This window comes from Trichosurus vulpecula, chromosome 8, assembly GCF_011100635.1.
Source record: "Trichosurus vulpecula isolate mTriVul1 chromosome 8, mTriVul1.pri, whole genome shotgun sequence".
In the NCBI taxonomy this organism is placed as follows: domain Eukaryota; kingdom Metazoa; phylum Chordata; class Mammalia; order Diprotodontia; family Phalangeridae; genus Trichosurus; species Trichosurus vulpecula.
Window position 1 is genome coordinate 231945387 of NC_050580.1, and position 502353 is coordinate 232447739.

At 38.9% G+C, this 502353-nt stretch overlaps 3 protein-coding genes and 1 pseudogene across 8 annotated transcripts; 1 reads left to right on the forward strand and 3 right to left on the reverse strand.

The window, feature by feature from the left end:
• Nucleotides 1–1486: 1486 nt before the first annotated feature.
• On the reverse strand, nucleotides 1487–23309 carry ERG28 (ergosterol biosynthesis 28 homolog). Of its 4 annotated transcripts, none has more exons than XM_036769589.1 (5): nucleotides 23209–23309; nucleotides 16898–17068; nucleotides 5077–5167; nucleotides 2242–2360; nucleotides 1487–2074 (listed from the first exon to the last, which is right to left on the reverse strand). In XM_036769589.1, exons 2-5 carry the CDS (start codon nucleotides 17028–17030, stop codon nucleotides 1995–1997), a joined length of 423 nt encoding a protein of 140 aa, XP_036625484.1. In that variant the 5' UTR covers nucleotides 17031–17068; nucleotides 23209–23309; the 3' UTR covers nucleotides 1487–1994. The 4 variants fall into 4 exon arrangements, with proteins under 4 accessions (XP_036625484.1, XP_036625483.1, XP_036625481.1 ...); XM_036769588.1 differs by having other exon boundaries at nucleotides 16898–17073; nucleotides 23209–23304; XM_036769586.1 differs by having other exon boundaries at nucleotides 16898–17073; nucleotides 23125–23211.
• A 345-nt stretch (nucleotides 23310–23654) lies between these two features.
• Nucleotides 23655–424622, forward strand: TTLL5 (tubulin tyrosine ligase like 5). 3 transcript variants are annotated; one of them, XM_036734448.1, is made up of 33 exons: nucleotides 23655–23810; nucleotides 26750–26918; nucleotides 37052–37158; nucleotides 54841–54923; nucleotides 55744–55850; nucleotides 62064–62194; nucleotides 66398–66480; nucleotides 78044–78113; nucleotides 78375–78459; nucleotides 98587–98688; nucleotides 100939–101030; nucleotides 102280–102387; nucleotides 127840–127921; nucleotides 128959–129020; nucleotides 130493–130587; nucleotides 132564–132605; nucleotides 141717–141830; nucleotides 149646–149737; nucleotides 155406–155468; nucleotides 158402–158440; nucleotides 163049–163206; nucleotides 164121–164427; nucleotides 176662–176782; nucleotides 201920–202066; nucleotides 209357–209460; nucleotides 212440–212567; nucleotides 214339–214422; nucleotides 217555–217950; nucleotides 219506–219693; nucleotides 272179–272333; nucleotides 342734–342929; nucleotides 361365–361579; nucleotides 422466–424622. In XM_036734448.1, exons 2-33 carry the CDS (start codon nucleotides 26845–26847, stop codon nucleotides 422494–422496), a joined length of 3861 nt encoding a protein of 1286 aa, XP_036590343.1. In that variant the 5' UTR covers nucleotides 23655–23810; nucleotides 26750–26844; the 3' UTR covers nucleotides 422497–424622. The 3 variants fall into 3 exon arrangements, with proteins under 3 accessions (XP_036590343.1, XP_036590344.1, XP_036590345.1); XM_036734450.1 differs by having other exon boundaries at nucleotides 23690–23810; nucleotides 217726–217950; XM_036734449.1 differs by lacking the exon at nucleotides 132564–132605 and having other exon boundaries at nucleotides 23676–23810.
• On the reverse strand, nucleotides 175048–176108 carry LOC118828384 (annotated as a pseudogene).
• On the reverse strand, nucleotides 424575–473191 carry TGFB3 (transforming growth factor beta 3). The gene is made up of 8 exons (XM_036734451.1): nucleotides 473146–473191; nucleotides 471767–473026; nucleotides 450944–451107; nucleotides 448520–448649; nucleotides 439668–439775; nucleotides 430699–430870; nucleotides 428935–429088; nucleotides 424575–427368 (listed from the first exon to the last, which is right to left on the reverse strand). The coding sequence occupies exons 2-8, from the start codon at nucleotides 472116–472118 to the stop codon at nucleotides 427210–427212; spliced, it is 1239 nt and encodes a 412-aa protein (XP_036590346.1). The 5' UTR covers nucleotides 472119–473026; nucleotides 473146–473191; the 3' UTR covers nucleotides 424575–427209.
• Between the last annotated feature and the right edge of the window lie 29162 nt (nucleotides 473192–502353).

Here is a 502353-nt window from a genome sequence, read left to right on the forward strand (position 1 = left end):
AGGAGACAAAGGGCCATATCCTGCCCCTGGCAACTTCCCTATTGTGTGATCATGGGCAACTTAAACTCTCCAAGTGTCGGTTTCTTAATTAGTAATACTGGGGACAACAGATATAATATCCTTACAAGGTTATCTGACACTCCAAACAGACAAGCTACATAAAACATGATATAAGTTATTTATACGTTTTGGTGCCTTTTATTTTTTCTATCTGGCATATTCTAATATATCCTCTCATAACAAAGAGAAACAAAACGGTCTGCACCCATAGTCCCCTCTCTCCCATTCTACTGAGAAAAGTTTTGCAATCTGGTCTAGGACCAAGATTAGTCACTGCATTATTGCGTTATAACTTGAATTCTGCTGCCTTTTGGCATCTGTTATTATATTGCAGCCATTGCAACGTGGTTGGTTATCAGATTCTTAATGTCTTCAAAAGAATCCTAAACATAGGAGGTTTTTACGTACGCCTTCCTCCATACCCCTCAGGTACAAGCAGTTGGGGTTTTAGAAATCCAGAATCGCATTTCAATCCCAGCTTACATCTTAACTCCACCACAAAAATTTGCCTGATTACTCTTTTCCTCATTAATTTATTTTCTGAATGCTCACAGTAATTTTCTGAAAGTTCACAGCAAAAAAGAGCACCTGAACGTAGGTGTCACGTCTTTATTTCTGTATGCCACCATAGGCCTAAATACATCCAGTACTGGTGAATGACTGAACACATACTAGGGAGAATAATTCATGACTTCCTTTTTTTTTTTCTTCCCTCCCTTTGCCCTTTTTTGGACACTCAGGCCTGATAGTCTCTCTTTTGTTGTCTTTCATCCCTACACGCTTACTCCCTTGGCTGGTGTCCTCTTTCTAGCAGCCTCTTCCCTGTGATCCTCCTTAATCTGTTTGATGGTCACCCTGGTCACATTCATTTTTACCAATCTTGGTTAGCCCTATGACAACAAACATAGTTCCACAGGTACAATTTGAACTTGGGTGTTCCAGATTTCAAATCTAGCTTTCTATTTATTAACCCATGCTATCTCATGTGTTTGCTGGTATGTGGCTTACAAGGCTTTACCCTGTAGCTTCTGATGACTCTTTACTTGTGTAGGGCCTACATACATCTTCCCCCTCTGCCTTCCCAACTATTCATCTCTTTTTGAGGTTATGAAGAGAGAAGAAAACCAGATAGGGTCCTGGTAATTGTGGGTATAACTGTGAACTCCATACTTGGGAATAATTTTCCTGAGTGCATGGGAAATGAATGGCAAACAGGGAATTAAAAGTTTATCCTATTAGAGATGAAGATTTGGATTCCTAGAATATTTGGACCTTGGGTTACTTTAAAATAAGAAGTGGTTATTTTAATGATGAGGAAGTGGAAATAAATGGCTATGTTTTCTTTTCTTGCCTTAGGTCACAGGTGAGGCAGGGGAACTCTTGCTCTTTTAGATGAAATTAGAGCAAAAAGACCCAAAGAAGCACATGTTTGTTTACCATTTATTACAAAACAACCTACATAGACATCAATTTTCATAAAGTCTACAATAAGACATAGATCTTTCTTCTCCAAATTCAGAAGTAACACATGGTTTTCTATGGGTTTGCTGGTTCACAGGGCCATTTTGTTATCTTAGTAATTCTGAAGAGTCTTGGTCCCAGTGGGAGAGGAGGCCCCATTCTAACCTGTCAAATCCCTGGTACCAAAGTTCTCTTAGAGATGCTCTGTGATAGGATGACAGCTTTAGGATTTCCAGCTCTCACCTTTCCCCAACACAAATAAAATCAATTGATGAAACCAAAAACAAAGGTAGGGGTCAGGAAGGGGAAACCTAGCTGTGGCAGCAATTCAAAACATTAAAAGAATGGGGGTGGAAAAAGGGGCTGATGGCTAAGGAAAGAAAAGACACCAGGAAAGGTGGGGAGAGAACCCAGTCGAGGAAGGCTCAGCAATAGGTAAGTGATGCTGGCAAACATGAGGTGTACACAGGGCTTCATTTTCTCTTCTTGTGCCGGGACACTTGCTCTACCTCCAGGTACTGCAGCCCAAGCAGCATCCCAAAGACAGAGAAACCTTAAATACACAAGAAAAGGTCACCAATCAATTAAGTATTTGGCATGAACATGGTAACTGTCATACCCTTTGTCATTTCATTCCTCCCCTCCCACATTTAGGCCCAGCTTAGAGGGATATGAACCATTCTTCAGTGAGGGGGAGTAAGGCAGCTGCTTTATACTCACTCGCCACCATCAATGGGGCCAGGACTCCAACCGTTGGAGCAGCTGTCTCGAATACAAACACCTCAGTGAGAAAGTGCCCCAAAGCAAGGAAGAAGGTCCAGAGTGTGATGTGGTAGAGACTGCAGAGGAGCAGACATTAAGAGTGTGAAGTTACTGTTTTGTGGGGTGCAGAATATATAACTCAGCAGCAAAGAATCCAATGGCCACAACATATAAAAATATTCAATGGGAAAGGATGATTCTGGCAAGAGAAAGCATGTGCTTCCCTAGTTCTTAGGGGAGTTCTAGAAACAAGGTGAATTCTGCCTTAGCTTTTTGGAGGCACCATCTCCTCCTCAGGCACAGCCCAAAGTCAGTACAACCTAAGAACCACAATGAAGGTTTCCCTTTGCTAGTAAGTGGGATGTTCAGGCAGGGGTGACTTTCCATGTATCAGCAAGTGGATACAAATCCAGTGAAACAGAAGGCTAAGCCACTGTGACTTGCAGAAGAGGTACAGACATGCTGTGAGGGTTCACTTTGGGGAAATCATGATGAAGAAGGTCATTTGTGAGATAAGCTTTGAAGGATAGCTAGAATCTTCCCTGGTGAAGATGGGGCCATAATATGGCATTTGTATGAAGCTTTAAGTTTGGCAAACCACCACTGCCCTAAGGGGTCCAGCCTTTACATTCAGTTTCTCATGTAATCCCCAAAACAAATCCTGTAAGGTAAATTAAGAAACTGGGTCCAGGAGCTAAGTGACTTTCTCAGCATCACTCAGCTAGTCAGTATTTCAGGTCACTTCAAGTCCAACATTCCAACCACGGGCAGACGGATAATAGTTTGGGGATTAAAGAGGGCTGAGAAAAGAAGGGACTTTGGAGTTGTCCTATGGAAAAGATCACTTGTGATGGCAAAGAAAATGCTGTGGTGGAGAAGGGTTAATAAAACAAAAGAAATGGTGAAAGATTCTGTGTGTTCACTCTAAGTGCCAAGAAAAATCTGCCCTTACATATAATAGGAATATTTCATCTTGTATAGCATTTTTAAGATTCTGTTTTATTTTCAAAAATAGTTCCAAGAGTTATGTTTAAGTATTACCTAATTTTATAAATGAGAGACTGAGGCAGGCATGGTCAATCACTAGCTTAACAACTTGCATCTAGTTAGTGGGAGAGCTAGGACCGGAACGAACTTTAATGGAGTCCCAGGCTCTAGCCCCTGATCCAAGATGCCTTCAAAGCCATACATCAGTTATCTTTTGCTGACCTCTTCAAGGGTTACCTCTGGCCACAGCATAACCAGCTAGCAGATGACACACACATTTAGGAAACAAGCCCTCTCTCATCTTGACAAAGGGGTTGATTCTTTGACAGGAGTCACACTTAAGGATACAGAAATAAAATGGCACCATTTCAGGTTCAAAATACTACAATGACCCTGTGGAATCCATAATGAGAACAGCTTCCTTCCAAATCCCTCAAAGCCAGTAGCCTCTCTCAGTTTAGTTCACTTTGGTGTCCTAGCTGCTAGTTCCAGGAAGCGGGAGTGAAATTCTTAAGTGAGTATGGAAAAGCTGGACTCTTAAGAATCCTGGCTTTTCAAGGCCTCTCATCCACAGATGTAGCTCTAGAAAAAATGCCTGGGTTTTTGTTTCCGGAGGGAGTGCTACAGAGAAGAAAGCTTTGGGCGCCCTCCAGTGGTTCCAAATAGGGTATGTTAAAGAGTGTTCATAATATTATTAGTGTTCAAAAATTAAATACTGTTTTTCAAATTAAAATTTGGCCATCAGGCACTTTGAGGTTTGAAATATATTGATGGAACCCATAAATGCTAGTCCAGTGGGTTAGGGTAAGTGAGAGTTAGGGAAGTTTCAGAGAAAAATAAGCCTCTTTTCATACTGAAAGAAATGCCACACAATATAAATATTGACCTCTATGCATAGATCTGAGGCAGCTAGGTGGTGCAGTGGATACAGCACTGGGCCTGGGCTCAGGAAGATCTGAATTCAAATCTGGCCTTAGACCAGCTGCCCTGGACAAGTCACTTAATCCCTATTTCCCTCAGTTCCTCACCTGTAAAATGGGGACACACTGGAGAAGTCAGTGGCACACCACTCCAGTATCTTTGCCAAGAAAACCCCATGGACAAGTCTACGGGGTGACACAGATTCAGACACACGTGAATGACTGAACAACAACATGCATAGATCTAAAACCATTAATACTTTAGATGCTAAAATACTGCTGTCACTGAAATTCTTTCAAAGACTTCTCCTTAGCTCCCTAGCCCCATTCATATTATGTGAAATACTGCTTTTAAAATGCCGGTGTAAAGATTAAATTACTCTGATTTTGAACCAGTTTGAAGCCATGAAATTTTCTTCTGTAAAAATGGAGTTTGTTATAGAATGCTCACATACTAAAAAATACAAATCTCCTAGTATACAAACAAGTGAGGCATTAGATAGAAAAGTCAGGACCCCGAGATTTACTCCTGCTGACTCGCTGAATAATTTGGAGTACCCTAGCTTCTCTGGATTTAACAAGAGGATTGTGATACCTAGCTTCTTCTGCTTCCTAAGGGTAGAGTTAAACTTACATAAGAGATCTCTTCTAGGTACCTTTGGAGACAATGTTTAAAAAAATGGGCACCACTAGGATAGCAGCACCAATGGACCTTAAAGACACTATAAAACCACTTGAGGGTCTCAGGCCCTAAGGGGGAAGATGTGATTAACACCATTATCAATATAAACTGAATATAATTATGATTAAGCAACTGGCTGAGAATGAGGCTGTATGTTTTCCTGGTGTCTGAACGCCAAAAGAAGCTCCCCCTTCCTTTACTTACGTCTTGTTGTGGATATCGATGGCACAGAAGCAACGAATTACTGATGAGAGCAGAGTCCAGATGCCAAAGGTTCGGGCTTGGAGGCCATTCACTGTGTGGTAGAGAAATGGCAGAAAGAACCTCAGGAGAAGAATGTCAACAGGGAGTATTTCTACCAAGCTCCAGAAATCTGAACTCATGGGATATAGGGAGCTGGACTTTAAATTACTCTGGTTGGGCAGAGGAAAAGTTGTGTTGTATGTAACATGGGGATGGCAAAGGACTTCTCCTTTTGGGAAAATGTAGAAAATTGGTCAGGTGTCTTGAAAGTGAGAGTTGCCCAGCTATAACATTTTCCATTGGTGGGCAAACAGGGCACCTGTCATAAAACTTCAACCACAACAATTATTTATTAAGTATCTGTTAGGAGCTAATCATGCTATGTACTAGATAGTGTGGGAAAGAAAAAAAAATTAAATTACCCAGCCCCTCACACTCACACACACAAATAACTAATACACAAAGATATGGATGTATAAGAAAGGTCCAAATAAGTGTTATATAAAGGTCATGGTAGTAGAGGGCAAGCAGGGAGGGAATAGAAAGATTGTTACTGTTTAGGGTGTAGTCGAGGAAAATCAAAGAACACTTCATGAAAGAAATAGCAGTTGGGCAAGGTAAGATTTCAACTGGTAAATATGGCTGGGTGGTGGTAGAAGAGACATTTGAGGAATATAAAACAGCAAGAGCAAAGATACACAGGCAGGTCAACAGGATATACACAAGGGATATCCATTTTGGTTAAAGGGAAGTAGTATAAGAAGGATGACAAGGTAGGGCTCGTTACAGATCACAAGATGCTAAGCAGAGAAATGGCACAACAAAGTTGACATAAGAAGAACTAATCTGACAGCACTATAAAGGATGAATTAGAGGAAAGACAGCGGAAGTAGGAAGACTGGTTAAGAGACTATTGAAATAGTCCACAAAGAAAAAAAATCTTTGTATCAAATAACTGATAAGGTTTTAGAATCCAAGATAGAAATTTAACAGAAGTATTTAGGACCAAAAGCCAATCCCTAAGAGAAGTGATTGGAGCATATTAACAGACAATTCTCAAAAGAACAATTTCAAACTATTAACAATCATATCCAAGAAATCTCCAAATCACTAACAATTAGAGAAATGGAAACAGAAACACCCAAGGTTGTGCCTCACTCCCAGCAAATTGTCAGAGATGACAGGATATCGGAATAGTCGATGCTGGAGAGAGTATTTACTATGCCTACAGTAAATGGATTCTTGATCAAGCTGTGAATTCTGGAAAGCAATTTGGAATTATGCAGATAAATGACTAAAATGTTCATAAATTCTGACTGAGAGATTCCATGTCTAGGTATATATCTCAAAAAAGTCATTTTTTGGAAAGGCTGCATCCACATGCACTAGACTTTTTTTGATAGCAAATAACTAGAAACAAATCGTGTTGCATGAATTTAATGAACTATTTGTATGCTGTAAGAACTGATGAGTAAGTTGAATATAAAGAAACTTGGGAAAACTTACAAGAACTGATGCAAAGTGAAGTAAGTAGCCAGAAAAACAATATACATAATGATTACATCAATGTAAATAGAAGAAAAACTATTCATGAGGATGAATGGTAGGAAATTATAAAGAATATGTTTGACCCCAAAGAAGAATCTCTCCCAAGCTCATGGTTATGGAACACTGCATAGAATGTCAGATTTTTTAAAAAAAATATTGATTTGTTTTGCTAATTTCCCCCTTATTTCCTTTTATAAAAAATTATTTGTTATAAGGGCTGAGTCTTTATGAGGAGGGTGAGACATAGAGGAAAATCTAGTTGATGTAAAAAAAAAAGACATTAATAGAATCCACTAACAAAATAAATGTTCAAGGAAAGTGGTAACAAAAGCCTATACTAGTGGGTTAGGGATACACAGTTTTCCATGTGGGGTATGAGGAAGGGAAAAGCAAACAAACTGACTAGTTCAAGGTTTTGAATAGTCGAGATGAATACAGAGACGTTTATCACCAGAAGGTTTGGCACTGACACCAAAACCCGAGGTAATCTTAACTCTAATTACCCAGTTCAACTTTATGCAGTCCTCTACTTTCACATCCCTTTCCTTTTTGTCTCATTTTCACTTGTGCTCTTCCAAACACTAATATGGGTATTTTACCCACCCTTTACCAACAGAAAAAGCTCTGGTCCTACTCACAGCTGCTGAAAGATGCTGTAGGAAATTGCACAACTGTGCTGATTAGTTCCACTACAAATTTGTCATCTAATCTTTACTAGTCTCTCACAATCCTTGGGCTCTTCCCTGATTGACTCCCTCTCACTCTTTGCAGCACATATTCCAAACCATCTCTCATCTCCTAAAGTCACCTGTGCCACACCAAGCTCTACGTCACCTTTTGTGGGAGGCTTTTCCCGCTCCCCTTCTCTCTCCTCCTTCCTTTTCCAGCTGCTAGAACTTTCTCTTCTAAGATTACTTTCCACCTACTCTAGCTGGATCCGGTATGTACCTATTTATTGACATACCATCTCCAACAGTAGAACTGAAACTCCTTGCAGAAAGGGTTTTTATCTTTCTTTGTATACTCAGTGCTTGTAGATATAGATAGACATAGCACTTATTAAGCACTTACCATGAGCCAGGCATTATGATAAGTGCTAGGGATACAAATACAAGAAAACAAGATGGTCCCTGTGTGGGAAAGATATCAACAAGAGGGAAAAGCTATTAGTAAGAAGTCCAGAGGGTGAGCTGAATGAAGTGAGCATGGCTGGGGTTCCTCATAAACTTCCCAATCAGAAGAGTTTGCCCAAATGCCTTACCCAGCATAGTACACCTAGGAAATAATAGGTGATTAATATATGCCCCTCGACAGACTGACCGTCCCAGTTTAGAGATAATTTAGTTTCATACTTTATTGATAAAATCAAAGCCATTCATTGTGTGATCCCTCTTTTCCCCAATTTTATACCCAACCCTCTTCAACATCATCTTCTCCTCCTTTGCTCCAGGCCTAGAGAAAAATGGTGGTTCTCCTTGGCAAAGCCAACCCTTCTACCTGAGTCCTTGATCCCATCCCCCAACTGGGATGTTTGCTCTTTTGTTTACTGTCTCTCCTAATCTCAATCTCTCTTTAGTAACCACTCCTTCTTTCTTGCGTTCTATGGGGGATTCTGGGATTATTCCCAGATTTCTGTCTTTAAAAAAAACCTTTACTTGATCCACCTAAAATCTAAGCTAACAGCCTGTAGCTTTCCTTCCTTTTTTGCTTAAAGACCAAAATGAAAACTATATGACCAGGGATTACTAATGCAGATATAATCAAGATAAAATAGAACTACTCTCAGGCCTTCTGCTTATAGACTCCCTCTATTAACCCGATGATGAAGAGGGTTCAGAAGGAATATGCAGTCAATTCTCAACTTTCTTGGAGGTAACCATCTTAGAAAATAAGGATGAGGGGGGTGGAGCCAAGATGGTTGCTGGAAAGCAGGGACTTGTGTGAGCTCCCCACCGAGTCCCTCCAAAAACCTATAAAAAATGGCTCTGAACCAACTCTAGAACTGCAGAACCCACAAATTAGCAGAGGGAAGCAGGGCTCTAGCCCAGGACAGCCTGGATGGTCTCTGGTAAGGTCTATCCCACACGGAGCTGGGAGTGAAGCAGAGCAGAGCCCAGCGTGGGCGGCGCAGACCAACCAGACCAGGAGCCGGGCGGAGCTGTGCCCTAGCGTTCTGCATCAGTGAGCTGCAGCAGTTACCAGACTTCTCAACCTACAAACACCAAAGACAACAGAGAAGGTTAGTGGGAAAAGCTGCAGGAGTGGTAGGAGTTCTTGGGTTCGGCCAAAACCCCGGGGGCAAAGGAGGTGGGGCAGCTACAGAACTAGAGCTGCAGTTGCTTCTGGCCCCAGGCCCACCTGGTGGGAGGAATTAAGTGGTGGATCAGAGCAGGAGTGAAGAGCCTGCTGAAGATCTAAATCCAGTCCGGGTTGGGGGTTCTTGGGGGAGGAGGAGTGCTGGTGTGGCAGAGCTGGCGCATCCCCCCAAGCTTGGAACATAGTTCTCTTAACTCTACTTTGGAATCTTTCTTTGGTGACAAAGAAGACCAAAACATACAGCCAGAAGAAGTCAACAAAGTCAAAAAGCCTACATCAAAAGCCTCCAAGAAAAACATGAACTGGTCTCAGGCCATGGAAGAGCTCAAAAAGGATTTAGAAAAGCAAGTTAGAGAAGTAGAGGAAAAATTGGGAAGAGAAATGAGAAGGATGCGAGAAAACCATGAAAAACAAGTCAATGACTTGCTAAAGGAGACCCAAAAAAATACTGAAAAATATACTGAAGAAAACAACACCTTAAAAAATAGACTAACTCAAATGGCAAAAGAGCTCCAAAAAGCCAATGAGAAGAAGAATGCCTTGAAAGGCAGAATTAGCCAAATAGAAAAGGAGGTCCAAAAGACCATGGAAGAAAATACTACCTTAAAAATGAGATTGGAGCAAGTGGAAGCTAATGACTTTGTGAGAAATCAAGATATTATAAAACAGATCCAAAGGAATGAAAGAATGGAAGACAATGTGAAATATCTCATTGGAAAAACCACTGACCTGGAAAATAGATCCGGGAGAGAGAATTTAAAAATTATTGGACTACTTGAAAGCCATGATAAAAAAAAGAGCCTAGATATCATCTTTCAAGAAATTATCAAGGAGAACTGCCCTGATATTCTAGAGCCACAGGGCAAAATAGAAATTGAAAGAATCCACCGATCACCTCCTCAAATAGATCCCAAAAAGAAATCTCCTAGGAATATTGTCGCCAAATTCCAGAGCTCCCAGATCAAGGAGAAAATACTGCAAGCAGCCAGAAAGAAACAATTTGAGTATTGTGGAAACCCAATCAGAATAACCCAAGATCTGGCAGCCTCTACATTAAGAGATCGAAGGGCTTGGAATACAATATTCTGGAGGTCAATGGAGCTAGGATTAAAACCAAGAATCACCTACCCAGCAAAACTGAGTATCATGCTCCAAGGCAAAATATGGATTTTCAATAAAATAGAGGACTTTCAAGCTTTCTCAGTGAAAAGACCAGAGCTGAATAGAAAATTTGACTTTCAAACAGAAGAATCAAGAGAAACATGAAAAGGTAATCAAGAAAAAGAACAAGAAACAGAAATTGCAAGGGACTTACTAAAGTTGAACTGTTTTGTTTACATTCCTCCATGGAAAGATTATGTGTATGATTCATGAGACTTCAGTATTAGGGTAGCTGAAGGGAATATGCATATATATATACACATATATATGTTTATGTATATATATGTATATGTGAGTGTGTATGTATGTATATACGTATGTGTGTATATATATACATAGAGAGCGAGAGCGGGCATAGGGTGAGTTGAAGATGAAGGGAAGATATCTAAAAGAAATAAAATCAAATTAAGGGTTGAGAGAGGAATATATTGAGAGAGGGAGATAGGGAGAGATAGAATGGGGTAAATTATCTCACATAAAAGTGGCAAGAAAAAACAGTTCTGTAGGAAGAGAAGTGAAGGCAGGTGAGGGGGAATGAGTGAACCTTGCTCTCATCAGATCTGACCTGAGGAGGGAATACCATATATACTCAATTGGGTATCTTACCCCACAGGAAAAAAGGAGGAAGAAGATTACATAAAAGGGGGGATGATAGAAGGGAGGGCAGATGGAGGTGGAGGTAATCAAAAACAAACACTTTCGAAAGGGGATAGGGTCAAGGGAGAAAATTCAATAAAGGGGGATAGGTTAGTGAGTCTTTCACAACATGAGTATTGTGGAAGGGTTATACATAATGATACACATGTGGCCTATGTTGAATTGCTTGACTTCTTAGGGAGGGTGGGTGGGAAGGGAAAAGGGAAGAGAATTTTTTAAAGTTTTAAAAACAGATGCTCAAAAACAACAACAACAAAAAAAGTTTTTGCATGCAACTAGAAAATAAGATACACAGGCAATGGGGCGTAGAAATTTATCTTGCCCTACAAGAAAGGAAGGGAAAAGGAGATGGGAGGGCAGTGGGGTGACAGAAGGGAGGGCTGACTGTGGAACAGGGCAACCAGAATATATGCCATCTTGGAGTGGGGGGAAGGGTAGAAATGGGGAGAGAATTTGTAATTCAAACACTTGGGAAAATCATTGCTGAAAACTAAAAATTTTAAATAAAAAAAAACTGATAAAAAAAGAAAATAAGGATGAAAGTAAAAAAACTCGAATGCTGATACACTGAACCTATGGGAAATAGGGGGTTAGGTTCCCATGAACACCTCAAACTGTAATCTTTGCTAGAGATTGCCTAAAAAAAACTTTTTTGCACAAAATTCTTTGTAACATTAATTCTAATAATATGTACTTTTACTAACATAGTAACCATGAAATAACCCATAAAACAAAATAAAATTGGTAACATATTGAGAAAACCAAGTATTGATTTTGTATTTTCTATTTGATTCCACTCTGTAGTTGATTCTATTTTGCAACTCTATTCTGTATTTTATATAACAACCCAAGGCCTTTTTTTCTGTCTCTAAGTAAAAAAGCTCATGAGTTCAAAAGTTCAGTCTTCTCTCAATTTAAATGTAAAAGTTTAGTTTTCACTATTGATCACTTTTAGTTAAAGAAAAACTGAGCTAAGTTTGGAGGTTCAATGTTCTAATAAAACTAATTCAAAGGGAATTATTATCTCAACACTGCCTGCAAATCACTTTATGCTAAGGAAACTTATTATTCTTCATAACTTCAGCTCCTGAAAGAATCCACATCTATTTGTACCCTTAAGGGCCTACAGGCCCATTTGGTTCCATCTTTGCCCATCCTTGCCCAATTAAAAAGGGGTCTTATCTCACTCCCAGGAGCCAGTGAGTCTGCTATCCCTGGTCCATTATCAATAGCCTCAGACTGCGGATGGGTCCCCTAAAATCAATCAGGTATTCCTCTAAAAAAGAGAGGAATGGTTACTGGCCCCATGTGAGGGTTAGCCCACTTTTCTTAAGGTAAACGATCATGTTGTCCTCACCCCCATGATGCTGCCAACCATATATCCAATTGTATTATTTCGTCACCTCCCCTGTTCTGATCTTTGTTCTATGTTTATACAGAGATGCTGTGCCTCCTCCTCGGGGTCTTTTGACCTAACTGAGGTAGCTTTTTGACACACTTTATTAACAAGTCCATGCCCTGTTATCTTGCTTGGAGAAAACATGTCTGTTTATTTTTGTTGAATTTTATTCATCACAATGCAAAAAAATTTCCCCCACCGGCAGTTCCCTATAATTCTGTGACCTTTTTTTTTTCTTTGCTAAGATCTTAATAATTAAAAAAGCCATTTCAGACAATATTTACTTTTCATAACACATGAAATCTACAATATCATAAATTTTGTGGTTGTTGTTGTTCACTCCTTTTTCAGTCATGCCCAACTCTTCGTGACCCCATTTGGAGTTTTCTTGGCAAAGATACTGGAGTGCTTTGTCTTCTCCAACTCATACTGTACAGCAAATAAAATTCTCAAAAATAAAACATCTTTTAACCTGAATTTTATTTTTCACTGTGTCAAATAACAGTGTGAGGATATTATACCGTCTTTCCACCTTGGCTGTCCTCTGAAAATCAAGGGAGAAGTTTTGGAGACTTTAGTTTCTGCTACTGGAGGACACCAAGACCCAAACTGGTGAGGTCTTGACATCACCTCCTTCATAGCTGGTGGATGGTACTGGAGATCACGAAAGATGCACCAGCTTGAGAGAACCCATAGCATCTGCTTTGTGTGCTGATTGAGTCTTAAGGGTCTCAGAGCATGGGGGCACAGCAGAAGTGAGTTGACATTTAACCTTAAGGTTGCTATTGATGTTATTGCTTTGTGTTTGTAGCCAGCTGGTCGGTTATGCCAACAGCTACACACCCAGGGCCTAGAGCCCAAAGAACTTGTGCTATGCTTTGGGGGCATAATTGCAACACAACACCCTGAGTTTTAAAGGCAAACAATGAGAACATGCAATGAATGTACAAAGAGCTCTTCACAAAGGTAGGATAAATAGGACCTGCGAAGCACCTAGTAGGATACCAGCTGCTTCACAAAGTTGCTCATGTCAAGTCCCTCATTTTTTCTCTACTGTGCATAGCTTGCCAATGCAATCCTGCGCCAAAGTTAAACATGAGAATGTTGAGGACTGACTGTATGTATCAAATCCCTGTATTACAGTTCATTCTTGTTTTAATTCCTTTTGATTATACATTCATGTTTACCTTTTTATGTTTCTCTCAACTCCTGTGTTGTTTTTTTTTTCAAAGTTTCTACTCAACTCTTTTCATCAGGAAGCTTAGAAATCCTCTTTCATTTAGAGTCCATTTTTCCCCCTGAGGGTTACATTCAGTTTTATTAGGTGAAGTTATTTCTGATTGTATCTTTTGTCTTCTGGAATATAGTATTCTAAGGCCTCTGCTCCTTTTTATGGTGGCTGCTAAGTCTTGTGCGATCCTGACTGTGTTTCTTTGATATATGAACTCTTTCTTTTTGGTTGCTTGTAGTATTTTTTTCTTTGAACAGGGAATTTTGAATTTTAGCTATGACATTCCTGGAAGTTTTCATTTTGGGTAATTGTTGGATTCTTTCTATTTCTACTTTATCATCTGGCTCTTTTATTTTTTACATTTGATTTTTATTTTATTTTTTTCTCAATTACATGTAAACAAAAAAATTTTAACATTTAAAAAAAATTGAGTTCCATATTCTCTCAATCCCTCCTTTCTTCCTCCCCTCCTTGAGAAGTCAAAGAATTTGATATACTTTACACATACATAGTCATGCAAAAAGTTTCCATTTTAGCCATGTTGCAAAAAAAAAAAAATGCAGATCAAACCACCGCTCCTGCCCCCCCACCAGAATAATTTTTAAAAAGTGTGCTTCATTCTGCACTCAGACTCCACCAGTTACTCTACTCTGGAAGCAGACAGCATTTTTTTCATCATAAATCCTTTGGAGTTGTCTTGGGTCATTGCATTGCTGAGAAAAGCTAAGTCATTCACAGTTGATCACTGTGCAATATTGCTGTTACTGGGTGCAATGTTTTCCTGGTTCTGCTCATTTTATTTTGCATTGGTTCATGTAAGCCTTTGCAGGTTTGTCAGAAAGCATCCTGGTCATCATTTGTTATAGCATAATAGCATTCCGCCACAATTATATGCCATAACTTGTTTAACCATTCCTTGACTGATGGCCATCCCCTCAATTTCCAATTCTTTGCTATCACAAAAAGAGCTGCTATAAATATTTTTGTACATATACACCCTTATCCTTTTCCTTGGGGAACAGACCCAGTACTGGTATTTTGCTAAGTCATAGAGTATATACAGTTTTATAGCCCTTTGGGCATGGTTTCAAATTACTCTCCAAAATGGTTGGTCAGTTCACAACTCCACCAACAATGCATTAGTGTCCCTATTTTTCCACATCCTTGCCAATGTTTGTCATTGTCAGAAAAAAGGTAATTTTTTTCTAGATAGCATAAATACTACTAGTATATGCCACTAATTCTAATCAGACTATGCATCAGCTGACACTTGTAGGGGATTGTCTAGAGTATTCCTAAGGATAGCAAATTAATGTAATCTAGTTGGGAGATGACAGATAATTTGTTTAGCAATCCCACAATGTCTATTTCAGTTGAATTCCCCTTCTTTCTCATTAATGTTAAGAGCTAACAGGGATCACCTTTCCATCTTTGGTCAGTCTGAGGCTTCTTGTGGTTTATTGCCTGTGGCAACAGCTAAGAGGGTCCTTTTTCTCTCTCAGACTTGTGGTCCAGTTAATTATTATTTCTAATAATAAGAGCTAGCATTTATTAAGCACTTTAAGGTTGGCAAAGCACTTTACAAATATTATTTCATTTGATGTTCACAATAACACTGTGACATAAATGCTCTGATGTTCCCTATTTTACACATGAGGAGACTGAGGTAGACAGTGGTCAGCTGACTTGCCCAGGGTCACGAAGCTAGCATGTGCCTGGACTCCAATTCCAGTGTCCCATCCACTTTGCCTCCTAATTATTTAATGTTAAGAGCTGATGGGGACAACTTATCCATCTGTGGGCGACCTATAGATGTTTATAGTTTTGTTGAAGATGTATTGTCCCTGGCAACTGTTAGAGGTTCATTCTCTTTTCTATTATAGATACCTAAGGCTAGGTCTCTTCTAGCTTCTCTGTATTGCTCTCAAATGGGATAAGAAAAACTGGTTTGGCCTAATATGGGAAAATGGGCAAATGATCTGTCCAGGAAATTATATGACTGGAGCAATGGTTAAGGTCTTCTAAAGCCTGAAAAACTTGGTGGAAATGACCTGGTAATTGAGGGATAGTAAATACACATTTGGGATTATAACCTCTTTTGGTAAAAAATTTTTTTCTAAAAGGCCAATCCCACTCATTCCTCCAGGTACTTTTCTCCTAGGTATTTTGTAGTGGTTTTGTTTAAAGTCAGGCATAGCCTATACCAGGTCATTCTCCTCCCAGATGTTGCAGACAATAGGATGGAATTTCTATCTAGGTTAGCCATAAATGTGACACAGAACTGTCAGCTGCTAGGAGATTTTTGCTGAAGCCAAAGCCATCTTAATACCCTATGCTGGCTCTATGTAGTACATATCACATCAGAGAAATAAGAAATCTTACAGCATTCATAGCAGAGAGGCTCTGGAAAAAGGAATGACTATCTCTAACTTCCCCCAGAGGAAACTGACTCTTCTACGGGATCCAGTCAAGGGAAGGGAGTTTGAATTTTTTTCCTCTGGGGGAAAAGCCCCTGACTTTGCTGTGACCATAGGTAAGTCATTCTCCATCTGCATAGTAAAGAAAACCCAATGAGTCACTGTTTTTTTATTTCATAAAAAGTTATGATTATAAGAAAGGCTACTAAAATGATATAAGAAATGAGAGCAACATTTCACTGGGATCTCACAGGGGAAAGAGGTGCATTTGTTGTTGTTGGTGAGTCATTTCAGTCGTATCTGACTTCTCATGACTCCATTTGGGATTTTCTTGGCAGAGATACTAGAATGTTTGCCATTTCCTTTTCCAGCTCATTTTACAGAAGAGGAAACTGAGGGAAATAGGATAAAGTGACTTACCCAGGGTGACACTGCTAGTAAGTGTCTGAACTGAAGATGATTAGTCTTCCTGACTTCAGGTCAGGCACTATAAGTACTGTGTCACCTAACTGCTTAAAGAGGCGGCAATCTGCTGCTATAGTCACATGTGGTGTTATTTTGCTTTCTATCCAGGGTTCTCTGTGGATAACGAGATCTCATTGCCACACATAGTCACAGCCAACGTGTAGATTTGTTTTGTTTGTCTATGTTTACTGATTACAAGGGAGGTTCTTTGTTTTTTAATCTTTTGGAAGGTGAATATTAGGTGAGGCTATAATGATAATGAAGTAGAAAAAAAAGAACAAAAGAATCACTAAAGCACTTAAAAAGCATACAGAAGAGACGGAAGTTCAGAGGGTAAGACAGACAAGCAGGAAACCTTAGGACACAATGTACTATATATTATATATTTAAAAAAACCCAAGTTTTACACCATGAAGGTTTCATGTATAATTTTCTTTTCTTTTTTTACCAGGTAAATGTTCATATTTACTGGTCAAGTTCAAAATGGCCAAAGAAATTTAAAACTATTTAAAAAACCCCAAACTTATTGAGCACTGGACCATCATCATCCCCCACTCTTGGATAGAATATGATCTCCATGACACTCACCAAGGTCTGGCTTGCCAGTGTACAGCTTTTCATAGAGGAAGGTGTGGTCTCGGAAGCTCTGCAGTGTGTTCCCCATGGCTATAATGGATACTATAACCAACCAGCTGCGTAGCACATTCAAGAAGCGGCTCATTTCTCACTTCAGCACTGGGGGGGCTTCTCTGTCAGGAGCTATACTAGGGAAAAAGATTAGGGTGTCAAGATAACGAGACAACACGGAATCTGTTATTGGGGAATGAATTCAGCTCTAGCCAGTTAGTCACTTTGTTGCTTCTTACCTGTAAGAGGGTTTCTCTTCAAATGTTTTGTATTTGGGAGTTTTAGTAGTCTACAAATGCTGTTGAGAACCTTTAGAAGTCTTTCATTTCCCACCTTTGGGTATCCAGCATCGAAAAAAAATCCACAGGGTGTTAAGTAGGGCTTGTACCTTGACTCCCGGTTATTCTATGGATGTCTACATAGGAGCTGCTAATTTTTCTACTTTCCCTTGAGAACCATACATGGAAGTGGCTAGACAGAACCTGTTAATACTTCTTAGCAACAATACAACAGATAACACCAAGAAATTTATCACAGAATGGAAGGCTTATGCCTGCCAATTGTAAAGTTGGGTTATCATGCTGCAGTTCAAGATATGGAGCCTAAACCAAGCCTGCTATAAATGAAAAAGAGGCAAGTTGGGAGTTCTATCACTCAGCTGCTTCTGTCTTTTGAGGATGACTACAGCCCTAAGCTGGTCCTGAAGGGATAGTTACCTTCAGCTTTCTCCACACTGAAGAGACCAGAGATTAGCTGGCCAGTGGAAATGGAAGAAGGGAAAGGCTTTTGTTCTCCCCTGGATCCTGATATGAATCCCGAGAGAATCATTGAGTCATAGATCCCTATAGTTCACTGACTCTAACCTCTCACTCCATGCAGATATCTCTGTAACAACCCTGAGAAGCAGATGGTGACATACCAGAGAAAAGGGCTTTGGGATCATCAATCTAGAGCTGAAAGGGATCTTAAAGGTCATCTTCTCTAACCTCTTCCTTTCACCCAATGAGCAGACAGGCAGAGCAGAGGTTCAGTGACTTGCCCAAAGTCATGCAAGTAGTGAGAGACAGAGCTGAGGCTAGAACTCATGTCCTCTGATGCTAAATCATTCTTTTCACTGCAAACCTCATGTCTCTGCTAAGCACTACCCAGCAGCTTCTGTGATCAGAGGTGTCTATGACAGAACTAATTTTAGGGCATGGAGGATGGATAGGTTCACTTAATAGTAGGGACAATCTTTTCATTTTTAGAGAAGTAAAGCTTTCGAACTGTATTCATACATTCCAGATTAATGCTGTCCTCCCCAGGATTCTCTTACATGTTTATCTGTGCTCACCCACAGAGGATCTTTTATCTTTATGGCTGTTCTCACAAAACCAGCAGTCTCCTTGGCGTTTATCCTAAAAACTAGGGCTCAGTTATTTCTTAAGTCCCTATTGACATGGACTAAGCAATGTCCAAAGGTACATACTACTGGTAGTTTTAAAACAAGGAAAAAGGGAGATGAGCAAAGGGTGCATAGCATATCTTGTGGAAACTGGCCTCACTGCAGTCATGCCAGCATGCCAATCATCAAGGATAATACTTTACTTTTAGACACACACACACACACACACACACATACCCCATATGCGTTAATTTTTTATTTTTCTAATTACTTTCACATTTATTACCTCATTTGGTCTTCATAATAATTGAGGTACACAAAACAGCTATTATCCCCATTTTACAGATGTGGAAATGGAGGATCAGAGAAATTAACTGACTTGCCTAAAGTCACCCAGCTTGTGAGTGGAATTCATTCTGTCTGGAACTCAAGACTCAAGTCTTCTGATCTTTAATCTGGTGCTTTCCCCACCGTATTCTGCAGCTTCTCTGTAGACAGGTAGACTACTACAGGTATTCGTGGGCCCAGGGCTTTCTTCTGTATGAAGCTGTTCTAACTCTATTTCCTTTTGGCTTCAACTGCCTTCCTATATTCTTATTCCGAGCTGATTTTTAATCCTTTGTGTTCTAAGTGGGTAAAAGTTCCCCATAACCTTAATCAGAGACTCTTGCTTTACTGGTTACAGAAGAGTCCTCTATCAAATTTTTTTGTTTTGTTGTTGATGATGCTTATACCTACCTAGTCTACTGCTTCTAGTGAAGTCTTTTAGTAAATACCCCCATTACTGTTGAATACTGTTAGGGGAAGTCACAAAACCAAGCCATGTTGAGTCCACTAAAAATTCATGTTATATAATCTCAATTGGGGCCTCGTTGCTGAATGGCAATCCTGTTAGCTTTTTGTGGATTGATTATTACACTCATTGCAGTTGACATTCCAAAACTTATCTTTTCTCCCTAAGCTTTCAACATTACCCCTACAATCCCTGCTGAGCAGATGAACTCACTTTGTTGAAAAAAAAAATTGAGTGAAGGCCCCCATGAAGTCCTTTTCCTTCCCTAGTCTATACTTCAAAAACCTTCTAAAACTTCACATATCTTTTGCTCCAGTCAGGATGAGGTGACTCTTCTACTTGTGCCCTTGATCCCATCCATCTGGGAAGATAACTTCAACTATTCCCCCATCAATCTCATATTTAATTTCTCCCCATTTATTACCTCTTTCCCTGTGGCCTACAAATATAGTCAGGTCTCCTTCATTCTTAAAAAAACTTGTACTTGATTCTCCTGTCACCTCAATAGTTTATATATTTATAAATTCCTAGTGAGAGAATACTGTTTCCACTTCTTCATTGTCCATTCAATTCTTAGTACCTTGAAATCTGACTCCCATACAAACCACTCTACTGAAACTACAGTGGATTTTTTTTTTTCCTACCAGACCTTCCTACCTTTCCTTCCTTGGCTTTCATGATGCTACTCTTCCCTAGCTCTCCTTCCATCTGTCTGACTGCTACTTCCCAGTCTCCTTTGCTGGATCACTATCCATTTCCTATCCCTTAGTGTGAGTATACCCCAAGGCTCCATCCTGAACATTCTTTTCCTCTATCTTAATGGCCTTTACCTACTACCAGAGTACCTATCTAGACAGGTGACTCATACATACATCTCCAGTCCTAATGTGTCTCCTAGACTATATTTTTATCTCCTAGATGCCCACTAATATCTCAAACTCAGCATGTCCCAAACAGAATTAATTTTTCCACATACCCTTCTCCCCTAACTCTCTACTCCTGTAAACTTGCCTATTTCTGTTGAGGATACCACCATCCTTCCAGTCATCAAAGTTTGTAATTCCGCAGTCATTTAATATATAGGTTTTTTTTATTATTTCCTTAAATATTTCCAAATTACATGTTAAAAATTAACATTAATTTATTAAAAATTTGAGTTCCTAATTCTCTCAGTCCTTCTTGCCCTCCCCCAGTCCTTGAAAAGGCAAGAAATGTGATATCAACTATACATGTTTCACAGTCATTTTTGACCCTGCCTTCTTACTCACCCCATCATATCTGACCAGTTGCCAAGACCTCAATTCAACCTGCACCACTTCCCCTTCTCTTTGCTGTCATAACATTTCAGAATTTCATCTCTTTCATAGTTTACTGCAAAGGCCTCTTAACTGACCTCCTCACCTCTAGTTTCTTCTTTCTCCAGCATGACTTTCATATAGTTGCCAAAATAATCTTACCAAGATAAAGATGTGACCATGATATTCCTATGCTCAAAAACCTTCCACAACTCTCTGCTGCCTTTAGGATAAAACAGATGCCTTAGGCTGGCATCGAAGGTCCTCTAAGATGTGGTTCAAATCTACTTTGTCATCTTTATTTTATATTTCTTCTATTTAATCAGTTTATGCTCCAGCCAACCAGACTAGTTGAATTTAGGAAGAGTTAGTCATTTCCCATCTCTATGCATGCACACAAATTATCTGCCATGCCTCAAAAGCATTCTCCTTTCATTTCCACTTTTCTAAATTTTTTTTTCTTCAAGATTCAGCAGTTACTACCAATTCTATGAAGTATTTCCTGATCCCAACTGCATCTATGACTACTCTCTCCCTCCTCCAATTTTTCAAGAGAACTGTCTGATGTTTCTTTTCCCCCTTCACTTCTTACCTTGCACTATACTCGTCTGTATACATGTTGTATTATTCCCCTAGTAGAATGTAAGCTCCTTGAGGGTAGGGACTATTTGTTATTTTCTTTGTATTCCCAGCATCTAGCACATTAAACAATGTAGACATTTGATAAATGCTTGCTGAATTGCATTAAGTTCTACAAGTCAGGAGAACATTCCAGAAGTCTTAAATATAGGGCATTATCTCAGGAGTTATAATAGTTTTTAGAATTGAAGGGACCTCAGAGATCAAGTAATCCAGTAGTTACTAAAAGGTATGCTATGAAATCCCTGCTCCCCATTCCTAGCTGCAGTTTTTGCTTCTTGCTTTTTCCAAGCATGGTATGGGGAAGATCACCATACCAGCTCTAATCCTGGGAGGTACAAAGCTGCCATCTCCACAGTGACTCCTGGGGAATTAAAGAGGAGGATGAAGGGGGAAGGGAAAAAGAGGCAGAAGAACCCAAAAGTCCATTGCTCTGGAGACACCGCTGTTCAGGAACTCTTCTTTTGTTGCAAATTTAAGATGTCCTGAGATTCCTTATGGCAAATAATAATACTGTGATATGATCAAAAAGAGTTTGAGAACCACTAATTTAATACTAAACACACATTTTATAGATGTGGGAGTTGAGACCAGGGAAGTTAGGGGCTGTCTCTAATGTCAGGCATTGGTTTGATAGCTAGAGAGGGAATCATAAGGCTGGAAGAGACCTTTCTCATCAATAATTTAAGATTCCTTTATTTCATGGGTGTGGGCACTCTCTCCAATGAATGAAAATGATATCCCTTCTTAAACCTAGGAGACAGTTCTTGAGAGATGCTGTGGCTGAAAAATCCATCATCCTGTGGTCAACTTGGTAGTTAGTGTCTTTAGCTAAGCTGGTCCTTAGATGAAAGATACATAATGTCTATCACCTATCACCTTGAAGCTTTTCTAGCTTGGTAGGACCTGTCAGAGGACGCAATCTGTTGGCATAGACTTCAAGAACACAAGATGTCCTTCACATCACAATGAGGCATCAGAAGAAAACTGAAGTGGAATGACCCTGTTTGGTAATATTTTAATGACGTTTCTCTACCTGTGAAATAGACATCGACACTCAAGTTGAAGAATCTAAGGTTAAATCTTATAAAACTATACTTTTAAAAAAACAGCCACCAAGATTCAATTGAGTGGGTCCTGGGTAACAATTTAAATCAAATCAACTTGATTTAACTAAAATGAACCCATGAAAAACTCTAATATGATACTTGGAGGTGGAGTTGGAGTCTCAGAATGGAAGCCTTTAGTTACCCTAGGTGATAATAGAATGTAAAATCTGCAAAAGCCCATGCAGTTACCCAAAATAACATGACGAAGGAAAAGGATAGAGGATATGGATCTCAAGTACTACTTTCTATCTGAAGGCTATCCTGTTCCCCTCCAATTGCTAGTACCTTTTTTCCTATGTATACATGTATATACATACATGCTGTCTCACTGAGAGCAGGGAGTACTTCCATTGTGTCTATATCCTCAGTGCCTAGCACAGAGTAGGTGCTTTGGGTAGAGCTAGGTGGCTTCTCAAGTCTTTTCCTGTTCTAAACCTATGATCCTATGATAGTCCTTCAGGGCATGTTTGGAGCACTCCACTCTATCAGAAGTTAGACTGCAAAGGAAGATCCTGCTAGCTGAAAAACAATTTAGAAAGCTGGGGGCGGGGGGCCGGGGAACGGAACCCAATAAAGCAAAGAGCCAGGTGAAGGAGGGGGGAAGGACGAGAGGAGTGAAGTGTGTGTGGGGGAGCGTGAGGAGCGAGGTGGGGAGCGAAAGGAACCAGGTGAAGGAGAGGAAAAAGACCCACGGGGGGGGGGGGCGGGAGGAGGTGAAGAAAAACCACAGGGTGGTGAGGGTGGGAGTAGAAAACCAGACATCTCTCTGTTCTGCTTTCCCACTGCCAACTCTTCTCCATCCTTAGACCAAAAAGCCTCCTGGAGGGCGCCACATCTTTTCCCAGACGCTGCTCTGACCCCTTCTTCAACTCCCCTCTTCCCACCCCCAATCTCCCTAATCCTTCCCTCCCTCATCTCTCATCCTCTCCTTGGCCCTTCCCCTTGACCTCTCGCAGCCTCATTCCTACCTCTTCTCCTTCATTAGCACCTCAGACAGATTTCTCCCCCACCTCCGGACGTCTCCTACCTCCCCGGCCCCGCGCGCCGCATACCTGGCAAACCGAGGCTGGAGCACCAGCGCAACCCTCAATTTCACTTCAATACCCGTGTGTACACCTGAGACCCTTTTGTGGACCCGCCCACCTCTCGAATCAGTTTTGGATTGGTTCACTTTGTATCAACCCTCAGTTTGATTGGTTAAAAATGACATTCCTCCGCGCAGGAGATGGGGAGTGAACGCCTGGAAGGCCAATCAACTGTGAGCTTTGTCTAAACCTCTCCCCTGACACGAGCTCATGTGATCACCCCTCCTCTGGGGAGTGGCGGAAGAATTGAGGGTTGGGACACTCCCCTTTAGACCGCGGCAGAGTCCCGAGCCACGCTCCGAGACAGACAAGGGCGGGCACGTATACGTAAGCTCGAAGGCGATGACGGAATTCTTTCGCGACGGTGGTGGAAGGTGCGCGATGCGTCGGAATTGGGCCTCCTGCGCTTGCGCAGTGGGTTGGGACGGGCGGTTGCTTGTTGGTTGTTGTAGTAACGGGGGAAGCAGCCGTCGGTGGCGGTGGTGAGCCCGGAAAGGGGGAAGGAGGAGGGAAGAAGCGCCCGGCGCAGTCCCTGCCTGCCTGACCCGAACTATGGGAAGATGAGACAGGTACTTGCCGCTGGTGGGCTACTTGGAGCCTTTGGGGAAGTGGGTCCCGGACACGCCGGCGGGGAGTTGTGCTTTCCCTCCGGGCTCGGTTGTGGGAAGCCCCTGGAAAGCCCTTGAGACAAGTGCCTGGTCTCCGGGCACGTCTGGGATAGAGGCGGTGACCGTCTTTTATTTTCCTTCTGTCAGATCAATTGTAGACCCTTCTTGGATCCCGGGGAGGTTGCGGTGGGGACGGAGGATTCCCAGAAAAGAAAGCTTCGCAGCCGGTCACTCCAGGACTTCAGTTCTGTGCCAAGGGTCGTCGTGAAACTCTCCTGGAGTTAGCGGGGGTGGGGGAGGCAGACCGGGAGAGAAAAGGAAGCTCCAAACCTCACGTTTGTCACAGCCTGTGCAAAAGGACTCCCAGTTTACAGACGAGCTGAGACTCGGAGAGGTTGACTAGCCGGTGGTCTCTCTACGACCTCCCCTCATCCCAGCTTTCCTCTTAATGTCCAGTGTAGCTTGTGCCCTCCTTGACCCCGCACTGTTTCCCCCGCCATGTGCAGTTTTAGTTGTCTAGTCCTCTCGTTTCTACCACGGCTGGTACTCAATACCCGCCCCCCGCTCTCCTTCTCTGATACTGCAGCCGCTCTCGGCGCAGGCTGTCATCACTTCACTCTTGGATCGTTGCATACTGGTTGGCTTCTCTGCCTCAATTCTGTCTCCCGATGCGGTCTATCTTTCGTTAAGCTGTCAGATTTACCTTCTAAAGCTCAAGTTTGACGGTGTCACTCCCTCCCCCACCCCCTTCCCCAAAGTCCAGTGGCTCCCTAGTACCTCCAGGATCAAATATAGAATCCTCAGTCTGGCTTTTAACGTCCTCATAACCTGACCCCTTTCTTTTCAGTCGGCTTATATTTTACTCCCCTTCTTATGCTAGGCTATCCAGTGACACTGCCCCCCCCCCCCCATTGCAGTTCTTCAGTTAATTTGGGCTTTTTCACTGACTCCCTCTCCTCTTCTCCTTGCCTCCTCCCCCCCCCCCCCCCGCCCCCAAGTGCCTGAAATTCTTTACCTTCTTATTTCTGCCTACAAGCGTCCCCGGATTCCTTCAAGGCTCAGCCAGAGTCCCATCTTTGGCAAGAAGCCCTTCCCAGCCTTCTTTAATCTTAATGCTTTCGCTCCGAAACAACTCCCAGTTTATCTACTATGTATCCTTCTTGTATGTAGTTCTTTGCATGTTAGACTGTGAACTCCTTGAGGGCAAGGACTGTCTTTTGCCTTTCTTTACATCCCCAGGATTTAGCACATGGCCTGACACATAATAGGCACTTAAATTGGAGTTGATTTTATTAGTAAATGTCAGAGCTCGAACTTACATTCTAGCTAGTTGGCACAGTGGATAGAGTCAAAAAGACTCGAGTCCAAATTCAGCCTCAGACTGAATTAGCTCTGACCTTGGGCAAGTCACTTACCTTCCCTTTGCCTCAGTTTCCTCATCAGTAAAATCGGGATAAAAGTAGCACCTGTCTCCCAGGGTGGCTGTGAGGACCAAATGAGATAGTAATTGTGCGTAGTGCAGTCCTGTGTAAATGTTAGGTATTATTATTAATCCATGTTGTCTCAGTCCTATTCCAACACTTTCTATTACATTTGGTTCAGCGTTCAGCAGAGTTCAGTTGGAAGAGCTGGGGACATGGGTTCTAGTCTCTGTTTTACCACAAACGTGCTGTATGACTTTGAGTAAATTACTTCACTTCCTTCATTTTCCACCTCTTTGAAATGAGAAGCTTGACCTAGATGATCTCCAAAGTCTCTTCCATCTCTAATATTCTTTGTTTCTATATATCCTTTTCTGGGAGATTCTACAAGGACCTAAAACCCTCTATCAGGAATTTCTTTATAGTTTGGGGAGAAAGATTGTTTAAAGAATGACAAAGGTTCATGTGGAACTTCCAGAATGAATTTTAGGTTTAGGAAATTATTCTTTGGGTCAAATTGCAATATTTGTGCTGTGTCACATAACTGTCTTGCAGGTCTCGTTAAAATCTTGTTGGAAAATTTGATTTTGAAATAAGTAGACTTATGGTAAAATTTCTTCGCAATCCAGATCAACATCTGTGGGTTCAACAGAGAAGGATGGTTTTAAAATACATTTGATATGACAGCGTGGGGAATAGAAAGAGCTGTACATTTGGAATCAGAGGAGTTGTATTTGAATTCTGACTTCTTCATTTACCTCCCATGTGAAACAATGGCAATTGGCTTCACTTTTCTGGGTCTCAGATCTCTCATCTGTAAAAATGGATGGATTGAATGATTTATTAAGGTACCTTCCTGGTTGAAATGGAATGTATGAAATGTAATGATTTTTCAGCCTTATGATTAAGCCTTAATCCTGGATTTTTTCCCCTAACATTATACCTGTTGGATTTATTTTACTGCCATAATGGGGTAATTTTGTTGTCTGAGTGCTTGCCATAGAAATATTCCAGAGGAATAATGCTGGAAATGTTAAGGAAATAGCTGTACCTGTGTATTTGAGTTCAGATTAGCTTTGCTTTGCAGGGAGGTTAAGTCCTACCTGCAGCAGTTCTATCAGATTTAGATGGTTAACACTACCCAAACTCTGTATGTCCATATCCTTTCTCTAGTACACGTTAACTCTATTTTAGAGCAAAAGAAAGAGAAGCTCAAGCTAAACAACTTTTTAAATATGTCTGTATAAATATATATATGAGGATACACTACTTTTGAGATCACTTTTCATTTTTGTAATATATGGGAAGCTTATTGCTCTATAATGTAAGCTTCTGGAGGTCTGGGTCCATGTTGCATACATATATGGCATAACACTTAAGATATTTTAAGTATTCAACAAGTAGATTACCATATCGTTTTTCAGAGGAATCAGCTTTCTTTTTGTTGTCTGAGAGTATTTTTCTTGTTAATTATTTCAGGAAACTGTGCCACCCAGATTGTTTGATCCAGTGAGCCTGCAAAGAAAGGTCTCTGAGGCCCCCGTCTGCTGACTGCATGAAAAACCCTAAAGGAAATGCCAGTCGTGATGGCCCGGGACCTGGAGGAAACAGCATCATCCTCAGAAGACGAGGAGGTGGCAAGCCAAGAGTAAGTAATAGCTTAACAGCCTGTGTGATTAAATACAGATTATGGAGTCTGCTAAGCTTATTGTTTTCATCTCTTTCATATTACCCAACTTCGATTTTAACTTCGGTGGTTGGTTTAGATAAAAGTCTTATTCTTAGATCCCTTTCAATTTCCAGAAGCAGAATAAAGACATGTCCTTTTTGAGAGCTCTGGACTTTTGTTGGTAAATTTTCTCTGTCATATAGTATATGTACTTTTGAGGTTTTGATCAGTTAGGATTCCATAAGACCAGTGGATCATTTTGAGAAATAGGTCTCTAAACAGTGTCATCATTTTATGCTTCATCTTTTCAAAGGTCTCTGTATTTATAAATTAAAACATGAAAGACCAAGTGATTTTTCCAAGGTCATAAAGTAAGGCAGAAAGACTGAGACTTAAACCCCAGTATTTCTGCTTTTTCCTAGTCAGTTGGGTCATATTAATTTGTAGAGTTCTTTTAGGGAGAGTTGGATTATTTAATTATTGGATCATTGGATTATTTGACCCATGTCATTACTACTACTAGTACTACTACTATTACTACTGATAACATTTATATAGTACCTACTATGTGCAGGCATTGTGCTAAGTAAGCGCTTTTAAAAATATTATTTTATGCTCAGAACAACCCTTGGGGGTAGGTGCTGTTATTATCCATATTTGACAGATGAGAAAACTGAGGCAAGCAGAGATTAAGTGACTTGCCCAGGGTCACACAGCTAATAAGTGTCTGAGACCTAGATTTCTACTTAGGTCATTGTTGTTCGATCTAGTTTGTTTGACCCAGAAAATGAAGGAGACTTTCTGAGAATAAGATCTGACATTTCAATGTCTGAGATTTCTCAGGTATATTCTTTTCTGAAGTTGGGACTCTGATATTTAAGTGAAGTAGATCTTAAAACTTGTAGCCTTTTGCAAGGAAATCACCCACTCCTGAAATGATTTTGAAAAATTTGTTTAGACCTCTAAGGTTCAGAATTCTAGGCTATTTAATATGAACAAAGATAACAGACTCCTGGTCACTTTCACTCCAGGATGTTTATGTCCTCATCTTACTTCTTCCTGTCACCTTTTTGTTCCTCAGTATTGTCCCCTTAACAATTTCATGAAGTCTTTTCTTCTGCTTTAAAAATTATTCCTTTGCTTCAGGACTATTCAATGTATCAGTGTACTCAGAAGTTAGGCCTTTCCAGGTATTTGCAAGAAGATATTTACAAAGCTATCTCAACTTATTTTCATGAGGATAAATTTACATTAGGTTTACAAATTTAATTTTGACTAAACTTAGCTGTTAGCTTATCTCACACCCTTTTGGATACCCTGTTGTGTTCACACTGTCTTTATTTACTCTTCTTCAGTTTGTATTATAAGACTAAGAGAGGAGGGGAAGTTGAATTGGTAGTTAACTCCAGATCACCTTAAAATTTCTTTTTGCCTGGGGACTTTTAGTCCGCTTCTGTGCTACTAACTACTAACCTTTTTTTTCCTGCAGTCAAGTCTGTGGGATTCATATAGTAGTTGGGCATCCACATGATGGGATCTGTAAAGTTTCCATCACACAACACCAACTTTCTCTTTAGATCAATGCAACTGATTTATTCAAAAGCTACCTAGTTGGTATTCCTTCTACCCCATGGCTAGTAAATCCCAAATTACTGTTCCTATTATCTCTGTCATTCAGAACTACTAAGAGGGCCTGTAGTTCATGCAGTGGATAAGAGTGCTGGACTTGCAGTAAGGAAGGTGTGAGTTCAAATGCTGCCTCAGACACTTAGTAGCTTTGTGACCCTGTGCAAGTCATTTAATCTCTCTGAGCATCTATCTCACAGGGTTGTGAGGTCTCAATGAGATATATTTTGTGCTCTGGAAATCTTAAAGCACTGTATAAATGTGAGCTTTTATTATTAAATATTAGCTACTTGCTTAGGCAGAAATTATTTTCTTCTCCTACATCTTCACATACTATCAGTCCTGTCCCTGGCCAAATTAGCCCCCCACCTCCATGTTCCTATTCTCCTCAGCTTACATCTTTTACTGTGCTCTCTGGAACCCTCATTTTTTTAGGGGGGAAACCAGACCTGTGATTTCACCAGTGTAGGTAACTATGAAGAAACTCCCTCTACACAAAATAGAGTGGCACCTACTCTGAAACTTTTAGTCTTTTAGAGTTACCTTGGGCAAGTGCCCAAGGTCACACAGCTAGCCTTCCTGACTCTGAAGCCAGCTATCTACCCACCACACCAGGTACCTTTCACCCATATTCAATTGTTAAGAAACTCCCGTCCATCTTCAGTCTTTTCCATCTTCTGTCACTAATTAAAACTTTGATTTCTTCTGAACACAACGCGTCCCTGGCTATCCTTCCCTATGCTGGCTAATCCTTTCCAATGCTCCCGTTAGTCAAAGGTCCAGAAGGAGACATTAACATATTATTTGTTTCTTATTATCACTTTCAGACCAAAACTACTCAATGATTCAACTTTAATTCCATATATTAAGTGTCTCTTTGTGCAAGGCACCATAGTATATTGGATGGAGAGCCAGCTTTGGAGTCAAGGACACTTGGCTTCCAGTCCTGTCTCTGACTCACACTAGTTGTGTGAATACAAGCAAGTCATTTAATCTCTCAGTGCCCTAGGCAGCTTTCTAAGACTTTAAGTTACGCATCAAGAGTTGTTACTTTCCATCTGTGGAAGAAGATTCCACATCCAAAGTTCCCTACAATGAAATCACAGTTCTGGGGTGGGGAGTGTATCATTGGAAGTGCGAGGCATTGTGCAAGGTAGCAGTGATACAGAGACAACAACAAAACCCTGCTGTCTGATTATGTTACCCTGTTGATGCCAGCACCTGGCTTGGAAGTTACTTGCTTGCCTTCCTCAGAGACTTAGTACTTGACTTTTAGTCTTCCTTTTTTCTCTAACTCCTGTTACCATTATCAGTGACTTTAGGATTCATGTTGGTGATCTTCCTCAACCCCCACTATCACTTTCAGCATTATTTGAAATTGTGCGGTTTCTAAGATCCCGAACAGTACAATTCCCTTCCCTACTCATAGTATCCTGCCTTTCTAATCTTACACTGAACCACTGAATCTCTTGAACCTGTTCCTCACCTTCGCCTTCACCTCTGGTCCCTCAAACCTTCTGTGCCCTCCAACTGACTTCATTGCTTCATCTTGTAGTTACCTCATTTTAACAAGGCAGTGACCTACACTCTTGAATTCCTTGCCATTTTGCCCTTTCATTTTTCCTGTCCTGCTAATCCCCTAATACTGGGTCACTCCCACCATCTGCCTTCCCTGCACTTGTGTTTCTGAACTGCTGATGGCTCCTAGAGCAAGCCAGGATTGAAATTGGTCCTAACTGTCCCTCTGTCCCCTTAGATTATAATTGCGGGTAGAGACTATTTGATTTTTCATTTTGGCATCACAGGCTTTTAATATGTGTCTGTTTAATTAAATCAACTTTAAAATCTTTGCTATTAAGTTGGACCATAAGTTCCTTCGTGTTTATATAGATTCATTCCAATTCAACAAGGATTTATTAAGCACCTATTGAGTTTAAGACACTGTGCACATAGATTAGTGGGGATACAAAACCCAAAGTCCTTTCTTTAGGGAGATAGATCTGACCTACAGTCTAGTTTCATGAATCTTGTGATAATCAGCTTCTTTGGAAAAGTTGACCTTCATTTTATAAACTATTGGAATTGTGGAGCTTTAATCCTGTTAAGACAGATAATTTGATCCGAATATTTCTGACTGGGGACATCTTTTTTTGTGTCAATGCATGCGCCTGGCCTTTATTAAAATAGTGCTAATTCCTTGTTAGCTCTGGAGTCCAGAGTTTGGATCATTAGCATAAAAAAGCTTAGGCAGCTTCTTCATTAAAGGGGATAGTCTTTGCTTCAGTTAACATAAGTAAGGAGTCATCTCTGTGTTTTGCTCGGGGTGTCAAGTTATATAAATTTATTGCTATTGCTATGGACACATTCATGCTAGGACTTGGTATGAAATCTTTTTGCTTTAGTCACAAAAAATTTTGATTTGGTTATATTTGCGTGACTTATATAAAGGTGATGGTGATTATTAAGAACCATTTGAGTGCTTAATGTTTTCAAGGGATTGTGCTAAACACTGTTAGAGAGAACAGTAGTTTATGTTTATATCATGTTTTAGGGTTACAGGACACTTTCACTTTCACATATCATCTTGTTTGATTTTTGTACCAGCTCTAAGGAGTACAGGTAGTACAGATTTTATGCCTATTTTACAGATGGGTGAACTGAGTCCCCAAGAACTTAAATCACATAGCTGTCCAGAGTCACATGGCTGGGAAGTAGTAGATCTGGGACTCAAACTCCGTGTTCTTTCCTCTCTAGTATTCTGTCTCTTTTGTACAAAAAGATAGACAAGCTGGCAGACTACTTGGGAAGATTGGACATATAAAGGCATGTCAAGTTATGGGTTCAAAGAAGGGAGAAATCACTATGGTCTGGTCTGATCAGGAAGACTTGTGGAGGAATTGTAACTTAATTAGAGAAAAGCAGGGAGGGCTTTTATGTCAAGGGGAATAAAGTGAGCAGTGAGACAGAGGCAGGTACATGAGTGATTCACATCTTCATCTTTTAGTCATATGATTCCTCCTGCTTAACAATGAAGTATTCTCAAATCTGTTTTTTGTTTATGAATATTTTTCCATCTTTGAATTTTATAGAATTACCCTGTTGTTTAGATAGCACAATAGTGCCAGTCTGTAACGAGTGATAGATTTGGCAATGCCTAGCTTGTCTCCAAAGCCTGTGCCCAAGCCTTTGTAGGAAAGTGCACCTGCCTCTCTTCTTTTCTTCACACTTTGGATTTAAAACATGGGCTAAAGTTAAAAACATAACAAACCCCAAATGTTCTTGTTTGCCAAAAAAAAAATCAACTTAAAATCCCACTTTGTCATAGATGGTCATTTTTACCCCAGTCAAAGAGCAAAAACAATAAGCATCCACATTCCATCTCTAGAAAGCTAACTAGGATTGGTGCCCACATTGCTTTCCTTACTAAGCAGCTTCTGGCACCTTGCCCTAAAAGCTGTTCTACTTCCAAGAATGGTAATCCTGGCAGCCAGAATTTAAGGTGTGGATCCTTCTGTACTTAGTTGGGGAGTGCAAATGTTGACATTGAGATTCAAGGGTATGGACTTTGCTAAGGAGGTGGAGGTGTGTGAGTTCTGCCATTAATGCCAAAGGTGTTGCAGACTTCTAAATTAAAAACAATATAAAGTTTGTTCTAATGCCCTCATCGTTGTATGAATAGGCTAGCTCACATTTCCCAAAGAGCCCAGTTTGCTTTTCAAATCCAGACATTGAAGGCATAGAACAAGATGAGAATTTAATTAGGCACATTGAATTTTACAATTATTGAGTTGAAAAGGACCTCAGAGGTCGCCTAGTCTAACTTACTCCCAGAAAAGAATCTCCTCTACAGCATCTCTGACAATAAGGCATCTAGTCTTCATTTAAAGACCTTTAGTAACTAGGAATTTCTCATCTCTCAAAGTTGTATATTTCCTTTTAGAGAAGCTCTAATTGTTAGGAAGTTTTTCCTTAATTTAAGAAATCTACCTCTGTAATTTCTACCCATTGATCATAGTCTTGCCTTCTGGAGCCAACCAGAACAAGTCTGATACCTTTTCCACATAATATATATCACCAGATGTTTGGAGAATTCTTTTCTGGTCCTTTCTCCCATATATGCTCAAAGCTTTTCTTCTTCAAGCTAAATAGCTCATCTCTTTTAAACTAAGGTCTTTTTTAAAAATGGATTTTTATTTGTACCTTTTGTTTTTACTTTGCCTAGAATTTCCCTGTAGGGGCAACTACATGGCGCAGTGGATAGAGCACCAGGCCTGGAGTCAGGAAGACCTGAGTTTAAATCTGTCCTCAGACACTTACTAGCTGTGTGACCCTGGGCAAGTCACTTAACCCTGTTTGTCTCAGTTTTCTCATCCGTAAAATGAGCTGGAGAAGGAAATGACAGACCACTCCAGTGTCTCTGCCAAGAAAACCCCAGATGGGGTCACAGAGTCAGACACAACTGAAATGACTGAACAACAATTACAAAATAATTTCTCCTTGTGTCCCTTCCTCTTCCCCCTTTTCAGAATGCTATCCCTTATAACAAAGAATTGGCTTTGGCTTGAATCTCCTCATTAGTCTGATTGTGTAATATGCGCTATGGCTATCCACAAAGCTGTTCATTTGTTGTTCCTTGTTTTTGACACATGACCTCCTCCTTTTTCTCTCATACTTGATGTTATCCCATCTACCTGCCTTTGGCACATACTGACTCTTAGACACTAGGCCAGTCTCTTTATTTCTAGTGTAGCTAACATTTCCAAGTCTATTAGATTGGTGTTGTTTTTTTTGTATTTTTAAAAATTTATTTTTGCAATTTTATTTTTATTTTCAGTTCCAAATTCTCTTTTCCCCTTCTCCCCTCCCTCACCCAATGAGAAGGCAATAAAAACATAATCCATTACTAATATATGTAGTCATGTAAAACAAATCCATAAATTAGCCATTTCCAAAAACATGCTTTGATCTGTACTCTGAGTTCATCGCTTCTCCATCTGGTGGTGGATAGCATGTTTCATCATGAGTCCTTGGAAATTGTGATTGGTTATTGTGTTGATTAGAGATAGTGAATCTTTCTGAGTTGGTTTTCCTCATGATGATGGTATTTTATAAATTGTTCTGGATTTGCTCACTTTACTCTGCATCAATTCGTACAAGTCTTCCTCAAACCATTCCCTTCATCATTTCTGGCAGAAGGTTTTGATGAAAACGAAGACAAACAGCTAAGACTCTATGCAGTCCAGTCTTATCTCAGCTTACTAGGAATAGAAAATGCATTTTATCCACAGAGATTTCTGCAGGTCTCAAGCTGGGTGAGCAAAGTACATTATAGAAGACTCTGATTAATCTTAAAATCTTATAGGATTGGTTGGTTTTATAGGATAGGATGGTAACTGTCATCAAAGGGGCCATCCCTTGACTCACTTCTTAAAGAGTGTATTCACTGAATGGGCATTACCTCACTCAAAGTGAGAACCTGAAAAGACCTATTTATATCCTTTGACTATCAATTAGGGAATGGTTTTTATTCTTGTAAATTTGACTCAGTTCTCCCTATATCTTAAAATGAGACTTTTATCAGAGAAACTTGCTGTAAAATATTTTATACCTCTCCCCCTCCTCCCATTCCTGCTTCTCTTCTAATTTTAGCAGCTTTGGTTTTGTTTGTGCAAAAACTTTTTAATTTTATGTAATTTAAATTGTCTATTTTAACTTCCTGTAAACCTATCTCTTGTTTGGTCATGAACTCTTTCTTTATCCATATGGGTCTAAGAGAATTCCCATATCAGAAGTTCCATATAGATCCATTCCTATCTCATCCCAGATACCGTGCTTGCTATTCATTTCTCTCTTGTCCTTTGGACCACTTGAAGTTTTGATTCTTTGATTCTACTTCTATTTTGGGCCAATCTCACTGTCCATCTATGAGCTAGTTCCAGATCATAGGGTCATAGATTTAGAGCTGGAGAGGACCTTAGAGGTCATCAAATCCAGCCTTCTCATTTTACAAATGGGGAACTGAGGCACAAAAAGGTTAAGATATATGTACTAACTCAAAGGATTGGCCACATAATTACATGTCATAGCTTGGACTGGAGTTCAAATGTACTTAACACAGTATTAGATTTAGACAGGTACAACTTCATAATTCATTTTCCATTTGTTCCATTTGTACATATTTTATGATGGCAAACAACTCAGTTGTTTTATACTTAGATTGACAGAGGTTGGTTGAACAATTACTTATTAATCCATAAGCATTCATTAAGCTCTTACTGTGTGCCAGGCACTGTCCTAAGCAGCTTGAAATGATAAAGGAATCTGGTATGACTGTAACCTATGAATGAGGTTTGGAGGAGAAATTTTAAGCTATCATTTTGTTTGCCATGTCAAACACTTTTTTCTCCCCAATCAACAAATAACTATGATGCAGGAGGATCTTGTATTTTATGCACTTTTCAGTCAATTGTGTGACTAAATATGTGGTCTACTATAGAGAATCATCTGCAAAGTGCCCCCTCCCGTATTCCCTTTTCATATTTTCATTAAGAAAAACAGCAGCATCTATATAGAGCTTCTAATAAAGATTAGAGAGTAGGCATAAGGGTTGTAGTTATTTGTGCCCTCTTGATCTTTTTTGAGTAATGATATTATTCATCTTTAAAATTTGTTGTCCTCTTGTCGGTTTTATCTATTAAACGGTATCATTGCGTCACTGTACTGTACTCAGAGCCTTTCAAGTATAGCAGAACCAGCCATGCCCTGCTGGCACAGCTATCAAGAACTCATGGTTCCCACCACACCATGATTGCAGCACTGAGGTAGACTGTGATAGAGGACAGGAACTCTATAAAGAAAAAACTATAATGTGTAACATAAGAACAATAACCTCAATGTATTTATTTAGCGTTGAAGGTTTACAAAACATTCATCTCACAAAATGCTCTGTGATGTAAGTAGTACAAGTATGGAGGAAATTAAAACCCAGAGAAGTCAAGTGACCAGTTCACTTGAACTGCTTTTTAACCATGTCTCCCCCAAATCTGCAGTTTACTTTCTTGAGTGAAAATACAGGACTTTACATTTATCTCTATTAAATTTCATTTTAGCTTCAGTGTACTGTTTCAACCCATTGAATAAAGTTTTGGCATTCATTGTTTCCCTCCCAGCTTTGGGTCATAGTTGTCATTTGTCATTTGGGCCAGGCATGTCATTTGTGTCTTCATACATGCTGTTGATAAAAGTCAACTAAACAGGGTTATGGATAGAGCCTTGCAGCACCCAACCAGAGTTAGAACCACCTCCAATCTGACAGAAATCTATTAGTCTGCACCCTTTAGATCCAGTTAGTCAACTCATTCAAAATCCTTCTAGTTGTCTATTCTCTCCTTTGCATCTCTTTTACCTTGTCCCCAAGGACAAGGAGGAACTTTGTCATATTGAGATGATATTTTGTTATTAAAATCCAGGCACACTATGCCCATGTTGTTAGTCTAGTAACTATCAAAAAAAAAAAGAAATAATTAGGTTTTGGGGAGGGGAGAGAGGACATGACATATAAACATTTTTGATATAGTATTATTTTTTTTCTGTTCTGCCTTATCAATATTGTAAGCGTACTTTGATTCTCATCCCTGTTCTGGAATGAGGAAAATCCTTTAAAATTCCATTTTCTTTGTGAGGAAAAATTCCAAACAATTCTGGACTTTTTAAGGAATAAGTTTTTCTAAAATGCTATCTACACCCAGAGAAAGAACTTTGGAGTCTGAATGAAGGTGGAAGCATACTCTTTGCTCTCTCTCTCTCTCTTTTTTTTTTTTGTTTCTTCTTTCTTGGCGTCCCTCTCATTGGTTCTAATTCTTTACAACATGACTAATGTGAAAATATGTTTAATATAAGTGTGTATGTAGAGCCTATATCAGATTGCATACCATCTTGGGGAGGGAGGAGGAGAGGGAGAAAATTTAAAACTCAAAATCTTATGGAAGTGAATGTTGAAAACTAAAAATAAATTAATTAAAACAAACAAAACAAAACAAAAACAAAAAAGAATACTTCCTTCTTCAGCATTCTTTGGAATGATGCCTAACATCATTAGGATTGATTATGCTGAGTATTTTCCCAAAGACAATTCAGATTGAGTCAAAGTCTTAATTCCATATTAGAAGAAAATAGAGGTTATTTCATTTGTTTCCTCTAAAAGAGGTACTGTCTAATGTAATGTTGAATTTAAATGGAGGTATTTGAAGTAAAACAAGGGTTGTGGGTTTGCAGATCTCTAGCTGGAAAGGGCTGTCATGAGGCTATCCAGTCCAATCTGCTGCTTTTTACAGTTGTCTGGCTTAGGATCTTAGGGTAACTCAATGTGTTGATTTATAAGGAAGAATGAATGTGAGAGCCAAAGAGTTGTACTAACTACGGTTTATATACTCAAAAGACCCAGGTTTTTTGGTGCGGTAACAAATGATTATTTTTATTGCTTCAAGGGATCATCCGTGCATTATGTGGACTGGAGGCTGCAGGAGAATTCCTGTGTTAGTGTTCCATGCAGAGGCCATTCTGACTAAGGACAATAACATTCGAGTAATTGGAGGTAGGTGTTGTTGCTGGCACCTTATTTATCTTGCTGTGACATTTCCTGAATATTCTTGTAATGCCTTGTCTTGCAGAAGCTGAAATTACAGAGGGAGGAAAGAAGACTTCCTGTGTGACAATTATTTTGATTTTCCATATTTGAAATGATTTTTCATCTCAGACTACTTTTCCCATTTCATCTTCCCTCGTCACTATCTGGTGCTGTAAGTGTTATCGTTAGCCTGTAGATATCTACAGACTAACCATATCACTAGTTGGTAGTATGAAATAGATTTTTCCCCCCTTAAATGGAATTTAAACTCTGTTCTTGAAGTGCTAGGAAGCTCTTTAAAGTCTCTAATCTCCTAACAGTAAGATGAGTTCAGGGGAGGGTCACTATCTACTTGTGGGATTTGAAACCTCTGGACTTATACTTCCTCCTAATCTTTCCAGCTCATTAATAGGATGTTGCTTAAAGGGACTTAGTTCAGTAGTATCAGCTGAAAATAGAAGAACTGAAATTTTGCTTCTGTTTCATGAGAAACTTTATCTTGATGTGACATTAAATATGCTGAAATTAAAAATTAAAAACATTTTGCTCATTGTACAACAACAATAAACATCTTCTAGAGAAAAAAAGAACCCATCACATTCCTAACCTGCTTTTGCTTAAATGTTCAAGTGATCACTTGTATTCCATAGCAATAGACAGACCTCTTAAGACTTGAATGCCTGCAGGAACCTCATCATCCTGCCATATCACATCAGACTTGGTACTCATACCTCTTCAGTGTGCTCTGCTCATGTTTAGAGTGAAGAACTCCTCTCAAAACTTCCATTGAAGAAGGATATCAGTCCAGCCATTTCTTCATTTCTCACTCAGCTGTATGGCTTTAGACTTCTTTATCATGCTCCCATGCTGGGTACCTCCTTCCCCTTTTCTTTTTCCTTTGATGTGTTGTCTTCTCTTATTAGATTGTAAACTGCTTGAGCTCGAGGACTGTCTTTCTTTTTTTACTTTTATCTCCAGAGCATAGCATAATTCCTGGCAATATGGTAGGCACATAATACATGTTTATTGACTGCCTGACTGACTAACATGCCCACTCTTCACTTGTGGACTGAGAAGATTGGACTTCTAGCTGATCCTATGATGGGGCTGATATTTCTAGATCGTAGTACTGTCTTGAGAAATCTAGGGGTATTAAGGAAATGAGTTACTACTGATATGGAAATCATGAAAGCCAATGCTTTCTGAGGTTGTAATAAGAGAGTCATAGGGTCTTGTATTAGGTGGGTAAATAGTCCTGCTAAACCCAATCCTGATCAGACCAAATCTGATTTGGTATATTCAGTACCATGTTTTGGGAACAATGTTGATTAGTGGTTGTCTGTGGGATCTTAGTTTCAGTATATGTTGTGCTATATGTTTGAGGTCACTTCCAATTCTGATATTTTTGTATTTCTCTGAAAAGTTGTACTTTATAGTTACAGGAAAAAAAATCTCGTTCAACAAATATGTTGTGACTATCCAGGGGATTCTCTTCTCATTTTACAGGTCCCTTTCTCTACACATTATTCCTTTGACTTAGAAAAGAATAAACTAAACTACTTTTCAAAATGTCTGTACTTGGGAGTCTTATGTTTCTGGCAGTCCTTTCATCATACTGACAAGTTCACGTAGCTTATTGTTTAATTATTTCCTTCCTTAACGAAAAGAACAATTTTGTTGATTTTTTACTCCAGTTGCTTCCCAGTTTTCTGAGTTCTTCTCTGTGTAACTTTGTGATTTCTGTAGTACTATGTTTGACTCAAATACAGTATCTGTGATTAAATCCCCTCAGAAACAGATCTAAATCTGCTTGTTCCTTTTCTTTTTACTTTTTTTGTCATGTGTCCCGAATTAAATACCAACATTGTTTTTTATCTTTCTGTTTTTGTGTCAGGGCCTTAAAAATTCAGTGTTGCATTAAGCTTCACTACTCTAGTAAATGTTTTTGTAGGGTATGATTTCTTTCCTATTCTTTAATTAATTTAAAGTGTCTCTTTAATACTTTAAATGTTTCTTGCTTTTTACAATAGTATGTTCTTGAAAACTTGCATACGTAGTGAATTTATATAAATTAGCTTGTGTTTTGGGCAACCAGTGCTTATTGACTTTATTGTGAAGTGCACTAGGAAAATCTTCTGTTTGAAACAGTAGTCAAGAAGTTTTTTTCTTAAGCAGAGATTCTTGTTATAATGTGGCAATCAACGAATACTTGTTTTGTATCTCTAGATTTTTTTATGAAACAGATCTCTTAAAGTAGGGCATATGGTTGTATGTGACTATGGTATGCTAGTAAGTAGTGTGTCACATTTCACAATTTTAGTCTTTTCATATCATTTTTTCATCCTTTTTTCCCATACGGTGTGTATGTGAAGACTTAAAACCCTTTAAAAGCCCACTGCTTCCTTCTCATATACTTGTTCATTTGCTTTTAGATGGACAGATTACTCATTCATTGTAATTGTTTTTACCACAGCAGTTTTAAGAGCTTTTGGTGAGGAGCTCTGACTGTGTGTACACTCATTTCTGGGTCTTGTTAGTTTGAGGGTGGAAAGGAGGTAAAAGTTTTGTGGCTTCAGGAAGACTGGCCTTGGAAGGATGTGAGCTAAGAAATCACATACTTAATAGTCTGGTAGTGGCAAGGTAGAGTAATAGCCTGCATCTTATATCTTAATAGATGAGAATGTAAGGCTGGGATTGTGGTTCTCGACCAGCAGTGTAAAGCACTTCTACACTTTTGAAAAGAGATGTTAATATTATTTTCTGAGTGGCATTTTCCATTGCCGTAAGATCCTAGGATTTTAAGATGTAAAGGGACCTTAGGGACTATCTAGTCTATCCCCTTCATTTTACAGTAGAGTAAATGGAGGCCTAAAGAAATTAATCAGTCTGCTCAAAGTAGAAAAAGGAATGGAATGTGGGCTCCTTTGAGGCAGGCTTTTTCTCTCTGTCCATGGCCCCTAGCATACACCCTTTCTCTGACATATTTGTCCTTAATAAATTATCTGTTGAGTTGAATGTGAACAAAGCAAGTAGCAACACTGGGTCCTCTCACTCCAAGTCTAGTGCTTTTTCTACCACCCTCACAAGCTTATGTGAAAGTTATTAACGAAGAATGTCCTGATCTGTTCTGCCACATCCATCTCACCTCCACCTTTAGAGTTATATCCCTTCTGGTTGGGCTAGGATTGTATCCAGGAGGAAGAAGAGCCTTTGTGCTCCTTGGAGGGGAGGCAGCTCCATCAGTCACTATCCTGAGGGAGACAGTTCCACCAAAGCTAAGGATGAATGCAGTCATCAATTCTATTGTGTCATAATTACTCAGATTACAGTGTACAAAGACTGACTGTTGCTACCCACTTTCTTGTAACTTTATTCCAAAGGTAGTGTGATGCTGAAAGTTATCTTTGGAGACACACAATCTCTTCAGGCTTTAAAGTTTTATTTCATGCATTTAGAGCAAAGCAACTGCTTCTCTTTTCATTCCATATTTCCTGTGTCCAACACTTGGCCAGCCCAACTTCTGGTTGGTTGAAGTGGTTGGTCAGCAGCCGCAGAAGGGATGTAAATCCACATACCTGTATTATAATTCCCTATTGGGTAACACAAATGAAACATTTTGTTAGCTGTCCCTGTGTCTTTCCATTTCCATATACCTGCTTATACCTGGTTGAGTTGCAGCGTGGAGATGATGGTTTGTTCCTTTTTAGTATTTTTTCTTGTGTCCTAAGCACTGGGTTTTCTTTCTTTCTTAAAAAAAAAATTCTGAGCTAACATATTGTAAAAACACCTGAATGTGAAGGTCTAGCACAAAGGGTATGACTATGAAATAATGAGACTTTTCTTTTGTACTTTATATGTGATCTCTCTCCTGAGCCACATCTTGTTTGTGTGTGTGTATCTGTATATACTATCAGTTCTTTAAGAGATCCATGATTTTTATCAATGTGGGTACTAATTCCACCAATGCAGATTACAACCTTTTGCCATGACAGATGAACTTCACGAATTTCTGTGGCCAAAAAATTGTCTCTGGCCATCCTTCTAGTGAAGATACTCTCTGAAGTTAGGCTGGCACACAGATGGCAGACACACAGTTTTAACCCGGGGTTAACAGACCATCTACAGCATGTGCTCTTCTTGCATAGTCTTACAGGATCCAGGGCCACCTTGATGTTTCATTGAGCCTCTTGAATAGGACTTTAAAGTTTTCTAAGTAAAAGTTACAGTAGCTGATTTACCATTCATTTAATGATATAAAGAAACATTATTGTGTTCCATCATTTAGCACAGTTAATAATCAATTTATATAAGTGGAATCAGTAATATTTTTACACAAGCCAATACCATGGTAAGTTTTTTCTTCTCATTTTGTTAATTTTCTGGTAACTATTTCTCATACAATTTTCTCTCATTCCTGATTCTCAAAACTCTCATCCTCCAGGGATGGGGTATGCTTCATTCTGCTTCATCCATCTGGCAGTCCATGTCCTACTACTCCCCATTCCTTGGTGCTTAGGGCTTTAGGAAGCAGAAACAATTGACCGTCAGGCTATTGGTTACTTCCCTGGTAGCAGTGGGTATTGTGGGTGGGCCAGCAGCACGATCTCTACATTCTAACAAAAAAGAAAAAGAAAAAAAATCAGTTGAGCGAAACTCAACAGCCCATCAACTGAGTCTGACATTTTATTATACAGTATTCTGTGCCCATTGTCCCCCACTTCTCTCAATGAAGGGAGGGAGATACATATTCTTTTTTCTCACGTAATACATTCTTAATAAATCTTTGTTGGTAGACTGATTCTTCAGGGACAAACTTGGTCATTATGTTTACACAATATTCACTTTGGAACTTTTTGTTTTTTCCATTTCCGTTGTTCTAGTCATTGTGTGTATTGTTTTCCTAATTCTGGTTATTTTACTCTGCATTAGTTCAGACAAATCCTATGCTTATTTAAATTCTTCATTAATTCTCAGTAATATTCCATTATGTCTATGTGCCATAATTTGTTTGGCTATTCAGTAGACCTATAGATGAATTTTAAATGTATATATCCAGCCTGAAAAGCTTTCTCTTGAACTCTAGTCCCACAGTATCAGCTGCCTACTAGACATCTTTTCTTGGATGTCCAGTGGACACCTTCAGTTCAGTACCCAAAATGGAATTCGTTATCTCTTACTCCTTAAACCTATTCTTTTTCTAAACTTCCCTGTTGAGGGCATTATCATTCCATGCTCCTAGGTTCATCACCTCCAAGTCATCCCAGACTTTTTTCTCTCCTTAATCCCTCCACATTCAATCAGTGCCCAGTGAATGTTATGCAACACAGATTTGTAGTGCACCTTGTAAGAATGATTGCATGATTTTTCCACCTGTTTAGCAGCAGGTGTGTGGAAGGTGATGGATGATCAGAGGCTGAAGTTTGTCAGGGCACAACTGGCAGTATGATAAGGGGACTAACGTCTCAAGAGAAGAGGGTGGTGTTGAGTTGAATTGGTTCACCAAGAGGTCAGGATGGGGAAGGGAGTAGAATACGGCTAGTACAAGGGTGATGGCCTCGGAGAGAACTGAGGAATCAAGATATTGGAAGTCTTGCTGTGGACAAAGAGCAGAGTTTGGTACTGGAAGGAAGAAGGGAGAGTTAGAAAGCCAGTAGATTGTGATCAGACAAGGGAATTTCAGAGTTCTTGAACACAGGGGGTTGTGCATTTATAGGTGATGATAAGATCATAAAATGTCTGAATATCTCTGAGTGTAGCTGAGGTGATTGTGAAGGTGAAAGTCATTAGAGATGAGCAGGCAGAGTAACTGGGAGGTAAAGTTATTTGACAGAGTATTAATATAGGTATTGATGTATGAGGCCAGGAATTTAGGAGGAGAGAGATTGTTAGCCAGGAACTGAACTCACTAAGGAAAGAAGGAAAGGGAGTGTTCTAGAGGTCTGCAGAGAGCAGCTACCAGAATTTTATTGGGTTTTAGATGTGGATTGTATAGACTTCAAAGGAGGTGAGATTATTGAGTAATGGTAGTAATAGGATAACTTGAAAGTGGTAATGGGGAGCAAGGAGTATTCTAACTTCCCCATCTTTATCAGTGAACTGAGGGGAGTGAGTTAAAGTACAGCCAGTGCTGAACAGAATGACCAAGGAACCAACTGAGCCTTGGTCTCAACAAAAGCCACAAAATAGAAAGAGTGAGAAAGGAAAAGATTTAAAATGAAAGCAGCTTTGTTGCCTATGGAGCAGGCATTCTAGAGGGCACAGTGGTTGCAACTTTGGGGTGAGTAGATTGAAGGGGATGGTAATATGGTATTGGATACTGGGGAATAGGATTTGAATGATGACCTATAAGGGCTCATAGTCACTGGCATGTGGAGAGCAAGACCATGTGGGAGTTTATTAATCATTACTTGAAAAATTTAAAGAGATTTTCAAAGTCAATTGTATTATTACCTAAGGGTGGAGTCTTTTCAAAATCTGAGGCAGTTTAGGCTAGCTGGCAAAACTTGGGGTGAGAGTGGTATTACTCTTCTTCCCCATAGTGGAAGACTAGGCTGGAAACGTGATGGAGTAGCACCCTCTCCCAATATCTCAGCAGTGAGAGACTGATAAGATGAAATGGCTCTTCTCCTCTTCCTGCAGGATATTGGAGACCAGGCAAGAAATGCACAGATATGATGTAAAGAATCCAGTTTAGAACCCCAGGGGAGGCTGGAGATCAGGCAAGAGAGGTATACAGCCAGATGGAAGGCCCCCTGCCTCTTGAGCTCTTCTGGTGATCATGGTGCTGCAAGATGGAAGGTATGCCTCCTGGCCTCTCTTTTCTATACTCCTGCCGGAGGCTAGCAATCAGGCAGGAAACGTGCACAGCAGGCACCAAGATGGAAAGAGTGCAGCCAGATGGAAGGCCCTTGGCCCCTCTTCTTTATGCTTAATCCAATTTTATAGCATCAGCTTTTATTTTTTCCTATCTACTTGTCCACCACTTTAGTTCAGGCCCTCATTATCTCTTGCCTCTCTTGTTTCCCTGCTTCCATTATCTCCTATCTTCAATACTTATTCCACACAGCTACCAAAAATAGCATTCATATGGCACAGATCTGACTGTCACTGTCACGTTCAGAAACCTTCAGTGGTTCCCATATGCCTTTAGGACAAAATTAAAACTCCACAGACTGCATTTAAGAACCTTCATAACCTGGTTTCTACTTATCTATGCACAGTTTTATTTCATATTCGTCTCCCCACAAATTCCATGTTGTAGTGACATGGTACAGTAGAGATGACCTTCCTGTTCCCCCAACCCTGTCCTCATGTCTGAAATATCCTCCTTTCTCCATCTTCTACTGAGAATTCTTGTCTTCTTCAAATCTTAGCTCAGGTGCCCCTTCTTCCAGAAGCCTTTCCTAATCCCCTACGCTGCTGTTCTTACCCTCTTCAAATTACCCTGTATTTTCTATTATATAGGGTATACCTCCAGTAGAATGTGAAGTCCTTGAGAGCCAGACAGCCCGTTTTTGTCTTGGCTTCTCTAATAATTAGCATAGTATCTTATGCATATTAAGCATAGATGCTCAATAAATATTTGTTGTTGGATTGAATTCTAGTTTGCCCTGCTTGTTTTGTTCATGAGGATTCTGGGTTCCAGAACAAAATAAAGGGCCTCACCTAAGATTACACAGCTAGACAGGAGCTGAGCCAAGACTTAAACTGAGGCCTTCTGATCCCTATATCAGTATTTTTTCAACTGTACAACTGTATTTCCTTTAAACAGACCCACTTTCTTCAATGGAATCATCCCCTCTATTATAGACTACTTAAAACCCCTTCATTAATTTAATAAAATCATAGAATCTTAGAATTAGAATGGATCTTAGGTTTCATGTAGTCCAACCCCAAAACAAAACCTAAATTTCTTCCATATATCCCCAACAGGTGATCAATCATCAGGTTTTTTGGGTTTTTTTTTTTGAAGACCTCAGTGCCTTTAAGAGGTAGCCCCATTCTCCTTTTAGATAGCTTTTGTTGCTCCCTAAGTTTCTATAGCTTCTACTCATTTGTCTTAGTTTTTCCCTATGACACAACTAGAAAAAATTTAGCCTTTTTTATGTGTGAAAACTCTGTGCTTGAAGATAGCTATCATGTCACCTAAGTAATTTCTTCTTCAGACTAACTGTCCCTAGGTCCTTCAGTGAAGCTTCTTTTGATATGATTTCTAGTTCCTTCACTATTCTAGTTAACCTCTTCTGGTTTACATCCAATTTGTTAATGTTATTCCTAAGATATGATACCCATAATTGGGTATAGTATTCCAGAAGTTATCTAAAAAAGCAGAATTTAGTAGGACTTTCACTTTTTTTGCCTTGGACACTAACTACACTTTTGTTCTGTATCACACTGTTGACTCTTAGGCATTCAGGCTATCAAAATTCATGGGTCTTTTTCACATGAACTGTTATCTAGCTCTACCCTCATTCATCCTATGCTTGTGCAGTTGATTTTTTGAACCCAGCTGTAGGACTTTATATTTATTTCTTTTAAGTTTCATTTTATTAAACTTATTCTGTTGTTTCAGGCTATCAGTAGTATCTTTCTGCATCCTGATTCTGTTTTTTGTTGTATTACTATCCCTACTTGCTTTGTGACCTTTGGGAATTTAATATAGATATCTTTATGTTTTTAAGGAATTAATAAAAATTTCATTAGAACAAGGCCAAAGCCAGTCTTGAAGGACTTCTTGAAATGTGTAACTGGCTGAGAAACAGTATCGAACGATTATTTGTTAAAAGATTGATGTTTACCTAGAGAGAAGTCTTTAGTAGTATCTCATAGTAACACTGTCATTAGCCTTCTCTTGTTCAGTGTTTTTATCGGAGACTTGGGTGAAGACTCACTGGGAAGGCATTGTGTCCCATGCTTGATTTTATCTATGATTCCATTCATTCAGGTGTTCCCTCCAACAATGTAGATCACAGCCTTATGAGTTCCAAATACAGTTCTAGTTGGTTACTGTCCCTGCCCATCCTATGGTATTCTTTACCAGCAAGTTTACCACAGAGTCTATCCAACATGCTTGAAGACCTTCCTCCCGACATTATAAGGTGGTACCAGGAGAACCCTCTAGCTATTCATCAGACCAGCCCATCTTTCTTTTTCTTTTCTGTTAAATAAGTCCTTGATGGCATCCTTTACTCCTATTCTTCTTTTTAGTTCTTCACTGGTTACATACTTAACAACCATCATGTGCTTTTCCGTTGCCCTCTGTGAATGCTTACATTTAGTGCATTCATGTTCTAGATATCATTATAATAAAAAAAACCTCGTGATATGTTTGTGTTGAAAATGTGAGTCTTTGCTGCTACAGGAAGCTTTGGAGTGGGTAGAAGTGCTTGGCAGTTTCCTGAAAGCAATCCAACCTGTTAGCCTCCTCCTTTTCAACTCTGGGCCAGCATTATGTTTCTGGAATATTATGATGGCACCTGTGTAGATGTTGGATTGGGCAGGGTAGGGTGGGGTGGTGAGGTTGGAATCAGACTAAATGAAGAGGCTCTCTGTATTGTCTGTCCCAGATATACCTGTTGGTCAAATTTTATAGGTGATTCAGATGCATCTGATATTGAAATCTGGGCAGTAGACATGCTTTACCTATTCGGTCTTTCCTTAGTGGATGGACAAGCCAAACTCTTTTGAGTGATTATAAAGCTCTTCCAAGGGACTCTTCAGTTTCTTGGAACTTGAAGCAATCAACATTGTGAGAATCACTGAAGATTTTTCGAATAGGGAATTGAAATGGTCAGCATTGTATTTTAAGAATATTCATTGGCACCTGCATAGATGATGGATTGGAAAGGTGATGCCAGAATCAGGAACATCAAATAAAGAAGCTATTGCAATTGAGAACTCTTTAAAAATTTGAAGGTTTGTCAGATGGAAAAAGGATTTAGAGTCACCAGGATAACTGGTAAAGGTCTTCTGTAGAAGGTAGTGTTTGAATTGAGTCTTAAGGGAAGCCAGAGATGCCAAGAGGTGGAGGCAGGGTGGAGATCATTCCACGTGGAGGGGCCAGGCCATGTAAAGGCATGAAGATGGGAGATTGATGGGGCAGGGGTCATGTTTAAAGAACAGCAAATAGGCTACTATGGCTGGGTCTTAGAATGCTTGGTGGGGAGGAAAGCATAAGAAGATTGGAAAGGTAGGAAGGAGCCACATTGTGAGAAACCTTAAGTTCCAAACAAAATACTTCCAGTTTGTTTCTGGAGGTCATAGGGAATAGCTGGAGTTTATTGAGCAGGAATGGGAAGGGTGGGGGAGCAACATGGTCAGATCTGTGCTTTAGAAAAATCACTTGGGCAGCAGTATGTAGGATAGACTGGAGTGGAGAGAGAACTGATGTAGGGAAATAAATTAGAAGGGTATTGTAGTATGATCTAGGTGCAAGGTGATGAAGGTCTGAGCTAGGGAGAAATATAAGTGGAAAGGAGATGGCAAAACCAAGAGATGTTGTGAAATTAGAAACAAAAATAAGATTTGGCAGTGGATTGATTGATCTTGGCAAACAGAAGGGCCACCTTATCCTCAGAGATAGGAGTGAAGGAGGAGATAGTGGTGGGTGGGGGCAGGTTATGTCAGAGAGATATGAGATGAGGAGAATGGGAAAAGAGGGAGCTTTGGGGAAATGGCTTCAATTTTTCAGTGAAATATGTTGCTAGCTCCTTAGCTGAGAGGATAGGCCTGAGGAGAGACAGGAAGGTTTAGAGTAGCTGATAGGGTAAGTGGGATAGGAATCAGAGTGAAGTAGAAGGATTTCCTTGCTGCCAGTGAGGGCCTGGTTGAGATAGGTAGCATATTTGTAGTGGACTTGATTAATGTGGTTTTATCTCTTCCTCTAGTTCTGTTCAGATCACATGAACAGGAGCAAAGGAGGTGGAAGTAGGGGATTGGAAATTGACAACGTACATTTGCAGACAGGAGAAGGCGGCAGGGATTTCAGAGTAGAAGATAGCACAGAGTTGAACTGGTTCACCCAGGGGTTGAGGTTGAGAAGGGAAGAGAATGTAGGCAGTGGAGGGCTTCAGGGGTGACTGATAAGAGATCTCTGTGAGAACAAAAGCAGGGATAGGGAGTCATAAGGCACAGGGAGAGTTGGAATGATAAATGATTATAATTAAAGGCATTTTGGAATTCATGAAAATGTAAGTAGAACATTTTTGAGTGGTATCAAGTTCAAGGTCCTTACCAGATGTGAGTGTAGCTGAGGTTATTGCAATTGAACAGATTAAGGAATTGAGAAGTTAGAGTATTTAAGCAAACATTAATATATATGTTGAAGTCTTCTTGTATGATGGCAGGAGTTGGGATTGAGAGAAAGACAGTGAGCTGTGCCCTGAATTCATTAAGAAAGGAGGGGGAATGACCTGGGGGTAGGTAGAGAACTAGGACCAATGGATAGAAATGGCATAGAGGCAGGATCCTGTAATAAGGATCATAGATAGAATTAGTAGGTATCACAGAGGTCCTCTAAACCAGCTTCTGCATGAGGTTTACATGAAGACTTCTTAGGGCCATTGCAAACATGGTAGAAGTATAATTTTAAAGATTCCTTTTAACTCTGGATAAATGATTAACAGTCTCTGGCTACAAACAAAGTCTTGGGATACCAGTTTGTCATATCAAGGAGTATAGTACTAAATGCAAAGAAAAGGGGTAGGGATTATTTTAGTATTCTGAACATTTTATGGTTTTATTTATTTTATCTTTCAATTTTTTTATGTCAATGCAATCAGCACATTGAGAGTTACTGAAGACTGTTTGCATAGGGGACTGAAATGTCAGCATTATGTTTTAGGAATATTAGGATGGCACCTGTGTAGATGATGGATTGGGCAGAGTGAGGTGGGACGGTGAGGCTGGAATCAGACTAAATGAAGAGGCTGTCGAAATTGAGAGCTCTCTTCTTCACTTTCCAGTCTGACTTCTGAATTCAGCGTTCAGATGAGACTGTTCTCTCCAAAGTTACTAACAGTCTCTTAATTGCCAAATCCAGTGGCCTTTTTTTCAATCCTCATACTTTTTGGCCTCTCTGCAGTCTTTGACATAGTCAATCATTCTCTTCTCCATGATACTTTATTCTCTCTAGGTTTTTGTGACACCACTCTTTCCTGGTTTTCCTCCTATTTTTCTGACTGCTCCATCTCTGTCTCCTTTGCTGGATTTTCCTCTAGGTCATAATGGCTAGCTTTGGATGTCCCATAGGGTCCTCTGTTCTCCCTCTGTACTAAATCACTTGGTGATTTCATCAGCTTCCATGAATTTCAGCTATTACCTCCATGCTGATGATTCTCTGAGCCCTATCTCTAATCTCTCAACCTTCAGACTAGCATCTCCGATTGCAAGTTTTGAACTGGATGCCTGGCAGACATCCTTAAACTCAGCACATAAAAATTTTAACTCATCTTTCCCCCCCAAAACCTTCCCATTTCCAAACTTCCTAATTATTGTTGAGGGTACTGCCATCTGAGTCACTCAGGCTTCCACCCTACTAGTCATCCTAGATTCTTCCCTTTGTCCCTTCACTCCCCTCAACATCCAATATGTTGCCATGTCCTGTCAATTTTACCTTAATAACATCTCTCCTAGCTGCTTCCTTCTTTTCTTTGGCACTGGTACCACCCTGGTACAGGCCCTTGTTACCCCATACCTGGCCTATTGCAATAGACTTTTAGTTGATTTCCCTGCCTCAAGCCTCACTTCCACTCTAGTCCATTTTCTACCCAACTGTCAAATAAATCTTCCTACAGCACAGTTCTGACCATGTCACTCTCTCCCCCACCCTGACATTAAACTGTCACCTCCAGTATCAAATATAAAATCCCCTGTTGGGCATTCAAAGCCTTCATAACCTGGCCTCTTTCAACCTTTCCACCTTTCCAGTCTTCTTAAACCTAGCTCTGGGTATTTTCACTGGCTGTCCACCATGCCTGGAATTCTTTCCTTCTTCATCTCCACCTCTTGGCTTCCTTCAAGTGAATGATAAAAGCATTTATTAATTATTTATTATGTGCAAAGCATTGTGCTAAATGCTGGGGATAGAATTAGAAAAGTAAGACAGTAATTTCTTTCAAGGAGTTCACATTCCATTGGTGGAGGCAATACATTTGGAAAGTTTCAGCTGCAAGTCATATGGAAAAGTCCCATGATCATTTGGGTTCATTGGCGATGTAGATGTTAATGTCTCTTCTTTAATGTCATATTCACTGGTAAAATCATATCAGTTTCTAATATTGAATTCTTTGACAGTGCCAAGGACTTTGGTGGTAAGAACTTGTTTTGTCTGGGTCTTCAGTAGATGTGGCTGTAGCTAGCACCTGTAGGAACGATTTTCAGACTGCATCTCCACAGCTGAAAGCTCTGGGCTGGAAGCATTCATATTTCCAAGACCCTTGGACTCAGGGTCCTGGGCTTTCTCCATTATGGTGTGAGGGGAGATGGTGGTCAAGATGGTAGTGGTAGTTTGATTAGCCTGGCAGTCATGTCTCAGAGTGCCCCTCTGTTTCAACTAATCTGATTTTACAGCTAAAATCCCACCTTCTACAAGAAGCCTTTCCTGATTTCCTCAATGTTAGTACCTTCCCTCAGCTTTGTATCTCCAGTTTATCTGGTACATACCTTATCTGTACAAAGTTGTTTTTATGTTGTCTCCTCTATTAGACAGGGATGGTCCTTTTCCTTTTTTTGTGTGTCTAGTGTGTAGCACAGTGCCTGGAACATAGTAGTTGCTTAGTAAATGCTTGTTCAGATCAGGAGTAATAAGAGCCTTAATGAGGATGGTGACTCTAAGAGTCGAGGATGGGATGTCTCTGAGAGATGTAGAGATAGAAATGACCAGTTTGGGGGACGGAGCCAAGATGGCGGCTGGAAAGCAGGGACAAGCGTGAGCTCCCTGCCGAGTCCCTCCAAAAACCTATAAAAAATGGCTCGGAACCAATTCTAGAACTGCAGAACCCACATAACAGCAGAGGGAAGCAGGGCTCCAGCCCAGGACAGACTGGATGGTCTCTGGGTGAGGTCTATCCCACATGGAGCTGGGAGCTGGGAGCTGGGAACGGAGTGGAGCAGAGCCCAGCCTGAGCAGCGTGGACCAAGCAGACCAGGAGCTGGGCAGAGGGAGCCCTAGCACCCTGAATCAGTGAGCTGCGGCAGTTACCAGACTTCTCAACCCACAAACACCAAAGATTGTGGAGAAGGTTAGTGGGAAAAGCTGTGGGAGTGGAAGGAGTTCGGGGTTAGGCTTCCAGCCCTGGGGGCAGTGGAGGAGGGGCAGCTACAGCTGTTGTTGCTTACTGCCCCAGGCCCACCTGGTGGGAGAAATTAAGTGGCGGATCAGAGCAGGAGTGTACAGCCTGCTGAAGATCTAAGCCCAGTCCAGGTTGGGGGTTCTTGGGGAAGGAGGAGTGCTGGTGTGACAGAGCTGGCACCTCCCCCCCAAATGTGGAACATAGAACTCTTTAGTCTACAAGCAGTCATACCCCACTGAAAAACTTAAGGATCAAGTTAGTTGGTTGGGAATATGGCCAGGCAGCGAAAACATGCCCAGATTCAGTCTCAGACTTTGGATTCTTTCTTTGGTGACAAAGAAGACCAAAACATACAGCCAGAAGAAGTCAACAAAGTCAAAGAGCCTACAACAGAAACCCCCAAGAAAAACATGAACTGGTCCCAGGCCATGGAAGAGCTCAAAAAGGATTTGGAAAAGCAAGTTAGAGAAGTTGAGGAAAAATTGGGAAGAGAAATGAGAAGGATGCGAGAAAACCATGAAAAACAAGTCAATGACTTGCTAAAGGAGACCCAAAAAAATACTGAAAAATACACTGAAGAAAACAACACCTTAAAAAATAGACTAATTCAAATGGCAAAAGAGCTCCAAAAAGCCAATGAGGAGAAGAATGCCTTGAAAGGCAGAATTAGCCAAATAGAAAAGGAGGTCTGAAAGACCACTGAAGAAAATACTACTTTAAAAATTAGATTGGAGCAAGTGGAAGCTAGTGACTTTATGAGAAATCAAGATATTATAAAACAGATCCAAAGGAATGAAAAAATGGAAGACAATGTGAAATATCTCATTGGAAAAACCACTGACCTGGAAAATAGATCAAGGAGAGATAATTTAAAAATTATTGGACTACCTGAAAGCCATGATCAAAAAAAGAGCCTAGATATCATCTTTCAAGAAATTATCAAGGAGAACTGCCCTGATATTCTAGAGCCACAGGGCAAAATAGAAATTGAAAGAATCCATCGATCACCTCCTCAAATAGATCCCAAAAAGAAATCTAGGAATATTGTCGCCAAATTCCAGAGCTCCCAGATCAAGGAGAAAATACTGCAAGCAGCCAGAAAGAAACAATTTGAGTATTGTGGAAACCCAATCAGAATAACCCAAGATCTGGCAGCCTCTACATTAAGAGATTAAAGGGCTTGGAATACGATATTCCGGAGGTCAATGGAGCTAGGATTAAAACCTAGAATCACCTACCCAGCAAAACTGAGTATCATGCTCCAAGGCAAAATATGGATTTTCAATAAAATAGAGGACTTTCAAGCTTTCTCAGTGAAAAGACCAGAGCTGAATAGAAAATTTGACTTTCAAACACAAGAATCAAGAGAAGCATGAAAAGGTAATCAAGAAACAGAAATTGCAAGGGACTTGCTAAAGTTGAACTGTTTTGTTTACATTCCTACATGGAAAGATGACATGTATGATTCATGAGACCTCAGTATTAGGGTAGCTGAAGGGAATATGCATATGTATGTATATGTTTATGTGTATATATAAGTGAATGTGTTTGTATGTATATATCTATGTGTGTGTATATGTATGTATATATGTACATATATATATATATATATATATATATGAGAGAGAGAGAGAGAGAGCAGACACAGGGTGAGTTGAAGATGAAAGGAAGATATCTAAAAGAAATAAAATCAAATTAAGGGATGAGAGAGAAACATACTGAGAGAGGGAGATAGGGAGAGATAGAATGGGGTGGATTATCTCACATAAAGCTGGCAAGAGGAAGCAGTTCTGTGGGAGGAGGGGAGAGGGCAGGTGAGGGGGGAAGGAGTGAACCTTGCTCTCATCAGATTTGGCCTGAGGAGGGAATACCATACATACCCAATTGGGTATCTTACCCCACAGGAAAGAAAAGGGATGAAGATTAAAAAAAAAGGGGGGGATGATGGAGGGGAGGGCAGATGGGGGTGGAGGTAATCCAAAAGAAACACTTTCGAAAGGGGACAAGGTCAAGGGAGAAAATTCGATAAAGGGGGATGGGTTGGGAAGGAGCAAAATATAGTCTTTCACAACATGAGTATTGTGGAAGGGTTATACATAATGATACGCATGTGGCCTATGTTGAATTGCTTGACTTCTTAGGGAGTGTGGGTGAGAAGGGAAGAGGGGAGAGAATTTGGAACTCAAAGTTTTAAAAACAGATGTTCAAAAACCAAAAAAAAAAAAAAAGTTTTTGTATGCAACTAGAAAATAAGATACACAGGCAAAGGGGCGTAGAAATTTATCTTGCCCTACAAGAAAGGAAGGGAAAAGGGGATGGGAGGGGAGTCGGATAATAGAGGGGAGGGCTGACTGGGGAACAGGGCAACCAGAATATATGCCATCTTGGAGTGGGGGGGAGGGTAGAAATGGGGAGAAAATTTGTAATTCAAACTCTTGTGAAAATCAGTGCTGAAAACTAAATATGTTAAATAAATAAATTAAAAAAAAAAAAGAAATGACCAGTTTGACAACTGATTGGATATGTCAGGTGAATGAGAGTGAAAAGCTGAAAATAACACTAAGGTTATGAAAACTGGGGTGAATTAGAAGGATAATGGTGTCCTTGACAGTAGCCAGGAAGTTTGGAAGAGGCATGGTTCTGGGGAGGTTTTTTTAGGGGGGGGATATGGTGAGCTTGAGATGCTTTTAAAATGCCCAACAGGTAGTTTTGTGTTGTGGGACTGGAGTTTAGGTCAGGGACTAAGGCTAGAGATCTGTATCTGGGGACGTCTGCATAGAAAATGACACATGAAAGGAAATTTAGTTTTAATTAAGATGAAAATGTACCTACATGGGGATTTCATATTATAATAGATTTTGTCATATGTTGTTGGCCCTCGGTAGCCAGTATTATCAGATATTTTCCTGAGTTAAATCCTTTTGAGGAGTAAAGAAACAGGTTTTTATTCAACACCTACTATGTGCCAGGCACTGTGCTAAGGACTTTGAACATATCTCATTTAATCTTCACCAGCAACCTTGGGAGGTAGGTACTATTATTATCTCTTTTTTATAGTTGAGAAAACTGAGGCAGACAGAAATTAAGTGCCTTGTTAAGGGTCACACAGTTGGCAAGTGTTTGAGGATGGATTTGAACTCTGGTTTTCCTGAATTCAGGCCTAGGCCTCTGTCCATTGTGCCACCTAGCTCTAGGTGAAACATGGGGATTTCTTATACAGTCCTCACCTAATTGTAACACTTCTTTGGCATAAAGGTGTCTAGTATAACTTTGTTGAGCTTTATCTAGGTTAAAGCTCTTACAGTTTGCGTTTATCTTTATTAACTTCTTGGTAACATACCTTTTTTATTTCTTTAAGAACGGTATCATTTGTCCTATAAGATTGTGCGGACGGATAGTCGTCTGGTGCGTAGCATTCTGACAGCGCATGGATTTCATGAAGTAAGTGCTCTAGTGATGTAAGGTAATTTTTGCTATCTCTGCCATGCCCCATTTGTAAGGCTGAACTCCTAGTCACGTCGCCACCTCTTCCTTTTAACAGAGCCAGAGTTACAAAGCAAATGGACCTACTACCCTGTAGTAGTGTTGCTATTTTTCCTTGTGCATGGAGAATTATGTGCGAGGAAGTATTATGTCTTTTATCTTGAAGACAGTACTTGGATTTTCTTGGCCTTTTTTAGAAGCTGGGAGTGACTTCGTGGCTCTAATTTTTCTACTTTTAGACTAACCTGGATTCTGAAATGGAAATATTGGTGGAGGCCCTGACCATGACTGATAATAGTTTATGTTATAATTTCATTTGCTTCTGAAGAATTCTGGGTCTGATAATGACTTGTACCTAATTGCTGATGGTTATAGGAACATGAAATTATTCTAAAAAGGAATTGGGGAGCGGTGGTGGTGGTAACTTTGCCTTCTTCATTCTTTTAGAGAAAGAATAAGAGACTAGTACCTTTATGATTTGTTATATGAGGACCAATTTATTTCTACTTGTTTCATTTTTGTGATTGGTTGATTCTCTCTTACCTGAACTCTCTCCTCAAAACTTATTCTTCATGACATTTCCACTCTAACATGTCTACTTTGTATGACCGGTTTTTAGCCTCATCTGAAACAAGCAGGACTCTCACTCCTGGCAGTACTGCTTCTTGTCCTTTCTGGGTGGATGACAAACTGATTTTTTTTTTAACATCAGTTAGCTATTGTTTTCCGTAGAAGCAGGCTGGGTTGTGTTCTTATCTTCTCTTTATATGTCCTTTAGGTTCATCCAAGCAGCACTGACTATAACCTCATGTGGACAGGATCCCATCTGAAGCCCTTCTTACTTCGTACCCTCTCTGAAATGCAAAAGGTCAATCACTTTCCCAGGTAATATGAGAGTGCTCACTTTTAGCTCCATTTAAAGCTGCCTCCTTTTAGGCATAGGGGGAAATAGAGAAAACAGTTAATCTGTCCTGATATAGGACATCTAGAGAAGACCAAGGCCTGCGCTCTTTCCACTACCTGCCCCGCGGAAAGAAACTCTATGGCACCAGGATTTACTTGAGAAGCCTTTGGGTTTAAGGAACTAGAGTAAAAAATTGAATTGTAATACGCATGAAATTAGTTTAGAGGTCTTCAACTAAGATTATCTAGGTGGTTTTTGTGTGGTGACTGTGCAGAAAACCATTGGATCTAAGGACTGAAATAGGTTTAGAGAGGATCATACCCAATTCCGTTGTTTTGGTTATGAACATGTCGAACTCCAAGGAGCTTAAGGCCTTTCACTAACGGAGGTGAAAACAAGCATTTAGAAATTTCAGATCTGAATTAGAAGAAGATGGCAGAGTACTTAAGATTGGTGTTTGCAAGTTGGACTTGTTCTAGCAAGATGCTGTTTGAGGCAAGTTATGCACACGCATGTATACATATGCATATATACATTATGTGCCACGTATGTGTATATATCTACTTATATGTGTAGATATACACGTATTTTGTTATTAGTGAGATCAGAAAGGTCTTCTGTTCCTTTCATTCATTTAGCTTAAGGCTTTGTTGTCTGCAGTAAAAATGTTCTGTGAGAAGAACATTACTAAATACACAGCTGTGATCAGTCATTTTATACCTTAGCATGAATGAGCTTCTGATCTTTTCTGAGTGTGGCTTTTGATAAGGAGGAGAGTGGAGAGAAGTCTGTGTAACTGAGGTACCTGAGGGGTGCTAAGTGTCACTAGGAGAGAAAAGGGGCTGTAGAGCAGCAAAGCTTGGCATATCAGAGGTGACTTTGTCCAGGGCTAACCCTGGCTGTGTTCTGTAACTACATGTTAAATACTAGAGTATTTTATGTAAGTACTAATTTAGGCTTATAATTTTCAAAACTTAGATTCTGGTTTTTAAAAATCTCCAGTGATTTTCATTCCATGTTGTCAAAGTGGATTATTGAACTTCCTATAGGGTACATATAACACCTCTCTTCCCTAGTACCTTAGAGCTTCTCTATGACAAAACTTATTATAGTCTAGATTTGGGTATAGGGTGGGTTCATTTTGTCTTGTTTAGGTTAAAAGTTCCTTATAATTTCTTGTTTATAGCTTGGTCTCATGCAGGGGTTTTATAGTTGGTGTTCTTATGAGGCTCCAATGATTTTCTACACACACATGCACACATACACGCACACACACGTGCGCACACACACACACCACGTTTATTATCACATCCCAGTTTAAAAACTTTAAACAGATCATTGCTGCTAGGCTCGGTGTTGCATGCTTCTAATCCCTGCTACTGAGAAGGCTGAGGCTAGTGGAGTGCTTGAGATCAGCCTGTAGTGGGGATAAAGTCAATAAGGTGTCTGTACTAAGTACAGTGCCAATATGGTCAAGCTTGTGGGAGAGGAGAGCCACCAAGTTGCCTAAGTGGGGGTGAACTAGCCCAGGCTGGAAACAGAGTAGATCAAAGCTTCTCCATTGATCAGTAATGGGATTAGGCCTCTGGGTAGCTGCTGAACTTCCAGTCTGGGCAAGACCTAGTTTTTAAATACTTATTTTTATTTTTTTTTTTTTTGCAGGGGGAAGGACGGGCAATTGGGGTTAATTGACTTGCCCAAAGTCACACAGTTAGTACATGTATCAAGTGTCTGAGACTGTATTTGAACTCCAGGGCTGGTGTTCTACTCACCTAGCTGCCCCAAGACCTAGTTTTTTTTTAAAAAAAATCATTCCTATCATTTTTTAGAGGTATATCATAATTTATGTTTCCCCAAGCCATGAAAACAGTATTCCCTGTTTTCAAAGAAAAAGAAAATGAAGTTTGTATCTCAGTATGGGAATAACATACTTTATAAAGCTAGATATCCAATTTTTTTTCCCAGAAACTACTCAGACACATGATACTTGAATTTAGACATAAATTCCATATAACTTATCCTTTAGAATTGTAGGAAAAGTTGCAATGACTGATACTCTGGCATTGGTTCCACAAATTCATGTATAATATTTAATGTGAGACAATAGTGCCTAATAGACAGAGAGCTAGATGGCCCCAGGTACGGGTCTTGCCTTTAACACACTTTGGTTTTGTGATCATTGGCAAGTCACCGAACCTCTCAAACCCCCAGGTGCCTGTCTAAGATTTTATGTTGTATGTGGATTGCTGATCTGCATCTGAGGGACTACCTTCTATACCAGGAATTAACCACACCAATGAAATCATAGCTCTAGATTAAAAAAAATCTAATAATAATAGCATCACATTTGTAAAATGCTCTTAGGGTTTATGAAATTTTTTCCTTTCCCTTTGAGACAATAATACAAGTGTTATCCCCATTTTATAGATAGAAAGCTGAGTCTCAGCACATGCATGAAGCCAGTGTCAGAACCAGGGCTTGTAATTCTAAGTCCATTTATTTGTTTGCATGTTGTCTCTCCCATTAGATTGTGAACTTCTTGAGAACAGGGACTGTCCTTTGCCTTTTTTTGTATCCCTAGGGCTTAGCACAGTGTTTGGCAAATAATTGGTACTTAATAAATACTAATTGATTAATTGACTTTGTAATATACCTTCTTACTAGTAGATTCAGACTTTCTATGGAAGCAGTCATAGATAAGACCAACTCACTGTGTGACTGTGGGCAAGTCATTTTATTTCTTTGCCTCACTTACCTCATTTATAAGATGAGGTAGTTAATTAGAAGATTTCTGAGTTCTCTGCTACCATTAAATCCTATGTCAATCAATCAATCAACAATAATTAAGCACCTGCTATGTGACGGGCACTGTGCTAAGTGTTAGGGATACAAAAAGAGGCAAAAAGACAATCCCAACCCTCAAGGAACTGACAGCCTAATGGGGAGGGGAGACACAACATGCAAACAAATATATCAAAGCATATATGGGATAAGTAGGAAATAATTAACAGTGGGAAGGTGCTAGAATTAAGAGGGGTTAGGAAAGGCTTCCAGTAAAAGATGAAATTTAGTTAGGACTTAAAGAAGCCAGTGTTGAACCATAGATGCTTGGGAGGATGGCAGTGTCATCAGCAGAAATAGAGACATTAGAAAGAAGGGCAGATTTTGTAGGGAAGATGATGAGGTCAATTTTGTATATGTTACATGAAGTGACAAGAACATTTAGGTGGAGATATCTAAGAAATGCCCAGGCGAGTGTGATACTGGCACTTGACTGAGAGATCAGAGTCATTGAATAAGATAATAATTATAAAGTCCTTAGCACAGTGCCTGGCACATAATAAGCTCTAGGTAAATGATAGCTATAGTTAGTATTACTATCTTCATAACAATGATAATAGAAATCATATAACTAGATAGGTGAAAGGATATGTAGAAAGAAAGAGATGTGGAGATTACAAAGGGGCTTTTTGTAGGTAGGAAAGAAGATGATTGGTTGAGGGGATATTAAAGTTAAAGAAAGACTTTTTTAAGAATGAGGAAGAACTGAGTATATTTATAAGAAAAAGAAAGAGCTAGAAAGATTGAAGATGAATAACAATAGGATTGTCATAGTGCTTTAAGGTTTTCAAAGTGCTTTACATATCTCTTTGGGACCTCACAGTGCTGTGAGCTAGGTGTTATTATTTATTTATTCCTCTTTTACAGATGAGGAAACTCGGATTTAGAGAGGTTAAGTAATTAGCCCCAGGTTACACAACTAGTAAAGATATGAAAGCAGGACTTGAACTCCAGTCTCTATGACTCCAGTCTAAAATTTTGAAGGGATAATTGAAGGAACAGAGAGCAAAGGGAATGAAAGGGTCTCCATGGAATGGTTAGCTTTGATAGCAGATTGACATGGTCAGTCTCTGAGATGGGCTAGAAGCAGAGATTCAGTGCTGATATCAACAGTTTTTAAGATATGAAAGGGAGTAATTGAGGGAGCTCATGTTGGATTATCTAGATCTTTTTAATACCTGGAAGGCAAAGTTTTTTGCTGAATGGGAGTAAGGAAAGGAGAGGGATTGGTAATTTGAAGAGAGGAGAAAAAGTTTGGAATTAGTTGTCCCCAATGTGAAAGGAAATTTAAGAGAAAAACATAAGTATTACCGTAGTAGTGGGGGACCAATTGAGATTAAAAAACATAAATTTGTATTGGACCTAGCTGACTTGCTCTTGAAGTGTTTGGGAGTAGGAGCAGAGAAGGCAGATGACAGGTATTACTTGGGATAGGGAGAGGAGCAGCAGAAGGACAAAGTAAAGAGGAATGCAAGTGTGGAATAGAAAGCAGTGTTAAAATTATTCATCATTTTACTGAAGGCTTTGATGGGAGGGAAGTGACAATAGAATAGGGCTGATATACTTGGAAAAAATTGAGGAAATCTAAAGACTAGCTGTTCCGTTAAGGCTGAAGATCAAGTTAGCAGAATGAGGAAAAGTAACAAGTTACAAGACTATATAGAGGGGAATTGCAGACCTTAGGGTTGGAACTGTGTCAGATTCGATGATGAAGTCTAAAATGAGGCCCAGATGTGTGGGCTCAGAAGAGTAGGTGAAGACAAAAGTTATGGGAGCTGAAGAAGATGAGGATCCATGAGGCCATTGGGTCAGAAGAGCTGTTCACATGAATGTTAGGGTCGCCAAGGATGACAGGCAAGGTGAGTGGGGAGCCAGGTCCAAATCCTTGAGGAAGCTAGAAGAGTTTCCTAAAGGTTAGTTATATGGTAGCAGCAAGGACCAGGAGATGGTGGAATAATTGGGCAACCTAAATTCTCCAGGAGAAGTTGTTGAACAAATTTAATTCAGTTCAATAATCTTTTATAAAGTATCTACCATGTGCTAGACTAGAGGCAGTTTGGCATTTGACAGACACAAAGCCAGCCTTGAAATCAGGAAGACCTGGGTTCAAGTTCCCCTTCTGACACATACTAGATTTTTGACCCTGCAAAAGTCACCTCACTTCTCAGTGCCTCAGACAACTGGTGCTGATCTGCATTGGTGGAAGGAATTTCCTCATTGGAAGTTCCCTGCTCTGATGAAATCACAAGTCTAATTCTCCCCCGTGGAACACCCCCCCCCCCCAAAAAAAAAACCTGCTCAGGGCCCTGCACTAGTTGCTGGAGATACAATAGGAAAGCTAGTTTCTGCCTTTAAGGAGTTTATATTCTACTTAAGGTACAACATACGTGCAGATAAATAAATATGCTGTAATTTGAAGGTAGCAGAACCAAGGGTCTGGAAAATGAGCATAGTGGTATACTGGAAAGAATGCTGCATTTGGAGTTAGAGAATTTGGTTCACATTTTATTTCTACTACTTACTACCAATATGTCTTGGGCAATTTAACTAACTTCACTGAGCCTCAGTTGCCTTATCTCTAAAATAAGGAGGTTGGACTAGGTGATCCTTATAGTTCCTTCCTGCTCTAAATGCTATGATCCCAAGTGGCAGTGGGGAAAAACACTATGCCCAAGGTCTCGTGGTGTGAGTTAGGAGACATGAGAGAAAGACTGGCTATTTTTGGAGAGGTGGCAAGGGTTGTAGTGTCCCCAGGAGAAAAGGTGGGTTTTAGATAATGTGCAGTGAAAAAGAAGGAATGAAGCGGCATTTATTCATGATAAGAAAGGGATTCAAAGAGATGATTGGCAGTGGACAATAGGGACCAGGGAAGGGGAGGGTCCAACTCTTCAGGGATGTAGGTTTATGGAAGAGGATGGTGGGAACCAGTTTTGCCTAGGGCATTAGTTATGGATGACAGGGATTAGGAAAATAGGAGCTTTGAAAAGTAAGTTGGAGGTACAAGCTAGTTAAAGCAGAATTAGTTAAGGGAGAAATGTGTAGAATTAGTTAATCTGAAGATTCTGATGAAAATGTTGGTGTGATAGTATTTCTTTAAATCCCAAATGACTCTATCTTAGTTTCATCACTTGTGTGAAGCAGCTAGGTTCCCATAAGGAACCTAGGTATAGATTTGGTGATGATCCTTAAAATATGGTAGAGAGTCAGTATTATTACTGTGCATATGAGCTCACATTCTCATCATACCTAAAGTCTACGGTCTATTTTTGTTAGTCCTTCAGAGTATAATTATACTGGCAAATCTCTAAAATACAATTGACTGAGAAAGAAAAAAAAAACTTGTATGATTTTAGGTCTTATGAACTAACCCGGAAGGACCGACTGTACAAAAACATTATTCGAATGCAGCATACACATGGATTCAAGGCATTCCACATCCTCCCTCAGACCTTCCTCCTGCCAGCTGAGTATGCAGAATTCTGTAGTAAGTGATTGACTGAGAGTGTTGTGGTCCCCAACTATTACATTTGGGCCAAATTCACCCCAGTGATCATCCCAAGCCTACAAGAAAAAGAAAAAAAAAATTCAAAGAATTGTAGTTCCCAGGCAGAGGAATTGCAAGATTAATGTTAAAAACTTAATTAACTTTATTTTAATTATGTACTATGATAGTTTGCTTTGTACATACAAAAAAAAGTATGTCTGAACATACTTTTTGGTTACCACATTCATACATGCCACTGTGCTTTGTTTGTCTGCAGTGTCCATGTAAGGACACTCAGATTTATCTGCCTAGCTGCTACATACATATATGCTTAAAATGTCATTTATCCTTGTTATGATGTGGAATATCTTTTCATGTCCTTCATTAATGTGCGTTGGTGTCCACATGTCTTTTATCGATCTCTTTCTTTTATGTCTGCTATGCTTTTATGTCAAACGTATCCCTATAAATATAAGGTGACTATATCATATGTGATCCAGTTATTTGTGTTCCATTTGCAGAGTTGATTACAAGACTAGGGAAGCTTCTGGTTCCCCCTTCCTTCCATGCCAGTTTAGTGTACAGTTCCAGACCTTTTCCTCTCAGGCCCACCAAAACTGAAGATTTAAAATTTTTTTGTTTTTTATTATTTTTTATTTATTTTTATTAATTATCAAGAAAACACATTCTAATATAAAGACCAAAAAGAGGGTTGTATGTGAAATTTTGTTATATGTAGTTTATTTTAAAATATACATTCACTTTGACATCAAAATAATAAAATTGCCCTGCTAAATTGACATTTGAAGGGCAAAAAAGAGATGAGATTTAATTCTGCCCAATCTCAGGCATGCTGTCAGAACTTTTCACATATTTTCCAGCAAATGAATATTTAGGGAAATTAAAATCATATAACTAATAGGCATAAATAACTTTCTCCGCACCATGAACATTTGAAAGTACTTTTAGAACTGGGAGAAAAATCCCACATACTGTATTGAAATTATACAGCACCTAGCAGAGTACCTTTGTATATGGTAGATATGCAACAATTATTTGTTAAATGAATGAGAAATTCTTCTAGCCCAGAAATTCTTTTTTTTAAATTTTATTTTATTTTATTTTTTTATTTTTATTTTTTTAGCCCAGAAATTCTTAACCTACTTTATGTCATGAACCCCCTTTGACATTTTGGTAAAGACTAAGGACCCCTTCTCAGAATAATATTTTTACATTTATGAGATAAAACATGTAGGGTTACAAAGGAAACAAATTATATTGAAATATGGTTATCTGAATATTTAAGAAGTCACAGTCTCTAGGTTAAGAATCCCTACAGATTACCATAGATTTTACTGACAGAATTTTGAATCTCTGGGAGGTTTTAGGGACCTTCCATTTGCAGGGAATGCAATATGTATGATCAAGTTGGGTCATATTAATAGGCCATCTGGTTATTTTATAAGGGTAGTATTGAAACTTGTTAAAAGTTTAGGTACTTATGCCTCCCAGTACAGATCTCTGCTTTATTTCCTCCTAACGGCCTGCCTGACCAACCATTAGACTTTTCACTCGATGATAAGAATATTTCACCAGCTTTGTCCATGACTAGTGAACAGTCATTTTTTCCACTAACAATAGCAATGTAAAATCCTAGTGTCATGCTTAGATCCAGCTCTAGACACTTGGTCCAGGGAACAGTTATTTTATTAGGGATGCAAAGGCTAGGATTAAAAATAGACCCTAATATTAACCCTTCCAAAATAATTTCTAGGAGTTTTATATCTCTGATGTTTTTTTTTTCAAAACTGTAAACAAGTCCTTTATAGTGGAACTTCCTAGACTTTTTCATTCTTGGCATACTCTGATATTTCTAAACTCCCTTTAACATATAGGGGAAGAGGGAAAAGGGGAGTGGGAAATGAGGTTGAATAGTAAAAATTCTTTGCCACTCCAAATGATGAAAATTGGCATATTGTGCTACTGGTGGAAAAGTCTAGACGCGTAAACCTTCGAAAACATGTTTAAGTCTGGAAGATCTAGAATGGCTTCTTGTTGGAGGAGGTAAAGAGAGCAAAAGAGAGAGCTCATATTACTCTGGTCAAAGGTAGATTGCCTAGCAGGATACTGACTGAAGGTGGAGTGAAGCTGGAGTTATTTTGGGTAGAGGAGAAAAAAGAGGAAATTTTAAGGTCATAGGCAGGTCATCTCTAACAGCCCATAAAGGAGACAAGTTGAAACTTAAACTGTATGAAAAGTTCATTGTGATATATTGATGTGCCAGGCACTTAAATGTTAATTGGTTGATCGATATTGATATAGCAGTAAAAAGACATTCATTTATTGCTCAGTAACTTTGTCTATTTATTGGAATGAAGGAAAATTTTCATGGGACTTAATAAAATGTTGACATTGCCTTAGGGTTAATGGCACTGAAATATAAGATTTACTTTTGTGTTTATTTATACACAGATGAACACCATGCAACATTGCCAATTGATTTTGTGAAAGCCTCAGGTGAAACAACATTGCAAAGGGCAGTTATTTCTTTAGGAACAGTGCTCTAAATGGCATGGCAAACAGTTGGATGCCTAGAGAAGCTTATATTGGGATTCAGATCCTAGTGTGGATTCACCTTACGATTTGAGTTTGGAACAATCGGCTAGTCCTTGGTTTCGTTACTTTATGTTGGAGTTTGGTTATAACATATTTATAATATTTTTAAGGCAATGTTATGTAGGGGCATGACAGTATTCCTTCTTCATTTCCCATTCATTTAGAGAAGAAAATCAAGAAAAATTTATTACTCACATAATGTCATATACCCATTTTTTTCTTGATTTGAAATAATAACCATTGCTGCTTTTAGGTACTTCTTTCTGCATGGTAGCAGGGGCAAACAAAGGCTTAAATTAAAGGAGCAGCTTCATAATACTCTTGGCTGTGATGGATTGGGAAGTTCTATCAATCTATTCTTATCCTTTTGCTTCCATCTCTTTTTATGGAGTGGAATGCAAAAGCATTTATTAAGTACTTACTGTATGTCAAGCACTAGGCTAAGCACTGAGGATTCAAACAGAAAATCGGGACAATCTTCAGTCTCAAGGATCTCACATTTTAATTGGGTAAGCCTGCATATAATGGAGGGTTCAGTTTCATGACAGGTAGAAAGGCCAACTGGTACTTAGGTTCTTCTAGAAAAACTACCAGGGCAGATGACAAGTTCCCTAGGGCCTTAGACAGCAATGGCGGGGCAGATCGACTGGTGGGAAGTTGGCAGTGGGGGAAATGGGAATGTATTAAGAGAGAGGATGATCAGTGACTCCTCTACTGTGACTTCTGGTGCTACTGGTCCATTCTTGGGCTGTTAGTAGGCTGGAGTGAGGAAGGTGGCCAATGGTAGTACTGGTCCCAGTCATTGATCCCCTTTTGTCTGTTTCCCTTGGACTTAGCCATAGGTTCCACTCCCCAAAGCACCTCTGAACTAATGGAAAACCACCTGGCATAGTATCTGGGGTTCTCAGATGCTCCCATGAAGGTATAGGGCAGACTTTGATCTTTCACAGATATTCACCTAGACTGTGAATTATCATATTATTATAGACTCTTATCTTCTATTTAACTAACCCCACATTGTAGAGCAAGTATCAAGTACAACTATAGTATGAAAAAATGTCTGAGGGCACCTGCAAAAGGGAAAATCCCTGGTTACTTACAAAGCTGCACCTTTTCCCGTTTTCCTAAAGCTTATTTTAGTTCACAAACACAGGTTACTTGTAGAGTTCTTTCACTTAAAGCAGGGAGAACTTATTCAGTGAAGGAGTGAAATATTCATTGATCTAAATTCTGATGAACTTTACCTATTTCTTAACTCTAATCAAGTTACTGTTCTTTAGTAAATGAAATAAGCATCTCAAACTGATGAGGACTACTGAGGATGGTGGCAGGTTAAGATGTAGTTGTTTGCATAATTCTTTCCCCATATTTTAGAATGAAAGTATCGAAGGATGAGATAAGAGGTTATGCTGGTAAAATGAATCATTTTTTAAGTTGGTTGAAAAATAAACATTCTCTTAGCTACTACTGATTTCCATTTAGAAATTTCCATTGAGAAATGTCCTTTACACCTGGATACCCTTTGCCGAACATCCACAAACCTATAAACTTATGATCTATCTTTTCCCCTTGTAATGTTTTGAACAGATTCCTATTCAAAGGACCGGGGACCTTGGATAGTAAAACCTGTGGCCTCTTCCAGGGGACGTGGTGTCTACTTGATAAACAGTGTAAGTGGAAAGCAGATGGCAAATCTTTCTTCTTGCTCTAGGTCTTCATCCTTCCTGACTGTCTTCGGGAAGAATATGTTTACTTTTTGGTAGGAGCAGTTCATAGTATATTTGGGAGGAAGAGGGTTTTACTTCTACTCCGCTTATTGCCAAAATTACCTGCCTCCATTTCAGCAGGTGCTTTGAAGCTAAGAGTCTTCGTATTCAGCTTATGTGGTAGTCTTATACCACTAGGAGGTCTGCTATTTTATTTTAGTCTCTCGACATAGGAAAAACTTCAGCAACAATTACTGTTCAGTAACATATATTTAGCTTCCATTATGTACAAAGTCCTGGATGCCTGCCTTCAAGGTTATCATGGAGATAAACTCTGCTTTTAAATATGGCAATTTGGTTTCATTTCTGCAAAAGACTTTGAAATATCTGGCCTTTGCAAGGTTTTCTGTTCATATTTCCAGGTTCTGCTCCAGAATTCATCTTTCATAGGGATGTAGAATATATATATGAGATGGTATTTGTAAAATACTTTGTAAAGCTTTAAGCACCATATAAACCCCAGCTGCTATCATTGTCATCATCATCATCCTTATTATGGAAGCCTAGTAGCCAGTGGTCTTTCAAATTGGAAAAAGTTCTAAATTCAAGCTCATTTCAAAAATTGAAAGCAAAATAAGTCATCCCATAATCTTTCTTGCCCAGGAGATGTTAATTTGATTCTATAATGATAATTGTGCAGAACTAGGGCAAGTCTATTTCACTTGAGAGGCCTTTTAATCTAGGTCTTTATATATGTCATAAGGCCAAACTCATATGCCCTGTGTCACTTTTTTCTCCTCTTTGGTTCATATCTGACCTGGCATAAAGACTGCCTCCTTGAGAACTTTTCCTCTGGCTAGATACCAATGGCTTTAGTGTTGTTTGAATCTCTTAGAAGGCTTTAGTTTGGATTTAGTTCTAAGATGCCATATTAAATTGCTTTTGAAAGTCAAGTATGATAAAAATTTGCTTTTCATTTTTTTAGGAGTCAAAAAGTATAGGAACTGTCCCAACTCATCTAGGACATTTTTATTTTCATGAGTTCTTTGCCATAGTGAAATATTTTTAAATTATCCTAATAAAGTATAGTAAAGTGAAACTTTCCTTGGTTGATCTAAGATGTGTAATGTATGCTCCCCACACCACCTCTCTTTCTCTCCCCGCCCTTCTTGTCCCCAGCGTCTCTCCATCTGTCTCCTTTTTCGCCGTCTTCCTCTCCTCCCCTTCCTTCCCCCTCAAAAAGGCCTCTTGTAAAGAGTGCTGCACTTTCTGGGAATATGGTTTACAAAACATTTAGGAGTCTCCTTCTTCCTCCCCCGCTATCGCCCCACTTTCCTCCCTCCTTGTTTTAGAGACCCCCTGCATAGATCAAAATGCTTGGTAAGAACGTTTATCTCCTTTCCTTCCCCCAAATCTTTGGAATGATTCTCATTCTCTTAGGTATTTGTTGTAGGTGCCAGACAAAAGCCTGAGAAGGTGCCAACAGGCATAGAGTCTATACGGCTTGAGGAAAAAAATGTTCCTATCCCATCAAAACTGGCATTTTATTGTTTCTTTTCCCTGTTACATAGATATTTAAATCTTTTAGTTAATACTTTTTTCTCTACCTATATACAGAATTCCTAATTTTCTGTTCTTTTCTTTACCTGGATTTTTTGCCATGGAATATGTGACCTATTACCCAGTTGCATGAAGTAACTCTTTCCAAGGTTGCTGCCTGGTTTCCTCTTAAATTTGAAGGAGGTGGGAGGGAGACGGAGGAGAATGAAAGCCTGGGTGGAGGGGTTGTAAGCAATGTGAATATGTGAGAACCTGTGGCAGGAATAGATGGATTCGTGGGCAGGGGGACAAATGAAGCATCTTGTTCTGCCACTCCATTGAAGCCTTGGTTTAGAATGCTGTAGTTGATAATGCGAATCATGAATTATTGGTCCTATAATTAGAAGGACTAAAATGAGGTAAGTGGGAGCCAGTGAAAAAAGTATAGATATGTCACCATCAAAAATATTATTAACCCATCTTCACTGTGCAAAACACCTTATGGTTCTTGTCTTCTAGGAACTTTGCAATATTATTCCTAATGTAAACAGACAGAAAAGAGATATATACAGACAACTGAATAGTAAAGAAATACATAAGTAAAATTGATATTATTTATATTATGTACATATAATGGGGTAAATGTACATCTAGGGTAATAAGTCAAGGGAAAGTCTTGGCAGTTGGGGTTTTTCTTGGAATAAAGACTTGAATAACTATGATCCTAGGTAGCAAAGACATCTGGGTGATTATATTCCTTTATTTCTTTTAATATTTCTCTCTCTAGCAAGAGAGAAAGAATTATTTAAAGTTTGTAACATATATTACTTTGTACTAGGAATTAATTCAATCAATATTAATTAGGTCAATGGGGGAATCTGACTTGTGAGAATCTGAACAAGAAAAGCCAAAGGGAATTAGGGACTAATATTGGTGATTTATTAGATGGTGGTATGAATGAATACTGGTTTCGGAGTCTCAGTGAGATCATAGGGTAATAGAGAAGATTTGTTGAGGGTGTTTTGTGTTGCTGACTTTATGAATACAAATAGAAAGTAAGAAAAGAATTCTAGATCCCTTCAGTGAATGAACTCTTAAGATCCAAATGAGGTACTTATTTTTTTTTAATTTTTACTTTTAGTTTGCAACACACGGTTCTACATAATTTTGAGTTCCAGATTTTCTTCCCTCCCTCCCCCCCTCCCTCCCCAAGACGGCATGGAATCCCATATAACTTCCATGTATAACTTGGCATTGAATTAATTTACACACTAGTCAAGTTGTGGAGAAGAATTATGACCAATGGAATGAATCATGAGAAAGAAGAAATAGAACCAAAAAAAAACCCACCAAAAACACAACCCAACAACAAATACAAAAGAGAGAAAAAAAAGGGGGGGGGGAGAAAAAGGCGAGCACGAAGTGTGCCTCGATCTGCATTCATACTTCATAGTTCTTTCTCTGGATGTAGATAGCACTCTCCATCGTGAGTCCTTTGGAGCTGTCTCTGCATATTGTGTTGCTGAGGAGAGCAAAGTCTGTCAGGGTTAGTCATCACAGAATCCATATATCTGTGGTTGTGTATAATGTTCTGGCTCTGCTCCGCTCACTCAGCATTATGTCATGTAGGTTCTTCCAGGTTGTTATGAAGTCTGTATCATCCCCATTTCTTATAGCACAATAGTATTCCATTACCTTCATATACCACAGCTTGTTCAGCCATTCCCCAGTTGATGGGCATCCCCTTGATTTCCAATTCTTAGCTACCACAAAAAGAGCCGCTATAAATATTTTTGTGCATATGGGTCCTTTTCCTACTTGTGCGATCTCTTTGGGATACAACCCTAGGAGTGTTATTGCTGGGTCAAATGAGGTACTTATTAATCTGAACTATTAATGTACCTTGTTATAGGTCATAAAAATCACTTTTATAAGCAATGAGAATGAATTCCAAAGACTAATTTTGTGGATTGACGGGAAACCAGATGGTCTCTCTTTTTGTTAAATATATTTTGATGGATATGCAGCTTCATTGATGTAGGTACCTCCTTTCATGACCTCTTATCTTGTGCATCTTCTGTCGCTGTCTTCTGTAAATCTTGCCTGGGAATCCACCTATTGTGCTGGAAAGCCTTTCTCTTTATTTTCAGGCATCAAATGTATACCAATGGAGCATATAGTTGCTCTATAGACTATAACTTATTCTTGAATAGCTGATTACTTTTTACAATTTTGTTTATACAACTCTCTGGTTGTACACATCCTATCCACTGGTTCTGTTATGTAATTGTGTATTGTTAATGTATTGCAGCCTACTTGTGCCTACTACATACCTCTCTTTTGCCATTTGAGGTCAGTTAGCCTCAACTCTTAATTCTTCAGAGACTGTTACTTCATGACTCAGACTCGTATGTCATCACTAGAAAAATATCTTTTAAAAAAGTTTACTGACATCTTCTGTTTTCATATCACCTTCATTTCTAGAGAGATCTTGTCATCTTTTGTAACATAGCATAAAAAAGAAAGAGCGAAAAAAGAAACACTTTGGCAAAATGAGCAAACATGTCAGCTAATTCTAATGATGCATGCAGTGTCCCACGTTCTTAAATCCTCCAAATCTGCAAAAAAAGGAGGGAGGTGAATTTTTTTCTCTCTTCTTCCATGCCAAGCTTGGTCATTATAATTACATAACACTCAGTTTTGCTTTTTTTGTTCTTTCCATCTAAATTGGCATAGCTATTCTGTATATTTATCTGGTTCTGCTTACTTTGCTTTGCATCAGTTCATTTAAGTCTTCCCTTCATTCTCTGGATCAGAAAAATATCTTTTTTTTTTTAAACAACAATAGCCTTCTTTCATTACAAGTCAACCTAATTTCCATTTTTATGCCTATTTACTTTTATTTTGTAGAGCTACTCTTGAAATTCAGATTGAAGATCTTGTTTTTCTTTAGTATAGGCCCTTTTTCTTTAATCCTGTAATAAAGTCTCAATGTGTAATTTGTGGAGCTTCAATTTTTCTTCCAAATTGGGTTTTAAAATTCCATCTTCTGGATTCTTGACTTCTTGAAGGATTTGTAGGTGAAGAAAGTGGATCTAGTGGGAAGAAGGTTTATTCAAACCATAGCATGATGGTCACACTCTGAATCAACCATTTACACTTTTGTGAACAGTTTATTGCTATAGTTCCAATTGAGGAAATAGACTTCTTTAGACTTTTTAAAGGTAAAGAATGTTGTATCCTCATCTTTTTGTGCCCACTTTCAGCTGTAATAATCTATCCTTCTACTTTGTCTTTACCCTTACCTCTTACCCATGTTGCTTATGTGTTCTTGTTTATTTTCTTAGTATTTAAATCTAGAGCTATTTGAGACCGCTTTATAATTTAGCCAAAAATGCATTCATTGCACCCAAGTTTTCTTCATATATTATTTTTCCAGTAGTTTTTACATGTGTGTCATATGTATTAAAGAAATCATATCCTTCTATTGGACAAATAATCTACATAAAGTCAGGGACATGATTCATTTACATTTTGTATTTCTATCAGTATCTTGCACAATGTTCTCTAATACGCCTTCAATAAAAATTTATTGAATTGGATTAATTTGAATTGAGTTCAGAGTTGCCTCCTTGTTCTTAAAATTGCTCTCTCTCTCAGATTCTCTCTTTCTCTCCCTCTTTCCCTCACATATATGTATATAAGACACATGCATATGGATAAACAGATAGATAAAGCATCTATTAAGCATTTACTATGAGCCAGGTAGGGCAGCTAAATGGCATAGCAGAGAGAGCGCCAAGCCTGGAGTCAGGAAGACCTGAGTTCAAATCCAGCCTCAGACACGTACTAGCTGTGTGACCCTGGGCAAGTCACTTAACCTGTTTGTCTCAATTTCCTCACTTATAAAACGAGCAGAAGGAAAATACTCTAGTATCTTTGCCAAGAAAACCTCAAATGGGGTCAGTAAGAGTCAGACATGACTGAAACGACTGAACAACAACATTAACCAGCCACTATGCTAAGCACTAGGAATGCAGATAAAAGCAAGACAGTCCCTGCCCTCAGGGAGCTTACTTTCTCATAGAGAAGACAACACACAAAGGGGTTCTGAAAAGTGTTAGGGAAGGAGTTCCTATACAGGAACGTGGGGAGGAGATGGCCAGGAAATGGCGTGGAGGCCTGGGCCCTGACAAGACAAGGCAAAAATCTCCTTTATCAAAGCCAAGGGATTTAGGAGTAGAGTCCAAGATTTGTTCTCTCTCCATCCCTTCTTTGGTTCCTTTCTGCAGCTCATCATGTTAATACCTTGGAAGCTGAAAGAGCTTGGATGTGGATAGAGCACTGGGCCCAAAGTCAGGAAGACCCAAGTTTAAATCCGGCCTCAGACACGACTCACTGTGTGATCCCAGACACGTCACTCTGTCTGCCTGTTTCCTCACCTGTAAAATGGGGATTAATAATAACATTCCCCAGTGCTGTCACGAAGATCGAATGAAGTGATAATCGTGAAGAACATAGTACAGTGCCTGGCGCATAGTAGGTACTTAATAAGTGCTTGTTGTATTCCCTTCCCCTCACCCCTTTTGCTTATTGAGTAGGGAGCTTTAATGAACTATATATGGAAGTTAATTTATTTACCATCTCACCACTGACTGACTTCTCGGATCAGTCACTTAAATTGTGTTTCAACCTTCCCATCTGTAAACTGTTTACAGTTATATTATCCCTTTTTCTTTGATTCCATGGCCACACATCTCCTATCTTCCACTTCAGTGGACTCATGCCTAGGCTGCCTATGTTAGTTTCTATTCTAATTAATGTTATACATAATTGTTAGAAAAATCTACTTCAGACAGTATTTTCATCATCATCACCATCACTTCCATCATCATTATCACAGCTCTTTAAAGGTTGCAAAGTGATTTTCATACAGAATCTTATTTCATCCTCACAACAGCTCTGTGAGGTAGGTGCTGTTATATCCAGCATATCTATACTTTACAGAAGAGGAAACTGATACTTAGATAGGGAAAGTTACTTGCTTTGGGTCATGCAGCTAATAAGTTTCAATGGTAGGATTTGAACTTTGGTTTTTCTGACTGGGCACTATATGCTCTATCCAGTATGCCACCCTGGTTTTCATAGCAGTTCACTGTTCTGCAGCCACTCATAGCCACTACAGCAGCTTGCTTCTACCCATCTTTTTTAATTCTTTGAATGGATGAGGCAAATTGCTCATCCCATGTAGGTCAATATATTTTGCAACTTTCTGTCTTAGAGAGTTTCCTGGGACACTCAAAGATTAAGTTACTTGGAGGCTGGGAACATACAAAGCCAGTATGTATTAGAGTTCTCTATCTCCTATGTTCTCTTCTCCATCAGTACTATTTCACTTGGTGACCTCTTCAGCTCCCATGAATTTATCATCTCTATGCAGCTGATTCTCAAATCTAGCTATCCTATCCCTAGTCTGGAACTGATTTTGAGTGTTATCAGTAGTCAGTCAGTCAATAAACATTTATTAAGCGCTTACTATGTACCAGGCATTGTACTGACCTCCAGTCTCACATCTCCAACTGCCTTTCAGATATCTCAGACTGGATGTCAAGCAAATGTCTAAAAATCAACATGTCTAAAACTTAACTCATTATTTTCCCCTCCCTCTAAACTTTCCTTTTATTGTTGAGAGCACCACGATCCTCCCAGGTTCATCACTTGGGTGTCATCCTAGACTCCTCCCTATTTCTCACCCTTCAAATCCAATCTGTGGCCAAAACCTATTGCTTTTACCTGTGCAACATCTGTCCTATAGGCTCCCCTTCCCTCCTCTGACACTTCCGCCACTCTGGTGTAGGCCTAAGCAGCTCTTGCCTGCATTATCCCAGCGGCCTGATGGGGGGTCTACCTGCCTCAGGTCTTTTCCCACTTCAAGCCATTCTCTATTCAGCCACCGAAGTGATTTTGCTAAAGTTCAGGTCTGCCCATGTCCTTGTACTACTCTCCAAGAGCAAATACAAAATCCTCTGTTTGGCATTCAAAGTCTTTCATAATAGCCCCACCCTACCTTTCCAGTCTCCTTTCATCTCACTCGCTGATCCTTTGATCCAGTGACACTGGCCTTGATAATTCCACAAATAAGACTCTTCATCTTTCAGGTCCAGATGCTTTCTCTGGCTGTCTCCTTTGCCTGGAATGCTCTCTCTTCTTAACTTTGCTTCTTGTCTTCCCTCACTTTCTTCAGGTCCCAACTGCAGTCACATTTTCTATAGGAAGTCTTTCCCAACCCATCTTAATTCTGGTGCCTGCCCTTTAAAAATTATTTCCTGTTGACCCCCCAAAATACTGAAAAACATACTGAAGAAAACAACACCTTAAAAAATAGACTTACTCAAATGGCAAAAGAGCTCCAAAAAGCCAATGAGGAGAAGAATGCCTTGAAAGGCAGAATTAGCCAAATGGAAAAGGAGGTACAAAAGACCACTGAAGAAAATACTACCTTAAAAATTAGATTGGAGCAAGTGGAAGCTAGTGACTTTATGAGAAATCAAGATATTATAAAACAGAACCAAAGGAATGAAAAAATGGAAGACAATGTGAAATATCTCATTGGAAAAACCACTGACCTGGAAAATAGATCCAGGAGAGAGAATTTAAAAATTATTGGACTATCTGAAAGCCGTGATCAAAAAAAGAGCCTAGATATCATCTTTCAAGAAATTATCAAGGAGAACTGCCCTGATATTCTAGAGCCACAGGGCAAAATAGAAATTGAAAGAATCCATCGATTGCCTCCTCAAATAGATCCCAAAAAGAAATCTCCTAGGAATATTGTCACCAAATTCCAGATCAAGGAGAAAATACTGCAAGCAGCCAGAAAGAAACAATTTGAGTATTGTGGAAACACAATCAGAATAATACAAGATCTAGCAGCTTCTACATTAAGGGATCAAAGGGCTTGGAATACGATATTCTGGAGGTCCATGGAGCTAGGATTAAAACCAAGAATCACCTACCCAGCAAAACTGAGTATCATGCTCCAAGGCAAAATATGGATTTTCAATAAAATAGAGGACTTTCAAGCTTTCTCAGTGAAAAGACCGGAGCTGAATAGAAAATTTAACTTTCAAACAGAAGAATCAAGAGAAGCATGAAAAGGTAATCAAGAAAAAGAACAAGAAAAAGAAATTGCAAGGGTCTTACTAAAGTTGAACTGTTTTGTTTACATTCCTACATGGAATGATGATGTGTGTGATTCATGAGACCTCAGTATTAGGGTAGCTGAAGAGAATATGCATATATATATATTTGTATATACATATATGTTTTTGTATATGTATGTATATGTGAGTGTGAGAGAGAGAGAGAGCGGGCACAGGGTGAGTTGAAGATGAAGATATCTAAAAGAAATGAAATCAAATTAAGGGATGAGAGAGGAATATATTAAGAGAGGGAGATAGGGAGACATAGAATGGGGTAAATTATCTCGCATAAAAGTGGCAAGAAAAAGCAGTTCTGTAGGAAGAGAAGGCAGGTGAGGGGGGAATGAGTGAATCTTGCTCTCATCAGATTTGACCTGAGGAGGGAATACCATATATACTCATTTGGGTATCTTACCCCACAGGAAAGAAGAAGGAAGAAGATAAAAAAAGGGGGGGATGATAGAAGGGAGGGCAGATGGGGGTGGAGGTAATCAAAAACAAACACTTTGGAAAGGGGACAGGGTCAAGGGAGAAAATTCAATAAAGGGGTATAGGTTAGGAAGGAGCAAAATATGGTTAGTCTTTCACAACATGAGTCTTGTGGAAGGGTTATACATAATGATACACATGTGGCCTATATTGAATTGCTTGACTTCTTAGGGAGGGTGGGTGGGAAGGGAAGAGGGGAGAGAATTTGGAACTCAAAGTTTTAAAAACAGATGTTCAAAAACAAAAAAAAAAGTTTTTGCATGCAACTAGAAAATAAGATACACAGGCAGTGGGGCGTAGAAATCTATCTTGCCCTACAAGAAAAGAAGGGAAAAGGGGATGGGAGGGGAGTGGGGTGACAGAAGGGAGGGCTGACTGGGGAACAGGGCAACCAGAATATACGCCATCTTGGAGTGGGGGAGAGGGTAGAAATGGGGAGAAAATTTGTAATTCAAACTCTTGTGAAAATCAATGCTGAAAACTAAATATATTAAATAAATAAAAAAAATTATTTCCTGTTTATCCTGTATATAGCTTTCTCTGTATGTATTTGTTTGCATGTTGCCTACTGCACTGGTTTGTGAGCTCCTCGAGGGCAGGGACTGTCTTTTGCCCCTTTTATATCCCTAGCACTTAGCACAGTACCTGGCACATAGTAGGCACTTAATAAGTGCTTATTGACTGACTGGCTATGCCTTTCTACCTTTTTTTAAACCATATTATTACATCTAAACTGGCCCATAGCATTCAGATCTCTCAATCATCTGGGCTTCCTATACTTCTCTAAATGTAGATCGCTCATGAATCCTCAGTTTGATCTCTGCACTCACCAAGCTATCCTGGTCTCTAGTTCCTTTAAATAACTCAATTTTCCCATCTGTTTACCTTTGCAAGTGCCTTTCTCCTGTGTTTGATATCCATGTTCTTCTCTTTACTAGGTACTTGATGCCTTCTTAAGTTTGATTCAGTTGTTTCTTACTCAGGAATCTTTCCCAGACTTACCCCATCACTTTGGTCACTCTTCCACTCAGTATCTCTTCTGTGTATTTGGACTCATTTTGTATTCTTGTTTTGTCCTTACGAATGTGCTGCCTTGTATTCTTCTTGCATCATTTCACCTGTGCATTTAACCCTTTAACTAGATTGTAAATTCCTCTAGGATAGGAATTGTGGTTGGTTTCTTTTTCCACTCTTTTGTATTCTCCCACGGCACCTAATACATGTGCTCAATAGATAATGTTCAGTAAATAAATAATGATATGATAACACATTTATATAGTGCCTTTAGGCTTACAAAGTGCTTTTTTCCCAACTACTCATTTTACAGATGAGGAAATTGAGGCTTAGCCAGTTAAATGATTGGCATCTGCTCACACCACTAATGTCAGAGTTAATATTTGACACCAGGTTGTCCCATGCTCTTTCTGTTCCAGAAAGAAAAGCTACCCCTTTTCAGAGGCATAAGTATTTACTATTTAAAGGACTATGAACAGTTCTTTAAAGTCTTTGGAGAAGCCAATCATTTAAAAAAGGTAACATTTTAAAATTTACTTCTCACCTAAAATTGGAAGAAAGCAAGTTTTTACTTACCAGCCATTTTTATTTTCTTTTTCATTCAGCTCTAATTTAATGCCGTATGTAAGTTTGTATAGTCATATAAATAGTGAATTTTTTGGTTAAAGCCATCTATTGAGCTGTAGAGGGAGGAGTCATGGTCTATGTTGGTTTTTGGCATTATTTGTACTGATGAAATCACAGATCTTTGAAATATTGAAATAAGTTTACAAAGCTCTTTGGAGAAGGGGGAAGCATCTAATATGTGCCAAGCACTGTGCTAAAAATTACTCTTTACTCATATTATCTCACTTGATCCACACAACAGCTCCTCGAGGTAGGTGCTGTTGTTATTCCTGTCTCACAGTTGGTGAAACTAAAGCAAACAGAGACTAAGTGACTTGCCCAGCCAGAATCAGATAGCTACTGAGTGTTGGAGGCTGTATGTGAACTCAAGTGTTCCTGACTCCAGGCCCAGTACTCCAGCCACTACACCATCTACCTGCCTCTTTGGGATATATAGGATGTGAAAGCTACTCTGTAGAGTAAATTTATGTGGTTTTGATTGTTATTGGGTAGTGACAGAGCTCATGGAAAAGACATGGGTGGGTTAAAAAAAAGACTGGAGCAGTATTTAAAATTTTTTAATTGTCTTTCTCGAAAGGTCAGAAGCATTGCTTCATATTATGTGTTAGGATGCTTCAGGACTTCTGTCCTCTCAATTCTTTCTGTCTACTCTATAGCCAAACCAAATTTCCCTGGAAGAGAACATCCTGGTCTCTCGTTATATCAACAATCCCCTGCTCATAGACGGTAAGTTGTGATTATGTCTGTCTCTATTGGGCTAGATATTACTATACTGTTCTTAAAGTCAGGTCTTGGTGATTTGAAAATTCTCATGGTCTTCTAAAGAAGAAATCCTCACTAATGTCATATTAGATTATAACCAAATCTAGTTTATTCACAAGGGATGGGGATGGAGTATTGTCTTTTCCATGCTCTACATGTTTCATTTAATATTTTACAGTATGTAATAGGAATTATTTTTCACTGAAAAGTCAATATTTCTTCTAGATTTCAAATTTGATGTACGTCTCTATGTGCTTGTGACGTCCTATGATCCTCTTGTCATTTATCTCTATGAAGAGGGATTGGCTAGGTAAGAAATTTCCTGAGTGATTCTCTATACTATTGTATTCTATGCAGTGGTTGGTTAGCTCTATGCTGTTCCTTTTTATTATGTTAGTCAGCTCATTAAGACTGATTGAACCCCAGTTGTTTCACATCATAGAAATCGGCTTCATTACACTTCATATACATATACACAAATGTGCAGACACATTTCTCAGCAGTGACCCAAGGTCATTCAGTAGTTTCAAATGTTGACTGTAATGAACGAACTAATGAATCAAGGCATGGTGTCTACGTAGAGTGGAATGTTCGACTACAAACTAGACCCTGACTGTTAAATGTGCTAATTAGCATTGTTTCTAATATTTCTTTCTCTTAATTTTGTTCCACTGATCTTTTTATTTTTAACCACTACCAGATCATTTTGATGTTTTCCGCTTTATAATATAGCTTGAGATTCCCCCTTCATCCCCAACTACTCTTTGTTTTCCTTGATATATGCTAGATATTTTTGCTTTAAAAATGAATTTTGTTATTATTTTATCAAATTCTGTAATGTATTTGTTTGGTAACTTGATTGGCATAGCATTAGCACTGTAGATTAACTTTGGTAATGTTGTCATTTTTATTGTATTGGCATGACCCAGCCCCGAGAACTGACTTTTCCTCCAGCTATTTAAGTTGTTCTTTATTTCTTTAAGAAGTACTTTTTAATTGAATCTATACAAGTCTTTTGTGTGCTTTTGTAGATTAATTCACAGATATTTTATACATTTTGTAGTTACTTGAAATGGAATTCCCCTTTTTGTTGCTTCTTAATTTTGTTGTTGTTATTATATAAAAATGCTGTTGATTTTTGAAGAATTGTTTTTATAGACTGTAACTTTGCTGAAGCTGTTAATTGTCTCAATCTTTGCTGATTCCCTGGGATTTTCTAAATATACCATTGTATAATTTGCAAATAGAGATAGTTTTATCTCTTCTTTAACTATCTTTATGCCCTTAATTTCTCCCTCTTGTGTTATTGCTGTTGCTAGCAATTTGAAAAATATATCAAATAATAGTAGGAAGAATGGGCATACTTGCTTTACTCCCATATTTATTGGAAAAGGTTCTAGTGAATATTGCATATGATGTTTGCTTTTGGTTTTAGAGAGATACTTTTTGAGACTAAAAAGTGTCCTTCTATGCCTGTACTTTGTAGGGTTTTTTTAAAAGCATAAATGAATGTTATACTTTATTAAAGTTTTTTCCTGCTTCTATTGATTGGTTTTATATGTTTTTGTTTTTTATGTTGATAATTTTCCTAATAATGAACCATCCTTGCATCCCTTCTAAAGATCCAACTTGGTCATAATGAATGATTTCTTGAATAAATCCATGTAGTCTGTTTGACAGAATTTTACTTAAAAATTTTGAATCAATATTCATTAATGATATTGGTCTATAGTTTTCCTTCTTTGTTATCCTTCTCTAGTTTTATGTATTAACATAGAAGGATTCTGGTAGGGTGCTTTCTTTTGCAATTTTACAGCTCCACCAGCTGTGTGTTGATAGGCTTATCTTTTCACACCCCCTCCAACACTGACTATTCCTGTGTTTTGTCTTATTTGTCTGTTTTCTCTGTGTGAGATAAAACCTCAGAATTATTTTAATTTGCATTTCTCTTATTTATTATTAGTGATTTGGAACAGTCTCTTTTATATGGTGGTTAATAGTTTTCACTTTATCTTTTGAAAGTGGCATTTGGAGTATACAGGGCCTCACAACATTGAGATAGGATCATACATTTAGAATTGAAAGGGGCCTTAGAGGTTTTTGACTCCACCCTCGTCATTTTATATATGATGAAACTGAGGCTGAAAGAGGTTAAATGATTTACCCAGGGCTACACAGAATCTTGAAGGAGGATTGAAATTTCAGTCTTTTCAACTCAAAGTTCATTTGCCATTTAATTGCTTGTTCATATCCTTTGACCTTTTATCCATTGGGAATAGTTCTTGGTCTTATATATTTGTACTAATTCCTTATATATCTTAGGTTGGAGATCCTTATCAAAGATATCTGATAACAGTTCTTTCTGAAATGTCAGTTTCCATTTTTATCATAGCTTCATTTTTTTTTAACATGAAAGTTTTTCAATTTTACATAATTGAAATTATGTTTCATATTTTGAGATCTCTTCCAACCTTTGGTTAAGAATTCTTTCTGTAGCAATGGTTGTAAACATACTCCCATACATTTTCTTCTAATTTTTTAGAAATAATGTGACACTTTGTATCATTGAATATCTAGGATAATATTTTTAAAAATTAAATTTCATTTTATTTTCAGACAAAGATGAGCCTTCTCTCCCTCCCACTTCCTGCTTTCCTACCCCCAAATGGGAAAACAAGAAAAAAACCTTGTTACAAACATGTACAGTCAAACAAAACAAAATTTTTCATTGGCATGTTTGATGGGCAATGTGTTTCAACATGAGTTCTCTGGAATCCTAATTAGCTATTATACTGATAAAGGTCCAGCACAATAGTATACCTTCATATTTATATATCATAACTTGTTTATTCATTCCCCAATTTATAGGCACCCCTTCAAATTCCCATTCTTTGCACTTAAAAAATAGCTATTGATATTTTTGTAAAGCCCTAGAATTTATTTTGTTTAGTACTAAATGGATACCCCGTCCCGTGTCGTCCTCTTTCCTTCCTATTTCACTATTGAGTGAAATGTATTTCTGAACTGCGTGTGTGTGCACACCCACATGTATTCTCCCTTCTTTTAACTAGTTCAGATGAGATGAGGCTCTAGTCTTAGCTGTACCTCCTCTTTGTTTATATAGATATTTATTTGTGCACTTTGATTATGTGAGATAATTTCCCCAATATTCCTTTCCCTCCACCCTTCTCCCCAGTACATTCCTCTTCCCCTCTCTTTCCATTGTTTTCTTCAGATCATCAAGACATAACAGAACCACTCCCAGACCTTGTTTCTTTGGACTCCCTTTATGAACCTCAATGATGGTAGGGATCAGAAGGGATACATGTATCATTTCCCCATATTTGAATGTAAGCAGTTTACTCTTGTTTAGTCCCTTATCATTGTTCATTCATGTTTACTTTTTTATGTTTCACTTCACTCCTGTGTTTGTACTTCAAAGTTTCTATGTAGCTCTGGTCCTTTCATCAGCAGTGCTTGGAAGTCCTTTATTTAATTAAAGATCCATTTTATCCCCTGTAGCATTACACTCAGTTTTGCTGGGTAAGTTATTGTTGGTTGTAAGTCCATATTCTTTGCCTTCTGGAATACAGTATTCCAAGTTTTTGCTCCCTTAAAGTGGTAGCTGCTAAATTGTGTGTGATTTTTGACTATGGCTCCTCACTATTTGAATTCTTTCTTTCTGGCTGGTTGTAGTATTTTTTTCTTGACCTGAAAGCTCTGGATTTTTGTAATGTTTTGTGGAAGTTCTCATTTTGGAGTTTCTTTCAGGAGGTGATTGGTGTATTCTCTCATTTTCCATTTTGCCCTCTGATTCTAAGAGATCTGTCAGTTTTCTTTTAAAATTTTTTGAAAATTGATGTGTGGCTACAATTCATTTTTTTCAGGCCTTTTTTCTTCTTTATGAGCTTCCTTTTCTTCTTCCAATTTTGAATCCTTTTCTTTTGTCTCTTTTTCTGGAGAACTTGATTCATTTGGCAAGACAGCTTTAACATCTTTTTCACCAGAAGCTTCCTCTTCATCAGAGAGTACCAAGAAAGCTTCTTTCGGCAAACTCTCACTACTCTCTTGTTTGGATGGATAATGTACAATCTAAACGTCGTCGATATTTGGGAGAAGAGTATGAAGTAGAACTCCAAGTAAACATTACAGCAAGAGGAGACGTTAACCAGAAGCTCCAAAAGGTTGTACAGCGGCTATTAGAAGAAAAATTGAATGCTCTGCAGTGTGCCGTGTTTGATAAGACCTTGGCAGACCCGAAAATGCGTGTGGAAAAGATTGAATATAATAAGAGGCGTAAAACTGTTCTTACTGAATTGCAGGCTAAAATAGCCAGGTTGACCAAACGCTTCGGAGCAGCCAAAGAGGACCTTAAGAAAAGACAAGAATTTACAACACACGGTTCTACATACTTTTGAGTTCCAGATTTCCTCCCCTCCCTCCCCCCTCCCTCCCCAAGACGGCATGGAATCTCATATAACTTCGCATTGGATTAATTTATACACTAGTCAAGTTGTGGAGAAGAATTATGACCAATGCAATGAATAATGAGAAAGAAGAAACAGAACCAAAAAAAAGAAAAACCCAAAAACGGAAACAAAAGAGAGGAAAAAAGGGCGAGCATGAGGTGTGCCTCAATCTGCATTTAAACTTCATGGTTCTTTCTCTGGATGTGGATAGTGTTCTCCATCGTGAGTCCTTTGGAGTTGTCTTTGTACCCTGTGTTGCTGAGAGGAGCGAAGTCTGTTGGGGTTGGTCCTCATGGAGTCCATGTATCTGTAGATGTGTATAGTGTTCTCCTGGCTGTGCTCCGCTCACTCAGCGTTATGTCGTGTGGGTTTTTCCAGGTTATTGTGGGGTCCGTGTCGTCCCCATTTCTTGTGGCACAGTGGTGTTCCATTGCCTTCGTGTACCACAGCTTGTTCAGCTGTTCCCCAGTTGATGGGCATCTCTTTGATTTCCGGTTCTTGGCTGCCACAAAGGGAGCCGCTATGGATATTTTTGTGCATGTGGGTCCTTTTCCCGCTTGTGTGGTTTCTTTGGGATACAACCCTAGAGGTGGTGTTGCTGGGTCGAAGGGTATGGGCATTTTTGTGGCCCTTTGGGCGTAGTTCCAAATTGCTCTCCAAAATGGCTGGATTGTCTCACAACTCCACCAGCAATGTAGCAATGTTCCAGTTTTCCCACATCCTCTCCAGCATTTATCGTTTTCCTGTTTTGTTGTTTTGGCCGGTCTGACAGGAGAGATGTGGTATCTAGGAGTTGTTTTGATTTGCATTTCTCTAATCAGTGGTGATTTAGAGCATTTTTTCACATGCCTATAGATAGCTTTAATTTCTTCCTCTGAGGACTGCCTGTTCATATCCTTTGACCATTTCTCAATTGGGGAATGGCTTGTATTCCTATATATTTGGCTCAGTTCCCTGTATATTTTGGAAATGAGGCCTTTATTGGAGATGCTGGTTGTGGAGATTTTCTCCCAATTTTCTGCTTCCCTCCTAATTTTTGTTGCATTGGCTTTTAAATCTGCCTCTCTGCAACTTATGGTTGCTGCCATTGCTCATAGTTATACCACTGGACCAAAGCGGATCAAGACTAATCTTCATTTTACATGATAGCCCTTCAAATACTTGAAGATAATTATCATTCTTTCTTAGGACTTGAAAATTGGTAAAGTCAAATTGATTCTATTTTGTTATTGATTTCATTCTGTATCACTGCCATTTTTGTAACTGCTTAAGTCATGTTTCATTTGTCTTGGAGTTAAGTTTGGAGATTCAGCTTTTCTGTAAGTCACTTATTGTTTCTGAGCGAAGTTTAAAAATTCAGTTCTCCTGGTAATCACTATTCTATTCTTGCCTCAAAGAAATCTCATCCTTAAAGATTGCAAGTAGATATCAGGGAGTCTGGTCTGTCATCCAGAGTAGTCTGGTCCACTATCACTAAACTGTCCTTGCAGGTAGATTCCAACAATGAACATTTCTTAGCTACAGGATCAAAGGTTCTCAGTTTCCAGCCAGTCATATTGTTCCTCATGCCTGTGATGCTGCACACTTTGTAACCAATAATACTGTTTTATCTATGATGCTGCCTTATATTCTGAATGCTCTTTTCTTTTGTGTATAAAAGAGCTGATCCTCTCACTTGGGGTCTTAACTTTTCTAAGACGGCTGCGACCCTGTTTATTAGCAAATTTGTACTTTGTCAATAAATTGAGCTGAACTGTGAAAAAAAAAAGAAAATTGATGTGTGGGCTCTTTTTAGACTATTGTTTCTATAAGTCTAATGATTCTTAAATTTTTTCTCCTTGATCAGTTTTCCAGGTGAGTTGCTTTTGCTGTGAGATACCTTATATTATCTTCTATTTTTATGTGGCTTTGTTTAATATTTCTTTTTGCCTCATGATATCCTTGGCATCTATTTGGTCCGTCCAAATTTTTGGGCGATGTGTTGCTTGGGCAAGTTTTTGTAACTCTTGTGCCAAGCTATTAGTTAATTCCCTTTCCAATTCTTTCTTCCATAGCTCTCATTTCTTTTCCAGTTTTATCCTCAAGCACTCTCATTTCATTTATTAAAAACATTTTTAAACTTAAAAAACAAAACAACTCTTGCTTCATATAGGAATGGAGTTTAATTTTAATTGAGTTTGTGACCCTTGTGTTTTTTTCTAAGACAGTGCTTGTAGATGTTTTGGAGCTATCCTGTTCTGTGTTGGTATCTTGAGCCTCTCTGCCACCATCATAGCTTTTTAATGGTGACCTTTTTTTCTTGGTTGCTCATTCTTCCAGCCTACTTCCTGACTTCAAACTTTGTTAGGGCTAGGCTCTGTGACATTTCTGGTGGGAATGTCTGAGCTTATCTTCTTATTTTTTTTAAGCTTTTATTTAGTATTTTATTTTTCCCCAATTACATGTAAAAACAATATTAACATTCGTTTTTAAAACTTTGAGTTCCAAATTCTCTCCTGTCCTCCCTCCCCATACCTTCCCACCCCCTTTGAGAAGGCCAGCAGTTCAATACAGGTTATACATGTATAGCCATGCAAAACATATCCCTAATAGTCGTGCTGTGAAAGAAAACATAAACAACAAAAAAGCTCAAAAAAATAAAGTAAAAAAAAGTCTGCTTCAATGTGCATTCAGACACCATCAGTTCTTTCTCTGGGGATGGATAGCATTTTTGATCATAAGTCCTTCAGAATTGTCTTCTTCAGAATTGTCTTGGATCGTTGTATTCCTGAGAATAGCTAAGTCATTCACAGCTGATCGTCTTAAAATATTGCTGTTACTGTGTACACAGTTCATTTTCATATTGCATCTTGGGCCGGTCTTCTTGCTGCTTTATTGGGGTAACGAGTGTTATGTTGTTCCACAATATTGGGGACAGGTTGGGGGCCTACAGGGTTTCAGTGCTCCCAAAACAATCAGATCCAAGACAAAAAAATGATTGCTGCCCTAGTCGTTTGAGCTCTGCCAGTTCCTGACCTGGGTTTGGGTCTGAGTAGACTTATTTGCCGGACTCTTTTGGAATCCGTCACCTGGGAAGCTGTGTTGGCTCAGAACAGCAGAATTGTAGGTTACCCTTTGGCCCAGGTTTTCTGCCCTGATCATTCTTTTGCTGTCTGGGCTAGACATTGGATGTGAGAATCCATTCCGCATTTGGAGTCTGAGTCACATTGCTACTGCTGCTGCTGCTGGTTTCTGAATTGTTTCCTTTCTTGGTGTTTATGGCCTCCTGGCCAGGGCACTCCATATTCAGGTCCCCTTCTCAGTCTGTCCCTGGATCTGCAACCTGGGGCTTTGTAGTGGGTGACAAAGCTGGCAGTTCAATGTCCTATTGCCCTGATGCACAGCCTCTCTTTGGGTGCTGGTATGCTCCTTGTGCTGTGTGCTCCTTGCCCAACCATGTCCTCACTGTTGACAGACCTCTCTGTCTGTCTCACTATGCCACTCTTGGATGGACTAAGGGCTCAATGTGCATTTCCCCACCAGGAGTCTGTCTGGTGCATCTTCTGAGTCTGTTAGAAGGAGTTTGTGGTGTGGAGGATCTCATTGCACTTCTTCCTGCCACTCTAACATCTTGGTTCTACCCTTCCTCTTGGCTCTGCTCTCATGAGAGTATTGTGATATATGGTGTGAGGTGTTAATCTAAACCTATTTTTTGCTAACGGTTTTTTTTGCCATTTTCTCTGCAATTCTTGTTAAGTAGAGAGTTATTCTCCAAGTAGTTTGTGTTGTTGGGCTTACTGAATGCTGGATTATTGAGTTTGTTTTTGATTGATAATTATCTAGTCTCTTTCACCGATCTGTTTTTCTGTTTTTTAACAGGTATTTAATGGTACTTTTGAGGCCTGGAAGGGCTGTCTGTCCTTCCTTCCTCCCTTTGCCCCTTCTTTCCTTCCTTCCTTCCTTCCTTCCTTGCTTCCTTCTCTCCCTCCCTCCCTCTTTTCTTCATTCCTGCCTTCCCTCCTCATTTACCTTGAGATTCTACCTTTTGTTTCTTCAAATGAATTTCATTATTTTGTCTAGCCTATAATCTAACATCTTTGTTAGTTTGAGTGGTATAGCACTAAATATGTAAATTAGTTTGTTTTCATTTTTGTTAATTTAGTGACCCACAGAATTCTATAGATAATACTCTTTTTGTGAAATTGTTTAAGGTATTTGAAATGAATATATGACTCCTTTTTGTTCTTTTCCCCTCCAACCTTAACCTTTTTTGTCAGCTGGCTTGCCTAATTTTCCTTTTTAACCATTAGTTTTTATGTCATGGGACAGGACTATATAGTGTAGTAGAAAAGAACTGAAACTTGGAGTTGGGAGATATCTGGGTTTGAATTAGGAGGTTGCGTGGTGTAGTGGGCCAAAAATACTGGGGTCCAGATGCTTACTGATTAGGTTATTCTTCAAATCCTGCTCCTTATACTATTGGCTCTGGGACCACTTTGATCCTAAGATTTCTCATGCTTGAAAATGGTGATAATAAGACTTATTGTATCCATCCCAGGTTTATTATGGTGAAGATCAAATGAGGTAATGTATATAAAATGTTAGCGAATCTTTAAGCCATATAGAAATGTCATTTGTTATAACAGCTGGTCTGTCATCCATGAGCAGCTGTGACTGGCAAAATCATTGCACATTTTTAAATTTTTGTATTTTAGAAAACAAATTAACTAGACTAAGCTTAGGAATTACCTGTTTAATTATAGCTACTTGTAAATATAGAACTATTTACTGGCAGCCCTGCATATGTATTATTAATACTTTTTATTAATTTGAAAAGTTTTAATTAATTCATCACTTAAGAAATAAATATGACCTTTGATAGATGTGATTAGAGACATAACCCCAAGTTCTGCTATTTATACCCAGGTGACTTTAATTTCTACAGTCCTCATTTTTCGCATCTGTAAAATGAGGGGATTAGTCCAAATGATCTCTAAGAGTCTTCTCAGTGTTACATATTATGGCCCTTTACCAAGACTCATTTTAAATCCCAGAAAGATACTAATCTTCCTCTAACCTCTAGGTGGCACTAGCAGTATTTATAATACTATACGTTTGTTGATAAATTTTGGGGATTTGAGCCGTGGGCACACTGGAGGTTGCTTGAGCTCTTTAGTTTTTGGCCTCTCATTACTTAAATACTAAGAGAAATGGAGAACAAAAACCATGACTGTTGAATAGAGAAGGCTTGGCTGGGCCTCTCAAGTGAAGACCAAGAGTCCTTAAGCATTTTTGTGTCATGGACACCTTTGGCAAGTGAGTGAAATTCTCAGAGAAATGTTTTTAAATGTAAACATACAGAGAATTACAAAGGAAACCAATTGTATTGGAATGAAGTTATAAATGTATTTTTATGTTTTGTTTATAAAATTCTTATTCTGAGTTTCTTCATCTGTTGGAATATAACCTCCACTGTATTTCTTTATTTCTTTACCATAGTAAGCCTTTCTTCTGCACAGATATTGTCAGCTACTGATAATTTGCAATTTTATAGTTTTAGAACCTCCAATATGTAATGCAAATTTGTTGTTCCATGTGTATCTATGATATCGCTGTCTGCTAACACCATTAGTTTCTGCCTGAGATTGGGCTTGGTTGGGGATTGTATAGTAAAGTTATATATTGTTTTTCAAAGAGACTGTAGAGATACTATACAACAAGAGTGTTTAACCCTTTTTGTGTGTGATGAACCCTTCCTCAGAATAATGTTTTTAAATTCTAAAATAAGGAGAAGGGAATGAGCATTTATTAAACACCTGTCATGTGCCAGGCAGTGGTCTAAGCACTTTACAAATATTATCTCATTTGATCTCCACAAGAACCCTGATTGTAGAAGTTATCATTATCCCCATCTTACAGTTGAGGAAATTGTAATAGAAGTTAAGTAACTTATCCTCAATTTTTACTCTACCCAGAGTCACATAGCTAGCAAGTGTCTGAGGCTGGATTTGAACTCAGGTCTTCCTTATTCCAGGCCCAGCACTCTCTCTGTTGTACCATGTACCTGAACATAGAATATCATAGAATTACAAAAGAAGCAAAAGGTTAGTGAAAATAAAGATGTAATTTTTTCCCCATCCAAGTTCTGTTGAAATCTATGTATAGATGCCAGGTTAAGAACTTCTCCGATAATAGGTACACGTAAGCTTTCTCTCCGCATCTCTTGTAATGTTTCTTAACCTATGCAGTTTCTTGTGATCCTTTACATTTACTTGTTGATTTTTTTTCTTTCATAATCTATGGGATGGCTTTCATTCCCAGTCTATAGCTCTTCTGGATCAAAAAATATTTTTTTTTCGCCGAGATGCTTTTTCTTGCTATCCAAATAAAACCTCAACTTCATTTTCTGGAAGGGTAAAGGGCAATCACAGAAAGACACCCCTCTCTCCTTTTCCCAAAGAGGCAAAAGTGGGAAGATGAGAGAAATAGCTAGAAGTATATTCCCTTCTTTAGAAGGAAAAATAGATATGCTGAAGCCTCTCTCCTTACATTGTTTCTGTCCTTTGACTACAAAAGAAAAGTAGGCAATGGAAGAAACCTATAGCCCACATACCTGTATTTTAATATTCTGGGAGAGGTCGTAGATTCAGTTCTGGTTTTTGGAATAAATGTCTTATTTTAAAGTTTGAATTTTTAACTTGATAACAGAACCTGAATAACTAGTTTTAAGTTCAGCATTTTAAATTTTCTTCATTTTGGGTTAAATGACCTTAGAGATTTGGAAAACTTTCTGTCTTACCATTTCTGTTTTTTTGTATTTAACTGGATCTGTGATCTCACCCATTTTGATACAGTTCATAACTCATTCACACCTGTCCATCTTATGTGACTCTTGTGTCTGCTCTCCTAGAAGTCTGTCATAAGGGTGTCCATCTAAATCTCCCTTCCTTTCTTTCAGCATCACAAGGATACCGGTAGAGCATCTGTACACCTATCGTCCCCTGCTCTTACTGGCCTGTCTCCTCTTCCTTTCATATACTTCCTTGATGTCTTTTACTCCTGGTCTTTGAAGTTCCTCCTTGGCTACATTTTGTGGCCTATTCACACATACCATGTGTCTGGTCATTGCCCTATGTGTGATACTCATTTTTGATTCTTCAGAGGCAATGATGTCCTGCCTTACAATACCATATGGCAATACTGGTAAAATATTAATATTAAAGAGATATATCCATGCTTTCATGGGAAGCTTAAGATCAACAAAAGAGCTTTGTAATTTCCCAGAAGCCGTCAACCCACCGTCTTCCTTCTTTTGAACTTGGGGCCCAGCTTTTTGTCCATCGATACTGTTGTTCCAGATCTATCTATCTATCTATCTGTCTGTCTATAGATGTTTATCTGTCTGTAGATACCTATCTAGTTATTCTGTTGGACAAGCTCTACATGATGTCTATCCAAATGCATATTGAAATCTGTCAGCCGGTGAACGTTTATTAAGTGCCTACTGTGTGCTAGGAACTGGGCTAAATGCTGAGAATAAAAAGAAAAGCAAAGGACAGTCTCTGCTCTCAAGGAGCTCATAATCAAATGGGGGAAACAACATGTAAGCAACTAGGTACAAATAATCTATGTAAAGAACGAATTGGAAACAATCCAGAAGGAAGACCCTAGAATTAAGGGAGATCAGGAAAGTCTTCCTATAGAAAGTGAGACCGGAAGGAAGCCAGGGAAGCCAGGAGGCAGAGTTGAGGAGGGAGAGCATTCTAGGCACTGGGGACAGCCAGAGAAAATGCCTGGAGATGATGCGTCTTCACGGAACAGACAGGAGCGCACTGTCACAGTCTAATACTGCGTGGTGGGAAATAAGATATAAGAAAATAGGAAAGGTGGAGAGGGGGCTAGGTTATGTAAGATTTCATATTTCATCCTTGAGGTGATAGGGAACCACTGGAATTTATGGAATAGAGGGGTAGGAGGTGACATGGTCACACCTGCACTTCAGGAAAATCACATTGGTGGCAGAATGGAGGATGGTTTGGAGTAGAGAGAAACCTGAGGCAGGCAGACCCACCAGCAGGCTACTGTAATAGTACGGGTGTGAGGTGATGAGGGCCTGCCCCAGGGTGGTGGCAGTGTCAGAGTAGAGAAGGGGGCACATGCAAGAGATGCTATGAAAGTAAAATTGCCAGGCTTTGGCAACAGATTCTGAAAAGGGAGGGTGTGAGCTCAAGAGTGAGTTGTGAGCCTGTGTGACTGTGAGGATAGTGGTCCTCTCAACAGTACTAGGTAAGTTAGGAAGAGGGGAGGTATTAGGGTGAAAATAATGAGCTCAGTTTTGGAAATGTTGAGTTTAGGGCGTTTGTACAACATCCAGTTCAAGAAATCTACTGGGCAGTTGGAGATGTGAAACTGCAGCTCAGCAAAGAGGTTAGGGCTGGATAAATTTGAGAATCATTAGCACAGAGATGATAATTAAATCCACAGGAACTGACGAGATCACCAAGTGAAACAGTATAGAGGAAGAGAAGAGGACTCAGGACAAAACCCTGTGGGACACCCATAGTTAGAGAGTGAGGTCTGGATGAAGAGGACAAAGAAGGAGTAGTAGGATAGGTAGGAAGTGAACTAGGAAGAATGATGTCCCAAAAGCCTAGAGAGAAGAGAGTGTCAGGGAGAAGATCACCGTGGTCAAAAGTAGCAAAGAGGTCAAGGAGGATGAGGACTGAGAAAAGGTCATTGGATTCTATATTTAAGAGATCATTAGTAATTTTGGAGAGAGCAGTTTGGGTTGAATGATAAGGTCAGAAACCAGACTGTAGAGAGTTAAGAAGAGAGAGGAAGTGGAGACTCCTATTGCAGGTGGCCTTCTCAAGGAGTTTAGCATCAATAGACAGAAGAGATATGGGACAATAGAAGATGGGGATGGGAAGGATCTAGGAGGACATTTTTTTGAGGGCAGGAAGACCTGTTTGTAGGTAATACAGGAGTAGCCTATAGATAGGGATAGATTAAAGATAAGTGAACAAGGATAAAAGAAAGGGCTGTCTCCTGGAGGAGACAGGATGGATTGGGATCTGTTGTGCAGGGTACTTAGCAAGGAGAAAGGCAACAGAAGTTCATTATCCATTTGATCTGCTATAGATTGACCAGCCACACTCTATGAAATGATTAAAGATCTCATCTATTCTGTTGTTTACACTACAAAGGGCTGTACCTGGCTCAATGCAATCAGCAAAATGTGTCCACAAACTACTATGCCTGAGTCAGCTATCTTGCAAAGTCAGAATTAGATTTAAAAAAAAAGAATAATAAGAAAAATGTATGCCACATAATCAAAACAATTTAACCCTGAATTATTTAAGCAGCAATTGAACATCAAAAATGCTAAATGTACAACGCAAACGACATGAATACTGCTGTAATAACTTCACCGTGAAGCGTAACAGCTATGAATTAATTGCTAAAACAAAGAGCCCAGAAAGCCTTAGTGAACAAATATCTGACTTCCTTGCCAAATAGGAAGAGATGGCTGCCAATCATTTGTAAAATCTTATGAAAACAAATGATGGATGATTACGTGGGCAGCATCATCTCATAAAAGAGAAGCAGTGGAAGATGAAACTAGTTTAAAGAAAGCTTGGCAAAGTTCTCTTTTTCATATGTATGTAAAATATTGAGGAAATAAAATAAAATTCATTTTCTTATGTTGTTATTTTTTTGGCCCTCAAATTCCTGCTCAGTTAGAGGGGCCATATGTTGTATTGCGTTTTGACCCCGAGGAGGTAGGTTCAAATTTTAGTGACTTCTTATCTGTGTGACCTTGGGCAAGTCACTTCTCTTCCTGAGTCTTAGGTTCTACCCTTATACAATCGGTGTGTTGGACTAAGTGATGAGTGAGAGAACCTTCTAGCTGCAAATCCTGCAATCTTTAAATACAGAGGCTGAACTATAAGACCTCTAAAAGCACATTTTGGCTTCAAGAATCTGTGCATGATTGCCTAGTTGTGTGCCAGTGGTCCCTTCACTCTCTTTTTAGATTCGTATGTCATGTTGTCAGCAGGGGGCACTGATGGTCTGTGACATTGGAGGGAGGGGGAAGTGCAGAGAGGCTTCTCTGCTAAGATGGTGCGGGATTCTTTTTCTTCTCAGACAGAGAGGTGGAATCCAAAAAGACTTTGTACTAGATTTTATAGCTTTAGGTGGGTCTAGTATTAGGTCTAAATGATTTGACAAGGTCCTTTCAGAAGATGAAGCTAACACCCATATTTTCAGTGAAGCAGGAAAAATAAATTAAAATTAAGCAGAATTGAACTGAAATCCACATGTGCCATCAGAGACCCAAGGATCTGCTGCACTAACAGTTCCAGGGACCCATAAGTGTTCCAGTAATGCTGGGGGTTTCATGGTGGGCACTGAGTGATGTCTCAACATGGGGACTACTTTCTTCCTGTCTTTGCAATATTATTCATTCAAAAAGGACCTGAAAGTAACTGTGGTCCCTCCCTGCAATAAGCCCTTCTTCAGTAGCCCTCCTTGCTAATTAGCACTGGCTCCGCAAGGATATTTACCTTTTCTCTGTTGGATTCCTGTGGTTTTAAAAGAATTCAGGTGCTTGATAGTTGCCAAAGAATTCAGATTACCTCACAGGCTGCATGCTGTCCAGAGTCTAATACCCCAGCCGGAGAAAGGGAAGAGACAATAACAACAAGGGGGGAAGTTCCCCAATGCTTGTTGTCCCCCCTCACTGGCAGGGCCTTGGTGTTTGTGGACCTTGAACCATTCCTGGCTCTGGAGGCAGGGGATCAGCCTGGTAATCCCTTCCCCAGACGGCTCTGTAGGGCGCTCCCTACTCACTGTAGCACTTTGGCAGGCTCCCTGCTGCAGCTGGTTAACAGAAGATCAGAGAGTCCTTGGGCCTCTTGTTCCCTTCCAATAGGGTTTGTCTGGGTCAGGCCAAGAAGAAACCCAGTGGCTCCTGGCAAGGCAGTTTGATTCGCTGTCTCCTCACCTCCCAAGGCCTTGGCTTGGAATCACTACAGCCGCTGATGCCATGTGTTGTCATGGTCACCCCATTGATCCTCTTCCTCTGTGTCATTCGTAGAAGATTGTCTTTTAGATTGTGAACTCCTTGAAGGGAAGAAGGCAGAGACTGTTGTTTTCATCTCTGTGTCTGCAGTATAGTATCCAGTCTCATATAGGGATTTAATGAATGTATGTTTGTTGAATGCTTTCCAGATCATCAAAAGTATGGTCTATGTCTATCCTCGCCATTTCGCCCATGCCTTCAGAGTAGTACTGGAGCCCTTACATAGTGCTTTAAAGTTTGCAAAGTGCTTTACAAATATTCCCCTCCTTTTTCTTCTCACAACAACCCTGGCAGATAGGTGCTATTATTATACCTATTTTACAGATAAGGAAACTGAGGGCAGACTAAAGTTAAGCGATTTGTCCAGGGTCACACAGCTAGTGTCTAAGGTGAGATTTGAATTCAGGTCTTCCTGACTCCACATAAAATGCTGCATTGCTTAGCTACCTTGTAGTGACTGAATTGGGTCTTAATGATCCAATTACCTTCCTTCTCTTTAGTTCCATATTTATAAAGGGATAAAGACATGAAGTAAACAATCTAGCATTACTTAAAGGCAGTACTGAATGTTCACTGATTCTATTGTTTATGTCATAATCCTTGTTTTAGACCATTTCCACATCTTTATAATGAGCTAAGTACACACTTTCTCTGTCTTGCTCTCACTCTCAAAATATTAATGTAATAAATTAACAACCCTAGCATGATTCTCAAAGTGAATTTGGAAACAAAGGTCTTTGATACGTAACTAAAATGGAGGCAGAACCCTTTGGCATAAGAAGTTTTTGTCAGAGAATAAATATATTCCACAGAATTTTTCAATGTGTAAAATATAGTACTAAGATTCCCTTTAAGGCAAATTGCAAGCCCTCTCCTGTTTTTTATTTTTTTTTTGTCCTTGATCACCTTATGATATAGCTTGAGGATTCAATTTATCATCTAAATTTCAATTTACTTTTCAACAAGTAATTGTAAACTTAAGTCTTGAGGTGCTTAGTAGAATTGTAGTGTTTTTGGGTGTGCTAATAAAGAACTTGTTTTGAAGTATTTAGTTTGTTATTGTTGTCTTGTCCTTTCGGTCATGTCCTGCTCTTTGTGATCCCATTTAGAGTTTTCTTGGCAAAGATAGGGAAGTTTGCCGTTTCCTTCTCCAGTTCATTTTACGGATGAAGAACTGAGGCACACAGATTTAAGTGACTTGCCCAGGGTCAAACAGCTAGTAAGTGGCTGAGGCCAGATTTGAACTCAGAAAGATGAATCTTCCTGACTCTAGGCCTGGCATTCTTTCCACTGCACCATTTAGCTGTCCTGAAGTATTTAGACTTAACTATAATAGATCCATCAAAGTATCAAATAAAAATCTTGAAGTATTTAGACTTAAGTACTATGGAATCTGATGTGATGTGAATGCTTAGTTTAAAGGAAAGGGACAAAAATGAGAGGCAAGTGAACTGAAAAGAACCTGCTGAATTTAATTTGATCATAAAGTCATTTGGTTCTATTGGTGACGTGAAAGTTGTAATATACTCTTCCCTTCGACCACACAAAAGCTTTTCACTAATTCTTGTCTTCTTATCTCTCAGATGAGAGACTATTTTTTAAGAGTGCTTAGCACAGTGCCTGGCACATAGTAGGTGCTATATAAATGCTTATTCTTTTTCCTTGACTTCCATGTAGCCTCTCCTGTGTTCTTCTTTGCCATTCAGCTAAATTTAGATTTCGTTATTTTTCTTCCTTGACTCATTCTTCTTATCTTCTTCCTACTTTGCATCCCCAGCAAAGAGCTTTTTGTGCCTTGAATGATGTTTTATTTTGAAATGCATCAGGAGTATACATTTTCAGTCAACGGATGAGTTATAAAGACGAGGGAATCTATTTCTTTGTAGATGTCGGACTTTGTACAAAGAGGAATATTGGAGCTCTGGAGAGATGCATTGGATACCAGAGCTTCAGTGGGGCCTGGACCTCAGTTATCATCTAGCCCAACCCAAATCCTGTCTACAAAGCCCCTGAAAAGAGGCCATCTATCTTTTGTCAAAAGGCTTCCATTAAGTGGGACACTGATTCCAGAATTAGACCATTCCACTTTGGAGTAACTCTCCTTGTTAGGAGGGTCTTCTTTCCATCAAAACTAAATTTGCCTCAGTGTCCCTTCTACCCATGACTCATTATCTTGCTTCCAGGGGCTAAGCTGAACAAGTCTAATTCCTCTTATGTGTCATATAGCCCTTTAAATATGATCCCAATACCTGGGCAGCTATGTGGAGCGTTGGATATGGTATTGGGCATGGAGTCAGGAAGACTCATCATCCAGAGTTCAAATCCCACCTCAGATACTTATTTACTATGTGACCCTGGGCAAGTCACTTAACCCTATTTGCTTCAGTTTCCTCATCTGTAAAATGAGCTAGAGAAGGAAATAGCAAAGCACTCCGGTTTCTTTGCCAAGCAGCACAAAGAGTCCGATGTGACTGAAACAACTCAACAACAATCACAGTGTTTCCCTTAAGTCTTATTGAGGTCATTACATGGCATGAATTTGAGGCCTTTCCTGTCCTGGTTGCTATGCCCTGGATGTTCCCTAGCTTCCTATTTCCCATTTTAAGATATGGTACCCAGAACTGAACATTGTACTCAAGATGTGCTTTCCCTGGGGCAGAGTACTGTGGAACTGTCCCTTCCTTATTCCCGGTCTCCATGCCTCTTAGTTTAGTCCGAGATGTCTTTAGCTTTGTTGAGTATCGCATCACACTGCTGACCCCAGTTGAGCTTACAATTCACCAATCTAGATTTGTTGACCAAGGCAGATATACTGGTACAGTTCACTTGAGTTGAGGGGCTTAATTTTCTAAAATGTTTTATCTTTTTTTAACCCATTATTGTTCTGGGGGAGAGGGTGGCATCTGGTGTGTTATTGTGAGGTAACGTCTCTGCAGCCTTTGTGTGGCCAAGGTGGGCCTCCTTGCATTTAACAAGAACTTTATTCAGTGACTACCCTAGAATGGGAAAGTGTCTGTTGAAGGAATCTTTTTTTTTTCCAATTTGTTTATTTATTTTTAGTTTACCACACACGGTTCTACATAGTTTTGAGTTCCAGATTTTCTCCCCTCCCTCCCCAAGATGGCATGGAATCTCATATAACTGTCATGTATAACTTCGCATTGAATTAATTTATGCACTAGTCAAGTTGTGGAGAAGAATTTTGACCAATGGACTGAATCATGAGAAAGAAGAAACAGAACCAAAAAAAACCAACCCAAAAACAAAAACAAAAGAGAAGCAAAAAAGGCAAGCATGTAGTGCACCTCGATCTGTATTCAAACTTCACATTTCTTTCTCTGGGTGAAGATAGCATTCTCCATCGTGAGTCCCCTGGAGTTGTCCTTGCCCCTTAGGTTGCTGAGAAGAGCGCAGTATGTCACGGTTGGTCCTCACGGAATCCATATATCTGTGGCTGTGCACAACGTTCTCCTGGCTCTGCTCCGCTCACTCAGCATTATGTCGTGTAGGTTTTTCCAGGTTGTTACGAAGTCTGCATCCTCCCCATGTTGAAGGAATCTTAAGATGTATAGACAAAGTTTACTTAGTACAAAGTAAAATGACTGGAAGTAATAATATAACTAGAAGTTTCTGAATGTCTGTGGTCCTTTTGGAATACAGAGTATTCTTTGAATATAGGTTGTTTATTAACAAGATAATAAAGTTCTTAAACTCTGGGCCCCTAACCTTTCCTGCTTGATATCAGTTTCTTTCCTTGTTCTCTCTGCTCTATACATTTCTGGTATTGCTTTTGTGAAGGTAGTGAGTGGTTGAGAAGAAAAAGAGAAGAAAATTTAAAATGACATCCTTAGGTACAGTAGTATGAAAGTTAATTTGTAAATTTCCTGACCCTCCCATCTATTTTCACAGAATTGGATACAGTGTTTCAGAAAAGCACTATAGTGAAGGGTGATGATATAGTTCCAAAGGTGTGTGAGCAGAAATTTGTAATTAAGTAATCCAGCTAAGTGATATTTTGTTCATATTGAATCTCATTGGAAATCTTGACCTATATACTGTCTTACCTCATTCCGAATAACTCCATAGGTACACCTCCTTTGTGCTCCTCCATTCTTTTGATTTTAGTCCAGTCTATCATTTCCAACACATAGGTATAAATATATGCCTACATATTGCTGTCAGTCTTCCTACATAAATAGTGTAATTCTCCTTGCTTTGTGCTTACTTGCTCCATTATTTCTATAAGCACATATCTATACATATATGTATATATAAGAGTACATATAAAATACATTTGTATATATGTGTATACATATATGTAAACTTTATATATAAAAGTATGTTTGTATATATACATGTGTTTATATATAAAAGTGTGTGTGTGTGTGTATACATGTATATATATTTATATATATATATGTAGTTATACACACACACACACACACACACACAAACACACACATATGCATGTCTATATATTTTGTGAATGGATTCTGTGTTTTGGTCCTCACTCACTATCTTCCTTTCAGGTCCTGAGATTACCATGCCATCCATCTCCTTCATTGTTGCCGTCACTCTCCCCTTCCTATATAAACAGTGTGATTCCCCTTGCTTGTGCTCACCCCATTATTTCTATGAGCCTCCATTCCAAGACTCATATCTCAGCCTCGGCTCTTCATTGTTCACTTTATAAAGTGCTAATAACAGGGCATTCGATACTAGCACCCACGGTCCATTAATGGGCCCTGTTCTCCCACCTTGCTCTTTTTCTGAGCCCAGACACCAATTTGATACTGCCTTTTTGCCACTTTGTGTTATTTGGTTCCTTAATTCTCACCTATATATTCCCTCTAATCCGAGGGGGCAAAGTTTTCTGGCATTTCACTTTGGATCCTGCTTTTAGGTTTGCAACTGTGAGATATGATCAAGGAGCTAAGAACATACGGAACCAGTTCATGCACCTGACCAACTACAGCGTGAACAAGAAGAGTGGCGACTATGTCAGGTAGAATTGGCGACTGGGTCACAGAACCCTCGAGGGGTGGGGGAGGGGAGGAGGCAGAGGCAAGCTCTGCACTGTCCTAGTCAGCTGCTGGCAAATGAATCCTGATGAAGGTTTTTGTATTTCTAGGTGGGGAGTGAACTTCACATTCATATTTAGTGGGTGTGACTGAAATTGACTATTGCTGGCAGGTGGTGGAGGATAGGTTTGGGGCTGTTTTTTTCATTTCTGGCACAGCTACAATATATCCTTTCTTGTTGAATACCTTTCTTCACCTTTCTGTACTACCTCATTTTCTAAGGTAAGGGTGATAGTTGCAATTAAAGATCATTGGGGGATGTCGCCTTTTGGAAAGCAAGAAATGAGGCCATCTTGGAAGAGGACTCAGTGAAATGGAGGACTGGCCCTTTTCTTGGAAACATTTTCTCTGTTCTGTTTTTCTTTCATACTCAACAATTTAGCCAGAAAATGGAAAAATAAAAAAGAAACCCAAATAGTTACTTTTTGCTTAGACTAAAAATAGATTCATAACAGGTCCAAGAAAAGAAAGAAACCAGGAATCTGAAGGCATTGGAATAGGAGCTAGGATTTTACAGGTTTAATTGAACTTCCCTTCATCAGGGTTTGGGATGGTTAAATCAAATCCTTCATTTTGAAAGGTTACCAGTGTGAATGGAGGTGTGGTGGGTGATAGGGAATAGCTTGATGTGATACAAAACATCTATTTTCCCTCCAAACTACAAATTGTGAGACTTTCAACATTCTTGGGACCTCCAGCCCATAGGACAGAGCCGTATACACAATAGTCACTTATAAATGCTTATAAATGTTGGGATTCTGTCCCAGTCACGGCATATCTTTGCTTACAGTGGGTGATAAGGATGGGACCCATGATTTCATTGGTATTGGACAGAGGTGCTACCTATGCAACCCACAGTGCTCCTGAGTGTGGCCCAAACCAGATTAAAGTGCATTTAACAGAGAAATAAATAAAATACAGTAAAACACAGCAATGTTAAAATGTGGTTTTCTAAGTTAATCTGCATCCCTCAGGTATCCTTACATATGGTGTTGTGGCCCCTGTCTCTGTTTGAGTTTGATACTACTGGTGTAGGGAACTCCCTGATGAGGAAACTGCCTCTACTAATGCAGGTCAGCATGTTCTCAGGCTTCAGGGCCTGGAGAGGTGAAGGTACTTGCCCAGGCTCACAGAGCCAGTATGGTGCTGGAAGAAGGACTGGAATTCAGGTTTTCCTTGCTCCAAGGTTGGCTCTCTATCCATGATGCCTTGCTCCCTCTTTTCTTTATAATAGTAGTATAGTTTGTGAAGCTTACTGATACCCTGGTGTAAACCTGTTTAGCTAACACCTAAGACTGAGAAAGAGGCAAGGGAAAAGAAGGAGCTTATTTCAGGTATGAAAGCACGAACATACCTGGTTACAACTTTGACACATCCAACCTGTTTTCCTCTGACAGGAGCACTAAGGGATGTTTTGTGGGAAAGCATGAAATTTTCTTCAAAGATTACAAGCAGATCCCCCAATTTTCCTATCTATGTACTATCCATAAATTTCTTTGAAGCTTTCTTAGGTCATTTTAGATTTTTGACTTACCATTTTCCCTCTAGTGACTAAACACTATTATTTGGATAAGACAAAATTAACCTTTCTTCTTGCCACTAGGAAAATATGGAAAGTATATAACTTTTTTTAGATTAATTTATTTTTAGTTTTCAATATTCATTTCCACAAGATTTTGAGTTACAAATTTTCTCCCCATCTCTCCCCCCCCCCCCCCGCCAAGATGGCATGTATTCTGATTGCCCCTTTCCCCAGTCTGCCCTCCCTTCTGTCACCCTACTCCCCCATACCCTTTCCCCTTTTTTTGTAGGGCAAGATAGATTTCTGTACCCCATTGCCTGTATATCTTATTTCCAAGTTGCATGTAAAAACAGTTGACATTTGTTTTTAGAACTTTGAGTTCCAAATTCTCTCCCTTCTTCCCTCCCCGCCTTGAGAAGGCAAGCAATTTAATATAGGTTATACATGTATCGGAAAATGTATAACTTTTGACTTCCATTTATATTAATATGATGAAGGAAACAGGACTATAGAGTGGATAGCAGAAGAGAGAGAAGGAAGATGTGTTTTCTAAGGAATTGTGAACAAGAAAACCATTCAAAAAGAATCTTACTCTTTAAGATAAAAAAGCCTAAAGCCACATGTGACCCCTGATTCCTTGATTTGTTTTTAGTTGTGATGATCCTGAAGTGGAAGATTATGGGAACAAATGGAGCATGAGCGCGATGCTTAGATACCTGAAACAAGAAGGGAAAGACACAACTGGTGAGTAGCCAAGCCTAAGCTAAGCGCAGTGGAATGATGGAATATAGTAGCCTTTGTCTACTGCTAGGTGTCACTATCATTGGCTTAGTGATACTAAGGCAGAGAGAGCTGTCAGATAAGATTATGGGTGTTGGTGTTAGGTACTTGTTCCTGCTACTTCAGAAAGGAAAGAAAACTTATTTCTGTGACCCTTGGGATAATCTCTTTAATTTGCTTCCTGGACTAAAGCATAAAACTCTATTAGCCCTTGAATTTTTGGAGGAAACAATTTCATTTCATTTGACAAACTGTATCTGTATTTTTCCCTAATGAAGCCCTGAGTTCAGGTTCTTTTAAGCAGATCTCCTTGTTTCATATTGTCATCTGATCAATTTGGCATTAAGCATAGATAGTGAGTATATCGTTAAGGACATTGAAATGTTTAAGGTTGCTGATCTCCAAGCAACATGAAAACATAGGTTTGCTAAAGGAGTATTCTTAGTCTACTAGGAAAAAGACTTATGGTAAAGAAATACACATTTTCAAATATTTGAAAGACCGTCATGTGAAAGAGGGTTATATTTGCTTTGCTTGGCTGTAAAGGAAATGAGGTAGAAGTTACATAGGCATATTTAACTCTGATCTAAGGAAAAAACTGCTGCTTTGTGTGGTAGTGGGTTCCTCCTCATTGAAGACTTCAAGGAAAGAGAAAGAGAGCACTTCTCAAGTATGCTGTAGAGGGAATTCTTACTCAGGTTTGAGTTGGACTGGATAGATCCTTAGGTCCTTTCCAACTCTTGAGATTCTGTATTTCTGTGTGAATTTAAGGGAGAAATAGGTATCATTTCTAGAATAGAAATGCTTTTCTCCTTAAGTAGACACCTCTGTGCATTTGCACACACGTGTAAGTACTGATATCCTGGACTATATTGTTATTTGTCCTTTGCTCTTAAAGAGGTCCATGACATCAGGAAGGTGATGCCATGGCTTTCAAGTGAATTGGATTTAAGTGAGGGAGGGCTGTGCAAAGTCACCAGCCTTACTTTCTCCTCCAGAGCCATTTGCATCTAGTGGCCAGATATAGATCAGGATGGCTAGAAATGACCTTCCCCTCCCTCCTGGGCTATATATACTTCCTTTAACTACCCATCCAAAGGGAGGACATCTGGACATTTTTGGACTTGGGCACATATGCTTTTATGAATATAATCTAGGGCGCAGTAATGCAATTTCTTATTTCATTCTTCATGGTTTTTTGTTTGTTTTGCAGCACTGATGGCCCATGTAGAGGATCTGATCATTAAGACTATTATCTCTGCTGAACTAGCTATTGCTACTGCTTGTAAAACCTTTGTTCCTCACCGCAGCAGTTGTTTTGGTAAGGAGACTCAAAAAGTCTAGTGGCAAACTGTGATAAGATCCTGGAGCAGGATGGGCATGGTAGGTATGGGATATAAAGATCCTACTAAGAGGGCAATGAAGAGCTGAGTTGGGACCACATTTAGAGATAACTAGATATCTGTGTGGGATAAGAGTGGTTAGAACTACATAGTGGGGTCTCATTAAACTGTGACCAAAAAATGCCTTTTATGGTCTCTGCAGAAATATTGGTCTAAGCAAATGTATTCCAGAACTCACTGGCAGAGATACATTTGGGAATTCTTCCAAGGAGCTTTGGCTGGTACTAGTATGTGCTTTCTTCTGTTTTCCTGTGACTCCTCCTTTTTTGTTTTACTCTTCTTTCTGGTAAACTTCCCTTCTTTCTCTCCATCCCTGATTGCACAGAGGAGGAGTTCTAAAGTAGTCTATTCAAGAAACTAGTCTCTCACCAACCAATCTTAGCCACAAGCAAGGTCAGAGAGCTACACATTCAGATGTGGGCCTACCTGTCACTGGAGCCCTGAGGCTGAAGTTATTGATAAGAAAAAGGTCACTGTGTCCTGAATATTGAACTCAAGGATGAAAACAGTTAAGAAATACAAGATCTGTGACTTGGTTTGAGTGCATGAAATTCATAGCTATCCATTTTTTACTGAAGGAGCTCAGCATGAGGAATTGTTGAGATTATGAATAGAGGTTGCAACAGGCAGAGGAGGACCTTAAATTCTATAGTAATGATGGTGTAGCTATGGACTGATTCATTATGAACTGGACCTTAATTATCTGATGCGTTTTAAATGACCTATTTACAGGCCTCACAAAATTATGCAGACAGAAGCAGGGAAATGGAAGCATGCATCCCAAACACTGACTCTTTTTTTCCTAGATTGAAGGGGAAAAAAAAAGAAAGATGTGTGGTCCTTGTTCTAATGAGTGGTTATTGCATATCTAGAAGTAATGCTGTAAAATTATGTTCTAAAGTTACATAGAAGAGCTTTCTGTACTTTTCCATTTTATATTTGAGATCCTTTGGCCTTTTGGAAGCTTAAAAATTTATTGCAATTAATGAAAACAGAATGTTAGATATGAAATAAGCATCAGATTTCATTGATTCAGTGAAGAGCTGTCCATCTGTTTTGGGTCCTTTTTCTTCTTTCTCTATTTGTCTTTAGTTTTAATAAACCCAGTGCATCTGGACTTTTCTAAAGTTGCTGACTGCATCCTTGGCTTTGTGGTTCTAATTCCATTTCCTGTCAGACCTGGGATTTCATCTGGTTCATTAACCTTCTCCCCTCACACAAGATTCTGTGTAAAAGAGTGTATATTCTCTCTCATCCTATCTCCCTTGGGGCTTTGATTACAAGGAATAAACTGTTTTGTTTCAGTTGTTTAACAGTAAAACAGGAATTGAAAACTTCCAAGAAGACATGATTAAAGTAAGCGTCATGGTGCTTCTGGAGGAAGCCAAATAGCCATGTGATGGGACACTGCATGCTCACTCTGCTCTTCTAACTGCTTCTTCTGCCCTTGGATATCCGCCAGAGGCAATCCATTGCTATCTGAGTCTGAGTTTGTTATGTCACTTCTTCTCCACCCTACCACCTGTCGGGCCCAACTGTGACCTAGATTGTTGGAATGCTTCTCTTTTTATGGCTTTCTACCTCATCAGTCTCTCTAGTACCAATCATTTGTTTGCTTCAAGTGTCCCAAGCTATTTTTTTGGTAGGGCAATATACACATATTTGGTTAAGCTTTGTATTTAAATATAAAAACAGGAGTTTTTCCTAAGCTAACTGATTCACAATAATTTTTTACCTTTTCATAGTATTTTAGAGCAGAATGGGAGCACCTAGGAGCATCCAGTCTAAAACCTGATTTTGAGGATCAAATTTTGTGACTGAGGAAAGCTTAGCCAAAGCAACAGACTGTTACTTTTCCTACAGAGAACACTTTCTATGGTGGTACTAACTGTACTGTGAGTGTGACTGACCTAGCCCATGCTCATAACTAACATTTATAGTTCACAAAGCTCTGTCTCTGTCCCTCTCTCTCTCTCTGTCTCTTTCCTCCTCTCTCTGACTCTGTCGCTTTTTCTTTTTATATATATATGTGTGTGTGTGTGTGTGTGTGTGTGTGTGTGTGTGTGTGTGTGTGTGTGCATGTGTGTGTGTGTGCGTGTGTGTGTGCGCGCAGTGCGTGTACGTGCATGTGTGTATGTGTATCTCATTTTTTCCTTACAACACCCCTGTGAGGAGGATACTGTTATTATCCCTATTTTACAGATGAGAGAAAAAGGCAGAGATTAAGTGACTTGGCCAGGGTCACATAACTTCCTAGTGTCTGTGGCAAGATTCAAACTTAAATCTCCTTGATTCCAAGTCTAGTGTTCTATCCGTGATGACACCGAGCTGCTTCAAGCAGTTCCACTGTTTATATGGAGATTCAGCTTATAGATCCTATTAGTGTGTACTAGCAGAGTCTCCGCATTGTGGGCTCTATGGAGCCTGAGGACATGAGGAATTACTCTTGTTCTACCTATGGTTTTCGCATAACATTTTGCCTTGTCTACCCTGCTAATTCTTTATACTTCCACAGTTTTGACACAGGAGGTAAAACTCTTCTTACATATATCACCAGATATTCCATTCAACAATTGGACCAGGAAATTGGTGAAAGTAATTAAAAAGAAACATAGGTCATATAGGTTTGGGAGAGAGCCCATCCCAAAATACATGGTCCTTTCCTCATGCCATTCCTTTTTTTAAAAAGATTATTATTATTATCATTATTATTATATAATTGATAGACATTAATGGACATAATCATTTTCATGTACAAAGAACAAGATAAAGAGCCATGAAGCTGTATCTATTATGTAAAGCTTGTTACAGTTACCATAATAAATTCAACATGGTAGAGCCCAGATTGTCCTTTCGTATTGCTGTCTGAACTTCCTTCTTTAATTTTAATTTAATTTAATTTTAAAAATTGTTTCATCGATACTTCCTTCTCTCTTTGTATCACTATCACTACTCCATTTTCCTCCAACAAAATAAAAGCCTTTCCTTATAACAAATAAACATAGTTAGGCAAAACAAATCCCCACATTGATCGTGTCAGAAAATGTATGTCTCATTCTGCATCTCTGTCAGAAGGTGAGAAATGCAGTCATTATTGTTCTGTTGTGGCTGGTCATTGCACTGATCAGAGTTAAAGTCTTTCAGCATTTTTTTCCTTTACAGTGTTTTAGTTGTATAAATTATTCTGAGTTTGCTCACTTTGTATCAGTTCATAAAGAAATGTCTTCCCAGGTTTCTCTAAATCCCTCTCTTTTGTCACAGTAATATTCATCTACCAGGATTCATTTGTATGATTGATGAGTATCTCCTTAGTTACCTGTTCTTTGCTACAACAAAAAAAGTTTTTGTAGGGATATTTTTTTACCTAAGGAATTTTTTCCTTCTTTTGGGGCTATAAACATAGTAATGATGTCATGATTAAAGGATATGCACAATTTAGTGACTTTTTGGATTCCAAATTGTTTTCTAGAAAGGCTAGAACAATACACAGTTCTACCAACAGTACACTGCTATCTACTTTCATCCCCTCCAAAAAATTGTCATTTTCTATTTTTATACCAATACTAATCTGCTTTGGAATTTCTTTTTTTTTTTTCTCTTTGTGCTGTGCTTTCTTGGCATTATCATATACAGAAAAGGCTGATGATGAAGGGAGCATAATGCAGGGTCTCCATTGATTATAGTTTTGCTGTTTGTTTCTACCTAGAATTCATTGAATTTTCCCTTTAAGTACTTTGATGTGCTACCATTTGGTACATATATATCAGGTATTGATTCTGTTTTGTTATCAATGGTGCCTTTAAGCACAATCTGCTTATCTTTTTTAACCGTGTCAATATTTCCTGCTGCTATGCTTGAGATTGATTGCTATCCTTGCTTTTTTGCCTTTAATAGGTCTGCTCCAGTTCTTCATTTTAACTGTATGGTTTTTTATATTTCAAAGATGTTTCTTTTAAACAGTATATTGTTGTATTTTGCTTTCTGATCCATTCTGCTACCTTCTTCTGTTTTATGGGTTCATTCACCTTTGTGGTTATAATTGTTAATTATGTTATTTTCTCCATTTTATCTTTTTATCCTTTTCTTCCCTTTGCCATCCACTTCATTCCTCCTTACAAAAAAGAAGGTTGTGAAAGAGAAAGAAAATTGTCAGTACTAGTGATCTATAATTGAACTGGTCTGTTCCAACCCCTGTTGTGGAGGTTTTCAGGCAGATGTTAGGTATGTCACAATAATGTTTCTTTTCATCTGTTGATTACATTAAATAGCTATTGAGATCTTTTCTAACTCTCAAATTCTAGAATTCTTCTTAACTCTTTCTCTCTTGACTTTGCCCAGACCCCAGTTACCTGTTCTTAGACTTATTTCTTCTCTCTTTTATATACCAGCTTTGAACATAAAGTTTGTTTTGCTTATATCTATTTCTTTTCCCCTTCTGTTTGTCTTCTTAGATCTCCTTCTTCTTTGCCTCTTATGAGGCAACTAGGTGGTACAGTGTATAAAGCACTGAGCCTTGGGGTTACCAGGAAGACCTGAGTTTGAATCCAGCTTCAAACAGTTAATAGCTGTGTAACCTTGGGCAAGTCACTTTAGTTCTTTTTGCCTCAGCTACTTCACAGTTGTGAGGATCAAAGGAGATAATATTTGAAAAGTGCTTAGCACAGTGCCTGTGAATTATATAAGTGCATATTCCTTTCCCTCTGTTCCTTTCCCCTTCCTCCTTTTCCCTCTTATTTGTTCCTTCCTGATTCTCTGTTGAGTTTATTTATTTCCACACTAAGTTTTTTTCTTTCTCTGTGTGTGTTCAGCCCTTTTTTTTGTCTAATTCAGGTAACAGGATTAGTGCCATTCCTTCTCTCTCATTCCACCATTCATTTTTGTATATTCTTCATTTAATGGACCCTAATTATGAGATATAAGTTCTTCTTTCTTCTTCATTTCTTCTTCAGTTTTTTTTCTTCTTTTTCTTTCCTATCTAAAAGCAGGCCATAACCATTCCCAACTCCTTAGTTTGTCTTTCTTAACTTTCTCTGTGATTCTTTAAGGCAGTAGGGTTCCATGCAAAACTATAATTGTCTCTTATTCCTCTCCTAAAAAGTAAGCAGCTTACCATCATTTATTCCCTTCTAGCTACTTAAATGTATTTACCTTTTTACGTTTCTTTTGATTCCTAAGTTTAAATTTCAAAATTTCTGTTTAGTTTTGGTCGTTTCATTGGGAATGCTTGAAATTCCTCTTTTAAAAGACTTTTTCCTCCTGTAGGTCTAGATTCAGTTTTGCAAGTTAAGTTATTCTTGGCCTTTTGCCTTTTGGAATGTCATATTTCTAAATTTTCTTTCTTTTATAGAAGTTGCAGCATAGTCTTGTGTGAACCCAACTTATTTCTTAGTACCTGAACTCTTTCTTTCTGCTACATGCAGTATTTTTTGTTCATCTTGGAAACTGTGGAAAACACTATTCCTTGATGTTTTTATTTCTGTTTTTTTTCAGAAAGTTGTCTGTGGATTCTCTTCAGTTTCATTTTCTCTTCAGGTTCTGATAGATACATGCAGTTTTCTTTTGTGATTTCTTGAAACATAATATCCAGGTTTTTGTTTTGTTATGATTTTCACGAAGTCTGATGATTCTTAAATTATTTCTCCTCAGTCTATTTTCTGTGTCAGTTGTTTATGAGATTAAATATACACTGAAATATTGATTTCTCTTAATTGCATTCTTTTTCTCGGGGAGTTGTCTACTACTTGGGCAAGGTTCTCCTTCTTGTTCTTTTTGTTCTTATTCTTCTTTCCTCTATTATCTTATTTAATTTTTTCATCTCAGTGTTTTATTTCTTTCAAGTACTTCTGTTGTGGCCAGGACATTTTTTCCCCTCTGAACCTCTAAGCATCTGTTGCCCTTACTGTGTTGTTTTTTCTTCAGCCTCTTTTCTCCTTTACAGTTTTTATACTGGGCCTCCTATATTCTTGATGGGGTGGTCAGACTCTCTTTTATCCTGTCCTTCTGCTCACTTTCATATCTCTTGGTATGTCTTCACTGAGTGTACCAGCAGGGTCCCCTCTCCACACTCTACCGACAAATCACTTCCTAGTTGTAGTATTGGCAAATTTCTGGCCTTTTTTCTTAAGCTCTTGTTAATTTCCTTGGTGAGACCTCTTTCCCAGGGCTTTTAGGTTGTCTTTTTTGTGCAGCACTGGGCTGGGTAGAGGATCTTACTATTGTTTCTCTTCCCCAGGGTCACACAGCTAGTAAGTCTCAAGTGTCTGAAGCTGAATCTGAACTCAGGTCTTCCTAATTCCAGGGTCAGTGCTCTATCCACTCCACCACCTAACTGCCCCATTTCTCTTTGTATTTAATTTTTTCTTTTTAGTTTTAAAATAACCCACATCCTGGACTTCTCTTTGTTATTTGTTAACCAGTTCACAGGATAAAACTATGTAATTATGTCTAGCATGTCTAAAGAGGAAGGAACCTTAATCTCTATAGCTTTGTTTGACAAGGAAGAAATTGCTGATTTTTTTCCTTAAAAATACATCTTACTTTATGGTACAAAGAGACAATATTGGTTTTAATCGACCATTTAATAGATTAGCTCTTGGACTGTTGCATTCTCTTAGTTTTCTTTTTAATATGATACTTCTCTGTTGCTTTCTAAATTCCCTGGATCCCAGGGAAAGACCTTCCTTAGTTTTACAACTCAAATTTAAAGTGAAAAGTTTATTTTTCTACTGTAACTTTTGATAGATATAGTAATGCCAACTTCAGACTACCATTTTATGGCAACATAAAGTCCTGAGGAATTGCCATGAGTAATAGTAAGGGCCAGACTTTGGCTGAAGTAACAGGACTGTACTCTGATAGTCAAGGAGGAGTTAGTGGTTTGATGCTAAGACAAAGTCTGAAGTGCTTGCTAATCCCTGAAGACCTTGAGTGGATCCTCATTTCATTACATTACACATCTACCCCATTTCCTCCCTTCTTGAACTATTTTTCATTAGGCTTACTCCTTCTAGGAACTTCCCTCACATTCTTAGTGTTTATTGTTAGCAGTTTCATGGTTTTTTTCACCCTTTCACGAACCTCAGTTTTCTAGGCTTGCTGAAAATTATTTTTTGGCCTCATCTTGGTGTTTCCTAGCCCTTTTCCTTTTTCTTTAACACACTTGTATATTTTTAACTTTGTTACCCTTGAGGCTAAGAGAAGTACTTTTTTTCCCCAGAGGAAATTTTACTTAGGGGAAATGCCATTATACAAATTAGAAAGGATAGGTCTTTTTTTTTTTAACAACAACAACAAAAAAAAAACTTTCATTCAGAGATCTGACAGGTGGGGTTTTTTCAAAATTCCCTTCATTGGCTTATGATACGACCCTTTAGGCCTAAATCATGTACCCCTTTTGGACATTATCTTTTTTTTTCCTATTTTGTTATTTTTTAAAATATTTTTAGTTTTCAGCATTGATTTCCACAAGATTTTTAATTACGAATTTTCTCCCTATTTCTATCCTTCCCCCACTCCTAGAGGGCATATATTCTGATTGCCCCTTTCCCCAGTCTGCCCTCCCTTCTGTCACCCCACTTCCCCCTATCCACTTTTCCTTTACTTTCTTGTAGGGCAAGATAGATTTCTATGTCCCATTGCCTGTATATCTTATTTCCCAGTTGCATGCAAAACAACTTTTTTTTTTGAACATCTCCTTTTAAAACTTTGAGTTCCAAATTCTCTCCCCTCTTCCCTCCCCACCCACCCTCCCTAAGAAGGCAAGCAATTCAACGTCGGTCATGCATGTATCACTATGCAAAACCCTTCCACAATACTCATGTTATGAAAGACTAAATGTATCTTACTTCCTTCTATCCTGTCCTCCTTTATTCAGTTTTCTCCCTTGACCCAGTCCCTTTTCAAAAGTGTTTGATTTTGATTACCTCTTCCCCCTATCTGCCCTCCCTTCTATATCCCCCTTTTTTATCCCCTTCCTCCTTCTTTCCTGTGGGGTAAGATACCCAATTGAGTGTGTATGTTATTCCCTCCTCAAGTCAAATCTGATGAGAGCACGATTCACTCATTCCCCCTCACCTGCCCTATCTTCCCTTCCTACAGAACTGCCTTTTCTTGCCACTTTTATGTGCGATAATTTAGCCCATTCTGTCTCTCCCTTTCTCCCTCTCTCAATATATTCCTCTCTCATCCCTTAATTTGGTTTTACTTTTTTAGATATCATCCCTTCATATTCAACTCACCCTGTGCCTTCTGTCTATATATATATGTATATGTATATATATGTATATATATATATATGTATATGTATGTATCTATGTCTGTATGTATATTCCCTTCTGCTACCCTAATACTGAAGTGTCATGAATTATCTTTCCATGTAGGAATGTAAACAAAACAGTTCAACTTTAGTAAGTCCCTTATGATTTCTCTTTCTCATTTACCTTTTCATGCTTCTCTTGATTCTTGTGTTTGAAAGTCAAATTTTCTATTCAGCTCTGGTCTTTTCACTGAGAAAGCTTGAACCTCCTCTGTTTTATCAAAAGTCCATATTTTGCCTTGTAGTATGGTACTCAGTTTTGCTGGGTAGGTGATTCTTGGTTTTAATCCTAGCTCCATTGACCTCTGGAATATCATATTCCAAGCCCTTTGATCCCTTAATGTAGAAGCTGCTAGATCTTGTGTTATTCTGATTGTGTTTCCACAATACTCAAATTGTTTCTTTCTGACTGCTTGCAGTATTTTCTCCTTGATCTGGGAGCTTTGGAATTTGGCAACAATATTCCTAGGAGATTTCTTTTTGGGATATATTTGAGGAGGTGATTGGTGGATTCTTTCAATTTCTGTTTTACTCTGTGGCTCTCGAATATCAGGGCAATTTTACTTGATAATTTTTGAAAGATGGTATCTAGTCTCTTTTTTTTTTTGATCATGGCTTTCAGGTAGTCCAATAATTTTTAAATTCTCTCTCCTGGATCTATTTTCCAGGTCAGTGGTTTTTCCAATGAGATATTTCACACTGTCTTCCATTTTTTCATTCCTTTCATTCTGCTTTATAATATCTTGATTTCTCATAAAGTCACTAGCTTCTACTTGCTCCAATCTAATTTTTAAGGTAGTATTTTCTTCAGTGGTCTTTTGGACCTCCTTTCCATTTGGTTAATTCTGCCTTTCAAGGCATTCTTCTCCTCATTGGCTTTTTGGAGCTCTTTTGCCATTTGAGTTAGTCTATTTTTTAAGGTGTTATTTTCTTCAGTATTTTTTTGGGTCTCCTTTAGCAAGTCATTGACTTGCTTTTCATGGTTTTCTCGCATCCTTCTCATTTCTCTTCCCAATTTTTCCTCTACTTCTCTTACTTGCTTTTCCAAATCGTTTTTAAGCTCTTCCATGGCCTGAGACCAACTCATATTTTTCTTGGAGCGTTTTGATGTAGGCTCTTTGACTTTGTTGACTTCTTCTGTCTGTATGTTTTGGTCTTCTTTGTCACCAAAAAAAGATTCCAAAGTCTGAGTCTGAATCTGAGACCATTTTGGCTGCCTGGCCATGTTCCCAGCCAAACTTGACCCTTGAGCTTTCTGTTGGGGTAGGACTGCTTATAGAATAGAGAGTATTTTGTCCCAAGCTTGAGGGGCTGTGCTGCTGTTTTCAGAGCTACTTCTACACAGCAAGCTCTGCCACAGCAGCGCTCCTTCTCCCCCAAGAACCACCAACCAGGATTGTGGCCCAGATCCAGGCAGGGCAAAGCAGGTTTTGCACTCCTGCTCTAATCCACTGCTTGATTCCTCCCACCAGGTGGACCTGGGGCCAGAAGTAGCTGCAGCTGTAGCTCTATAAGCAGCCGCAGAGCTGCACCACCTTTGCTGCCCCGCAGGGTGGTGGCCGAACTGCGACCTCCTTTCCCTCTGTCCCAGCAGGTTTTCCCACTAACCTTCTCTGTTGTCTTTGGTGTTTGTGGGTTGAGAAGTCTGGTAACTGCCACAGCTCACTGATTCAGGGCATTAGGGCCTGTTCCACCCAGCTTCCAGTCTGATTGGTCCTGGCACAGACCACAGTGGGCTGTGCTCTGCTCTGCTCCCAGCTCCATGCAATAGACCCTTCCCAGTGACCATCCAGGCTGTCCTGGGCTGTAGCGCTGCTTCCTTCTGCTATTGCGTGGATTCTGCAGCTCTAGAGTTTTTTCAGAGCCATTTTTATAGGTGTTTGGAGGGACCTGGGAGAGAGCTTAAGCAAGTCCCTGCTTTCCAGCCGCCATCTTGGCCCCCACCCCCCCAAAGGATAGGTCTTAATAAAGCAAATTTGACTGTGAATGAAAAATGGAGAGATGAAGAAGAAATAAGGGAGATGAGCAGGGATCCAACAGTTAATCTAGATAGGGCAGGGGAACGTGGGAATGTGCCCTTTTCAGGGCTCATATAGTGTGAACAACTTGGAATAGACACCTACTATTGCAGCTGCTTTGGTCTAGTGAACATCCACTCACTGCAGACATTTACGTGGGGATACCATGAGGTAAAAACGTCCTATTCACCTCCCTTGATCTGATGAGTTCTTCCCATCCAGTGGTTGTCAGCCTGAACTCTATCTCCAGTGGTTAGCAAACTCTCACATTGTTTATCCTCCCCACCCTGGTGATACTATATGCCAAACTACCAAAAAGAAAGTCTCCCCTCTCTGGTTCCTGCTGTCCACTCTCATCCCCACTGACCCCAACATTCCCTTCCCCACCTCCATCCCATGTCCTACTCTATGTCTATCAGTCCCTTCCATTGTACTCTCTTTGAAGTTTATTCTATTCATATTTATTACCCAATCCATATCCTGGTGGCTATCATCTGCTGACACTAAAAGCATTCTTTTTTTTGGTAAATTCAGTGCTTAGTTTACAGTGCCTGTCTCCACCCAAACTCCTTCCCTCATGCTAGAGGACTTCAATATCTATATCTACATTGATATCTATATCTAGATATTGATTTTGACATAGTGATATTCCTTCAAATAGTCTTAACTTCCCAACTCCTCAATCTAATTCCCATGATTCATTCCTCTACATCAGCCTCATAGCTTTGATCTTGCCCTCACCAATAAGTGCTCCACTTCCATAATTAAAAATTCTCAAATTTCTTTATCAAACCATAGTCTATTATTCCATCTCTCCCTATGCTTTACTCCTCCCAGACCTATTCTTTGTCCTTATGAAAACCTATAATATCTGCTTCTCAGTGTTTTGCCAGGCTATCACCTCTGCTCTGACTACTTCCTTTCCATTCTTGAACCCTTTGTGAATCAGTTCAACTCACCACTATTCTTTATTCTCAAATTCCTTCCTGCCCTGTCCTATCAGTGCTCATGCCTTGCCAAGTTCCAAGTCTTCCCATCCTCCTCCACTTATCTGTTGCTGAAAATTGCTAAAGAAAGTTTTGCAGTTTTTCTAACTAAATACACCACAAGCTTTTGCTGTCTAATGTCAAGTGGGTTCTCCTGGCAACAAGACAGTCCTTTCATCCCCCCTCCCCCTAATTGAATCTCACAACCCACAGAGGCTAGTCCAAACTCCAGGTCTAACACTCTAGCCACTGTGTCACCTAGCTGCTTCTTGACTAGATTACAATGAGGCTCTCATGGACTATAAAATGCAATAAAAAACAACTTTACTTGTGATTAGATTAAAGAGTATAGTTCTTAAATAAATTCAAATAAAATGCTACCTTCCTCCTCCACTCTATATTCATGACCTCAATTGACAATATTTGATCAGAAAAACATCCTTTCAGGGTAATAGAAATTTTGCTAATACAGAAATCAAACCTCCAGGGCATGGGCTCACAAAACCACAAAATTTGAGTTAGGAGGGACCTTGGTTGTCATCTAGGCCAATCTATATAGGAAATAAATACCCACTATAACATAACTTACAAGTAAGTGATCATCTAGTTTCTCTTAGAACAGCTCCAAGAAAGGGGAACTCACCATTTCTCAAAGTAGCCCATCCTACTTTTTGACAACTCTAATTGTTAAGAATTTTTTTAAAGCCTAAATTTGCCTATTTGCGACTCCACTGGGACCAAATAGAACAAGTGTGGCCCTATTCCACATGACCACCCTTCAGATTCTTGAAGATAACTATCATGCCCTGCTTCCTGTTCCCAATTCCCTCAAGTCTTCTGTTTTCTAAGCCAGCATGTCCGGTTCCTTCAACTCATCTCCCTAAATCATAGATTCAGGGCACTTCACCATCTTGATCGCCTTCCTCTATACACTCTTTAACTTATTAATACAGTTATTAAAATGTGGCTCTTACACTGAACACAATACTCCATATGTGGTCAGAGCAAGGCAGAACTTACCCAGACCCGTATTCCCTTCTTAATGTAGTACAAGATTGTATTAGCTTTTTTGACTACCATGGTACAATACTGACTCCTATTTCAGTCCACTAAAACCCTTAGGTTTTTTTCTGAAGTAATGCTACCTAAGTACATGACTTTGTATTTATAGATTTAGCCCTTTTGGTCAATTAAATTCACAGGATGGCATCCTTAATTCCTTAAAGGGAAACTACGCCAGCCAACGTAAAACAAGTGTTACCTTTGCCAGAATCTTTATGCCTCCAATAGCACCCTCTACCACCACCACCAATAATAATAATAGTGTTTACTATGTGGTAGGCATTGTGCTCTGTGCTTCGTAAGTATCTCATTCGATCCTCCCAACAAGTCTGCAAAGTGTAGGTACTGTTATCCTCATTGTATAGTTAAGGAACCTGACTCAGACAGAGGTTAAGTATCTTGCTCAAGGTCACACAGCTAGTAAGGTGCTAGTAAGTGTCTGAAGCTAGGTTTGATGTCAGGGCTTCCTGACTCTAGGGTCAGGATGTCACTGTGCTTTCTAGCTGCTTCTTGCTTGATACTGTACTGAAAAAAAAATCAAGAGCTCCCTCTTTTCCCCTCCTCCTCACCTGACAGCTCAGCACTTAGCACGGTCCCTCGCACATGTAGATGCTTAATAAACTGATTGATAAATATATTCCCCATCATCTCCTTTACTCCAGTCTCTTGGAGAGAGAGTCCTTTTACTCCCCTAGGCCACTCTTCACTTCTGCCTCTTAAAATCCCTGGTTTCCTTCAAGAATCAACTCCAGCACCACTCTTTATGTGAAGCTTTTCCTGATAACCCTAGCTACTAGTATACTCTGTCCCCAAACAACCTGGAATATTATTTGTTTATTCATGTTGTCTCTGGTGCTAAAATGTAAGTTTCTTGCGGACAGGCACTGTTCACTTATTTCTTTTTATCCTACGCAAAATGCTTGGTACATTGTAAGTGTTGAATAGGTGCCTCTTGATTAATTGTATAGAGGAAAACCCAACTTTCTCTCACATACTTATGAAATATTAGCAGCATACTAATTTATCCCAATTCACTGGTTGGCAGACCCTATTGTAGAGCTTTTAATATTGTAGATAGAAGTTTGCAGATAAAATGTGACCATTATATAAAATTAGAAGATGAGGGAGCTTAATCTTCCTGGGAGTAACTACTCTCATTAAACTTGCCTGATTAGATCTTCAATGTCCACATAGAACACACTAGCTCTACGTTTTAAGGTCTTATTGTAAGATTCCTGAAATATATTATGCTGTTTAGTACTCACTCTTTATCTTAAGATCCCAACGTGACCCTTCAAAAAAGATTTTCTCAAAACTTTTCAGTTCAGTTTCTCTCTCCCCAGGACACATGAAGATCAACTTTTAGTCTTGGTTCACTTTCGAGTGTTGGTTATCATTAATAATAGGTCTTAGTTCACATGAATGCTCATAGTGATGATAACATCACTAAGGAGTGTTTAATCTTGGATTAATTGGGTCTTTTTTCTTCTCACCTCCCCCCAATATATTGGCACTCTTACTCTCCAGAAAGATTGTCAACTAAGAATATTAGAATTTGCCTTTGATTTGGTAGTAAATGCAATTAATTTCATTATTTGTGATTCTATGTAATTCAGCTACAAATGGTTGACTTTGAAAATTTGACCTGTGTGTTCATCACCATCATCATCATTGTCTGTTGCGAGTCCCCGGCCTCGCAACCAACTCGGGGATCCCCCCAAGACCCAGGCCTTTGCCTAGCAAAGGGCCTGATCTCGCGGACAATGTATGGGGCAGGAGCCGAAAGGTGGTGAATGACTCCGTTTATTATTTCAGCAAGCAGCATTTTTATATCTTTAGTGACGTAGGTACATTCTTTGGTTACGTGTGTGAAAGAACAGGTAAAATCAAGACACCTGGGTACTAGGACCACCCCGACTCCGCCTACTCTCCTCCCCTTCTCTTCCTGCGCTAACCTGAAGCTCCCTGCAGCTCCCTGCGGTCAGGCAGTCCAGGCAAAGAACCAGAAGTTCCAGGTCCTCTGGCAAGCCCAGACAGAGAGCCAGAAGTTCCATGTACTCAAGCAGGTCCGGGCAAAGACCTGGAATTGCTAGGGAGGCAACAAAGGTGAGATCCCTCCTCCTGGCTCCACCCATATCTCAGAGCCCTGAGTTTATCTCAGCAGGCCCCTGGGTGTGGAGGTCCGAGGAGGGCAGGGCTTGACTCTAACTTGCCGGAACAACTGTCAAATAATTATTTGATAATATTGTTTTTATATTTGTTATATGGTACAGACTTGTGATTTTATAAGGATATGGAACTCATGATTAGAAGCTCCTTCCTGTGATGCAGTTCAGTATCTCATCTTTAATTTATAGTTTTAGAGAAATGTCTGGGACCCTGAGAGAGGGTGATTTGCCTAGGATCCCGTAGCTAAGCTGTCAGAGGCAGGCCTTGAGCCCAAGTCTTCCTGACTCCTTGGCTGACTCTCAACCATCCTGTCTCTCTAATGGCATTAATTGTTCATAATACTTTATATGTGTTTATTTGTGTTTATATTTATGTGTTTTGTATGCATGTGTGTATTTTTGAGAATGGGTCCCTATTCTTGCCTAGGCTGAAATACAGTGGCCAATCCTAGGCCTGATCTCACTACTGACTGGCACAGAAACTTTGACCATAGCTGCTTTGTCTCTCCTTAGTCATACTTTTGTCCCCTTGTTTCTGGGGGCTCACTGTGTTGGTGCCAGACTTACTGCAGATACCACAGCAGATATCATGTTAGTCTGCTGCAGCCCAGAATTCCCTCCTGAGCTCAAGCAGGCCACAAGCCTCAGCTTCCTAGGGAGCAGGGATTACAAGTCATGACCTATTGCACTTTGTTTTCACAGGTTCATTCAATCAGATTGTGTGCATTCATGTTTTATATCAAAATTTGAAAACTATTAAGAACATATTGATTTCCTTGAACTGTATCTATAATGGTATCATATTCACTTAAATGTGTAGTATGACGGTGGACTTGCAATTAGCATTTTTATTTGCTATGTTTTGCTATGTGCTAGTAGGCTGAAAAAATATTTTTTCAGGTTAAAGGAGCACATTCTGTGCTTTTTTGAAAATTAGTTTAGATATAAAAAAATGTCCTCAGTTGTGATTTTTGTTAACAAAATTATACCTAATATCCTTCTTTGGAATTTATGATGAAAAATGTATATTTAATAGGCCAATTTATTTGTTATCCTTTCTGAATATCTCTTGTGTATGTCCCCTTCTTTCTGCCAGTGCAGGTATAGCAGTGGTGCAGGCCATTCACACCTCATGACTATTGCTATAGAATTGCCTGGCTTATCTCCTTGCCTTAAGTCTCTCCTCACTTCAGTCTGTTTTCTGTTCAGCTGCCCAAGTGATCTTCAAAAAGTATAGCCAAGGCCCCTCCTCTACTTCGCTTGCATTGAATGCTCTCCTCCTTGCCTCTGTCCTTTGGATTCCATTACTTCTTGCAAGTTTCAGCCCAAATCCCACTCCCTATGAGAGGTCTTTCCTAGTTTCCCCTGTTGCTAATGCCTTCCTTCTGACTTTACTTCCCATTGACTACCTTGTATGCACATAGTTGTTTTCATCTTGTCTTCCCCATTAGAATGTAAGATCTTTGAGGGTATGTAGACCATATTTTTGCTTTTCTTTGTACCCCCAGAGCTTAGCACAATGCCTAGCATGTAGTAGACACTTGATAAATGCTCATTGACTGACTGAAGGCAATTGAAATTTTTTCTTGTTAACTAATTTTAAAATTCTTGAAAATTAGATGGAGCAGTAAGCAACTACATTGGGAAGCGATTCACAGGAACTCAACCTAGAAGTGACATAAATTAGTCTCTATTATAGCAATGGTAGTGCTGAACACAGGGTTTCTGAAGCATTATATAATGGGAAAAGGGAAGGAAGAACCAGGAAAATTGTTGTTGCTGTTCATTGGTTCTTTGTTCTTGAAGAGAACTAATTACATCCAGAGGGTGACATCTTCACTTCTGAGTGAATTAGATCTAAGTGAGGCAGAGCTGTCTCCTGCAGAGTCATTGGAGTCCAGTTGCAAGACAATATGTTAAGTCTGTCAGGGAAATATGGGCAGCATGATAGGCAGTTTGCCTTTGGACCCTTAGATAGGATGGATGGTCTGCTTCTATGCTGAAAGGTCTAAGAAACAGCCCCAAACCATGCTTGAAAGGAGGCATAATTTTTCAGGATCAGTTGTTAAAGGATGGACTTAGATGGATCCTCAGAAATAATTTAGAGTCCATTGGTTTTACAGATGAGAAGACTTATGCATGGTAATGGTTAAACAAATTGCCTAAGGGTTATACAACAAGATCATGACAGATTGAAGACTGGAATGTGGATCCTTTGAGTGCCAGCCCTGCCTTCTTGCCACTGTGCTGTGCTGCCTCCCCATACAACATGCAGGGGTACATTTGACTGTGTGCTTTCCATGCCTAACTCAGTCAAAAATTTTATCTTCTCTTGGAAAAGGTTGAGCAATACGTGATGTTGCTAAAGATGCTAAGGTGAGGTTTTGGGTAGTACTCAGTGAATAAGCATTTATTAAAATACCTACTGTGTAACAGGCACTGTGCTGATTGATGGAAATACAAATACAGTGAAACAATCTATTTGCAAGGAGGATATCAAGGAAGATAACAAACATATATAAGTATATACAGAATAAATATGAAGAGGACAAATGCAATTGCAATTAGAAAGAAATTAAAAGGTAATTTGGGAAGGAGGGCACTAGTAGTTGGGTGGGGTTGGGAAAGGCTTCACATAGAAGATAGTGCTTGAGCTATGTGTCTTAAAGAATGAGAAAGATTTTATGAGGCAGAGGTGAGTGCGTTCAGGGATAGCAGCATGGGAGACAGCCCATGCAAAGGCATGGAGGCAGGAGATGAAGTGCCGTATATGAGGAACAGAGAAAAAAGTCATGTTGGTTGAATCACAGAGTATGGGAAGAAAGGCAAATGCCTGCTATGTGCCCAGAACTATGCTAAATGCTTTACAGATGTAACGTTTGATCCTCACAACTACTCTGGTAATAATTACTATGATCTCTGTTTTACAATAGAGAGAATTGGGGCAAATAGTGGTTACCATCCCTCTGAACCCTCCCACCCCCAGAATTCACCATAACTCCTCCCAGAACTTCCATTGTACCTTCTGGAATGCTTGTTCCACAGGCAACAAACTTGCCTTCATCTTAAATCTATTCTTTGCCAATTTCTTCTATCTACCAGCTGTTACTGAAACTTGGCTTTTCTCTGGTGACATAGCCTTCCTGTCCACCCTTTCCAGTACTGGCTGCACCTTCACTCATTCTCCTTGGCTCCCTGGTGGAGGTGGGAGAATTGGACTCCATTTCTACTTCTAAGTTCTCTCCTTTCCTCTTTCACCCAATTCTCTTCCTTTGTGGTACATACTATTCAATCTGCCACTCAGTCAAAATCCTGGTAGTGGTTGTTTGCAGACCCTCAGGTCACTCACCTTCTTTCCTTAATGAGTTGTATACCTGGCTTATAATTTTTCTCCCCTTCTCAACTCCTGACCTCATACTAGGGGACTTCTACATGCATATTGATTCTCCTTCAAATACCCTACCCATTCAGTCCCTCAGCTTCCTCACCTCTCATGAACAGCTACTCCACCCCACCCTTTCAGCCACATGCAAAGATGGTCATACCCCTGATCTTGCCATCACCCACATATATACCATCTTCATGTTCAAGAAATCTGTAATCTCATTTTCTGCCCATAATCTATTGCTTTTCTCCTCTCCCTCTGCTTTCCCTTACATAACCCTGCTCTTCATCCTTATCATGATTTCCAATCCCTTGACCACCCTTCATTTCTCTCCTGGACTTTCTCCCCTACACTAGACATGATTTCCTCTTTTCCCCACCTTGACTCTTTGGCAAACCAATTCAATTCTATACTGTCTTCTACTCTTGAATTCCTAGTTTCCTTATCATATCACCATTTACACCTCAGCCTTAGATCCCTCTCACCATTTGTTGCCTTTGCACATGTGCTGTTGAATGAAAGTGGAGAAAATCATACAACCATTCTGACTGGAGTCCCCTACAAATTTGTTACATAACCTCAACTGGGACCTCATTGCTGTTAGACAATCCTACTATACCTTCCTTATCAACTCACTATCTCAGTCTCCACAGTTACTCTTCCAAACCATTCCATCCCTCCACAAACTCCTATGGCTCCTCTCCCTGCTACCCTCTCAGTAGAGAACCTTTCCTTATGTTTCACAGAAAAAATTAAAGCCATTCTCAGTGAATTCCCTCTCCTCCCCTCTTTCTCCTCTCATATCACTCAATTGCCTTCTGTCATTTTCTCCTTCTTCACCCTTGTGTCACAAGATGAGCCGGCTTTACTCCCAAGACTAATCCCTCTACCAGCTCAAATGATTCCTTTCCTCCTATCTCCTAATAGACTGTCCCTCCTCCATCACTTATTTTCAATCTCTCCCTGTCGTCTGGCTCCTTTCCTACTGCTTACAAACATACTCATGTCTATCCCACCCTGAAAAAAATCCTCACTTGATCTTTCCACCCCTGATAACTATTGTCCTATATCTTTTTTGCCCTTTGTGGCTAACCTCCTTGAAAGGCTCACCTACAAAAGGTGCTTCCACTTTCTCTCTTCTCATTCTTTATCATTCCATTTAGACTGCTCTCTCTAAATATACCAGTGATCTATTAATTGTCAAATTCAGCGCTCTTTTCTCAATCCTCATTCTCTTCAACTTCTCTGTAGCCTTTGATGCTATTGGTCTTCTTGATGCTCTCTTCTGTTTAGGTTTTCAGGACACTACTCTCTCCTGGCTCTCCTACCTATATGGCCACTCCTCAGTCTCCTTTGCTGGATCTTCATCCAAATCATGCCCCCTAGCCGTTGTAGATGTCCCACAGGGTTCTGTCCTGGGCCCTCTTCTCTTTTCTCTCTATACCACTTCATTTGGTAATCTCATCAGCTACCATGGATTTAATTGCTATCTGTATCATGATGATTCTCAAATCTACCTGTCCTGCTCCCAATTTTTCTTCCTTGTTAGTGTAGAAGGCAATACCTTTTTCCTAGTCCTTTGGGCTCACAAGTCATCATGGATTCCTCACTATCTTTCAACCCTTATTCCCCCATATCCAAGTTGTTGCCAAGGTCTATTGATTTCACCTTTGCCACATCTCTCAAGTACACCCCCTTCTCTCATCTGACATTGCCACCACTCTAGGGCAGGCTATCATCACTCCACACCTTGATTACTGCAATAGCTGCTGGTGCTTCTACCTGCCTCAAGTCTCTCCCCAGTCCAGTCCATTCTTTAGTCACTAATGTGCAGTCAGATCATGTCACCCTTGTATTGAATAAACTCCAGTGGCTCCCTATGACTTCCAGGAGCAAATACAAAATACTCTGGCATTCAAAGTCCTTTATAACCTAGCCCCCTTCTACTTTTCCAGTCTTCTTACACCTTTTCCCCTAACATATACTATTTGATCCAGTGACACTGACCTTTTGGCTATTCACAAATAAGATACTCCATCCATGGCTCCAGGCATTTTCTCTGTATGTGCCCATGCCTGGAATGCCCTCTCTCCTTCACTTCAATTACTGACTCCCTAGTTTCCTTCAAATCCTATCTAAAATCCCTCCTCCTACAGGAAGTCTTACCTAATCTCTTAATTCCAATGCTTTTCCTCTCTTAATGATTTCTTAGTTATGCTGGATTTAACTTATTTATATAGATTTGTTTACATATTGTCTCCCCTGTTAGATTGTAAGGTCCTTGAAGGCAGGGACTGTCTTCTGCCTCTTTTTCTTTTGCCACTGCTTAGCACAATATCTGGTACTTAGTAGACACATAATAAATGTTTATTGAATGAATGTATAGATCTATGAGTCATCTGTGTAGTGATGCTGGTTCAACCCATGGATACTGATGAGGGGTATGGGGGTATAGAGAGCAAAGAGAAAATGTACTAGGACAGAACCTTTTACGATCATCCCCAGTTTGGGTGTGGGGGACAGGCAACATGCATAATGAGCCAGCAAAGGAGACGGTAAAGGAATCATCAGACAGTGTATCAGCAAGGCAATAATCACAATATATATGATAATTGTTTAATGCCTATTGCTGTTGCTAAAATGGCTATTACGGACAGGTAACCAGAGAGGCAAGAGGATCCAGGAAGAGAGGACAGGATGTTCGACAATGTCATATACAACAAATAATAGCTAAGAAGGATAAGGACTGAGAACAGAGTGTGAAGAGACATCGATATTTCTGTTCCTCAGATAACTAAGCCTCCAAATGATTTATTTGTGGAATGGAGTTGGGTTCCTGAGTGAATTTAGCCAATGAAACCCTAGACTCATACCCTTTTTCTCTGATTTTGATTAATAGTTCTATGTAGACTGAAAGAATTTAGCTGCTTTTGCTTCTTGCATGTGCACGTACATGCGCACCCACACCCACTTCAACTTATACCCATGTCTGTCTGTCTGTCTGTCTGTCTGTCTCTCTCTCTTTCTCACACACACACACACACACACACACACACACACACACTCTTTAACTTATTTTTTTTTAATTTATTTATTTAACATATTTGGTTTTCAGCATTGATTTTCACAACAGTTTGAATTACAAATTTTCTCCCCATTTCTACCCTCCCCCCGACTCCAAGATGGCTTATATTCTGGTTGCCCTGTTCCCCAGTCAGCCCTCCCCTCTATCACCCCACTCCCGTCTCATCCCCTTTTCCCTTCCTTTCTTGTAGGGCAAGATAAATTTCTACGCCCCATTGCCTGTGTATCTTAATTTTTAGTTGCATACAAAAAGTTTTTTTGTTTTTGAACATCTGATTTTAAAACTTTGAGTTCCAAATTCTCTCCCCTCTTCCCTTCCCACCCACCCTCCCTAAGAAGCCGAGCAATTCAACCTAGGCCACGCATGTATTATTATGTATAACACTTCCACAATACTCATGTTGTGAAAGGCTAACTACATTTTGCTCCTTCCCAACCCATCCTGCTTTATTGAATTTTCTCCCTTGACCCTGTCCCCTTTCCAAAGTGTTTGTTTTGATTACCTCCACCCCCATCTGCCCTCCCCTCCATCATCCCCCCACCTTTTATTTTTTTTATTTATCTTCCTCCCTCTTCTTTCCTGTGGGGTAAGATACCCAACTGAGTATGTATGGTATTCCCCCTCAGCCAAATCTGATGAGAGCAAGGTTCACTCATTCCCCCCTCACCTGCCCTCTCCCCTCCTCCCATAGAACTGCTTCTTCTTGCCAGCTTTATGTGAGATAATCCACCCCATTCTATCTCTCCCTATCTCCCTCTCTCAGTATGTTGCTCTCTCATCCCTTAATTTCATTTTATTTTTTTTTAGATATCTTCCCTTCATCTTCAACTCACCCTGTATCTGCTCTCTCTCTTTTACATATATGTATATATATAAACACATATATATATACACACATACATACACATACATACGTATACACATAGATATATACATACATACACATTCACTTATATATATACATAAACATATATATATATATATATATATATATATATATATATATATATATATGCATATTCCCTTCAACTACCCTAATACTGAGGTCTCATGAATCAAACACATCATCTTTCCATGTAGGAATGTAAACAAAACAGTTCAACTTTAGTAAGTCCCTTGCAATTTCCGTTTCTTGATTACCTTTTCATGCTTCTCTTGATTCTTGTGTTTGAAAGTCAAATTTTCTATTCAGTTCTGGTCTTTTCACTGAGAAAGCTTGAAAGTCCTCTATTTTATTGAAAATCCATATTTTGCCTTGGAACATGATACTCAGTTTTGCTGGGTAGGTGATTCTAGGTTTTAATCCTAGCTCCATTGACCTCCGGAATATCGCATTCCAAGCCCTTCGATCTCTTAATGTAGAAGCTGCCAGATCTTGGGTTATTCTGATTGGGTTTCCACAATACTCAAATTGTTTCTTTCTGGCTGCTTGCAGTATTTTCTCCTTGATCTGGGAGCTCTGGAATTTGGCGACAATATTCCTAGGAGATTTCTTTTTGGGATCTATTTGAGGAGGCGATCGATGGATTCTTTCAATTTCTATTTTGCCCTGTGGCTCTAGAATATCAGGGCAGTTCTCCTTGATAATTTCTTGAAAGATGGTATCTAGGCTCTTTTTTTGATCATGGCTTTCAGGTAGTCCAATAATTTTTAAATTATCTCTCCTGGATCTATTTTCCAGGTCAGTGGTTTTTCCAAGGAGATATTTCACATTGTCTTCCATTTTTTCATTCCTTTGATTCTGTTTTATAATATCCTGATTTCTCATAAAGTCACTAGCTTCCACTTGCTCCAGTCTAATTTTTAAAGTAGTATTTTCTTCAGTGGTCTTTTGGATCTCCTTTTCCATTTGGGTAATTCTGCCTTTCAAGGCATTCTTCTCCTCATTGGCTTTTTGGAGCTCTTTTGCCATTTGAGTTAGTCTGTTTTTTAAGGTGTTGTTTTCTTCAGTGTATTTTTCAGTATTTTTATGGGTCTCCTTTAGCAAGTCATTGACTTGTTTTTCATGGTTTTCTCGCATCCTTCTCATTTCTCTTCCCAATTTTTCCTCTACTTCTCTAATTTGCTTTTCCAAATCATTTTTGAGTTCTTCTATGGCCTGGGGCCAGTTCATGTTTTTCTTGGAGGCTTTTGTTGTAGGCTCTATGACTTTGTTGTCTTCTTTAGGCTGTATGTTTTGGTCTTCTTTGTCACCAAAGAAAGAATCCAAAGTCTGAGACTGAATCTGGGCACGTTTTCGCTGCCTGGCCATATTCCCAACCAACTAACTTGACCTTTGAGTTTTTCAGTGGGGTATGACTGCTTGTAGACTAACGAGTTCTATGTTCTATGTTTGGGGGGGAGGTGCCAGCTCTGTCAGAGCCACACTCCTCCTTCCCCAAGGACCCCCAGTCCAGACTGGGCTTAGATCTTCAGCAGGCTGTTGCACTCCTGCTCTGATCTGCCACTTAATTCCTCCCACCAGGTGGGCCTGGAGCCGGAAGTAACAACAGCTGTAGCTGCCCCACCTCCGCTGCCCCCGGGGCTGGAAGCCTAACCGCGAACTCCTTCCACTCCCGCAGCTTTTCCCACTGACCTTCTCCGCAGTCTTTGGTGTTTGTGGGTCGAGGGGTCTGGTAACTGCCGCAGCTCACATATTCAGGGCGCTAGGGCCCCCTCCGCCCAGCTTCTGTTCTGGATGGTTCACGCTGCTCAGGCTGGGCTCTGCTCCACTCCGTTCCCAGCTCCCAGCTCCCAGCTCCGTGTGGAATAGACCTCACCCAGAGACCATTCAGGCTGTCCTGGGCTGGAGCCCTGCTTCCCTCTGCTGTTCTGTGGGTTCTGCCATTCTAGAATTGGTTCAGAGCCATTTTTTATAGGTTTTTGGAGGGACTCGGGTACGGAGCTCACTCTAGTCCGTGCTTACCAGCCGCCATCTTGGCTCCGCCCCCCCACTCTTTAACTTATATATCCAAGTTGGTAGCAAAACAATCCCTCTGACTTGCTTTCTCAAAGAAGAATGGCAGTAGCTTCCTAATTGCTCTTCTCAATTCCAGTCTCTCCCACCTCCAATCCATTTTCCACACAGTTGTCAAAAGTAATGTTCATAAACCATAGGTTTGACCATACCACTCCCCTGTTAAGTAAAGTTCAGGGGCTCCCTGTTACCTTCACAGTCAAATAGACTTCTATCTCTGATACTTAAATCTTTTCACAATTTCACAATTTGGCTCCAACCTTTCTAATACTCATAAATTCACCTTTGCCTACTTTAAGGTCCAACCAAACTTGTCTTCTTTCTATTTCTCACACGTATCACTTGTTTTCCTCTATCTGTGCTGTTTTTCAGGTTGATCTGAACTTTTATCAGGCCTTTTGTGAACCCCCGTTTTCTAGTTCTGCCCCCCCATATTATACTGTATTTACATATCTGCTTCTCCTCCATTGGGATATAAGCTCCTTGAAGGCAGGGAATATTTTAATTTTTGTATACCCTGCCCTCAGCGGACCTTGTTCATTTCATGAGGCTGCTGTTCTATGTCTACTACATAGTAGACACTGAATAAATTTGATTGTTTGATTCTTTGATTTTGTGAGGTGAGAACTTTTGGGGGCTTATAGATCTCTTAGAAAGACATCTCAAATGCTGTCTAATTGTTGCATAATATACTTTGGGGGTAGCTAGATGGCACAGTGGATAGAGTGTCAAGCCTGGAGTCAGAAAGGACTCATCTTCCTGAGTTCAAATCCAGCCTTACTCAACTTACTAGCTGTGTGATCCTAGGTAAGTCACTTAGCCCTCTTTGCATTAGTTTCTTCATCTGTAAAATGGCAAACCACTCCATTATCTTTGCCAAGAAAACCCCAGATGGAGTTATGAAGAGTCAGATACAACTGAAATACTAAACAACAATAATATATATTCATTCTTTTGAATTCTGAAGATTCTTTCATTTACATTTTACTGGTCATGGAACTCATATAATATCACTCATTAAATCTTTGGGCTTCTTATAGGGATTTATTGAAATAACCCCCCAGATTTGGTTTCATGTTGTTCCACGCTGGAAAGAGCTATTAGTTTGTGAGATAGAAAGTGATGTTGTATATTGTTAAAGTTCTTTAAAATTTTCTTCTTACTTTGACCTTGACAAGCATTAACGAACATCAACATTTCTATATACAAAGAACAGAAAAGCAGATTGTATGTGAACCTATGAATTTTTGTTGTATACAACTTGTTTTCTTAAAGTATATTTTAAATTTAATATGATGCTATAAAGTGCCCTGCTTCTCTGTGTCCTCTTTGTAACGTCTGCTATCTCCTCCTTATTTTTTAAGTGTTCTATTGTTGACTGTTGCTTTATTTCTAGAGCTTTATGGCTTCGATGTTCTCATTGATTCAACTCTGAAACCGTGGTTGCTAGAAGTGAATCTTTCTCCTTCTTTGGCCTGGTAAGTGAATACTGTCATCAAGTGAGGGTCATATATTCATCTAGTCACACCAAAATGATTTTTGTCATATTTTTTATTACTAGAAAAATAAGATTCTCCCCCAACCCCAACATTTTTCCTTGTGTTCTTTTCTAAGTGTTGTAGATAGAGATTAGTGGAAGTTTTAGACCTGGAGATATTTCTTGTACTGCTCTGGAAATCATAGTATTCCATCCTCTTTGACATCAAAACTAAATGAATAAGCTTTTTAATAAAAGCTAGTCTATATTCTGTTTCACCCTATGGTACAGTAAAAACTTTGTTCATTTTTTGAGGCCACTGTCCTGATTATTAAGTCAATTAAAAATATATAGGGGGTGTAAATGCTAGTCTAAGCTAGCATTAGTGATAAAAGGTCCCCTTGCCCTGTTCTATATCCTGTGCCTATACACTTCTAAAGATTTTAACTGTTCTTACATGGGAGACTTATTTATTGTTTTCTGGCTGACCCCTTGTTTTGAAGAAAGGGTGGAATATCATTTGGAATCCCAGATAAAATTCTACTCACAACCTCTGTAGTCTAAACTTTCAATTAACTGTGAGCTCCACTGAACGATTGGGAAACTCTAATCATTATACTGAAAACCACCCAGATGCACTGCTTAACAAAGGCAAATGTTGTCAATATGCCATTTAATGAAATTGAGTCAGATAAATGTTGTAAAGGCTTTTCTCTATGTCATTGGTGAGATTAAAGGTGAAATGATTAAAGGTGAAATACTTAAAGAAACCTTTGTACTGAGCCTGCCCATTAGAGAAGGTATATAATATTAGACCCTAGTACCTTTAGCTGGATTCCTCTTTTCCTGTCTTTTCATAATGACATTTTCTTTTCTGGGGCTCTAATATCCTCTTTGCCTTGTTAGCCTTTACTTTCTGAGAGCTCTGATCTGTTAGAGCCTATTGAAGACATAATCTTAAGGAAGCATTTGATCCATTAAATTGTTAAATTAATAATCTTCTCCTTATTTTTCTTTCTTTTCTTTCTTCACTTCCAGTGATGCACCTCTGGACCTAAAGATTAAAGCTAGTATGATTTCAGATATGTTCACTGTTGTAGGTAAGTAATTTTCTCTGAATTCAATACAGTATTAAAGTTAGCTGGAGTCTGCATTTTGTTCAGCATTGGTGAAGTGTCAGGTTTGCCAACTTTCTTGAAAGAAGTACTAAGAAATGATATTTTCAGGGAAGTGAGAGAAAGTATTCTTACCTGTTGTGTCTCCCAGCTTCCCTAACTTCCTCCTGTCTTAGATAAAATATAAATTCATTGAAAGAAATTTTTTAAAAAAATCTTATTTTTTTTTTAAACATCACTGTCATTTCTCCAGTGACTCCCATTCTCGTTCTCCACCCAATTTGGACCCTCCTTTGTAATAAAGAAATACAATTAGGTCAAACTAATGAACATATTGACCGTATCTGACAACATATGCCTCATCTACCTTGTGGTCTCCCTTCCCTGTGGAAGGCCTGTTCCTCTGTCAGTCTTGCAGTACAGTGGGAAGAGGCTCTAGAGTTAGAGGTCTTGGGTTCAGATTCTACCTCAGACACTTAATATCTGGGTGACCTTGAACAGATCACTTCACCTCCACTGGCCACAGTTTCCTCATCGGTAAAAGAAGAGTGCAGCTCCAGGTGGCCTAAATGGTCCCTTCTAGCTCTAGATTTATGATGCTGTGATGTATGTCACCGTTGGTCATGGGTTTGATCAGAGTTCCAATGTCTTTCAGTGCTGTTTTGCTTTGTCTTGTGGTCATGGTTTAAATTGTTCTTCTCATTCTACTTCAAAGCCTTTTTGGTATAAAGAAAACTGGATACATTTTCATTGAAACAGTCCCTGTTGGTCTTAACATGATTTCTTCTCCAGTAGCTAAAACTGAAGGTGCCTTAACAGCAAAAACCTTTTTTAAAAAGAGAAGCCAAGAAAATACAAAAGGAATAGTCTCGGGTCGGTAGACTGTGGTATGTTAGTCAACAGACCATTACACAGAACATTTCAGGTAGATCTGTACTTAGGACACTCAGTTTCTCTATTCTCCTTGGAAGAAAAGCTGCTTCTATTCAGGAGGTAAGTAGACATTGGCCAGTGTTTGATTTCTCAAGCCGTAAATAAGATGTAGTGATCACTGTGAAACAGGCAGGTCTCTTACCTGCCTTACTGATTTTTTTCACTCTCCCAATCAAAGAATTCTTAACAGTCAATATTCAACAGAGTTCTTAAAACAGCTTTTGTTTTACTGACGTGAATGCAGCAATGGATATATTTGTTTGTGTCATTACTCTCAAGTTCATCAGCTTAAATATTTTTTTCTTAGTAAAAATGACCCGTGTAGCCCAGAGTTGTATCTGGTCCCTTTTACTTATGGTGGTTTCAAGTTTAAGCATAATTGAAGGTAGAGACCTTTGGGATACTTTTGCCTGGGTAGGATATTGGCAATGAGACTTGGTTTATACTACAAAAGAAAAGGTAAAGCTGGACCTGCAGATTTCCTAGAAAATGGCAGGTTCTAATGTTGCCCTTGTCTTATTCAGGATTTGTGTGCCAAGATTCTTCTCAACGGTCATCAACCAGGCCAATGTATCCTACATTTGAGCCTTCCAGGAGAAATCCCTTCCAGAAAACTCAGGTGAGCAAATTCAGCAGCTACAAGCCTCTAGGAGGACCACAGGGAAGTAGCTGATTTAAACTGGCATAAGAGTCAAGTGAGTGAGCTTAGGCAACATGAATGGTCAGGGTACCTGCTGGAGAAGACTGCACCATGGGACTCTCAGTATGAACATAAATAGGCAGCTAACAGCCAGTTACATTCAGCCTTGGTAAATAGCTTATGCTGTCAATCAAACTTTTTTCCTTTTCTTTTTTTCTTTCTTGCTTTGCCTCCCTTTCTTTTTGCTTTACTTCCCCTTTTGTTTTTCTTCTTTCTCAGATTGATATCCATATAATCTGGGCACAAAAGGGAAGATTATATACTAATTCCCAGTGGCTGCTTTGTTAAGTGTTTTATGATCTTCATTTTGGCTTCATGATCTAGACAAAAGATGTACAGCTGAAAATCTTCCCAGCAAGTGGGTCTCCTCAACAGTATCCATGAAACACTACCTGAAATGAAATGGTATAGGGCCTAAATCCTCTTGGATATTTCTCTGGCATTGTCTGATTACCCTCTCTCCAGAATAGCCTTTCTGTTCCAGCCGCGCCAATCAGTTTGTCATTCTTCTCATACCACTTGCTGGTTCTCACTTAACATGCTTTCATTTGTATCATATGCTCCCATCTAGAAGTCTTGTCTTCTTGTCCCTGTCCCATCTGGATTGATTGCTTAAGTGCCTCAAAACTCATCTTTCTTTAGGAAGCATTCCTTAATTAAACCACCTCATTCTGATGATTCCTTTGCTTTGTTTCTAATCAGCATTTCTTTTCTCTGCACTTTATTATTTTGTACACCTGGTTTGTTGCTTTGTTCTTCTTTGTACCTCATTTACTAGACTGGAAGTTTTCAGCAGGCAGGGACTGTGTCTTGTCTCTTTCTTTTGTATTTGCCCATACCACATAGAATAGTGATCTGCACTGATAAAATATGTCTGGATTGACAGGCAGATAGAATGTTACTTATTCAAGTATGTGATGCTTTTTCCTATAGGAAATATCTAAACTTTTTAATGTGGCAAAAAGGAGTGCTCTTCTTTAAGAGATGTCTTTTTGGAAGAAAATTTAAACTAGGAGTTTGATTTTTAACTGATCAATGGATCATCATAGATCAAGGGTTTTGTTTTTATTTTTAATAGGGAGAACTGAAATTTTAACCTTATTGTACTAGGAAATTTTATCACAATTGGTTATGTGCTTCTTCTTCACATTGTTCCTATAGCGTTCATGTAAATAGCAGTTATCTAGATAAGAATAATCATAACTAACATTTCTAGATTTGATCTCAAAGAATTTTTTTTTGCTACAAACTATATTTTCAATGCTGCCATGCAGTTTTGTTGTTTATTTTTTTTGGAGTGCCATGCAGTTTTAGTAAACTTTTTTTTTTGTCAAGTTTCTCTCTGGAATGGCTACATTTCTGTCATGGATGAAATGTTGTTTTCTATTGTCAAAATTATGAAAATCCTAGAATATCTGTTCTCTCATTATTTTGCTAGCGGATAGGCAATGGCGTTATATCATTCTCTTCAAGCTTATGAGGCATTTTTGTAACTAAAGAAATTGCAGCTGCGTTACATGTAATATCTGAAATAAATTTGTCAGAGTAAGGAAAAGATTTATACCAAATGACAAGGCATGTAAGGGTTGAGATTTTTATGTATAGAAGAGGAAATTCCATTGAAGTATTGGAGAAGCTTCTGTTTTATCAGTTTTAAGAATGTTCATGCTTTCAGAGTTATGAAAATGAAGCTGGAAATAGATATGCTAGAGAGGAAGACAGCGTATGGGGAACTAAATGCTCTTGATGCACCACTTCCATCTCATAGAAGTCTCATTCTAGATTTCTTCCTGGTGATTACTTTCTACCGTCTTCACATCTTAGTCTTGGTGGATGGGGACATAGGAATTTTAGGAGAACATATGGCTTTATTCCATTTTTCTATCTTTTTTTAGCGTCCAGCATCTGCTCCAGCTCAATCATCAAACTCCAAGCAGGTAAGTTTTGGGTCATTTGGAAACTATTTCCATTCCAAAAATAGAAAGTCATTTAGCTTTAGTTTCTAGTCCTTGCGTTGTATAAGTAGAGAATTCCTCAAGTATTTGAAGAATTTAATAGTACAAAATGAAAGTGAAAATGGGGATAAATATGTAGCAGAAGAAAGGTCTGGAGGAACAAAAGACAGGAAGCTTAGGATATAGGAACTTTTTAGAAGTCTCTTCACTTCATTTAATATAGATCGAAGGAGAGAATGGAGGCAATTGATGCTTAGGTCAATGGAATGGAGCTTAGAAAGTACTAGGTCTATTTTGATAGAGTATTTCAGAAAAAATAATGTAGGTCTAATTATTTCATTTTTGCTTATATTGTTTTTGATCATGGGATTATCAGTAGAACACCTTAGAAATAATTCTCACGATGGTTTTGGACTATATGTGTTAACTAATATCTGCCACAAGAGATGAAATTTAGCATAAGTAGTTTTATGTTACGTAATCTATCCAAAGGTCTTTCAATGTGTCTACACTTTTCATAGTAACTCATAAACACTAACTATAAAACAGTGTACCTATTTTATCCTTCTCTCTTAGCATCGTTCTCTAGTTGCTGTCACATTAGCTGCTCTCAAATGCAGTATTAGCGTTTGAATTCTCCAGATACGGACCTCTCTTCCATTCTCCCTTTCTCCCCTTGATCTTCTTTGGGGACATGGTGATAATTTGATCCTGGTCTTCTTTAGTAGTGTGTAGACTTTGGATGCATTGAATTATGTCTGGTGAGGCAATCAGCATTAATGTTAGCCTTTGTTCCTTTGATACAGCTCCTGCGCTTGGAAGCTTCAGCTATATAGTCAGTGGAGGAACTAATCCTGGCATAAGGGCCTTTGAAGTAAAAACAAATAAACAAAAAAAGCATTTCTCATTGAACCTATTAACCAGCCAAGATAGCTTCCAAAACATGATTTTAGTATTTAAGTCTAGTATTTTAACCTGCTCTGTGTAGTATTTTGCATTATTAAGTAATCATGCTGTAGAAGATTATTCTTGTCCTCAGAGAACATGTATCCTAAATATCTCATGGGATGAATCTGCCTAGGGATGCACAGCTTTCTGGGTGTTATTCCCAAGACATTAGCGTTATATTTAATCATTGCCTTATTTTTTCCCTTTCTTCATTTCAACTTTATTACTCTTAATTATATCTCTTCTATCATTGTATTATGCATCTTGTCTTAATTAGTGATCAAGTCCTATGGTAGCATTTGAAAACAGTTTTTGTAATACCATTGCCTGACCGTTATTGTTCAGCCAACTTTTTGCAAATGGAGCTATTTGTTCTTGGAATGTCTTCCTGATGAGTGCCCTAAACTCACATAAGCAGAGAATTTGCCTTCTTGCTTCTGCGAAGTGTACTTCTTTCTCTGTAGGTCCTATATCATGTTATTTTTTTTTCTATTATATAACGTAGTTATTCGGTTTTGTTGTCTATTTTCTCACCTTATTCATTTAATTTTTTTTTAATTTTAATTTTCAGTTCCACATTCTCTCCCTCCCCCACCCATTGAAAAAACAATAAATAGGATACCTATCATACATATATAGTCATGCAGAACATTTCCACATTAGCCATGCTCAGGAAAAAAGAAATAAAAATACGAAAAGGAAAAACATGCTTCCATCTGCACTCTGAGTTCATCCTAACTGGAGGTAGATAGCATTTCATGTTATGAGTCCTTTCAAGTTGTGGTGGATTATTGTATCGGTCAGAATTACTAAGCCTTTCATCCCCTTACTCATTCTGAAGCCATTTCTTCTTTCTCAGTTTCTCACTTCTCTTAACTATCTATTTAAAATTTTCTTCCAGGTCATGTTTTTTCCTAGGTTGAAACTTATTTTGCTTGTTCTTTCACATCTCCATAGTCAGTCATTTAAGAATTAGTAATGCTCTGTGTTTGTTGTTGTCTATAGATTTCATGGCTTATATTTTTTTCTCTTAGACCATCAATGCAGATGTTAAATAACCTTTAGTCTCTACTTGTCCTTGAATGATGGCCTGAACTTGAGTCACTGTTATTTATCATACCTTTTGCTTGTGGGCTTTTAACTTGTTTCCAATTTATATTATAGTATTGAATCAAAACAAGTTTGGCATGGTGCAGAATTTAAATTTTTTGGACAATTTCAAATGCTTCTATAAAAATCCAGATTGTATCTGCAATGCTCCCTTTTCTCACTAATTTTGCCATTTTTTCCCCAAAGAATCAAGATTGTCTAATATGATTTAAAATGAGCAAAATCTCCATACTGCTTATTCTTCATGAGTCCGCTAACCTCTAGATATTTACAATTTTTTTTCTTAATATTTGTTCCATTATTTTACTAGGGATTCAAGTTAGACTTACCAGGCCGGTAATCACCAGGAGCATTCTTCTTACCATTTTTGAAGACTGGTACCACATTTGCTTTTTTCTAATCCTCTGGTACCTTCCCAGTTCTTCATGATTTTTCAAACATAATTGTAAGTGGTTTTGGTAAGTTTTTGTTTTTAAAACCAATTCCCTTTATGCCCACCATGACGCATGTCTTTTAGACCTGCTAATTTGCATATATTAAAAATTTTCAATTATTGCCATGCATATTTTTTTTTCTATAACTTATTTTCCACAGGTAGATTATTGCCTGATAATACGAAACTTTTTTTTAACTTTACTCATCTTCCAAAATGTATTTCATGCCTTCATTTTGTCCCATGTCAGTTATTAGTTAGCTAATATTCTAGTCCATTTTCTTCTATACATACACATGCACACATACGCACATACACATCTACACATGTATACATACATAATGTGTATATATGGCTATGTATGCGTACAAACACATATTGTTTTATTTATATGATATTACTTATTTATTGGACCACACTGAGCCATTCCTTTTTTTTTCCCCTTGTATTACCTTTTATTGAAGCTTTGAGCCATGTGTCATATTTTGGTTAGGTTTCTTTACATAATATTGACAAAATAACATTTCGTGGGACTGTACCAGCTAATCCTGAGTTTTTGCATTGTTCTTTTTATATGATTGTAGTTTTAGACTATTCTTTTTCGTCCCCTCCATATTTTAGATTTTGCGTATTTACATTCATTGCCTAGCATTCACCAACTCCCTTAAATTTCTATCTTTTAAATTTTCCTTCAAACTTAATATGTATTTCTTTATTATGTTGAGTTTGGATCATTTTTAATCATTCTCTTTCACTTCACTGTCACAGCCTTCAATTGTCAATCAATTAGATATGTGATAGCTATTTCTCTGAATAGACTTCTAAATAGTAAGGTTATACTAACAGTGATGTAACTCCCTTGATGCGTTGTGCAGTGCCTGAACAATAAATGGACAGTCCAAAGTTTCTGTGAACATTAAGTGTTTTCAATCATGCCTGCACCAGCCAAGTCAGGTGTTTGTTTTGAGGGGCTGTATTTTCATGATGGCCTGAGCCAGCTCACCATTTTTTTTTAAACCTAGACTTATCACAACCTCAAGTTAGAGATTGTGGCTAATTTGTAGAAATTCAAAATCACGAAATGGCTTGAGTCAAGAATATTGTATCTTTGTTCTCTGCCTCTCCTAATAGTCTGTAAAAGATAATAATATAGTTCTAGCTTTGATTTACTTTACTTTTTTCTCCCCAAAATATCTTGTTAGCGAAGTATTTCTATGCTCTTTGCTTCTTTATATATCTTTTGCATCTACTTACAATTCAAAGTTCTCATCAATGAATATTGTAGAGAAATGTAGTAAAATGCATTTGCTGTAAAAAAAACCAAACATTTCTCTGTTCTGATTTACAGTCTCTAATAATAGTTTTTGTTGATCTGTTTACAATGAATAAGCCAAATGCTGCGAATGTTTCTTCTTTGAGTGTGTGTATATGTACAAATGTATATGTCATTTTATATAATTTCAGTGATATTGAGAAATTGTAGTTAGAATAATACTTCTAAGTTGTCAGTTTACTTTATATTCTTGATCACAAAGCTTCTTCCAAATAACAGGGCGTCCCTGAGTGTCTATCAGTTTCATTCGCAAACTCTAGTAGTTGTAGGGAGCACTGCTGCCATATGCTTAAGTCTGACCAAGAAGAAAGAAAAATGGAAGCCCTAAGCAAACTTAAGAGAAAGCAACTACATTGTCTCTGAGTCTGTGGTAGCTGAGAAGGGGCATGGCAAGCATAATCAGATGTGTCACCTAGATTTTAGGAATGCAGTTCCACACATTTCAGAGAAATGTTCAATATATTCTCATGGCCCGAGACTCTGACGAGGATCTCTCTTAGGTCTTAGAAGAGTGGTAGTATTATGCAAGCACAATTCTGGCAGTAAAAAAGCATGTGATCTTGGGGAGCATGAAAAGGAGAGTGTATGAGATTGATGTGGCTGCACAGGGAGCTTTCTACTGAGCTCAGATTTTAATAGGGTATTCATTATAAAATCTGGAAGCAGTAGCAAGTAGTCAAACAGGATGAAATTAAAGAATGTCACAAAGAGCAGAGCCAAGAAGGCTGAAGCCTGAAATAACCTGATTCTTACTGACATTGCTAAGGGTTACAAAAGGGAAAGAAAGGATGCTTAAAGTACTAAATGCTTAATAAATTTCCTTGTTCTGTGTCAAGGAAATTGGAACTCATAGATGTAAAGTGACTCAGTCAAAGTCACACAGATGGCAAAGCCAGGATTTGAACTCAAGTTTTCCTAACCCAAGTTTAGCACTATTTCCATTGTACCACTCTGATTTGAGAAATTCTATAGTTTTCAAATTTCTGAATTTCAACAAGACTTTTAGCTGAGTTTCTAATAATATTCTTGTGGATGATATGTAGACATTTGATGAGAGTGTAATAGTTCCATGCATTTGGAACTGGTATCCAAACAATCTTCCTTAAAGGTTCGATACTAACCCCTTCAGTCCTGACCTCAAAGGTCCCATCTTAGTTCTAAGATACTGTGATTGCAAGAAAATGTGTAAGTGTAAAGGAAAACTCTGCCACTGTCCCTTTCTCTCATTGGCAGGAGACACAGATGACATGCTTATTAAATTTATAGATGCTGTAAAACCGAGAGGAATAGTTCATGAATGAATGACAGGCTGAAATAATGAGGCAAATTTAACAAAATTAAATTTGACAGGTTTAAAACCTAAATTGCTCTACTTAGGTTTTTAAAAATCAAATACACAAGTATTGACCCCAGGCAAATTGGAAATCAGGATGGGGAATGGTGAGGAGTTGGAGTTTAGGTAATATACTTTAATGACACTTCATGTGATGAAAAATTCTGGGTATTTTGTTGATAACAAACCTTAATATAAATTATCAGTATAATGTAACTTCCAAATAAAGCTAACTTGAACTTAGGCTATATTAATTAACGTTTAACATCCAGAACAAAGACATAATACTCTTCTGTTCTCTGCACTAAGCAGGCTACACTTGGAGTATTGTGATCAACTAGCAGTCATTCGGAGGAAGGTGACCAAAAAAGAACATGGGCTTAATCTGGAGAAGAGAAAACTTGATGGGGGATAGAATTATTTCCTTTGGATGTTTGAAGTATATGGAGGAGGGATTAGATTTGTTATGGGTGGTTACAGAAGGCAAAACTAAGACCAGTAAGTAGAGGTTGGATTCCATATAAAGAAGAACTTTCTAACAGTTAGAATTAACCCCAAATAAAAAAGGTTGTCTTGTGAAGTAGTAAGTTCCCTATCACTGAAAATGTTCACACAGAGGACTCGAAACTTTCTAGAGGGGATTTATATACTTGGGAGGGAGTGGAGCTAGATAACCTCTGGTACACCACCTGGTGTAGGTCGTCATCCTCACATCTGGACCCTTCTGGGTAGTCTCTCTGACTCAGATCTGCCCTTGCTCAGCTGCCAGAGTGATTTTCCTAAAACATAAATATGACTTCCCTGCTCAGCACAATATAGTGGCTTCTTGTTGTCGTCAAGATCAAATAGAGAATCCTCTCTTTGGCATTTAAAGCCTCTTCCTCCCATTCCATGCACACACTCGTGATGGAGCTACACTGGCCTGTTTGCTACTCCTCGCACATGACACTCCATCTTCTCAGTGCATCGTTTGTATGTCTCCTGTGGCAGAGCGATCTCTTTCCTCACTTTCAAGTCCCAGCTTAAATCCCCCCTCAGCAGTTCTTTCCTGTTTCTTTCTCCCGCCTGTATCAGCAAGGCAATAATAGCCACACAGGTGATAACTGTAAAATGCCTGTGTGGTTCTGTATGGCAAAGTACGCGAGCCTCTCCACAGAGAAGGGAGAAGAAGTGAGCCATTTGTTCAGACACCAGAGGACCAGATCCTTAACCACTATGCCCAGTCCATCACAGCAGCAAAGAGCCTCCGCATCCCCAGACCATCCGCGCCCCTGCTGGGGCCTTCCCACAAACACACTCACAGCCTCCACGGCACTTTTGCTCTTTCCCTCAGTTCTCACTGTAGTAACTGCTCTCTCAGCATTTTCTGCGACGCACTTTACTTTTCCTCTCAGCAAGCTCTTCCCACCACATGTGACTTAGGCTTCCTGTGACATAAGTAGGTTGCAGGGCCTATTAATGGGTGGGAAAGATCCTCAAATTTGAATTGCTGTTACACCACCCCTGCCCCATCCCTGTTGCCTTAACTTTGTATATATCTGGCATGTGTATAGTTAGTGTTATCTTGTCTCTCCCATTAGAACATGAACTTGTTGAGGTCAGAGACAGTGCTTTTTGCCTTTCTTTGTATACCTAGCACTTAGCACAGTGTCTGGTACCTACTATGTGCTTAATAAATACTTGTTGAGTGACTGGCTAGCTAGGAATGGTATTTATGGTAATGCTCATATAAAAGAAATTCTATTACCTCAAAAAATCAGGGATGCCTCATTAATTTTATTATAAAAGAATTTACTTTGTATTCTTATTAGTGGGTTCATCCCTTACTCAAACTCATTTTCCTTTAAAAATTACTTTTGTTTTTTGCTTTTTGTTTTTTTTCCCTTCCTTGTTCCATAAGTAATAAGGCTGAAAGGGACCTTAAAGATCTTTAGTTGGAACTCTTACATTTTATAGCTGAGGAAACTGAGACCCAGAAAAAATTGTGACTGAAACAAAGAATCCTAATGTAGGGATTCTTTGAGTTTACCACTATCTTTTTAGATAAATTCCAGTCCATTAACTTTAGTTTTTCTAGATCTTCCCCTGTTCTAAAAATAGCATCATCAAAAATGTCCCCTTCTTGCTATCTTCTTGCATTGTTTAAAACTTATTTAAATTTAGATAAACCTCTTTTTGTGTAAGCTCTATTGGGCTTTGAAACAGTTAGTGCTGTTAGAATTTTAAGATGATGAAAATTCAGTGTTTAGTCTGGCCTTAACAATGCCAGCTGGTATTTAATGATAAGGAAAACCCTCTTTTCATCCTATCATCCATTTATTCGTTTTCACTCAGTAGTCGTATTTTAAACTAAAGATTCTTTTCGAAGACCATTTACTTTGATTCTTTTCCCGGATCTCTAAAGTTTTCCTTTGACTTTCGCCTTCAGTCTTATTGATTTATACTCCATAGAAAATGTAATAAGTAAAAACTTCTCTAGCATTCTTTAAGAAACTCTCAACTGAAAGAAAATCAGCCTTTTCTTTTGGTCCCTTTTGAAGGTTCTTACCCATAGAGTAACTGGTGGTAAATTTATTTCTGAGAGCCTTCTTGAAGTTTGATATTCATCTTCTCTTTAACTGCTTATCTATCTTTCTGTCCATTTTTCTCAGAGTTAAAATTATTGACTATCATCTGTGTGTGTGGTGGAAGAGGGACTTGAAAAACCATTGGTTAAGATTCCTTTGCAGTGACTGTCCATTTTTATCTGGTCAAGTTTTTTTGTTTGTTTATTTTTGAGAGTCAGAAATGAAGGTCTTATGCCTTTCCTGCTTGTCCTACTTGTTATAGTTCAGTTGTTTTTCAGTCATATCCAACTCTTTGTGATCCTACTTGGGATTTTCTTGGCAGAGATGCTGGAGTATTTTGCCATTTCCTTCTCCAGCTCATTTTATAGATGAGGATACTGAGGCAAACAGGGGTAAGTGACTTGCCCAGGATCATACAACTAGTAAAGTGTCTGAAGCCAGATTTGACCTTGGGAAGCTGAGTCTTCCCAACTCTAGGCCTGGCACTCTATTCACTGCTCCACTTCGTCCTGCTTGTTCCACTAGCCAGTTTTGTTTTTAAATAGCAGCCTTATCTGTCTTAGCAAGTTAGGATCTGGATATTTCATGTAGCCCGGCTCCTCTTGTTATCTTACTTGCCATATTTTAACTTGTTCAATGAACAAAAACAATTTGTGTTTTACTGTACTTAGAACTTTCCTGATTGTCAGAAATTGAGGGAATTCATATCCTCTTGATGAGACTGATAGGTAACTTGCATGTTCCATTTAGCTGACTTGTTGAAATTCTTGAGTTCCTTTGTGTGATCTTTCTTTAATCCCCTCTAGTAGGATGCATTTCTCTGAGATATCATGCTTGAGGTCTGTTTTTGTGACTTTGAAAGTTCTGTATTCTTTCTTAATTTCCAAACCCAATATTAAGCTATAAACCAACCTTTTAAATCTACAACCACTTATTTTTGTTTTGTACCAATTCCTCCTTCCTTTACTACTGCATGGTACATATTTAGTTATTGAACTAGGAGAATTAATTTTAGTTTTAGCTTGAGTCTTTTGCCATAGCCCAAACCCCATAGACATAACTGTCTATATTATTAAGTGTTATAAAATCAGATTTAAGAATCACTGTCTTAGAATACTACTTGGTAGCCTTTCATTTCAGTTATTTTCTGAGCCTACAGCATCTTTTTTTATTCCTTCTCCCTTCTTGCCTCTATTTTGCTGAATTTCATCTTGACCTTAGTGTTTTGGGTTTTGGGGTTAGTTAATGCTAACTGGGCTAGACATTTTAGCGTATAGATTTTGGAAAGGGTAATATTGCTGTTGGATGAATGAAAAGAAAGAAAAGGATCAAAAGGAGAAAGAAAACTTGTGTTTTTTCTTTTTTGCAGCGTTCTCGTCCTCTCTCTGCTAGTGATGCTGAAATGAAAAACCTTGTGGGTTCAGCAAGGGAGAAAGTGCCAGGGAAATTAGGTGGTTCCGTGCTTGGCTTGTCCATGGAGGAGGTAAAAATAATTCTATTTCTGGCTCTGGCAATTGCAGATAAAGGTGAGGTGGGAAAGAGTGTGTCATCCTTTGTAGCAGTTTGGTTATTTTTGGCAAATAGAATCTTCACTGAAAAGGGGAAGGGAATCGTACTGGGGGAAGATAATGAAGGAGTTTGGAGAGACGAGGCAGACAATCTTCATGACCTTTTTAAAGTAGCAAAAGAAAGAACCAAAAGAGATAAAAGCTTTAGAAATATCAAGAAAATGCCATCTGAAAGACAGCAAACCATAGAAAATCTCAAAAACAAAGGAAGAAATATTTTTCTGGAAAAACAGAAGAAAAAAAATGACTGAAGAAATGCCTACTGATGTAGCACCAGAAATAATGTAAGAAAAGTCTCTGTAGGTGGATAATAGATACCCTCATGGAATTCAAAGAAGAATTGAACCCAGAAAAAAAAATATTGGAAGACTTAAAGGAATATATAAATGTAGCTAAGAAGCCTTGAGTGGAATTAAAAGAAGATATGAACTCATGGGAGAAATATTAGGAGGAGATATGGGGGGAAAAAAAAACCTTACAAAATTGGAATGTAACATAGCAGATGTAAAGACATTACTAGAAGAGGAAAACACCAAGTAAATGAATTGTAGCAAATAACAAAGCATAACAAAATTTAAATGAAAGATAAAACTTTACAAAAAAATGAAATCATTGAGTGATGCAGAAAAATATCACTGTTCTGGAAAGCATAGGAGGTTAAACTTCATAGTCATGATAGTCTCTGACTATATCACTTAAGAAGTTACTCCTTTTTACTTCAGGAAATTATACTAAAAACTTCCTAGAACTAGTGAGGACATACAACACTACATATAAAAAGAATCCTTAGATCTCACTTCACCGTGGTACCTCCATCAGGAATTAACACTTCTTGGGAGCAGATTCTAGAGGACTCAAGAAGGAGGAAAGGAATAAGAAAAGTTATGGTATGAAAACAACAGTTCTTAGAAGGGGAAATTACAAATTAATATCACGGAAATAGAAGATTAGATGAGGAGAGGAAGGTGGTGAGGATGAGAAACTCAACTCTTATCTGAGAAAAGAAAGCATCAAACAAAACACAAAAGAGAATAATAGTAAACTTAAGACATTTGGAGTTAAACAGATTAACAAGAGAGAGGAGCAGTTGGAGAAGGGAGAGCAGGTTCATATTTAGTATAAGCAAAAGAAACAGATACTACTGACTTAGAGTAGGACAAATATGCTAGGCAACTCTAAAACTATCAACTTGAAAATAGGATGTCAAATTGCATTGGTCAGGGAAACTCTCTACACTATTATGGGTCCATTTCCTATCCTGTTTCTGTCTGTATCCCTACACACCCACCCACATATTCTTAAAGCCTAAAACTGCACTAAGACTTTTGGGACATCAGGTATACATGTTTATACCCATATATTCATATACATGTCCAGCTCTTAGCACATTGCTGAAACATAGTAGGCACTTGATAAATATTTAATGATTGATTGGTATACATAGTTAATGGAAGAAAACACAAGCAGCAATTATAACCTTAAATGCGAATGTCTTATATTTCCTAATAAAAATTAGAAAGAAATGAATCAAAACAAACCCCAACAATTTGCTACACATAAAAAACACATTTTAAAATCTTTAGACACATACAAAGTGAAAATAAGGGGAATAGAATAAGATCAGAAGTTTAACAAAAGTAAAAAGACTTAAGAGATAAGTATACTGCAAAAATGATTTTAAAAGTAATTTTTCTAAAAGGCAACATAAAGCCTATGGATAAAAGAAAAGGAGTTGGTGATCCCAAAGGATAACAATGGTTATAAGATTTTAGGGAGACCTAAGAGATGAACATGTGTAAAATGCAGGAAGTGATGTTAGGTTTTGTTATAGAAATACTTTAATACTTGGTGCACCTGTGATTTTGTTGGTATTAGTACTTCTTTACAGATGCAGATTACATTAGTAAGATTCAGCAGGTGGGATTTCATAGTTGTTATGGTCCAACTAATCATCACTGTGGGATCAAACTGGTATTGAGACTTTCTAAACTTATCTAGGCTGGACTAAAGGCAGATGGAGTCTGTGCCTAGGTCTGTGCTCAAAGACTTTCCAGCTGCTGGTATAGCCATTGAGAACCCAGGATCAAGACTATACCATGACTGAGTAGAATTTATGGAGTTAGAGAAATAGATATAGTAAGATAATAATCTTTCTACTCCTTAACAACTACATGAATAACAAATATACCCTCCCCAAAAGATAAGCTAAATGTCAGATTTAAGAAGGAGAGCATTAAATGTAAATCAACTGAATTCTCCTTGAAAAAGTGTTAGGGAATGGATTTAAAAAAAACCTCAGAATCCAACAATGTACAGAGACACATTTGATGCAAAAAGATTTAGGTAGATTATAATAGAAAGACTGGTCTAAAACATGAAATGGAGTAATCAGCCTGAGGAAATAATTGGGCTTCAGGGCTCATATCAGTTAGCACAGTTTAAATGAAAATTATCCATCAGCCAACATTTATTAGTGCCTAATATGTGCCAGGTACTATGCCAGGTATTGGCAAAGAAAAAAATTAAAGTCTCTTCTCCAGATGAGAAGAGAACAAGCATTTATGAAGTGCTTACTATGTGGTAGACAGTGTGTGAACCTCTTTACCAAGATAATGTCATTTAATCTTCACAACAGTCCTTTGAGGTAGGATCCCCATTTTACAATTGAGAAAATTGAGGCAGAGAGAGTGACTTACCCAGGGTTATGCAGCTTGAGCCTGAGGCTGAATTTGAAATCAGGTTTTCCTGACTCCAGGTCTAGTACTCTATCGATTGGACCACATAGCTGCCCTAATTTAAGCTCTAAAGGGACTTAAATCCTATTAGAGTATATATATATATGTGTATATATATGTATGTATGTATGTATATATATGTATATGTATATATGTATATATGTATGTATATATATATACACACACACATATATATATAAATTTAAACAGATATATGTAAAATAAATTTACACATACATATAGTAGTAAAACTGGTAGTGAGAGAAGACACTAGCTATATCACAAAAGGCATTGCACAGAAGGTGGTGCTTACGGTACATCTTGAAGAACATATCCCAGGAACAGAAGTAGGGAGTACAAAGGTCAGAGACCTTAGATGGGATGTTGTATGGAGGGAATAAGTAGTTTAGACTGGCTAGACTATAGTATGTGGAAACAGAAGAGATGTTAGATATAGATTTACATCTGTGTGTATGTATAGACACATGCATATGCATTTGTATATGTAAGCACATTTATATTTTATGTTTTATCCTAGAGGCATTAGGGAGTCACTGGAATTTTTTTCAGCAGGAGAATGACATGGAAAGTTATGTATTTAAGGAAAATAATTTAATAGTTGTGTGGAAGATAGATTGAAGATAGACCTGAGACAGGGAGACCATTTTGGAAGCAAATGCAGTCATCCAGACAATAAGTCATGAAAGCCTGAACTTAGGTGGCAGCTGTGTCACTGCAGAGAAAGGTTCAAATGTGACAGATGATTTACCAACTGATCAAATAGCAGATTGAGGGAGAGTGAGGAGTTGAGGATAAGGCCAAGGTTATGAACCTGAGAAATGATGAAAATGGAGGTAGCCTTGAGAGAAATAGGGAAATTTGGTCAAGAGGAGGGTTTTAGGTGAAAGATAATGCGTTGTATTTTGAACATGTTGAGTTTAATCTGTTAATGGGATGTCCAGTTAGAAAGGTCTAAAACTGGTAGTGTGTGACTGGAACTCGGGAGACTTGGGTTGGATATTTAGATCTGAGAGTCATTTAAGCCATGGGAGGTGATGAAGTCTTTGAGAGAGAATGTAGAAGGAGAAGGCCCCAAACAGATTAAGTGTGGGGTACACATACTGTGAGAGTACATGATACAGAGCATGAATGAACAAAGGCTCCTCAGAAGGAGTGGTGAAACAAGTAGGATGAGAACCAAGAGAAAGCCAAAATGCAGAGAATGAAAGTGTCTCATAGGAAAAAGTTGTTGACAGGGTCAGATGTAGCAGAGAAGTCAGGAAGGATGAGAACTGAGTAAAAACCGTTCGATCAGCAAATAGGAGATCATTGGCATCTTTGAAGAGAACTTTTCAGTTGGGGGATGAGGTTGGAAGCCAAATTATTCATGTTTGAGGAAGAAGTAGAATGAGAAGGAGAGTCAGCTTTTTCTTGGAATTGGGCTAAGAAAATGAGGAGATATATAGAACCATAGATCAATGAGATGGCCTACTTAAAATATTTTTAAAGCTTGAGGGGAGACTTGGGCATGTTTGAAATCAGTAGCAAAAATGGTTTATAGGGAGAGATTGAAAATTATAGAGAGGTTAATTGTTGTAGGAGCAGTCTACTGGAGAAAATAGAATCAAGTACACATATAGAGGATTCGGACTTGGTAAGGACAAGAGCCTTTATCACTGTCAGAGACTGGGGAAAAGGATGAGAGATTGGGGGATGATGACAAGGGGTTTGGGGATGAAAAGAAGAGAATAGTGAGCTCATCATGGATATCCTTAATTTTCACAGGAGTAAGAGGTGAAATTCTTTGCCGACAGGATGAGGGTAGGAGGAGGTATGAGAAGATTAAAAGAGAAGAGAAAGTTTGCAACAGAAGCAAGCCTATTATATCATAGTAATTCCATATGTACAAAATAAAATAGAATTTACTTCTCCCCTTCAAAAAAAGCTTATAGATTTACAAGAATAATTGGTTTAGAAGATGTAAGACCCCTGAATATCCTATAATAAAAATGTAAGTTGAGCAAAAATTAAAGAAGTTATGGGTTTGAAACTGTTGGTGACCAAGTTTGATTTAACAGATATGGAGAGCTTATTGGGAAAAAGCTAGAAAATATAATGTTTTCGGAAATATTTGCAAAAATTGATCATGTATTCAGACACAAAGAAATCCTACTTTCATTTTAACAAATATATTTACAAGTGAATTTTTCCAATTTTTCAAAGAAAAAGCATATGTATATTATGTACAATATTTCTAAATATAGATCATTGTATTTAATCAAGTAAGTATAGTTTTGACTCAAAAAGCTGTTAAAGACAACTGGAAAAATTTTTTGACCAATCACACAAATACAAACAAAACAAATATATTTTGCATATAGATACAAACAAAATGAAATAGTAACAAAGAGAGTAAATCAGAATTTATTTTAAAATTATCTTAATTTTATATTATACTAGTAATTATCTAGTAATTATAGTAATGTAAAGATATTTCAGTGTTAGAAGGACAATTGTTATAAATAATAAAGTCATATGACTATATTAATAAAAATATAGGAAAAGCTTCTGAAAAAAATGTGGCCATTCATAATACAAACATTTTTAAAATATACAGAAGAAGGATTTTTCCTTAATATGATGAAAAGAATCTACTTGAAACCAAGAGCTGACATTCTATGCAATGTAGAGGTACTTATTTCTGGAAAATTGGTGTGCATCAGGACTGTTTATATGTCTACCATTTCTAAGAGTTGTATAAATAGTTCCTATAGGAATGAAGCATAAAAAAGAAATTAGAAAAACTAAATATTGTTAATCAGGTGGTTAATATTATCTTATTTGCAAACAACTATTTTATTTATCTAGAAAATCCAAGGGATTTAACAACAAAAAGTTAACTGATAATAAATGTTTAACAATTAGTAGGAAATAAGATATAGTACACAAAAGCAATTTATATTCTAACATACTATTAGTAAAGAATTGATAAAAATTAAATTTACAATAATGACAATAAAATAAAATTATAAATATTTAACTACCAAGGCACACAGGAAGCCTTTATAAGGATAATCTCCAAACTATTTTGACAGACATGAAGCAAAAATTGAACAATTTGGATGCTATCCATTGCTAGGATGACCTAGAATGACAGTATTTCCCAAATCCATTTATAGATTTGGTACAGAACCACTGCATTATTTTATTGAGGTGTTTAAAATAGTAACGAATTTTATATGGAAAAATTAGTGAGTCAGATCATCAAGGGCAGTTGTGAAAGAAAAGCTGATGGAGAAATTCTCTGGCCAGATTTCAGGACGTATTTTAAAGCGACATTCCATAAAACCATTTGGTACTAGACTAAAAGAGAAAACCCAGTAGACCAGGATAAATATTCCAGAAGTAGAACAAAAATCTGCAGAAGATTGGTGTCTGGTACAAGTGCAAGTATCCTAAACATTGGAAAAAGGGATTCAATAAAAATCGTTGGGAAAATCAGAAAGCAATGCAGTGAAAACCAAGCCTGGATCCATACCTCATATCATATACTACTACAGATTCTGATTTGGTCAATGAGATTAGCAAGAACAGGTTTAAAAATTAGAAGAATAAGGGACTATATATTTAATCTCAGCTATGATGAGAAGACCAGCTATTGCACAAATGAAAGAAATTGAGTTGAAACTGGATGGATTTAATTATGTAAAACTTTTAACAGGACAACAAAATAATAATAAAAGAAAAGAACCTAATCAAGAAATTTTTGTGGTAAATATAGTATGTGGTAAAAGTCTGACATAGAACTTACAAGGACTTGAGACAGTTTTTTTTTTTAAAAGGAAACACTTAGTCCTCTATGGATAAATGGTTATAGGAATTGAAAATTTGTGAAAGAGGAAATACAATTATAAGTAATTGCTGCATTGCAGTTTGGAAAAAGTTCAATCTTTCCAATGATAGAAGTGCAATTTAAAACAACTTTAAAATGTAATCTTATACACGTTAAATTGGCAAAAGTAATTAAAAGTGATGAAATGTGGAAATGTGTTGTTGTAGGGGGTGTGGAGTAGTAACAAGTTCTCCATTACTTTGGTGGTGGAATCATGAACTTGTGTTGTCTTTTTGGAGAGCCAATTGACAATACAGAATAAGTGGTATAAAATTTATTATGACCTTTAGTTCATTGATTCCATTACTCAGAATATATCCTTTCAATATGATTGAAAAAACTTCCTACAAGAAGCATTCATATCTTCATTATTATTAATATCAAAAAACTAGAAACAGCTGTATTTCCAATAACTGAGAAATTGCTGAACACATTTTGGTATATCAGTGCCATGGAATACTGTTGTTTTTTTTCAAATGGCAGACAGAGGGAGTATAAATAATTTTGGAAAGAATAAATAATGCAGAGTAAAGACAGCTGAGCTAGAACAGCAGCCACACGTTCATTAACTATGACTATACAAAAAACTTCATATCTATACAGATGTAAATGGAGCAGAAAGGTTGTTATTAATTTAAATATACTTTATGGTGTTGTTATATTAGGGGTTTTGAGTATGGTGGATAGAGTACTAGTCCTGGAATCAAGACCACCTGAGTTCAAATCCCGCCTCAGACACTTACTAGCTGTGTGATACTTGGCAATTTAATCTAACTCCTTGTCTACATCAGCTATATAAACTGCAAGATGGGAGCTATTGTGGCACTTACCTCACATGGTTGTTTTGAGGACCAAATAAGATAATATTTGTAGAGCAGTACCTGGCACATAGTAGGCATTTAATAAATGTTTGTTTCCTCCTCCTCTATAATTTTGAAAAAGAAAATGAAGGGGGAGAAAATTTTTCTTGAAAAGTGAATCTTTGAATAGGATTCATCCCTTTATCCTGTATTTGTGGGTTCTAACTTCAGCTATTGCTACCAATTATAATATATATTATCGGTAGTGGTTTGATGTGACTCTTCTTTTTTTCCTTAATATAGATCAAGGTTTTACGGCGGGTGAAGGAAGAAAATGATCGTAGAGGGGGATTTATTCGCATTTTTCCTACATCAGAAACATGGGATGTTTACGGGTGAGGTGACAACCTTAGGGTTGGGAAATAAGCACAGTTGATTGACTTAATTCCTAGTTAGAATCCTGAGTACCTCTGCTACTTATTGCAGAGCCAGCACAGTATCTGATGGACAGAGCACTGGACTGGGAGTCGGGAACCTGGGTTTGAATCCCTCCTCAGACATTTGTTAGCTTGTGTCATTCCAGGGAAGTCACTTAATATCACAGAGGCTTAAAGTCACATTTGTCAAATGTAGGCAGTAATGTTTGTATTATTTATCTCACAAAGTTGGTATGAAAAAGACTCTTTGTAGACTTTAAAATACATTGTAAAAGTGAGTTATTATTGTGGCTTGTGTAGCCTGGGACAAGTCATTCATCTCCTATGAGCTACTTTTTTTAATCTCTAAAATGAAAGGGTTAGATTAGATTAATTTGAAAGTCCCTTCCACCTCGAAGTTCTGTCCTGCCATGCTTCTGTGAGCTTGGAAAATACAAGCCTGAAAACGTTCTCAATGAGAGAAGCCCATTAACTAGGGGAGCTCTTCTTCCATCTCACACAGTATACTTTTCATTGATATACATTCCAGAATGCCTGAGAATTAAGAGAGAGGCAATGCTTGCCTATTATGAATTAGGAATTTTAGTATATTTTTTAGGATTTTTTTTAAATTTTTGACATTTTGAGAGATGTGGCTTAGTATATTTTCCCTGGAATTCATTTTTATAATTTCAGTCATTCAGTTAATAGCTATTGTCTACTATGTCCCTTGTATTGTGGGGTACAAAGTAATTTGACTAAACAAATTCACATTTAAAAAAAAAAACCCTTTATTTGCATATAGTAATGTACCAAGCAACTATGTTAGCCACTCAAGGAGATACAAAGATTGGATAATTATAGTCTAATGGGAGGATGAGTGTGACACACACCCAATATTTTTAATATCCCCTACAGCCCTCCTGGCCTTTTATAAGCCAGCTTTGATCTTATCTTGCCAAAATTCAGGCCTCCACAACACTCCCCAGCCACATCTATATGATGTAGTCTCTACTTGGGTCATCATCTATTCTTCCTCCCCAGATGAAAAGTGGGCTCTGTCCCTGGAGTCAGCCTGGGCTTTGATAGGGCAGCTTTAGTCTTATCTTGCCCAGATCCAAGCTTCCACATTTTTCACGCCTAAATCGCTATCAGGATTTATTGAGCACCACAAGGAAGGAGCCAGTGAATAAAGAAAGAATGAAAATTAGAGAGAGGGGGGAAAGAGTAATGGAAGGGACAGGCTCTGAGAAGAGCAGATGTGAGGGGATCAAAGGCACCAGTTAGAATTTGGCCTTAACTGCTTTTCTTCAGAAACTGGAGTAAAGGAAGAGAAAGTGAATGGCAATTGCTGAGAATTAAGTTGTAGAATTAGGGAGAAAGAGAAGCTCACAATCCATGGCCTCCATACAGTATGAAGCATTCTTATGCTCAGAGGGAAGGGGGTGACAATAATGTAGGCAGCCTGCGGAAAGAAGGAAAGGTTTGTGGCTCCCCTGGAGCGTTCAATAGAAAGTCACTCAGAGGAAAGTAAGAGGCTTGCCATTCAACGCTGAGGACCCAGCTGAGATGAGATAGCATGAATTTGTAGTAGACCTAGTCAGCATAATTGTATGACTTCTTACAGTGGTTTTCAGTAGGATATGGGGTCAGGTAACTAAGAGTTGGGGCTTGGCAAGGCATGAATGCCAATGGGATAAGGTGGAGATAAGGAATTAGAGAGTATGGGACAGCGTAAAGTTGAATTGTTTATCTACCAAGCCAAGGCTGTGAAGAAAAAGTGAGGTTAGTAGAGGGGATATGGATAGAGAAAGAAGGTAGTGATGTGGTGACAAGTCAATATTAGGAGAAATATGAAAAATAGATTAAGTTCAGAAAGAGCTGAAAGGATGTTCCAAAGGAGGGATTTCAGGGTTCTGAATCATAGAAGGCAGTTAGGGGTGGTGATGAGTTCAAGGGGATGACCATCCATCTTTGTATGACTGAGGTGGAATGAAGTTGAAGAGACTAATATTCTAGAAGGCCAGGGTTATTGAGGTGAAAGCAATATTTCTATTGAAAGCTCCAAGTATGGAAAACAGGGATTGGGTTGAAGAGGAAAACTACACAGCAGGGGGAGAAGGAGTCCAAAAAAGTTAAATGCTGTAGAATGGATGAAGATTTACAAGATCTGGCAATTAAAAAGTCATTGGCAGTCTTAAAGTGAGCAGTGTTAGTAGAATGATGGGACTGGAAGGCAGATTTCTAGGGACTAGAGAGTGAATTAACAGTGTGGAAGTAGAGTCGATGAGTATAGACTCTTAAGTTTAGCAGTCAGAGGCAGGAGAGAAATAGGAAAAGCAGCCTTAGGAGATAGCAGAGTTAAAAAAGGCTGGAGTTTTCTCAGAATTGAGGAATATTTGCTTAGGGGTATATTTGTTCATGGAAGAAGAAAACAGTTGTTGGGAGAGATAAACGATGAGAGAAATGGTAAATGATAGATCAGGGTTTAGAAGCAAACTAGAAGGAATAGGATTATGGGTTCAAGTGGAGAAATAAGCCTTGATAAGGAATCCTGCCTTCTACTGTAAGATGAGAGTAAAGCACACAATAGATTAGTTTTAAGGAATGGCTTTAGTTTTCTCAGTAAAGTAGGAATTGAGGTTAAATAAGTAGGGAAAGGGAAGATTAGAACTGGAGATCTGAGGAGGCAAGAAAAGGTTTAGAACAGTCTCTGTGGGGAGTTTGATAGGGAGTCTGTTAAGAGATGAAAAAAAACAAAACAAAACAGTGGTTGGAGCCTGTCTGAAATTAGGTAATGCAAAAGTAGTGGGTCTGCTTAGTCAGCATAATTTTGTAACTTCTTCCTCCAAAGTTCATTGAATCCAGAATAGAAGCATTCAGCATTGTCTCCATTCAGAAAAGGTGGATATGGGGGTGACTCAAGGTCAGAAATTAGCAGGGTTTTGAATACCAGAAGAACAAGGGAATAAAACATTCAAAGATGGAAGATAGTGCTTCAACTGTCAGATCAGGATTGTGAAGTGGGGCAAGTGAGGCCTGAACATGGATAATGATGGACGGGGAGGACAGGGATGGATCAAAGAATTAGATGTTGTAGTTAATACAGTTCAATAACCAATTATTTGTTTAGACAAAAAAACAATCTTAGGTGGAGTGAGGCATCATGAGAGAGGCAGAAGAATAGGAAAATGAAATTTCCTTCTCTGATCATACACAGCATGAGAGTTGAGGATGGTGAACTGGTAGGCCAGGTTATTCAGAGGGTTGAGTATTGAAGTCATCAAGAAAATCATGAAGTAGGAAAGGGGGATACTGTGAGTCAGATACTGAACTCTCTGGGGAAAGGGGTCAGTAGGTGGCAGCAAGGTTCAGGACAGGTCGATAGAATCTGATGCAGTGAACTTCAAAGGAGAGACTGATGTATAATGGCAGTATTGGGGAGAGTCAGGAGGTCATATTGAGGAATAAGTAGTATGCTTGTCTCTCCTAGGTCCTGAGTGGATGCAAGAGAAGGAACTACCAGTATTAGGGTGGCAAAGATTTTTAAGTCTTTAGGAGAAATTTAAGTTTTTCTGATGTCTAGAATATGGAAATAATGTGAAAGTAAGTATTGGAGGACGAGAGTCAGTTCATTAGCAGACATGGGAGCATGGCATGGCGAGTGAATATACAAGCACAACAAGGAACCGGCCTTAGGTAGATAGGGATGATGATATGGGAAGAGGTGCTTTCCCTTGCAATAAAACTGGCCTGCTGACTCTTTCTCCTGTATACTCTTGCACCTCTTGGTGCCTATGCCTGACTTCAGATGGTCCCCCAAACACTCCCTTTCTTCAAAATACAGCTCAAATACCATCTCCTACTTGAGGCCTTACTGATTCTTCCTAAGGTGTATTCTCTCCCTCTTTAAATTACTTTGTATTTACTCCACTCTGAACATGCCATCTTTTTACCTCCAGTACTTGGCACAGTGCCCTGCTTGATAAGCGTGTTCAGAGTAGTATCTGTTGAGATAGCAGGGGAAGGATTTTTACCTAACTAAAATGTATGAGAGTTCTTAATCACAGAGACTGGAGGAGCAAGAAATAGTGGTTTGTTAGTCATAGGACAGGGACATTATTACCAGAGAAAAATTTGTAGATCTAATTAACCTTCGTGGTTCCACAGTGTTGTCTCTAGTCAGATTATCTCAGTTTTTTCTAAGAGAGGATGAGAGAGATGAGGATTATGGTGACTGGCGTAGAGGTCCCCAGGTGAAGGAAAAATTTAACTGTCATCTCCCAGGGGAACCCTGTCGTCTGATTGTAAGCAAGAGAGGGTGGAGACTTCTAGAGGGTGTTTGCCAGAAGGCAGCAAGCATGCTGTAAGAAAAAGTGTATGGCCCTGGGAGTCAGAAGACTTGATTTCAAGACCCAGCTCTCTCATTTATTCATCTCATGACTTACAGCAAATTATACACTAGGAAGAATTATTCACATCTGTAGAGCACTATAAGGGTTACCCAGAGCTTTGGATAATGTGAAACTTGCTTCCAGCCTACCTGTTCACACTTAGGTCCTATTACTCTCCTTCATGCTCTTTATGCTGCAGCCAAACTGAGCCACTCATTCCTTAATTTTGTTGTATTCTTCCCTACCTACCTGTAATCCCTCATGCAAGGACTGGACTCTCCTATATACATACATCTCCACCTATTGAAATCCTTCTCTCTTCTGAGGAACAGCTCAGATACTATTTACTCTTCCATAAAGGCTTCCTTGAATATCTCTTAGCTCTCTTATGAATTTAATTATATACTAACTTGTATTCTACTAATTTGTATATGTGACTTATCTTCCTACTATATTGTAAGTTTATTTAAGAAAAGAACTATATTTTCATCTCTTGTGCTTGCTTCAGTGCCTTAGCATAGTGCCTTGCACACGTACTAAGCTCTTAATAAATAATACATTCTCCCTTTCTCCCTTTCTCTCCTTTTCCTTCTTCTCCCTCTTCCTCTTCCTGTCTCTCCTCCCCGTCCCCTTTTCTTTCTGTCTGTGCTGTCTATCCATTGTCTTTGTATGCTGGCTGCACTTAATACATGCTTTGCCAACATTTATAGAGCTAAAATTGTTTTCTTCTTCAAACTCCTCATGAGCAACTTTCAGTTAATGAGGCATTACATTAAATGCTGAAATCTCAGAACTATAGTAGTAGGCTAGTAACATATCTTTGAGTGTACAGATGCCAAATTGTAGGAAATCTCGCATACTTTTAAAATCTGTGCCTCCATGGTCTTTGTAAATGATTCTCCATACGATGGCTACCAGACCTCAGAACATATGAGCCTAATAAAAAGACCCTTTCAGATTTAGTACAAGCGGAAAGTTTTCTATTTCTCTTCCCCCTGAAAATTTTAGTGTTTGTAATTATGAAGTATATTTTTATTTCCATTTTCCCAGTATCGGTTTTCCTACGGTGTCTTGAATCTTCCTATTCCATTCTGCCAAGCAATTCAATTTATATAATTGTCACTTCCTTTTATTTTTAAGAAAGATGTTCTGTAAGTTACATGACAACTAGAGGTTTGATTCAATTTTATTTCTGCATCAGTGTCCTCTTGAACTAAACTGAAGATATAACTAGTCCTTTCTCTGTCTTTCAGGTCCTACCTAGAACACAAGACCTCAATGAACTATATGCTGGCCACTCGGCTCTTCCAGGACAGGTGGGGATTTGCTGATTTTATAGCCTAAAATGCTGGAAAGGATCACATTGTGAGGAAGAAGTAAATGAAAGACAAAGAAAATGGCTTTATAGAAATTATGATGCTGGTTCCTTGGTGGAAAGGGGCTATTTCTATAAAGGTGTGCCTTTATTTAAACAAATCTGATATAGCAGCATTTCACTTGAGGTCATTCATTTGAAAATATCACCTCTCTGGAACATGACCAAGAACCAGAATGAAGCAAAAAAAAAAAAACAAAGATGTCTGATGAAACAAAGTGAATGTCACCAATCCATGAACTAAGATCTCTGGACATTTTTGAGAACAAAGCCCTTAGTATCTCACTCAAAGTCTATTCTTTTAGACAGAGCCTTTAAACAAACTTAATTTTCTAATTTTTTCGCTTTTAACACATTAAAAAGCAACAGATTAGAAGAGAGGCAAAATATATATACTTGAAACTGAAAAATCGATAGCTCATTGCATGACAGGAGTTTGTAGGTAGACTAACTATAAAAAGCAGACGTAAGAATCGCATAACCTCAGATTCGGAAGGGACCTCAGAGGCCATCTAAATGAATTTCTACCTGAATAGGAATGCCTTCTGTAGCAGTAGTAATAGTTGCCTTCTAACTGCTACTTGAAGATTTCCGGTAAGGGGGAACCCATACCTCTCTTGAAGTGGCTCATACCCTTTTGGGATAGCTCTGTTACAAAGTTTTTTCCTTATGTGAAATCAGATTTTCCTCTATTAAATTTCTGTCCGTTGTTCCTATTTCTGCCCCCTGAGCAGAATACCTTTCATCTGTCTTATATGACACACATTCAACTACTTGAAGAAAGCTGTCATGTTCCCCCTAAGTTATCTTCTCCAGGTGGCTAAATAATCTCAGTTAAATATTGAGATAAAATATACCAACTGATCCTTGAATAGCAGGATCTGCATCCTTTCTCCCATCCAGCCTCTCTCCTGTTTAAATGTTCCAGCTTGCCAACATCTTTTCTAAAATGTGGTACCCAGAACCTAATACAGTCCTCTGGATTTGGACAAGGGCAGAGTGCAGATGTGTGACTAGTACAAAGTACACTTAGACTTTTACTCTGTCACGTTCTGGGCATTCTCTTTCTCTAAATTCAGCTTTAGATCTCTAGCTTTTTTGGTTGATGTCACAGTACTAACCCCTCAAGCTTGCCTTCTGCTAACTTCCCTTGTCCCCAAGTCTTTTTCCCACATTTACTGAGGTTTTCCCTTGTCTTGTTGTTAAAAGGTTGTTTTTTGAACCCACATATAGGACTTACATATTTGTCTTTGCTAAATTCCATTCTGGAATTCAACTGTCTTAGGGATCTAAGGATTGTAAGGCTATTTAGCATAGCAGCAAACACCATTACATACTTCAGGAGCTCCTCAGGACATCACCATAGTACAGCAGAGTACAATAGTGGTTTTTGGTAGGGATATTTCTGAGTCACCAAAAAAAAAGAAAAAACTCAATTATGCTCTAAATAATAATTTTAAAATAATAATAGCTGTATCATTTGTGTAGTTCTTTAAAGTTTACAAGGCACTTTGCGAATATCTCATTTTAAACTCAACAACCCTGGGAGACAGGTGCTTTTATTATCCCTGTCCTACATCTGGGGAAACTGGAGCAGACAGAGGTTAAGTGATTTGTCTGAGATCGCAGAGATAAGTAAGTATGTGAGGAAGTATTTCAACTCGGATCTTCGTGCCTCCATGTCCAGCACTACTATTTACTGTATCGCCTAGCTATCTAAGATAGCAAGAGTGTGCAGTATAGTTTAGATAATTTTCCACCAAAAATTTCATAATAAAGAGTTTTGTCTTAAGTGGAGAAATTGACAATATGGAATACCTCCTTTCCTAAGTGATATACATTAATGCCAGATAAATGAGATATTTGTGAATTATCAAAACAGTTTGTAAAACTGGCAAATTAAAGGGTGAATCTTTGTTTTATAAAAAAGATTTATTCCAAGATTCACCTAAATTGTGAGGGCCCTAATGCATTTTGAATAAGCTTAGATTTATGGTAATTTTATTTCTAATCAGTTTTTCAAGGATTAACTTGTTTCATAAAATTAGGATTACAAGTGCTGTGACAACATTAATGGAGCTGATGCTAGTATAGTGGATCTTTTTGGATTCTTTGGACCTAGGATTAGAGACATGTTTTGTATTTAGTTTGCCATTCCTGGGCTTCTTGCCATATAGCTTGACAGAGGATCTGGGCTGCCATGTACTGCCCAGAGAAATCTTTCCTACTTTCAGCCTGGAAATATAGTGTGTCTTGTAAACAATGGATGGAAATTTATTAGGAACAGTAAGAGGAGAAATCCATCTAGAAGATGCAAGAGAAAGTACTTGCAGAGAAAAACAGTTATTTAGGAGAATTGTCTAATGAAAACTGTTTTATGTTTTTAAAGATGTAAAAAGTTATCTTGAAAAGGGTTATTAGCCCTTCAGTGTCATCATAGCCTTCATATGTATCTTTGGTTATAAAGTAAAGAAATTCTTTGTGCTTATCCCTTTTTGAACCCTCAAAGAGTGTTGGTCATTTGACTTTACCAGGAAACTAGAATATCCTCCTAGCTGCATTTGTCCTTCTTCCTTTCTTTTCTTTGTAAGCATCTTTAGAAATGTTCCTTTGAGCTCATAGTCCTCCAGATCCATTGTCTGTAAAAAGATTCTCACCCTTATGTCTTTTCTCCCCAGAGAGCTTCTCTCCCTGACCTAGAGCAGCTGAGGAACTGCAATAAATGAAATAGGCTTCAGGAAAGTTGGGACCTTGTTTAAAAAAAAAAGGCACTAAGAAACCGTGGGTGTATATATGTGTGAGAGAGAGAAAGAGAAAGGATGCCTATGTGTGCATATTTTTGCCCATTAATCAGTTGTCTCTCTACTCCTGTAGGGGAAACACAAGAAGAAGCCTATTGGTAGGGAGGCCACGGTAAGTGGTTTTTAAAAGTGGAGATTGTATGAGCGACTGTGTGACTATGCAGAGATTGAGCATGGAATGCAAAAGTGTTGTTACCTTAGAGAACATTTTACAGTCTGGTCCAGCTTGATAGTGTTACCTAATTGTTTCTGTCTGTGGCCTATTTTTGGTACCTCTTTTATAAAAACAGTTGAATTTTTCTGTATTAGAGCTACAGGTAAACCTTTATGGCTGCTGCTACTAACTATTCTTGCTTGGCTATGTCAGAAAGAGATCTAGAGTGGGAGCTAGAGACTGCTGTTCACTCAGAATTTATTTTTGTAGTGGATTCCAGTGGTTTGTTAATTTGGCCTTTCTGCATCTGGACATATGCTACTTCAGGCTTATCCCAGAGAATTAGAAGTGTGTAGAGCTGAAAAGGTTCAGAAAACCTGTACTTTAGGGCCTGTATATTGTTGGTAGAACATTTTGAAGGCTTGGGAAGAGTTGGAGAAACCTGTATCTAGATCAGGAATTCTTAACCTGGTGTCTGTGAACTTGCTAAGTTTATTTTAAAATCTCGGTAACTGTATTTTGCTATGATTAGTTTCCTTTGTAATCCTATGTATGTTCTTTTAAAATAGGTTTATTTGGAAACATAATTCTGATTAGAATTCCTGGTCTAGATTAAGAGTCTAGCCAGAAAAATAAAGCATTGAGACCAAAGACAATCCCCATGGCTACGAGAGAGGCATTTGGCCATTAGAGAAGTAGTTCTGTACATATGTAGCTCTTTTGTTTTACACTTTTTTGGAGAGGAGGGGGGCTATATTTAACCACTTTTAGAAGGTCAAACTTTTCTTTGAGCTCTGAAAATTAACTCTCCAAAAATTTTCATTTAAAAGTTTGCAGTTATCAGTATAATAGACTATTGAGAAATTGGCTAAAAGGAGTCTTTTTCTGAAGATATTCTGAAGATTCTGAAGAATCTTTTCTGGAGATATTCTGGGTTATGCAGGCAAAATTGCAGAAAATTCTGATTGTGATTTCAGTGATAGAGAATTGGCCATTTCTTCTTGCGAACAGCTACAGAATTCTAGTCAGATATGCAGATACACCAAATTTATTCCTCTGCATTGGATCAGAGGTTATCAAAACATAAATCTATACTTTAGTTGGTCTACGGAACTCCCTGTGAGGAAACCCAGTCTACCAATGCAGATTGGCACCTCCTCTGCTATTTACATACCTAAGAGTTGCCTGGATCACTGGGTAAGCGAGCTGCCCAGGATCATACAGTTAGTATTTGTCAGACTTGTATCCAGGGTTTTCAGACTCCAAGGCCAGTTCTCTAGACTCTGTGCCATCCTGCCTCTAGAATTATGAGGAGAGATCAATTTATTTATCACAGTAATAATGATATTCATATTTCACTTTGTGGCATACAAAACAATTTAAATACATTTTATTTTATGAGAGATTTACTATTCCAAATCCTTTACAAATATACATGTTTAGATCTTTCCTGGGAATAAGTAAAACAGGTTTATTGTCACTTGGTTAATGAGGAAACAGGAGTAAAATAATTGCGACTTATCTCAGTATCAAAGTCAGAACAAATTGGTGCATTTTTCTAGCCATTAATCTTAGATTCTGATTATTAGATAATGCTTCTATTTGTAAAAAAAAATTTTTTAAAAGCCATATGGTGTAATAGAGAAATTAATGTTGAAGTCAGTCAATATGACCTGGGTTTTAAACCTGCCTCCATCCTGTATAGGCTTTGTGACTCTGGGAAAGTCACTTGAACCCTCAGTACCTATGAGTAATTTTCTAACACTGTATAAGTGGCAGAATGGAATCATTTGCACAGGAATCTCTTGACAAGGTGTAACTACACCAGAGGGGTAAAACTCTCTGCTGCAGGGCACCTCCAGCCAGAATAAAATGTCACAGGGAAATGACAATAGAAGTTCTGGGTGAAAAAGTTTAAGCCCTTCACAGTCTTATTAGGTTAGTCAGTGCTTCTCTGATATATAGTAATTAATGTTTTTTTTTATAGATTAACAGTTTACATTTTTGTAATGTTTTATAGTCTATAAAATACTTTCTCACTCATTATATCTATTTCATGAGCTAGGATTTAGAGCTAAAGGAGATCTCAGGAGTCATCTCTCCTCTCATTTTATAAAGATAGAAACAGATCCAGAGAGAGGTAAAATCATTTCCCCAAGATTATACTAAGTAGGAGAGCCAGGATTTGTACCAAGTCCTCAGACTTCAAGTACTGAGATCGTTCTACTATATCATAATACCTCATTTGTTAATGCATTATCTTGCCATCATTTAAGATCCTCAGTGGTATAAAAGTTTAAGGTATTGTTTCTCATATTTAAAATCATAGTCATTTAGCCTGAGCCAAGTGTAAATGAAACTGTGGGGTGAAAGACCCTCACCAATTAAAAAAATTAATTTTTAATAAAGATCCATCTCGGGGTGGGAACAGAAATAAAGTTTATTCCGTTCTCATGAGAAAAGGGTGTCCTCTGCCAGAATGGGGCTAACAAGAAGGAGGCAAGGTACAGAAGGCAAGCAGGGAATTATATACCCTTGTACAAACAATTCTAAGAAATGCCACCCCCAAAGGCTGGTGCTCCATCCATTGGCAGGGACAAGTGGCCTCACAATCTAACCAGGAATAAGGAAATAAATTTTTACCCAGAAGCTATAGAATTACCTTAGAGGGAGAAATAGGCGAGGGAAGGGGGAGAGGGGAATACCATCTGATTTCCCCAGAATCATAAGATTTACAGGAAAATGAAACTTAGGCCTGGTGAGGTCCTTGCCTGAGTTATTTATCTTGTATGCCACTCACAGCTGAGGTGACATTTATAAATCTAAAGAAGGAGAATAGGGAAAAAGGGGAGGGGGAAACCCTCTTTTCTGTCTCACAGTAAAGAAAAGCAGGTCACAGTAACCCTATTCTTATTTGGTAAATCTTTAAACCAGAACTAGAAGAAAACAAAAACTTCAGGGGAGAAAGACATTGCTAAAGGCTAAATAATCAGATTCCCACAGACTCAAATTTATCTCATTTCCCTTTTCTCTAAATATTGAAAACATTTTAGATATAGAGACATATATATTCACTGTGAAGTCTTCACACTTTATTCTCTCACTACCTCACACAACACTTTTCAAAGTTAATAAACACCTCATTCTAAAGACCTAATTTATCCTGAAATAAATGACATAAATGTGGTTATACATAATAAGAATTAAAAATACAATGAGCAGGAGTTTATTTTGCATGTTTTTCCACAGTTCTCTGTTAGAAAGATGTGTTCATTTGTCTAGGATAGCTTTGTTTATCTAGACTATTTAAAAATATCTCTAGAGAAGGAGATTTCATAACCAGTTCTTTGATCTCTAAGAATTCACTGTACAAAAGGTTTTATTTAGAAGTTTGCAGTTGCAGTTATATTGAGAGCTTTTCTAAAAGGAAGTTTTTTTTTCCTTACTTTTTTCTGGGTAATATGGACAGAATTATATAAGACTCTGACTCTGACTCTGATTGGTGTGATAGGGAGTTAGACTTAGACATTTCTTCTTTATGGTAGCCAGAGAATTTCATCCTAATAGGTAGGCTCAGTAAATTCATTTCTCCCCAATTAATTAGGGGGATATTAAACCATAAACCTAACTCAAATATCATTAAAATCTGGAAAACACTGATTTGGAGAAAGGAATGCATATGTATTTCCAGGAGAAGAAATTACAGTTTTTCGGTTTTAAATTTATTAAAGTCTACACATGGCTATACGATTAGCCATTTTGATTGAATAGTCAATTTATTCAAATAAATAGTTTGATTTCTTCCTTATTAAAGTGATAGGTAGATAGTTATTTGTTCTAAATGTATGGCCCCTAGCAGAGTGTCTTTTGACATAGTAGGTACTAAACAGATGTTGAATGAATGAATGAATGAATGAATGAACCCATTGTTTTATCACAAGCCATTGTGAAGTTGGCTTGGGACAGCATTAAAAGGTCCCTTAATTTATTTCCTACTCTCATCTTCAATTTAGGATACCTTTCAACTATATCACAGTGTTCTGACCTGATTGTAGTCATCTGGTAGATTATAGGCTAGGAGCTGCCAATGTCCCACCCCCTCTACCCCTTCACACACATCATCCACCACCTCCCCGCACTTCTCTATAGCTTGGTATTTCAAGTAGTATGTCCTGATGGGGATAGCATGATAAGAGTCAGGGCTTGGTGGCAGTTTTTGACAGCTCACAGGAATCACTTTTTTTTTCTCACAGATTTTTGTCCAGTCGTCTTAGTAACTTTTTAACACAAAAGGGTTGGGACCCTCTACATTAATATAATGTAGTCTTCTCATGCTATTGTTTATGTACTTTAAAATAAGAAAAATTATTTTTTTAAAAAACAGTTTATTCAAACATTTCAGTAATTCAAACAGGGTTTCCCAATTTTCCTGTTTAACTATCAAACATTTTAGAATTCCTTAGAGTCACTGGGTCAGTCTTTTTTTGGTACAGACCTCCACTGGGTTTGGCATTGAAATAAAGGAGAGAAATTTGTAAATGCTATACTGCATTGTTGTTTTCCCAGAGTGGCTGTTGAAGCAGGGCCAGAAATGAAGGTGGAGAATGTGAATTCAAAGGCCAAGCTACATGCTGCCCTTTATGAAAGGAAGCTTCTATCCCTGGAGGTGCGAAAACGCAGAAGACGGAATGGCAGATTGAGGGCACTAAGGTCAAAATACCCAGGTACAAATATGCTATTGGCCTTAACTCAGTTAACTGGATCTCTTGATACAATAAGTTAGCTAGCCTCTTGGTTGGTCCTTTTGAACTGTTGCTTACAGTTACTTAATCTTTTGTGGAGCCATAGAACTTAATTTCAAGAAGACTCTAAGAGTTTTTTTAAACCTTCCCTTCCATAGTATTTATAGTAAGAGAGATATTGCATGTGTATTCAAGCTGTTATTATAACTTTAGCATTACATAAATACATGGTACTTGTGAAATAATTGGGTTTTTATAAGTTGAATGTAGCCCTTAAGAGTTACTGATCTAACTAGTTCAGGATGAGATAATGAGCTTTTTTGCTGCCTTGATCTTAGAAGGATAGAAGTATTTCTTTCCTCCTGCACATAGAATAAAGGAACATTCCCCTATGCCCAGATTCTACATCCAGTGATTGGCTTTCTAGGCCCCTGACAGTTCAGTTTTCTCAGTCCTATTTTCAAATTTCCTTGATATAGAAAATTTGTTATGGGAAAAATGAGGTAATGATTTACACCAACTGGCACTGTCTTCTTTTTGGAAGCTACATTTGCCAAGTTTGTTTTTAAGTGTTGAGCTGAGCAGTGATTCTCTGTGCAAATGTAAGTCTAAGAAATGTTTTCCCCCTCTTACATAAAGCCATGAAAAACAGTGACAATCTACTTTCCATCCTACAAGCGTAAATAGATTTAAGATGTGTTCTGTATTAAGTTCAACGAATTTGATAGTAGGTAAAATATAATGAAGAGATCAGAAATACCTATGATTTTGCGTAAACATACCTATGTTTTCTGTCTTATCTCTTGCCTAATCTAAATATTTGTATATAGTACTGGAAGGTGTTGAGAGAATAAAATACTTAATTTTTTTCAGCAACATTAATGGTTCTTTTTTAGTGATTCCACAGCCAGCTGAAATATCCATTAAAACTGAGACAGAGAGTGAAGAGGAAGAAGAGGAACCAATAGAACATGAAGATGAAGAGCAGGAAGCATCCCAAGAGGAATCTGCAGGGTCTCTTGCAGAAAATCAAACCAAATATACACCTTCACTGACTGCCTTGGTGGATACTTCACCCAAAGAAAGTCCTTTGAAAACTTCTGAATGGAATGGAGAAACTACTCCTTGCCCCAAGCCTGAAATTCAGCAGCCAGAACCCACATTTAACTTGATGCAGATTCTGCAAGAAAATGGAAATCTCAGGTGAGTCCACTTTTCACAAAACAAACTTGTAACCAAATTGCCTAATGTGTAGGGCACTTGAGTCTTTTGCTATGCAAATAAATGATCCCCCTTTAAATAGAAGACAAGATCTTTTTTAATATTACTTTCATTACCTGAACTTCTTCCACTATCATATGCATAATTATAAATCATTGTAGATTTAAATTTCCTTTTTTTGCCTCTGACTCTTAGTGTACTTTACCCAATTAGAAACAGTATCAGAATGAAACATTTCAGAAGTTTTCTTTTTAAAGAAATAATTGATATCTTTTTTTTTGTTTTCATATGGGCTCGATCTCTGTATGTATCACTCACCCCTAACCTACTTAGCACACCATCTCTTGTAACATATTAAAAAAGAAGGAGTTGTCAATAAGTATAGTAATCTACTGTTTGATAAACTAGAAAACCCCAGCTTCTGGGATAAGAATTCACTATTTGAAAAAAAACTGCTAGGAAAACTGGAGAGTAGTATGGTTGAAACTAGGCATAGACTAGCATCTTACTGTATACCAAAATAAAGTTAAGATAAATAAGATGGGTACAAGATTTAGATATAAAGGCTGATACTACAAGCAAAGTAGGAGAACAAGGAATAGTTTACCTGTCAGATTTAAGGAGAATAGAAAAATTTATGACCAAACAAGAGATAGAGAACATAATAAAATGCAAAATGGATAATTTTGATCACATTAAGTCAGGACTGTCCAAAATATGGCTGGTGGGCCGCGTGCGGCCTGCAGTGCGATTTTACGAGGCCCACCTGTGGGTTTTAATTTTCATGAGTGAAAAAATAAAATAACAATTTGCATGGAATGCATATTAGATTTTTAAATTCCATCACTAATAAATAATCTCATTGATGTTATTTTCTTTGGTGTTTTTAAGCAGTGTTACGGACGGAATGTGTCGCACAGAATTTTCAGTTGATCTGTGAGATGCGTTCCGTCTGTACAATGCAGACTAGTTGGTATGCACCTACCTTTATACTGTTGTGTTGTCACTTTGTTGTTTTGTGTTTGCTTTTGCGCTTCACGTCTTTGTCTGTGGTATTGATGACTTGCGTTCTCCTACTTTCTGTTAGGGTACTGTATTTTTCATTCTGGGTGCAGTCCTTGAATACATATTTTATTTTAATGTGGCCCTAAGATAATCTAAAGTTGGACATTCCTGCATTAAGTTGAAAAGTTTTTGCACAAAGCCAATGCAATCAAGAGTAGGAGGGAAGCAAAAGACTAGGAAAGAATTTTTGCAACTAGTATCTCTCATAAAGGTCTCGCATCTAAAATATGTTGAGAACTGAGTCAAATTTATAAGAATGCAAGTCATTCCCCAATTGATAAATGGTCAAAGGATATAAACAGGCATTTTCAGAGGAAGAAATTAAAGCTATCTATACTCATATGAAAAAATACTCTAAATCACTATTGATTAGAGAAATGCAAATCAAAACAACTCTGAAGTACCACATCACACCTATCAGATTGGCTAACATGGCAAAACAAGAAAATTATAAATTCTGGAGAAGATGTGGGAAAATTGAGACACTAATGCATTGTTGGTGGAGTCGTGAACTGATCCAGCTATTCTGGAGAGCAGTTTGGAACTATGCCCAAAGAGCAACCAAGCTTGGATCAGAGTATGTGAAAAATTTGGAAAGACTTATATGAACTGATGCTGAGTAAAGTGAGCAAAACCAGGAGAACATTGTATATAGTATAAAGTTGTATATAGTAACAGCAACATTGTGTGAAGACTAACTTTGATAGACTTAGCTCTTCTCAGCAATGCAAGGATCTCAGATAACTCCAAAAGACCCATGATGGAAAATGTTATCCACATCCAGTGAAAGAACTATAAGTCTGAATGCAGATCAAAGCATACTATTTGCTCTTTTTGTTTTATTTTGTTTCTTCTCTCTTGTGATTACTCCTATTGGTTCTGATTCTTCTTTACAACATGACTAATGTGAAAATATGTTTAATATGAATGTATATGTAGAGCCCATATCAGATTGCAAGCTGTCTTGGGGAGGGGGAGGGAAGGGAGGTGGAGAAAATTTTAAACTCAAAAGCTTAATGGAAGTTAATGTTGAAAACTAAAAATAAATAAATATTAAAAAAAAAAGAAAACAGCTAAAACAGCAAAATTAATCAACTAAGCCATATTTTCCAGGATTCTGTAAGTAAATCATCATATCATCTGCAAAGAACATAGCTTAGTTTCTTCTTTGCCTGTTCTAATTCCTTTAATTTCTTTTTTCTTCTCTTATTGCTGAAGTCAACATTTCTAGTACCAAATTGAATAATAGGGGTGATGATGGACATCCTTGTTTCACCCCCAGTCTTATTGGAAATGCATCTAGCTTATCCCCATTACATATAATGCTTGCTGGTGGCTTTAGGTAGATGCTACTTACCATTTTAAGGAAGATTCTGTTTTTAATAGGAATGGGTGTTGTATTTTGTCAAAAGCTTTTTCTGCATCAATTGAGATAATTATATGGTTTCTACTAGTTTTGTTGTTGATATAATCAGTTATGCTGATAGTTTTCCTAATATTGAACCAGTCTGGCATTCCTGGAATAAATCCTACCTGGTCATAGTGTATTATTCTCCTGATAAATTGCTGTAATTTTTTTGCTAAAATTTTATTTTAAATTTTTGCATTGATATTCTTTAGGGAAATTGGTCTTTAATTTTCTTTCTCTGTTTTGACTCTTCCTGGTTTAGGTATTAGTACCATATCTGTGTCATAAAAAGAATTTGGTAGGCCTCCTTCACCTATTTTCCTGAATAGTCTATAAAATATGGGAATTAATTGTTCTTTAAATGTTTGATGGAATTCGCTTGTAAATCCATCTGGCTCTGGAGATTTTTTCCTAGGGAGTTCATTGATGGCTTGATTTCTTTTTCTGAGTTGGGGTTATTTAAGTATTTTACTTCCCCTTCTGTTAATCGGGGTAGTTTATATTTTTGTAAATATTCATCCATTTCCCTAAGATTCTCAAATTTATTGGCATAAAATCAAACAAAATATAATTCCTAATTATTGTTTTAATTTCCTCTTCATTAGAGGTGAATTCACCCTTTTCATTTTTGATAATGGTAATTTAATTTTCTTCTTTTTTTAATCAAATTGATCAAAGCTTTAAAAGTTTCATTAGTTTATTCATAAAATTTTATTTATTAGTTCAATAGTTTTCTTGATTTCAATTTTATTTATCTCTCCTTTGGTGTTCAGTATTTCTAATTTGGTATTTAATTGGGGATTTGTAGCAAGAATGTTGCTTGCCACTACTATGGCTGAGTAAGGCCAATAACAAAAGCACACAGAAGGGCTGCCTGCATAGGTATCATTCACTTAGTTCAGGGGGAAAAGATCAGCCCCCTTGAACTTCAGGGCAAATATAAACAGAAATTACAAGCATACATTATAACCAGATCAACTAACACAAACCAGTCTATCCATAGCAATACATACTTACCAGAGAGTCACCAACAACTGGGTTTTTTCAAAGCTGTGGGGGCTCCAGCAGCTACTCAGAGTCTAGTCTAGTCAAATCATAGGACATTCTTCCAGTGAGTGAGAGCCCCAAAGAAAATGCTAACTTCTGAGTTTATGTACCCTTCTTAGGGCCTGAAGGCTTCACACTTAATTGGCAAAAGGGTGTGGGCCTGGGACTTTGCACCTAGTAAGACTTAATCAAAGGCACTTGATTACTTTAGCATTCTAAAAGAGAAAACAGTAAAAAAAAAAAAAAAGTCCCACCTTAGTTACCAATACAAATTTTCAATTTGTTCTTTTTCCAGCTTTTTCAGTTCCATGCCCAATTCATTGATCTCCTTTTTCTATATTTTATTCATGTAAGCATTCAGAAATATAAAACTTCCCCTAAGAACTGCTTTCTCTGAATCCCATAGGTTTTGGTATGTTGTCTCATTATTATCATTCTCTTGAATGAAGTTATTGATTGTTTCTGTGATTTGTTCTTTGACTCACTCATTCTTTAGGATTAGTTTGTTTAGCTTCTAATTAATTCTTAGTCTATCTTTCCATGGGCCTTTATTACAAATAATTTTTATTGCATCATGCTCTGAAAAGGATGCATCAACTATTTCTGCCTTTGTGCACTGGATTGTGAGGCTTTTATGCCCTAGTACATGATCAATTTTTGTCTATGTGCCATGTACTACTGAGAAAAAAGTATATTCCTTTCTGTTGCCATTCATTTTTCTTGAAAGGTCTATCATATCTACTTTTTCTAGAATTCTGTTCACCTCCTTAACTTCTTTCTTGTTTATTTTGAGGTTAGATTTATCAAGTTCAGAGAGGGGGAAGTTGAGGTCCCCCACTAGTATAGTTTTGCTGCCTATTTCTTCCTGTAACTCTCTTAACTTCTCTAAGAATTTGGATGCTATTCCACTTGGTGCATATATGTTAAGTAATGATATTACTTCATTGTCTATGGTGCCTTTTAGCAGGATATAGTTTCCTTATCTCTCTTAATTAGATCTATCTTTGCTTTTGCTTTGTCTGAGATTAGCATTGCCGCCCCTGCTTTTTTTTACTTCAGCTGAAACATAATATATTCTGCTCTTGCCTTTTACCTTTACCCTGTGTGTATCCCCCTATTTCAAATGTGTTTCTTATGAACAACATATTGTAGGATTATGGTTTTTAATCCATCTGAGCACAATAGAATTTCATCACATTTATATACTATAACTTTTTCAGCCATTCCTCAATTGATGGACATCTTTCAGTTTCTCATTTTTTGTTGTTGTTGTTGTTGAGGGGGAAAGCCAGGTCAATTGGGTTAAGTGACTTGCTCAAGATCACACAGCTAGTAAGTGTGGCAAGTGTCTGAGGTCACATTTGAACTCAGGTCCTCCTGACTCCAGGGCCAGTGCTCTACTCACTGCGCCACCTAGCTGCCCCCAGCTTCTAATTCTTTGCCACAACGAAAAGATCTACATAAATATTGTTGTGAATATGGATCTTTTTCCTTTTTCTTTGATCACTTTGGAGGACAGACCTAGTAGCAGTATTGCTGTGTTGAAAGGTAGCCCTTTGGGCTACAGATTGTTCTCCAGAATGATTTGTCCAGTTCACAGCTCTACCGACAGTGCATTAGTGTCCCTGTTTTTCCACATCCCCTCCAGCATTTGTCATTTTCTTTTTCCATCATGTTAGCCAATCTGATGGGTTGGAGGAGGTACCTCAGAATTATTTTAATTTGCATTTCTCTAATTATTAATAGTTTAGAGCATTTTTTCATATGTCTGTAGATATCTTTTGATTTTTTTCTCTTGAAAACTGCCTGTTCATATTCTTTGGCCTCTTATCAATTGTGAAATGGCTCTTATTTTTATAAATTTGGATTATTTCTCTCTAAATTTGAGAAATAGAAATTCCCCCCATCCCAGTTTCCTGCTCTCCTTCTGATTTTGGTTGTATTGATTTTGTTTGTGCAAAACATTTTTTAATTTAGTGTAATCAAAAATTTTACCTCCTATGATCCTTCCAATCTCTTGTTTTGTCATAAGCTTTTCCCTCATTCATAAATCTGACAGGTAATTTTTTTTCCATGCTCCTCTGATTTGCTTATGATAGCACCCTTTATAACTAAATCGTTTACCTATTTTGAGCTTCTTTGTAAATGATGTGAGATGTGGGATTTTACCTAGTTTCTGCCAGATTGCTTTCTAATTTTCCCAGCATTTTTTGTCCAGTTCTTGCCCCTGTAGCTTAAATCTTGAGTTTTAGTCATTTACTTCTGTATATTACCTATTTCATTGATCAACAATTCTATTTCTATTTCTCATCCAGTACCAGATTGTTTTGATATTATCACTTTGTAATTTAGTTTGAGTTAGACTGTCTTCATTTACTTTTTTTTCATTGATTCCTTTGATACTTTTGACCTTTTGTTCCTCCAGATGAATTTTCTTATTACATATTCTAAGTCTATAAAATAATTCTTTGATAGTTTGATTGGTATGGCACTGAATAAGTAAATTAATTTATTATATTGGTTCTGCCTACCCATTAGCAATTAATATTTATCCAGTTGTTTAGAGCGATCTTTTATAAAATGTTTTGTAATTAATTGTCTTCATATAGTTCCTGTGTGTGTCTTGGCAGGTAGATTCCAAAATGTTTCATTTTGTCTACAGTTATTTTAAATGGAATTTCTGTCTTCCTGCTGGGTTTGGTTGGTATAATATGCTGATAAATGCTGATAATTTATATGAGTTCATTTTACATCTTTCAACTTTGCTGAAGTTGATAATTGTTTCTTTAGTTGATTTACTAGTGTTTTCTAAGAATACCATCATATCACTTGAAAAGTTTATTTCCTTCTTGCCTATTCTTATTTTTTCAGGTTCTTTTTCTTATCAGTGTCATCACAAGCATTTGTAATACAACATTGAATAATGATGATAATGAACATCTTTCTTCATCCCTGATCTTATTGGAGGACTTCTGGTTTATCCTCATTATAGATAATGCATTTTCTTGATTTTAGATATACTACATATCATTTTAAGAAAATGTCCAAGGGCAGCTAGGTGGTGCAGTGAGTAGATCACTGGTCCTGGAGTCAGGAGGACCTGAGTTCAAATGTGGCCTCAGATACTTGACATATTTACTAGCTGTGTGATCTTGGGCAAGTCACTTAACCCCAATTGCCCTGCCTTTCCCCCTGCAAATAAAAAAAAAGAAAATTTCCATGTATTCCTATATTTTCTAGCATTTTTAATAGTAATGGCTCTCGTATTTTGTCAAAAGCTTTCTCCATGTCTATGGATATAGTCATATGATTTTTGTTGTTTTTGTTATTGATGTGGTCAGTTATGCATGTAGTTTTACTAATATTGAAGCAGACCCACATTCCTGGTATAAATCCCACCTTGGCATAGTATATGATCTTTGTTGTAGTCTTGCTTGTATTTTGTTTAAAATTTTTTCATGAAAATTACTTAGGGAAAGTGATCCATAGGTTTCTATCTGTTTTAGTTCTCCCTGGTTTAAATATCAAAACCATATTTTTGTCATAGAAGAAGTTTGGTAGGACTTCTTTACCTATTTTTTCAAATATTTTATGTATGATTTCAATTAATCGTTTTTTTAAATCTTTGGTAGAATTTGCTTGTTCATCTCTTTAGCTGCTTTTTTATTTACTTTGTGGTTAGATTTATTTAGGTCTGAGAGGGATAAATTGAAATTCCCCACTAGAATTGTTTTACTATATATTTCTTCCTGTAATTTATTTAACTTTTCCTTTAAGATTTTGGATGCTGTGCTGTTTGTTGCATTTATGTTCAGTAATTGATATTAATTCATTATCTGTGATCCCTTTTTAGCAATATGTAGTTTCTATGATTATTTCTTTTAATTAGGTTCATTTTTGTCTTGCTTGTCTGAGATCATGATTGCTCCTGGCTTTTTTTTTTTTTTACTTCAACTGAAGCATAATAAATTCTGATCCAACATCTTATTTTAAGTCTATGTGTGCCTTCTTTTTTAACTGCATTTCTTCTAAACAACATGTTATTGGATTATGGTTTCTAATCCATTTTGATGTCTTCTGTTTTATGGGTGAGTTCATCCTAGTCACACATTCACATTTATAATTGCTAACTGTGTATAATGTGCTAACTGTCCATACATCCTATTCTTTTCTGTTTACCCTTGACTTTTTTATCCTATGCTCTTCTCAAGTCTATTTGTCTTCTGACCACTGCCTCCCTTAATTTACTTTCTGTCTTATCACCCTCCCTCCTTTCTTTGAACCCCTTCCTCTCCTGCTTTCCTGATGGAAAAGATGGATTTCTTTACCCAACTGATTGTGTGTGTGTCTGTGTGTGTTTCCTCTTTGAATCAGTTCAAATGGCAGGTTCAAGTTTTGCCTGCCTCCCCCCATTTTCCCCTCAATTATAAAATCTCTTCCTTGTGTGCCTCTTTTTTGTAAAATGATTTCCCCTACTCTTCATCTCCCTTCCCCATTCTCCTAGTACATTCTTCTTTCTCAGCCTTCAATTTTTTTTGAGATCACCCCAACAAAATAACTTACACCAGTGCCCTCTGTCTAAGTAAACTCCTTCCAACAGCCTCATTGATGATAAAGTTCTTGAGGGTTACATGTATCATCTTGCAATTTAGAAATGTAAACAATCTAATTTTAGTAAGTTCCTCATGGTTTCTCATTCATATTTACCTTTTTATGGCAGTTTAGTTCAAGAAAGGACATCAGTGTCTGGTGTTTTATCCTGACAGGTGTTCTTCAGAATCTTCCTAAGACAGTTCAAATGGAAGCAATTCAGTTTCCTGGTGTGGTACTGGTATACTGTCCAGGTTTCACAGGCAAACAACAATGAGGTCAGCACAATGGCTCTGTAGACCTTCAGTTTGGTTGTCAGTCTAATACCTCTTTTCTCCCATATTTTCCTTCGGAGCCTCCCAAACACTGAGTTAGCGTTCAGACTCTGCTTCAGAGAGCGCAACTCTGACAGGCTGGCCACATTGCTGGAATGCAAAATGTACGTTTGCCAAAAAGACTTTTATGGAGAACTCACGCAGGGCAAGCCTTCACATGGTGGTCAGGAGAAGCGATACGAGGGCACTCTCAAGGTCTCTCTCAAGAACTTTGGAATTGATTGTGTGACATGGGAGACACTGGCACAGGACTGCTCAGCATGGTGTGCCCTTATCAGAGAAGGTGCTGTGCTCTCTGAGCAAGCTAGAATTGAAACAGCTCAAAGGAAATGCAGGATGTGCAAATTTAAAGAATTGACCCCAAATATTCACATGGATAATTTGTGCCTGATCCATTGTATAGTTTTCTGAGTTCATATTGTTCTGATCAGCCATAGTTGCACACACTGAAACTTGACTCTAGCATAGTGATGTCCTTTTGGTCCTCTTTGAGAATGTAGGACAACAACCAACCAACCTTTTTATGCCTCTCTTCAATCTTGTGTTTGAATGTCAAAATTTCTATTTAGCTCTAGCCTTTTCATCTGGAATGCATGAAAGTCTTCTGTTTCATTAAATGTCCATTTTTTCCCCTGTAGAATTATACTCAGTTCTATGAGGTTAAATATTCTTGGTTGTAATCCTAGCTCATTTCCCTTCCAGAATATTCTTAGCCCTCTACTTCTTTATATCGATAGCTGCTAAATCTTGTTTGATCCTGACTGAGGCTCCATAATTTCTTTTTTGGTGAGACAATCAGGGTTAAGTTACTTGCTCAGAGTCACACAGCTAGTAAGTGTCAAGTGTCTGATGTTGGATTTGAACTCAAGTCCTCATGATTCTAGGGCTGGTGCTCTATCCGCTGCACTACCTTGCTGCTCCACTCCATAATTTCTGAATTCTTTCTTTTTGACTACTTGCAGTATTATCTCCTTTATCTAGAAACTCTGGAATTTGGGTGTAATATTCTTGGGGATTTTCATTTGGGGATCTCTTTCAGAAGATGATTGGTAGATTCTTTCATTTCTACTTTGTCTTCTAGTTCTGTGATAATTGGGCTGTCTTCCTTTATAATTTCTTGAACTATGATGCCTAGGCTCTTTTTTTAATTGGACTTTCAAGTAGTCTAATAATTCTTAAATTATCTGTCCTCTGTTTACCTGGGCAATTATTTTTTCGATGAGATATTTTGCATCTTCATCTATTTTTTTATTCTTTTGATTTTGTTTTATTGTTTTCTGATGTCTCATGGAGTCAATAGCTTCCACCTGAATAAATTTTAATTTTTTTTTCCAAGCCAAACTGTATCCAGCTTTATTAAAGATACTTTTCATAAACAATCATGGTAATTCAGACAGGACACGGGCTACAATCGGCAACAACAACAACTTTCAAAATCCCCTCCTCCATGGACTACCAAAAACATAAAGTCACTATAAAATCCAATGAAGAGTCTTTATTTTATACTTTAAACAGGGAAAGTTTAGAGTGAGGGTGGACACTTTCACATTGAGCGTATGTTGTTTAACAACTTTTCACGAGCCTACCTTGACTTTGAGGAAATGAAATGAAAACTGCAGGATTCTTAATTGGAAAAGATCCCCAATATGAAAGGAACTTCGGCTCTTTTGGGGAGACCTCATCAGGGCCATAATTCAAGTCCAGATCATCTGAAAGACTGGTATCCAACAATTGATTTGGGGGTAGGGGAAAAGAGGGAAATAGGGGCAGGTCCTGATACGCCCCTGGGTTTGGAGGAGTCAAGTTGATGCTTATGGCAGACAGGGAAGAAGTACAAATTTTTGAAGTTATCCACTCCTACCCTCACGAGAAAGGCTGAGGGTATCAGTGTTCATAGCTATGTATCGTGTGTGTGCGTGTGTGTGTGTGTGTGTGTGTGTGTGTGTGTGTGTGTGAGTGTGTGTGTGTGTGTGTGTGTGTGTGTGTGAAGGAACCTCCTCTTGGTATTCAAGAGAAGTCCTCTCAAAAAGTAGGAGGGGAAGAAATCCCTACCCATTTCAACCCAGCTTCTGAGACATCCTATCTGTAACATCTGCCCCATCCCCCCAAAACAACAACAAAGCGTTCTGTGTGCTAATAACATAGCTTAAAAAAAAGTAAAACAAAATTCTGCATTTTTATAAAACTTGATAAAAAATAGTATTTCAAACTGTACAGTCACCAGAAGTACACAGTTATCAAAAATTCACACAATTCACTTGGCATCTCCTGCACCTTCAGCTTTCTGTGCCTGGTCTGTTTTGGCATCTCCATTCTCTGCAGGGTTGTTCCCATCCTTACTGGAGTCAGCCTTTCCCTTTTTCCCTTTGGGTAATTTCTCTCCCTTCTTTGCAGGTGCCTTTTTGGGTTTGGGTTCTGGCTTCGGAGGAGCAGGTTTAGCAGATAACCGTGCCGATCTCCTCTGGTTCATCCTTAACCTTGGTCTTGTCTCCCTTAGCATCTCCTTCAGCCTTTCTCTTGGGCGTGGTGGTGATGGTGTAGGGGCGGGAGCAGCAACAGCTATGGAGTCTGGGTGTGGGTTGCAGCAGCGGCAGCGGCCGGGGGTTGCTCCCGTCTCCTCTTCCTCCGTAAATTTTAATTTTTAAGGAAATATTTTCTTTAGTGAGGTTTTATACCTCTTTTGCCATTTGGCCAATACTGATTTTTAAGGAGTTATTTTCTTCAATAATTATTTTTTTGCCTCTTTTACAAGCTGTTAATTCCTTTTTCATGATTTGAAGTTCTTCTCCACTTGAATCTCCTGCTCAGTATTTAGTCCCTATTTGAATTTTTAGTTCTTTCTACACAAGCCCTTCCTCCTAACTAAACTGGGAGAAACAATAACTAGAAAGCATTCAATGATTGAATGTTCAAGGATTGTAAACAAAGTTCCTGTTGGGCCCTAATCTGTTGCTGATAGTAATTTTGGCTACAGTGTCAGAAGGCCAGTCATTTGAAATAACCAAAATCGTGTCTGAAATGAACCAGACCTGCCTTAATCACCAACTCCAGTGAAAACTATCAGTCTCTTTCTGTTACCTCTGTTTTATAATCTGATAGTTTGATTGAATCTCTAGCTGCCATTCTCACTGATTGCACAGTTAAGAGCAGGATTTCTAAGAGATATTTCTATCTGGCATTCTCTTTCAACAGAAAAATTTGCCTTTGTGTTTCTTCATGTCCTTTCTTCTTATATGTATTCACTTTCCTCAGACTTCATATATTCTCTGGACTTTAGCCATGATTCTCTTTAATTAGGAAAAGTAAGGTCTAAAACTTGGTCTCCAAGGCCCCTTTTTGGAATTTATCTGTTACTTTTCCTACTTTGAATATCTTTGTATAGTAGAAAAGTAGTATTACTTAATATTTGCAAGAACCATATTTTTTTTTCAATTAAGATCTTAAACACTTGCAGTACAGAAGCTATTCCTCATCATACTAGGTCACTGGGAAGATTCAGTGGGTTTTGTGATGGGTGAGAAATCGTGGTGTGTACTTTCTTTTCCTCCTGCTAGTAATAAGGAAGTAAAATAGGATTTTTTTCTCTTCTTATTCTGTTAACAGAGAGACTAGACTACTTAGAAAGAATGTTCATTCAGGTAAAGGGTGTAAAATACTTCAGAACCCTTGCTCATCATGATAGAAGGAGGGACAAAATCAGAACACTCTTTATGTGAGTGGTAGAATTAATGTTCTACATATCTAACTTTAATTTAATTTTGGTTTCTATAGCAAAGTCCAGGCACGAGTAGCCTTCTCTGCCTACCTCCAACATGTTCAAACTCGACTGATGAAAGATAGTGGAGGCCCATCTTTTAGTGCCAGTTGGGCTGCCAAAGAGGATGAACAGATGGTAAGTCTCTTTATGTTAAGACTGTTCTGGTGGGTAAAACTGTGGCTATAATTGAATTGAATTTCTTCTGAGATACATAGCAGTGAATTTTTTTAATAAGAGGGTTATTTTATAGTACTTTACACATTTCTGTAAATGTAGAGAAAATCATCTGATAGCACTTACTCAATATGGAGGATAAAATTTGGCCCTTTGAAATGGAAATACCCCATTCTCTAAAACTTTCTTCTTCATATGAAACATTCCAGAAATTATCCTCCTTTGACTTACCAGTTATTTCTTTAATATTTATAAATTTGTTTAAATATTAGATTAACTGGCAGTTAACTAAACTTCTGAAAAATTGTCAGTCTTTATTAAAAACCTGAATTTTTATGTATATCCTTTCTTGTATCAAGGTGACAGAAAGCCTCAAGCCAGTTGATGAGGATAAAATGTCCTGAGGAATCTCTTCTTTATTTATAGTATTTCTAACCCAGGACAGAAGGACCTTTAGATTTGAAAAAGTTTTATTCTCTATTTAGTTCAGCAATCATTATGCCTCCATCTTCTTAGTTCTTTATACTCAAAAGGCAGGCCTTATGTTGGACTTGGTATAAATACAATTTGGTTATCCTTGAAAATAGCTTGTGAGAGGCCAGAGCAGCACAGAGCAGAGATAAAACCTTATGTTGTGAATAATCCTTCAGCTGTCGGTGGAAAATGTTAGCCCTGCTCTTTCCAAGTGGAAAATTAAAATTACTTCTTCAAGAGTCAGCTTGTCTGCTGCACAGTGAAAAATAATGTTTTAAAATTACAGATCGAACCACCCTACAGTAAAGTCAGCTAGAGTGGTGCTGTGAAATCCAGCCTTCTGACTTAGAGATCACTCCTTTATGCTGGAATAAATTGACAGCACCAGCACAATTGACCAAATAGTGAGGAAAAAGGAAAAAAAAAATTCTAGCCTTTTAAAAAATACCCACTCAAGATTTCTGGTTTGGGATTTCTATTTGATTATCATAGGGTATCTACTAGAGATTTGGGGATCATCTTTCACATGATTTGCTATTCATTGGGAGAGAACAGTTTGTTAAAAGTCCTCTGGATTCCTTTTTAAAAAATAACTATTTGATTTTAAAAGCGAATTTTTGTTCATTTATTTTTATTTTTGTGTCACTTACATTTCTGACAGTATCCTTCTTCCATGCACTTCCTAGAAAGCATCTCTGATAGTAAAGAACATATTTAAAAAGAGGGAAAAAGTTCAAAGGAGAGCAACACCTTTGTCAACTTGCTGGTTATGTGGCAAAAGCGCAGGATTATTTTCATTTGCTTTCCTCTTATTTTTGGTGATTAGAGCATTTTTTTTTTTTGGTCATCAAAGGCTGTAAACCTGGCATCCATGAATTTCCAAAAGAGTAACAATTTCAGTCATGGTCATTGTAATCCTACATTGATTTTGTGCATTTAAAAACATTATTCTGAAGTGTCCATAGATTTCACCAGATTGTGCCAGAGTGCTTCATGACAAAAAAAAGTTACAAACTTCAGTTTTATAGTTTACATTTCTTTTTAGAATTACTTGTTTATGTCATTTGACCACTTACTGGGAAATGACTTTTAATTTTACAAATTTCTTTTTTTTATTTAAAATTTTTATTTTTCAGCTCCAAATTCTCTTCCTCTAGCTCCCCCACCCCTTGAAAACGCAAGCTATATGATACCTCATTATACATGTAAAGTCATGATTTTACATATTCCTTTTTTTAAAATCATTTATTTACTTAATATTTAGTTTTCAGCATTAATTTTCACAAGAGTTTAAATTACAAATTTTCTCCCGATTTCTACCCTCCCCCCCACTCTAAGATGGCATATATTCTGATTGCCCCATTCCCCAGTCAGCCCTCCCTTCTGTCACCCACTCCCCACCATCCCCTTTTCCCTTACTTTCTTATAGGGCAAGATAGATTTTTATGCCCCATTGCCTGTATATCTTATTTCCTGGTTGCATGCAAAAAACCTTTTTTTTTGAACATCTGCTTTTAAAACTTTGAGTTCCAAATTCTCTCCCCTCTTCACTCCCCACCCACCCCCCCTAAGAAGGCAAGCAATTCAACATAGGCCACATGTGTAACATTATGTAAAATCCTTACACAATACTCATGTTGTGAAAGACTAACTATATTTTGCTCCTTCCTATACTATCCCCCTTTATTCAGTTTTCTCCTTTGACCCTGTCCCTTTTCAAGTGTTTGTTTTTGATTGCCTCCTCTCCCTATATGCCCTCCCCTCTATCGTCCCCCCTTTTTTATCTCCTTCCTCCTTCTTTCTTGTGGGGTAGGATACCCAATTGAGTGTGTATGTTATTCCCTCCTCAGGTCTAATCCGATGAGAGCAAGATTCACTCATTCCCCCTCACCTGCCCCCTCTTCCCTTCCAATGAACTGCTTTTTCTTGCCACTTTTATGTGAGATAATTTACCCCATTCTATCTCTCCCTTTCTCCCTCTCTCAATATATTCCTCTCTCATCCCTTAATTTGAATTTTTTTTTATATATCATCCCTTCATATTCAACTCACCCAGTGCTCTCTGTCTATACACACACACACACACACACACACACACACACATACACACACACATATATCCATATATATATATGTATAACCATATACATATATATGTATATCCATATCCATATCCATATATATGTATATCCATATACATATACACACATACAAACATATATACACACACATGCAAACATATATATACATATGTACATATATATATATATATATAGAAATATATATATATTCCCTTCAGCTACCCTGATACTGAGGTCTCATGAATTATACACATCATCTTTCCATGTAGGAATGTAAACAAAACAGTTCCACTTTAGTAAGTCCCTTATGTTTTCTCTTTCTTGTTTTGCTTCTCTTGATTCTGGTGTTTGAAAGTGAAATTTTCTATTCAGCTCTGGTCTTTTCACTGAGAAAGCTTGAAAGTCCTCTATTTTATTGAAAGTCCGTATTTTGCCTTGGAGTATGATACTCGATTTTGCTGGGTAGGTGATTCTTGGTTTGAATCCTAGCTCCATTGACCTCTGGAACATCATATTCCAATCCCTTCGATCCCTTAATGTAGCAGCTGCTAGATCTTGTATCATCCTGATTGTGTTTCCAAAATACTCAAATTGTTTCTTTCTGGCTCCTTGCAGTGTTTTCTCCTTGATCTGGGAGCTCTGGAATTTGGCGACAATATTCCCAGGAGTTTTCTTTTTGGGGTCTTTTTCAGAAGGTGATCTGTGGATTCTTTCAATTTCTATTTTACCCTCTGGCTCTAGAATATCAAGGCAGTTCTCCTTGATAATTTCTTGAAACATGATATCTAGGCTCTTTTTTTGATCATGGCTTTCAGGTAGTCCAATAATTTTTAAGTTATGTCTCCTGGATTTTGCAGGTCAGTGGTTTTTCCAATGAGATATTTCACATTGTCTTCCACTTTTTCATTCCTTTGGTTCTGTTTTATAATATCTTGATTTCTCATGAAGTCACTAGCTTCCACTCCCTCCAATCTAATTTTTTTTTAAATTTTATTTTATTTAAATTTATTTATTTAACATATTTGGTTTTCAGCATTGATTTTCACAACAGTTTGAATTACAAATTTCCTCCCCATTTCTACCCTCCCCCCCACTCCAAGATGGCATATATTCTGGTTGCCATGTTCCCCAGTCAGCCCTCCCCTCTATCACCCCCCTCCCCTCTCATCCCATTTTCCCTTCCTTTCTTGTAGGGCAAGATAAGTTTCTACGCCCCATTGCCTGTGTATCTTATTTTTTAGTTGCATGCAAAAACTTTTTTTTTGTTTTTGAACACCTTTTATTAAAACTTTGAGTTCCAAATTCTCTCCCCTCTTCCCTTCCCACCCACCCTCCCTAAGAAGTCGAGCAATTCAACCTAGGCCACACATGTATCATTATGTATAACCCTTCCACAACACTCATGTTGTGAAAGGCTAACTACATTTTGCTCCTTCCCAACACATCCCACTTTATTGAATTTTCTCCCTTGACCCTGTCCCCTTTCCAAAGTGTTTGTTTTGATTACCTCCACCCCCATCTGCCCTCCCCTCCATCATCTCCCCCATTTTATTTTTTTTTTATCTTCCTCCCTCTTCTTTCCTGTGGGGTAAGATACCCAACTGAGTATGTATGGTATTCCCTCCTCAGGCCAAATCTGATGAGAGCAAGGTTCACTCATTCCCCCCTAACTTGCCCTCTCCCCTCCTCCCACAGAACTGCTTCCTCTTGCCACCTTTATGCGAGATAATCCACCCCATTCTATCTCTCCCTATCTCCCTCTCTCAGTATGTTGCTCTCTCATCCCTTAATTTCATTTTATTTCTTTTAGATATCTTCCCTTCATCTTCAACTCACCCTGTGTCTGCTCTCTCTCTTTTACATATATATATAAACACATGTATATATATACACATACATATACATACATATACACATAGATATATACATACATACATACACATTCACATATATATACATAAACATATATATATACATAAACATATATCTATATATATATCTATATATATATATGCATATTCCCTTCAACTACCCTAATACTGAGGTCTCATGAATCATACACATCATCTTTCCATGTAGGAATGTAAACAAAACAGTTCAACTTTAGTAAGTCCCTTGCAATTTCTATTTCTGGATTATCTTTTCATGCTTCTCTTGATTCTTGTGTTTGAAAGTCAAATTTTCTATTCAGCTCTGGTCTTTTCACTGAGAAAGCTTGAAAGTCCTCTATTTTATTGAAAATCCATATTTTGCCTTGGAACATGATACTCAGTTTTGCTGGGTAGGTGATTCTAGGTTTTAATCCTAGCTCCATTGACCTCCGGAATATCGCATTCCAAGCCCTTCGATCTCTTAATGTAGAAGCTGCCAGATCTTGGGTTATTCTGATTGGGTTTCCACAATACTCAAATTGTTTCTTTCTGGCTGCTTGCAGTATTTTCTCCTTGATCTGGGAGCTCTGGAATTTGGCGACAATATTCCTAGGAGATTTCTTTTTGGGATCTATTTGAGGAGGCGATCGATGGATTCTTTCAATTTCTATTTTGCCCTGTGGCTCTAGAATATCAGGGCAGTTCTCCTTGATAATTTCTTGAAAGATGGTATCTAGGCTCTTTTTTTGATCATGGCTTTCAGGTAGTCCAATAATTTTTAAATTCTCTCTCCTGGATCTATTTTCCAGGTCAGTGGTTTTTCCAAGGAGATATTTCACATTGTCTTCCAATTTTTTCATTCCTTTGGTTCTGTTTTATAATATCCTGATTTCTCATAAAGTCACTAGCTTCCACTTGCTCCAGTCTAATTTTTAAAGTAGTATTTTCTTCAGTGGTCTTTCAGACCTCCTTTTCCATTTGGCTAATTCTGCCTTTCAAGGCATTCTTCTCCTCATTGGCTTTTTGGAGCTCTTTTGCCATTTGAGTTAGTCTGTTTTTTAAGGTGTTGTTTTCTTCAGTGTATTTTTCAGTATTTTTTTGGGTCTCCTTTAGCAAGTCATTGAGTTGTTTTTCATGGTTTTCTTGCATCCTTCTCATTTCTCTTCCCAATTTTTCCTCTACTTCTCTAACTTGCTTTTCCAACTCCTTTTTGAGCTCTTCTATGGCCTGGGACCAGTTCCTATTTTTCTTGGAGGTTTCTGTTGTAGGCTCTTTGACTTTATTAATTTCTTCTGTCTGTATGTTTTGGTCTTCTTTGTCAGCAAAGAAAGAACGCAAAGTCTGAGATTGAATCTGGGTGCGTTTTCGCTGCCTGGCCATATTCCCAACCAACTAACTTGACCCTTGAGTTTTTCAGTGGGGTATGACTGCTTGTAGATTACAGAGTTCTATGTTCCACGTTTGGGGGGGAGGTGCCAGCTCTGCCACACCAGCACTGCTCCTTCCCCAAGAACTCCCAACCCGAAATGGGCTTAGATCTTCGGGAGGCTGTGCACCCCTGCTCTGATCTGCCACTTAATTTCTCCCACCAGGTGGGCCTGGAGCCGGAAGCAACAACAGCTGTAGCTGCCCCACCTCCACTGCCCTCGGGGTTGGAAGCCAAACCGCGAACTCCTTCCACTCCTGCAGCTTTTCCCACTAACCTTCTCTGCAGTCTTTGGTGTTTGTGGGTCGAGGGGTCTGGTAACTGCCACAGCTCACATATTCAGGGTGCTAGGGCCCCCTCCGCCCGGGTTCTGGTCTGGATGGTCCACGCTGCTCCGGCTGGTCTCTGCTCCACTCCGTTCCCAGCTCCCAGCTCCCAGCTCCATGTGGGATAGACCTCACCCAGAGACCATTCAGGCTGTCCTGGGCTGGAGCCCTGCTTCCCTCTGCTGTTTTGTGGGTTCTGCCGTTCTAGAATTGGTTCAGAGCCATTTTTTATAAGTTTTTGGAGGGTCTCCATACAGAGCTCACACTATTCCCTGCGTACCAGCCGCCATCTTGGCTCCACCCCACCTCCAATCTAATTTTTAATATAATATTTTCTTCAGTGGTCTTTTGGTCCTCCTTTTCCATTTGGATAATTCTGCCTTTCAAGGCATTCTTCTCCTCATTGGCTTTTTGGAGCTCTTTTGCCATTTGAGTTAGTCTGTTTTTTAAGGTGTTGTTTTCTTCAGTGTATTTTTCAGTATTTTTTTGGGTCTCCTTTAGCAAGTCATTGAGTTGTTTTTCATGGTTTTCTTGCATCCTTCTCATTTCTCTTCCCAATTTTTCCTCTACTTCTCTAACTTGCTTTTCCAAATCCTTTTTGAGCTGTTCCATGGCCTGAGACCAGTTCATGTTTTTCTTGGAAGCTTTTGATGCAGGCTCTTTGACTTTGTTGACTTCTTCTGGCTGTGTATTTTGGTCGTCTTTGTCACCAGAGAAAGATTCCAAAGCCTGAGACTGAAACTGAGAGTGTTTTCGCTGCCTGGCCATGTTCCCAGCCAACTTACTTGACCCTTGAGTTTTTTGTCAGGGTGTGACTGCTTATAGAGTAGAGAGTACTTTGTCCCAAGCTTGAGGGGCCGCACTGTTGTTTTCTGAGCTATTTCTACACAGCAAGCTCTGCCACACCAGCGCTTCTCCTCCCCTAAGAATTGCCAACCCTGACTGCAACTCAGATCTAAGCTGGCTCTGCACCCTTGCTCAGATCTGCCACTTTATTCCTCCCACCAGGTGGGCCTGGGGCCAGAAGCAACTGCAGCTGTAGCTCTGTAAGCAGCCGCAGAGCTGCACCACCTCTGCTGCCCCCGGGGGTGGTGGCTGAACCCCGAACTCCTTTCACTCTATCCCAGAAGCTTTTCCCATTGACCTTCTCTGTTGTCTTTGTTGTTTGTGGGTTGAGAAGTCTGGTAACTGCCACAGCTCACCGATTCAGGGCACTAGGGTCTGTTCCGCCCAGCTCCTGGTCTGGTTGATCCAGGCGCTGCTCATGCTGGGTTCTGCTCCAGTCTGCTCACAGTTCCATGCGATACACCTTACCCCATGACAATCCAGGCTGTCGTGGGCTGGAGCCCTGCTTCCCTCTGCTGTTTTGTGGGTTCTGCAGTTCTATAATTTGTTCCGAGCCATTTTTTATACGTGTTTGAAGGGACCCGGGGTGTGGGGGAGCTCACACAAGTCCATGCTTTCCCGAATATAACCATTTTTGTGTGTGGCTGACATGGGGTGGGAGAAGTGAGTCATCAGAAGTTAGTAGGTTAAGAATCTGAGTGGTTGAAATGTTTGAGGGAAAGTATATTGAAGTCCTCTAATATAAGACTGGGGCAGCTAGGTGGCTTATTGGATAGAGTGCTGGACCTGGGATCAGGCAGACTAATGTTCCTGAGTTCAAATCTGGCCTCAGGCACTTATTGGGTGTTGGACCCCAGGGAAATCACTTAATCCTGTTTGCCTTAATTTCTTCATCTGTCAAATGAGCTGGAGAAGGAGATGGCAAACCAGTCCAGTATCTTCACCAAGAAAATCCCAAAGAGAGGAAGAGTTATACACAACTGGAAAAAAATGACCAAATAACAACAAAGGTATGAGGTCAGGAGCTGGGGAGGAGAAGAACATTGTGAACCATGTAGCAAATTCATTGAAGAAGGAAGGGGAGTCACCTGGACGTCTGTAGAAAATAACTACTAAGATTTTGATTAGGTAATAGATATTAGTACATGAACCTCACAGGAAAAGTTACTTCCCATTGGAAGTAGGGAGAGAACTTGGACATGGCACTGGGGAACAAGGAGTAATCCAACTCCCCCACTTCAACCAGCAAGCTGAGGGGATGAGTGAAGGTGCAACCAGTCCTGGAAACGGTGACCAGGGAAGCTGTGTCATTAGGGTGGATCTAATTAGATGATGGAAGGAGTGGCAGAGGAAAAGATTTAGGATAAAAGCAAGTTTTTTGCTTATGGAACAGGCATTCTAGAGGGCACAGTGGAAGGGGGAGGGTGGTATTTGATTGGAACAAGGGGGTGAGAGGGTTGAGGGGATGGGAATAAGAATTCAGGTGATGGAGGATGGAGAATGGGGTGTGAGTGATGAACTACAGGAGTTCACGATAAGTGAGATGTGTAGGGTAGGACTGGGTGAGAAGCTGTTCATCATTCAATGAAAAATGACACTCTTCTAACCAAAAGAGGTTAGAGATGGGGCTGGAGACAAATATAACATAAAATGGAAAGCATAGAGTCAGGTGGTCAAATGGGAGGCCACATGTCACTATTCCTTTTCCATCTGAAGGCTGGAGTTGGGGACCATCCTGTGCCCTAGCTGTCTTTCCTCAGGGGACACTCATAGCAGAACTTGGAAGGTGGTAGTCAGAGGAGGATTGACTCCTCCCCTGAGGGTGCAGATCTGACTGTGCAGCTTCCACCCATATATTTTCCCTGAGGGAAGGGTGCAAGGAATTGGATAGCTTTGAGGCAGAAAGAACATGCTGGCCAAGCTGACCATTTGCAGCCTTCCCTCAGGGGACACCCCTTACAGGAGGTAGAAGGCAAGGAGTCAGAGGAACATCTAGTTTTTCTCATTTGAGGCTGCAGATCAGGTATCACAGCAGGAAGGTAGTGGTATTAATAGACATCCTGGCTTTATCCATGATCTTTTTGGTAAGTCCTTCTCATTATATAAAATGCTGCCACTTGGTTTTAGATAGATATCCCATACCGAATTACGAAAAGTAGTATTTGTTCTCACAATTCTAGTGTTTTTAAAAGAATTGGGTATTGTATTTTGTCAAAAGTTCTTTCTTCATCTATTGATAGAAATGTGATTTTTCTCATTCTCATTACAAGTATGATCAGTTATGTTTGTAGTTTTCTTAATATTGAATCAACCCTACGGTCCTGGCATATAAATCCAATTTTGTTCATAGTATTTCGTTTGTGTATATTGCTATAGCCATTTTGCTAATACTTACTTTATATTTTTGTATTGCTATTCATTGGTAACATACTGGTCTGTAGTTTTCTTACTCATTTTTTACTCTCCGTGGTTTAGGTATTAAGGAAGTATTTGTAATATCAAAGATATTTGGGAGGTGCCCTATTTTCCCCCTTTTTTGCAAACAGTTTGTATAATATTGGAATTGATTGTTCAGTCTAGTCTTTTTTTTCTCTTTAGGAGTTCATTTGTGACTTGTTCAATATCTTTTTTCTGAGTTTGGATTACTTAAATTCGCCATTTCTTATGTAAATCTAGGCATTTTATGTTTTTATGAATGTTAATCCATTTCATTTAAGTCATTTTTTTTGCATATAGTTGGGCAAAATAGGTTCTAATAATTTCCTTTTTCTTCTTGATTCATTGTGAATTCTTTCTTTTCAATTCTTATATTGATAATTAGGTTTTCCTTTCTGTGTTTAAAACCAATTAATGATTTGTCTATTTAATTTCCCCCTTCCCCCAAAAGCTCCTGTTCTTCATTTTTTCCACTTTCTGTTTTGGTGTTTAATTGGGATTTGTTAATTTGTTGGTTTTCTAGTTTTATTGTTAGTCATATGCCCAATTTGTTGGTCACTTCTTCCTTTCTTTTGTTGATAAAAGTATTTAGAAATATGTTTTCCACTAAGAGCAACTTGGGTTGTATCTTAAAAGTTTTGATGTGTTGTGTCTCATGGTTATTCTTTGTGGTGATGAAGTAATCTGTTGTTTCAATGATTCGGTCTTTGAGCCACCAATTCCTTAGAATTAACATTTAGATTTCAATTAATTTGTATTCTTTTCTTAAATGATTCTTTATTGATTGTGGTATTTATTGAATGTGATTTATTGAAATTAATTTTTACATTAATTTATTGAATGTAATTTTTATAGAAATGTGGTCTTATTTATTAACAAGGCTTTTATGTTCTAATATGTGGTCAGTTTTCATAAAGGAGCCAAACACTACTTAGAAACATGTATAAATATTTATATTCTCATTCACAAATTGCCAGAGGTCTATAATACCTTACTTTCCTAAAATTCTATACTGGTCTTTAACTTTTTTGTTATTTTGTTAGATTTGTTTAGGTCTGAAAGGGATGTATTGATATCACAACTATTATATTTTTTACTATGTATTTCTCCACTTTTTCTTTTCTTCTTTTGGGGGGATGTGGAAGGTGAGGCAATTGGTGTTAAGTGACTTGCCCAAGGTCACACAGTAAGTGTCAAGTGTCTGAGGCTGCATTTGAACTCAGGTCCTCCTGACTCCAGGGCCACCTAGCTGCCTCATCCACTTTTTCTTTGAGTGTTTAGCTACTGTACTATTTTGTTGCATATGTACGTAAATGTATTGATATTCATTTTATATGGTTCTTCTTGGCATAATGTAGATTCTCTGTTTACCTTTTTTATCAAGCTCCTTCTTACTGCAATGTCTGATATCATGATTTCTTCCAATTTTTTTTAATTTAAATTTATTTATTTAATTAACATATTTGGTTTTCAGCATTGATTTTCACAACAGTTTGAATTACAAATTTTCTCCCCATTTCTACCCTCCCCCCCACTCCAGAATGGCTTATATTCTGGTTGCCCTGTTCCCCAGTCAGCTCTCCCCTCTATCACCCCCCTCCCCTCTCATCCCCTTTTCCCTTCCTTTCTTGTAGGGCAAGATAAATTTCTACGCCCCATTGCCCGTGTATCTTATTTTTTAGTTGTATGCAAAAACTTTTTTTGTTTTTGAACATCTGATTTTAAAACTTTGAGTTCCAAATTCTCTCCCCTCTTCCCTTCCCACCCACCCTCCCTAAGAAGTCGAGCAATTCAACCTAGGCCACACATGTATCATTATGTATAACCCTTCCACAACACTCATGTTGTGAAAGGCTAACTACATTTTGCTCCTTCCCAACACATCCCACTTTATTGAATTTTCTCCCTTGACCCTGTCCCCTTTCCAAAGTGTTTGTTTTGATTACCTCCACCCCCATCTGCCCTCCCCTCCATCATCTCCCCCCATTTTATTTTTTTTTTATCTTCCTCCCTCTTCTTTCCTGTGGGGTAAGATACCCAACTGAGTATGTATGGTGTTCCCTCCTCAGGCCAAATCTGATGAGAGCAAGGTTCACTCATTCCCCCCTCACCTGCCCTCTCCCCTCCTCCCACAGAACTGCTTCCTCTTGCTACCTTTATGCAAGATAATCCACCCCATTCTATCTCTCCCTATCTCCCTCTCTCAGTATGTTGCTCTCTCATCCCTTAATTTCATTTTATTTCTTTTAGATATCTTCCCTTCATCTTCAACTCACCCTGTGTCTGCTCTCTCTCTTTTACATATATATATAAACACATGTATATATACACATACATATACATACATACATATACACATAGATATATACATACATACATACACATTCACATATATATATACATAAACATATATATACATAAACATATATCTATATATATATCTATATATATGCATATTCCCTTCAACTACCCTAATACTGAGGTCTCATGAATCATACACATCATCTTTCCATGTAGGAATGTAAACAAAACAGTTCAACTTTAGTAAGTCCCTTGCAATTTCTATTTCTTGATTATCTTTTCATGCTTCTCTTGATTCTTGTGTTTGAAAGTCAAATTTTCTATTCAGCTCTGGTCTTTTCACTGAGAAAGCTTGAAAGTCCTCTATTTTATTGAAAATCCATATTTTGCCTTGGAACATGATACTCAGTTTTGCTGGGTAGGTGATTCTAGGTTTTAATCCTAGCTCCATTGACCTCCGGAATATCGCATTCCAAGCCCTTCGATCTCTTAATGTAGAAGCTGCCAGATCTTGGGTTATTCTGATTGGGTTTCCACAATACTCAAATTGTTTCTTTCTGGCTGCTTGCAGTATTTTCTCCTTGATCTGGGAGCTCTGGAATTTGGCGACAATATTCCTAGGAGATTTCTTTTTGGGATCTATTTGAGGAGGCAATCGATGGATTCTTTCAATTTCTATTTTGCCCTGTGGCTCTAGAATATCAGGGCAGTTCTCCTTGATAATTTCTTGAAAGGTGGTATCTAGGCTCTTTTTTTGATCATGGCTTTCAGGTAGTCCAATAATTTTTAAATTCTCTCTCCTGGATCTATTTTCCAGGTCAGTGGTTTTTCCAAGGAGATATTTCACATTGTCTTCCACTTTTTCATTCCTTTGGTTCTGTTTTATAATATCCTGATTTCTCATAAAGTCACTAGCTTCCACTTGCTCCAATCTAATTTTTAAAGTAGTATTTTCTTCAGTGGTCTTTTGTACCTCCTTTTCCATTTGGCTAATTCTGCCTTTCAAGGCATTCTTCTCCTCATTGGCTTTTTGGAGCTCTTTTGCCATTTGAGTTAGTCTGTTTTTTAAGGTGTTGTTTTCTTCAGTGTATTTTTCAGTATTTTTTTGGGTCTCCTTTAGCAAGTCATTGAGTTGTTTTTCATGGTTTTCTTGCATCCTTCTCATTTCTCTTCCCAATTTTTCCTCTACTTCTCTAACTTGCTTTTCCAACTCCTTTTTGAGTTCTTCTATGGCCTGGGCCCAGTTCATGTTTTTCTTGGAGGCTTTTGTTGTAGGTTCTATGACTTTGTTGTCTTCTTTAGGCTGTATGTTTTGGTCTTCTTTGTCAGCAAAGAAAGAATGCAAAGTCTGAGACTGAATCTGGGTGCGTTTTCGCTGCCTGGCCATATTCCCAACCAACTAACTTGACCCTTGAGTTTTTCAGTGGGGTATGACTGCTTGTAGGTTACAGAGTTCTATGTTCCACATTTGGGGGGGAGGTGCCAGCTCTGTCAGACCCGCACTACTCCTTCCCCAAGAACCCCCAGTCCAGACTGGGCTTAGATCTTCAGCAGGCTGTTGCACTTCTCCTCTGATCTGCCATTTAATTCCTCCCACCAGGTGGGCCTGGAGCCGGAAGTAACAACAGCTGTAGCTGCCCCACCTCCACTGCCCCCAGGGTTGGAAGCTGAACCACGAACTCCTTCCACTCCTGCAGCTTTTCCCACTAACCTTCTCTGCAGTCTTTGGTGTTTGTGGGTCGAGGGGTCTGGTAACTGCCACAGCTCACATATTCAGGGCGGTAGGGCCCCCTCTGCCCGGGTTCTGGTCTGGATGGTCCACGCTGCTCCGCTGGGCTCTGCTCCACTCCGTTCCCAGCTCCCAGCTCCCAGCTCCATGTGGAATAGACCTCACCCAGAGACCATCCAGGCTGTCCTGGGCTGGAGCCCTGCTTCCCTCTGTTGTTCTGTGGGTTCTGCTGTTCTAGAATTGGTTCAGAGCCATTTTTTATAGGTTTTTGGAGGGACTCGGGTACGGAGCTCAGTCTTGTCCCTGCTTACCAGCCGCCCTCTTGGCTCTGCCCCCTCTCCAATTTTTTTTTAATTAAACTGTGTGTATAGTTAAGTTTTGAGCATGCTTCTTATAAAGGTCATATTGTTGAGTTCTCTTTTCTAATCCATTCTGTTATTTATCCTCTTCCATTTTATAGGCAAATGCATCACTCACAGTAACAGTTATAATTGTTAATGTTGTATTTCCCTCTGTGCTATTATGTTTTTTCCCCTTCTGCTTCCTTTACCCCCTTCTAAAAAGAAAAAGCAGTGAGAAAGAAGTGTACTTTACAATAGTACTCTGTGCTTGATGTAGTCTTCTGCCCCCTTGACCCTCATTCTTTTCCTTGCCCAGAAACTAGTTACAGATTCTTACTGTTTTCCTTTTAAAACTTTTCTCCATGATTTATCCTGCAAGGTTACAATTTCTTTCACTTATGACTAATTCATCCCTGAATCTACCCTACCTCTCATTCCATTCTCTCCAAGCTCCCTGTTCTCTTTAGTTTCCCTGTTAAGTTAAATTTATTTTTTTACAAAACCCTGTATGTGTGTGTCGGTCTATTCTACCCTCATTTGAGTGGTGTGAATGAAAGTATGGATTAAGTAAACACTGCTTCCCTACCCCCTCCTCCTTGTTTGTGTAGTCTTCTTCTATCACAATTATTAAAAGTAGTAAGTTCTTTGAACTTTTCCCCCCTTTCTTCCCTAGCTTATTTTTTCCCTTCCCATCCCTTTCTTATTTTAGAGTCATTAAAAAGACCTAACAAATTACTCTAATGATCTCATGAAAATATAAAGACTTCATATTTGTGTTGTCACAAATATGTCATACTCCCATTTACCTTTTTATGTCTCTCTTGATTCTTACATTTGTATTTCAGTGCTAGTCTTTTCATCAAGAATACTTGGATGTCTTTTATTACTTTCTATTTCGAAGGTTCATCTTTTTCCCTGTATACTTTTACTCAGTTTTGCTGGTTAAGTTATTCTTGGATGTAAACTTTAATTTTGCCTTTTACGTAACTTTATGACATCATATTATCATATAACAATGTTTTATTACCAGTGGTACCCTCCTCTACTATGGGAATTACAAATATTGTGTGATACTACTTGTGATTACTCAGTACTTGAACTCTTTCTGTCTGCTTGCAGTTTTTTTGTTTTAATGTTTTGTTTTGTTTTGACCTGGAACTTCCAGATTTTCACTATGATGTTCCAGGGAGTTTTCATTTGCAGATTAGCCAGTCCCGGCCTCCTCACTAGCAAGGACTTGAGGCCAAGCTATTATATTATAGCCAAATTTCAGAATTATCAAATCAAGGAGAAAATACTACAAGCAGCCAAAAAGAAACAATGCAGATATCATGGAACTACAGTCAGGATCATGCAGGATCTTTCAGCTTCTATATTAAATGACAGGAGAAATTGGAATATGATATTCTGAAAAGCAAAGGAGCTTGGACTACAACCAAGGATTAATTACCCAGCAAAATTGAGCATAATTTTTCAGGCAAGGAGATGAACATTCAATGAAATAAGGGAATTCCAGACTTTCCTGATGAAAAGGCCAGAGTTCAATGGAAAATTTGATCTTCAAATACAAAACTCAAGTGAGACATAAAAAGGTAATCAGGAGGAAAACCTCCCACAAACCTTGTTAATAAGGGCAAATTGTTTACATCCATAAATGATCTTATCTTAATTTTTTTTCAAATCATCTGTTTTTGATATGAAATACTCTTTGTTTTCTTTTCTTTTTTTTTCCCTAGCCTTTTGCCTTTTCTTTAATAATTATTATTGTCTCATTGGGGCAGCCAGGTGGCTCAGTGGATAGAGTACTGGGCCTGGAGTCAGGAAGAATTAGCTTCCGGAGTTCAAATCTGGCCTCAGACACTTACTGGCTATGTGATCCTGGACAAGTCACTTAACCCTGTTTGCCTCATTTTCCTCATCTGTCAAATGAGCTGGAGGAGGATATGGCAAACCGCTCCAATATCTTTGCCAAGAAAACCCCAAATGGGGTCACGAAGATTTGGGCACAACTCAAACAACTGAACAACAGAAACAAAATTTGCCTTTGATTAGCCGTACGTTTACTGGGTCTGTATCCCAAAGAGATCATAAAGAAGGTAAAAGGACCTATATGTGCAAAAATATTTGTAGCAACCTTTTGTGGTGGCAAAATTTTTGAAATTGAGGGGATGCCCATCCATTGGGGAATGACTGAACAAGCTGTGGTATATGAATGTAATGAAATACTTTTGTACAATAAGAAATGATTAACAGGTGGATTTCAGAAAAACTTGGAAAGACGTACAAACTGATGCAAAGTGAAATGACCAGATCCTGGAATACATTGTACATAGTATTAGCAACATTGTACGATGATCAGCTGTGAACTATGATCAATTATGATCATCTCCTCTCAGCAATACAATGTAAGGACTCATGAAGGAAAATTCTATCCAGAACTGATGGACTCTGAATGCAAATCAAATCATATTTTTTTTCACTTTATTCTTTTTTGTTTGTTTTTTTTTTTTTTTGGAGGGGCAAGGCAGTTGGGGTTATGTGATTTGCCCAAGGTCACACAGCTAGTACATGTGTCAAGTGTCTGAGGCCACATTTGAACTCAGGTCCTCCAGATTCCAGGGCTGGTGCTCTTCTCACTGCGCCACCTAGCTTCTCCTTTCACATTATTCTTGTGGGTTTTTTTCCTTTTGATCTGTTTCTCTTTCACAGTGGTTAACTGATATGGAAGTATTTTTACATTAGAGAATATGTATAAAGTATATCAAAAATTTTCTTCTTAAATTAATTAAATTGAAGTAAAATTAAAGTAATTAAATTAAAATAAATTAATTGTGAGTCAAAGCTGGGCTATACTGCTTCTTCCTATTTTGGCATTTTTGCTGGTTTTCTTAGTTGATATTCATTAGGAATGCTGGTCTGATGTTTTTATTCTATATTTTGTTTCTTCCTGGTATAGTTATTAAGACTATGCTTATATCACATAAGGAGTTTGGCAGAATCCTTTCTTTTGCTGCTTTTACAAAAATTTTGTGTAATATTAAAAATACTTGTTCTTTGAATATTTGTTATAATTCACTTAAATTCATGTGAAGTCCATTTGTGTTTTGTTCAAATTCTTTTTTTCTGAGATTGTTAGATAAATGTTCTGTTTCTTATTTTGTTGATCAAGTTTAAAAAATATATATATTTGTAAATATTTTCCATGTCACTTTAGTTGTCAATTTTGTTAATATATAATTGAAGAGGAGAAATTCTAATAACTTCTTTTATTTCTTCATTTGTTCTGAATTCTCCAGCTTAATTTTTCATGCTGGCAATTTGGTTTTCCTTTCTTTTAGTCAACTGTCTTATTACTCATCTGTTTTGTTGTTTTCCCCAAACAACTATCTTTTAGTTTTATTTTTCATTTTGGCTTGGGTGGGGTGGGTGGGTGGGGGTTGTTTCCTTTTTTTTCAATTTTGTTAATCTTTTTAATTTTCAGAGTTTCCATTTTAGTGTCTAGTTTTTTTTAGATGTGGGCCTATTTCATTGATCTGTTCTTTCTCCCTTTTGATGATCAAGTGTTTGGGGAGATAATTTTTTTGCTAAGGAATGCTTTGTCTGCATACCAAAAGTTTAATATGTTGTCTCATTTTTGTGATTTGAAGTGATGTAAATTATATGTTGTTTTTCTGATTTGGGCTTTGATCCACCAGTTTTTTAGGATTAAGTTATTTAGCCTCTAGTTAATTTCAATTCCTTGCTTGAAGGCTCTTTATTGAATATGTTTTGGTGTTGATTTTTTTTTTTGCAGGGGTGGCATTTTGAAAGGTAAAGGAAGTGTTTACTGTTCTTCTTTTCTCCATTTGTTTGAGATTTTTGTGCCCTAATACATGATCAGTTTTGTAAAGGAGCCATGCATAGCTGAGAAATCTGTATAGACATTTCTATTCCCACTCAATAATATCTGGAGATCTATAATATATTTTTTCTCCCTCAGATTCTATTCTGGGTCTTAGATTCTTTCTCTTTCTTTCCTTTACTTCTTTTCCTTTCCTTCCTTCCTCCATTTCTCCTTCCCTCCCTCCTTCCTTCCTTCTTTCCTTCCTTTCTTGCTTTCTTGCTTCCTTCCTTCCATTGTTTTATGTCTCAGAGGAGTATGTTGGGGTTCCCAGCTATTATAGTTTTACTGTCTCTTCATGTAATTCAGTTAACTACATATACCATTACTATGATTTTTTTTGGTACATATATGTTAAGTATTGATATTAATTTATTTTCCATAGTGTCTTTAAGCATAATTATATTTCCCTATTTGCCTCTTTTAATTAATTCTGTTTTTGTTGTGGCCTTGCCTGAGATTATGGTTTCTACCTCTTCCTTCTTTAAGTTAATCTGAAGCACTCTAGATTTTGCTATATAATCCTATGTTTTAACTTTTATGTTAATCTTTTAGTTTCAAGTATATTTCTTTTAAACAGTGTGTATTGTTGAATTTTGCTTCCTCATCTATTCTACTATTGTCTTCCATTTTATAGGTATTTTCATCCCATTCATATCCAGGTTTTAAACAATTATGACTTTCCTTCCATTCTTTCTTCTTATTCTTCTCCCTCTTCTTATGCCCTTCCTCACGCTTTCAAAAGTCAAACAGGCTATGGAGAATTAAGGAAGGAAAGGAAATTGAAGGGAATAAGCATTTATATAGTGCCTACTACATGCCAGATACAGTGCTAAGCACCTTACAAATGTTATCTCATTTGATCCCAAGTCATTAATAATTTGATAGTCTCATTTGATAAGGAGTGTGCTCAGTAATAATAATCTATAATTGTCATCTGCTTCCTACCCCTTACCTTTCTTCTCTTCCTCCTGCCCTAATCCAAATCATATATTCTTGCCCTTTTTTTCATTTAAAAAACCCTCTTCATGATCCATCCTCTGAGATTAGAGTTGGTTTTATTTATAGCTAACCCCTCCCTGATCCTGTCTTCCCTCTTATTCCCTCATTTTACCCTCTCCCTCTTCCAACCTGTTTCCTGTTGAGTTTAATGCACTTCTACATCAAACTCTGTGTATCTGTATGTATGTGTTCAACCATACATTTTCTGTTCTACATGAAAGTGAGGTTCCTGTGTACCTGCTCCCCCAACAGCTTCCTCCATTTTTTTATAATTTTCTCCAGTACCCCATTATATGAAATAGCACGTTCCACCCCGTTTTTCCCCTTTTCTTTCTTACTGTGTTCCTTTTTCCTTCCCTTTTTTTCTTCACTTAAGATCACCAAATATAATAAAACTACTCCCAGACCCTATGTCATATTTGTGCCCTCTATAATCCTTAAATAGAATAGTGTTTTCAAGAACATATAAGGAAGCTGGGTGTCATTGGGCCTAGAGTCAGGAATAGCTGAGTTAAAATTTAGTTTCAGGGGGCGGAGCCAAGATGGTCACGTGAAAACAGCATCTTACCAGAGCTCTCTCACAAGTTCTGTCAGATACATCTAAAAAAGTGAATCTGAGCAGATTTGGGGAGAGTTAAAAGCCACTAGTAGACTGAGTGGGGCAAATTTCCAAGCTAGGAGAGTCTGCAAGGTCCACAGGACAGATCTGTAGTCTGGGAGAGCTTCTGGCACGTGGAGCTGCACCAGACCACACCAAAGCTGAAGCAGCTGCAGAAACCAGCCAGCGATCCAGGCCAGGAGAAAACTGGGTGCCCAAAGCCAGCAGAGATCCCCAGGCCTCAATTCAATGACCAGTCATGATTTCAGACTATTAATAATTAAGAATATCACTTGCTTCTTGACAGAGAGGTGATAAATTCAATAAGTGCCATTTCCAGGCATAAGGGAGAGACAGAAAATGCCCAGATGGAGGGATGAAGTGTCTTATTTGTGCAACAACCAGGAGGCTAGTGTCAATGGATCAGAGTATATGTTAGAGAGTAGGATGTAAGGAGATTAGAAAGGCAGCTAGGTTATAATGGGCTCCAAATGCCAACCAGAGGATGTTGTATTTGATCCTGGAGGTAACAGGGAGGCCCTGGAGTTTATTCATTTGAGGTAGGTAGGGAGGAGGGGGTGAAATTATCAGATCTTTGCTTTAGGAAAATCTCTTTGGTGGCTGAAAGCAGACCCACAGCAGGCTATTACAGTACTCTAGGCGTGAGGTAAGGAGGACCTGCACTAGAGTCGTGTCAATGTCAGAGGAGAGAAGGGGTGTACTTGAGAGATGTTGCAAAGGTGAAATCAAGTCTTTCAAAATTATTCTTTTTTAAAATTGTGTTATTGTATAAATTCTTTTCCTGGTACTGCTTACTGCACTTTGTATCGATTCATATAAATCTTCTTATCGTTTTCTGAAATTGTCCCTTTCGATATATCTTGTGGCACAAAAGTATTATATTACATTCATATACCATAATTTGTTTATCCATTCTTCACTTGATTAGCACCTCCTTAGTTTCCATTTCTTTGCCACCACAAAATAATTACTATGAATATTTTGGTATGTATCAGTCCTTTTCATCTTTCTTTGATCTCTTTGAAGTATAGGCCTAGTAATTGTATCACTAGATTAAAGGGTTTGCAAAATTTAGTAACTTTTTAGAGATAGTTCCAAATTGCTTTCTAGAATGGTTGGGCCAATTCATAGCTTCACCAGTAGGGATATACTGATTTTTTTGTTTTTTAAATAACTCTTTTCCTTCAGTTCTTCCATTATTTGTCACTTTCCCTTTTTTTGTCTTATGTTACCATATTTTCTAATTATTAGTGATTTGACTCATTCTTTCATATGGCTCTTGATAGTTTGGGTTCCTTATTTTGAGAGCTACTTATTCATGTTCTATTCATGTATGTATTCACATGTTTCATTTAGCAATTGGGGAATGGCTCTTATTATTATAAATTTGAATCACTTTATCTTTGTGATGAGATCTTTTTTAGATAAATCTGCCATAAACATTTTCCTTCAACATGACTGTAATTTTAATTGCATTCGTTTTGTCTGTGTAAGTGCATTTTAATGTGCTGTAATCAAAATCATCCATTTTCTCTTCTCGATTCTTTCTATCCTGTATTTGCTTGTGAATTTTTTTCCTGTTTGTAGACCTAAAAAGGTAATTTCTTCCTTATTTCTCTAGTTTGTTTGTGATGTGATCTTTTATGTGCAAGTCATGTATATATTTGGAAATTATCTTAGTATATGGTGAGATGTTGTTGTAGTTGTTTCAGTTGTGTCTGACTCTTCATGATCCCATTTTGGGTTTTCTTGGCGAAGATACTGGAGTGGTTTGCCATTTTCTTCTCCAGCTCATTTTATGGATGAGAAAACTGAGGCAATAAGGGTTAAGTGACTTGCGCAGGGTCACACAGCTACTAAATGTATGAGGCTGGGTTTGAATTTAGGTCCTTCTGACTGTAGGGCCAGCATTCTATCTCAACCTAATTTCTTCCAGAATACTGTCCAGTTTTCCCAGCAGTTTAAGTCAGTCCTTATCCCAATAGGTAGTATCTTTGAATTTATTGAACAGTAAGTGTGTTTGCTTCTATTTGTTGTGTATCAGATCTGTTTCATTGATCAACCTCTGTTTTCACCAGTACCAAATCATTTTGTTGATTACATGTTTGTAATATAGTTTGAAATCTGGTACTGCTAGCCCTTCTTACTTCCTACTTTTTCATCATTTTCCTTGATATTCCATTCATAATTTCTTGTCTAGACAATAGACATACAATATCATGTCTAGACCTTTTTAAAAAAATTTTTATCATGGATTTCTGGATCTCTTGTCTTAGATTATCTTTTTAGACCTGTTTTTATATTATTTTCCATTTTTAAAATTCTTTTGTTTTAGTTCTAGTATTTCTTGTTGTCTTCTTCATGAGTCATTATTTCTTTTTGGTTCAATCCAATTTTGATGGAGTTTGTGGTTAGTCATTTTTCCCAGACTCGCTTCCAGAATTAAGACTTTGTGTCAGGGTCAGGACACAAGCACTTCTGGAAGAAAAAATAACTGGCCCTTGTTTGATCTGATCCACATTATCTGGGGTCCTGCCACAGAGGACTTTGTTCTTTAAGGATATCAGGAGAGGCTCAAGCCAGGAAGCATACTTCTGAAGCAGCCTGAACAGTAGTAAGACCTGATGTTCTCTTGGCCTGAGAACCACAGGCTCTCCGTCTTCAGTCCACAGTCAAAACAACTCATCTCCATGCTCCGGGTGTCCCTGGCCAATCCTTCCTCAGGGCTTTCATCTCCCTGCCCTAGGGTAAATCACTGCAGGAGATTTCCTGACTTGCCCTTGGTCTGCATGTTTGAAGGCTTCAATGACCTATACTCCTGGGTCTGGCTTTTCTTTTGGGACCCTTTCCCTAGTGTCTAAAGATTTCTGGCTCTCTCTTTATATGGACCTAAACTAGAAGAATATACTTACTGCAGGTTTTTCCTGGATTTCTTGATCATTACTCTGATACCCTTTTCTTCATCCTTTGGAGATGAAGCTGTGATATATCTGAGCTTGTCTCATATTCACTCAGCCAAATTGAGGAGAGAGCTCTGTTCCTTTTTTCTGAGAATTTCTTTGCTTCATTCTCTTCATTAATTCTCTTATCATCTTGCCTATACTGCAGTTTTATTCTCACGTTCATGATCTAATTCCTTATTCCTTTTTAAAAATATCTTTATGTTCTTCATGGAATTAAATCTTATAAAATGCCCATTTTGTACTCTTTCTGGTTTCTATGTTATTGCTTTTTAAATCTTGACATATTTTCCCTTTTTTTTTCCTGTTGTGCCTCATCCTTTTGAAGAATCAATTCATGAGGAATATAATTTGGATAAAAGCCATGCCTTTTGGTAGAAATTACTCTTATGTCCCAAATTGTGCAATTCATTTTTATTCACTGCCTTTGCTGTGATTGTTCTCCTTCTGCATTGTCTATGCCATGTCATCTCTTGGTCCTTTTCCCGCACACCCCAAGTCTTTTGGGTGCCATTTTCCATTATCCCTTTTCATGGCACAGAATGTTGTCCATGGTGGCACAACTCTCTCATAGAGTGTGTCTAGTGTACCCAGAGTAAATCCACCATGAAGTCCTCACCTCTAATCTCAGGCATTAACTTTGCCCATGCAGTACTTTTCATTGGGCCCTCTCCCTTTGATTCTTTCAATTTTGATTCCTCCCTTCTGCCACCTCCACTATTCTTTTGAAGCCTTTCTTCTTGTTGAGTAACTAGAGGAGTCATCATCCTTTAACTGTTTTCCCATGGGATCTGATAAGAATACATGAAATAAAATGAAATCTCTCCTCAGATATGTACTAGCTGTATGATGCTGAGCAGTGTATTTTCTCAGTCTCAATTTCCTCATCTGTAAAACGGAGAAAACAGTAGCACCTACGTCACATGATTGTTGCAAGGATCAAATGAGATTCTATGTAAAGTGCTTTTCAGACCTTAAAACATTGTATAAATATTAGCTATCATTGTTGTTACTATGGTCACCCATGTCCCTCTGTCCTTATTCCTCCCATCTTCCCATTTATTTTCTCTTAATTCTGCAGTTTTGTCTCACAAAATAGGAGATTCACTTGGAGGTGATGGTTTGTTGTTGTTGAGTTGTTTCAGTTGTATCCAGCTCTTCATGACCCCATTTGTGATTTTCTTGTCAAAGATACAGGAGTGGCTTGCCATCTCCTTCTCCAGTTCATTTCACAGATGAGGAAACTGAGGCAAACAGAGTTACATGCCTTGTCCAGGGTCACCCAACTAGTAAAATGTCTGAGGCCAGATTTGAAGTCAGAAAGATGGAGTGTTCCTGATTCCAGTACTCCATCCACTGTGCCACCTAACTGCTCTGTAAGTGATGGTGGTATGGTTAAAAGAATCTTTAAAAAAATCAAACTGTCTTTATTTCTTATATTTTTAAAATGTCCACCTATGTCTTTTTCACTTCCAGTGCTGTTTTATATTTTGATACCTCTGTTTTGTTTTTATTTTACCTCTAAGTCAGCTTCTTTTTTTTTTTGTAATAACCTCTAAACAGAAATATTTCATTATTATTTTTATGGTGATTTTACCTATGTAAACAACAACAACAAACTTTCTTGTGACTCTTTTTTGGGATATTTGTAAGTCACATATTTGTAGTATCTTTTTTTCCCCTCATGAAAACCTCTGATTAGTCCCTCTTCATTAATAATTAAGCTCAGATTTTCAGGTTATGTCATTTTGGGTTGTGGCTTGAGCTTTTTGCTTTTCTTAACATAATATTCTGCAGGTTTTAGAGGTTGTGTGAAATAGTCTTGTAATTTGAATTTCCTTTCCTTTCTATTCAAAGGTCTTTTTCCTGGCTCTTTATAAAATTTGTTATTTGCCATTGTTATTACTTGAGATACGTCTCATCTTTCCCGCCACCCCCATGACAATCTGTGATTTCTTTTGATTGGTGCTTTGTTTTCTGAATTTTTGTTAGATTAGGTTTTTTTTTTTTTGAAAGGACACATTTAGGTCCCTATTATACTTTCACTATTTATTTCTCACTATTATTAGATTAAATTTTCCTTCAAGTACTTAGATCCTATGTCTTTTGGTACATTATTAATAATAACAATAAGAGTTAACAATGCTTATTATGTACCACGCACTGTGCTAAGAGCTTTCCAGTTGTTAGCTCATTTGTTCCTACACCCTTGGAGGTAGGTGCTGTTATTATCCCCATTTTGTAGATGTTGACTGAAGCAAACAGAGGTTAAGTGACTTGCCTAGGATCACACATCAAGCAAGTGTTTGAAGATGAATGTGCACTCAGTTTGCCCTGACTCCAGGTCTGGCACTCTGTTGTACCACCAGCTACCTCAAATATTAAGTAGTGGCATTTTTTTTGTCTTGCTGCTTTGTATTTTATTTATTTTTTTTTGTATTTTACTTATTTCTCCAATAGAATATAATGTTTTTTAGAGTGAAAGCTATTTTTGACCTTATATACCTAGCACTTAGCATGGTGCTTTGTAGGTTATTAGCCATTTAATAAATGTTTGATTTGAATTGAACGGGGTGTCTCATAGGAAGCTGTAAGTTTCTGACATGCAAGGAGTATATATTTTTCATATTTGTAGCCCCCACAACACCCTGCACATTGTAGGTGCTCAATAAATGTTTGTTGAGTAACTGAATGAAAAACAAATAATATAGTCTTTCCACTATTTCCTTCTCCTCGTCCATACATAGTTTATATTTTGCTCCCTGGTACTTTTGTGCTCCTAATTCTTTGCTTTTTGGGGGTGTAGGAACTGGTAGTTCGTTTCCTCAAGCGTGCATCAAGCAATCTTCAACATTCCCTGAGAATGGTGTTACCCAGCCGGCGATTGGCCCTTCTAGAAAGAAGAAGAATCTTAGCACACCAACTGGGTGACTTCATCATTGTCTACAACAAGGTAAGTGGCTCTCCTAATGGATAATGGCCATCCTGGTGCAGTGAAACTGGATTTGGTATCAAGACATGGACTCCAATCCCAGCTCTGCTACCTATTGCTTTTGTGTCCTTAGGCAATTCATTTTACCTCTTTTGACCTCAGTTTCCTCATTTATATAATGCAGAGGTTGAACTAGATCAGTCACTCAGTCAACATTTATTGTGCCAGAGATTGTGCTAAGCCCTGGAGTTACAAAAAGAAGCAAAAGACAGTTCTGGCCCTCGAAGAGCTTACAATCTAATAGGCTAAATGACATGTAAATAAATATATACAGAGCAAATTATCTACAGGATTAGTAGGAAACAAATAACAGAGGGAAAGCCCTAAAAATAAAAGGAGATGGAGAAGGCTTCTGGTAAAAGATAGAATTTTAGTTTGGACTTAAGGAAAACCAGGGAAGTCAGTAGTCTGAGGAGAGGGAGAACATTTCCAGGCATAAGGGAGAGACAGAAAATGCCCAGATGGAGGGATGGAGTGTCTTATTTGTGCAACAACCAGGAGGCTAGTGTCAGTGGATCAGAGTATATGTTAGAGAGTAGGATGTAAGGAGATTAGAAAGGCAGCTAGGTTATAATGGGCTCCAAATGCCAACCAGAGGATGTTGTATTTGATCCTGGAGGTAACAGGGAGGCCCTGGAGTTTATTCATTTGAGGTAGGTAGGGAGGAGGGGGTGAAATTATCAGATCTTTGCTTTAGGAAAATCTCTTTGGTGGCTGAAAGCAGACCCACAGCAGGCTATTGCAGTACTCTAGGCGTGAGGTAAGGAGGACCTGCACTAGAGTCGTGTCAATGTCAGAGGAGAGAAGAGGTGTACTTGAGAGATGTTGCAAAGGTGAAATCAAGAGAACTTGGCCACAGATTGGATATAGGGGATGGGAGATAGTGAGGAGTCCAGGATGACTCCTAGGTTGGCAGGCTGAGGGTCTAGAAGGTTTATGTTAGGAGGAAGGATTGGGTTTAGGAGGAAAGATAATGAACTCCATTTTGGACATAGTAAATTTGAGATATCTACTGGAATCCACTTTAAGATGTCTGAAAGGTAGTTGGAGATGTGAGATTGGAGGTCATTAGAGAGTGTGGGGCAGAATGGGTAGATTGTCAGTATAGAGATGGTAATTAAATCCATGGGAACTGATGAGATCACCAAGTGAAGTAGTATAAAGGGAGAAGAGAAGAGTGCCCAAAACAGAATCCTCAGAGACACCCATGTTTAGGGGATCTGGAAGAGGATCCAACAAAAATGACAGGAAGAAGTGGTCTGGTAAGAGAGTGGTATCAAAAAAATCTAGAGAGAAAAGAGTGATAATAGTCTCAAAGCTTCTAGAGAGGTCAAGAAGAATGAGGATAGAGAAGAGGCCATTGGATTTGGCAACTAAGAGATTATTAGTAACTTCACAGAGCAGTTTTGAGGTTGGAAGCCAGATTATAAGGGCTTAAGAAGAAAATGAGGGAGAGAAAGGAGAGGCATCTATTGTAGACAGTTTCTTGATATATAGTGATGGTTAGCAGGAATGGAAGGATCAAGTGGGAGTTTTTCCAGGATGGGGTAGACATGGACATGTTCATAGATGATAGGGTAGGAGTCTGACGACAGGAGGAGACTGAAAATTAGTGAAAGACTGGGTATCAGAGGCGGAGCCAAGATGGCAGCATGAAAACAGGGACTCACTTGAACTCTCCACTAAATTCCTCCAAAGACCTGTAAAAAATGACTCTAAACAAATTCTAGAGCTACTGAACCCACAAATGACAGATTAAAACAAGTCTCCAGCCCTGGATGGTCACTGGGAGGGTCTATTGCACCATGCTGGGAGCAGAGCACAGCCCAGCTTGGGCCTTGCCTGAAGACACCAGGCCAGAGTAGACAAGGTGGAACAGGGGTCAGGGCACTGAATCACTGGCAGCTGTGGCAGTTTCCAGACTTCTCAACCCACAAACACCAAGGACAACAGAGCAGGTCAGTGGGAAAACTGTTGGACCTGGGTGAGAGAAGTACACAGCCTGGCCCCAGCCCTGGGGCAGAAGAGGTGACTGCAGCAGCAGCGGTGGCAGCAGCAGAGGCTGTGGCTACTTCCAGAGCTGCATGTCCACAGACAGTGGGCGGAATCAGGCAGCTCATCAGAGCAGAAGGGCACTGAGGCAAAGCCCTGCTTGGATCTGAATCCCAGTCCTGGTTGGCAATCCTTAGGGGAGGAGGATCGCTGGTGTGGCAGTGCTTGCGGTGACTATGAAGAGGGAGTCCTCCTAGTAGTTACATAGCAGAAAGGAGTGCTTGAGATCACTCACAGACAAGAGCATAGGCCACCTGAGAGTAGAAGTACGGGGGCAGCTAGGTGGCGCAGTGAGTAGAGCACTGGCCCTGGAATCAGGAGGACCTGAGTTCAAATCCGGCCTAAGATACTTGACACACTTACTAGCTGCATGACCTTGGGCAAGTCACTTAACCCCAATTGCCCTGCCTTCCCCCCTGCAAAAAAAAAAGAAAAATAGAAGTATCTCTGAAAACAGCAGCGCAAAACTCCTGAAGCTTGGGACAAAGCACTCTCCACTCTGGAAGCAGTCATACCCTGACAGAGAGCTCAAAAGTCAAGTAATTGTCTGGGAAAATGATCAGGCAGTGTAAAAGGACTCAGACTACAGAATCTTTCTTTGGTGACAAAGAAGATCAAAACATACAGCCAGAAGAAGTCAACAAAGTCAAAGAGCCTACATCAAAAGTCTCCAAGAAAAATATGAATTGGTCTCAGGCCATGGAAGAGCTCAAAAAGGATTTGGAAAAGCAAGCAAGACAAGTAGAGGAAAAATTGGGAAGAGAAATGAGAGTGATGCAAGAAAATAGTGAAAAACGAGTCAACAACTTGCTAAAGGAGACCCCCCAAAAAATTGAAGAAAATAACATCTTAAAAAATAGACTAGTTCAAATGGCAAAAGGACTCCAAAAAGCCAATAAGGAGAAGAATGCCTTAAAAAACAGAATTAGTCAAATGGAAAAGGAGGTCCAAAAGATCAGTGAAGAAAATACTGCCTTAAAAATTAGAATGGAGCAAATGAAAGCTAGTGACTTTATGAGAAATCAAGAAATTATAAAACAGAACCAAAAGAATGAAAAAATGGAAGACAATGTGAAATATCTCATTGGAAAAACCACTGACCTGGAGAATAGATCCAGGAGAGAGAATTTAAAAATTATTGGACTACCTGAAAGCCATGATCAAAAAAAGAGCCGAGACATCATCTTTCAAGAAATTAATCAAGGAAAACTGCCCTGATATTCTAGAACCAAAGGGTAAAATAGAAATTGAAAGAATCTACGAATCTCCTCTTGAAAAAGATCCACAAAAGAGAACTCCTAGGAATATTGTAGCCAAATTCCAGAGTTCCCAGGTCAAGGAGAAAATATTACAAGCATCCAGAAAGAAACAATTTGAGTATTGTGGAAACACAATCAGGGTAACACAAGATCTAGCAGCTTCTACATTAAGGGATTGTTGAAGGGCTTGGAATATGATATTCTGGAAATCAAAGGAGCTAGGATTGAAACCAAGAATCACCTATCCAGCAAAACTGAGTATAATATTTCAGGGCAAAATATGGATTTTCAATGATATAGAGGACTTTCAAGCATTCTTGATGAAAAAAAACCAGAGTTGAATAGAAAATTTCACTTTCAAGTACAAGAATCAAGAGAGTCATGAAATGATAAACAGAAAAGAGAAATCATAAGGTACTTACTAAAATTGAACTGTTTTGTTTACATTCTTACATGGAGAGATGACATTTGCAACTCCTAAAACCCTTCTCATTATTAGGGTAGTTGAAGGGAATATACATATACATATACATATACATATACATATACATATACATATACATATATACATATACATATATATACATATATACATATACATATATATACACACACACACACACACACACACATATATGTATGTATTTATGTATGTATAGACAAAGGGCACAGGCTGAGTTGAATATGAATGGACAATATCTAAAAAAGTAAAATTAAGGGGTGAGAGAGGAATATATAGGGAGAAGGAGAAAGGGAGAGATAGAATAGGGTAAATTATCCCACATAAAATTGGCAAGAAGAAGCTGTTATAATGGAAGGGAAGAGGAGTCAGGTGAGGGTGAAATCTTGCTCTCATTGGATTTGGCTTAAGGAGGGAATAACATACACACTCAATTGGGTATCTTATCCTACAGGAAAGTAGGGGGAGAAGGGGATAAGAGGAGCAGATGATAGAAGGGAGGGCAGATTCGGGGAGGAGGTAGTCAAAAGCAAACACTTTTGAAAAGGGACAGGGTCAAAGGAGAAAACTGAATAAAGGGGGACAGGATAGGATGGAGGGAAATATAGTTAGTCTTTCTCAACATGAGTATTATGGAAGTGTTTTGCATAATGATACATATGTGGTCTATGTTGAATTGCTTGCCTTCTCCAGGAGGGTGGGTGGGGAAGGAAGAAGGGAAAGAATTAGGAACTCTAAGTTCTAAAAACAAATGTTAAAAAATTTGTTTTTACATGCAACTGGGAAATAAGATATACAAGTAATGGGGTATAGAAGTCTATCTTGCCCCACAAGAAAGTGAGGGGAAAAGGGATGGGGGAGGGGGAGAGTGGAGTGATAGAAGGGAGGGTAGACTGGGGAAAGGGGCAATCAGAATACATGACATCTTGGGATGGGGGGGAGGGTAGAGATGGGGAGAAAATTCGTAACTCAAAATCTAGTGGAAATGAATGTTGAAAACTAAAAATAAATTTAAAAAAAGAGAGTGGGGATTACAAGAGAGCATAATCTGTTAGAACAGAGATGGCATAGAATTGCTTAAACAAGTAGAAGGTATAACTTTGGTAAGGAGTAGGACTGTATCATCATACGAGATAGGGAAGGAGAAAATGGCAAAAGACATTTGAGTGATAGGAAATGAGAAAGGGGTGAAGAGAGAGCTCATAGTGAATGGTGTAGTGACAATCTTGCTAGCAGCTGCTGTGGGGGTGTAAGATCCACCAACAACCAGTACCCAGAAAGCTACCAACAGTGGTTCTTTGATCTGCTTTTCTAAGGAAAGCAACTTTAAGGGGTTAACAATCTCAGTTTAATCCAACATACAAATATCATTCACTTAGTTCAGGGGAAAAAGCCAGCACCCTGAACTTCAAAGCAAACACAAACAAGTTACAAACATCAACAGACAGACCTTGTCTGATTCAAATCACCATTCATAGTTACCAGAGAAACCAATATCTAGGTTGCAAAGCTGGGGAGCAGTTTGCAGCTTGCCCAGAGTCTCAACACTCCTTCCATGAGTGTGCCCCAAAAGTCAAATGCCAAGCTGTCCTCAATTATATCCAGTTCAGAGCCCTAAGGGATCTGACCTTACCCAGGCTGGGTGTGGGATAGTTCCTGATCCCCAGTATCACCTCATATACAAATCAATGACTCCCAGTTGTCTCTGTGCTGAGTAATAACCAAGACAAAAAGATCCCATTTTATCTGCTCCATTCAAACAAAGGCCAGAATCATTAAAGTCACTTAAGAGAAGAAAAGCAAAAAGTCCCACCTTAATTACTATTACAAATGGCTTCAGTATTTTTCAGTAAAATGTTAGGCAAGGTTTTCAGCTGAGAGAATAAGGGGAAGGATTTGACCTATATGACCTCTGCAATTCCTTCCAGCTCTGAATCTGTGTTTCTGTGATCATAAAAAAATCTACATCTATGATCCTTTCACTGTTGGGTTCCTTTCAGTAGGGTCCATTAGTACTCTAGTTTGTTATTTGAGCTTTTTGCAAGTCATTTACCTCAATTGTAGCACATTGTAGAAAACTGGATAGTGATCCCTTTCCTCCTTTGAACCCGCATTGCTCTTACTGCTTTTCTTATAGCACTTAACAACAAACTACCTTGTATTGTGGTTATTTTTCTCCAGTTTCCATCTTCTGCATTTACTGAAAACATAGTAACTTTGGTCCAGCTGGGCAGATAGGCACATGTTTATATCCTAAGCAGTAATTATTGTTCACTAGGTGATGTCACTGTGTAGAGTAAGACTGCAGTTTCAACCCAATTGGGTAATGAGGCTACATTACTTAATGAGGATCCATTCCCAGGGAGTTTTCTATCCCACCGGCAAAGCCTTCCATTTGACTCAGAATCACTGATTTACCATTCTGGTGGCAATTTTCCTCTGGAATGAGCATTGCCTTGGCCCCAAACCATTTGGGTTTGTGTTGTAACCTGGACAATTTTGGGAGCATATGGATAATTTGCAATGTAATTAATATGTGTATAGACAATCAGAAATTGAATTGTCTGTAATATATTTGACTACAAATTTGTATCATGAATATAATATCCTCTTTGGCATTGGTTAGATTTTCTTTTCTGAAACATTTTACACACTAACCTTATTTTGCTATAAATCTCATGAAGTTTGTCGTTTAATTGTAAAGATCTATATAGAATTTTTATTTGAATCTCAAAATGCTTTTTAAATATCTCTTGAGAAGTAGTGCTGTCACTTGGAAGAAATACTTAAGCATAGAAAAGTCAAGTGCCTTTCCCTGAGTTATACGGTATGGTTGGTAGAACGAACACCTAGGCCCGACATCCAGCTTGGCTGACTCTTAGTCCTCGGCTCTATCTAGAACTGCTCTTAAGGTAGTTGGTTTTTGATTATAGAGTATATTGGGGTTGCTTGTGTGAGTGTCTTCCACGACCCATCTCTTCTCTAGATCTCTTGATGACCACAGCCTTCAGTATGCTTTTAAAGCTGTGTGACCTTGGAAACCAGAACCAGAAAATGCAAAAGGCATAATTACAAAGACCACTACACATAGGAAATGTAAACATAATAACTTCCATTTAAATGAAAACTTTTGCTTAGAGACCTCAATATGCTTTATAAAAATTGATGGTCTGAAATAATATTCTAAGTTCACAGATACCAAAAGTACATTGTTAGTTTGCCCACAATGATAAAGAGTTTGGAGTGAGGCACAGGTCTGTATCCTGTCATCCTGCATCCAGTCAATTTCATATCAATTTCAGTATCCTTTCATCAGTCTATCATCAGCATTTTACTGATGCTATGTCTGTGTCCTCTAGATTTGTATGCTACTACATTCCTTTTCTCAAGCTATTATCTTATGGCAAAATTAGGGCATGCAGATCCAGTGGAGAAAAATATATTTATTTTTGTGTTTGTTTGGGGGTGGTGGGAGTGTAGGAAACAGAACAAATGGCTGAAAAGAAATCAAAGAAGAAACTTGAAGAAGAAGAAGAGGATGGAGTGAATCCCGAAAACTTTCAGGACTTCATCAGCCGTGCAAGGTAGAAGAGAGTCTTAATTACAAGCTATACTCTATTCCTCCCATCCCCAATCCTGCCCCATCCTAATGAATTTTCAGTGTTTCTTAAACCAGTATTTTCTTCCTTTCTTACTTATGGATCTGAGTGAAATGATCTTTCAGAAGGAAAACATGACTGTGGTCTACTGGAATCCCTTAGAATCTCAGCCAGTTACACTGCAGCTGTCACAGCTTTGGTTCTCAAAGCGCTCCTTGGTAGCCAAACACTGCTGCTAAATTTCCTTCAAAGCATCTAACACTAGAGATACTGAGAGTTACCTTGTCACTCTTCTTGCATTTACTGAGTCTGATTTTTTTCCCCTTGGCCTGCCAGTTCAGCCCAACTTAGGCAACTTTGCCTTTAGGGATTTCAAATCCCCACATTTAGTTCTCTTATCTTGAAACACCCAATCAGGCCATGATTACTATATATTTTCTGTACATCTCTGCCTATAGGTAGTATAGCCAGTTGATTTCAAACAGTTGATCATCAAGCATTTAATAAGTACCTACTGTGTGCCAGGCAGTATGCTGTACACGTACTGAGGATACAAAGGCAGAAGCAGCTCATATCTGCAAAGAGCTTACGTGAAACAAAAACAAAAACAAAATAATTCAGTGAGACTTACCCTGGAAGGCCTTGTGCAAAAATGGAAACTTTACAAAAATAGTTAAATCTAAAGATCAAAATAACCCTATGAGTTGGCTCCCAAATGTCTGACTCCTAGTGGACAAAAAAAAGCCTTGACCATTTGGAAATAAATTGTACCTAGATTTCCATCACTAAAACTTTGTCAAATAGCACTAAGTGATCCCCTGTATGATGTTATGTAACTCATTCAATGGGCATAAATTTAGCCCTCATGCTAAAAAGGTTAAACACATCAAACAAAAAGTGTTTTAGCTAAACTCTTGTCCTTATTTAGCTGACACTTAATGGGCCTGAAATGATCAACAATGCTAGAAAGGTATTGAGACAAAGGAGGAATGAAACATTTGCCATTAATCTTAGAGAAATAGAGAAGAAATGTCTAATTCTGTGGTTGAAGAATGACTACTGTAGTGAATAGTAAAATTATGAATTTAGTTTTTTTCAGGGATCTGTTGTTAAGTCAGATAAATATATAAAACTATTTCACTCAGATTCACAGTGATCTGTCTTCTGGAGAAATGATCACATAGGGACTTCTGATTCTATATCGAAACGAGTAAATGTGTCCCACTTACTGATTAGATGATTCAATGTTAATTTCTGGGAAGTAAATAGAATCTTCACTTACCTTTTGTTAAATATCAAAGTTACATGAACAGTTAAGTCATTACCTTACAAAAGTTCACTTCTCCTGAGAGAAATCCTTGAGTTTACCCCACAGTACTTTCACATTCCTAGTGCTTCCAAAATGATGACTCAGGTTGTGTTTCTGATACAAAGCCAACCTCAGGAGTTTTTTGCCCTCTTTATCTTCAAATAACAGTAAAGACAATATAGTAACTCCCCACTGATCTAAAGAATGCTTTATCCATTAACCTCAATTATATCCATAATATAATCAAAGACAGTAAGAAAGCCCAGTAGAGCTCCAGGCTGCCCAAATGGGAGGCCAGCCCCATCTTGGTACTACAGCTGTACCCACACATTGCTCAGAAAGCCCTTCAGGGTCTTTTTCGGAGTCTATTTACTTAGACCCTACCCTAGCGAGTTTGATGATTTGGCTTCTCAGTCCTTAGATGATTAGAAGCAGAAAATGACAAAAGCAAGTGGGATAGGACCTCAGTTGGATGGAAAACTTATGTGTAATAGCTTATTCCTTGATAATGCTGAATGAGGAAAGTGTTAATAATAATGGCTGACATTTACATAGCATTTTAAGTTTTGCAAAGTGTATTACATACATTATTTGTCTAACTTAAGCTTCAACAACCTTGTGGCGTAGGTATTAGTGGTGGTATTATTCCCACAGCTTTAGAAACTGCATCTCATAAAGGCTAAGTGCCAAAGTGTCAGAGGTGGGATTTGAGCCTAGATCTTTTTTACTCCATGTCAAGTTTGGTGACATCCATTACCTTATGGTGCCTCCAATATTACTGTATTCTATATTTGTATAGTACTTTATAGTTTTTCAAAATGCTTTCCCCATATATCATCTCATTGGATTTTCCCTTTATAGGGATATTTCACATATGGAAACATACCCATTCTCCCCATTCCCTCTTTAGGAGAATATTAAGAAATTCTATTAGGACAGTATGTCTGAAGGCTTTGTTCTAGTCTGAACAAGAAATTTTAGCAATTTTTCTTTCAATTCTGAAACAATATCCTTCAAGGAAGTCTTTTTTCATCATTCTTATGGAAGGACTAACTAATTTTTAAAGAGAGAGGCTTCATCAGCAGGAAGGGAATCATCCTTGAATGTGATTAGGGTAATGATATGAATAAGAGCAAGAGCTCTTCAATTACTTCTGTTAACAGAAGTGTCTCTTAAATTTGCTTTTGACCATTTTGAAAGGAACCTCCTTAGAGGGAGTGGTTAAAGATTGAAGGAATGGTTGTAGTGAAATGATTCTCCAGGGGGGTGCCAAAAAGCAATTAACTGGGTTTTTTTGTTTGATGCATCAAAAACTGTTACCCAAACTTTGTGCCCTTGTTGAATCATAACTATGGAATTCTTAAACTATAAATTGTAAAGAGAAAATGGCTTGGATCAGAAATTTTCAAAAGCAGAATGGATCTTTGTCCCTTTGAATTTCTTGCTCTTTAAGCAGAGATGCTTAAAATTTTATTAATAAACCTGTTCCTAACAGATTGGTCTCAAAAAAGCAAAGTACTTTGGTTTTTTTTTCCGTACTTCTTATGCCTCTTATTTTTCTCTACATTTTTTCTATTATCATCATATAGTTCTGTTAGTTCCAGGTTTATTTTCCAAAGCGCAATCCTTTTCTGATTTGTTTCTGCTTGTTTTAGTGAGGCTGAATTGGAGGAGGTTTTGACTTTTTATACCCAAAAGAACAAGTCTGCAAGTGTCTTTCTGGGAACTAATTCCAAAGCCGCCAAGAACAGCAGCAGTTATTCTGATAGTGGGGCAAAAGGTGGTAAGTATTTTGGTTAATACTAGTGGTGAAGCTCAAGGGAAAGAACATGGATAGGAAAATGAGTCCAATAATGATCCACCAAGAGGCCAGACAGAGCAAGGAGTTAGTCATTGTTTTATATTAATAAGAAAAGATACTGAATTTGACTTAAGCTTCACTTTTTTTCTCCCATATCTGACATGTATAACCTAGAATGCAGTCTTATTTTGTCAGTTTTTATTTTTCAGTGTATACCTATACTTTTTTTCCATTAATCTCATTTTAGCAGTATGACCTATGTAAAATTACGACATAATGCCCATATGAGAGAGGATATTATTTCTTCATGATAGTTATAGTGGAGTGATTTACAGAGAAAGAAAGCTCCTGTAAGAGCATTGGGAAAAGACTCTGAAGGCATAAAGGTCTTTTTGGTGGTGAGGGAGTAGTAAGTACATTGGTGATGGCAGCTCTGGGAGCAGTGGTGCTTGGGTGAGATTTTATAAAGGAGCATTTTTCATGCAGTAGTGGAGGAAGAATTTAGGTGTAGCCACCATCATTAGTAAGTTGAGTGTTCATAAGTCCAGGAACTACCTCTTCATTAAAAAAAGATAGATGTCTATGTAAATTGCTTCCATCTTGAGGCTGTTTTTTGTGAAATGAATGAATTGATGATAGGTGAGAGAAACTTAGCCTAATAGGCAATTATATAAGCTACCACAACCCACAGATGTTAAAAGTAAGGTGCTTCTTTAACCTAAGCATAGAAGATAAGAGCTAACTCAAACATGAAGATTTGTCCTTGGATACCTTTAGGCCTAGGTATCCCCAGAACAGGATTTCTTAACCTTTTTGTGTCATGACCCCCTTGGCAGTCTACTGAAGCCAATAGAGCCTTTTCAGAATAATATATTTAAGTGCATAAAATAAAATGCATAAGATTATGAAGAAAACCAACTATATTTAAATAAGTTATCAAAATATTAAGAAAATAAGTACACAGATCCCAGGTTAAGGACATTTGCCCTAGAGTACTGAAAATTATTATGAATGAATGTTACTTTTAAAAAAAAGTTTATGGCAGTATTACTATTTAATTCAATCCAGTAAATTTATTAAGCATTCTTCTGTGTGGTAGGTACTAGAGAGGCAAAGGTAGAAAAAAAAGTCTCTGATCTCAAGAAATTTACAATTTAATAAAACAATAAGATGTATACACCTTTAATTACATGTTTACCTTGCAAAGGAGAGATTTAGGCAAAATACTGTAAGATATTTGAGTAGAAAGAGAGCATTTTTACTTGTAAGAGTCAGGGAGGACATCAAGGAAGAGGTAGTACTTGAACTGGGACTTAAACCAAGAGGATAATTTCAACAGGAAATGTATCCCTGGCAGGAATAATGATTTTCCTAAATTCCTAGGGAAGGACAGGATAGGGCTAAGAAACAGCTAATAGTCTTATTTGGTCAATAAAAATTACTTCATCTGCCATATTTCAATGCCATAAGTCATTTTGAAACAAATATTCTTTGGTTCCTTTGTTAACATATGAATTCAGACCCTTGAGAAAATGACACTGATTAAATGATTTCCCATTATGTTATATTGGGCTATTCTGACACAATAAGGAGACACCACAATTCTCTGTAAGAGATGAGAATTCCTCTTGTGACTAACTTGTTTTCTAATATTTTACAATTGAATTTACAATTCTTTATTCAAAATGGATATAGTGTTTGTGATTTCATAACTCAGCAGAATTGTCTAAATTCTCAAAATTTCATATATCAGACCATCCTGAGACAGTGACGGAAGTGAGAATCAAGCAACCCAAACATCAACAGGGAACAGAACTTCATTCTGACAAATTATCACGTAAGTCTTTTTTAAAACAGGGCAGTTCAACATTTATTAAGCTTATACTCTCCATAGGTCACTGTGATATGTCCTGGGGGATATGAAAAACCACAATTCATGTCCTCAAAGAACTTACAGGCTACTAGTTGGAATATGACAGACGCACAAATAATTGTGATGCAATTGGAGGCAAAGAAGGGATCCAGGAAAGGCACTAGAAGAAATTTGAGACAAGAGAAATCATTTTCACCCAGGAAGATCAGAGTGAAGACTATCATGGAAGAGATTGCATCTGGGATGGACCTTGAAGAAAGATAAGAATTTCAGCAAGCTGGGATTAAGAAGAGAGTATGTTCTGGGGAAGGAAATAGTCTGAATGTTGAGAAACAAAATTATAGTATAGTATGATGAAGAGGAATAGTGTGACATGAGGCTGCAGGGTAGATTAGAGCCAGACTCTCAATGGTGTTAAATACTACAACAATGACTTTTTAATTTTATCCTGGTGACAGGGAGCATTTGAGGGTTTTTTTTAACAGAAGAGTTAGATGGTTACAACCTATGTATTTAGAAAGTTATTTTACCAACTTTGGGAGGGTTGAGTTGGAGAGAGGAGAGCCTGGAGGCAGAGAGTCTTCCATTAGAACAGATGAGCTTAAGCTCAAGAGGGACTGACTTTGGGTAGTGGGAGCATGTGTGTGGAGAGGAGGGGAGGTGTGTACATTACACTTGTGGCAGAATTGATGGGATTTGATGACTCATTGGATGTTATAGGTAAAGGCAAGAGTCAAAAATAATTCCATGGTTTTAAGCCTACGTAAGCATCAGGATAATGGTTTTATCAAAAGAAGTAATAAAAGTGGAAGGAGGACAGGTTTAAGGAGGAAGATTATGGTTTAAATTTTGGATACATTCACTTTGAGGTATTAACTGAATAAATATCCAGATGAAAATGTTCAGAAAATTGTTGGAAATGCTGGGCAGGAAATCAAGTGATTAGGGTTGAGCAGATCCTCTAAGGGGGAGACTGTGAAGAGAGAAAAGGGTCCAGTATAGAGCTTTGGGATATAGTCACACACAAAAGGCAGGGAAATGATGAGGAAGGAGAAGACAGGAGCATTGAGAAGGAGGGAATACGGCCAGGAGAGAAAGCAATGACATGGAAGACAAAAGAGGACTCAGAATGATCCACCACTTCAGATGCTGCAAAAAGGTCAAATGGATGACAACTAAGAAAAAGTCGTTGGTTTTGGCAATTAAGTAATCATTGGTGACCTTGAAGAGAACAGTTTTTGTAGAATGGTAGGAAAGGACAATTCGCAGATACTTGAGGATAGATGGTGAGGTGGACTTAACAAGTATAGGTTACTCTTTCTAGACAGCAGTGAAAGAGAAGATATATAGGACACTAAATGGAGGGTATAGAACGATCAAGGGATAGTTTTTGAGGATAATAGGGAACGGGGCAGACTTACAGGCATAGGAGAAAGAGCCAGTAGAGAGATGAGAGTGGAAGTCATCTGCAGAGTCAGATCCAGGAAGAAGCTTTACTGGGTCAATCGATCAATTAACATTTATTAAGTACCTATTTAGCAAGCTCTGTATTTGGCCCTGGAGATATAAAAAGAAAAACCAAATAGTGTCTGGTCTCAAGGAGTTCATGTTCTAGTGAAGGATACTTAAGTATATACAAAACATACAAAAATACAAGATAATGTTAGAGATGGGGGAGGAAGTGGTATCTGAGGGATCAAGAAAGACCTCCTCCAGAAGATGTCACTTGAGCTGTGTTTTGAAGTGGGCAGTGGAGAGGAAGGAACGCAGTCCAGGGGAGTAGGACAACTTGTGCAGAGGCCCCAAGGTAGGAGATGGACAAGACAGCAGAGAGGCTTGTTTGGCTACATGTATTGTAGAGTCAGTGAAGGGACCAAGTGATGTGGAGGAAGTCTGAAAATATAGATTGGCATTAGATTGTGTCAGATGTTAGATGCCAATCAGACAAGATTGTAATTGATCATAGAGGCAACAAGAAACTATTGGAACTTTTAGAGCTGGGAGTGACATGGTTGGGCCTGTGCTTTAGGAATATAACTTTGGCAGTTTTGTGGAGTATGGTTTGAAGAGAGTGAAAGGCTGATGGCAGAGAGCCTGGGAGACTACTCAGACTATTGCAATAGTCTAATCATTAGTCTAGTTGATGAGGACCTGAATTGGGTTGACAGCTATGTAAGTAGAGAGAAGAAGACAGATGTAAGTGATACTGTGGAAATTGAGTTGATAAGACTTTTTATGAGATCAAGGACACAAATAATTTCCTCTGTGGTAAGGAGGAAAACCATCACATCCTTAAAGATTGGTGCAAGGGAGGGGAGAATAGGTGACTAAATAGAGTTTTCAGGAAAGTTAGGTGAGGCATCATGATAGATGGCCTCAAACTCTTCAGTAAAGTAGAGGCATGGTTATTTGCTGAGAGAAAGAGAGTAGGAGTGGTACTGAAGTTCTAAGAGAATAGAAGTTTTGGACAGATTTAATATTGTAAAAGAAATCGCTAGAAAGTAATAAGATAGCTTTGAGCCAGAAATAAATACAAATCACAAGATATTAAAAAGATGATGTTGAGAGAGATGGTATTACCCCCAGAAAGTGCTCTTTTCTCTTCCAAATCCTCTTTTTCCATTAGTAATCTTTTTCTCATCCAGAGAATTTTTAAAATTCTGATTTTGTTTAAAATCCATTGGAACTCCAGTCACTTTCTGCGTTTTCCATGAAGATGAAGGGTAGAGAGGAAAAAAGGATAAATGAAGTGAAGCAAGACAGTAATAGTCTACCTCTCCTGGGAACTTTGCCCTAATTGTCAAACACTACAAAAGTTTGCCTAATCTACTTCTTGAAGGCAAACTAACTTTGATCCTTAGAGCGGATTAAAAACAAACTCCCATCTTTTGTTTTGTTCCATTTGCCAAGTATAGTGATCAAGGTCATCTTTGATAGACAAAACTCCTTAAGTTCTTGAAGAGTACAAATTGGAATCTACTTTTTTGAGACCTGCCTCAGGCAAAAATGGCTCTGTTTTCAGTTTTTCTCTGTAGAGTGTTGTTTTATTACCCATTTTCCTTGAAATAGTCTGATTCTTTTTAATTTTTTTAACAGGATTTACCACATCAACAGAAAAAGAGAGTAAATTCCCCTATAGCACTTCCCTTTGTCCATCCTCTGGTCCTACTGCTATTCTTCAGAAAATTCCCAACTCCCATTTGACATCTCTGATTTCATCCTCTGACCTCACACCAGTACCTAGTCATCACTCTGCTTTTTCCCAAGTTCCTCCAGTTATCTCCACTGTGGCTCATCAACCAACTGCTTTACAGAATGCAACCCCTGATAACTCTTCTCCCTCCCCACATTCGGTGTCACATCGTGTACCTAGTCCAGCTGTACTGCCACGTTGTCGGTCTGGCAGTTACACCATTGGCCCCTTCTCCTCATTTCAAAGTGCTGCGCAGATATATAGCCAGAAACTGTCCCGGCCCTCCTCAGCTAAAGCAGGTGAGTGTAAATATTTGGGCAATAAAATCTTTGACTCTGAATTGCTTTTTTTGTTTTTATATATGAAGTATGTGTTAGTTTAATATTTTGGGATATTTCTAAACTCATAACTTATGAACTTAGACATAATTATTCCTAATACACCCATAAATAATACTATTCTTGTTTTAAAACTAGAGTTATTCTTGAATTTAGCTCATGTGATCTTATATTTAGATTTGAATCTTTAAAACACATGCCTGCTAATTGGGAGATTCCCTGGACTACTGGGCAGATCACAATTAAAACACATAGGGAGAGGAATGGGGGTTAATTTAGTATTCCTCATTAGTTCCTTCAGCTTCCTCTTCTGTGAAGGTAATACTTTTTGGCATAATGTACCTCTAGTAACTTCATTTCAAAATTAATCTAAAAATAACATACCAATACATTATTTTTTCTTGCTTCATTAAGATATGAAAGGATTGCAGAGTCTCATTTTATAGATTAAGAGTGTAAAACAGCTTCGTTGTTTCACATTAGATATAGACTGTGATAAGAACATGACAATTGTCAGGTGGGACGAGACTTGTGAACTGACCAGCTATTTATTCCACCTCTGACAATGGCTTCAAGGAAAGGGAAGAAAGGATAAAAGACCTAATGTTAGTGGAGATGCAAACTATAAAAGAACCTCAATGGGTTAAATGGTATATTTCTTAGGAAGGAAAATTTCTAATAGATTTTGAGTTTGTCAAAGTTGAGGAAAGTATACCCTTTCAAATCATTAAAATGTTCATAGCACACATAAAACAGCCTGTTTTTTTTTTTTTTTTTTGCTGTACTTAAAAACTTATGCAGACCAAAATGCTCAATAAAGGCTCAGTTTGGTAGTCAAAACTTAATCAAAGAAAGAAAATTAAAGTGGTTCTAAAGGGAAAGGCCAGTGTTCCAGAATATAAGATAATGAGTATGGTTCTGAGTGTACTCAACTATGTTTTTTTCCCTTTTCCCATCTGGAACTTCTTAGGAAAACTATGGATATCATGGTAGTGGGTACCTTAGAAATACCAGGCTAAACAAAACACTGAAAAATAAAGTGGTTTGCTTCGGCTTTAAACAAACAAACAAGAAATGTAAGTAAAATTGCATGAACAGACATCAAGGACATGATTTTTATCATTGTTAGTGAATCATAAGATTGGTCATTACCTTACCAACTACTGTTTTTCTTAGTCACAATAATGTTAGAACTACAAGTAACCTTAAAAATCAATTGACCCAACCGACCTCTGAGCATACATAGAAAGCAGTGATTGGTTAAACTTTCTAAGTGAAACTATGCCAAGAAATACAGTTTAAGAACTTAACTTCTTCTTTATGTGATATGTCTTTTGAGATATTTTATATGTGCATGTAACATGTCTTCACCTGTTGTTATTTGAATTGTAAACAAAGATCCAGAATTCAGAAAAAAAAATATCTGTTTGCTTGACAATTTCTTGGCCATCATTCTGATTGCTTGTAAGACTTCTTGGCTAAGTGGATGAAAATTCTTTGTCGTTCTTTATTTTAGCAGGTACATGCCATCCAAGTAGACACCATGCAGGCTTAGCCAAAATGCCCAAGGATGAAGATGAAAGCACTACCTTTGGCAAACGATACAATCAAAGCATGGTCACAGCTGAGCTTCAGCGGCTGGCTGAGAAACAAGCAGCACGGCAATACTCCCCATCCAGTCACATCAGTCTTCTCACTCAGCAGGTATGTACGATAGTGCTGCAAAAGATTAATTCAGATCTTGAGATAAACTTTGGTGACAGGATATTCTGGATAACGTACAGAACGAGTTTCCTTCCTTTATTTGTGGTGATAGGAGGTGAGGTGCTTGATGGTTACACACTTAATTTATAAAATTATCTGATTAACTTTCCTTTCAATTTCAGAGACTGACTTTCTGTAATAGATGGTTTGAATTTAGGTTTGCTCCTTGTTGAGATATACCTCTTTTGTAATTTGATAAATTGATTGTCCAGCTGCAATTAAACTTTTGAAAGACTTCCAAAATTTTTCATGTTTGTTGAATTTTCCAGTATGTGTGGGTGGATCTCTAAGGATGACACTTCCACCCTTGAAAATCTTCATATGTGGAATATCTGTAACATAATTTCATCCAGCAACTTTGCATTTGGTCATATTGACCAGCAAATTAGTACTATGAAGTGAGTGAAACTTTCAAGAACTTCATGGATTCCCTTTGCTCTCAATGCTGTTAATTCCCAAGCTACTTAGTTGGAAAGAGAATTTATATTTTCTTTCCTATTCATTTATTTAGGGCTTTTCATGAGCCAAAGTGAGTTCTTTTAGAATAAAGCACTCAACCCACCATGGGGAACATATGTTCATTGCTTTGTAGAGTACTTAACACATCAAAGACTCTCAATGAGTGTTAAATAAAATCAACTTAACTTATACATAGGACAGAAATTAACTCTGTCATTGAAACATGATACCATTTGGATAAAGGAGGATAAAGGATAAAGGAGGCCTTTCTTACCATTGTAAGAGACATCCTGGTCCTTTGGGAAGTGTTGCCATAATTCATAAGAATTCATAACTCATAAAAGTTGCCACCTCACACTATCCTTAATTGGTTTTATCACAGCTTGTATGTTCAAAGCTAGAAGAAAAAGGAAGCAGAAAATTATTTTAAATGTGTTTAGGTGCCTCATTGTGGTATGAAAGTGACTCTGAGTTCTTGAAAGCTCTGCTGGTAGAACATAAGCTCTGGCAGTTTCTACCAGTGATGGGTGGAGTCAGCTGTGTGAGTACCAGCCAAACTAAGTATGGAGGCTTATTACCAGTAAATTCTCCACTATGTGAATAATTCTTTTGCTATGAAAAACCCTGTTCTGAACAAAAAATGATTCCTGGTGCTCACTGGTAATGTCCTGCTTCACTGTACCAAAATGTAGACTAAGCTAGAAGGGAGCCTCTTTGGTGCTTGTTCAGTTGTTTCAAGTCATGACCTAATTCTACTTCTTTGCTCCTATTTTTAAAAAATCGCCCAAAATGCTTTTTTGGGGGTAGATATTTTACTGCTGAATGACAATGCTCAGCTTTTACAGGCTCATCTGGGCTCCTACCGATAGTGGTTTTGGAATAGCACTGAACTTAAAAAAATTGATTTTCCTTCCTTCAAACCTTTTTTCAGCCCAGGATTTTCCTTCCTTCAAACCTTTTTTCAGCCCAGGAATCCTAGGACTAATTCCCCACCTATTCCCCCAAATACCTTCTGAGGCACCCAAGACCTCCATCTCCCAGTTTTCCTGTCCATGGAACTTCCATTTGAGGATGTGCTTACTCTTTTTTCCCCTTAAAGACCAGCCTTAACCCCAGATCACTGTGGCTGTCATTGATAGGCCAATAATAGGTCGCAGGCCAAACCCTACTCGGTCATTGTTTGGGCTTTGATTGGTTCAGAATGAATGTAAATAGGAATTCTGTTTTGGCCAGAAACCTTAAGGGTCTTCCCCTCCCAGATTTTTATTTATCTTGTTTAATTTTAAATTTTAATTTTTTAAATTTTTGACTAGGTAAAGAGACCATTCTCTGTCTCATTCTATTAAACCTTAATCACCGAGTGGGCATTGCCTCAGTTAAACTGAGGCCTGTTAAAGACTTTAGCTCAAAAAGACCAAGGTCTTCTGCTGTGTCCTGGGCCATCTCCAGTTGTCCTGATCCTTATCTGGCCACTGGACCCAGATGGCTCTGGAGGAGAAAATGAGGCTGATGACTTTGCACAGTCCTCCCTCACTTAAATCCAATTCATGTACATGTCACAGCATCACCTCCCTAATGTCATGATCCTCTTTGAGAATGAAAGACACACAACAACAACTTCTTTGGACTAGAAATAATCTGTCCTCCTACCAGTTTGTGAGGTGGGAGAGTGAGTACTGAAAGAAGAAGGTTTTTTTTAGCTCCAAGGCCTAGAAGCAGTTTAGCACAGCTGCCTCTGGAACCAGAAGAGAAGGAGGACGCTTAATTGAGATGAATCCTAAGAAGTCTGTGATAGGGAGCACAAGTGATAGCAAATGTGGTAACGGGATTTAAGGAGGTAATATGAAACAGATAATAGTGAAAGTTATTATAAAAAAGATGATGGTAACAGGGAAAAACGTTTAAGCCACTAGTAAGGAAGGGTGGAAGGTGGGATGATGAGAAGGTCAGTTAGAAGAGAAGTGATACACACACGTGTTTTTGGCGTGAAGCCCCTGCAAGATTGTAAGAGTAGATCCAATTTGCAAATGAGCATATCAGAGTTCCAAAAAATTAAGTTATTTGTCTGACATCCTGTCACTATTCAATGACAGTTATTTGGAAAGGGATTCTTCTATTATTGCTTCTTGTATTTTGTTATTTTTATACAAAAATGCTGTTGATTTTCGAAAATTTACTTTGTGGCCTCCAACTTTGCTGAAGCTATTGTCTCAGTGAGTATCTTGGCTGATTTTGTAGGATTTTCAACGTATTCCATCATATCACCATCAGCAAGGAGGGATGATTTTATTTCTTCTTTAATTATGTAGGAATAATTTTATCTCCTCTTTATCTATCTTTATACCTTAATTTCTTTCTCTTGTCTTAATTGCTGTTGCTAGCATTTCCAGAACTATATCAAATAATGGTGGGGAGAGTGAGCATCCTTGCTCCACTCATCTGTTTATTTGGAAAAGGTTCTAGTCTATCTCCTTTGCCTATCATGCTTGCTTTTGGTTTTAGATAGGTGCTTTTTTAGTGCTGCTATTTGTCAAAGGATTTTTCTGCATTTATCAAGATGATCATGGTGGTTTTGGATGTTTTCGTATTTAATATGATAAGTTATGTTGATTATTTTCCTAATGTGGAATCATCCTGGCATCCCACTATAAATCCCCTTCAGAATGAATGATTTGGATAAATCACTATGGTCTGTTCCATAGGATTTTGTTTAAAATTTTTGAGTCAATATTCACTAATGATGTCGACTTTTAGTTTTGAGGGTTTTTCCTGTGTTTTATCTTTCTCTGGTTTAAGTATTAGGATTTTATTTATCTCATCAAAGGATTCTGGTAGGTTCTTTCTCAATTTTTGAAAATAATTTGTGAAGTATAAGTAGTAACTGTTCTTTAAAAGTTTGATAGAATTCTCCATGAGTCCTGGAACAGGAACTTTTTCTTTGGTAGTTCCTTTACAGCTAGATTTATTTCTTTTTTTCTGAGATCAGGTTATCTGAGATCCCTATCTGATATTCTATAGTTTAGGTATTTTATATTTTTGAAGATATTGCTCTGTTTCTTTTGTTTTCTTAGTTTTGTTAACATGTAACTGTACATAATATGCCCTGATTATTCTTTTTTATTTTTTTTTGTTTTTGCTGTGATTTCACCTGGCTCATTTACTATTTTATTGATGTGATTTTTCTGCTTCCTTCTTTTTAATCAGAGTATTCAATTTTGTTAGTCTTTTCAAAGAACCAGCTTTTAGTTATATCACTTTAAAAAAATTATTCCACTTTCTCTATTTTCCTTCTAATTTTTAATATCTCTTTTGTGCTTATTTTAAGTTTGTTTATTGGTTTTGTAATTTTTAAAATGTATATTCAGTTCATTAATCCTCTCTTTTTCTATATGTATAATTGTAAGGATATGATTTCCCTTCTGAGGACTCCTATAAGCTACATCCCAGTAATTTTTGTATGTTGTGTCATCATTATCATTTTCTTTTACACAGTTATTAGTTATTTCTATGATTTGTTCTTTGATACTCTCATTATTTAGGATTTCATAGTTAAGTCTCCATTTGGGTCTGTGCCTTTTGTTTGTGGACCTTGAACCAACAGCTATTTTTTATTGTGTATAGTCTGTAAAAGATGTGTTAACTATTTCTACCTTTTTACATTTGTTTGCAATATCTCTGTGCCTTAATACATGATCAATTTCTATAAAAGTTCCATATTGTGCTGAGATATATGTGTGTGTGTATATATTCTTTTGCTGTCCCATTTAGAAGATCCAATAAGTCTTTTAACTGTAGTTGCTGTTTGTAACAATTTGTTCAATTCCATAGTTTTCCTTTTATCTTTCTGTTAGATTTATTTCATGGATGCAGTATCCATCTGCAGTGGTCTTTGAGCTCAAAAATATAAAATCTGACACTGCTTCCATTTCTTCTCCCTCTATTTGCCAAGCAAGTGATGGGACCAGTTGCCATAATCTTAGGTTTTTTTTTAATATTAAGCTTCAAGCCAGCTTTTATACTTTCCTCTTTTGCCCTCATCAGGAGGTGTCTTAATTCTTCACTTTTTGCCATCAGAGTGGTATTGTCTACATATAAGATTGTTGACATTTCTCTTTATAGTCTTAATTCTGACTTTTGATTCCTCTAACCTGGCATTTCGTATGATGTACTCTGCATATAAGTTAAATAAATAAGGTGACAATATGCAACTTTGTCATATTCCTTTTCTAATCTTAAATCAGTTCTAACTGTTGTTTCTTGGCCTGCATACAGGTTCCTTAGGAGAAAAGTAAGATGATCTGGTATGCGTATCTCTGAGGATTTGCCACATTTTGTTGTGATCCACACAGTCAAAGGCTGTAGTGTAGCCAGTGAAGGAAAAGTAGGTGTTTTCCTCGAACTCCCTTGCTTTCTCCATAATCTCACAAATGTTGGCAGTTTGGTCTCTAGTTCCTCTATCTCTTTGAAAACCAGTCTGCTCTTCTGGTAATTCTTGGTTTGCATATTGCTGAATTCTAGCTTGCAGAATCTTAATTATAACCTTGTTGGCATGTGAAAAGAGCACAATTGTTCAGTAATTTTGTATATTCCTTGGCATTGTCCTTCTTAGGATTGGGACATAAACTGATCTCCTCCAATCCAGAGACCACTGTTGAGTTTTCCAAATTTCCTGGCATATTGAGTGCAGCACTTTAACAGCATCATCTTTTAGGATTTAAAATAGATCATCTAGGATTCTGTAACCTCCACTAGTGTTATTGTTAGCAATGCTTTCTAAGGCCCACTTGACTTCATTCTCCAGGATGTCTGGCTCTAGATAAGTAACCACACCATCATGGCTATCAGTGATGTTTAAGATATTTCTTATATAGTTTTTTGGTATATACTTGCCACATCTTCTTAATACGATTTATTTCTTTTAAGTCCCTACTGTTTTTGTCTTTTATTAAGCTCATTTTTGCATGAAATTTTTCCTTGATATTTCTAATTTTCTTGAAGAGATCTCCTGCCTTTCCCATTATGTTTTTTTCTTCTATTTCTTTGCATTGTTCATTTAAGAAAACCTTATTTCTCCTTACGATTCTCTGGAATTCTGCATTCATTTGAATATATCTTTCCCTTTCCCCTTTGTGTTTTGCTTTCCTTCTTCAGCAATTTATAAAGCCTCATCAGTTAGCCATTTTGCTTTCTTGCTCTTTTTTTTCTTTGAAATTTTTTTTGTTGCTGCTTCCTGTACAATATTGCAAACTTCTGTCCATAGTTCTTTAGGTACTCTATGTACCAGATTTAATCCTTTAAATCTATTTAATCACTTCCATTTCATATTCATGAGGGATGCTAACCGTAAATATGCTAACCGTATTTATATGGTTTATGATTTTCCTGATTCTCTTCAGTTTAAGTCTGATTTTTGCAATAAGAAGCTTATGATCTAAGCCACAGTCGACTCCAGGTTTTGTTTTAACTGACTGTATAGTGCTTCCCTATCTTTGGCTGCAAAGTATGTAATCAATCTGATTTCTACATTAACTATCTGGTGATATGCATGTTTAGAGTTGCCTTTTGGGTTGTTGAAAAAGAATGTTTGCTATGACCAGCAAGTTGTCTTGTTAAAACTCTGCCCAGCTTCATTTTGTTCTCCAAAGCCAAGTTTGCCTGTTACTCACATTATCTTTTGATTTCTTCCTTTAGCATTCCAGTCCCTTATGATGAATTTACTGTCTTTTTTTTTTTTGGTGTTATTTCTAGAAGATATTGTAGGTCTTCTTGGAAGTGATCAACTTGGACCTCTTTGTCATCAGTGGTTGAAACATAGTATTGTATTTCTATGATGTTCAGTGGTTTGCCTTGGATTTGAACAGATGTTCGGTCATTTTTGAGATTATACCCTATTACTGCTTTTTTCACCCTTGTATCAACTATGAGGGATTCTTGAACACAGTAGCATATGTAGCGATCACCTGAATTAAATTCACTGACACCCAAACTGTCAACGTTTAATCCTTCCATCTCTTTGAGCACATTCGGCTCACCTTGGTTCATAGGTTTCACGCTCCAGGTTCCTATGCAATGTCAGACTTTCCTTTGGTCCCCACATGCAGCTTTGGCCTGGGCACTTCGTTAGTGCAAGAGCTACTTGTAGCTGCTATTCTCTCTTCCCTGGTAGCATGTTAAACACTTTCTGACCTGAGGGCGTTGTCTTCCAGTGTCATACCTTTAATCCTTTTAATACAGTTAATGGAATTCTCTTAGCAAAGGTACTGGGGTAGTTTACCATTTACTTCTCCATTGGATCACCTTTTGTCAGAATTCTCTACTATGACTTGTCTGTCTTGGGTAACTCTGTATGGCTTAGCTCATAGTTTCATTGATCTAGGCAGGTCTTTTCTCCATAACAAGGCAATGGTCCATGAGGATTTGTACTACCTGTTCTAAATATATGTATGATATACTGAACCAGTGTATATGTCATAACCTGAACAATAGACATTTTTTTCTTCTTTTAGTTTTTCTGATGTGGGCTGTCGAACCAACAATCTCTCTCTTTTTAAAAAAATTATATTTTATTTTTCATATAACATTTTCCTGGTGACCAATGGTCAAAAGATATGAATGAACAGTTCTCAAAGAACTGCAAATGTTAAAATATAAAAATTGCTCCAACTCACAAATCAAAATAACTGTGAAGTTTCACTTCACACCCAACAAATTGGCAAAAATGACAGAAGATAGAAATAGTTCATTTGAGTGGAAAGATAGGCACACTAACATATTATTGATGGAGTTTTTAATTAATCTAACCATGCTGGAAAGCAGTTTTGAATTATACTAAAAATGTATCTAAAATGTCCATAACCTTTCACCCAGATAGCCAGACATATACCCAAAGGAGATCAGACAAAGAAAGAAAAGTTTCAATATCCATAGCAGCACTTTTATGTGGTAGTGAAGAACTGCGGGCAGAGTAAATGTCCATTAATTGAGGAATAGCTAAACAAAATGTGTAACATCAACATAATGGAATTTTACTGAGCCATAAGAAATGATTGAATAGGAAGAATTCAAAGAAACATGGGAAGACGTATATGAATTGAACACATGCAGAGTAAAATAAGTAGGACCAATAGAACAATACACAGAATGATTAAAATGATGTAATTGGGAAGAGCTACCACCACTTTCATAACAGCAATAAAAATTAAATGTGGTGTAGTTAAAATGATCAAGCTTCACTCAGAAGTATAGAGGAGAAAATGTACCTCCCTCCCTTCCATTCAGAGATGGTTGTAGAATATTTCATATACTTTTACACCTATTACTTGATGTGTTGGTTAGTTTTCCTAAACTGCTTTTTTTCCTCTCCTTATTTTATTCTTTATTACAAAGGATGCTGTCTGAGGAGAGAATGGAGGAGGGAGAAATTTGGAAATAAAAGTAATGTAGAAACCAAAGACATCGATAAAAATTTAAGTAAAGAAAAAAAGAAAATACAGAGCTCTTGAATAGAGAATGAATTACACGTGGTTGCATTTTATCTTCCACTTCTTTAGTTCATATAAAACAATTTCTAAATGTTTTGAAGGGTATGTCACCTCTAGCATATACTTGGTGTGATCCAACTGTTCTCATATTACTCTCCATACATCCCATTTGGAATCATAGGATCACAGATTTAAAGTTATAAAGGACCTCAGATACCACGTAGAGCAAACCCCCTCATTTACATAGGTTGAGACTGAGGCCCAGAGAGCCTAAGTGTCTTTCCCAAAGGTAAGTGTCAGATACAGGATTTGAACCTACTTCCTCTGACTAAAGAATCTATGTTCTTTCCATTGTACCGCACTGCAGATGGAAGACTGACACGTATAAAGTACAGTTGTGGCAGTTTCTCAAGAAATATAAAACTATTACATAAGATTATTTAGCAGATATTTGTAATAATTCCCATCGAATGTGTAAGGAGAAAACGAGCGGCTTAAACATTCATTTCTCTTAAATTGCATGCAAAAAGATGTCCATCTTTCAAAGACAGTATTGTATGGATATTATTGTGTATCTACATGGCTGAAATCAGGGTTGTAGTGAATCTGTTGGGTATATATCTATTACATACATTTTATGTCTCTTTGTATCTTGGTGTGTGTGTGTATACACATAGATACATCTGTGTGTATCTGTGTGTGTGTGTATACACATAGATACATGTAGATGTATCTATGTGTATACACACACACATATATACACACACACACACACACACACACACACACACACTCACGCACGCGCACATACATACATAACTTTCTCCTGGCGGTGCTGAAGTCACTAAGAAGGTGCCAAAATAGAAGGTCTGTGTGAGGTCTCATTATGACTACCCCTACTGCTGCAGCACTCTCCATAGACTTGCATGCACTTTGTGGTTATTGATGTCAGTGAACAGAAGAATGTGGCGAGGAGGAGGAGGAGGATGACTAAGGAAAGCATAGGATCCCTGTGCTGGACCTCTCTGTAAGGGAGTTCAAGCTTTCAGATCCCAGATATCATTAGGAGCAGCTCCAACTCTTCCAACAAGGAAGTTTAATCAAAGGAATAATGTCAGACCACCCAGGCTGGGGCCAGAACAAGCTGTCTCCATCTCTGTTTCTCAGCCTGCCAATGCCCGTGATGTGTCCAGGCCTCTTGGAAATTTGCTGACAGATCCAAAGAAGATAAGACAGTTTTTACTTCTCACATTTTTTCCTCTAGACAGAGGGTAGAGATTAAAACCAAAAACTTTTTTCATTTTTCCCTTCTTTACTCCTAAGACTTCCTACCTGGTGTCAGGAAAATGCTGTGAAACTAGTATGACTTTATTGTAACTGTATGCCCTGAGAATGTCAAAAGGAGACTTAAAACACCTCATAATATTCTTCTTATTATGGGGGGAGATTGGGTAGAGTCAAAGAAATCTAGTAACTTTCTTGGAATAGGGAACTGAGAAAACTCGGTCCACCAATGCAAATATTCTTCAATTTGTTATTTTTGAGAACTGCGCCAGGCATGGGCACTTAGCCAGTTTGTGTCTGAGGTAGCTCTCAAACCTAGGTCTTTCTAACCCTGTGCCCAGCTCTCTATCTACTATGCACTGCTATCTCCCTCATTTATTCACTCAACAACTATTTATTGAGCCTCTCTGTATAGGAAACACTGCCATTTCCATTTAATTATATTATTTCTTTCAGCTGTGAAGAACATAGTCATGTTAATTTGTTAAAGGACCTTCAATCTGAGGTTCTCTCCTTACTTAACTATCAGGCTATATCTTGAGAGGAAATTGGATGAGGAAGGGCTTAATGGAATGTTCCTCACTCCCCACCTCCCCATGTTTACTACTGTTACCTTTGAATCAGGAAGAAAAGCATCTAGTCCCTATCAGATTTGTCTCAAAGGACTAGAAGATTTTTAGATTTACCAATAAGGATTTCATTAATGACCTTAAGGAGAAATGTTTCAGTAAAGTAGTGAGGACAAAGGAGTTGCCAGGAGTAGAAAAATGAGTAGCAAGGAAGCGAATATAGAGATTGCAGAATGTTTTCTTTTTCCTAGAAGTTTTGTAGTGAAGAAAGAGTTAGAACCATTGTCTGAGGAAGTAACAAGGTCAAGGGAAGAGTTGGGGGAGGGGGAAAATAGATGAAATAAGCATATTTTTAGACTTAAAGGAGATGATGGATGGTAGTCATATAGAAGATGCAAGATGATGAAATTGAGGATTTCCACCTCCAACTTCCCTCCAAGCTCTATTCAAATATTTTGTAATGCCTGCTGGATATCTGTACCTGGAAATCTCATTGGCACCTCAAAACTCAACAAATCAAAATTGAACTCATATTTCTCCTACACCTTCCCCCCCCCCCGCCAAAATCCCTTCCCCAAGATTTCCTATTTCTGTTGATGATGCCACCATCCTCCTAGTCCATGCTTAATAACCTCTATCATCTTTGATTCTTCCCTCTCGAAATCCCACATCTTTGAGTTGAAAGAGACTTCAAAAGCTATTTGGTCCAACCCTCATCTGACTGTTGAAACATTCTCACCAAGTGGTTATTCAGCCCTTCCTGAAGACTTCTAGTGAACTTCCTGAGAGGGTTCTTTCTCAGTACCCGTGTCCATTTACCATGTGGATTTTGCCTCCACAGTATCCTTCAAATAGATCCTTTGCTTTTCATGCCCTCTCTAACTACCTCGTTTCAGGCCCTTATTACTTTGTGCTCTTTCTATTTCAGTACCATTCTAATTTTTTCCCCATATCTCTAGCCTATCCTTACTCAAATTAGTCATTCATACTATTTTCCAAGTAATCTTATCTCAGTCTCTGATCATTTAAGGCTACTCTTCTACTTAGCCTTCCAGACTAACTGCCTGAGTATGGTATTCAAGATTCTTAACACTTTGACTCCAGACTGTCTTTCCAGTTTTATACTGACCCTCCATGTACTCAGCATTTCCGCCAGACTGGTCAACTCTGTCCTCCATTCTCTCCAGTCTTAACTAATACTATTCCCTTTGCCTAAGACATATTTTCTGCTCAAATACCTCTGTTGAAGTTTCTTTCTTTAAGGTTTAACTCAGATGTCACATTCATATTCTCATATATTGCTTGTATCTCTTTTTTGTTTTTGAAATCTTTTTAAAATTGCATGTAAGAACAATTTTTAACTTTCTTGTTAAAAAAAATTTGAGGTCCCAATTCTCTCCCTCCTCCCTGAGATGGCAAATAATTAGATATAGGTAATAAATGTGCCGTCATTCAAAACATATTTCCATATTAGCCATGTTGTGAAAAAAAAAAACTCAGACCAAAAAAAAAACCCCGTAAGAAAAATAAAGACATTTTTAAAAATATGCTTTGTTCTGCATTCAGGCTCAATCAATTTTTACTCTGGAAGTAGATAGCATTTTTCATCATAAGTCCCTTAGAAGTGGCTTGGATCATTGTATTGCTGAGGATGGCTAGGTCATTTACAGTTGATCATCGTACAGTATTGCTGTTACTGTATACAGTGTTCTCTTGGTTCTGCTCATTTCACTTTGCATCAGTTCATGTAAGTCTTTTCAGAGTTTTCTGAAAGCCTCCTGCTTGTCATTTCTTATAGCACAGTGGTATTCCATCACAATCATATACCACAACTTGTTCAGCCATTCCCCAAATGATGGACAGTCCCTCAATTTTCCATTTTCTTTGCCACCACAAAAAGAGCTCCTACAAATATTTTTGTATAACTAGGTCCTTTTCCCTTTTCTTTGAACTTTTTGAGTTACAGAACTAGTAGTGATATTGCTGGGTCAGAGGGTATACACAGTTTTATAGCCCTTTGGGAATTGTTCCAAATTGCTCTCCAAAATGGTTGGATCATTTCACTACTCCACTAACAGTGCATTAATGTCCCAATTTTTCCACCTCCCCTCCAACATTTGTCATTTTCCTTTTCTGTCATGTTAGCCAATATGATAATCAGAATAGTTTTAATTTGCATTTCCCTAATCAATAGTAATTTAGAACATTTTTTTCATATGATTATAGATAGCTTTGATTTCATCTTGTGAAAACTGCCTGTTCATATCTTTTGAACATTTATCAATTGAGGAATGATGCATATTCTTGTAAATTTGATCCAGTTCTCTATAAATTCCAGAAGTGAGGTTTTTATTAGAAAAACTTGGTATAAATTTTTTTCCCCAGTTTTCTGCTTTCCTTCTAATCCTGGCTGAGTTAGTTTTGTATGTGCAGAACCTTTTTAATTTAATGTAATCACAGTGATCCATTTCATATCCTGTAACACTCTTGTTTGGTCATAAATTCTTCCCTTATCCCTAAACTGACAGATAATATTTTCCATGCTCCCTTAATTTGCTTATGGTATCATCCTTCATGTCTAAATCATGACCATTTTGACCTTATCTTTGTATATAATGTGAGATGTTGGTTTATACCTAGTTTCTGCTAAACTACTTTCCTATTTCCCTAGCAATTTTTGTCTCAAAAGCTTAGATCTTTGAGTTTGTCAAATACCAGATTACTATGGTCATTTATCATTGTGTACATAATCTATTCCACTGATCCACCACTCTATTTCTTAACCAATACCAGATTATTTTGATGATTACCTCTATAATACAGTTTGAGATCGGGTACTGCCAAGCCACCTTCCATAACATTTTTTTTCCCCATTAGTTCCTGTGATATTCTTGGCCTTTTGTTTTTCCAGATGAATTTTGTTACTATTTTTTCTAGTTCTATAAAATAATTTTTGGTAGTGTGATTGACATGGCACTGAATAAGTTAATTCATTAAGGTAGAATTGTCATTTTTATTGTCTAAGTGTACTCACGAGCAATTAATATTTCTCCAGTTCTTTAGATCTGACTCTATATGTCTGAAAAGTGTTTTGTAATTGCATTTATATAGGTCCTGGTTTTGTCTTGGCAAGTAGACTCCCAAGTATTTTATATTGTCTGCAGTTTTTTTTATCTCTTGCTGCTGGACTTTGCTGGTAATATATAAAAATGCTGATAATTTGTGTGGGCTTATTTTATATCCTGCAACTTTGCTTAAGTTGTTAATTATTTCATGTAGTTTTTTAATTGATTTTCTAAGTATAATAATATCACATCATTCACAAAGAGTGATGGTCTTGTTTCTCCATTGCCCATTCTGATTCCTTCAGTTTCTTTTTTTTTTTTTTTGTTTTATTGTTCTGGCTTCATTTTTATTTTTTTAATTAAAAAATTATTTATTTTTAGTTTTCAATATTCATATCCACATGATTTTGAGTTTCAAATTTTCTCCCCGTTTCTCCCCTACCTCCCACCCCAAGATGGCATTCGTTCTGATTACTCTTTCCCCCAGTCTGCCCTCCTTTATAGCACTCCACCTAACTACCACCCCCCATCCCCTTCCCCCTTACTTTCTTGTAGGGCAAGATAAATTTCTATGCCCCATTGCTTGTATATCTTATTTCCTAGTTGCATGTAAAAACAATTTTTAACATTTGTTTTTAAAACTTTGAATTCCAGATTCTCTCCCTTCTTCCCTTCCTACCCACACTCATTGAGAAGGCAAGCAATTCAATATAGGTTATACATGTGCAGTTATGCAGAACATTTCCATAATAGTCATATTGTGAAAGACTAACTATATTTCCTTCTATCCTATTTCATCCCCATTTATTCTGTTTTCTCCTTCACCCCTGTCCCTTTTCAAAAGTGTTTGCTTCTGACTACTCCCTCCCCCAATCTGCCTTCCCTTCTATCATCCCCCCCTCTTAGCCCTTTCCCCTCTACTTTCCTTTAGGGTAAGATACCGATTTGAGTGTGTGTTACTCCCTCATTAAGCTGAATCTGATGAGATTCCTTTTAACCTCTCCTTCTTCCCCTCCATTGTAACAGCTTTTTCTTGCCTCTTTTATGTGAGATAATTTACCCTATTCATCTCTCCCTTTCTCCTCCCAATATATTCCTCTCTCACCCCTTAATTTTATTTTTTAGACATCATCTCTTCATATTCAACTCACCCTCTGCCCTATGTCTATATATACATATACATACACACACATACATACATATATACATATATATGTGTATACATGTATGTACATATGTATGTATGTATGTGTATGTGTATGTATATTCCCTTCAACTACCCTAATACTGAGAAAGGTCTCATGAGTTACAAATATAATCTTTGCATGTAGGAATGTAAACAGTTCAACTTTAATGAGTCCCTTATGATTTCTCTTTCCTGTTCACCTTTTCATACTTCTCTTGATTCTTCTATTTGAAAATCAGATTTTCTATTTGGTTCTGGTCTTTTCATCAAGAATGCTTGAAAGTCTTCTATTTCATTGAATATCCATTTTTTCCCCAGAAGTATTATACTCAGTTTTGCTGGGTAGGTGATCCTTGGTTTTAATTCTAGCTCCTTTGACCTTTGAAGTATGATATTCCAAGCCCTTCAATCCCTTAATGTAGAAGCTGCTAGATCTCATGTTATTCTAATTGTGTTTCCACAATACTTGAATTGTTTCTTTCTGGATGCTTGCAATATTTTCTACTTGACTTGGGAACTCTAGAATTTGGCTACAATATTCCTAGGAGTTTTCCTTTTGGGATCTTTTTCAAGATTTCAAGTGGATTCTTTCAATTTCTATTTTACCTTCTGGTTCTAGAATATCAGGACAGTTTTCCTTGATAATATCTTGAAAGGTGATGACTAGCCCCTTTTTTTGATCATGGTTTTCAAATAGTCCAGTAATTTTAAAATTATCTCTCCTGTATCTATTTTCCAGATGACTGGTTTTTCCAATGACATATTTCACGTTGTCTTCTATTTTTTTCATTCTTTTGATTCAGTTTTATAATTTCTTGATTTCTCATAAAGTCATTAACTTCCATTTGCTCCATTCTAATTTTTAAGGAATTATTTTCTTCTGTGAGCTTTTGGACCTCCTTTTCCATTTGGCCAGTTCTACTTTTTAAGGCATTCTTCTCCTCATTGACTTTTTGTACCTCTTTTGCCATTTAGGTTAGTCTGTTTTTTAAGGTGTTACTTTCTTCAATATTTTTTATGTCTCCTTTAGCAAGCTCTTGACTCATTTTTCATGATTTTCATGCATCACTCTTATTTCTCTTCCAAAATTTTTCTCTACTTCTCTTGCTTGATTTTCAAACTCCTTTTCGAGTTCTTCCATGGTCTGAGATCAATTCACATTTTTCTTGGAGGCCTTGGATGTAGGAGCTTTGACTTTGTTGTCTTCTTCTGGTTGTATGTTTTGATCTTCTTTGTCACCTAAGTGAGATTCTATAGTCTAATTTTTTACGCTCTTTGCTCATTTTCCCAGCCAATTACTTTACTTTTGAGCTCTTTGTCAAGGTAGGACTCAGCTTCCAGAGTGGAGAGTGCTCTGTCCCAACTTTCAAGGGTTTTGTGCAGCTGTGGTACCTGTAAATTTTCAGCTTTTCTATGTGATGTGATCGAAGGAGAGGTATTTACTACTCTACTGGCCTGTGTTCTGGTCTGTGAGTGACTGCAAGCACTCCTTTTGCCTTGGAACTATGAGGAGGATTCTCTTTCAACATCCACCACAAGCTCTGTCACACCAGCGCTCCTCCTCACCCCACGAGTGCCACCCAGGCCTGGGACCCAGATCCAAGCAGGGCAAAACAAGGGAATCCTGCTTCAGCTCCAGCAAAGAGATCCCTGCAATCCCACTTCGATTAGCCGCTTGATCCTCCCACCATCTGAGGGCCTGGAGCTCCAGTTGCTGCTGCTGCTGCTGTTGCTGCTATTGCTGCTGCTACTGCCACCTCTTCCCGTCACCTGGGTCTAACAGAATTTCCTCACTGACCTTCTACTTTGTCTTTGGTGTTTGTGGGTTGAGTCTGGAAAGGGGCACAGCTGCCAGTGGTTCAGTCCTCTGAAGCTTGCTCTGCCACTCCCAGTCTAGTGTGATAGACCCTTACTGTCAGCCTTCCAGGTTGTCTTGGGCTGGAGATTTGTTTCACTCTGTCATTTTGTGGCTTCTACTGCTGTAGAATTTGTTTAGAGTCATTTTTTACAGATATTTGGAGGGGTTTGGGGGAAGAGCTGAAGCAAGTCCCTGCTTTTACTCCATCATCTTGGCTCTGCCCCTCTCTAGCTGCATTTTCAGTACAAAATTGAATAGTAGTAGTAATAATTATCATCTTTGCTTCACACCTGATCTTATTGGGAAGTCTTCTCGCTTATCCCCATTACAGATAATTATTACTGATGGTTTTATATAGATGCTACTTATCTTAAGGAAAGCTCTATATATTCTTATGCTTTCTCATTTGCCCTTTGTCACTAAATTTCTTAAAAAGGCCATCTCTAATAGTTGCCTACACTTAATCTCTTAACTCCTGCAGTCTGCCTTTTGAATTCATGCTTCCACTTAACTAGCTTTCTCCAAAGTTAACAGTGATCTTTTAGTTGCCAGATCCAGTGGCTTTTTTTAGTTCTCACTGTTGATCACTGTCTTTTCCTTGATAATCTCTTTTCTTGGTTTTTGAGACACCTTTTTTTCCTGTTTCTTCTACCAATCAAACCAGTCCTGCTCAGTCTCCTTTGTTGAATCTTCATCCTGGTTATGCCCTTTAACCGTAGGTATTCTCTAGACACTTCTGTCCAGGACCCTCTTCTTTTCCTATACTATGTTACTTGATGATCTCATTAGCTGCCATGGATTTAATTTTCATCTCTATGCTGATGATTCTCAGATCCACCTATCCTGCCCTAATCTCTCTGTGGACCTCCAATATTTTATCTACAACTGCCTATTAGAGATCACAAACTGGATGTCTAATAGACATCTTAAATTCAACATATCCAAAACTGACTGAACTCATTATCTTTCCCCTTAAACCCAATCCTCCCTCTTACCTTACCTATTACTATCAAAGGTATACCTTCCCCCCAGACTCACAACCTAGGAGTCATCCTAGATTCCTCCTTATCTCCCTCTATATCCAATATGTTGTCAAGGCTTCTTGATTTCACCTTTTCATCTCTTAAATACACCCCCTTCTCACCTTGACACTGCCACCACTCTGATGCAGGCCCTTATCACCTTTATCTAGACTGCTTCAGTAGCCTGTAGGTGGATTTGCCCGCCTCAAATCTCTCTCCACTCTCCCCATCCTCCATTAAACTACTAAAGAGATTTTCCTAAATCAAAGATCCACTATGTCAACTCCCCACTCAGTAACCTCCAATGACTCCCTATTGGCTCCAGTATCAAATACAAAGTCCTCTGTTTGGCATTCAAATACCTTCATAACCAATCCCCACCTCCCTACACATACTTTTTGATCCAGTGACACTAGCCACCTAACAAGACACTCCATCCCTTGGTTTCCAGCATTTCTTCTAGTCACCCCCGTAGGCCTGGAATGGTCTCCCTCCACATCTCTACATCCTCCCTTCCCTGGCTTCCTTCAAGTCTCAATTTAAATCATATCTAATACAGGAAGCCTTTCCCAACCTCTCTTAATATTAATGCCTTTTCTCTCTTAATTATTTCCTATTTATCCTCTGTATAGCTTGCTTGTACATATTTATGTGCTTGTTGTGTAGATTGTGATCTCTTTGAAGGCAGGGGTTATCTTTTGTCTCTTTTTATATCCTCAGTGCTTGGAACAATGTCTGGCACATAGTAGGTGCTTAATAAATGCTTATCATCTTTGTCTTTCACTCAAAAACCAATATGCACAATGTCTACAATAATGTAACCAAAAAGAGCAGCAAAATAAAAACTGAAAGCTGTGTAATTGTAATGGCAAAGTTTGGCCCCAAAGAAGGGATGTAAATTTACCTCTTTTCTTTTGTTGCAGAGGTGAGAGACTGTGGATATGGGATTTTGCATATGGCATCAGATTTGACTGATATGTTGGTTACTTTTGCTGAACTGTTATTTTATTTTTCTTCATTGTAACAGATGGCTTTCTGACAGGGGGATTTAGGAGGATATATTTGGAAATAAAGGTATTTTAAAAATAAGATATTAATATATTTTAAAATATTATTGCATTTTGTCTTCACACCACATTCATTTCTGAATTTATCCCTCCCACCCTTCATTTTATTTTTTAAATAGTATTTTATTTTTTCTAATTACGTGGAAAAATAGTTTTCAACATTAATTTGTTATAACATTTTGAGTTGCAAATTTTTCCCCTCCCTTCTTCCCCTTCACCCTCCCCAGCAAGCGATCTGATATACGGCATACATGTACAATCATGTTAAACATATTTCTACATTAGTCATGTTGTGAAAGAAGAAACAGAACAAAAGAGAAAACCAGATAAAAAACTAAAACAAAAAAGGTGAAAATAATATGCTTCAATCTGCATTCAGACTCCATAGTTCCTTCTCTGGATGGAATTGTCTTGGATCATCGTATTGCTGAGAATAGCTAAGTCATTCACAGCTGATCATCATATAGTATTGCTGTTACTGTGTACAATGTTCTTCTCTCACAGAACATACAGGAGGAGAAGGTGATCAACAATGTTAAATGCCATCTAGAGGGCTTGATATCACCACCTAGCTGTCTTATTAATATCTGAAGCTTAAGATGTTTAAAACATATCTTATCTTCATTTCTAACTTGTCCCACTTCCAAACTTTCCTATATCTGTTAGGGGCATCACACAGTTCTTGGAGCTCTTTTGCAGTTTGAGTTAGTCTGTTTTTAAAAGTGTTATTTTCTTTAGTATTTTTTGGGTCTCCTGTAGCAAGTCATTGACTTGTTTTTCTTGATTTTCTTACATCACTCTCATTTCTCTTCCTAATTTTTCCTCTATTTCTCTTACTTGCTTTTCCAAATCCTTTTTGAGCTCTTCCATGGCCTGAGACCAATTTATATTTTTCTTGGAAGCTTTTGATGTAGGCTCTTTGACTTTGTTGACTTCTTCTGGCTGTGTATTTTGATCTTCTTTGTCACCAAAAAAAGATTCTAAAGTCTGAGTCTGAATCTGAGTCCATTTTCACTTCCTGTTCATGTTCCCAGCCAACTACTTAACCCTTGACCTTTTTGTCAGGGTATGACTCCTTGTAGAGCAGAGACTACTTTGTCCCAAGCTTTAGGGACTGTGCTGATGTTTTCAGAGCTACTTCTACACAGCAAGCTCTGCCATACCAACGCTCCTCCTCCCCCAAGAACTGCCAACCAGGATTCCGGCCCAGATCCAAGTAGGGCAAAGCAGGCTTTGCACTCCTGCTCTGATCCGCCACTTAATTCTTCCTACCAGGTAGGTCTGGGGCTGGAAGCAGCTGCAGCTGGAGCTCTGGAAGCAGCCACAGAGCTGCACCTTTTCCACCACCCCTGGGACTGGGGCCAAACGCGAGCTTCTTTCACTCCAATCCAGCATTTTTTCCACTAACCTGCTCTGTTGTCTTTGGCGTTTGTGGGTTAAGAAGTCTGATAACTGCCACAGCTCAATGATTCAGGGCCCTATGGTCTGTTCCATCCAGCTCCTGTTCTGGTTGGTCCTGGCACAGTCCATGCTGGGCTGTGCTCTGCTCCGCTCCCAGCTCTGTGTGATAGACCCTTCCCAGTGACTATCCAGGCTGTCCTGAGCTGGAGCCCTGCTTCCCTCAGTTATTTTGTGGGTTCTGCAGCTCTAGAATTTGTTCATAGCCATTTTTACAGGTGTTTGGAGGGACCTGGGGGAGAGCTTAAGCAAGTCCCTGCTTTCCAGCTTCCCCTACACAGTTCTTTATTGATAATAGACACTCAGTAAATTTGTTTAATCAGATTTGTAAAATGGAATACCAATATTTGTACCTTCTCCTTTTAAGGGTTGTTATAAGGAAAATTTTGGGGTTTTGCCCCTGAATTCTAACATGCTATATATTGTATTAATTCAAATATTGGATATATACATACATACGTATGTGTGTGTATATATGTTTATCCCTTACATGAGATTTCATAGAAAGGGAAAAAAAACAAGTCTATATTATTATCACTATTGCATTTTGGAGACAAAATATACTTGGCTTATGGTATTTCAGCAAGGTTTTTGTGACTAAGGACATGGTTAACCCAGACTGGTCACTTAAAATTCCTTCTGTGTTCACTCTTCTCTCACTCCACTACTTGGACAACTCTTTGTTCTTTAAAAAGTTTGGAAATCTCACTACTCCTTGGAACCAATGAGCTTGGCTTCCCTCCCAGGTTTTTCTGCCCTGTGGCATTAAGTTCCACAGAACTGCTTCTTAAGCTCAAGCAGTAACCCAGGCGTTGTCTCTCAACAAATTGGAAGTAGAGACCAAGCCTTAGGACAAAGTCTTCAGGGATACAGATTCCAGGAAATCCCTTTTCATTACTCATAGCTAGTTGTCCTCTCCAGTCTCACTCTTACCATGAAGGAAGGAAGAATTAGTGGACTTTGTAGTGAGTGTCCTATATTTAAGACATCAAGGTATTGATGTAATGTGGAAACCCAGAAGTGAGAGGGACCTGCCACAGGCAACCAGGGGCATCCAGCATGGACTCCCCTGACAGATTTCATATGTGAGCCAGTAGAGGAACTGTTGCTGTTGCTTTCGTTCCTACTTGAGAGACTGTTGAAGGGAATAAGCATGTTAGTGCCTACTGTGTGCCAGGCAGACACAGTGCTAAGTACTTTACACATATTATTTCATTTGATCCTCATAACAACCCTGGGAGGCAGGTGCTATTATTTTTCCCATTTCACAGGTGAGGAAACTGAGGCAGGCTGCAGTTAAATGTCTTGCCCAGGCTCACACAGCTAGGAAGTGTCTGAGGAAGACTTTGAACTATGGTCCTTCTGCCTCCAAGCCCGTTGCTTTTTCTACTGTACCACCAGTCGTCATTGAGGCTGAATCTGTGCCTATGACCACCAGGGTTACTAACTGTGTGATTGTGGGCAAGTTATTTAACCTCTTTGGGCTTTAATTTCCTCCTTTGTAAAATGTGGATAATAATAGTTACACAGCCTGTCAAAACCCTAAAAAGGGTTGTTGTGAAAGGTTCTTTTGTAAACCTTAAAGTGTTCCACAATAATCAAGGTGATGGTTCAGCCCAGCAAGTGTGAGGCTTTAAGGCTTGTATAAATATGCAGTAATTTTAGGTACAGTTGTAGCTTTTATGTATATAGTCAGATTTAGGAAGTGAGCACATGTCAGAAGCAGCCTATATATCAATGATTATAGTAAGTGTGAGCTATTATGATGGATGTTGGAATGTAGATGTAGCAGAGAACATGCCCGTCTGGAGACAACTCAGATTTAGACTGATTAGAATATTTATAGGAGACAAGTGTATGTTGGTGTTCACCTAAACATTTCATATAACATACTATCAGTCAGTCCCATCAGAAATGAAAAGTGATGTCTCAATCCCGGTGTCACACATCATATTGGTCATAACACTTTATGATAGCTCCTAAAGCTCTACCCTTGGAGCTTCTGCTGTGCAGACACTTCTAGGATTACCTGGAGCATGTTGTAATAAAGAAGCTGGGGTGGGGGTAAAACCATGGTGGCAGAGTAACAAGAAGCCATGAAGCTTCAATGAAGCCCCAGACTCCTCCAAATAGACTCAGAAAATGTTTTACCAGACCTAATTTTGATGGGAAAATCTAGAAAAACATCACAATTCAGCTTAGCTCAGCCTAGAAACACAAGCAGAGAGGTCAGCTAATGCTGGGGACAGGAGCATGCAACATGGAACACTGCAGGGCTGGGCACCAGGGTAAGAAGAGATCCTTAGACCCATTCCAGTGCACTTCAGTGGGAATAGATAGGAACTGGTGGTTTTGGTGCCTACTACCCAGTTCTGAGTCACAGATCTCAGTGCATGCTGAGAAGAGAAGCTGTACATGAGGAAGACTTTCAAAGGTAGGGATTCCCTGTACAGTGTGCCTAGAAAGGAGGCAGTTCAGAAGCAAGCAGCCAGCTGCTATGGCTCAGACCTCAGGCACAGAGCAGGGTCTCATTTCTAGCATAACACCCAGACTACAGAAAAATAACCAGGAGAGGCATTCCAGACCAAAACAGAACCTGCAGTTCTGTTGCTCTGAACTAACAGATCTTTCCAGCTAGCTGATAGGAGCTGGATCAAGCAGCATTCTGTTGTTCCTTTGACCAAAACCTGAGTCAGGAACTTGTAGAGCTCAGGCCAGGGTGGGCAGCAATCAAGCTTTGCTTTGGATCAGAGCACTTTGGGAGCACTAAAAGCTAGCAGATCCCCAACCTGTCTCTGATATCCTGAAACAACACAATACTCAATACCCCCAAAAAGCAGCAACAGGTTCAACCAAGATCTTCTAGCCAGAAGTGTGTCGGAGCCTAGCCCTGATAACATTTCCCAAGTCAGAAAGTAGTCTGGAAGAATGGGCAAACAAACAAACAAAAAAAAGATCCCAAAGAATCCCATAAAGAGCTGGTGGCAAGGATTCTCAAGACACAAATATAAAAGAAGAGAATGACTTCAAAACATCTACAAACATTGCCTCAAAGAAAAACACATCTTGCATACAAATTCAGCTACAATTCCAGGAATAGATGAAGCAAGGGTTTAGAAGTTTGAAATGTTTTTGTAAATAAAATGAAATAATAATGTAAATAAAATAAAATGTAAATAAAATTAAAAAATTGGAAAAGCAGTGAGAGCTATTAAAGAAAGAATTGGAAAAGGAATTAAACAGCTTGGCACAGGAGGTACAAAAGCTTACCCAAAGAACAAACTCAAGACAGAGCCAAGATGGCGGCATGAAAACAGGGACTCTCTTGAGCTCTCCCCTAAATCCTTCCAAACACCTGTAAAAAATGACTCTAAACAAATTCTAGAGCTACAGAACCCATGAAATGACAGAGTAAAGCAAGTCTCCAGCCCAAGACAGCCTGGATACTTGCTGGGAAGGGTCTATTGCACCATACTGGGAGGGGAGCGCAGCCCATCATGGGCCACACCTGAAGAGACCAGGCCAGAGTAGACAAGTAGAGCAGGCCTCAGGGCACTGAATCACTGGCAGCTGTGGCAATTTCCAGACTTCTCAACCCACAAATGCCGCAGACAACAGAGCAGGTCAGTGGGAAAACTGTTGGACCTGGGTGAGAGAAGTACACAGTCCAGCCCCAGGGTTGTGGAGGTGGCTGTGGAGACAGCACCAGCAGTGGGGGCTGCTTCCACAGCTACAGGCCCACAGATGGTGGGGGGGGAATCAAGCGGCTGATCAGAGTAGGAGTGAAGGGATCTCTTTGCTGGTGCTGAGGAAGTGTTCTCTTACTCTACCCTGCTTGAATCTGTGCCATAGTCATAGGATGGAGGGAAATATAGTTGGCGATCCTTGGGGGAGGTGGAGTGCTAGTGTGGCAGAGCTTGAGGTGGATGTGGAGAGGGAGCCCTCCTGGTAGTTACATGGCAGAAAGGAGTGCTTGAGATCATTCACAGACCAGAACACAGGCCAGTAAAGGAGTATCATACAACCTCAGAATAGAAGTAGCTCTGAAAACAGCAGCGCAAAACTCCTGAAGCTTGGGACAAAGCACTCTCCACTCTGGAAGCAGTCATACCCTGACAAAGAGCTCAAAAGTCAAGTAATTGTCTGGGGAAATGATCAGGCAGTGTAAAAGGACTCAGACTACAGAATCTTTCTTTGGTGACAAAGAAGATCAAAACATACAGCCAGAAGAAGTCAACAAAATCAAAGAGCTTACATCAAAAGCCTCCAAGAAAAATATGAATTGGTCTCAGGCCATGGAAGAGCTCAAAAAGGATTTGGAAAAGCAAAGAGAAGTAGAGGAAAAATTGGAAAGAGAAATGAGAGTGATGCAAGAAAATAATGAAAAAAGAGTCAATGACTTGCTAAAGGAGACCCAAAAAAATACTGAAGAAAGTAACACCTTAAAAAATAGACTAACTCAAATGGCAAAAGAGCTCCAAAAAGCCAATGAGGAGAAGAATGCCTTAAAAGGCAAAATTAGCCAAATGGAAAAGGAGGTCCAAAAGATCACTGAAGAAAATACTGCTTTAAAAATTTGAATGGAGCAAATAGAAGCTAGTGACTTTATGAGAAGTCAAGAAATTATAAAACAGAACCAAGAGAATGAAAAAATGGAAAACTGTGAAATGCCTCATTGGAAACACCATTCAACTGGAGAATGTATCTAGGAGAGAGAATTTTTAAATTACTTGACCACCTGAAAGCCATGATCAAAAAAAGAGCCTAGATATCATCTTTCAAGAAATTAATCAAGGAAAACTGCCCTGATATTCTAGAACCAGAGGGTAAAATAGAAATTGAAAGAATCCACTGATTGCCTTTTGACAAAGATCCCAAAAGGAAAACTCCTAGGAATATTGTAGCCAACTGTTGGGAAAATTGGAAAATGGTAGGGAAAAAACTGGGCATAGACCAATATCTTACACCATATACCAAAATAAAGTCAAAATGGGTTCATGATTTAGGAGTAAAAGTTGATACTCTAAATAATTTGGGAGAGCAAGGAATAGTTTACTTATCAGATTTGTGGAAAAGTAAAGAATTCATGACCCAACAAGAGATAGAGAGCATTACAAAATGCAAAATGGATAATTTTGATTATGTCAAATTGAAATGTTTTTGTACAAAAAAAGCCAATGCAACAAGAATTAGGAGGGAAGCAGAAAATTGGGAGAAAATCTTTGCAACTAGTATCTCTGATAAAGGCCTCATCTCTAAAATATACAGGGAGCTAAGCCAAATATATAGGAATACAAGCCATTCCCCAATTGAGAAATGGTCAAAGGATATGAACAGGCAGTTTTCAAAGGAAGAAATTAAAGCTATCTACAGGCATATGAAAAAATGCTCTGGATCGCTGCTGATTAGAGAAATGCAAATCAAAACAACTCTTAGATACCACATCTCTCCTGTCAGATTGGCTAAAATAACAAATCAGGAGAATGATAAATGCTGGAAAGGATGTGGGGAAATTGGAACATTGTTGCATTGCTGGTGGAGTTGTGAGCTGATCCAGCCATTTTGGAGGGCGGTGTGGAACTATGCCCAAAGGGCTATAGAAATGTTCATACCCTTTGACCCAGTAATACCACTTCTAGGGTTGTATCCCAAAGAAATCATGCAAGCGGGAAAAGGACCCATATGTACAAGAATATTTATAGCAGCTCTCTTTGTGGTAGCCAAGAATTGGAAAGCAAAGGGATGCCCATCAATTGGGGAATGGCTGAACAAGCTGTGGTATATGAAGGTGATGGAATACTATTGTGCCATAAGAAATGGGGATGATGCAGACTTCATAACAACCTGGAAAAACCTACACGGCATAATGCTGAGTGAGCGGAGCAGAGCCAGGAGAACGTTGTACACAGCCACAGATATGTGGATTCCGTGAGGACCAACCCTGACATACTGCGCTTCTTTCAGCAACCTAAAGGGGCAAGGACAACTCCAGGGGACTCACGATGGAGAATGCTATCTTCATTCAGAGAAAGAACTGCGAAGTTTGAATACAGACTGAGGCACACTACATGCTCGCCTTTTATGCTTCTCTTTTGTTTTTGTTTTTGGGGTTTTTTTTTTTTGTTTGTTTTGTTTTTTTTTTTTTTTGGTTCTGTTTTTTCTTTCTCATGATTCATTCCATTGGTCAAAATTCTTCTCCACGACTTGACTAGAGCATAAATTAATTCAATGCGAAGTTATACATGACAGTTATATGAGACTTCATGCCGTCTTGGGGAGGGAGGGGGGAGGGAGGGGAGAAAAACTGGAACTCAAAACTATGTAGAACCGTGTGTGGTAAACTAAAAATAAAAATAAAAAAAAAACTCGAGAAAAATAAAAAAAAAATAAGAAAAATAAAAAAGGAATATTGTAGCCAAATTCCAGAGTTCCTAAGTCAAGGAGAAAATATTGCAAGCATCCAGAAAGAAACAATTTGAGTATTTCTACACTAAGGTATTAAAGGGCTTAGAATATGATATTCCAGAGGTCAAAGGAGCTAGGATTAAAACCAAGAATCACCTACCCAGCAAAACTGAGTATACCACTTCAGGGCAAAATATGGACTTTCAATGAAATAGAGGACTCTCAAGCATTCTTGATGAAAAAACCAGAGTTGGATAAAAAATTTGATTTTCAAATACAAGAATCAAGAGTAGCGTGAAAAGGTAAATGGGAAAGAGAAATCCTAAGGGACTTAACTAAATTTGAACTGTTTTGTTTACATTCCTACATGGAAAGATGATGGGTGTAATACATGAGACCTTTCTCAGTATTAGGGTAGTTGAAGGGAATATACATATATATATAGACAGAGGGCACAGGGTGAGTTGAATATGAAGGGATGATATCTAAAAAAAATAAAGGGTGAGAGAGGAATATATTGAGAGAAAGAGAGAGATAGAATGGGGTAAATTATCTCACATAAAAGTGGCAAGAAAAAGCAGTTATAATGGAAGGGAAGAGGGAGCAGGTGAAAGGGAATGAGTGAATCTCATCTCATCTCATCAATTGGGTATGTTACCCTACAGGAAAGTGGGGTGAAATGGGATAAGATGGGGGAGATGATAGAAGAGAGGGCAGATTGGAGGAGGAGTAAATCAAAAGAAAACACTTGAAAAGGGACAGAGTCAAAGGAGAAAATTAAAGGGGGACAGGATAGGATGGAGGGAAATATAGTTTGTCTTTCACAACATGACTATTATGGAAGTGTTTTGCATAACAATACATATCTAGCCTATATTTAATTACTTGCCTTCTCAAGGAGGTTGTGTGGGGGAGGGAAGAAGGGAGAGAATTTGGAGCTCAAAGTTCTAAAAACAAATATTTAAAAAAATTATTTTAACATGATCTGGGAAATAAGATGTACAAGTAATGGGGTATAGAAATCTATCTTGCCCTACAGGAAAGTAAGAGGAAAGGGGATGGGGCAGGGGGAGGAAGAGGGATGATAGAAGAGAGGACAGACTAGGGAAAGGGGCAATCAGAATACATGCCACCTTGGGGTGGAGAGGAGGGTAGAGATAAAGAGAAAATTTGTAACTCAAAATCTTGTGGAAATGAATGTTGAAAACTAAAAATAAATTAAAAAAAAACAAACTCTGAAAATTAGAATGGGCAAATGGAAGCCACTGATTCCATGAGACAAGAAGAAATATTAAAGCCAAAAAACCTTTTAAAAATAGAATAAACTGTATCTCATAGCAAAAGCAAACTGACCTGGGAAGGAGTGAGAAAAATGTTAAGAATTGTTGGACTATTTGAAAACAATGATCATAAAAGAAAGTGAGAAAGCCTAGATGTCATATTTCAAGAAATCTGAAAAGAAAACTGCTCAGATCTCTTAAAATCAGAGGATAAAATGGAAATTGGAAAAATCCACCCATTGCTTCTTGAAAAAGATCCCCAAATGAAAACTCTCAGGAACATCATAGCCAAAATCCAGAGCTTCCAGATCAAAGAAAAATATATACTGTAATCAACCAGAAAGAAAGAATACAGGTACCAAAGAGGCCATCACACACAATTTAGCACTCTCAAGAAACAGAGATCTTGGAATACAACATTACAAAAGGCAAAGGATATGGGTTTATAGCTAGAAGAGTAATTTACCCAGCTGAAATGAATACAATTCAGAAGACAAAAAATGGATCTTTAGTGAAACAGAGGACTTCCAAGCATTAATGAAAAGACCAGAGCTATGTAGAAACTTTGCAATTCAAACACAGGAGTTAAGAGAAACATGAAAAGCTAAATATGTGTGGACAATGATAAGGGACTCAGCAAGGATAAAATGCTTATATTCAAATATGGAGAAGTGATACGTGTCTGCTCTGAACCCTATCATCTTCATGGGTTATAGGAGGAATCTATTTAGAAAGAGGGCCTGGGGGCAGCTAGATAGTGCGGTGAGTAGAGCACATGCCCTGGAGTCAGGAGGACCTCAGTTCATATCCGGCCCTAGACATTTGATACACTTACTAGATGTGTGACCTTGGGCAAGTCACTCAACCCCAATTACCTTACCCCCTTACCCCTCCAAAAAAAAAAAAGGAAAGAGGGCCTGATAGTGGTTCTGTTATGTCTTGATGATATTAAGAGAGGAATGGAAAGAGATGAAAAGGAATGGGGGTAGGGGGCGGGAAAGGAAAAGAAGGTTAGGGAAAACTGTCTCATGTACTCAGTTATACAAGCAGACATCTCTACAAAAAGAGCAGGGGGTGAGGGGGCAGCTCCATTCATTCCAAAATGAATGAAAATGAAATGGTTCAAGGAAGGGTGGACAGAAAGACAATGAGGGTTGGGTACAGAAATAGCAGGGAAAGTGGACCCTGGGAGGAATTAGAAAGACATTGAGAGGGATTAGTCCTGAGCAAAAACACATTCCAAGTATGGATGTGCAAAAATAATGTTAGTGCTTTTGAGGTGGTAAATCTAAGGGAATCTAAGGGGGTGCCCATCAATTGGAGAATGAACAAGTTGTTTTATACAAATATGATGTAATATTAATGTGTTGTAGTAAATGGTAAAGGGGAGAGGGCTTCAGAGAAACCTGAGAAGACTTGTACTATCTCATCCTAGTGAAATGAACTAAGAGTACAATTTATACAATGTTGGCAAAATGATGAAGGCAAACAACTTTGAAAGAATTATGATCTCTTACCAACATAATGACCAACCACAATTCCAGAGGACTTTTGAACCATGCTGCCCGCCTCCTGATAGAGAGTTGGAGGATTCAGAGTACAGAACAAAACAGAAAATTTTTTTTGACTCCACTAATGTGAAAATTTGTTTCGATTGACTATGCATGTTTATGATGGGTGTGTTTTTCTTTAATTCTCAAGTTGTTGTGGGGGAACGGGAGTGAGAAGGTAAAGTTTTTGCTGATAAAAGAAGTAAAATATAACTTAAAAAAAAACAAGGAAGCTGGGCTTCATATAGATTATAGAATAGACTAAGAATACTATGCTAACAAAATGACTTTTCTTTTAGATAGCTTTTAAACCTTGAAATTTGGTTCCCTTTCTCCTCTTTGAGATAAGCTTACCAAATATCTGCTGTGGGCCTGAATTTAATTTGGGAGAACTTTACCAACAGTTTTTGGACTTTCTTTCTTGGAGCCAAGAAGAAATAAGTCTAATGTATGCTGTGCAGAACATGAACAAAATAAGTTTGTCACAGCCATTATGTCACCCAAATGAGAACCAGCTGCCCAGGGTTCTCACTAGGAACAACAGTTCAGATTTTCTAGACAAGTTCATGAGGTACTGACTAAGATTTTTGTGGCTGCTTTCTTATTAAAGTCACTATTTAAGTTCCTACTGCCTCAGGTCCTGTAACAAATTTCCTTACCTGACTTCTAGTGACATTAATCTTACCCCTGCCTAGTGGGAAGACTCACAAGAGAAAGGGGAAGAAAGAGAAAGGGAATAAGCATTTATTAAGTACTTATTATGTGCTAGGTGTTATGCTAAGTGTTTTGCGTTTGTTATCTTCATTTGATCCAAGAAAGGCTTTTCTTGGCATTTTTTGTTTCCTTTTTGGTGATGTGAAATTTTTAAGCTTTTGGTTTTGCCATTGGTTTTATCCAGTGGCTTTTTTGGGGCAACTAATGCTGAAATGCTAATTCCATTGAAAGGGTTTAGAAAAAGTATGGGTTCTATTTGGTGTTGGCTACTGTCATGAATAGGGCCATTGGTAGAGCAGAGCATAGAACTTCCTCACCTAATTACTTTACTGGCTGTGAAGATTCCTTGCAATGGGTGTTTTCATTGTCGCAGAAGTTATTTTGGCATTTGGAAATGAAGCTCAAAGAGCAGCAACAAAACACTACGTTGCCTTACTAAAATAGTTTCAAAAGCCTCCTTAGGTAATGTGATGAGAAGCTCTGTTATCAGGAGCTGTTTGCCGTCTCTGAAGTGAAGAACTTTTAGGAAAGCAGAATGGAAGCTTTAAGAAGGCAAGAATGCCTACACCTAAGAAACATTCAGAACATTTCATTTCTCCTTTGACCTTTTGGCCTCTAACCTGCCTGAATAGCCATACTACTTGCTTTTCTCATTCAGTCAGCAAACATTCATTAGATGTCTGCTATGTTCCAGATATTGTTCTAGATGCTTTGGACAGAAAGACAAAAATGGAATACTTTCTGCCCGCCTCAGTAAGCGTGAAATCAGAAAAGAGATCACGTCGAAAATGGAGTTTGACTGAATGGGTATATGAAATGATGACACCATAAACAATTTAGAGGAACAAGGAAGATGGTACTTATCAGGTACATGGGGAGACCAAGTAACAGGGTACCACAAGAAAAATGGACAGTCTTGATTACACAAAATTAACGGGTTTTGCATACAAAATCAATATTGCTAAAGTTAAAACAGAAACAAGTAAATGAGGAAAAATCTTTGCAGCAAGTTTCTCAAATAAAGGTCTCATTACTAAGATACACACACAGACATGCATATATATAGATTAAAATTTATAAAAGTAAAGAGTCATTTCCCAATTAATAAATGGTCACAGAATATGAACAGACATTCAGAGCAAGAAATCCAAGCTCTCAATAGCCATGTGAAAAAAGTTCTAAGTCACTGACAGAGAAATACAAATTAAAACACCCATAAGGTTCACCTAACACCTATCAGATTTGTAAAGTTAACAAAAAGCAAAATGAATTCAGGAGGGGGCTGTGGGCAAATCAATGCATTGTCGCTGGAGCTGTGAATTGATTCAGGCATTCTGGAATGGGAAACATACACAAAAAATTTATTAAATTGAGAATATCCTTTGACTCTATGCAGATAGTAAGTCTATTCCCCAAAGAGATCAAAAAAAGAAAAAATGGACTCAGAGTAGAGATTGAAATATGGTTTTTGGACATGGCTTATTCCAGAATTTGTTTTATTCTCCTATTCATGTTCATACATAGGGTTTTGTTTTTCTTATTGGGGAAGAAGAAAAGGTGAACTCTGATTGACTGAAAAAAATTTTTTTAAGTGGACTTTGAACCGAGTGGTGAAGGGAACAAAGGGAATCCGTGAGGCAGAAGGGAAAAAGGAATATTCCATGCACAGGAATAAGGGGTATAGAGACAAAGATCTGGGAGATGGAGAATCATGTGTGAGGAACAGCAAGAAGGCCAGTTTGACTGGATTGTAGATTGCGGGAAAGCTCGGTTCAGGACAGGTTTTGAAGGGCTTTTAAAAGTCAGAGAGAATTTAAACTTTGTCCTAGAAACTATGGGGTACTACTGAAGTTCGGTTGAGTAGGAGAGTGACTTGGTTATAACATTCTTAAGGAAAATCACTTTGGCAGCTATATGGAGATTTGTTTGGAGTGGGCAGAAACTCAAAGCTGGAAGACCAATTAGGAGGCTGCCTCAGTAGCCTAGACAAGAAATGTAAAGGTTTGAGCTGAGGTGGTGGCCACCTGAATACCAGAGAGGAAAAAAAATACTACCAGGCACAGAACAATCCAGTCCCTTTGATGCCTTCTTTGCCTGGGCTGAAGACTTTCCTGTACCCTTTGTTGAACCAGTTCAGGTACCAACATTAGCTGCTGAAAGTCTCCTTAAATCGAAGTAGAGGTAGGAATTGGACCTGTGATTGCACTGACATAGAAAAAACACAGATAAACTCCTACTAATGCAAGTTGGCATCTTCTCTACACCAATCTTTAGTCAGTAAATAATTAAGTACCTACTATGTGCCAGGCACTGTGCTAAGCACTGGGGATACAAATATGAAAAAGAAAGTATCCCTACCCTCAAGGAGCTTACAGTCTAATGGGAGAAGACAGCACACAAAAGGAAGCTGAAAATTAGGAGGTGGGAAGGAAGGGGAAGTACTCAGCATAGATAGAATTGCTCTAGCAATTCCTAAAGTTAAGTGACTTGCTCCAGGCTCACACAGCCTGTTTGGGTCAAAGGTGGCCCTTGAACCCAGGTCTAGTCTCCAACGCCAGCTCCCTATCCATTGCATCAAGCCTCTTTAAATACCTTCAGGTTAGTTATGTCATTAGGATGAGTAACAGTGTATATGCTGGTTCTCTTGCTGACAGTGACATAAATGATGACTACATTTTCCTTCTTCTTTCCCTTAGAAATCATATCCTGCATGCTGATCAACCTTTTCTGGACTGGATTTATACCCCTTTTGCCCCTGCTAGATAATAAGATCCTAGAGTTCATTTTGGTTTTTGTATTTCCAGTACCAATCACATTGTCAAGGAACAAGCATTTATTAAGTACTCAGTATGTATAAGGAGGAGCAGCTAGGTGGCACAGTGGCTGGAGTGCCAGGTCTGGAGTCAGGAAGATTCATCTTCCTGAGTTCAAATCTGGCCTTAGAGACTTACTGGCTGTGTTTCCCTGGGCAAGTCCCTTAACCCTTTACCTTAGTTTCTCATCTGTCAAATGAGCTGGAGAAGGAAATGGCAAATCACTCCAGTATCTTTGCCAAGAAAACCTCAAATGGGGTCACAAAGAGTCAGATACAACTGAAACAACTGAACAACAAAAATGTGTAAGACACTGCTCTAAACTCTGGGGTTACAAAGGAAGACAAAAACAATCTCTGCTGTCAAAGGGAGGGAGACTGCAACTATATGTTGTATAGAAATAGTTATAACCTATCTATATGTAGAGAGTAGTTGGAAGGTAAATTCAGGAAAGATTTTAACAGGAAGAATCCTGGGAAAGATATCTGAAGAAGGTGGCATTTGAACTGTCTTTTGTTTTTATCTTAGTTAACAGCTCTGTCCCCCATGGTGATGGGTGGGGACTTGGGGTGGGGGTGGAGGATGGGGATAAACACTTAAAACAGATATACGTAATCAATCAAATTAAATTCTTAAATGGGTCATGTCCAAAAAGGTATGTCTCATTCCTTATCTTAAATCTATCACCTTTCTGTCATCATGGTTAGCATGGGTAGCATGGTTCATTATCAGTCCTTTGGAACCTGATTTGTCATTACATTTGTCAATACATTGATCAGAGTTCTTAAATCTTTCACAGGGATTTTACCCCCTTTATAATGTCATTACTATATACATCATTCTTCTGGCTTTGCTCTCTTCACTCTCTCATTCCATACAAGCCTTCCAGTTTTCTCTCAAACTGTCTCTTTCATGATTTCTTATAGTACAGTGGCTTTCAATTACATTGGTGTACCAAAATTTGTTCAGCCACTCTCCAATGAACAGACCCCCTTCTTCCAGTTCTTTGCCAATATAAAAAAAGTTTGTATAAATATTTTTGTACAAATGGATCCATTACATCTTTCTTTGATCCCTTTGGGGTTTGGGCCTAGTAGATGGTACTGCTGAGTCAGAGGGTTTACACAGTTAGTGACTTTTTGGGAATAGTTCTAAATTGTTTTCCAAAATGGCTGGACCAGTTCACAGCTCCACCAACCATTAATGAATGTGCTTATTTTCCTATAATCTCTCCAACATTTGTCATTTTCTCTTTTTCAACTTTTCCAATCTAATGGCCCATCCTCAGAGTTGTTTTAGTTATTAGCATCTCTCTAAGAATTTAGTTATTTTAGTTAGCATATCTCTAAGTGATTTTGGAGCATTTTTATATAGCTATTGATAGCCTGGCTTTCTTCTTTTGAGATCTGCCTATTTATATTCTTTGACCATTTATCGACTGGGGAATAACTCTTACTCTTATAAAATTGTCCATTTTACTTCTATAATCCTCTCTATTGCATGTTTAATTATGAACTCTTTCCCTATCCATAGATAAGAAGGGCAATTTCTTCCTTGTTCCTCTAATTGTTAATGATAGTACCTTTTATACATAAATCATAAATCCATTTGGAACTTATTTTGGTATATGATGTGAGGTGTTGGTCAAAACCTAAACTTTTCCAAACTGCTTTTCAGTTTTCTCAGCGTTCCCATTATTATGGAATAGTGAGTTCTTACCCTGAGATCCTTGGGTTTATCAAATATTAGGTTAGTTAGGTTTGTTTGTTTCTGTGTATTATATAACTAACCTCTTCCACTGATTTACCTCTCTATTTCTTAATCAGTACAAATAGTTTTGATGTTTGCCACTTTTATAGTGTAGAGATTTTGAATCACTATGCCATCTTCCTACTTTTTTTCATCTTTTCCCTTTTTAATCCTTGATATTTTGTTCTACTAGGTGAATTTTATTATTATTTTTCTAACTTTTTAAAGTAATTCTTTGGTAGTTTGATTGTTATGGTACCAAATAAGTCAATTAGTTTGGGTGTATTTTCATTTTTATTTTATTGGCCCAGCCTACCTATGAGCAATTAATATTTCTCAAATTAGTTGAGTCTCTCTTTATTTGTGTGAATTGTGCCTTGTAGTTCTATTCCTGTAGATCCTGTGTGTGTCTTAACTAGACTTCCAAATATTTTATAACTTCAGCAGTTATATTAAATAGAAAATATCTTATTTCTTTCTGTTGGAATTATATTAAATCAACCCTGCATCCTACAAATGATCTTTTTGCTATGTTGCTGTAGCCACTTCACTAATATTTTGTTGAATGTTTTTTGTTATCTAATACTTTTGATCAATATTTATTATTGAAGTAAAATTTTCTTTCTCCTTTTTGACTTTTTGATTTAGTTATCATATTTGTATCTTCTAAGTTATTTGGTAGGATGCATCATCCTTGTTTTTGTAAATAGTCTACATAATATTGAAACTAATTGTTCGTTAGATCTTTGAAAGGATTCATTTGTGAATCTTGTTCCAGGATTTTTTCCCCTTTGGTATGCCATTTATGGTTTATTCAGTTTCTTTTTTGGAGTTTGAATTGTTTAAATATCTATTTATTTTTGTTTTATTAATCTGCTTATTTTATATTTTTGTAAATAGCCATTTCATTTAAGTTGTTGGTTTTCTTGATGCAACACCAGAACCTTATTCTTGATGTAGTCTGCTTTTGTTCCCCTGTTCTGCTTCTCTTCCTCTTGCCCAGATCCAAATCACAGTTCAAACTTCTTTTTTTTTTTCCCTTTCCATTTAAAAGCCCTGTTCACAATATACCTTCTGAGGTAAGAGTTTGTTTTGCTTTAGACTTTTGCCTTTCCTGAATCTACTTTCCCTCTTGTCCCAACCTTCTCCCCATCTCTCTCCCAGTGTTCTTCCTGTTTCTTTATTGAGTTGAATATATTTCTTCAAACAATTTTTGTTTGTGTGTATATGCAGACCTTATCCCTAATGCCTGTACTACTACAGCCTCCTTCTGTTTGGTCCCACTGCCTCAAGTCCCTCTCCATTCAACTCTCAGATTGTTTTTCCTCAAGTCCAATTCTGACCATGACACTCCTCCCTATTCAGTAAACTCCAGTGGTTCCCTATTACTTCCAGGATCAAATATAAAATATTATGTTTGGCTTTTAAAGCCCTTTGTAACTTGTCCCCTTCCTACTTTCCCAGGCTTCTTACACATTACTCCCCTCCAAGTATTCAAATGATCCAGTGACACTGACCTCTTTGCCATTCTCCACATAAGACATTCCATCGCCTGACTGCATTTTCACTGCCTGTCCCCCATGCTAGTTAGAAGTCTGTATCTTTTGGTATGGAGAATAACATATTCTTAACTCTACACTCCTTTACTGTGATAACTGCCAAATCTTGTGTCATCCTGACTTTGGCTCCCTATTATTTCATCTCGTTTTGACTAGTTGCAGTATTTTTCCTTTGACCTAGAATCTATGGATTTTGGATTTTGTTCATGGAAATTTTCATTTTGGAGTTTCTTTCAGACAGTGCCTGGTGGCTTCTTTCTATTTTTACTTTCTATCATTACTAGAACTCTTTTTCTAATAAATCTGGGCAGTTTTCCTGCATGAGTTCTTGAAATCTAGGCTCTCTTTTTTTTTTTTGTTTGGGGAGTATGGCTTTCAGATTATTTAATGATTCTTAAATTATCTCTCCAGATGTTTTCCAGATTACTTTTTTAATGAGATGCCTTACATTTTTATTTTTCAGACTTTTGACTTTGTTTAATATTTCCTGTTATTCGAAGTCATCAGTTTTTGTTGATCTGTTATAATTGTTTGGTTGATTATAATTTTCCAGGAGGTCTATTACTTGGACAAGATTTTGTAAACTTTTAATTCTCCTCCCAGATCTTTTCTCCCACACTCATTTCTTTTCCATTTCTTTTCTGTAGAGCTCTCATCCATGTATATTTTAAGCCTTTTAAAATGTCTTCCTTTAAAATAATTTCTTCTGGGCATCCTAGTTGAGCCTTGTGTTCAAGCTTTGTTTTTCTTTGAAGCTTTGCTTGCAAATGTTTTAGAATTATTCTCTTCTCTCGGGTATGCCTGTTCCCTAATAGGTCCTCATTGTCAGATTTTGTTTGTTTGTTTTGTTGTGTTTTTATCTTTCTAGCCTTACTTCCTGAATTGTGACTTTGTGTTAGGGACAAGCTCTGTGTACTTCTGGAGACAATATTGTGGTCCTACCCAAATTATATGGAGTGCTGTCCCTGTATTTTCCTCTGTGTTGTGTATATACTGTTTTCTTCATGGATCACAGGGGTGGCTCAGACCAGGGAGTTGTAACTTTCAGTGAGCCCTAAGCAGTCTGTTCTAGGGTATGGTTTGATTGCTATTCTGAGCTTTGTGGGCCCTTGACCTCAGATTTTGCCTAAGGCTTTCCTGTGGTTGGAACGCCACTACATAGTTGCTACCCCCAACCCTATTTGCTAGCTGGAGGGTCTGCAGGTTCATAGCAACAGAGATGTAGGCTCATCCCAGGTCTGAAGTCTGTATTCTCTGCCCTTGATACACAATTGTAGGCCCATCCTGGTTGCAGTCTCATCCCCTATATACTCACCCGTGGATTAAATTGGAGATCCTTTTCTGGGTTAGAGTAATAGCACACATCTGATCTAAGTCCTAAGTCCTAATTCCCTAGTTATTCACTTGTGGACTGAATCCATGATCTTGGACTAAACAAAAAAATGACCCATTGTGGTTTCCCTTTTTCATTTTTTAATCACTACTTGTTTGGGTGCTCTTCCTTGTTGTTGGAATAGCTGTAGGAGAGAGCTGGATGGTGCTGCTTCCTTCTCCATAGGCATCTTTGCTGATTTCTTGAGTTGTGTCTTGAAGGAAAGTAGGCAAGTTAAAGAGGCAGAAGTAAGAGGGTTGAGGAGAGAGTTTTCCAGGCATGTGCAACAGCCAGCACCAAGGCACAGAAGTGGGAGATAGAGTGCATTGTGTGAAGTATAGACCACTGCAGCTGAATCATTGTGTGTATGGGGCCGGGGAGGGGGGGGGATGGTAGAAGAAAGAGTATGAGAAAACTGGAGAGGGAAGAAGCTACCAGGTTGTAAACATCTTTAAATGCCAAAGAGAGAACTTGACATTTGTTCCTGGAGATAATACAGAACCACCAGTTTTCATTGAGTGAAGGGGAAGGAGGGTATGACTTGGTCTTACTTCGGACAGTGGATTGGAGTGGTGAAGGACTTGGGGCATGGAAACCATTTAGAGGGGCTATTGCAGTAGGTCAGTTCAGAGTGATGAGGACGTATATTATGTGATGATTGTGTGATTGGAGAGAAGAGGAAACAGACAAGAGATTTGGTGAATGTTTAGGGGGATTTGGCAACAGATTGGGAGAGGCATATGGAGTAAGTGCAAGTGAAAAGTTCAGGATGATACCAAGGTTGTGATCAAGGATGGTGGCAATAATAACAAAGTAGGGAAGAAGGATGGTTTTGTGGAAAGATAATGTTCTTTTTTTACTTGTTGAGTTTGAGATGCCTGTGGGACATCCAGTTCAAGATTTCCAAAAATCAGTTGGTGATATGGTACTAAATGTCAGGAGAAATTTTAGAGCTAGGTATACAGACCTGGGAATTATCTGCATGGGGATGCTAATTGAATCTATGGAAGTTGGTAAGATTACTAAGCAGTATAATGTAGAGCAACAGTCTTAATGTGGAATCTGCAAGCTTTTAAAAAATATGTACATTTTGATAACTGTATTTCAATGCAATTGACTTACTTTTTAGTCGTATATATTTTATTTTATTCATCAAAAAGCATTTTTTTCTTAGAATGGCTCCATAGGCTTCAACAGACTGACAAAGGGATTCCACAATACAAAAAAAGTTTAAGAGTCCCTGGTAGAGAGGGATAAGAGAATTCACATTTTCAGAGCCTTAGGAGATACCTATGGTTAATGGGGCCTGACTGTGGATGACCCAGCAAAGGAGACTGTGAAGGAGCAGCTAAAGAGGGAGGAGAACCAGGAGAGACAGTGTCATGAAAATCTAGAGAGGAGAACATGTCCAGGGGAGCTTGTGATCAAGTGTTGCTTAGTAAGTTGCAGAGAGGTTAAGAACAATAAGAATTGGGGGCAGGGGAGAAGGGGAGTTAGATTTCAGAATTAAGTTATCACTGGTAAGTTTGGAAAGATTAGTTTCTGTTTAATGATGATGTTGTAGAAGCCAAATTGGTGAGAGTTTAGAAGTGAGGTAGGTTGATTTCTTAAGAAGGTACCTCAGAAAAAGAGGAGATGTGTTGGATAAAAACTGTCAGGGATGTGAGAGTTATTTAAGGATGGGGAACACATGGTAGTATTAGAAGATAGCAAGAGAGAAGCCAGTGAGTATGGAGAGATTAAAGATTAGAGAGAAAATGAGTAAAGTGCTGGTGAAGACTGGAAAGGATGAACTCAAGAGAGCATGTGCAAGGATTTGCTTTGGCAAGGACAAAGGCTACCACTTTAATAGGGACTGAAGTGAAGGAGAAGGTAATAGAACAGAATATCTAAGTGATGTGAGATAAGAAAGGGAGAGGATTCTCTGTGAGCTCTCGGCCAATGTCCTCAATTTCAGGTGAGATCCTTAGATAAGAGGGCAATATAAATGAGTGAGGTGGGAGGTTTGGAAGGAATGAAAAGGTTTAGACTAGCCCCTTTAGTAAGGGGGACAAAGACTTAGGTAGGCTTAAAAGGATTGCCTTTACTCTACTGAGATCCCCACTGAAATTATTTAATGTAATTCATAATAGAACCAATCATAGTTTTATGATTGTTTTTTACAGTTCCCTTCAGAAAAACATGAATAGCAGATGCTTAATAAATGTTTAAATTTAAATTAGGAAGATGGTGGCTGGTAAGCAGGGACTAGAGTGAGCTCCGTACCGAGTTCCTCCAAAAACCTATAAAAAATGGCTCTGAACCAATTCTAGAACAGCAGAACCCACAGAACAGCAGAGGGAAGCAGGGCTCCAGCCCAGGACAGCCTGGATGGTCTCTGGGTGAGGTCTACTCCACATGGAGCTGGGAGCTGGGAGCTAGGAACGGAGTGGAGCAGAGCCCAGCCTGAGCAGCGTGGAACAACTAAACTTGGAGTCGGGCGGATGGGGCCCCTAGTGCCCTGAATATGTGAGCTGCGGCAGGTACCAGACCCCTCGACCCACAAACACCAAAGACTGCGGAGAAGATTAGTGGGAAAAGCTGCGGGAGTGGAAAGAGTTTGCAGTTCGGCTTCCAGCCCCGGGGGCAGCGGAGGTGGGGCAGCTACAGTTGCTGCTGCTTCTGGCCCCAGGCCCACCTGGTGGGAGGAATTAAGTGGCGGATCAGAGCAGGAGTGCAACAGCCTGCTGAAGATCTAAGCCCAGCCCGGGCTGGGGGTTCTTGGGGAAGGAGTAGTGCGGGTCTGACATAGCTGGCACCTCCCCCCCAAACGTGGAACATAGAACTCGTTAGTCTACAAGCAGTCATACCCCACTGCAAAACTCAAGGGTCAATTTAGTTGGTTGGGAATATGGCCAGGCAGCGAAAACGCACCCAGATTCAGTCTCAGACTTTGGATTCTTTCTTTGGTGACAAAGGAGACCAAAACATAAAGCCTAAAGAAGACAACAAAGTCATAGAGCCTACAACAAAAGCCTCCAAGAAAAACATGATCTGGCCCCAGGCCATAGAAGAACTCAAAAAGGATTTGGAAAAGCAAGTTAGAGAAGTAGAGGAAAAATTGGGAAGAGAAATGAGAAGGATGCGAGAAAACCATGAAAAACAAGTCAATGACTTGCTAAAGGAGACCCCAAAAAATACTGAAAAATACACTGAAGAAAACAACACCTTAAAAAACAGACTAACTCAAATGGCAAAAGAGCTCCAAAAAGCCAATGAGGAGAAGAATGCCTTGAAAGGCAGAATTAGCCAAATGGAAATGGAGGTCCAAAAGACCACTGAAGAAAATACTACTTTAAAAATGAGATTGGAGCAAGTGGAAGCTAGTGACTTTATGAGAAATCAGGATATTATAAAACAGAACCAAAGGAATGAAAAAGTGGAAGACAATGTGAAATATCTCCTTGGAAAAACCACTGACCTGGAAAATAGATCGAGGAGAGATAATTTAAAAATTATTGGACTACCTGAAAGCCATGATCAAAAAAAGAGCCTAGATACCATCTTTCAAGAAATTATCAAGGAGAACTGCCCTGATATTCTAGAGCCACAGGGCAAAATAGAAATTGAAAGAATCCATCGATCGCCTCCTCAAATAGATCCCAAAAAGAAATCTCCTAGGAATATTGTTGCCAAATTCCAGAGCTCCCAGGTCAAGGAGAAAATACTGCAAGCAGCCAGAAAGAAACAATTTGAGTATTGTGGAAACCCAATCAGAATAACCCAAGATCTGGCAGCTTCTACATTAAGAGATCGAAGGGCTTGGAATGCGATATTCCGGAGGTCAATGGAGCTAGGATTAAAACCTAGAATCACCTACCCAGCAAAACTGAGTATCATGTTCCAAGGCAAAATATGGATTTTCAATAAAATAGAGGACTTTCAAGCTTTCTCAGTGAAAAGACCAGAGCTGAATAGAAAATTTGACTTTCAAACACAAGAATCAAGAGAAGCATGAAAAGGTAATCAAGAAACAGAAATTGCAAGGGACTTACTAAAGTTGAACTGTTTTGTTTACATTCCTACATGGAAAGATGATGTGTATGATACATGAGTCCTCAGTATTAGGGTAGTTGAAGGGAATATGCATATATATATGCATATATGTGTTTATGTATATATATATAAGTGAATGTGTATGTATGTATACACATATATATGTGTATATGTATGTATGTGTATGTGTATATATATATGTGTGTGTGTTTATATATGTGTATATATATGTATATATATATATATGTAAAAGAGAGAGAGCAGACACAGGGTGAGTTGAAGATGAAGGGAAGATATCTAAAAGAAATAAAATGAAATTAAGGGATGAGAGAGCAACATACTGAGAGAGGGAGATAGGGAGAGATAGAATGGGGTGATTATCTTGCATAAAGGTGGCAAGAGGAAGCAGTTCTGTGGAAGGAGGGGAGAGGGCAGGTGAGGGGGGAATGAGTGAACCTTGCTCTCATCAGATTTGGCCTGAGGGGGAATACCATACATACTCATTTGGGTATCTTACTCCACAGGAAAGAAGAGGGAGGAAGATAAATAAAAAAAATAAAAGGCGGGGGGGATAATGGAGGGGAGGGCAGTTGGGGGTGGAGGTAATCAAAACAAACACTTTGGAAAGGGGACCGGGTCAAGGGAGAAAATTCAATAAAGCGGGATGAGTTGGGAAGGAGCAAAATGTAGTTAGCCTTTCACAACATGAGTATTGTGGAAGGGTTATACATAATGATACATGCGTGGCCTAGGTTGAATTGCTCGACTTCTTAGGGAGGGTGGGTGGGAAGGGAAGAGGGGAGAGAATTTGGAACTCAAAGTTTTAAAAATCAGATGTTAAAAAAAAAAAGTTTTTGGCATGCAACTAAAAAATAAGATACACGGGCAATGGGGCGTAGAAATTTATCTTGCCCTACAAGAAAGGAAGGGAAAAGGGGATGAGAGGGGAGGGGGGTGATAGAGGGGAGGGCGGACTGGGGAACAGGGCAACCAGAATATATGCCATCTTGGAGTGGGGGGGAGGGTAGAAATGGGGAGAAAATTTGTAATTCAAACTTTTGTGAAAATCAATGCTGAAAACCAAATATGTTAAATAAATAAATTTAAATTAAAAAAAACAAACAAAAAAAAACAAAAAAAATTTAAATTAAGTATTATCTCCCTTTTAAAATTGCCAGCCCCAAAGGGACAAGGATTTTGTCTTTTTCCACTTATCTCACAAAGAGCCTCAAGCATGGTAGGTGTTTTGTATATACTTGTTGTGTAAATGAATGTTTCAAAATATTGCATTCAACAAATATTTATTAAATACTATATGCTAGGTCCTAGAGATAAACATAAAAATGAAGCAGTCATAGTTCTCAAGACCCTTATGTAAATAATGAAGTGCAGGAGTTCTTAACTGGGAGACTTAATCATCCCTCCCTTTTGAGAGTTTCATGGATAGATTTCATTTTGATTTCAGTGTAATTGATTTCCTTTAATATCCTACATACTTTATTTTATGTATTTTAAAACATCATTCTGAAAAGGGACCCATTGGCATAGCCAGGCTGCCAAAGAAGTATGTGACACAAAAATAGATTAAGAAGCCTTTAGAGTCAGAAGACTTCTGTTTGAATTCCTGCTCTGCTCCTGCTTACAACCTTGTGACCATGGACCAGTCCTTTCTGAAATGTAGGAGTTGGACCCTATCTCTCAATTTCCCTCCAACTTGAAACCCATGAGCATATGCTATAGAAAAGTAAGTGCAAAGTAATTGAAAGAAAGAAAGTACTTCCAACAGAGGAGATTAGGGAAGGCTTCATGGAGGACTTGAAAGATGAAACTTCAGAGAGAAGAGTGAAGGAATAGAGTGCATTCCAGATGTGGAAAATGGCTTGTGCAATGCATGGAGGTGGGAGGAAGAGTATCAGTTTTGGGAACAACTAGTAGGCCTATTTGGCCTTATCGTCGTGTGCATCGAAGGAAATAGTTTTAAATAAGACTGGAGATACAGGTGGGAGCTAAAAAATGCTAAGCTTAAGGGTGTATATATTATGCTAGAGTAATTGAGAGCAGCTTTTTGAGCAAGGGAGTGTGACATGGGCAGACCTGTGCCTTAAGATTCAGACTTCTCTTGAACATTCAGTTTTGTAATTTATTGCCAGACCCAGGGAAATAGCACGGTAAAGGTTAGGTAAGATGTGGGCAGCTAACATGAGGTATCTAGGTCAGATAGCCTCTACCACCCCCAACCCCACCCCTGCCTAAGATTTTCAGAAAAAGATGGTTTTTAACCTAATTAGTTACGACCGCACATGAGTTAGTAAGCTAGTAATGCTCTGCCACCTGCTCTGTACCCACTACCTGGTACAGATACCATACTAGCAAACTTAAATCAATTAATGATTTTAGCTGAAGCTTAATATATTAATTATATAATTTTATTTAGTCCATATATATATGGACTCTTGTCATGTGGTCCACTATTTAAAACAACAACAGCAACGAAACTGGAAAGCCTCTGTGATAACACAAAGCCTTTGGATACTAAAATTGTATGGATTGTAAATATATCTAGTGACTCAATCAGCGCAAAACCATCATAGTTAAATCAGAGAATTGGCAACAGTGCTGCTTTAATTAAGTAGCAGTAACAAGCAGTAACACTTGGGCGGGCCGCCTGGCGGAAAATTGGCCTCTTCGCTGTGTTTCTTTCCCTCTTTTTCAATCCATTACCTACATTTAATCCTGCTATAACTTAAACACCTGTCTAGATGGAATTCATGAAATGTGTCCTTACCCCACACATTCAGATATTTGCTCACCTGCCTTACTCAGAAGGCGGGCTCTAAAATGAACACTATTTTGGTTTTAGAAGAAAAATGAACTAAGATCATGGTAATGGACATGGAGAGGGAAAGGACAGTTGAATGCCTCCAGGATAATTACAGAAAAATAATTAGAAGAAAATATGGTACGACATCTGGTAACAGGCACCAGGGTTAAGTAAGTAGAAGGATTATGTGACCAAATTTAGCATGAACATATTCGCTTACCTAACTAGATGAATGCTGCTTATTTTTAAGTTTATAATGCCTGGTTTTTAAATCATCACCACTATTCCTAATGGGCTAGAATCCTTTGGCGCTTGCTATTCTACCCACTTTTGTATATTTAAAAAAAATTACTCATTATCTATGCCAGTTTCTGGGCTTCCAAACCCTAGTGGGAACAGCAACCTTGAAAAAAAGTCTTCTGGATTATTCCCCTGTATTGTATGTGATTTCATAATTTCTCCTCACCAAGAACATCCTCATTTTTTATTCATTTTTGAAAATTCCCACTCGTTAAGGGAATGCTGAACGTATTTCATACATAGCCAACCTAACAACATTAAATGGCTCTTTGATAACTTGACTTTAGGTAAAATAATGTTATAGGACACTTAGTTCCATGGAAATAAGGCTCTCTTTTTGGGAGAAACATTCCTGAGTGGCTAAATTTTAAACTATAAAAGCTTAAAATCTTTCTGACTCTTGAGACCAATCTTTATACCAATTCTTACTGTCTACAACTTTTTCCTAATTAGATGCTAGGGGTTTCTCATTTGGCAGACCAGGCAAGGAAAATAAAGAAACTTCCCTTCACATGTCCCTCTGGTACATGGTAGCCCCAGAGTTGTGAAGGGAGTGGCTCAGTTGATGTTGCACAGGATATCAGAGTTTCTCTGGAGGCACTGTGATTATGTGTGGATATGGTAGGAATCACCCTCACCTATGTGTTTTCATTGATATTTTCCCTAGTTTGTCCAGTAATATTTTTTTGAGGCCTGAACATCAAGGTTGTCCTGCAGGCAACTCTATTCTTCCCAATAATCTGAAGTTGAGGGAGATTTTGCTCTATATAAATTTGCTGCATTTTTATGAGGCTTGAGTAATGTACAATGTCATACTGGTAAAACAACATTAATGAACACAACCTCATACAGTGTATGGCTATGTCTCCACTATGAAGCTTCTTCCTTCCTTTTGTTTTCCTGATCATGTAGGTGGGAAGTGGACAGGGCATCAGGTAGTTAGGTACATGAGAAGAAACCAATCCACAGAAGAAGCAAGAAGGTGTCATATGTCTATTGAAAAATTATAGAGCAGTGCCCCAAAAAATCATAAGACTTGGGTTCAGTTACCAGCTCTATCACTTAATAACTGTATGACAGTAAATTTCATCTGGCTTCTCTGACCCTCACTTTTGTCATTTATAAAATATGGTTAATTCAATTTACAAACATTTATGAAGTACTTAATGTGTGTAGAGCCTTATGTTAGATGCTGGGAGAAACGTAAAATATAAATAAGGCATCATCTCTGTCCTTAATGGAGCTTACAGTCTAATAGGGAGATAAGAAATGTACATGAAAAGATATAACTCACAGCATCATATGATAAATGCATTCACTGGGTTCAAAGTGATGGGTAAGTCATTACTGACTTTTTGGGGGCAAAGTGGGGAGGGGATAGAGCATCATGGATGGCTTCCCAGAAGAGGTGGCATTTGAATTTGTCTTTAAAGGACAACCGAAGTGACATTCACACCAATTATAATGATTTTATGAAGACGCTTAATCAATATAATTACTGAAAGGGGAAATCAGAAAAGCTTAGGAAATACCTTAGCAGACATCTAAATTACAAAGACAATAAAGACTTGCCAAAGACAACACTGGGGTGGAATATAAACTAATTTGTAAAATCTAAATAGAAAAATGATGGATAGTTATTAGCAGTATTGTTTCATAAAGCAGAGAGAAGCAATGGAGAGCAGAATAAGCTTAAAAGAAACATCTAAACAAAAGCATCTCAAGAACACTAAGGACAAAAATGGGAGGTATACAACAAGCAGAAGAAGAATGTAAAATGCATTTTGAAGTTACTATAACAAACTATTTTCTCTCCCAAGGACAGTTACAACCGTTATACTTTTAATATCACAGTCCCAGACATGCTTATGACACTAAAGAGAACAAAGTTGAGAACAGGAGCTGAATTGGAACAAGTTTATGTAGAAGAGATCTGTGCTGGAAGTGACCTATTCATCCATTATATAAGGAAAATATAGATGAGAAGGAAAATACCAGAAACATGGAAAAGATATTGCACCATGGAGAAGATATTGCATGCATAATAGGGGAATGAGAGAGTGGCAGTAAATACCAACTTATATGCCTATTTATCCGTTTATTTACTAATATATACTAATGAGTCAGATATGTATATATGTACAAGGGCATCCTTGATGAATATATTAATGGAGAACAGTCAGGCTTTCACAAGCTAGATCCTACAGTGAGCTACATCTTCATCATTTTACAAGTTATGGAAAGATGTGGAGTTTAAATTAGCACTGCCCCTATCGTTTGTTGATTTTGAAAAAGCATTTGATTCAGTAAAGCAAAACAACACATTAAAGGCTTTTTTTCAGCAAGGTGTCTCCAGTCTCTACATTAAAATCACTCTAAGCAGATTTCAGAAAAACCTGGAAAGACTAACATGAACTGATGCTGAGTGAAGTTATCAGAACATTATACACAGTAACAGCAGTATTGTGCAATGATCAACTATGATTGATTTAATTCTTCTCAAGTAATATAGCGACTCAAGACAATTCCGAAAGACTCATGATGGAAAATGTTATCCACATCTAAAGAATAACTATGGAGTCTGAATACAAATCAAAGCATAATATTTTAACTTTATTTTGTTTTTTTTTCATGACTTTTCCTTTTTGTTCTGTTTCTTCTTTCGCATCATGACTAATGTGGACATATGTTTACCTGATTGCACATGTATAACCTTTATCAGATTACTTGCCATCTTGGGGAGAGGGGATAGGAGGGAGGGAGAAGAAATTTGGGAATCAAAATTTTATTTAAAAAATGAATGTTGGGGCAGCTAGGTGGCACAGTGAGTAGAGCACCAGCCCTGGAGTCAGGAGGATCTGAGTTCAAATCTGGCCTCAAACACTTGACACACTTACTAGTGGTGTGACCTTGGGCAAGTCACTTAACCCCAATTGCCCTGCCTTCCCCCCTCCAAAAAAAAAAAGAAAAAAATGAATGTTGCAATTCACATTTTCACATGTAATTGGAAAAAGTAAAATACTGTTTCCCCCCAAAAAAATCACCCCAGAATCCTTTGAATGATATAGTCATCTGATTATAAACATTAAATGAGTCATAAAATAGAGAAATGTATGCTTAGCAAAGTTGTTTGTCAGTGTTATGAAGCTGATCCAGCACAGAATCCAAGTTGAAAAGGTGTGTGTGTGTGTGTGTGTGTGTGTGTGTGTGTGTGTGTGTATGGATAAATAAATAACCAGCTATTCCAACTTCCAACATCAGCAGATCTGGAGAACCTAACAGTTACAGGGCAAGATAGGATTAGGAGAACTTAAAGAAAAAAAAGTGTAAGGACCAGTGATTGGAGTCTAAAAAAGGGGAAGAGAGGAGAGTGGAAGCAGAACCCATCAATAACATCACTCTTGTTGATGTCTCTTTTACTCTTACTACCTTTGTAAAGATTGGGTGGGGATCAAAGAGAGGGAAAACATACAGGAAGATATGATGGAGGTAAATGCACAATTGTTAGTCATAAGTGTGAACATAAATAGAATGGGAAAGGATAGCATAATGGCTTAAAAAGCAAAATTCAGCAATATATTGTTTATAAGAAACACTATTAGCATATAGATTCACGTGGAGTTAAAAATGAGAGACCAGAACAGAATTTATTATACTTCAATCAGTGGTAGGACTAGAATGGTTAAAAGAGAAATAAACAAGAAAACTATATTATGCTTAAAAGACATCATAGACAATGAAATAGTATCAGTATTTAATACATATGCATCAAATGGTAAAGCACCTAAATTAAAGGAAAAATTAATCAGATTAGAGGGAGAAATAGACCATAAAACTAAAATAGTTGGGGATCTCAGTATATCCCTTTCAGGCCTAACAAAAAATTAAACAAGAAAGAAGGACTTCATTAGAACTTTAGAATAAATCTGATTTTTACCAAATGAGAATAGAAAGGAATATACATGTTTTTCAACTGTGCATAGCACTTTTACAAAAATTGACCATATGATAGAGCCTAAAAATCTCATTAAAATGCCCAAAACAACAATATTAAATACATCCCTTATTCTTCACAATGCAGGGAAAACCAATACTTAATCGACTGTAAACTCGGGTCTCTTGACTGCAAGTCCAGCATACTTTTCAGTGTACTACACTGCCTTTCAGATGTTTGCCAAGATCTTTTCTATCCCTAAATACTGTTATCCAGAGGGACAGGAGTCAGCTCATTATATTTCTAACCCAGCCTAATTGGATGCAGCCAGAGCATGAACAGAGCATTGGTCACAGTTTCAGACATTTCTCTTGCTTCTGAATTTATAGAGCAGCTTTCTGTTTGCAAACAAAATATTAGCAATTATTTACAATGAAGAGCATTGAAACGCCTTTTTATTTGTTCAGTTCTGTGAATGTAAATCATCCTCTCTTCTATTATAGCTTTTGTTTCATCTTCTAACTTTCTGGCTTTGAAGGCAGAGCGGTAGAAGGGAGAGAGAACTGAACTAGTGTCCAGAGACCTGGATTTTAGCTATGCTTCTACAGCCAATCAATCAGCTGGGGAACCCTGGGCAAGTCTCTGGGCCTCAATTTGCTTATCTACAAAATATGACAATTAAACTAAGAGAAGTAGTGTGGTGGAGTGGAAAAAAACACAGTATTTGGAGTCAGAAGGCCTAGGTCCAAATCCAATGCAGACACTTACCACCTAGTTGACTTTGACCTCTCAGACTTAGTCATTCCCTCCTCTGTAAAATGAGGGGATTGTAACAGATGGCCTCTGAGATCCTTTCCAGCTTTCTAAATCTATGATCCTATAGCCAAATGATTTTAAAGGTCTTTTCCATTTCCAACATTCTACTTCCTATTTCCTCATACTTTTCAAAGGTTTCCTTTTTACTCTGTAACTTTGTTAACAACAAGCTTCTTATTTACATAGAGGAAAACATGTTGGGATTTTTAAACCAGCTCCTCCTACTGACTTTCCTTTTTCTAGTAACTATACTACCATTCTCTTTGCCACTCAGGCTTAAAATAATCATCTTCATGTCCTTCTATGCCCTCATTCCCCATATGCTTTCATTCACCAAGTTATTAGATTCTTGTTTTGAAAAATTTCCATTCTTTCTTTTCATTCGTGCTCTCTACACCCTGGGTATAACCATTATTACCTCATGCTTGAAACTGATACTAGAATAGCCTTACCATTATTTCCTATTTCTTCCTCTTGAAACATCTTGTACTATCTTCCCAGAATCATCTTCCTAAACTCCTGCTTTCATTATAAGATCAGAGAATTTAAAGCTAAAAGGAAACTGGAGACAGCATCTAGTCAAGCAACACGCATTTTACAGATGAAGAAACCAAGGCTCAGAGACAGTAAGTGAGTAATTTAGGTAATAAGTGTTAGAGCTGAGATTCACATCACTTCTTTTCCCAGAAGCCTTTGATGTCTCATGATTACCTGAACAATGAAGTGAAAATTCCTTAGCCTTACATTCAAGGTCCTCCATGGACAAATCCAACCTAGATTTCTATCCTTATCTTCTAGTACTCACCTAGGTGAACTTTTCATCTATTCCAAACTTGTTTAGTCATTGTCCTCCAAACATGCTTGCTTCTGTATCTGTATTTTTTTTTATTAAAAACTTCACAGTTATCAAAGACACAAGCATTTATTTCAGTATCAGCATATGAAGAAAAACAAAAATAAAGATTGCATACAAATCTGTGAATTCATACCTTTTAAAAAGTATATTAGATTTTAACAGTGTAGTCAAAAAATTTTGCCTTTTTTGTATCCCTTTCTGAAATTCTCTGTTTTCTTTCAGGCATTTAAAAAAATCTTTCATTGATAATATTTTCTTTCCTATTTTGCATCTCTTTTCACTACCCACTAAATCACCCTACCTCTCCCACCAGTAAAAGTCCTCTCTTATAGCAAATGGGTATAATAAAACAAAACAACTCACCTCTTTGACCATGCCTAAAAAAATGTACGCCTTATTCAGTGCCTCCAGTCTGCCATGACACTTATATTCCTCCTTCCTGCTTTCTTCTCTGGTTCTGACCTATCCAAATTTTACCCATCCTTAAAGACCCAGCTCAATTCCAGCCTTGAAGTCTTTCCTTACTCTCTTATCCTAAAGTGATTTTCCCCTTTGTATGAAAACTCCTATAGCACTTCATTTTCTTTCTTCTAACTTGGTAGTTATCTTTTTTTTTTACCTAGTATTATGAATTGATTGGCAGCAAGCTATAGTACAGAGATAGCCTTTGAATCAGGAAGTTGAGTTCAAGGACCTACTTAAGGGTCACTTCCTAGCTCATACAAATCACTTTACTTCTATAGGGCAACTAAAACTACAGGGTGTCCCTAAAGTCTGGACACATAGGAAATCTCATTAACATCTCGTTAACCATTTCACCAAAGACTCTGTGTTGTTCAGTGACTTCTTTTTCTGGGGTATGCCAAAGGAGAAGGTGTATTCAATGAAAATCATAGATCTAGCACACTTGATTGAATGCATAAATGCACAAAGAGTGAAATGTGCTAAAATTGACGGCAATGTGGAGTTATTGCATTGAGTTCATGTGAATCTTGCAAAGCGCATCAATCTTTGCATCACAAATGATGGAAATCATTTTGAAGATGTTATTTCTTAATATTCCAATTAAAATATTGAAAATTTCATTCATTTCATTTCTTGAAAATATGCATTTTTGCCTGTGTGTCCAGACTTTAGGAACACCCTGTATAAATTGCAGATAAGATGCTGATCTGCATTGGCAGAGCTCTTGTGGAGAGTTTCCTACACTAATGAAATCATAAGTCTCACCCAAAAAAACCTTGCCAGTCATCCATTGATGTACGTATGAAAATGATATCCCTTAAATCAAGGGGATGCCCATCAATTGGGGAATGGCTAGACAAGTTATGGTATATGAGTGTAATGGAGTACTGTTGTACTATAAGAAATGGGGAAGATACAGACTTCATAATAACCTGGAAAAACTTACACGACATAATGCTGAGTGAGCGGAGCAGAGTTAGGAGAACATTATACACAACAACAGATATATGGATTCTGTGATGACTAACTTTGATAGACTTAGCAATACAAGGTTCAAAGACAACTCCAAAGGATTCATGAGGGAGAGAGATATCTACATCCAGAGAAAGAACTATGGAGACTGCAGATTGAGACAAACTGTTTGCTCTCCTTTTTTTCTTTTTTTTCCCTCTCTTTCGTGCTTGGTTTTGGGTTTTTTTTTTTTTCTTTTGGTTTTGTTTCTTATTTTTCATGATTTATTCCATTGGTAATAATTCTTCTTCACAACTTGACTATTGTATAAATAAGTTCAATGTGAAGTTATATGTAGAAGATATATTGGATTCCATGCCATCTTGGAGGGGAAGAGGGACGGGGGGAGAAAATCTGGAACTCAGGATCATGCAGAACTGAGTGTTGTAAACTAAAAATAAAAAATCTTAATTAAAAATTTTTTTTTAAAAAGGAAAAAAAATGATATCCCTTATAGGTGGGGAATCTCTTATCTTCTTTGTATTCCTTCCTGTCAACCCAAAAGCACATAGTGTAGTACATAAAATATAGGAAATAGAAATTGGATCCTATATTTCAATGATGTAGAGAACACCTGGGTAGGAAACTTCCTCTACCATGGCAGGTCAGCACCTTCTAAGCAACTTAGTGGCCTAGCGCACTTAGGGGTTGAGTAACCTTTCAAGTCACACAGCCAGTAAGTATCAGAGGCAGCGCTTGATCCTAGGTCTTCTGGCTTTGAAGTCCGTTCTCTAGCCACCCTACCATGCTTCTTTTTTCTTCACAATAATAGCTACTTAATCACTGTTTTTGGCTTATTGATACTATCTCAGATTCTACTCTGTGGTATGAATCTGAACCTCCTGCTCCTTTAGGTCCTTTTTTGTCTTAGTCACTGATTTTATTCATATTGGCTGACATCTACAGTTATTTAATTAACAACAACACTAATAGCTAGGATTATGGAGCTCTTTAAAGTTTGCCAAGCAGTATGTGTGTGTGTGCATGCGTGTGCATGTGCATGCATATCTATGTATCTGTATCCATATGGATATAGATATATAATCTCGGGTGATTCTCACAATAACCCAGTAAGCTAGATACTATTATCAACCTCATTTTACATATGAGGTAACTGAGGCTGAGAGATTAAGTGTGGCCCAGAGCTGCACCAGGCCTAAGTGTCCAAGGCAGGATTTGTTTATTTAGCTCCATCCACTGCACTGGCTTGCGGCCATCTTGTTTGTGTGATGCTTTCTGAAACTTTGTAGCTCGAGTGTTTTATTTTGTTTTGTTTTTCTCTGTTTTCATTTTTAGGTAACAAACCTGAATTTGGCAAGTGGAGTCACAAATCAAACAGGTGCTACAACTCCCCCTACCCTTCGCCCAGTACACAGTCCTGGAGGTCCAACATGGTCAGCACATTCGGACCCTCAAGTCCCTGAAAGCAGGACTAGCCCACCAGTAAATAGGTATGCTAAATGGTATGGGACTCAGTTTTGGGTTAGGTAGGAAGAATGAAAGGCAGAGAAAGTATATAAATATAGCTGTGTGTATACATGTATCTTTTAAACGTTTGTGATGAAGTGAACAAAATCCTTAGTGACAGTTTAATGAGCTAGACAAGAAGGAAGAAGTATCATTTAAAAATAATTTTAAAGGAGAGGGAAGTGGCACCAAATATAAGGATCATGGCAAGTAGTTTGTGGATTCTGCAAACTTACTACTTTCCCCCATATTTGATACCCAGGTATCAAAAATGTAATATCTAACATTCCTTTCATTTACCTCATATAGAGACTGAAAAAGGTGGTAAATGCAATGTGGCCATGAGGGTGATTATGTAATCCTAATAAACTTTCCTCTAGGTATTCCAATATATCTCTTCTATCTGTTTTCTGTCTTGTACCCTGTTGGCATTCTGCCTTATTCTGAGTTTCAGAAAGGTGACCTAGGGCTTGGGCACAGTCTTAATACCTAATTATTATAATCGTATTAATTAATGTTAGACTTGCTTCTTAAGTAACTTGTTTCAGAAAATTCACCTCTGCTCAGGTTCTCCAAGGCTATGCCAACAGCACACAGGCTCTCTGATAAGGGGAAAAAACCTTCAAGTATGGGTCTAAAAACAGACCCTATGTTTTTTGCCTAGCTAAAATCAGAGAAACTCATTCACTAGGTTTGCTGCAGAGTGATGAATTTTCCATACCAACTCTGAAAAACCACTACTGTTATAGAAAGGTTGCAATCTAAATTGGTTTTTAAAAAAAGGATGAAATGAAAATGTAGATCCTTAAAATATGTAAATATCCCTTAATATATGAAATAAACATGTTCCTGAATAGTTGGCTATAAAGAGAAATTCTGTATGTAGAACTTTATAATCTTTTACTCTGCTTTTATCTCAGGAGGGATTCTCATTCTTTTCTAATACAACTTGGCCTCAAGTAACCCTTGTTTCACAGAACTGCTGGGATACTAGGCCATTTCCAGAATCATCTCAGGAGATGTAGTTCTGTTAGGAATTCCTAAAGATACCTGAAAGTAGATTTAAACCTCCAGGTCAGTCAAAGAATTAGCATGACTTCTCTGAAGTACTTAAGTGGGAATGAGTTAGAGCCTAGCCAAGACTGCCCAAATTCTATGCCATACAGGATCTCTATCTTAATTCTTGTCTGTGGAGGCATTTGTCACTTGGAGAATTAACCCAGTTTATTGACTTCCCATTTTTTATAGTTAGAGGTAAGGTTGGGTAAGTTAATTAAATACTAGAATAGAAGCCCAAGGATGTGAGTTTTGTTCCTGTTTCTGACGCTGACTTACTACGTGACCTTAAGCCATTCACTAAATCTCTTTTTAGATAAACAAACTTAATTTGCAAACTAGGCTATTCTAAGAAATTTCAAAATTATCTATAAAACTTTGATCTCCCTAGAAATGAGCGCTAAGTAAATATGTTGTTATTCTTTTTTATTATTTCTTTTGTGACAATGAATTGGAGTATTTATAGACCTTGACAGTTCACAAAAATAATGGATAATCTTTAATGGACTGCCCTATGAATTGGAATGAAATTTTAAGAGAATCCTGTTAGCGTTCATAGGTTTCATCTCGGCATGTTAGAGGATTCAGTGACTTGGTAGCCACAGGAATGAAAACTAGTGACTCACAAAAATCTTGCATAGTGTTATTTTCTATTTCCCTGTGGTGCTCCTATTGTTCGTAATTTTTATGGATCACACACGTTTTTCACCAGACAACCTTGTTCTTCCCTTACTCCCCTCCCCTGCTCTTTGGAAATAACCTCAAGTGTGGCCCCAGGGCTTTTGTCTCCTATAGGTCAATGTGAGCTCAGCTCCTCAAATCCCTGCATTCTTTCAGTCTGTCTGGAGTTCATGCTTTGTTGTGGGAGAGGAAGGCAGAAAGCCTATAACTTGCCCAGACAGTCTGAGGCCTGGCCATGTAGCTCCCTAGACACAGTAGAGTTGGACTTGGCCAGCCATTCCTCTGTGTTTCTTTTCAGAGGGAATATGTGAGATTAACTGTAGGCTCTTCTCCAGAAGAGAAAAGAGTTGGGGTCGAAATATGTTTAGGACCCCAGTTATCAAGGGCTAGAGTGTGCCTTCGAAGCAAGGCAGGCTCTCACTGGGAAAATAGTGTGTCACTAGAACTTGCAGGTATGGACTGCTTACCACCAATACCCCCCTTTAAAAGTTACTATTATGGTTTCCAGATTCTGATGTATAAGTGACTTGGCCTCTTTCTACTCAATAAAGTGTGTGTTTGGGAGAGGGGGAGGGTGAAAGGAGAGTAGAGACTTTCAAATTATTTTATCCAATAGAATTATTCTTTCTCTAGACACAATAGATAATTAGGTGCTCAGACTTTATTAATGTTGGTTTATTATTGCCAGACTTCCGCAGAACCTAACCACAACAGGAAGGGCACATTTTTCTTTTTCTAGCACTCATTGAGTTAATAGAACAGTTTTCCTCTGTGGGAGCTAAAAGGGTTACTTACTGTGTAGTCCTGGCAGCAGCAGTGGCTGCTGCAGCTTTGAATGATCTGGGAAGGACAGGGCCTCAGACAGCTTGGCAAGAATCTGAGGCCCTGTTTTGTTCCAGTCCTGCCCTTCCTTGTGGATGGAGCTGTCAGGGAATCCCACGATCGTCTGGCTTCTGCCCTTTTGTGTGTTTTTCCAGAATTTGTCACTGAAGTATTTTTATGCATCCCTGGCTTTTTAATGCACGGAACCTGGGTATTTGTCTATTCTTCGACACTAAAGGTGGGCAAGGTTTGAAAATTGTCCTGTTTTGCATCAGCTGATCCTGCTTTGTCACATTGTTCAAAAGAATAGTCCAGTCATCTTTGCAGAAGAGTGCTTTCTGGCATCTTTGTCAGGGCTCTGTCTGGGCCAAGCACAAATTGAGCAAATGGACTGTTGTCAGTTCCTCATCGTTCCTGCTGAGTATGGATCAAAATGAAATACCACATCTGAGAATTTCGAGTCACGAGTTCCTTATCATAGCTCAGTGTTCTTTTGTCTTTTTAAGAACCTTTTTCTGCTGTTTGTTTTCAGATACTCAGGTTCAAGCTTAGCTGATTCCCTTTCTCTTACTTCCCTAAGATTGACTCTTTAAAGTATTAAAGATTTAGGCCTCTGTTTTGGAATCCTTCCATGTCCAGTCAGTCATTCAAAAAGTATTTATTGAACATCCTCTAAATGCCTAATATTTTGCTAGGTGATATGATGCGTTACCAAAAAAAAAAAGACATAGTTTATAGTCTAGTTACAGATATAAGGCAATAACTTTTTGTCAACTCTCCAGTACTGAGTTCTGCTTTTTTGCTTCTGATGCATTGGACCAGGAGCAGGAGTAAACATATTCCTTGCCCCTGATATTCCTATACCACATGAAACAGATCCTTGTCACTGTCATCTTGGATAGTCTTCCTTTCTCAAGAAGTTCAGCACCTGGCTTAAAGTCTTTCTCTTTACCTCCATCCCTGCTATAATATTTGGGCACTCAGCATATAAATTGTTGTTCCCTCAAACATCCTTCACTCCTACTTCATCAGCTTCTTCAGTTACATGACCTATATCTTTGCTCTGCTTCAGTCACCTGTACATATTGTCATAACCTTGATCTTACGATCACCTCTAATTTTACTATCTCGAATGGTTCAGAATTCTGTAATTTCTCTCTCTCTGATAATAAATTACTATCCTGCCTCACTGCTATGAAATCTGTTGTTTGTATTCAGAATGACCTCCAGTCCCTCCACTCTTCTCTGTTCCGGTGCATCACCTCTTCACTGGCCTTTCTTGTACCTTAGAGTTTACAATTTCAGCTATATATTTTTCACCTTTGAATTCTTTGCTTCAGTATCATTTTGCCAGTTAACCTTGCCAAACTCCAATACTAGGTTCTCCCATCATCCATCTTTTCAGCTCATTAGTCATATGCTATAGAACACTGCTGGAGAAAATCATGAAATCATGGCTCCTGATCTACCACAAATTAATATTGTCTAATTTCAGCTAGACCCTTAATAACTAAACTTTAATTCCTCTACTCTTTCCTGATTTACTCTCATACTTTCAGCAATACTTACTCCAACCTCCCTTCAAGGCCTTTATACTGCCTTGTGTCTCCTCTCTCACAAGAGGACCTCTCCTCCTACTTTACTGAGAAATTATAGGACATCTCTTCTGAGCTTCTCTTACACACTGCTAAATCTGGTTTCGTCATCCACCATTCTCTCCTTCTTTATTACATTCTTTAAGAAAGGTGGCTTACTTGCCACAGATAGTTCCTCTACTTGTATTTTTTATACCATCCTTTTTTCTTTCTTCTGGGAACTTTCCCTTCTGATCATGCCTTCTCCTTTCCTCTTCAATCTCTCTTAATCCAGTGGCTTCTTTTCTGCCATCTACAAATATGCCTGGGTCTCCCCATCCTTAAAAAGAATCCATTCACCTGGTCCTTCTGTCCCCTTAATTGATGACACTATCTATGTCTCTTCTTTTTGAAACCACATTCTTCAAAGGGGTAACCTACACTAACATTTTTCATTTTTTCACATTCTAACACTTCTCCATCCCTTATATTCTAGTTTCCAACACTACCACTCGACTGATACTTTTCAATATTGTTACCAAAAATCTCTTACGTGTTAAATCCGTGACTTATTACCAGTCTTTATTCTCCTTGCCTTCTCTGTAGCTTTTGGCACTGTCAACCAGCCCTTCTTCCTCAGTACTCTTTCCTTCTCTGGACTTCTGTGACACTGTTCTGTCTTATTTTTCATCATGCCTGTCTGAGCATTCCTTCACTGGAATATCATCCAAGTCCCACCAATTAAGAAAGTGTTTCCCTGAAGGATCTGCCCTGGGTTCTCTTTTCTCCATTTTCTTTTGGTGATATATTCAACTCCCATAGGTTCTCTTATCATCTCTATGAACGACTCTCTACTTTCCTGAACCATAGCTCCACATTGCTCATGTCTTTCTAAAACTTTCCATCTTCCTATCCTTCTGGATCTTAATTCAAAATGTCCACTATAGAACTCATCATATTTTCTCCCAGACCTATACTGCCTCCTAAATGCATTTTTCTATAGAGAATACTACTATCCTTGAAGGACACAGTTTCAGTCTTCATTCACCACCCCCCCATCTAATCAGTGGCCAGATTTTATAATTTCTACTTCCATTATAATTCTAATGCCCATCCCTTTCTCCCAGTTTACCCAACTACTCCTCTACAAGTTTAGCCTCTTGACTAAGAATATTATATTAACTTCCTAAATTATCTCTCTACCTCTAGTCTCCCTCTTCTCCAGGTTGTCTTATACACAGCTGCCAGATCAGTATTCCTAAAATAATTCTCTACTAACAAATTTGCTATAGTGCCATATTGCCTCTAGGATAAAATATAAACTACTCAACTAGAAATTTGAAACCCTGTCTGTTACCTTCCTTTATTTTCAGATTTATTTCATATTTCTTCTCTTCACACACTCTGCATTCTAGCCACACTGATCTGTTCTCTGGTACACCCTGAACTTGACCTGCCTTTTCCATTTCTGCACCTTTGCATAGGCTATTTTCCATGTCTAAAATGCATTTTCTCCTCATCGCTCCCTCTTAAAATTCTGTTATCTCCCATTTGAAGTCTTTACTGACCTACTTATTTTTAAGTTCTCTACTCTTCCTGAAATTGCTTTGTAATTACTTAATTTTATACATGTTGTATTCCCCCTAGTAAGTTGCTTAAGGTCAAGGATAGTTTCACTTTTATCTCTGAATCCCTAGTACCTAGCATAGTACCTTGCATGTAGTAAGTGTGTAATAAATGTTTGTTGAATTATGTGATACAGACCACTCAAGAATAAAAACAATTTATAGTATGAACTACATTTACGTAGTCTGTATTATTATTATATATACAGTCAAGTTCAAAATGAATTAAAGAAGGGAGATGTATGATTCTCTAAAAGGGACACAGTGGCTTCATAATCATTATGTAAACTGAAGCCAAGAAGTAAGTGACATTAAACTGAAACCTGTGGGGGAAATGGAACTTCTATACCCTGCCTAGTAAGAATCTTGCTGTTCCATTTCTTAATGTATAAATTTACACTGAGAAGAATGGGGAGAGTAGCCCCTGGTTAACAAAGAAAAGAGAAGCTTAAGCCTGGCTCTGTAGGATAGAGACTACCCATTAGACAACCTAGCAGCATGAAGAGGGAGAGCTAAAAGCTACACATCCTTTCCTTCTGTCCCTTGGTAGGCATCAGACTAGGATGAACATATTATCCTTCCCTTCAGTTTGACCTTCTTCGTTAACTGGAGATTTGCTCCTCATCAGTCCCTCCTCAGCTCTCTCCTTTTGGTTGCTAAAATTTCCATTGAAGCCTGATGTTCCTGCCAGTGCACATTCACATTTTCCATCCATCCTGGGGGTCATACTTTGAGGTGGCTTTTCTCTGTAGGATCTTAGAGGTCATAATTTGGTACTTTATCCTATTATATAAACATGGCTGTTTTGCCAAAAAGTCAGATCAAAAAAAGAGAAACCCCAGAAAGTTTATCACAATTGTTTCCTCTTTCAGAATTATAAGGAAGTCTGATTTTACTCCCTATTCCCTTTTCCTTTTTTCCCTTAAAAGAATCTCCCTTCCCATTCTTGCTCCCACCTTTACTTCCCTCTGAGCAAAATTTAGCTTCTTTGCTTAACGTGTGAAGACCTGTACATTTCTATTTGGGACCATTACACTTCTTAACTCATTCCATGACCTATAACCCCAGCAAGAGACTTAACCTCTCAGTATAGTGCCAAAGGGAGGATTTAAAGCTATTGCCTTATGTTAACCTGAACTTTTTGGCAGATTCTGTTGCCACTCCTACATCAAAAGTGGCTGGGTAACACGTGTGCTGTGCCAGGACCAGAAAGACTCGGCATTGTGCCAGATACAGGCAACTTGGGCAACCCAGCCGCCCCACTGAATACTAGGGAAAGAAATTAGGAAATTTTGGAGTTCATCCAAAAGTAAATATGGCTGGGCTTCCAGCCAGGGGCCAGGCTAGGTGGGTTGGAGGACATGGGCATTGTGCCAGAGGCATGGTGAGGAAAGTATAGTGCTACTCATCTCTACAAGCCAGAATAAAATTCAAATTCCTTTGTGATGTGCCATTCTTGCATTTTTTATATTTTAGCTTAAATAGAATTATATTTAAGTGTCTGATGTACGAATGTTCAAACAAGATAACCAGTCTTAAAATCTCTTAAGATTTCCAGCAAAGGCTCAAAAATGTTGCCTTGTTTTTAAATGTCCAAGAAAATCAGATTAATATCTCAGTTTCAAGAGCATAACATAGCCCCATGTGCTAAATTGTATGAAATTCTTTCATTAAAATAGGGGAAACATAACAGAATTGACCTGTCTTCTCACTTGTTTTAACATGTATTATTGTTAAATCAGCTCCCATCATTTATGTCTGTCAGGGGTTCCCCAAACAGTGATGAAGGTATATTTGTATGTTTTTTCTCTGGATCCTGTGGAGAATCACTGAAAAAGTATTAAAGAAACTTTCCTTCATCTCAATTCAGAGAAAGCAATGGGAAGGAAGAGGGTAGAAATTTTGCTGGGTTCACAAGTCCTTCAACTAAAGGGTCTCTTTTACATCTCTGGTCTGTTGATAAACTCTTGTCCTATGATAAAAGACAATGAGTTATTTCTCTTGGACAGAGAACTAGAATTTAGAAGCTGGGAGAGAAAAAAATTCTCCCATACTAATTTTTTTATTAGAGTGAAGTTTTTTTATACAGTATAGCCACAGAGGAAGGTTTAGAATTGCACATGTAAAACAGCAAAAAACAGTCATAATTTTTAGTATTTTATAACACTGTATGAAATATTTTAAGCACTTTATAAATTCATTTTTCAACATAAAGTAGGGATTATTAAATTAAAATGTTGGTGACAAAAACTTTTTCAAAATAAAGGCAATGAAGAGAGACTAAAGATTAAAAACCAATTGAAAGGTGGGCCAGATAGGCAGGAAATCTAGGGTTGTCTGAGAAATAGGATCAGAAGAAGGACATTTGAGAGTTCAGGGAATTAGAAGTGAAATCATATTTAAAAACTGTAATTGCCAGTATCACTTTGGCGTGACCATGTTTTCATGACATTAAAAGTGTTATAACTAGATTTTTGTTTGTTTGGGGGTTTCTGAATGCTGAATCTCCGCATCTTGCCCAGGCTGTTAAGTGCAGCAGTTACTCATGGGTCTGATCCCACTTCTGATTGGCACAGGAGCTTTGTTCTACTCCATTTTTTACCTAAGCCAGTTCATTTACTACATAGACAGTCTAGTGGACCCCCACCCATTCCTAGAAGTGCACTCACTGTGTTGGTGCCAGTTTAATGCGGACACCCTTTCAGTTTAGCTCACTGCAGCTCAGCCACGCCTCCTCAGCAGCACGGATCACAGGCATTCACTACCACATTCAGGTCTCTACATGTATTTTTTTTTTGATGATGTAGGTAGAGTATATAGAATGATGGTTAATTTTGTCAGTGAATAACCAATGTGGCATATAATTAATTGGTCACAGGGCCAATAATCAGTTATTTGATGAGTTTCTTGAAATAGGTTTCAGCTTCTTATATGACGTTCCGTATTTAAACTTAGGCAAGGTAATGTGATAATGCAATCAGGATGAATTTAACTTAGTTCTTTAAGTAGGATTTGTAACACCAACAGTAACAGGGCAGTGGAATATGGGCTTGTAAACAAGAGAGATTCTTAAAGCAGCTAAAAATTCCCATACTTTAAATATTGAGACATAGTAAAGGTAAAAATGGCAGTGATGTCTGAGATGATGATGATTTCCTTTTCTTCCACCTCTGCCATGTCTGTGGTCCTTCTTAGCCAGTTGCTTGTTTTATCAGATCTTCTAGATCCCTCCCTGCTCTGATTTCCTCCCATCACATCATTGACCCTGTAGTCAGTCATTTCAGTTCCACAAACATTAATCAGCTATAAGGTACAGAAAAGCTCCAAAGCAGACTTGCTGAGACTTCATAATCCAAGTCCTAAAGGCTTAGGGGAGAAGATTTGGAATGTGGAAAGGCTTTGATTATAGATAATCTAGGTAGCAGGTTGTGCATGCTGTCCGAAGAGTGACATAAGTATTATCACCCAGAATTTGGTTGCTAGGTGATGAATTTTTTTACTGTAATGATCCATGAAATAGATCAGAATATAAAATATCCTTCAGTCCTTTGTGGTCTCCTTCAGACCACTGGTGTCAAACTCAAATAGAAAATGATAACTTTGGACCATATATTGACTTAGAAACCACAAATTAACATCATCAATGTTTTATTGTATTTCTGTTTATTTTGTGAAATATTTCCCCCTTATATTTTAATCTGATTTAGGTAGTACTAAAGAGTTTTGAAGGCCAGAGTTTGACACCTTTGATCTAGAGTGGTAGTAGCAGAGTGGTACAAATGCAGAGAATTTAAAGGATCATACAGTTTGATTACTGTTTATGAACTTTAGTTTGACTGTTATACTATGATTCAATATAATGCTTGAGAAACTAAATCACATTCTTATTGATATTCTCAGCATAAATTAGTATAAGACAAAAACACTGCTACTAAATGGAAGGATGGCCTTTACATTCCACTCAGGAGCAAAAAAAAAAAAAGACAATTTTAGGAGTTGGTTTCACAGTATGCCTAGTGGTAACTAAATGAACAGTTGCCTTGATAATTAGTAACTTGGTTGCAAATTTTGGAAAATGTAGTAGACATCAGGAAATGAAAGGGGATAAAGGATTTTTTAGAGATCACATGTGATTACATCATCTCTAACAGCTTATGACACTAGCTGTTATCCCCATTTCTTAGAGAAGTTTAAGAAGCTGTCACAATGAGATAGCATGACAATCTCCAAAACTACATAAACCAGCAAACACCTGATTGCCTTCCCTAGCTGAGATATATGTTGGCACAGGGTTGCCCTGCAGCCCACCTAGCTTGGACCCTGACAGGAAACTTGACCTTATTTATTATCTCCAAAATATCCTATTTTCTTTCTGTAGTATTCAGTGGAGTGTCTGGGTTGCCTTAGCTGCCGTATATCTGGCATGGCATCCAATTTCTAGTCCTAGCATTGTACTCATGTTACCCAGCCACTCTTATGTGAATGACAGTAGAATCTACTAAAAAAATTCAGGCTTAGAATTCAGCACTATTTTTCAAATACTGTGGAGGAGTATCAGGGAAGATTATAAGCAGAATCTCCTCCAAAAATGGCAAAAGTCATTAAAGGGAAAAATGTACCTGGAAACAGTGTGGCATGAGACATTCCAGGAGCATTTGTAGATGAAAGTGGAAGACCAAAAACAAATAGATGTGAAATAAAACAGATATACCGGTATCTCTGTGGTTAGCTATTCCTAGCAGTACCACTTCTGTACTTACTGTGCTATGTAAGGAAGTGGAAATGTCACTTAAAAGAATGAAATCAGGAAGAGGGACTAGAGCTCATTACATACAGAAGTAATTTATTGTGGAGGTGATGTAATTTTAAAGGTACATGGGGATGGATTTTTCAGAATATCTCAAAGAGGATGATGCACCCTTTCCAGTGGAAAAGGATATGTGTGTGTATGTCACACACACACATATATTATTATTATTATGCCCTCAAAAAAATGAAAGAGAAGACCGTCAACAATTACCCATAAATACATCCACTTTCCCATCTCTATAAAATCTCTTTAACATTTTTATTATTTATTTTTAGCATTCTTTTTAAATTTGGAGTTCCAGATTCCCTCCTTCCCACAGCCTCTCTCACTCACTAAGACAAACAATATGATATCAATATGTGTGAAATCGTGCAAAGCATATTTCCATATTATCCATATTTTTGAAAAGCAAAAAAAGAAAGTGAAAGAATTATACTTCAATCTGTACTCAGAGCTTATCATTTCTCTCTCTGGAGGTGGATAGCATTTCTTCATCATGAATCTTTTGAAATTGTTTCAGATCATTGTATCGATCCGAATAGCCAAGTCTTTTACAGTTAATCATTATTACAACATTGCTTTTACTGTGCACAAGGATCTCCTGGTTCTTCTCACTTCACTTTGCATCAGTTTATATAAGTCTTCTCATGTTTTCCTGAAACTACCCCCTTGTCATTTCCCACATCACAATAGTATTCCATCACAATCATATGCCACAACTTGTTCAGCCATTCCCCAATTGATGAGTATTCCTTGATTTCCAATTCTTTGCCACCACAAAAATAGTTGCATATAAATCTTTTTATTCTTTGATCTCTTTGGGATACAAACCTAGTAGTGGTATTGTTTGGTAGCTCTTTGGGCATAGTTCCAAATTGTTCTTCAAAATGGTTGAACCAATTCACTAGTGACTCCACCAATGGTTCATTAATGTACTATTTTCCCTCATCCCCTCTAGCATTTGTAATTTCTTATAGGTGTGAAGTGGTACCACAGAATGGTTTTTTTCTTTACCTTTCTGAAATCAATAGTGGTTTAGACCATTTTTTCATATGGCTGCAGATAACTTTGTTTTCTTCTTCTATAAACTGCCTGTTTATATCCTTTGACTATTAATTGGTGAATGGCTCTTATTTTTATAAATTTGATTCAGTGACATATTTAAGAAATGAGGCCTTTGTCAGAGAAAACGTGCAATAAAAATGTTTCATATTACTTCATTGTCAATGGTACCTTTTAGAAAAATGGAGTTTGCATGATTGTCCCTTTTAATTAGGTCAGTTGTTTTTGCTTTGTCAGAAATCATGATTACTCCCCCTGCCTTTCTTTAGCTCAGCTAAAGATCCTTCTCCAGCCCTTTATTTTTACTGTCTCTGTGTCTTTCTGTTTAGAGTGTGTCTCTTGCAAACAACATATTGTTAGATTCTGGTATCCAACCCATTCTGCTATCTGCTTCTGTCATTCACAGTTACAGTTACTTACTGTGCATTTCCCTCCATTCTATTTTCTTCTCTCTCTTTTTATCCTCAATAGTCTCTTCTGAGTCTAACACCACCTTCCTTAATCTGTCCTACCTTTTATCATCCCCACCACGTTCTCTTATCCATTTCCCGTTCTACTTACCTATTGGGTAAGTTACATTTTATACACAATTGTGAGTGTGTGTGTGTGTGTGTGTGTGTGTGTATTCCTCCCTCTTTGAACCAGTTCTAATGAGGGTGAGGTTCAAGTGTTGCCTGACACCACCGCCCCATTCTCCCCTCCACCACCGTTCCGCCTCGCCCTTCTGCCTTTTCCCAGTGTATCCTTCTTTCCCGTCTTACCCCTTCATTATTTTGGAAATCATTCCAAAATAATCAACTCCCATCCATGCCTTCTGTCTATGTCCTAATAGTGATAAGTTCTTAGGAGTTAAATGTATCCTCTTCACATATAGGAATGTAAACAGTTTAACTTTACTTAGACCCTTATGATTACTCTTTTATGTCCACCTTTTTATACTTATCTTGGGTCTTGTCTTTGAATGTCAAATTGTTCCTCTCTGGTCTTTTCATCAGGAATGCTTGAAAGTCCTTTATTTCATTAAATGTGTATTTTTTTTCTCCTGGAGGATTATACTCAGTTTTGCTAGATAGTTTATTCTTGATTGGCTTCCTAGCTGCTTTGCCTCCCAGAATATCATATTCCATGCCTTCCCCTCCTTTTATGTAGAACCTGCTAAATAATGTGTGATTCTGACTGTGGCTCCATAATATTTGAATTGTTTCTTGTATTTTGTCTTTGACCTGGGAGCTGTGGAACTTGGCTATAACATTCCTGGGGGCTTTCATTTGGGGGTCTCTTTCACGAGGTGATCAGTAGACTCTTTAAATTTCTATTTTTCCTCTGGATCTCAGCTATCAGGACAATTTTCCTTGATAATTTATTGAAATATGTCCAGGCATTTTCTTTGATCATGGCTTTCTGGTAGTCCCAGTAATTCTTAAATTATCGCTACTTCATCTATTTTCCAGCTCAGTTGTTTTTCTGATAAGATATTTCATATTCCCTTCTATTTTTTTTTACTCTTTTGACTTTGTTTTATTGTTTCTTGATGCCTGATGGAGTCATTAACTTCCACTCACCCATCTCTAATTTTTAAGGAATTATTTTCTTCATTGAGCTTTTGTACCTGTTTTTCCACTTGACCAGTTCTGCTTTTTAAGGAGTTCTTTTCTTCAGTGAATTTTTGTGCCTCTTTTACCCTTAGGCTGGTTTTGTTTTTGAAGGTGTTATTTTCTTCAGCATTTTTGTACCTTATTTTTTAACTAAGCTATTAACTTTCTCTTCATAATTTTTTTTTGCATCACTTTCATTTTTTTTCCCAGTTTTTCCTCTACCTCTCTTATCTCTTTAACTCTTTGGGAATTCTTGTTAGGCTTTGATCCAGTTAGCATTTTTGAGGCCTTTTTAGAAGCTGTGTGTTCACATCGTTGTCATCTTCTGGGTTTATATCTTGGTCTTCCCTGACATTGAAGTAGCTTTTTATGGTCAAATTATTATTTTTTGCTCATTTTTCCAGTCTGTTTCTTGACTTTAAATTTCTTCCCAAAGTTGGGCTCTGCTCATGTGGAAGTGGGTAAGCCCTGTTTTAAGCTTCAGGTTTTTCTGTACTGATGTTTTCAAAGCCAGTTCTGGGGATCTAAAAGTTTTTAGTGCTTCCAAGGTGGTGTGATCCTGGGAGAGGTATAGTTACAGCTCTCCTACTCTGAGCTCTGATCTTTACCCAGGAAGGGCCCCTGCTCCCCTGCAGCCAGAAGTGCTAGCACCATCTTTACCTTGGAACAGTGACCAGGGCCCCTGCTCCCTTGTTACTGATCCCTAGTACTCCTCTTTGCACTGGAAATGCAACCCAGAACAGCATGTGGGCAATAGAGTTTCTAATCAGTGCCAGCTGTATCCACTGTCAGGAAGGGGTTGCCTGTAATCTCTTTCTAACCAGTTTCAAACCTCCTTACTGTCTCTGGGCTGAGAACTCTTGAAGGTGCTTTATAGCCACTCTTTGTGTGGGCTCTGGATAGGCTTTTACCCTGATGTCACAAATCGGGGTGGAAGCCTACTGCCAACCTCCTAAGTTGTCTTGGCTGGAAAAATGTCTCACCCAAACTTTTGTTGGTTCTACCATTCCAAAATTTAATTTGAGGTAACATTTTAAAATTGGTAGAAGGAAATGTTGAGAGAGTTCAGCTGGATTGCTTCTAATCAGTGATTTTGGCCCCATCTCTATAAAATTTTCACAATAAAAGTTCATGTATACATTGAAAATATGAGTATAGAATAGTTAGTTTTCCAGGTAATTTTTTTTAGCAGCAAACTACATCTTAAGAACATAGGACATAGAACTAGAAGGCTTCCCGTAGATGAGTTAGTCTAAACAACACTTATTTTATAGGTGAGGAAACTGAGGCCCAGAGAAGTCAACTAATTTCCCCAAAGTCACCCAGACAGTAAGCAGCAGAGTTGGGTTGCAAACTCCAGTTTTGTGACCCCAAATATACGGTCACACAATTGCCTAAGAGATTTATATAATATAAGAATTATCTGTATTTTTTGTTTGCTAATTACAGTCCAGTGTTTGACTTGATCAAAATGTAGTTTCAAAAGCACTCCAAACATGTACATCCTGTCAGGGAAGAGTTCCTGTTTAGATACCAAGTCATTGTCTTCTATGTATATATTGATATACAATATTCCACAACAGATGCAAACTTGGAAATAACTTTGTTTAAAGATCAACATTAAGTGAGGCATCAAATGGGGAGAAATATATCTTACCAAAGATGTTTGGCATTGTCCTGGAGAATGTAAGTCCAGATACTCCTGTTTACTAATATCAATGTTCTAATTTAATCAAGCCCCAAGAACTCCTCGGTGTAGTACTTCACTGAGTCCCCTAGTCACTGAAAAGAGATCAGCCTTGCCATCTGCAAAAGAAAAATAAGATATGAAAGTACATAGTGCCTTGATTATGACAGGCATTTGAATGGTTAGCCCATTGAATTTGCCCATCAGTATGTAGATTGTAGGCTGACACTATAATTAAATAATGGGCTAGGTCCATAATTGAATAGAAGAGAACAGGCCTAGATCATGTTCAGGAAATTTTGTAGTTGTTCAGTGACTACCATACTTCTTACTATAATAAAAGCCTATCTTTTTAAGACCAATTTTCTCTCAGTGATTCTTTAATTCTACAAATCATGAAATACCATTGCCTTAGATGATTCAAAATGTTTCCAAAAGGAGAATCAAAAGATATACATATTGTGTTTAAGAACACAGCATCATATGATGACTTGCACATAAGAATTGGCATAAAAAGCATGTGACTGGAAAGGAATGCAGGTTCTTCAGGTAGTGAGAGCAAGAGATAATAGAAAGTCCAAATATTAAATTCACATTGACAAAATATTTAAGGAAGTAGAGAAAGACATCCAGTCTTTAGGAGTAAATCCTTGATGAAGGATTTATGGAAAGGTATGGGCAAAAGTTGCACATCAGTGAGCCATCATCTGCACTAGAAGAATAATCCAACTAATGAAATACCAGTTTCTTTAAAGTACTGAAGCCATGATCAAAGAAAGAGCCTACATATCATCTTTCAAGAAATTATCAAAGAGAATTGCCCTGATATTCTAGAGCCAGAGGGTAAAATAGAAATTGAAAGAATCCACTGATCGCCTCCTCAAATAGATCCCAAAAAGAAAATTCCCAGGAACATTGTCACCAAATTCCAGAGCTCCCAGGTCAAGGAGAAAATACTGCAAGCAGCCAGAAAGAAACAATTTGAATATTGTGGAAAAACAATCAGGATAACACAGGATCTGGCAGCTTCCACATTAAGGGACCGAAGGGCTTGGAATACGATATTCCGGAGGTCAGTGGAGCTAGGATTAAAACCAAGAATCACCTACCCAGCAAAACTGAGTATCATGCTCCAAGGCAAAATATGGATTTTCAATAAAATAGAGGACTTTCAAGCTTTCTCAGTGAAAAGACCAGAGCTGAATAGAAAATTTAACTTTCAAACATAACAATCAAGAAAAGTATGAAAAGGTAATCAAGAAAGAGAAATCATAAGGGACTTACTAAAGTTGAACTGTTTTGTTACATGCTTACATAGAAAGATGATGTGTATGATTCATGAGACCTCAATGTCATAATAGCTGAAAGGAATATGCATATATATATGTGTATACATATATATACATAGGTGTGTGTCTATGTATGTATATATACACACATACACACACACACACACACACACACAAAGGGCACAGGGTGAGTTGAATATGAAGGGATGATATCTAAAAAAATAAAATCAATTTAAGGGATAAGAGAAGAATATATTGAGAGAGGGAGAAAGGGAGAGATAGAATGGGGTAAATTATCTCACATAAAAGTGGCAAGAAAAAGTGGTTCTATAGGAAGGGAAGAGGGGGCAGGTGAGGGGGAATGAGTAAATCTTGTTCTCATTGGATTTGACCTGAGGAGGGAATACCATACACACTCAATTGGGTATCTTACCCCACAGAAAAGAAGGAGGAAGAAGAAAAAAAAGGGGGGATGATAGAAGGGAGGGCAGACGGGGGGAGGAGGTAATCAAAAACAAACACTTTTGAAAAGGGACAGGGTCAAGGGAGAAAATTCAATAAAGGGGGATAGGTTGGGAAGGAGCAAAACATAGTTAATCTTTCACAACATGAGTATTGTGGAAGGGTTTTACATAATGATACACATGTGGCCTATGTTGAATTGCTTGCCTTCTTAGGGAGGGTGGGTGGGAAGAGAAGAGGGGAGAGAATTTGGAACTCAAAGTTTTAAAAACAGACGTTCAAAAACAACAACAACAATAAAAAAAGTTTTTGCATGCAACTAGGAAATAAGGTACACAGGCAATGGGGCATAGAAATTTATCTTGCCCTACAAGAGAAGAAGGGAAAGGGGGATGGGAGGGGAGTGGGGCAACAGATGGGAGGGCTGACTGGGGAATGGGGCAACCAGAATATATGTCATCTTGGAGTGGGGGGAGGGTAGAAATGGGGAAAAAATTTGTAATTCAAACTTTTGTGAAAATCAATGCTGAAAACTAAATATATTAAATAAATTTTAAAAAAAAGGAAAAAGAAAGTACTGAAGTATTCAGAACCACTATGATGAGTCTTAGAAGAAATACTAAATTTAGGTGAGGCTGGTTTTCCATCTTCATAGAATCTTAGTCTTATAAGGATTAATTGGATACATTTCCACATGCAATATAAAATAATGCCTAATAAATATATTTAAGAATAAAACTGGACAATAGATAGATGAAAGATGAAGACCTGCAAAGATTGCTTAACAACCTCTCTTCGCTATCAAAGACAGCATAGCTCCACCACATTGAGACTCAGTCTAAGATTTGCTCATAAAGGAAATAGAAATTTCATGGAAGAAAAAGGTAGAAAAAGTGACCGGACTGTGCCACTCCACATATGCAGAGGGGGTCCATTCTGAAGGTGACTCTATTTGAGGGCTTTAAAGATCTAATCCTAGAGGTATCTGAATCTGCCAAAGAATAAGAAGAAAATCTTAAATCTTATTATTTCTAAGACAAAATAGAGCATTAATAAATACCAAACAATATGCCTATTTTCCTACCCACATAAAAAAAACAACGAACTATGAGAATAATCTCCACTTTCTAATAATTGTATTAGAAGGGAACAAGCAAACATTTACAAGTGATGCTCCACAGTAGAACTACATTTTTATTGTCACACAGTTGAATGAAAGATATACAGAATTCCACAAGATCTCATTGAACATATTGTTAACTTAAAAAAAGCATCTAAGTAGAGCACAATACTGCCTCAGAGTCTCTCCTACATCAAGTCAGCTCTCATGCAAATGTTAGAATTACACAAGATTCTTTGAGAGAAATAAGAGACAGCTATTTTTCTGCCCTCATTAATATTAAGCAAAGCATAAACCAGGGAGATTTATGGTCCACAGTGGTGTTTAAAACTGTCATGGACACAATGTAGCACAGAGTCTAAGTGGAAGAAAGATTTCCTTTACATGGTGGGGTCCTTTGCATGCTGAATGATATTGCAGAGATTGCACAAATCTCTAAAACACTGAAGAGACTTCTAAATAAAATTTGTAATCACTCAGTAGACTTCAGCTTAACTACCTGTAGTGGAAAAATATCTAGTAGGTGAAGAATTGTCTCAACCATAAATGCAGTTGGATAGACAGCTTGTAGAAGTTATCCAACAGCTTATGTATCTGGAACAGGCAGTGCAAATGAACAATGAGTCGTGTCCAGAATTTAACAAGAGAGGCTGAACAGACTATGTTGCCTTTGGGAAATTGTACTGTTCCTATAATAGTAATCATAACAACATCTAGCATTTACGTAGTTCTTTAAGAGTTGTAAAACTCTTTATGTACATTAACCGGCTTGGCCCCAGCTTCTTCCTGAATCAAAACTCCATATTTTTAATACCTGTATTATTCTGTTGATGCATGACTCCGATTTTTGAGGATTGCTGAAAGGACAAGAAAGGAGGCACACAGAGGACAGCATGAGCAAACTACATTGCAAACAAGGAATTATTCAGGAAAAACAGAGTAAAAAATGGCATCAAAAACTTACAGTTAAAAAAAATTATCTGGTCACATTGTTAGAGTGAAAGATAATTTATGGGCAGCCATTGTTATCCCCACAGTATCAGAAGAACATAAGAAAGTCTTCAGCACATAGGATTTATCATCTGTGGTGAACTTTTTGGAGGGTGTGGACAAGAGCTGAACAGGACTGGCAGGCATAAATGAGTTGTGATCTGCATGAATGTACCCACTATGATGAGATCATAGACCTGTTGGAGTTCTGGAATACATGCATTGAAAATGGGCAGATCTGGGAAGGAGTTCATATTTAGGTTGGGCTTTAAAGAATTGATAACAATTCATCAGGTGAAGAGGGAAGAGGGAATTATAGCCATAGTGGGAATTGTGAACAAAAGTAGAGAAGCAGAAAAGTTATGTATGCACAGGGGAAAAAGAGAAGTCCAGTTTGGCTAAGATGGTGATATATGGAGAAAGGGGTGCTATGAGATAAGGCTACAAGAAAAATAGAGTAACACCTTTTCAAGAGCAATAGAAATATCACAAGGCAGTCTTTAATTTGTACCACATGAATGTTAAAGATAGAAAATAGATGTGAGAGTTTAGATGGGCAAAATACCACTGTGGGAAGATGGGTTAGATTTGCATAGATAGAAAATCAGAGATTCAGTCAATTATCAAATAATTTTACTGAGAGGCAACATGGCATAGTGGATAGAGAGTCACCTTCCAACCTCAGGAAAACCCGAGTTCAAATACCACCACTGACCATATAATGACTGTGTGACTATAAATGACTTAAATCTCTCAGTGCTCTAAGCTATTCTTTAAGACTGTAAGTTGCTGAAAAGGTAATAACCCACATTGGTAAGAGAGAGTTTCCTTATCCAGGGAGTTCCCTCTACCAATGATATCTAAGATCTAATTCCTTTCCCTAATGTGTGCTATATTATTCCAGACACAAATTATGACACACCATCCCTGTAACAGTAGGTGCTTTAAGCATCTGAAATCTGATCATTAAGATAATTGAAAGAAATGAAAGCAGGAGTAAGAAGTACCTGGAAGTTGGATTTCTCCTTAAGATCTTGTACAGAGAATAGCTGGGGGCAAATTATTTTTGCATTAGAACTTTGGCAAGAATCACAGATTCTGAAGTGAAAGGGACCTCAAAGGCCACTGAGTCTATACTGTATCTGTTCTGACCTCCCTTCTACAATATACCAAACAAGGGGTCATCTAACTTTTGTGTGAACACCTCTCTCAAAGAGGAACCAATTACTTCCTGAACTAGCCCATTCTACTTAGAGAAAACTGTAATTATTAGGAAGTTTTCTTTGCGTTAAGATTAAATATTCCTCTTGGCAACTTTGAACCATTGCTCCTAGTTGTGCCGAGTACATAGGGCCAAGTAAAACAATTCCTCTTCTCTATGACAGACTTCCAAATACTTGAAAACAGTTATCATGTTCCCCACCCCTGCCCAAGTCTTGAGTTTTCTTTTCTTCAGGCTAAACAGTTCCAGTTCCTTCAACCAGTCTTCATGGCAAGATCTTTATTGTCCTGATATTCTTCCTTTGAACACCCTCTTGCTTATCATGGTCCTTCTTAAAATGTAGTATTCAGAACTGAATACAGTACTACACTGGTGATCTGACCAGGGTTGAGTACAGCAGAACTGTCATGTCCTTAGACCTGAATGCTATGGTTCTCAATGCATCTAATATTGCAATAGATTTTTTTGTCTGCAGATCATATTTTTGGTTTATATTGAGCTTGTAGCACACTAAAAACTCTTAGCCTGTTTTCAGACAAACTGCTTTCTAGTCATCATCTCCCTCACTTTGTACTTGTGAAGTTGATTTGTTGCACCTAAGACGTCACATTTCTCCCTATTAATTTTTATATTATTAGATTCATCTCATTGCTAAAGTCTGTCAATATGCTTTTGGATTTGGATTCTTTTATCTAGTGTATTACCTATCCCTAGCTTTGCCACAGTCAGACACACTGTACCTTGACCCCGACATAGGGATGTCATTGTGGCCCTCTTTGAGCACAAAGGACAATAACCAACAGTCATCTGCACATTTGATAAACATGCTATGTGTGTCATCACTGAAGTCACTGATAAAAACATTGAATAGCACAGGACAAAACAGTCCATTAGAGACTGCCTTCCAGGATGACACCAAACTGCATGACCAGTTCTGAATATACACAATTATACACCCCACATTTCTCTATCTTGTCCAAGGGATTTGGATTTTTAGACCCCATGTGAGTCTGTCACATACTTTACTCAAAAACTGGTAAACTATCTCTACAACATCTCCTTGATCTGCTGGTATAGTAACCTGTCAGAAAATGAAATGAAGTTACTCTGACATGACCTCTTCTTGATGCAGCTGGGCTAACTCTTTTGTACATGTTGACTAATCTAAATATGCTCATTACAGGTCAAAGATAACCAAGCAAGCTAGTGGCACAAAAGGTGGGGAGAAAAAAAGTGGAATGCCTAAGCTCTGTTTAAGAATTCCAAATAATAGCAATAAGCAGAAAGCTACATGATCTGGCCATAGATCTACCAATAAAAATGCCAAAGAGCTGAGAACTCTCTTCCTATGAAAGGGAAAAGAATGTACCATGTGTTTTCACCAGTGACAAAGAACACCTAAGTATTTGTAAAATGGAGATAGGCCTCCCTGCTAGAGGAAAAGGTAAAAGAGCTGAAGGAATGCCTCTCTTCAGGTTATCATGGAAGAATGCTGTGTTCCTTGATAATATGAAAGCGCTTCAAAGGAAAAACATACAGGAATGGAAAGTATATGAAGAGAATAGAAGAATATAACACAGAGAAGGAGAGGGAAGAAGAAAGGCTGAAGATTTGGAATTACGGAATAAGTATGAGGAAGGAGCTGGTAAAATACCTACCATAGGGGTAAGCTGGTCTTGCTAAGGAAGAGGCAGCTTCTTGTGCTGTAAAGAATGTGTATCTAAAATTGCGAACCTGAATGAGGTCATTCAGAGAGATGTTTTCATCACCTTTTCTGTTTAAAAGTAGGAACTTAAGAAGATGAGGAAGGTTTTTGGAAGTCAATAATATATGATTGAAATAATGATGACTGAGAAAACAATCAAATGATTTCATATAAATAAACTACTTTGCAAACCTTAAAGTGCTGTGTAAATGCTAGTTATTATTTAGATTTCTGGAACATGGCTTAAAATATTAGAGTGATAGGCTTTTGATCAAGAATGGACTATGCTTTAATGATGGTCAAGAAAAGTAAACTAAGTCTTACAAATCTGCTTAAGATGGCTTTAAATTGAAAACATAGAGGGAAGGAGATTGCCCCCATATAGCTGTCAAGCTAGATACCATAGGGAGTAGCAGATATAATAACATAGAATGAAAAAGATCAGCAGAGAAGGCTAATGATTCCCAGGAGATAATATCTAAATATAAAAACCCATAACCTCAATTACACCAAGTATAGATAATAAATAAGGTAAACTAGATTTCTTGACACAAATAGGTAAATTGGACCACCTGGGTGTCACTAGAACATTGGTAGAATGGAACTTATGACTGGAATGTGGCTCTGAAATGATATCACTTATTCAAAAGGAAAAATAGATAGAAGAATAAGTGGAGTGAAGGTTGATTTTAGGAAATCCAGGAACCAGAAGAGGAAAGTATTGTGGAAAGCGTTTGGGTGACAATTAACAGAAGGAGAACAAAAATAATCGCTGTTGGAGTGCACTCAGTCTAGACCACCTGGCCAGAAGGAGGAAACAGACAAAGAATTGATGAAACGTCTAAAACTTGCCATAAAGCATTGACGTAACACTGAGGGAAGAAACACTGAACTATTCAGATATCTTCAGGAGCTTTCTTTCTGAGTGCCATATCAGAGATTCTGTTCAATTATTGACTAGATTTAATCATTTCATACTTCAAAAAAGTAAAGAAGAGATAAGAGAAAGGGTTATTCTATACCCGATTCTTACTACAAAGAAAAAGATATTGCTGAAATAGAAATAATTGGAACTTTGAAAGGAAGTGGCAAGTTAGGTTATAGTCTGACACACCACCTAGGTTTTGTAAGAATAGATTTCAAAAAATTCAGAGAAAAGATAGTTAGGCATAACAAAAGGGATGTTGGTCTCAGATGGATGGTAAATTCTCAAGAATGAAATTATGAAGACACAGACACGAATAATTCTGATGAGGAAGAAAATAGAAAGCTGTCTAAAGAGACCCATGTAGATGTATAGGGAACTCACTGATCAACCTCAATTTAAAAATATATATAAAAGACAGAAGAAAGAGCAGGTAAGTGTGTTGGTAAGCAAAATGGGCTCTTAGCACTTAGTTCAACAAATGCCCTTGAAGAGTTTGGTTTGTTTGCTTTGAGTAATTCAGTGTATTTCATTGAGCCTTACTAGGTGCTAAGCCCCAGGCCCAAACCCCTATTAGGTGTAAAACCTATGTGGGTGTGGATTGGTAACTAAGGTGGGGCCCAAGGTGGGGCTAACTCAGGGGAGGGCCTAGTTTACAAATGAGTTTGAGTGATAGGTTTGGGACATCAGAGGCTCTTAGACCACATGGGTTTAGGTTGCCTCTTTGTGATGATTTTAGGTCACGTGGGTGAGTCACATGTGTGATTCACCCCTGACCCTGAAAAAGATATAAAACCAGGGGTTGGTTTCCTCTTTTTTGGAGCTCTTTCCTGCAGCAGTGGTGGCGTGCGTGATTCTGGGCCAGCCCTTGTTCTGAGCTCCCGGGCTGAACCTAGATGTTGGTAACTATGAATTGTATTGGGTCTGTCTGTTAATGTTTGTAATTTGTTTGTATTTTGCTCTGAAGTTCAGTGTGCTGGCTTTTTCCCCTGAGCTAAGTGAATGATATTTGTGTGCTGAATTAAAGTAAGCTTGTCAAACCCCTTAATGTAGCTTTCCTTAGTTAAGCAGATCAAAAGAACCTGTGCTTTTGCGGCATGCTGGTAGCATTCTTGTTGTTGGGCTTTCATCCCCACAACAGCTGCTAGCTGGATTGTTGAAACAGTAAGTGAAGATGGATACAAAAGAATGCCCAAAAAAGAGTACAGTAAGAATAATGGTATCAAGAATGCCAAAGCTCATAATGAGCTAAGGCTTGTGATGAATGCTAAGGACAACAAAAGGGCTTTTTAAAACGTATTTTGAAAATATATTTTAGGGGCAAGAGGAAGACAAAAGAAGGGATAGGACTGATATTCAGGATGAATGGGACAATGATAGCAGATGATAGGGAACGCAGAACTACTCATCTCTTATTTTGCTTCTGTTTTCTCTATCAAGGAGAATGATCTTCAGACTGGGAAGGATAGAGAAAAAAATGGCTTACAAGGAGAGGAAACCGAAGATAGTTAAGGAGATAAGAGAGTACCTAGCTTCCCTGAATAAGTTCAAGTTATCAGACCCAGATGAACTACATCCTAAGACCTTGAAAGAATTAGTGGATATAATTGCTGAGCTGCTAATAGTGATCTTTGAAAAAATCATGGAGAACGGGAAATATGCTACAGGATTGGAGAAAAGTAAATGTTGTTCCAAGTTTCAAAAAAGGGAAGCAGATAGAATCTTTCAGTTAATTCCTGGCAAAGGCTAGAATGTATTATTGAAGAAGTAGTGTATAAGCATTTGGAAAGGGAAAAAGTAATCACTAAGAGCCAGTATGTCATCAAGAAAAAAAGATCGCTCCAGAGAAATCTCATTTCTTTTTTGCTTAGGCTCCTAAATTGGTAGATAGATTGCAAACTGCCATAGATGTATGCATGGTTTTCAGCAAAGCATTTAACTTTCATGCTGTCCTTATGAAGGAGATGGAGAGACGGGGGCTGAAGGATACTAGCTAGGTGGATTCAAGAATTGGTGAATCATCTAGACCCAAAGAGCAGTCATTAAAGTATGAACAATATAGAAAAACATGAAAAGACTTTATAAAGTAAGGCAGAGTGAAGAAAGCACAATCAGAATAATTGCACATAAACTGATTACAATTGTGTAAAAATAATCATAGCAACAGAATCAAAATTCATTGACATAAAAGAGATCAGAATGGCACACATAAGCAAATAGATGGTTTTTGTTACTTTGTTAAAGTTGATGTATGTGCTTATTTGACAGATTTTAAATGATTGAGTTTTCAGTCTTATGTATTTTCAATTTGTGTTTGTATCTGAATGTTTTTGTTCATGGTTGATAAATTTAGAATGAAAAATAAATATCTATTTTAAAAAGCAGACTATTTATTAATGGATCGAGAGCAACTTAGAATGTCCCAGGTAAATTGACCCTGGTCCTTTACTCTTTAGCATTTTTTGACCGATGACTTGGTTGGAAGCATAGATGTCACACTTATCAAATGGCAGATGACATGAAACTTGAGAGGGATATAGCACATTTTGAATGGCAGTGAAGACCCAGAAAGATCTCAATAGACTAAAATAAAAAATCTAATAAAAGTTTGTTTCACTTAAATTTAACAAGCTTTTAGTAATAAAATACTATTATAATGTTGGGTACTGTGCTAGGAACTAGGGATACAAAGGCAGAAAATGGTAGTCCCTCTCCTCAAGGACTTTGCATTCTACTGGGGAGAAACAACATATAAACAGCTAAGTAAATATAACATATCTAGAAGATCCTTTCCGAGTGGAGCACTAATAGCTGGTAGAATTAGGGAAAGTCTCTTGTCAGAAGTGGTAGCTTTTCCGAACCTTGAAGGGAACTAGGAATTCCAAGTGGTGGAAGAGAGGAAGAAAAGCATTCTAGGACTAAGGAATGTGAGGCGTAAAGCACAAAGGAGGTGCAGGTGGAATGTTGTATACAGGAGGAAGCAACTAAGCTGGTTTGATTAGAATAGAGAATGCATGAGGGAGAATAATGTGAAATTATCCTGGGAAGATACACCAAAGATAGTATATGAATGTCTTTAAGTACAAGCTCAGGAGGGTCTATGTTAATCTAGAGTCATTAAAGAGGTACTAAAACTTTCTGAGCAAAGGAGTTAGGTGGTCAGACCTATACTTAAGGAATGGCAAGTCTGGAAGATGGATTGGAGAGGGAGGAAAGTGGGGGCCAAGAAACCAATTAGGAGTTAATAGCAATACCATATATAAGATGGCTGTTAACCTTTTTGGTCTCCGGATGCCTTTAGTCTCTTGAAAAATTATTGAAGTCCCCTTTCAAGGAGTTGTTCTTTACGTTGGTTATTTCTATTGATATTTATTTATTATAGATGAAAAAATTTTAGTATTATTATGAAAATAGTTTCAATCTTGGGAACTCCTGGGCATCCTCAGACCACACTTGGAAAACCTCTACTGAGTAAAGATACTGTATGACTAGATAACAGTTTCAGTGAAAAAAAATTAGGATTTTACCAGACTGAAAGCTCAGTGTGAGAGGCAAATCTTGCTTCTGCCATATACTGTCTATGTCAGCCAGTCAATAAACATTTATTAAGTGTCTCCTATGTGCCAGGTGGCACAGTGGATAAAGCACTGGGCTTAGAGTCAGAAAGACCCGAGTTCAAATTCAGCCTCAGAAGTGTTTGTGGGCAAACACTTAACCTCTGTTTGCCACTGGAGAAAGGAATGGCAAACTATTCCAGTATTTCTGTTTAGAAAACCTTGGACAGAGGTCCACAGTCATGAAGAATCGGACAGAACAGGAATGCCTGACTAACAACAGTTTGCCAAGCACGACACTAAGGACTAGGGATAGAAAGAAAGACAAAAGTCAGTCCCTGCACTTCAGGAGCTCACAGTTTGACTGGGGGTGTGGAAAGGGGGAAAGGGAAGATGGAGACAATTTGCTGCAAATTATGGATAATACATTTAACCTCTCCATGCCCCAGGCAACTGGCTAAACCTTTAAATCACAGATGATTTGCTGATCTGCATCCATGGTGGTAGTTTACAAACCAGAAGTTCTCCACACCACTGAGACCACTAGTCCAGACCAAGAAAATGAAACTCAGTGTGAATAAACAGTCTTCCCGCGTAAAAAACAAACAAAAAAAAAGATGGTGTTTGCGCTGGAGCTGCATTGAACCACTTGGTGTTCATAGCAAGGGAGCTGAAAGTTCTGCTGATCACATCCTAAGTGCTTGTGCGTTTCTTGGTAGCACATTTTAGGAAGGCTGTTTATAGAAAGAAGCCCATTCAGAGCAGAGCAGCCAGGAGGATGAAGGGACCATTGACCGCCATAGAAGAAATGTGTAAAAGCAACTAGAGAGATTTAGCTTAGAAGAAAGATTTAACATATGTGAAGGCCTGTCATATGGAAGAGAGATTGGATTTATCCATCTTGTCCCCCAAGGACAGACCTAGGAGCCAGGGCAGAAACTGTCCCTCTTATCCCTTCCCAAAACAAACAAAACAAAGCAAATTTTAGCTTGATAAAAGAAAAAGGAAAGGGGAGGAGGGGAGTCTTAACAATTAATACTGTGGTGGAATGGGCTGCCCCAGGACTTAGTGTGCTCTTTATCACTGAAGGTCAAGTCAGGGCTTATACAACTATTTGACATACATATTGTAGAGGGAAATTCATATTCAGGAGTATGGCTTGATCTAGATGGCCTCTGATATTTCCTCTGATTCTGTGACTCTGAGTGGGAAAGCAATTGATACTTCTTTTTGCCTTGTATGGTTATTTTTTAACATGTCTTTATAAGTGCCAAATGAGCAGGAAAAATTATAAGTCCTGTAGGAGATCAGGGGAGGAAGAGAGTTTTGAGTTGGAGAGGTTAAAGGAAGCTTCCCAAAGATATGATTTGAGTTATGCCTTGAAGGGTCTATAAGATTCAGTGAGGAGAACATTCCAAGCAGGGGATACATTGGATATAAAAGCAATAAGGAGCAAGTTATGTTTGTCGTATGGTGAAAGGGCGTCATGGAGATCAGAAAATTTTCCAGGCTAAAGAATTAGAATATTATCCAATAAATATTAGGGAGCAATTGAAGGCTTTGGAGCAGTTGAATGACATGATGGAAAGATTAAAAAGATTCATGATAGCAGGAAACATTGGAGCAAGGCCAAGCAGAGAGACCAGTTAGGAAGCTACTGTAGTCAAGCATGAGCTGACAAGAGTCTGAACTATTGTGGTCTAAGTGGGATTAGAAAAGAGGAATAAATGATGCGAGGCATTTTCTTACATGCCATGTGAGGATCTTTAGCCGATCTTTTGTCCCCTTGGTTCAGGCCCAGAAATTTGCTACAGATGCTGTTCTTGAACCAATTTGTGGCTTTGGGATTCCAATGCTTTGGGAATCAGAAAGCCGATCGGTTCCTGATTGCTGATCTCTAGTCGATCTGGTTTTTAGGGTGAAAAGGACTTTTTGAAGCCGATCCCAGTGTTATCATTTTTTGTTTTCTGAGACGCCTGAGGCTAGACATTGGGGGTGAGGTGCCTACTTCTCAACCACGGTTTTCCACCCACCCACCTGCTTGGCTGTTCTGACATTGCATATGCTGCTGCTATAGCACTGGGGAATAGAGCCAAACATGCGGAAGTGGTTAAGTGTACCAGCTCCTAGGGAAGCTGTGGCAAGCCAGGGGAGTGGGTGGGTCCTGCTCGATGGGTTTTCAAAGAGGCCAAACCTTTGAAGTTTTGTTTTAGCAGCTGCCAGGTATGCTGTTTCAGCATTTCACAAACTCCTTTGCCATGTTCCTGTATTATATTTTTCTTTGCTGTAAATGAACAGTGTATACACAAGAGTATGATCATTTGAAAGGCGAATATTCAGTTTTAAAATTAGCTGAACACAATGCTTTTGCCTTTTTTTTTGAGATGTTACTATTGATGAAACCAACTTTATTTTGTTTCTCTTTCCATTGTATTTCTCTCAGCCCCATCCATTTGTGATCAGAGGTGAGATTAAAGCTAAACTATACAGAAGAATCAATTCAATTCCACTATTAGTCATTTGCTCAGTACAAGGCATCTTGCTAGGCCTTGAGGATGCACAGTCAAAAACAAGATACTCCCTATACTCAAAAAATTTATATTCTATTGATGGCAGCCAATATTTTCCAGTGAAAATCATTGTATTATCTTGGAAAATAATTATTTTTGAAAAGTTTTATGTCTTACTGTCCCCACCCCACATCCCATAATGAAATTGGTACCTCTCAGGGACAGCTTCCTCTCATTTATCCTTAAATAGAAGACTCACCCAACCAGATTCCATTTACTGATAAACTTAAGATAACTTTTGATTATTACCGCTCAAGCACCCATATTATTCAAAGGGAATCTCCCCCATTTCCCCCTCCTTATTAGTTCATTTCTTTTTCTCACTTTCTCTGTTTTTCCTTACTTTCTATGATAGTGCCCCTTTTTCCAGCCATGTGCGCTGTCATCTAACACATGGTCAGTTCAAGCCACCTTTGACCACCCCAGTGCTAGTTCTCTAGGCATCTTTCACTCCTCTCAACTCTTCTAACATCTGTTATTTGTACCACTCTTTTGACACCTAACTATGCTAGTTTACTTTTCAGGCATATGACCTTTCTCTCCAATTATAAATCTATCAAGGGCAGGAAACATTTATTTATTAACCTGATATGTCCGAGGCACTCTGCTGTGGTATACAAATATAGCTTTGATGTAAATGTGTTCTCAAAGAACTTTCAGTCTACGGGAGGGGAAGACATGCACACAAAAACACAAGGGCAAATGAGAAATCCTGGCAAAATGCCTTGAGAAATTTGAGGAGATAAAGATCGTGTTTACCGTTGGCATGCTGGAAGTAGAATGGCACCAGGGAAGGTTTCATGAAAGAAGCAGCATTTTTGTGTTTGACCGTAAAGGAAGGGAGAGTCTTCAATAAATAAAGACCAAGGGGTGTTGGAGGTTAACATTGCAGGCATGGGAAATGGTATAGACAAAGATGTAGAGATGGCAGAGGGCAGGATGAGAAAAGGTTACAAAGGTAGTCCAGTTTGGTTAAATACTGAGTATATTAAGAAGTAGTAAGTATGAGGTAAGGCTGGGAAGGTAAGCCGGAGCCAGATCATGGAGGGCTCTGAATAACCAGATCAGAACTTTATACTTTGGCCTTATACTTTTTTATTTTCTCACTGTCTAGCACAACACCCTGCTCACAGTAGCCATACAGTAATTATTTGTTGACTATGCTGAAGGGTATATAGACTATGTTACATAGGAAATAAGTCACTTTATTAAAGTCTCACTGAGCTTGGCACAATTTTGAAATATTAAACAGTCCAGTGCAGCAGCTTCCTATCATCACGTCTTTCTCAGTCTGCAGACCCCATCATTAGCTTCAGTTCCTCAGAAGTCATTGTTAGACTTGGTTGTGTCCTTGATGGCTTAAACCAAACAAGCTCTTTCAGTGGTTTAGATTATTGAGGACTCGGCATTTTTAGGCCTGGGTTCCCAGGTTCATTCTTTGTTTTCAAATTGTAATTGCTGCCCTGACTCACTATCTCTACACCCCCACTTAAGCTGATGTCCTTCTGGGCTCTGCCCACAGGAAATTCCTGATTAGCTCTCTCTTAGTTATGGAAACTGAGCCCTTTCTTCAGTTCCCCAGAGCCAAGCTGCCCATCTCCGGTCTGTGTGCCTTCTCACAGGCTCTTATTTTTTTGTTTGTTTGTTTTCTTTCTCTTCTTATCAAGTGATCCCTCTTGAAAATTCTGCCCTCTATTCTATCATTTCACGTGGTCTTTCTGGTTTGAAGGTTCCATCTCCCCACTTCAGCATGAGTAGCCACATCCTTTTCATGCTGTGCTCCTTTCAAGGAAAAGCTGTACAAATATATATATCAGCATGCCCACCCCATAACCTTGAAAATTGTGCCCTTATATTCATTTAAAACTTGTTTAAATGCTTAGGACTCCACATTCGCATTTTTATCAAAACTATCTCTAGGTCTTCCCTCAAACTATAACACTTTTGGAGGAGGAGGATTATTTTTGTGCCACACCTTATTCCTAAATGACAACACAATCTATTTGACAAATCTATGTTTAGAGCCTTAATGAAAATAACCCCCAATAGATTAGATGTAATCTATTCTCACAACTTCCCTGTATAGAATAGTAATAGATATTTATGTAACACTTTAAAGTTCACAGTGCACTTTACATATATTGTCTCATTAGATTGTCACAACCACCCAGTAAAATAGGTGCTACATATTCTGCATTTCAAAAGATGGGAAAATTGAGGCACAGAGAATTTTCCCAAGATCACACAGCCAGTTAGTGTCATAGAAGGAATTTGAAGTCAGGTCTCTTCTTACTCTGTATCTAGCATTCTTTTCAGTACACCATCTTATCACCCATTAGGTATCAGTCAATCAAAAAACATTTATTAAGCTCTTAATAGGCATCTTGCTAAGCACTGGGAGTATAAAGGAGTACTTAGTATAGAGGTCATTTGATCTGGCATCCTTTATACAATTAGGACCACATCTCTGTTATCCCAATCAAGTATCTATTCTATTAAAAATCCCAAGAAAATATATAGATTCCATTATCCATTCATTTTAGTTGCTTTAAAATAAATAGTTTTGATGAGTTAAGTAATTTAGAAGAGCTAAAAACACCATGTACCATGATCATGGACTGCCTAGATGTCTTACCCATGTAATATTCTTGGCCACAGTAGGGACCAGACAAGAAAGTATAAATTAATAAGTACAAATCCATTACCATTCCTAGAAAAAACCCTCCAGTGGCCTGCCCTCTTGATGATCAATAGCTACTATTTCCTCTATGAAGAACCACATGATGATTAAGTCATTGGAAGTGTCCAGCACTTTAATATTATTTATGAAGCTATGCTTCTGGTTTTGTTAATTTTTCAAGAAAAAGTGCCTCACAATGGAAAAATTTCTCTTGAGCCTTAGTGGAATATCTGATCACTTTGGTCCAGTAAGATTATTTTCCACAAAGTTGACTTCCCTTGTCAGTGTTGTATGGTACTCATAGAATTAGGAAATGTTCTGAACCTCAAATGTTGCCAGGTCTGTGAGAGAATTTAGAAAATCAATTTTTCTTCTCCGATTTTTAATATGGTATATGATGGAAACTGGATCTAAATGTTTTATAATTGCCCTGTGACTATAAAATTTCTACCTTATTCCATTACTCATTTGTTCTCACTGGGTCTTCTTTGTTGTACTTTTAATGGAATATATATATATATATATATATATATATATACACACACACACACACACACACACACACACACATATATACATACATATGTATATATAGATGTATATATACACACACACATATATATACATACATATGTATATATAGATATATATGTAGATATTTAGTCAGTTGTACTTTTAATGCAGTAAATAATTTACAATACACATGGGTATTCAATTTCACAAATAATTTCCCTGTGACTGTACAATATAAGTTAAGGAAGGAAATATCCTTACTTTGCCTCAAAAGATTCTAAGGTTCCCACTGGCCTTTCTGTCTTCTTATTGTCAAAACTAATTTAATGTAGAATAAATCAGATGGTAGAAAGAATTCTCCTGTCTTTTCTCTGTCTTTCATAAGCATTTTCTCCACCCTCACTTTTATTTTTAAATGGTTTCTTCCAAGCTGTCTGTCTCCACCTCTTATGAATAACTAGAATAGACACAAACCCCTGAAGGTGAAAAAAAAAAGAAGCTTATTAGAAAATATTAAGAAGGGGGAAAAGTGTTTGATGTATTTTTAATATAAAATGGTGGGGGGTGGGGAGGGCACAGAGATAGAAAAGTAATGGAGAGATGGGGAGAGGAAGGGAAAGGCAGAGTTCCCCATAATGGGAAACAAATGTTGGCTAGAAAGCCTATTGCCTTCTCAGACTCTCTGTAAACTGAATGGCTTTTCAGAGTGATAACAAGGGAGGCCAGGCAGCATAGGGCAGAAGGCCTTAACCCTTCTCTACCTGGAAAGTGCCCCCAAATAGACTTTAGTCTAGATACCCCTAGCTGTTAAAGCTTTCCTCTCCATTTGCTACTGTCTATCCCAAAGGAACACTGATTCTTTCAGAATTACCACTGTCTGTTTTATGGCCAATCCATGAAGACATGGGGAGATAATATAACAAGGTGACACATGTGAGCCATACACAACCTCTGTTATTCTGTTTAATTTTCACATCTGGTTAAGGCTTTGTAACTGGAACATGAGCCGTGTGCAAATGGCCAGAAGTATTCCAGGTTTGAGACCATTCATCCTCTCACTTTTACTTGTTTGAAGGGAAGTTCAATGAAGAAGAGAAACCCAAGTGATAGCAAATTCTTTCAAACAATAGTAATTTCATCTCATGAAAGTGCTACTGTTTAAAGCCTTAATAGGCAAAGGTTATCTGAAGGTATAGGAGGGGACTCAGTAACATGGTAAGCAAAGTCATTGCTTTCTTTCTAGATCCCATTCCTGTAAGCACACTGATTGCTATTTAGAGGCTACACTGTGCTCTCTGATCTTACTGATCTGAATCACCAGTCAACTGTCATCTCCACCCTACCAAGCTGAGGAGGAATGGGAAGTAAGGCACTATAACTATACTGCCTATCTACAGAGTCATTTAGTTCTCTCCCTCTTGATTTAAACTCTGTACAAGTTGCCTTTTAAAGCCACCTTGTACCAAGGAAAAAGCAAGACTTATTTTAGTGCCAAATGTTCCTCATTTCCTAAGGGTGGCAAAGTAGTTTGTAGTGTGAGGCCATGACCTTCACCAGGACATCTTATAATGGGGAACAAAAATACCTCAACTGAAAAAGCCATATCCTTCTGTTTAAAAAACTTCCATCTTTGGACAAACAATAATCCTGAAATTAAAGAAAAAAGCTACAGCTAAGCTATATAGATCTGGTTACAGTTAGGCTAGATTTATTGTTGTTGTTCAGTTGTTTCAGTCATATCCCACTCTTTGTGACTCCATTTGGGATTTTCTTGGTAAAGATACAGAAGTGGTTTGCATTTCCTTCTCCAGCTGATTTTACAGATGAGGAAACTGAAGCAAACTGGGTTAAGTGACTTACCCAGGGCCACACAGCTAGTAAGTGTCTGAGACCAGATTTGAACTAAGGAAGATGAGCTTTCCTGACCTCCAGCCCAGTGCTCTATCCACTGCACCACCCAGCTGTCCTATAGGCTACATAGAGCTCTTTTAAACCTTACTGTTATCATCCGTGTTACTTTCCTCTTCAAAAAAGATGTAGTGTGTAAAATATAAACTCCTTAGCCTGATTTTTAAGGTACTGCAACCTACCTTCATCCTTATTTCTTAAGCGCTCCATACTTCAGTCAAGTTGCAAACAGAAACTCAGACCTGACCTGTATCTGAGCAAAGATCCCCTCTACAGCACACTCAGCAAATGATCTTCCTGGGAGTTAATGTTGGATTGAATTTGTTGAACCCACTACCATTGGAGGTCTCGGACTGTTGGGAAGTTTTTTCTACATCCGATCTATATTTGCGGCTCATAGTTCTGCCCTCTAGACCTAAGCAGAGTGTATGTAATCCCTTTTCACAGAATAGCCCTTCAAATACTTGGAGTGCCGCTGTCATGTTCCACCTTCATTCATTGATTCAACAGGCATCTTTAGGTGCCTGCTGTGTGCTGGGCAGCAGAAGATATGAAAGCAAAATGAAAAGCCTCTGCCCTCAAGGACCTTATGTTGTAGAAAAGGAGTTTTATTTTTATTTATTTTTGTTTTCCTGTCACCTACATTCCCAAATATATGCCTACATAATTAACCATCCCTTATAATAGGAAGGAAGGAGGGAGGGAAGAAAGGAAGGGAGGAAGGAAGGAAGGAGAGAGGGAGGAAAGGGGGAGAGAGAGAGAGAGAGAGAGAGAGAATTCAGCAAAGCTAAACAAAACATTAACTTGATCTGACAGTATTTGGAGTATTCCACACTCTAAATTCCCATTGGAGAAGGTACATTTTCTTGATGAAACCTGACTGGTTCTTTGTGATCACTTCTTTTTCTTGTTATTGTTAGGTGTTCACTTACCTCCTTTTTAAAGTTCTTCCTGCCATCAAAGTCAAGCTCAGTTACCTATAGTTTGTAAGACTCTATTCTCTTCTTTCCTTTGAAATGCAACTTATTTGCCTTTTTCAGTCCAGCAGCACTTCTTTAATTCTTCACACTTTCGAATATTGCTGACAGTGGCTTAGCAATCACATCCTTCAGTTCTGTCAGTTCATACGGGCCTGGTAACTTGAATTCATCAAGGGCGGCTAGGTACTTCCTTATCAATACCCTATATAACTTGGGTTAACAGTCATTTTTAAAACAAAAAGAGAAAACGTTTTAAAACAAAATGTTCTCTCTATTCCAAGATTATTCTCTTTATCAGAGAAAATCAAAATGTGTCAAACAGTTTTTCCCCCTCTCCACCCTAAGAAGCAGTCTTATTCCTACTGTGAGCGACATCTTTCCCCTAATATGATCGTTTAAAAAAAAAAAAACTTTATTAGTTGTCCTTACCTTTCCTTGCCAATTTCACTGTAAGCTTTAAAGCTTCCAGCACTCTTCTTTCAGGAACATCCCTCCCTTCTGAATCCATCTTCTATCATCTTCCCTTGCTTCCATCCTCTGTACGGAGCTGAAACTAACCATCCTGCCGTCTGGTCAAGTGGTTGAGAAATGTCTTCAAATTATCTGTAATTTATGATGTGGAAAATAATACAATAAAGAAGTGAGCTCTGATCAGTGCTGTGGCTGATTCCAGGGACTGGTGATGACCACCCACTTCCTGACAGAGAGGCGATAGATTCAAGAAGAAAAATGAGGCATAACCAACACGAGTATTTATTTTTCTTGATTATACTTATTTATTGTAAGGGAAGTTGTGGGGTTTTTTTATAATTTGGGGGATGTTAGTGATTCAAACCCTGTCCCTTTTTTTAAAAATAAGGCAAAGTCAGGTTAGTTACTACAGTGCCTCACAAATGGATATAGTGACAATACTTACCATCTGGTAGTATTCTTGTGAACTAATCACTAAACTCAACTGATTCTGTACTGTTGAAGAAGTGTGTTTGCTTCCAATCTGTGAATGTAATACATTTTTAAATTGAACAATCTTTTAAAATAATTATTTTGGCATTTTGTACCTTCTGCATTTCAAGGTCCTGATGCATAGACCTCATTCATTCTTCCCTACTTATGGTTCTGTTCCTGTACATGTGTTTTTAAAATCTTAAGTTGTGTCAATGAGTTCCTTGTATATCATTAAAGAACCTTCCCACCACCACCTTTTTATTTTCATTTTCTATCCCCTTTGTATTTTCAAAAATTTATGCTTCAGTTCCTTCTGCCTCATGGGCTAACTTTTATGGGATCCTACCTATTTTTCCTCTGAACTCTTTGGAATTTACTTTTCAAAAATATAGGGTACATATCAGACTTTACCCGCCACAGTCTCTTTCTTTTTCTCAAATTATAAGAGTGATCACTTCTCCTAAGATTCCCATCATTTCTACTTCAGTAACTCCTTGTTGGTGAGAATTAGCTCCACAATAAAAGTTACCTTTCTTAGTTCCTCCATACTTTAAAGGAAGAAATTATCGTTAAAGCTATATCAGAAAATGATTAGCCCATCTCTTTTATAGAGAGATCATTTCAGCAAATGGCTAAGTAATCGAAGTCCCCTATTACTACTCTATCATACTTTTATACCAGGGTTGGAAGCTGTTTCCCAAATTCCTTATGTTTCCTCTTTTCCTCCTGGCATTCCGTGGCACATTTTTTTCTGCCCCCATTGATTTCCACTGTGCTAGTTGGCACAGTAGATAGAGCACTGGGCTTGGAGTCAGGAAGACCTGAATTCAAATCTAGCCTTAGAAACTTCCTAGGTGTGTGATCTTGGACAAATCACTTAACCTTTGTTTGGTAGTGGAGAAGAAAATGGCAAAGCAGTCCAGTATCTTTGTCAAGAAAGCCCCATGGACAGAGGGCCAAAAGAGTCAAACACAACTTAAACAACCAAACAACAACAACACTTCTCTTTGCTGCTTCCTTGATATACCATTTATATTTTTACATATTTATATTTTATATTTATATGTCTCTATTTACATATCTATATTTTTTATAATTTATGTATGTTTGATATACAAAGCAATTCTCTCCTACCCCAATTCCCATGCCATTTACCTATTCTGTTTCTTTTGAAAAATATATTGCCCTTCCAGAGCCACATGCCAGTCATGGATCCTCCTCTCCCACCAAGTCTCAGCAAGGCCAATGTGATGAATTGTGCCTCTTTGCATTAGCATATCTGATTCATTTTTCTTTTTGCATACCTTTCATTTATTTGTGTAGAGACTTGTGAGGCAATGAATTTTACAAACTGTACTGACAGCTGTTTCCTGTCATCTTCTTCTGTCTCTTGGAGGCTTTTCATGCATTCAAATGCATCTCTTTCTCATTTCTACCTTTTGAAAATCTTCTCATTCAAAACTAAGCGCAAGTGCCCCCTCCTACATTAAGATTTCTCTGAACCTCCCAGCTGAAAGCCTTCTCTCCCTCCTCAGTTTTTTCTGGAGCACTCACTTTATATGATTCCCTTCTTTGCTTTTAATATACTCTACTTTGTATTATCACCTATATACCCTTTTCCGTCAAATGTAAGTTCTTTGTGGGTAGGAACTGTTATTTTTTAATCTTTATATCTTGAGTACTTAATGCAGAGCCATGTACACAGTAGGCACTCCATATTTAATCGAATAATGATTTGTATGATTCCACTATTATTTCTGGAGAAGGGAATGGCAAACCATTCCAATACCTTTGCCAAGGAAACCCTATGGACAGTTTTGGCACAAGGTCACAAAGAGTCAGATATGACTGAACAACTGAACAGCAACAACCACTATTTCTGTAGTGTACTTTAGTCTGCCTTTATTCTTTCTATGTTAGTGTTTTCTTTATATCCCTTTTCCCCTAGTATTATTAGTTCACTTTCACCATGATATGTATATATACATATTTGATATATATATATATATATATGTATGTATACAAAACGTACACAGCATACCAGTAATTCCAATTTTGAACCCTAAACTTTGCTTATGCCCTTCTGTTTTTAATGAACATTTCTTGTTTTAAGTTTGATAGTCTTCATTAGAAATTGTCCTAGTAATATTTTCTTAAATCTTCACTTTTTTACACATATCAATATCATGCCACCAAGAGACATCCAGTTGTTTTTTTTTTATTGAAGGAAAAATCAATTTTCCAAATATAAATCCTATTCTATAAAGCCCATATTATTCCCTTAAAATTCATGTTATTTTGAATGAACGAGTTCTGAAGATGATTAGGATTGAACATTTATGTTCGGTTAAGATAGAATTTATGGATTTTTTCTATTTGTACATGTCAATATTTGTATCTGGAGATTAAGCATATGACAGGTTTAGGACCATGTCCTGCATAACATTGTGGGTGTGTTAACTCATAATTCAGAATTCTGGATAATTCAGGTTCTTCTTTCCCCAAGTTTCCCACACCCATTATATCTCTCCCGGTGGTTAAGAACAGTGAAGACAGCACAGATATTATAATAATATTTCATAGAGACATGCAGTTTAATAAGTGATTCCCCCCCCAATTTAAAGCTTTCAAATTTGTTTTATTTATTAAAGGTATTATAATTTAATTTTAAGTAATATATGTTAAATATTATATATTAACATATTTGGAGGATCCAGATATGTTAATGTATTTGGAGAATTCAGAAACGTTGTCCCTTTAAGTTGGTAGAATTTTTCTATATTATCCATTCTCACATCTCCATGAGAGAAGTAGAAATGACTATTGGTGGGTTATTGAAAGCAACTATTTTAATGACACTAGGAATGAATGCAAGAAGAAATTCAGCCTTTGATTAGAGATACACACACACACACACACACACACACATGCACATATACACATACACCTTTAGCTAGCTAGCTACAGCATTTATTGCATGCTTACTATGTGCACAATTCTTTTATAAAAAGGAATAATTAATGAAACCTTTAACTTCCTTTATATAACCTTGTCATGAAGAGTATTCATTTCTTGTTAGTGAGCATCCTAAGTAGACTGAATAATATATCTATCCTGTGTTCAATATCGTTCCCATTTTAATTAAATCTTTAATCATGTTTTGATTGTTTTAGATCTAGTTCAACTGCATTAGAGACTGGGCTAGTAAACTAAGAGGATTAGGATAGCCACATGATGTGGTAACATACTTTTAAGTTAAAAGACATCTTGTGAATCTTGGAGGTTAAGAACTTAAACTGACCTAATGTAATGAATTCAATTTAACAAATGTTTATTAAACACCTGTTTTGCACAGAGTACTGCAGTAGGTATGGCAGGAGGGTCAGGGGAAGATAAGACAATTGGATAAAACACAGCATTATTGGAGTGATTAAATTTACTATTGGGCTTTCTTCAGATTAACTCTTTGAGGTAGGTAGTACATGTGTTACTGTCCTTCTTTTGTAATTGAGAAAACAGACCCAAAGAGGTTAATTAACTTAATTAACTTGCTCATGGTCACACTTTCTGTCAAGGTCTGAAGCAAGATTCAAACCCAATTCTCCTGAGTTAAGCCCTTTTTAATTTTGCTGTGATCACATTGAATAAAACATGGTCACATCAAGTAACTTGCTGTCTAATATAAATACGAGAGTATTAATATAGTATGTTAGCATATACATAAGTGCTTGATAAATGCTTATTGATGGGTAGTATGTATGTGAACTATTATCACTGATATTCTTTTATTCATTGCTTTTTCAAAGGAACCATCATAGCAAAAGTAGAAAAAGATCCACCCTTCACCTTAGACTTTATATCATTTTGGTGTCAGGCTTATGGAGAGTCATCACATTAATTCAGGGGATAAAACAATGACAGTGACAAAGAGATGAATCATGTATTTCTTCAAGAATGGCAGAATGTTAGAATTGAAATAGAACTCTACAACTCTGCCATTAAGTTCAACCAAAAAACTCTTTATTTCTGTATTTACTACATTAGCTCCAGATCTCCTAAATGTCAAAAGAACAGAATTTGCCATTCTAAGAGTGTACTTTGTTGGTTCATCATAAACCTAGGTCAAGCCCCAGTCAGTCCCCAAGATAATGATGTGAAATTGTTGACTATAATGATTTAGTATTCAGAATGGGTAGCTAACTGTGAGGGTAATTGAATTATCTAGTAGGTTATATAGTAGTTTGCTCTAGTCTGGTGGTAGCTGCTTACATTTAATACTAGCAGGGACCTTGGAATGGTCTTTTTGTTAGTCACCAGGACAGGGATACCTTATAGAGACCTGCCCTGACAAAACACAAGCATGTTCCCACCATGCCTATAACTTTGACTTAGGGAACAGGATGCAATTTCCTGCCTTGATGAAAGATGTTTTTCCCCACCGGTTCTTACCATAGATGAAAATATCTCATGGTTAACTCTTAGAAACAATTCCTACACTAAGAAAAAGACTTGTCTTATTAATGTACATTTTTTTCTTCCCCCTTAGTTTGTTGTCTTTTTTCTTTTTAAATTTTTTCTTCCATTTTTCTCTCCTTCCTACCTCTCCCCTTTTTCCCCATAACTTCTTTTGTGATTTTCTTCTTCTAATTTTTCCACTCTTAAAATCTCATATTTCTTCAGAAGGAAAGAGGACAGGTAGAAAAGGTACAAATAGGGTGAGGTTTTAGAACTGCTTCCAATTGCCTTTGGCTCTGATCATGGAAAAGGGGCAGAAACAGGGCAGTTGAGCCAGAGAAACTTTGAACTTGAATGTTCCAAGTTGTCAGCTGTTTTGCTTCATCAGGAAAAAATATAGACTAATGGAATTTAATTGATACTATGGGTCAGGAATTCTAAATCTATGTGATTTCTTATAAGACATTTGCTATGAAATGGGTTTGAACCCAAATACATTTCAGAGCACAAGTACACACAGTAACAAGAAAGCCTAGACAACCTGAACATTACTTCCACTTAAAACAAACAAAAAAACCTTTTTCCTTGGCTTCTGCTTTCAGGGTTTCAAAGTAGATCTTAAGGCAGGTGGGCGTGGTCCAGTTTTACAAAAACCAGCTTCTGCTTTCATATGGTAGTCAAATTGTTGACAATTAGGCACCAGTCTTTTCCCTTTATTTAGCAAAAATCCTACTGAGCTGAATTTAGTTTGGTTCCTGAGTGAGCTTATTAGAGATTTCTCCTTTAGCTTTCTTAAGGGTCATACTTTTCTCACTTCATTTCTAACATACTCACAGCTATATTTTAGGGTCTTGTGGTATGATGGTCATGCCAAAGTACAAAGGTAGATCAAAGACATTTCTTTTTTAATTTCTTTTTTATTTTTAGTTTACAACACTCAGTTCCACAAGTATTCGGGTTCCCAATTTTCTCTCCCTCCCACTCCTTCCCCCAAACCCCCAAGATGGCATGTGAACCAATGTAGGTTCTACATATACCTTCACATTGAACTTATTTACATAATAGTCCAGTTGTAATGAAGAATTATAACCAATGGAATAAATCATGAGAAAGGAGAAACAAAACCAAATTTTTTAAAAAAGGGAAAAAAAGAGAGAGAGCAAAGAGTTTGCCTCATATGCATGCAGCCTCCATAATTCTTTCTCTGGATGTACATAGCATTTTCCATCATGAGTCTTTTGGAGCTGTCTTTGAATCTTGCATTGATGAGAGGAGTCAAGTCTATCAAAGTTAGTCCTTACAAATATCATGTGTCTGTAATCGTGTATAATGATCTCCTGGTTCTGCTCCCCTCATTCAGCATCAGTTCGTATAAGTCATTCCAGGTTATAATAAAGTCTAACTTGTCCTCATTTCTTGCAGCACAATAGCATTCCATTACATTCATATACCACAGTTTGTTTAGCCATTCCCCAATTGATGGGCATCCCCTTGATTTCCAATTCTTTGCCACCACAAAAAGAGCTACTATAAATATTTTTGTACACACGGGTTCCTTTCCCACTTGTATGATCTCTTTGGGATATAGCCCTAGAAGTGGTATTGCTAGGTCAAAGGGTATGCACATTTTTATAGCCCTTTGCTCTCCAGAATGGCTGTTTGCAACTCCACCAACAATGTAACAGTGTTCCAGTTTTCCCACATCCTTTCCAGTATTTATCGTTTTCCTGTTTTGTGATATCAGCCAATCAGACAGCAGAGATGTGGTACCTAAGAGTTGTTTTGATTTGCATTTTTCTAATCAATGGTGATTTAGAGCATTTTTTCATATGCCTATGGATATCTTTAATTTCTTCCTCTGAAAACTGCCTGTTCATATCCTTTGACTATTTCTCAATTGGGGAATGACTTTTATTCCTATAAATTTGGCTCAGTTCCCTGTATATTTTAGATATGAGGCCTTTATCAGAGACACTGGTTGTAAAGATTTTCTCCCAATTTTCTCCTTCCTTGAATCTTGGTTGCATTGGCTTTGTTTATACAAAAACTTTTCAATTTAACATAATCAAAATTATCCATTTTCCATTTTGTAACACTCTCTATCTTTTGTTAAGTCATGAATTCTTCCCCTTCCCATAAATCTGACAGGTAAACTATTCCTTGCTCTTCCAAACTGCTTTTGGTATCAGCCTTTATTCCTAAATCATGAACCCATTTTGACTTTATTTTGGTATGTGGTATAAGATATTGGTCTATGCCCAGTTTCTACCATACCATTTCCCAATTTTCCCAGCAGTTTTTGTGAAATAGTGAATTCCTAGCCCAGAAGCTGGATTCTTTGGGTTTATCAAAGAGTAGATTGCTATAGTTGTTGACTACTGCATCTTGTGTACCTAACCTATTCCACTGATCCACCACTTCTTAGCCAATACCAAGTAGTTTTGATGACTGCTGCTTTACAGTACAGTTTAATATATGGTATGGCTAGGCCACCTCCCCTGGCATTTGTTTTCATTCCCTTGATGTTCTGGACCTTTTGTTCTTCCAGATGAATTTTGTTATTATTTTTATCCAGCTCTGTAAAATAAGTTTTTGGTAGTTCAATTGGTATGGCACTGAATAAATAAATTAATTTAGGTAAAATTGTCATTTTTATGATATTAGCTCAGCCTAACCATGAGCAACTGATGTTTTTCCGTTTATTTAGATCTGACTTTATCTGTGTGAAGTGTTTCATAATTGTATTCATATAGGCCTTGGGTTTGTTTTGGCAGGTAGGCTCCTAAATATTTTATAGTGAAAGACATTTCTTCTTAATGAGGCTGAGGAGCAGTGGATCTCTTCAGGCCCAGTTGCCTAAAAGATAAGGGACTAAGATTGTTCATCTACATGAACTGGTTCCCAGACTTCCAAGATGTCTTTTAGAAACTTCTTGTGAACTTGAACTTTTCAAAGATTTTGACTTTATGTTCTTCTTTGTGTTCTTTCAAATCTAACTTAAAAGGACCATCCCATCAGTCACAAAGTGATGGGGATGTGGAAATGGCAGGATCTGGTTTATTTTTATGTCCATTTTTAATTTGAGCTGCTTGGACAACTTTGGAATCTTAAAGGTTAATGAGTATATTGGTTTATTTATATATACCTTCCCTTTTCTGCCCACATTGGGATAATTTGTGACCATATTGTCATTATTTCATTTTAATTGAACTTAATTCAGTTTTAATAATTGCATTATGCCAGTATTTTTCCTGAACTTTCTGGGCTTGGCTTTCACAAAGTCCAGCATACACACCTGTCTTTAGCTAATCCTGATGATATGGTCACTTTAAGTTTCTTGTCGCTTTCACTTCACTGGTATTCATTCATAATATGAATAAGCCATCTTCTCATTGCTTCTTCAGATCCTTCTGGTAGATGAAACTATCAGTAAGACAAGTCAAAAATTTATCAGATGATTTGCCTTTGACAGCATGAGACTTTGATCAACCTCCCACCAATACTATGTCCTCTACCAAAACTGCTAGCTTTATAAAATGTGTTCTGGAAGCATCATCCTTATTTTCTTTATGGTTAGGTGGTCTATAGTATATGGCCACAATAGTATTGCTTTTCTTTTTTTCTTTCTTCCTTCCTTTCTTTTTCTTTCTTCTTTCCTTTTTCATTTGACTATAGATAGCTTCGATGTCTTCTTCTGAAATCTGCTTGTTCATATCCTTTGACCATTTATCAAATGGAAAATGATTCATATTTTTATAAATTTGACCCAGCTTTCTATGTACTTGAGAAAGGAGGACTTTATCAGAGAAACTTCCTTTAAAAATGTCCCCTCAGTTTCCTGCTTTCCTTCTGATCTTGACTGCATTGGCTTTGTTTGTCCAAACCCTTTTTAGTTTAATGTAATCAAAATTATCCATTTTACTTCCCACGATCATATCTATCTCTTGTTTGTCCATAAATTCTCCCTTTATCCATAGATCCAACAGGTAAAATTTTTCAGGTTCCCCTAATTTGCTTATGATAGCATCCTTTATGGATGCTATAAATTATGTATCCATTTGACTTTATCTTGGAATACAGTGTGAGATGCTAGTCTGTACCTAGTTTCTGCTAAACTGCTTTCCGGTTTTCCCAGCAGTTTTTGTTGAATAGTGAGTTCTTGTCTCAAAAGCTTAGATCTTTGGGCTTATCAAACATGAGATCATTATAATAATTTACTGCTGTGTATTGTGTAACTACTCTATTCCACTGATCCAACACTATATTTCTTGGCTAGTACCAGGTTGTTTTCATGATTATTACTTCATTTTTTTTCATGGATTCCCTTGATATCTTGACCTTTTGTACTTCCATTTGGATTCTATTATGACTTTTTCTAGCTCTATAAAATATTTTTGGTGGTTTGATTGGTATGGTACCAAATAAGTAAATTAATTTAGGTAGAATTGCCACTTTTATTATATTGGCTTAGTTTACCTGTGAGCAGTTAATATTTCTCTAGTTGTTTAGATCTGTCTTTATTTGTATGAAAAGTGTTTTATAATTGTGTTCATATAGTTCCTGGGTTTGTCTTGGCAGGTAGACTCCCAAATATTTTATATTTTCTATAGTTATTTTGAATGGAATTTCACTTTCTCTTCTCGCCAGATTTTGGTGGTAATATATAGAAATGCTGATAATATATGTGGGTTTATTTTATATCCTACAACTTTGCTAAAGTTGTCAATTGTTTTTTAGTTTATTTTCTAGAATTTTCTAAGTATGCCATGCTATTCTAGTATATCAAGTATACCATAGTGTACTAGTTTTTTAGTTGATTCTCTAGAACTTTCTAAGTATACCGTTATATTATTTTCAAAGATGGATAATTTTGTTTCCTCGTTGCCTATTCTAATTCCTTCAATTTATTTTTCTTGTCTTATTGCTATAGCTAGCAATTGTAGTGCAGTATTAAATAATAGCAGTGATATCCAAATTGTTTTCCAAAATAGCTAGATCATTTCACATTTCTTCCAACAAAGCACTGATGTTCCCATTTCCCACAACCTTTCTAACATTTTTCTTTTTTCTTTTCTTGTCAGCTTTGCCAGTCAGAGAGGTATGAGGTGAAACCCCAGAGTTGCTTTAATTACATTTTTTATTAGTGATTTGAAACATTTTTTCTTATGGCTATTTATAGTTTTGGGGCAGCTAGATGGCACAGTGGATAGAGTCTTCCTGAGTTTAAATCTGGCCTCAGACATTTACTGGTTGTGTGACTCTGGGCATGTCACTTAACTCTGCCTCGGTTCCTCATCTATAAAATGAACTGGAGAAGGAGATGACAAATTATTCCAGTATCTTTGCCAAAAAAACTCCAAAATGGGGTCACGAAGTGTCAGACACTACTGAAACAACTGAACAACAAAATTTATAGCTTAGATTTTGAAAATTGTCTTTTTACGTCCTTTTATCATGTATCAGTTGGGGAATGGTTCTTAGTATTGTATATTTGAATAATTTTTCCTCTTATGTCTTGGAAATAAGCCTTTTTCATAGAAACTTGCAAAAATTTTTACGAGCTAGCTGTTTACCTTCTGTTCTTTTTTTCCTCTATTATATTTATTTATTTTTGACCGTTTTTAAAAATTTTTAGTTCTACATTCTTTCCTTTTCTTCCATATCTGCCCAACTCACTGAGAAGGCAAGCAATATTATATTAATTATACATGTGAAATCATGCAACATATATTTCCATATTAGCCATATTGCAAAAAAGCAATAAAAATAAAGAAAGTGAGAAAACTTATTTCAAGTTACATTCAGAGCTTATCAGTTCTTTCTCTGGAGATGGATAATTTTTAATCATTAGTCCTTTAGAATTTTTGGATCATTGTATTGATCAGAATAGCTAAGTCTTTCACAGTTGATCATCATTACAATGTTGCTGTTACTGCTTACAGTGATCTTCTGATTCTGCTCACTTTCTATCAGTTCATGTAGGCCTTCCCATGTTATTATAAAATCTTGTTCCACTATTCCCCAATTCCCCCCAGATCCCCTTGATTTCTAATTTTGACACTAGAAAAAAGAGTTGTTATAAATATTTTTGTAATATAGGTCCTTTTTTTCCTTTTTCTTGTGTCTCTTTGGAATACAGACCTAATAGTGGTATTACTGGGTGAAAGAGTATGCACAGTTTTATATGCCCTTTGGGCATAGTTCCAAATTCTTCTCCAGAATGGTTGGAGCAGTTCACAACTCCACCAACAGTGAATTAGTGTACCTATTTTTCTTCATCCCATCCAGCATTTTGTCATTTCCAGTAGGTATGAGGTAGTACCTCAGAGTTGTTTTAATTTGCATTCCTCCAATCAACACTAAAGCATTTTCATCTGATGATAGCTAGCTGTGATTTCTCTTTCTGAAAACTGCCTGTTCATATCCCTTGACCATCTATCAATTGAGGAATGACTCTTTATTTTTATAAATTTGACTCTGTTTCCTATATATTTGAGAAAAAAGACCTTTGTCAGAGTAACTAGCTATAAAATTTTTTGATATTACTTCCTTGTCCATAGTGCCTTTTATCAAAATGTAGTTTCCCTGATTATCTCTTTTAATTCAGTCTATTTTTGCTTTTGCTTTGTCTGAGATCATGACTAAGACCCCTGCCTGTTTCACTTTAGCTGGAGTGTAATAGATTCTGCTTCATCTTCTTATTTTAACTCTGTGTGTGTGTCTTTCTGTTTCAAGTGTGTCTCTTATAAACAACATGTTGTTAAATTCTGTTTTCTGATTCATTCTGCTATTTGCTTCCATTTTATGGGTGAGCTCATCCCATTCACATTACCAGTTATGATTACTATGTATTTCCCTCCATCCCATTTTTCTGTGTTTATCCTTCTCTCTCTTTATCCTTTCCCTCCTCAAAACCCTGTTTTGCTTCTGTCCACTGTCTCCCTTTTATCATCTCTCCTCCCTTTTTTTAATCTCCTTCACCTCTTATTTCCACATTGAGTGAGATATATTTCTGTACTCAACTGAATGTATGTATGTGTGTGTGTGTGTGTGTGTGTATGTATTTTCTTCCCTCTTTGAACCAATTCTGATGAGAGTGAGGTACAAGCATTGCCTGCCACCACCACCCCATTTTTCCCTCTGCTATAAAAGCTCTTCCTTGTCTACTTCTATATGAGATATTTTCCCCTAATTTACCTCTCCCTTCCCCCTTCTTCCAGTGCACCCCTCTTTCTCACCCCTTCATTTTTTTACATCATCCCAACATAATCAATTCACACCCATGCCCTCTATGTAGACTGCTTCTGACTGCCCTAATAACAAAAAAGTTCTTAGGAATTATGTGTATTATCTTCCCATAAAGGAATGTAAACAGTTTAACTTTATTGAATCTCTTATGATTTCTCTTTCATGTTTATCTTTTTATGCTTCTCTTGTGTCTTGTGTTTGAATGTTGAATTTTTTATTCGTTTCTGGACTTGAATGTTTGAAATACTTGAAAGTCTTGTATTTCATTAAATTTCCATTTTTACACCTGAGGGATTATACTCAGTTTTGCTGTGGAGGTTATTGTTGGTTAGAATCCTAGTTCCTTTGCCTTCCAGAGTATCCTATTCTGTGTCCTCCACTCCTTTATCATGGAAGCTGCCAAATCTTGTATAACCCTGACTGTGGCTCCACAATATTTGAACTGTTTCTTTTCAGCTGCTTGCAAAATTTTATCCTTGATGTGGGAGCTCTAGAATTCATCTATAATATTCCTGGGAGTTTTCATTTAAAGATATCTTTCAGGAGGTGATCAGTGGATTCTTTTGATTTCTGTTTTACTCTCTGAATTTGAAGTACTGGGGCGGTTTTCCTTGATAATTTCTTGAAATATGTCTAGTCTTTTTTTTTTATCATGGCTTTCATGTAGTCCTATAATTCTTCAATTATTTCTCCTTCGTTTGTTTTCCAGGTCATTTGTTTTTCCAATGAGATATTTCACATTTTCTTTAATTTTTTTCATTCTTTTGACTTTGTTTTATTGTTTCTTGATGTCTCGTGGAGTCACTAGCTTCCACTTTCCCAATTCTAATTTTTAAGGAATTATTTTTGTCATTGAGCTCTTGTAACTCTTTTTCCATTTGGTCAATTCTGCTTTTTAAGGAGTTCTTTTCTTCAGTGAATTTTTGTGTCTCTTTTACCATTAGGCTAATTCTGGGTTTTTTGGTGTTATTTTCTTCAGTATTTTTGTGTACCTCTTTTACCAAACTGTTAATTCTCTTTGCATTGTTTTCTTGCATCACTCTCATTTTGTTTCCCAATTTTTCCTCTACCAGTCTTTCTTTAACTCCTCCAGGAAATTTTGTTGGGCTCTGTCCAATTAGTATTTTTCTTTGAGGCTTTGTTTATAGCTGTTCCTGCATTGTTGTTTTCTTCTGAGTTTATATATTGGTTTTCCCTGACACCATACTAACTTTTTATGGTCAAGTTCTTTTTTTTTTCTTTTTGGTGTTGTTGCTCATTTTTCTAGCCTATTTCTTGACTTTAAACTTCATATTAAAGTTGGGCTCTCCTTACCTTGCAGGGGGAGGCCCCATCCCAAACTTCAGGCTTTTTCCATGCTGCTGTTTTCAGAGCCACTTTTGGGAGTCTGAAAATTTTTGATGTTTCCAAGGTGTGAGTCACCACTCTCCTGATCTGTGCTCAGGTCTTTGCCCAGGGAGGGACCTTGTTCCCCTGCAGCTGCAATCACTTGTGCTCCTCTTGGCCCTGGAACTGTGACCAGGTCCCCTGCTCTTGTGCCCACAAGCACTAATGTTCTTCTCTGCCTTGGAACAGCAACCAAGGTCACTGATCCCTTGTGACTGCCACAAGTGCTCCTCTCCTGACCAACCACAAGCATTCCCTTCTTCTCTGAAACTGCCACCCAGAATTGCATATGGGCAAGAGTAACCAATCAGTGCCAGCTGTACCCAGTGCCAGCAAAGGGTCCTTGGTAATCTCTATCTGAGCAGTTGTCCAACTCCCTAACTGTTATCTCTGGGCTGAGAGCTCCTGAAGCTGCTGCTACTGCTATTGCAGCCACCTTCAAGACCTACCACTGGTCCTCCCACAGTATGGCTGTGGGCTGGCCTCTACCCTGCTGACCTACTAAGTTGTCTTAAGTTGAAAAAATATCTCACCCTGACCTTTTGTTAGCTCTGCCCCTCCAGAAATCAATTAGAGGTATAATTTTAAAGTTATTTGAAGAGTTAAATTGAGAGAGTTTGGCTGGCTTGCTGCCTCTTTGGTGGAAGTCTCTTGTCAGTATTCAACCTATACCCTCTTTTTTAACTTAATTTTTTTCAATTAGCAACAGTTCATCTCTTCTCCCCATCCCCACCCTAAAAAAAGGAAACAAAAATATTCCATAGTCAAGGAAAACAAATTCCCATGTCTAAAGAGATATGTCCTAGTCTACACCCTGAGTCCCTCTCCACTCTGTGGGGAGGGAGGGTCACATGTTTTATTACAAGTCCTCTGGAATCATGGTTGATCCTTAAAAGCCTCAGCAGTATTGTTCTAAGTTTAATGTTTCTCCTTCCCTGCCTCTCTTCTCTTTCCCTCATCCAGAGCCTAGTCATAGTGTGTTTTGAAATATTGCTTTCCTTTTATACCTATTCTTTGCAATACAATCTCCATGATTAGCTTTTTTTTTTTTAAATCAGGACTGATCTGTCCTTTATTCTTCCCTTTCCTTCCTGTTTTTATGTTGAGTGAAATTTATGTTTCTGTACCCAACCGTGTGTGTATTCTTCCTTTCTTCAACCAGTTGAGATGAAAGTGAGGCTCAAAGATAGCCCATTCCTCCATCTACCTCTCCTTCCTTGTTTGTACTATTTTGTATTTGCACACTTCAATTACATTAGAAAATTTCCCTTACCTTTTCTCTCCCATGCCCTTGAGCTTTTTCCATTTTGTTTAAGCTCCTGAAAACATAAAAAAAAGAACCACTCCCAAGCTTTCTATCTTATTAGACTCCCTCTGTGACCCTTGATGATGATAATTTGGTTCTGAGGAGACACATGTCTCATCTCCCAGTATTAGAATGTAAATAATTCACCTTTGTTTAGTTACTAATAATTTACCATGATGTTTACTGTTTTAATGTTTTTCTTGCCTCCTATGTTTATATTTCAAAGTTTCTACTCAGCTCTGATCTTCTATAAGTTATAAGTCCTTTATTTCATTCAAGGTCCATTTTTTTTTTTGCCTTTTATAATTATACTCAGTTGTAAGCCATTTTACTTATTTAGTTATTTATGTATTGGGTCTTCTAGGTGATCTCATTCCATTCTTACTGCTTCCTTATTGTGCTGGCTTCTGAATCTTGTGTGATCCTGACTGACTTTGTGGTACTTGAATTCTTTCTGGTAACTTTCAGTATTTTTTCTTTGACCTGGAAGCTCTGGATTTTGGCTATAATGTTCTAAGGGGACTGTGCACTTTTCTTGTAAGATATCTTAAAATATGATATCTAAACTCTTTTGAGGTATGGCTTTCAGGTAGTCCAATGACTCATAGTCTCTTTCCATTTCTTTCTTCCACCACTCTCATTTATTTTCTCATTTATTCCTCAGGTACTTTCTTTTTTTTTTAATTGTTTTCTCTAGTGTTCTCATTTTATTTATAAAATCATTTTAGCTCTTTTTCTCATGTGCAATCATCCTTTTATTGTACTGTGTTATAGAAATACTTATTTGGTTCCATAAATTAGGTTCCAAATTTTCTCCCCCTTTCTCCCCTCCCCCACCCTAAGACAGCATGCATTCTGATTACCCCTTCCCACAGTCTGCCCTCCCTTCTATCATGCCCCCTTCCCTTATCCCTTGACCTTCTATTTCCCTGTAGGGTAAGATAAATTTACCCCATTGCCTGTATATCTTATTTCCTGGTTGCATGTAAAAACAATTTTTAACATTCCTTTTTAAAACTTTGAGTTCCACATTCTCTCCTTCTTCCCTCCCCACCTACTTTCATTGAGAAGGCAAGCAATATGATGTAGGTTATACATATGTAGTCATACAAAACACTTCCATAATAGTAATGTTGTGAAAGACTAACTATATTTCCCTCCATCCTATCTTGCCCCCAATTTATTCTATTCTCTCCTTTGACCCTGTCCCACCTCAAAACTTTTTGCTTCTTATTACCCCTCCCCACCACTTGCCCTCCCTTCTATCCTCCCCCTCTCTTATCCCCTTCCCCGCTACTTTCCTGTAGGGTAAGATAGATTTCCATACCCAAATGAGTATGTATGTTATTCCCTCCTTCAGCCAAATCTGATGGGACTAAGGTTTACTCATGCCCTCTCAACTCCCCCCCCCCCTTCCCCTCCACTGTAAAAGCTTTTTCTTCCCTCTTTTATATGAGATAATTTACTTCATTCTACCTCTCCCTTTCTCTTTCTTCCAGTACATTCCTCTTTCATCTCTTAATTTTATTTTTTACATATCATCCCCTCATATTCAACTCACCCTGTGCCCTTTGTCTATATAAATATATAATATATATATGTGTGTGTGTGTGTATATAGATATATAGATATAGATATATTCCCTCCCTAATACTGAGAAAGGTCTTATGAGTTACAAATATCATCTTTCCATGTAGGAATATAAACAGTTCAACTTTAATAAGTCCCTTATGATTTCTCTTTCCTGTTTACCTTTTCATGCTTCTCTTGAATCCTGTATTTGAAAGTCAGATTTTCTATTCAGCTCTGGTCTTTTCATCAAGAATGCTTGAAAGTCCTCTATTTCATCAAATATCCATTTTTTCCTTTTTAGTATTATACTGCATTTTGGGGGTAGGTGATTCTTGGTTTTAATCCTAAATCCTTTGACCTCCAGAATATCATATTCTAGGCTCTCTGATCTTTTAATGTAGAACCTGCTACATCTTGTGTTATCCTGACTATGTTTCCACAGCACTTGAATTATTTCTTTCTGGCTGCTTGCAATATTTTCTCCTTGATCTGGGAACTCTGGAATTTGGCTATAATATTCCTAGGAGCTTTCCTTTTGGGGTCTCTTTCAGGAGGTGATTAGTGGATTCTTTCAATTTCTATTTTACCCGCTGGTTCTAGAATATCAGGGCAGTTTTCCTTGATAATTTCTTAAAAGATGATGTCTAAGCTCTTTTTTAAATCATTGCTTTCAGGTAGTTCAATCATTTTTAAATGATTTCTCCTGGATCTCCTGTCCCGATCAGTTGTTTTTCCAATGAGATATTTTGGGTTATCTTCTATTTTTTCATTCTTTTGGTTCTGTTTTATAATTTCTTGATTTCCCATAGATTCATTAGCTTTCATTTGTTCCATTTTAATTTTTTTTATACAAATATAGTAGGTTGTTACTGAGCCATAAGAAATGATGAATAATAATAATATAGGAAGGCATGGAAATATTCATATGAACTGATATAAAGGAAAGTAAGCAGAACTAGAAAAACAATATATACAAAAGCTATGGAAACAAAAACTGATTGGCTCCATTCTCATTATTAAGGAATTATTTTCTTCAGTGAGCTTTTAGGCCTCCTTTTCCATTTGGCCAATTCTGCTTTTTAAGACATTCTTCTCATTGGCTTTTTGTACCTCTGTTGCCATTTGGGTTAGTCTATTTTTAAGGTGTTATTTTCTTCAACATTTTTTTTGGGTCTCCTTTAGCAAGCTGTTGACTCATTTTTCATGATTTTCTTGAGTCACTCTCATTTCTCTACCCAATTATTCCCCTACTTCTCTTACTTGATTTTCAAACTCCTTTTTGAGCTCTTCCATGGCCTGAGACCAATTCACATTTTTCTTGGAGGCTTTGCATGTAGGAGCTTTGACTTTGTTGTCTTCTTCTGGTTGTATGTTTTGATCTTCTTTGTCAACAAAGTAAAATTCCATAGTCTGATTTTTTCCCCGCTGTTTGGTCATTTTCCCAGCCAATTACTTGACTTTTTAGGTCCTTCTTAAGGTAGGACTCTGCTTCCAAAGTGGAGAGTGTTCTGTCCCAAGTTTCAGGGGTTTTGTGCAGCTGTTTTCAGAGACATTTCTAGGGACCTGTAAATTTTCAGTTCTTCCAAGGTGGTATCAGCAAAGGAAAGGTGTTTACTTCTCTCCTGGTCTGTGCTCTATTCTGTGAGTTGCCACAAGCCCTCTTCTGCCTTGGAACTCTGAGGAGGATTCATCCTTTACTGCTGCCACAAGCTCCACCATGCCAGGGCTCCTCCTCACTACAGCACTACCACCTAGGACAGCAACCCAGATCCAAGCAAGGGCAAAGCAAAAGAATCCTGCCTCAGTGCCAGCCAAGAGATCCCTGCAATCCCCCTCTGATCAGCCAGTCAATCTCCCCACTGGCTGTGGGCCAAGAGCTCTGGAAGCAGCGACTGCCACTGCTGCCACAGTCACTGCCGTGGGACTGGGGCTGGGATCAGACCACACTTCTCTCTCACCCAGGTTCCACAGATCTTTCTTACTGACCATCTGCTTTGTCTTTGGCATTTGTGGGTCGAGAAGTCTGGAAACCACCACAGCTGCCAGTGATTCAGTCTCCCGAGGCCTACTCCAGATTTGCTGGGGCCTGATGTGTGCCAGCACAGCCCACACTGGACTGTGCTCCTCTCTCAGACAGGTGCAACAGACCTTTCCTGTAGACCTTCCAGGTTGTCTTGGGCTAGAAATTTGTTTCACTCTATCATTTTGTGGGTTCTGCTACTCTAGAATTTGTTTAGACTCATTTTTTACAGGTATTTGGAAGGTTTTGGGGGAGAGCTCAAGGAAGTCCCTGCTTTCACTCCACCATCTTGGCTCTGCCTCATTTTAGCTCTTTTTAAAATTCTTTATCTCTTCTAATAATTCTTTTTAAATTTGTGATCAAACTCTGTTTTCTTTTGAGCCTTTGCTTGTATGTATTTTGAAATCATTCTCTTCTTCAGGGCTTATGTCTTGAGAATCCCTGTCATCATTGTAACTCTTTGTGGTGGAGTGTTTTTGTTTGTTTATTTGTTTGTTCATTATTCCAACCTTATTTGCTGAGTTTGACTTTGTGTGAGAACCAGATTCTGTGCAGTTTTGAAGAGAATGTATGAACAATGCTTAGTCTTGTTTTGCTTTCCCTTAGGTCCTATTGCCACTTTCTTGGGGTATTGAGTGGCATATTATTTTAGGATATCAGGAATGGTTTAGGCAAGGATCCTATAAGCTTTCAGTGTTCCCGTAGTAGCCTGATACAGGGGAAAGTCTGGATAGTACCTTCATGGTCTTAGCTGTACAAGTTCCTGATCTGGGTTTGAGTATGATTGTGAGTTAGCCCCTTGTTGGAGCTCAGATAGACTGTTGCTAGGCTTAGCCACTATCAGCTAGAAGGAAAGCTCTGCAGATTCAGAGTGACAGAAGTATACACTCCCCTTTGGTCTGAACTTCCTTTACTGGTTCTTCTGCGATAGGCTCAGACTATGCTTCATTCCTGGTGTCAGAGCCACACAACTGCTGCTTGCTTCTGTATTTGCTCCTCTGTCAGTACACAGATTAGGGTCTATGAATGTTTCTCGTCCTATACTGCCCATCCCGTCTTAGTCTACACCGCATATGTGACCTAGCAGTGTACAGTAGGGGACGGAGCTACCAGCTAGCACCTGTTCATGATTGTTGCATGAGCTCAGGTCCCTCTCTTCTTTCCCTGGCACCCAATCCCAGGCAGACCCTCATTCAGTCCCCACTATTGAAGGCTCTACTCATCATGCACACCTCGCTAGGTACCATCCTCAATGTCCACAGACCACTCTCATCTGTCTTGCTATGCCAATCTGGGCTGGAAAAATGACTTCTTGGCATTTTTTTCATTAATTTCCTAGTCAACATGATACATTTTCTAGATCTTTTTTATGGGGGAGAGATGAGCTATACTATTTCCCTCTATTCCACCACCTTGGTTTGTCTCACACTAGTACATTTTAAGTGGAAATATTTTTTCTCCCTTCATTTCAAATTTTAGCTTAAAATTGTCCTAATCAATTTGGAGGATTCTCCTGAGAAATAGTCTTCTTTATTATCTCTTTAGAGCTAGAAGTAATCTTGGAGGTCATCTAGTTTGAGTCCTTCATTTTATTGATGAGAAAATGGAAGCCCAGGGAAGTTCAATCAGTCCATCAAGAAGCATTTATTAAAGACTTAGCATAATTATGTCAAGCTCTTGGAATGTAAAGAAAATAAAAAAAACAGTCCCTGCCTTCAGGATATTAACATTGCAACATGTAAATGGGTACATATGAGATGCATGTGGAACAGTGCAGCTCTGCTAGTTAAGAGGACTGGCAAAGGCCTTCTGCAGAAAATGGTATTTGAACTCAGTTTTGAAAGAAGCCAGAGATTTTAGGAGGTGGCAGTAAATACAGAAAATAATTCCTGGTGTGGGAGAAAGCCAGTAAAAAGGCATGGATATGGGAGATGAACTGTTGTATTAGAAATGGCAAGTAGGCCAATGTGGAGGGTGTGTAGAGGGGAGTAAGAAGACTGGAAAGATTGTGAAGAGTTTTAAAGACCTAATCAATATTTGATCTTCAAGGTAACATTCAGCCACTGCAATTTATTGATTTGGGGGTGGGGTTGGAAATGACGTGGTTGGACCTCTATTTTAGGGAAATCGTGTTGACAACTTTGTAAAGGATGGATTACAAAGGGGAGAGACCTGAGACCAGGAGACAAATTTAGAAGGTTATTATAATAATAGGCAAGAGGTAATGAGGGCTAGAATTAGAGTCATTGTGTGAGTAAAGAGAAGGGGTCATATAACACAGACATGTGGAAGACAGAAACAAAAACATGCAACTGATTATTCAGTCAATTATGGGATGAGTGAGGTATAAAGGATGATACTTGAGGGTGCAAACCTGTGTATCTGAGAGGATGGTGGTGCCATAGATAGTTATACGGATATTTGGAGTAAGGGAGAGTTTGTGGGGGAAAGATAATAACTTCTCTTTGGATGTGTTGAGTTTGAGATGGTGCCTATGGTACATCTAGTTCCGTATGTTCAATAGGCAGTTGAGAATGTCAGATAATGCCAGGGTTTAAGAAGGAGACTAAAGGGTAGTTATTTAGGTCTGGAAGTGATGTCATCGTCAAGAATAGACTTGCCCAAGTCATGAAGATAGTAACTGGCAAAGCTGAGCTTTGACCTCAGCTCCTGTACCTCTAAATCTAGCACTCTTTTCACTGACTGTATTTTGCTACTTCTCTGAGATGTACTTCTCATATCAGAGCCCTTCATTATGGTATCATAAGTCAGAATTCAGAAAATCGAATTACATTTTTGATACCATCTATGTAGCGAGTGTTTCACTTCTTATATCATTCTTTGACTCCCAAAGTCATAGTCTTCAAATGGAAAACAATCATAATAACAATACATGCTAGCATTTATATAGACCTCTAAATTTTGCAAAATGCTTTACAAATTTTATCTAGTTTTTTTTCCTCACAACAACCCTGCATGGTAGATGCTATTATTTTCCTTATTTTACTGGTGAGGAAACTGCCTGAAAGAGGTTAATGACTTGCCCAGAGTTACATAGCTAGTAAGTGTCTGAGGCCATATTTAGGTCCTTCTGACTCCAGGCCTGGCACTCTATTCACTATGCCACCTAGCCACCCCTATCTAAGTTTAGTGACTTAATTTTTGAAGATCCCTTTAAAATTAACATTTCAGCATGAACTCTTTCATAAAAATCCAGGTAATTATGAAAGCAGGATTTCTGTGCAATTCCATTCAACTTATTCCACTTTATTTTTAGAAAAGATACTGTGGATTTCAAGAGAGTCCTTATTTGAATTTTTTAGATTCTGTCTTCTAATTAATTTGATGATTTTCCACCAAATAATTTACTAGTTGTACCTTTCCTAGTGAATTCTGGGATACCTGCTTTGTTTTAAAATATGCCTGGTTTTAGTCTCACCTGAAAGCACAAATTTTTAACCTGGGATCCACGAACTTGTTTTTTAATATAATTTGATAACTGTGTTACAGTATCATAGGTTTCCTTAATAACCCTTCATATTTTATTTTATACATCTAAAAACATTATTCTGTAAAGGAATCCATAGGCTTCACCAAACTGCTAAAGGGAAATGTAGCACAAAAAGATTAAGAACCCCTTCCTGTTCATGACCAACAAGATAGCAGACTAGATATTTTCTCCAATCCTTGTGACCTCTCAAAACTCCCTAAAATAATAATTATGCCCAAGATATAAAATAAATTGAAGTTGTCTCCATAGACTTAAGACACCAAGAATACTAAGGAGGTAACAATTTGATGAATTAAAGATAGAGAGGGCTAGTCCCTAATCCTTAGCACTCTCTTACTGACCCCACACTCTGGTAGAGTGGCCATCAGGACCCTTGGGCTTGTGCTCTAGGATCTTCTCAGCAATTCCCTTGCTACTACTGCTATAATCTTTGCCAGCACACCCTGCTGCTACCCTTCCCCCACCATTCTCTGGCAGTAAGAAAGCAAATTCAGTTCTTCTCTCCTTCCCCATTGAGGAGGCAGAGGTAATGGAAATAGGAAGCATGCTCTGCCTGGGTTGACATTGTGCTATGATGCAGCAATGCTCATCCAGATAAGGAACAGAAGGAAAAGAGGCAGGCACAGGCATGTATGCATGATTCCAGCAGGCCTGAAGGAAAGGGTACTGGCATCTAGCTGGGGCCAGTTCCATCCTCCAGAAGTTACTTAGGGCAGGAACTTAAGCTGGTGAAAAGTGAACTTTCCAGAGAGGGAGGAGGATGAGACAGCTTTGAGGTCTATCAAGGATTCAGAAAGTGAACAATAGAGAAACATAATGAAAAAAGACAAATTACCAAAGATCTTAGGAAGAAGAAAACTCAACTAAAAACAATGAGCACAAGAAGATAATTCAGCAGGGAAGATATTAATAGCAAAAGGGGAATTGATTTCTAGGACATCTAATGAATCCAAACATCTCTGATCTTTGTAAGACAAAGGAAAATGAATCAACTCCTGATGAGACAAAGGACTTTGTGGATTCCCAAGGGAGCATAGAATCATAGCAGGATGTTCCTGAATGGTTCAACAGAGCAATAAGAATTATATAGTCTGTACCACAGAAATAATTATCCAAATAGCAAAACATGATTCCACAGTAGCAAATGTCTACAAAGAAATGGAAGGAAAAAAGCAAACAACTGAATGGGAATATAGATACACAGAAGTGAAGGACAATCTGGAAGAAGAGAAGCAAAAAGATATAACAGTCCACCTGATCTCTATACAAATAAAATATGTTGATCTTAAAGATAGAATGCATAGAAGCTAAGGAGCACAAGTCTCCCAGAATAAAATCCTAAAAACCACAGTACAAGAAATAATACAAGAAAGCTACCCAAAACATCTGAACAGAGAAAACAAAGTATCCATCAAATGAATCCACAGATCTCCTATATGGGGGAAAAAATCCATACTGAAAACTCTAAAACATAGGATGATTACATTTAACAATTCCAGTGACAAACAACAGATTCTGCCAACAACTTGGAGAAAGGCCTTCAAAATTAAAGGAAAGGAAATTTGAATAAAACAAAACTTGTGCACCTACCATAAACTGCAAAAGGGAAGAGAATGTATTCTAAAGATCAAAGGAGCTCAAGATGCAGCCCAGAGTGGCATGCCTTGCCAATCTGAGCCTAATCATCAATGAAAAAAGGTGGCCATTCAATAGAAACATTGGAAGGAAGGAAGAAGGGGACAGATTATTTTCTTTTCATACACTCCAAGCAACAGAAACACAAGAAAGATTGACAAATACCACAGTCAGGGAAGGCACAAGTAATTAAATAAATTATTCTAGAAAGAGAGAAGGGGAGAGGAGAGGAAGGGACTCCTACGAGGTTAAAAACAACAATAATAACTACAAAAATAACAATAGAGAGACCATCAAAAGATGTTTTTCTTAAATTACACACAGAGATAAGGCTGAAAGTGTAAGTTAAATAGAATTGTTAGTAGAGAAACAGACCTGTAGCACTATATACTAAATCTTCCAGCACCCTCCCTATGATTCACTGGGTGTGTGTGTGCGTGTGTGTGTGTGTGTGTGTGTGTGTGTGTGTGTGTGCGCGTGTGACTAAACTGCAGAATGAGAGAGTGGATAAAAGGGAAAAGGGTAGGTACAAGGTGAGAAGTATGTGTGATGGAACCTAGTGAAGTCAATAGTAGAAAATAAAGGGGAAAGAATTCCTGTGGTCTCTCAAGAAGCGCGTGGGGTAGCAAAGAAATGGATTGAAACTGAAGAAAAGAGGGTCAATCTTGATGCATTGGTCCCACTGAATTCAGGAGCTACCTTGAAGAATACTTTCATTAGGGAAGAGAGAGATTCTACAATGGGAGATGGGGTATAATCTGCAGGGATTTGATGCTTAGAGAAATCATTACCTCTATAAGAGTTTGATGTCTCCATGTACAACATCCTTCCTCAGAAAAAGGAGAATCAGAGTTCTTGAGGCTAACTGACATTTGGAAGAGTGAGAGAGCATGAACCTAGGAATTTTCATGGCAAATGGGGTGGTGTAGGGATGCATCACAGGGAGAGCAGGGGGTAATAATGAACCGCACAATAAGAGACATGAGAAAGTTCCTACTATGAGCTACTACCTCTATCCTCTTATCCTCTCTATCTCCTTCAGGAATTGACACTTCTAAGAATGAAGCATGACAGAAAAGGGGGAGAGGGGCAAAATCTACAAAGAAACTGTTTAGGAGAAGGAACTCAAAAGATACCTTAGAAGTTTTAATTCCAGGAGGAATATAAAGACTATAAATGAATAAAATGTAAGGGCCATGAGTCAAAGGATTAAAGTCTAGAATAGACAGAATGATAAGAATTAGGAGAATGAGGGATGGAAATCCTTTTTAGAAAAAAGAGCGGGGGTGGGGTGGGCAGCTAGCTGGTGCAATGGATAGAGTACTAGCCCTGGAGCCAGGAGGACCTGGGTTCAAATCCAGCCTCAGACTCTTGACACTTACTAGCTATGTGACCTTGGGCAAGTCACTTAACCCCAAATGTCTCCCCCTCCCCCCAAAAAATAAAGCAGAAAATGAAAATTAAAAACCACAAACAAAAGAAGTTGAAGGGGAGACAAAAGGGGGAAGTGGTTATTTAACTAACAGAGAAAAAAGAGAACTAGATTACTAGATAAAAGGAATAAAGAAAAAGGAATTAGTAAGTTAAATAAACCTCCAAAAGAGTTTGTATAAAGGAAAGGAATTAACAAATGGGTTTGAAACGTGGACTTAGGGTAAGGGGAAGAGAGCCTGTAGAAATAGGATCGTCTTAAGATAGAAGGAGCTAATATAACTGAAGAGACAAAGTACTATATTTCAGAAAAGGGGTGGTGGGGAATCCTAATTTTAGAAAAAATCAGAGACAAATGGAGGAAAATATAAATCTATCTTTCATAATTTTGAATATGAATGAGTTGAACAATCCATTCAAATGAAAATAAGAACATGTTAGATAAGAAATCAAAACCCAAAATCTGTTACCTAGAAGAAACACACCAAAAAACAAAAACACTCTCAGAATAAACTGAGAGGCTAGAACAAAATTCACTCTGCATCAGGTGAATCCAGTAAAACCAAGAGTTGTAAACATGATTTTAGACAAAGGGAAAAACAAAAATTCTCCACCTAAAAAAGAGACAAGCAAGGAAACTGCATTGTACTAGAATTCAACTGCATCGAAAAAAGAGCCATAGACAACAAACCACTATCAGCATTAAACATATATGATCCAAATGCCTTACCATCTAAATTCATGAAGGAAAAAATAACTGAAGAAGACATTGATAGTAATACAGTAATGATGGGAAAATTTAATATTCTCTGTTTTAGATAAGTCTAACAAAAAGATAAACAAATGGGAAAATATAGAATTGAGCAAATTGTTGGAGAAACTAGAGCCAAAAAACTTATAGAATCTTCTAAATGGGCCAGCTTTAAAAAAATACATATTTCTCATCACCATATGGAACTTTTACAGAAATTAATCACATATTTAATTTGCAAATTAATGTAAAATTGCAGAAATGGTAAACAAACCATTTAAAGATCATAATACTTAGGGAAGAAAATGTGATCTGTTCAGGAAGCACAAACAAAAGACACAATCAATTGGACACTTAATGATGAAATCTTAAATAAAGAACAAATCATAAAAAATGATAGTAATATGAAAGAAAATAATAAAATCAAATAACATACTATAATTTCTGGGATTCTTTTAACATAATCTTTAGGAAGAAAATTCTATCCCTAAAAGCATACATTAACAAAATATAAATGAAGATTAATGAATTAAGTGTGCATTTTTTAAAATTAGAAATCCAACAAGTAGCTCTAAAATAAGCACAAATAAAGAGATATTGAAAATTGGGATAGAAATAGGTACACTAGAAACTAAAATGATATCAATGATAAAAAATTAAAAGCTAATTCTTTGAGAAGACTAACAAAATTGATACACCTTTAGTAACCTGATATAAAAGACATGGGCAGAAAATTAAATCAATAAAATGCTAAATGAGCAAGGAGAAGTCACAGCAAAAACAGAAGAAAAAAAGAATTATTAGAGCCTATTATGTATAGTTATCTTTTGGCACAACTGAGAACACAAAAGAAATAGAAGAATAACTTCAAAAAATATAAAATATCCAAACCAGCAGAAAACCAAAAAGAGATCTTAAATAACCCAGGCTCAAAAAAGAAAATCAAATTGACTATAAAGGAATTACCAATGAAGAAGAAGAAGGAGAAGGGGAAGAAGAAGCTGTTGCTGATGGATTCATAGGACAGTCTGTTTTAATTGTTTTAAAGAACAATTAGTACCAGCCCTATGCAAATTATTTTCAATAATTGAGAAGATAAGCATTCTATAATACTTCCTTTTTTGAGACAAAGCATTAATGCCTAAACCAGGAAAGGATAAAGCAAAGGAGACGAGCTATAAACCAATATCATTAATGAATATCAATTCAAAAATTTTAAGTACAATTCTGTCAAATAGACTATAGCACTTTCACTAAGAAGGAAAACAAGCTTGAATTTCTACCAGGGATGCCATTTATGGTTCAGCCTTAGGAAAACAACACAAAAACATGCAAAATGATATGATTGTCTCAGTAGGTGCAGAAAATCCCTTTGACAAAATACAATATTCGTTTATACTTAAAAAAAACCTACAAAGTATAGGCACAGAAGGATCTTCTTAAAATATAATAAAAAGTATCTGTTTACAACCAAAAGCAAGCAACATATACAATGGGAATACACAAGAAGCTTTTCCAGTAAATACAAGAATAAAATAAGGGTGCCTATTCTCCTCAATAATTTGATATAATTCTTAGCAGTAAAATGAAAGAGTGAAATTAAAGGCATAAAGATAGGCAAAGAAGATATAAAACAAACCCTATTTCTGATGCCATGATGGTTTACTTAGAAAACCTTAGGGAATCAACAATGATACTAAGTAATACAATAGCTTCAAGCATAGCTACAAGCTAAAAAATAAAACCACAAAACTCAACTACATTGCTACATAATAATAACAAAATCCAAGAGGTAGTAATAAGAAAATATCATTCAAATATAAATACAAAATGTATGATATTTGGGGATACAAAATGCTTATACAGATTTAGTTACAAAGTGTTCCTTAAAGAAATGAAGAGCAACTTAAATAGCTGGCGGAATATTCAGTGTTCATGGCTAGGCCCTGGCAACATAATAAAAATGATAATACTGCCTATGTTAATTTACAGTTTTAATGTTAAACCAATCCTGTTATCAAAGAGATACTTTACAATACTTGATAAAGTTACAAAATTCACTTAGAGAAACAAAATATCTAGAATTTCCAGGGAAATAATTTTTAAAAAGGTAGAGATATAGATCTAAAACTATATTGTAAAGCAGCAGCCATCAAAACTATTTGGTCTTGATTAAAAAATAGAGAAGTAGACCAATGGCACAAGATAAACTACTTTTCAATAAACCTTAAAACATACACTGTGTAGGAAAGAACGCTACTTGACAAAAACTTCTGGGAAATCTGGAATGCATTTTGAAAGAAATTAGGTTTAGACCAACCTCTTTTGCCATATTACGCAATATATTCAAAATATATATGTTATCTTAATATTAAATACCATTCATGAGAAAATTTAGAAGTAGTTCAAAAGCCTTTCATAGCTATGAATATCATATGTATTCTTTAATTAAAAAGAGATAGAGGCAATTGAAAATGCTAAAACAGATTGATTATATATGAAAGTGAAAAGCTTCTACATAAAATCTATATGAATGAATGGAATGAATGAATAAATGACGCACGTATTAAGTTTGAAAAGCACTGTGCTAAAGTGCTGGAGATACAAATAGAAAAGTAATACGGCCCCACTCTCCAGTAGCTCACATTCTAATGGAAAAAACAACACATGTGGAAGGTTTCAGCTGCAACTCAGATGGAAAAATCCCATAGTCCTTACAGTACACTGGCAAAACATGGTAATGCCTCTTCTCTATCTGTGATAAGAAAGGAAGTAATTCAGTGGGAAAAAATATCTTTATATCAGATTTCTCCGATAAAGATTCATTATCCAAGATATAAAGGAAACTTACAAATATGTGTAAAAACAAAACTGTTCCCCAAAGATAAGCAATCAAAAGATACTAAGAAACAGTTTTCAAAAGAATTGCAAGATATTAACAAATATATGAAAAAATATTCCAAATTACTAATATAAGATAAATGCAAATTAACACAATCAAAACACTGAGGTTTCACTTCAGTCCCTGGAGAACTGGCAAAGATGACAAAAGATGGAAATAGTGTTGGAGGAGTTATGGAAAGATAAGCACACTCGTGCATTGTTGGAACTGAATCAGTACCGTCATTTTAAAAAGCAGTTTGGAATTATACAAATAAAGTCTAGAATTTCTGTAGCTTTTGACCCAAAGATTCTACTACTAGGCATTTACCCCAATGAGGTCATTGATAAGAAGAAAGTCCCCATAAACACAAATGTTTATAGCAACATGTTTTATAGTAGTAAAGAATTGGAAACAAAGTAGATGCTCATCTTTTGGGGATGGCTAAGCAAATTGTGTTACATAAATGCAATAAAATATTACTGTGGAACAATAAACTACCAGCATGTTACATACTGAGAAATATGGAAAGATTTACATAATTGGATGTAGAATGTAGTAAATTGAACTAAGAAAACAATATATGTAATGTCTACAACAATGTAAATAGAAATAACTTCAAAACAATCCAAAACAAGTGCTGAAAAATTACAAAGAATAGCTTGGCCCCAAAGAAGAGATATGAGAAGATACCACGTGGGAGGTCTACAAGTGTGGAATATTTCATGTATTTTCAGACTATTTTAAATATATTAATATATTTTGCTGATACTTTTCTTATTCTATTTTTTCTTTAAAATATTCTTTGTCATGTGGGATGGCTCTTTAGGATGGAGATGGGACACCTATTGGAAGATATTCTAGAGATATAAAAGACAAAAGATAACATATTTTTAGAAATTTTTAAGAAAAGAAACACTACTTCAAAATAACCAGACCATGTTTAGTTGGTTTTTGCCTTTACATTGTAGGTAGACATTTAATCCAGGATCATATTTCTCCTTGGCAGCTCCTTGAGAGAAGGGACTTTTTTTTTCCATTTTTTATCTTGTATCCCTAGCACCTAGCACAATACCTTTGCACATAGAAGATGCTTAATTAATGCTTTAAAAAATGAATCATTCTCAGAAGACATCCATTTAACTTCGTCACTGGTACTTCCACTCCCTCCTTCCCACCCTCCATTCATGCATATGCACAAAAAAAAATATGCATTTAAGACTTTTATCTGGACCATTCCACACTTTAGGTGGTATTATTATTTTTATCTAATGTAATATATCCCATTTCCTCTACACACGATTGTAATATTGTAACATTGCACAATTAGAAACAATGTTTATAAAGGATTCAGAGAGTGGAAAACATTTATACAGAGTATCTCAAAAGTCTTAGTGTAGTTTGGCATTAACACCCCACACCCCACCCCCACCACCTATAAACTAATGGAAAGTGAAGTAAACAGAACCTATACAGTATTGCATTGTATGTACAATTACAATACAACATCGTAAAACAATATATATGATGACCATAGCATTGTGGATGGAAAGAAAAATAAAGCAATACCAAAAGTTTTACGATAATGACCAAGTTTGGCCTTAGAGGAGACAAAAATAACTTATCGACTTTTGTGGAGAGGTGGGGGGACTATAGGTGTAGAATGTTGCATATGCTGTCTGACATGGTCTTTGTATTGATGGGTTTTGATTAACTTTTTTTCCTTTAATTTTTGCTAAAAGAGAAGGCTCACAAAAACAGAAAAGAGAAATTTATTCAGAAATGTATGTGATGTATAGACAAAGGGTATCAAGATAGTGCTACCTGTAACAACACTACTCTTTTGTGCTGTCTGGTTCTGTCTATATCATGTGTGGCACAAAGATTCTGGATGAGCACATGTCATTTAGAGGAATTGCATCTTACTCTGTGTATCTTCTTGCCCTGTGTACATTTTCCAGAGTCATCACCCTTGAGCTTGTGAAACAATTTCTGCAAACTAGTACAGTACAATTCAGTATAAAATCTCTATGACTGTGATGGACAGACATTCTCAAAGACTCTCTACAGAAAGCATCTTTTTTATCTCATAGGCTGTGTGATAGTTAGTGCCTGTATTTCTGGAACAGAGATGGGGAGCTTAGCGCCCACCACACGATTTATCTTCTCTAGCCCTGAATTATAGGTATATCATATCAATCTCTGGGATGTTCACCCCTTTAATCTCCCCCTATCCTGCTTGTTCTCTGAGCAGACTTCTAAAATTCAGATTAGTTGTGTTAACCTTTTATTGTGCCTAGGGGAGATAGAGGAAGTACTGTAGTCTAACATAAATAAAATAAGACTCTATGAGCAGAATAATTGGATGAATGACTCAAAAAAATGGGAGTCAGAAATGTTGCACATATTTTCACCAACAAATTAAATAGAAAATAGAGCCCTTTATTTTTAATTCAGGACTATGCTATCTGAAGGTATGTCACATAACTCCTTTGGTTATATATAGGCCGTCCTAGAAATTGTGTAAAAATATTACATTGCATTATGTTGTTATAGGCCAAGTTTTTAAAGTATTATTTTTTTAAAATATTTTTATTTTTGAAGTATCATTATTTATAATAATCCATTGCACTTGTATAATGCTTTACAGCTGTCAAGGTTTTTTCATATGTTTTATCGCACTTAATCCTGAAACCAACCATTTGAGATGAAACTGGATAGACATTATCTCCATTCTACAGATGAGGAAACTGAGGCTTAGCAAGACTATGTAATTTACCCAAGGACACACAGCCAGGATTCCAACACTCTTCTTCTAACTCCAAATCTAGTAGCTTTCCCACTCCACCTCACTACCTCTGCACTGTATATCCTACAGAGAGCAATGAAAACATTGAAGGAGAATGATGGAAGAAACCAAGATTTTGGGTAGAGTGGAAGTAGATATTAGGAAAATATGGTAAATTAAAAAAAGAGCTAGGATTTTCAGTTGAAACTGAACCTATTCAGAGATTTAAATTGGAAAAAAGTGTGTGTGTGTGTGTGTGTGTATGTATGTGTATATATATAGGCACCTGTACTTAATGAACGATCAGGTTTCAGGACTGCCTCAGTCTTTCTACAACACCTGGCTGTCTCCATATCTGTCACTGCACCACCTGCTTGCTTACTGCAAACTCCAAAAGCTTGTCCTTTACACATGTAATGGTCATGGCCTGGGTCAGGCACACTGCACTTCAAAGAAAGCAAGTCCCTGCTGGCATTTATCACATTGCTTCACAGCTGAGCTATCCCTGCCCCCACCCCATCCTTGGCTGTAAAAATTCCTGCCTTTTTACAGAAAGCTTCTACTTGCTTGAGAAACTTCTCCTTCTGCAATTTGGAGGCAGGGCTTGAGTTACTGACGAGAGGAAAAACAGCTTTGACAGTAAAAGTTTATGACATTCTAGTCCGTTCCATCGATGTGTAGTTGCTAAAAGCCTCCCTCCTAAAGTTCATTTCCCCACTTAACATTCTTTCTCCTCTTCCCTGCCCTTCCCCCATAGTCCTGAGGCCTATTTATTCTGATCCTTGATTTTGGCAAATAGTAGCAGAGAGGTTGGTTATGACTTACTATTGACCACCAGCCCATGGTACAAATACTTCCCTGAGTTCAAATCCAGCCTCAGGCACTTATTAGCTGTGTGACCCTGGACAAGTCATTTAACCTCTGTTTGGCCCAGTTTCCTCATCAGTAAAATGAGGATGATAATAACCACTACTTCCCAGGATCGCTGTGAGGATCAAATGACATAATAATTGTAAAGTGCTTAAGCACAGTGCTGGTGTGTACTAGGTGCTATATAAACGTTAGGTGCTGTTGCGCTCGCTCTCCCTCTCCCTTCCTCACTTCTTCCTTCCTCCCTTCCTTCCTTCCTTGTTTCCTTCTTCCCTCATTTCCTTCTCTCCCTCCCTTTCTTCCTTCCTTTCTCCCTTCCTTCCTTCCTCCTTCCTTCCTTCCTCCTTCCTTCCTTCCTCCTTCCTTCCTTCCTTCCTTCCTTCCTTCCTTCCTTCCTCCCTCCCTCCCTCCCTTCCTTCCTTCCTCCTTTCTTCCCTCCTTTCCTTCCTCCCTCCCTCCTTTCCTCCCTCCCCTCCTCCCTCCCTTCCTTCCTCCCTTCCTTCCTTCCTTCCTTCCTTCCTTCCTTCCTCCCTTCCTACCTCCCTTCCTCCCTCCCTCCCTTCCTTCCTTTCTCCCTACCTCCCTTCCTCCCTCCCTCCTTTCCTCCATCCCTCCCTCCCTCCCTTCCTTCCTTCCTTGTTTCCTTCTTCCCTCGTTTCCTTCCCTCCCTTCCTCCTTCCCTCCCTCCCTTTCTTCCTTCCTTCTTCCCTCCTTTCCTCCCTCCCTCCCTTTCTTCCTTCCTTCCTCCTTTCCTCCCTCCCTCCCTTTCTTCCTTCCTTCCTTCCTTCCTCCCTCCCTCCCTTCCTCTCTCCCTCCCTCCCTTTCTTCCTTCCTTCTTCCCTTCCTTCCTTCCTCACTTCTTCCTTCCTCCCTTCCTTCCTTCCTTGTTTCCTTCCCTCCCTACCTCCCTTCCTCCCTCCCTCCTTTCCTCCATTCCTCCCTCCCTCCCTTTCTTCCTTCCTTCCTTCCTCCTTCTTCCCTTCCTTCCTTCCTTCCTCCCTCCCTCCCTCCATCCCTTCCTTCCTCCCTTCTTTCCTTCCTTCCTCCCTCCCTTCCTTCCCTCCCTTCCTTCCTCCCTTTCTTCCTTCCTTCCTTCCTTCCTTCCTTCCTTCCTTCCTCCCTTCCTACCTCCCTTCCTCCCTCCCTCCCTCCCTTCCTTCCTACCTCCCTTCCTCCTTCCCTCCTTTCCTCCATCCCTCCCTCCCTTCCTTCCTTGTTTCCTTCTTCCCTCCTTTCCTCCCTCCCTCCCTCCCTTCCTCCTTCCTTCCTCCCTCCCTTCCTTCCTTCCTTCCTCCCTCCCTCCCTCCCTTCCTTCCTCCTTCCTCCTCCCTCCCTCCCTTCCTCCTCCCTTCCTTCATCCCTTCCTCCTTCCTTCTTTCCCTCCATCCTTCCTCCCTCCTTCCCTCCCTCCTTCCTTCTTTCCTTCCTCCCTTCCTCCTTCCTTCCTCCCTTCCTCCTTCCTTCCTTCCTCCCTTCCTCCCTCCCTTCCTTCCTTCCTTCCTCCCTTCCTTCCTTCCTCCCTTCCTTCCTTCCTTCCTTCCTTTCACTAATGCTAGCCAGTAAGTCTGGCAGGAGCAGATGTTCTACTGATGGCTAGGCTATTCTGACCCATTAAGAAGATCACTCACAGTTTGTATATTTCCTGATCTATACTTCACTTGTTTTAATGATATAATTCAACATGATGCAGTAGAGAGACCGCTGAATTAGAAGTCTGAGACGTAGGTATTAGTTGTGCTGTGTCCCTGATTAACACTGTGACCTTAACCGTGTCGTTTAATCTGGGCCTCAGTTTCCTCATTTTCCAAATGAGGAGGTTGAACTGAATTTTCTTTAACATCCCTTCAGCTCTAAAAATCAGTGAGACTTTATGTTATTGACTCATTCCAGAGTTTCCAAATTCCAAATTCAAAGTAATACCTCTTTAGTTGGTTTGTGAATCATTAGTCTTTAGTTTTACCACTTGTTCCTTTCTCCCAGGTTTTTTGTCTCATTCATTGGAATCACCAACCCCTCTCCAGTCTCTAGGCCTTATTATCTCAACTGTTTTCTGCACTGAAGCATCCTTTGTGTTTATATTCTTGCCCTTAGCTATCTAGATGCCAAGTCCTTTATTTTATTTGTCTCAACTTCAGTGTTTTGCCTCAGTAGGTATATATCACTTTTGCCTTGGCTTCTCCCTGTCAAAGCATGTAACTTTTGTCACATTTTTTCAACCCTGATGATATACAGTTATTATTTTGCTTTATTGGGATTTTACTTATAATATTTACATACTTCTTAGTATTTTGGTTCTAGTGTTTACATATCCCTTGTATTTTTCTACATCTTTGTAAGTAAGCTCTTTAAACATATGGATCATGTCTGTTTAACTTGAGTAATATAGTCACATCAGGCCCATAAGCATAAGTGGTTTTGAGATTCAAGTCTAGTTATTGTCAGCAAGAAAATAATTTCAAGATATGTTCATACTGGTCTCAAAATGATTTAGACCAGCTCAGCTCTTCTCATACTAATTCAGCCATAAAACACTTTGGGGCTTATGACGCCCTACCACAGAATTGCCCATGGTGCCTTCAGAGCCAAAATGCTGGCCTAGGTGGTCTGTGGTTTGTCCTGGCATTTCTTCTATTCTAGTCTTCCCCGTTAGTTTACTTGCCTGCATTGGAGTTTATCTTTGACATCTTTTGACACTGGTGTTTTCTTGAGGATTTTACCTTGATCCTTCAAGAAATATATTTTCTCTTTTCCTCAGGAACATGAAAACAGGTGGCTTTGCCTGGGAAGGGGAAGTAGAAAACTCTGCGTATAACAAGGCAACAGGAGTGATGTCACAGCACAAGTACCATCCCACCGCGGGCAGCTATCAGCTCCACTTTGCGCTACAACAGCTTGAACAACAAAAACTCCAGTCACGACAGCTGCTTGACCAGAGCCGAGCCCGGCACCAGGTAATTAGACAAGTGACCAGTCCCCAAAATGAAACCATCTGTGGGGAAAAGTCAAGTTCGTTAATTAACTTCAGGGATAACTTACCAGAAATTTCCTTTTAAGACCCAGAATAGAACAATAGAACACTAACTCTACCCCTACTTCATTGGCTCATCTTTTTAAAAAGAAAATCTGTTGAGCCTGTTCCCCAGAAGAATTATTTGGAGCAGAAATGCTGAAATGATGGCTAAATGATCAAAGTTTTACTGAGCTATCTTAATTCTTCTGACTAAATCTAGTCTCTTCTTCTCAATGTAGCCTACCTTGTCCCTTGAAACCAGTCAACTTGACAAGAAAGGAAGGTTACAAAAAGAAGAATAATCAAATAACAGGATTTGGAGGGTTTAGGAAAGGAGTTTTTCTCTTTCCCACTTGAAAAAATCTCTTCATTTTGAAATCATTTCCATTCTTTGGATCAACTTCCAGCCTGTGTTCCTTAGAGAAATAAGAACATACCTCACTTACTAGCTGTGTGACTGTGGGCAAGTCACTTAACACCAATTGCTTCCCCCCCCCCCAAAAAAAAACAGGGGAGAGAGAGAAATAAGAAGACACCTACACTTGTATGCATAGAATTCAACAAGTCAATGAAGTATAGTGGCTAGTAAACAAGTATTTATTTAGTGCTAAGCAGTGAGGATGCTACAAAAGCCAAAAAACAGCCCTGTACCTAAAAAGCTCATATTCTATTGAGAGAGACAACATGTAAATAACTAGGTCTATATAAGACATATAGAGAGAAGACAAAAGTTAATATTGGAGGGGAAGGTGCCAGCACATGGGGGAGTGGGGAAGAGCCTCCTGGAGAAAGGGAGATTTGAGCTAAGTCTATAAGGAAAGTGGGCTAGGCAAAGGCAGAGGTAAGGGGGAAGGGCATGTCCCCCACATATGAGGGACAGCCATTTAATGCAGAGATATGGAGTGTAGGGGTGGGAGAGAGAGAGAGGGAGAGGGGGAGAGAGAGGGAGAGGGGGAGAGAGAGAGAGAGAGAGAGAGAGAGAGAGAGAGAGAGAGAGATCCTGAGATCATGGAATAAGGTGTAAGAAGACTAGAAAAGTAAAAGAGGCATTTTATATTTGACTTTAGGGGTAAATGAGGGCTGGAGTTTGCTGAGTAGAGAAGGGGGGGAAGAGATCTGCTCTTTAGTAAGATCATTTTGGAAGCTGAGTGGAGAGGATGGTTAAGAGTAAAGAGACAATTGGAAAGGAGACCAGTTGGGAGATGATTGCACTAGTTCAGATGAGAGGTAATCACGGTAAACTAGGGTGGTGGCTGCGTGAGTGAGGGAAGGGGACTTAGCATTAATGGGACCTAGATTTAAATCTTGCCTCAGATACTTATTATCCGTATGACCCTGGACAACTCACTTAACTTCAGAAATCCTAAATTAGACAGATGAAATGGAAACAGGTCAGGACCAGGATGTACATAGAAACTGAGGCTGGAGAGCAGCATTACATTGTCTTGGTTCAAATTCCAGTTCTGTCATTTCCTACTTGTCAGTCAAGCAGTCAAGAAGTATTTATTAAGTGCCTACTATGTGCCACGTACTCTGCAAAGTGCTGACGATACATAGAAAAGCAACATGAATCCCTGCCGTCAAGGAGCTCAGAACAAGCAAATTAATATGTACAAACAAGCTATGCACAGGATAAATAAGGAACAATTAACAGAGGGAAGGCACAAATGTGAAGAGGGATTAGGAAAGGCTTCCTTCAGAAAATGAGATTCTAATATGGACTTGAAGGCAATGAGGGAAGCCAAAAGGTAGAGATGAGGAGGGAGGGCATTCAAAGTATGAATGACAGCCAGAGAAAATTCAAGGAGCCAAGAGATGGAGGGTCTTGTTTGTGGAATAGCAAGGAGACCATTGTCATTGGGGGTGAGGAGGGGTATAAGGTTTATGAATACTGGAAGGGTGGAAGGGGAGGGAACAGGGAACTATTTTATGCAGGATATTGAATGCCAAACAGAGGGTTTTGTATATGATCTTGTGGGTGATAGGGAGCCACTGGAGTTTATTGAGTAAAGAAATGACCTGGTGAGACCTGAACTTTAGGAAAATCACTTTGATGGCTAAATAGAGGGTAGATTGGAGTAGAGAGAGACTCGATACAGGCAGACCCAGCAGGAGACAAAGGCCTGCACCAGGATGGTAGAAGTATCAGAAGAGAGAAGGCACACATTTGAGAGATGTTACAAAGGTGAAATTGGCATGCATGCCTTGGCAGCAGATTGAGTATGAGTCATAGGTAGTGAAGAACTGAGCGGGCCTGGGAAAATAGCGGTGCCCTCAACAGTAATAGGGAGGTTTAGAAATAAAGAGGGTTTAAGAGGAAATATAATTCAGCTTTAGATATGTTGAGTTTAAGATATCTACTGACCATCTAGCTTGAGATGTCTGAAAGGGAGTTGGAGAAGTGAGACTAGATAGAGGTCAGCAGAGAGATTGGGCCTAAATGGGCAAATTTGAGAATCATCAGCAGAGAGATGATAATTAAATGCCTAATGGGATCACTGAGTGAAGAGGGCCCAGGTCTGGTGACCTTGGGCTAGTTTCTTTTCCTGTGAGCCTCAGTCCTCATCTGTAAAAAGAAGACAAAGAAAGATATCTTCTTGTACTACCTCTTGTGGTTCCTATAAGGATTAAATGAAATAATATATGTAAAGTGCTTTGCAAACCTTAAATTACTATATAAATGCTACTATAATGAAGATAATTGTCACTGAGGATTATACCCATATACGTCACTAAACTGTGAAATATATAACAAATATGTTTGGTTTTTTTCCAATTCTGTCAGACTCTCATAGGGAGTACACAAAACTCCCAGGTAGAGAGTTATCTCATGTCTCCTAGAGAGAGAACAAAAACTCATTCACCATAAATGTGTGTGCATATGTGTGTGTTTATATGTATATGTATATATGTACATATATATACGGATGGATGTGTGTATATGTGTATACATGTGTGTGCCTGTGCATATGTGTGCATATTCTCTCTCTTCATCTCCTCTCAGGCACAGTTGGTTCAGGTTGAGCTGAATGGTGACTATGTTCTGGGAGCATGGACAAAGGATTTGAATCCTGTTAATTTGGAAGGTATAGAATAATCAGAAAAATAGCAAATGTCCTACTAAATATTCCATCCAGCATCCAGAATTTTTCGCACCTTATGGCTTATTTCAGAAGACGTCTGGAATCACTCCACAGAAGGAACAAGATTTCGTGGGTGTTTTAAACTGTTGTTTCTGAACCTACATGGAGTGTAAAATTCAGGATGCTGAACCTGGCATCAGAAGAACTGGGTCTGAGCTCTAGGTCAGACATTTATTGGCAGCAAGTCACTTCATCTCTCTAATGCCTTAGTTTCTCTAACTGTAAAATGGAGACAGTAACACCCGTCCTACCTACCTGAGTTCTTGTGAGAATCAAATGGCCTAGAGCCCATGGACCAGACCATGTTAACCTTAACCTTCATGATTTGTGTTAATGTTTGTGGGGAATGTTTTCTTTTCTTTTTTTTTTTTCCCCAAGTTGATTGATTCCCCCATCTCATTAAAAAATTAAGGGCCTCTAAAATCACATGGTATGGGCTAGTGGAATCCCACTATCAGAAGATCTCCCTCAGCTTAAACCCCAGGCCTGACGTGCACTACCTGCCTGTCTACCTACCTGTGTGACTGAGCTCTGGACCTCAGTTTCCTTAATCATAAAATGAGGAAGATGGATTTTGCCGCCTTCAATGACCCTTCCAGCTCTAAATCTATAATCTTGTAATCTAATTATTTTAGAATCGGTAAGAAACAATTAAGTGAAACAGAAGAGGAGATACAACAAACATTAGAAACATTTTATTTCCCTCCCCTCCCTCCCTGGCATACTCTCCTATATTCAGGGTCTCATCTCCAACTGGGGAAGCAATTTCTGATGGAGGCAGGCAAGTGCTATTGCACAGCGCTCCGGGAATTCATCATAATTTGATCCCTGCTACAGACATAGTGAAAGCTCTTTGTAAATTATCAAGTATTACCTAAGTGTCAGGTATTATTTCCGCTCTCCTGAGGAAAGACGGTGTTCTGTAATAACGATCTCTTATCTGTTGAGCCACCATTTGTGCAGTGAGCATGGCCTATGCTTTCCATCGACCCTTAGTTAGGGTCTTTAGATCTTTAGATCAACTTTAGATCAAGTCACATTCTCTGATAGATTCTATAAGGCATTGTTTCTTTATTTAAAGTTTGAGTAGTCGGTGAAACATTGCATCAGTTTGAACATTTTTTGGCCGTCTATGACCAGTGTGAGACACAAAGAAATCAAAGCTCTTTCTTAGTATTCACCTGCAGGAGACCCTCAGTCCTTTTCTCCTACAAAAGGATATTAACTGAGAGCCTAATACAAAATTACTATTTAGAGATTATATTGTTTTTTAATAACTTGAACAGTAGCATATACTGACGATTAGTAACATAATTTAGTAATGGTAATAATAGCAAATTAGTAAATAGTAAAATAGTAAAACTAAAAGCTTTAAAGTAGTAAAAATTGTAATAATAGTGGTAGTAATTGAATAAATGGCTTTGGTAATGATTATATAGCCTTTCTCATCTTGTATTTTGAGGAGTTTCTCTACACTTTTTTGACTATAATCATAGCACTTATAATATCTAAGGTTTTGTAAGGTTTTGTTTTATTTTGGCATTTCAAAAAGCCCAAACAAGACAAATGGATTGAAAAGAGATCAGGTCTAGGATGTATTTGGAAATTGGGTCTGGAGGACAATGTCAAATTGCCTTGGTTCAAATCTCTGTCCCACCACTTACTACTTGTGATTAGTCTAGTCAGTTTATCAATCTGAGCCTCAGTTTCATCATCTGTAAAATTAAAGAGTTATACTAAATAGTCTAAGAGCAGTTGATGGCTCAGTGCATAGAGCACAGGGCCTGGAGTCAGGAAGACCTGAGTTCAAATGCAGCCTCGGACACTTCCTAACTATGTGATCCTGGATAAGCCACTTAATCTCTGATAGCCTGACAAAAGGTGAACCTGGTGAAACTGGAAAAGGAAATGACAAACCACTCCAATATCTTTGCCAAGAAAATCCCACGGACAGCCATGGTCCACTGAGTCATGAAGAGTTGGACACAACTAAATGACTGAAGAACACCACTAAATAGTGTTTGTGGTCCTTTCTAGCTCTACATGTGTGCTTCTGTGAGTGTATGTGCATGTTCAAAAGCCCATGACGTGTGAACTTCATTCATCAACAGTGTGAAACAGTACCTTCCAATTCTCATTTACAAATCGTCTAGGAGAAAATTGATCCCATGACATGGGTGTGAAAGCACCTCAGAGCCCTTTGACAGAAACAGTCCTAGAACAAAAACACAGAGAAATAGAATCTTGACCAGCTGGTAGAGATGAAGAAGAAAAAAACGAGATAACTGAAAAAGGGACACACTTCTCCTATTGCTTGTGAGAAAGTCAGTCAAATAGCATTTATTAAGCAGCTGCTTTGTGCCGGGCACTGGGCACTGAGGGTACAAAGAAAGGCAAAAGACAGCCCCTCCTTTCAAGGCACTCTCACAAATCAAATCAGGGAGGCAAAATGAAAACCACTATATATGATATAGCATATTATGTATAACAGAACAAAGAATGTATGTTAATAATTTGTATCTTAATATGAATATATACATACATACAGAGATGTGTTTTCTTTCCTCAGTTTTTTGCCTGTTTCTTTTACATATGTGTGTGTCTATAAACATACTCTCACATGATAAGTTAGAGATTATCAACAGAGGGAAGCCAGTGGTATTAAGGGAAACTAGGAAAAACTCTTTGTAGAAGGAGGGGATTTCAGCTGGGACTTGATGGAAGCCAGGGAAGCCAGAGTGAGGAGGGAAAGAATCCCCTCCCACCTCTTTATCATCCTATGAATATCCTAGAACTGTATTGGTTTTCCAAATCATCTCAAGGGGCATCAATATTAGAAAAGATCTCTCTGCTGGGGGCATAGGGGAGGGGAGATCGTTTGCTGTCTTTTAGAAGGGAGCGTCACTGCACTGAAAGCACAGACTCTCCCATGCAAACTGTCTGGCAAAAGTTCTTTTCTAGGAACTTTTGTTTCATTGTTTTTTTTCTCCCCTTCTGCCGCTGCTTCTTCATAAATAGGTTATCTAAATGTTTTCTTGCTCTCTACCACTGTTGCTGTATTTTCAGCAGTGCTGCTCAGCAAGCAGCCCCTTAATATCTGGGAATTTCAGTGTACCCTGCTTCTATACTACCTGAATAAATAAGTGTAGAAGTAAGTAGATTAACCCTTTTGGGATCAAGATTATTTGAAAAAAAAAATTATAACATCTACATTTGCATTCTAATGACTATAAATATGTCTGTAGTCTCTCTGTACGTATAGAACAATATATTTATGTGTAATGGTACTATAGTACTATATTGTACTATATACATATGTACACATATATATACATATACATCCTTATGTGTGTATATATACATACATATATATAATATACACACACACACCCACGCACACATACACACACAGAGATTTGTATTTTCTTTCCTGAGTTGTTGACCTCTGTTTCTTTCCCCATTTCCCCCTCAAGCTGGGTTATTACCCCTCAAGGAAAATGCAAAAAGCCTTTCTTTCATCTCTATCTGAGGGTCTTTCATGAGCAATGGAGACAGCTGATGACATCAGTGTTAGTAGCTCTCCATGCTGGGGTCTAGGAGGAGGGCCATGCTGGCTGTGGGGCCTAACTGACCCAATTCTAATTGCTGACATTGAGCTGATGTTATTCTTGGCCCAGCACAGAGCGATTACTCAGTAGTTTCTGTTAAAGTGATCCTTTGTTAAACCTCTGCTCACACCCCCTCTCCCCTTCCCTCCCACTCTCTCCTCTGCCTCATACAAACTGAAAAGAGTCCAGCAGTTCAGAAAGCAGAAAAATTAAGTACATTTTGATGGCCAAGGCAGTGCTCCTGAAGTTTCCGTTAACTAAAAAACGGGTTTGTTTTTAAAACTTTTCTCTTTTCCTCCAACCTCCATCCATCCTTCTTCCTCCTGCAGTCTGGTAGAAAACTCTTCAATTTTTAGATGACTTAATTTTCTATGATAGCGGGGTCACTTTAAATGAGAGGAAAATTTGTTTCTTGACTTTGGCCTTTCTACCACTTTCTGAACCAGCCTGGATATAGAGTGGGAGCACTCATCCAAATTCCTGAAGCAGGGCCAACAGAGACCAACGTGACTATAACAGGCAGGCGCCAGGAGAAGCTAAGCTTAGCGAGTCTTTCACACCCTTTCTAGCATCAAAAGTGTAATGTGCTCTTTGGTGACAGTGTGTGTGCTTTTGTGCCCAAGTGTGTGTGCCCAAGTGTCTCCAGGCATATGTGTACCTATCACCTTTCAGGTCTGGAATGGATCCACATACACAACCAATTCCTGCTGCTCTGATCCAAAAAGTTCATTGCATAGGGATAGGGCCTAGAAAAATTCTACCTCCTTGCAGGAATTAACACTGTTCTCAGAGAACCTCAGCAGCTGCGTGTTTGTGTTGGGGAGAGGGAAAGGAGGGAAGGGAGGAGAATCTCAGCAGGAGTTTTCAGTCTTCTTTTCATTCTGCCAACAATAATATGCTAGATTCACAGCATGGCAGAAAGAGAGCAAGCATGCTGCAGTGACCGTCCCGGACATCTTCATCACCATATAGCTTAATGGAAGACAAATAGAAACAAGGTTAGTCTTAAGGACTTTGAAGGCAAGATTACATGTCTATGCTTGGGCCCCAGGGGTGTGTTAACTTGGATCTTATAGCCCACTGCTTCTTTGATTTTTTTTTTCTTTACAACCTTTGTCAGGAACTAGTAACAATTTTTATTTCTTGTTTCTCTACTGAAGATTGCCCTAGGATTATCCTATTTGATTGATAGTCCAACATAGGGACTAGCTATATACCCCTCGTCTGGGGCCACAGGGCTTGGCAGCAGTCACTGGTTTGTACCTGCCTTCATAGTCAACCTTGGATTCATTGCTCTAGGGTTGCCTATCTCCTTATTATTGGAATTAGGCTCCCAGAGCTTCCCACCACCACCACACATACCCCCACTACAAGATTCCTAAGAATAATTCTGTTTTGATCTCTAGTGAAAGGGGTCCTCCCCAAACGAGAGGGGAGGAAGTCAAAAAAGGTGTCCAAGGTACACACCAAAATCAGGTTTTATTCCTACACAGAAAAAGGAATACTTGAGCAATAAAGAATCGTAGAATGATTACGATCAGTTGAGAGGCTAGTATCCAAGCCTCATTGGGACATTCGCAACAGAGCTACTAATTGGTGATTTTATGTTTCATCTCCACACCCTGATCCATGATAAGTGGGGTCTTTCTTTCCCGTGTTCTTTCTGTTTTGGGGCAGCTTTTCATCTCTTGGCCAGTCTCCCTCTTCCAGTGTTCTCCCTGTAGCTGCTTCAGTAGCTGATACCTAGCTGCTCAGGTTCTCAGCAGAGATAAGATGCCTTTGGAGCTCCCATAAGGCAAAGGAAAGAAGACGAAACAGAGGCAGCCCTGTGCTGGGCATAGACTGTCCTAGGAGTTGCGAGTCCTAAAGGGCAAGACATTGCCCCCTTAAACATATCCACATAGTTCTAATTGCAATTAGAAGAGTTCTCGTGGCCAACAAGAAATAGTCAATATATTTGTGCCTGCAGGAAGGCCCTTCCATAAAATACCCCAAGGGAGATACAGTAGCAAATCTGAATTCAGCCCAAATAGGAAAAACTTAATAAACATGATTTTTCTTACTCTCGAAGGAGACTGTGAGAATAAATGAGATGATAGAGAGAAATATAGAGATAAATAAGATATATGTAGAAGTGTTTTCAGCTCTTCTGGGAAAAAAAAGATACTGTAAAAACCTATGTTGTGATAAGGTTTCCTCCCCCATGTTAGAAGGAGTTTCCTACTACTCGATTAGGGGGATACCTTAAAGCTAACCATGGGTTTATAAGGATCTGATAGTAGTACAGTTATTATGTTACTATAGTATATAATACAGTAAAAAATATATTTATTCAGATCAATTATGGGAAATGCAAGTGTAAATTATTGAACATTTTAAAAGCAGTGATACAGATCACAGTCTACCCAGTCCTTGTGTTGTGCATCTCTGATGCCTTATCATGGCATACAAAGGAACCTGACTTCTTTAAGGTAAGAGCAAAGGAACACAAGCTCTGCCAGATTCTTCCGTGCCAGTTTGGCTTCAAGCACTATCCCAGCAACAGACTATATCTGCTTTCCAAGAACCAGCCTAGCTAAGTACAGAGAAACTCATCACAGATAGTCTGGCCACGTGATGAATTCTTTGGCTATGGCAACCCTAGTTAACATTATAAACTCTTAATGGAAGACTCTGAACTAATGGTATTCTATTCTATTTTGAAGTATTTATAAATTCTAATGCTTATCCTTGTATTTAAAACTCCTTTTGTGCTTACGCATCAAGGTTTCAGTATCTGAACGACAGAGTTAAATAGTAAAATCGATAATGATTTATTCTAGTATGCCTTTTAGCTATAGTTGTGACCACTTGTGTTGGTTGTTACTAATATTATGCATAGCCCATTTAAGCTCTGAGAATCTCTATCACAACTCCCACTCCCGCTGATTCATCTTCCCAGAGCAAAGCTGGCCTTAAGGTTCTAGAGATAACCTTGAAAGGTCAGGGGTGACTCTTAAATGCCACTGGCTTGAAACACCCCCCTCCCCAGACTGCTACCCTCCAAGATTATCAATAGAGAATCATTTCATCAACCAGCCTCATGAGGCTTTTAGAAAGCGGTATTTACTAGTATGGTACAAAAAGAATAGCTGGTATACAGAATGATTCTCCCTCCCCTGGGTCTGTGAAACCCAGATTCCATGGGGATAATAGACTCAGGCTTAGAAAGAACTCATAGCTTTCCTGGTTGCTGAAAATCTTTGTCTCCAATCCTATGAGGTTCTCAAGAAGTTCCCCTTAGACATAATGTGTTTTCTCTGCTAGGTGGACTTCTTGAAGAGCTAGGAGCCTCATCTGCCCTTAGCTTCTGGCAATGAGGACACTGCAGCCGGGATGTTGTTTAGGATAGCGGTGAGGAGATGGGAATGCCAACCTTCTCTAGACCCAGCAGAGCTGGAATGGTTTCTTCTTCAAGCTAGACAGAAGGGGATGGGGAAGGAGAACAGGCCGGAAGCCTCTCCTTTTCTCCCTCTACATGCTCACTCCTCTGCTCTGTGCTAGAAAACCACATGTGTTCCATTTCTGGAGGAGCCTCCCACTGTAACTAACTTGGCACTTTTATATAAGACCCAGAGAGTATGAAAAAATTTCAAAACCAGCTAAAGCAGACCTCTTGTTTGAAGTCATTTTACTTCATCAACTGGCTTTTTGAATTTAGATTAAACTTTTTTGATTGATTGAGAAGTATTCTCACCTAGTTACAGCAGTTTTTAATAGCCTTATCCAAAGAAGCCTCAGGGTTAAAGAAGAAAATGCAAAAACTCTGAAATCACATTTTCAACCGTGACTTGGCAGAATTCAGACAGTTTGGGATGCATTGAGGAGTAGGACATTTACCAGCTATTGAAGATAGCTCTTATGCTTTATATGGACATTTCGAACATGCTCAGTGTCCTCAAAAAGTTGCTTTGCTACAGCTGCATGGTGAACAGCTTCTTTCCATCATTTCACTCTGATTTATGGTTAGTGTCTGTTTGTTTGTCTATGGGCATGTGAGGAACTAACAGTAGTACCATTGTGCAAGATGGGCAAAAGACAAGCCCTCTGCATTTCATGGCTCCCAGCCATATAAAAAATGCTCACAGAACACGTGACTCCAGGGTTTTAGATAATGATGTGTTTCCTGAGTGGTAAATAAAATATAACCCATCATATTGAGTTCCTTGCATTGACAAAATGCAACATTTATTTAAACAAAGATATAAAGAGTATAGTTAGTCCTACATACAAATAACTAAATAAAATGCCATCCATGGACCACTGAAAGTAGGACCCATAATTGAGTAAATAAGTTAATGGCTTACTTCCAAATTTGCTTTAAAGAAAGATGTTTCTTTTCAATTTTAAAGGGATTTAGTATTAGATTTAATATGAACTTAGGACTTGCTGTTAGATCCCAGAATAACACAAACTTAAGATGAGGCAATATATCATATTGACTTAGAAAACAATAAAATTAAGTAATTTTCTTGCCACATTTATAGATTCATAGATATAGAGTCAGAAAGGCACTTAGAGGATCATTTGGTCTAACTTCAATTTACACAAGAAACTGAGACTCAGATGTTTTATTACTTACTACTAATCAGTACTATTTGTTGCTATTAATTAGGTGATATTGGACATTATCAAGAAACATTCCAATATAAATATGAGTAGAAAGCAAGGGGCCATAGATGAAAATAATTTTGTTATTCAGAAAACACAAATGAGAGATATAGCCTCATAAAATTAACTGAGAAGAAACTAATTCCTAGGCAGAAGAAAGAAAATACAGAAGCTTACTCAACACTGCCAGTCTTAGTTATTTTTCTGTGCCAAGTACAAAGATGGCGAAAATGGTACCATAAAAATGAGGAATCTGAAATTAACAAGGCCTTAGAGTATCTAATACAATGAGGCATATTTTGAGATTAGACTAATCTCTGCTGACTCAGTTAAGAAAGGCTTTGAAAAGTAGTTCATCCACTTGAGAGGTTAAAAAAAGAGCAGGAAAAATGATTAAAGGTAGGATAAACTGACTTAGAAGGAAAGATTAAAAGCAATGTGTCACCAGGTTGTCTCAGTAGTAAATCTAGAAGTAAAGATATTTTTAAACATAAAAGAGAGAAGTAATCCAGAAGAGTCAACATCAGCTTATAAAATATTTTCTCAGAGTATATAAATTATTCTCTGGCATTGATTAAGACACTTTTAGAAGCTGCCTAAAAAGAGTTAACTCATTCAGTCTGCCAGCAATATTTATTGAACTGCTTGCTGGTAGGGCACAGTACTGGACCTTACTGGGAGAAAATAGTAATAATATTAATAGAGGTAATCTGGGGATAATGGATAACAGTGCAGGTCTTGGGGCCAGAAAGACCTTGGTTCAGATTCTGCTTTTAACTCATTGCAACCTATGTGTCCCTAGGCAAATCACTTGGTCTGTAAGTCTGTAAGGGGTGCTACCTAAAATGTATCTATCAGGTCCCTAAACTGTCTATAGATTGGTGCAGGGCATTCCCCATGCCGATCTCCATTCGTAGAGGTTTCCTCAGCAGGAGTTCACTACAGCAATAAATCTCCACCAAAAAACAAAAATCTACCATTTGTGCAGTGCCTACCTGTTTCCCAAGATTTTACATACACTATCATTTGATTCTTATGAGAGACTTGTGAAATAGGTGCAATAGATATTATTTTCCCCTTTCCACAGTTGGGGAAACTGAGATAGAGATGCCAAATAACTCGCCCACAGTCACAAACCACTAAGTGTTAGAGGTAGAATTTGAATGCATGTCTCTCCCCTGCCTCTCAGTCTAGCATTTTTTGCATGGCATTGCTATTAAAATCTGAAAGAAGCCATGATCTTGCCTGGTCTCTGTTTGACAAAGAAGTTGTTTGACATAAACCTCAGCATCTGCCAATTAGTTCACTTGAGAAGTTGCTACTTCTAATGAGAAAAAGGTCATGGATGTGATATTCATGTAGCCTAGTTAGCTTCATTCTGTGTAATGGCAGCATTCTGGCTTCTGATTGACTGGCAAATTGTGTGTCTCCATCGTTCTGCAGACTCATTAATCACCTGTATTCATCTTCTACCCTGAGCTAGATATTTGGAACTATTAAGAGCCTCTCAAAAGAGTTAAGAGGAAGAAGAGCTCATTTTAGAGAGTTGCACATATCTTTGGCAGCTAAAAGAGCTGCCTTGTTTCCTTGGGTGGTCCGTATCTGGCCTTCCCTGCCGCTCTTGTGTTTGAACAGTAGCCTAAGCTTTTCAGCCCCTCCCCAATCAGAGCTATGACAGTATAACTGAGTCCAGAAATTGTGCGCAGTCTTTTTGCTCATCGTGTTATCACAGTCTAGGCTCACAAATACTCAAGTACTATAGCAACCAGAACTAACCACACTAAAATATGTTTGCATACCTTGTGGTTTTATAATATGGACTTTCTCTGAGTCACGATAGACTCTCTATCATGAGAACAATACCTGGAAGTGCCTACCTCCTGAATAAGAGGGAAGGACCTAAAATGGATATGAATAAATGGTTCACAAAAGAATTTCAAACTATTAAAAACTATGTAAAATACTGTTCCAAATCACTTAATAGAAGAAGAAATGGTCAAAACAACTCTCTGAAGTTTTACCTCACACCCAGAAAATTGTCAAAGGTAATTGAAAATGAGAAAAGTCATCATTGGGGAGGGGTAGTGGAAAGACAGGCCCAGATTGTTAGTGGAGCTGTGAATTGGTCCAGTCATTCTGGAAAGCAATTTGGAATTAAGCAAAAAGAATGACTAAATTTTCAGTTACTATTCCTTGACCCAGAGATTCTAGTGCTAGATGGAGATCAGTGACAAAAAGAAGGGATCAGTATACACCAAAATATTTTAGCAGCACTTTCTGTGGTAGCAAAGAACTGGCAACGAAGTAGATGCCCATGGACTATGGAATGGTTGCACAGACAATGGCACATAAATATAATAGACCATTACTCTGCCATAAGAAACGGTAACTGAGAAGTGCAGAAAAGCATGGGAAGATAATTGAACTGATACAAAACAAAGTAAGCAGAATCAGGAAAACAGTATACACAGTGACTACAGCAAAGTTAGTGGAAAGAGAAACAATATCAAAACAATGGAAGCTGAAATTATAATGTGCAAACTTGGCTCCAAAGAAGGGATGTGAGAAGAGATATACCCCCCGCTTCTTTCCAGGGTTTGGAAACCAGGAACATCAAACACTACATATCATGCCAGATTTTTTCAATATGTTGGCTAGTTTTGCTGAATATTTTTTCTTCCTCTATTTTTTATTCTTTCTTACAAATGATAACTCTCTGGGAGGGGGGTAGGAGAAGAGATATGGTAGAAAATGTAAGTGATATACAACAAAAAATAAAAATTTCTTTTTTTAGGAAGAAAAAAGGACATATAATCACCCGTTGTAAAAAGTGGCTATGTGGCATTTACCTGTATTGCCTTCCTCATTTCTCTTAATTATGAATCTGGACAATTATTTCACCACAGGTGGTCATCCAAGTCCAAGAGCCAGTACCATGAAGCCTGAGTGAGGCCTAAAAGGGAGGAAGTTTTCTGGCAAAACCTCCCAAGGATTTAATCAGTGAACAATACTAACTTACTAGTGAAAGATCCCAGATTTTGTTCTCCCTTTCACCTTCCAAGTTGAAGTCTGTGTTCTGTCTATCAGAAACTCCTCCGTCCCACCCACGAGTGCCCTTATGTTTGCCAGACACATGTGGGAGAAGAAGGGCCTTTCCTGTCTTTCTCCTGGGGATCAGCCAATCTTCAGACTGTGGTTTTCTGAGTCCACTCTCTGTTGCATAGCTATTTCCCATACCCAAGAAAAAAAGCCAGTCAAATATAGCAAAGTGATTTGATACTAGGTGTTGAGGAATCACCAGTACTTCCAAAGTCCCTATATTCTCTGTAAATTAATTGATAATTAACCATATGACCCTTATTCCTTAGTTGACTGCATCACACATATATTGTACTAACTACTGACCTCCTACATAGAATTTTCATGCATGAATTTCCTTAGATGAGTCTTCATTTTGTAAGGAGATTTGAGGAATGGGGGACATTAATGAGCACCAGGACAAACCTATCCCTCTGAATTCCTTCATTCTTATATACTTATAGAGACAATCTTCTTTTTCCATTCCATTATATATACACAAATACCCATCCTATTTGGTGTTTGTTGCATTCACAATGAAAATAAAGATTAATTTTAAAAATTTTTCAAACAATTATTATGTGTGAGTTGCCAGGGGAGATAAAGAGTTAAATAAGACACAGTCTCTACCCTTAACAATCAGAGTGCTGGGGGAGATACAAAAATAAATAATTCTTGCCCTCAAGGCTCTTACAATCTAGTAGAGATGATAAAATATCTATGCAGATAAATATAATGCAAAGTACAATGTAAGTATATACAAGGAGTACAGAGTCCTAGGACATCAGGTTAAAGTATAGACTCTACAAGTAATGGAACTATAAGACTATGGTGATACAGGGTTTTTTTTTTTCCTTTTATGAGAATGTTTAGATCCAGGTTATAGGATTGTTGAAAGAGGATTGTCCTGAAAGCCAGGAGACTTAGGTTCCAATTCACCTCTGCATCAAACTAACTATATGACTATGGGCAAGCCATTTAAATATCCTGCCTCAGTTTCCTCACTTGTAAATGTGAGAAGGTTGGACTAAATTATGCTAGAGATCCCATCTAGCTTTAAGCTTCTGTGATTCTAAGTGATCAGACCATGAGTTTACCCAAACAATCTACACAGGAACACTGGACAGTTTGGTCTCTCTTCCCCACCTTCAACCCCAAAATGTAATTCAGGATATGTTCTGAAGCATAAAAGATCCCAGATATGTGGGAGTTTTTAAGAGTGCAGTTGATTTTATGTTTTCTGTTTTTCAGTTTCTTTGGTTGCTGGAGTTAAAGACTGATCAAACTGTTGTGGAATGTCATAGGTAGATAGAATATGTAGAAAGGCTTGTATTTTTGCTTACTGTTTTATTGCATATTTTGAACACAACATACTGGTCTTAAAGTAGAATGAAATACAATCCTTATGTAAGTTTACCAATGAAATATAAATAACAGCTTGCTATTTTGATACCATAATGTAGTAGAACATAACTGATTCCAATAAAGGACTAATAATGTGTATGTTCTTTATGCAACCAGAATTATTCCTTTTAATAAGGTTCTTCCATAGCTAATGAATGTTCTCAAAAGGCCAAAAGACAAATCTGCTTTTAGTGACAGAAATAAATATGTTTAAAAATACAAAACTAATTGCTATTCACAAATCACTGCTGAAAGGCAGACTTTTGGGTAATGGCACAAACCTACTCTTAAGGAAGAGATATATAGAACTTTTCATCTTTCAATGATGATTAAATGTAGATTAGTGTTTTTCATTTGAAATGTTGATGAATTCTCCAGCCCCTCACAATATCAAAGAATTATTTTCCATCCCTGTCTGGTGATGAATTCTATGTCCAGTTAAGTCTTCCTAAGGTTTCATTCTCAGACTTTAACGTGTCAGCCAATCAGTCGATAAATATGTGTTAAGCATCTGCTGTGTGCCAGGCACCATGCTAAGCACTGGGGATACAAAGAAAAGGCAAAAGACAGTCTTCGCTCTTAAGGAGGGCATTTATCTGGTGGGGGAGCCAACATGCAAATAACTATGTACAAACAGGCTATATACAGGATAAATTGAAAATCATCAACAGAGCAAAGGTACTAAACTTAAGGGTGATCTGAAAAGGCTTCCTGTAGAAGGTGGTATTTTAGCTGGAGCTTAAGGGAAGCAGGGTGGCAGAGATAAAGAGGGAGAGCATTCGGGAATTGGGAACCACCAGGGAAAATGCCCAGAGGAAACTGCCTTGTCTTGTTTAAGGAACATCAAGAAGGCCAGTGTCACTGAATCTAAGAATATATTGGGGGTGGGGGCAGGAAGATTGTAAGACGTAAGAAGTTTAGAAAGGTTGTGGGGTTGGCAATGTTATGAAGGGCCTTGAAAGACAAATGAAGGATTTTATACCCAATGCTGGAAGTGATAGGTAGCCACTGGAATTTGTTGAGTATGGAGGTGACATGGTCAAACTTGTGGGTTCTTTTAATCACTTTGACAGCTGAGTGGAAAATAGACTGAAGTAAGGAGAGGCTTGTAGCAGGCGGACCACCAGCAGGCTATTGTAGTCCAGGGGTGAGGTATGATGAGGGCCTGGCAATGCCAGAGGAGAGAAGAGGGCATGTACAAAAGATATTACAAAGGTAGAATTAACACATCCTGACAACAGATTGGATATGGGGGTAGAGTGGTGGGAAAGAGTAAGGAGTTGAGAATGACACCTAGGTAGTGATTCTGGCAGAGTCTTGGAGGCTTGGAAAAGTAGAAACTTCAAACAACTAGGGAATAGGATTGAGTTGTCACTTTAGTCATTTCTATTAATTTCTCCATCTGATGGTAGTTCCCTCATTGTGTAAACAAAGTTTGAGGAATCCTTTATAAATATAGGTCTTCCTTCTCTTCCACTCTATTGGTTAACTTGTGGAGAAATAATACTAGTTTTACATCTCATTTAATATAGAATAGCTAGAGATGGAATCAAGTGCTTGAAAAACCTTATCTGAGAAGTACTGTGTGATATAGTTGTTGTATTACTGCTTTTCCTTTCTACAACTTTATTTCACAACCAGAATTTTGGTGAGATTGATTTATATCATGTGCTATTGCAAATATTGCTGAAACTTGAAAAGTAAAAACACAGAAAACCTTGAGCTATAGAAGAAATAAATCAATTGACTTGAGCACTATCTAAACAACTGCTAAATTGAACAGTCTACTTTTTCCTCGTTTCTTACAGATAGATGTTAACTTTCATGATTTCTGGATCTGTAGTGATTTGTCTATAAGCTTACCCTATAAGCAAAAAGCATTCTTGTGTTTAGTGATTTTGCATTTAAGTGCTTGTCCCTAAATTATACTATGTTGTCTTCCCAATAGATAGGTGTTATTTATCCCATTTTAGGGAAACTAAGATCTTTCTCAAGGTCATATTTGGCCTTTTTTGTTTTTAATTTTTTTATTTTATTTTTTTTGGAGGGGGGAAGGCAGGGCAGTTGGGGTTAAGTGACTTGCCCAAGGTCACATAGCTAGTAAATGTGTCAAGTGTCTGAGGCTGGATTTGAACTCAGGTCCTCCTGACTCAAGGGCCAGTGCTGTACTCACTGCGCTACCTAGCTGCCCCACAAGGTCATATTTGTAATTAGTAGCAAAGCAATGACAAGATCTCAGGTGTTCTCATTTCTGTCTCAGGGTACTGTACATTTTATCATTTCTCAATTCCTGGCCATCATTTCCTCTAACTCTAAAACTGGGCTGGCAATACAAGATTTTTTACAAAAAAAATTTATATGTTGACCAATTCTCTGTTTCATTGGGCTTCTCCAATGTTACTGGCTGTAATTAGATAAGTGTAAAAGACTTGTAGCAAGTGGGTTGTAATTAATGGAAGGCATCAATCTTTTCCCCCTGTTTTCTTTTTGCAGGCAATCTTTGGCAATCTTGTATTACCCAGTTCCAATCTGTGGTCTATACATAATGCAGGCTACAGAATCTCCAGTGCCACTGCCAGTGGCCAGAAGCCTACCAGTCTGCCACAGAAAGTGGTGCCATCTCCAAATTCTTCCTCATCCCTGGTCCCCAAACCCCCACCCAATCACAAGCAGGTGCTTAGGAAAATGTCATCGCAAAGAGTTTCCAAGTAAGTTATTTTCATGTCAATATCTTGTCTAGGTCATAGCATTATATCACTAAAATATTATAGGATTATTTCTCTTCCTTCACTATGCCTTCAAGACAAGATTGTAGTTTTGAGGAGAGATATATGCTATATATTATTATATATATAATATATATATATGTACTATATATATATTAAATCCTTCCTGGTGCCATTCAATGTAAATACTCAGGCAATTTAGGAGAAATCAGATGTATTTCTTTTGGTAACATTCATAACTGGTTATTTATCTCTTTTCATTTTATTTTGTTATATATATTTTAATTTGTGTTCATTATGTCTGCCCTCATTGGTGTTTAGGCTCCTCCAGGATTGAAACTGTCTGTTATCATAACTCCCTGCTGATGTGAATATGTGGGTGCTCAATGAATAGTACTGAGGAACTACTTTTGCTACACCACCACAATTGAAATCAAATGATAACAATCTTGACATCTTAATTTCCAGAAATGAAGGGGCATACTTACTTTGACAGACTTTTCTACAGACTGAATCTTTTATGTTGTGTGAAAAACTCTTTTATCTTTTTTTACACTTTTTAATGGGCAGATGTGGACCTGGATATGTTAGATGAATTCATTTAATTGATCATAGTTTTAACAGTTTTTGTGAAGTATTCTGTATCTTTTATAGGATGCATTTAATACCTTAAAAAGAGAGAGTTTCCATCTTAAATCTAATTCTGGAAAGCTGAATCCCCAGCTCCACTTCCAATCTTTATGTCACTAGTTAGATACAAATTTGGGTACTGTTTCTTTTCTCTTAGCCTTCACTTTTAAAATAAGGATCTTTCCAAGGTGTCTTTATGGGATATGCTTTTCCAACAGTATTTGCCTTGTGAGCTTTTCTTTGTTTCCCTTGTGTTTCATTAAGGTCTCATGTTTACTGGTACTTAGCATGATCAACTTCAGTTGCCAACCAAGACTCCTGGAACCCAGAGAAAGAAAGTGCTGCTTCTTCTCTTTTGTATTTGATTCAGATTCATCATCTGAGTCAAAAGCTGTCCTTTGTGGCTATTGAATTATATTATTAAATCACCACACAACCCAAGAAAAGCCAAAATCTTGGACTTGCATGGTAATAGCTTTCTTGGACCCAAATAATGTTTACTGGCAGAGCTCTACTGGGAGAACATTGAAATGGGAGTTGAATCCTGGGTTCTAGCTCCAGTTCTGCCATTAAGTGACCGTGTGACATTGGGTAAGTCACTTTACACCTCTGAACTTCAATTTTCACAATTACAAAATGAGGAGGTTGGACTAGAAGGCTTCTGCCAGATCTTAAATCTGGTTCTCTATGACTTCCAAGGCAAGATTAATAAAGACACTGAAATTCATGGATGAAGGTCACTGGTAAAACTGGGAAGGAACTCCAGCTTTCTTTGCCAAATCCCTTTTAGTGTTCATACCAGATTATCTTTAGGAGCATTTGAAAAACAGACATTTAGTTGGTAGGGTTAGCGTATGTGTGACTTTCAGGTCTGACAGGTTGGTCTCTCTTGGTATAATCCTAGTTCCTACTCCTCTAGGTGATAGACTCATTGTACTGGTGAGTAGGTGGGTTCCCATACACACAGCAGGGTGATATATTTGGAGGTGCTGGTGTACTGTACTCATTTCTTGGCACTAGGAATGTTTATCCTCCTGAGATGGAATTGCAGCTCTTTGGACAAACTTTGCTTTGCTACATTTTTGTGGTTTCTTCTCTCTGACAAGCAGGAGTGTGGGAAAACCGGATACAGCTCAGCACCAAAAATGCACAGAAGGGGGAAAAAGCAAAAGATTTCTTCAGAATTTAAGAAATATAATCTAAGTAGCAAAAGGCATGCTGTGAGAAGTCATTCCAGGAAATAGTTTCCGATTTGCCTTTAAAACTCCAATACAAGTCTCTGAAACCAATTCAATGCTAATAGAGAGCTTAAATAAATCTTTTTATTTGTATAGAACATAGAGTGTCTTACAAGCCCACCATTTTCAAATCCAGTATTTTTCTCGTCTTATTGTCAGCTTCATCTTAGCTGATTTTTATTGATGGACACAAAAAGCTGCTTATTGCAGCAACCCATGTCACGGAAACTTACATTCTGTGAAACATCTCCAGATAGTGTTATTTCTGGAGGAATCTTCAATAGATCATTAAATCTGGAGCCTGGTTAATAATTGATGTTCAGACTAAGATGCCACAGCAGGAAATTTTTATTTTATTATCTCGTCTTTCTGCCTGAAAAATCTGCTGCTCCATTTTTTGTGCTTGATTACTGCCCCCAATGCAGTTCTGTAAAGATTAATCAGTTCTCATCACTTATGACTGCTTATGCAGAGTCATTCTCAGGAATTCTGAAGTTACATCATGAGATTCAAACTAGTGAGAAATTGTAATTAGCTTTTGGCTTTTTGAAATCCTGTACTTTTTGGTTGAATTTCAGATTTCTAACATAGAATTTGACATATGACATAAATAGAAGCACTTTCCAAAGGCACCAGGTTTCCATATATTCTTGATGGTGCATTCAGAGTGTAATACCACATAAAAGGTCTATAATTTGGGGGCAGGTGCAAAAGAAGTTGATAATTAGGACAACTGAGTTTTATTTCTTTCTGATAATACACAATTCTGTAGGCTCCAATTTCCCAATATGTACAGAAGGGAGAAGAAGCAAAAGATTTCTTCTGAATTTAAGAACTATAATCCATCAAAACTGTACAAATAAGCACTTTTCACATTGAATAATTTAACCAGAGTCAAAAGAATTTGCTGCCTGCTCTGGTGAAGACCTTATTTTAAATGAGCACATTACATTACATGCTTTGAACAAAATTTTGATAATCCTTTCTGCCTTATCGTTATTCTACCTCTCTCCCTTTCTTACATTACCCTTCCCTCCCCCCAACTCCCAGGCATGGCATCTCAGTCCCTCACTTATATTTCCTCAGGCTTAATCGTCAATTCCACAGTTGGATTTATTAAGAAATTCACATTTCTCATTTTAGTAGTGCCTTTTACATTTTCTAGCTTTTCCTCTTTGATGTTTTATAGCACCTCATAATTTAGTACCTTTTTCAAATCCTTTTCCTGAAACTATTTGTGGTATTTCATCTAAGCACCTAGTTGTATTAGAACTACCTTTTTTTCCAAATAATCTCCTTTTCAGAGCCAGGATCATCCTTTTTTTTTTAAAGATGGAGAAAGAAACTTGAACAAATTGAGGTGCTTATTTACCAGGCCCACAGGCTTTTGCCAGATACCAAAGAGAAGCATGAAAGCTAGTACCCCAAACTCTTGTTAACTCGGGCAACTTGGGCAAGAAAAACTCCAGAGAAGACTGAGTTGAAGTATCCTCTCTAGGAGTTGCGTGTGACCATTACCATGCAAACATCAGTGAGTAAATGGGGACAGGAAGGCAACTGAGTGTTAGGTGAGTAGGTGAAAATATAATGCAGATTAATGCAGGCAGAATTCTGGGTGGCATAAGCATCAGAAAGCTGAAAAAGCTTAAGTTTGTGTGAAATAATAGAAAACATAATAATCCTACATATATATATATATATTTTAAGGTGTTATTCAAACCCCCTTCTAGGGGTGACATGATCATTATTCTTAGAGGTTTGTAAATAATTTGTAAATGATTTTATCATTGGTGGTGGTGGTTGTTTTTGCTGCATAAATAGAATCTTTTTAGAACCCATGTTGGTTATAACTGTGTCTCATTAGCCTTTCACTCGTAGTAGTTGCTGTCTTTCAGGAACCTTGGTTGGTTGGATCCATGTTATAGCCAAATCTGAGTATTAAACAGGATTGCACAAGGTATAGTATGTGTGTGTTTTTATAAAAGGTGTGTATAAAACACCTCGCATTTCTCTAATAGCCTTCTTTTTCAAAGTCCTTTGGCATCCAGAGGAGGCAGCACATTGTAATGCAACCTGGACTCGCTCAGTTTAAGAGTCAGGAGAGACCTTGGTTTGAATCCCAGTTCTAGGATTTGTAACCTGTGGTCTCTGAGCCGCATTTCCCTCCTCCGTAAAGTGGAGATTAAAATGCTTAAGCTGCCTGTCTCTACAGTGTGATTCTGAGGAGAATACTTTGTAACTCTTAAATGCTTTGTAAATGTATGGTGTTATTGTTGCTGTCATCATCCTCCTATTGTGGGTAACAGTTTTCCAAGCACTTTCACACCTTGATATTCTTCTGTTCTCCCAGCGTGCTTTAAGGTAGGGATTTCTATTTTACATGTGAGGGGACTGAGGCTAGAGAAGTGAAGTGACTTTACCAAGGTCACATAACTAATTTAGTAAGAGAGTCCAGCACAGAGTAGTGAAAAGAACATTGGACAGTGTCAGAAGACTCAGGTTCCAGTTCTAGTTATATCACTTGCTAGATATGTAGCCTAAAACTAACAATTTAAGTTTTATGAGACTTAGTTTCCTCATATGGAAAATTAAAATAATAATATATGACTCACTGGGTTGTCATGAATAGAAAATAAAATGATATGTATGAAAAATACTTTGAAATCTATAAGACGCTATATACATATGCGTAATATGAGATATATGTACATATGTGTGGATAGTATTTTTATTAGTGGCAGAACCTGAAAATATATACAAGCTTACTTCATTTTATTGCTCTTTGCAGATGTTGCTTTTTTTTTTTTTATAAATAGAGGGTTTGTGGCAGCCCTGCATCAAGCAAGTGCCATTTTTTGCTCATATTATCTCTCTGTATCCCATTTTGGTAATTCCCACAATATTTCAGACTTTTTCATTATTATTATATCTGTTATGGTGATCTGTCATCAGTGATCTTTGATATTACTATTATAATTATTTTGCGGTGCCATGAACCTCACCCATATAAGATGGCAAACTTAATGAATAAATGTTGCTTGTGTTCCAACTGCTCCATGGATGGTCCATTCCCCATCTCTTTTGCTCTCCTCAGTCCTCCCTATTCCCTGAAACGCAACAATATTGAAATTAGGCCAGTTAATAATACTAAAATGGCTGTTAAATGTTCGAGTGAAAGGAAGAGTCAATTGATTTGGCAAACTGGATTGTTGTCTTATTTCGGGGAATTGCCACAGCCACCCCAACGAACCTTCAGCAACCACCACCCTGATCAGTCAGCTGCTTACAAAAAATAGACTTGAAACACAAAGACTCGTACAAATTTAAGGAGTTGGATTGTTACAAAGGTAACAATCATGATTTCAGACAGTGCAACAGAAAAGTGTATCTAATTAAAAGCAATAAACAGGGAAACTGCATTTTGCTGAAAGGAACCATAGGCAATAAATCAATCTCAGTATATAACAATACATACACCAAATGGCATAGCAAGTAAATATTATAAGAAAAAGTTAAATGATTTATAGGGATAAATAGCAAAACTGTACTATGTGGGGGACATCAGTATACCCTTCTCAGAACTAGACAAATCTATCTAAAAAATAAATAGGAAAGAATTTAAGTATCTAAATAGAATTTTGGAAAAGTTAGAAATGATAAACCCCTAATGATTATTGAATAGAAATAAGAAAGAATATACATATTTCTTTGCTACACATGGAACCTTTGCAAAAAGTGATCAAAAAAACCTCATAAACAAATATGGAAAAGCAATAATATTAAAAACATACTTTACTGACCATTAATGCAATAAAAATTAAATAAAGGGCCATTATAAAAAGGACTAAAAATCAACTGGGGACTAAATAACTTAATCCTAAAGAATTTAAGGATCAGTGAACAAATAATAGAAATGGTAGACATCATATCACAATTTTGGGAATGTAGCCAAAGCATAAAGGGAAACATATCTCTAAATACTTTCAAACGGAAGAAAAAAAATTGATTGACAAATTGAACATTTAACAAAAGGAAAAAAAACACCCTGCGATACATTTTTAAATCCCAGACACCAAAATAGAAATCCTCAAAATCAAAAAAGACATTAATAAAATTTTTTTAAGTTATATTAATAAATAAAACCAAGAGCAGGTTTTTTTTAAATAGACAAAACACTGTAGTTTAAAAATAAGAAAAAAAAAACAAATTTCAAGTATCAAGTCTGAAAAAAGGAGAAAAAATTAGGATGAAATATAGTATATTATTAGAAAATATTTGTCCCACTGTATGCCACTAAAACCAACTTTTACATGAAATAGATGAATATTTACAAATATATAAAATACCTGTACTTTTAACAGAGTAAGAAAGAGAATATAAATAACCATATCTCAGAAAAAGACATGAAGCAAGTCATAAATGAATACCCAAGGAAAGAAAACCTCAGAGCCAGATGGATTCATAAGAAAATTCTATCAAACATTATGTGAACAATTAATACCAATATTATGCAAACTACTTGCAAAAATTACAAATGAAGGGATCCTGCCAAATTCTTTCTATGACACAAATTTGATCTTGATGCCTAAACCAGAGAGAATCAAAACAGAGAAAGAAAACTGTAGACCAATATCCCTAATAAACATTGGTGCAAAAATGTTAAATAAATTATTGGCAAAAATACTGCAGTAACAGATCACAAAGATAAAACCAGATTGGATTTATTCCAGGAACGTAGGGTTGTTTTAAAATTAGAAAAACTATAGTCATAATTGACAATATTAATAATGACAAACATCATATGATTACATCAGTAGATGCAGAAGAAGCATTTGACAAAGTACAATACCCATTTGTGTTTTTTTTTTAATGTAAAAAACATGGAAGTAAACGTACTTTTCCTTATTATGAGAAATGTTCTGTATATAAAACCAAGAGCCAGCACTAGATGTGATAGGGGCAACGTAGAGTCCTTTAGAATAAGATTAGGGGTGAAGCAATAATAAGTAGTGTCATCACTTCTGTTTGACATAGTGCCAAAAATGCTAGCTAGAGCAATAAGACCAAGAGAAGAAACTGAAAAAATCAGCATAGACAAAGAAAAGCAAAATTATTTTTTGCTCCAAAATCACTTTTTGCAGATATTATTATAGCATGCTGAGAGAACCCTAGAGAGGCAACTAAAAATTAATTTTAAAATTTTATAGCTTCTGCCAAGTTGCAAAGTATAAAATAAATCTACACAAATCACCAGCATTTCTTTATAATTCAAATAAAACCCAGTAGGAAGATTAGGGAAAGAAGGAAGGAGGGAGGGAGAAAGGAGGGATTGATTTGTTAAGCACCAACTGTGTGCTTAGCACTATGTTAAGCACCTTAAAAATATCTCATTTGATCATCATGATAATCCTCGGAGGTAGGTGCTATGATTATCCCCATTTTACAGTTGAGAATACTGAGGCAGACAGAGGTTAAGTGACTTACTCAGGATCACACAGTTACTAAGTGTCTTAAGCCAAATTTGAACTCAGCTCTTTCTGACTCCAAGCCTAGGGCTCCATCCATGTGAATATGGATATAATGGAATACTATAGTGCTGAAAAAATGAAGAAAGAACATTTCAGAGAAACCTGGGAAGAGAGACAAACTGATGCAGAGTGAAGTGAGCAAAACTAGAAAAACAATTTGTACTTTAGTATCAATACTATAAAAAAATTAAAAAACAATTCTGAAAGACTTAAGAACTCTATGGGGGCAGTGATCAGCCATGATTCTGGAGGCCTGATGATGAAGGATGCTGCCCATCCCATATAAGAAGAGTGGCAAACATGTTTGAATGTGGCCAATGTAGAAATTCATTTTGCTTAACTATGCTTATGTGATAGAATCATGTGTGTGTGTGTGTGTGTGTGTGTGTGTGTGTCTGTGTGTGTGTGTGTCTGTGCTATGTAGACAGATATTTCAGTTGGGATGGCAGGTAATCTCATTTGATCCTCACAATAAGCTACTGTTATCCCCATTTGAGGAACCTGAAACAAACAGGTTAACTGACCTGCCCAGAATCCCAAAGCTGCTGAGTGTCCAAGGCCAGATGTCAGCTCAGCTCTGGACTCCAGGTCCGGTACTCTACCCATTGTGCCACCCAGCTGCTGTAGCAGCATTGATTTCTACTACTACTATTCAGGGATTGCATCTCTTTGGTCAAGTTTGCTATTTTTTGTTCTAAGTTATATATTCTTGCAGTTCTTTCCCCCATAATTTTTATTTCATTGTTTATCTTTTGCTTCATTTCTCCTGGGCATTTGTGTTGTCTTTGTGGAAAATCCATTTTTTTCTCTGAATTTCTGCTTGTGTTTGTTATGGAATTGCTCACTCCTTTTCTAGATAAGAGGGAGTTACTAGATTTGTAATTGAGTTGATATTTTGTTTGATTTACTCGTCTCTCCAGCTTTGCTTCCTGAATTGGAGCTTTGCATTAGTCCCAAATTCCTCCCCCGAATGTGCTTTTGGGTAGAGCGGTGGGCCTGGCTTGGTTTTACTCTGGGTCACTTGGGTTCCTGTGCTAATCTTCTCCTTTCAGGGTTAGGGCCCTAGGATATTTAAAGGTCAGAAGGCTATACCTTCAGGGCCCTTTCTGGTGTCTCAGGAAAGATCACTAAGAACTTCAGAGTCTTTGTGCCCTGACTCTGACTGGCTAAATTTGAAATGTAAGGTCTTCAAGTTCCCTGTCCTGGGGCTTCCTGACCATCCTAAGGCTTTCACAGGGGACACCTCCATTCTTGCTACCTGGGAGGCCACCCTGCACTGTCACTTGCTTTGCTAGTAGGCCCCTTTCCTGTTTCCTTTGGGCTTCTAGCTGACTCTGTATGTGTATGTCTCTGTGTGTGTCTGTGTGTGTGTGTGTGTGTGTGTGTGTGTGCAATTCTGAGATAGGAGAAGTCACTTTTTTAAAAAAAATTTTAAAATTTTTTAAAACTCATCTTTTGGCCTGGTATAAACTTTAGAATTTTACTGGACTAAGTATATGAGGATAGCTAGGTGGCATAATGGATAGAGTGCCAGGCCAGAAGTCAGGAAGACTCATCTACCTGAGTTCAAATCTGGCCTCAAATACTTACCAGCTGTGTTATCCTGGGCAAGTCACTTAACCCTGTTTGCCTCAATTTCTTCATCTGTAAAATGAGCTGGAGAAGGAAATGGCAAACCACTCCAGTATCGTTGCCAAGAAAACCCCAAATGGGGTCACAAAGAATCAGACATGACTGAAAACAACAGCAAGTATGTGGGAGATAGGTTGTTTGCCACATGTTTAGGCAGTCATCTTGGCTTGACTGAACAGTAACAACAAAGAATGGGTGCAGCATGTCTTGGAATCAGGAAGACCTCAGTTCAAATTTTACCTCAAGCACCAGGTTTCTGGCCCTGGGGAAATGAACAAAGCTCTCAGATTGAGTTTCCTTCCCTGTAAAAATGAGGATAATGATAGCATTTACCTCACATTGCCATGAGAATCAAATGAGTCATTGTACATAAAGTGCTTTGACAACCTTAAAGCCCTAAATACATGTTTGATATTATTACTAGTTTGTTATTAACTGGTGGTGGTGGGTAAATGTTGCCTCACTTTTCAAAAAGGAATAAAGCACAGAGCTCATAAACCATGAGCCAATGAAGCTGGCTTCTTTTGGCAAAATACCCAGAGTTTTATGAGCCTTTTGCCAACATGAGAAGGTCACCAAGACCACCTGACTAACTTCATTTCTTTTTTTGACAAAGTTATAAGACCTTATATCACTTTGTTGATAGGGCTCCTATGCTGATAGATTAGGGGACTGTTATAGCCATGGTATACTTAAGAGTTCAGCAAAAGCCTTGACAGAGAGTCTTGTGCACACAATATGAGGAGATATGGAGTCTCTTGTGCACAATATGAGGAGATATGGACCAAGTGATCCTCCACTTAGAGGACTGAATGGCAGGACCCAAAGCATAGTCTTTCCTGGTCAGTGTAAGCTTGAGTGGTAGTCTTGAGAGGTGTGTGTGCTCCAGCAAGCTCTTCTTGGCCTTGGGCTATTCAACATCTTCATTGATGAATTGGTTAAAGCCATAGAAGGAATGCTGGCTATATTTGCAAAGGACATTGGCTAGAAAGATAGGCTATTAAGGTAAAATTTAACAGTGATAAATATCAATGCTTACACTTGGATTTAGAAAATCAAGTAAGTACAGAACAAGGGAATCATGATTAGACATTTGATTCTATAAAAGAGAGCTAGGTGTTTTGAGGGGCCTGCAGGTCCAATATGCATCAACCATGTGATGGGGCAGCCAGGAAAGCAAAACAGTCTTGGGCTACATGAGGAAATGATGAGTTTCCAAGGTGAGGGAGAAGGGGGAAGGGAGAGTGTGATGGTTTCTCTACAGTGTGCTCTGGTCAGACCACAGCTAGCATACTCCATTCCAGGCCCTATATTTTAAGAAGGGCTCTGAACACTGGCTTTGAAATCACAGGACAGGGGTTCACATTCCATCTCTGATGCTTATTTTCTGTGTGACTTTGGACAATTCGGTTAAGCTCCCTGGGCCTCAGTTTCCACATCTGTAAAATAAGGGAGTTGAACTAGATGGCCACCATCCCTAAAATTGTCTTCCTGAATTGGAATATGTCCTTGCATAATGAGAGTTCAAGAGACCAGGCCATATAAGGAAAACTCAAGCATGTTTAGCCTACAAAAGGCAGTCAGAACATGATAGCAGCCTTAAAATCCTTAAAGAACTGTCATACAGAAACAGATTCGATTTATTCTACTTGGTCCCAAAGGTCATTCATATATAGAAGTATATGGAGGTCCTTACCATTGATAGGTGCCCAAAGGGTAGACTTATGAACAATGAGTAGAATTTGCAGAAAGCAAGTGTTGGGCTTGATATAAAGAAAAAAGTAGATGTACTGCCTCGGGAGGTTGGGAGTGCCTAGTGCTCCAACCAAGGCTGGATAACCACTTGTCAGGAGATATTCCTGTTCAGCTGCAGGTTGAAGTAAAGAACATATGTTTAGAGGTGCCCTCCAGCTCTTAAATTCTATAGAGGAGAAAGGTACCAGCAAACTATTAGAGCAATACTTGACCATAGGAGATAGACAGACAGACAGAATATAAATATATATTGTTTATGTTGCTCTCAGCAGTGCTGCATAGGGTATGATTGTGTTTTTTTTCCCTACTCCTAACACCTTATATCAGTACTTCAGTATATCTGGGATCTCATTAATATGGCCATGCCTTCCAGTGATAAAGACAGCAACCTATCCATGCCTTTGTATACTATGCAACTCTTGACACTGCCCTTCTGTAAATTCTCTACAAGAGGTTCACCTAACATGTTGGTCAAGATCTCATGATGCAACACGAATACCATCATAGCGTGTAGGATGTCTTTTGTATATCCCTCTTGCTGCATGAACAGACCATTTCTTGTTCTCGTGATATATCTTTCTGGTGATATTTTTTACATTGAATCTCCTGTGTAATTTTTTGTTTGTATTATGTTGCAGCCTATTCATGTTCACCATGCTCACCTTTCTTTGTATGATGTACAACTTTAATTTTTGGTCGTTGTGTTATTCTATGGCTAATAACCATATGTAATGATTGAAAAAATAATTAACTTTAAAAAGATAGGTCTTTGAGGAAAAAGCTTGGAGTCATTAAAAACACTTCATAATTTCTTAAAGACTATGTCTAGCCTATTCCCCTTCTTCTATTCAATTTTTTTTTTCTGCAGGGGGGAAGGCAGGGCAATTGGGGTTAAGTGACTTGCCCAAGGTCACACAGCTAGTAAGTGTGTCAAACATCTGAGGCTAGATTTGAACTCAGGTCCTCCTGACTCCAGGGCCACTGCTCTCCTCACTGCGCCACCTAGCTGTCCCTTTCTTCTATTCAGTTCTTGATCCACTTCAGTGACCATCAGTAGTTTCTGTTTGAGATATGTTCTCATGGACCAAATCTGTAGGTTTTGCATCTAATTGTATGTCATAGTCTGGAAAACAAGTATTTTTCATCCACTAGATGTTTTCCTGTGTGGATAGTTAGGCTTAATTCTCTTGAATGATGATAGGATCCTCTCCAGTGTTCTAGGATTTGAGGCTATCAGAACAGCATCATTCATATATAGGAGCATAGGGAGGTCCTTACCATCTATAGGTAATTTGTTTGATTTTCACTCTGTGCCGCGTGTCCTTCATAGTAGTGACAAACACCTTTGGTGGGCATATATATCTTTGTTTTATGTCTCACTTGATATTAGTACTCAGAGGATTATCTTTCTTTTTGCCATCTTTTCCAAGGAGTTTTGTATGATTTTATCATGAGAATTGAATATGCCTTGTTGAAGGAGAGCTTTTATGGTGACATTTTGCTCTACCAAATAAAAAACTTTTATAATCAACAAATAAAAAGCACAGTGAGATCGTGCAGTGTGTTCCATTCAGCTGTGTGCCTATAAAGATGTGGCCTGCTTTAGAATATCGTTTGTACAGTGCCTGGTAAATGCTGGATAATATCTGTCAGCAGTGATAACACATTCAAAGAAAAGAGCAACCATTATCTAGGATCCTCTTCATAGTTTTGTTGTGCTTTGGTTATTTGTTATTTGGCATAAGATCCTATACCAGACTTTGTCTTAGTAAGTGAAAATCTTAATTTTTGTTGCCTCCCTGGTGGCAAGACTATGGAAATACAAACATAGTATCATTTATTGACGGATATTACCCACGTAGGAAGACAAAAGAGTGTGGTTCAAACAAAAATAAGATTCCTTCTAGCTTTAGGAGTCTGGGATTCTACTGGGCAAAGCAAAGACGGTACAGAAGAAGGAAGCAGTGCAGCGAGCTCTTTCCTAATGCACCAGACTGAATCTGGATGGGGAAATATATGAAAAGGGCATATGAGTAATTTTTCCAGCCCAGGTCATCATAGAGAGGTTTGTGGATTCTAGGGATGGGGTTTGGGCAGGAGTGACTGTGTAAGAAGAGGCTCCAGACTTACACTGGAGCACCCCCAGATCCATACCAGGGACCTTCTATGGGGACAGGTACCAAGACGCAGATCAAGAGCAGATAGATGTAGGAATGGCTTTCCCTGGTAGGGAGACCCTGGATGGTTTACCAAGAAAGGAGTAGATTCAGAAGCAAGGAGCAGCGACGTGACCCTTAAACCTACAGAACAATAACCAGGGCAGCAGTCCTAAATGCAAGGGAAGCCAGAAGTTTTGTCATTGTATCAACAGAGCTTCCCAGCGGCTGATAATGACTGAGATCAGCAGCAGTTTACTGTTACTCCAACCCAAACTCAGTTTAGAAACTTTCAGAGTTCATACTAGGGGGGCAGCAGTCAATCAGACTTTGTCCTAGATCAGACCACTCTGGGAAAAATGAAAGCTTACAGGTCCCCAGCTTGAGCTGAAATCCTGGAACAACACAACATTCAGTATCCTAAGGAAGCAGCAACAGACCTTCCTTCCAGGAGTGTGGCAGAGCCCGGCCCTAATATCAAGTCTAAAATCAGAAAGTAGGCTGGAAATATGAACAAACAAAAAAAGAATCCCACCAGAAAAAGCTATGATGATGGCAGGGATGCTTAAGGTTCAAACCCAAAAGAAGAAAATGACTCCAAAATATCTACAAGTAAAGCCTTAAATAAACGTGCACCGTGGACACAAATTCAATTAGAATTCCTGGAAGAGATGAAGCAAACATTTTGTTTTGTTTTTTAAATTTAAAAATGTTTTAGTCAATGAAAGAGAATAATAGAGGAAAAATTAGAAAGGAAATTAGAGCTATAGGAGAAAGAATTAGGAAGGCAATTGGAAAGCTTGTCACAAGAAGTACAAAACTTTACCCAAGCAACAAACTTCCTGAAAATTAGAATGGACCAAATAGAAGCCAATGACTTCATGAGCAAACGAGAAATACTAAAGCAAAGTCAAAAGCCTGAGGGAGGGATGGTTGGGGGTGGATGGAACAAAGAAAATGTAAAACAAAACACAGCAAAAAACAACTAACATGGAAAACAGATGAAGGAGAAAAAAATTCAAGAATCATCAAACTTCTTGAACACAATGACCAAAACAAGAGCTTAGACATCATATTTCAAGATAGCTTAAAAGAAAATTGCCCAGAGCACTCAGAAGCAGAACTTCTGTTTCAAAGTAGAAACAGAAAAAAATATACCTGCCACCTTCCAAAAGAAACCCCCAAATCAGAATTTCCAGGAGCATTATAGCCCAAATTCAGGACTTCCATCCAGATTAAAGAAAAAATATTGCAAGCAGACAGAAAGAAAGAATTAAATTTCTGAGGAGCCACAATCAGAATCACGTATGATTTAATAGCCACTACTATAAAGGAGCAGAAAGCTTGGAATACCATATTCCAGAAGGCAAAGGATATGGGCTTTCTGCCAGGAATAACTTACCCATCCAAAGAGAATATAATGCTAAATGGGGGGAAAACGGATTTGTAAAGAAATAGAGGGCTTCCAAGCATTTCTGATAAAAATTCTAGAGCTTCGTAGAAACTTAAGTTAAAACATAAAAGGAAAAACTTTAAAAAATAAAACATTAACAGACAGTGATAAAGGACTAAACAAGAGTATACTGCTTGCATTCTAATATGAGAAAATGATACATGTGTCTCACTGAACTCTTAACTCTAACAGTATCAGGGGTCAGAGGGCAAATCTTAATTAGACAGAATGCCTGTATATGGTTCTTTTAAATCTTGAAGAATGGAGGGGGTGGGGAAAGGAATCCACTAGGGGCTAAGAGGAAGGGAAAGAAAGATTATGAAAATTATTTGTATATGTAGACATCTATGCAAACAGGGAGGAGAGCATGGTGGGGGGGGTAGCTAATACTTGAACCTCACTCTTATCTGAACTGGTCAAAGTAAGGAAGAATATGCACACAGAGCTGGGTACAAAAAATATATCTCACTTAACAGGGAAATGAAGGGAAGCAGAAGACAGCATTAGTGTCAAGGCAGTTTAAGAGATTAATTAGTCTAGAATGTGAAAATACATGGCTCTTTTTGAAATGGCAAAGAATGGGAACCTGAGGGAGTATTCATAAATGAGGGAATGGTTAAACAAGCATAGTATATGAATTTGGTGGAATACTAATTATGCTATAAGAAAAGGTGAGAGGATGGTTTCAGAGAAACCTTGGAAGACTTATATGAAATAATGCAGAGTGAATTGAACAGTACCAGGAAAATAACTGTTTTTACAGTGACAGCAATATGGTTAAGACAAACTACATTGAAAGAATTAGGACCTTTGATCACTGTAATCAGCAATTGCAAATCCATAGGACGAATAATGAAACATGCTGCTCACCTTCAGATAGGAAGATCAAGGACTCAGAGTGCAGAGTTTACTTACACATACATGCACATATGTGTACATGTATGTATGTATACATCTATAAAAAGTGTATGTATATTACATATATTCATACCCACATATACTTGACCAATGTGGAAGTTCGTTTTGCTTGACCTGTGTCTTTGTAACAGCCCCCCCACAAGTCTATGGTCCGGATGATTTCTCATACGAATTTTCTGCATGATACGTTTAGCTAATTTGTGACATGCCTTCAATTGTTGCCTTGAACAATTATTTAAATATTTTTTTAACTTCATGTTCACACATTCGCTAGAGTTCTTAACTGAAAGATTTAACTGAAGAATGTTTCTCCACATTCCAGGTTGTAAGGGAGAATGAAATATTCCTAAAGGAAATAGAAATGAGCCTTCAGAATTTAGTTCTTGGGATTAAATTCCCCTCCCTACTGGACTGACTGCCTTTATAAAATTTAGTGAATGGGATCCTACCTGCCCTTGCTATGAACCCTTCGAAATCTCCTGTCCCAAAATATAGTAGGGTTCCGGTCAGATTCTGGTCAGATCATGAGCTCTTCCAGGACAGGTACATGCCTTATATTTTTTGTCTTTCAGCTGTGGTTCCTAGGGAACAACACATTGTATACATGCAAATAATGTATATTAATTTTATTTTAGCCAGGACCATAATCAATAAGTATGCTAAATATTCCAGACGCATAAATCCCTGAATATTAACTTTCCTTTGTGGAGAACTGGGTGTTATCTCTAGGTTGATAGGTTAAAAAAACAGACATTTTTGTACATATAGTACTTCTTACAGTGGTAGGTATTTATAGTTATATTGTAGGAAAAACTGTGAGGTATTGGGACTTCAATGGTTATTAGGTGAAAGAGACATTTTTGTATTACCGTTATACATCAAGGACTTTTGATTTCAGGAAATGAGATCTTCCAGTGGGTGAATCCATTCTCTAGGGGGAGACAATTGATCTGTAATTTGTAATTTTAAAGATTTGCCTCAGACTCATAGAGGTTAAAGGACTTGCTTGCCCATGGTCACACAACTAATAAGTGTCTGAAGTAGGACTTGAGCACAGGCATTCATTCCTTCTTCCAACCCTGGCATTCTATCCACTATGCCACCTTACTCTTTTTAGATCTTTAGTTTGACCTTTTTGTTGTTTAGTTGTTTTTCTTAAGGAAATGCCCCACCCGCTAGTAAGTAGTGATTAGTAAATCACCGATATTACATAATAGTTGAGGTCTTAGTATTTAGGGCTGCTGACACCTCATTTTCAATGTTCCTGCCTTGATGAAATCAACTTTTCAATTTCTTACCTTCCTCATGCATCTGTCTCTTTAGAAAATATTGGTCACATTCCATTTTGAGTTCTTCTCATCCCATGTATCCTTAATGTGATGGCATGTATCCAAGACAAACGTTTTTTACTGAGCCAGTGGAATGGAAAAATAATACCTTCGTAAGAGAACTAGAAAGGAACAAAGACATTGAGAGCTAACCTAAAAGAAAAAGTATAGCACCGAACAGGAGTCAGTCTTGGGAAATAATGAACTAAACAGAACTTTTAGAAAGGATATCACTTACAGGAAAGTTTCCACTGATCAAATATTGGGCCAAAGGAAAGAACAGGAGAAAATGCCAAGAAAAAAACCGAGAGTCCTATGAAGAAGCATGTGAAGAACCTTAGCTGGGGTGGGGGTGGGGCGGAAATGAGCCGTGGGTGCTTTATTTAGTGTAAGTTTTTTGAAATTGATGGATGTTCTAGATGAGGGTCAGAAAGGTAACTTGTCCAAGACCAGATGGCTGTTAAATATTAGAACAGTAAGTCAAATCCAAGTCTTCTCACTCCCAAACTAGTGTACTGTCTACTGTACCTTGCAGTGAATAAACTGAGATGAAATAGTGAATGCAACAAATTTAATAGGTAATTTTGTTTCATACAGGGTATCCCTAAAGTTTTAGCACAATTATAATCTTTAATAACTTTAGAAGTATAAATGCTACAAACTTAACCCCCCCAAAATTTTTTTAAGGTTAATTATGTAAAATTTTAAAATATTGGTGTTTCCTGTTAAAATTCAACATAACTATTTCCTTGTATTATACATCACTCTAGTCAATTTTTTAACTGTAAAAATGTTTATCAGCTGCTGCTCAATTGAATTCTTCCTGTCCTGAAGACAAGAAGACTGAAAGGATTGCTTTTGTTATCCTGGCCTTAAGATATGACAGTTTTGACAATGACCTCACAAGAAAATGTCTAATGGAGATAGATCAGATGGCTGAGGTGACCAAGCAGGAGGACCTCCTATACTGAATATCATGAAATTATTGCGTATATAATGCCTAATCACAGGTTGCCCCATGTTATTAAAATTAAAAATTTGTTTTTCAAAATTCACCAAACTACATAAATGTTTTAAAAAGTTGAAATAGACTTTCAAATGATGTTTCAAGTTCATAGCATTAATATTTCTAAAGGTATTATAAAATGTAAAATTACACTAAGACTTTTGAGACATCCTGTACTATACCATCAACCACTTTAGAAATGTTCAGAAGAGCTGTATATTCAGGCCCAGGACAAGAATAACATTCATGTCAGATCCTTTCTTTGATGTCAGAAAAGTAAGTTTGGAAAAATCCTCAGTGGAAGAAATGAAGAGAATATAGGTGGGAAACAGAACAGGTCATTCTGATTTGGTACATTCATATGGGATAGCTGCAATCAAGTCCCAAGAAAAGTAACTGCCACAGAAAGAAATGGTTATGGAACACGTGGCTGTTATAAGAATCCCTTCCATAATCTGCTGCTACGCAGAGGCACGTTTTTTTTTTTAAGTTCCTAAGTGCTAGGTTAATCAGGCATCCTGCCTTTTCAGACATTTTTTGGCAGCTGCAGCAGTTCATCCTTGGCAAAGTGCCTTAATTAAGCACTGCCACAGCTGAGCTCTTGCTGGGGCTTCAGTTCTTAACCTTTAACTGGTCCCACAGCTCACTAGCACCATTTCCAAGAGCCACCGCAAGAGAATACTAAAAGGCTAGATAATCGTATTTCAGCCTCTGCTCTGAGTTGAGCCACACCTCTTAAGGAGCTATGAGTTTCATTATCCCACATTAATATGTCCTTAGTAAATTGTCCTGATCGTTCTTCTCAATCTATAAATTTTTGTATTTCCTTTATAGCTAGAATTTTCCAAGATGTAAGGTGAGCCAATGATTGGATAGATTAAAAGAAGTCAATAACCAAAAAAAAAAGTCTATCTAAATAAAGTGAATAGAGTTTCTCCAGTGTATTGTTATTCCACATATAGAGAACTCTTAGTGAATATTCCCAGAAAACCATATTGTTCAATATTCTGTCTATATCAGATTGCTGCCATCTTCTAGCAAAGCCTATCTTTTACGTTATTAGCACCATTTTTCATTGTTATATTAGGAATTATGTCAGTAATGCACAAGACACAGTAGAATCCAATTTGTTCTACCATAAGCTTATGAAGTGAATACAAAGGAGAAATCCACAATTCAGTAATCATTATAAGTAAATATAACTTAGCAATATGTGTATGTGTATATATATATATATATAGACTTTATGTTATGTATGTACTTCACATATATGAAATGTTTTATATGTATACATTTTTATAAAACTATTTGTTTATATTTGTGATTATATATGTATATCTGACTGATCTTTAGTTTGCACAATACTATGTAGGCACCTGAGAAGAAATCACGTTTCATCTCTTTTTACAAACAGCCTTTTTGTAATTTATTTTTAAGGGGGCCCCTGACAGATCTGAAATCTGAAACTTGATTCAAGATGCTGTTCTATAGCTGCAATGCATCTCTCTCTGCACATCTTCCTGTTGTTGTTTGCTTTTGTTTCTTCACTACAGTGTATATGAGGTTTTTTTTAAATTAAGGTTTTAAAAATTAAGTATGTATATTTAAATGCATATGAAAACATAAATGTTTGTCATGTGTGTTTGCTTATGTATTTAAATACATATGAATATATTTGTCATCTCCCTAAACAAAAATCTCCTATTACTTAGTTTAAATTTATTCAAGGAAAGCTTTACTCACTGACTCACTTATACTTTTTATCTCATTTTTTGGGGGGAAAATGATTTTAACATAGAATCAAATATTCCTTTGTTTTTTCAAATGAAACAAGGAGGAAGGGGGAATTTGGAGGTTTTCAGGTTTCATTAAATAGGAAAGGTTGGTATTAAGTAGTATCTCTTTTTTAAGTGCAGCAAGTTTACTCTAACTTTGGTGTTCCATGTCACAACTCACAGTTCATGTTTATGTGGCACTTAAAGATTTGCAAATAGCTTTCCTTATTATTTTCCCCCAGCTCTCTTTTGTTTTTCTTTCAAGTTCTCTCCAAAGGCTTTCCTTCAACAATATTTATTGAGCATACTATGTACAAGCTGTAGAAGAATTAAACTGCAAGCTGCCAAATGAATTGATAGTCTAACTGAGAAAACAGAGTAAGGGCCGATTCAGAAAACCACTGGAGAATCATTCACAAAGCAACACCGGAGCAAGGGCAGATTAGCAAAGTACAAACCCAGTATGGACATTAAGAGGATGCTGAGTGTCAGGTGGAATAAAGTTTAGCAGGAGCCCGTAGGGTCTGAGCAAATGAACACTTGGATTTTCTTAGCTTCAGTAGTGTGTTTTATGTGGCTTCCACATCTGAAGTATCAAATATAAATGCTGTATCCTCCTCCTCAATGAGTTTATATAAAAGCAAACAATAATTTCTGGACCTCATTAAGACAAGTGTTATATAAGAGTTTTGTAGGCAGAGGATTGAGACTGTAGGTTTTTGACAGCCTTTCTATTTTCACATTTTTAGCTCTAATGAGGTTCTTTTGTGTGCTAGGATGGCCTCCACAGAAGGACAGCTGAATGGATTCCAGACCAGCCTTAGTAATGCTAGGTCATTTATGCCCATCACAAAGTCTAGAGGTAAATATCAACTCTTCAGTTTATGGGGAGTGGGTGAAAGTATTTAGGCCTTTGCTTTGTCAAAGTTCATACTCAAGCTGAGAAGAGAAATCTAGTCAATTGTTCAAGGAATTAATTGGCCAGAGTTTTGCGATAGGATACTTTTTCTTTAGATTTTTTTTAGAGGCAGTTGGGGTTAAGTGACTTGTCCAGGGTCACACAGCTAATAAGTGTCTGAGGCCAGATTTGAACTCAGGTCCTGCTGACTCCAGGGCTGGTGGTGATCCATCCACTGCACCACCTAGCTGCCCCAATACTTTTCCTTTAAAAGCTTTTTGACATGTTAGAACTGAAGGGTTTCCTGGGGATAGTTTTAGGGATATTAATGGTTTTCCAGTGTGGCAAACTATTACAAAATAGTTTCTATATTTGTAACATAAAGATTTAACCTGCCATATTCAATCATCCCTTAAGTGTTGAATACATAAACTGATATTGTTAGACATAGATTCAAGTCTGGCCATTTAACAAAGACCAGAAGCTTATTGTTACATCTAGCAAAATCCAGTAGCCATGACTGAGAAGAAATGAAGTTCTTGGGTATCATTTGTCAGATTTGTGTTCATTTAGTAGTGACCTAGCCTAGATGGTAATGAACTGTATAGTGGTATTCAGTAAGAAACTTTTGAAGAATAAATTAATTTTTAATCTTCTCATATGGTTATGAGGCCCAGGTAATACACTAAATCCTGACCAACCTAAATGGCAGTGAATACAAAATCAAGAAGCATATTAAACAACATGCTTTGCATGCAATCTGACAGAAGTTGAGTTAATGGAAGTTGGAATAAATAGGTGGGTCCCACTGTAGTGTCTTTGGCATCAAATGATATGATTTCATTTTCTGGCTCAGTGAGCCCTTTGAAATCTCTTTTGACTTCCCTTGGATTCCTAATCCTTTAGCATTAGAAACACCAATTTTAATATCAGCTGGTGATGCTCAGGCATTTTAATAGTTTATTTAAAATTCACTTTGGTTATATTAATAACAGACCCCAAAAGAGTCCATAAGTATAGCTAAGTATAGACCTACTTTTTGTGATAAAGTGGAAGCTTAACATAACAACCACCATTGTTTAAGCTCACAAGAGAGAGAACTTGGCAGTACTAACACGTCATAAGATTGTATCCAACTTTACCCAGAGATTGGAAATTGTGTCCATATATTGCTAATCTGCAATGTGTTTGTAGGTTATTCGGTCATTACCTGCATCATTTAGCTCATTCAGTTGGCTTGAAAAAAACCGTAGTATTAATAAGATCAAGATTAATTTCTGGAAGATTTAGTTAACTTCACACAGAGAAAAGCTGTTCGTTAACCTCTTACTCCACTGCTGAGCCTAGACAGTTAAGTCTGGCTACTTTGTGCCATTGATCACAAGGGGTTCTGGGTAAAAGAATATGAATGTCACACCACTTGCCTGGTGAAAAACAACTCCAAGCCCATGATTTGTTGATATGGGATCAGTAACATCATATTAAATACAAAGAACCATACATTTTCCATTCAATTGCTCCTTACTAAGATATTAAGATTTGGTAAGTTCTAACAGTGGACTCAAGCATATGGTATTGCTAGCTCAGGCAGGCATGCTGAATTCTCTATGTGAAGGAGCACATAAATTCAAAAAACTTTGAAAGAAAATGGGAGTGCCTTTGACTTCAAGTAAATGGTGGTGACTTTTTTTCTCTTATAGTCAGTCAGGGCACTTTCTGTGACCTCTGAAGTGGTGGTGGTTAAATAAAATAGCAGGAGACCAGCAAATTAGGCAACTGAAGTTTTTCTCATGCCGACTTGACAGTATAAACTAGCATTAATGTGGGGTCTGAAGCCACACATGGTTAGTACTAGCTACCCTAACCCCTGCCCCTTGACCACTGTATAAACTTCTCCCATGCTGGAGCCAGACTTTTATAAGTCTTGTTAGTCTGTAGGTGGGGGAAGGGAATTAGTAATCCCTTATAAAAGTTCTATGATTGATTTCATTTGTGAGAAGTCATGAGATGCAGCAATCTTCTTGCTAAATATTTTAGGTACAAATTATCATGGAAAAACTTAAGTGCTTCCCATGGAGAAACCATAGCCAGCATGTCAGTGTTTCCCTGGGTGTGTATGTGTGTATTTTCCTGCTTTTGGAGGAAGTAAACCTCCACTGAGAAAGCATGAGAAATAGGTTATAAAAAATATATACAAAATAGATTATTTTAGTTAATGAACTCATTTGGATGAAGGGAACACCCATGAGTACACTAACGAAGAATGCTCCAATAGTTAATAAAACTGCCTTGGACTTCCTTATGAGCATCTTTGTGTGGCAGGACTCAGCTAAACACTTATCCCACTAACAGCCATTGTTCTTTTCCCCAAGTGTATTGTAAATTGTTGGAACTCCTTGTCCAGTCAAAATTTTAGGCAGTGAAAAGAGCTGTTCAGATACTTGACCCAAGTCGAATTCCTGTCTTCCTGGCCTCTGAATTGTAGATCTTCTGAATGGTTAAAGGTGTTCATAGAGGTCAGAATTGATTTTTCCTACAATTAACCTGTTGAAGTAAAGGAGTGGGTATGGATATGGGCCCTGTCTAGAGGGAAAGATCCTCTTGATCCAGTTAAGTAGGATTATTTTTCCCATTTTTCAGGGTCTTTGGATGCTCCTCAGGTTATTTTCGCACGATCCAAACCTTTACCCACCCCTCCTGGAGCTCTTGCCGCACTTATAGGACAGAGAAAGTCAAAGTCGGTGAAATAAGGGCCAGTTTAAGCTAACGGTAAGAGTAAGCTGAAATCTTGTCTCCTGTTTCTTGCTGGCCTTGCTCCATAGCACGAAGTCTTAATTAGCAGACACTGAGTGGAGTGATCTAAGGGAAAATGAGGTTGAGACTTTCTTGAAGGAAGAAAGAAAGAAGGAAAGAAAGAAGGAAGGAAGGAAGGAAAGAAAGAGAGAAAGAAAGAAAGAAAGAAAGAAAGAAAGAAAGAAAGAAAGAAAGAAAGAAAGAAAGAAAGAAAGAAAGAAAGAGAGAGAAGAAAAAAAGAAAGAAAGAAATATGTAGATAATCCCCAAAACTGTGTGGGCCCCACGGTATTAGAATTCAGCCTGCTTATTTATACATGAGCATACCAGTAGGTGGCTCTGGCGCAGTAAGAAATCTCTCTAGTATAGAGTGTGTCAGAATCTCAGATTTTTCTAACTAAAATTGGAATTTTGGAGCAAGTAGAGACTAGAGGCCACAGCTGAGTTTTCATATATAAATGATAACTTGAATTTCTTTTATTTGTCTCCCCATATTAAGACTAGCAAGCTAATAGAAATATTCATTGCAGACATTTAAATAATTAATATTTTCTGAAAAGAACACTCTGTTATGAAAAGGAGCTAGGCTAGAGTTGGACATAGATAGGCCGCAACTTTAGCTAAACAATATTAAATATCCCATGCGTGGAGGAGTGAGTGGATGGAGAACTAACTTGGGAAGCAGGAACTTCTATGTTCAAGTACCACCTCTGATGAAGATTAGCTGAGTAACCCTGGGCAAGCTGATTGAGCCTCTCAATGACACTAGGCAACTCTCTGGGACTAGAAGTTGTGGAGATGCTGTTCAGCCTCAGTAAGTTTCACCACCAGGGAGCTCCCTCACCAATGAAACCCCTGGTCCAGAACAAAAATGTTTTCTCTCTTTTTATGGTTCATCCTCCTTTGAATCTTTCTAATGAAAAGGATCTAATTTTTGAGTTCTTCAGAATTGTCATTGATGTATGAATTATGATGTATGAGCTGCAGGTAAAATTGCAGAAACTAATTAAAGGAAAGGTCATATGTTGAGAGAAGCTGGTTCTATACTTAGCCAGAATTGTAACCAATATAATTTTTCCTTGCTATAATCTTCAAAAGAATCCAGAAGAATCTATGAGACCTAAATGGTTTAAAGATCCATTTCCTTTCTCCCTTCCTATCTCCACTAATACATCCAATTATTAGTCTTAATTCTTAGAAAAAATGTTTGCAAATTTATTTGATAGGCACTTATCTTCAGAGTTCCTCAGGAAGGAAGATAGACGTAAAAAAAATGTGTGTTGGATCAAAGACTTCATAACCCCCTTCACCACCACCCCCCTAAATACTATTCCCAGATTGAAAAGAGAGCATCAAATTCATGACTTGATCATGTGTTAGCATGCACCAAGGGCCCTCAGTGCACAGCCACAGATTTTAATTTACAATAAATAGCTGAAAGAGAGACTTAAACCTGATATTTAGCATTGGTACTCTTGAGTTTCATCAATGTCTACTAGAAACCTATAATTAACTAGTATCACTAAAAGTGACGTCCAGAATGCAGCCTATTTGCCAGGTTTGAAATGTCCAACACAGACCTGCTGAGCGGGACAAAAATAGACTATGAATGATGCTGTATTTAATGGTTAGCTTAAGTGGCAGGACCACATGCCGAGCAGGTATGAACATGGAGTGTGTCACAGCACACAGAAATGCAGCTTCAGATTTTGTTTCATAACTGTGGGTTGCTGGGAACACCACCCGGGCAGATGGTAGTCTGAAATGGGGTGCTTCCCATTAAGCAGAACTCTGGCTGTCGACAAAGTAAAGAAGCAGAGCTGTGAAATACAACAGCCTCCTTATCAGGAGGGGCTGCTTCTTCATAGACACGTAGTCTAGAGGGGTTGTGCGCAGGCAGCAGTTGTTTCAGCCCCATCTAGTTCCATATGAGGGCAACAGTAATGGTGATGGTCTCAATTCAGTCACAGGGAATCAGGAAACCTTTGAATTGAGTAGCTTTGAATGACCCACGATGAATTAATAAACAGTTCATAGGGTCATAGATTTAAAGCTGAAAGGGACCTTAGAAGCCACCAAATCTATTCCTCTAATTTTACAGATGAGGGAACCAAGGCAGACAGAGGTTAAGTGACTTGCCAGGGGCACACAGCTAGTGACTTACTGAGTTAAAATCCAAAAACAGGCCTTCCTGACTCCGAGTCTAGTGCCCTATCCATTATACTACACAGTCTCTCAGGTTGCTTCATTATGTACTATTTTGAATAAACCAACCCCTGCTTAATGAAATTTTACCCCATCCTTAGATTATTACACACCTCCTTATATCTGTAGAATGCATTACATTTCCTAAAGAAAGCCTTCACTGATCCTCCCTAGTTGGTAACAACCTTCTCCTTCCCCTCTCCAGGACTTCACCTCCCACTTTGTTTGCACTTGTCATATGTAATTTTTATGTGAGATTTTTATGCATGGAATATTCCTTACCAAAACTGTAAGCCTTAAGAAGACATGGGCTATGTCTTACAAAAACTCTGCCTCTCACACAGTATTCCTCACACAGCAGGAACTTAGTAAGTGTTGGTTTAATTTTTTTTATGATTGAATTTTGCTAATAGACCTGGTCCCTGCAGACCTGACTGCTGCATTTGACACTACTGACTAGTTAGGGGATGTGATGTGGATGATGAGCCAGAAAAGGAGATCAAGAGGGAGCAGTCAGAAAGGTAGGAAGTAAACCAGGAGACAGCACTGTCAATGAAAATGCAAGGGGGAGAGAGTGGTCAGAGACTGGAGGAAAAGAGAGTAAGGGATGATGTAAGGGGATTTTGAGGTGTCTTAGAGAAGGGGAGAAGAGGAAGCTCAAGATGAATGGTCTCTATTTAATCAGTAAAAAATGAGTCTTATGTCTTGAGTCCAGAGGGAAGGAGGTAGGGATAGTGTAAGAGACTTGAGAAGAGCAGAGAAGATTGAGAATAGCCTCTGTGGGGGAGAGAGAATCCAGGTGGAGAAAAAGGATTAAAAAAAATGAACCTCCTGAAGCAGTCACACTGTTCAATGTTATAATTATAAACTTGCTTCAGCATACTGCCTCATGACCTTTGACCCCAGCCACTCATTTTGCATATGTCCCAGCTGGAATCTGGAAAATGTAACTGGATGATCACCATAAATTAGGAAACAATCCTGAACCAGGAAGACTTGTCAACTAGGAAAGGCTAGATGTTTCCCACTGTCTGCCCAAAAAGTGACAAACTGTAAGGATGAGGTCATAAGGGAACAGAGCTGAAGAGGCTTCTACAAATCCTAACTCAAAGTTATCTGCCTTTTTCTAAAAGAGCACATTAGCATAGCAACTGAAATAGCATAGTTAACACCCAGCTAGGTCTGAGTCTGGGGGTGTTAGAGACTTCAGCTGGTCATGAAGAGACAGACCAGGGAGTCTAGTGGATTGACCTGTCCCTATAAAGAGCCAGCCTGTCAGTCAAGAGTCTTGCCTATCCCACCCTGGTAGTGGATTGACCCATCCAAAAGATATATTGTGCCCTACGATGAGCAAGTCCAGCAGAGCCATCTATCCAACTGAGATGCCTTTTGGGGAGCCAACTTAATCTGACAATGGAGTGACTCATCCATCACCAACACCGATGCCTCATTCTGCAGTGAACTCAGTGAGGACCCTCTGAAGAAAGAAAAGGACATTGAGACCCTGCTTTTTCAGTTATGAGCTGCCTTGGTCACATGTGGTCCCTACATGTGCTTCTCGTTAAAATCGCATTTTGTTTATGGCCTGTCCCTACTACCAGCTCTGTGTATTTGAGGAAGAATGGTACCCCAGGTTTGGGGGAAAATACTTTGTCACTATTATTCTTGCCATTCCATTTGAGGAAACATGCTCTCTAATTGCTAATTGAGTCTATAGGCTGACGGGCCCAGAAGTAGTCACCTACAGGGTTAGTACAGTAGTAGCCGCCCTTGTGGAGACTCAGCCTGCTATTAGGAGTGCAGGTTGGAGGAGTAATCCCCCAAGGGGTTACTAGTGAATATTCACTTATTGGTGTGTGCGATCTTTAATGTTTTATAATTGCACAGCCTTGAAAATGCCATCTAGTATATAAGAACAAAGGGAGTGATTAAGGAAAATGGGGCACCAGTTCTTAAATTGAATTTCCTTATACGTATTCATCTGTCCTATGCTATGGTATTCCTGGTTAAAGCCATAGATATAAAAAGGTAGGGAAGGGACTTTCCTGACTTGAAACCTGAATCCATGTTACCTAGGCATCTGATGCTGAGCTGGAATGTCCCTTTAACTCTATCAACGAAATACAGTGTTCAGAGTAGAATGTGGAGGGTGATAATAGCCTAGGATGCTAATCTGGCTGGGAAATGGTAAGGTGAGGACAGGACCCAGTCACTATGATAGTTTTGTTTTGTCTAGAGGAAAAAAATACCTCTTTGGTAGCAGAAGTCACTCCTAATTAACTTCTTTTGTAAGGAAGGACATTTATTTTACCCATCTTATTTTTACATTCCCTATAATTTCGGATATGTGCAAAGTACACATCAAGAGATGCCAGGATTTCTTAAGGAAAGCTGTTGTTTACATTGCTGATAACTGAGCTTCTAACTTAATTGTTGAATTGCTAATCATTTTTGATCCTATATATTAGGATCTGGGATTTTAAAGGCCCCTTTTTGTTCTTTTGATGTGTGTCCCCTTATATCTGTTAATACTCATCCATTCTTAATTCCCTCTATTCTTCAGCACAAATTTTGTGATCCAGACTAGTCTCTTTACTGATCCTCTGGTATGACATGTTCCTTCTCTCCTTCCTTTTTTCTCATTCTGTTACTCTGACCTGGAATATCCTCTCTGATTCTCCCCTCCTATCAGAATCCGTCTCATCCCTCAAGGCCCACCGTGAAGACTTGTCCAGCCTTGCAGTCTGTACCATATAATTTGCCACATATTTGTTCTCTGACTTTTTCCTCTGTATGTATCTGGTCTTTCTTTTATTTTAAAATTAATAAATTGTACTTCTTTCCAATTAACAAGCATTTATTTTATATCCCCAGAGTGTGTAGTACACATAGTCAATACTCAGTGAGTTGTTTGATAATGGCCTCAGTCTCTGATGTCTTAGAAATATAGTCACTGTATAGAGATCAGATTTCATGAGTAAAAGATACTTCAGTAATCTCTGCCCCTGCTTTCAAGGAGGAATCTCCACCTAAACCTTCCCAGAGAGATGAAAGGTTATGTTTTTTTTAAAGCAACTGGTGTCAAAGATACTAAGGCTTTCCTCAGCTCGTTCTACTTAATAAGTTTCAGAGTGAGGAAATTCTTATAACTAATCTACTACAGCTAACCTCCCTTGAAGCTAAATTTATCTACTTCTTTCTTCAGTTTTAAACTGGTTATATCTTCAAAGTAGAGGCCATCCAGCCACCATATACCATGACAGACTCTTATGCACACTGAACATTCACCATAATGCACTATTTACTTGTCATGGAGAATTCAGTTTATTGAGAGTTTCATTTTGGATACTGTCCAAGGGAATTGAATTACAAATATATGAAAGGGACTTTATCATTTAAACTGGTCCCATGACACAGACCTAAAGAACAACATTATGCTGAAGAATAAAATATCATAATCCTTTACCTTTTTCTTCTCTTATACTTTTAAACTTCAAAGATCCACAATTCCACCGTTTAGTATTCCTTCCAGGATTTTTTGTGCCTTTTTTATCAAGCAATTAATTCTCTTTTCATTATTTTCTTGCATTGCTCTCATTTCTTCTCCCAGTTTTTACTCTGTTACTCTTGTGTGATTTTTTTAAATCATCTTTTTGCTCTTTAAAAATCTCTTTCTTTAGCTCTTCTAGGAATTATTGTTGGGCATGTGTCCAATCTGCATTTTCTTTGAGATTTTGCTTATAAATCTTTTCAGGTCATTGTCTTCTTCTGAGTTTGTGTCTTGAGCTTTCCTGTCACCATACTATTTTTTTATAGTCTGGTTCTTTTTTTTGGTGTTTGCTCATTTTTTCAGCCTGTTTGTTGACTTTGGACTTTATGTTAGAATGGGGTTCTGCTCCCTTCTAGGGGAAGAGGGGTTGACTGACCTGAGCTTCAGGTTTTTATGTCCTGCTGTTAGCTCACCTAGGTCTAGGGTTCTATAAGTTTTCAGTGCTTCCAGAATGGTATGATCCTGGATTTGGTCTGGTCACTGACTTCCTGGTCTGTTCTGATCCTTACCCAGTTAGGAGCCCTGCTCCCTTGTAATCACAGTTAATCCTCTCTGCCCTGGAACTGGGTGCTGAGCAACGGAGCTGCCAAATTTCAACTGATCCTGCACTCCGTGCTAGCACAAGGGTCTGCCTGGAATCTCTTTCTGCCCAGGTCTTTCTTCTCCTTATATTAAGTATTGGGCATTCCCAGGGCTACCACCACTGCTGCTGCTTAGGTTACACAGCTAGTAAATGTGTCAAGTGTCTGAGGCTGGATTTGAACTCAGGTACTCCTGACTCCGGGGCCAGTGCTGTACTCACTGCGCCACCTAGCAGCCCAAACTTTTTTATTTTTTTTTGGAGGGGGAGGCAGGGCAATTGGGGTTAAGTGACCTGCTGCTGCTGCTGCTGCTGCCTCTAAGACCCACAGCTGTACCTCACTCCAAGCTACCTCCCAGTCCTTTATCCACAGACCTCCCTTTCTGTCCTCCTAAATTGCCCTAAGCTGGAAAAATGACTCAGTGTGACACTTTGTTAGTTAGCCTGCTCAGAATTCAGTTGGATGCACTTTTCTAAGTTGTTTGGAGGGAGATTGGGACAGCTCCGCAAAATTGCTGACTTGACTCTGTCATCTTGGCCCTATCCCTGTTAGTATTCCTTCCACCAGCCTAGATGATAAACCCCACCCACCCAATAATTTGGTCAGCATTTCTGTCCAAAATAAGTTTTACCCTTGAAAAATAATAACAGGTAGTGTTTCTATGCGCCTCACGGTTTGCAAGGCACCTTCCAAATATCGCCTCACCTTCCCCTCACAACGACAACCCCCCCCCCCCCGGGAGGCAGGTGCTGTTGTCATCACCGTTCTGCAGATGAAGAAACTGAGGCAGACAGTGGTTAAGTGACCAAGATTACACAACTAGAAAGTATTTGAAGCTAGATTTGAATTCAGGTCTTCCTAACTCCAGTTTGGTTGCCTTGAATTATAACAGCTAGCTATATAATAATAATGTCCTTTGAGATTTCCAAACAACATCCTAGTGAGGTAAATGCTATTATTAACTACATTTTACAGAGAAGCTGAGAAAAGGTTAAGTAACTTGCCCCGGGTCAAACAGCTGGTAGTAAGTATATGGAGCAGGATTTGAACTCAGGTTGTTCTGACACTAATAGGGTGATGAATCTCTCTGAATTTCCCTAGGCTGCTTCTCTGATGGCACACCTACAGCTCATCAGTCAGGGGACCTGGTTTTGAATTCTGGCTTTACTATTCACTTTACACTCACCTTTATAATATTAGCTATGCCACTTCCCCCACTGGGATTCAGTATCTTCATCTGTAAAATAAAGGTATAGTGCCTTGTTTATATTAGACAAGCAATAAATGTTTATTGATCAACTGATTGGACTAGGTGACCCCTCAGATCCTTTCCAGTTCTAAATCTGTGACCCTGTAGGTTACTCGGCCTCTACGCAGAAATTTTCCAGCCTAGACCTCCCAGGGCTTGATTGTCAACTCCATGATATCAATGATGCTTTAGAAAAGAACTTTTATGGAAATTTTCTTCTCTAAACTGACAAAATTTCGTGTTTTAACCATACTTAAAAGATCAGATCTTATTTTCTAATAACTTAATAATTTTTTAATTTCCACCTCAATCTATAAAGCCTCTCTTAAACTGTTTAACTGAAAATTGGACATTATACTTTGATTATGCTTGGACTAATGATGAGTATAATGGAAAATCTATTCCACAAATTTTATCTTGCTCTACTCCTGTTTATGCATTCTGATATCGTTCATGCTCATTATAGCAATAACATTATTTTGTTGAACCTTGCTCATCTGATTTGCTACTCTAAACTGTAGATCACTTTCTGCTGTAATTACATATAAATATTCCCCATATTATGTTTGTCCAGTTTTTTTTAGAAATGTTGAAAAGAATATTTCTCCCTACAAATCCTTTGCCTCTCGTTCACATAGAATACATTCCATTATGTTTCGATGACATGCACTGTTACTTTCTCTTTGTATGTGTTATATACAATATGCCAGCGGTTCCCAAACTTCCTCAGTTCACAGAACTCTTAGTGTTTCAGTGATATTTTTCATGGTGCCCCTGGGCCAAAAGAAATACCCAGCTGTTCTGTTTATTTAGTAGTAGTTAAGTCCAAACAACTTAACAAGAATTTTTGTCCTAACAACTTAGTAGCCATTTGGAAAACAAAGTACATAAACTGAAAGAAAAAATATTTTCATTTCACCCTTCAATAACCACAATTACTTACTGATGGAATATTTGTGTCTATCAAACACTATACAACTTTTTAAACTTTGGAATCAGATTGGACACTGCCCTTCTCATTGCCTATTCCACATTGATTTTCACACATGGTACTTGCTTTTTATCGTAGCAATTATGGAAAACCTAGCTTTGCAAAGATGTGATATCACAAATGAGAAAGTTTAAGAAGTACCCACAGTACTTGTGCGTATCCCAAAGTACAAGTAAACCAAAACATATCCCAACCATTTGAGAACATTACCTAAAGTAAAGGTGTCAAACTCCTATCAGGCAAAATGAGTGCCTGCTCAGATTAAAATGTAATTGAGAAATGTTTCACAAAATAGATAAAATGAGTAATACAACATAGATAGTGTTAATCTATAGTTTTTAAGTCCATACACTGCAGCTGGGATCTGTTTCTATTTAATTTTGACATCACTGATCTAAAAGAGTGCAGCCAATCCAGTGTTGAAACTATGAACTACCTTGAGATAGTCATTCCCTCAGTACCTAATAGGTATCAAGTATCTCTGTGTTTCCCTTAAAAATTTAAAATATTCAGTATCCCATGGTGCCTGTAAGGGGCCACAGGGCAGTTCAAGAGCAACAGTCATATAATATAATAACATAAAAGTTTTCATAAGCAAGGCATATTTCAATTTTTCATAAACATTAGTTATCTGAAGTGTGTGTTGCTACTGCGGTACTGGTTTTCACAGTACAGACTTGCTATTTTTATTTGTGTTTCTTACCTTGCTTATGAACTTGCCCTTTGCCCTTTATGTTTTATTTATTTATAACACTTAATTTTCAAAATATTTCATGTGTCAATATCATTATTGAATGTTTACACTAACCCTTAGAGGTAGGATAGACAAGTAATCCTGTTTGTAGTCATGGAAACAGAGGCTTAGAGAAGGTAGTCTTAGGATACATAAATAGGGGCATAGGAAGAAGGAGGCGGTAAGTCCCTCTGTATTCGAATCAAAGGAATTTTTATTTGATTCCCAGTGACAACGGAGAACCATTGAAATTTGTTGAGTAGAGGAATAAAGTGCTAAGATTTGCACTTTAGAAAAATCACCATGGCAACTTTGTGGGGAATGGATTGAAGCTAATTCTTTTTTTTCTTTTCTTTTCTTTTCCTCAATTACATGTAAAAAAAATTTTTAACATTTGTCTTGTAACAGTTTGAGTTCCAAATTCTCTCCCTCTCTTCCTCCCTTTCCCCCACCTTAAGAAGGCAAGTAATTTGATAGAGATTATACATAGGAAGTCATGCAAAACATATTTCCAGATTAGCCATGTTGCAAATGAAAACACACACCAAAAAAAAAAAGAAATCCAAGAAAAATAAAGAAAGTCAAAAAAGTCATCCTGTGATTTGCATTCAGACTCCATCAATTCTTTCTCTGAAGGTCAATAGTATTTTTCATCAAACGTCCTTCAGAATTGTCTTGGGTGATTGTATTGCTCAAAATACCTAGGTCCTTCACAGTTAATTATCATACATTATTGCTGTTACTGTCTACAGTGCTCTCCTGGTTCTGCTCACTTCACTTTGCATCAGTGTATATGTCTTTCTGGGTTTTTCTGAAATTATCCTGCTTGTCATTTCTTATTGCACAATAGTATTCCATCTCATCATTTCCACAACTTATTCAGCCATTCCCCAATTGATGGGCATCCCCTCAATATTCAGTTCTTTGCCGTCACAAAAAGAGCTACTATAGATATTTTTGTACAAAATCACTTTGGAATGAAGAGCTAGTAGTGGTATGGCCAGAGTAGTGGCTGGGCCAAAGGGTATGCATTTTTATAGCGTTTGGGCATAGTCCCAGTTTGCTCTCCAAAATTGTTGAATCAGTCCACAATACCACCAACAATGCATTGGTGTCCCAATTTTTCCATATTCCCTCCAACATTTCTTATTTTCCTTTGATTGAAAAGAATCCTAGTTGAAAAGGATTCTAATTCTAGTAAGTCTAAATTTGCCTCTTTGCATCTCCTTACTCGTGGCTCCCTAGTTCTGTTTTCAGGGGCCAAGCAAATCAAGTTTAGTCCTGGGCCTGCCCCTGTGTTAATTGGGGTGTTTAGCCTCGAGACAAGAAGGCTCGGGTACATGGGTACACTTCAAGTATTTGAAGTGCTGTCATGTAGAAGAGGGACCAGACCTGTTTGGCCGCAGATGGTAGAATTTGAGAGGAGGCAAATTTAGGCATAGTGTCAGGAAAAATTTCCTAACAGTTAGAGCTGCCTGCCTTTCTGAGTAGGAGGGACCTCAGTGGTTCTCCATGCTTAGGGTCATAGAATTAGAAGAGGAAAGAACATCAATGTTCTATACAGAATGAAACTGAGGCCCAGAGAAATGATCAGAACAAGACTGGATTTCAGGTCCTCAGATGCTAAAACCAGCCTGGAGAGGGTGAAATTTCCCTGTACTCGAAATCTTCAGGCAGAGGCTGGATGACCATTTTTCGGTTATGTTATATTGAGGTTTCTTTCATATATAAACTTAGATAGCTACCAAGGGGCCTTCGAGTTCTAAATTCTGTGACAAGTTATTTGTCCAGGTCACACAGCTAGTTAGTGGCAGAGCTGAAATGAGAACCCAGGTCTCCTAACTTCTACTATCTTGTTTTCATGAAAACATTCATGAATATGTATTCTGTTCCATCATCAGGTACAATGTTAGACAATATTCAGCCTAGGCCTGACCCCCTTAGATTAATATTGGATGAATGAATATGCTAGCAACCAAGTCCTATCCTCTGACCAAAACTTTTGATCATTGTTCTATGTTGTGAATTTTCTGAAGTTGGGAAATTTTACAGTTATTTCCTAAGCATGCCTTATTCCATGATTATCCTACCTTCCACCGCCATGTGTGAGTGCACATTATCTTGTTTTGTACTTGCTGAATATTAGACTCACAGAGTCTCAAAACTTTCAAAGGGATCTCAGGGGCCAGTTGATCTGAAACATCTAAACAGGCATCTCTTTTCTACAAGATAATCAACAACTGGGCATCCCGGCTTTGCTTAAAGACCTCCAGTGACAGGAGAGCCGATGCTTTCCGGAGTCACCCCATTCCACTTTTGAATAGCTCTAATTGTTAGGCTGTTTCCCTATATTAAATCTGCCTCTTGATTTCTCCTAGTTTTGCCTTTGGGGTTCAAGTAAACTTGATTGATTCCTGGGCCTGTCTCTATAAAATGTCTCCAGGTTTTTTTCTACTTCACCATGGAACCAGCTTTTCTCAGAGAATGAGCTGAAGAAAGAAACACCATGGCTTTTTAGGTGGGATCCTGAAAGAGCCATTTCAAGAAGCAAGCACAAGAACTATCCCCTGAATTCAGTACGCCAATGCAAGATTCCTATTTGGGACTGGAGAAACTCACTTGTCCTTCCTAGAACAATGAGGGCATAAGAAGGTGGAATACAAACTGACAAGTAACAGCTATATTTGACTCCCAGTACCCTCTCTCCTCGGCCACTGAGGTCTCTTGGCCCCCTACAGTCTTTGTTCTTCTCTGAAGTGTCCTGTATTGAACATTTTGTTTTTCTTGTTCAGTTGTTTCAATCACATTCCACTCTTCATAACTCCATTTGGGGTTTTCTTGGCAAAGATGCTGGAGTGGTTTGCCATTTTGCTCTCCACCTCACTTTACAAATGAGGAAACTGAGGCCAGCAGGGGTTAAGTGGCTTGCCCAGGGTCACACAGCTAGTGTCTAAGGCCAGATTTGCACTTAAGAAGATATCTTCCTGAGCCTAGACCCAGCACTCTATCCACTGTGCCACTCAGCCGTTAAAACTACCATTCTCTATAGAAGTTTAATCTGCTTGTTGGATTTCATTATTAGTTAACACAAATTAATTCCCAATTGTTAGAATTTCCAGGGGTGGGAGGGTAAGAGATACTTGGGGCAGAATCCTCACCTTAAATTATACTGTTCAAGCTACTGTCCCTATATGTAAGACTAAATCAAAGTAGAGTTGAAAAGAACGAGTTCCCAGCATGGGAGTGGTGTTTTGGAAAGCATAACATCCTCCTCTCCTGCTAGAAGGAATAGTTGCTCAGGTTCACTTTCTCCTCTCCAAAACATCGTGCAAAGCCTGGGGCTCAGGCTCCCTTATCCATCGACCTTCATGTTTGTCCAGAATTCCAGTACCTGGAGGCAAGTGCACTTGTCAGCCAGAAGTTTCTGAACAACTCAGGCTAAGAATGCTGCCAGTCACAGAATCATGAATTAGAGTCTGGAAAGGGATCTCAGAGCAGCTTCTTCCTCTGCACACTTCCCCTTCCTTTCTCCTAGCTGTTCCAGAAATGTTCTGTCTTTTCTCTCTAAGCTCAGTTTCTATCCTGTTCCTTTATTCTCATGAAGGTTGAATTGTGTGACCTATTGGATAACCTTAACCTCCCATTTCTGTTTTCCTGGGCGACAGCCAAGATGAGGGCTAAATTCAACCATGACAAAGAGTGCTAGGTTTGAAGTCAAAGGACCTGGGTTCAAGTGCCTGCTCTTCCCTTTCTTCACCCCAACTATCCAGCTCCCCTTTATGTATTGCCTTCACCCATTAGGGTGTGAGTAAGAACAGGGACTATCTGGTTTGCTTCTATCCCCAGCATTTAGCACAGTGCCTGACACATGGTAAAGACTTAATAAGTGCTCTGGTTTTGTGTGTGTGTGTGTGTGTGTGTGTGTGTGTGTGTGTGTGTGTGTGGTGTGTATGTGTGTGTGTGTGTGTGTGGTGTGTATGTTTGTGTGTGTGTGTCTGTGTCCATCTATCTGTCTGTCTATCCATCTTTCTATCTATCCATCTATCTACTTGTCCACTACTTGCTCTATGGCCTTAGAAAAAACACTTAACCTCCCTGGGCCTAAGTGTCCTCTGTAAAAAAAAAAAAAACAAGAGCTTGTCCCATTTGGCTTTTGAGATCTCTTCCAGTTCTAAAAGCTATGAGGCTATTGCTAGATGAAATCTGAGTTCCCTTAAATCACTGTTTTTAAGAAACCCATCTCTGGACCAGCCCTATCCTGTCTAGGTCCCACCATACCAAGAGTTTGCCTCATGCAAGTGGGATTAGGATCAGAGAAGTTGGATCGATGACAGAGGAAAATTGTTATGTATTTAAAGGTGATCTTTCAATTGTGGAAGTCTCCTTATGCCTTTTTCTCTCATGCTTCCTAAATTCTGTTTTCCTGCCCCATTTACAGGTAACTGAACACAGATGAAAGGTTAAGTAGTAACTGCAGTATTACCTGATAAATGTTTATGGTGAGATCCTTATCAGGATTATGAGCATTTTAAAAAGGGAACTTTGCAAATGCTAATAATGGAGTTAATATTTTTGAACAAGTAGCCCTGCCCAGCCACTGAGTAGGCAACATTCCCTTTGTATTGTTCCCATTGTGAAGACTTTTCCTACACTATGAATTTGAAGATGAAAACTGATACATCGAAGTTGTTTGACATGATTTACGTATGTTCTTGAATGAATTTAAAGGCATTTATGAAGCACTTATTATTTTCCAACCACTGTGCTAAGATTACAAATAGAAAAGTTTGACAGATCCTGCCCTTGAAAGACAACAAATATAATATTAATAATTTAGTACATTTAATTGATATTTGTACTACATTTCAACCATCTAATGTTAATCGTGAATGTGGGGCTAGCTTGATAAATAATAATATAAAGATTATATTAAAAATAACCCTGATTACTTGATGAGGATTAAATTATACCTAATATCAGGGGGAAATTGTAGACCATGTTGCTATTTGCAAATACTAGAGAATGGGAAAACAAAAGAGAAGAAACTAAAACACCTGCTTTGCACTATGTAATAGTGATGCTAATTTTACAGTCATATATTAAAATTACTTATACTTAAATTACATATATTTAAATTGCATCAGTCATATATTGAAATTATTTAAATTGCTTGATTACTGTGTTGTACAATAATGATTTTGCATATAATATTATGCAACGAAAACTATTGATTTGTGCTCAGCCTTGTGAGGTTGTTAATCGTGTTGCATGGGTTAGGTCGCTCACTTGCTTAATTACAGAAGCAGCCACTTCTCTTTGGCCCTAAACTTTCCTGAGATTCTCTCACATGACTCAGATTATAGAAATCCTCTTGACTATCCACATTAATGGAGAGGTAAAGCTAAAAGAACAATCCATAACAGGGAGTAACCTAGAAATAATTTTTTTTGACTTAAGAATTTTTTTTTCATTTTGGAGGACATCAAAATGTACCTTTTTAATTCTGATTTGCTGGGACAAGTATTCAAATTAGTTTACTTTCCCTGAGCATGGTACCACTTAGGCAATAGGGAGAAGAGAGCTAAGTGGCACAGACCTTAAAATTATCCTCAAAGCAGAAATCTAGTTTCTGCATATAGATAATTAAATTGTATCAACTCTTCTGGACATAGAGTCTTACATAAAGCATAGGGGGGAAAGGTGGCTAAGCATGGCCCCGTTACCAGGCTTTTCATACATTAAAGCATCCATTGAAGTGAAATAGCATTTCTGGTGGAGAACAGCTGTCTCCTTCTCCGGCTTCACTTGTGTTCTCCCTGTTTGGAAAGGTGTCCGGCTACAGTATATTTATGTTGCTTTAGTCAGCACCAAACAAAGAGAGACCTTGACTATAGCTTCAGTGACTTATGCTTCACCTCTTTCTCCAAATCCGTGAGTAGGAGCAGCTGAGAATGGGTATCTGAACTGCTGGCTACCAATTGCTTGGCTCTCCATGCTAATCCCTTTAATTCTATTGTGTGTAGACACTCCTCCCCCTCTTACTCTCCTGTTACTCTCTTTTGATGTGACAACACAAGTGGTTTGGGCTTTGAAGGGGCATTCTTGGAGATACCTTGCATGAACCCCATCAGTCACTGAATTGGCGCAGAATACCTCAGAGTACACCAGAGATTGCCTCTAGGCACACACTTTTCAGCTGAGCCTAGCCTCAGAAAAAGACAGTAGGTACTGTGTACATAACCCGCAGAGAAACTGTAACAGTTAAGGTGTGGAGGAAAGTTAATGTTTCATTGCCAAATTAGAATGGTGGACAAGCCTCTTAGAACCATTGACCACTCAGTAGAGTATATACCATGGCACTCCATAAGAGTACAGAATTAAGTTTCTTTGAAGCTTATCAGGACTTGTCTTGTGATTATCTTTACTTCCCAATACTTTTATTTTACTCATTCAGTCCATACTTTTTTACTATTTCATTTCATATGGATCCTTTTCTTATCTTTTTTCTCTTTGGAGCATAGGCCTAATCATGATATAGCTGATTCAAAGGTTTTGAACAGTCTAGTGACTCTGGGGGCATAATTCCAAACTGCTTTTCAGAATGGCACAACCAGTTCACAGCTGTACCAACAGCGAAGTTCCTTTGAAGGGGTACAGGGTCTGGAAACCCCCTTGAACTCTCCTTGAGTTTTCCCACTTGATCTGACATTCCCCTGAGGCTATAATCTTCTGAACTAGCCTTTCATTATTGCTATGCCCAATTCTCTGTTACCTTTAACCTAGCCTAGCCCTCCATTGTCTGTTACCTTTAGATCCAGGCTGTCCGGCTGCTTCTCATCCTTGATCCTATCTAAACCCCATTCTCTTGGTTCCTGGCTTCTGACCTCCCCAGCCTACTGGCCAGTCCCATCAATACCCTTTGTAGACCCCTCCTATAGTCACACACACACACACACACACACACACACACACACACACACACACTATTTGGCCACTCCTGGATCCTTCCCACAGTCTTTAGGTATATAAGATCCATGTGGGACTCCATTACAGTTCTCAGATTCAATCTGGCTCGCTTGCATTAGCAATATAAATGTGTAGATTCCTTAAGAGTCTGGCCAATATGGCAGAGCTTTAATAAACCTCGTATTTCTTTGATTGAAAGAAGGCTTGGTTCTAATTCATTTGGGCAGGACCCATGTGTTGCTACTTCAGGGTCCCAACAACCCCAAACCTCAACACCTCAAATTATCATTTTTCTTTTTGTCATCTTTGCCAATCTAGTGAGTGTGAAGTGGAACCTCGGTTTCTTTAATTTGTGGGGTCTTTTGTCATTATTGGTGATTTGGAGCATTTTTTCATGATTATTAAGACCTGTTTTTATCCTTTGACCATTTACCTATTGGGGAACAGCTCTTGTTATTTCATTTCACAGTACGCAGTCTCTGTCTGTTGAAAGGAATTTGCAAGCCACTTTCTGATACACCCTGTGTTTTGTGTACTCTAGTCCACAAACTGAATCTCATGCCTCCCTCGTTCCACAAATTGACCATTTTAGTAGCTTCTAAGGTGGTTCTTTACATCTCTGCTTTGCAAATAAATAATCCGTATTGTTAATACAGAAAGATCGGCCTGTGTAAGGGTTTTAATGTGAGCTCGCTTCTCCTTGTGTAAGTGCTTCTCCAGCAGCCACTTTCCTCATTGTCGATGATTACTAAATGGGATAGCAACCTTTTTCTCCTGTCCTGGGCACTCCCTTCATTACTGTAGGGAGGGGAGTGACAGGAAAAGGGGTCTGCCTGGGTCATGGGACTTTGAAGGAAACAAAGCTAGGTTTGGTTAGGAGTAGGTTAATCCTGCTATTTCATTTCCCTTTTAGACTGGGTTGGGGAAGGGATTGGGATGTGAAGTATTTGATTTCACATTTGTTCCAAGAATTATCCTTGGCATAAATCCATTTTTCTTTTAAGCATCCTAGGGAGCTTTTCCTGCTGTCTCCCCTCCAGTTATCCAGTTATCCTAAGGCCACACAGCAGCTGACAAACAGTCTCACAGAAAATCATCTTGTCCTTGATAAACGAAAGGAAAATTTCTCTGCCTAGGTCGGTGGTCAGAACTGGGGTATATCAGTTTTGTACCTCACTACCCAGTGGGGTTTAAACGGGAAGGCAATAGTCTCCTGGTAGTATGGCCTTTGGAAAAGAACACTGAACCAGAGGTCACTAGTCCCAGCCATGTCTCTAACAAGGTGTATGGGCTTGTACAAATTTAGGTCTCAGTTTTCTCAATTTTCTAATTTGGGGAATTGGACTAGATCAGGGTAGGGAACCTGCAGCCTTGAGGACACATGTGGCCCTCTAGGTCCTCAAGTGCAGCCCTTTTACTGAATCCAAACTTCACAGAACAAATCCCCTTAATAAAAGGATTTGTGCTGCAAAACTTTGACTCGATCAAAAGGCTACATCCACATGTGGCCTCCAGGCTGCAGGTTCCCCAGCCCTGGACTAGATAGTCCTTAAAGTTCTATTCAGGATTAATCATTCTCTAAGTGTCTGGTATCTATTGTTAACAGGGTTTGTCATTCTCAATGAGAAATCTCTAACTTTTAAATTTCATTTTTTGGGGAAAAGGAAACCATTTTATATGTTATAAATTGATTTGAATTTTATTTATGCATTTGGGGTAACAGCTTATCTATCTGTAACATCTTACAGTTTACAAAGTGACTTCCTTACATCACCCCTGTGGGGTAAGGTATCCCATTATTAGTATCCCCATTTCATGAATTAAAAAACAGGTCCAGAGAGGTCAAATGATTTGTAGAAGATCATACAGCCAATTAGGATTGGTGTCAAGATTTAGGCCCCTGTAGTAGCACCAAAATAAGAATATAAAAGAAGTAAAAAACTTAACACCTCATGCTCCTTGTCTTCATCCACCTCTGAGAAATACTTCATTGAGTTTACCAAGATTTTACATTTGATCTTAGCCAGTTAATGCTCTATGCCAGGTACATACCCAGAGGATCAAAGACTTTCTGTACTCTCGCTGTTATTTCTTTCTAGTACTCTCAGTCTTATTCCTCTCTACTTTGTAGTGGTACTAGAGGAAAGGTATTATTCTTATTGAAATGTCTATAGCTGGATTGAAGGAATTTTCAGTTAATCATTAGCCAGTGAATCACAGATATACAAAAAAGGAAAAATCTTTGCTTTGAAGGAATTTAAACTAGAGTGAGGGTTAGCCTATAGCTATAGTGGCTTATGTCAGGGACTGAAATAAAATTCAAATTTAATATACAATTTAACAAAAGTACATACATGTATAAGATGGTGCCACCTTCAAAAAAAGGCCCCTAAATTGTACCCAGGTTCAAGGCACACTTTGGGTTAACATCTACTCAAAACCACAGCTCTTGAGCCCCTACTATTTTTTCTCTTTTATCAGATCAAAGGAAATATTCATTTGAATATTTGCTTCATTTGAAGCAAAAGACACTTACTTGAAAGAGATAAATAACTAGGAAAATCTCCCCATACAATTTTCGTCAATCCTTTATTATTCATTTAGTGATAATTTTACATATTTTATATTTTCTTCCAAAGTTTAACACTAACCGTAGCTTTGAATAATATTTCTGGATAATCCCAGAAGGATTTAAGCTGAGTCTTGAAGGAAACTGGGAGAGAGCAATATTGTGAAAACGTAGAGAGAAGAGAATATCCAGGAAAAAAGAGTGATCAGCAATATCCAAGGCTGAAGACAAATCAGGATTTGCCTGAGGATCAAGAGAAGTCCATTAGATTTGTTCATTGAGAAGAGATCATTGGCAGCTCTGGAAAGAGCAGTTTCCGTGCAATAATGAGATCAGAAGCCCCAGTGTAGAGGGGTTAGAAGAGAGGAAGTGGAGACTCCTATTGTCAGTAGCCTTCTCAAGGAGCTTAGCCACAAAAGCAAAGAGACATACAGTATGATAGCTAATAGGGATGAAAGAATCAAGTGAGAGGTTTTTGAGGATGGGGTAGATGTGAATATGCTTGTAGGTGGTAGAGAAGCAGCCAGTAGACAGGGAGAGATTGAATAAAGATTAGTGAAAGAATGGGTATGATGATAGAGGGGGTGGTCTGTTGGAGCTGTAAGATCACATGTGCAGGGAGAGGAGTTTGATTTGGCAAGAAGGTTGCTTCTTCATGTGAGACAGGGATAAAGGAAGAAATAGTGGGAGAAGGCATCTCAGTGATGTGGGAATAGGAGGAAAGGACAACCACAAATGAATTATGAGGTCAGGTTCTCAGCTGAGAGAGTGGTGGAAGGGGAAGCTGTGGGAGGTTTGAGACAAGTATGAGAAAAGGTTTGGAAAAGCTACTGTGGTGAGTGGAATAGTGAATCAACTAGGGAGGTGTAAAGGGAATGCCTCACTGCAGTGAGGGCCCATTTGAGATTGTGTAACATAAATTTGTAGTGGACTCAGTAAGCTCGTTTTCTGATTTTTCTCTACTTTCATTAGGTAGCACATGAGTAGGAATGAAAACAGTGGATGATGGGAGTAATCCAAAGCAGAAGATAATATTTTCCCTTCTTCAAACCTAGAACGCCCCTCCCGTTTTCCACCATCTTTCAAATATGACTGACAATTACTAAGCAGTCACATCTCCCAGTTCTTTCAGTACCCTTTTCCAATCATGTTCACATTCAGTCATTTTTCAATCGTGTCCCACTCTTTGTGACCCCATTTGGGATTTTCCTGGCAAAGATACTGGAGTGATTTCCCATTTCCTTCCCCAGCACTTTTTTTTTAACAGATGAGGAACTGAGGCAAACAATGTTGAGTGACTTGCCCAGGGTCACACAGATAGTGAATGACTGAGGCCAGATTTGAACTCAGGAAGATGAGTCTTCCTGACTCCAGGCCCAGCACTTTATCCACTGTGCCACCTAGTTGCCCACCTTTTTTTTTTGCAATACCTCTCCTATTTTCCATTATATTTAAATATCACTGACCACGGCTCATTAAACAAATCTACCTGTGTTCCAAGTGACTTAAATGTATCAAATGCAATCAAGTGCTCTCCTATTAGCTCTTTACCTATGTTGCATATGAGCTCCCTCTTAGCCCCTTTGTTCTTCATTTCCAGTGCAAGGAGCATTTTCCTTGGCAGAGAAAATAGAAGCAAAATGGATATTGGACAGCTCTGCCTTCTCCTTGTTGTTGGTTGTTAAAATCTTTGATCTGTCTCTTTCCACCAATAGTTTTTAAAAAAACAACAACAAAAACCTTTTAGTCATCAGCTAGCTTCCTTTGGCATCCTCAGTTCATTCTGACCTTTAGCACTCCTGACATTTGTATAAGACTGTGGTCTTGTGCCACATTCATATATCCATTCTTGTTACCTGCCCTTGTTCCCGTCTTCTAGATGTATCTTTTTAGAAATCTAAGTTGGTTGCTTAGTTCCCTGTGAACTTACATAGCACAGATTCTGTTTTTCTCCTCACTGGAACCGTTTCCCTTTGTGTCTTCAGACCGTAATCCTGAGGAGTTTTCTTTCCTACCTAGGCTGATTTCCCTTGTGGAATTTTAGTTAATGGGTGCCTACCTAGCCTTCCTATTAACCTTTTGAAATCTGTCCCAAAATATAGGATGAAAGTCAAATTATGGCAGGATCTTCTCTCCTTCTCTGTCTATAAACGGTGAAATTACTTCCTCTCAGTGTTCCCATCTTTCCATACCCCAGCAATCTGAATTCTCACCCTCTTAGTGAGAATCAGATGCAAATAGAATTTACCTTTGTTGATTCCTCTACCTTTTGAAGGATGAAATTATCACTAAGGCAAATCCAGAATTATCTGCTGCTCTGCTTTTGATCCAGAACTCTATAAAATGTTTAGATAGCTGAAGTTACCATTACTACAGTGTCATGGCTCTGCACCAGACTTGGGATCAGTTTCCCAGCCACATCATCCATTTCCTGTTTCTGTCCAGGTTTTCCATAGTATACTTCATTGGCAAAATCACTTCTGTTTCTCCCTCCATCGACCTTTACCAAAACATTCTTAATCAAGACTCTTTACTGTGGTTCCTGGGTTTCTTTTTATGAGTAGAGTGTACTAATCAAAACTAACATTCCTGTAGCCCTACTATGTGCCTGGCACTGTGCTAAGTACTTTACAATTATTATCATCTTGTTTGATCCTCACAACAGCCCTGAGAGGTAGGTGCTAATATTATCTCCATTTTACAGATGAGGAAACTGAGGCAGATAGAACTGAAGTGACTTGCCCAGGCTCACACAGCTAAGACATATCTGAGGGCAGATTTGAACCCAGGTCTTCCTGACTCTAGACCTGGCACTCTTTCCACTGTGCCATCTACCTGCCCCCAAATTAATAAACAATTGCCTCCACCCCTTTTTCCTTTCCTGTTTCTTTGGAATAAGAGTCCTGTTTCATCCCACCAAGTCCTGGTGATCATCTGGGGCCAGATTTCTTTCCTCGCATTAGAACCTCCAGTTCCTCCTGTTGCCTAGCTGTGGGGCCTCTGCATTGTGCCATTGGAGGTCACAGTTTCTACTATCAGCTGCTTTCTCGGATTTTGTTTCCTGAGAGGTTGTAGGTATCTCATTTGCTAATTTTTCTTCATTGTTGTTAAGCACCATGGTAAATACCGTGGTAGATATATTTGGCAATTTTCTTCCTCCTGAGTCCTTTTTAGTTTAAAGCCTTTTTGATCAGATTTGCAAAACACTCAGCAAATACATTCTTTTTTTAAAAAAAATAGTTTTTAAATTATTGTGAACTTGTAGAATTTCAGTGAACATGAATCTTTCCTTATACACAAAAGAATTATATGTGACACCATGAATCTTTATTATGTATAGTTTGGCTTTTATTAAGTCTATGGTAGATTTAACTCAGTAGTCCCACTCATCTATGTTAATTTCTAAATTTCTTTCTGTGCTTTTCTGTGTATTTCTTAATGTTTCATTTGTGTTCTTTCTTTTTTTATATCACTATCACTACCTCCCAATTCCCTTCATAAATTCCCCTCCCTGCCTCCCCCCCAAAAAAGAAATAAAAGCTCTTCCTTATAACAAATACAAGTATAGCCGAGCAAATAAGTCTACACATTGGCCATGTATGAGGCAGTATGTCTCACTTTGTACCTCTAGTCCATATCCATTCTTTCTCTAAGAGGTGGGAAGCATGAGTCTTCTGGAATCATGATTTGGTTGTTGCATCCATTAGGGTTCACAAGTTTTTTCAGTTATTTTCCTTTACAGTGTGATAGACATTATATAAATTGTTCTCCTGGTTCCAACAAATATATTGCTAACAATCTCTGTGGTTTTTTCCATCCCTGGCCCAAGAAACTGACTTCCTTATATTTTAAACAGTGTTCTACAAATCCAAATCTCATTGTCACATACCATTTTGGTAGCCAGCTGTTCATTTTCCAGATCTGTTTTTCTCCTCTGTATCTCTTGCCTTGGGCAAACTGTGCCCCAATAGTCTTCAGTTTCTTGCCCAAAACTTTGTCATCTTTGACCTACTTTTGTCATTTGCGCCCATGTGAATCCCTCTAAGTGAGTAGCAGTCATTCACTTTGATAAAACTTAGGAGGTTTCTGCTATGCTTTATATATGTGCCCCTGAAAGACAACAGACTCTCTATTGTTATTACTAGATCACCCTAATAACTAATAATAAAGGTAATAGCTGCCTGATTACCACTATGCAGGGAATCATCGACCACTACTACTTTTCATTTCTCCCTCAAATTGTCCTCAGTTTCTCTCATGTCTCTTCTCTCAATATTCAGGATTTTGCCTTGTTCACAAGTCCAAACCCCCTCCAAATCACCTACACAGGTTCTTCTTCCTTATTTTACTGAAGCCTCTTGTCTCTTGATCCTTTTCCCGAAGGAACCAGACATAGAAAAGTAGAATCACTGTGAGTGTGTGATAACGTAAGATATCAACCTCAGCATTTAGCTACCAAGTGAATGTGAGGGGCTCTCACATCTAATATAGCAAAAAATCTAACTTGAGCTACAACTCTTGGATTGTTGGAACTTTTTTTTCATGTGCTGGAGTTTCCCTTTGCTTTTGTTTTATGAAAGGAAGAAGCTGTTTCCTGTTATCCGTTGGTTGCACGCTAACAAGATGATGGAGTAATTCTGGGGTTCATTTCAGTTTTCCTCAAAAAAGTTTGGAGCAAGGAAAGATGGTGGGCTTCAGCAATTTGATTCAACAATCATCAGGCACCTAGTTAGTATGCAAGGCATTGTTCTGGGCACTGAGCAGACAAAGACAAAAATGGGGGGAAAAGCCTCTGTCCTCAGTCAGCTTACATTTGACTTGGGAAATAGAACATGTACATAGATAATGAAATATAAGATACTTTAAGGAATGAGGCAGCACTGATAGCTGTGGGGATGTGTCAGAAAAGACTTCCCATAGGCGGCAGTATCTGAGCATCTCCATTTAGACAGGGATTGTCACCAAGAAAACATTGTAGATTTCTTAAACTGGAATCCTTCCAAATGCTACCCCACCCCCAAAAAATAGGCTTATGTTGTAGACTTCACTTGAACTTGTTTCCACTGATTATTTTAAAGGAAGCTCTTGAAATGGAATTTTACATCAGCATGTAAACCATCTGAATTCCCTGCTGTATCCCTTCACACAACAGTATAAGTTTTCCTAGCCCTGTTTTTTGGCCAATGCAGTCTGTCCAAATCTCTTTAAAAAGCAGCGTACGGTTCCAAGACAAACCGTGTACAATGTACATGACTATATTTTCCCTACTCTGAGAGGCCAGTTATTAGTATTATTCCTTTCAGAGGACAAAGATGGCCCTGATTCCATGTGTTTTCTATAGGATATTCATGGATTTATGCTGTGAGCCCAGAACTCTGCCTTTTACAATGGATTTTCTCCCCAAGATTTGGTTTTAAAGCAGAAGGTTTGAAAGTAGTAGTAAATAAGGAGTAACAAAGACTCTAAATGGTCATGGCAGGAAAATGATCGTCATGGCAGCCTGAGTAAATAGAGAGAAGGGAATCTGAGACAGAAGAATATGGTCCATATGACCCCAAAATAACCTCAGAATAAGACAGGTAGAGCCAGAAGGGTCTTAGTTATGAAACAAGGATATGCAAAAATGAAGCTAATGATCACAATATTTTGTATTTATGTAGCTCTTTTTACTTTTCAAAGCCCTTTCACAAAAATATGTGGTTTCATTATATTAGTCAAATCTGATGGTACCCTGTTTGGGCCTGTTAGGTTTTATCGTACCCACTTTGCAGATAAAACAACTAAAGCCTCTCAACTGCCAAGTAGTTAACAATAGCCCAAACCTAGAACCCATATCTCTGAATGCCTCATCCATTGTTTTCATTGTACCATGCCTCTCTTCAGGTAAAGATATCAAAGAACTCAGAGCAGTTTTCTAAATTAAAATTGGGAAACTGACCAAGACATGTATAAAACAATAGCAGTGTCTGGATGGGCCATAATGATGCTTTATTTTTGTAGTACTTTACAGTTTTCAGAGAAGTAGCATATTTGATCTTCACAACATTCCTGAAATAGACTGTAAGGGCACAGCAGAGTAGTTTTGATTTGCCCAAAGCCGTGCAGCTAGTAAGTGGCAGACCTGGTGTTAGAATTCAAGTCACAGGACTCATAATCAGTCAGTAATTCAGTCAACAGCCATTTATTAAGCACTTGTTATATACCAGGCACTAGGCTAAACACTGGAGACACAAAGAAAAGCAAAAAAAAAAACCCCAATAGCTTCCCTCAAGGCAAAAGGGTACATTCTGATGGGAGTGAGGGAGGGTACAATTTATAAATAACTAGATACATAGAGAGAGAGTGGATGGGAGGTAATATAGGAGAGGAAGTACTTACAGTACTTCACAGCTTAGGGGACTGTGAAAGGACTCTTGCAGAAGGTGGGATTTAAGTTGAGACTTGAAGGAAGCCTGGAAAATTAGGAGGGGACAGTACATTCTGGGGAAAGTCAGTGCAACACAGAGATGGGACCTAGTGTGTGTGCTGAGAACTGCCAGTTGGCCAGTGTGGCTAGATTAGAGTGTGAGGAGGGAAATCAAGTGGGAAAAGACTGAAAAGGCAGGAAGAGGCCAGATGCCAAGAGAAGACTTTTTATTTGATCTGTTAATAACAAAGAGCGACTGAAGCTCATCGGAGGCTACCAGACCTGCTCCAGAGAAAAGCTATCCATGTGACTGACTAATAGATTGGAAGCAGAGCCCTGTTTCACAGGGGTAAAGAAGTTGGTACATTAAGTAGTTGTCAGTGTCAAAATGAATGAGTAGCCAAACTGTGACTAAAAATACAGCTAGGTCAGTATGCTATCTACTGTCATCTCCATACTGTTCTCATTTTAAAAGACATTTGTCTTTTAATTATACAGAGATTTTATAGCTTTCTTATAGTTGCATTTAGCAAATAAAATTCCTCCATCTCTCATTAACAACTCAACAGTGGTCCAATCTAATAGAAATTGACAACATATAATTTTCACTTACAAAGTTCTTTCATGTGATTTTATTTAATCCTCATAACAACCTTGGGAAGTATGTAGTGAAATTCTATTATCCCCATTTTAGAGATGAGAAAATTGAGATTCAGACACTAAAGTGGTTTATCCAGGGTCACAAAGCAATGGTGGAGGTCAGCTCTTCTAACTGTAGTTTATAAGAGTAACTCTATGCAGTAGATTTTGTTAAATCACTCAACAAATATTTTTATAGGTAGTACTATGGGATACCCAAAATAGGTAATGTATGTGAAGGCAATGTGGAAGTTGTGAAATGCTCAGAAATAAGATACCATGGTACAAAAAAATCTAAAATTTGCTATTAAAGAAATGTAAGATACGTAGGCCCTACCCACAAGAAATTTACAATCTAGTTAGGGAGATTGAACAGAAGAAGTTAAATAATAATACAAGTCAATGTGTGGTTAATTGTCAGATGAATAATATAGGAACAAGTTCTATATAGGGTGGAGATGGCAGAGTGGTAGGAAGCCATGTGGTGAGTTTCTCTCCACAAACTTCTCCAAGCAGATCTAGAAAATGCACCAGGACCAAATTCTGATGAGGAAATCCAGAAAAAGTCTCAGCGAGTCATTTGTCCAGCCTAGCTCAGCATAAGGAGACAGATGGGGAGGTGTCTGTCCCCAGATGGATACTGGGGATGGGACCGGTCGGGTCGGAAGCATACTGCTCATGAACTCTCCAGAGAGAGGCTATGCACTAGGGCAAGAGGAAGCCCCAAACCCACACTGGACTACTGGAGAGGTGCCAACTGGCAGCTTTGTCACTCACTACCCAGTTCTGGATCGCATACCCAGGGTGGCTTGAGAAAGGGAACCTGCATAAAGGACTGGTATCCCTGGCTAAGGGCACCCTGGACAATGTACTGGCCAAGGAGGAAGGTCAGAAACCAGCAGCAGCAGTGGTATAGCTCAGACCTCAGACTCTGAGGAGTGTCTCACTTCTACTCTCTAGCCCAACCTGCAAAGGAATAATCAGGGCCAGAATGCCAGACCAAAGGGGAGCTCACAATTCTGCCCCTCTGAGCCAACAGAGCTCCCCAGCTGACTAAAAAGGGCAGAGTCCAGCAACAGTCTACTCTTGCACAGGCCCAGTCATTGATCAAGGACTTGCAGAGCTCAGACCAGAGGGGCAGCAATCAGACTTTGCCCTGAATCAGACCACTATGGGAGAACTGAAATTTTACAGGTCCTCAGCCTGTCCCTGAGATCCTGGAATAACCCAATATTCAGTACCCCCGAGAAAGCAGAAGCAGGACCAGCCCAGACCTCTAGAAGTGTGGTAAAGCTCAGCCCTAACATCAAGTCTGAAGTCAAGAAACAGGTTGGAAGAATGGGAAAACAAACAAAAAAGAACCCTACCATAATGAGTTGTTATTGGTGACACAGACACTCCAGACACAAACCCAGAAGAAGAGAATGACTCCAAAACATCTACAAGCAATGCCTCAGAGAAAAACACAACTTATACATAAAGTCAACTAGAATTTATGGAAGAAAAGTGGGGGGGGGATGATAGAAGGGAGGGCAGATAGGGGGAGGAGGTAATCAAAAGCAAACACCTTTGAAAAGGGACAGGGTCAAGGGAGAAAACTGAATAAAGGGGGACAGGATAGGATGGAAGGAAATATATTTAGCCTTTCACAAAATGAGCATTGTGGAAGTGTATTATATAATGACACATGTGTGGTCTATGGTGAATTGCTTGCCTTCCCAGGGAGGCTGGGTGGAAAGGGAAGAGGGGAGAGAATTTGGAACTCAAAGTTTTAAAAGCAGATGCTTAAAAAATTTTTTTAAAAAGTTGAGTTTTTTTGCATGCAGCTGTTAAACAAGATATATAGGGAATGAGGCATAGAAATCTATCCTGCCCTACAAGAAAGTAAGGGGAAAGGGAAGGGCTGACTGGGCAACGAGGCAATCAGAATATATACCATCTGGGAATGGGGGGGAGGGTAGAAATGGGGAGAAAATTTGTAACTCAAAGTCTTGTGGAAATCAATGTTGAAAACTAAAATATTAAATATTAAATAGAATTTCTGGAAGAGATAAAGCAAGAGTTTAAAAAAAGAGTTTAAAAAGTTTGGGTTTTTTTTTTTGTCTATGAATGGAATGAGAATGCTTAAGGAAAAAAATGGAAAAGAAATGAGAATTGTGGCGGAAAGAATTGGAAAGGGAATTAACGCCTTGAATTAAAATGAACCAAATAGAAGCCAATGATTCCATGAAGCAACAAGAAATATTAAAGTCAAAAGACTAAAAAAAATAGAAAAATTATAAGAAAGAAAATAAAAATTAGAAGAAAATATATTTAAAAGAAAATATATAATCTCATAGCAAAGAAACAGTTGACCTAGAAAACAGATTGAGGAGAAAAAATATTTAAGAATTATTGGACTATCTTAACACTATGGCAAAAAAAAAAAGCCTAGACATCCTAAATCTTTCATCTTAAAAGAAAGCTGCCCAGAACTCTTAGAACCAGAGCGCAAAGTGGAAATAGAATCTACTGGTTACCTCGTGAAAGAAACCCCAGAATGAAAATTCCCAGGAACATCATAGCCAAAATCCAGAGCTTTGAGGTCAAAGAAGAAATACAAGCAGCCAGAGAGAAAGAGTTCAAGTACCAAGGAACCAAAGACAGGATCACATGTGATTTAGCAGCCACCATGATAGAGGAATGGAGAGCTTGGAATATCGGAAAACAAAGGATATGGGCTTATAGCTAAGAATAACTTGCTCAGATAATCTGAGTATAATGCTACAGGGGGAATAATGGATCTTTAATTAAATAGGGGACTTCCAAGCATTCCTGATGAAGACCAGAGCTGGGGAAGAACTTTGAAGTTTAAACACAGGAGTGAGGAGAAACATCAAAAGGTGAACATGAATGAACAGTGACAAAGGACTCTAAACAAGGATAAACTGCTTACATTCAGAAATGGGGAGACAAAACATGTGTCCCATCATCAACAGGGTTCATTCAGTTAGATATAACCTGGGAGTGAGAATGTCTTGATGATCTGAAGAAAAGAATGGAAAGGGAAGGGAAGAGGAATACATGGGGTTGAGGGGAGTGGTAAGGGGAAGAGAAAGGAAATTTAGGGAAAATTATCTCACATAATTAGGGTACACAAGGAAGAAGGGGTAGAAGAGAGTGGCTGACACCAGAATCTCACTCTTGTTTGAACTGATCAAAATAAGGAAGAACACACACACAGTTGAATATAGGAACATGTTTTACTCAACAGGGAAATAGGAGGGAAAGACAAGAAAGAGGGAGGGGAAATTAGAGGGAGGTAATATTAAGGAAGGGATTAGCCCTAAGCATGTAAAAAATATTTATAATTCTTTTTGAGGTGACAAAGAATGGGAATCTGAAGGAATGCCCTTAAATTGGGGAATGGATAAAGAAATTATGGTATATAAATGTGATGGAATGCTATTATGCTGAACTGTTATCAGCATAATGACCAACTGGGATTGGAAAGGACTAATGTTGAAGCATGCCACCCACGTCCTGGCAGAGAGATGAAGGATTCAGAATGTAAAATGAGACAGATTTTTTGGACATAGCCAATTTGGAAATTCGATTTGAATATACTTGTTTTTAATATACATGTTATAAATTTTGTTTTTATTGTGTTCTCAGTTTGGGGTGGGACCATCAGAAGGTAGACCTTGACCGATTAAAACAAAATGCTTTTTAAAAAAAGAAGAATAAGTGCTATAAGTGTTTAAAGGAAAGCAAGATTACTGTGGCTAGAGTCCTCAGAGGAAGCTTCAAGAAGGACGTGAAACTTGAGCTGGACCTTGAACCATGGGTAAGATTAAGTAGGGGATCCAGTTGGGGGAACAGCATAAACAAAGACCTGGAGGCAAAAATGAGTAAACCATGTTTAAAGAACAATAAGTAGAACACAGCGACTGGAAATATTGTTAATGTAATAAAAACTGTGTTTAAACATAAACTTTGAGTGCCAAGTTCAGGAGTTTGAACATTGTCTTGTATACATTAGAAGGCCATTGAATGTTTTTTAGCAATGCACAAAGTACAATTTTGATAAAAGGAATCTAGTAGTAGAGTTCTGGAAGGCATTAGAGAGTGGAAGCACCAAGACCAGTTTTGGCTCCAGTTATGTCAAAGTTAGAGCAGCAATTTGGGCAAAAAGCATAATAAGTCTACAGGGCAGGGCGGTGGGAATGGACAAGGAAGAGACAACAGTAGCAAGGTGCCCTATAAGAAAAGTATCACTAGTTCTTGTGTCGTTGTATTTTGTTTTCAATTCAACCAATCTCTGTTTTGCTTTGGTTGGAGATTTTAAAAAGTAAAAAAAGCAAGTCAGTACTTTGGAGGAATACCAACATCTGCTGTTCAGAGAAGGCTTCTTTTTCTATCAGAAGTGTTTAAAGAGTGGTACAGTTGATATTGTGCAAAACTTGTAGTGGATTTATCATAGAACTGGGACTCAGGAACTTAGGTTTAGATCAGCTATGCTTTGATCAAGTCATAATGCATTGTTTGTTAAACATCTGTATGCACAAACTGTTGTCCATTAAATTAAGCAAACCAACTGCCCTCAAAAGACCCACAGTCTAGAAAACAGCAGCATGAGCAAATATGTGTCATTGAGTGACTGTTGACATGTCATTTCTCAGGGGCTTCATTTTACCATTTACGACATAGGATTAACACCATCGCCTTGGCTCCATATCTTTCTCATTCTGCCTTGTACATTGTCATACTTTAACAATATTCATTGAGATAGTCTTTTGAAATGAGGTGAATGAAAGAATATAGTACCATTTTCATACACCTGAAAAGGCCCATGATTTTTAATGGTCCAAAGGAAGTAATAGGCCATCAAAAAAAATGAGTTGTGTGTTTCCTTCTTAATAATATAAAACTACCTTCAGTTATGTGAGTGCTGTTTGTTTGGGGGAATAGAACACTTTAAATATAAACTGGCCTAATTATTGCTGCCTAGCATTTAGGTACATGTAATGAAGAATGAAGCTTCCTCCTTATGTAAATAATTCTACTTAAGGTTGATTTTGGAATCTATTAGTTTAACCAGTCAATTAAATAGTGTTACCCCACCTTGGTCCAACCACATCTTGATTGTTCTGGGAACGTTTAGAAGATATATTGATTTACAGGCTGGAGCCCATCCAAACAAAGATGATCAAGATAGCAAAAGGATTAGAAACCATTCTGTATGAAAATCAGTTGTTGAAATAGGGCATATTTAGTTTGGATATGAGAAACAAAAAACAAGACAACTAGTCAGTGCTCAAATATTTAAGAGGTTGTCATGTGGAAGAGATATTAGACTTGTTCTGTTTGGCTCCAAAGGGCAGAACGCTAGGGCTAATGTGGAAGTCAAATGGAAGAAGATTTTGGCTAAATATAAGTAAAAATTTCTTACTAATTTAATGATGTCCCAAAATGGAATGGGCTGGCTAACTGACTGACTTTCAACAAGTTATCAGACTATATAGTTGTGACTAATCCTACCTCCCCATCTGAAAACAATGACAAATGCAATAAAGAAAAGAAAAACAAAAAAGGCTAAATATAAAAAAAAGACCCTTAAGGAGGGAAACCTCACAGAAAAACTAACAGACTGAAACAGCTACTACTCTGGAAAAGAGACTAGAAATATTGTAAAATTTTCTGAAATTTTTTAGTATCACAGTAAGAGATATAAAGGAAGGTTTCATATTTATATAAGTTAGCATTATCCAATTGGAAGTAAGATAGATGAAGGAAGAATTCAAGAAGATGAACATGAAAATTGACAATGTAGAAAATATAGTGGAAAATATCAATGAAAAAGTATTTGAGGAGAACAGTGGCTTATGCAGAACCAAAAATAATTCATAGATGGAAGAGCAAACAGAAGGTGGAAAATGGAAAAATTGGAGGAAGACTTCATATCTCTTTAAACCAAAGCAAGAGAGCTTGGTGAAATAACCTTTGAATTATTGGGTTCCCAGAAAACTACAAATTAAGTATAAATACCAAAAATTTCCCAGGAGTACTAGGAACAGAGTACAGTGCAAAATGATGGAATCCATAGGAATCATAAGAAAAGAACTATAACTTATCCAGAAATGTAGTTACCACTTTAAGAGCTCCACTGTCAAAGAGAGAATCTTGCATGCAGCCCCAAGGAATCAATTTGTATATGAATATACACCAATTTAAATCACTTAAGACTACTCAATAAGGAACATAAATGGGGAAGTCTGAAAAGTTAGAGAATTCCCCTGCACCACAAAAGTGCTTCTCCTACAAAACTGAGCATATTCTTTCAGGAAAAAATGAGGTCCTTCACTAAGATATGAAAGGCTAATTCTTGATGAGAAATACAGAACTGAGCAGGGCAATGCTAGTATTCCTTAAGAAGGTGATCATGTCTGTTGTGGCTTTTAAGTCCCACAAATTATGAGGGTAATTTAAAAAAGAAAAACTAGGGATTTTAGGAAAGAATCCTTTGAAAGGGGAGCAAGCAAAACTAGATCATCTGGAGGTCAAAAGAAGTCAAGTGAGAGAAGTAAGATAATATTTCCTGAAAACAGTTGCCACAAGTGAAATTTAAACAAAGGGGTAGAAGGTAGGAGCAAGAGGGTCATTCCTAATTAAACTTTTGTTTTGGCTTTTTGATGAATGATTAAAAATTATTTCTTTGAAAGTAGAGTACCAAGATTTATCTTTGGTGTGGGCAGGAAAGGCAAGATGTGTGGGAAGAGTACATAATACAGGGAATAAGATGTAGCTGATTTTAAAATATATATGCTATTGTATTGATAAAAAGGAATGAAAGTGATATAATAGGATCTCATGGAGAGAAAACATAAGTTATAACCTTGAATGTTGATGAGTAGGATTCAGCATAAAAAGAAAATAGTCAATTAGAAAGCAAAATCCAACCATTTTCTACTTAAAAGAAAAACATCTTAAGCTTAGGAATCTATGGGGCAGCTAGGTGGCACAGTGAATAGAGCACTGGCCTTGGAGTCAGGAGGACCTGAGTTCAAATCCAGCCTCTGACACTTGACATACTTGCTAGCTATGTGACCTCGGGCAAGTCACTTAACCCTAATTGCCCTGCCTTCCCCACTCAAAAAAAAAAGATTCTGAAAAAGGCTTAGGAATTTATATAGATTCAGGGTGAAGGTCAAGAATAAAATCTATTTTACTGTAGCTGAATCCAGGAAAAAGCAAGAGTTGCAGTGATAATTTCAGATGAGGTAACAACCTTGTTATAAGCAGGGAAACCCTAGCATGATCAAAGGCAATGTGAATAATTGAGCAATATCAAAATTATATATGCAACAAATAGCATAGTAATGAAGGAAAAGATTACTGACATTCTTTTAAAAATCTTTCTAAGACACCAATTATAAATGACTATAATGTTTCTCTTTCAGGTTTTGACAAAGACCATAAAACAGATAAATAAGAAGGAAATTATAGGTGTAAAAATGTTAGAGGAACTAGATTTGATAGTCCCATGGAAATTTCAGAATGGAAAATTTAAAGTATATACATATCATTCAAGTTCCCATGGAACTTAACCAAAAACTGTTCATGTTCCAGGACCCAAAGAATTCGTAAACAAATGCAAGAAGGCAAATGCAAAAATCCTAAATACGTACCCTTTGACCCAGTGACTCTACTGTTGATTTTATGCCATAAGGAAGTTATTGACAACTAAAACGAATTCCTGTCTGTACAGAGATATTTAAGCACATGTGTAGTTTTTTTTTAATGGCAGTAGGGCAAGATAGGAACTGTGTCTAGCAACTTGGGTAATGTCAGTACAAATTGTGATGCACCGATGGAATTTTATTGTCAAGTTGACAAGCATTTATTAATGCTTAGTATGTGCAAGGTATTATGCAAAGTACCACTACTGTGTCATAAGAAATATAGAAAGTGAAGAATCAAAGGTATATGGAAAGGCTTTTGTGCAGTGATTGAGGATGAACAAAGCAAACCACAAGAACACAGTTACTACAGTTGTATCAATGAAGATAAAAATTTAAATAGGAACAAAATTCAGATAACAAAACATTGGTACTAACTTATAAAGCATATGCCATCCTTTCTTTTAATTAGCAGAAAATCACTAAAATATAAAGTTGCATGTATTACAGCTTTATGTTTTTTCTTTAACTGTTGTGGGGTGAGGTTGTACATTGTGCATGATGTTCTATTGAGAATCTGTTGGATTGACATGATGTGTTAAAACAAAATATATCAATAAAAAGTATTTTTTTAATGGAATGGGCTACCTCAAAAGGTTAAAGAGTTTATTTTGAAGGTCTTCCAGTGGTGCTTGGATCACTCTTTATTGGGAAGGTTTTAAACAGAATTATTAATTTGGGTAGAGATTGTGCTAAGATAACTTCTGAGATCCCTTCCATTAGGTCCATAGCTCCATGAAACCAGAAATTTATTTTAAAGATTGCTAATAGTAAATATATCTTTAAAGTGATAACCAAATATAAGGTGTTATTGAACTTAAAAAAAAAAACTTCTTTACATTTAGCCTTTCAGGAACACTATGATCTCTCTATATAGCATTTGATATCAGACATCTCCCTTATCTCCTTGAATCTCTCTCCTCTCTTGGTTTCTGTGACCCTGGTTCTTTTCTTAATGCTCTAATCACTCCCTATTTTGTCACTTTTGCAATTTCCTCTTCCTTTTCCTACCCACTGTAGTTATAGTCCTTAACCCTCTGTTCTTGATATAGGGGAAGGTATATATGAAATCTGAAACAAGGGGGAAAGAAGACTCTAAAATGGTGTATATACACTGAAAGCTATGTGAAAACATATGCAGGTGCATTTCCAAAGATTGGAAAATAATTTGGAGTGGTATAATTATTTAGAGTGGAATGTTCATTAGGTTCTTTATTTTGTAAGGTTTCTCAAGTTCATAATAGTAAAAAATTTTCAAAAAAAAAAAAAAAAGAAAGTTGTTAAGGGTTCGATTGGAGTTCTTTCTGTGGTGCTGCCATGATTATTCAGCTCCTTTCTCCTCCCCCATGGCCACAGTTACTCAGCGATGTCTCTTGCACTGAACCATACCCCTTGCAGCTGTGCTTGGCGCCTGAGTGTCACCCAGGCAGGGTTTCATGAAATGGATCTGATGCTCTTACGCCTGTGTTGTTCAAGCCAGTGCTTTGGAGCCGTTCCCAGAAAGGTGACAGGGCAACAGGTTGGACTCCACTCCCCAGCTGTCCCTTTTTGCTATTGTCACTCATTCATGATATAAATAAAGTTGATTCATTCACTCTGTCTCTTTTCAGACCATCATAGCACAAGCCCTGGGCATTTGGAAGGGCCCTAAGTACAGATATCATTTAGGTAAACCCTTTCTTATACTGAACTTTTAAAACAATCTTTCTCTTTGATTTGATTTCCATTTTAAAATGTTATTCCATGATCATCATCTGACATCAAAGACAAATTAACTACATTGGTTAAAGTGTTTATCTTTAATACTTCTTGAAATATGAAACAGACTAACTGAAAAGATCGTTACTGGTCTGGGTCTTTTCTGAGCTGACAGTCACAGGCCAAGTTGCATGTAGACATGGAGCAAGATCTCTTTTCTTGGGACAGATGACTGGTGGTTGGAATACTTGGCTAGAAGTGAAATGTCCTAGACTTGCTGGGAAGTTGTAAAACTTGATTCCTGTTTGCCTTAGAGGGACTAGTTGGTATTTGGAAAGCCTTTTATAATCCTAAATTGAAAATATTTTACTGTTCTTAAGGAAACATTATTATTGATCATTTCCATCAACCAGCAGTTGTCTGTAAAATACCTATCGCATGAATGTCACTGTTCTAGGCAACTATGGAGGATATCCAGAAAACACAAATCATGCTTCCCCTACCCTTACAATCCAATTCAATCCAACAAGCATTTCTTATGCATTTCTTATGGTACAAGTCACCATGGCAGGCACAGGGCATACCAAGACAAAAATGACAAATAGTCCTTGTCCTTAAGAATGTAAATTCTGGTTAGAAATACATGTAAACAAGTAAATATAGAAGATTATTTGAGGAGAACGCTAATGGCAAGGATCAGGAAAAGTCTGGGTTTTGTTTTTATTTAGGAAGACACCTGAGATGAAACTTGAGAACTAGTAAGTAGAAGGTAGAAGTGAGGAGAGAGTACCTTTCAGGTATGAATTACTGCCTATTCAAGGGCATGGATGATGGAATGGAATACCAAGTTTTGGAAAAAGCAAGCAATCCAGGTGATTGAAACATAGAATATATAAAAGGGAGTAGTGTGGGAAAAAAAAAAGTCTGAAAAAGTTAGGATGGAGCCATATTTTTTTTAATGTGGGTTATCTTTTTTCTTGAGGCAGTCAGCAAGAAGTGACTTGCCCAAAGTCACACAGCTACTAAGTGTCTGAGGCTGGATTCGAACTCAGGTCCTCCTGACTTAAAGGACTCCAGTGCTCTACCCACTGTGCCATCTAGCTGCCCCATGGATCTCTATTGTTGAGAGCTTTAAAGGCTAACTCAGGGAATTTGTATTTTCTCCCAGTGGCAATAAGGAACCACTGAAGATTCTCAAGTAAAGGAGTGGCTTGACCAGACTTCTGCTTTAAGATTGTTTTGGCAGCTTAGAAGAAGTAAGAGACTAGAGACAATTAGATAGCCATTACAGTAGTCCAGGCAAGACGTGTCGATTCTCCCTGAGAGAGCCACAATTGTACCTTTTCCCCTTCGCTTTTATCTTCTCCTTCCTCTCCCCCCCCACCTGCCTAGGTCTTCTCTCTCCCTCTTCTGCTACCAGGCAGAGATGAGATCAAACAGAGGTTCTTTGCCAAGAAAATCCCAAATGGGGCCATGAAGACTCAGACACAACTGAAATAATTGAACAACAGGAATAGATAGAACATGGAATTGATTAAGAGGAGTAATATGAAGTAAGCCTAGAAAAGTGGGTGGGAGCCAGTTTGTGGAGGCTTTTAATTGCCAGGCAGAGGGAACTTTATTTTATTTTAGAGACAATAGGAAGCCACTTAAGGTTTTCATCACAGGAGTGATGTGTTCAGGCCATTCTCAGGCATATTCATTTGACAGCTTTGTGACAGATGGATTGTTGAAGGGAGATACTGGAAGCAAGAACCCCAGTTACAATAGCCCTGGGGGGAAATGATGAAGATTTGAACCAAGGAGTGGGAACAAGGGGATGATTTTTTTTGGAGGTGTGAGAATTGAAAAGACTTGGCAACTGCTTCAGTATGGATACTGTGAAGGAGAAGAAAGAATAAAGGATGACTCTGAGGTTGCCAGGCTGGGTAACTGGATGCTGTTGGAGAGAATGACGTTTACAAATTCAGTTGTCTGCTTTTTCTAGCCCACAACAGATTATTAACAACAGAAGGAGGAGCAGGGAGTAAGTCTTACAGACAAGCACATTGACAGCAGGAAAAATGAAAACCATCAGCCTGACGTTGAGGAAAGAAACAGAAAAGCTTAACAAAAAAAAAAAAAGCAAATGCAAAACTACATAGCGTACAGTTCGATATATAGTAATATTTTATATAATAAATGCTTATACTGATGACTGAGTTATCGAGAAAACATCAACGTATGTTTGGTATCCTCTAAGAAGCATATTTCAGAAATCTGGTTATCAAAAGTGATCTTAAAAATAAAATTTTTATGAAGTTTTAGTGCCCTAAGGAGCATGCTCGGTTATCCATAAAATTCACTTATGTATACCTTGTTCCCTGATGATGCTGGATCAATGAGGTGTTGCAGGAAATAAATCTACTACTCCATTAGTGCAGTTGCTTAAATTTTGAGTTTTTGTCTTTTCAGCTCCTGCTTACAACCCGTGATGAATCACTGACATAGAGGAAGAAACCGTTCAACACCACTGGGTAGAAGGATAAGGATGGAACAGCCATCATAGCTAGAAAGGGTCCATCTTTGTTCCAGTTTGCATCATCATCCCCAGACCAAGGTGGCAGCAGATTTCTCCCTACCAGTCTAAAGAGCCTAGCCTGGGACAACTGAAGAAAAGATGAGCTGGGTTTTGGTGGAACTTGACAGTATGCGGTTCAACTGATTCTCTCTGACAGAGCCACAAATGTACTTTTTCCCCTTCCCTTTTATCTTCTCCCTCCCCCTACCTGCCTAGGTCTTCTTTCTCCCTCTTCTGCTACCAGGCAGAGATGATATAAAACAGAGGCTCCTTGGCTATTTGCATTTTGCTTCCGCTTCTTTTAGGTTCATTAACAAATATCCTATTTTATATAACCCTAGAAACGAACATCATTACTAACAAAGTTTATATTCCCTTTAAAAAGGGTATTATGGGCAAAGGGAGAAAGGACACACATAATATGTTAACCAGTAATTGGAGAAAGGCTAGTGTGTTGACCACATGAACCAAGGTAAAGCACCATTTTAGAATTACTGATTTTTAATATTGATAAAGTAATTCTATTTTTGTTTTATTTTTTCCACTTAACTAATTTCCCTCCAATCACTATTCATTTGCAAATGAAACTGAAATGTGACCAACTTTTTATTTAATTGCTGGGCATTTAAAAATTTTAATTTTAGAAATGTGCATTACCTTGGTATATACCATTTTGATTTTAGGTTTTGTTCCGACAGAACATAGCCATGGTCATACAACTCAATGGTAGCTTATGGGCTGGGACAGGGGGCAGGAGGCGGTGTGGAAGGGGTTCATAACTGCACAAATATCTCCCCCTCAGGCCGTGACAGATGACTGAGGGAGCTAGATACCATTCTTGAATTGCACATTAATTTTTCCCTCATGCTACATTATTTACAGAAACAGTCCATTAGAACAATGCAAAACACCCAATAAGTGGACCTAGTAAGTTTCTCATACTAAATCTCTGTTTTCTTGCTTCCTCACTTTCCCTTGCTTCTTTGTCAGCGCTCTCCTGAATGAGTCCCTAAACTGCAATGTGCTTGGTGTTTTAGGGCCGAGCCACTTTGGGGATTTCTGTATCCTCTGTGATTTCCAGCAACAAGTCACCCTCCCTAGCTCTGTCATACTGTAGGGGGAGCTTGGCAGTGTTTCCTGACCATGGCGACAGCCAGTGGGCCATCTAGCCAAATGAAGGAGGTTCCAGATTATAGGGCTATAAAACAAGGTGTGACAGATCAGAGTTGGAAACTCAAAAAATGAAAATCACCTCCAACAAAGACAAAGAAAAGAGACTTGATTAACTGTGAGCAGCTTTTGAAAATTCTTTTTAATGAATGAAAACAAAGGGTTTGGTGTACTTTTTTACCTCTGTTAAAAAAAAATCACTTAGAGTGACAAGATCTGTTTCTTATAGTGAAGAGAGCAGGCATATGTTCCAGAGGTTACTGGTGCCCAGGATATTAGCTTGAGGGACATCTATTGTGGTTCTTTCCATTCAACCATGATTTAGGTTGGGGGACAAAATAGAGTTCTGCCACTCCCTTTGACATGAAGGTTTGGGAATAAAGGGGTTATCTGGAATCTGCTATAACGGTATGTGTGAATGGAGATCCAAGGCATTTACCCACAATAAAGGGTTGCAGATTAATGGGACTGTTCAGAACTTCTTAAGAAAATAATCAAGTTAGAGTGGCATATTTGGTGTTCTTTCTGACTTTGCAGGTGCTGATAGGAGCCTCCACATCTCACCCTTTCACTTATCCAAGTGCTTTCAAGCAATTTTATTGGCACTGGGCAGCTCATAATAAAGAAGCTAAATAGTCCACACACTCCTACCCCTGCCCACTCCCATGGCTGTGGGAATGCGTCTGGTGCTCCTCCTTACCCCTCAACCCCCATAAATAACATGTATCTATGAAAATGGAGAGTCAATTATTCACATTTTTATAGTCCCTGTAAATGGTGTATGTAGTTGTGATCCTGGCAACCAGATCCCTGCCCATATTTGCATGTGGTGATTAAGGCAAGAGAAGACTTCTTCCATAAAAATTATCTTTGGAATCACACCGTTGTCTGTTTTCTTTGCGGTATCACAAGAAGTACAACTAGCTACATGGTTTCATACGAAGTCTCTCCTCTCCATACAGGAGATGACCCACAGTCAGCTATTTCAGTGTTCCTGTGGAGCAAGGCTGGCTGGAGTAAGTAAAGGGAAGGCTTCCTAGGGGAGAGGACATTTGAAGGGGGGACAACTGAATGGCAAGAAGACCCTCACTTTTTCTTACCTCTTACTGATCTCTGACTATAGTCTCAAGACCAACGGGAATGAGAGGTAGTGGGTAGAGACCCAAACTGGTCATCCGAGAGAACCAGCTTTCAGTTCTCAGGTCCACAAAGTTAGTTTGGCCTCATCTTGGACAAGCCACCTCCCTGTCCCCTCTGTGTCTCCTTCATAAAAGGAGATAAATGACCACCTGTTGTTAGGAAGGCAGGTTGAGATGTTGGAGATTTAAGGTACTAAGTGAAATGCAGTCACCTGATGTTCCTTGGTATGGCATCAAGTTGAGGATACCTTGTGCAGTCTGGTCATGGCCAAAGCAGAAATATGAGGATAGCAACTAAAGATTTCCATGGCAACTCAGCATACGAGAACCCCCGGAAGGGGTCATCAAAAACCAAACCAAACAAAACACAACCCATTCAAAAAACAAACATCCAAACCCTGAACTCTTTATGTCTTCTATTAAAAGAGAATTTATAAATGTTTATGTTTTTGCTTTACCGCTAGGTAAGGTGATCTCTGTGCTGCAAGGATGAGACAAAGGCTGCCTCATTCCTGCTTTGATGACACCCAGGCATTTGAGAGTCAATGCCAAAATAGGATTCTGAACTTCTCTGGAGTCCAGAGACCTTCATCTTAGATATTTAAAGCAATGAGCATTCCTTTGTCTCTAGCTCTAGAAACACTGTCAATAGGCACCTTTGTTTTTTTTTTTTTTTAAGGTATTCCTGGTTAGTAATTTCCAGTCTGTGCTCAGGATACCACAAGAACTGCATTCTTAGGCCATCTGTCATAGACATTTGAATTGATCTTCAGGTGACTTTGCAGAAATGTTGGAATAGTGACTGAATACATTGAAGCATATCCTTATATGCAAGTGTTCGTATATAGGTGCATATGTTTGTATCTATCTTTCCCTATTAGGGGATAGATTTCTATCTGTTTAATGTAGTCTGACCAACTGGCATTCTCTATATCTGATAGAATTCCTCATTAGTAGTAAGAGTGTATATACCTCGGAGCACCATCGTGGGAGAAGGCATTACAATATAGAATGCCTATTTCAGAGGCTGTATGACCCCAGTGCATTCATGCTAAAGCAATGTTATTAGAGTTTTAAGATCCTCTGTTCCAGGTTCCAGTTTACTTTGAGTGGTAGAGGTGGGAATGGGGATAAGAGGGTCTCTATTACATAAAGATTATACCTAGGAACAAAGTTTTTAGTGTTCCATGAGCTATTTCCTAGAAGATGAAATGATTCAAGTTCCCCCCAAAATATTTATTTATACAAAAGTTTTGAGAGTAATATTGTGTGTGTGTTCATGTTTAAAAACCACAGCCCATGTGAGTCAGGGGCCAGGTTAATCAATGCATAAGAGACACATGAGATTTCCCCCAAATACCTCATGTGCCACAGTACCTGCTTCCAGGATCAGCCAATGAACACAAGGTCTTTGGGAGCTAGGGTAGGGAGCCTGTGGCACCCCTTGGCTGCATGGATCTGAAGTCTATATGAGCATCCTGACCTGGAAGGTGTCTAGTAAAAACTTCAAGGGGGGGGGGGTGTGGATTGAAGAAGAGAGTGAGAGGAATTGCCCAAAGGGCAGACAGAGAGGATTAGTTCTTAGTTATGATGCAGTCAGCCAGCCCGCTCCATTCCTGAGCTCAACACACCCACCGGGCTCAACTGTTTGCCCAAGGATTCTTAGTTGTGTTATATCCCTCTGCTGGCCCAGGGATGCAAAGTGATGTTGTATGTGGAAGAAACAGTTTGCAAAAGTAGCAACTCTGTCCCTGCTCCCAGGCAGTAAGGGCACAGTTCTGGGGATTCTCCCTTCTTGGTGATCTATATGAAAGAAAAGGCTTGCCTTGTGTGGCTTCAAGAAAATGAAATCGAGATTCCCAAGGACAAACAGGCAGCAGCGATGAGCCAACCTAAACTCAGGTCAAAAGTGTCGTTCCCCCTCGGACATTTTCTACACTTTCTCCCCCTTTCCCCACATTACCCCTCGATTATAACATAGCAAAACTCCTTGATTTGCTAAATTCCTCTTTCCCTACCATCCACAAAGAGCATCACAGAAGAATCCAAGTATTTTGGAGACACTGGTTTTCCCCTAACCAAACCCACACTTTTTTTTTCACCACAGTCATTGTCAGAGCTAGCGAGAAAGAGAAAATGTTCCAAAAGGGAGCCTCAGTCTCAGCAATGGGTCCAGGGCTGAAGGTTGTGGTCTCCCAGTCTCTAGGTGAAGTCTGTTCTTCTTGTGTTTCCCTAGGAGCAGTTCCACATTAGCAGTTGTGTTGGGTTTTATTTTTTTTCTCTCTCTCTCTCTCCCTCTCTCTTGGTCGCAGGTAGGGCTGGCAGCATTTCAGCTGCACTTACAGGACTTCACCACCATGTTGGATAGCTGCTCCACTTTGGGGGTCCTCCCAACGTAATACAGAATGGTCAGAGGCTCCAGGTCTTGGGGCACACAACAAGGTGAAGCAGACGCTTCAGGGTTCAGCGTATTATACAGTCCCAGCACCTATGAAGAGAGATATTTTCACATGTGTGAGGAAGCCAAGTCCCAATCAAGCACACAACACTAGGCCTTAGCCCAGAAGATTTTTGTATTGTGAGCTCGCTTGCTCTCTCCTCTCCCCTCTCTCTCTCTCTCTCTCTCTCTCTTCTCTCTCTCTCTCTCTCTTCCCTCCCCCTTTTCTCTCCCCCCTCCCTCCCTCTCCTCTCTCTCTCCCCCTCCTTTCTCTACTCTCTGTCTCTCCTGCCTTTTTCTCCTCTCTGTCTGTCTGTCTCTCCTTCTATCTGTCTGTCTGTCTCTCTCTCAGAACATGTGATAGAATAGCCATATGTGCTGCTTAAAGGATATTTACTCATTTTTCTTTTAAACATATATCTGCATGAATGCATAACCAGTGCTTGTCCATAGCAGAAGCCATCAGCGTTAGTATGTTTAAGAGTTGTCAGTTGAAGTCACCAGGACGATCTGAGGACTACTCTCTCAAGTTTTCTCATTGTCTAAATAAGGTAAATTACAAGAGGACGGTTCTTCAGTGGTTTTGCAAGTTCTTGCACAGACCTCTGTTTCCTCCTCTTAAAAAATGAGGGAGTAGAACTAGATGAAGTCTAAAGTCTCTTGGCTCTAAGACATCCCATTAAGTCAGGGGTTCTTAACCTGGGGTCCACCCATTTCAGAGGATCACGAACTGAGATTGGAAAAAAAATTACATCTTTATTCTACTATCATTGAATCCCTTCATACTTATTGTATACATTTAAAAACGCTACTCGGAGAAGGGGTCCATAGGCGTCACCAGAGCTGCCAAAGGGATCCGCGATTCAAAGAAGGTTAATGACCCCTGACTTAAAGCATTATCTTTGGTCCTTTAGTTTATAGGTCCCAGGATGAAGAGACTGGTGGGAACAATGTACAATGGAGAGCCATTCTCCATCAATTTCTGCAATTTTTCTCCTCTCCCTTACTTGGAAAAGAGATTCACAGGTGAACTTCAAGGTAGCTCGCTCCCCTCAGTCTCTCTGGCCACAGTTTCATCTCTAGCTTTCAAATGACCTTCCCTTAAGAACTGTTGCACTTGCTGATCTTCAAGGACAGTCACTCACAAGGCAACAGAATCTCAACTTTTTTTGCTGATCTGAGAGGGCTTGTCACATCAAAGTGCTTTGCCAGCTACACTCAAGAATCTCAGATGCATCACTAGAGCTTGCTACCTGTGTGACCCTGAGCAAGTCGCATGACATCTCTGGTCCTTATGAATGAACCAACTAAACTAGATAGCCCCTGAGGTTGTTTCCAGTTCTAAAGCTATGATCCTATGATCCTATCATCTGCGGTAAAAATTTGACAGTTACTTAATCTCCACACCATGAAAGTTTTAGACAAAGCGGAAATAAAACAGTCTGCCATTTCTAATTGGAACCGTGGAGGGAATTTGAGGGGGCCAAATGTAATTAGGAAGAATCTAACCAGAAGGTTAATGCCAGGGATCCAGGCACAGATCATCACAACCAAAGAAATGTACTTAAAATGTGGCTAACCCTTGAGAACCTATAAAATAGGAAACATTTCCTGTACCGTACTATGAGTTGTGTCTGCACTTCGGAGGTATGGGCAAGGACCTGAGCAGAAGTTGGCATAGTAGCCCTTAGGTTCATGGACCCACTTCCAGCCTAGATCTTGTCGGAAGTCGATGTAGAGAGGACGCACGCAACAGTTCTCCTCCAAATTCCTGAAACAAAACATTTACGTATAAAAATCCAGAAAGAGGCTCCAAATAAAAGGAATTTCACTAAAGAGAATTAAGCTTGAACGTACCAAGCTAACAACCATTGCAAAAGTTTCTGCTGGTTGACTCAGATGTGCTAAATGAGCAACTGATGAGATCCCTTCTTAAGTAGCCAACTAGAGCCCCAAAGACTCAATTGGTAAATATGTTTAGTTCAGTGGCATCTGACTCTTCATTACCACATTTGGAGTTTTCTTGGCAAATACACTGGAGTGGTTTGCCATTTCCTTCTCCAGCTCATTTTACAGATGAGGAAACTGAGGCAAACAGGATGAAGTGACTTGCCCAGGGTCACACAGCTAGTAAGTGCCTGAGGCAGTATTTGAACTCAAGAAGATGAGTCCACCTGAGTCCAGGCCCAGCACTCTATCCACTGCACAACCTAGCTGCCCAGTTGGTAGACATAGAATGTCCTGAAAAGATGAGTCTGTAAAGGTGGACTTGCCCAGGCTACACAGCCTATCTACAGGTAATAGGTTATACAAACAGAAAAGTTTCCTGACAGATCAAGTACCAGACATTATGAACAGATGGCCTCTCTGAGGATGGCCCTATTGAGAGCCTTCAAATAACACCTCCAGAAATTGACACAGCCCTGCCTAGTGTATGTGATATAGAAAATGGATGTTTAGAATCCACACTCCACCTAGTCAAGTGCTACTGCCCATCCTTTCTTCCAATGAGTACCTTGAAGAGAGAGAGCATGGCATAGATGGTTGAGCTTGGAGTCAGGAAGACATACTAGTTGGGTAACCATGGGAAATTCACCTAAAAATCCAGTGCCCCAGATAGTCCTCAAAGACCGTATGTTCCAGACAAGTTGCCTATGTGCATTGGTGAAGAGTTTCCACACTGGGAGTTCCCTTGTACCTAAGGGACCTCAAACACCAGAACATGTGGTCTGGTCAATGGTATGTCCCTGAGCCACAGTGACTAGGAAAGAATTGTAACATTTCTCACTTTAAAAAAAAGAAAACCATTTAATAGTGCTCACATTTCCTTAGCAATAGGGGATAGCTCTTTTTGGCTCGTAACTTCTTACAAATTAGACACCCCTCTACCTGTCTGTTTTTTTTTCTGGGACTCTCCTCTCCCTGCACCCTTCATAGGGATCTAAGAACTTGTTTAGTGTTACCACATTTTGCTTCAAATACTTACCAGAACATGAAAAGTCTGAAAAGAAAACTAATTCATGCTAAGCCTAACTCCCCTCCCTCTTTTCCTCCCTCTGTCTCTCTGTCTCTGGTTTTCTGGCTGGACCCGTGATTTGACTGGTTTAGGGGACTCCTTCGTGGTAACTCCCTTTTCCAATACAGATCAGTGACTCTTCTGATAGTCAGAGAGTTACTTACCTATGGTACATGCCCAGGGTCACTCAGCCAATATGTGTCAGAGACAGGACTTGAAACCTGGCCTTCCTGACTCTGAGACTAGCTCTCTGTCCACTGTTTTCTGATATCTCTCTTCCTTTTCTTTACTGACCCCTTCAAAGGAGTCTGCTTTCACATAATGTTGTTTCACAAGGGGAACTTCCCGTGTGGATTGAGGATTACCTGAAGCAGTAGTTGGTATCAAGAGCCCGTTTCTTCCTTTGGCCTCCCTGGCCTGGACTGTCAAGGCGATGTGGAGGGATCATCATCAAAATCAAATGAGGATTGTGGTGATCCTTCTGCTTCTTCAGTCTCCCAAGGTCTCCACGCCCATAATCTTCCTCACTGTCAACACCTAAATGGAAAGGATTGTACAATGTTCATCATTTGGGAGAGATGAACTTGAAAGAAGCAAAAGTCACATTTGGTGGCACTTTTTTTTAGCAACAAGTTTCCTTCTTCTTCCATTCTGGCTCAAACTATGCACTGAAAAAGGAGTAGTGATTTATTCTGGAAGACTGGGCTTAAAATCACTCATACATTTCATCCAAGTAGCAACAATAGCGATGATTCATAGAAGGCACAAGAGTAGGGATTCTGCTGCTATGCATATACCCAAGGATTTTTAAGAGAACAAGAAAGATACCATCCACAATCAAAATATTTAGAGTGGCACTTTCGTAGAAGTGAAGACCTCAAAGCAAAGTGATGCCCATCGGTTATGGAATGGCAAAACAAATCATGGTATAGGAATGTAATGGAATCACCTTCTGCCCAATAAGTAAGGGTGAATATGAAGAATACAGAGAAGCATCAGGGAAGTTACATGAACCATTTAAAGGGAGGTAAGCAGAACAAGGAAAACAATGTACACAATAACTACAACCATGTAAAAAGAAACAACAGCAAATCAAAACAAAGTAATATAATGACCAAGAGTGGCCTCAGAGAAGGGATCAACCAATCAGTCAAAAAGCATTTATTAAGCACCTACAAAGGATCAAACTATCCCTACTCTCAAGGAACTTATATTCAAATGATATGAGAATGTACCTCCTTCCCTTTTTTGTAGAATGACTATGGGTATGGAACACTGAATATAATGTTGGATTTGGTTAATAGTTTACCAGAATGGTTCTTGTTTTTTTCTTCTTTGTTACAAAGGAGAGAGTTCTCTGGAAGGGGGAAGGAAGGGATGTTTTGGGAAATGTAGGTAATATATAAAAAAGGATTAGCAATAAAAATTTTAAAAAGGAAACACTTCTTATATGTAAACAGTATTAAACATGGCTGCTAAAGATATAAAAACTTGATGCCAATGTAACGATATATACTCCTCAAAATTCATGTGTGTGGGGGGCAGCTAAGTGGCACAGTGAGTAGAGCTCCAGCCCTGGAGTCAGGAGGACCTCAGTTTAAATCTGGCCTCAGACACTTGACACACTTACTAGCTGTATGACTTTGGGCAACTCACTTAACCTTAATTGCCTTGCCTTCTCCCATCCAAAAAAAAAAGATTCATGTGTGTGAATGCCCATGGAACAGATAGACAGTCCTAAGATGTCAGCTTCTAAGCTCAGTGCCACTTGTGAATACTCATGGATCTGTTGTTCATTGAGTCTAACATCTGGGAAGGCAACATTCTTGCATGATACTCCTGAGATGATATCCCTTATAGTTAAGGAGCCAGAAGAGATCTCAGAGCACATCTAGTCCCACCCTACAACATCTTCCAACAAGCTTTTGTCCCAGCTCCGCCTTGAACACCTTCCATGAAGGAGGTTCTACTACTGCATAAGGCGGCCCATTCCACATTTATCTCTAATTATGAGAAAGTTCTTACATGAACAGCAACAATAGTAGAAAAAGTGCTGCCCTCAAAGTCAGGCTGACCTGGGTTCTAATTTCTCCTCTGACATGTATTTGGCTGTATGGCACTGGGCAAGTCACTTAATGCAATGTTCCAGGCATCTCTATAAGACTACGGCTTGCAGAGAAAGTTGGTTAAGGAAGTTTACCTCACTCAAGAGTTCCCTATACCAATGAAATCATTGGGGTGGGGGGGCAGGGAAGGGAGGGTAGAAGGAATAGAACTTTGAGCAATACCACTTCTAGGTCTGTATCCCAAAAAGATTTAAAAAGAGGGAAAAGGACCTATTTGTACAAAAATATTTATAGCAGCTCTTTTTGTGACGGCTAAGAATTGCTATTGTGCTCTAAGAAATGACAAGCAGGATGGTTTCAGAAAAACCTGGACAGACTTATATGAACTGATGCTGAGTGAGGTGAGCGGAACCAGGAGAACATTGTACATAGTAATAGCAATATCGTATGATGACCAATCAAGTGACTTAGCTGTGCTCAACAGTACAATGATCCAAGACAATCCCAAAGGATTCATGATGAAACGTGCTGTCTGTTTTCAGAGATTTTAGAACTGGTGCTGTCTGAGTACAGACTGAAGCATACTATTTTTCACTTTCTTTTGTTGTTGTTGTACAAGTCTTCTTGTGCTCAGTGAATAATATGGAAATGTTTTGCATGACTGCACATGTATAGTCTATATCGGATTGCCTACCATCTCAGGGAGGGTAGAAGAAATAGAATTTGTAACTCAAAACTTTAAAAAAAACCACAAATGTTAAAAATTATTTTAACATATAATTGGGGGAAAAATAAAATATTGTGTTAAAAAAAGAAACTTGGTCATTGATAATGACAATTTATATTTATGTCGTGCTTTATAGTTTAAAAGTAGGAATACAGATATTCTCTCATTTGATAGATGGTGTCCAGAGTAAGATAACTAATAGGATAAGCAAGACTGAAAAATAGTAACTGTGAAGAAAACAGAAAGGAATTTGGACTTCGTCACTGGAAAAAGAGAAGGCTGAAACATGATGTAATAATGTTGCCAAGCTGATGAAGACATTTTTATGTTCTTCTATACTGAAGGAAAAGAGAAAACTCACTTATGTGGTTACAAGTGGGAACTAAGCCTTAGGAAGGGTGAGTAGCTGTAAGGATCATGAGAGATGGTAGTGATAGAAAAATGGAAGGGAGGGGGAGGGGAAAGGGAACAAGCATTTCTTAAGTGCTTACGAGGAGCCAGGTGCTATACCAATATAATTTCATTTGGTCTTCACAACAACCTTGGGAGGTAGGTGCTCTTATCATTTCCGTTTTATGATTGAGGAATCTGAGGCAGACAGAGGTTAAGCGACTTGCCCAGGGTCACACAGCTAGTAAGTGTCTGAAGCAGGATTTGAACCCCGATCTTCTAGTCTCCAGGCGCAGTGTTCTACCCACTCTGCCACGTAGCTGCTTAGACTAAGTAGAACAGGTAGTAAAATCACCTTTCAGAAATGTCTCAGAGTAAGATCAATATCCACCAGATTGAAGTGATTAAAGGCCTCAAGGCTACATGTGGCCTTCTAGGTCCTCAAGTGTGGCGGGCCACATGTGGCCTCAGGGCCACAGGTTCCCCACCCCTGGCCTTGCCCATAGGAAAGAAGCTACTATTTATACCATCCTTCTACATCTCCCTGCATGAGTTCTGCAAGTCTAAGATTATATGATTAAGTTGTCAGATCCTTGGCATTCTAGAAGAAGAGGCTGTGAAATAGAACCCATAGGGGTTAAGAATACTGCCCAGGGCAGGAAGCCAAGAGATTTCTGTATCATCTCCTGGCCAAACCACAGCCTTGGATAACTTGCCTGACCTCGGGCATGCCTCAATTACCAAAGGTGGGAAAATGAATGGAAAAAAACAGCAACTTTAGCTGAAAACCAGTAAGCACATCTGAGCAAAGCTTCCTAGAAACATATTTAGATACAGAAATGACTTTTATATACTTCACATTTAAACATAAGTACAGTATAAAAAATATGGAACCCAGCAACATTGTACACATAGGTTTGGTTTAGTCATTTTCAGTCATGTCCGACTCTTTGTGACCCCATTTGGGGTTTTCTTGGCAAAGATACTAGAGGGGTTTGCCATTTCCTTCTCCAGCTTATTTTATAGATGAGAAAATTAAGGAAAACAGGGTGAAATGACTTGCTGTAAGGGCAAGCAAGGTGGGAGTTTTTCTGTTTTTTCTTTTGGAGTGCTTCTCAGCACTGGGGCAATCAAGTGCCTTTGAGTGAGTCTTGCATTTGGTTGTAGGAAGGCCCACACCCTTTTACTAATTAGATCACAAGAGGTGTTTAGCTCTCAAGAGGTGTGATGGCCTCAAGAGTTGTGAAGCCCTCTGACCCAGAAGAGGTATGTGTATATACATATATGTGTATGTATTTATACATATATATACATATATATATGTATGTGTGTGTGTGTATACACTCTGAGGTTAGCATTTTGTTTAAGGCTCAACTCACTGGAATAGTGTTGTGTGGTCTGACCAGACAAGACTCTAGGTAGCTGTGAAGGAGTCCCCTGGCTTTGAAAATCCAGATGTTGGTGCTTCTCTCTCTGGTAACTATGTATGTATGTAGCCTGTCTGTTGATTTGTGTTATTTTCTCTGTTTGTAATTTCTGTTTGTGTTTTCTCTGAAATTCAGGGTGCTGACTTTTTCCTCTGAACTAAGTGAATTATATATGTATGTTTAATTAAAGTGAGATTGTAAACCCCTTAAAGTTAATTTCCTTAGAAAAGCAGATCAAAGAACCTGTGCTGGCAGCCTTCCTACGTGCTGGTGTTATTGGCCTTACACAGCCACAGTAGTGGCAAGTAGTACTGTTGTTACCCTTGCCCAGGGTCACACAGCTAGTAAGTATCTGAGATCAGATGTGAACTTAGAAAGATGAGTCTTCCTGATTCTAGTCTGGGTACTCTACCCACTGTGCTACCCAACTGTTCCAATATATACGTGAAACTATCAGGCATGAACCATATGGGAATTATATGCATACATGCATATGCGTATATAGGTATGTATATATAGGCATATATATCTGTTGAATGAATGAATTCATATGCCTGCCTATTAGAATGTCTTCTTTCTAATGAAAAGTAATTACTTGTTGAGTATAATAGATAGTTCATATTGTAGAATGTTCATCATTTAAGAGAGATGAACTTGAGATTGGCAAAAGGTAGAGACATTTGGTTAAGCATAATAGATATAATGCAAGACTTGGAGTCAGAAAAACCTGAGATTGAAACCTGCCTCAGATACTTACTAGCTGAGTGACCCAGGACAAGTCACTTAGCTCTTTGGAGCCTTAGTTTTCTCATTGGCTAAAAACAAAAACAAAAACCAATCTAAAACCAAAAAGCAAACAAACCAACCAGATAATAATAGCATCTACTAGATTCGAGCCAAGATGGTGGCTGGAAAGCAGGGACTAGCGTGAGCTCCCTGCCAAGTCCCTCCAAAAACCTCTAAAAAATGGCTCTGAACCAATTCTAGAACTGCAGAACCCACAAAATAGCAGAGGGAAGCAGGGCTCCAGCCCAGGACATCCTGGATGGTTGCTGGGTGAGGTCTTTCGTGCACAGAGCTGGGAGGGGAGCAGAGCAGAGCCCAGCTTGGGCCACGGGGACCAACCAGACCAGGAGCCGGGCAGAGCAGGCCCTAGTGCCCTGAATCAGTGAGCTGTGGCAGTTGCCAGACTTCTCAACCCACAAACACCAAAGACAACAGAGAAGGTTAGTGGGAAAAGCTGCTGGAGACAGGGGGATAGAGTTCGCAGTTCAGCCACTGCCCCGGGGGCAGAGGAGGTGAGGCAGCTACAGAACTACTGCTGCAGTTGCTTCCAGCCCCAGGCCCACCTGGTGGGAGGAATTAAGTGGCAGATCAGAGCAGGAGTGGAGAGCCTGCTGAAGATCTAAGTCCAGTCCAGGTTGGGGGTTCTTGGGGAAGGAGGAGTGCTGGTGTGGCAGAGCTGGCTGTAATAGCTCTGAAATCAACAGCGCATACCCCCAAGCTTGGAACATAGTACTGTTTACTCTACAAGCAGTCATACCCCACTGAAAAACTCAAGGGTCAAGTAAGTTGGCTGGGAACATGGCCAGGTAGTGAAAACACACCCAGATTCAGTCTCAGACTTTGGAATCTTTCTTTGGGGACAAAGAAGACCAAAACATACAGCCAGAAGAAGTCAACAAAGTCAAAGAGCCTACAACAAAAGCCTCCAAGAAAAACATGAACTGGTCTCAGGCCATGGAAGAGCTCAAAAAGGATTTGGAAAAGCAAGTTAGAGAAGTAGAGAAAAAATTGGGAAGAGAAATGAGAAGGATGCGAGACAACCATGAAAAACGAGTCAATGACTTGCTAAAGGAGACCCAAAAAAATTCTGAAAAATATACTGAAGAAAACAACACCTTAAAAAATAGACTAACTCAAATGGCAAAAGAGCTCCAAAAAGCCAATGAGGAGAAAAATGCCTTGAAAGGCAGAATTAGTGTGTTGGTAACCAAAAATGGGCTCCTTAGCACTTGGTCAACAAGTGCCCTTGACTAGTTTGGCTTTTTCCCCTGAACTGAATGCTGTTTGTATGTCGGATTGGAGTAAGCTTGTCGGCCCCTTCACCTTGCTTCCCTTGCTTAAGCTGATCGAAAGAACCTGTGCTTTCCTGGTCAACCCCTTCACCTTGCTTAAGCAGATTGAAAGAACCTGTGCTTTCCCCGGTGTACCTTACTCCCCTGCAGAAGCCGGATGGTTAAAAACAGCTTCCATTGGAGCCAGAGGCTGCTACAGCCACAGCCACAGCCACAGCCACAGCTACAGCTACAGCCGAAGCAGGAGCTGCCGGTAGCAGAGCTGACCTACGGGAGGAAGCTGAACAAGGACTTGAAGCCAGTGGGTAATCTTTTTACCATAGAGGGGGAAGCATGATTTTGCTTTACACCATCATGCTTCTCTGTAGCCTCCTGGTTACTCTTGTGAGGCGCACTTATTGGGCCTGGAAGCTTTAGATCAATATGTCAAAATGGGGATGCTGGTTCATGGGTTGGTTACTGTGGAGCCTAAATATATGCTTTGATTCTTCTGCCTCCTACTTTGAGAGTTTCTTATATCCAGCGGTTCTGAATCTTTCAGACATATATATGATCCTCTTTGAGATTATAAACTTTGCCCTCCTAATACAATTAGCCAAATGGAAAAGGAGGTCCAAAAGACCACTGAAGAAAATACTATATTAAAAATTAGATTGGAGCGAGTGGAAGCTAGTGACTTCATGAGAAATCAAGATATTATAAAACAGAACCAAAGGAATGAAAAAGTGGAAGACAATGTGAAATATCTCATTGGAAAAACCACTGACCTGGAAAATAGATCCAAGAGAGATAATTTAAAAGTTATTGGACTACCTGAAAGCCACAATCAAAAAAAGAGCCTAGATATCATCTTTCAAGAAATTATCAAGGAGAACTGCCCTGATATTCTAGAGCCACAGGGCAAAATAGAAATTGAAAGAATCCACCAATCACCTCCTCAAATAGATCCCAAAAAGAAATCTCCTAGGAATAGTGTTGCCAAATTCCAGAGCTCCCAGATCAAAGAGAAAATACTGCAAGCAGCCAGAAAGAAACAATTTGAGTATTGTGGAAACACAATCAGAATAATCCAAGATCTAGCAGCTTCTACATTAAGAGATCGAAGGGCTTGGAATATGATATTCTGGAGGTCAATGGAGCTAGGATTAAAACCAAGAATCACCTACCCAGCAAAACTGAGTATCATGCTCCAAGGCAAAATATGGATTTTCAATAAAATAGAGGACTTTCAAGCTTTCTCAGTGAAAAGACCAGAGCTGAATAGAAAATTTGACTTTCAAACACAAGAATCAAGAGAAGCATGAAAAAGTAATCAAGAAATGGAAATTGCAAGGGACTTACTAAAGTTGAACTGTTTTGTTTACATTCCTACATGGAAAGATGATGTGTTTGATTCATGAGACCTCAGTATTAGGGTAGCTGAAGGGAATATGCATATATATATCATATATATATATATGTATGTGTGTGTGTGTGTGTATGTATATGTGTGTGTATGTATGTATATATGTATGTGTATATATATAATATATATATATATATATAAAGAGAGAGAGAGGGCACAGGGTGAGTTGAAGATGAAGGGATGATATCTAAAAGAAATAAAATCAAATTAAGGGATTAGAGAGGAATATATTGAGAGAGGGAGAAAGCGAGAGATAGAATGGGGTAAATTATCTTGCATAAAAGTGGCAAGAAAAAGCAGTTCTGTAGGAAGAGAAAAGAAGGCAGGTGAGGGGGAATGAGTGAATCTTGCTCTCGTCAGATTTGACCTGAGGAAGGAATACCATACACACTCAATAGGGTATCTTACCCCACAGGAAAGAAGGAGGAAGAAGATAAAAAATAGAAGGGAGGACAGATGGGGGAGGAGGTAATCAAAAACGAACACTTTAGAAAAGGGACAGGGTCAAGGGAGAAAATTGGATAAATGGGGATAGGTTAGGAAGGAGCAAAATATAGTTAGTCTTTCACAACATGAGTATTGTGGAAGGGTTATACATAATGATACGCATGTGGCCTATGTTGAATTGCTTGATTTCTTAGGGAGGGTGGGTGGGAAGGGAAGAGGGGAGAGAATTTAGAACTCAAAGTTTTAAAAACAGATGTTCAAAAACAAAAAAAAAACGTTTTTGCATGCAACTAGAAAATAAGATACACAGGCAATGGGGCATAGAAATTTATCTTGCCCTACAAGAAAGGAAGGGAAAAGGGGATGGGAGGGGAGTGGGGTGACAGAAGGGAGGGCTGACTGGGGAACAGGGCAACCAGAATATATGCCATCTTGGAGTGGGGGAGAGGGTAGAAATGGGAAGAAAATTTGTAATTCAAACTCTTGTGAAAATTAATGCTGAAAACTAAATATATTAAATAAATTAAATTTAAAAAATAGCATCTACTTCACAAGGTTGATGTGAGAATCAAGTGAGGCAATACTTAAAATGCTTTGAAAACCTTTAAGGCCTAGATAAATGAGTTGTTATTTTTAAACTAATGTTCAGACTCATATCTTTGGGAGGTACTACACAGGACTCAAACAGTTCTGTGTCTGAACCTTCTATTCCTGTTCTTGGAATCTTGCCCAGAAACTTCCCCATCTAATTCCTTTCTTTCCCCTGGCCCATCTGTATGGATTTGCACTGTTACCTTTGAATTTGATCTCCATCACCTCGTGAATGTTCTCCAAGATGTCTCCATTAGGTTGGAAGGTATGACATGGACAATGAATGCTGATTTCTAGTCCCAGGTTGGACTCTGTGGAGGAAAGATATGGTTTATGAGAAACAGATTTTGCTTCCTGGGGATATATACAGCCAGCCTAGATGTAGACCCAGACTCCTTTCAAGAGTAAAGACTAAGATAAAATATAATGGGATGTGAAGAAGTCCCCAGAGCTAATTATTGTAGGCAATCTACCCTTGGTGGGAAAAGAAATTTCAAGAACTTATTCATTCATTCAATAGGCCTTAAATAGACTCTACTATATATTATGTATTGTGCTAGATAGGGGTCAGGGGTGAAAGGGGTGAAAGATCCGAGAATAAATGAGACCTAGTTTCTGCTCTTAAGGTTATACATTATCAATAATTCCAGTGATAAAAATATGTCCTCCTAGGAATAACAAAAAAATTCAGAATGAATCCTCCTTTCCTTTTTTCTAGGATGCATTAGTAGCTACTAAGAGCATCATCAATGAATAAATCTATTAGAGGGCAATTTCGTTTCTTATTATGAAAAGATCAACATATGATGAGTATTTAGGGGGCACTTTCATATGTATAATAGACTTTTGTAGAATACTCCCTGCTCTAAGGAAGTTTTTATTACAAAGACTTTCTCCCCAGTTGTTTCAGACATTCATTTTTTAAATACATTTCTGGCTATTGGAAACAAACATGCTTTGGTGAATCGTCAGCTAAAGTAGCAGCTGTTAGGTTCCAATTAGTGCAAATAATAAATCCCCAGAAGTGGTCATATGTATTCTAATTCACATTATTCAAAGTTATAATTTTGTGAAATACATCCATTGGTTCCAGCCCAATAGAAATATGCCATGCAAATTCAAATAATGTGACCACTTCTGAGGATTGATTGAAACTGGATCGATGCTCAAAAGCCTTTTAAGCTTAGCTCTACCAAAGCAGGTGCTTCTCCACCCTAGTTTTCAGGAACCCAGAGCCATCCTCAGGTCCCAGTGAAGCATCATAGTAAGGCTTTAATGCAGGCTACTTGTTATTATCTACAACATTATAAAAGAATATATGTACTCTTTGGCAGCTTAAAGGGGAAGAATTGGAACTCTTTAGACAAAGAGGGTGGGATTACAAGAAAATTCTATCTTCTAATTAGGAAAAACTCATAGAAGAGTTTGAGATGAAGGGAGACTATGTAACTACCTGCTTGGAGAAGGGTATGGTATTGAGTATAATCTTTCAATGGGTTCTCAACCTCATCAATGTGGATATTCCCTCTGTCAGCATAGATCATAACCCACTCATACCATCTGTTATTGTGCTATTTTTATCCAGGTCCTTCTAAAACTCCCCAATAGTCAGTGTACTCAACTTGCCAGAAGCTTTACTATAGAGGAGGGCTCTTAACTTTTTTTTGTTCCATGGACTCTGTTGGAAGTCTGGTGAAGCCTATAGACTCCTTCTCAGAATAAAGTTCTTAAAAGCATAAAATAAAATATATAGGATAACAAAGGAAACTCATTACATGTAAATACAATTTAACAATTTTCAAAAAAAGATCATGGACCCAAGGTTAAAAAAACCCTGCTGTAGATATTTTAATATTTCATGGGTATCAGTGCATTATCTCTTCATCTCAATAATACATGACAAGCTTACCTCCTCTTTAAATTTGACATATTCTTTATGCTATCTTTTTAATCCTAATTCTAGTCTATGAGTTATCTATTGCCATATGTGGGCACCTATTTATACCCACCATGCGTATCTACTTTGCCTTTTGGTTCATGTATGGGTTTGATTCTTCAGAAAGTATAGTGTTCTATGATTCATGTTCATATAGCAAGGAAGTATCAATGTTAAAAGGGATTTTGCTTTCTTTGTTTTTGATATCAGGGAGCAACTTGGGTTCAGTAACAGCACTATGCAGTTTCCCAAAAGGGATAAAACCTGTTCTTTTCTTACTCAATTTGAGTCCCAGTCCATTGTCCATCTGCAGTACTATCCAAGATACAGCAGACTGATAGACTAATTCAGTTCCATCCAATGGTAAATCATAAGCTGGGCAATTTGCATTCTTCATATACTTGTCCTATTGGGCATCTATTAGTCATAATGTATAGCATGAAAGTCAAGGGGAGTCACCTTACTGGTGACACATAGACCTTGGACAAGTCACTTAACCTCTCTGACCCTCAGTTTCCTTACCTGTAAAATGGATAATACTTGTATCTACCTTAAAAAATTATTGAGAGATTCAAATTAGATAATGCATCTAAAGTACTCTGTCAACTTAAATGCACTATATATATTAGCTATTATCATAGTCCCCAGGAACTCTAGGAAAAACAGAAGATTGCAGTTCATCTCTGATCAGGGAAACCCCAGTGGGGATAGAAGACTACAGCAGTGTCCCTTTTGGGAAACCAACTAGAGTCCTCTAACAAGGTACACTGATGCCTACTGGTATGCCCAGCCAGTGGCAGGAACTAAGAAAATTGAGTTCAGGTCCAAACAGAGCCTGACTACACTATCTAAGAGTATGGAAAGGGACAGAGAATGATCCTGGCACAAAGTCCCAGATCAGGACCTAAGGTTGGAGATATGAATAACAGAAGAAGTCAGTGAACACTATGAAGAAATATTATGAATTAAGGGATCCTCAAAAAGAAAGCTCAGAAGAAAATAGCTCTACAAGAGCTACTAGAAAAGTCTCATTAAAAAAGAATAGTTTGGCCACAAGGACCATAAGAGTATCTGGAAGAAATGATGCAGGAGATTTTTTTAAAAATAAAATGAGAGTTCTGTAGGAAAAAAACTGGAAGAAGAATAAATAGCTTAGGTCAGATAGTAGAAAACCTTATTCAATAGTGGACTCCTTGATAATTAAAATAGATCAAATATAACTCAATGGTTTGATGAAGCTATAAAAAAATTAGAAAATATAAGTGTCATATACTTAAAAGGAAAACAAGCTATATTTTATAGAGATTTGTGGCTTCGTGTACAATTCTTTTTTTCCCCATTCTATTTTGTATATAGTAATACTACTTTTATTTGATATTTCTTAAGTTTAGAATTTAAAAAATAGAAATTATAGGACAGCTCTTTTCCAGTTCCTATTTATTATCTATTCCAAATATCTAGCACAGTGAGTGGCACATAATAGGTACTTAATAAATGCTTGTTGAATTTGGTGAAAAGGATAAAATCAAAAGGTCGAACGAATAGAAGAAAATTTGAGGTAACCATCAAAAACAATGTCCTAGAAAACATGTCAAGTACAGTAACAATCATCAGATTCTTTCAAAACCTTGACGAAACAAAAATCCTGAATGTGTTTCAAGAAACCATAAGTGAAAACATCCCATATTTACTAAGACTAGAGGGCAAAGTGACAACAAAAACAATCCACTGGTCATCTGAAGAAATCCCAAAATGAAAATTCCCAGGGATGTTATAGCCAAAATCCAGAGGTTTCAGGTTAAAGAAAAAAAAATAGCAAAAGAAAGAATTCAAAAACCAAGAAACCACAGTCAGGATCATACAAGACTTGATAGAAACTAATTTAAAGGAGAGAAAATCTTGGAATATATTCCAAAAAATAAAAAGCTTAAGCAAAAAATAAAAGCTCACGAGCAAGAGTAATTCATCTTACAAAATTGAATATAATTATCTGAATCTTTACTAGAATAGGGGACTTTCAAACATTCTTGATGAAAAGATCAAAGCTTGATAGATCCTTTGAAATGTAAACATAGGGGTCAAGAAAAACTTAGGAAGATAAATAATTTAGGCAGTTGGGAGGGACTAGATGATCAGGAGAAGAGACAAGTGACTCCTTCATAATTTTCAAGGGTTATAGAAGGAATTAAATAAAATGAGCTAAGATCTTGAAGGTAGTATTGTTTTGTTGATGGTTGTAAGAGAGGACAGAAAAGGGAGAGGGAAAAGAATATACTAAGTAAGAAAGAAGGAAGAAAAATGTCTCAAAATTGGAGTGCACAATAAAAAGATTTCACAAACCTGGAGAAACGAATTGAGGCAGTGGGAATCACATGAACTTCACTCCACTCTGAGCCAGACAAAGCAAGGTTGATACACATATTTTGGTGTGGTAATACATAAAAATCAAGAGGGAAATAGACAGAAGATAGGGAAAGAAAAGGAGAGGTGTTTAAAAAGAAGGGTAAAGTTGTAGAGGGAATAATCATAAGCAAAATAAATTACTTCAGAAGGTTGAATGTAAAAGAGGGATTAAGAATCAAGATATATATATATATATACATATATATATATATATATACAGGCTTTCTTGAAATGGAAATTTATTGTTATATATTTTGAACCCTCTCTTACATTCTGCTATGTACATGACAGGCTTTTTTTTTCTTTCTTACTTTGTATTTAAGTTTATGATATTTTTTGTTTCTTTTCTCTATTCTGTATTTGTGTTCTGGCCCTTAAGTCTAAAATAAAATAAAAAAAAATCAAGATACAATTATTAAGTGTTTACTATGTACCAGGCACATAGTAAAAAAATCAACAATTAAACTGGAAATGAGGCAAAAGAGAAGACAATATTTCAGGCACTGTTTCAGGGAGATGGTAGCCATGCTGGAATTAACCTCCTATACCTAAGCAATCCTCTGGATACCCTCGCCAGGAGTGTACAACCTTCCCTCTTCAATCCTAGAATCATGATCAAATCAATACTGCCATTGTTCTGGAAGAGGTGTGTCATTTTACTCCCTGTGGCTCTAATCACCATCCCTGTGTAACTGGGGTTTGACCCATGTGCAGAACACCTAGGAAATGGCATATGCACGGGTCACTTGGGATGAAAGTCTTCCTGTATGGAGAGGTTAAGGAGCCAACTTCCAAGAGAGTATCAAGGGCTTGGAATGGAAGTGTCTTGGACAGACCATGGAACATGCATGGACATTCTATACCAGTTCCGGTCTTAACCATGTGATTGGGAGAAGCCTTTTTCAATTGGGTGTGTAGCCAGATCTAGGGTCATAATCAAAGAGGCTTTTCCTAATCATACAATTAGCAGACTCTTTTATCCAATTAAGCGAGATGGAGACAAGAGTAGTTTATCAAGGCACTTTGCGTAACAGTGATCTCTCCCCCAGTACTGGAAGTATTCAAGGAAAGTAAGGATAACCGTGCCATAAACGCTATATTTGAAATTTCTGCACTGGGTGTGACAAGCTGGACTAGATGACATCCAAAGGTCACTTCCAGCTCAAAGACTGTATGATTCTAGGAGTAAGGAGGTCAAAGGTGAGATATATGGGTACAGTTGACAGGTATGGATCTGGTGAAAACAGAGACCAATACATATCGAAAATTGTCTGGCCAGGTCCACTAGGCCTTGGTCCAGGCAAGAGGTCTTGAAAAGAAAGTAGGCAGGAAGTCATAGGGAAAGATTTAAAAAAAACATGTAGCATGAAAAGGAAGAAAACAGATAAATGATGGTGGAGACAGACAGAGCCAATGTCCCCACATTCCCTGAGAGCCAGAATGATTCTAACTTTGTGGCATTTCACTTATCATGATACTGGGTAAGCTAACAATTCAGCTTTCGAGATATGTGTGATTTTAAAATTACAAGATTGAAGTGCCTACCACTGGGCAGGCCAAGCAGCTTAGATTACAATGAGGGAGATAAGTACATATTTAAATGTATTCAGTATAAATGTAAAGTGAATAAATAACAACTATATATGAAGTAGTTAAATGCAAGTAGTCTGTATGGGAGGGCATTGGCAGCTGAGGGAATTAAGAAAGGTTTCATGTAGAAAATGGTGCTTGGGCTATGGGAAAACAGGTAAATTAATGCTCTGTTGGCAGAGCTATGAGCTCACACAGCCATTCTGGAAAGCAATTTGGAACTATGTCCAAAAAGTTATTTAACCCTGACTATCCTTTGATCTAGAGATACCACTACTGGCTCTAAACCCCAAAGAGATCAAAGAAAGTAGAAAGGGATCTATTTATACAAAAATATTTATAGCAGCTTTTTTTGTGTGTGTGCTAACAAAAAAATGGAAACTGAGTAAGTGCCCATCAATTGGTGAATGACTGAGCAAGTTATGGTATCTGAATGTGATATAATACTATTGTGCTGGAACAAAGGATGAAGGGGACAGTTTCAGAGAAACCTAGGAAGACTTGTTTGAACTGTTGCAGAATGGAATGAATGGAAGCAGAAGAACAATTTCTACAACAAAGACAATATTGTAAAGACAAACAACTTTGAAAGACTTGGGCATTCTGACTCACACGATGACCGATTACAGTTCCAAAGAATTCATGATAAAATAGACTAAGAGAGGTGATGGACTCAGAATGCAAATTAAAGAATTTTTTTTTTAACATGGACAATTCAAGAATTTGTTTTGCTTAACTTTTTGTTGTTCAGTCATTCATGTCCAGCTCTTTGTGACCCTATTTGGGGTTTTCTTGGCAAAGATACTGGTGTGGTTTGCCATTTCTTTCTCCAGCTCATTTTACAGATGAATAAACTGAGGCAAACAGGGTTATGTGACTTGCCCAGGGTCACACAGCTAGTGTCTGAGGCTGGATTTGGACTCAGGAAGAGGAGACTTCCTGACTCCAGACCCAGCACTCTATCCACTGTACTGCCTAGCTGCCTCTTTAAGTATGTATGTTTGTAACAGGGGTTTTGTTTTTCTTTCTTTCTCAGGTCAGAGTGGGAGGAGAGGTAGGAAGGAGGGAAGCCAGAGTTTCTTTGATTGAAAAAAATAAAATTTCATTCAAAAATATAAAATGGTACTTGAGCTGTGTCTTAAAGAAAGAGAAGGATTCTGAGGTAGAGGTAAAGAATGAATGCATTCCATGCATGAGTGATGGTTGATGTAAAGGCAGAGATGGGGAATAGAATGTCCTGTGTGAGAATTATAGCAAAGTGAAAGACTGTTTCACTGGGAGTAAGAAAGTCTAGTTCCAGCTGTGGCAGCTAGGTGGAGCAGTGGATAGAGCAGGGGGCTAAGAATCAGCAAGACATCTTCCTGTGTTCAAATCTACCCTCAGACTAGCTGTGTGACCCTGGGCAAGTCACTTAACCCTGTTTGCCTCAGTTCCTCATCTGTAAAATGAACTGGAGAAGGAAATGACAAACCACTCTAGTAACTTGGCCAAGAAAACCCCAAATAGAATCAGGAAGAGCCGTACTGAAATAACTCTACAACAACACAAGTCCCGTCCTGCTAACTAATTGTGTGACCTTAGAAAAGTCACTCAAACTCACTGGCCTGCAGTTTTTTTCTCTCCAAACAAATGGAGACATTACCACATGCCCTACCGACCCTATAAGGTTATTTTCTTGATAGTCAAATTAACATATGGAAGTGCAACAAAAATATACAATGCCACATAAATGTAAGACATGTTTTTTACCTCCCTCACTGATGGAAATATTTGTCTTTGTGGAAACAAAGCTCTAGTAACAGAACATTATGATTAGTTACCAATGGACTCACGTTTATTAAGAAAAGCTAATAAACATGTGTTATATAATTACTTATGCCTGAGGTGTGGATGGAATGGTCTCCCCTAAACCCTAGGCCCCCTGTGTGACTCTATTTATGGAAATATACAAATGACCTTGATTTCCTCACAACTGAGGAACTCCCTGAGTGACTGCCCCCTTGACCACTTCCACTAATGCAGATTGCAACCTGTCTCTTGCTTAAGTAGATCCAGGTAGTTAGAAATATGGGTCACTGCTCTCAGGGCACCGTGGTCATGAAAATAAACTGATAGAAAGAAATCCAGATGAACCTAATTAACAACCGGCAGTTAGTCTAAGAGGAATTTAATATTCAAAGGCCTTTCCTTTCTGTTAGGTTTTTATGAAATTCTGCCTGAATGGGAAGCCCCAGGGCATGTTCTGCAGGGAATTGTTTGTATTATCTCAGGGAAGCAGCAGGAGAAAATAATAAGGTGCCTGGGAGAAGATTGATGGGATTGTGCCCTTCAGATACTTAGCGATTCAGGAAGGGCCTTGACCCACCACCCTCAGCCTTCCTTACCATCTCCTACCTCTTTTAAGAAATCGAAACAGTGTCTGAGTAATAGATAAGGCCCTGGACTTGGCTCTAGGAAGACTTTAGGTCCAAATACTACTTCAGTCATTGGTCAGTCATTTTTCAGTGATGTCTGACTCTTCATGACCCCATTTGGGGGTTTCTTGGCAGAGGTATTAGAATAGTTTGCTATTTCCTTCTTCAGCTTATTTTACAGGTGGGGAAATTGAGGCAAACAGGGTTAAGTGACTTGCCCAGGGTCATACAGCAAGTCTGAGGCTGGATTTGAACCCCAATGAGTCTTCCTGACTCCAGCCCAGCACTCTGAATCCCGCTTCAGAAAACTTATTAATTGAACGACCCTAGGCAAATTACTATCCTCTGCATTAGTTTCTTCATCTATAAAGTAGGGAGGCTGGATTTAATGGCCTCTAAGACTCTTTTTCCCCCAGCTCTAAATCTATGGTCCTGTGATCGACTTAAGTAACAGACAAGTTGCAATCTGCATTGGTGAAGGTGGTCAAGGGAGTGACCACTTGGGATATTCCCCAGCTGAGGAAATCAAGGCCCATTGTATGTTTGCAACAACAGGGGTCACACAGGTAGCCTCAGATTTAGCGAAGTCCATACCAACCACATCCTGGGCATAAGTGGTTGTGGATGGGGCAGGGGCAGCAAATGGCAGTTAGGAGCAGTCAGAAGTAGCCATCCCTGCCAGTCAGAGAGAGGGGAAGAGGGGACGGCTCACCTCTGTGCAGAAGCCATTCCCGAACTGTGTCAGTGACATCAAAAGACAGCCATTCGGCTGTGCCTCGGGTGGGCAGGTTCTTGCCACTGATGTAGCGCTGCTTGGCGATGTGCTCATCAGGCCGCAGGATCTATGGGGCAGAGAGAGGAGTGAGCTCACAACCAATCATTCAACATTTATTAAGCCCCTTCCATGTTCCAGGCACTGGCCCAAGCCTGCAAGATATGGAAGGAGGCAAAAGACAGACCCCCACCTTACAGGGCTCACAACCTAAGGAGGGAAACAGGAAGAAGCAAGTATATACAAATAAGCTATATACAAGATAAACAGGAAATAATAGAGCTGGGAGATAGGACAATCAAGGAAGTATTTGGGGTTTTCCCCCTTTTAAAAAAGTATTTATTTACTTTTAGTTTTCAACATTCACTTCCATAAGATTTTGAGTTCTAAATTTCTCCCCCTCTTTCCCCTTCCCCCTCCTAGGACAGCATGCAATCTGATATAGGCTCTACATACACATTCACATTAAACATATTTTCACATTAGTCATGTTGTAAAGAAGAATTAGAACCATGGGAGGAACCATGAGGAAGAAGAAACAAAAAAAAAAAATAGAGAGCAAATAGTAAGCTTTGATTGGCATTCAGACTCCACAGTTCTTTTTCTGGATGTGGACAGCCTTTCCCAAAGAGATAGTATTTGAAAAGTACTCAGCACAGCCCCTGGCTGAGAGTAGGCACTTAATAAATACTTGTTCCCATCCCTTCCCTACTCCCATCAGTCAATATTTATTTACCTACCCTGTGCCAAGCCCTGCACTTTGTATTTGCACAAATAAAAGTATAGAGCAATCATTACCCTCAAGGAGCTCGCATTCTATGGGGAGATGGGAAATGTGTATGTGTATGGGTATGTGCCCACATGTGTGTGCATACACATATATACTTACATGTGAACGTGTGTGTGTGTACATGTGAGAGTGTGTGTGTGTGTGTGTGTGTGTGTGTGTGTGTACACACTCAGGCAGCTAGGTGGTGCAGTGGATAGAGGGCTGGACCTGGAGTCAAGACCTGGCCTCAGACACTCACTGGCTGTGTGACCCTGGGTAAGTCACTGAACCGCTGTTTGACTCAGTTTTCTCATCTGTAAAATGAACCAGAGAAGGAAGTGGTAAACCACTCCAGTGTCTTGCCAAGAAAACCTCAAAAGGGGCCACGAAAAGTCGGACACGACTGGACAATAACAACAACATACACTCACACCTATATGAAATGTATGCAGAATAAATGTAAAGTAGATACACGGGCAGAGAGGGAGAGCACTCCAGAAAGGCTTCATGTAGAAGGTGAGGTTTATGCTGTGTCTTGAGTAATAATAATCCTAGCTAGCACATAAAGCACTTCGAGATTTTCAAACTTCAATTATCTTCACAACAACCCTGAGATGTAGGTGCTATTTTTATCCCCGTTTTACAGGTAAAGAAACTGAGGCAGAGGCCAAGTGACCTGCTCAGGGTCACACGGCTAGTAAGCATCTGAGACAGGATTTGAACTCAGGTCTTCCTGACTCCAGACTAACACTCTTATGTGCTACATCACCTAGCTGCCTCTTTTTGAAGGAAGAGAGGCATTTTACAAGGAAGGCGTACATTCTAGACATCAGGGTAGAGCCAACTGAGCACAGGGAGGCGAGCGGGGGAGAATTGTACATCCCCAGACTCCAATAGGAATCAATGAGATGTCAAGAAGGGTAGGAATTAGCTCAGAAAAGTTTTTTTTAAAAAAAGATGGTTCTTGAGCTATGTCTTAAAGGAAAAGAAAGACTCTGAAGTAGAGGTAAGGAGGAAGTACATGCCATGCATGGGGGATGTGTGAGAAGTATAGCAAAGACAAAGGCTGCTCCACTGGGAAGTCCTAGTCTCAGCTCTCTTACTAATTAGCTGTGTGACCTCAAGAAAATCACAACCTCTCTGGCCCCCTATTTTTTTCTTCAAACAAATGGAGACAATACCACTTGTCCTACAAGTCTTATGAGATTGGTTTTGATAGTCAGTTGGAAGGGACTGCAAAGGCCATCTAGTCCAATACCTTCATTTTTACAGATAGGGAAACTGAGGCCTGAATAACCTGGCCAAGTTTCAAAGAGGGAGTAAGTGCCAGAGATGGTATTGGAATGGAGATCTTCTGACTCTTTGCATTTTAGCATGCCCTTGTCATTTGTGGAAATTAGGGACTTAAGATTTCTCTCACATTTCAAGGTCCATCCTGACCTTTTTGAGGCTGCTAGAAATCAGGGAGTAAAAGAATATGGTAGCTCTCTTCCAAGTGGGACAATGTTGTTTACCACTTAGGGGAAAGTCTCTCACTCATCAGGTAAGGAGCTTTGCCACCAGTGATGGGAGGCGGGGAGGGGCTGGGTGTTCACCTGAAAGAGCTCGATTCTCTGCTCAGTCCGTTTGGAGCTGAGGTTGGGCACCCTCAAGACTCGGAATTCAGCTCGGAATAAGTTGGTTCCATTTTTCTCCACCGAGGATACATTGAAGCGGAAAACCTTGGAGGTAATCCCTTTGGGACACACACTCAGCTCATCTAGGAGGGAAAAGAAAAGGGAGAAAGAAGGGATGTTAGGAAACCATCATATCGTCTGCATACATCACTGATCCAATGTTCTCCACTGGACTAGAAGAGTCCCTACCTGTCACCCTTCTACCCAAGACCACCAAGGGGCTTGAGGACTTTTACCTAAGGAAGAAGACTTCAAAAGATTCTGGAAGCCATTGAGATCAAACGTTTGGAGAATGTAGCATCAACAGCAGAGTTGGGACATCTATGGCCACATGAGACTCACCATATTGGCTGCCATGCCAGGAAATTAAAAAAAATTCCTTGGGTCCCCAGGCCTTACTTCCCTCTTACTTCCCCCTCCTCGATTCTGTGCCATCCTTTCATTACATTCATTACTGTTAACATGTGGCCCTTTATCTTCAGCCTGATTCCCTTGCCTTTAGGAAATACAACATCTACACAGGTATCTCTTATCCCCCTTAACAATTCAAATGAGGAGAAAGCAGAGCTGTTTGGAGCGTTCCTGGGCACCTAAATTCAGTTTTGCCATCCTGCAGTAATTGTGCCAGCTGTGTGGCCCTGGGCCGATCATTTAACTTCTCTGATACTCAGTTTTCTCATCTATACAATTAGGGGGTTGGGTTCTATAGCCTCTAACACTTTTTCTAGGTCTACATTTATAAGCCCATGGCCCAGGGACCAGACTCCTCCTCCTTGAGTTTCACAGAGGTGCGACATTGGCGGTGAGGAAGGACCAGTATGGCCTGGCTTGCTGCCATAATGTTTTTCTGTGGCCCCCTGGTCACTATTGTGAGATGGGCATACTGGTTTTGGAAGGTTCTTGCCAGGATGTTGAATTGAGGACACTGGTCTGTGAGTCTGCTACTTTTGAGTTTCAATAAACGCTTTAACTCCTCTGCTTTCTGCTTAGAGAATTCCTTATATCCTGCGATTCTGGACCATTCAGGCATATTCATGGTTATCTTTGAAGTTATGAATTCTGCCTTAATGATATATCTGGTGGCAAGTTGGATGGGATTGCTAGGTATAAGATCTCTATTTAGAAGCAGAAGAACTTCAGAGGAAGAGATGAATGTCCCGGGGTGGGAGGATCCATTTTATTCCTCCCTAGCAAAGGAATGGGCTAAAAGAGCCAGACTGTGAAAACTGGGAAACAAGGCTACAGAGAGGAGACCCCTGGGAATTGGAAAGATGTTTACAAGAGGTTAGAATTCAGTCAGGGGCATCACTATCTAGGCAAAGCTGGATAGTGTTATCAGCCTACTGGCTAGTATATGAAAGATTGAGATTAGGTGAAAGAAATGGGGGCACTCCTATGCCACAGCAAGAAGGGGAATCTCAGATAGCAGGAGAACAAACTATTGCTCAAGAGTCTACTGATTCAAATGAGAATTTTTCCATTAATGTGGCTAGAAGCAACAGAAGGCCAAATAAGCCAAGAGTGCATTTCAACCAGCCCAGGTTGAGCCTGACTGCCTGCTTTGTCCTTGCCATGGTGGCAGGGGAAAGGAGTGGAGAGAAAATGAGACAATGTCAGGGGCTGAGGGACAAAGCGCTACTAGGGTTCAGGATGTCCCTCGCATAGAGAATGAGAGATGGTCAAATACTCAGTCAAACGTTCGTCCCATACAAAGGAGGAGGACAGAAACCCAAGGCGACAATTCAGTTATGAGGGAAATTCAGGAAGATTTTTCACAGCTAGAGATCACAGACATTTTGAATAAATTCACCCAAAGAATGGGAGAACCATTAATATCTTAGATGGTAAGACTCAGTGATCAAGGGGCCGGTGGAATATCAGTAGATAGGGTGGATTGTATGAGATTCATAGGTATCAGCCATGATCCTCTAGTTCAGCAAGCATTTAGGGAATATCATCAGCACAGAGATGGTGCTGGCAAGACTAATCTGTCGGTGTTAGCCGCTGAGGGATGTAATAAGAGATATGCCACTGATTCTATGTGGCCCACTGAGAATAAACCCTGGTAGTCACTTAGAGATTGTATCATAAAACTAAAGGAGGAGGTGATGAGGACTGCTATCATGACGGGAACTGCAAACACATATTACAATGATCCCTCGGGAGTCCCTCATAGGAATTTAATAGTCAGGACAGCTTCTCCTGCTTATAAACACCTAATTTTGACTCTGTTACTTGGGGAAATAGGGAGCTGTCTTTCAGTGGTGATAGATAAGATTTTACAGTTAAGTGACTTAGGATAATGGGGAAGGGATAGATCTCTCTGAGAGAGGAGAGTGAATAGCCAGCGAATTTGGCGCCAAAATAGAGTGACCAGAAAAGAAATGTTCACTGCTCTATTGAGAGCAGGGGTAGACTTTAAAATGACAGATGGCATTCCAACCAATGAACTGTACAGAATGTACTGAGACAAAGGACTTGATAACAGACAAAATAGGCAAATAAGAACTGCTCCTGTAGACGCTACAGACCCTGAAGCCTCATACCCAAGTGAATCACATGTTAGGGAATATGAGGAAACAGGCCAAGCCCCAGTCCAAATTAAGGAAATACACAGGCTGGATTGCAGACCCCACATTAACTTGACCACATATTGGAAAAATGGGTCAAGTACAGTAACTAGGGCATTAATATGTACTAGGGCACAGGCCACCCTTATATATGGAAATCCAGACAAGTTCAACCATGGAACTCCTATTACCATTACAGGATTAGGAGGGGCTGAAATATTAGCCAGACAAGTTAAATTGATGATGAAAATTGGACAGTTGCCCAAGAAAGAATATACTGTGGTTATTGTGCCGATTCCTGAATACATCATTGGGATAGATATATTGAACAGTATGACCTTGAATTTACCTGAAGGGAAATACCAGTTTGCTGTGAGGAAAATAGGTATTAATGCAGTCTTAGTGGGGAAAATAAAGGTGGATCCAATCACTTTGTCCAAACCTTCTGAAGTAATTACTTTGAGGCAATATCATGTGCCAGGTGGGCAAGATGAAATTGCCAGTACTATAAAAGAATGTGTTGAAGTAGGAATGTTAGTCCCTACAACTACTCCAAGGAACAACCCTGTCTGGCCAGTTTGAAAGTCAGATGGAATGTGGAGGATGACAGTAGATTATAGACAGCTGAACAAAGTGACTCCTCCCTTGTATGCTGCTGTTCCAGACACTATTACTTTAATAGAGAGAATACAGAAACATGAAGGGACTTGGTATGCAGTTATTGATTTGGCCAATGCCTTCTTTAAGATCCCAATAGACTCCAAGCAATGGAACCAGTTTGCTTTCACTTGGCAAGGCCGACAGTATACATTTACATGCCTGCCACAAGGATATCTTCATAGCCCAACTATTTGCCACAGGACTCTAGCTGAGCATTTAGATGAATTAAAGTTACCTAGTATACAGCTTACCCACTACATAGATGACATCGTGATACAGGGAGAAAATAAAAAAGAAGTGGAGAAGAGTTTGACACTATTAATTGACCATCTGAAAAGCAAAGGATGGGAAATTAACCCTGCAAAGGTTCAAGGGCCAGCTCAAACTGTAAAATTTTGGGAGATGCAGTAGAATAAAGGACTGTGAGAAATTCTCCCACAAGCTTGACAAAAAATCCAGGATTTTCCTACCCCTACTAATAAGAAAGAAGCCCAAAAGTTCATAGGGCTATTTGGTTATTGGAGACACCACATCCCACACTTGGGGCAGATTTTGAAATCCTTGTATAAAGTCACCAGGAAGAAATACGAATTTCATTGGGGTTTGAACAAAGTAGAGCTTTTGAGGAAGCAAAAGCTGCTATACAATTAGCCCTGGATTTATGGCCTATTCAAAATGGGCCCGTGGAATTACAAGTGACTGTGCAAGATGACTATGTGAATTGGAGTTTGTGGCAAAAGCAACAAAGCTGAAGTGTACCTTTAGGATTTTGGTCAAGGAAACTACCTTCATCTGGGATGCAATATACACTTTTTGAGAAGCAGCCGTTAGCTGCATATTGGGCTTTGGTAAAAACTGAGCAACAAACTCTGGGTCATGAAGTGGTATTAAGGCCTGGAATTCTGATTATGACTTGGGTAACGAGTACCTCAGCTTCCCACAGAATTGGACATGCACAAGAGGTGAGCATAATCAAATAGAAGTGGTATATTCAGAATAGGTCGAGAGCAGGCAAAAGTGGAGTTTCTGCTTTACATGAATCTGTGGTGAACATTGACACTGAAGGGAATGAAAAACCCCCTGAACCTAAGCAACGGTTGGTACAATCCTTGGTGAAATGGAATAATGGATATGATGGACTAACCAAGGAACAGAAGAAACATGCTTGGTTTACAGATGGGACAGCAAAATATTTGGGACACGAGACATTGGAAAGCAGTAGCCTATAACCCCTGTACTAGGTGAACTCTGGAAAGTTCTGGGATAGGGGGAAGTAGCCAATATGCCAAACCGATGGCAGTGCATCAAGCCATCAAAACAGAGAAAGGAGAACAGTGTCACATATTTACTGACTCATGGGCAGTAGCTAATGGATTAGCTACGTGGATGCCTGTATGGAGGAATCAGAATTGGGAGATTCATGGCAGACAAGTTTGGGGTAAAAAGTTATGGGAAAATATATGGGACATGTCTCTGGTTACGAGTTTGTCAGTTTTTCATGTTGATGCTCACGCGACCCTGACCACACCAGAATGTGAGTACAATGCACACGCGGATCAACTAGCAAAGATTGCTACTGAACATATTTTCCCTACTCTACCTCCAACTGATGACCCAGCCTTAACAAAATGGGTCCACCAGACTGCCGGCCATTTAGGGGTCCAGGCCACCCATCGATGGCCACAGGATTGAGGTATTAGTATCTCTCATGCATTGTTAAAACAAATAACAGAGGAGTGTTGTATATGCCAATTGGAAAAAGAACGAACCATTCCTAGGATAGTAACTGGAGAAATAGCGAGGGGAAAAGCTCCAGCCCAAATTTGGCAGATAGATTATATTGGCCCACTACCCCAGGATAAAGGATGAAAATATGTATGTACATGTGTTGACATGTATTCAGGTGTACTAGTGGCTTGTCCTTATAAGGATGCAACTCAGAAAAACACCTGTAAAACCCTAGATATTGTAAGTTTATACTATGGAACCCTGATGCAGATTCAAAGTGACAATGGGTCACATTTCAAGGGTAATGAAATGAAAATTAAGCTCTAATAATTCATATCGACATTGGAAGGATAATTTGTCTATTGCCTTACGTAATTTGCATAATAGGCCCTTAGGAGGGAGTACACCTCTAGCCAGAATGATGACCCCAAATATCCAGATTAGAAAACAGCAAACACTTGAGATCCAAAGCAGTGAATTTTGAACTGTGAGGGAAGATATCCCACCACCGTGCCCAGGAACACCTGGTTCGGCAGGATATGATTTACATTGTATAGAGAATTTTCAATTGAATAGGAAAGAGATAAGAAAAACCTCTACTGGGGTATGTATGAGAATCCCCAGGAATCATTTTGGATGGATATTACCTAAATCAGGATTAGCAGCTCAAGGAGTACATATATTGGCTGGAGTGATAGATTCTAATTATTAAAGAGAAATTGTTGTGACACTCCAGAATTTGGGTGAAAAACCTGTACAATTTTGTAGAAATGATAGGATAGTTCAAGTGATTATTACCCCCTGTGAAAAAATACCCTTTGTGGAAATTGACCCTCCTTCCAAAATAACTCTCAGAGGAAAGGCTTTGGTTCTAGTGATGGAATAAAATTGGGAGCTAAGGTATGGGTAAAATGGAGGCCGGATGATATTCCAAAGGCTACAGAAGTCATAGCCCATGGGAAGGACAACACTGTAACAGGTGTCTATTCAGGGGAAGATAATTACCAAATCGTACCCCTGAACCATATATATATATTTTTTTTTCTCTTAACTTTTTTTTAATTAATTTATTTATTTTTAGTTTACCACACACGGTTCTACATAGTTTTGAGTTCCAGATTTCCTTCCCTCCCTCCTCCCTCCCTCCCCAAGACGGCATGGAATCTCATATAACTATCATGTATAACTTCGCATTGAATTAATTTATGCACTAGTCAAGTTGTGGAGAAGAGTTACGACCAATGGAATGAATCATGAGAAAGAACCAAAAAAAAAAAAAAAACAACCCAAAAACAAAAAGAAAAGAGAAGCAAAAAAGGCGAACATGTAGTGCACCTCGATCTGTATTTAAACTTCACAGTTCTTTCTCTGGATGAAGATAGCATTCTCCATCGTGAGTCCCCTGGAGTTGTCCTTGCACCTTAGGTTGCTGAGAAGAGCGAAGTATGTCAGGGTTGGTCCTCACAGAATCCATATATCTGTGGCTGTGCACAACTGAACCATATATTTTACCGTGAATAGGGCTATAATATTAGATTCATGGACTCCAGAAGTACAGCTGATGTTGATAAATGTCACAAGCCACTCAGAGGGAAGGTGATCTTGTGTGATTGACAGATGAAAGTTTGTATCTGGGGAAAAGGCCTGGAGGGCAATCCTAGTGTGCCTCCAGGATGGGACCCTTCCGAATTAGTTTCCTTATTGTGTTCCCTTTGAAAAGAAACATTTCCTACTTGAGTTAGGCTATGAGATCGAATTTTTGCATAATTGGAGTCTCAACCAGAACGGGGAGGATTTTATTTGAAGTATAACAGCCCGTACTTGCCTACCCTTTTGTCCTTTGTTTTGGTGAACCTTGTTGCTAGTTGTGTCTCCTCTAGGCTTCAGTACCCTACACTTTCAGACGACTGCCTGAGCACCCAGCATTCCTGGAATTCCCGCCAGCTCGCTGAAGAACTGACCTCCGGAATGGGACCCTTGGGGCAGGGACAGCTCTACGTCCAATTTCGGCAAGAAGAAGCTATGGAAGATGAGACCTTCGCCCCTCACCCCAAGACTTTGAGCCCCATTCGTTCGAGGGGGTAAGTGATGATATTGTTCTTTGTATTATTTTGTATTACTCTTGCTGTATTGTTTTATTGTTATGCCATTATTGACACCAGTTTCCCATGGACCTGTGTAATGGACGTGAAAGATCTTGGGGCCGAATGTAAAGGCAATCAGTGAGTGAGAAGATCTTTCCCGCCCATTCACTGGGCTTCGGGGGCGGGGCTCTCAGGGTCCTGGGGGGTGTGGCTAGGACTGGAGTCAGTGGAAGCCTGTGGTGGGAGGAGCTTGCTGAATGGTTGGAGCAGAGCTAACAGGCAGTTGGAGAGGCAGTCAGAGAGGCACTTGGTGAGAGCAGTGAAGAGCTGAAGGAGAGAAGAAGCAGTCAGCTAGCTGGAACACAGCTTGGAGATTGCAGTAGATGCGGACGGTGGCAGGTGCTACAAAAAAAAGCAGGACTGACCCTTGCGGAGACCAGAGAGTGCTGAGCAGGGGCTTGAGGCCAGTAGATGGTCTTCTTGCTGGAGGGCCCTGGCATCGGGGGGTGGGGGGGAAGCACCAGTATGCCTTGGCTTGCTTCCATAATGTTTTTCTGTGGCCTCCTGGTCACTACAGTGAGATGGGCATACTGGTTTCGGAAGATTCTTGCCAGGATGTCGAATTGGGGACACTGGTCCATGGGTCTGCTACTTTTGAGTTTCAATAAATGCTTTAACTCCTCTGCTCTCTGCTTAGAGAATTCCTTATATCCTGCGATTCTGGACCATTCAGGCATATTCATGGCTATCTTTGAAGTCATGAATTCTGCTTTAATGATAAAGCATGCCGACAGGTTGCCATTTCTTCAAGGACCTCCCAATTATAACAAATTTATGTAGCACTTCCCAGTTTAAAAAGTGACTCCCCCTCCCCGACACTCTGGTACATACAGAGTGGAAGTAGCAATATACCCATTATACAGGTAAGAAAAGTGAGGTTCCACATCTAAGCAACTCACCTAAGGTCAGAGAGCCAGTAAGTGGTGGAGCTGGATACCCAAGACACACAAAGTCATCTAACTACCATTTAACCCCGTGGAGTCTTGGAGCAGTGATGTACAAGTTGAAGGCTCTTTCCATTCAAACACACTGTCACAGGCTGGGTTATATTATACTCTACTGGAGGCAGCTGGTGGCCCAGTGGATAGAGTGCTGGGCCTGGAGCCAGGAAGGCCCAAGTTTAAAGCTGACTTCAGACACCTACTATATGTGTTACATTGGGCAAATCACTTAACACTGTCTGCCTCAGTTTCTTCCTCTGTAAATTGGGGATAGAGAAACTCTGAGGGTCTTCCCCTCCCTGACTGATTCTTTTGTGAAGGCAAAGCAGACCATCTTTTACCTCATTTCTTACCTAGCCTTTAAGTATGGAATGGGTGTTGCCTCAGACTAACTGAGACCTGGGACAGATCTTAGCTTAAAAAGGCCAAAGTCTCCCACAGCACCTGGGGCCACCTTCCTTGGTCCTGACCTATATCTTGCCACTGGACTCTGATAATTCTGGAGGAGAGAGTGAGGCTGATGGCTCTGCACAGCTCAGCCTCACTTAAATCCAATTCACTCCTAAGTCAAGACATCACAGGGTGATGACACTGGTCCTCTTCTAGAATGAAGGATGTACAACAACAACATATAATATAATATATAATTATATATATATATAATATATATAACATATAATATAATATAATAGCATCTACTTCCCAGGGTCATGAGGATCAAATGTTTTGTGCTTAGTATTTAATAAATATTCATTCTGGGACAGCGAAGTGGTGCAGTGAGTAGAGCACTGGCCCTGGAGTCAGAGAACCTGAGTCCAAATCCAGCCTCAGACACGTAACACTTACTAGCTGTGTGATCTTGGGCAAGTCACTTAACCCCAACTGCCTTGCCTTCCCCCCTCCAAAAAAAATAAGCAAATATTTATTCTCTCTTCTTCCCCCCCCCCACATCCCTATTCCTTTTAAAGATAGGATTTGGCTCCTTTCTACCAGCATCTCTTTTTTTTCTAGTTGTTCCCATCCATTAGGGGCTCTCTCACTAAGTCTCTTTGTGTCTCTAAAAAGAATTAAAACAGCAGAAATGATCCTGACCAAGTTTGACCCCAAAGAAAAGATGTCAAACATTTCCCATCCCCACTTTGCAGAAGTGATGTACTGTTTATGCATCAGTCTTTTTCAATAGATCAATTAGTTTTGCTGAATTATTTTTCCCCTCTTTTTATTCTTAGATATAAGGGAGGGCTCTCTGGGAGAGAGGAAGAAGAAATATATTGGAGGATAAAAAACAAAAGATATCAATAAAAATTACTTTAATTTTTAAAAAAGAGTTAAAACAGCAAATAATAGCTGCCATTCATAGCACCTACTATGTGCCAGATACTATGCTAAGTGCCTTGCAAATATTATCTCATTTGATCTTCAAAATAACCCCAGGAGGTAGGTATAATCCCCATTTTACAGTTAAGGAAACTGAGGCAAGCAGAGTTGAAGTGACTTGACCAAGGTCACTCAGTTAGTAAGTGTTTGAGACTGGATTTGAACTCAGGTCTTCCTGACTCCTTGCCCAGTGTTCTATACACTGCACCACATACTAGTCTTTTCTCATATTCCACTAGCTAAGAGGAGAAAAAAATTGCCATGAATCTTTTCTGTTCTGATTTCATTTTTCACATCAGGGTCTAATTAATCAACAAGCACTAATTAAGTGACTATATGAGCTAGGCACGAGGGATAGAAATTTATATTCTTTATGTCTATGTAGCACAAACAACACAAAATGAGCATTCTGGACAGTTGTGGTTGTTCAGTTGCTTCAGTTGTGACCAGCTCTTCTTCTTCTTCTTGGGGTTTTCTTGGCAATGACCAATAAGTGTCTGAGGCCAGATTTGAACTCAGGAAGATGACTCTTCCTGACTCCAGGCCTGGCACTCTATCCACTGTGCCACCTGGCTGCCCCTTCTGTACAGACCATTCAGGATACCCAGAAAATGACATTTAAACTCAGGGACATAGATCCAACACAGAAGGGATCCTAGAGTCATCCACCGAGAGCTGGAAAAGACTTTAGCAGGCCATCTGATCCAACCCCCTCCTTTTATACAGAGAAAATGGAGGCTCACACAGGGTGATTTGTCCAATGTTACACAGGTAGCAGAGCCAGTAACTGAACCCAGATCTGACTATGGGCAGCTAGGTGGGAAGTGGATAGAGCACCCGGCCTGGAGTCAAGAAGCCTCATCTTCCTAAGTTCAAATCTGGCCTCAGACACTTACTAGCTGTGTGACCCTGGGCAAATCGCTTCACCCTCTTTGTCTCTGTTTCCTTATGTATACAATGAACTGGAGAAGGAAATGCAAACCATTCCAGTGTCTTTGCCAAGAAAACCCCAAATGGGGTCATAGAAGAATCAGACACATCTGAAAACAAATGGACAACAACTTCTGACTATAGATTCAGTGTTTTGTCCACTGTATCATCCTGCTGATGGTTCCATAATCTTATTGAATAATTCTGAGGGTGATGGTGGTAGTATGTTAGCTATTGTGATTTACTAGAGAAAGACCAGAGAAAGCATTGGAAACAAGCAAATAGGCTATTGATCTCCAAGAAGAGATGCATATGTCTGGAAATTTCCATTTGATAATTCTGACATTGGTCCTTCAAAAATCAATCACCCAGATATTAAGAAAAACAAATTAGAACTGCTTAGAGGATAATGAAACCAGGATTTCAATTCACATTGAGAGAAAAATTATGCCAAGTATAGCCTGTAATCATTTTAGGTAAAATCATTAATGTTTTTATACTTGTGGATTGAGATAAGGAGATGATAGAATGCCCCTAAAAATCTTTGTGCAAGTTTTTTAAGCTATTAAAACTTAAAATTTGCACTAAGACTTTTGAGATATGCTGGACCTAAACCCTTTTGGAAACCTTAAGGGGTTTTATGAGGGTAGGCCATTATCATTGTCACTGATGTGATTCATGTATCTAAAGGTGGTATCTAAAGGTCTCAGAGGAGACTTAATCCAGTCCCTTCACTTTACAGATAAGGAAACTCAAGTTCAGAAGTAAAGTGAATTGATCTGAGTCCCACATTTTTGTTTTGGGGCTTTTTTTGGAGGGGGGATGGCAGGGCAATTGGAGTTAAGTGACTTGCCCAAGGTCACATAGCTAGTTAAGTGTGTCAAGTATCTGAGTCCAGATTTGAACTCAGGTCCTCCTGATTCTAGGGCTGGTGCTCTTCTCACTGCCCCACCTACCTGCCCCAAAGTTCCACATTTAATAGAGACAGGATTCGAACCTAGGGCTTCTGATTTCAAATATTTCCCTTGTATCATGACGTCTCCCCATAGTATTCAGCCTCATATTGGTGTGTCTGAGACACAGTGACATAAGCTGGGTTGACAGAGCAATAAGTTCGGGGTTTGCCAAGGCTAAAAGTCATTCTGGAAGAGGAAGTAAAGAATGTTTTGGTACCATGTGCAAAGCAGCTAAATGGTGTGATGGAGAGAGCCCTGGGCCTGGAGTCAGGAGGACCTGAATTCAAATCCAGTCTCAGACAGTAAATGGCTGTGTAACCCTGAGCAAATCTCCTTACTTCTATTTCCCTCAGTTTCCTCATCTGTAAAATTGGGATAATTATAGCAAAAAATCACAAGGTCATTGTGAAGATCCAATAAGATAACTGTAAATTTCTTAGCACAGAACCCAGCACATAGCAGGCATCATGTAACTGTTTACTTATTATTATATAATTATCTTTATTATTATATGTAATGTAATCATATTATATTATTATAATATATTAACTTGTATTTTGTATATTATTATATTATCTAAGGAGTCTAACATTGAAGAAAGAGAAATATGGGACCCAGTGAATTTGGAACCACAGCAAGTAAATAATGTGGAAATGTTTGGCCGATATAAAAAACATGTAAATTATGGATATCTAATTAAGCAGCAAAAAAATCACATATTGTGTAATAATCGTGCTAGCTCACATTCGCATGGCATTTTTTTTGAGGGAGGAAGGCAAGGCAATTGGGGTTAAGTGACTAGCTCAAGGTCACATAGCTAGTTAAGTGTGTCAAGTGTCTGAGGTCGGATTTGAATTCAGGTCCTCCTGACTCGAGGGCCGGTGCTCTTCTCACTGCGCCACCTGGCTGCCCCTATGTAGAATTTTTAAGATTTGCAAAGCATTTCCAATATTCTCACTTATCATCATAACCTTGTGGAGCAGATGTTATAATTATCCCCATTTCATAGTAAAAGAACCAGATTCAGGGAAGTTAAGGGACTTGCACCTGGTCACACGGCCAGGAAATGTTTGATGGAGAATTTGAACCCATGTCTGTCGGACTCCAAGTCTAGCACTTCAGGTACTGTGCCTCCCATGGCATCTAAGAGGGGCACTAGTTAGAATGTGTATTCTCGGGGCTCTCTCTGCAGCCTTCTTTGCTCTCTCTACACAATCCTTGGAGATCTCATTAGCTGCCAATGGCTCCATTTATTATCTCTATATAAATGACTCCCAAATCGATGAATCCAGTCTGAATCTGTCTCCTAAACTCTGGATTGTCAACCATCTTCTGGATATTATGTACATGTATATATGTATTTATGTATGTGTGTGTGTGCGTGTGTGTACACACCCCATAGACATTTGAAACTCACCAGTCTTAAAACAGGACTCATTATCTTCCTTCCTCCCCTTTCCCCGCCCTCAACCTGACACTTCTCCAAACTTCCCAATTTCTCGCAGGTTTGTAATTCTGAAATCATCCTTTAGTCCTCCCTCCTCTTCCTCTTTGCTTAGGGTGGATGAGACAATGGTAACTGACAGCAGAAGGGAGACAAACTTTCTCAATTTTTACTTTGTTTCTTGCTTTTTCTTTGAGAGAGAATGACCTCCATATTGGAAATAACTTCCATATTGGAAATATTCACAATATGGAAGGTAATAGTAGGAGAGCAGCTGGCTGCCCTCCCAGAGTTCAAGTCACCTGCCCAAAAGGACGCCATCCTCATGGCGGATAGGACTGCTGAATCACCCACTGTCTGTGTATTACTCTTTGTCTGTATGTCATAGTTACTTGACATGGATAGGTGGTACAGTGAAGTGAATAGAGAACATAGCACCTATAGACAGGACAGACCTAAGCTCAAATCTGACCTCAGGAACTTACTAATGGTATGATCCTGGGCAAATTGCTTAGCCCCTGCCTGCCTCAATATCCTCATCTGTAAAACGTGGATGAGATAATATTTGTAAAGCACTACCTAGCTCTGTCTGTCCCTCATTCACTCCCTCTTTCTCATTTTTCTTGTCCTTTCTCCCTGTTATTCTGTCTGTTTCATTCTCAGTCTCTCTCTCTCTCATTGATTATACAGCTTGTGTCTCTTCTGAACTACACCCTGACCTCAGCAATTACCTGCTGGGTATCTTCAGCTGCCTTTCCCCCAAAACAGTCCCTTCATTCCCTAACTTTTTTATTTCTGTTGAGGGCACTCACCATCCTTCTTCTAATCCCCCAGCTTCACATCCTCAGAGTCATCCTGTTCCTTCTCCAAATCTTGTGGTTTCTACCTCCATAATATACTTCCTTTATATCCATTCCTTTCTCTTTATTCACCAAGCCTCTATCCTAGTCTAGGACCTCATCAGCTCTTTCTCAGATTATTGGAGCACCCTCCAAATTGGTCTCCCAGCTTCCAGTTTCTACCCTCTCCCATCAATCCTCCCCGCAGCTATCAAATTGATATTTCTGAAAGACAGGTCAGACCACATCACTCATTACCCTACGGCTCCACCTTACCTCTAGGAAAAAGTACTTATCCCTTTGCCTTCTCAACAGGCTCCAGCTTACCCTTCCAGGCTTTTGGCACATTACTCTCCTTCAGGCCCTCCGGATTAGCCTGCCTGTTACTGCTGCTGGTACCTTGGCCTCTCCTGGGGCCATTGTTCACTGTTTACTTGGAGAGCCTCTCCTCTGTGTCTGTTCTGATGCTTATTACGTGCAGGACCTTTCACACATCCCATCTCTGTAGCCTTGCAAAGGCCATCCTCCAGACCTCTTGTCAATTCCACCTTGAAAATTCCCTTAGATTCCTTCAAAACTAGCTCGGTTATCACTTCCTTTATTAAATCTATCCTGATTCCCCTGGTTGTTGGTGACCCCATAAGATACTTTGTATATATCTTGTATTCGGTTTTCTATGTATTTGTTGCACCTTCTCTGCCAGGAGAATACAAACTGGCTGAAGGCAGGAACTATTTCATTTTTGCCTTTGAATCTCCAGCGCCTGGCGTACAGTAAACACTTGCATGCTTGTCGAATAAGACAGAATGAACCACACAATTCCCTCTCTGTTCAGATGTTTCCTAATTGCAGACTGTTTTCATATAATCTAATGCTGTAAGCATCAGCAGTCTTTGCCAAATATAGATGTTTACAAATCAGAAATATGATTTCCTCTACCACCAACATAGGCATTAAACATGTATAAAGGAATTATTTTGCTAATGAGTATTGCAAAGAAACTGGGAAAGAGGCATGTCCTTTTCCACTGTCTAAAAATGAAGAAACTGGAGTCGACTCTTCCGAGTTCCCATATGTAGAGCTACAGACCAATATAAAAGATCTTCTCAGCTGACACATCTCTTTTCTGGCAGGACAAGTCTATATAAGTCATCTAAGATAATCAACTGGGATGGGGCAGGGGTAGGATTCTTCATTAAAAAAAAGTAAAGAAAGTCCTAAAGCTTTGGGTACAAGAGAGAGTTTGTGGCAGTGTGAAACACCAGACCAAAATGGGCAGTAGTGAGAAAGTAAGCACTTAATAAATATGTTCTTTCTTCCTTCCCTCCCTCCTTCCCTCTTCTTTTCCTCCCTTCTTTCTTTCTTTCCTTCTTTCCTTCCTTCTTCTCTTCCTCCCATTCTTCCTTTCCCCCTTCCTTCCTTCCTCTCTCCCTACCTTTTTCCTTCCTCCTTTCCCCTCTTCCCTCCTTTCTCCCTCCCCCTTTCCTTCCTTCCCCCCTTCCTCCCCTCTTCTCTCCTTCCCTCTCTCCCTTCCTTCCTTCCCTCTTCTCTTCCTCCTTTCCTTCCTTCCTTCCTCCTTCTCCCTACCTTTTTCCTTCCCTCTTTCCTCTCTTTCTTCCTTTCTCCTCCCTTTTTCCTTCCCTCCCTCCTCCTTTTTTTTCTTCTCCTTCCTTCCCTCCTTCTTCTCTTCCTCATTTCCTTCTTTCTCTCTTCCTTGCTTCCTCCCTCCCTTCCTTCCACACTCCAATGTCTCAAACATGCACTTGAATTAGATCCTAAAGACTGAAAACAGAAGGAAGCAGAGACTTGTAAAGGATCTTATAGAAAGTATTCCCATTCAGAATTAGTTGACTTAGATAAATTCTCAGGTTCTTATAACTCCTAGAGTCTAGGATTCTCACTAGAAGTCGTATCATCCTTTCCTATCACTATATGCAACATGTATTTCTCAGTTTTCACAGAATTCTCAGCTCTCCTATGGCAGATGCCCTATTAAGAGTGTGTTTCACTGTGCCCAAAGGGTGATCAAACTGTGCACACCCTTTGATCCAGCAATTCCACTACTAGGTCCGTTTCCTAAATAGATCATTAAAAGGGAAAAGGACCCACATGTACAAAATTATTTATAGCAGTTCTTTTTGTGTTGGCAAAAATTGGAAATTGAGGGAATGCTCATCAATTGGGGAATGACTGAACAAGTTGTATATGAATGCAATGGAATACTATTGTGCTATAAGAAATGATGAGCAGGCAGATTTCAGAAACGCCTGGAAAGACTTACATGAACTGATGCGGAGTGAAGTGAGCAGAACCAGGAGAACATTGTATGCAGTAACAGCAATATTGTGTGATGAACAACTGTGATGAATTTAGCTCTTCTCAGCAATGCAATGATCTAAGACAATTCTAAAAGATTCTAGATGGAAAATGCTATCCGCATCAAAAGAACTATGGAGTCTGAATGCATATGGAAGTATGTGATTTTCACTTTTTTGTGGGTTTTTTTTGGTTTTTGTGGTTTTCCCCTTTTGTTCTGTTTCTTCTTTCATAACATGACTAATGTGGAAATATATTTACATGACTGCACAACCTATTATCAGATTGCTTGCTGTTTTGGGAAGAGGGGATTGGGAGGGAGGGAGAAAAAATTTTGGAACTCAAAATCTTATACAAAAAAGAATGTTGAAAACTGTCTTTACATGTAATTGGAAAAAATAAAATACTATTAACCAAAAGCAAAAAAACCAAACCAAAAAGAGTATCTTCCATAATGTTCTTCTCACAGCTGTCAATCACCTGCTTTTACTGCTTCTCTCCTGTTCCTTCAGCAATGGATAAAAGCAGATCAGCTGTTGGGCCTACTCTAATTTCCACTTTTTGGTGCATTGCCATCTACCCCGCCACGTCCCAGGTCCAAGAAGTTGGGGAGAATGCACTAGATTTGGCAGAATGCTTCTCTTTTGTACCTGGTCCAAACACTTACACTTTTTTTCCTTCTTGATATCTGCTTTCCCATATCACCCTTGCTCCCCAACTCCGTTTGTCATATTAGCTCCATGAGGCTGCCATGACTTTCGCATGTATCATTACATCCAAGAGAAGAGGGTTGGAATGCACCTTCTATCTTCTCATCCCTGTTCCTGCTGCCCCTTCCCTGCAAAAGTCTACTGGATAAAGAAGGTGACTGGGAGAGAAGGAATGTAGGGAGTGAGACATGACCTCATCATCTCTCCTACAGTAACTCTGGCATCGAGGGCCTGGTGCCTGCTCTGTTCAGAACCTGGAAGCCTCTGGCAGGGACCATTGCCGTGTCACCTCTATCCTGCATTAAAGCAGGCAGAGGAGGTGAAAGGTGATGGGGGGGGAGGGGATTGTCTATTGCTAAGCCATAGGTGATCAGTATCTGCCCCATGCTCACCATCTGTCCTGCTTTTGTTTTTACCCCATCTGCATCTGTTGGATTTCTTTATAATCAGTGAGTACCGTGTGTAAGTGTGTGTGAGTGTGTGTGTTTATACGTGTGTGTGCATGTGTGAGTGCAAGTGCGTGTGTATGTATGTGTGTGAGTGTGTGTGTGTGTGTGTGTGTGTGTGTGTGTGTGTGTGTGTGTCTTTCCATCTGGGTCTGCTTGGCACCTGATTGGCGGCTGGGGGAGCCCAGCTCCTGTGTCTGGTAAGCCTCGGTGTCACCTCGGCAGCTGTGGATGGTCTGCTCCTGCTGTGTCTGCACCTGCAAGGCATTGCTGCAGAGGCCCAGGGGTTCTGTTTTGCATCTGCCCCTCCTGGGTATACACTCAGTGTCTCCTGAGGAGCATTCTGCACTTGCTACTTACTCAGGGTTTATTTTAAGTCTGCTCAATGCTACCTACTGCTGGGCCTGCTGAACATCTGCTAGGTACCATTCCATCCCTCTCCTTAGCATCAGGGTCACTGTCTAGCATCTGTTCTACATCTGCTGGTATCTTGGCCTCTCCTGGGGCCAGTCGTCCATTGTTTTACTTGGAGACTACGTAGGTGGTGCAGTGGATAGCGTGCTGGGCCTGCAGTCAGGAAGACTCATCTTCCTGAGTTCAAATCCAGCCTCAGACACTTATTAGCTATGTGGCCCTGGGCAAGTCACTTAGCCCTATTTGCCTCAGTTTCCTCATCTGTAAAAATGAACTGAAGAAGGAAATGGCAAACCACTCCAGTATCTTTGCCAAGAAATCCCCAAATGGGGTCACAAAAAATAGGACACAATTGAAAACAACCAAACAAATCTCCTCTGGGCCTGCTCTAATGCCTATGACATGAAGATCTCTGCATTTTAATCCATACCTGCTTCAGCTGCTGCTCTCTCTACAAACATACACGCACACACACACGCAAGCACACACAATCCTTACACACACAGGGCCAGTCCAGCATTGGAATATACTGTACATGTGCCTCCTCTGGATCTGTTTGTTCTCTTCCTAGACCTGATTTTATTCTGTTCTGTTTCTTACACAATCAGCTGATTAGTTTTTATTTATTTAACTTTGGCCAAAAGCCTGTAAAGCCACAGGGAGAGAGGAATAGACCTGGAAGTCAGAGGCTCTAAGTTCAAATCATGGCTTTTAAGCCATTGGGAGACTCACATAACTTCTATTCATTAGTTTCTTCATCTCTAAAATGAAGGGTCTGAGCTAGACTCTCATTTCCCTTCCAGCTCTGGATTTATGATCCTATAAAGTCCTTATTTTATTTAGGGACTGGTACCGTTCCTTATGGAGGTGTTCCTTATGTCACCTATGGAGGTGACTCAGTGGATAGAGTGATGGGCCTGGAGTCAGGAAGACCCGAGTTCAAATGTGACCTCACACTGTGTGACCCTGGGCAAGTCACTTAAGTTCTGTTTGCCTTAATCCACTGGAGAAGGAAACAGCAAACCACTCCAGAATCTTTGCCAAGAAACTATGGTCTATAGGATCACAAAGAGTTGGGCACAACTGAAGAATGACTGTTCTATATTCCACCTTTTACATTCTTAATTATTATGCCTCTTAATTCTAATGTCTTCCTCTGTTATGATTTCCTATTTATCCTATATAGAGCTTGTTTGCATATGTTTGTTATCTCTACCATTAAATTGTGAGCTCCTGGAGGGCAGGGACTATCTTTTGCTTCTTTTGTACCTTCAGCTTAGCACAGTGCCTGGCACATATGAGGTGCTTGATGAATGTTGATTGATTGATATAAATACACTCTCTCTCTCTCTCTCTCTCTCTCTCTCCCTCTCTCTCTCTGTCTCTGTCTTTCCTTCCCTCCCCTCCACTGCCCTTCGATAACATACCTTAACATACTTATTTTTCCCTTTAGCCTCAGTTTTACAACTGTTTTACAATGAACAACCCTTCTTATCTGTGCCCCCCCTTCCTCTAGCCTCCAGTCCCTTCCCCACCACTCCCTAGGATTTGGGACACAATAATGCAAGTGCCACCTGGCACTGGACATTCCAGACCCCTAGGGAAGCATCAGCCCCTAGAAGGTGCCATGTATGCCCTGAGAGAGCCCAGGAGGGAGGAGACATCCTTTATGTCCAGAGCCTCAATCTGATAAACTCCAGCCACATCAGAAGAGAGATGTAGCCACAGGATGCGGGAGTAAGAAAATCCCAGGCAGCATTTACCGGTGAGCAGCGGCCACGGCTTCCTCGGCTCGGCACAGGGAAGACCCTGAATCAGGCCTTCCTCTCCTTTAACAGCGTTTGCGATCGTTAAACGGAGACCAAATCCACCCCTACTTGCTTCCACCCCCTCCCAGGGCATGAGTGAGGGAGAGACATTTTCAGTTACTCTTCTGCTTCTCTTTCGCTCCCCTCCAAGGCCTCTCTGAATCACCAGTTCACAGGCAAATCTGGCCCCTCAGCCTCGCTGATTTTCTCCATTTCCCCCTTTTGGAACTCCCAAGTCAGTCTGACTCCCTCGGTCCAGTTTGCCAGGACGTCAGGGACCATGAGGACACCTGCTGGTAGGACGGTCAAACAGAGGTCTTCCCACAAGTCCCTCACATCTGTGCCCGAGCTGTCAGTTTGTTTCTCGACATCTGCCAAATTTCCTTCCCTTGTATTGGGATTTTCAAATTCCCTTTCTGTTAACACACATATCTTCCACACATGTACATACAGATACCCACAGGCATCAAAAATGCAGATGACCCCTGGTTTCTAGCACATTGGTGATACACACACACACACACACACACACACACACACACACACACCCTCCACACCTCACCCATATACAGGTCTGCCATACCACTATACACATAAAAAGACCAAAGCATCTCACTGACATAAACAATGAAAAACAGGCCTGCTTTCCCTCAACAGACAGGCCTAGAAGATACACATTTCGCACCCATCAATATTCCTCTCATCTCTCTTACGGTGGGTGTGTGCTCCACAGACAGCACCCTCAAATGTGTGAACAGTTGAAGTCAGTCACTCCCTGGGAGGGAGTGGGAAGCCAGTGGGAAGTTGGATGGGAGCTGTAGAGGGAGCAAGGATGAACATACATGTACACACCCACATAAACACAGCACATGGAACATGCTTACTGCAGCGCATTGGGGAAAGCTATCATCTTTGAAAAGGGTTTTTTACCAACCTTATCCAATAAGAAATATCATTTCCCCCAAAGAATGATTGGAAAAACGAAGAGAGAGGTGTCACAATGAGCTCTAGAAAACCAGGGAAAAGATCCAGGTCTCCAGATTCATGGAGCTATGCTTTCTCCTCTTGCCCATTCCGCCTTTTTTTTTTTATAGGACACACATGCTTGCAGTTACCCATATCACCATATAGATGTGAGCACACATGTTCTGCAGGCAGTGCAGTGGCCCCCCCAAATGAACAACTGTCAGGGATTTTAACTGGATGGGGTTATATCCTTGGCATGAGGTTCCTGGGTTTCAAGGAGAAGCAATCACCACGGCCCAGAATTGTCCTGGTTCCCTCCCAGTCCCTGCTGAGCATCAACTCCTCCCTCCCAGCTCCTCCTGAGTCCAAGGTGCTCAGAAAACCTGGGGTAGCTAGCTGGCTCTCTTAGTTGAGCCCTGGACTCTCTCTACAAGTGTCTCTGCTCAAGTTGGGACCCTCCCAAGGTGACACCCAACTGAGAGCTGGGACTTACTGTGCTCTGCAAGACCCTGGATCATGTCGAACTTATGGATTTCTTTGGCATAGTATTCCGACTCAGTGTTTTCCTGGGTGCAGCTTTCCTCTTTCTCCTCCTGCATCTCCTCCAGCATCTCCCGGGTGCTGTTATAGAGGGCTAGGATGTGGTAGGGCACATGGGCCAACGTTGATGCTTCAGGGGGGCTGGTGAGCCGCAGCTTGCTCAAGATCTGTCCCCTGATGGCTTCCACTCTCTTTTTCTTGATGTGACCAAAGTCCAAGGTGGTACAAGTAGAGAGAGAGAGACTGACTGTGGCAAAGTTCAGCAGCGAAAGGACCACCAGAGCCCTTTGCAAGTGCATCTTCATGTGCGAAACAGGGGAAAGGGGACCAGGGGAGCAGCTGGACCTGGCAAAGGAGACCAGGAGCCTTGCAAAAGGAGTTAGGAAAACCAGGCAGAGCTTTCGATGCAGCCTCCCCAGATCCCGAAGACTGAGGCTTGGCAAGAAGGTGCATGAACTCACTGCACTGCAAGAGATTCAGGACTTCCAGGAAGCGTTGGCAAAGCTTAGGAAGAAGAAGCAGGCTCTGTGCCTTGCGAAGTTGGGATCCTTCTCCATGTGTCTAAACAGGTTCCGCTGGGCTGGGATTCCAGGCAAATCAGGTGAAGAGCACCAAGTAGGGGTAGCGAGGGGAGTAAGGAAGGCTTGGGGTGCTGGCGGGGAGGTTTGGAGCGGGGAATGGGGATTATGTTGACGTTTTCCTTAAGTAGAAAAAAACAATAAATAGAACTGATATCTAAGATCACAAAATATTACTCTGACAACGAGGGACAAAGTTGGTGTTTTGAAGAGAGGCCAAGAGAACAATGTTTAGTTTCCAAATTCAGTATCCTTGGACAGCCCAAAATAAGAAGGAAGAGAAGGAAAAAAATCGGATCACCAGTAGGTAGGTGGCCGGTGACAGGGCTGGGCTGGGCCGGGCCACCGTCCCCTGCTAGGGACAGAGGGAAGCGCTGGGCACACTTGTCTTTCAGACACACCATTCATACTTTCCCCTTGGTTTACATTTCCTCGAGGGCTTTTGAAATTATTTTTGTCACCCGCTGCCTCTCGTCTTCATTGGATGCTGATTTGGGATTACGTGTAATGAGAAGGACTAGGCACCTGGTTGCTGCCTCCCCTCCAGTTTTGCCCCAATAATCCACTTGGACGCCCAGGGTCACCAGGACCTTAGCTTCTCTTCTCCCTTGGTCATTGCTTCTTTCACTGCTTCACTTTAAAAAAAAAAAAAGAAAAGAAAAAGAAAAAAACATAAAAATAAAATGAAACAAGTCAGTTCACTGTCCTCCTGCTTCTTGAACGTTATTCTTTCTTTCTCATTTTCTTCCCCTACCTCTTGCTTTTTGCTCGCTTCTATGCCCCTCCTGCTTGTGATCTCTCCTTCCTCTCTCTCTCTCTCTCTCTCTCTCTCTCTCTCTTTCTCCTCTCTCCCTCTTCCTCTCTCTCTCACACACATACACACACACTGCTTTCTCTATTTCTCTCTGCTGAAATTTTATACCTCCCTCCCATGACGTCTTTGGCTGGGGATGGGGGGAGGGAGGGACTAGCAAACTCAGCCTCATATTCAGCACAATTTTAATGTTTTAAACAGGCACAGGAAAAGCAGATCCCAGTTGAAAATACTTTGCAAATCCTCTCATTCTACGTGGTACTGGGCTTTTCCCCCCTCTTTCCTGGAGTCCCTTTTCAGGGCAGTGTTTCCTAATACACCTCCTTTGGAAAGTTACCCTGATCAACTCTCCTCTTCCCTTTGGGCTCCTTCCTCTCTTTATTTCACCCTCTCCCCCAGCTGTCAATTCTTCCTTTAAAAAAAAACTCTAAGCCAAGGGGCCCCTCCTCTGCCAGGTCGGGAGGGGCAGTGCGAGGAAAACACTACCCTGACTGGAGGAAGGACTTTGGGGAATCATGTTTGCTAGCTGTTTTGCAGGAGTTGAGCCCTGCCAAGCCTCAATTGTCGAGGTGATTCATGTTCTTCTTAACGGGATTTTGTTCTATTCCTCAGAGATCCTGGCACCATTTCTTCATTGACAAGATCTGGGGAGTGAGAGGGCTTTGTGGGGCTTGGAGGTGCTCCAGAGGGATAGAAAGATGGTGGATTTATAAAAAGATCAACCCTGCCCTCTGGTGGTCAGATTCTAACACTGACTGAGAGTTTAGGAGCAGAGTTTTACTGGCTGTTTCTTTTCTTAGATCTGAAGCAATTTGAAAAGCAAGGCCAGATATGGGGAGAATGGGGGATAGCAGACTCGGGGTGGATGCAGGGGTGGGGCAGAGAGGCTTGTACTTCATAAGTGTCCAACAGATATGTCAAATTTTTTTGAGATGTGTCCAAGTTTAACAGCCCAAGTTGTCAGATTCCCATTAAAGCTCTTTATATTAATTACTTCTGGTAACCCCAGGTTACCAGAGGGACCACTGGGGGGACTACTGGGAGTAAAGAAAGGGGGAAGGGAACAAAACTGGTGTTTTAGGTGAGGCTTTCGGTAGACTTACAGAACATGCAAACAGCCGTATTCCAGGTGAGCCAACTTTGCCCCCACTTTAACCCCATCACAGCCACCTGTGCCAGGATCAATAGTTAGGATTCTGCCCTAGAAACCATCCTTTTTAGGAGGAATAAACTAAGACTCAGAAACAAAACCGTGCTTGAGGTCACACAACAAGTTTTTATTTATTAGAATCCTTTCAGTCTAGGACTTTTTTTTTTCTTCTTTCCATTATATTATTCTGCCTCTCTGGACAGGCAGGAGAAGGGGGTGGGGTATGGAGGCCGGGGCTCCACCCCCAGAACACCCCAGTCCTCCCTGGCTCAGTCTCTGCCTCTTGGGTAAGGTCACAGATCAGGAGGGAAGAATCCTCAGGATGGGGCGGCTTTCTTCTGGCTCCCAGAGTCTATGTGCTGGTACATGTGGCTAGAGGCTATCAGAAATATCAGGCCCCCAATGCTGATTCACTGGGGTTTTCTTCCTTCAAGGTAGGCCAGGGCATAGAATTCCCCTGTGTAGCAACTAAAGGCAAATCCAGGGGAGGGGGAAAAGGAATAACTTTAGAGGGCAAGCCTCTTACAATGACTCCAGAGCGGAAAGGCTGAGACCCACACTCCCCTCCCCCCCACAGACACACCCATAACACAGCTGTGGGCCTGTGAGCCTAGAGAAGGACCTTGGAGCTTCAACCACAGGGGCTAGGGGGTAAGGCTATGAATTTCCCTGCTGACTCCCAGGGACCATGGGAAATTTTTGGCTTTTCTGGGATTCCATGTTGAGTCATTGCTGCAGAAGCATATATTTAGACATGGAAGGGACCTTCAAAGCCATACAGTATCATCTTACAGTTGAGGAAACTGAGGCCCAGAGATAAGTGACTTTCCCATGTTCACAGATAAATGGGAGAGTCTGGATTTGAACCAAGTACCTCTTTCCCATACATGATGCTGCCTCCCTTTAAATTTTTTTTTGTTGGCAATAAGTGGGGCACTGCCTTTCTCTTCCTCAACAAATTTATGTTGAAATTAGGCTCACATTGTGTCTAGTTTCTCAAGCAGTAGACTTTGTGGTGATGATGTCGATCCCTAAGGATTAAAAATAATATTAAGCATTGCTTTTTCAGTACCTTGTGAGGCCCCTCCTGAGCCTGAGGGCATCCTAAAGTCTCCTCCCCTTATCTTGAAATGCCACCTAACTTACCTTTACCCTGGGCCATGGAAGTCTTCCTCTCCCCCATCCTGGACAAAAAAAATCCCAAATTCTGGTCTCCCTTATTTTGTGTCATTAGTTGCCCTCTACCTGTGTCCTTATCCCATAAGAATTATCCTATCCCTAAATCTCCCACCCCCATTAGAAACCCTACATCATCCTACAGGCTGTACAGCTTTTTGTCTATGTAAGTCTGGTTCCTTCCCTACATCAGTGCCTTTGTTTAGCTCCTTGCTAAATCTCAGGCCTGCTGCTTTTGCATCAATAAAGCTCCCAATGGCTACAGAGAAGGTCTAAGTGAATTCTTTCACATTTGATGAATCAGCTCTTCCAACTCTGACCTTATCACCTGGACTAGGCATTAGGAAGACTTTGGATCCAAATACTGCTTCAGAAAACTTATTAATTGAATGACCCTAGGCAAATTACTATCCTCTGCATTAGTTTCTTCATCTATAAAATAAGGAGGCTGGACTTAATGGCCTCTAAGACTCTTTTTCCCCCAGCTCTAAATCTATGGTCCTGTGATCGACTAAGTAACAGACAAGTTGCAATCTGCATTGGTGGAGGTGGTCAAGGGAATGACCACTTGGGATATTCCCCAGCTGAGGAAATCAAGGCCCATTGTATGTTTGCAACAACAGGGGTCACACAGGTAGCCTCAGATTTAGCGAAGTCCATACCAACCACATCCTGGGCATAAGTGGTTGTGGATGGGGCAGGGGCAGCAAATGGCAGTTAGGAGCAGTCAGAAGTAGCCATCCCTGCCAGTCAGAGAGAGGGGAAGAGGGGACGGCTCACCTCTGTGCAGAAGCCATTCCCGAACTGTGTCAGTGACATCAAAAGACAGCCATTCAGCTGTGCCTCGGGTGGGCAGGTTCTTGCCACTGATGTAGTGCTGCTTGGCGATGTGCTCATCAGGCCGCAGGATCTATGGGGCAGAGAGAGGAGTGAGCTCACAACCAATCATTCAACATTTATTAAGCCCCTTCCATGTTCCAGGCACTGGCCCAAGCCTGCAGGATATGGAAGGAGGCAAAAGACAGACCCCTACCTTACAGGGCTCACAACCTAAGGAGGGAAACAGGAAGAAGCAAGTATATACAAATAAGCTATATACAAGATAAACAGGAAATAATAGAGCTGGGAGATAGGACAATCGGTCTGATGATAGTATTTGAGGTTTTTTCCCTTTTTAAAAATTATTTATTTATTCATTCATTTATTTACTAGTTTTTGTTTTCAACATTCACTTCCATAAGATTTTGAGTTCTAAATTTCTCCCTCTCTTTCCCCTTCCCCCTCCTAGGACAGCGTGCAATCTGATATGGGCTCTACGTATACATTCACATTAAACATATTTTTGATGTGATGCAAACAGTGCCATAAGGTCTAAGTTGCCTTTTCCCTGGTTTGTCCTCTAACTTGGAGACACCTTAAAGTCTCTTGATACAAAGGTGCCCTAAGTGATGAGTTTCTCTTTCCCTGGAGCCCTAAAGTCTCCTCCCCTTATCTTGAAATACCACCAAACTTCCCTGGGCCATGGAATTCTTTCTCTCCCCCATCTGTGGTCATAAAAATTTTGGTCTCCATTATCTTGTGTCATTTGTTGTCCTTATTTTGTAAGACTTATCCTATCCCTAAATCTCCAACCCCCATAAGAAACCCTAAAATCATCCTACAGGCTGTATAGCTTTTGGTCTATATAAGTCTGGTCCAGCACCTTTGTTTAGCTCCTTGCTAAATCTCAGGCCCATTGCTTTTGCCTCAGTAAAGCTCCTAGTGGCTACAGAGAAGGTCTAAGTGAATTCTTTCACATTTGATGAACCAGCTCTCCTGACTTAGACCTCATCAGTGAGGGGGCAGGGCAGGGATGGGGGAAAGGTTGCAGCAAATGGGAGGCAGATTTTATTCCCACCACCTGCAGTTGGAGCAGAGGTGGGCAGAAATTGAACCACAGAAGGGCCTTGATTCTCATTCTGCATGCCAGTTTGGTGATGAGTTCCCTGTGTGACATCCCTTAACTGAATGGTTACCTCCTGTCTAGGTCTTAATCTTACAACGAATGGGGAAGGATGGGTAAAGCCTGCATAGGAAACCTGGGTCTGACTCTAGTTCTGAACATAAACCAGCACTGCAGAAAGGTTTCTGAGGGATAAAACTGTGCCCTGGTCCCTCTTATTTTCCTCAGATGTCTGGCTATCAAGGGCAGCCACAGGTCCAAAGGAGAGGTCATCTGGTCAGTGAGGATGAACACAGGGGTGACCAAGGAGGGAATGAGTGGGAGATACAGTCCTGGGCTTCAGTAACTCAGTGTGGTAACTCTCCTTGGGGGTGGAATGTGGCAGGGGAAGGGTGGGATGTGTATGGTTTTGTCTGGAGTTCTATCTTGGGACAGGGGAGAAGAGAGAGATGTGTGTGTGTGTGTGTGTGTGTATCTATCTTTGTGTGTCTGTCTGTGTCTCCATATATTGCTGTCTTCTGTCCAGTGTCTGTTTCAGTGTGTGTTTATCTGTGTGTGTCTGTCACTCTAGGTATGTGTCTCTCTCTCTTTCTGAAAAGAAACTCAGTTTGTGTCCATATCTGTCATTGTGTGTGTGGCTATATGTATAGGTGTATGTGCCCCCAGGGACCAGCCTGCCCTGGTGGTCTGAGCCAAGAAGTAAGAGGTCTCTGGGTAGGTAGAAGGCTCCTTGAAAAGGTGTTCAGCAAGCTCAGACAAATGCTACTTGCACTTGTGGATGTAGTAGCTGGCAATGTAGCCCATGATGAAGATGACGCAGAACAGAATGATTTTGCCTGCCACCTTCATCGTGATGCCTAGCTTCCCAGTGTATAGTGATGATCGTTAATATCATTTAATATCATTTTTGTAATTTCAATAAGGGCCAGAGTCTGAATTGATTAACCAGAGGAAGAGACTGAACTGATTAACCAGCTTAAATAAACAACCTCTTTGTTCTCTGAGTTACTCAGAGAATACCTCTTCCTATGTCAACAAGGCCTGACCAGGCTGACTTAAGAGCATTCTTTCCTCCTCTGTCTAAGGCCATTAAGGATGAGACCCTCAACCCGAGGAAACTATTTTGAATAATGTGACTTTTTCTTATCTTAGTATTTTATGGGCATATACTATGTTATGGAATGTTAATGGTAAATTAAACACAGAGATCCTGGGTTGTAATTCCAATTGACACTTTGTCAACTATCTTGACTTATTGTATTTGCAACCTATTCCATTAAGGAAAATCCTTTTTTTGCATCATGGTTAAACATACATGGGGTTCATAAAAGTGAAGTAATGCAGGCATGCTGAGTTGGGACTAAACTGTATTTAAACCTCATTTCTTTGTTCAGGCAGTCAGACTTTGTCTGGCTGCATACATGCATGTATCTGCTGGTTTTAAGGGAATAAATGAATAAGTAATATAAAATCTTCTATCACCCAGCTCTGTTTGTCTCCTTTAACCAAACTCTCAGGTCAAACTGTTGTACAGTTTGATGCAGATCCACTCATGGTTTGTGCTCTCTGAGGCTGACATACTTGTACTGACCTCATCCTGGCTGTTGCTCCATCTGTTGTACTGGACAGTGCCCTCCTGGGGTTCTGTCCTTCCAAGAAGGGAGTGAGAGACCTTAGTTAGGATTGCAGGTCAAGGTCTCTGGGTTTGCTGCTCTGGTAGATGAAGTCCCCCATTGGAACTTTGTGTTCTTCTGGGCCTTAGGAGAGGGTGTTGGGTGCATAGGTGCTTCCCTGCCTCTTACCTGCAGCTCCCCACCTGTTCCCCAGCCCACTGGCTCTGGGCCAAGATATGTCTTAAATGAAGAATCCTTCTGTTTCTCTCTGGCCTTTCAAATATATCAAATTTCAAAATATTTCATTATTTCAATGAAATGTCAAGTGCACTTCAAATACTATCAATCAATCAATAAACATGGTTTAGTGGGCCAATGGATCTAGTGCCTCCTGGAGTTAGTAAGATCTGAGTTCGAATCCAGCCTCTGACATTTACTAGCTGTGTGACCCTGGGCAAAGGCCCTCAACCCTATTTGCCTCAACTTCCTCATCTGGAAAATGAGCTGGAGTAGGAAATGACAAACTACTCCAGTATCTTTGCCAAGAAAACTCCAAATGGGATCACAAAATTCAGACATGACTGAAAAAAAACCAGCAACTGAACAACAAAGCACCTACTATGTGCCAAGTATTGTGACTAGGGGATACAAAAAGAGGCAAAAAACAGTCCCTGCCCTCAAGGAGATTACACCCTAATGAAATGCTAGTTGCTGGGAAGAGCACAAAGGCAAGTGAGCCATAGTCCCTGCTCTCCCTGAGCTTTTGTTTTTGGTCAAGTTTTGTGATTTCATCAAGTGTGGGGAACTCTCCAATGCACGTTAGTAACACATCTCTAACTTGTAGAATCTCAGAGACTGTGCCTGGGAGCACTGACTGGTCTTAACCCATGGTCACCAACCAATTTCAGTTTCAGAGGCAGGACTTGAAAAATGTCTTCCATACCTTATCCGTTATGCCACACCGTGTCTCAGGAAGCTTAGAAGTTGTCACATATGCAAATTCCCATATTAAAAAAAAATTTAAATGCTGAAGTGCAAACAAAATGCATTTTTGCATTATTTTCTGCAAAAGTAAAAAAACTGCTTGAGAGATGACCCTTCAGTGTCTTAGTTGCCTTCCTAGGACACTCTTTAGCTTGTGAATGTCCTTCTTAAACCCTGGTCCCTAGAACTCATCATGATACATTGGTCCCCTTTCTTCTTCCCATCCTCTTCCCAGGCTTCATTTGATTTCCTCTAGTACAAGGCTGAGGGGGCAGAGGATAGATAGCAAACTGCGATTTTTTTCCCCATTTTTCAAGTGCCCAGGATTCATATTTTAGGATGACTATTTCATCTCCAACCTCCCTGAACCTGCTTTAGGTTTTTGCTTATGACTTTGGTCATGCTCTTTTCCTTGAAGTATTGCCGGTGCATATCCGGGACTCCTAGTTAGAAAAGTTAAGAAACATTTAACTGAGTTTGGTGAGGGAGTGCAAAAAGCTAAGGGGAGAGCAGGGAGCCTAGTAAGTGACAAAGTGTTATCTAAGGTCTTTGAAGGAAAGAGCATTTCTAGCCGGTGGAATCAGAAAACAAACTTCACAGAGGTGGGAAAGGGGCATTTGAACAGTAGATAAGCAGCATTTCAACTGGTGGAGGGTAGAGTGGATGTTCCAGAAGTATGGTAAGTTGTGAATGAAATCACAGAGTAAGGTGCATTTGGGATGTGTTTAAGCAATGGTGAATTGCCCAGCCTTCCTGGACCGCAGAGTACTGTCTTTCTGATGTAATGAGGCCATTTTTGTCCAGATGCAAGTGCAATGCTCCCTTGTCATAGAAAAGGATAAATTCTCTCTTGTTGAAATGCCATCCAGATGTTTGCAGGCCTTCCTTCCTATTAACATATCCACAGGGAGCTACAGAATGCGAAGGCAAGATTGATAGTTGGGTCCAATCCCACTTCACAAATGGGTGAAGAGGAAGAATCATAGAACCTGAGAGTTAGAAAGGACTTTTCCCGCCATCAAATCTTACCCACAAATGAAGGAATCTCTGCGATAGCATACCAAACAAGTGATTGCCTAGCTTGTTTTTCTTTCTTTCTTTCCTTTTTTCTTTCTTTCTTCCTTCCTTCCTTCCTTCTTTCTGTTACGCCCTGACCCCCCCTCCAGTTTCTCCATCTTGCCCCAACTCACCCCACTGTTCTTACTCCTATCTCCACGGACCCCACTGTTTGTACTCTCATCTCCATGGACCCCACTGTTTGTGTTCCCTTCTCCACGGAAATAATCCTGCCTCAGCTTGTCCCACTGTTTGTGTCCCCATCTCCACGCAAATCTAATTGTGTTCTTTCCCTTTAAATACCCTTTCTCTTCCCCTCCTCACGGCTGTTCAATTTGAGTAATTACTCCGAACAGTCTCGCGCTTCAATAAATCCACATCTAAATTTATATCCGGGTCTCACTCGCTTTTTTTCGGCACAACATTTCTGGAGGCCCCAGCGAGATCTGGGGGTGGCCTGTGGCACCCCCCAAGACCTGGGCCAGGTAGGTTCTCGTCCTCGGGTAGTGGGGATCTCCTTCTCCCGATCTCTAGGGGAGCTGGCCTCTGAGACATTAATAATTGGCTTTTAGGCCAAACGTTTCAGAGCCCCTGGAGCTCAAGAGGGAGGAGAACTAACCCCCCCCCCCCCCCATGCTGACCTGCCCTCTATTCGGATTTTTGTGGATCAAAAAAGAAGAAAAAACCCTCTAGGGGAATCGATCTCTGAGACGTTCCAGAGCCCCAGAGGGTAAGTTGAGTCAGGTTTCTGGTTTCTGGTGGGAATTCCCTTCTGGTTCCGGTGGAGATTCGGGGCTGAACGTGGCTTTAGTGGCCAGTAAGGATGAGAGACCGACCTAATTAGTCTGACAGGCCTTCTGAAGAAGCACCGAACTCCCAGGCAGGCTAGAGACGGTCTAGCCTCTGCCCGTTCTGGTTTCTGGTATCTGTCCCCGGGTGTCTCTTCGTTTTGTGTTTGTGTGTTTTTATCTGTCTGTTTGTGCCTGTGCATGTGTGTGTCCATTTGTGAGTGAGAGTAGCCTGTCAGCTGCTGCAGCAGCAGCGGGCAATAAACTCCCCCCTTGCCCCTCCCTATCACACTCCCTGAGGAGGGAGCAGAGCAGGCTATGTGTCCTAGTCTGGTTAAAGTTTAACACCGTAAGGAGAAATACCCACAAGTTAAAGTCAAGTTGTGGGGGGAGAGTGATTTATGTTGAAGAGGGGAGAAAACAGGGTATGTGAGAAAAGAAAGCCTGAGAAACGTTAAGACCAAGTTCTCTGGGCTCTGGCATAACCTCCGCTCAGAAAAAGGCAGAGTTATCCGAGCAGAAAGACTTAAAGGTAACTGCTCAGGAGGAAAACTTAAAGGTACATGGGAAAAGTTCCTTTGAACTTCTCTGCACTAAAAAAAGTTTCAAGATAAGGAAGGGTTTACTCCTCCCTAAGATCAAAAAGGGAAACAGCTAGAGAAGTATTTAACCCTTTTTCTGCCTACATAAAGCAGAAAAAGTTTTTGTGTAATGGGACCCAACCAGAAAAGAAGTGAAAAGTGAAGGTGTGTCATTCCTAATTTAATGCTTAAGATAAATTAGAGTTCATTTTACTGCTTGTCACTAAATTTTATGGAAAAAGGAAAAGAGAGACTGTGATAAAAGTGGAAGATTAGTAAATTAAAATCTTGAACAAGCAGCTTAGAGTAAAAGGCTTAATAGCCTGAGTTAAAAAACCCAGTAGATGAAGTTATAGAGAGGTGGAAAGGATTATGCCCACCCACCCTTTGGACTAGATCTGTGAATAGGTTCTATTAAATTTAAAATGAATATTGGTCCAGTATGTCATTTTAAACTGACCTGGTTATAACAGGTGATTCCAAATTGTAATAGTATTCTTAATTGTAAAAGTATTTAGTATATTGATTGGCAAAAACAAATGTTCAAGTTAAATAGAATTGCTTCGTATGTGAATTTCTCAGGTGTGAAGTTTATGTCGATGGTGATAAGATGAAGGTGAAAATACATCCAGCCAGATTGGTAATTAATTAATTATGATTTTAAAGGTTTAATATGGTATTGTTGTATTTCTAGAATTAAGTTTATGTTGCTAGGTAACAACTGTTTGGTTCATCTGTGTTGTTAGAGAAACAATTTCTCTAAGTGTTGTTAGATTGACAATTGTACTGTTAAAATAATGAATGAATTAGGAAACTGTTAAGTCATTTCATATGACCATGTCTTCTAAAGAAGTTTAATTTAAGAAGTTCTAAACTTCCAGGTTTTGTAACAGCAGTACTGGGATCCCTGTTTGTACAGTAAGTTAGGAAAAGCCTGGAAGTGGAAGTTTTACTGAAAGAAAGAGAACAGTGGAGTCAGAAACTAGCTGATCTCTGAGCCTGGCTTTTAAAGTCAGTAAGACTAATTTTTAATAATTGGCTTTTAGGATATTCTTTTAAAAATTAAAATTTGTTAGGTCCAGGTAAAAAGCTTTAAAAAGAAAAGGTATTTGTCAGAAACTGCTATTATTGTCAAGTTGTGATAGGCAAAGACCATGGTGAGTCAGCCTCCCTGGACCTAGCCCCGACCTCCCTCCTGTTGCCCCCCCCACCTGCCCTTCTTATGCTGAGCTCCTCCTTCATGAGCCCACCGAGTCAGCTTCTTCCAGCCCCCACCTGAACTGCTTTTTTTCCCCTGGTCCCTGGGGTTTGGGCTGAATCTAACCCTCCTGGCTTCTAGCCACAACCTCTCCAGTTTCTATTCATCACTATCCCATGTCTTCTGAAGCCCACAGGGGCATAGCTCTCTGCTTTTCTCTCCTCCAGTGGCCCTCCCCCAGGACCCAAAACTGCTTTTCTAGCCTCCAGACAGATTCGTTCCCTTTCCTCAGTAGCTCTCCATATTTCCCGCTTCAAGGAGGCTGGTATCCTTGTCCTATGCCGGTCCCCCTGGAACACCCCTCTGCTTCCTGTTAGAAAGCCTGGCACTTCTGACTTTCCGCCAGTGCCAGATCTTTGGGAGGTCAATAAACCATCCTTACACCCTCCTCAGCCTCTTGCCACCCACCCACACTGTGTACACTGTCTTGGACCTTAAGGACATTTTCCTCTCCATTCCTTTGGCTCGTGCAAGTCAGCCCCTTTTGGCTTTTACCTGAGTCAACCCTTCATCGGCTTCTCTGGCCAGCTGACCTGAACAAGGTTGCCTCAGGGTTTCAAAAATTCCCCTACCCTCTTTGATGAAGCCTTCCACCAGAATCTCTTGCCTTTCCGGGAATCTAACCCTTCTTGCTCCCTCATTCAGTATGTTAATGATCTTTTGTTAGCTACATCCACGGAGGGTGCTTGCTTTCAAGCTACTCACTCTCTCCTGTCTCTTTTAAATTCCCTTGGCTACCCCGCAGATCTGTTGCACCTCTGTTTCCTACCTTGGACACTGCCTTGAGGCCAGAAATCTCCCTCTCTCAAGCTCGTATCCAGGCCATCCTAAACATTCCTACTACCAAGAAGCAGGTCCGTGAACTGCTGGATCCTTGGGTTTTCTGACCTTGCTAAACCACTTTACTCTTCTACTGCTGGGTCTGGCGCTCTAGTCTAGACCCCGGCGGAACAAAAACCCCTCTGACTCCGTAAAAAGGTCCCTTGCCTCTGCCCCTGCGTTTGCTCTCCCTGACATCACTAAGCCCATTGATCTTTTTGTGGCAGATCAGCCCCTGCCCTACCCTTTCTAAGTCTTCTGCCCTTAACCCTGCCACACTCCTTCCTGACTCCGACGATTTTTCTGTCTATTTACAAAGAACGGGGCCCCCTCACATGTTCCGGTAGGACAGTCGGAGGCAGGGGGGAGATCCTCGCCCTCCTGTCTCTATTTGGCTCGCCTCTCAAGTTTCTCTTGTCCACTGCCCGGGCCATCAACTCGGCTGACTCCCCTGAAGCAATTGGCAACCGCGCAGCCGATGCAGCTGCCCAGGCAGCACCCCTCTCGGAAGCCGCCCCCCTTCTTCTTGTTTCAGACCCCCTCCCCTCTGCCATCCCTCCTCTCAGCTATTCACCCTCGGATGATTCCTTCGCGGCCAAAAGGAAAAAGGGGAGGAAGAAGGAGTCCGGGTGGTGAGTTTTGGGAGACGGCCGAACTTTTGTTCCTGAGGTCTTGGGGAGGAATTGGGTGGGAAGACTCCATCAGATCACACCCTGGCGGGGGGGCAGGGGGGAGATACTCAGGGACAGATATTACATCCCCCACTTAGACAACATCCTTACCAGCACAGTCACCAGATGCGCATCCTGCGCCCAGGTGAACGCAAAACAGAGACAGCTCCACTGGGGGTGAGGCTGCTGGGGGCGCAACCAGGGGAACGTTGGGAAATAGATTTTACTGAAGTCAAACCACCAGCAGCAGGTTTTAAATGCCTTTTGGTCTTTACTGAAGAAAGGGACAGCCCCGATGGTCGTAAAGAAACTCTTGAATTAATTGATCCCCCGTTTTGGCCTTCCCCTTAGTATTGGCTCAGATAATGGCCCCAGCTTTGTTGCCAAAGTATCTTAAGGTGTGCCCACGGCCCCAGAGCTCTGGTCACATTGAATGAGCAAACCGCACCCTTAAGGAGTTTCAGGAGAACTGGGTCACTCTGTTCTCCCTGGCCCTGCTCTGCAGCTGATGTACCCCTAATAAACTAGGTTTGACCCCTCTGAAATTCTTTTTGGGCAGCCCCCTGCTATTAACGCTTCCCTCATTAAGTTCTTATAGGGTCTGCAACATACCCAGTCTCAGCTTCATAAATCTCTCCAGGAAGCCTCACCTACTCCAACTTCTGACCACCTCCACCACTTCTAGCCTGGGGACTCTGGCCTAGTCCGAAAACATACAGCCTCTGGTCTGGAGCCTAAGAGGAAAGACCCTTACACTGTCATCCTGACCACCCCATCTGCATTCAAGGTTAACTCCATTCCTGTCTGGCTCCACCACAGCTGTGTGAAAGCAACTACATCTGCACAATGGAAGGCAGAGCCCCTCGAGAACCCCCTAAAGCTAAGACTGTTCTGATCTCCTTCTTAATCTTCCTATTAACTCCTGGCAATCCCTGTGCCCCCAAGCTAAGCTCTACTTGGTATATTAGGAAGGCAGAATTTATGATTTCAAAGAGAATCTCATATGTGCCTAAAAGGTCCGGAATCGCAGGATATAAGGAATTCTCTAGGCAAAAGGCAGGAGAACTAAAGCATGTATTTACACTCTGCAGTAACAAGCCCACAAACCAGCGTCCCCATTTTGATATTTTCATCAAAAGCTTCCAGGCCCAATAAGTCCGCCTCACAAGGGTAACCAGGAGGCCACAGAGAAGCGAGATAGTATAAGGCAAAATCGTATACATGCTTCCCCTCTACAGTAAGAAGATTACCCACTGTCCTCCAGTCCTTGCTCAGCACTCCAGTCAGCTCTGCTACTGGCAGCTCAGCTTCAGCTGTAGGCGTCTCTGGCTCCAACCGGAAAAGGAAGAGAGGATCTTCAAGCTGTCCTCTCCCCTCTTATAGAGTTTTTGACATCATCAAGTGCTGCCTGAATGACCAGGGCCGATTGGTTCTTGACTTGGCCCCTCCCCCTAGCATAGACCAGGTTAACACACCTCCCCTCAGCCAGCCCCATGACTCATCACACAGGAAGTTCTCTGATTCCTGGCATGGTTGCTGGGCTTCCTGCCCTGGAAGAGCAAGCCCCAGTATCCAGGGAAGTTCAGTGAGGTAAGCTGAGTCATTCAAAGAAAACAAAGTCCATTCTGGTTACACTCCACCCCTCACAATGTTCTAGGATGCACAATCCAATCATAATTTAAATTAAATTATATATCCTAGAACATTGTGATCCAATTATGCAGGAAACTAAAACATATCATTCACAATAAAGGAAAACATATCATTCAGTGACATTCCCAAATATTGGTTTACGATTCAAATGTGATCCACCCCTAGATCCCAGCCAGATAATCTCTTCAACCAATCATCCCAAAATAATTATTAATAATTCAAATGTCCACCCCTAGATCTTTGTATCCATTACATAGGATCAATAATATCATAACAATAAAACAATATAGCAAGGATAACACAAAATAAGTACACAGAACACTATCATCATTCCTCCCCACTCAAACAATTGGGGCTCAAAATCTTGGGGTAAGGGGTGAAAGTCTCATTTTCCATAGCTTCTTCTTGCTGAAATTGGATGTAGAAGTGTCCCTGCCCCAAAGAGTCCCATTCCAGAGTTCAGTTCTTTAGTGAGCTGGCAGGAATTCCAAGAATGCTATGTGCTTAGGCAGTCACTGGAAACTGCAGGGTGCTTAAACCTGCAGGAGACAGAACCAGAGACAAGGTTAACTAAAACAGAGAACAAAAAGAGTAGGCAAGTATGGGCTATTATCCTTCAAATAAAATCATCTCCAGTTTAGTTGAAATTTCAGTTATGCAGAGATCCAATATCAGAGCCAAACTCAGATGGGAAATGTTTCTTTTTAAATGGAACACAATGAGGAAACTAAGCCAAGAGGATCCCACCCTAGATGGAGACCAGGATTGTCCTCCCAGCCTTTCCCCAGATGTACAAGGGAAACCAGAAGGATCCCATCCTAGATAGACTAGGATTGTCCTCCCAGCCTTTCCCCAGATGTACAAGCTTTCATCCGTTAATCACACAAAGTCACCTTCCCTCTGAGAGGCTTGTGTCAATTACCAGCATCAGCCATACCTGTGGGGTCCGTGAATCTAATATTATAGCCCTATTCACGGTAAAATATATGGTTCAGGGGTACGATTTGGTAATTATCTTCCCCTGAATAGACAACTGTTACAGTGTTGTTCTTCCCATGGGCTATGACTTCTGCAGCCTTTGGAATATAATCTGGCTTCTGTTTTACCCATACCTTAGCTCCCAACTTTATTCTATCAATGGAGCAAGCCCCTTTTGCCCCTCTAGCAGTTATTTTGGGAGGAGGGTCAGTTTTCACAAAGGGTATTTTTTCACAGGGGATAATAATCACTTGAACTATCCTATCATTCCTACAAAATTGTACAGGTTTTTCACCCAAATTCTGGAGTGTCACAACAATTTCTTTTTGATAATTCAAATCTATCACTCCAGCCAATACATGTACTCCTTGAGCTGCAAATCCTGGTTTAGGTAATATCCGTCCAAAATGATTCTTGGGGATTCTCATACATACTCCAGTAGGGGTTTTTCTTATCTCTTTCCTATTCAACCTAAAATTCTCTATACAATGTAAATCATATCCTGCCGAACCAGGTGTTCCTGGACATGGTAGGGGGACATCTTCCCTCACAGTCCAAAATTCAATATTTTGGATCTCACGTGTTTGCTGTTCTCTAATCTGCAAATTTGGGGTCATCATTCTGGCTAGAGGTGTACTCCCCCCTAAGGGCCTATTATTCAAATTACGTAAGGCAATAGACAAATTATCCTTCCAATGTCGATATGAATTATTAGAGCTTAATTTTCTCAGCTGTTCTTTCAACAATCCATTCATTCTTTCAATCAGCCCAGATGCTTGTGGGTAATATGGAATATGATATATCCAATCTATATTATTCAACACACAATATCTTTTCACTTCTTTACCCTTGAAATGTGACCCATTGTCACTTTGAATCTGCATTGGGGTTCCATAGTATAAACTTACAATATCTAGGGTTTTACAGGTGTTTTTCTGAGTTGCGTCCTTATAAGGACAAGCCACTAGTACACCTGAATAGGTGTCAACACACGTACATACATATTTACATCCTTTGTCCTGGGGTAGTGGGCCAATATAATCTATCTGCCAAATTTGGGCTGGAACTTTTCCCTCGCTATTTCTCCAGTTACTATCCTAGGAAGAGTTCGTTCTTTTTCTAATTGACATATACAACACCCCTCTGTTATTTGTTTTAACAATGCATGAGAGATACTGATACCTCGATCCTGTGCCCATTGGTGGGTGACCTGGACCCCTAAATGGCCGGCGGTCTGGTGAACCCATCTTGCTAAGGCTGAGTCATCAGTTGGAGTTGGAGTAGGGACAATACATTCAGTGGCAATCTTTGCTAGTCGATCCGCGTGTGCATTGTACTCATGCTCTGGTGTGGTAAGGGTCGCGTGAGCATCAACATGAAAAACTGACAAATCCGTAACCAAAGACATGTCCCATATATTTTCCCATAACTCTTTACCCCAAACTTGTTTGCCATGAATCTCCCAATTCTGATTCCTCCATATAGGCATCCAAGTAGCTAATCCATTAGCTACCGCCCATGAATCAGTAAATATATGACACTGTCCTCCCATCTCCATTCTGATGGCCTGATGTACTGCCATCAGTTCAGCATATTGGCTACTTCCCCCTATCCCAGAACTTTCCAGAGTTCGCCTAGTACAGGGGTTATAGGCTACTTTCCAATGTCTCTTCTGTCTTAAATATTTTGCTGTCCCGTCAGTAAACCAAGCATGTTTCTTCTGTTCTACACTTAGTCCATCATACCCATTATTCCATTTCACTAAGGATGCACCATCTGTTGCTTAGATTCAAGGGGTTTTTCATTTCTCTCAGTGCCAATGTTCACCACCAATTCATGTAAAGCAGAAACTCTACTTTTGCCTGCTCTGGACCTATTCTGAATATACCACTTCCATTTGATTATGCTTGCCTCTTGTACATGTCCAATTCTGTGAGAAGCTGGGGTACTCATTACCCAAGTCATAATTGGAATTCCAGGCCTTAATATCACTTCGTGACCCAGGGTTAGTTGCTCAGTTTCTACTAAAGCCCAATATGCAGCTAACAGCTGCTTCTCAAAAGGTGTATACTGCACTCCAGATGAGGGCAGTTTCCTTGACCAAAAGCCTAAAGGTACACTTCGGCTCTGTTGTTTTTGCCACAGACTCCAATTTGCATTGTCATCTTGTACAGTCACTTGTAACTCCACTGGCCCATTTTGCATAGGCCATAAGTCCAGAGCTAATTGTATAGCAGCCTTTGCTTCCTCAAAAGCTCTACTTTGTTCAAGGCCCCAATCGAATTCATATTTCTTTCTGGTGACTTTATACAAGGGTTTTAAAATTTGTCCCAAATGTGGGATGTAGTGTCTCCAATAACCAAATAGCCCTATGAACTTTTGGGCCTCTTTCTTATTAGTAGGGGTGGGAAAATCCTGAATTTTTTGTCAAGCTTGTGGGAGAATTTCATGCAGTCCTCTATTCCACTGTATCCCCAAGAATTTTACAGTTTGAGCTGGCCCTTGAACCTTTGCGGGGTTGATTTCCCATCCTTTGCTTTTCATATGGTCAATTAATAATGCTAAACTCTCCTCCACTTCTTTTATATTCTTTCCTTGTATCATGATATCATCTATGTAATGTGTAAGCTGTATACCAGGTAGCTTTAATTCATCCAAATGCTCAGCTACAATCCTGTGGCAAATAGTTGGGCTATGAATATATCCTTGTGGCAGGCATGTAAATGTATACTGTCGGCCTTGCCAAGTAAAAGCAAACTGGTTCCATTGCTTGGGGTCTATTGGGATCGTAAAGAAGGCATTGGCCAAATCAATAACTGCATACCAAGTCCCTTCATGTTTCTGTATTCTCTCTATTAAAGTAATAGTGTCTGGAACAGCAGCATACAAGGGAGGAGTCACTTTGTTCAGCTGTCTATAATCTACTGTCATCCTCCATGTCCCATCTGACTTTCGAACTGGCCAGACAGGGTTGTTCCATTGAGTAGTTGTAGGGACTAACACTCCTGCCTCAACACATTCTCTTATAGTGTTGGCAATTTCATCTTGCCCACCTGGCACACGATATTGCCTCAAAGTAATTACTTCAGAAGGTTCAGGCAAAGTGATTGGATCCATCTTGATTTTCCCCACTAAGACTGCATTAATGCCTGTTTTCCTCACAGCAAATTGGTATTTCTCTTCAGGTAAATTTAAGGTCATACCCTTCAAAATGTCTATTGCAATGATGTATTCAGGAATAGGCACAGTAACCACACTATATTCTTTCTTGGGCAACTGTCCAATTTTCATCATCAATTTAACTTGTCTGGCTGATATTTCAGTCCCTCCTAGTCCTGTGATGGTAATAGGAGTTCCATGGCTTAATTTGTCTGGATTCCCATAGATAAGGGTGGCCTCGGCCCTAGTGTCTATTAATGCCCTAGTTACTGTACTTGACCCATTTTTCCAATATATGGTCAAGTTAATGTGAGGTCTGCAATCCAGCTTACGTATTTCCTTAATATGGGCTGGGGCCTGGCCTGTTTCCTAGTATTCCCTAGCATGTGATTCACTTGGGTATGAAGGTTCAACGTCTGTAGCATTTGCAGGAGCAGTTCTTATTTCCCTATCTGTCCTGTTATCGAGTCCTTTATCTTGGTACATCCTGTACAATTCATTGGTTGGAATGCCATCTATCATTTCAAAACCTACCCCTGCTCTCAATAGAGCAGTGAACATTTCTTTTCTTGTCACTCCATTTTGGCGCCAAGTTTGCTGGCTATTCACCCTTCTCTCTCGAGGAGATCTATTCCTTCCCCAGCCTCCTAAGTCATGTAACTGTAAAATCTTATTTATCACCTCTGTAAGATGGCTCCCTACTTCCCCAAGCAACAGATTCAAAATTAGTTGTTTATAAGCAGGGGGAGCTGTTCTAATTATTAAATTCCTATGAGGGATTCCTATGGGATCATTGTAATATTTGTCTGCAGTTCCTGTCATAATAGCAGTCTTCATTACCTCCTCCTTTAGTCTCATGATACAATCTTTAAGTGAATACCAGGGTCTGTGCTCAGTGGGCCACATAGAATCATTAGTATATCTCTTATTGCATCCCGCAGCAGCTAATGCCAACAGAGTAGTCCTGCTAGCATCATCTCCTCACTGATGATATTCCCTAAAAGCCTGCTGAACTAGAGGATCGTGGCTGATACCTATGAATCTCATACAGTCCTTCTTATCTACTAATATTCCACCGGCCCCTTGATCACTGAGCCTTACCATCCAAGATATTAATGGTTGTCCTACTCTTTGGCTGAATCTACTCAAAATATCTGTGACCTCTTGTGGTGAGAAATCTTCCTGAAATTCCCTCGTAACTAAATTGCCACCTCAGGTTTCTGTCCTCCTCCTCTCTATGGGACGAACGCTTGTCTGAGTATTTAACCATCTCCCATTCTCTGTGCGAGGGATGTCCTGAACCCTAGTAGCGTTTTCTGTCTCAGCCCCTAACATTGTCTCATTTTCCCCCCACTCGCTTCCCCTGCCACCATGGCAAGGACAAAGCAGGCAATCAGGCTTGGTCTGGGCTGAGTTGGGATGCACTCTTGGCTTATTTGGCCTCCTGTTGCTCCTAGCCACATTAATAGAAAAGTTCTCATCTGAGTCAGTGGGTTCTTGAGCAGCAATTTGTTCTCCTGCTATCTGAGATTCCCCTTCTTGCTGTGGGGTAGGAGTGCCCCCATCTCTTTCACTTAATCTCAATCTTTCGTATACTAGCCGGTAGGCTGATAACACCATCCAGCTTTGCCTAGATAGTAATGCCCCTGACTGAATCCCAACCTCTTGTAAACACCTTTCCAAATCCTTAGGATCTCCTCTCTGTAGCCTTGGTTCCCAGTTTTCACAGGGTCCGGCTTTTTTAGCCAATTCCTTTGCTAAGGAGGAATAAAATGGATCCTCCCACCCTGGGATATTCATCTCTTCCTCTGAAGTTCTTCTGCTTCTGAATAGACATCTTATATCTAGCGATCCCATCCACCTCATCGCCAAATATATTAGGAAGGCAGAATTTATGATTTCAAAGAGAGTCTCATATGTGTGTAAAAGGTCCGGAACCGCAGGATGTAAGGAATTCTTTAGGCAGAAGGCAGGAGAACTAAAGCATGTATTTAGACTCCACAGTAACAAGCCCACAAACCAGCGTCCCCATTTTGATATTTTCATCAAAAGCTTCCAGGCCCAATAAGTCCGCCTCACAAGGGTAACCAGGAGGCCACAGAGAAGCGAGATGGTATAAGGCAAAATCGTATACATACTTCCCCTCTACAGTAAGAAGATTACCCACTGTCCTCCAGTCCTTGCTCAGCACTCCAGTCAGCTCTGCTACCGGCAGCTCAGCTTCAGCTGTAGGCGTCTCTGGCTCCAACCAGAAAAGGAAAAGGAGATCTTCAAGCTGTCCTCTCCCCTCTTATAGAGTTTTTGACATCATCAAGCGCCGCCTGAATGACCAGGGCCAATTGGTTCTTGACTTGGCCCCTCCCCCTAGCGTAGACCAGGTTAACACACTTCCCCTCAGCCAGCCCCATGACTCATCACACAGGAAGTTCTCTGATTCCTGGCATGGTCGCTGGGCTTCCTGCCCCGGAAGAGCAAGCCCCAGTGTCCAGGGAAGCTCAATGAGGTAAGCTGAGTCATTCAAAGAAAACAAAGTCCATTCTGGTTACACTTGGATAATCACTACAGGGAACAAACAGTCCTGGACTTTCCAAAGTCACGAAGACATACATCTCCCCCTCAATACCCTTTTTGAGGCCCCACCAGCAGACGCAGGCTACCTGCTCTCTTTTACTTCAGGATGCCCAACCACATGTGACTGCCCTTGTGTCAGGGCCTGCAACCTCCCCTCAACTGACCTTAGTGACTCCCTGTGTGTCCCACTGGGCAGCATTAGGGACTCGAACCAACCCTCGGACCCGTTACTCCGTATCCGTACAATCAAGTCCGACCCCTGGCATCCCAAACTCAATCTTACTGTCCTAAATCCTTTCGACCCTGCCTGGAGAGGCCCGGTCTCTTGGGTACTGGGACTCATTATTATCCCTTGGGTGACCATGGGGTTGCCACACATGGGAGAGACTGTGACTCTGACTGTGACCAAGAAGCCTTTACCAGGTGGCCATCCCACTGGCCCAATAGCGGACCTGGCCATCCCTGCCCCATTAGGGAACCTAGCCATCCCTGCCCCAACACCTATCAGGTTTCCTTGCTTGCCCTTTTATCGGCTGCTCATAAGACACTTAACAGCTCTAACCACATACTGGGCAAAAATTTTTGGATCTGTATTAAGCCCCAGCCTCCTTACTATGTAGTGGTGGCACTAAATGCCTCTGTCACCCCTACCTCCAACACGGAGAACTGCGAGTGGAACCAACCACGGCTCACTCTTGGGGATGTACAGGGAACAGGTCTTTGCCTTACATCATCTAACACCGCTTTATCCAGTTCTCTGGAGTGGTGCAGGAAAGTCTGAGGTTGGTATGCCAAAATATTGCCAATAGACAAAGGGAGCTAGAAAACTCTGAGAACTGATATCAGTCCCTGTTCCATAGATCCCCTTGGCTCACTACCCTGGTGACGACCCTGGCTGGCCCCCCCCCCTTCATTATAGCTCTGGTTGTGGGCCCCTGCCTCATTAATCGTTTTCTGCAATTTGTCAAGTCCCGCATAAACTCTGTTAAACTACTATTGATTAGGGATCTCCATTACCAATTTGCAAATCCCAGTCCCCCTGATTCTTGTGACAGATCCCCTGAGAATGTGTCAAAGAATTGACACACTTAAAAAAAGAAGTGAAGAATGTTATGCCCTTCCCCACCCCTCCAGTTTCTCCATCTTGTCCCAGCTCACCCCACTGTTTTTACTCCTATCTCCACGGACCTCACTGTTTGTACTCCCATCTCCACGGACCCCACTGTTTGTGTTCCCTTCTCCACGGAAATAATCCTGCCTCAGCTTGTCCCACTGTTTGTGTCCCCATCTCCACGCAAATCTAATTGTGTTCTTTCCCTTTAAATACCCTTTCCTCTTCCCCTCCTCGCAGCTGTTCGATTTGAGTAATTACTGCGAACAGTCTCGCGCTTCAATAAATTCACATCTAAATTTATATCTGGGTCTCACTCACTTTTTTTCGGCACAAGACTTTCTTCCTTCCTTCCTTCCTTCCTTCCTTCCTTCCTTCCTTCCTTCCTTCCTTCCTTCCTTCCTTCCTTCCTTCCTTCCTTCCTTCCTTCCTTCCTCCCTTCCTTCCTCCCTCCCTCCCTCCCTTCCTTCCTCCCTCCCTCCCTTCCTTTCCTTTCCTTTCCTTCTTTCTTTCTTTCTTTCTTTCTTTCTTTCTTTCTTTCTTTCTTTCTTTCTTTCTTTCTTTCTTTCTTTCTTTCTTTCTTTCTTTCTTTCTTTCTTTCTTCCTTCCTTCCTTCCTTCCTTCCTTCCTTCCTTCCTTCCTTCCTTCCTTCCTTCCTTCCTTTCTTTCTTTCTTCCTTCCTTCCTTTCTTCCTTCCTTCCTTTCTTTCTTCCTTTTTCTTTCTTTTTCTTTATAAAATTTTTAATTTATAAATAAGCATTTCCATAAAATAATAGAATAAAAATGATTGCACATGAAACTGTAAATATGTTATGTACAACTTGCTATTCCTCTAAATATATATAAAGTTATCATGTAAATTTCTTTTTGTCTTTTCCTTTTTTTCTAGCTTCTTCTTAAAGACTTCTAAGGAGGAGGAATCCACAACTCCTGGAGGCAAGCCGTTTCTCTTCTGGACAACTATAATTCTTACGAAGTTTGCCCTCATATGAAGACTAAATTTTCCTCTTTATAATTTCCATCCACTGCTCCTAGTTATGCTCTGGGGCCAAAGAGAACATACCTAATATAACAGCCTCCATATGATAGCCTTTCAGATATTCGAACACAGTAATCACATCCCCACTAAGTATTCTTTTCTTCAGGCTAAAATCCAAGCTCATTCCCTTTGTCTGGGCTTGCAGTGATCATTCATTGCTTAGGCATCCTCGTATGCCATAAACTCAAGGCCCTCTACCATCCAGGTTGCCTCCTTTGGACACTCTCTAGCTTAAACCCTGGTGTCTAGAACTGAACACAATACATTTATCCCTCTTTTTTCTATTCCCAGACTTTTATTCAATTTCCTCTGCCACAAGGCTGAGTGGGCAGGGGATGAACAGCAAAGCTCTGATTCTGCCCATTTTTCAAGTGCCCAGCATTCACATTTAAGCATGTCTATTTCAACTACACTCTCCCTGAATCTGTTTTAGGCTTTTTCTTATTATTTAGGTCATGTTCTTTCTCTTGAAGTATTGTCAGTGCATATCCAGGACTTGCCTCTGTCAAGAGGAGCAGTGAGGAGTCATTCAATAAAGTATGGTGAAGAATCGCAAAAAGCTGGAGGAAGAATTCACAATAAAATTGTGAGGCTACATACAGGAAAAGGATTCTAGGTATCTCTTCTTAGAGCACAATCCAGTCATCATCACTAAGGACCAATGAAGGAGGTCACTCATTTACGAACCCTGCACTTGAAATCATCACAATTTTATTTTTAGAAGTTGGATCAGATAATTACTATAGCTCATATTTATATGGTGTTTGGGGGTTTTAGAGCACTTTTTTTCAGAGGCAACTGGAGTTAAGTGACTTGCTGAGGGTCACACAACCAGCTAGTTTCTGAAGCCAGATTTGAACTCAGATCCCCTTGACTCCAGGGCCCATGGTTTTAGAGCACTTTTCACGCAATACAGCTTTTGATTCTGATAATAACACTGTGAAATAGGGAATGTAAATATTATTTTTCCTCATTTTATAGATGAGGAAACTGAGGCTAAAAGGTGAAGTGACTTGCCTAGAATCACACAGCTAATGAGTGGCAAAGAGAGAACTGAGCCCAGGTCCAATGTCTTTTCCGTTGGACTGAGGCTGCCTCCAAAACACCATCTTCACAGAACATCAGGAAATCATAGACTCAAAGACCTAGAGAATATTAGAGCTGGGAAGTCAACCTCTTTCCCCATATCTTAGAGATGAAGAAACTGAGGATCAGAGAAGTTAAATGACTTCTCCTGTGTGTGTGTGTGCTGTGCCTGACTTCACAGGTTACCCAAAGTGCTGGATTTGGACAACCTGGGTTCAAATCCTGGTTCTTTTTTTTTGTGGAGGGGAGAAGGCAAGGCATTTGAGGTTAAGTGACTTGCCCAAGGTCACGCAGCTAGTAAATATGCCAAGTGTCTGAGGCTGGATTTGAACTCAGGTCCTTATGACTCCAGGGCTGGTGCTCTATTCGCTGTGCCACCCAGCTGCTCCTCAAATCCTGGTTCTGCCATTTGTGTGACCTTGGGCAAATCACTTAACTCCTCTGGGCCTCACTTTCCTCAACTATTAAATGAAGGAGAGTAGCCAGGTGGCACAGCAGATAGAGAGCTGGGCCTAGAGTCAGGAACATTCATCTTCCTAAGTTCAAATCTGGCCTCAGGCACTTGCTAGCTGTGTGACCCCAAACAAGTCACTTCACCCTGTTTGCCTCAGTTTCTTCCTCTGTAAATGAGCTGGAGAAGGAAATGGCGAGCCGCTCTAGTTATGTCTGCTGAGAAAACCCTAAACAGGGCCACAAAGAGTGGGACACAAATGAAAAACAGCACTGCAAGGACCCTTCCTTCCCACTTGAGGGCAGATAGGTGGTACGGTGGATGGAGCACTGGGATCTGAGTCAGGAAGGTTCGTGTTCATGAATTCGAATACCAGCCTCAGACACTTACTAGCTGTGTGACCCTGGGCAAGTCACTTCATCCTGTTTGCCTCAGTTTCCTCATCTGTCAAACAAGCTAGAGAAGAAAATGGCAAACCATACCAGTATCTTTGCCATGAAAACCCCAAACGGGGTCATGAAGAGTCAGACATGACTAAACAGCAAAACTGACATGGAGTCGAGAAGACCCGAGTTCAAATTTGGCCTCAGACTCTTACTTGCTGTGTGACTCTGGGTAAGTCACTACCTCAGTTCCTCAGCTATAAAATGGGAATAATACCTCCCAGGGTTGTTGTGAGGACAGGATGAGATAATATCTGTACAGCACTCTGAAAACCTTAAAGCACTATATACATTTGTTGATTTGTTCTGTTAAGGGGGATTTGTTCTGCAAAGGACCTCTAGGTCTTCAAGTGCAGTCCTTTGACTGAATCCAAACTTCACAGAACAAATCCCCTCAATAAAAAGATTTGTTCTGTAAAACTTGGACTCAGTCAAAAGGCCGCACCCAAGGACCTAGAAGGCCCCACATGGCCTCGAGGCTGCAGGTTCCCCACCCCCGAGTGAGGAGTGTGATTTACTGATTCATGAGTGCATAGAAGTGCCCATTTTTGTAGAGCAGAAAAGGAAATTGGGGTGTCCTGAATATCTGGGACTCAGGATAAGCACCTAGACTTTGTGAGGCTCTGGTGTTTAGCAGCATGAGTCTGGGGAGGTGATCCTCAGCCCTAGGGTTGGGAGCCTAGCATAGGATTAATTTTAAAAGTCTGTTCTGAGAATAGAAAACATTGTGTTGTATCTGCCTGATGATGTGGGCTAGAGCAAGCCCTGCCTAGGAGGAAATATTTTTTTTACCTGCAATCCAGGATTCATTTATACCTATGTGGCCCTTCTGCTGATGGCATCTCTCATACTTCTGTCATATTCTTATTTGATTTTTACATGAATATCTCACCTTTCATGGCTTTGTGCTCTGCCTTCCCAACATTCTAGATTTCAAACTCTCACTAAAATCCAGATTTTTTTTAGCTTGTCGTTCAGTGCCCTTCACAATCTGGCTCTCTCCCCCTGTTTGTAGTCTTATGAAACATCCCTTTCCTCAGGCCCCCCTGCTCCTGCCAAAATGGGTTATTTACAATTCCCAAATGCCTTTCTTTGCTCTCTGGCCTCAGTGCCTTTGCTTAGATAGTTTCTTATGTTTTCAACATCCTCCTCCATCACAGCTCTGCCAACTGAAGTCTTTCTTATCTTTTGAGACTAGGCTGAAATGCCATCTGTTCCTGGACATCCCTGTTCTCCCTAGCCTGGAGTGATATCTCTCACCTTTGAATTTTTTGACAGCACTTTATAACTTTTAAAATTATTTGACTTGTATTATGTCTATGTTATTATAATGAGTGAGGGCCCAATTCTTAGAGCATACCTGGATGTACCAGTCTTGGTGGCTTACCAAGAGCATGCACAATACCAACGGTGCAGCTAGGTGGCGCAGTGAGTAGAGCACTGGCCCTGGAGTCAGGAGGACCTGAGTTCAAATTCAGCTTCAGACAGTTGACACACTTACTAGCTGTGTGACCTTGGGCAAGTCACTTAACCCCAACTGCCCTGCCTTCCCCTCTCCAAAATATATATGTACCCTGCCAGGTCCCAGTTTTACTTGCAGAGGCTTGGGGAGACTGCTTCTGGGCATCTGTAATGGAGAACCCTTCCCTTCATTTCAGCCATCCTGTTTTCTGTTGTCATATTATATGACAACAAAAGCCTTTTAGTTGGCTAATGCTGCCCCCTCTCAAAGTGCCTTCCATCTATTCTGTGTATACCTTGTATGCGCATATTGGTTCATTTGTTGTTTCCTCTTTTAGCATCTAAGCTACTTGAGGGCAGGGGCTTTTGCCTCCTTTTGAATTCCCAGTACTTACTTAGTGTAGTGCCAGGCATGTAGTAAGGGCTTGTTGACTTGACCTGGCTGCTCAGCTGGAACTATGCCTGCAGAAATATTCCTTGCCCTCTTCTGTGCAGCTTTTGAGGGAGGAGGATTACTCTGAGTTGGTAGGTGGGGCTTCTCTCACACCAGGTCACCACGTGCTCCTGAATGCATGGGGCTTCTATTTCTTTTGTCTGTTACAATTATTCTTTTCTGATCTTAGATGACTAAGTAACCACATTGGAATTGACCAGGTTACATCCATATGGACTTTGAAACTCTGGGATAGCCATTAGAGGTCTACACCCCAGCTTAAGTAGATAGAAGAGACTACCAGAGAAGCAAGGCTGAGTCCAGTGAGGAGCCAGCACAGCAGGCAAGCAGTCTTGACCTTGACCCAGTTCAATGGTAGATTGACCGGTTAGCTGAGATACTAAGAGTGGGAATGAGTCACCAGCCCAGCTAACTTGGGAGCACTTCACTCCCAAAGTGAATTTGGTGGGAATTCTGAAAAGGGGAAAAAGGACCGGGGGATCCAAAAGTCTCAAAGCATCCCTGGGCTCCATATGTTCCCTACATGCGTGTTTTTTCTGCCTTTGTACATTAAGTTTGCATTCTCTCTTTCTAAGGACCATATGCAACCAAAGGGGAGAGTTAGCTTCTAGTATGAGGGGATGTGAGGGGATAATTTCTATTTTTGTTGCATCTTCTTAGTAAATTACCTTTCGCAAAAACTTGTTTCTGTCAACTGGATGATCAGTGCTAGGGTAGGGAAATACACTGGATAGGGGTTCTCATGAGAATAGTACTAGAATCCATGAGCCTTCAAGGTCAGTCTCTAACACTTTAAGGGAAAAGTAATCAACTGTCCTCTTGGGGACCCATCCTGCCAGTACGAGTGGCAGCTGAGAGAGTGAGCCCATAAGGGGTATTACATTATATTCATTTTTTTAACGTGGGTTATTTCTCCCACTAGACTGCCAACTCCTGAAAAGTAGCAGTCTCTTAATTATACTTGTATCTCCTATAGTACTTAGCACAAAATGGGCTTTCAAAGAATGTTGTTGAATTAAATGGATTTATTAATGAAATTGAAAGCTGTGATTGGCAGAGACTAGATGGGGTTTATAACCCATCCCCACCTCAATCCTAGTCCCTACTTGCTCCAACTTTATTTCCTAGAAGCTGACTTTTGATGGTAAAAATGTATTAAGCAATTGACAATATCACCATGCCCCTCCCTTTTTTGTGGGGTGGGGATTCACTTATTGGTTCAGTCTCCTTTATTAGATTGTAAACTTTCTGAAGGAAAATCAATTCAAATAAAATAGAGTTTTGTCTTGGATCTTGTCTTCTAGCTATATTCTTTCCCCTTTGTGATCTTAATGGCTCCCAAGGGTTTCAATTATCATCTTTATCCAGATGAAAAGATGGGACTCATTGGGAAAGACCCTGATTTCATGTATGTATGTATGTATGTATGCACACATGTATGTATTTATATGTGTATATAGTCATGGAAACAATGAATATAAACTTGGATAGACTTCAAGAGATAGTGGAACATAAAAAGAACTGACATCTTATGGCCCATGGGATCAGATGCCAATTACAATCCAGATGACTCCCAAATCCATATATAGCATCCAGCCCTAATCTCACTCCTGAGTTCTAATCTTGTATTACCAACTGCCTGTTAGACATCACTATCACATAAGCATCTTAAATTCAACATGCCCAAATCAAAACAACTTTTCTTTTCCCCTAAACCCTCTCTCCTACTAACTTCCCTATTTCTGTTGTCAGCACTAACCATCCTTCCAGGTCACTCAGGTTTTCAACCTCAGAATTATTCCTCACTCTTCCCTCCCTCTCAATCCCCATATCCAAATGGTTGCCAAGCCTTGTCACTTGTACCTCCACAACATCTCCCTCACCTGTTGCCTTCTCTCTACTCACGCAAGTCCAGGCCATCATCCCTGGATTATTGCAACAACTTCCTAATTGGTCCTTTGCCTCCATTATGTTTCCTCTCCAACTCCTGCTCCACATGGATGCCAAAGTGATATTGCCAATACAGATATCATACACAGTCACCTCAAAATTCTTCAATGGTTCCTTTGCCTGTGGGTAAAATACAAACTCCTCATCCTGGCATTTAAAGCCACTGGTTCCTACCGACCCTTCCAGTGTTAATTCATATGATTCTCCTTTGACCTCTTTGGGTCAATCTGGTATTTTAGTGGTTGACCATATCGAACACTCCATCTCCTTTCTTAGTGCTTTTTCACAGCTACCTCTTTATGTCAGGAATAAAATCTCTTCTCAACTCCCCAATGCAGAATTCCTAGCTTTCTTCAAAGCACATCTCCCCACCTCCCACACAAGGCCTTGCCTGATTAATAGCTAGCATTTTTATATCACATTTATACACCACTTGAAGTTTTGCAAGCACTTTATCTGTTATTTTGCTCATTCCCCACAACAGCCCTGAGAGGTAGGTGCCTTTATCGTGGCCATTTTATAGTCGAGGAAACCGAGGCAGAGGTTACATTGCTAGTAAGTACCTGAGGCTGGATTTGAATGCAGATGTACCTGACTTCAGGTAGAGCACTCAGTCCCCTGGATTGCCTGACTCCCCTAGTGATTAGCACTCTCTCCCTTTTCTAATAGAATATTGATAATAATGGTTAACATTTACATAGTTTACTACACGCCAGGTACTATGCCAAGCACTTTAAAATTATTACGTCATTCA

Bases quoted from the DNA above. Each gene is read 5' to 3' on its own strand.
- ERG28 (XM_036769589.1), bottom strand. From the start codon at position 17,030: ATGAGCCGCTTCTTGAATGTGCTACGCAGCTGGTTGGTTATAGTATCC. The intron at 5,168-16,897 runs GTGAGTGTCATG...TCTACCACACAG, and splicing joins CACTGGCAAGCCAGACCTTG to TGAATGGCCTCCAAGCCCGA. The intron at 2,075-2,241 runs GTGAGTATAAAG...TGTGTATTTAAG, and splicing joins GGCCCCATTGATGGTGGCGA to GTTTCTCTGTCTTTGGGATG.
- TTLL5 (XM_036734448.1), top strand. From the start codon at position 26,845: ATGCCAGTCGTGATGGCCCGGGACCTGGAGGAAACAGCATCATCCTCA. The intron at 54,924-55,743 runs GTAAGTGCTCTA...TATGTCCTTTAG, and splicing joins CAGCGCATGGATTTCATGAA to GTTCATCCAAGCAGCACTGA. The intron at 66,481-78,043 runs GTAAGTGGAAAG...TCTACTCTATAG, and splicing joins GTGTCTACTTGATAAACAGT to CCAAACCAAATTTCCCTGGA.
- TGFB3 (XM_036734451.1), bottom strand. From the start codon at position 472,118: ATGAAGATGCACTTGCAAAGGGCTCTGGTGGTCCTTTCGCTGCTGAAC. The intron at 451,108-471,766 runs GTAAGTCCCAGC...TTTCCCTCCTAG, and splicing joins CCAGGGTCTTGCAGAGCACA to ATGAGCTGAGTGTGTGTCCC. The intron at 430,871-439,667 runs GTAACAGTGCAA...CTTTCCATTTAG, and splicing joins GATGGAGATCAAATTCAAAG to GTGTTGACAGTGAGGAAGAT.